Source organism: Saccopteryx bilineata, chromosome 2 (genome assembly GCF_036850765.1).
Source record: "Saccopteryx bilineata isolate mSacBil1 chromosome 2, mSacBil1_pri_phased_curated, whole genome shotgun sequence".
Taxonomy (NCBI): Eukaryota; Metazoa; Chordata; class Mammalia; order Chiroptera; family Emballonuridae; genus Saccopteryx; species Saccopteryx bilineata.
Window position 1 is genome coordinate 183,735,684 of NC_089491.1, and position 576,716 is coordinate 184,312,399.

The following is a 576,716-nucleotide window of genomic DNA, read 5'->3' on the forward strand; positions in this document are numbered from 1 at the left end:
ATGTTTGTGTATTCTAGAACAATGAGACGTGTATTTTTGGAGATAGAGAAGCAATTAGGTGTATAGTAAACTTTCTTTCATGGAGAAAAATGCTACTTTTATTTTACTTTCCAATCCTAGTGAAGAAGAAAAGTGCTCCTGAGTACATTAACTTAACTATTCCTTTAAGAAACTGACTGACCTAGCTTACTGTATTTTTATTTTGGATTATGCTATTACATTTTTATTCTGAGTTAAATTTTCATAATTATTTATGTAATGGGTCAAGGACATTTAAAACAATCATAATGGTCTCAGTATTATTTTAGTGTGCTATAAAGCTTTTGATTTTAATAGAATTTTTAAGTTGCAGCCTCTCCATATTTATAAAACTATGAGATGATACTAGAATTAAGTAATGAATGAGATAAAATGTTGAGGCTATTGTAATTGTATAATTATTTAATTTGCAGTGTTATCTGTAAACATGTGATTGGATCCTTTTTTGAGGGGATAGTATTTTTTTACATGAATTAATGAATTTCTACTTTATAATTTTACATAAAATTAAGGCAAATTATGGCATTGCCTAGATTCAATCTTCAGCATTTTCCTTAAAGAAAGGTATAAAAAATAATTTCTCAAACTCTGGATTTAGTTTACTTTTCTATATTTGGTTATGTTAAATTGGGGATTACAAAAATTGGCCTATCACTGATAAAGTATTTAAATAGGTAGTGCACCAGTTTAATAATGTAAAAAATATTGCCAAGAATTTACATGAAGTAAAAATAAATCTATTCTTGAAAAATAACAGATAGTTGCAATTAGTATTATCCTCTAGTAAAAGTTAAATGAGTCAAAGGTATATACATATATCTATATAAACTGAGTGGTTTTATGAATATTGTATTAGCTTTCAATATCAGGACCATACCCTACAGATCAAAACATAAATTTGGTGAATGCGTAAATATCCTATAATAGAGTTGTTTTATAGAAAATTACCACAGATGTGGACAAAAATAGTCTACCAAAAGCATTGCCCGCAGCATAGTATGGTTAGATTTCTACTTAAAAAAAAAGGTTTGGCATTTTGGCAGATATGCTGATCTTTTGTAAAGTGCCACCATTTAACTCTGCTTAGTATTGTTGGGTTGTATTTATCTACATTATTAGTGAATGAGTTTTGCCTTTTTTTTACAGGGACAGAGAGAGAGTCCGAGAGAGGGATAGATAGGGACAGACAGACAGGAACGGAGAGAGATGAGAAGCATCAATCATCAGTTTTTCGTTGCGACACCTTAGTTGTTCATTGATTGCTTTCTCATATGTGCCTTGACTGCAGGCCTTCAGCAGACTGAGTAACCCCTTGCTCGAGCCAGCGACCTTGGGTCCAAGCTGGTGAGCTTTGCTCAAACCAGATGAGCCCGCGCTCAAGCTGGCGACCTCAGGGTCTCGAACCTGGGTTCTTCCGCATCCCAGTCCGACGCTCTATCCACTGCTCCACTGCCTGGTCAAGCGCCTTTTTTTTTTAAGTTACCATTCATAGAATGAATGGGAGTTCATAACATAGTGTGTTACCAATTTATATATGATGGGAAAAGTTTTTATAATTCTGAATCACGAATTAAAATTTTTGTTTCCTGGCAAGTAGACTAATGCTTTCAATTTGAATGAAAAGTTTTTATAGATTGGGAAAGAAACTTAATGTCTTTGTATCTTAATTTATATAAAACCTAATTCAGAGGAGTTAAATATCAATTTTTTACATATCTAGTAATTTTGAATCACTGGCAATGCTGGCTCTTTAAAGGAGCATGGAGTCTGTCCTTTTGTGAATATAAATATTCTTATAATCTTGATTAATTGTGAGTAGCGGAGGCACTCTGCCTTTTATTAGACATGTAAACTTTTCAAAGCCTTTGTTTTCTAATCTTTAAGACAGAGATGAAAATAAGTTCTCATGAATTTTTTAGAGTTAAAAGTACATAGTTTGAATTTATTTATTTTTTATTTTTTTATTTATTTATTTTTTTTTTCATTTTTCTGAAGCTGGAAACAGGGAGAGACAGTCAGACAGACTCCCGCATGCGCCCGACCGGGATCCACCCGGCACGCCCACCAGGGGCGACGCTCTGCCCACCAGGGGGCGATGCTCTGCCCATCCTGGGCGTCGCCATATTGCGACCAGAGCCACTCTAGCGCCTGAGGCAGAGGCCACAGAGCCATCCCCAGCGCCCGGGCCATCTTTGCTCCAATGGAGCCTCGGCTGCGGGAGGGGAAGAGAGAGACAGAGAGGAAAGCGCGGTGGAGGGGTGGAGAAGCAAATGGGCGCTTCTCCTATGTGCCCTGGCCGGGAATCGAACCCGGGTCCTCCGCACGCTAGGCCGACGCTCTACCGCTGAGCCAACCGGCCAGGGCCCATAGTTTGAATTTAGAGTTGGCTTCACGATATTCTTAGGGTGTTTGACAAATTTATTACTATATCCTACTTGAGAACTTTGGCTATATTTTTCTCCCTTGTTCTCCATCAGTTTCTTCCTTTCTCTTCACTTTTCTTTTTAAAAAATTTACAATTATCTTCTTTTTTATACTTTCCCCCAATTTTTCTTTTTCTCTTTACATTCGTCTTTCATTCTCTGCCTCTTCTGGCTCTTCCTCCAATTTCACCTGTTCGGCTCTTTCTTATTCAAGAGAATCACTGCCAACTGTCTTTCTATTATAAGAGACTCTGTTGCTTTTTTATGCAAAGGTGAAGTTTCTGTGTCATTTCAAAAGAGCTGAACAAGTTCAAGTAATTTGAGACTAGAGCTCCTACTATCTTTCTGAATCCACAAGATTCAGCAGCAAGGATGCTTGCTCACAAAAGGGATTGCTATAATTATGATGAATTCAGCAGCTAAACGTGGAATAATCATGTCTTTTCTGTTATATGGATAGAGAAATCACAGCACTTTTCTCAAAAAAGAGTTTAAAATCAGTTTTCATTAGGTTTTTTTCCCCTTTGGTTTGTTTTTTGGTTTTGGAGGCAGATGCTTTGAGTTATTATAGATTTATGTTATCTAAGTAGAAGGACTTGATGCCACATATTGCCTATGTATTTCAGCTGTTTCTGGTTTTCTGTTACAAAGTAGTATTCTTTTTTTATAAATAAATTTAATTAATTTTAATGGGGTGACATCAATAAATCAGGGTACATACATTCAAAGAAAACGTCCAGGTTATCTTGTCATTCAACTATGTTGCATACCCATCACCCAAAGTCAGATTGTCCTCTGTCATCCTCCATCTAGTTTTCTTTGTGCCCTTCCCCCTCCCCCTCTCCCTTCTTCCCTCCCCCCCCCTCACTCCCAGTAGTATTCTTTTTTTTTATTTTTTTTTTAATATTTCTGAAGCTGGAAACAGGGAGAGACAGTCAGACAGACTCCCGCATGCGCCCGACCGGGATCCACCCGGCACACCCACCATGGGGCGACGCTCTGCCCACCAGGGGGCGATGCTCTGCCCATCCTGGGCGTCACCATGTTGCGACCAGAGCCACTCTAGCGCCTGGGGCAGAGGCCACAGAGCCATCCCCAGCGCCCGGGCCATCTTTGCTCCAATGGAGCCTTGGCTGCGGGAGGGGAAGAGAGAGACAGAGAGGAAGGCGCGGCGGAGGGGTGGAGAAGCAAATGGGCGCTTCTCCTGTGTGCCCTGGCCAGGAATCGAACCCGGGTCCTCCGCACGCTAGGCCGATGCTCTACCGCTGAGCCAACCGGCCAGGGTGGTAGTATTCTTTTGACCAAAGACCTAGACTCTTACAGTACTTTTCTGCAGGTCTTTCTAGGGTGTTATTTGGTCCGTGTGATTGGTGCTTATAGTGAAATAGATAGAGGTCAGCTGAAACATTCTTAATTAACCGGTGGAATTGATTCTGGCTCCTCAGACAAAAAAAAAAGTATTGTACTTTTGAACTTTGATACCGTTTTCAGTTGCTGCAAATTTACATTGTTTTATTTTAAACTAACATTCAGAAAATAGTGCAAGCAGGAAAGATCTAAACCATGCCATTATTTGGGACACTACTGCAGTATAACAACTGTTCCTGCTTATGAAGTTTACTAGATATGAGAAAAATTCCAAAGCTATAATAATACAATCTTATTCTTTTTATCTAGAAAAATAAAATAAAATATTAGGTTTCAGACTCAACTGTGCAAATTGCCTTTGCTTTCTAGCTTTTACTACTTCTGTGTCATAAATTTAACATATAACATACAACTCCTGTCTCGTAAGGTAGTTACCCATATGGTATTTATGTCAGACTGGATATATTTATCTAATTTTGTGAGTTTCTTTTTTAGTTCCAACACAGTTCTTGAAAGTAATGCTGCTGTTGTTACACTTTCTCCTTGCAATTTTTATGCTGTTGAGATGTTATCAATTACAAATTATAATTATGAAATCTCTTGGCTTCAAACCCAGATTTTCTTTGTGGCCTAGGATAGATTTTTCACAAAAACTGCATAGTAATAGCTGTGATAGTACAGATCCTTATTTTGCTTTACAGTTACCACTTGGCATGACTCTAGGGTTTTACTTAATGTTCTAGCAGTGCTAGTTTTCTCAGTGTAACTTAAAAATCATAACCACTTTGAGAATTTACTTTCAGATATGATAAAGGATTCACCTTTTCTTTTGTGTTTGCTTTCTCATCCCCATTAGGTTAAACACATTATTGACACCCTATGTCATTGATTCTGTTTCACAAAGACTTTATAAGTAATGATTTAAATATGTTTAGGATGGCTTACATATGCTGTCAGTTTGGGAAAACTTATAAAAATAGAATAAGAAAGGTGTGTTTTTGAGGGCTTTGTTGAAACTATTAATATAAAATAAAAGAATACACAGAAGGACATTATGAAATATTCTATCAGCAGTTTGGAAAAAAAGCAGATATAGAACTTTGTGTAAAGATTCTAGGTCAAAAAACATTAAACTTAAAAGGAAATTCTAGGTCAGGTAAAAAACATAATCCTCAAGTGGTTTAGATTCTTATAATCGTTTCTTTTGTTTTATAAGTATTTCTATTTATTTTTAATTTAGTGAAGCTAATTTTGAGACTGCCTGTCTGTAGCAATACTTGACCATCCCTCCACCTCTCAGAAGAAGTTTGTTTTAAATATCTTTGAAAACCTGAATTACGTAAAAAATGTATCATACTGAAAAATTCCTACAAAATATTTACAGCAATCAGGTGTAGTTATGACAATTTTTCTAATTTCCAATTGATTTTAGCGAAAAAGGAAGGGAGAGAGAGAGAGAGAGAGACAGGAACATTGACCTGCTCCTGTGTGTGCCTTGACCAGGGATCGAACTGGCAACCTCTGCACTTCGGGCAATGCCCTAACCAACCGAATTATCCCACCAGAGCTCTAATTTTAATCATCACTTCTGGAGTACCTATTATGTATCAGCTTTACCTACATTATTCCTGTAAGGAATAATAATCCTCACAGGAACCCTGCAAGAAAGTTAATATTATGTTTAGTTTACAGAGGAGGAAGTCAAGGTTTAAAGGTTGACGTGACGTTCCTAGAATCACACAGCTAAAGTTTGTGAATTAGCATGTCTTGCTTCAAAAGCAGTTCACTACAACATGCTAATTTCATGTTTTACAAAAAAGATTCTCACTCCATTAAGATCTATCTTACTAAAATAAAGTGAAAATACCTTTTACACAACTGTTATTTCTATGAATAGGTGTTAAGACAAATACACTTGGAACTTCTAATGCTGTGAAGAAAAGATTTGTCTACTGACTCTGACTTCTGGAGCTGTATTGGGTTTTCTCTTATTGGTCCAGGACAGTTTTAAATAGCATACTGATTTGTTTGTTATGTTATAGCAATAACATGTAGTTAAGATTCCACTCTGGAGCCAGACTTCCTAAGTTCAAATACCGGCTCTGTTATTTACTAGATGTATGACCTTAAGCAAGTTAATTAACCTGTTTTGGTTTCCTCATGTAAAATGGAGTTAATAGTGTTTAGCTCATAGAGTTCTTTATTAGGGTTTTGATAAGAAGTGCTATAAAGCACTGTCCCTGGTACATGGTAAGTGCTAGGTGGGTGTTAATATAAATAAAATACACTGTTGGTTCATATCATTCAAAGATGGGCAGAAAACCTAAACTTTCTCATAAAGGTACCCGAGGTTTTTTGCCTTTTACTGGGACAAGCACTGCATGTTAAGACTACTATATGCTCATAAGTGTGTCCTTGCTGTATGTGACAGAAGTCATTAGGAGTGCTCAGGTGCTTGTAGCTAGTTGAGGAAACCACATACATAAAATAATACTAAAATATAAGATTGTATATCGTTAAGTACTTGTGTCATTAACATTTGAGCTCCTATCATATGTTAGGAATTGGGTTAGTCTCTGCCCTCGTGGAGTTTACAGTTTTACAGAGAATAGAAGACCTTAAAGAAGTGTGCAAAATACTGTGGGAGACAAATACAGATTAGTATGGCATTATAAAGCAGAGAAACTGAGCCTCGCCCTCAGTGATTCAGGTTTATTAATGCTAGTATTAAGGGAAATCAATAATGAAAAAAAGCTAGTGGTGGTCATAGAACTTATAATGGGCACTGATGATATGGTCGATTTTGGATGGTTCTAAAGGATATTGAGGTATATTTCAGGTAAAGACAAATTATGTGAGCAAGACATATCTGAAATACGAGATACATTTGGTATGTTGTGTGCAACAAGGTTGCCCATGAGAAACTGAGAGGCCCATTCATGAAATTCCTTGCAAGCTAAGGAGAGTACAGTGTGTCCGTAAAGTCATGGTGCACTTTTGACCGGTCACAGGAAAGCAACAAAAGACGGTAGAGCCTGACCTGTGGTGGCGCAGTGGATAAAGCGTCGACCTGGAAATGCTGAGGTCGTGGTTCAAAACCCTGGGCTTGCCTGGTCAAGGCACATATGGGAGTTGATGCTTCCAGCTCCTCCCCCACTTCTCTCTCTTTGTCTCTCCTCTCTCTCTCTCTCTCTCTCCCTCTCCACTCTAAAATAAATAAAAATAAATAAATAAAAATTAAAAAAAAAGAGTAAGGATTTGTTTAAAAAAAAAAAAAAGACGATAGAAATGTGAAATCTGCACCAAATAAAAGGAAATATCTCCCAGTTTCATACCTATTCAGGGCAGTTCAATGTGGGCTCACGCACAGATTTTTTAGGGCTCCTTAGGTAGCTATCCCGTATAGCCTCTACAGACTCGTCACTGACTGATGGCCTACCAGAACGGGGTCTCTCCACCAAACTGCCGGTTTCCTTCAACTGCTTATCCCATCGAGTAATGTTATTTCTATGTGGTGGCACTTCGTTATAAACGCACCGATATTCATGTTGCACTTTGGTCACAGATTCAAATTTAGCAAGCCACAGGACACACTGAACTTTCCTCTGTACCGTCCACATCTCGACTGGCATGGTCATGGGCTGCTCCGCTGTATATACATGGTGTTACATCATGATCTGCGCATGCGCACATGCTGCCACATCATCCTACAGAAACTAGGAGGGTTTTCTTTTTATTTGGTGCACATTTCACATTTCTATCGTCTTTTGTTGCTTTCCTGTGACTGGTCAAAAGTGCACCGTGACTTTACGGACACTTTGTAGTTTAGATTTGAGATTGCAGGAGCCTAGAGATTATTTTTAGAGTAAATTATGAAACCAAAGAAGATAAACTTGCAGTTAAAAGCAAGATGGAATGGAGGGAGGATAAATAGGGAAGACTAAGATGAGAAGCTGTTGCAATTTTCCTGCCATGAGGTCATGATGAAGAATTGATTAGCTGCAGGTAGTCATATTTGGGAAGGATGCTTAGATTCTGGATATTATGGGTGGAGAAAAATAAAGAGGTAACAGCACATTGTGTCTGGATGTTGACTGCATTGGTGTTAGCACTGTCAAAAACAGCTTAAGTGTAGAAGGGAATCTGATTCCATTAGTGTAATGACTAAATTTATTTGGGAACTTTATTGCTGCAATTTATTGATATATTGTAGACCAAACAACTGTTGAAGGACCATTTGAAAATCTGTACCATTATGACAGATGACATTTGTTAATGGTGCAGGATAATGTGGTCCACTGTGTGGTGAGGGAGCAGTGAGGGGTGATGCCCTGGCAGCCCAGTCATTGCTGATCGGGACAGGGTGGTGTGAATCATACTGAAACTACGGGTGAAGTTTCTATAGACTTTGTGGTAAGCATCACTGTGATGTACAGTTGAGTTTATGCTTCAAATAAAGCATTTAATTGCAAGTGTGTTCTATAGACACCAAAAAATACGTAAGTATTGTTCATTGGAAATTGTTCAGATTGGACATCCCAGATAAACTACCTTCAGCAGTTGCTTTAAAATACGAATAAGCATAGCACTGAGATACTTCAGTGAGCAAGTTATTTTCCCCTTAATTTTTCATATTACATATTTATTTTGAAACATGTTAGGCAGGATTCTTTCTAACTTGAAAACTTACTCTTCAAGAAACTGTAACATCACCAATATCATATAGACTAGAAATAGAAACAGTATTAAGTAATCTTTAATTTTCAACGAGTCTCTTGGCTGGGAGAATCTGTAATAAAACATTATATTGTGCTGGTTTAAGGCCAAAGAAATCTTTTCCAAAAACAAGTTACACGTGGGTGCCCCTTTATGCCTTGCTGCCAGATTTTGGAGTCTGGACTTCAGCTCTCCGGCTTCCACGAAAGGCTCCAAGTCCGTGCGCAGTCAGCCCCAAGTCTGCACGCACTCTCCGATTTCTCCATTCCTTTTGTTAAGTGTGGTCTGGGTATTCAGGAGCACGGTGACTAGTAGGATTACCAGATTTAGCAGATAAAAATACAAGACGCCCAGTTAAATCTTAAATCCCGATGACTAATTTCTTTTTTAAGAACAGGAGACACACATATACTAAAAAATTCGTTTATTCGAAATTCGAACTTAACTGCACGTTCTGTGTTTTATCTAACCCCACCTTAGTTTTTATCGAAAATGATTTGTTAATTTAGGACAAAATTCCCCGGGAGGCAAAAAGTAACTTGTCCGGGTAGGGAGCAGAGGTGGCTCACGGCAGTTGGCCTTTAAGAGGAAAAAAAAGGGACCCACAAGTCCCGGGAGCCTGCGTATTAAAGCGAGCGGGGCAGCGGCTTTCCCGCCCGTTTCCTGCAGAGGGGAGCACTGTGGCCACGCCGCGGGGTGGGGCGCAGATGGCCGTGTCCTTGCCAGGCAGGAAAGGAGGTGCCGGAAACTTGACACCCCAGATGCCAGTCCAACGTGTCCGCTTAGACGGCGGTAAGTGCCGCCATTTTCTCTACGGGCAAAGACCGGGAGAAGTCAGGGGCCTCACTTTGCCCCGTTAATCGGATTTGGGGGCAGAGCTCGCGGCCTCAGCATTTTGGTGACGTGGAAGCGGGGGTTCCCCTTTTTGGGGGTTGATTCCTAGTGACACGTCGAAGCTAGCTAAGGCGTGGAAAGGGACGACGCCTCTGTCCCGGATGTAAGATGGCGGCGCGGGGGCGGGGCCAGCGCGCGGTCACGTGCCGGGAGCAGTGTATGAGCGGCCTTAAGGGATCTCTATGTGTCGGTCCGGCGCGCTGGAGCGGCGAGGCGGCTCGAGTGTACGCCCGCGGCCGCCGCCGCCGCCACCGCTGCTTGGCTGGGTTTCAGTTTTACGGGGTTTTGTTTTATTCTCGCCTCCTGCAGAGGCGGACGAGATTACCCCCCAAAGGTCCTGGCGACTGTGCGGCTGGGGACTTCGGAGCTGTCCCTCGCTTTCTTACGGCGGCGCCGGTGTCCGCCGCTGCGGGGCGCGCCCCGGGCGTGCAGCCGTGCGGAGAGCGGGCTGGCAGCGGACGTGGAAGCGTGGATCTACTGGTGGCCTGGCCGCCGCCCAGCCCCCACAGGGGGCTCCGCGCGGGGAGGGGGCGCACGCGGAGCCCGGGGACTGTGCGGAGCTCTTGGCGGGCGAAGCGCGGGAACGCCGCTCCGTGCCGCTCGGGAACCGTCTGATCTAGGTGGCTGCGCTGTGGCCGCCCCTCCTGCTTTTGCTTGGTCCGGAGACGAGCTCCTCGGGTAGTGGCGGGAGCCGCTGCCGCCGCCAGGGTCCCCGCGCACCTTTTCTTTTTCCAGGGTGGCCGGTTAGATAACAGGAGCCCGTGGCGGCCAGGCCAGCTCCGCCCCGGGTGCCGGCGCCGCCTGTGATCCCCGGGGCGGCCGGGCGGGGTCTCCGGCGGGCGCGGGCCGGCAGCCGTCGTCGGCAGCGGAGGATGGATGGAGGAGCGCCGGAGCCGCTTCGCTCGCCCTCGGCGTGGGCCGGCGCCTCCCGACACCATGGCCCTGGCTGAGGTAGTAGTTTGTGCTGTTGGTCGGGTTGTGACATTGCCCGCTGTGGAGATAACTGCGCAAGCTACTGCCTTGCTAGTGCTGGTGATGCTCAGCGCCGCGGAGGACAATGGCTGGGAATCCCCTTTGTTTTCCGGGGCGCGGGGACAGCCCGAGGAGTCCCGGCTCCCGGCGCGCTCGGCCAGTGCGGAACCGTTCCTGCTGTACTTTCCCGGAGGGAGGAGGCAATTGCGAGACGGGCGGACGCGGACATTATTAAAGCGGGGGAAAGAGCTAAGTCTTTGGCTTCGCTTTTTTACTCTTGAAGGAGTGAAACTAAGATAATGACAACTTTCGACTCTAAATTATTTCAATTTTTCTTCCAGTAGATGTTCAATTTAGTTTCTACTCGTTTTAGTTCATCCTGTAGCTGTAGGTCGGCGTAGTGGAAACTGTCCTCGTGCAGAACTGGCATTGGGAGCAGAATAGGAGACCCATTAATTACAAAGTTTATGCCTTAAGACATATTAAATCTGGCTTTTTGATATGTTCCCTTGGTAAATATGAGTTTTTTAAATGTACAAGAGCAATTAAAAGTTTGTATTTAAACTTTGTTAGCAGTTCCTTTAGTGAGAAGATTGAATTTATAGTTAAATTCACTTTTGAGTATTTTTAGTGAGGCAAATAAATTCTTTCTACAGTGTGCTGAGTGGCATTTTTTTCTTTTAGTTTAACTTCGATGATTCAAATTGTGTGGTGGGTTGTTTTGGTCTTTGATTTTCATTTTAAGTGATAAATTTTTATATCATTTTGTTTTTGCATTGCATTTTAGAGTGGGCAGAATGGATCTAGTTGGGAGATCAAAGTATGATTTCTGAATATTTGGTGTTTAAAATCTAATTAACGCCCATTTTGATTCCTGATGTACCACTACTGCAAATATGAAAATACAATTGTTACAAAAAAAACTTAATATGGATAGCTAATGAAATTACTTGATATTTTAAATACCCTGAAGTCTGGGTGGAAAGGAAAATTATTTAAATTTTAATTCACTAAAATACATCGATTGTAAATTTTAGTACTTTTCTTAAATTGACTTGGTTTTGATTTGTACAGACTATTTAGCTTTGAATGTAATGAAATCACAAACAATTTTCCATGGTTTAATTTTTGATGCTTCATTGAAGGCAGCAATTCTGTTAAGAAGGCAGCACATAGAAAAACTTGAAAAGCCAACTGAATCCTTTCTGTCCCCTTCAATAGGAGTCTGATTGATGCTTTGTAATTCAAAAGTGATCTAATAAAGTGTTCCTTGATTTGGTTTGGTTTAGCTTTGAGCCATAATCTTACTCAATCTGATTTCATCTGAATGGAGCTGCCTTGTGTGTGGGAAGAGCAACATAAAACATTACAGTGAATCTTGAAATGCAAGAAACACTTGAATGTTGGGTCTTTGAGCTTACTTTTATTCATATAAAAGTAAATTTAGGACTTGATTGTGCCAGTTCTTTTAAATGATGAAAATCTTGGTACTACTTCAAATCTTGATTTATGAAAATTCTAAATGTACTGTAAGAACTTTCATTTTCCAGAACAATCAAGTTAACTCTCATCCAACAAAGGTCATTGTCTTTCCCACAACACTGATTTTTTTTTTTTTTTTACATTTTATAGAGGATCAAAAGTTGTTAATCTGTATCTCAAAATATTACGGATTCCACCAATAACTTACAGAACTTTAATGGATAAGTGGATAGGAAACAATACTATTCAGATAAAGTGTTCCTAGTTTACCTTCAGCTTTTTTTTTTTAATTAGTTTATTTTTAGATTTTACTTATTCATTTTAGAGGGGGCAGAGAGACGAGGAGGAGGAACAGAAAGCATCAACTCCCATATGTACCTTGACCAGGCAAACCCAGGGCTTTGAACTGGTGACCTCAGCGTTCCAGGTCAATGCTTTACCAGTGGTAGTCAACCTTTGTATACCTACCAACCACTTTCGTATCTGTTAGTAGTAAAATTTTCTAACTGCCCACCGGTTCCACAGTAATGGTGATTTATAAAGTAGGGAAGTAACTTTATAAAATTTATAAAGCAGAGTTACAGCAAGTTAAAGCATATAATTACTTACCAAGTACTTTATGTCGGATTTTCACTAAGTTTGGCAGAATAAATCTTTATAAAACAATTTACTGTAGTTAAATCTATCTTTTTATTTATATTTTGGTTGCTCCTTTACCGCCCACCATAAAAGCTGGAACGCCCACTAGTGGGCGGTATGGACCAGGTTGACTACCACTGCTTTACCAACTGTGCCACTGCAGGTTAGGCTTTCCTCATCTTTTAAAGTAAATTTCATCCAAAACTATATGCCCACATGGTAGAAACATATTTGAATTGTTGGATGTAAAGATTGATATGTTCTTGTTTGCTAAGTTACAAGACAAAATACTGCCACAGCCAGCTTGTTTTTAATACCATAGTTCTATTTCTGCTTTAATCGCCAGTCTTACAAATGTATCAGCCTTTCACATTTATATTACACAGTGGTGAAAGTTACCTACTTGAACATATGTACCAGTGACAGTTTGCTGTAAGATGAATTTGTCTTATCAAAAGTATACCTTTGCAGTCTTGGTATTTTTGACATTTGGCACAATTAGCTTTTTTGTTACAGACCTGTTGTCAAGCATTTAATTTGTGTTAGCAGAAAGCCACTAATTGGAAATAATATGGTAGTATTTTGAGTGCCCTTCTCAATAAGTACCAGACCAAAGGAAAGCTCGGTTATGGTAATAACATTTTAATAAATGTCCTTGTCAATTGTTATTGGGACTATAAGTGTTACTGTTATATGGGACACCTGGAGAATCTTCTTAGGTAACACAGTTATGCTTCATGCCCCAAAGTGAGAGTTCCTGATTGTTAATCTTATATATAAAAACTTTATAAGCTTTTTGAAAATAAAATTACCTTTTGGCAGGTAGGTAAAACTGACTAGAAAGGATGCACTCAGACCGTACGTACTGTGTCTTGTGGAGTAGCCCCAAAAGAATTGCTAGATGAATCTGACAGCATAGATGAGCTCTTAAGTGTATAGGAACAAGGAGCCAAGAAAGCTGAGATTTCTAACTACATCCTCTCCACCTATTGTTTATCTGTAGTAAAGAAAGTGACAAAGGAAGTACTATTCTCCCACTGAATACTACACTGCTCACAAAAATTGGGATATTTTATCGCTTCATATTCATTTTGAAGTATGCCCTAATTTTTGTGCGCAGTATATATATAATTTCTGCAGTGAGCCCTGGCTGGATAGCTCAGTTGGTTAGAGCATTGTCCCAAAGTGCAGAGGTTGCCAGTTCCATCCCTGGTCAGGGCACATATAGGAACAGATGGATGTTCTGTCTCTTCCGCCCTCTCCCTTCTCTCTAAAATCAAACATTTAAAAATAATTACAACAAAAGGTAGTAGGACAGTTGTCTTTCAAAAGTGAATTAGGCCTGACCAGGCAGTGGCACAGTGGAAAGAGCGTCGGACTGGGATGCAGAGGACCCAGGTTCGAGACCGCGAGGTCGCCAGCTTGGACCCAAGGTCGCTGGCTCCAACAAGGGGCTACTCACTCTGCTGAAGGCCCACGGTCAAGGCACATATGAGAAAGCAATCAATGAACAACTAAGGTGTCACAACGCGCAATGAAAAACTAATGATTGATGCTTCTCATCTCCGTTCCTGTCTGTTCCTGTCTATCCCTCTCTCTGACTCACTCTCTGTCTCTGTAAAAAAAAAAAAAAAAAAAGTGAATTAGGATAGATAGGTAATACCCAAGAGGGAAATTATGTCCCTTGTAAAATCTAAAAAGCCATAGGTGCCACTGATATGTGGATAAGACAAAAATATTAAAGTCACATGAATGATTATTTAAGCAGTGCATTTAAGTGTTAGGTATTACTGTTAGGCACCATGGGAAAAACCTTAATTTTATGGCTAGATCACTGCCCTAAAGGAATATGCAGTTAGAAAAGTTCCAACATGAAGTGCTTAAGGAAAACATCAGTGACCTACTTCACCTTTGAGACCAGGCAGGGAAAAAGTGGGTGAAAGCTGAAGGGAGAAGTAGAGAGCGCTTAGATCGTGTATCTTAGGTGTCTTGTTTGTAGCCTCCAGTTGTCATTCTACAAGTGAAATCGAGATCTTGGAAATGAGCAATACAGTTTTAGATGATGATGGTACTCCGGGTGGCTTACATTTTAAAATTTGTTTTATATGCTACTAATATACTGGGGTGTTACCTGAATGTATTTTAACTGCAGTGCTACTAGTTCCATATGGAATAGTGTGCTTTCATACCTCAAGTTGGGAGATTTTTATTGTTATTTTCATTTTAGTTACCTTTCTTTAAAAGCTATTTTGTGCCCTGGCCATGTAGCTCAGTTGGTTAGACCATTGTCCTAATAAACCAAGGTTGCGGTTCAATTTCCAGACAACGGCATATACGGGAGTCAACAATGAATGCATAAGTAAGTGGAACAACAAATCACTTCTTTCCCATCTCTCTCAAATAAAAAATTTTAAAAAGCTGTTTTGTTCAGATGTAATGTAATTATGCCTACACAGATTTCTGGCTACTAAAGTTTGACACCCAACAGTACAAATTGTGTCTTTTAATTAAATTATGAACAAACCTAAGATATGTCCTGTGTTGATTTTCAAGGGTAAGTTACTAGTTCTTTCTTCTTATCCAACCTCAGCACTTTCTGAAAATACATCATTTGCTCTGAGTCAGGTTTCAAATTCCATTAGTTCCATTATAATTGAGAGTGTTATCATGGGTGTCAGAGTTTCTCAGAAGGCCATGTAATGTTAAAAGTCAAGTAAATTAGGGACTAAAAAGTGTCTATGGACATTGGCAATTTAGATCACGTATTTGTGTTTTCTGTTAGAAATAAAAAATTTCTTAACTGCTCTCTCTGGTTAAGTAACCAACTACAATGACATGATCTAAATTGTGTGTTGTTTCATAACACTTTGAACGTAAACTAACAAAAAAGTTAAGATTCAGAAGTTGCTGTTTCACCCTGACCAGATAGCTCAGTTAGGTTAGAGCTTGTTTCAAAGCACAAGGTTGTAGGTTCTATTCCTGGTCAGGGCACATACAGGAACAACTCAATGTTTCTGTCCCTTCCTCTCTAGCTTAAATCAGAGGTTGCTATTTCAGTATTCTGCACACAATATATTTAAAAGCCCTCTTTAAACAGAAAAGCATTATATAGTTGTAAGGCATAGGCTAATTGTAGTAGCAGCACTGACTTAATATTATCCGAATAGATGACAGAAAGGTGACTAAACTCTGAAAACAAGTACATAAGAAAATGGAAATATTTTCCTGTTTTTAAGGAACATTTACCTACTATATATTTATACTGCACAAAAATTAGGGGACATTTCAAAATGAGTATGAAGCAAAATATCCCCTCATTTTTGTGAGCCGTATAATAGGACTTTAGGTGAATTATCAGTGAAGATAATTCTATTTGTCTTTAATTTCTTTTTTAGTGAATGAAACACACATAATATGTTCCAGATAAATCCATTTATTTTATTTAACAAGTATGCTGAGTACCTGCTCTATACTAGGGAATACACAGTAGACTAAAATCTTTGCCCTTAATGGAATGTGTATTCTAAAGGCAACACATTTGTCTACTATAATAAACATGTATAGAGCACTATCATGTGCCACCCGGGTTCCACTCTGGCACTTAACTAGAGTCCTTGCTCCAGAACTGCTAGTGGTAATGTAGTTTTTAGAAAAAGTCATTTCCATTGATTTTTGTTATTAATTGCATCTGCATTAAAAAAAATTATAGTTGTTTTGGCCCAGTGGAGCATCACAAAATGTTATGCACAATCTAGATTTCTTCAGAGGGTAGTCAGACATGACAGTTTTGTGATGTACATTCTAAACATGAGTTTCAAAAAGGAAGACTGCCTATATGAGTAGGGTGTTGAGCTGTCCTCATAGAATGCATCTCCCTAGAACAGGAGTGTTGGGTTACTGTAATGGTACAAGCCATGGAGAACTGATTATGAGCATTGCTGGGATTGCGTACAGGAAAGAAAGTCAAGTATTTAACCCTGCTTTATATACTACAAACTAGACCACAGGGCAGGGGTCGGGAACCTTTTTGGCTGAGAGAGCCATGAATGCCACATATTTTAAAATGTAATTCCGTGAGAGCCATACAATGACCCCAGTACATTATGCATTATCCAATAAAAATTTGGTGTTGTCCCAGAGGACAGCTATGATTGGCTCCAGCCACCCACAACCATGAACATGAGCGGTAGGAAATGAATGGATTGTAATACATAAGAATGTTTTATATTTTAAACATTTTTTTATTAAAGATTTGCGAGCCAGATGCAGCCATCAAAAGAGCCACATCTGGCTTGCAAGCCATAGGTTCCCGACCCCTGCCTCAAGGTAACTATAGTTGTGAGGGAAACTTTTTCATTATAGAATAATTCTAGCTTAAAAATACAGATGGTATGATAGAAATAAGACTGACATTTTGCAGCAGCTAATGAGATAATCAAGCGAGGCCTCCTCAATGGCTTTTAAAGCTGTTAGGTGGAATGCTGATGGGGAGCTCTCAGGTATGGGTCAGTCTGACGCCTAAGCCCAATGATCAATCCTCATGTTACAAAAACAGGGATAACGAGACATTCTGTTCTTCCTCAACACCATCCATGAAGTTCAAAAAATTGAACTGCCCAAGTTTCTCGCTCTGACTACCAGTTTATAGGACAAGTGACCTGATCTTTAAAAATAAATTGTGAATAAAGGAGGGAGAAGGGGAACCAATAGACCAAAAATAAACTTTTTTTAAATTCCAGCTGTAGTAGTAGTTTTCTGTGGCTCACTAATATATAGAGTTGACATTTCAACAACATGTATTTGAACTATAGGGTCCACTTGTGCACGAATTTTTTTCAATATACAGTCAGCGCTCTATTTCCAGGTTTTCATCCATGGATTCATTCAAACTAGATGACTACTTTCTGTCCACCATTGGGAATTTTCAGGTGGGTGGGCTGACTATATGCATTGATCTTTGCCATTTTCATATATGGGATTTGAGCATCTGTAGATTTTGTTATCTGTGGACACCTAGCAACAACTGCCATTAAATTTGGGGGGGAGTCAGGCTCTGGCCAGTTGGCTCAGTGGTAGAGCGTCAGCCTGGCGTGCAGGAGTCCCGGGTTCGATTCCCGGCCAGGGCACACAGAAGAAGCACCCATCTGCTTCTCCACCCCTCCCCCTCTCCTTCCTCTCTGTCTCTCTCTTCCCCTCCTGCAGCCAAGGCTCCACTGGAGCAGTTTGGGCGCTGAGGATGGCTCTGTGGCCTTTGCCTCAGACGCTAGAATGGCTCTGGTTGCAACAGAGTGACGCCCCCTGGTGGGCGTGCCGGGTGGATCCTGGTCGGGCACATGCGGGAGTCTGACTGCCTCCCCGTTTCCAACTTCAGAAAACCACACACACAAAAAAAATTGGGGGGGGGGAGTCAAAAGTTCTATGTGGCTTTTGGACTGCGTGGGAGGCCCTGCCCCTAACCCCCATCTTGTTCAAGGGTCCACTGTACATACAATATAGGAGATAGGTAATTACACTGCTCACAAAAATTAGGGGATATTTTATAGCTTCCTATTCATTTTTAAATATCCCCTAATTTTTGTGAGCCGTATATTAACATGTCACATTAAAACCAAGAAGAGCCTGAATTGGCAAGATGTTATTCTCTAATGGTTCTAGTGTCTTCTAGTATCCATACAGACATTTTTCTTAATAGTTTAAGTAAAAACCTTTGTGAGTTAAAGCGCATATCAACATGTTTCCTTCATACCCATAACAGATACCTCTCTGGAGATGAAATGCATGCAATCAAGCTAAGTAGAAGGTCATGTTGGGAGATAGGTGGAGTTTTAAAGTGCTGAGAGAATGATTTAATGAAATGGGCCATAAAATTTCTCTAAAGAATGCAGGCTGATTTCTTCTAAAATTTTAGGATCTCTGGGAACAGAAAAACCACAGCGAGAAAAAAGAGACCAACTTGAACGCCATAGCTGCACCCCTGAATGAACTTGAAGAAAGAGGTGGGTTTTCAGGAAAAATGAAAAAGGATCTGGGATCATTTACTCATGCAATCATTTTTTAAAACAATTGTTAATTTGTGTATTTATTAGATAATAAAGATGAATAGGTGCTTTTCTACTTGAGGAAATGAAAACAATAAAACAAGTGCTTTGTGGACCTGTACACAGCAACATGCAGTAGGGATGCAGAACACTGAGTAATCAATTTCCATCATGATTATGATCGGCGGGGTTTGGGATCATTATGAAAGAGGAATAAGCATGTTTTCACTGTGACAAGAATAAAGAAACGGTTATTTCTGGTTATAAGAACAGCATGAGAAAAGTTACAAACTTCCAGGGAGTACTATATAGTCCAACATTAATGTTATATAGGAATCTGGTGTTAGGGACATGAATGGTGGTATAGACAAAGAGGCTGGAAATGGGCTTTGGGCTAGATCATGAGTAACCTATAAGAGTAAGGGATTTTGACCTTTTTTATTGAGATATAATTGACATTAGTTTCAGATGTGCAACATAATAATTTGATATATGTATGTACATACTGCAAAATGATAGCCACAATAAGTTCAGTTAACATCCACAACCATATATTTTTTACAATTTTCTGTGATGCAACCTTTAATTTGTTCTCTGTATCTGTGAATTGTTTTTTTATTGTTTTTTATTTTTTAGATACCACAGATAAGTGAGAAGAGAACATATGGCATTTGTCTTTCTCTGACTTACTTCACTCTGCAAAATGCACTGAGGTTCCATCTATGTTGTTGCAAGTAGGAAGTTTATTCTTTCTTGTAGCTAATAAGTGTGTATTATGTGTGTATCACATTTTCTTCATTTTTTCATCCATCAATGGACACTTTGGTTGCTTCCATGTCTTGGTTATTTTAAGTAATGCTGCAGTGAATTGGGGGCGGGGTGTTGCATACATTTTTTTTAGTTAGTATTTTTTTTCCTTTGGATGTATACCCAGAAGTGGAATTGCTAGATCATATGGTAGTTCTGTTTTTAATTTTTTGAGGAATCTCCATACCATTTTGAATATTGGCTGCACCAATTTCCACTTCCACCGACAGTGCATGAGGGTTCCATTTTCTTCACATCCTCACCAACATTTATTGCTTGTCTTTCTGATAATAGCCATTGTAAGAGGTGTGAGGTGATAACTCATTGTGGTTTTGATTTGCATTTCCCTGATGATTAGTGATGTTGACCAGCTTTTGATGTACCTAGTGATGTGTATGTCTTCTTTGGGAAAAAATCTTTTTGGATCCTTGGCCCATTTGTAAATTGAAATTTTTTTCCTTTTTTTTTTTTTTTGCTGTTGAATTATATGAGGTTTTTGTGTGTGTGTGTGTGTGTGTGTTTTAGTGAGAGATACTGACAAGGACAAACAGGAAGACAGAGAGATGAAAAGCATCAACTCATACTTGTGACACCTTAGTTGTTCATTGATTGCTTTTTTATATGTGCCTTGACTGGGGGGCTCCAGCTGAACCAGTGACCCCTTGCTCAAGCCAGCGACCTTGGCTTTCAAGCCAGCAGCCATGATCACTGACATGATCCCACTCTCAAACTGGTGAGCCCAAGCTTAAGCCTGCAACCTCGGGGTTTCAAACCTAGGTCCTCAGAGTCCCACAGTGATGCTCTATCAACTGTGCTACTGCCTGGTCAGGCTGTATGAGGTATTTATATACTGCTCACAAAACTTAGGGGATATCAGAAGAAGTGATAAAATATCCCCTAATTTTTGTGAGAAGTATATATTTTGGGTATTAACCAGTGGTGGAATTCAAACAGTTTAACAACTGGTTCTCTGCCCTAATGACCATTTTAAGTATAAAGAAATGCTATACCAAAAGGTAGTTTATTATTTCATGCATTTAATACTTAAATAAGAACAATAAAACAGGTACACAAAACTAGATTGTTATAAGAAAGAGTTTTAAAGTATTAATGAAAATATTAAGTAATACCTGACAACAATGAAACTGTTATTTAAGATATTTCCAATGACAACTTGTCACTCCCTAGTTTAGTACTTTTTCTTTTTACATTATATATTTGTTTACTGAAGTAATAAAGGTGAGGGAATTAAAATGTAGTATTTTATCAAAGGTATAATGAGTTTTATGAAATGAACAAATAAATATTACAAGCATAGTTCAATCAAATTTTTTCACCTATGGACGGAATGAACTACAGGCGCTTAGAACATGTTGTTGCACAGATGCATGTTAAAAAAAAGAGTAAAGAATGTAAATTTGTGGTTTCCACATTGGGCACTACCCAGGCACCCACCTGAGAGAGAACCCTGATTACAAGTGCCATTTTAACAACCGGTTCGCTGAACTCAACAAAAAATTAGGTATCCATTTTGCCGAACCAGTGCAAACAGGCTGAGTTCCACCACATTTTTTGCTCCATAAGGCGTATTCCTCACCCCACCCCAAAAAGTGGAGGGGAAAATGCCCGTACATCTTATGGAGCGAAAAATATAGTATTTCATTAAATTTTTTTAAAATTTGTTTTAGATTTCATTTATTCATTTTAGAGAGAGAGAGAGACAGAGAAAGGGGGAGGAGCAGAAAGCATCAACTCCCATATGTGCCTTGACCAGGCAAGCCTGGGGTTTTGAACAGGCAACCTCAGCATTCCAGGTCAATGCTTTACCCACTGTGCCATATTAAATATTTTAACACACCATCTGATTCAGAATATTTTTTTTCTTATTTTCCTCCGTAAAACCCTAGGTGCGTCTTATGAAGCAAAAAATACAGTAATCCCTTAGATATATGATTTGCAAATATTTTCTTCTATTCTGTTGTTTGCCTTTATGATTATTTTTTGGAAATAATAAACACTTTTATGGCCCTGGCAGGTTAGTTCAGAGCATCCTCCCAACATGCAAAGGTTGTGGGTTCAATTCTTGTTCAGGGCACATACAGGAACTGGTCAGTGTTTTCGTCTGTCTCTCTCCTTTCCCCTCTTCCTAAAATCAATTAATAAATTCTTTTTAAAAGAAACGCTTTGCTTGACCAGGCTGTGGCACAGTGGATAAAGCATCATCAGACTGGGACATGGAGAACCCAGATTTGAAACCCAAGGTTGCAGCTTGAGTGCGGGCTCATCCAGCTTAAGCACATGCTCACCAGTTTGAGTGTGGGGTCACTGGCTTGAGCATGGGATCATAGACATGACCCCAAGGTCGCTGGCTTGAGCAAGCAACTCTGCTGTAGCCCCCCGGTCAAGGCACATATGAGAAAGCAATCAATGAACAACTAAGGTGCCACAACAAAGAATTGATGATTCTCATTTCTCTCCCTGTCTGTCCCTATTTCTTTCTTTCTTTTTTTTTTTTTACAGATTCAGAGAGAGGGATAGACAGGAACAGACAGACAGGAACGAAGAGAGATGAGAAGCATCAATCATTAGTTTTTCAATACGACACCTTAGTTCAGCGGTTCTCAACCTGTGGGTTGCGACCCCGGCGGGGGTCGAAGGACCAAAACACAGGGGTTGCCTAAAGCCATCGGAAATACATATTTTATTTAAAATGTATTGTATAATAAATACATATTTTATTTAAAAGTGTATTGTATAATAAATACTTATTTTATTTAAAAGTGTATTGTATAATAAATACGTATTTTATTTAAAAATGTATTGTATAATAAATACGTATTTTATTTAAAAATGTATTGTATAATAAATACGTATTTTATTTAAAAATGTATTGTATAATAAATATGTATTTTCCGACGGCTTTAGGCGACCCCTGTGTTTTGGTCGTTCGACCCCCACCAGGGTTGCGACTCACAGGTTGAGAACCGCTGCCTTAGTTGTTCATTGATTGCTTTCTCATATGTGCCTTGACTGGGGGTCTACAGCAGACTGAGCAACCCCTTGCTCAAGCCGTGACCTTGGGTCCAAGCTGGTGAGCTTTGCTCAAAACAGATGAGCCCATGCTCAAGCTGGTGAGACCTCGGGGTCTCGAACCTGGGTCCTCCGCATCCCAGTCCAATGTTCTATCCACTGTGCCACCACCTGGTCAGGTTGTCCCTATTTCTGACTCACTCACTCTGTCTCTGTCAAAAAAAAAAAAAATTATGGCTTTTGAAGCAAGAAGTGCTACACAAGGTAAAAAGAAAATTGCAGCCTGATCAGGTGGTGGCACAGTGGATAGAGTGTCGGACTGGGATGTGGAGGACCCAGGTTTGAGACCCCGAGGTCGCCAGCTTGAGCCCAAGGTCACTGGCTCAAGCAAGGGGTTATTCGCTCTGCTGTAGCCCCCCATCAGGCACATATGAGAAAGTAATAACAACTAAGGTGCCGCAACAAAGAATTGATGCTTCTCATCTCTCTTTGTTCCTGCCTGTCTGTCCCTCTCTCTGTCTCTCTCTTTCTCTGTCACACACACACAAAAAAGAAAATTGCACACACATACCTTGAGGGAGGTGGTAGGGGAGGAAAGGTTGTTTATTATGAGGAGCTGAGAATGTTGGTAAGTAGGTAGAGAAAAAATGAAAAAGAATTTGGAGATATGAAATTGAAAATATAATAGAAAAGGGATAATTCATAGGACAAGGTCCTGTGTAGTATCTGCTCTAGTATTTTACAAGGAAAATCTGTATATTAAAGGTATGCTGTTCTATCTATGGTAACCATCTGAATAAACATTTGAAAGTGCTTTATTTTACTTAAATTTTATTTTGAAAATTTAATCGGGTGACATTGATCAGTAACAGTACATAGGTATCAGGTAAACATTTCTATGGTAAAGTGCTTTAGAATAGAGATCTACAAATGTTTTCTGTGAAGAGCCAGATAGTAACTATTTTTAGGCTTTGCGGGTCACATGTGGTCTCTGTTGGATATACTGCTGCTTCCCTTTCCCTTTCTCCTCCTGCCTCCTTCTTCCTTTTTGAAAACACAGAATCATTCTCAGCTTATGGGCCAGATTTGTCCTGCAGGCAATAGCTTGCTAACTCTGTTTAGAACATAACTTTCCTGATGAAACATTTGTCTCTTTCATTTGACCCTGGGCTTGCCCTGTCAGGGCACATATGGGAGTTGATGCTTCCTGCTCCTCCCCCTTCTCTCTCCTTTCTCTCTCTCCTCTCTAAAAATAAATGAATGAATAAAGTCTTAAAAAGAAAAAGAGAAAACAGGTCTTCCTTAGAGAATAAAAAGTGGGATAATTGAATACATTTGAGTGAATGTGGCCCCTGACCAGCTTTTGACCTTCATCACTTAGTCATGCAACTGTAAATGGCAAAACATGGTTTCAACAGCAGTTCTAATGCTTCCTTTCTGCCCTTTGTTTTTCCTTCTTCCAACTGCAGTAGTTTAACAACATATCTGCAAACTACTTGACACTTTGTTCATTAGAAAGTAGTCTGTGTTTCTTTCTCTTGAACCTAAGTAGCATTTGTGACTGCCTCAATAAATAGAATATGACTAAAATGACAGTTGTGTGACTTTTTTAGACAGGGTTATAATAGGTGCTCCTCTCTTTGTCTCCATGTGACACAAAGTTTTGGAGCTGTAAGCTGCCATGTAAGAACAGTTACCCTGAAGCTTCCCAGCTGAAAAGACCAGTGACAGATCACATAGAGGTAGGGAGAGATATGTGAGGAACCCCAATTGTTTCTTCCCCCTGCTACTTAAGTCTTCCCAGACCAGGTGCCATACATATGAATGAGCAAGCCTTCAGATGATCCCAGAACCAGCAATAGAGAACCAGAACTGATCTGGGGACTTGGAAATGGAATATTACTGTAACAAAACCTAAAACATATGACACTGGCTTTGGAACAGCTACAGGCAGAGGTTGGAAGAGCCTTGAAGATATTAGTAGAAGTCTGATGGCTCCTGAGGTTGTTGTCAGTAGGGCTTAAAGGGAAGTGTGGGGAAATTTGTTAAAGCTGGAGGAAAAGCCCTTGTTAATAAAACTGTTGCCTGTGATCATGTAGAAATGGAAAATATACCTCATGAATTGGCCTGAAGATTTTTCATGCTACAGGATAAAGTTGCATCTGGTATGTCAGCTGTATATCATAAAATATAGATAATGATGAGCTTTAGAAGAAATTACTCAAGTTTTAAGCAAAATTTGGAGAAAATATAAAGGAGTCAGGACTTGCTGGGTTAGAAAATGAGATCTTTTTCTGATGATCAGTCTCTCCCAGCAAAATAGTCCCAAAGTAAAAAAAAAGAGGCCTCAGAAAAAAAGTAAGGCTCATGGCCCAGTCACAGAAACTCAGGGTAAAGATGAAGCTGAGGCTATAACTGCAGAAGTATTAAGATGCCAGAAAGACTTAGGGTGGTGCCCTCTGAATCCTTGTGAATAGACAAAAGCTTAAGGATTCTTTCCATTAAACAAGAGGAATTCTAAGAATAATAAAAGCATTAAAAAAAAAACCCACACACACACACACAAAAAAGCATTGATCCAAGGCCCTGGCCGGTTGGCTCAGTGGTAGAGCGTCGGCCTGGCGTGCAGAAGTCCCGGGTTTGATTCCCAGCCAGGGCACACAGGAGAAGCGCCCATCTGCTTCTCCACCCCTCCCCCTCTCCTTCCTCTCTCTCTCTTCCCCTCCTGCAGCGAGGCTCCATTGGAGCAAAGATGGCCCGGGCGCTGGGGATGGCTCCTTGGCCTCTGCCCCAGGTGCTAGAGTGGCTCTGGTCACAACAGAGCGATGCCCCAGAGGGGCAGAGCATCGCCCCCTGGTGGGCGTTCCGGGTGGATCCCGGTCAGGCACATGCAGGAGTCTGTCTGACTGTCTCTCCCCGTTTCCAGCTTCAGAAAAACAATCAAACAAACAAAAAAAGCATTGATCCACAACAGCTTCCCAGGGAGCCCCAGGTAAACAAGATTTATTGATGGGACTTTAATGAAAAGTAAAACTCAGTAAGATCAATAAGGTAGGAAACTTACAAAGTGTTGGGCAAACAAGTGTGTTAGGCTTGCTCACTTGTACTTTGCCTGATTGGTGCATGAGCACAGGGCAGCACCTCGTGTGTGTAATCTATATGAGGCTGTGGGTGCTTGCCGTCAGGGTAGCAGACTGCAAATTGTAGATTGCCTGCTGCTATTGAGAAGGGTCATTTTTGTTATTGTTTGCCAGAGAAGGGGTTCTTCCCCCTGTCTGTTTGCTTGTGAGCCCTGAGAGAGAGGAAAGTGGTTTTCCCTCCCTGCTTGCTCAACCACTGTTGTGAGACTCTAGTAAACGGAATGGCCCACCATTTTCTGGCTCCACAGCTCCTTTGCTATCTGCCTGAATTCAGTGCGAATGTGCATGGCCATGGCCACTGGCCTTACATCTAGCGTAGTCAGCAGGATTCGGATCAAATTTGTATGAAGCTATTGCCATCTTTGAAGGTATGACAGGGGAGTGGTCATTGTTCTCCAGCGTATGGTTCCCCTTGGCTGTTCTTTTGGGGGCCGTGGGTTGGGTGTTTTTTTACAGCCCTCTGAAAAGAAGACTGAGCACCAATGACAGCATGAACTGGAACAAGTGCTGGAGAAGGAGGCCAACTGGGTTAAAAAGCTGCTGTCAGATACAGGCTGACACCAACGGTGCCTGAAACTGGAGCAGTCTCTGGAGAGAGAATTACAGGTTTGCGAGTTGCAATTTTCCCTGGAAGCTGAATGTTGGCAGTGATACCTGTTGGAGAAACAACTATAGGTTCAAGAGTTTGGGTCTTAGCTTCCGGCCAAGAACCGACAGCTGCAGGAGCCAAAGCGGTTGCCAAAGAATGAGCAGCATCCATGCTGGAGGAGTGACTCTGAGTCAACGGGAGCAGGCATTTCCAACTCCTCGTCTTCTGAAGAGGAGGTTTAAGCTAAATGCCACCACCGACTTAGAGCCCAGCTAGTGGTCAATGAGAAGGTAAAAACCCAGCAGCCAAGAGTCCCTCCAAGGCAGGTACAGCCCCCTCTGCAGGCAGTGGAGTGCTTTGTGGTCCATCCTCACACCCAGGCAGAGCTGATAGAGTTGGAAGCATAATTGAAGCAGAAACCTACTGAGCCCCTGGAAGCCTCGGTGCTGCAGTTGTGGGACATAGGGGTGGATGGCAACATGCTCTCTGGAACAGAGATGGAGAAATTGGCCGCCATTACCACACATTCCTCCTTGAGGCAGCATCTTCAGAACAGCCATGACAACCCAGGAGACATACCCTATTAGACTGGGTGATGGCTGCCATTCATATGGTCTGGCAGAATGCTGGCAACTTGCCAGGAGCAGTAAGTAGGTGGCATTGCTATAGTGAGCTAGTAATGGTCCTTCAGGAACTAGGTATGAAGAATGCTGCTTTCTTTTTTTTCTTTTTTTTGTTTTTACAGAGACAGAGAGAGGGACAGATAGGGACAGACAGGCAGGAACAAAGAGAGATGAGAAGCATCAATCATCAGTTTTTCATTGTGACACCTTAGTTGTTCATTGATTATTTTCTCATATGTGCCTTGATCGTGGGCCTTCAGCAGACCGAGTAAGCCCTTGCTTAAGCCCGCGACCTTGGTTCCAAGCTGGTGAGCTTTGCTCAAACCAGATGAGCCCGTGCTCAAACTGGCGACCTTGGGGTCTCGAACCTGGGTCCTCCACATTCCAGTTCGACGCTCTATCCACTGCGCCACCACCCGGTCTGGCGAAGAATGCTGCTTTCAACCCAAGGTCCTGTGGGCCAGATGAGGAAGTGTTTATGGCAGGGATCAGGGACCTTATTCTCTACAGCACCCCGTCAGCCCTTTTTGGATCACTTGTGGCTATCTTGGGCCCCTATGTGGGACAGCCCATCAATGCCGTTACACAGATGGTAGCAGATTTAGTGTAGCTGGAGGAAGCACAGGATCATAAAGCCGTGAGGGCTGCTGCCCATGCTGCCCCCCAACTAATCAGGGAAGTGGGCCTGTAAAGGTTACCCGAACATAGATATGGGTAGATCTGATTATGGCTGGTGTAGATAGGGAGAAATTGGATGGTAGGTCTAATAAAGTCCTTTTAGAGCTTTGGCAGCAGCTTGAACTGGAACAGAAGTTCCAGCTGCTGAAAAAGTGGGTGGCTTTGGCAGCTGCCAAGAAAATGGCTGGCATTCAGGTTGCATGGTTGCAGAATTACTTGTTGGAGACAGCTGTGGGAGAGGAGGATCCTCCCCAAGGCACACTGTTCCAGTTTGAATAAGGGGAAGGCCAAGAGCTGGGTAGGGAGGCTTGAGGCCTCATGTGAAATTGAAAATTCATTGATCACCTTCTAACATGCAGCAGGTGTTGGCATTAAAAGATAATAGGTGGTTTTTGGGTTTTGTTTTTTTTTTCCAGCAACAGATAAGAGAACTATTAAGGCAGCGTAGGTCTTGAATGTATTTGACCTTACCAGGCCCTGTAAGCTTGTGGCAATGGACAGAGAGCTTATGGAAAGGTGCTGAGGTCTGTTAATAAAGAGCTGTATGCCTTGTTACCTGTAATGGACCTTTACCTTGGTGATTTGCAGTTGGGCTGACATGGACTAATCATTGAGCGGTGTAATGGATTCTTGAACTATAAGCAGAGGGGAGCACCGGCTCTCTTGTTGGATCATATGCTGCTTTTTGACAGTATGCAAGACCCTGATGGGGGGCTGCTCCAGTGGAGGCCCTCCTGCACCAGGAAGCTGCTCTCATCCAGTTGCTGAGATGCACCAAGGACACTTTATGGTTTCTATGGACACAGCCCTGAACTATACACGCCCTCCCACCTACCATGGGGCAGGGGGCTAGGGATGGGCCTCCAGTTAGTGCCTTGGGCAGAGTGCTCAGGGAGACATTGTGAAGGGCACCTTTGTAATTGTTGTATAACTTGTGCTGTAGCTGTAGTCTGTCTGTTTATGTAATGTACCTCACTCCTCACACAGGGACCAATGCGGAAGATACTGTCAAGTAGATTATGAAGCGAGCAACCTTAAAGGGGTGGAATGCTGGGAAAACAGTGGTGTGAGGCTTCCTTACTTGCATGCTTGCGTTTTGCCTGATTGGTACATGAGCACAGGGCAGCACCAGGTATGTATAGTCTATGTAAGGCTGCAGGTGCTTTTCCTCAGGGCTGCAGATCGTAGATTCTGGATTGCCTCTGCCATTGAGAGGGGCCATTTTTTATATTGTTTGCCAGAGAAGGATCTTTTTCCCCTGGCCTGTGTGCTTGTCAGCCCTGAGAGAGAGAACTGGTTTTCCCTGCCTGCTTGCTCATCTGCTATTGTGAGACTCTAATAAATGTAATGGCCCACCATCATCTGACTCCACAGTTCCTTTCTTGGCTGCCTGAATCCAATGCGAACCTGCATGGCCACAGCCATCGGCCTTACAGATTATTATTCAGTACCTTTCCCCCTCTTTTTAAAAGATTTTATTTATTTTAGAGAGGAGAGAGAGAAAAGGGTGGGGGGAGGAAACAGGAGTCATCAACTCCCATATGTGCCTTGACCAGGCAAGCCCAGGGTTTAGAACCAGTGACCTCAGTGCTACCACAGGTCAGGCTGGCTATGGGAAGGGAAGAGAGAGAGAAAGGGTAGAGGAAGGGGGAGAGAAGCAGATGGTTGCTTCTCACGTGTCCCCTGACTGGGATTCGAACTCGGATGTCCACATGCTGGGTCTACGTTCTATCCACTGAGCCAACTGGCCAGGGCCGCCTCTGATTCCCTCTTCTTCATTTTTCTCTTTTTCCATTTCCCCCATTGTCTTCTCTCCTCTTCTACTCTGACAGGAGTTAGCAGTGGCCCAGCTAGTAAGAAGAAAATGGACACCTCTACTAATTCCTTCCCTTACTCTCCACACCTACATCTACCTGGGGAAGGATTGTGAATAAAACCTAGCAAAGAGCTAAAGGAATAGACAGGAAAAGAGGTGCCTGAAGACAGGATTGAAAACACAGGAAATTGCTACCTCATCTTGTCTTAACTGTCACCGTTTTCCTTTGAAAAGTTATTTTAATATACTCTACACTAGGGCTTAGAGTAATTATTTGTGTGCTCTTGGTAATAGGGTGGAAGTTCCTTTATTGTTCTAAATAGTTAACTAATTGCATACTTAGAGCCCTAGCAGAGTTTAGGATTCAGAGTAAAGTACTCACAGTGTACCTAGTCTATTACCATCTGTGATCTATACAAAATTCGATACACACTTTAAACTAGTCATATATTCATTGATCGTCTGCCATGTATTTTGCAATGCACCAGCTATAGTTTAGTGGTGGTGGCAGCAGGCAAGGGGCAGGACCAGTACCACGTGCTTCTGGCAGGGTGTGCGCTCTCGGGTTAATATGCAGTTGCTGTTTACTTGGTATGGTACATAAGCAACTTACTGCAGGTATTATCCTAAAGACATGAACTTATCTAATTTGGACAGGAACAAAATTCCTTTCATAAAGATTAGTCATTGACTCTGTGTGCCTCCAAAGAGTACAGTAAGTTCTTCCTTTAGAGTCAGGGAGGTGCTTTTGGGGCATGTGGAAGGAACGCTCTGTTCCACTGCCTTTGATGTGATCTCCCCGGTGTGCCAAATAATGTTCTGGCTTCATTTCAACCACCTCTTATGCTTTACAGGTTTTATCAGATGACTTTATATATTGGGCAGAACCAAATCTTTAAAGGGGATATGACAACTTTAACATCGCATCATCATCTATGTATACCCCCATAATCTTCATTCATTAGAGATGGAGGAGGAGATATAGGAGATATAAAATGTCTAATTATAATCACCTTTATGGCTACCACCCTCTAACTGGTTTCGTTGGCTTCTTTCCTTCCTTTAATCTTGCCCATAGAGTTTTTTCAGAGGACTTTTAAAAACAATCCTGGCAGCCACCCTTCCCTCTCTTGCTCCCTTATCTGAGTTAGATGGTCTCATAACTTCCTACACTTTCTGCTTTGTAAGCAGCCATCACACCTGCATCCCCACTAAACTGATCCCTGGTGGTTTGCCCACCACTTCACTCAGATGCCAGGAAGCAAACAATGCATGTGGGTGTGTTGAGTGAGTGAAAGCCACTTTGCTACCTATGACCTTACAGTGATTCCCTATTATTTACCAGATCAGACGTCTCTTTGTTTCAGTTTCAACTGCAGTTGACCCGTGAACTATGCAGGTTTGAACTGTGTGGGTCAGTTGAAAAATCCATGTATAAATAAGTAAGTGGACCTGTGCAGTTAAAACCTGAGTTGTTCAAGGGACAGCTATCCTCTGATTTACCCTGTAGGAGCCTTGAGATCTCTTCTTGGTTCTTTTCTGGTTCTTTTGGTTGTTTCCTCTGCCCACCTGTGGTCTCTTGTTTCCATAAATAGCTGCCATCAGTGTCTTCTCTTCTGTATACACACGCTGCTCCCCGAATGAGAGATGGAGTCTATTCCTCTGTGCCCTTGAATCTGGAAAATAATAATCTATACTGTCACTAATTTGATCAATAGAATATCATGGAAGTGACACTGTGCCAGTTCTGGGCTTTTTTTTTTTAGAAATTAAATTTAATGGGGTGACATTGAACATAGGTTTCAGGTGAACATTTCTACAGCATTTGAACTGTTGATTGAATTGTGTGCCTGTCACCTGAAGTCAAATCATTTTCTGTCATTTTATGTTTGTCCCACTTTACTCCCCTCGACCTGACACCCTGTAACCACTTTACTTTTATCTATGTCCATGAGTTTCAAGTTCTATATCCCACCTATATGGATATATATTTCGGCCTTTTTAAAAAAGAGGACTGGCATTTTCCACTTCCTATCTCTTGAAGCCTGAATTCCCATTACTATATCCAGGCAACTCTTTTGGAGAGAGAAGCCACATGGAAGAAGCTGAGGTGCCAGGTGTGTGATTGAAAAAACCGTCCTAAACAAGCAGCCCAGTTGAGCCTTGAGGTGACTCCAGTCCCAGCTGTTATCTGACTGTATCGACATGACAGATCCCAACTGGGATCCTGTCAACTGTGACTCCCAGTTTAATCAGCATGAGATAGCAATAGTAGTATTGGGCTACCAAGTTTGGGTGATTTGATATATAGCAATAATTATCCTAAATGCCATCCTTCAAGGTTCCAAACCTAGATTTTCTGTAAAGCTTTTCCATGCTAGTCTAGTTGACATTGATCTCTACCTTTCTAATTCTCATAGAATTTATTGATACCATACACTGTCATCCTACTATACAGTCATGTGTCTCCTAATGACAAGGATACATTCTGAGAAATTTATTTCATCCTTGTGCAAACATCACAGAGTACACTCACTTACACAGACTTAGGTGGTATATGGTATCACTCACTGCTCCTAGGCTACAAGCTTGTACAGCATGTTACTGTACTGGATACTGTAGGCAATTAATACACAATGGTAAGTATTAGTGTATCTAAACATATGTAAGCATAGAAAAGGTACACTAAAAACCCAGTATAAAAGATAAAGAATGATACACCTGTATAGGGCACTTACCATGAATGGAGCTTGGAGGACTGAAGTTGCTCTGAGTCAGTGAGTGAGTGGTCCGTAAATGTGAAGCCTGGGACATTACTGTACACCAATGTGGACTTTATAAACACTGGACACTTGGGCTACACTACATTTATAAAACAACGTGAGGTTAAATTAAGCACAAAAGAAAATGGTGCAGTCAAGAGATGCTATAAACATGAGATGTATGAGGCTGCTGTTGGTGTAAGATGGCATACTGGTAAGTAGAAAGAATGTACTCTGAAATAATGATAAAAAGTATGGTGTAGGCCCTGGAAGTTGGCTCAGTGGATAAAGCATTGGCCCGGCATATGGAAGTCCTGGTTCAATTCCTAGTCAGGACACACAAGAGAAGCACTCATCTGCTTCCCCCACCCTCCCCCACCCTCAGCCAGTGGCCCCTGGCACTGAGGCGCATGCGCCTCAGGTGCTAGAAATGGCTCAGTACTGGAGCATTGGCCCAAGACAGGGTTGTTGGGTGGGTCCTAGTCTGGGTACATGCGAGAATCTGTCTCACTATCTCTGCTCCACTCATTTAAAAAAAGAAAAAGTATAATGTAATAAATACATAAACCAGTAACATTGATTTATGATCATTATCAAGTATTATGGACTGCATATAACTATATGTGCCACTTGTTTATATGAGTGGCAGTACAGTATTTACACCAGCATATGAGTGATGAGTTGTACTATGACAAAACAATGCCACTAGGCAATAAGTTTTCAGCTCCTTTATAATTGTATGGGACAAGCACTGTATTTGTGGTCAATTGTTGACCAAAATGTTAAGCGGTACCTGCCTGTATAAATTATTTTCCATTTCCTGTAGGCTAATCTGAACTCTGACTAATCCCTATGATCTGTAAAGATCCCAAATAGTAGCAATATGTTTTTTGTAATCCCTTCAACAAATCCTAGAACTGGGCAGAAATGTAATTAATAAATTGTTGAACTGAATTGAAAGCATTCTTGGTCATTGTAGCTCTGGAAACAGAATGTTCTAGTGCGGTAGCCTTCAAAGTGTGGTCCAGATCACAGCATCAGCACCACCAGGAAACTGGTTAGAAATAAAGGCAGATTCTTGGGCCAGCCCAGTCCTATTGAATGAGAAGTTCTGGGGGAGGCCCGACGTCCTATTTTTTTGTTTATTTTTTACATTGATTTTAGGGGGGGGAGAGAAGGAGAGGCAGGGGCAGGGAAGGGGGAGCGGAAGCATCAACTTGTAGTTGCTTCTCACGTGTGCCTCAATTGGGGAAGCCCCAGTTACGGACCCGCAACCTCGGCGTTCCAGGTCGACACTGCAGCACCACAGGTTAGGCTAATGTCCTGTGTTTTTAACAAGCCTTTCAGATCATTCTGACACATGCTGAAGTATGAGGATCACTCTTGTAGTGGAGAGTCCTGGCTTTAAGGTCAGAAAGCCTAGGATTCTTTCATTAAATAACACTAAACATGCATATCCTTGTGCCAGGTATTATGCTAGGGGCAAGGAATACTAAGATGACTATAGGTTCTCCGTCCTTTTGGGTTGAAGGAAGATGGTGGTAGCAGCAATATTTACATACATATAAATGGAACATACATATAAATGGAACCCAAAACTATTGCTACAGATTTGCTCACTGGATGAGATAGTCCCAATTTTTTACCCTTACCTCTCCCCATATGGATCAGATGCCATTATCATGAACTTAAACATTAGAAACCCTTTTATTAGACTGTATTTATATTAAAGAGCACTTGATTAGTTGCCCATTAAGTAGTTTATGTGTAAGTATTTACACTCACTGTAGAATAGAAACTCCAGATAAGTAAAAAGAAAATTAAAATCATTCATAATCCTACCACCCATGCCTGGGCCTTTCTTCTTTTAGATCGTTTACGTTCTTAGTGCCAAATTGTGAACATTCTGAGTCACTTTGTTTCCTGAAGCATCAACATCTTTTGGTGAGCTAGATGTAGTCATGATGTTTGCCCTGGAGTGAGCCTGGCTGTTCGAGGCATGGTGCAGTTCAGCAGTAGCAGAGAGTTATTATATAGTTCTCCTTTCACTCTGGTCTACCTCCCTCTTTTGTTTATTCTTTTTCTTTTCTATCAACCCCATGGACTGCTTTCTTCCTCTGTCTCCATCTACATTTCCTCCTCTCATCTAAGCATTGTTTTCTACCCGTGGCTAGCATGACCTCTCCTGTTCACCAATTCTTCCTCCTCCTCCTTGACCCATGGCAGTGATCACCACATGTGGGAAACATTCCCTGACCCTTACAGACTCTTAAACACCTTCTCCTCTGATTTTCCACAGTGCTCTCTTCATACCTCTATTATTGCAGTATCTTATGAGAGTGTTACACATTTCGGTGTCTGCTGCCCTAGATCAGAGGCTTCTTGTCATCTCCACATCCCCTCAGATGAAGGAAATGAATTTAAAATAACCCCAAGGCCCATCAGAGTCACAAGCACAGGGCCCATCAGCAAGCTCCAAGGCTATACAGGCTTCAGGACTAGATCCACAGGCACTGTGATTCCTTCAAGCAAGCCTCTCACCTGAAGTGAGGTATTGAACATTACAGCCAAGGAAGGAAAGATGTACTTTCAGATAATATCAGAAATGAGCACTGTGAGAATTGAGGTGTTGGAAAAGCTGTTTGTGATGGCTCTGAATCCATGACCAAGGAAAGTGTGTTCTCTAAGATGAGGTTCCATACACACTGCATAGCTGTAGAGAAAACCAGAGCTGCGACAAGACACAGCCTGTGAGGCTAAGACAAAAGAGGCAGCAGTCAGTTTTTGGTCATAGTCCTGGTACTTGACAATGAGCAGTTCAGAGGGAGGAGGAGACTGAGAAGAAGAAAGAGAAGCATCCTCTGAGTGTCCTGGGAAGGAGCTTCCAAGAGAGCAAAAGAATGCAAAGGAAAGGAGCTGATTTGTGTTGTGATGACAGATGAGTTTCCTGCAGTGTCGGAGAACAGTGCAGCAGGGACAGGCAAGGGGCAGACCACACCATTGTGCTGCCGTAGGGAAAGCACAGGTTAGCGGCCACAGCGTCTCTCCTTAGAGAGAGCCACACTGAGACAACACCTCGTATTGTGTGTCACGTGTCATATTTGTGGAGTAGGATGATTTTAAGCTAAAAATGATTATATTAGAATTAGTTCTCTTCTGTGATTTTTGGCTTGCTCTGCAAGTAATTATGGCTAGATAGGCTTAAAGACACATACAGCCCTGGCCGGTTGGCTCAGTGGTAGAGCGTCGGCCTGGCGTGCAGAAGTCCCGGGTTCGATTCCCAGCCAGGGCACATAGGAGAAGCGCCCATCTGCTTCTCCACCCCTCCCCCTCTCCTTCCTCTCTGTCTCTCTCTTCCCCTCCCGCAGCTGAGGCTCCACTGGAGCAAAGATGGCCCGGGCGCTGGGGATGGCTCCTCGGCCTCTGCCCCAGGCGCTAGAGTGGCTCTGGTCGCAACAGAGCGACACCCTGGAGGGGCAGAGCATCGCCCCCTGGTGGGCGTGCCGGGTGGATCCCGGTCGGGCACATGCAGGAGTCTGTCTGACTGTCTCTCCCCGTTTCTGGCTTCAGAAAAATACAGAAAAGAAAAAAAAAAGACACATACATAGTTTTCCATTATGTTTATATGAGACACCTGACTGCTCATCTTTATTAGGGAGTGAAACTTCTACCACCTTGTTAACAGTTTCAAAGAGGTGAGATGCAGCTTGAACTCAAACATATAGCAGGGGTTCCCAAACTTGTTACACAAGGGGCCAGTTCACTGCCCCTCAGACCGTTGGAGGGTCACCACATACAGTGCTCCTCTCACTGACCACCAGTGAAAGAGGTGCCCCTTTCGGAAGTGCAGTGAGGGCCGGATAAATGGCCTCAGGGGGCCGCATGTGGCCGCTGGCCATAGTTTGGGGACGCCTGATAGGGTCTTTTATTGTGCTGCCTGAACCAATGAATGGCTGCCTAAAATAGTGAGTTGGACGGTTGTGTATTTCATTCACTGCTAGGTTACAGGAAGCTTTGAAAGAAGTCTAGAAGGCAGCCAGTAATTGTCCTGTCACTTATCAAGGTGGGAAAGTGCAATCCTGTTGCCATTTATTCCTCTCCTTTATGTTCTGATTCACCATAGCTAGATGACCTTCATCCCTCCTCATCCTTCATGACCCAGTGCAGTGGTCAACAAGTAAGGAAAAATCTTCCTTGACCCTTACAGTCTCTTAAACTCTGATTTTCCACAGCACTCCCTTCATACCTCTATTATTGTACTTGTTTCATGTGAATGTTACACATTTAGGGAGCTAGACACAGGACCTGTGTGTCATGTGCACATGTTGTGGCTTGTGGCCCAAACAAGTCTCCACTCCTGACCTCCAGATCCATTTTTGTTATTCTAGAAAGTAACTCTTACCTTCTGCTTCACTTTGCTCTTGTAATAGGACTAAATGGGTCACCTTTGTTTCTACTCAAGCAACATTTGATAAGACTAGTCAGTAATGACAGGCAGCCCTCCCCCCACTGAGCCAATTCCACCCAGCCGGATTGCACTTGCCCATCTTGTTAGGTGTTAGGACAATTACTGGCTGCCTCTAGACCTGCTTGAAAGCTTCCTGTAACCTGGCAGTGAATGAAATCCACAACTTTCCAACTCAATGACATTTAAGGCAACCACTCATCGGTTCAGGCAGCAAAATAAATTGGTACTCAGTTGCTCCCAGTCTGTTTTCTGGTTAGACCTATAAATAAATGATTGTGCCACTGCATGTGACACTAATCTGCCCCCTCCCCAAGCAGTCACATTTTCTTGTGCTCTCTCTGGCTTTGTTCTGGCTCCCTCAGGAACAGTGTTAAGAATTGTATTTGGAGGTTGCCAAGTGCTGTGTGTCTACATTTGAGTTCTACACACACAAATATAAAAAATGAGTGGGTGTACATTTGAATTACATGTCTACCCCTATCGATTTGTAATTCATTCATATGAAAATATTTTCCAGTTAATATTACAACTCTAATATTCTTATATGGTCCATTTTATTCAATAGACTAAGTTATATCACTCAATGGTGACATTTAAATGACAGTTACTACAGTAACCCAGAGTAATGCCCTTGTAAAGTGTGGTGTACTGGTGTGCTAATCCAGTAATTTATATATCCCCAAAATCTAGCTCTATTTTCTGAAAGATAAAAGGGAAGATTTTTTTCCACACACAAATGATTGTGAAATATAACATTTTTAGAAGCAGATTCTGATACTTATTTTTCCCCATTATTCCCACAATTCCTAACTTTCTAAGCCATACGTGTTGCATTACTTTTCTCCAATACTCAAACATTAAAAATAAAAACAAAAAAAACACCTTTTCTGCCATCCTTCCACTTCCAAGGCACTGATGTCTTTGGTATGTAAAAATATAAAAATGGGGGAGGGGGAAGAATCGGTCAAAACAAATGATCCTCACTCTCTTTCAAACCAAATCTGTTTTGATCAGCATGCTAGCACATTCTGTCAAACTCCCTGACTTTATAAGCAATACATTATTCCTGCAGTTTTGACAAAAGCTAAACCGTTGCCAGCCCCAAACTGGCTCCACACGAGACTGTTGCCAAACCGACTTCCCTGTTTCAGTAGAGATTGCTTTCCCACTCTGCTTAAAAATAATAAGGCCAATTAAAAATGTACAATGCTTGCATGGCCAACCATTCTTCTCCAGGCTTTTGCCATCGCCTCGGCGGTCAGATAAATCACCTTAGAGCTATTACACTAGGACCATAAATTAGAGGGCCTGGCAATCTGTCCCTTTTAACTCAGAAGACTAAGATTATTTCAGCTCCAAGTCCCCTGCCTAGGGGGTAGCGGTGGTCGGTGGTGGTGGTCGGGAGGGGGAAGTTCCCAATGGTTGGAGAGGAGAGGAGGGGAGGGGGGACGGCCAGGTCTGTGGTTATCAGCTGTCACAGAAATCCCCCTGTTGGACACGCTCAGTCTCCCCCACACCCCAATTCATGTCTGGGCGGCACGCAGGTGTTTGACAGGGCCCTGCTCCGAGACGGCCTTGACCCCAGATACTGGGACTCTCATCTGCGCCGCTCCGAAAGACTATTTACAGCCGTGGTCAGGATGGGATTGCTGGCCTGGAAAACTCATTTCTCAGCCCGGCTTTTGTTTACACTCTTACTAAGTTGCCTTTCACTCCTGTCGGAATGGCAGTGAGTGGCTGCGGGGAGCGTTTGGCGGTGGGTGAACGAAAGCCCAGCAACACCGGCTCCGCCTGCGAGCCGGGGAACCCGCCGGAGGGTTCGGGCGCTCGCACTGGGCTAGGCAGAGACAAAGACGGCAGGGAAGCCAGTGCGCCAGGCATTTGGACCGCACTGGAAAACTGCAGTGGTTTCGTGGCTGGCTTTCCCTTGCAGTGTTAGCCAGTCCACCCCAGCCCAGTTACCCTGTTTGTAAACATCCACCATGAGAAAAGGAAGACAGTGCTGTGTTTAAATGCCCAAAACCAAAGATGCCATACTTCCCTAGACTCTCTCCACCCGCCAGAGCCTCCACTGCCCTGCGTAGCCCCCAATCTGCACGGGTAATTTCAGCATAAAAATTCTCGGAGGGAAACTTCCCGGCTGTTTTTTACATTGACACCGCCTAAAACCAGAACAAGCCTGTGCAGCCTTGACACATTTTGGCTCTTAACCATGCACATTCATGCCCAAGTGCAATAAAACCCAGGTCAGCTGCTTGGAGACAGTGAACTCTGTTCTGGAAGGTTGACCAAGCCCGAGAATTCAATAAAATGAAGACTAGGCAGTCTCCTCTTTGAATCCTTATAATGCTTGAGGAAAAAAAAAAAAAATTCCCATAAAAGGGATGGAGGGAATTGCTAGAAATCTTGTTGTGTTTTTTTTGGTAGTGGTTGTATTTTGGGGGGGGGAAGAGGGTAGTTTGTGTGGTTCTTCCCTTTGTTGTAGAACTTGTGATTATTTTCTTGTGTCCTGACTACTTTCTTTCCTAGTGTCCTCAACCGCTGGAGTAGTGAATATCTTTGTATTCCTTTCTTTTGTATACGGTCCCTTCTCTTCCTCTGTCATCACGTTCTCCTTCCCTTCCTCTGTCATCCTCCCACCTGATATCACTCTCCCCCTTTCCCTCTTTTTTCCCCCCAGAAAAGACTGGACTCTTCTTCTGCCCTCCTGACTCTCATTTCTATCACTTCCCTCAGGAATGCCTTTTTTCCCTTTCCTGGTCAACTCAAGGGGCAGTTTCTCTGGGCTGGGGGGCACTGAGAAGAGAACATAAAATCAATAATGGTCGACCCACTGTGTTCCCACACAGCCCCCAGGACTGCAATCCAGTCAGAGGCACTGTTACGGGCTAAATTGTGTGCCCCTCAAATTCTTTTGTTGAAGACAAACCAAAGTACCTCAGAATGGGCCCGTATTTGGAGACAGGACCTATAAAGAGGTAATTAAGGTAAAATGATGACTGGTATCCTTATAAGAGGAAATTTGGACAAAGAAACACTAGGGGTACATGCACACAGACCAAAAAAAAAGACAGTGAGAATGCCAAGCCAAGTCATGGAGAGATGCCTCAGGAGAAACCAAACCCGCCAACCTGGACCTTGGACTTTTGGCCTCAAGAATGGCACCCAGTCTGTGGTGTTTTGTTATGGCACCCTACCAAACTAAGGCCCTTAGGAAGCCTCCCTAGAGTATTCCTGAGCTCCTCCCTCCTCCTCCATCACTTGGGAACTCTTTTATTTGGGATGCCTTTGGCCTGGCCTTTCTTTTTTTTAAAGATTTTATTTATTGATTTTAGAGAGGATATACTATAGAGAGAAAGGCAAGGGGAGGAGCGGGAAGCATCAGCTCATAGTGGTTGCTTCTCATGTGCCTTGACTGAGCAAGCCCAGGTCTTTGAACCGGCGACCTCAGCATTCCAGGTTAAGGCTTTATCCACTGCACCACCACAGGTCAACAAAGCTTGGCCTTTCTTTTTAATTGTTTCATGTTATCTTTTTTGCATGTGTGTGAATAAGAAGAACCTACCAACTGGTGATATTTCTATGCTGAATAGACCTTTATTTCTACGTAGACCCTTTAGTTTAATATTCAGTTTTGTCCTGTGTAGGGAATTCAGAACACCCATTTAAATTTGAATTTCAGATATACAGCAAATAATTTTTTAAGTGTGTTCCAGATATTGTATGGGACATACTTATATTTTTAAAAATTCTTTATCTGAAATTCAGGTGTAACTAGGTGTCTTGTAGTGTTTTGTTATTTTTTAATTGGTTTAGCAAGAGAAAGAGAGAGGGAAAATACCAATTTGTTGTTCACTTATTTATGCATTCACTGGCTGATTCTTGTATGTGCTGACTGGTGATTGAACCCTTAACCTTGGCATATTGGTACAATGCTCTAACCATCTGTGCTACCTGGCCAGGGCTGGTGTCCAGTATTTTTTTTTTTTTTAATATGGAACGCTTCATGAATTTGCTTGTCATCCTTGCGCAAGGGCCATGCTTATCTTCTCTGTATCGTTCCAGTTTCAGTACATGTGCTGCCAAAACAAGCACTGGTGTCCAGTAGTTTTTATTTGCCACATCTGCCAACTCTAGTTCAGGGGGGTGTGTCCTTAATATCTTTACTTTTCACATTAGAATCGCCTGGAGAACACTTTTAAAATGCTGACGGCTGGGTCCCTCCCAAGGGAATTCTGACTTACGTGGTCTGAAGTAGGGCTTTGTTGACAAGATCTTTTTTAAGTGTCCAGGGATTTTAATGTGCAGCCAGAGCACAGAATCCTTACAGAAAGAGACAGGTATTCAGGCATTGACTAGTCAATGTTCATGGCTACTGCATTGTTGAATTTAGGCTCCCTTAAGCTTAAATTTATTGGGTTTTGTTCTGTAAAAAAGGTCATTAATGTTCTTATTGCTGAACCCAGTGACAAAGGTCAAGTAGATCACTGAAAAAAATCCTGTCAGTATATGAAATGGTCTCTTATTTCAGGTCACCATAGAGAGGTGTCCAGAGCTACGATACTGATAGCACTGCAGCAAATGCCCCTCCATCCCAACACGTTCAGCTTTGTGATAGTGCAGCTGGAAACCCTTTCCCTTTACCCGTTCCTTTTATCACAGGGCAGTGCTCAAGCATGTAAGATCTGTTTTATTTAAGAATACTTATAGCGCAAGAGGAATTTCAACGTAAGTTTATTCAGTTCCTCCAGATCCTCTGTATCTGTTCTCAAACTATTAATTGGCATGTATGGAGAGCTAAAGCTTACCTGCTGCTCACTCATTACTGAAAAATTTATAGAAAGTTCAAATATTGTGGCCGATCCTCTTGAGGTAGCAAGCCATTCACTTGAGTCTGGTAGTCAATTTCATCCTGAAGATAAGCCTTGCCAACATGAACCTTCATAGTAAGTGCTACAGAGATGCTGACATAGAGCTCCAGCTGAGTAACTAGAGAAAACTAGAATGAGAGGGAAATAAAATGGCCGGGACAGAAACACATTTTATAGAAAATAGTGTTGGGGTCAGTAGATGACATTGATCACCACAAAGTTCAGGGATGGAGATTTGATGTGAAAAGGCTTTGTTAAAAATGACACCCAAGTCTGACCAGGCAGTTGCACAATGGATAGAGCATCAGCCTGGGAGGCTGAGGACCTAGGTTGGTAACCCCAAGGTCACTGGCTTGAGTGCAGGCTCACCAGCTTGAGCACTGGGTTGCCAGTTTGAACGCGTATCTTAGACATGATCCATGGTCACTGGCTTGAGCCCAAGGTCACTGGCTTGAGCAAGGGGTCACTCGCTTTGCTGTAGTCCCCTGGTCGAGGCACAGTGAGAAAGCAATCAATGAACAACTAAGGTGCCACAACTAAGAGTTGATGCTTCTTATCTCTCTCCCTGTGTCTCTCGCTTGCTTAAAAAAAAGACACCCAAATAAGTGTGTATACAATGGAGTTTTTGTACTACAGAAGTCCCCTTTTTTAGGCAGTTTTGCTTTCCATGGTTTCAGTTATCTGTGGTCAATTGTGGTACAAAAATATTAAATGGAAAATTTCAAAAATAAATAATTCATATGTTTTAAATTGTGCTCTAGTCTGAATACTGTGATAAAATCTTGTGCCACCCATCCTGCCCCGCCCCAGCCAGGATGTCAATCATCGCTTTATGTAGTCTATCCACATTCTACATGCTACCCTCCCATTAGTCACTTAGTAGCTGTATTGGTTATCATATCAACTGTCACTATATCACAGTGCTTGTGTTCAAATAACCCTTATTTTACTTAGTAACGGCCCTACATTGCAAGAGTAGTGATGCTGGCAGTTTGTATATACCAAAGAGAAGCTATCAAGTACTTCCTTTAAGTAGAAAGATGAAAGTTTATGACTTAATAAGGAAAAAAGCAAATGTTGATGTTGCTAAGATCTATGTTAAGAATGAATATTCTACCTGTGAAATTATGAAGAAAAAAATTCCTGCTAATTTTGCTCTTGTCCCTCAAAATGCAAATGTTACAGTCACAGTGAGTGGTAACTGCCTAGTTAAGATGGAAAAGCCGCTAAATTTGTGGGTGGAAGATATGAACAGACAATATGTTCTGACTGATGGCAATGTGTTGCTTCAGAAAGCATTGAGCCTACTGTATCAAGACTTCAGCAAGGGATCCCCTAAAACAAATGATACCAAACCATTTACTGCAAGCAAAAGATGGTTATATAGATTCAGGAATAGGTTTAGATTGAAGAATATAAAAATTACTTGCGAGAGATCACATTCACATAACTTTTATTATAGTCTTATAATTGTTCTATTTAATTTTGTTAATTTCTTAGCATGCATAATTTATAAATTAAACTTAATCATCTGTATGTATAAGAAAAAATATGTATACATGTACTATCTGGTTTCAGGCATCCACTGGATATCTTGGAACGCACTCCCTCAGATAAGGGGAGACTACTGTACTGCTTATTATTTAATGAGAAATTTCAAAAAACTGTTGTAATGGAAGGCAGGTGCATGTAAATTATAAACTTTGGATTTGAAATGTTGGCTTTGGTGCTACTTGGCTCTGTTTCCTTGGGCAACTTTTTTTTTTTTTAATAAATTTTTATTTTAATGGGGTGACATCAATAAATCAGGGTACATATATTCAAAGAAAACATTTTCAGGTTATCTTGTCATTTAGTTCTGTTGCATACCCATCACCCAAAGAGAGATCGTTCTTTGTCACCCTCTATCCAGTTTTCTTTGTACCCCTCCCCCTTTCCCTCCCCCCCCCCCCCCCCGTAATCACCACACTCCTGTCCATGTCTCTTAGTCTCGTTTTTATGTCCCACCAATGTATGGAATCCTGCAGTTCTTGTTTTTTTCTGATTCACTTATTTCACTCCGCATACTGTTATCAAGATTCCACCATTCTGCTGTAAGTGATCCGATGTCATCATTTCTTCTAGCTGAATAGTATACCATGGTGTATATGTGCCCCATCTTCTTTATCCAGTCTTCTATTTTTTTTACAGTGATTAAAAGCCTTTAAGCAAATTCTTGGCCAATACAGCAAGAATCCATAAAAGAGTAGTGTCTTTAACATGTTTCCTTGGGCAACTTCTTAATCAGCCTGAATCTTTCCTCATTTGGAAAAGGGCTTCTAGAATGTTAGACTAAGGACCTCTTAAAATCTACTTCTCTAGACAAGCAAAGAAAACACTGGCAAAATATTGTCAAAATCAGTTTTTTCAGAACTCTTGAATTTAACCAAAGGACTGCAACAAAACTTTGTGGCGTTTTAACTTGATCCATTTCCTTTCCCCTCTCTGCAGATCAGAGGTAGCCTTGAACACCACCAACAGACTCACAACATAGTAGCTCTGAGACCCAGCAAACTAGCAGTCACTTGCAGGTGGCAGTGGGTTTGTAGTTGCTCCCAAAGTCCACATCCCCAGAAAATTGTCACTATTTGACCTGTCTGAAAGGAGACATTTTCAGGGCCTTTTTTTTTTTTACTTGACTTGCTCTGTGTGAACAGCCTTACCCCCAGGGCATTAGTCAAAAACAACCAGCAACAATTGCTTAACATCACAGCTGTTAATCAACAGCATATTAGCAAAAGCAGAGGAACAAATCAGCAATTTAGAAGACAAGGTGGCAGAAAACACCCAATCAGAACAGAAAAAATAAAAAAGAATTTTTAAAAATCGGAGTAGTTTAAGGGATATCTGGTACAACATCAAGCATATCAACATCACATCATAGGGGTACCAGAACGAAAAGAGAACAAGGGATTGAAACCTATTTTAAAAAATGATGACTAAAGCCTTTCCTAACATGGTGAAGGAAATAGGCATAGAGTCCTAAATAAGATGAACCCAAAGAGGCCCATACCAAGACACATGATATATAACCCAGGTTATTATAAATTAAATATAATTAAATTTTTTACTTTTATTTACATATAAATAAGATTTTATATAATTAAATAAAAAATACCAGATTAAAGACTGAGAAACTCTTCTTTTTTTTTAAGCGAGAGAGAGAGAGACAGACAGACAGACAGGTGGGGACTGACACACAGGAAGGGAGAAGATGAGAAGCATCAATTATTTACTGCAGCACCTTAGTTGTTCATCGATTGCTTTCTCATATGTGCCTTGACCGGGGGGGCTCCAGCTGAGCTAGTGACCCCGTAGTTCAAGCCAGTGAGTGACCATAGGGTTATGTCTACGATCCCATGCTCAAGCCAGTGACCCCGCACTCAAGCTGGATGAGCCCATGCTTAAGCTGACAACTTTGGGATTTCAAACCTGGGTCCTCAGCATCCAGGTCAATGTTCTATCAACTGCTCCACCACCTGGTCAGGCAAGAGAGACATTGATTGATTGATTGATATTTTTCTTAAGTTGGAAACGGGGAGGCAGACTCCTGCATGCGCCCAACCGGGATCCACCTAGCATGCCCACCAGGGGGCGATGCTCTGCCCATCTGGGGCGTTGCTCTATTGCAACCAGAGCCATTCTAGCGCCTGAAGCAGAGGCCATGGAGCCATCCTCAGCGCCCAGGCCAACTTTGCTCCAATGGAGCCTTGGCGTGGGAGGGGAAGAGAGAGACAGAGAGGAAGGAGAGGGGGAGGGGTGGAGAAGCAGATGGGTGCTTCTTCTGTGTGCCTTGGCCAGGAATCGAACCTGGGACTCCCTCATGCCAGGCTGACGCTCTACCACTGAGCCAACTGGCCAGGGCCGCAAGAGAGACTTGTAAAAGTAGCAGGAGTAAGCAGTTAATTACCTACAAGGCAGCTCCCATAAGACTGAGCTGATTTTTCAATAGAAACTCTGCAGGCCAGAAGCGATTATAGGAAATACTCAACGGAATAGCCTTGGCTGGATAGCTCAGGTGGTTAGAGCATCATCCTAAAGTACAGAGGTTGCCAGTTCGATTCTGATCAGGGCACATACAGGAACAGATCGATGTTCCTGTGTCTCTCTCCCTCTCTCCTTCCCTCTTTCTCTCTCTCTAAAATCAATACAATAAACATTGAAAAAAAAAGAAATAGGTGAGTAAAAATGATAGTGATGTTAGAATGTGTTTAAAATTCAGCCACCATCAACTTAAAACAGATGACTATAAACATAGCTTGGTATATATGAAGCATACAGTGATCACAAACAAAAACATCTACAGGGGATATACAAGAAATAAAGAAAAAGGAATCCTGGCCCTGGCTGGTTGGCTCAGTGGTGGAGCGTCGGCCTGGTGTGCGGGAGTCCCGGGTTCGATTCCCGGCCGGGGCACACAGGAAAAGCGCCCATCTGCTTCTCCACTCCTCCCCCTCTCCTTCCTCTCTGTCTCTCCCCCTCCTGCAGCTGAGGCTCCATTGGAGCAAGGATGGTCCGGGTGCTGAGGATGGCTTTGTGGCCTCTGCTTCAAGCACTAGAGTGGCTCTGGATGCAACAGAGTGGTGCCCCGGAGGGGCGGAGCATCGCCCCCTGGTGGGCATGCTGGGTGGATCCCGGTCGGGCTCATGCGGGAGTCTGTCTGACTGCCTCCCCATTTCCAGCTTCGAAAAAATGAAAAAAAAATAAATAAAAAAGAAAAGAAAAAGGAATCCAAATACAAGACAGAAAGTCATTGACATAGAAGAGAGCAAGAAAATAAGGAAAAAAAGAATAACAAAAGCAATCAGAAAACAATAAAATGGCAATATCTACATACCTATGAATAATTACTTTAACTGTAAATGTACTAAATACTCCAATCAATAGGGTGCCTAAGGGAATAAAACAAAACAAAACAAGACTATTACATATGCTCAGTGGTGGGATTCAAATAATTTACCAACTGGTTCTCTACCCTACTATTTTAAGTATAAAAAAAAGATATACCAAAAGATAGTTTATTATTTCATGCATTTAATACTTAAATAAGAACAATAAAAGAGGTATATAAACTAGATTATAAGAGTTTTAAAATATTAATGAAAAAATATTACATAATACCTGAAAAAAACAATAAAACTGTTATTTAAGATATTTCCTTATTGCTTCTTGATGGGTGTCCTCACTTGCAATTTTTTCCACCTATGGACTGAATGAACATTATTATGGGAGCTTAGAATACACTGTTTGGCAGATGAATGTTTAAAAAGAACAAGGAGGCCCTGGCTGGTTGGCTCAGTGGGAGAGCATCGGCCTGGTGTGCAAAAGTCCTGGGTTTGATTCTGGTCAGGGCACACAAGAGAAGCAACCACCTGCTTCTCCACCCCTCTCCTCCCCATCTCTCTCTCTTTCTCTCTCCTCCTCCCACAGAGATGGCTTGAATGATTCTAGCAAGTTGGCCCCAGGCACTGAGGATGGCTCCATGGCCTTGCCTCAGGTCTAAAATACCTCAGTTGCTGAGTATGGAGCAGTGGTCCAGACAGGTAGAACATCACCTGGTAGGGGGCTTGCTGGGTAGATCCCGGTTGGGGTGCATGTGGGAGTCTGTCTCTGCCTCTCTACTTCTCACTTAAAAAAAAAAGACAAATGTAAATTTGTGATTTCCACATTGGGCGCTGCCCAAGTGCCCACCTTAGAGAGGGTCCTGATTATAAGTACCATTTTAACAACTGGTTCGCCGAACTCAGCAAAGAATTAGGTATTGGTTCTACCAAAACAGTGCAAACTGCATGAACCCCACCACTGCACATGCTGCCTACAAGAGACCTACTTCAGATCAAAAGACACACACAGTCTGACCTGTGGTGGCACAGTGGATAAAGTGTCAACCTGGAACGCTGAGGTCATTGGTTTGAAATCCTGGGCTTGCCTGGTCAAGGCACATACGTGCTCCTCCCCCACCACCTTTCTCTGTCTCTCCTCACTCTAAAATCAATCAATAAAATCTTAAAAAAAAAGACACACACAGACTGAAAGTTAAATGTTGGAAAAAGACCTTGCATGTAAATGAAATGGAAAAAAAAAGCCGGGGGAGCAATCAGTCAAAATATTCTTTAAAACAATGACTAACAAGAGACAAAGAAGGGCATTTCATAATTATAAAGGAATCAACCCAACAAGAGGACATAACCCTTGTAACCATTTATGCACCCAACATAGGAGTACCTAAAAATAAGCAAATATTAAATGACATATTGAGAGAGACTGACAATAATGTCATAATGGTAGGGGACTTTAATACTCCATTGATAAAAATAGATATTCCACATAGAAAATCAACAAGGAAACAGTGACCTTAAATGATACCTTAGACAACATGGACTTAATATCTTTTAGGACATTTCACCCCAAATCAGCACAATGTACATTCTTTTCAAGTGCACATGGAACATTTTCCAGGATAGAACACACGATAGTCCAGAAAACAGGTCTTGATAAATTTTAAGAAGACTGAAATCATATCAAGCACCTTCTCCAATCACAATGTTATAAATCTAGAAATCAATTACAAGAAGAAAACTGAAAAACACACAAACATGTGGAGGCTGAATAATAGGCTACTAAATAATGTATGGGTTAACAAGACCAAAGAAGAAACCAAAATATACCTTGAGACAAATGAAGTGAAAACACACAGCCCAAAGTCTATAGGACACAGCCAAAGGGAAATTTATAGCAATACATGCCTTCCTCAAGAAACAAGAAAACACTCCAACTATCTAACCTTACAGCTAAGGGAACTGAAAAAAGAACAACCAACAAAGCCCAAAGTGAGTAGAAGTAAAGAAATAATAAAAATCAGAGCAGAAAGAAACATAATCGAATCTTAAAAAATTACAAAAGATCAGCGAAACCAGGAGTTGACACTTTGCAATGATAAAATTGATAAACCTTTTGCCAGACTCATCAAGAAAAAAAGTGGGCCCAAATAAAATCAGAAATGAAGAGAGGTGACAGCCAACACCACAAAATACAAAGAATTATAAGAAAATACTATGAACAATTAGATGCCAAGAAATCGGACAACCTGGAAGAAATTGATAAATTCCTAGAAATATACATATAACAAGGCTGGATAAGGGGACAAAACTGAAAATCTGGACAAATAACTATTAAAGAAATCAAATCAATAATAAAAAAAACTCCCAATAAATAAAAGTCCTGATTCATATGGCTTCACAGGTGAATTTTTACCAAACATTCAAAGAAGAATTAATACCTATTCTTCTCAAATTATTTATTCCAAAACATTGAAAAGGAGGAAATGCTACCAAACTCCTTTACCCTTAAACCAAAACCAGACAAAGACACTACAAAAGAAAAATTGCAAAAATCCTCAATAAAATATTGCAAACTCAATTCAATAATACATTAAAAAGATTGTATAACATGATAAAGTAGGATTTATTCTTGGGATGCAAGGTTGGTTCAATATATAGAACATAAAATTAAGGATAAAAATTATATGATCATTTCAACAGATGCAGTAAAAACATTTGAAAAAATCCAACATCCATTTATGGTAAATATTCTCAGCAAAGTGGGGATAGAGGGAACACAGCTCAACATAATAATGATCTTATATGACAAATTCATAGATAACATCATATTCAACAGTGAAAACCTAAAAGCTTTTTCTTTAAGATCAGAAATAAGGAAAGGATGTCCACTTGAACCACGTTCATTCAACGCAGTATTGGAAGTTCTAATCACAGCAGACAACAAGAAGAAATAAAAGGCATAAAACTTTGAAAAGATGAAGTAAAACTGTCATTATTTGCAGATCATGATACTGTATAGAGAGAAACCTAAAGATTTCACCAAAAACTACCGTATTAGAATAACTGAATTCAGTCAAATAGCAGGATACAAAATTAATATTCAAAATTTGGTTGCATTTTTATACACCAATAACATTGGAATAGAAATTAATAAAATAATCCCATTTACATCAAAAAGATAAAATAGGTATAAATTTAACCAAGGAGGCAAAAGACCTGTACTTGGACACTGAAGAAAGAAATTGAAGAAGATTCAAATAAATGGAAGGCTATACATGCTTATAGACAGTAAGAATTATCATTAAGATGTCCATATTAGGCCCTGGCTGGTTGGCTCAGTGGTAGAGCGTTGGCCTGGTGTGCAGGAGTCCTGGGTTCGATTCCCGGCCAGGGCACACAAAAGAAGCGCCCATTTGCTTCTCCACCCCTCCCCCTATCCTTCCTCTCTGTCTCTCTCTTCCCCTCTGCAGCCAAGACTCCATTGGAGCAAAGTTGGCCTGGGCGCTGAGGATGGCTCTGTGGCCTCTGCCTCAGGCACTAGAATGGCTCTGGTTGCAACAGAGCGATGCCCCAGATGGGCAGAGCATCACCCCCTGGTGGGCATGCCAGGTGGATCCTGGTCAGGCGCATGCAGAAGTCTGTCTGACTGCCTCCCCGTTTCCAACTTCAGAAAAATACAAAAAAAAAAGTCCATATTATCCAAAGCAATCTACAGATTCAAGGTATGCCCTATCAAAATACCCATGACATTTTTCACAGAATTAGAACAAATAATTCTAAAATTTATATGGAGCTACAAAAGAATTCAAATAGTCAAAGGAATCATGAAAAAGAAGAACAAAGTTAGAGTTATCACACTACCTGATATGAAATTACACTAAATGGTTATAGTAATCAAAACAGCATGGTATTGGAATAGAAACAGACACACAGATGAATGGAACAGAATAGAGCCCAGAAATTAATACATGCCTGTGCAGTCAATTAATCTGTAACAAAGGAGGCAAGAATATACACCGAGGTAGAGACAATCTATTCAATAAGTGGTGTTGGGAAAAATGAACAGATACATGGAAAAGAATGAAACTGGATCACTTTTTTATACTGTATATAAGAATAAACTAAAAATGGATAATGACTTAAATGAAAGACCTTCTATAAAACTAGAAGAAAACATAGGCAGGTAACTCTTTGATATTGCTCCCTAGATAAAGGAAACAAAAGAAAAAAAGGACTAAATCAAATAAAAAATTTTGCATAGCAAAGTAAACCCATCAACAAAGACAATTTACTGAATGGGAGAAGATATATGGCAATGATACATTCAATAAAAAGTTAATATCCAAAATAAATAAGGAACTCATATAACTTAACACCAGAAAAACCCAAACATCCTATTAAAAAATGAGCAGAGGACCTGAACAAACATTTCTCCAAAGAGGAGATACATATGAAAAGATATTCAAACTCACTAGCTATCAGGGAAATATAAATTAAAACCAGGATGAGATATCACCTTGCAATGGTCAGAATGGTCAGTAAATCAGCCAACGAGCTGTTGGTAAGGATGTGGAGAAATAGATCCCTGTGCACTGTCGGTGGGTGTGCCAATGGTGCAGCCACTGAAAATAATATGGAGGTTCCTCAAAGCATTAAAAACAGAACTACCGGCCCTGGCCGGTTGGCTCAGCAGTAGAGCGTCGGCCTGGCGTGCGGGGGACCCCGGTTCGATTCCCAGCCAGGGCACATAGGAGAAGCGCCCATTTGCTTCTCCACCCACCCCCCCTCCTTCCTCTCTGTCTCTCTCTTCCCCTCCCGCAGCCAAGGCTCCATAGGAGCAAAGATGGCCTAGGCGCTGGGGATGGCTCCTTGGCCTCTGCCCCAGGCACTAGAGTGGCTCTGGACGCAGCAGAGCGATGCCCCGAAGGGGCAGAGCATCGCCCCCTGGTGGGCAGAGCGTCGCCCCTGGTGGGCGTGCCGGGTAGATCCCGGTCGGGCGCATGCGGGAGTCTGTCTGACTGTCTCTCCCTGTTTCCAGCTTCAGAAAAATACAAAAAAAAAAAAAAGTTAAAAAATGACAAAAATGTTCTTTTTATTGTATATATACAGATACATTCTTAGTAAGAGTTAGTAAATTCGGCAGGTCCTGGTGTGAATGTGTTAAGTTTCTTTATTCTTGTGTTTATGAGAAAAATGAGACTGATGTGTCCTAGAGATGTCTTTAACGTTTGGGCATATATTTGAAAGGCAAACTCTCATTTTCTTGTCTCGTCAATACATTGAAGAATTCCTCTCTTTTTACTCTTGTGTTGGGTGCAGACCCCCCCCCCCCCCATACATATCATCTTAACTTTACACCAAACAAAGAATAGAAGAAACTTGCTTCCAGTCTTTCTGGGGAACATGAAGGGTACAATCCAGCACCACAGCTTAACAGCCTTTTGCAACCTAATCAGGCAAGTCGAAGGTGGGGGGTTGGGCAGACTGTCAGTTATAGCCAATTCCCCACACCTCTGTCCCCCCAAAATCTAAACTCCAAAAACCCTGTTGGTTTTTTGGTCCCCACAGGCACATATTTCTCTGGAATACCATAGGGCGCAGCTGGAAATCTTCTAGGGCGCACCAGTGTGCCCTGGCACACACTTTGAGAACCACTGGGTTAGGGTGTTTTATACCAAAATTCGTGTGCCTCACTGTCATAGCAGCGGAACTGTGTCATAGCCCGAGGACCTCTTGCAGTAACATAAATGTTCCCCCCACCTCCTCACTGGAGTGTGGTAAGTGATGGGTTAATAATCTTTTTTTTTTTTTCTTTTTTGTATTTTTCCAAAGCTGGAAGTGGGGAGAGACAGTCAGACAGACTCCCGCATGCGCCCGACCGGGATCCACCCGGCACGCCCACCAGGGGCGATGCTCTGCCCACCAGGGGGCGTCGCTCTGCCATGACCAGAGCCACTCTAGCGCCTGGGGCAGAGGCCAAGGAGCCATCCCCAGCGCCCTGGCCATCTTTGCTCCAATGGAGCCTTGGCTGCGGAGGGGAAGAGAGAGACAGAGGAAGGAGGGGGGGAGGTGGAGAAGCAAATGGGCGCTTCTCCTATGTGCCCTGGCCGGGAATCGAACCCGGGTCCCCCGCACGCCAGGCAGATGCTCTACCGTTGAGCCAACCGGCCAGGGCCAATAATCTCCTTCTTGAATGTTTAAAATTTTAACTGTTTTGAATTGGTGGCAGATTATATAACTGATGGTGTCTGATTATTAAGGAAATATAGTATCGCTGCCCTGATGCATCCACCAACATGTGGCTAAAGGCCTTTAGATTGTTTTAGCAACAAAGATCTGTCAAATTTATAAATTACCCTGTTTATAACTCAACACAACAAGATAAATGATTACTGACCCTACCTATTTTTTTCTTATGATATGCCATTTGTCTTCATTAATATGTGACATTCTTATTCATTCCACTCCAGAGAGGCAAGATCATGCCATATTTTCATGAGTTAATTTTTCTGATCAAAATATAAAGCTTGAGGAGATAGATGGTGATGGAGGGAGACTGGACTTGGGGTGGTGAACACACCATTCAATATAATACACATGATGTATTATAGAATTGTGTGCCTGAAATCTGTGTAATTTTATTAGCCAATGTCACTCCAATAAGTTCAATAGTAAATGAATGAATGAATGAATGCAAGCAAGCTTGACTTTTAATGCTTTGTGACAGATCCTAGCTCAGGTTGTCTATGGCTTCTTTTGCGCAACAAAGTAGAGTTGAATAGTTGTGACACAGTCCAAGTGGCCCATTAACATTTGCTGAACCATAACCTAAGAATTAAATAACCTTTGGGTGGGCCTGGTGGATGATATTCCAAGAAACATATATATATATAATAATGATAGCACTTATCTTTTTCATAAGTATAAGAACAGCCACAGTGTTAATTTTCCTTCAAACTCTACTGTGTAATTGGTAAATTGGCCACATATCCCATAACTTATGCTTAAGGCTTCCAGGATTAGAAATTGCAATTTTTGTCCTGACCTGTGGTAGCGCAGTGGATAAAGCGTTGACCTGGAAGGCTAAGGATGCTGGTTCAAAACCCTGGGCTTGCCTGGTCAAGGCACATATGGGAGTTGATGCTTCTTGCTCCTCCTCCTTCTCTCCCTCTCATTCTCTCTCTCTCCTCTTTCTCTCAAAATGAATAAATAAAGAAATTGCAATTTTCCACCTAGGACAATGAAAATAGATTTCAGTTCTCCAGAATCTCATCCCAACTTTTTTCATATTGACCAAACTTAATAGACAGGAGATACCTAATTTATAGGGGCTAAGACTATTTTCAGGTTCCACAACTTTTAGTCTAAATCAGAGATGTCTTCTTACTATAATACTAGTCAGGCTTAAAGGGTGTGAAATGACTTGGTTTGGGACATTCTGCTGCTGCAACTTCATTTTTCCATCCCCATGTCAACTGTTCCTCCCCCTCCACCTTACCACAGTGCCTTCTGAACCAGCTCATCTACTTTTACTTTTCACTGATTATATTTGTAAATACAATTTAAAAAGAGAGTAAAAGAGAAAACTTCAATTTCTATGGTTCTTGCAGAGGAGGGCTATCCTCCAGGTCTGCATTCAGACCTTTCGAAGCTCTGTCCAAGTGTCCCTTACACGAGCAATCTGGTCAGACCTGGAAGACAGTCAAGGTGCACCTGGCCCATACCTTGTGTTCATTGCATGATTAATCTTTTGTAGGCAGCCTGAGTGGAATTGATAAAGCAGAGGAAGTTAGCTGGCTGGACCATTTCATCAGAAGTACAAGACAAGAGACTAAAAATGTAGAAAGATGTATAGAGATCAACAGTCTTTACAAGGCTCTAATTACAGCAAAACCAATTAAGAAGACATACTAATTGATAGAATTTCAAAATCACTCTTTGGTGTGTCATTTAATTGAAGGAAAAAACTGGGATGGCAACAAGTTTAAAGTATTTTGTGCCCAGGGATTTTTAAATGACGATGAGAATTTTTAAACAACATATGATACATGTACATACTCACAATTTAAAAGTTATCTTGTTTTCCCTGAGATATAACCTAACATTTTCAAGCAACAGTTTTAGGAGCCAAAGAATGACTTGCCTCTCCCAAGGGTCATAAGTAGTACAACTTGAGATGGTCCCATCATAAGTGAGGGGTTAAAGGCCTTTTTTACCCCTTTTTGGATGGCCCCCATAGCTGTAGTTTTCCTGGCTTATTAATGAGCATTGTAAACTGCATGAAGAAATACAAGCATAGGTGTGGAGAACTCTTACTGAGACACCAATGCAGCCATCAATTAAAGTCTCTGCATTACTATTTTTTCTTCATTTTAGTCCCTCTACCAGGTGCCATATGGAGGATTATTTCCAAAGTTACATATGTACTTTGTCAGTGCTATTTTCTTCTCTTTTTTAAAATTTGATTTTAGAAAGAGAAGAAGGCAAGGGGAGGGAAATATTGTTTTGTTGTTCCACTTATTTCTGCATTCATTAGTTGACTGTTGTGTGTCCTGACCGGGATCCAACCCACAGCCATGGCATGTCAGGATGATGCTTTCACCAATGAGCTACTGAGCCAGGGCTTCTCTTTTTAATTTAAAATTTTAACTATTATACCCCAATTCCCTTGAGCTAGGTTATCTGTTTTAGTTATCTATTGCTGTATAATAAACTACACAAATATTAAAATAAAAACCTTTTTTTTTTTTACAGAGACAGAGAGAGAGTCAGAGAGAGGGATAGACAGGGAGAGACAGACAGGAATGGAGAGAGATGAGAAGCATCAATCATCAGTTTTTCGTTGGGACACCTTAGTTGTTCACTGATTGCTTTCTCATATATGCCTTGACCGTGGGCCTTCAGCCAGACCGAGTAATCCCTTGCTCAAGCCAACGACCTATGGTCCTAGCTGGTGAGCTTTGCTCAAACCAGATGAGCCCACACTCAAGCTGGCGACCTCAGGGTCTCGAACCTGAGTCCTCTCCATCCCAGTCCGACGCTCTATCCACTGCACCACCGCCTGGTCAGGCTAAAACAAAAACTATTTTATGTGCTCACATTTCTGTGTGTCTGCCAGAATTTGGGCAGGGCTCAGTGTGGATGGCTCCCTCTGACCTGCATTGCCTGTGGCCTCAGCTGGAATGGCCTGAACACCTCAGTGCTGGCTGGGCCTCTCTCTTTTGTTACCACCTGGAATGTCTCAGGTGAGGCTTGAGGATCAAAGATGGCCTTACTTTCAATGTCTGGGTACTCTGGTTATCTCCCTGGTGGCCTCTCATCATTCAGTAATCTAGTATGACATTTGTAGGGTGGCTGGCTTCCAAGAGTGAAAGCAGGTGCTCCAAGGCCTCCAGAGATCTAGGCTTGGAATTATCAAAGTCACTTCTTTGTATTAATCAGAACAAATCATAGGCCAAACCAGATTCAAGGGATGGAGCAACAAATGCCACTTCTTGATGGGAAAAGGAGCATTGGTGAACAGACATAGGAGGCACTGTTGGCAGCCACCTTTGGAGACAATCTACCACGGCTTCCATGGGCTAATCTGGTAAGATAAGCACTGCTCATGAGAATGCTAGAAGACTCCTCTCATCTTCAGGAATCTAATCCAAGGGTTGACTCTTTCCATGAATTTGTACGGCTAAATGGGGAGGAGGAGGCATCATAAGTATTAGGGTACAAGTGAAGGTGAAAAGATTTGGGGAAGTTTTTTCTATCTAGTCAAGTCTTTTGAACCAAGCTTCAGATAAGCTAGAGCAGCTTTTAGCTTTCTTTGTAAATTAATACTTTTGATTATTTTTAACATTGTATTGATATTTTCTAGATTACTTTTAACTTCCTGGACTCTAGAACTAAGTAGAATTAACATTCTTTGATGTCTCATCTCACCTATTAAGGTTACTTTATAAGATGGTACATTTTTATTAACACTTTGTAATACTTATAATGTTTAAGTGACTAAGGAGAGTCTTGACTTACTACCTTCAGCAAGGATATACTTAAGAATATCACTTAGTAAATCCAACAAGAGGACAATACATTTGTAAATATTTGTGCGTCAAACATAGGGGAACCTAAATATTAATATATAAAGCAAATATTAACAGACCTATAGGGAGTAATAGATAACTATAATAGTAGGGAACTTTAATACTCTACTTAAATCAATGGATACATCATCAAGACAGAAAAATCCATAAAGAAACACTGGCCTTAAATGACACATTTAGACCAGATAGAATTAACATATACAGAAGTTTCGATTAAAAAGCAAGAATACACATTCTTCTCAATAGCGCATGGAACATTCGCCATAAAAGATATATTAGGCCACAAAATAAGTCTTAACAAATTTAAGAAGATGTAAAATCATATCAAGCATATTTTTTTACCATAATGGAATAAAACTAGAAATCAACTGTAAGAAGAAAACTAGAAAATTCACAAATATGTGGATATTAAACAACATGCTACTGAACAAACAACAGACTGAACAAACAACAGGCCAATGAGAAAATCAAGAGAGAGATAAAAAATATACCTTGATACAAATGAAAATGAAAATACAACATAAAAAAACATGAGATGCAGCAAAAGCAGTTCTAAGAGGGAAGTTCATAGTGATAAATGCCTACCTATCTCAGGAAACAAGAAAAATCTCAAATAATGGATTAAAGACTTTAAAAATAAGACCTGAAAACATGAAACTCCTAGAAGAAAACATCATCAGCAAGCTCCTTGACATTGGTCTTGACAATGATTTTTTGGACCTGACAACAAAAGTGAAGGTAACAAATGCAAAAATAAACAAGTGGGACTACAATAAACAATAAAGCTTCTGCATAACAAAGAAAAGTAACAAAATGAAAAGGCAACTTACTGAATGGGAGAAAATATTTGCAAATCATGTCTCTGATAAGGGATTAAAATCCAAAATAAATAATTTATACAACTCAATAAAAACAAGCAATCCAATTAAAAAATTGGCAGAGGATAAATGGACATTTTCTCAAAGATGACATATAGATGGCCAACAGGTAAATGAAAAGATACTTAACATCACTAATCATCAGGGAAATGAAAATCAAAACCACACCTTACACCTGTTACATGGCACTGATAAAAAAAAATAACAGAAAGTAACAAGTGAGGGCATAAATGTGGAGAAAAAGGAACCCTTGTGCACTGTTGGTGGGTGTGTAAATAGTGCAGCCACCATGGAAAACATTATGGAGATTACTCAAAAAAAAATTAAAAACTATCATATGATCTAGCAATACACTTACAGATATTTATCCAGAGTGAAACAGTGACTCAAGACATATGCACCTCATATTCACTGCAGCATTATTTACAATAGCCAAGATACGGAAACAACCAAAATGTTTACGGATAAATGGATAAAAAGACTGTGGTATATATAGACACACACAGGAATATTATTCAGTCATGAAAAAAAGAATAAAATCTTGCCTTTTGTGACAACATGGATGGTCCTGAGGGCACTAGGCTAAGTGAAATAAATCAGTGAAAGAGTATTACCATATGATCTCACTTAAATGTGAAATCTTAAAAAAAAAACTAACATAAATACAGAGTGCTGGCTGGTTGGCTCAGTGGTAGAGCATTGGCCTGATGTGTGGATGTTCCAGGTTTGATTCCCAGTCAGGGCACACAGAAGTGCTCATTTGTTTTTCCACCCCTCTTCCTCTTGCATCTCTCTCTCTCTTCCCCACTTCCCCTCCTGCATCCATGGCTTGATTGGAGCGAGTTGGCCCCAGGTGCTGAGAATGGCTCTATGGCCTCCACCTCAGGCACTAAAAATAGCTTGGTTGCTGAGCAATGCCCTAGATGGGCAGAGCATCACCCTGTAGTGGGCTTGGTGAGTGGATCTCAAGGCACATGCAGGAGTCTGTTTCTGCCTCCCCTCCTCTCACTGAATAAAAAATATAAATAAATAAATAAATAAATACAGAGAACAGATGGTGGTTGTCAAAGGTGGAGTGGGGGATAGACAAAATGAATGAATAAGTCAAAAGGTACAAACTTTCAGTTATAAAATAAATAAGTCATGGGGATATAATGTACAGCATGATGATTACAGTTACTAATATTGTATTGCATATTTAAATATTGCTGAGAGTACAACTTAAAAGTTCTCATCACAAGGGAAATAAATTCTGTAACTACATACAGTGACAGATATTAATTAGACTTATTGTAGTGATCATATTATAATATATCCAAATATCAAATCATTATGTTGTATACCTGAAACTAATCTTTATTATATGCGGCTTAAGTGTCTGTCGCCGATAGCTTATTGGTTGCTTGCATAACTGTAGTAGCCAATGGGGTGAAGTTGCCACGGCATTCAAATAGTCCCGCCTTCTGGCATGCCACCTCACAAATTGAGGTTAAAGATTGGAGCAATTATTATGCTGTTAAGAAATCTTAACACCAGAAGGGGTCTTTGCAATGGTACAAGACTGGAAGTTCTCCAATTGAAAAATAATGTCATAATAGCTAAGTCTTTGACTGGCTCCTCTAAAGGTGAAATACATGTCATTTCAAGAATTGATTTGACTCCATCTCAAACAGGGTTGCCGTTTCAATTGAGACGTAGACAATTTCCTGTAAAACTTGACTTTGCTATGACCATCAATAAGTCTCAGGGCCAAACGCTTAAGCGTGTTGGCATTTTTTTTACCTGAGCCTGCATTTGGACACGGTCAACTTTATGTTGCCTGTTCAAGAGTTTGTGAAAGAACGGATGTAAAATTAAAAATTATTGATGGTCCTCTGCAAGGCGAGCTTAAAAATGATGGAAAGATCTGCACAAGAAATGTTGCGTACAAAGAGATCTTTGACATGTGAATTAACATTTTATTATTTAAATCACCTTTATTTATTGAGCTAGCGGTGGCTCTTAAGAAATGTACCGCCAGTGGTTTCCTTCATTGCACTCTACTTTAAGCAATTAAGCAAGTAGAAGGGGGAAACCCCGTGGGGCACTAAGCAAAGGGGCGTCCTCGCTGCCTGCCCTGGGTAATTCAGTTTGAATTAGCAGACACCTTTGCACAAATCATTTTAATTACAATTTATAATATCTAGAACAACGGTCATTTCATATGACCGCAGGGCTTTCTAGTATAATATAATACTATATGTAAGTCATACCTCAATAAAATAAGGAAGAATAACTTTTGGGAGTAATATCCATGGTCATTCCTCTGGTGGCCTTGTTAAAATGTGCAACCTTTACTGCTGTTCCTGTGAAGATCATAGTGGTGGCACTCATTCCCTTTGATTTGCTTTTGAGTCTCCTCACAGTTGACAACTCCGTATTAGATCACGGCACTCTCACTATCATTTCATTACCTGATATGAAGAAACTTCACAGTGAATTAAAGAAATGACACAGAAAGGTTTTACTAAAGGTATCTTATATACATATATATTTTATTTTAAAATGTCTCATTGAGTATATACATTTCTTTAGTTTTTCCGAGGGAACATTGAACCTAAGTTTCAAAACACACAAAATAAATCCCCAATACTAAACAGTTTTCACTTTTGGGTTACAGAAGTCAAGTTTTCACAATCACAAAGCATAAAGTACAGGGTTCTGAAACCACTTTCAGGCAGATCCCTCTCATTTGCTGCACGCAGAGCATTTTGGAAACCTAGACCCTACGATACAGTCCTTACAAATGATCTCCACTGTGGACCTCCCTTGGCCCCCAGAAGAAACAAAGGAAATGGAGGCAAAACAGAAATAAAGGAGTAACCTCAGGACTCCCCAGACAAACACAAAATACTATGGAAGGTTGGAAGAGGGGAGGACACGAGATTCTCCTTCAAGTACATCATAGTAGAAAACAGTACATATACAGCCTCATTTGGTCACTGTCTACCTGGTTTTTACATGAACAAAACATCCAAGATGCAGAGGAAAAATGAAAGCTATTTACAGACAACATCATGGACTAGAAGTGCAGTACTCCCCAGACTGGCACTCAAAGAGCTGCCACGATGCTGACATATAAGTCAAATTGGGCTGCTCATGTAGTGTCCTTTGAAAAACCCCAGTGTACTCACACATCACCCACGCAAAGCCACAGATTGCTCAGCAAGGTGGACTAAGGTGTGCAGGCTGCGAAATTTCTCTGCAATTGTAAATCCTCAAAAATCCAAGTTCCTGCCTGACCTGTGATGGTGCAGTGGATAAAGCATTGACCTGGAATGCTGAGGGTGCCAATTCGAAACCCTGGGCTTGCCTGGTCAAAGCACGTATGGGAGTTGATGCTTCTTGCTTCCCCCACCCCTTCTATCTCTTTTTCTCCTGAAATAAATAAAGTCTTTAAAAAAAACCTTTATAAAAAATCCAAATTCCTAACATATGCTTTTTCGTTTTTTCTTAGATCTGATAACTTTTTGGGTCAGTGTGGTTGTTCTTTGCATAGACGGTGACTCTCACTGCTTTATCCAAATGTCCCAGAAGGATTAACTTACTGAAAATAGAATCTCATAAAAACTTAACAGCTTCACTCTGAAGAGAGTGAGGCTGCTGAGTCACTTAAAGAAAGGACAGCTCCTCCAGCTGTGCTGGGAAGAAAACCACTGGCCACTCGTAGCCTTGTAAAGAAGGTTGACTGCAAATGAGAAAGGAGATGAGATCAAGAGGAGAATCAGAATTTTAAGGATGTGGGAGAGATTTTTCTAAGTGTTTCCATACTAGTCCTCTTGATAAACCAAAAAACCCTACGTGAATGGCCAAGATCTGAGGCCAAATCTGGGTCTGGGACTCTTATCCCTACCCATCAATAGCTATCTACAGCAGCAGGTCTTCCAGAAAGTAAGCAAATACATAGAAGAGTGAAAAGAGTGAGCACAGCTGAGTTCATGCAGCCCCAGGGAGGTTTAGGTTGCTAACAAAACACTAAACACCCGAAATTTCCCAAGGCTGAATACTGTAGAAAAGAACTGAAAGTCCCACATTTTCTGGCTTTGTCCTATTAGACAGCTGAGTCCTTGGCCTCACCCAATTCTCAGCTCTTCCTCTGAGCCCAAGAACAGCAGTTATGTAAGCACCACCACAGCAGAACGCACTCTATTCCTCAGACTGCTGGCACCACCGACCTCAGGTGTTCCCACAACACAGGTAGGATGTTGCCTGGAAAACGCTGCAGTGAGGATGGAGTCTGAGTTTGCTCTCTTTAGGGAAGAGAGTGTCACCAAATATTCTACAGAGCAGGGGCCAGCCCAACAACGAGATTTAGAACTGAAAGAGCCTTTCATTAAAGGAAGTGGCCATGCATACCCCAGGACAACCATAAACAGCTGACTCGGAAAACGAAAGCTTTTTATTAAACAAGACTTCCTCTGAGGCAGTGAGGGCAAGCAGATTTGACTCTAACTCAGATACATAAGATTTCAGAACCACGACGTATAAATAGGTTCTGCGGAATTTTGAGTGTTACCTTTTGACCTTTCCAGGAATGCTCCAGGAGCCAGCCTGGTAAGTAGACAGTTACTGCCCTGCATGGGACTGTGTGCGGCCTGGTAATGAGGCCGGGACTGAGGAAGCTCAACTCACAGAGCAGTATCAGAGCCGGGGAATTTCCTATGAGCATTAACAAATCATTTTTTCCACATTTGATTTATTTACCTCATTTGTAGTTTCCCTCCCCTCCCCAAACAGAATCATGGCTTCAACTAGCTACTGAGATCTTTCTGCTCGAGGGGGCTTTTAAAATAATTCCTAGGTACCTTTCTGATTAAAATCAGTAGGACTTAATGCTCAAGAATTGGATAAATTGAATAAGGGGGTTACAGAGATTTTCCTGAAGCATGTCTTGGCAGTAAATGGATCAATGAATTGAGTAGAAGGTTGTCAAGACATCTACACCCAAACTCGGATTCTCATGGCTCAAATAAAACTGGAGAAATTCAAGACAGGGCTTACATAGAAGCCCAGGAAAGGAAAAAAATGAAAGGCAATGGGAACATGGGAGAGCAGTGACTGCTTCTGAGGACAGCTCCTAAAGCTGCTGCGCAGCCCTCCAGGGAAAACTCAAGTTTCCAATCTGTGTGGCTCTGAGGGTCAAGGCAGGAACAGACAAGAGACCACACTGCTGTAGCATGCGTGCACGTTTTTCCAGAATATAATATTCTGCTTGAAAGCTAAGATTTATTGGAGGAGGAGGGAAGCTGTCAGATGAACACTCCTAACAAGGCTGTAGTCCAATTCTTCCCAGGCAACATTTTCATGACCTCCCTGGGGATGAATTCCCACAGTATTTCACCTGCCAGACTGGACACTGTTTCCATACTGTGGGATGAACTTAGAATAGGAAGGGTCCAGGCCATTTCTAAGAAAATGTATGTAACTTCAGGACTGCAGACTATGAACTATCCAGTGGAACGGTTCCTGTCTGCTCCTGTGGGAAGGGCTTCAGACAAACGAAAAAACTGGAACTCACTCTCCAGCATTTGGGGGGGGGGGGGGAATCACACCAATGACCTCTTTATTGGATGTTTAATTACAAAAAGTTGTCATGATGGTGATGATACCACAGGAGCTCTTCAGGAAGAAGAGTTGGTAATTGGATGTTGCTCTACAAGGACCCCCAATGCAGAGAACCAGTCTAAAAGACAGAAGGGATTTCTAAAAATATTTTGCAATTCTTCCTGGCAGTGAAGCAGCAGGTAGAACTAATCTGTCTACTCTGCTGATGCTCAGTGAGGAACACTCAGAGGAAGAGGGACAGTGGGAATTGGGGTCCGAGTGGTTGGGTGGCAGGGACATTTCTGTGGAGAAGGAGCAGATGCACAGCATGAGAATGACCAGCCAACCCAATTCAAATTCCATTTTATCAGATTCAGTCTGTGTGGGCCTTGCTGAAAGACGATGGCAAGAGTAGGCCCACTGTTTCTTGAGACTCTGACACGTGCACGTTGTTGGGAGTGGTCTTGGAGACAGTCACAGCCCATGGAGCCTGGATTCAAAGTGGAGGAATGGTCCTGATGTGATGTATGATGAGCTGACTGATACAAGGGACTTCCTAAACAGCCCTGCTAAACACTGCTTATATCTGTCCTCAGGGCACAGCAGGGGATGGGCTGGAGGTCAGAAGCAACCATTCCAGAAATGAAAAGCCAGATTCCGAAACCTCAAACCACACAGGGGGGACCCTTAAGGACAATAGAGGAGCTGTTGGTCCAAAGAAATAGCCCAAATTTCATGAAAACACTGCTTTAGTGAGAAAATTCAACTCAAGAACAAATTATTACACAACAAAGACAGCACTCTGTCAGCCAGGGCACTGCTCCAGATGGCTGGGGGTGTGGACTGCAGGATATGGCGACAGCCCGGTTTGGACTTTGACACACAAATTCCTCACACAAAATTGGAAAGTCCCCGGCCTGTTCTATGGAAACAATTAAGATTCAAGGAATAAAAAAGGAAAAAAAAAATCCCTGCCTCACCCCATCATCACCATGAAAGAATAAAGAGAGACAGAAAGAGAGACACATAGACATCATTCCCTGAAATAAACCTCAAGCTTACGAGAAGGCGGGCACTCACACTTTCTGAGGCATGATACCCAATTTTCCAATGCAGCACTTTTAACCCGTAGAGAAAAGGGCAGCTTGACATCAGGCTGAAGAGTCTTCTGCCAATTAGACCTGAAAATTAGACCCCAGCACTCCAGACAAAATAAATATGATGTGTATACCCAAAGTAAGAAAGGGCTACCTAGGAGGCCTACTAAAGGAAACATAAGAAACACTCCATAGCAGCCTTCATGTTTTGCTTCTGTTGAGTATCCAGACCTGTTACAAAAGAGGAAACTGAAACTTAAGGATCCTCTTGACGCACAGCCAGAGGCCTTTGGGCAACAAATTCCCCATCTGGGATGGGAAGAGGTGGCATCACCTGGAACTCTGCAGGGCACTTCCCGGTCCTACCCTGCCCAGAGGCATCCTAGCTTTCTTCCTTCTGATCTAACAATCCTGAGCCGTTTCATGACAGTTTGTTCCCATGTATTAAAGGGATGACATATACAGAAATGTCATCTCCTGAGCCCAGTCGGTCATTAGATATCCGCCATCCTCTGTCCTTCAGGATGCCGCGGGCACGCATCACCAGGTCCTGAGCAGCCAGTGTGTACCTGTGCAGGGAGAAGCAGGGGTTGGTTATCAGTGCAGTACCAGGCAAGATGAGGGCTCAGGTGAGGCCAGAAAGGAGGCATCACTACAGCTATGGAAACAATTTTCAGCTTCCCTTAAACTCTCAAAAAGCCTAGGTCACATTTCCCTCACATGTGAGACACCTAATGTAAATTATTTTTCAGATGGTAGGTGGACAAAGACAGAATGACCTCCTAAATTATTCTGTTGCTCATTCCTCTTTTGAGGTTTTTGATGATGTCAAGGAGAGAGTCTCAGTTTGGTGCTAGTGTACTGTCAACACGGACCTGCTCAGGCTTAGAGTTTTCCCTGGCAAATGTGTCTAGCTAAAAAAAGTACATGGCAAAAATGAGCTTTTATTTTCGGTCTGTTTATTTTTAGGACAAAGAATAGTCATTTTCCATTTATGGTAGGGGTAAATCTTTTAATTTTTTACAGACAGAGAGTGAGTCAGAGAGAGGGATAGACAGGGACAGACAGACAGGAATGGAGAGAGATGAGAAGCATCAATCATTAGTTTTTCATTGCACGTTGCAACACCTTAGTTGTTCATTGATTGCTTTCTCATATGTGCCTTGACTGCGGGCCTTCAGCAGACCAAGTAACCCCTTGCTGGAGCCAGCGACCTTGGGTTCAAGCTGGTGGGCTTTTGCTCAAACCAGATGAGCTCACGCTCAAGCTGGTGACCTTGGGGTCTCAAACCTGGGTCCTCAGGCCCTGGCCGGTTGGCTCAGTGGTAGAGCCTCGGCCTGGCGTGCAGAAGTCCCGGTTCGATTCCCGGCCAGGGTACACAGGAGAAGCGCCCATTTGCTTCTCCACCTCTCCCCCTCTCCTTCCTCTCTGTCTCTCTCTTCCCCTTCCGCAGCGAGGCTCCAATGGAGCAAAGATGGCCCGGGCGCTGGGGATGGCTCCTTGGCCTCTGCCCCAGGCGCTAGAGTGGCTCTGGTTGCAAAAGAGCGACGCCCCGGAGGGGCAGAGCATCGCCCCCTGGTGGGCAGAGCGTCACCCCCTGGTGGGCGTGCCGGGTGGATCCCGGTCGGGCGCATGCGGGAGTCTGTCTGACTGTTACTTGTTACTCCCCGTTTCCAGCTTCAGAAAAAAAATACAAAAAAACCAACCAAACAAAAAAAAACCTGGGTCCTCCACATCCCAGTCCAACACTCTATCCACTGCGCCACCGCCTAGCCAGGTGGTAGGGGTAAATCTTTTAAAATAAAGTTATTTTCAAAAAGTGAGTTGATTTAAAGAAAACTATTAATGATATACAGGTAGCAGAGGAATATAGCAAAAACATGTAAGATTTATTGGTGAAGGACTGATAACCCTTAGAGCGGGTGAGCTCCCCCACCTACCCCTTATCTATGCCCCCTCTCCCTCTCCTCCTGACCACTGTGAGCAGAGTGAGGGGGTCACAGAAATTTGAACATAAGATTGTTCATTGAAATTTAAACTGTAAACTTAAGCAAAGGAATAGCTATGATATAAGCTGACGGAAAGTATTAATATCTAGAGAAAGACTAACGTGGGAGGTGACTTGGGTGGATTTGGGCCTACGTTAGCCTTGAGGCATAAAAAAACCGAACAAGACATTGGCAGGTGTCTATCCAAATACTGATCAGGACAGAGACTGTCTTAGCCTACAGATTTAAAGAAATTTAGTTTCACTGGTGGGACCATATTTACTGTGGTTGGATTACTCTCTTAGCCTATGTTATTCAACATGATTCAACTTTATTCTGATTTCATGTTCACCAACTAACTTGTTTATGACCTGCTTCCCTGTGTGGGCCTGCCTACAGGGAAAGAATGAGCTGGTCAATTATACTTTTAAGAATATCAGTCAGTTATATTTTTCCATGTAAATGTCAACTGGCATTTTGGTTTATAGATCAATCTTGTAAGCTTGGTTAAGGTAAGCCCAGGTCTTATAATGAATCTATTCTTTGTATGTTGATTAAACTAGTTTCTGAACCTGAAAAGCTAAAAGCCAGACTCTGATAAATCACCAAAATAATAAATGTCACCCTATAAGGAAGCCAGCCTCTGGGCCTTGATGAGAGACCACCCTGATATTACTAGTGGCCTTTCACTACTTAGGATATTTTTGCCTCACTTTCAGAATTACGAGTTTATGGAATTCAGAACACCAGAAACTCTCCATTTTTTTCTATTAAAACCCTTTATGAATTTACCAATTCTCATGTCAAAAGAGACCTGTATCTAGCCCCTAGCTGCACTGTTTAAGACCAAGGTCTGTAGCTGATGGTCTCTGGATTGTTAAGACCCCAGGTTGTGGCCCTGGCTGGTTGGCTCAGCGGTAGAGCGTCGGCCTGGCGTGCGGGGGACCTGGGTTCGATTCCCGGCCAGGGCACATAGGAGAAGCGCCCATTTGCTTCTCCACCCCTCCCCCTCTCCTTCCTCTCTGTCTCTCTCTTCCCCTCCCGCAGCCAAGGCTCCATTGGAGCAAAGATGGCCCGAGCGCTGGGGATGGCTCCTTGGCCTCTGCCCCAGGCGCTAGAGTGGCTCTGGTCGCGGCAGAGAGACGCCCCGGAGGGGCAGAGCATCGCCCCTGGTGGGTGTGCCGGGTGGACCCCGGTCGGGCACATGCGGGAGTCTGTCTGTCTCTCCCTGTTTCCAGCTTCAGAAAAATACAAAAAAGAAAAAAAAAAAAAAAGACTCCAGGTTGTACAGTCTGTGGAACTCAAATCTACTTGTATCACCCAGGCAGCAGATACAAGGTGGGAAAGCAGAGGCTATTTTATTTTAGTTAATACACAATAAATGCTATTTTCTTCTGGAGGATGGGTGTTAATTGAGAAGGAGAGACATTCCGTTTTTCTACTGGTATTGAGAGAATTATCAGCTTAGAGGTGGGAATCTGTTACACCTGAAGGAAGATATAGCTAATTAGCCCTCTCTAAGGGTTCTTCTGTTGAGATCAGCAAATACATAAAGGCTTCCAAAGAGGTCTTTGGCTAAAGAGATAAATAAATGTCCCTAAATTCAAATATTGCAGCTTGTATGCTATGTTCAAAAGCTCTTCTCAGGTGCTCATACCAAGTTACTCTTGGTTTTATATTAAATTGTATATCTGAGATATAACCACATAGGGAAAGGCTACCACAAATATCAAGAGTAACCTGGTGACTGGCTAGGTGTGGACCTTAGCCTTTAAGTTCAGAAACTTGGCTGAGTCAATATACCAAGTAGATTCATCTGTCAGGGCTGAATATACTTTAACCCCGCTTATGAGCAGACTAGACAGAAAATTATGGCAAACTATGGGAGAAGATCACTGATAGTAAAAGAAAAATACTCAACAATGTATAAAAAAAAAAAAAGAAAAAGAATTCAAGATAGCTCCTGTGGCACGTGCAGAGGTATATAGTCCTGTAGGCCTCAACAGGTCCTGCAGTCAATAGCAATGACTGAGAAATCGAAATGGGGGTTAAAAAATGTCAAATGGGGGATCTGGCCTGCTGGCTCAGTGGCAGAGTGTCAGCCTGGCTTGTGGAAGTCCTGGGTTCGACTCCTGGCCAGGGCACACATTAGAAGCACCCATCTGTTTCTCCACCCTTCCCCTTCTCCTTTCTCTCTCTCTCTTTCTCTCTTCCTCTCCCACAGCCAAGGCTCCATTGGAGCAAAGTTGGCCTGGGCCCTGAGGATGGCTATATGGCCTCTGCCTCAGGCACTAAAATGGCTCCGGTTGCAATGGAGCAACATCCCAGATGGGCAGAGCATCGCCCCCTGGTGGGCATGCTGGGTAGATCCCAGTCGGGCACACGGAGGTGTCTCCCTGCCTCCTCGCTTCTCACTTCAGAAAAATACAAAACAACAACAAAAAGTCTAATGAGTTTTATTTAAGTCATGATAGAGTATCATTCATGGTTAAAGGCAATTCACCATGCTGATATTGCTATTACTGGTGACTTAGGTTATTTCCAAATTGGTCAAAATTAGCTTTGGTGTTTTAAAAGGCAGCATTACATTATGAAGAAAAGATGATTACCCAGGACACTCATTTCCCTGAAAGCTCTAGGTAATTAGTTTTATTCTTAAAAATGGTTGTTGTCTATTCCAAGATAACTTCCCTTGAGGCTGCATTTCTTTTCACAATCCATCCTGTTTTCCCTTTTGGTGTTGAACTTCCTGAGAAAATGAAATCCATTCTTGCTTTCTTTATTTCTTGTTTTCCATTTCTTCCTTAATCTCTTACCAGTAGGCCCAGCACCCTATTAGTCTGTTCACTTAAAGCTTGATCTAAGGGCTTCTTCTCAGTACTCATTCTGCTCACCTTACTCCAGCACAGATCCTGCTAATCATCTTGCAGTCTGTCCTTAAAGCCTCGAGTCTTTTCTTCTTGAATTCTCCTTCCCTTTGCAGCTTCCATGCCAACGCACACTTCAAGTTATCTTCCCATGGCTGGGCTCCCATGACACATGGCACAAATTCTTCTCTCCAAAGCTCCTTCCTAATCTCCTTTGTAGACTCCAGTTAAGACTTAGGAAGCAGCCAGTAAATGTTAATATTTTCACTTTCAAGGTGGGTCTTCCCCATCTATCTTCCTTAGTTAATGGTATTCCCAGTCTCTTAGACAAGAAACCATAGTCATCGCCTGACCGGGTGATGGCACAGTGGGTAGAGCATTGGCCTGGGAAGCTGAAGACCCAGGTTTGAAATCCTGAGATTGCCAACATGGGCATGGGGTCAGCAGCTTGAGCGTGGGATCATAGACATGACCCCATAGTCACTGCCTTGAGCAAGGGGTCACTGGCTCAGCTGGAGCCCCCTGGTCAAGGCACATATGAGAAGTAATCAATGAACAACTAAGGTGCCACAATGATGATTTTCATCACTCTTCCTGCCTGTCCATCTCTGACTTTTGCTAAAAAATAAATAAATAAAAATAATCCAGTCATTTTCAATGCTACCTTTCACCTTGATATTTTTCAATGATAAAATCCACAAGGCAGAGTAGGACTTCTAAATGTTTTATTATCTACTTTAAGTGTATTTCATTAATGGTACATGGCTAATTTAAATAAAACTAATCTTATAGATGTAAGTTAGATCTTTTTCTGCCATCATTCATACATGCAGATAGACAGACATACACTTATTTTGTACCTTCCACTTACTGTGTTTTATTTTTCTTTTATTCCTGCTTTCTATCAGGTCAATAGCTTTCTTTAATACCTTTTTCTTCCCTCTGTTGGTTTAGAAGTGTTCGTTTATTAGGTAATCAATATTTATGTCCTCCTTCTGAAAATGAAAGGATTGTAAAATGCCATCTTTCATTGTCCATGTTGCTACCGACTATTTTCATTTCACCTTGTTTTTTTTTAAAAGACTATTAGCTTATATTAACATCATTTAAAACTTATACAAGGAAACCCAATATACTAACTTCTTTGCTTTTTTTTTTTTTTTGAGAGAGAGAGACAGGAAGGGAGAGATGAGAAGCATCAACTCATAGATGCGGCACCTTAGTTGTTCACTGATTGCTTTCTCATATGTGCCTTGACCAGAAGGCTCCAGCTGAGCCAGTGACCCCTTGCAAAGCCAGCGACCATGAGATCATGTCAATGTTCCCACGCTCAAGCTGGATGAACCTGTGTTCAAGCTGGTGACCTCAGGGTTTCTAACCAGGAACCTCAACGTTCCAGGTCAACACTCTGTCCACTGCGCCACCACCAGTCAGGCCTAACTTCTTTGCTTTTTTTTTTTTTTTCCTCCTTTTTTGTATTTTTCTGAAGCTGGAAACGGGGAGAGACAGTCAGACAGACTCCCGCATGCGCCCGACCGGGATCCACCTGGCACGCCCACCAGGGAGCGACGCTCTGCCCACCAGGGGGCGATGCTCTGCCCCTCCGGGGTGTCGCTCTTTTGCAACCAGAGCCACTCTAGCGCCTGGGGCAGAGGCCAAGGAGCCATCCCCAGCACCTGGGCCATCTTTGCTCCAATGGAGCCTCGCTGCGGGAGGGGAAGAGAGAGACAGAGAGGAAGGAGAGGGGGAAGGGTGGAGAAGCAGATGGGCGCTTCTCCTATATGCCCTGGCCGGGAATCGAACCCGGGACTTCTGCAAGCCAGGCCGACACTCTACCACTGAGCCAACCGGCCAGGGCCTAACTTCTTTGCTTTTTGAAGTTCATTCCTTCCTTCTGGATTTGATTTTCTTCTGTGGAAGTACATTTTTAGTAATTCTTTTTAATAATTAAGGCCCATGAGGAATAAACTCATCCAGTCTTTGAACCACAAAATTCTTTATTTTTGCCTTTAATTTTGGATGATAGCTTTATTGGGTATATATTACTTTTCTTTTTTAAGACTTTATTCATTTTAGAGAGAGAAAAAAGGGGAGAGGAGCAGAAAGCTTCAACTCACATATGTGCCTTGACCAAGCAAGCCCAGCCTTTTGCACCAATGACCTCAGCATTTCAGGTTGATGCTTTATGTATGCACTATGCCACCAGAAATCTGTCAACTTTATTGGATAGAGAATGCTAGAGTGAACATTATTTTTCCCTCTGCAGTTTGGAGATAAGATTCTATTTACTTCTGACTTTTTTGTTGAGAAGTGTGTTTTATACAATTTCTTTGTAAGGAAATGTCTTTTCTCAGTGGTAGGTTTTTTTCTTTTTTCTTATTTAAGATTTTTATTTATTGATTTTAGAGAGAGGATAGAGAGAAACTCAGTAGGAGGAGGGGAAGCATCAACTCACAGCTATTGCTTCCCATATGTGCCTTGACCAGGTGAGCCCAGTGCTGGGCAAACAAGTGTGTGAGGCTTGCTTGCTTGCACTTTGCCTGATTGGTGCATGAGCACGGGGCAGCACCATGTGTGTGTAGTCTATGTAAGGCTGCGGGTGCTTGCCCTCAGGGCGGCAGGTTGCCTGCCATCATTGGGAGAGGTCATTGTTTGCTGGAGAAGGGGTTCCCTCCCCCACCTCCCTGGCCTGTTTCACTTATGAGTCCTGAGAGAGACAGAGAAGCAGATTGCCCTGCCTGCTTGCTCGACTGCTATTGTGAGACACTAATAAAACAGCATGGTGCACCATCCTCCGGCTCCACAGTTCCTTTACCATCTGCCCGAATCCCTTGTGAACCTGCGTGGCCATGGCCACTGGCCTTACACCCAGGGTTCTGAACCAGCGACCCTAGCACTCCAGGAGGATGCTTTATCCACTGCGCCACCACAGGTCAGGCTCCCTGGTAGCTATTTTTAAATTGTTTTCGTTTTGTTGTTGATGGTATTAAGTTCCACTAAGACATAACAGTGAGGATTCCTTTTTCTTTACCATACTTGGAAATTAGTTTAACTTCTTCAAACTGAGAAGATATTTTATTTTGGAAAATTCTTAGCTGTGAATTTTTAAAATATTTCCTCTCCTCTACTATTTATATTTTTTCCATAAACTCCTATTAGATCTTTTTACCTTATAGATTTCAGCTTATTTTCTTTTTATCTATCATATCTTTCAATTCAACTATTCCTGCTTTAGCAGTTTAATATTCAATCCATTCAGTGAATTACTTTATTTCAATGACATATTTTTTATCATTGTGAATTTCTACATTGTTCTTTTCCAAATCCATCTCTTCTTACCTTCCGATTCTATCACAAGTTTGAAGTTTCTCTCAACCTACTCTATTAAGTTTGGGGAGAGCTGAAAGGAAGGTTCCAGGCCCTGGCCGGTTGGCTCAGCGGTAGAGCGTCGGCCTAGCGTGTGGAGGACCCGGGTTCGATTCCCGGCCAGGGCACATAGGAGAAGCGCCCATTTGCTTCTCCACCCCTCCGCCGCGCCTTCCTCTCTGTCTCTCTCTTCCCCTCCCGCAGCCAAGGCTCCATTGGAGCAAAGATGGCCTGGGCGCTGGGGATGGCTCTGTGGCCTCTGCCTCAGGCGCTAGAGTGGCTCTGGTCACAACATGGTGACGCCCAGGATGGGCAGAGCATCGCCCCATGGTAGGCGTGCCGGGTGGATCCCGGTCAGGCGCATGCGGGAGTCTGTCTGACTGTCTCTCCCTGTTTCCAGCTTCAGAAAAATGCAAAAAAAAAAAAAAAGGAAGGTTCCACTATACCTGATTGTTCTTTCTCATGGTGGGTTTGAAGATAAGACGTAGGCTTCTCCTCAGTAGAGGTTAAACATTGTAATTTTGTGCCCTAAGTTATCTATAGAGATTTGAAGATTTGCCTTTACTTGGAGACACTAGGGGTTTTCCCGGCCCTAGAACATGCTTTGTTATTTATTGGCTTATGACTTCTGTACCGTGTGGGTGGTACAGAAGTCATAGGTTTTGTGGGTGGTACAGAAGTCACAGGAGGTTTTGCTTTTCCTGGGTGAGAGGCCTACCCAGCCAGTTCCCTCTCCTTTTAGAAACTCAGCTTCAGCAGCTTCTAGGAAGACCAGCCTCAACCTGAGTGGGAAATGTAGGGAGAATCCCTGGGTCCTTGTCTTCCAATGCTGTTGCAGGAGCTCAGGCCTTCTCTAATGAGCCATCTGTGCAGACAACTGAAGGGACAGGTCAAATGCTACCTTCAATAACTTAACAGTGAGGCCCTGGCCGGTTGGCTCAGTGGTAGAGCGTCAGCCTGGTGTGCAGGAGTCCTGGGTTTGATTCCCGGCCAGGGCACACAGGAGAAGCGCCCATCTGCTCTCCACCCCTCCCCTTCTCCTTCCTCTCTCTCTCTCTTCCCCTCCTGCAGCCAAGGCTCTATTGGAGCAAAGTTGGCCTGGGCGCTGGGGATGGCTTTGTGGCCTCTGCCTCGGGTGCTAGAATGGCCCTGGTTGCAACAGAGCAACCCCCCAGATGGGCAGAGCATCGCCCCCTGGTGGGCATGCCGGGTGGATCCCAGTCGGTGCATGCGGGAGTCTGACTGCCTCCCTGTTTCCAACTTCAGAAAAATACAAAAAACAAAACAAAACAAAACTTAACAGTGAAAGTGAACTGTAGGCCCAGTTTCCTGACATTTCCTTCCTGGTACAGGAGAGCCATTGTTGAAATGAAGTCAGAAAGAATGTTCAGGAGATCCAGGAACCCGACCCTTGGGAGCGTTTTTGCCTTGGCCCCAATATTCAGCCAGGATAGTGGCCGAGTTTTTCCAGAGCCAACTTGCCCAGCCATGAAACCACTAGCAAGGTTGTTTTATATCAAGAGTGGTATAAGAAGAAACAACTTCCTCTGGAGAGAAAGAACTGCTTCTCCTCTCTCCTATTTTGTTCTCCAGTTTCTATATGACAAGGGTTGCCTGGTTTGCTGACAATGAAAGAAACTGCTTAATGTGTCGGTAAAATCGGAGGACTCAACTGGTTCGGTACTGAGGCTAAACACGAGGCTGTACACCTGCCAGACGGGAGAGTGTAGGGAGCCGCGGGAGGAATCTGAGTCCAACATACAGGAGAGCAGCAAACAATAGTACTGCACTGCTGATGGCAGTGGAAGGGAGGCGGCTCTGTGATGCAGCAGCAGGGACTACTCTCACACAGGCCAAGGAGCCTGGTGGCCTGGAGGCTGGACCTGGAGCAGCAGCGGCTGTTCCTGAACGGCTTCAGAATGCCTGGTCAGACCACAGTAAAGAAATGCTGGAGTAGTCTGAGTATTCCCTCTCTCCTAATGAAGAGCCTCTCTGGGAGACAGATTTTGTATTTTGAGAACATTTTTCTTCTCTGGCTGAAGCTTTCAATATTGATTATAATTAGGAATGCTCTGCATTCCAGGGGCCAGGGAGGGATCTGACCCTGCGCACTTCACAGGGCCAGGCTCCGGGGCTTCCTCAAGCCCCTGGGGGAGGGAGCAGAGAAAGGCCAGCAGGGAAGGGAAGAAAAACAAGAGGAAGAGGAGCTGAAGACCTCTGGGGAGACCAGCAGCTCCTTCCACAACCACTGCCTCTCCTGTCAGGGCGGAAGGAGGCTGAGAAATCCTTGATTGTCTCTGCTGTCCTTGCCATTTTCTGTGACCCTTCTTTCTTTTTTTACCTCCTCCGTGGAGCACACTGAGGGCTCAGGAGGTGGGGGGGGGGGGGTGGCTGAGGGGGTCCAACCCCGGCTTTACCAAGGCCCAGATGGGTGGCTCTGGAAAAATTCCTCAGCCTCTTAGCAACCTCTCTTCTTTCATATAAATCTAGACTAATGATAGTGCAGACCTCGAAGGTTCCTGCCAGAAATAAACAACTCTTCTACAAAGCACTCAGCACAGTACCTGGCACTGGGTCAGGGATCAATAAAGGTGAGCTACTGTTAGACATAAAATGTCTTTCTGCTCCCCCAGTAGTTTTGCCTTGAGTCATCCACCTCTAGTAGAATCTTCTTTCCCACCAGCCGCAACCGAAACAGCCCGGAGTGTCAAAAATAAGTCGATTTCGGGCCTCAGGCTGTAACCATGCCTTCAAGTCTTCAATAGTTCTAGCTGGGTGAGAACTTGTGTTTGCCATTTGGATGGCAAATGCAGGGTCTTCCAGGAGGGAGGGGAGGCGGCAGGAATGGGACTAACTGGTTCCCTGCATTTGCATATAAAAGGCAGCCTCCATCGAGTATGATGGGAACCAGAGGAGGAATCCTCTTTGCATTCTAAGCAGGTAGAAAAGCTCTCCCAAGCTTTGGAACATTGGCAGGGCTCAGTGGTGACTGGGTGGGTGTGAGGAGCCACTGAGCCACTTCATCCGCAGGTGTTGTAAGGTACCAAAAACTACAGAATTAATATTAATATTTTAAGAGGCTTGGAGAACATTTTATTAATTTGGGTTAAGGTGTGCAGAGAAATTGTGAGAGTAATCTCTGTACTGTGTGATTGGCATAACCAGGATGGCCCTTGGCATTGTATTGTAAATGCAAAGGGGAGGTAACATGGATTCCCAGACATTCCACCACGCCTGTGGGGAAAAGGGTGAATGGCTAGCCAGGTACAGGGAGAGAAAAGCCAAAATAAACATTTTCTTATGGCAATGAGCCATTCCCGGGTATTTGTCCCCACCTAAACTACCTCTCCTATGTAAATGTGTGTGGTTAACATGTGTGACTCTGGACAGAGAGATGGCAGATAAACACTAGATAATATAGGAATGCCTTTAATATGTAAAGAGACATCTTTCTACCATTGTGTTGGCTTGTAAATTTTGTTTTCTCCAAAATGATGTATGACTTGCAAATTGAACATGGTCCTATCATGTTAAAGTACATATGACTATAACCAATAGTGGTAAAGGGCTCCTAATTACAATTTTTGCTTCTGTACTTCCCACTTATAAAACTATAAAAACTAGGTAGAACAAAGGGCCAGGGCGCTCTCCCTCAGATTTCTGTCGGAGCTGCCACCGCTTGGCCAAGCTAGACAATAAAGCTTTGGTGTGTAATCGACGGACCTTGTTCCTGTCTTTCATGTTTTGGGTCCCTCCGAATTTGGCTTAACAGGTGGGGGTGAGAGGAGACTTGGAAAGGGCGCTTTGTTGTGCTCAACCCTGGCAACTTATCCTGGAGGAGGCACGTCTTAGGCTCACTGAGGGGAGGGGAGCCACACATGAGCCTTGATTTGCTCTGAAGCCACTCATGCCAGCTTCTGTCCCCTGCCTGAGGCGTGTGGACTCTACTCCAGCAGAATACACTGGGACACTGGAATAATGACAGCTGCACTCTGCAACACGGTTACTCTGACCCTCATGGGTTTGTGTGCCAGCAGGTACCAGGTCACAGACTGGGGAGGACACCGCACCCACACAGGACAGGGTGAAAATGCCCACCAGGCACCAGCCCCCTCTGTCCTGGGTACCACTTCTCTGGTTTCTTAGGTTGTGCATGCTTATGTTAGAGTTCCAGACAGCAACAATTCAATATGAGTGTTTACAATAGATTGTGTCCTCTTCAATCCTTCCTGGCAAGCCCTTTAAAACAACCTGATGTTCCAACTATATATATAGTGAGTGGCCACGCAGCTCTGCTCTAACACCACATAAACAGCACTGAGGAGAGAAGGGCCGGCCATTTGTTATCAGAGACTGGCATGTGCAGGATCACAGGCTGACTTCTAAATTCCCAGGGATCTGAATATGCTAAACACTGAAAAAGAAATAAAAATGCAGATTCTGTGTAGTCTTCAAACTCCACATGAGATACAAATGATGTTTGTTTGTGTAAGACCTATTAATTGATTGGGGGAGGTGCAGTTGAGGCATAGTTTTGAAAACCATATGGTGCCTCCTGACTTGTGGTGGCTCAGTGGAAAGTTCCAACCTGGAATACTGAGGTTGCTGGTTCAAGGCCCTGGGCTTGCCTGGTCAAGGCGCTATGGGAGTTAATGCTTTCCTCTCCTCACCCCTGACCCTTTCCCTCTCTCTTTCTCCTCTCTCTAAAAAAATCAATAAATAAAATATTAAAACAAAACTTAACATATGGTGCTGGTAGAAATTAGCTCAGCCAACTCAGCAGAAGATTTCATAAAAAGAACCTTTGTCTTTTGCCAAAATAAATTTCATATTATCAAGGTAAGATAAGCTATCATTTAATGTCTACATTAGCATCCTGCTGTCAGTGTTTTGTGGGTGTTTTACTATTACCTTTTCACTGAGTACTCTCTTCCTTAGTGAGGTACATCGTTTCTGAGCCTTAGGGAGCATAGATTGGGGAAATGCTCTTTAGTGTTTACAGTATATTGGTACTTACAGACTTAATAACCCATAATTAGCCCTTGAGTGTCATGGCAGGGGACCAAGGGACATTAGGTCCCAGTTACAGAGATGAGATTTCTATAGACAGGCTTTGAGAAGGAAGGACTGGGCGGAGCCTTGCAGACTTCCGCCTGCGCATTTGGAATGTGAGTCCATGCCACGTATTCATTTTGATTAACGGCTCTTCGGCCCTTGTTCCTCTTGGCTTTGCCTATGCCCTTTCCTTTTAGTAATATTAATACTTACTCTTTTCTGACAAAATATCAAGCATCTCCTTTGAGTGTTTACATTACTTGCCTCTGGTTTGAATATTTTTTCCACGGACTCACCCCCACACCTTTAGCCTTACAGAAGGAACAGTCAACCCCGGATATGTTGCCTCAGCAAACCCCTTCCAAACCTTTCTCTGAGCACCCTCTGCAAATTGTGCAGGATCATTAGGCCTCCAAAGAAAATTTTACTGGAATTATAGAGAATACAGATTGTGTAGCCCACCCTCCATGACTTCAACAACCCCACTCTACAATGTTAGCTTGGTGTATCTCCTACACACAGTTCCTTTTATGACTACTCAGTCAAAGGACTGCAGCTCTGCTGCATTTCAGGGCAAACTCCTATCAAAAGGAAGGAAAGAAAGAAAGAAAAAGCTCACTGCACTCACATTTTGGCTTGCCCACAAAACCTCCTTTTAATTTTCTAGTTCCTTTGTTAAGACAGTTCTGTTTGGTTAAGACAACAACAACAACAAAACAAAACAAGAACAAAACCTTAATATACTGGAGTCAAGAAGATCATGCAGCTTGGATGTCTTTACACTAATCATCTCTTCCCTCACAACTCATTCTGGAGAGTCAGATGCTAATTTACATTTCTTATTGGAAATTATGTCATGAGAGGAAAACAATGCTAGCAGTTTGTCACTAAAAAGAAAAAGGAAAAGCAAAGAAAAAAAACCCTGCACAATATAAACAAAAGCCAAATAGTCAAACAACAAAACCCAAAAGTTCTGCCTGTCACAGGGCTAACTAAGGACCTGCCACTTTCTGTCCTACTAAATTTCTAGACAAAACTGGGTGAACTTGGCAAAACTCAAACAGGCCCATTCAAAGCCTCAAATGAAGAATCATTTTGTTGTTCCTCTCACTTGTTTTGCTTTCCTTCCTCTCTCTCAGGCTGCCCACCCTGGGAAGAACATCTTTCCTTTCTCACTTTCTATGACACAACAGACTGACCTTGTTTGGCCACTCTCCTCAGGCTTGGAGCCAGAAGCCCTCCACTCCCCAGATTCCCATGATCAAATAGGCAAACATTTGTGGTCCTGGGCTACATTTGCAGAGAAATTAATCCTTCTGTCTGAGGAAGGGCTCATAGAGTCTCTGGAACTAGAGTAGATCTTTATTCATCACAGAAATTATGACTTAGGCTAAAATATTAGAGAGACTGGCTTCCACTCATATTTATTTTTTAAATTTTATTTTTACTTTTTTTTAAAGTGAAAAGAAAGTGAGAAGTGGAGAGGCAGAGAGATAGCCTCCCGCATGTACCCTGACTAGGATCCACCCAGCAAGCCCACTACTGGGTGATACTCTACCCACCTGGGGATGTTGCTCAGCAACAGAGCTATTTTTAGCACTTAAGGCAAGACCATGGAGCGATCCTCAGCTCCCAGGGCCAACCTGCTCCAACTGAGTCATGGCTGTGGAAGGGGAAGAGAGAGAAGGGAGAGGGGGAAGGATGGAGAAGCACATGGTCACTTCTCCTAGGTGCCCTGACTGGGAATCAAATATGGGACATCCACACACTGGGCCGATGCTCTACCACTGAGCCAAACAGCCAGGGCCTCCACTCCTATTTCTGTTCTGTGTAACAAGATGAGAATAGCTCCCAGTCAGGAGGGCACCATCAGGTAACCTCCTGCCTTGTCTTTTGGGACTGAGCTCTCTCTCCGTCCATGGGCCTCCCTAGTAGACACATTAAACCAGGGCATGAGTGTCAGGCCCTCCTTTCAAATTACACAACGATATGTACAAATATGTCACACAAGAAAGGGAACATCATTTTATATCATTCCTAAGTCATGCATTTGAAATAAACTAAGTCTCTTTGATTTTCTAATATGGCTTAAATCACTAAGGGACACATATGGGTAGAGAAATAATCCATATCCCGTGTCTTAGCATCCAATTGTACAGAATGTTTTCTGATTAGGATCAGAGTGAATGAATTGTATAAATTCTACTTCACCACAGACTTCCTTTCCTACAACTAATTTTCATGTTCATTAATCTTGTGAGTTCATAAGGTCCAGTGTGATCTGGACCGCTTCCCCCTCCCCCTCAGAAGTTGGCAGTACCGCACACAAAGCCCAGACACTGTACTGGCTGTCAGGCTCCTGCAGTGTGCCATGTTCTCCCTGCCCGGGTCCACCTCAGCCCTGCTTTTCCTGCCTTATTCGTATTTATTCCTCGGGTTGAAGTTTGGACATGCCTTGCTCTAGATTAGGCACCTCTCCTTAATCACGCATCCTGTGACTCTCTTACACTTCTGGAACCCCTTCTAGACTTTACACTCCAAGAGGGCAGAATCAGGTCTGTTTGCTTAAGACTCTTCCCCAGGGTCCAGCAGTCCTTAGTTCATAAAACAAGTCCTTAACATTTCCTAGATGAATCTGATGAGAGTCTTTCCGGAAAGAAGAACAGCTTTGCCCCAAAGCTCTGACTGTCTTAAGATCTCAAAAAGCAGCCAGAGTTTTCCTGACCATCAGCCCGATATTCTGATACTCTGTTCCCAGTAAAACTGGGCTCTCCCAACTCTTTCATCTGTCTGACACAGGACTCTCTCTCCGGGGTTGGTTGCCATCTTCCCAGAAAGGCAATCTGAAGACCTGTTTTGGTTTTGCCCTGTTTGTTCCAGGGAGATCACTGTGAGCCCCACTGTAGTACGTAACATTTATGACAAGCCCAGGAGCCTGCTCTGCTCTGACCTGGCACACGCCTGCCCAGTGACAGCACTACCCATAGGTTACCTCTCCCTGGGCGGCAGATTTGTTGCCATGGAGAGAGACAGGCTGGTGAGCAAGATCAGGACAGTTTAGAGATTTTAGAAAAAGGTGTTGGGTGCTACATCACTCATACCTGTCAGCCAGCTGTGTAAAGCTTTTAATCACAGTAGAGAAAATGAACATAAGAATGTTGCTAACAAGTAAGATATCAAACACAGATTAAAACTAAAAACTCAGGAAGAGAAAAATAAGTAAAAGAATCTTTAATTGCAGTACCATTAACTCCTTTTCACCTGAGCAGAATTATTATGCCAAACAATTCCAGGAAGAGAGACCATCTAGTTTCATTTTTTTCCTAAAGGAATTTTGTTGTTTTGAAATATACAAAACATCTAAAAATAGCAACAAACAACAATAACAACAATACTCACTGACACTTACCATATAGCAGGCACTTCACTTTATATACATGTGTGAGGTTAGTACTATTGGAACCCCGTTTTATAGATGCGGGACCTCAGGCACTGAAGGATTAAGAAACTTCCCTAAGGTCACAAGTACAGAAGGAACAGAACTAAGAGTTGAGCTCAGGCAGCCTGATTACAGATTCCAAGCCATTAACCACTATACTTACACTGCCTCTCATGGTTTACATATAAATGAATGTATATAACATATGAACAATTATGCACCTGTCTTCTAGCTAAAAGAACAGAACACTACCAGCAAGCATCTTAGAAGCTCACTGTGTGCCCCTCCTCAAGCACACACCTCTTCTAACACATCTCCTCCCAGGGCAACCATTATCCTGAATTTGAGGTTAATTTTCTTGCTTTGTGTTATGGTTCTAACATCTCTATCTCTAAATGACACACTTTTTTTGAGAGAGAAAGAGAGAGAGAGAGAAAGGGAGAAAGAAGGAAGAAGGGAGAGAGATGAGATGCATCAACTCAGTTGTGGCACCTTTGTTCATTGATTGCTTTCTCATATGTGCCTTGACTGGGGGGTTGCAGCTGAGCTAGTGACCCCTTGCTCAAGCCAGTGACCTTGGGCTTCAAGCCAGTGACCACTGGCTAAAGCCAGCAACCATGGGGTCATGTCTATGATCCCACACTCAAGCTGGCAACCACGCTGCACTCAAGCTAGTGAGCCTGCGCTCAAGCAGGATGAGCCTGTGCTCAAGCCAGTGACATCAGGATTTCAAACCAGCAGCCCAGCCTGATGCCCTATTCACTGCGTCACCACCTGGTTAGGATACATTGTTATTTTACTACTTCATGTAAATAGAATCATAATGTGTATTCTTCTATGATGTGCTTATTAAACTCAACATTATGTTTTTGAGATTCTTCCCTGTTAATGAGCACAAATTAGGTCCATTCCATTTTTTGAACTCTATTCTATTCTTTGGTTATCCATCCTATGATTGGACATTTACAATACTTCATTTTTGTAATAACAGTTATGTAGATATCTTTTTACATGGCTCAATTATTATTATTATTATTTTTTTTAGTTTAGAGGAGGGGAGATAGTGCAGCAGACTCCCACATGCGCCTCGACTGGGATCCACCAGGCAACCCTATCTGGGGCCAGCACTTGAGTACCAAGCTATTTTTAGCACCCGAGGCTGAGATACTTGGACCAACCGAGTTATCCTCAGTGCCAGGGGCCACACTCAAACCAACTGAGCCACTGGCTGCAGGAAGGAAGGAAGAAGAGAAGGGGGGGGGTAGAGAAGCAGATGGTTGCTTCTTCTGTGTGCCCCGATCCAGAATTAAACCCAGGATGTCCATATGCTGGGCTAACACTCTATCAACTGTGCCACCAGCCAGGGCCATATGACTCAAATTTTAGCAGCACCAAAATCACTTGGATGGTTTGGGAACACAAACTCCTGGGTCCTACCATTAATTTTATTTATTAGATTTGGAGTGGGGCCTGCGAGTTTGCATTTCTAACAAGTTCGCAGCTGATGCTGATGCCATGTGGCCCAAAGACCCTGCTTTCAGATCCATTGTTCCTGGGTAGAGTAGCACAGGGTATATGTATAGTATGTGCGTCTTTACCAGCAATGCCAGTGTCTTTCCACAAATCCACAAACCCATCTGCAGTCCTTCCACATATTAATTTGTAGTGTTCAATTTAAGTTCAATATTTCTTTCACATATTTGTTGGCCATTAATTTTCTTCTGTCTGATGACTGGTTCTTGTTCATTTTTCTACTATTAGTTTATTTTTGTATTTTCTTTTTTGATCTATGAGAGTACATTATTTTATGGACATCAACCCCTTCTTAGTTATACAAGTTACAAAAACCATCTTCTAATTTATGGCTTGTCATTTTCCTCTCTTTATGTTGCCTTTAGAAGAACCAAATTTGGTAACTTTAATGTAGTCAAGATTATCAATCTTTAATTATTTGTGCTTTCTGTGTCTTGTTTAAGAAATCCTTCCCAGCCCTGGACAGTTGGCTCAGCAGTAGAGCGTTGGCCCGGTGTGCGGGAGTCCTGGGTTTGATTCCCAGCCAGGGCACACAGGAGAAGCACCCATCTGTTTCTCCACCCTCCCCCTCTCCTTCCTCTCTGTCTCTCTCTTCCCCTCCCGCAGCCAAGGCTCCACTGGAGCAAAATTGGCCCGGGCGCTGAGGATGGCTCCATGGCCTCTGCCTCAGGCGCTAGAGTGGCTCCAATTGCAACAGAGCAACGCCCCAGAGGGGTCGAGCATCACCCCCTGGTGGACGTACCAGGTGGATCCCGGTTGGGCACATGCGGGAGTCTGTCTGTCTGCTTCCCTCCCCCCACCAGCCCCCCCCCCCACTTATCACTTCAGAAAAATACAAAAAAAAAAAAGAAATCCTTCCCTATTGAGATCATAAAGATTGTCTTCTATATGCTATTTTCTAAAAGTTGTATTTATTTTGCCTTTCACATTTAAGCCTTAATTTGCCTGGACTTGGTTTCAGTGTATGATCTGAGAGGACGAAATTTTATATTTTTTCCATACTGTCTTAATTGTCCTGATTTTGTCTTAATATCTAAAAAGGTAAGAACCATCCAGAAATGTCACAAACATTCTTGGCATTTTGTTCTTCCATCTAGAATCAGCTTATGGCCTGACCAGGCAGTGGTGCAGTGGACAGAGCATCAGACTGGGACGCAGAGGATCCAGGTTTGAAACCCCGAAGTCACTGGCTTGAATGTGGGCTCAGCAGTTTTGAGTGTGTGGTCGCCGGCTTGAGTGCGGGATCACAGACATGACTCCATGGTTGCTGGCTTGAAACCCAAGGTAACTGGCTTGAACCCAAGGTTGCTGGCTTGAGCAAGGGCCACTTGCTCTGCTGTAGCCACCGGTCAAGGCACATATGAGAAAGCAATCAATACACAACTAAGGTGCTGCAACAAAAAATCGATGCTTCTCATCTCTCTCCCTTCCTGTCTGTCTGTCTGTCCTCATTTGTCTCTCTCTGTCTCTGTCACACACACACACACACACACACACACACACACACACACACACACACAGAAAATAGAATCAGCTTATGAAGTTCCATGAAAACAACACTAAAATTCTGGTTATAACTGTACTGACTCTATAGAACAATTTAGGGAGAATTAATATCTTTACAATGTTTCCATTAATAAATATATTTATGTTCATAACATCCCGGGGTTGGGAACCTATGGCTCATGAGCCAGATGTGGCTCTTTTGATGGCTGCATCTGGCTTGCAGACAAATCTTTAATAATAAAAAAAAAATGTTAAAAATAAAAAAAAACATTCTCATGTATTACAATCCATTCATTTCCTACTGCTCATGTTCATGGTTGCGGGTGGCTGGAGCCAATCACAGCTGTCCTCCAGGACAACACCAAATTTTTATTGGATAAGCGTAACGTACATGGGTCGTTGTATGGTTCTCATGGAATTACATTTTAAAATATGTGGCATTCATGGCTCTCTCAGCCAAAAAGGTTCCCGACCCCTGTAATATCCTCTTATATTTAATTGCCACTGCATCTGGGTTATTACTGTTCTTTTTATTCCTAATATTGTTTATTTGTCACACACTCGTACATATACATCCTTTTGTTTTTGATTAGTCTTATGGGAAATTTTATCTACTTTGTTAATTTTTTTTAAATTTGCTTTTTGGGGGAGTTTTTTGTGGTAAAATAGACATAACATAAAATTTTTCATTTCAACTATTTTTTTAATGAGTTTCTGAAATGACAGATAATCTTTTGTTTACCTTTGTGTCTCTGAATCCTAGCATTTGTTTATGGTGGTTGCTATCAATAAATATTTTTAAATGGTGAATTTCCTGAATATAAAAATAAGCATTAGAATTGGAAGAGGATCTTGGCTTTCCTTCAACTAAAGGGGCCAGGATTATAAATAATCATAGTCTATGAAGTTAATACAAATAATATAGAGTTGAAGAATATTTATATAAATGCATTTTCTTTTTTAAAAAATGTATTTTTAGTTTATTGGGATGACATGGTTCACCAAACCATACAGGTTTCAGTGCACAACTCAATATAACGCCATCTACACACGTCACTGTGCACCACCACCTCAAGCAAAGTCTCTTTTGCCCCTACCCCCCCTACCACTCTCCCCTTTCCCTCTGGCTATTGCCATCCCTTTTTTAAAATTTCATTTATTCATTTTAGAGAGGCAATATATGCTAAATATACCTACATATTTACTAATATCTTAACAACCTATTTTATTTCTCAGACTTTCCATCTGGGATCACTCCTTATCTGAGTGCATCCTTTAGAACAGTGGTCCCCAACCTTTTTTGGGCCACGAACTAGTTTAATGTCAGAAAATATCTTCACAGACTGGCCTTTAGGGTGGGATGGATAAATGCACAAAATAAAATTATGCGGCCGGTATAAAAACTGTGGTATTTTAAAATATAATTGTCGAACTTACGAGACAAGCATCAAGAGTTAGTCTTAGACGGATGTAACAGAGGGAATCTGGTCATTTTTTAAAAATAAAACATCATTCAGACTTAAATATAAATAAAATGGAAATAATGTAAGTTATTTATTCTTTTTCTGCGGACCAGTACCAAATGGCCCACGGACCGGTACCGGTTCGCGGCCTGGGGTTTGGGGACCACTGCTTTAGAATTTTCTTCAGAGAAGATTGGCTGGCAGTAAAATTTCTGTTGTTTTGCCTCAAAATCTTTTTTTTTTTTAATTAATTTTATTTTATTGTGTTAACATGGATTCAAGTGTTCTACTCAACATAACTCTCTCAACCTCATGCCCTTGTCCCCAATGAACCCCTCTTTACCCCCCTCCCATTATGTACCAGAGCTTTTTTTTTTTTTTATAATTTTATTTTTTTAATGGGGTGACATCAATAAATCACGATACATATATTCAAAGATAACAAGTCCAGGTTATCTTGTCGTTCAATTATGTTGCATACCCACCACCCAAAGTCAGATTGTCCTCTGTCACCTTCTATCTTGTTTACTTTTTTTTTTTTTTAATAATTTTATTTTTTTTAATGGGGTGACATCAATAAATCAGGATGCATATATTCAAAGATAACAAGTCCAGGTTATCTTGTCGTTCAATTATGTTGCATACCCATCACCCAAAGTCAGATTGTCCTCTGTCACCTTCTATCTTGTTTTCTTTGTGCCCCTCCCCACCCCCTATCCCTCTCACATTCCCCCCTCCCCCCCGTAACCACCACACTCTTATCAATGTCTCTTAGTTTCACTATTATGTCCCACCTACGTATGGAATAATACAGTTCCTGTTTTTTTCTGATTTACTTATTTCGCTTCGTATCATGTTATCAAGATCCCACCATTTTGCTGTAAATGTTCCGATGTCATCATTTCTTATGGCTGAGTAGTATTCCATAGTGTATATGTGCCACATATTCTTTATCCAGTCATTTATTGATGGGCTTTTTGGTTGTTTCCATGTCCTGGCCACTGTGAACAATGCTGCAATAAACATGGGGCTGCATGTGTCTTTACGTATCAATGTTTCTGAGTTTTTGGGATATATACCCAGTAGAGGGATTGCTGGGTCATAAGGTAGTTCTATTTGCAGTTTTTTGAGGAACCACCATACTTTCTTCCATAATGGTTGTACTACTTTACATTCCCACCAACAGTGTATGAGGGTTCCTTTTTCTCCACAGCCTCTCCAACATTTGCTATTACCTGACTTGCTAATAACAGCTAATCGAACAGGTGTGAGGTGGTATCTCATTGCCGTTTTGATTTGCATTTCTCTAATAGCTAAAGAAGATGAGCATCTATTCATATATCTGTTGGCCATTTGTATTTCTTCCTGGGAGAAGTGTCTATTCATATCCTCTTCCCATTTTTTTCTTGGATTGTTTGTTTGTTTGTTTGTTTGTTGTTGAATTTTATGAGTTCTTTGTATATTTTGGATATTAGGCCCTTATCTGAGCTGTTGTTTGAAAATATCATTTCCCATTTAGTTGGCTTTCTGTTTATTTTGTTATCAGTTTCTCTTGCTGAGCAAAAACTTCTTAGTCTGATGTAGTCCCATTCATTAATTTTTGCCTTCACTTCTCTTGCCATTGGAGTCAAATTCATAAAATGCTCTTTAAAACCCAGGTCCATGAGTTGAGTACCTATGTCTTCTTCTATGTACTTAATTGTTTCAGGTCTTATGTTTAGATCTTTGATCCATTTTGAGTTAATTTTTGTACAGGGGGAGAGACTGTAGTCCAGTTTCATTCTTTTGCATGTGGCTTTCCAGTTTTCCCAGCACCATTTATTGAAGAGGCTTTCTTTTCTCCATTGTGTGTTGTTGGCCCCTTTATCAAAAATCATTTGACTATATATATGTGGTTTTATTTCTGGACTTTCTATTCTGTTCCATTGGTCTGAGTGTCTATTTTTCTGCCAATACCATGCTGTTTTGATTGTCGTGGCCCTATAATAGAGTTTGGAGTCAGGTATTGTAATGCCCCCAGCTTCATTCTTTTTCTTTAGGATTGCTTTGGCTATTCGGGGTTTTTTATAATTCCATATAAATCTTATGATTTTTTGCTCTATTTCTTTAAAAAATGTCATTGGAAGTTTGATGGGAATTGCATTAAATTTGTATATTGCTTTGGGTAATATAGCCATCTTGATTATATTTATTCTTCCTAGCCAAGAACAAGGTATATTCTTCCATCTCATTATATCTTTTTCGATTTCCCTTAACAATGGTTTATAGTTTTCATTATATAAGTCCTTTACATTCTTTGTTATGTTTATTCCTAAGTATTTTATTTTTTTTGTTGCAATCGTGAAGGGGATTATTCTTTTGAGTTCCTTCTCAGTTGTTTCATTGTTGGCATATAGAAAGGCTATTGACTTCTGTATGTTAATTTTGTATCCTGCGACCTTACTGTATTGGCTTATTGTTTCTAGTAGTCTTTTTGTGGATTCTTTGGGGTTTTCGATGTATAGGATCATATCATCTGCAAAAAGTGATACCTTTACTTCTTCTTTTCCGATATGGATGCCTTTTATTTCTTTGTCTTGTCTGATTGCTCTGGCTAGAACCTCTAGTACCACATTAAATAAGAGTGGAGAGAGTGGATAACCCTGTCTTGTTCCTGATTTAAGGGGGAAAGCCTTCAGTTTAGTGCCATTTAATATGATGTTAGCTGATGGTTTATCATATATGGCCTTTATCATGTTGAGATATTTTCCTTCTATACCCATTTTGTTGAGAGTCTTAAACATAAAATTGTGTTGTATTTTATCGAAAGCCTTTTCTGCATCTATTGATAAGATCATGTGGTTTTTGTTCTTTGTTTTGTTGATATGGTGTATTACGTTAACCGTTTTACGTATGTTGAACCATCCTTGAGATTCTGGGATGAATCCCACTTGATCATGATGTATTATTTCTTTAATATGTTGTTGTATTTGATTTGCTAGTATTTTGTTTAGTATTTTAGCATCTGTATTCATTAGAGATATTGGTCTGTAGTTTTCTTTTTTTGTGCCATCCTTGCCTGGTTTTGGTATGAGGGTTATGTTGGCCTCATAAAATGTGTTTGGAAGTATTGCTTCTTCTTCAATTTTTTGGAAGACTTTGAGTAGAATAGGAACCAAGTCTTCTTTGAATGTGTGATAAAATTCGCTGGTATAGCCGTCAGGGCCTGGACTTTTATTTTTGGGGAGGTTTTTAATGTTTTTTTCTATTTCTTCTCTACTGATAGGTCTGTTTAGGCTTTCTGCTTCTTCTTGACTCAGTCTAGGAAGGTTGTATTGTTCTAGGAATTTATCCATTTCTTCTAGGTTGTTGAATTTAGTGGCATAAAGTTTTTCATAGTATTCTACAATAATTCTTTGTATATCTACGGTGTCCGTGGTGATTTCTCCTCTTTGATTTTGGATTTTGTTTATATGAGTTCTTTCTCTTTTTTCCTTGGTAAGTCTTGCCAAGGGTTTGTCAATTTTGTTGATCTTTTCAAAGAACCAGCTCCTTGTCCTATTAATTTTTTCTATAGTTTTTCTGTTCTCTAATTCATTTATTTCTGCTCTGATTTTTATTATCTCCTTTCTTCGGCTGGTTTTGGGTTGTCTTTGTTCTTCTTTTTCTAGTTCCCTAAGGTGTGAAGTTAAGTGGTTCACTTGGGCTCTCTCTTGTTTGTTCATATATGCCTGAAGTGATATGAACTTCCCTCTTATCACTGCTTTTGCTGCATCCCATAGATTCTGATATGTTGTATTGTCATTTTCATTAGTCTGTATATATCTTTTGATCTCTGCACTTATTTCTTCTTTGACCCATTCATTTTTTAAAAGTATGTTGTTTAGTTTCCACATTTTTGTGGGATTTTTTTTCTCTTTTTTGCAGTTGAATTCTAGTTTCAAGGCTTTATGATCAGAAAATATGCTTGGTACAACTTCAATTTTTCTGAATTTGCTGATGTTGTTTTTGTGGCCCAACATATGGTCAATTCTTGAGAATGATCCATGTATACTGGAGAAAAATGTATACTCAGTCACTTTGGGATGAAATGTCCTGTAGATGTCTATCATATCCAGGTGCTCTAGTGTTTTGTTTAAGGCCACTATATCTTTGTTGATTCTCTGTTTGGATGACCGATCTAGAGCCGTCAGCAGTGTGTTGAGGTCTCCAAGTATGATTGTATTTTTGTCAGTTTTTGTTTTAAGATCGATAAGTAACTGTCTTATATATTTTGGTGCTCCTTGGTTTGGTGCATATATATTAAGAATTGTTATGTCTTCTTGATTCAGTGTCCCCTTAGCCATTATGAAATGGCCATTTTTGTCTCTGAGTACTTTTCCTGTCTTGTAGTCAGCATTATCCAATATGAGTATTGCTACACCTGCTTTTTTTTGGATGTTATTTGCTTGGAGTATTGTTTTCCAGCCTTTCACTATGAATTTGTTTTTATCCTTGTTACTTAGATGAGTTTCCTGTAGGCAGCATACAGTTGGATTTTCTTTTTTAATCCATTCTGCTACTCTGTGCCTTTTTATTGGTGAGTTTAATCCGTTTACATTTAGTGTAATTATTGACACTTGTGAGTTCCCTATTGCCATTTTATATCTTGCTTTCTGTTAGTTTTGTGTCTTGTTTGATCCTTCTCTTTCGTTTTTCTATCTTTTGTTTTTATTTGGTTGTATTCCATACATCTTTCCTCTGTTGCTATCTTTTTTATCTCACGTGCTTCTGTGGTGGTTTTTTCAATGGTGGTTACCTTTGAGTAATGAAAAGGGTCCCTACCCTGTTCATTGTAACGAACTATTTTGTGAGTACTTTTGCACTCCATCGTCCTTTGCTACTGTTAATCTCCATCTTCTCCCCCTCTTTCTTTTTGTTGTTGTCACAGTTTAAATTTGGTTTTATTGTGTTCTTCTTGGAGCTTTTACTTGTGGCTCTGTTTTTTTTTGTTCTTTGTATCTGATTGGAGAACCCCCTTTAGTAATTCCTGGAGTGGGGGTTTTCTGATGATAAATTCCCTCATCTTTTCTGTATCTGTGAATGTTTTTATTTCTCCTTCATATTTGAAGGATAGCTTTGATGGGTATAGTATTCGTGGCTGAAAGTTCCTCTCTTTCAGGACTTTAAATATTGGGGTCCACTCTCTTCTAGCTTGTAGAGTTTCTGCTGAGAAATCTGATGATAATCTAATGGGCCTTCCTTTATATGTTGTATTCTTCTTTTCCCTGGCTGCCTTGAGAATTTTTTCTTTGCTGTTGGTTTGTGTCAATTTCATTATGATATGCCTTGGAGTAGGTTTGTTGGGGTTAAGAAAACTTGGAGTTCTGTTTGCTTCTTGAACTTGAGGCTTTAGTTCTTTCCACAGGCTTGGGAAGTTCTCATCTATTATTTGTTTGAGTATGTTCTCCATTCCATTTTCTCTCTCTTCTCCCTCTGATATACCTATTATTCTTATGTTATTCTTTTTGATGGAGTCAGATAATTCTTGTAGGGCTATCTCATTTTTTTTAATTTTTGAGTCTCTTTCTTCTTCTCTCTCTTGTGCCTCAAGTTGTTTGTCTTCTATTTCACTAATCCTCTCTTCTATCTGACCTGTTCTATTAGCTAAGCTTGTTACTTCGTTTTTCAGCTCATGAATTGAGTTTTTCATCTCTGTTTGATTTGTTTTTATAGTTTCAATTTCCTTGGACATATATTCTTTGTGTTCATTGAGTTGTTTTCTGAGCTCCCTAAATTGCCTTTCTGTGTTTTCTTGTATATCTCGGAGGATTTTTAGGATTTCTATCTTGAATTCTCTGTCATTTAGCTCCAAGGTTTCCAATATATTAAATTTTTTCTGCATAGATTTTTCCTCATCTATCTGTGTTACCTCTCTTTCTTTTGTATCCATGATATTCGATTTTCTCTTCCTTAATGGCATCTGAGGGTGGTTTTTTTGATAGTATTAATGAGATTTAATAAAGAATAAAAAGTTAAAATAAATAAAAAAATAAAAAATTGAAAAGAGTTGTTTTTTTTTAAAAAAATTAATAATGAAATAAAGAAAAATACAATAAAATAAAAATTTTTTTTAAAAAAGGAAATTATTCCCCCCCTCCTTTTTTCCTCTCCTCTTCTCTCCCCTCTTTCTTGAGAAAATCTTGTGGTGGACTGTGAATTATAACAAACAATGCCTGTGATGGAGGGCCTGAATTGGGGAAAAGTAATAAAGGGGCAAAAAAAAAAAAAAAAGAAAAAAAAAAAAAGAGCGTATGGACCCACAAAAAGCAAATAAGAAAAAAATTTGGGTCAAGAATAAAATGATTTGCTTTTAGGTGTTGGTTGTCTAAGAGTTATGATGAGAGGAATAAGAGGAAAATGGAAAAATGGGGGGACAAATTAAAAAATTACTATTGTATTTAGTGGAACAAGAACTAGATAATATGGAGAGCCAGGGATGGGAGCACTGCTAGTGAGTTAAAAAGGTGAAGTAAAAATGCCACAAACATAAGTTTGAGTCCCAGATAAGATAATTTGTTTGTTATTGAGGTTTGAATGAGAGGAGATGTAAAGGAGAAAGGAAGAAACTAATATAGAGGGAGAAAAGAAAGAGAGAGAGAGAAAAAAAGAGGGAACCACTAAAAGAAGAAAAAAGAAAGGAGAGAGAGAGAGTGAGTTAAGGGTTTTGGAGTGCAACCCTCATAGAGAGAAAGGAAGAGAAGAGAAAAGATAATGGGAAATGTAACACTTATGGGTAGTGTAGTTCAAGGAGAGGAGAGAGTAAGACCGGCAGAGAGTTAATCGGCCAAATTGGAGGAGGAAAAAAAATATCAAGAATGAAGATAAGAGAAACAAACAAACAAATATAATAAAATGGGATAGGTTATAAAGTCTGCAGATTATTCTTGATTTTGAGAGGTTATCTTCTTGCTTTTTCTTTTCTCTCCGTCTTCCTGGTCGGTGACTCTGTACCCCGGGTTCTGCCCCTTTGGCACGCTCAGGTAGAGGTTTGCAGTTGTTAAGTCTCTATGGCAATGTCATGTATTGTGCTTTAGTCTCGTTGGCAGTCGAAGCTCATTAGCATTTATAGGCTCCGACAGTGAGAGAGTTCGTGTTCCTGGAGCCTTTCTCCTAGTCTTTCCTTCCTCAATTAGTAGCCTGATAATCCAGCTATGGGGTTGCTGCTGCCTCTGCCTGGATAGTAAGAGGCTCAAAGAGCTGGCAACTCCCCACTCTATTTCCACTCAGCACAGGGCTCTGGGTAAGGCTCAGTCAGTCAGAGTTGCTAGCATAATCAGGCGGGCTTTCCGCCCACTCAAAGACCTCTGGCTCTGCCACTCTGTCCGGTAACACAAGCGGGTGCCCACTTCCGGGGCGCTTGGAGGAAACTCTCACTCACTGTCTGCGACCAGGATATCCGGCCAGCAGTCTCACGCTCTGAGTGAAACCCCCAACCGCAGGGAAAAGTTGCAGCGTTGGAATTGAGTCTCGCTCCATCCCCGTGCGCGGCTTTTGCAAGGCGCTGGGGCGGCCCGAGATTCCACTTTGGCCCACACAAAGGCCCCTGACTCTGCCCCTCTGTGTGATAACACGGGCGCGCACTGCCGAGGCACTCGGAGGAATCGCTCACTCCTTATCTGCGCGCGCAAACCAGGATATGAGGTCGGCCACGTTTCCCTCTGAGTGAAACACCCTCCAGCATGGAAAATCTCCACCGTTGGAATTAGTTCTCATTCCCTCCCGTGCGTGGCTTTCCCAGGGCGCTGGGGCTGCCCAGAGACTCTGCCCTCGGCCCACAGAAAGGCCTCTGACCCTGCCTCTCCGTGGGGCAACACGGGCACCCACTCTCGGGGCCTAGGAAGAAATTCTCGCCCACTAACTGCGCACCGACCAGGAGACCGGGTAAAATGGCCGCTCCGCTTTTCTTTCTTTGTTTGGGTTTGGCGCGAGTGTTAGCTTGTATTGCCCGGGTTGCCACAGGATCAGATTTTCCTCGGCTTGGATCTCCGTGCCACAGCCTGGTTCAGCCGTTTGTGTCGCGGCCTGGATCTATTCACCCCCTTTGCCCGCCTCAGTTTCTATATTCACAGTTACCAGAGAAAGCCGCCCTGTTTAGGTTAGTGAGGAAGGCAGAGCATTTCTTACTCCCTATTTCCTTCGGGGTTTGGTTATATATTTAGCCAATTTTTCACTCAATCATACCTTTGGGTGTATTGCGAAGCATCTGGAAGCTCCAAGTATAGGTTTTTCTGTTTCTGGTTGAAGATCTTGTTGAGTTTTGGGGGAGATTTATCGGTATCGCTTCCTACCCCGCCATTACTCTGACGTCATCTCTCTACCTTTCAAAATCTCTTTATTGATACTTTTACTACACATGAAAATTCTAAAAATTGAGTTCTTAGCCAACCAAAGATATAATTCCACTGTCTTTTGGCTCCTTTTTTATTTTTTTTAAGTCAGAGCTGCCAGTCTAAATGCTATTCCCATTTATCTGTTTTGTCTTTCTAGCTGCTTTTAGTTACCTTTTTTGTTTGTTTAAAGTTTTTCAGTTTCATTATAAAATATCTATTAGGCTTTTCCTTTTCGTCCCTTCTGCTTGAGATATTTTGGGCTTTCTGGATTTTAATATTAGTATCATTCAACCATTCTAGAACTTTTCTTTCCTTCCCATCTGATATAGTATTTCCTTTTGGAATTCTATTGACAATACCTTAGGTTAGCCTCCTACTCTCTTAATCTCATTCCTCATTTTTCCTTCTCTTTGTCTCATATTCTAGATTATTCAGCTCTATTTTCCAGTTCACTAGGGTTCTCTTCCACTGTCTCTTCTGTCTTTTGTCCAGCGAATTTGACATTATTTTTATAGTCTTCATCTCCAGAAGTTCCATTTCCTTATTTTTAAAATCTCTGCAAATATTTTATAGTCTTATCCTTGTTTATATTTTCAATGCTTTTAAAAACATTTCTGAAACATGTTAAAATATTTACTTATATTTTTGAATGATAAATCCAATAATGAAGTAGGGCCCGCTCTGCTGTTATGTAGGCTGGTCTTTACTCACAGTGTTATAAGTGAAAACAGGTTCTCCAGAGGGGATTTCTGTTTCTATCTGACAGTCACCTAGGGTTGTTTAGGATAAATTTCCAATATGCTATAAAGGAATATCAACTGTAATTTTTTTCTTTATCAATGTTTCTCTCAAAAGAAACAATTTCCCGTAGATGAAAATATATGCTGGGAGCATTTGCTATCAGTCTTATCAGGAGGATCACAAGTTATTCCCACTTTGGAGGATATTAACTAAGACACTGAAATGCTTACAAATCAAATTTTTTACCACTTGCACCTAGGTTCAATTTAGGGAGGATCTTTAGTGGTAAAAAATTTGATTTGTAAGCATTTCATGTACATGCCTCTAATGGAAACTACAGTCCCTTCTATAGTTTGGTTACTTTTTTTTTTTCAGAGACAGAGAGAGAGTCAGAGAGAGGGATAGACAGGGACAGACAGATAGGAACAAAGAGATGAGAAGCATCAATCATTAGTTTTTCGTTGCACGTTGTGACACCTTAGTTGTTCATTGATTGCCCTCTCATATGTGCCTTGACCGTGGGTCTTCAGCAGACTGAGTAACCCTTGCTCGAGCCAGCAACCTTGGGCTCAAGCTGGTGAGCTTTGCTCAAACCAGATGAGCCCGCGCTCAAGCTGGCAACCTCAGGGTCTCAAACCTGGGTCCTCCGCGTCCCAGTCCAAAGCTCTATCCACTGCACTACCACCTGGTCAGGCTAGAGTTTGGTTACTAAACCATGCCTTTTAGCTCTACTATAAATCATGAATGTTGCAAATGCATAATTATGATCATTTCAGTCACATTAGAAATGTGACACTGCTCAAGAAATAACCCTATAATCAAAGACATGCACAAACCTGTGAGGGTCATCTGGATCACAGTTAGGAAGAAACTGAGTGATTGCTTCTGCCACTTCTTCATTTGATAAAACATCCCAGAGTCCATCAGTTGCCAGGATCAGCACATCATCCACCTCATGCTCGTATTTGGAAAGATCGTAGACTCTTACCTGAAACGAATGGGAATACTCCTGCTTAAGAAGTTGTGAGCATATGATTCCCCCTAACAAACTCACTGCTGATTCCCTTCCCTTTCCCCACGCAGCCCAGCGCTGTGCAGCTGTGTACGGTGAGGTCCTCAACTGCGCAGCAAGCTCTGTGGCCAGGGTCGCCTCCTTTGGAGACATTCTGTACAGATATATGGGCCCAACATATGGGCTCAATAGTTTGACAAAGAAGAAATGAATCGAAAATGTAATGCCTGCAATGTAGTTGGAACATTAACTTACAATAGATGCTATACTGGTCAGAAGAGCAGCCAGGGGCTTCTTTCTTCCTCCCTTTGCACATTCCTGCCCATTCCTTCCCCAGACATAATTAAGGGCCTACTCTGGGCCAGGTGCTCCCAGTATAAAAATGACCAGCAGGTTTCCTTGCTTCTCGCTCTTAGTATGTGGGGAGGTAAGGCCAGTCTAGGACCCTGGTAGTTGCTCTGTATGTCCTGGTCTAGGGCTAAGGAGGCACACTTCATTCAATGCACTTACTGAATCACCTTCTGCTTTACCTATTTAAGGCCCAGGGGGCTCATCTCATGTAAGGATGGGGCTCAGATGCTGCACTTGGGTTTGAGGGGCCTCAATCTAGTCTAAATTACAACAGACACATGTTTACACGCTAAGTCTGAATCTCCAAAGCGCATCTTGGCAAACTTTTAAGTCTTTCCTCATCTCTAACACTTGGAATGACTTGGATATTTCAACATCCACCTAAACTTGTTGAAAACAACGGAGTAATCTTGGCAAAACCAATGAGGTTAAAAATCAAGCCTTATTTGGGTTAGGCCACAACTCTATAGTCACCCACCCTTGGCGGGAGGAAAGGTTGGGGGAGGAGAAATTTGGGATTTTATTGCTGTTCCCTCCTAATGTGGCAGAACCAGCAACTGCCACCACCTAATAAGCTGAGGACAACAGCAGGTCAACTTCACCAATCTTCCAGCTCCTTCAAATCCCCTCATTACTCTATCCTATCTTCTGAAAACATGTCTAAGTGAAAGCTGTAGGCAGGGGAGGGAGAGGAGAGAGGGGAGAGAAGGGAGGAGGGGAGGGGAAGGGAGGGAGGGGAGAGAAGAGAGGGGAGGGAGAGAGTGGAGGGAGTGGAGAGAGGGGAGAGAGGAGAGGGGAGGAGAAGGGAGGGAGTGGAGAGAGGGGAGAGAGGAGGGGAGGGAGTGGAGAGAGGGGAGAGAGGAGAGGGGAGGGGAAGGGGGGAGGGGAGAGAGGGGAGAGAAGGGAGGAGGGGAGGGGAGGGGAAGGGAGGGAAGGGAGAGAGGGGAGGGAGTGGAGAGAGGAGAGGAGAGGGAGTGGAGAGAGGGGAGAGAGGAGAGGGGAGGGGAAAGGAGGGAGGGGAGAGAGGGGAGAGAAGGGAGGAGGGGAGGGGAGGGGAAGGGAGGGAAGGGAGAGAGGGGAGAGAGGAGAGGGGAGGGAGTGGAGAGAGGGGAGAGAGGAGAGGGGAGGGGAAGGGAGGGGGGGAGGGGAGGGGAGGGGAAGGGAGGGAAGGGAAAGAGGGGAGAGAGGAGAGGGGAGGGAGTGGAGAGAGGGGAGAGAGGAGAGGAGAGGGAGTGGAGAGGGGAGAGAGGAGAGGGGAGGGGAAGGGAGGGAGGGGAAGGGAGGGAGGGGAGAGAAGAAAGGGGAGGGGAAGGGAGGGAGGGGAGGGGAAGGGAGGGAGGGGAGGGAGAGGAGGGAGGAGAGGGGAGGGGAGGGGAGGAGAGAGAGGAGGCAGTGTAAGCAGCTGCTCCTGGGCCCTATCACAGTCATTATTACCTCATCTCATATCTAGAGAGAATACAATTCTAAGAAGCCTACAAACTGTTCAAACCCATGTCTTCGAAAGTCAAGCCTGTGTTTTAGAAAGGTTTTCCCAGGCCAGTGACACCCTGCACAGGACTGGTCCTGTGGACTAACAGCCTACACCCAGCAGCAGGAAACAAAATGCTCCACACCTATCTATGGGGACCTCTGAACATCAGCCAAACTGAAAACAGCCTCCAGGTACCAGGCCTCTGTAGCCTGCAAACTAGATGTAACCATTAGCTAATGGGCCAGTGTGAGCACCACACTCAGGGGTGTACAGTATTGAACTGACTTTTTTATTTTTGTTTTTAATTTTTATTTTTTTATTAAATTTAATGCAGTGACATTGATAAATCAGGGTACATATGTTGAGAGAAAATATCTCTAGATTATTTTGACATTTGATTGTGCTGTATACCCCCCCCCAAAGTTAAATTGTCTTCTGTCATCTTCTATCTGGTTTTCTTTGTGCCCCTCCCCTCCCCTAACCCCTCTCTCCTTCTTCACCCCCTCCCCCCTCCCCCAACCTCCCGCCCCTGTTGCCATCACATTCTTGTTCATGTCTCTGAGTCTCATTTTTATGTCCCTTCTATGTATGGATTCACACTTTCTCAAAAAGCATGTTCACGTAAGGATAAGTTTACATTCTTCAGAAGGCACTGGATGAGGCCAAATTAAAGAAAATGGGGGGGGGGGGAATACCTTAAGTTTACACACTGGAAAGTCTCAAATGCCAGAATTCTATCCTTAGGTCACTGAACTCACGTGGTCCAATTTTCACTCCACAGAAATAACTGTATCCCCTAAACCAGGGGTCCCCAAACTTTTTACACAGGGGGCCAGTTCACTGTCCCTCAGACCATTGGAGGACCAGACTGTAAAAAAAACTATGAACAAATCCCTATGCACACTGCACATATCTTATTTTAAAGTAAAAAAACAAAACGGGAACAAATACAATATTTAAAATAAAGAACAAGTAAATTTAAATCAACAAACTGACCACTATTTCAATGGGAACTATGATCCTCTCACTGACCACCAATGAAAGAGGTGCCTCTTCTGGAAGTGCGGTGGGGGCCAGATAAATGGCCTCAGGGGGCCACATGCGGCCTGCGGGCCGTAGTTTGGGGACCCCTGCCCTAAACTTTGTTTTCTGTGGTTCCTAAGTGTCTTAAAGCAGTTCTTCCCAAACGTCTAGAAATCATCTGTGGCTGCTGCTACAATGCAGATTCTAGCTCAGTTCTGGGCTGGGACCTGAGCAGCTGCATTTCTAACCTGCTCCCTCATGCTCCAAACGCTGCAGGTCGATGGACCACACTGAGTACCAAGGCAGCAGGGCATTCCTCTGGTGTGTAACAAGGAAATCAAGGGCTCAGTGGCCTCTGTGATGCCCACAGAGTCTATAGAGAAGACAGCAAATGTCACTCCTGGGCTCCCAACTTCAAGTCCTAGCTCACTGTGAATGCAATAACTTTGCTTAAGGGAGACTGCGTACTTCCTGTTGGTTTTTTTTTTAAAGTGAGAGGAGGGGAGATAAGACTCTCACTTGTGCCACAACCAGGATCGCAACCAGGATCGACCTGGCAACTTCTGTCAAGGACCCATGCTCCAATCAACCAAGCTACTCCTCAGTGCCTGAGGGCAATGCTTGGACCAACTGAAACACTGGCTTCAAGAGGATGAGAGAGAGAGAAGGGAGACAGGGAGGGGAAGAGAAATAGATGGTCGCTTCTCCTGTGTGCCCTGACCAGCGAACGAACCTGGGATGTCTGCACACTGGGCTGATGCTCTGTCCACTGAGCCAACCGGCCAGGGCCCTATTGGGGTATTTCTACAATGAGTTTCTGTGATAATTTGAGCTCCACGGAATAGAAAATGTTGAGGGAAGTGGGTAGATATGGATATTAGGCGGTTCAATATTATGCTTGTAGCCAAATAGCAGATACTGTCTGCTTGCCAGTTCTCTTTAAAAGAGAGGTTTCTAGGTCTGAATATAATATCCATTTGATTTCAGGACCTGCTCTGTGTGTAGGATGGCAAAACTTCCTCAAGTACTTGCTGCTGGCCCCCCCAGAGCAGAGACTGGAGCTGTTCAAGCTGGAGCTTCCCTGCCCACCACTCAATTGGAAATCTGGTGAACAGAATGGATGTGGGATGATAAACAGAAATATGTTAGAAAATACTCCTTTGCAATTCTGTCAATAAAGTGAATCATCCCTTAATTCCACTAGTCACATGTCCACACACAGCTCTTCAATGCAGTTTCATTAGCCAACATGAAAATCCCTTTCAACATCATTCTCCAAGTAATTTTTATGTAAATAGTAAAAAGCTGGTCTCAACAGTATTCCCTGAGGCACTCCCTAATTAATATCCTTTTAGGTTTTTTACTGCTATCCTTTGTTTCCTGCCCTTTAGCCAATTTCCACAGGACTCTGCCAACTTTCCACTTACAACCCATGTCTTTATACATTAACCTGTATGCAGAACATTTTGTGAAAAAGCTTTCAGAAAAATTGGACTTCCATGCAAGGTATCTCCCTGCATGGGCTCATCCTCCCCAGAGGCAAGGGCTTCAGAGGGTGCCAGCGGGCTCCAGTCCCGCCTCCACTCTCTGAAGCTGTGGTTGGCCCTTCTCAGTCAGACCACACTCATCTCCCCAAAGTTCCCCGTTCAATTCTTTAAATAGCTTCTTAATGTTCCGGGAAACCTCACATCAAACTAATAGGCTCTGAGGCTCCCTAGGATTCAGAAATCGGGAAGAGTCTCTGCAGGCCTCAGGAGGGGAAGCATATTATACAAATGCTTGTCTGAAGGGGAACTACAGAACACAGTAAGGGCTTCTCATGGCTCCTTCCTGTGTTACCCTCTGCAAAGAAAGGGAGCAAAAGGCCAGAGGTATCCTGGAGTTCCTTGCAGCTTCTCAGAACAATTTAATTTGAGATGAGCCCTGTATGGATCCATCTGCCCTCCTGGAGCCTGAATTACATGTTTATTGAGCATTTACTATGTGCCAATCACAGGAAATTCAGCTGTGAACAAAAGTGACAAAGTCTTTCATTAACTTTTAACCCAGTAAATGAGACAAATTCCAATGTCAGATGATAGATGCTCTGAAGAAAAATCAACAAGAATAAGGAGAGTAACATGAGAACCATTTGAGAGTTTTTTTGGTTTTTTTACAGAAACAGAGAGAAAGTCAGGGAGAAGGACAGACAGGAAGGGAGAGAGAAGCATCAATTCTTCATTGTGGCACCTTAGTTGTTCATTGATTGCTTTCTCATATGTGCCTTGACCAGGGTGGGAGGGGTGAATGGGGGGGGGGGCTACAGCAGAGCCCGTGACATCTTGCTCAAGCCAGTGATCATTGGACTCAAGCCAGTGATCATGGGGTCATGTTTATGATCCCACGCTCAAGCCAGCGACCTCAGGGTTCAAACCGGAGTCCTCCGGGTCCCAGTCCAACACTCTATCCACTGCGCCACTGCCTGGTCAGGTTGAGGTGGTTTTGGTGGCCTTTCTAGGAAGGCACTATTTGAACAGAGATCCATATAAGTGAGCCGATTTCCCACAGATCCTCCTCGTGCCTCACTTTTCTTCCTTCAGGGACCCACCGCTTCTCTGGACTGAGTGTGTTTGGCACCCTCTGCTGCCAAAGCAATCCTGAGGAGCACCAAGGAGCAGGTCCTTCTGCGCCCTGGCGCTCCGCAGTCCAACCCTTTCACCCGCACTAACAGTGCAGTATTTATACCAGTCTGGGTTCACGCATCAGTCTTGCCCACAGGGTCAGTTATTCTCAAATTTTAATGTGTTTAAGAATCACCTGGTGCTAATTAAACAAATTAAGATTCACCAGTCCACCTTTAAAAATTCTGATCGTGTAGCTCTGAGGTGAGGCATTAGCCTATTTAAATACAGACCAGGTAATTCTGATGCCGATGCCGGTGTGGTGGTGGTGGTGGGGGGCACACCTTGAAAGCTCTGTCCTAGGCAGTAAGTTCTTACAGGTGAGTTCTGAGTTGTCCTCTTTGCTTCTGTCCCCACAGCGCAGCAGACAGCACTGGTAACCATTCAATCAATACCCAGTGGAAGTATTTTCCTCATCAGCCGTTCAGCCTTGTCCTGCTTACAATGAATACCCCACTTGGCTAATATGCCCCTGAATGAACCATGTGCTGACTGCTCTTGCTGGGCCCTCAGCTCCAGAGCACTTAGAGATGTCCTTAATGTCATCACTGGCCACCTCTTTTACACAGGAGCTTGTGACAAACAAGTCTTTTAATACACCACCTCCACTTAGCAGCCAGCCCAGGCTGCTGTTTCAGCATTTGTGTAATATGTTTGTGTCTTTGCTCTATTACTGACAGAGTTTTGGTGGCATGTTAAAAGATCTCACACTACTACGGTAAGCTGATGCTGGCTTCTTAAAACCACTTTAGAAGAGAATCTATCAATCCTTTCATTTGCCAAATTTCGGTTGCTTCTCTAGGATGTGTTACAACTCTTACATCTTTAGCAGCTCAGCATTCTCTAAGCCATTGCTCCCTTTTAAGGCCTCAATGCTGGACGATGCAGCTTAGGCCGACCTTTCTGGGGAAACAAGAGCCCGGCTCTGTCGTTAGAAGCTCTCACTTCAGGTCCCCAAATCTAACTGGCATTGGGACTTGGGACAAGCCATTTATTTTCTTAGCTGTCAAATTTACTCATCTCTGAAATAATTATGTTAAAAAACTGAAAGAAAAAATTCAAGAAAAATAAATATTATAACAACTGTGTCGCCTTTCTCACAAAGATGTTTTAAAGATCAAATGAGATAACATGGAAAGGTAATTAATTACAAATTCCATTGCACTATATGTTACCTTTTAAGGCACAGATCTCGAGGTGGTCCACCCGAAGGTCATCTAGTGGGTGGAAGGAGATGAGGAAGCATGGGCTCAAGGGGCCTGGGGGTCAGTGCCAAATAACAGTGACTGTGACTCTCAGTAGTGTTCTTGGCAGAAAAGTCAGGTCATTCCCAAGGTAAAGGAGGCCAACAGGCAAAAGAAAATGAGTACCAAGTCTGTGCCCTCCCCCCCCCCCCCATGTGGCCAACCCAAAAGCTCACCTACAGAACTCTGAATATGGCTCCTCTACCCAAAGAAAACTCCAGCATATCTCTTTGTGGTCCTACACACCAAGTAGAATATTTCACTAATGGCATTCTGGTACCAAGACTGCATCCAAATTCGCTACTGTGATTGTGTCTTCACTATATGACTGTCATGAAGCTCACACTAAATTTGGTGGCCAAAGACTTAGGTCTGAGACCCACAGCTGCCTCTCAGTAGTTAGGCAAAACCACTTTGTTCATTCACGGTTCAGTCTACTGACCCCTGCCAGGAAAACTGAGTGTCAGTGAGGAGTTGGACATCACATGCCTCACATGTCAAAACTATAGGGGCCAAAGGCTGAGGACGTGAGAGAGGGCTGATGTACTTGGCAGCTTTCCATGGTTTGGTCTGGCTGAAGTGCTGGATTTCTGCTGGGAAGTGGTGAGGGACAGGGTATGGCCTCTCGAATCATCAGTGTCTCCTTGTGTGAAATGAAAGGCTAGGATGAGATGGCCACTGAGGATGCTTATGGCTCGAACAGTCTCCTACTCTTTCATTATAGGATGAGTTAGACCTTGATGTGACTGACCACATGACCTCAAAGCATCTGACTGTAAATGAATTTTAAAGTATTACAAATATGCTGGCTACTCATGCTACCCAAAAGGAGCTGGCAGTTTTGGCTATGGCTATAATTTTATATTTTAAATATACCACAGATATTCTTGAGGGTTTCTTTTTTCTTCTGGAGTTTACAGACAAAATAAACACTTGAGTTTGAAGGGTAGGCATAGTCTAACAGCTCAGGAAGTTTCTAAACCAGCTAAAATATTATTAGGTAGTGTAAAGAGTTGCTTGAAGTTGTGCCCAGTGCCTGGCTGGCCGCTGTATCACAGGCTTCCATTTCTTCCACGTGAGTCTGGAGCCTCATGACTCAGTGAAGTAAATAAGCCACAGGGAGGGATTTCCACCTTCCACAATGGGGCACTCCCATGATCGGCCCCCTTCTCTGGGCTTCCAATGGCTTGTTCACCACTAAATTAAAGCTTCATTGAATTATCAGTGGACACACGGGCTTGCATCTACCTCATTAATCACTGTAGGAGAAAGTCTGTATTCACTAAAAATGCATTTATGGAGTTCAGGGGCAGAAGAAATCCCAGCCTGTGGGTGAAAGTGCTCGGGTGCCACATGGACGGTGGAGCTGGGTCAAATTCATCCAAGAGGCAGGTAAAGCATACACAGAGGGACCATCCGGAATGGCTTTGGTTTGCACTGCCTTCCCAGCATAATTAGTAAGTGTCCTGTCTGACTCTCAAAAATGCTCTGGTGGAGAGGATACATTATATGGTCACTTGACATATAAATTATTCTACTAGTTTCTCCTTCTGGCTATCACGACAGAAAGTAACCAGTGTATCAATACCTCACAGGACTCCCCACAATGGCAGGTTTTCAGAAAGCAAGTCACCCTGTATCTTGGTGTACTGTGGGACACCTGCCATGTGCAAAGCCACCCACTGACGGCAGCTATTCCGGCAGTAGGCAGCCCAGGTCTCAGCAGCCCTGAGTTCCGCTAGAGAGGGGGGAAGTCTAATCCGTCAGCCTCGTCAGCCTGGCAGTAAGCCACACACACTGGAAGAATGAACTGTGCTGTGCGTCCAGGACTACAGCATGGATCCGTCACCAACACAGTTAGGGTTGTAAAACTGAAGCTTCTGCGTCCCAGTGAAGAATGGCTTATGACAGTATTATTGAAAGAGTGGTCTTTGGAGCATATGCTTCAAAAGCACCTAAAAATGAAAAATTCTGGGACCCACCCTAGACCTAGTGATTTAGAGATTCCAGCTAATAGATTCCAGGGGTTTACATTTTAAACAAACTTCTCAAACTATTCTAAGATATAATAATGCAGAAAAGATACTGTATGTTTAACTGTAAAATTCAAATGAAAGTATTTTTCATGAGGGGATCAGGGGGAAATAATTTCCAATGAGAAGAAATGTTTGACATAATATATAGTTTGGCTCCTGTTGTGTGACCATGAATTTTATGAGCTGCCAAGCTGGATTTTTTATTTTTTGGTGTATGTTCAAGTAAATGTCAAACTGGGGTTTTATTCAAATGGCTGGGTAGCAAGTCTCAAACCACTGTGCAATGGGAACAGCCCACGTAAATGACACATGGATGCATGTAAGCGATTTTTACAGAGATGTAAGAGTTAGAGAAACAGACAGGCTAAGTCATGGACTCTCCTTTGTAAGGTCAGATGGCACCAGAATGGAATAAAGCAGTTTCTGCACACTTTTAATATGTGATTTTCCCTTCAGTCATTTTCAAAGTGCTGGTGGTAGTGGCAGGAAAGAATTACACAGCCCCGAGGGTGACAGATACGTGAAATCATGTTGACGTGCGGGACTGCAGAGATTAATAAAAATGCCAATAGGGCTGAACTCACAGAGAAAAGTAGAGTGGCAGTTACCAGGGGATGAGGGTAGGTGAGTAGGGGAAATGGAGAGATAACTAGTTAAAGGGTACAAACTTCCAGTTAAAGAATGAGTAAGTTCTGGGGAGCTGGAGAACAGCCTGGTAATTCGAGTTAATAATACTGTATTATATACTTGAAAACTGCTAGGAGAAATCCGAAATGTCCCCACCACAGGAAACAAAGGGTAATTATGTATGGTGATGGAGGGATTAGCTAATGCTATGGTGGTAATAACTCTGTAATATATAATTTTATCATATCAATGTGTTGTACACCTTAAACTTATACATTGTTATAGGCCAATTATATCTCAATAAAGCTGGAAAAGAAAAGGAAAGAAAACTGCTAACTCCAACTGCTCTAGACTGTCAACATATCCTTAGACAGAACTCAGCCTTTTCCCTGTGTACAGTGGGATCCGTGGCTTGTGAGGCCTGAAGTTTATACAGTTTGGGGAGCTCTTTAAGAAAAAGAACACAGGAATAACTATGAATACAAACTTAGATACTAATGTGAATGTTTATTAAGAATAAGAAAAGAGCCTGACCAGGAGGTTGCACAGTGGATAGAGCATCGGACTGGGACACAGAGGACCCAGGCTCGAAATCCCATGGTCGCTGGCTTGAAGCCCAAGGTCACTGGCTCAGCAGAAGCACACCCTCCCCATCAAGTCACATATAAGAAAGCAATCAGCAAACAACTAAAGTGCCACAAGTTGATGCTTCTCATCATTCCTTTCCTATCTGTCTGTCCCTGATTCTTTCTCACTAAAAAAAAATTAAAAAAAGAATGAGAAAAGAAATCACATCAAATTACTAGAATCTTGGGAACTGAGGTCCCCTCTATTGAGAAATGTTTATGGAAGAAATAATTTCTGATTGCAACCTTGCTTCTCCTCTCCATCTAGAACATTCTACCTTTCCTGGAGATACCCAGAACTCAGTAAGAGCTATTTTGAGTGAAGGGTCCTGATACCCACATTTAATTAGTTTCGTCATAAATCTGCCTCTACATTGCGAGCTAGATTTCCTTTCTTAATTAACTAAACTGCTAACTCATCAACTTCTATTTGCACTGGAAAGACAGATGATCATTCCTTTAATCTTTAAGACCTCCCAACAGAGCGGGCACTTCTACCTGAAGGTGGTGGTAGAGTTCCCAAGATGGCTGCCGTCAGTTCCTTCCCTCCTTATGCAAGCACAGTGCTCCTCCCTTCAAGAGGTGGGTGCCAATTCCCCTCTCCTAAGTATGGGCCAGCCTGAGTGATTTCCTTGACCTCGAAGGTGACATTCTGGGACTTCTGAGATAAGTCTCACAAAGCCTTGTATACAGCTCCTGCCTGGAACTTTTAAGTCCCTGGTTCTTGGGATATTCTCTCAGAATCCTGCTGCCATGCCAGGAGAAGCCGAAAGCAAGGGGAAGCCTCACATAGCTTTCTCAGCCGAACTCTCAGCCAATAGCGGACAATAGCTGCCAGCCTTGAGTAAGCCACGTGGGACTTCCAGCCTATGTATTCTTCAGATGACTCCAGCCCAACTAACACCCAACAGTGACCACATGAGAGGCTCCGAGGGAGAACCACCCAGCTGAGCGCAGTCAGCCCACAGAGCTATGAAAGATAGCAATAAATTGTTTTGTGAAGCCTCTAAGTTTTGGGGTGGTTTGTCTTGCTGTCAGCAAAGGCACAGAGGCATTGTATTGTGCTATACACTTCCCAGCTCTCCCTCCCTGTAGGATTGGTGATACAGGACATTAGAAAGCGAGCCCTTTGGAGATCTCTCCTTGGCCCCTCCTTGTCTGTAAGGAGCACTTGCTCCCTCTGCTGCAGTTCTCCAGCAGGTGGGAAACGAGGAAGACCTCCCTCTGTGTGGGGGGTAGGGGGTGGGGAGGGGAAGATGACTGCCCACAGCTGCTGTCCAGTGGGTATGTTTAATTTGGGGGCTGGCAGAGAAGAATAAGAGGTCATTTTGGTCTGATACCCAAACCATGGTTTCCTCACCTGACTCTTAAATCTTTTAAAAATTTTTTAATTTTAATTTTTAAAAGATTTTATTCACTGATTTTACAGAGAGGGGGGCGAGAAGTACAGTTTCTGCTTGCTTGTTGCTTGCTGTATGTGCCTTGACCAGGCAAGTCCAGGGTTTCGAACCAGCAACCTCAGCATACCAGGTCGACACTTTATCCACTGCGCCACCACAGGTCAGGCCTAAACCTATTTTTAAAATTGATTTAGAAAACTCAGAAGGAAGAAGACATAAAATTATTTTCTTCTTCAGACCTCAAAAACAACAACAGTTTCCTTTTCTCAGAATACAAAGTTTACTATAATTACTTTTTTTTTTCCTTCATGGGGACAGAGAGAGAGAGTCAGAGAGAGGGATAGACAGATAGGAACAGAGAGAGATGAGAAGCATCAATCATCAGTTTTTTGTTGTGACACAGTTGTTCATTGATTGCTTTCTCATATGTGCCTTGACCGTAGGCCTTCAGCAGACCGAGTAACCCCTTGCTCAAGTCAGCAACCTTGGGTCCAAGCTGGTGAACTTTTTTTTGCTCAAGCCAGATGAGCCCACGCTCAAGCTGGCAACCTCGGGGTCTCGAACCTGGGTCCTTCCACATCCAGTCCGACGCTCTATCCACTGCACCACCGCCTGGTCAAGCTATAATTGCTCTTTGGGGCTACAGCAGACCAAGTGACCCCATTGCTCAAGCCAGAGACCTTGGGCTCCAGCTGTGAACTTAGCTCAAACCAGATGAGCCCTCGCTCAAGCCAGCGACCTCACGGTTTCAAACCTGGGTCCTCCGCGTCCCAGTCCGACGCTCCATCCCCTGCGCCACTGCCTAGTCAGAATAAATTTTCTTTTGAAATGTCTCTCAGGCTGTGGAGAAAAAGGAACCCTCATACACTGTTGGTGGGAATGTAAAGTAGTACAACCATTATGGAAGAAAGTATGGTGGTTCCTCAAAAAACTGAAAATAGAACTACCTTATGACCCAGCAATCCCTCTACTGGGTATATACCCCCAAAACTCAGAAACATTGATACGTAAAGATACATGCAGCCCCATGTTCATTGCAACATTGTTCACAGTGGCCAGGACATGGAAACAACCAAAAAGCCCGTCAATAGATGACCGGAAAAGAAGATGTGGCACATATACACTATGGAATACTACTCAGCCATAAGAAATGATGACATCGGATCATTTACAGCAAAATGGTGGGATCTTGATAACATGATACGAAGCAAAATAAGTAAATCAGAAAAAACCAGGAACTGCATTATTCCATACGTAGGTGGGACATAAAAGTGAAACTAAGAGACATTGATAAGAGTGTGGTGGTTGGGGGGGGGGGAGGGGGGAAAAGGAGATGGAAAGGGGGAGGGGGAGGGGCACAAAGAAAACTAGATAGAAGGTGACAGAGGACAATCTAACTTTGGGTGATGGGTATGCAACATAATTGAATGACAAGATAACCTGGACTTTTATCTTTGAATATATGTATCCTGATTTATTGATGTCACCCCATTAAAAAAATAAAAAAATAATTAAAAAAAAAAAAAGAAAGAAATGTCTCTCAGATATGTGTCCTCTTGGTTTTCACAGTTTCTGCCTTAGCTCAGCTCCTGGTGGCTTCAGTTCTACAGTGGCCTCCCTGTCTGCATCTCCCTGCCCATCCACGCCCCCATCGACCTGCTGTTCCAGGCTAAGGCTCCCACCGCCACATTTATCATGCTACCCCCTTGCGAAGACCTTATCTAATGCTGCGGGTCCAGCTCAAGACGCTCCACAAAAATTGGTTTTATTATAGCTAATAACCCTTCAAGCTAACCTTCTGAACTCTATGGCCCTGTAAGGCAACCCGGATTTCATACCAGACTGCCTCCTGCCTCCTCCTTTTTCTTGTCCTACTTATCTTGCCCTTCTTCAGATTATATAGTGTCTCTCCCTTCTCTGAATTCCCCTGGTCTTTTAGCTAGCAAGAACCACAGGGCTGATGGCTAATCATTCTTCATCTAGTCTCATCTCCCAACTGGCCAAAAATTCTAATTCCCTGAGGCCACGTTCCCCAGTGTTCTGTCCAACGAACACTATTGGACCTACGACCCCTCGGTAAAGAGCCAGAGAAGTTTTCTGGTTTCGATGCAATGTGAAGAGAAACTAGGAGCTAATATTCATTATGCCACATTCTGTGCTAAGTACTTTATATATGTCACGTGTTCCTTAGGTTCTTGGGTACAACACTTGCACTGTCCTCTTCTTATTGATGAGGAGGTGGAGATCCAGGCAGAGTAGCTTTCCCAAGGCCACCCAGCTCATAAATGAAGTGATAGAGCTTCAAGCCAAGACTGATTACCAGCCCGAGTTTCTAACCACTGTATCACACTGCCTCCTAAGGTATTTTTGAGAGGTCTAGAGAATTTTTTAAAACAAGTTTTTCTTCTTCTACTACTCAAAGATAATTACCATTACTATTTTAGGAAAGTTTCTTCCAGATTTATAGAAACACAGACATGTATATGTGCACAAGTACACATATCACTTTTTAAACTACTTATGAGTACACTACAGCAATTGTCCGTGTCATTCTGCACCAGTACTGTTTCTTATGGATTGGCTAAAATGCAGAGTACAAAATAGAAAAAAACACCATGCTCTTTCCTCAAGGGCATGAAAAGCTACCAAGAATCAGAAGACTGTAAATGTTAAGATGTCAATGTGAGATTCTAAATATTGTTTCTGCCCTGGCTGAATAACTCGGTTACGAGCATTGTCCTGAAATGCAGAAGTTGCTGGTTCAATGCCTGGTCAGGGCACCTACATGAACAGATGTTCCTGTCTTTTGATTACTCCCTTTCATTCTCTAAAATCAATAAAATAAGCATTTAAAAAAATACATATCGTTCCTCTTTGCATGGGAGACCAAAGGGGAGTTCCAAACAAAATTGTATTCTCTCTTAAAATGAAAGTCAATCCTGGGAACTCCTACATGTGAAGCCTTCCAGAAACCAGTGTTGGGAAGGGAGACCTGTATTTACTAACCAGGCAGCAGGCCTGCGCCAGGCTATTCCACAGCTGTTCCGTGTGCATTTCCCAGCACTGTGTCACACAGGTGTTTCCCCTGCCGGAAGGGGAAAGGCAGGCTGAGTCCTGTGTGCAAGCCGCAGGGGACGCTGCTGCTGGGGTTGGCCTGTGGACACTGGGGTCTAAGCTCTTCCTTCTCTTAGGGAAACTGTTTCTTTCAGATAGAAGGAAAAAGAATATCTCGGTAGAGAAAACCAAGAATGAGCTAAACGAAGGAACTGGAGTTACAAAACACAGCTGCCAGGAACCTTGAGCTCTGAGGAGAGGAGAACGGAAGCCGAGAGAAAACCGGGCTCCCTGAGGTTGAGTCAGGCAGGGGCAGAGGTGGGGGCTTTGCAAACCGGCCCCCACGCAGGAAAAGACCTCGTTCTCCTGAGAGCTCAAAGGGGGGCTAACGGCGAAAAGTGCAGTCTTAGAGGGGAGGCAGAAAGTATAAGTAACACGAAGAGGATTCTTAGCTCTGGGGAGGACCTGTCACAGGCCAGAAAGGGGCGTGGAGCAGAGAACATCTGGAAGTTTGGGACTCAGGCCCGGGCCAAGCTTCCTGCACTGAACGACACACTGTCTGTGCCAGGCTGGGCCAACGGAGAAGATGCAGAGGGTCTGGGCCTGGTGCCCAGATCCTTTCTTCTCCACCTGAACTCTTTCGGGCTGGGAGGAAAGAGGGAATGGCGAGGAGCTCCACTGAGCACGGGGATGGGAGGCCCGGCGCCGCTAACGCTGTTACATGGAGACCACAGGTGCCGGGACCAAGGAGGGTCGTCGGTCCCTCACCTCTGACCAGCAGGCCTGACACGGCTGACAGGGCCTCTTGTGGAATTCAGTTCTTGGCCAGAAATCCCTGCTGGAGACCTCAGGAGATCTGAGGGAGGCTCAGCAAACCTGGCGTTGCTCTTCGGGTTTGGCAAACTCAAGAGTTTTCCAGCGCCCTGTTTTCAGCAAAACCGAAAATGTGTTTGGCTAGAAACCCTCCTCTAATTTTTAAACCCCTGTGCGTTTTTTACGTAAATTTAATCCACATGGTTTTGATTTATTTAAATCATCAAATCAAATTAGGAACTACAATGATGAAGGGAACAATGCTGATTTCCAAGGTATTTGATCCTTTCTTCTTAGAACTAAATCACCTCTCCCCCCACCCATGCATTAAAGCTACAGACTGGGCTGGGTTTGAAATTTAGAACCCAAGTGTGAAATAAAGATCCATGCTTGACAAAGACAGCACAGCAGAGGAATGTTCTTGGGACAGCACAGTTAGAAAGGCAGGGCAGGGTGGGACAGGGGAGGGAAGGCAGGAAGGGAGTTAGTTATTCTTCATTAGATGGTTTACATCAATTACCTGGCTTCCTGGGTTCCCAACAGAAGCCCCGTCTGTTTCTCTAGGGCCTGACTTCAACACTGCAAACCAAGGACAAGGAGTTTCTGTCCCAGGATGGGGGATGAGGGGTCCCTTGTACGCATCTTCTTTGCACTCATCCAGAGTAGCTAATTTAAGCTGCTCCTCTTCTTCCCTCTAACCTCCCTCCCCCTTTCCTGGCTCAGGCTAAAGCCTCTCCATCTGGAAGCATTTAAAATGTACAAAAATTTTAATCTTGTGCAAAGGAATACTGGGATCTACACTACATACCCATTCAGCTAAATTATAGGTACACAATCTTATTTTGCACAATTCTGTCTGGCCCAGGTTGGCACACACTAAAGGCCATTACTGTCTTTCCCAATTACTTTTTCTACTACACCATCATTTTCTACAACTTAAATCTGAGGCCAGCACTATTTCTCTAAAAAACTGGCTAGAGAGGAGATCTGTCTCTTTAGAGCCTCCTCAACCAGTGTTCACATGGCCACTGTTGAAAGAAATGTCCCTGAACTTGGCTTTTCTCCCCTATGCACAGATTGAATTAAACAGACCTTGGTATGAGTACTATCTTGTTTAATAACTGTACAAGGTTGGGGGAGTCATTTCACTTCCCTGCATCTCAATTTCCTATTCTGTAAAATGGGTATAATAATCATACATACTTCCCAGAGTCACATGAGGATTAAATGAGATGCTGCATTAAACAAACAAACAAACAAAACAAAACAAAACAAAAAAAACCATAGTATGTTGTCGGGCCCAGACCAAATAGTTAACAAATGTAACTGGTTATTGTAAAAACTCTACACTTTATTCAACTCTATACTCTCCAAGCCTATTTAAATTTTTACAGAGGTTGCCAGTTTCCTTTGGAATCCTTCCAATTCCTCATCAATGTGGAAATCGCCAACACACTGCCCTGCAAACCAGCATCACTGAAGACAGTGACCTGAGGGTTTCTGATCAACCATGTGGGACGTTTCATCAGTCCTCAGGGAGTGTCCTCAACCTAGGCCCACATTTTAAAACTACAGTCTCTTCTTGTGATCCACAGTAGCAGAGTGATTGGAAGATCTATACTTTAACTGCAATGAGATCATTTTTCTTCAAACCAAACCAAACTTCTTCTCACTTTAGATAGAAAGCATATGTATGATGTATGTGTATGGGGGTGGGAGGTGAGAAGGAGGTTTTCACTTTGCTTTAAAAAGCAAAATGGTTAATTAGTGTCTCCTGAGACACCGCCTACCACAGGAACATGAGTCACCCTTCATCAGTCCCTTTTGGAAAGCAGAAATGTGACTGCACCATTTAATAGATCTGATTAATGCTTCTCTCCCAAGGGGAAAAATACAGAGGTCCACAGGTCTAGTATTTATTGTTTTTCTCTGGCCAGGACTAGTTTCAGCAGTAATTCATGGATTCTGATGCTGGCCAGAACTGAGGGACCAGGGATCCCCCAGCTTCTGGGGGACCTTGGACACATTTTTGTAGTAATGGTTTTCATCATGCAGAATTGCTATGAGGGCTAAAAGAGAGACAGTTACAAGCTCTGGACAAATGGTAGTTATTATTTCTACCAAGCTAACTAATAGGTGATTTCAGGAAATCTGTGTCTTCCATGCCTGATACTCACTGGAGACTCCCTCTCAGTGGCCTCCCAACCTTCTGTGTTATACGTGTTTTGGATGCCTGCCCCTGCAATAAAAGAAACTGCCCCTCTCAGCCCTGCCAGACGGCGGGCCTTGGCAACTGCCGTCAATGGCTCTCAAGTGGACCAACCTTCCGAAGGGGCAATCTACAGACAGGAAAGTCACTTGTAGCAGAGTATAAAAGGTGAATTGGGCCAATGAGATTTTTATCTGGTAATCTGGAACCAGGAGAGTGTGAAACTGGGTTGATGGTGCAGAGACATATGGAATACAGCTGGTCACATTGATGGCAGAATACCCTCATGATGGTGACCGACTCACACTTCTGAGCTTCTCTAGGAGCGCCTTGGGTCCAGACCCACCCTCCCACAAAACCTGGCTGTTCAAGGGCTTTTCTTTTTTTTTTTTTTAATAAATTTTTATTAATGGTAATGGGATGACATTAATAAATCAGGGTACATATATTCAAAGAAAACATGTCTAGGTTATTTTGTCATCAAATTATGTTGCATACCCCTCGCCCAAAGTCAGATTGTCCTCCGTCACCCTCTATCTAGTTCTCTGTGCCCCTCCGCCTCCCCCTAACTCTCTCCCTCCCTCCCTCCCATGTCCTCCCTCCCCCCCCACCCTTGGTAACCACCACACTCTTGTCCATGTCTCTTAGTCTCATTTTTATGTTCCACCAATGTATGGAATCATGTAGTTCTTGTTTTTTTCTGATTTGCTTATTTCACTCCTTATAATGTTATCAAGATCCCACCATTTTGCTGTAAATGATCTGATGTCATCATTTCGTATGGCTGAGTAGTATTCCATAGTGTATATGTGCCACATCTTCTTTATCCAGTCTTCTCTTGAAGGGCTTTTTGGTTGTTTCCATGTCTTGGCCACTGTGAACAGTGCTGCAATGAACATGGGGCTACATGTGTCTTCACGTATCAATGTTTCTGAGGTTTTGGGGTATATACCCAGTAGAGGGATTGCTGGGTCATAAGGTAGTTCTATTTGCAGTTTTTTGAGGAACCACCATACTTTCCTCCATAATGGTTGTACTACTTTACAGTCCCACCAACAGTGAATGAGGGTTCCCTTTTCTCCACAGCCTCTCCAACATTTGCTATTACCCGTCTTGTTGATAATAGCTAATCTAACAGGTGTGAGGTGGTATCTCATTGTAGTTTTGATTTGCATTTCTCTAATAACTAATGAAGCTGAGCATCTTTTCATATATCTGTTGGCCATTTGTATCTCTTCCTGGGAGAAGTGTCTGTTCATGTCCTCTTCCCATTTTTTTATTGGATTGTTTGTTTGTTTGTTGTTGAGTTTTATGAGTTCTTTGTAAATTTTGGATATTAGGCCCTTATCTGAGCTGTCGTTTGAAAATATCAGTTCCCATATAGTTAGTTGGCTGTCTGTTTATTTTGATATCAGTTTCTCTTGCTGAGCAAAAACTTTTAATTCTGATGTAGTCCCATTCATTTATCTTTGCCTTCACTTCTCTTGCCATTGGAGTCAAGTTCATAAAATGTTCTTTAAAACCCAGGTCCATGATTTTAGTACCTATGTCTTCTTCTATGTACTTTATTGTTTCAGGTCTTATATTTAGGTCTTTGATCCATTTTGAATTAATTTTAGTACACGGGGACAGGCTGTAGTCGAGTTTCATTCTTTTGCATGTGGCTTTCCAGTTTTCCCAACACCATTTGTTGAAGAGGCTTTCTTTTCTCCATTGTGTGTTGTTGGCCCCTTTATCAAAGATTATTTGACCATATATATGTGGTTTTATTTCTGGGCTTTCTATTCTGTTCCATTGGTCTGAGTGTCTATTTTTTTGCCAATACCATGCTGTTTTGATTATCGTGGCCCTATAATATAGTTTAAAGTCAGGTATTGTAATGCCCCCAGCTTCATTCTTTTTCCTTAGGATTGTTTTGGCTATTCGGGGTTTTTTATAGTTCCATATAAATCTGATGATTTTTTGTTCCATTTCTTTAAAAAATCTCATAGGGATTTTGATGGGAATTGCATTAAATTTGTATATTGCTTTGGGTAATATGGCCATCTTGATTATATTTATTCTTCCTATCCAAGAACAAGGAATATTTTTCCATCTCATTGTATCTTTTTCGATTTCCCTTAACAATGCTTTGTAATTTTCATTATATAGGTCCTTTACGTTCTTTGTTATGTTTATTCCTAGGTATTTTATTTTTTTTGTTGCAATCGTGAAGGGGATTATTTTTTTGAGTTCGTTTTCTAATATTTCATTGTTGGCATATAGAAAGGCTATGGACTTTTGTATGTTAATTTTGTATCCTGCGACCTTACTGTATTGGTTTATTGTTTCTAATAATCTTTTTGTGGAGTCCTTCGGGTTTTCGATGTATAGGATCATATCATCAGCAAAAAGTGATACCTTTACTTCTTCTTTTCCGATATGGATGCCTTTTATTTCTTTGTCTTGTCTGATTGCTCTGGCCAGAACTTCTAGCACCACGTTGAATAAGAGTGGAGAGAGTGGACAACCCTGTCTTGTTCCTGATTTAAGGTAGAAAGTCCTCAGTTTTATGCCGTTTAATAGGATGTTGGCTGATGGTTTATCATATATGGCCTTTATCATGTTGAGATATTTTCCTTCTATACCCATTTTGTTGAGAGTCTTAAACATAAAATTGTGTTGTATTTTATCAAAAGCCTTTTCTGCATCTATTGATAAGATCATGTGGTTTTTGTTCTTTGTTTTGTTGATATGGTGTATTACGTTAACCGTTTTGCGTATGTTGAACCATCCTTGAGATTCTGGGATGAATCCCACTTGATCATGATGTATTATTTTTTTAATATGTTGTTGTATTCGGTTTGCCAGTATTTTGTTTAGTATTTTAGCATCTGTATTCATTAGAGATATTGGTCTGTAGTTTTCTTTCTTTGTGCCATCCTTGCCAGGTTTTGGTATGAGGGTTATGTTGGCCTCATAAAATGTGTTTGGAAGTATTGCTTCATCTTCAATTTTTTGGAAGATTTTGAGTAGAATAGGAACCAAGTCTTCTTTGAATGTTTGATAGAATTCACTAGTATAACCGTCTGGGCCTGGACTTTTATTTTTGGGGAGATTTTTAATAGTTTTTTCTATTTCCTCCCTGCTGATTGGTCTGTTTAGGCTTTCTGCTTCTTCATGACTCAGTCTAGGAAGGTTGTGTTGTTCTAGGAATTTATCCATTTCTTCTAGATTGTTGTATTTGGTGGCATATAATTTTTCATAGTATTCTACAATAATTCTTTGTATTTCTATGATGTCTGTGGTGATCTCTCCTCTTTCATTTTGGATTTTATTTATTTGACTCCTGTGTCTTTTTTCCTTGGTGAGTCTTGCCAAGGGTTTGTCAATTTTGTTGATCTTTTCAAAGAACCAGCTCCTTGTTTTATTGATTTTTTCTATAGTTTTTCTGTTCTCTATTTTGTTTATTTCTGCTCTGATTTTTATTATCTCCTTTCTTCGGCTGGTTTTGGGTTGTCTTTGTTCTTCTTTCTAGTTCCTTAAGGTGTGAAGTTAAGTGGTTTACTTCGGCTCTCTCTTGTTTGTTCATATAGGCCTGAAGTGATATGAACTTTCCTCTTATTACTGCTTTTGCTGCATCCCAGAGATTCTGATATGTCGTATTTTCATTTTCATTTGTCTGTATATATCTTTTGATTTCTGCGCTTATTTCTTCTTTGACCCATTCATTTTTTAGAAGTATGTTGTTTAGTTTCCACATTTTTGTGGGTTTTTCCCCCTCTTTTTTGCAGTTGAATTCTAGTTTCAAGGCTTTATGATCAGAAAATATGCTTGGTACAATTTCAATTTTTCTGAATTTGCTGATGTTGTTTTTGTGGCCCAACATATGGTCAATTCTTGAGAATGATCCATGTACACTAGAGAAAAATGTATACTCTGTCGCTTTGGGATGAAGTGTCCTGTAGATGTCTATCATATCCAGGTGTTCTAGTATTTCATTTAAGGCCACTATATCTTTATTGATTCTCTGTTTGGATGACCGATCTAGAGCCGTCAGCGGTGTATTGAGGTCTCCAAGTATGATTGTATTTTTGTTAGTTTTTGTTTTAAGGTCAATAAGTAGCTGTCTTATATATTTTGGTGCTCCTTGGTTTGGTGCATATATATTAAGGATTGTTATGTCTTCTTGATTCAACTTCCCCTTAATCATTATGAAATGACCATTTTTGTCTCTGAGTACTTTTTCTGTCTTGTAGTCAGCATTATTAGATATGAGTATTGCTACACCTGCTTTTTTTTGGGTGTTGTTTGCTTGGAGTATTGTTTTCCAGCCTTTCACTTTGAATTTGTTTTTATCCTTGTTGCTTAGATGAGTTTCTTGTAGGCAGCATACAGTTGGATTTTCTTTTTTAATCCATTCTGCTACTCTGTGTCTTTTTATTGGTAAGTTTAATCCATTTACATTTAGTGTAATTATTGACACTTGTGGGTTCCCTACTGCCATTTTATAAATTGCTTTCTGTTAGTTTTGTATCTAGTTTGATTCTTCTCTTTTGTTTTTCTATCATTTGTTTTTGTTTGTTTGTGTTCCATACTTCTTTCCTCTGTTGCTACCTTTTTTAAGTCAAGTGTTTTTGTGGTGGTTTTTTTAAGGGTGGTTACCATTAAGTAATGAAAAGGGTACCTACCATATTCATTGTAGTACCCTATCTTATAAGTATTTCTGCACTTCATCATCCTTTGCTACTGTTAATCTCCATCCTCTCCCCCCTTTTTTTCCTTTGTTGTCACAGTTTAAGTTTGGTTTTATTGTGTTCTTGGTGGAGCTGTTACTTGTGGTGTTGTTTTCTTTTGTTCTTTGAATCTGGTTGGGAAACCCCCCTTAGTATTTCCTGGAGTGGGGGCTTTCTGTTGATAAATTCTCTCATCTTTTCTGTATTTGTGAATGTTTTTATATCTCCTTCATACTTGAAGGATAGCTTTGATGGGTATAGTATTCTTGGCTGAAAGTTCCTCTCTTTCAGGGCTTTAAATATTGGGGTCCACTCTCTTCTAGCTTGTAGAGTTTCTGCTGAGAAATCTGATGATAATCTAATAGGCCTTCCTTTATATGTTGTACTCTTCTTTTCCCTGGCTGCCTTGAGAATTTTTTCTTTGTCATTGGTTTGTGTCATCTTTATTATGATGTGCCTTGGAGTGGGTTTGTTGGGGTTAAGAAAACTTGGTGTTCTGTTTGCTTCTTGAATTTGAGGCTTTAGTTCCTTCCACAGGCTTGGGAAGTTCTCGCCTATTATTTGTTTGAGTATATTCTCCATTCCATTTTCTTTCTCTTCTCCCTCTGATATACCTATTATTCTTATGTTATTCTTTCTGATGGAGTCAGACAATTCCTGTAGGGCTTTCTCGTTTTTTATTATTTTTGAGTCTCTTTCTTCTTCTCTCTGTTGTGCCTCAAGTTGTTTGTCTTCTATTTCACTAATCCTATCTTCAATCTGGGCTGTTCTGTTAGCTAAGCTTGTTACCTCATTTTTCAGCTCGTGAATTGAGTTTTTCATTTCTGTTTGATTTGTTTTTATAGTTTCAATTTCCTTGGTAATATATTCTTTGTGTTCATTGAGTTGTTTTCTGATCTCCCTATATTGCCTTTCTGTGTTTTCTTGTATATCTCTGAGTATTTTTAAGATTTCTATTTTAAATTCTCTGTCATTTAGCTCCAAGGCTTCCAATATGTTAAGTCTTTTCTCCATAGATTTTTCCACATCTATTTGTGTTACCTCTCTTTCTTTTGTATCCATAATATTCGATTTCCTCTTTCTTATCGGCATCTGAGGGTGGTCTTATTGATAGCATGCAGGCGCACTCCCTCGCGGCTTGAATGAGCATCGCTGCTGCGGTAGCTTCCTCCACACCCTCATCTCTCAGATTCAAGTGATAACAGTCCTTTTGCTTTCAGTTTGTGTGGAACTCCGGAATGCTCCGAGGATAAATTTTTCTGTTTCTAGTTGATAAATTTGTTGTGATTTAGGGGAGAGCTGTCGGACGCGCTTCTCACGGCGCCATTTCCGTGACGTCACTCAAGGGCTTTTCTTGTAGATACCATAAACATCTCTTCCAAGATCATCAAAATAAACATTTTTCTTTTCTGAGTTAGCTTGAATGGGTTTCCTGTTTTCTCCAACAGAAAGAGCCTTCACTGAAACAGTACCTACCCTTGGGAAGAACATGCAGATGGACTATGGCTAAACATTCTGGGCCCTTCTACGGCAAGGCACTGCTTTAACAATTAATTACACAGGAGACAAACACTGCTGCTACCCACCTCACCCCTCTCTGGCTCCGTTTTATTGGAAAAATGAAAGCTCTCTCTCTTCCAACCTCCCTTGCAGCGAGGGGGTCATGTGACACAATTCTAGCTGAAGAGATGCGAGTGAGTATCTTCACAGAGAGACTGGCTTCTCCCTCCTGCCCCGGGTGAAAATGGTATGCTTGGAGCTGCTGCCACCAGGTTGTAACCAAAAGTGAAAGTTAGGCAGGAGCGTATTCCAGCGGGCATACTGGGGATGCTACAACAGCATGAGCAGCCATCAAATTATAGCCTCCTTATGATATGAGGAAAACAGTCTCCTGAACTATTACTAGATTTTTCTAAAACTTAGAAGCAACATTTTTTCTAAATTATATACTCTGAAATAGCGCTTGATATTGTTCCCTGTAAGAAAAGTGATTTTTTAAACCAAATTTATGACTTGTTTTCCAATTAGCTGCTCCAAACATCAACTGAATGATACCAGCTCTCCAAGTCATTAAAAACCTAAGTGGGGAGAAAGGATGTGTATCAACAATGATGATGTAAATGTGCTGTCAGAGGCAGCTGCTCTGTGTACATCCAGAGTAGGAAGAAGGCTTTACTTCTGATTGAGGACAGGGGAATCAGGGAACTCTCCACAGGAGAGGTATCTAAGCTAAACCCTAGAGCAGTGGTTCTCAAAGTGTGTGCCAGGCCGCACTGCTGCACCCTCCAGGTGCGCCCTATGGTATTCCAGAGAAATATGTGCCTATTGGGACATAACTCAAAAAACGTAACATAAAAATGTTTTTTAATGTCAGAATAAATTTAATTTTGTCGTATTTATTTCATTTAATTACCATAAAAGCACACTTGGAATGCTTGGACTTTATATTTTTTTCTTTAATATGTGACTTAATTATTATAACATATTTCTCAGAAATTTGTATATAGTGTACCTACAATTACTTGTAGGATTTTAAATGCGCCCCGACTTCAAAAAGTTTGAGAACCACTGCCCTAGAGAAAAAGAAGAATTTGGATATTTGGAGATGGGCGGGAAGGGCATTCTAGGTAGAAGAAATAGTCTAAGTAAATATGGGAAACTGAAGTTCATATGTTGGTAACTGTAGAGTCCTTCTGGCTGTCAGAGGGAAGTAAAGATCAAATTAAAAAGACCAATTTAGTCCCTGGTTAGTTGGCTCAGTGGTAGAGCATTGGCCCAGCATGTCAATGTCCCAGGTTCAATTCCTGGTCAGGGCACACAGGAGAAGCGCCCATCTACTTCTCTACCCATACCCCCCCCCCCCCGCCCCCTGCAGCCAGAGCTCGAATGGAGCGAGTTGGCCCCAGGCGCTGAGGATGGTTCCATGGCCTCTACCTGAAGTGCTAGGAGATCAGTTGCTGAGCAACACAGCAACACCCTAGATGGGTAGAGTATTGCCCCCTAGTGGGCTTGCTGGGTGGATCCCATTCAGGGTGCATGCGGGAGTCTGTCTCTGCCTCCCCTCCTCTCACTGAATTAAAAAAAAAGAAAAAAGGCCAATTTATAACAAGCCTTGAATGCCAAGAAAAGGAGTCTGGGCTCTATTCCCCAACTCATGATGTGCTGTTTAAGGCTTCCAAGCAAACAGGGTCAGAGTGGTAGTTTAGAAAATCTACTTGACAGCAGTATGTGGGACGGATTGAGAAGGCAGACAAAGCCACTAGGGGCTATACAGCTACCAGGACAGAGGTGATGAGGGTAGGAAACAGGACCTCACAGTGAGAATGAGTGGGAGAAAGTAGCAGGCATGAGAGATACTACAGAACATGTGACACAAGCCGGCTACTGTCTGGATATAGGGTGTGAGTCGTGGGAAGAATAGAGTAAGAAAATACTGTATTGTAAAAAATAGAAACAAAAATCGCATGTGGTACCTCTGGAGCTGAAGACAGGAATGGTTTTATGTAGATGTTGGAATCATGCACCTTCAGGTCATGGTCCCCCAGGCCCCTGGTCACTCCAATGGTTGCCATTACTCGGGCCTAGGAATAAAAGCAGAGGTTCATGAGAAGCACACACAGAGAGAAAGGATTTCTGCCACAGTATAGCTGCCACAGACCAAGAGAGAAGCAAGCAGTTTCCAATTCCTCCGGCCTCTCTCTGTGCCCCTTCCGACTAATGTGTGTGGGTAGCTGTTTCCAAGAAAGGGCTCACCAAGATCACTTAACAAGTGGCTTTTCCACCAATTATCTTAAATCTGATGGGTTGCTGTTGTCTCTTTTCAGCTTTCTTTTTAGAGACTGGAGGGAAGGGTGTCCAAGAAACTAAATCCAATACACGTGTCATGTCTATAGCTACGCAAATCAATTCACACCATCCATCCATCCATCTGTCCATCCGTTAGACACCCACTCTACAAGTACAGTATTTGCTGGCCATCTATGTGTCTGGTTCCACATCAGGCACTAAAAAAGATGTAGAGAAGTCAGTGGCAGCTGCTATCCTCCCAAAGCTCATGTATTATACTTTATGGCTGAAGAAAGTAAACTATTGGCAGCCCTATATCTACCCCATCTCCACAAATTCCCTCTGGGTGGAAAGGAACAACACGTCACTTTGCTGTAACCACACAGAGACCTCGGCTAAGAACCTACCACCTGTTTTTGGTTTTCCCAATGCTTTAAGAAAGCAAGATTACCACACTAATGCCTATGAAGTCAGCCTTAACACCTCTCAGGATGCTACAGATTTACTCCAAAATTTAGTGAGCACCTACTAAGTGCAGACAGTATGCTGAGGGCGTCAATTGTCTATGGACCTGTCCCTGCTATAAAGGAAACTTGGTAAGGGCAAGAGGAGGCACATGTCTAATGATATATAAAATATGGCCACATGTTGAAAGACACAGAAACAATGGGTTATTAGTTCAGAGGAAGTAAAAATTCTGCTGAGAAGGTCCCCTGGACGTGGTACTAAATTTCTGTGCAGAAAGATGGGCAGCATCAAGACAGGTAAACACAGAGGGGAGGAGTGAGGTCATTCTGGGTAAAATGAGCCAAATGGCTTAACACTTGAATCAACAATAATATATCCAGTATAGTGTCATGGTTCAAAGACCTGAGCTTGAATCCTCACTTTATTGCTTGGGTAGTAAGAATAACTTACCCATGCTAAGAAACATTACAATCTAATACATTACCATCATCTTCCTCCTAGTTTGCCCAGAATTCAGAGCTGATCTGAGATCAGAAGGTGAGCAGGTTTACATTAAAAGTGGAAACAAAAAACACCTGACCGGGAGGTGGTGCAGTGGATAGAGCATCGGACTGGGATGCAGAGGACCTGGGTTCGAGACCCCAAGGTCACCAGCTTGAGTGCAGGCTCACCTGGTTTGAGCAAAGCTCACCAGCTTGGACCCAAGGTTGCTGGCTCGAGCAAGATTTACTTGGTCTGCTGAAGGCCCATAGTCAAGGCACATATGAGAAAGCAATCAGTGAACAACTAAGGTGTCGCAACAAAAAACTGATGATTGATGCTTCTCATCTCTCTCAGTTCCTGTCTGTCTGTCCCTATCTATCCCTCTCTCTGTCTCTGTAAAAAAAAAGTGGAAACAAAACCATGACACAGTTTTTAAAGGCAAGAATTGAAGGGGGTCAAAGGCAGGCACCGGTGTGGAGCCTGGGTCTGGTCTGGTGGACTGCATACAGCCTCCGCTCTGCAGGGAGGTGGGACGGCTCCCTTTAGCCGAGAGGTGTTCAACTCTAAATGTGGACCCCGAGTCCCTGCGGGCCTTCTGCTGGCCTCCTCTCAATGGCACCCTCTCTGGCTGGAAAAAGCACTGGTGGGGATGTTCAAAGAAATCTGATGTTTCTGCTAGTTACTGAATTTGTTTATAAAACATACAGATGTCACCAACACAATTCCTTAGAAGCACTGGCAGAAATAAAATGAAAAGTAATGCTGCAAGAATATTCTGAAACTTTCTGAAAGTGTTCTGCAGAGAGGGAAGAGAAACCCCCATAAAGGATCTAGACAGAACCAATGTGTTGCTGTTGTGAGGATGTTTCAAGAAACTGTGATGTCCTCAAGCAGGCTGGTGTGCCACTTTGGTGCGGGGCAAACTGGGAGCCAACTGGAGCCACAGTGGCTTTTAAATAGGTCAACAGTTCCAATGACAGAACTTGCCACTGTGTATCACAAAACCGTCAAGCCCAAATTTACTGAAATGCTTGAGGAGCATGAGGTCCTGGTAAATTGAACTATTTTGCTTAAGTGGGAAAACCTTGCTCCTTTAAATCTTATTGCTGATATGAAGGAAAGTATACTGAACACAACTGAACAGCTTATTTAATGCTCATGCACCTATTGAAGGCCTGCCATGTGTCAGATACCAGGTGAGGCAGGTAGTAGGGATCAGTGATAACAGGATGTGGTCCTAAGCTCACTGGGTCCAGCAGGGTAACGCTGAGAATCTCAGCCCCACAAAAAACTCTACTGACGTGCAGGGCTGAAGGATTTACATTAATGGTTCCCACTGTACTGAAAGGTCAAACAATTCTATCAGGAACAGAGCCCTTCCTCGTCATGACTCTCAACCACGGACAGTGGGGTCAAAAGTGTCCCACCAGGAAAGGGGCAAATTCATTTGAAAAGTGATCCCTACATGGACCAGATATTTGCATTTCATTTCCCTCCATGAAATGCTTCCTTCCAATGAAATCACTGCTGAGCTACATGGAGCCGCCAAACCTAACTCCCTCTCTCTCACATACATGCACACACACACACAAGTTCTCAGGAAGGCATCCTTCAGTTTTTTTATGAGTCACTTCCTCCCACTAAAAAACTACCAAATGCTGGAAAAAATTTCAGTTGAACATTCTTTTTAATGCAACCATGTATTTCACTTCTAATTGGAACTCTCAGCACCTACTGAAATGTATCTGCGTTTGTAGGAAGAATGTGATGATTCAGGTGTTTGTTCTGATTGGGAAATGGCTTCAGCGCTTCCTCATAGCTGCTCCAGGACTGCACCCTCCTGCAGCCTCTGCTCACAGACCACGGTGCAACCGGCAGCTTTCCTTCCCTTCCATGGTGTGCCCGCTGCTCAGGGTGTGAGGCTGACTGGGGCCCTGAGAGCTGGTGACAAATGGTCTGCGCTGTCCCCGCCTGGGCTCAGGTCCCAGTGATCCCACGGCTTAGGCATGGCGAAGCTCTGGACCCCTCCCACGGGGAAAGTGCAGAAGCAGACCTGACCAACCTGAACTGCCACGGTGGAGTGTGCGAGCACCAGGAGGCAGCGGGCCCTGGCTGCACAGCTGGGGCCACCCCTTGCTGGCTGGGTGACCTGGGGCAGTTTTAACCTGAGTCCCAGCTGCCTGTCTACCAAATGGATAGAATACAGCCAGCTCTGCCTGCCTTGTGGCTTGTTGTCAGATATACAATGGGATGATGTATGTGAAAGCGGTCATGTTTATACATTGTAAAAAGTTATTCAAATAGATTGAGAAAGGGGATGTTATTTTCACAAAACAGAGTTTGTCCCTTGAGCTCACCACGCCCCTCCCTCACCCTGCCACTTCTTGGACCATTAGGACAGGAGATCTGAAGGATGATGGAGGTGATATTCTCTCAAACTGTCAAGGCTATAAAATCAGGAGCTGTTGAGTGGAAGCACAGATTGCCACGGGCTATGCAGAGGCAGCCTGGTTCCCAGTCTGGGGGCAATGAACATGCCTACTTACCTTCTTGCCTTCTCCATAAATAAGGGGAAACTTCAAGTCATCATCCCCAATGGTTTTGTATGCCCTGTAGGGGGATAAACAACATTTCTTTAAAGGTTTGCACTTAATTAGTGACCCAGTGCCCTGACACAGGCCTGAGTCTCCGTTAGCTCTCATCTCTGCTGATCTCTTTCTTGATAGTCACTCCCCTTACAAAATTGTGTGTGTGTGCATATTTTAAAAAATCAGATAATAAGCAGGCTTTATATGCTTGAAGAGGGGAAAAAAATAAGCTGGTATATTCATAATGAGCAAGGAGGGGAGATGGTTCCCGTCCTGAGCCTTTAGTGACTGTGCAGTAATGAAGTGCCCAGCAGCGGTGACAGACAGGGTCCTTCTCATGATTCTGAAACTGTGAGAGATGGATGGAGTGATGCTCCAAGAGCCAGTTCTCACCTTCAGGGGTTGTTTACACCAAAGCAGCCTTGTATTGGGATGGCTGGTGAAGGAATATTTACAGCCCGTTTGACCTTAGTCTGATATTCAAAGTTGGCAGAAAATTGTTTCACAATAGCTATAAAATGACCATTTGACAAAGAGAAAGAAAAACCAGTCTTTGTGCTTCAGTGGCTGATGCTGGGACTTGGCTGTTCAGATGCCACTGCATATGCAGTGGAGGCTCAGGCAAGGCAGCAAATGAAGCTTGTGTCTTGCAATTTTGCTCATAAGGGATTTAAAGAACAAGCACAAAAACATGGTTCCAATTACTGGCTGTATCCAGGGCAAGCATCTCCACCGGTTCTGGTCTGTTTCCTCATCTAGAAAATGAGGATAAGCACAGAGGAAGTAAATAGCTTAGTACACAGCCTGGCACTTAGTAAGTGCTCGATGAGTTGTAACTATTACCTATCGAGGTATAAGTATTAGTTATCGAACTATAACTATTAGTAGGTAATTAATACGTGGCACACCAGTTTCCCTTCTTCAAAAGGGGGGTGGCACTGCCTACCCACCACCTGGATGAAATGAAAGTGGGGGTGGGTTCTACTAGGTCAGGTGCAAGAAGCAAGATGCTTTTCTAACATAATGTCCCCTGCGTGCATGAAAGAAACGACATTGTGAAATGGCCTCCCAGCCCCGGACATCTCTAAGCAACTTGGGAGTGAAGCTGAAATCAAAATATACACAAAAGAATGCAAGCCAATTTAAAGAGTCCAACCCCAAAGCTAAAGCAGGCACATCCTTATTTTCCAGGACGTTATTCAGTTAGGCTGTTCCTTTCCAGGGGGGTGGGGGTAGAGTGGCTTCAAGTTCAGTCAGCACTGCTTTCTGTGCAGCTCTGGGCAGGTGGATGAGCCTCTCTGGACATCGGGTTCTGCGTTAATCAGAAATGGCAAATACCTGGGGGGGGGGGTGGAGATCACTTGTGGGCTTGCTGTGAGGATCCCAATAGGCTTGTGAATGTGACGAGCTTACTTAGTTGTGAGCATTTAGTGCCTGGAACCTGCTGCTGCTGCTGTCAGGTGACCCAAGAAGTGCTCTGGAACTGGACTGTCAAAAATAGGATCTCCTGCCCCTAACACTACCAAATTCACACAAAGTAAAAATAGCTACTTAAATGTTTTTATACTCACATGAACTATTTAAAACACTGTAGTATACCAGTCATTGGGGAACAAACAGTGCTATTATTAGAACACAGACTGAGCCTGGGGGTTGAATGAGTTTGTAGACCAGTGGTTCTCAACCTTGGCTGCACACTCAACCACCCGGGAGGGCTTTAAAATAGCCTGATGCTCAGGTTACAGCACAGAGCAATTCAATCTGGATCTCTGAGGAAGGGGCCCAGCACTGGAAGTTTGTTTAGGCTTCCCAGGTGATGCCAATGTGCAGCCCAGGTTGAGAATTACTGCTGTAGACCAAGTGCCATTAACCAACATTCAAATTCAGTTGAGTGACAGCCCCTGTCAGCATGACCCTGAAGATGACAGACTATATGACTCAGGGGAGAGGAAGGCAGTAGCATAGTAGAACTTGGGGACCGTGGAGAAGAAGGTGTAGAGAGTAAGAAGACAGGCTCAGACAGAGGAGGACGCAGTGGGGACAGTGCCGAGAGGAGCCTGGAAACCCAGAAGCAAGAGTCTGGAGTTCAGTGGGAGACAGAGCAGCAGCCTGATAGTCCATGACTAGAGATTACTTCCAGCTCAGCAGACACAGGCTAAGAGCACTCCTAACGGCTTGAAAAGGCAGAGAGAAAACAGTTCTGTTACTCCATCACAAGCCCAGGTAATCGATTCTCCCGGGGCAGAGATTATCAGGAGCATAAAGTCTGTGTTATTGCAGCTCTAACAGACAGACATTCATCTTGAAATTGTCACCCATGAGGTCAAAACAATTGTAAGTGCTAATGTTATATTTTAGCTCTGTTTCTTCATCTTCAAGAACAGAAAAACTAAAAATAGAAGGGAGAACTCTGGATAAGGAAGGGTTATTCTGTTTCTGTCATTTTGTTTTTCAATCAAATGGGAGTCCTCTCCGCACCTTCCTCCCCACAAATGACAAGAGTGAAAAACTAGAGAGAAAGTACAATGCTCTCTCCCCTTCATCTTTAAGTTAGTCTTGAGTAAAATAACCAAGAGTTAAAAGTTAATGTGATTCAAACTGTATAAATGATTGCCAGCTACCAAGAAAGCCAGCAGCTAAGATGCACTGAACACTCACATGCCCTACTCTGTACCCGCCCCTGCCCCACCCCTGCTGCCAGCGCCCGGAATTGCTCAAGCTCCCTGCCCATCCTGTGTGGAAATGAAGGGCTGTGTTCAGGGAGGTGAGGCTCCTCTCCCAGTTCACACATGTTAGTGACCCGGAGGCTAAACTTAGACTTTCCCAGAAAACACACCAAACACATGTGATGTCAGGGCTCAGCTCCGGGGATTTCTTATTCCAGTTTTGAAGAGTCTCAAGGAGACCTTTGTCATCCACCTCTCAGTGAGTGAAAATCAGGCATTTGATGAACGGGTACTTTTGGCAAAAGAGGAAGAAGAATTTTCTGTATGAGGCAAGAGAACAAAAGATGACTACATGTGGACAAAACTAGTGGCTGCTGTGCCACAGTCTACAGGGAAACAGAAAAGCCAGGACCCAACCATCTGTGCTCTTGACCTGCCACTCCTCCCAGGTCACTGCACCCGTGACCACAGTCTGACCACAGAGTCTGCCGGCGCCCTCGTCCACAGAAAGGAGGGCTCCTCAAGTCAGTTCTCGCTATGAGGGACCGCCCCAGTTCCCGCCCACCAGAAAGGCCTGCCTGCTCTTCCGAGTTCATTGCAGTTCACGTCTGGGCTGTGGACTTGAACCTGCGCTTCCAGCTGGCCTTGTCTCCTCCACCCCTCTTTCAGCTGGAGGAGGCAAGAGGTCAAGGACAGAGACTTGAAGCTTGAGAGCTCTGAGACATGGAGAATAGTATTTGTGACTGGAGATTAACAACAACAAAAAATGGTCTATTCTTTCTCATCAGCTCCTACGATTTCTGAAATCCTGATTAAATTTTATTTTTATTTATTTTTAAATTCATTTTAGAGAGAAGAGAGAGAGAGAAGGGGGGAAGGAGCAGGAAGCATCAACTCCCATATGTACCTTGACCAGGCAAGCCCAGGATTTCAAACCAGTGACCTCAGTATTCTAGGCTGACACTTTATTCGCTGCGCCACCACAGATCAGGTGGAAATCCTGATTAAATTTTAAAAAATAACTCCAGAAACAGATTACTCACTAGTTTTACAATACTATAACTGGCCAGAGATCATATTCAAATAATTACTTGAAGCACAGCTGAAAGATGTAGGAAAGATTTTTAGAATAACTCTTATTTTGGGTCAAGCTCTATGAATATTTGAGACCACTAACAAAAAGATGAGAAAAAAAATGCAAGGCTTAAAAAGGGCCAAATTACAGGGCTTTCTCTAACTCAAGGCAGTTTTCTTAGAAGATCCCACTAAACATTGTTTTTAAGGCAACAATTTCCTCTTGCAATGTTGATTCTGCAAAGCCCCAAAGACAAGGCACCAGGCGCCTGGGACCCACCAGAAGTGATAGCACTGAGGACTACTAAGTTGGTTGTGCTCCAAATGCAGGAATCCTTCCTACAACACACCTCCTATTGGTCCCTGGCCTCTGACATCAAATGTACTATTAGAGTCACTGTCCTAGGACCTTGATAGTACCTACCATCAGAAGAACAGCACCACTCCACCGAAGAATAGCAAGAACCAATTCTTAAATTGACCCAAACAGCCATCCATTGGTGTATCTTCTGGAAAAACATGAACTAAAACTAGTCTCTCTTCTACCTGAGAGTGCTACAAATATTTGATGAGAGCTATCATGAAGTTTCCTCCTTTCTAGTGCCTTCAACAGTTTCTCACAGGACCTGGGCACCATCCTTAACCATCCAAGTCACCACCCATTTCAACTTATTAACTGAGCACCAAATTCCTAGTTTGTCAGCATCCTCAGAGAACGGCACTGAGAACTAAAAACTCTTACGATGTGGTCCACATAAGAATGAAATGGTTACTTCTTGGATACAGACCTTGTTCTTTTAAAATTACTGCAGCTTGTATTTGCATTATGTGCATGTATACGTGTAGTTTAGGGTCATATATTGAAATGATGAGTAAAAACAACCAACCAACCAAAACTGCCCCACCATTAGTCCATGAGAAGAAAGGCCCTAGAGATTTGTGGTCTTCTCTAGTTTACACCAACATAATAGGTATTGTACTCTAAATGGAAAATTCCACTGCCCTTATTAATTTTATCTTGCTGGTTTCAGTCCATTGTTCCAACCCACCCAGAGACATCAGTTCTCCTTCTAGGCTAGTCAAGCTCAATTTGATAATGAGCTCTGCTATCTTCCTCCAGCAGTTGGAAAAAATGCTAAGCAGAACCAAGTCATTAGAGACCTTCCTCCAGGCCAAGCTTACCAGACAAGGGGTGTATCAACAGTTCTTAATGGCATGTAGATGAAAGTGTGTGCAATTTGAAAAACTGTATTCTTGTCTGGTGGTAAGGCACAGAAGATAGATTCAACAGTAGAAGGTAGACAATGAGATATTAATGTTTAAAACGGGGTGGAAGGGATTTAGGATTTGAAATGGCTGAAAATATTGATCCAGGCAGACCGTGTCTATCTTTGGTACAGACTCTGGGTCTGGCTCTCGCCGTCTGCAAGGCAGAAAGGATGGTGTCGGGACTCGGGCGAAGGCAGTGACGGTGTTGAAAACCGTTCCATTCTGTCCTTTACCTCTCTATTCTCAGAGCAACAAGAGTAATTATTTAAAAATGTCAGATAATGTCATTGCCCAACACTAACCCTCCAATGATTTTCCTATTATACTCTAAATAAAAGCCAAGTAATAAAACAACCTTCTTTAAAATCACTCTCCTTCCCCAAATGTCCTATTCCCCTTCTCTGCTTGATTTTTTACCCCATGGCATTTACTTCCACTTAAGATTTTTAAGTATTTTGATTCTTTATTGTGTTTATTTTTTTCTACTGCTCCCCTGTTCACCCCCCCCCCCCCTTGAGTTCTGTGAGGCAGAGATTGCTGTTTTGCTACTTGTGGTATCACTGGTGCCTAACAGCCTGCCCAGTGTACAACATTCAACTAAGGAGCCAATCACTGACTACTACTTACTCCGCAGTGGCTTTATTCTGCCCTCTGTGTTTTCTTGCTCTTTATATGTTTACAAAACAGAAGCAAAGCCCCTTCTTGTTTTCTGTGACTGCCCTCTCAGTCTCGGGCACGCCGGTCACAGAGGGCGCCCACTCACAGGCACACCCTTTTCTGGCCTCTGGCGGCTCCTTGGCGTCTTTCAAACACACTCTCTCCACCAGAGAGGCCCTCATGCAGACACACTGCCGTCCCTTCATCCTTCCCGTGAGGAACAACTTTAGGACTCCTCTAGAATAAACACCTCTAGTCTCTGTGTCAGTTTTGTTATTTTTATCAGAAATATCTTGGCTTGCATTTTTAGTCTGTCCAACAGTGCTGTAAGAAAGTCTCCCACAACCATTTCTCAAACTTTATTGATTTTAGACAGAGAGAGAGAGAGAGAGAGAGAGAGAGAAAAACATTATTTGTTGTTCCACTTATCTATGTATTCATTGGTCGATTCCTGTATGTTCCCTGACCGGGGATTGAACCCGCAACCTTGGCATATCAGGACGACATTAACGAACTAAGCTGCCTGGCCAGGACTCTCTCTCTTTTAATCCAGTCATCACTCCTCAGTTTAAATCTCCCCACTGGCTTTTCTATTATCTTGAAGTAGAATCCCACAATGGGGCCCTCCACAATCTGACATCTTTCATCATTCTGCTGTGCTTGTAACACCAGCCTTTTTGCTATTTAACACGCCTTGCCCTTCTGTCTGCCTGGGCCATCCTTCTCCAAAGCCCCCATACTGGCTGCTGTGCATCACTGCTGTGCGGCCTTCTCTGGCCGCTCAGCCACCGAAAGCACAGTGCTCCCACTCATCCTGTTTCAATTCTTCATGGCACATACACAGCACAAACTGTAACCACATTATTTTTGTTCATCTGTTTAAATTCTGCTCCCCCCAACCCCACAACATTCGCTCCTAGAAGCAAGACTCTGTCTTATTCACTGCTATATCCTCATATCTACAACTGTGCTGGCATATTATGGATACAAAGTAGTTACTAGCTAAATGGCTGAATAAATGAATGAAGGCTGGCACTTCCTCCTTCGCACACAAGCTTGCCTCTCAAGATACACCCCAGTTTTCACTTCCTCATTCATTTTGCCTTTATGATAAGCTTTTTCCTATGGCAGAAATTCAGGGTTGGATCCTATCACAGATTTTTGTTTCATATTAAAATTTTAGGTTCCCTTTTATCACCAATACAGGGTGGAGCAAGCGTAGGTTTACAGTTGTTCATATGGAAATAATAAAAATCTCAAGGATAAACTGTTTTTTGTACTCACAATGATAAGTACCTACTTTTGCCTCAGCCTGTATATATTAGTAGACTCATAAAATTATATATATAAAAAAATATGTGATCCTCTTGCCTATTACTTTCTCCTGATCATTCCAGAATGGTAGTGTTTGTTGCAAGGGTTGCTTTTTCTATATTAACTCCAGTTAAAGACTACTTGTGAAGGCAAGTCTCCTACTTGAGAAAATTCTTCCTAGTCTTTGCTGGATTCCTCCATTTCTAGCCAGAGCCCCCAGTCTGACTCCCAACGCACAGGCCAGTAGCTCAAAGTTCATGCTCTGGTGCTACCTACGCAGATCACTTCCCACAGTCTCCCTTCTCTCCTAAGTCATTAGGATAAGGGACAGATACACCACTGTTTCCTAAACCTGAATTTCCTCAGCAATACTTCAAAGTTATTTTAGAAGAACGTGACCCCTTCTCGAGGAGGAAGGGACCATTTTCTTTTAGGGACTGCCTGATCTTGTCAATCCATGCATGTGACTCCAACAGTACACCCTGTGAGTCACATTATTCCACTTGCTAACCTCTCGTCATGGCCTTGGATGCTTCTCCTCCCCTGGGAAGCTTTCTTCCTGAATTCTCTCTTCCCTCCTGGCGGATCCTACTGTGGTCCATTAAAGAACACCAGGCAGGAGTCAGAGGTTTTGAGATCACATCCCAGTCCTCATTTGAACTAGCTGTGTGAACTTGGAAAAGCCCCTTGACCTCACTGAATTTGCTTCTTCGGCTGTATTCTTCAGGGAAGGTTGCAAGCATCACATGCAAATGTGCCTGGGAAAGTCCTTTGTGAAGGAAAAGATGCTATTTAACTACAAGTTGTGGCTATTGAGTTCCTAGGGACCTCAATCTTTCTTCACAGCAGACACAGGGCACAAAGAACTGGTGACCACAAGCAGGAAGCCAGCACATCCCCACAGGTAAACCACTTTTTGCAGAGCTCCCAAGACACCTCAGTTCATACCTTTCCTACTGTTGCTAAAGATATCAAAGCACGAAGGACAGCAGCACCTGTACAACTTGTCAAGAAAGGTTCCTAGTTCTGCTCTAATGTGAACAGTCTCTCAAAGATATCTCAGAGCTCATGATCTCAAGGGAGTGTTTGTGGATTGGTCTGAAATAGTCAGAAAAGGAGAATCTTCCCCCTCATCCAGAAGCTCTGAGTCCCCCTAGGAGGGAGGTAAAAGCAATAGGAAATCTCATTTTGCTCACAGCAGGACCTAAGTTCTCGGCAGAAAGAGGCACATTTCACTGTGGTTGAGCAGGTCTGGATTGGGGGTGGTGGGCAGAAGCGACTAGGTCTTTGGTCTCTACTTTTATCTTCCTACAGCCAATCTTAGCAGAAGCCTGAATCCCAGGAGGCCAGGAATGAAACACCACTTAGGCCTGCTTGTCAAGAACAGACACATGGAACCTAAATGCCACTTGTAGCTTTTGAGAGCTTGGCATGATCCCAACTAAGCAGTTCATGAAATACATAAAGGCACTCCCAGACTTGCCTCTCTCCACACCCACCCTCCCCAGACCTTTCTGGAAAAAGCAACACAGGACCGGCAATCAACTCACGCTCTCTTGCCCAGCCAGCCATCTATATTACCAAAGGAATCAAACACAAAGACAAACCATGGAGCTCAGTGAATGGAAGCTGCTACCTGCTTTTTGAGGTGGCCCTGCAGCTGGCGGGCCTGTCCCCTCTCACCGCATAATGGTCCATGCACGTGTGTTTCCCATAAGGCTACACTAGAAAATTTTGGTATTTTATTGAGTCTTACCTTTAATTTTTTTAAGTTTTTGTTAAAAGGCCCCTTTTTCCTGGTTTCAGAGATCCACAGTTAAGAAACTCCCAGAAATTTATTAAATTTGTCTTTGGATCAAATTTAAAAAAATTTTATTGCCTGACCAGGCGGTGGCGCAGTGGATAGAGTGTTGGACTGGGATGCTGAGGACCCAGGTTTGAGACCCCGAGGTTGCCAGCTTGAGTGTGGGCTCATTTGGTTTGAGCAAAGCTCATCAGCTTGGACCCAAAGTTGCTGGCTTGAGCAAGGGGTCACTCACTCTGCTGTGGCCCCACGGTCGGTCACGGCACATATGAGAAAGCAATCGATGAACTACTAAGGTGTTGCATGCACAACGAGAAACTAATGATTGATGCTTCTCATCTCTCCATTCCTGTCTGTCTGTCCCTGTCTATCCCTCTCTCTGACTCTCTGTCTCTGTTAAAAAAAATTATTGAATTTATTGGGGTAATACTGGTTAAAAAATTATATATATATATTTATATATAGATAGATAGATAGATAGGTTTCGGGTATACAATACTATAATACAGCATCTGTATACTGTATTGTGTGTTCACCACCCAAGTCATCTGCTTCTGTCACAATTTATTCCCCCTTAACCTCATCTACCTCCTCCACCCCCTTTCCCTCCTGCAATCCCCACACTGTTATCTGTGTCTGTAAGGTTTTCTTTTCATATTTTTTGCTTACTCCACTCATCTTTATCACCCAGTCCCCCAACAATGCTCCCCTCTGACAGCTGTCAGTCTCTTTTCTGTATTTAGAGTCTGTTTCTGTTTCATTTTATTTATTAGATTCCACATATAAGTGAAACCATTTGGCATTTTTCTTCCTCTGACAGCTTTATTTAACTTATTATTCTCCAAGCCCATCCACGCTATTACAAAAGATTGCCTTCTTTTTTTACGGCCAAGTAGTATTCCATTGTGTAAATGTACCACAGCTTTTTTACCTACTCATCTACTGACGGACACTTGGGCTGCTTCCACATCTTGGCTATTGTAAATAATGCTGTTACAAACATAGGAGTGAGTATATTGTTTTGAATCAGTGTTTTGGGTTTCTTCAGATATATTTCTAGAAGTGAAATTCCTGGGTCATAGGAAGTTTCATTTTTAACTTTTTGAGTAAACTCCATACTGGTTTCCACAGTGGCTGCACCAGTCTGCATTCCCACCAACAGTACACAACAGTTCCCTTTTCTCGGCTTCCTCACCAATACCTGTTGTTTGTTGATTTATTGAAGAAAGCCATTCTGACAGGTGTGAGGTGGGTTTTTTTTTTAATTTAAAAACTTTTTTGATTAATTTTAGTGAGAGAGGAAAAGTGAGAGACGGAAACATTGATCTCTTCCTGTACGTGTCCTGACCAGGGATCAAACCAGCGACCTCTATGCTGGCAAGATGCTCTGAACCGAACTGTCCGGCTAGGCCTCTCATTGTGGTTTTAGTTTGCATTTCCCTGATGATTAGCAACGTTGGGCATCTTTTCATTTGTCTACTGGCCAGCTCTAGTTCCTTCTTGGAGAGGGTCTATCGGTCCTTTACCCATTTTTTACTGGATTTTTGTGTGTGTGCTGTATTTATTTAAGTTATTTTTTTAAAATATTTTATTGATTGATTTTTTTTTTAGAGAGAGAAAGAAGCTGAGAGAGAAAGAGGCAGGGGAGGAGAGAGAAGCATCAAATCTCCTATGTGTGCCTTGACCAAGCAGACCTGGGGCCTTGAACTGGCGACCAGCATTCTGGGTCAAGGCTTTATCCACTATGCCACCACAGGTCAGGCCAAATTGATTAAGTTCTTTATAAATTTTGGATATTAAACCCTTATCATATGTATCATTGGAAAATCTGTTCTCCAATTCAATGAGTTGTCTTTGCATTTTGTTCATGGTTTCCTCTGCTGGGCACAAACTTTGTTTGTTTCCCTTGTCACAGGAGAAATATCAAAAAAAATATCTGATACAAGAAATGACTGAGATTTTATTGCCTGTGTTTTCCTCTACAATTTATAGTTTTGAGTCTTACACTAAACTCTTTAATCCATTTTGAATTTTTTTTGTGTATGGTATAAGAAGGTGGTCTAATTTCATTTTTTTGTGTGTACCTGTCCAATTTTCCCAGCACTATTTTTTGAAGAGACTATCTTTACCCCATTATATGTTCTTGCCTCCTTTGTCAAATATTAATTGACCATAAAGGCAGATGGGTTTATTTCTGGGTTCTATATTCTGTTCCATTGATCTATAGGTCTGTTTTGAATACGATGGTATTGTAGTATACTTTTATATCTGGTAGAGTGATTCCTCCAACTTTGTTCTTCTTTCTCAAGATTGCTGTGGCTATTCAGGATCTTCTGTGGCACCATATGAATTTTTGAAATATCTGTTCAAGTTCTATGAAAAAATCATTGCTATCTTGATAGAAATTGCACTGAATCTATAGATTACTTTGGGTAGTATGGACATTTTAATTATGCTTATTCTTGCTATCCATAAACACAATACATGCTCCCACCTATTTGTATCTTCTTCAAGTTCTTTATTCTGTGTCTTACAGTTTTCCAAGTACAGGTATTTTACAACCTTGGTTAAATTTATTCCTAGATTAATTTATTTTGATGGTGTTATAAATGGGTTTTCATTTCCCTTTCTGATAATTCATCATTGATATATAAAAATGCAGCTGACTACTAGATTTTGTATCCTGCTACTTTATGGAATTCACTTATCAGTTCTACTAGTTCTCATTTCATGTAATCTTAGGCTTCTTTATATATAGTACCATGTTATCTGCAAATTCTGACAGTTTTATTTCTTTCTTTCTAATTTGGATACATTTTATTTCTTCTTCCTCTGTGATTTCTATGGCTAGAATTTCCAGTACTATGTTGAATAAGAGTGGTGAAAGAGGACATCCCTGTCTTGTTCCAATCTTATTGGGCAAAGTTTTTGCCCATTGAATATGATGCTGGCTGTGGATCTGTCATGTATGGCCTTTATTATATTGAGGTATGTTCCCTCCATTCCAACTTTGCTGAGATATTTTTTTTGTTGTTATCTGTTTTTACCATAAATGGGTACTATATTTTACCAAATGCTTTTTCTGCATGTGGTGTGTCAAGTTTATTGGTTTGTGGATGCTGTGCCAACCTTGCATCCTTGCAATAAATCCCACGTAATCATGCTGTATGTATGACCTTTGTAATACATTGGTGGATCCAGTTTTCTAATATTTTGTTGCTGATTTTAGCATCTATGTTCATTAGGAATATTGGCCTATAATTTTCTTTCTTTGTAGTGTCCTTATTTGGTTTTAGAATGAGTATAATACTGATCTTATAAAATTATCTTGGGAATCTTCCCTCCTCTTGAATTTTCTGAAATAGTTTGAGAGGATAGATGTTAGTTCTTCTTTAAATGTTTGGTAACATTCACCTGTGAAGCCATCTGGTTCAAGTCTTTTGCATTTTGGGGGAATTTTTTGATTACTGCTTCAATTTCCTTAGTTGGTGTATTCAGATTTTCTGAACCTTCCTGATTCAGTTTTGGAAGATTTTATGTTTCTGGGAATTTATTCATTTTGTCCAGATTATCCAATTTGTTGGCATACAGTTGTTTGTAATATTTTCTTACAATCCCTTGTATTTCAGTTGTTACTTCCTTTCATTTCTGATTTTATTTCTGTGGGTCTTCTCTTTCTTTCTTGATGAACCTAGTTAAAGAGTTGTCTATCTTGTTTATATTTTCAATGAACCAGCTCTTGGTTTCATTGATCTTTTGTATTTTTTTTAAGGCTTTATTTTATTTATCTCTGCTCTGATCTTTTTTTATTTCCTTCCTTCTACTCACCTTGGGCTTTGATGTTCTTTTTTCAAGTTCCTTTAAGTGTAAAGTTAGATTGAGGTTTTTCTTGTGTCTGTGATAAGCCTATAATGCTATGAATTTCCCTCTTAAGACTGCTTTCACTATGAACCCTAGATTTGGGGTTGTTGTGTTCTCTTTTTCATTTGTTTCAAGATATCTTTTTTGGGGTTTTTTTGTTTTATTTTTCTGAAGTTGGAAACGGGGAGGCAGTCAGACAGACTCCTGCATGTGCCCGACCGGGATCCACCCGTCATGCCCACCAGGGGGTGATGCTCTGCCCCCCTGGAGCATCGCTCTGTTGCAACCAGAGCCATTCTAGCTCCTGAGGCAGAGGCCATGGAGCCATACTCAGCGCCCGGGCCATCTTTGCTCCGATGGAGCCTCAGCTGTGGTAGGGGAAGAGAGAGACAGAGAGGAAGGAGAGGGGGAGGGGTGGAGAAGCAGATGGGCGCTTCTCCTGTGTGCCCTGGCCGGGAATGGAACCCGGGACTCTTGCACGCCAGGCCAACGCTCTACCACTGAGCCAACTGGCCAGGGCCTGTTTCAAGGTATCTTTTGATTTCTTCCATAATCTCATTGTTAACTCATTCATTATTTAGTAATATATTAATTAGCTTCCATGTCTTTGTGTGTTTTTCCTTTAAGGGTTTAGAACTCACAAAGCTCAGCAACAAACAAGCAAACAATCCAATTAAAAAATGGGAAGAGGAGCCTGACCACGCAGTGGCGCAGTGAATAGAGCATTGGTCTGGGACACGGAGGACCCAGGTTTGAGACCCCGAGGTCGCCAGCTTGAGCGCGGGCTCATCTGGCTTAAGCAAAAAGCTCACCAGCTTGGACCCAAGGTCACTGGCTCGAGTGGGGGGTTGTTTGGTCCACTGAAGGCCCGCGGTCAAGGCACATGTGAGAAAGCAATCAATGAACAACTAAGGTATCGCAACGAAAAACTGATGATTGATGCTTCTCATCTCTCTCCATTCGTGTCTGTACCTATCTATCTCTCTCTCTGACTCTCTCTCTGTCCCTGAAAGAAAAAAAAGAAAAAAAAATGGGAAGAGGATCTGAACAGACACTTCTCCCATGAAGACATACAAACAACCAACAGATATATGAAAAGATGTTCATCTTTGCTAGTTTTAGAACAATGCAATTTAAAAAATGCAAATCAAAACCACAGTAAGATATCACGTCACACCTGTTATCAACAGACATATAATAACAAGTATTGGAGAAGCTGTGGAAAAAAAAGAAACCCTCACTCACTGCTTGTGGGAATGTAAACTAGTACAGCCATTACGGAAGAAAACATGGTGGTGTCTCAAAAAATTAAGAATAGGCCCTGGCTGGGGTGCTCCAACCGAGCCAGAGACTTCTTGCTCAAGCCAGTGACCTTGGGTTCAAGCCAGCAACCATGGGGTCATGTCTGTGATCCCACACTCAATCTGGTGACCCCTAACTCAAGCTGGATGAGCCTGCACTCAAGCCAGAAACCTTGGGGCCTTGAACCTGGGTCCTCAGCATTCCAAGCCAACATTCTATCCACTGTGCCACTTCTTGGTCAGGCTGGGGGTCATATTTTGATGCACTAGGTCCCTGGATTTATGAGCTAGGAGTTGTAGTCAAAGAGTATCTTTTTGTGTGTGTGTGTGTGTGTGACAGAGACAGAGATAGACAGAGAGAGGGACAGATGGGAATAGACAGACAGGAGTGAAGAGAGGTGAGAAGCATCAATTCTTTTTTGCAGTATTTTTTTTTTTTTTTTTTTTTTTTTTAGAGAGAAGAGAGGGAGAGACAGAAAGGAGAGACAGAGAGAGAGAAGCGGGGGAGGAGCTGGAAGCATCAACTCCCATATGTGCCTTGACCAGGCAAGCCCAGGGTTTCGAACCGGCAACCTCAGCATTTCCAGGTCGACGCCTTATCCCACTGCGCCACCACAGGTCAGGCCTTTTGCAGCATCTTAATTGTTCATTGATTGCTTTCTCATATGTGCCTTGACAGGGGGCTACAGCAGACCGAGTGACACCTTGCTCAAGCCAGCGACCTTGGGCTCAAGCTGGTGAGCCTTGCTCAAACCAGATGAGCCCACGGTCAGGCTGGCGACCTCGGGGTTTTGAACCTGGGTCCTCCACATCCCAGTTCAATGTTCTATCCACTGTACCATCATCTGTTCAGGTTCAAAGGGTATCTTAATTACATTATTCCTGGGGAAGTTCCCCTGTGAGGCCAGAGCTCCACCAACAAATGCTACCTTGTTTTCCTCTTTTCGTTACTGGAGTGTCATTTAAATTAACTGAAGCCTCCTGTGGGTCCTAAGCTATTATACAAGTTGATGTAACTGTGTTAATATATTACAGCGTATGCATGAATTTTAAGAGTGTGATTAGTATTTGGTGATACAACTGAAGAGAGCTCTTTGGTGCAATGTAGCTTGCTTGTGTATGTCTGGCTGGCTGTGATGAGAGAAACAAATGAAAGGAAATCTTCTGGCTCTCCCTCCAAGAAAACGCTTTCCAAAATGGGGCCTCGGGTCTCTTCCCTGACATTGCAGTTGCCCTTGAGGGAATCTCCCGATTAGTAGATCAATCCACAAGATCTAGGAGTTTGTCTACATATCCCTTTCCTCTTTAGTCTGCATGCCTGAAGCAGATCGCATTGGTGTTCTGGGACTCATAACCACTCCTCTCTTTTGGCCTAAAGACTCCTCTTTCTATCATAGGCCTATGGATAAAAGCAAGAGGCAACAGAGCTTGCTTTCCACGCAGTGTTCCATGTTCTCTGGGACAACAGACTGGGTAGGGCAGAGCTCACACTTTGTGACCCACAGTAAAAAATGTATCAATCTCAGCAACCCAGTGTAGATACAGACACATCTCAAAAGACAGTATTTACCTTTACCATGTGATATATACACTTTGATATTGTTCTCTCCCTGTGCTACTTAATTTGTTTAAAATGTTCATCTTCATACACTAAGTTGACTTCAAACCCATTAATGGGTCCTTATCCACAGTTGAAAATTTGGACAGAGGAACAGAACCCTCTCCTAGTATGTAGCTCTAAGTCAGAAGAGCTCAGGGTTTGACCAGATGAGACCAACGGGTACTACTGAAGTCATTTGTGAAGATTTCCTGACTAGCACAGGTGCTAGGAATATGTAACATAAATAAAAGCCATCTCTTAATTCGTAGGCCCAAGGTTAAGCAGTGGGAAAAGATTTACATAGAAGAAAATGCTTTGAATCAGGTCTTTTGAAAATATAATCAATTATATGTGCATGTAAAACAGAACCAATTACATTTCAGCATAAAATATTCTTGATGACTTTCAGGAAAATTTCAGATTTGGTAATTATTTTTGATTCATTATCTACTTGGTGTGCATTATTAGCACATGGCTAGGAGAGCTTCTTTTTTTTTAAGGTATGTATTATTATTATTATTTTTTCATTTTTAGAGAGGAAAGAGAGAGAGAGAGAGAGAGAGAAGGGGGAGGAGCTGGAAGCATCAACTTCCATATGTACCTTGACCGGGCAAGCCCAGGGTTTCGAACCAGCGACCTCAGCATTTCCAGGTCAACGCTTTAACCACTGCACCACCACAGGTCAGGATCTTATTTTAATCAATAACATTTAAATCTCCTGCAGGTATGAATCAGAGAGTCTACTTTATGAGCACACGAATTTGGAATTATTTCTGCTTTCTCAGGGACCATTCATTCTGAAACATATATGAATTTCATTTGCATTGACTTTTATATTTTACACGACCAAGTCAATACATAAAAACCAACGGATAACCAACCTTGACCCCATATCCATGAATGGCAGGGAGAAAAGGGTGAATTGATTGTTTTCTACAAAAGGGTTTTCCCGCAGAAGCCAGTTCCTATGCATTGCTCTTGCAGCCTGGCCTCACAACGCTTCTCTCGTGCTGGTAAGTAACAGTTGATATTTGTGTCCTGAAGCACCAAGTCCTGCAGCACCTCAGGGGAAGCCACTCTCACATATACTGGGAATCTGACCTAGCTAGCTTCAAAATTTCCATTCAAGTGCCCTTGAACAGGTAAAACCACAGTAGGCAGAGTCCAAGTAACTCAAAGTAAGCATCTTGTGTTTTCTCAACTCTTCTTTTTTATCTTAAAAAGGCATGAAAATTTTGCACAAGCTACACATAATCCACATTTATTTCAACACACACAAAATCCCCCCCCCAAATAGTAAAATAGATGTTTATCCTGTGGATTCCCATACTCACCTGGGATGCTCTGCTCAGCCCTACCTTATTCAAGCCCCGGGTTAGAAGCACCGATGGGAGAACTTCTCAGCTCCTGCACCAAGGTGGCCCTACTCTCTTCAAAGGTGGACAACAAAGCCAACAAACAAATGTGATACTTTCTGCTGTCACCACACCCCTAACACTTACAGAATTCTAATATACACAACATTTACTGTATCCTTGCTTTTTTCTAGGCATCTTCCTGAGCATTTGCATTTGTATTTTTTAAACTTATTTACTTCTTATAACCTTGTACGACAGATATTAATATTAACCCCCAATACACAAATAAGAAAATGGAGGTTACACAACTAGGGAAAATTAAGGTCAAGCTCACTTCTAGGTCCTCCCAAAAGTGCACTATGCTCTTAACCATGATCCCCTGCCTATCCTACCAGAGCTATGAGTGTGTAAATACAGTAAAGTAGCATGCTATGGCCCTGGCCGGTTGGCTCAGCGGTAGAGTGTCGGCCTAGCGTGCGGAGGACCCGGGTTCGATTCCCGGCCAGGGCACACAGGAGAAGCGCCCATTTGCTTCTCCACCCCTCCGCCGCGCTTTCCTCTCTGTCTCTCTCTTCCTCTCCCGCAGCCAAGGCTCCATTGGAGCAAAGATGGCCCGGGCGCTGGGGATGGCTCTGTGGCCTCTGCCTCAGGCGCTAGAGTGGCTCTGGTCGCAACATGGCGACGCCCAGGATGGGCAGAGCATCGCCCCCTGGAGGGCAGAGCATGCCGGGTGGATCCCGGTCGGGCGCATGCGGGAGTCTGTCAGACTGTCTCTCCCTGTTTCCAGCTTCAGAAAAATGAAAAAAAAAAAAAAAAAATGTAGCATGCTATGCAACAGCAATGCTTACTGACCCTAATACTCAGAGTAAATCATAAAAAAAATTGTAAAGTCTCCTCATCCCCCACCCCAGGTTTTACACTGATAAGTCACACAGAAGTTAAAAACTACCTTCTCAGACTTCTTCTCTTGACAAAACAGTAGGTGTACAAGGTCACCGTAGATTAGGTTTAACCTGAGGTTTCCAATTGTTTGGTTATTAATAAATTAAGACTCTAAATCTCCAAATGTAGGTGCCCAGTTTTTCACAGGTAATCCAAGGCCACCAGGAAGGATTAAGCAAAATTGGAGAGAGAGGACCATTTACTCAGGATGAACAAGAACAAGAAACCAGCAAGTTAAGTGCCCTGGGAACATGGTCTCCTGACCTACCCCATGTTCACACTGTGCCCAGAACCAAGACTCTCCAGGTATGGGCACAAGCAGCAATTGCAAAAATGGGAGGCTCCACTGACTCTGACCTACTGTCGGCACAGAAGGGTTTTATTACCCCTTATCCTCCACTGCTAGTCTAGTCCATGGCCACCTCCTGAACACAGGCCTACAAAAGGGGGCAAAGAGGTTCCCAAGCAACAGTAAGAAGATAAGCAGGCGCCAAAAGTCACAAACTTGTTAAAGGGCCTGGGCTGCCCAGTGCTCTCTGACAAATAATTTCTGTAAACTGTTGCTCACTTCCATGTTAAGAATGCCCAGGGCTGCCCCAGGTCAATGTGTAAGGATACATGGGGATCACCTGGAAGACCTAAGAAAATACAAATTCCAGGACCTCAGAGATTCTGGAATGCTTTTAATAATCACCCCAGATGAGAAAGCTTCACTGTGGGCAAACATTTCTCTACGAGTTTTGGTATAAGATCGTAATCACCCATTTCTGGCTCTTTCCTACACTTGACTGTAAGCACCGTGAGGGCAGGGATGGTTTTAATCTTTGTATCTCCAATGCCCAACACAACAGCAGGCTCCTGGTTGTGACTGATATCTTTATAAGCAATAAAGTCCTGCGCGCTGTTCTTAGAGCGACTGAGCAAAACACAGAGCACTTGATTAACACCAGGAGACTGACAGGCTGATTTTTTTTTTTGACAGACAGAGAGAGAGTCAAGAGAGAGAGTCATCTAGGGACAGACAGACAGGAAGGGAAAGAAATGAGAAGCATCAATTCTTCGTCGCGGCACCTTAGTTGCTCACTGATTGCTTTCTCATATGTGCTTTGAAACGAAGGGGGGCTTGCTACAGCAGAGTGAATGACCCCTTGCTCAATCCAGCGACCTTGGGCTCAAGCCAGCAACCTCTGGGCTCAAGCTAACGACCATGGGGTCATGTCTATGACCCCACAACTCAAACCAGCAACCCCGTGCTCAAGCTGGTGAGCCCGCACTCAAGCTGGTGAGCCCGCCCTCAAGCCGGTGACCTAAGGGTTTCAGACCTTGGTCTTCCGCATCCCAGTCCAACCTCTGTCCACTGCTCACCATCTGGTCAGGCTGACATGCTGATTTAATCCCTGAGGAACTGCAGCTTAGAATTTGGCAGAGTACTATTGCCTTTGCCAGAGCAACAAGATAAACATGTTCCTGCATTTCCAGTCCTTCATTCAGTTCTACTGCAAGGATAAGATGTGAAACCTTAGCCTTGCTCTGAAGAAGTCTCTGACTTACTTGTCTGAAGATAAGAGGAACATGATGGTAGGATGAAATCCTTCGCGGTTTGGGGCAGGGTGGCTTTCCAATTCTCACATATGGATTCCTGGGCTAAGCAGAGGTTTTAAACCAGCACCCCCAATTCTGAGAAAGAGGCTCCCACCAGTTATGGGGTTTAGCACCTTTGTGGGATTTTCAACTTGAAACCAGCAATACTAGTTTTTTCCTACTCTGAAACCTGGTGGGGAGGGAAGGGTGGCAGGGAAAAGGAAAATCTTTTACCAAGCTCTGGTAAGAATAAAATTTTATAACTGGAGAAGTGTAGGTTGGACATAGAAAAATCTTTCCTTGGCAGAGTTGTCAAGTACCTGGAAATCTGTTGGAGTGCTGAAGCACTCACGTCTCTAGAATTTCCTGAAAAACAGGATCTTTTAAATAGGCTGAGGACAGAACCATATGCCCTTCTGAATATACTATCCGCTCTATAGTTCTGCACTGGGTATGTCATTCTCATGTTACAGAAGGGGAGAGATCTTATGGGTGGAAAACTAAAACCATGTTTGTTATTGCCATCCTTAGCGTGGCATTCAAAGTTCCCGAAGAGCTGACTCCAATTTACTGACCTAGTTCCATAGTCCATGTCATGCCCTCTGACTTCCCTCTGCATGTCACTTATGTTAGGCTAGCACCAGGACTGTTACCTAGCTGATACACCCCAGTGTAAGTGTGTAAGGAGGGTTAAAACACTGAAATACTTTTGTGCTGGTTAGCAAATAGTGACTGTCCCAGGCCCACCCCCAAAATCCCCACCTGCTGCTCTGAGCCCTTCCCTGGAATCCCAAGGAAGTAGTAAATAAAGAGTTAAAGCCTGGTGTAGCGCAGAGTGGGGGAGACGTCTAGGACCAGCTGCAGCCCAGCTGGAGCCCAGTCTCCACATTGATTGCTAAAATAGTTTGATTTTTAGCTCAAGCTTCCACATTGCCCAAACACTCATCTTATTTTCATGCCTCTGGGCTTCTACTGGTGCTGTGCCCTCTGCTCAGAATGTCCTTCCTTCCTGCCTTCAAACCTCTTGAACTCTCGTATTTCAGACCTTTGGCTGCAATACACATTTTGCCATGAAGTCCGCCCCAATCCCAATCACCCTCTTAAAACAACCAGCTGTTCTAACACAGCCACGTGGCCTTTTCTTTAAACCCTTTATAAGCCCTATATTCTGTCTAGTTTTAATTATTTAGTCACAAATTCCAACAGATCTACTTACCTCCCTCCTGAGATTTTAAGAATAGACTTATAGGTAAAATTATCATGCTGAATACGTTTCCAGAAAGCCATCTGGCCCAGCTGACCATCTCCATGACACTAACACAGTCCTCTCTGACAAGGTCCCTCTTACATGAAGACTTGCTTTGCAACTGAGGGGCTTGGTATCCCAGATTCTTAGCATGGCTCAGGAGGGCAACAGTGACACCTTCCAAGGTCCAGCAGCTAGGGCTCAGGTGGAAAACAGAAAGTCAGTGTATGGACTCCCTAAACCTATCAAATAACAAAAATACAGCTTACTAGCAACACCCAGGGATGGAAGGGCTGGCTCAGGATGGCTTCCTAATTGTACTGACAGTGTCTCTTCTCATAGACAAGAGCCTCACCTGTCATGCCAGGGGACAGACCTGCCAAGCAGAAGGGGTTCGCACACCTTGACTTTACTTCAAACGGCTGATTTCTTTTTGGCTTCTGGACTCTCATTACTTTGAAAAAGAAGCACCTCAACACATACTAGATTTAAACCTCCTGAGGCAGCCTTAAGGATCTTGCTGATACTTCCACCCTCCATAATATCTGATGATTACATTACTAGACACATTCAACACTTATTATATGCCAGGCCCTTTGTTCAATGCACTCAGCCATACTAACTCATGACACCCTGTTACTAGGTATTATCATTATTCCCATTTACAAATGGGAAAACTGAGGCAGGGAAAGGTGACACGATTTGTCCAAGACATACTTGAGGACTGACCCAGTTGGCAGCCTGGCTCCACGTCTCTGTTCTTAACTACTACTCAATGTCCAATAAGCAGCAGGTATACAAAAAGGTTTGCCAAATACAAAACAAGTGCTCCCTGGGTTCCTTGGCTAAAAAGATACTGGCTATTTAACAGGGAGTTTTGTAAGCCCTTAATACCCTCAAACTGCCCTGGATCACCTGGAGCTAAGTCAGCACCACAAAATGGACTGTAATCCAAACAAGGGTCACTGGGGAGAAGCTGCGTGTACCCTGCTTAGGGGTATGTGAATGGGGACAGATAAATGCTCTGTTTAAAGGGTCCATGGGCAAATGAAAGGTGTGGTGGTAGTTTGACCACTTTTGGGAATGACATATTTATAGTTATTATTAAAGCAGAGAGAGGTGAGTGGACCATCAACAGAGAGCGAGCTGGCTGGGCCCCTCTTCTCTTTCTCCTCCCTGTGACCTGACAATGCCTGTCTATCTTGGTTTCTAGCCATTTGTAAAGACCTCATGGCTACATGGGCCTCATGGGCAGAGCGGCAGGGAGGAGGGCGAGGGAGCAAGGAGTCATTTATCACTGTCAGGAGAATGTGCTGCACACAGCAGGTCAGGCTTTCTTCCCTGCTGCTCCTGCAGCTAGAGCTGCAAATATTGAAAAGATGCAGAACATGCACATCGCAAATAACCATTCATCACCTGAGCCTGGGGAACCCAGAAGAGTCCGTGTTCCACATGGGGCTGCGTGGCACTGACTGCAGCCCCAGGAACTCGGAACACAGGGACTCTCCAGGTGCTTGATCTCTGTCCTTGCCAATCCCCATCCTGGACAATCCACTGAGGTTTGGGGTTAAAAATCTTATGAAATGACACGCGAGCCCCTCCTTTCTCTACAAAGTCAGATTTCCAGATTGCTATTAGCAATCAGACTGCTGCCAAGGTGGATCATAATCATTAAATTATGAAAATAAGAGTGGCTGGAAGGAAATTAATCCCAGGTTTACTAGGGAAAGGCCTGCTTTCTTGCAACGTAATGTGATACTTCTCTGGTGATCCTGAGAAGCATGTCCACGAGGTCTAAGGCAGGACAGGAAGGTCAGAACTCTCACACCAAGGCAAGACCGAGAAATCCTTCCCTGCCCAGCACAGCTTGTCAGAGACATCAGCACGTACATTTCCAAAGACTGGGTTAGAAGTGATTAAACACAAAAAGAGGGAAAAGGACAGGGTATGAATTTTCCAATTACTCTTTAAAACTCAAGAGTCAAGCCGTTAGCAAATGCAGGCTTTCCCAGTAAGACTAATAATGCTGAACTAATTAGACCCACAGGAACGGCCAGCATATAAATTTAGGCCCAAAAGAGGAACACTATCCCTTTAAAAACTGCCCGGGGATTAGTGGAAAAGGTAATGAGGAGTGTCAGTTGGGGCTGCTTTATTAGGTGGCTCTCTGGAGGGTAGAGCCTGGGGTTTCTGCAACAGAGCTTCTGTGCTTGATTCAATAAATCAATTTATATTAAATGCAGTGCAGCTCTGAGCTGGCTTAATCAGGCTCTCTGCGGCGCTTCTCAATCTGCTTACCCACGTCCTGTCCCTGTTTGCCTGGCTGGCTGCACCATCAGAGGGCACTGAAAAAAAGAAGAATGAAGAACGAGCTAGAAGCGGGATCTACATTACTTCTAAAGCTGGACCCAGCAGCTCCAGACCACGCTTGGGCACTGCCTCCAGCGAGTTTTTCTTCCCAAAAATGTTTGGATTGTTGGTAAGCAGCCCAGGGCTGTCAGGCCATGGCTCTCATCCCGAGCTGGGCTCCAGGCTGTGGATCAAGAATAAAGGTCACCCCACACAGAATGGAAAGGGTTGGCAGTGAAATTGCTTTTGAATTTAATCATCAGGGTCTGGCCTGACCAGGAGGTGGTGCAGTGGATGGAGCACTGGCCTGGGACACAGGGAACTCACGTTCAAAGCCCTAAAGGTGCCAGCTTGAGCATGGGCTCATCCAGCTTGAGCGTGGGATCATAGACATGATCCCATGATCATTGGCTTGAGCCCAAAGGTCACTGGCTTGAGCAAAGGGTCATTCACTTTGCTGTAGTCCCTCCTCCCCATCAAGGCACATATGAGAAAGCAATCAATGAACAACTAAGGTGCCATGATGAAGAATTGATGCTTCTTATCTCTCTCTTCCAGTCTGTTTGTCCCTCCTTTTCTCTCTGTCTCTCTCACTTAAAAACAATATCCTCAGGCTCTGAAACACTCTCCAACAAATCACAGGGAGAGCCCAGAAAACAAGTGTCAATGGCCGCCACCCGTTTAGGTGGCGGTGGGGAGGCTGGAGAGCAAGGTGCTGCTGAACAGGGCCAAAGAAAAGGGTCTCCCTTCAGGCCAACCAGCGAGCGACTGCTGGGGACAAGTCTGCCCAAAACACAATGACTAATGTCCCTGAACATTTGAAAAGTGCTTATTCCATCCTCAGGTTGAGAGGTTCAGTCGAGCAGTTGAGAGGACAAAAGCCATAGAATGTGGCCACACTATTTGGCCTCCCTGGTTGTGCTTAGCTGTCCATTAAAAAACAAAACAAAAACAAAAAAACTCTTGCCTGACCTGTGGTGGTGCAGTAGGTGAAGCATGGACCTGGAACACTGAGGTTACTGTTCGAAACCCTGGGCTTGCCTGGTCAAGGCACATATGACAAACAATCAATGAACAACTAAAGTGAAGCAACTATGAGTTGATAGTTCTCACTCTCCCAACCCCCTCTCTCCTCTCTCTGTAAAATCAATAAAATATTAAAAACAAGAAAAAACAGAAAAAAAACAAGTCTTTGCTGTTGGGATGTTTGGTTACAGATGGCTCCTCACATCATCCTCCACCCCAACTAGACCCATACCCTCACATGACCAAGGGGGGCAGTGTCATGTCATCATCACCCCCCTAACAAAACTTTCTGTCGTGAGGGAAATGTTCTGTATTTGCAAGGTCCCATTCAGTGGCCACTACCCCTGTGTACCTACTGAGCACCTGAGGTGGAGCTAGTGCAACTTGGAAAACGAATTGGGATTTTATTTACCTTTAATTTAGATTTAGAAGGCCACTTGTGTTTAGAGAGCACACAGAACAGAAAAGATTACCTTTGCTTTAATAAAAGGGAATGCTAAGAGGGAGAAAAAATGGTAGTTGACCCCATTCTGTTCCCAGTGGAAAGTCCTGATTTGCTCATCACTTTAAGGGAAATGCAGGAGGGAAAATTACCCTGCTGTGTCATCAAGTCAAATCGTAGAGAGCAAGGGCTGCAAGAGATAAAAATGGAAGGTCACTGTCTCTGGAACCCTTCTAATGGAACCTATCTTTTCCAGACGTTCTGAAAGAGCAGAGCAGAGCCCTTCCCCCACCAGAAGCAGAGGTTAGCAGCATGGGGCCAAGGAAGCATTTTACAAAGAAAAGCGAGAGGCCCAGGATTTGCCCAAGGCCCCAGAATCTTGGCAGAGCAAGGCCCAGTACCAAGAAGCCTGTCTCCCAAAGCTGTAAACTAATTAGAAGCCATGCCATCTCAGGTTACAGTCCTGCCTGTCCCCTGAAACAAGACTATCATAAATGTCAGAAAGGCTTTGCTTAAATAAAGAATTCTGGTGTACTTTACTCATAACCAGAACCATCTGGAAGCAATCTCACATTCACACAATGGACTTCTCTTCCTCTTTGGCCCTCACTCTCTCTATAAATCCCATCAGCTCAGAAACAGCTGCCGGAGCTGCTGGCCTGCCGCCAGGGGTGAAGAAGCTGCAGCCCCTCCCATGCGATTGTCCTCCTGGGCCCCCAGCGTGCTCGTCACCCTGTGTGGCTGGACAAAGAGCGCTGTGAATATTGATCTTACACGAGAGAGCAAAATCACCAGCAGGCACAGGCGCAGGGACCCGGGACCACAAAGCCAGCTGTGAGAAACTGTTGTTTCAACTCGGTAACATAGATGCTTGCCAGCAAATTATGGCCTGAGAGGCCTCAGAGGGCTGCGAGTCGGGACACCACAGAGCTTGCAATGCCAGCTACTGTGCATCACGCAATAGCAGCTGAACACAAAGGGCTGGGGAGGAGGGGCACCAGCTTGCACTGAGTTCAAGGCCAGGATTCTGGCACCAGGACTAGTGACACCAGTCAGAGAGGTGAGAGCTGGGCAACTCCAGGGACCAACTCAGCACTGGGAGTTCTGTTAGAAAATGCCTTTGTAAATCACACCACTGGGCAAACTATCTGAGGAGAGGCGGGAAGGGAGGTGGGGGAGTCAGGGAAGAGACTTGATTTCATTCTGAAGGTCCTGGTGACAATAACCTTTTGTCTTCTATACAATCTGGGCCTGCCAAGCTGCTCCATAGTCTCTGAGAAAGCACGAGGGTGGAAGAGAAAGGATCCCTGCCAGGAGTCAACAGACTCATCCTTAATTATGAGACAAGGCTTCCCAGAGCTGACATCCTCTCCCACACTTCCTCCCTGCTGCAGACATACTGCAGAACACTGGCATGATGCTACTCTAGTGAGAGCAGCCCATTTTTCTAAAACCAGAGAGCTGGTTTTTTGGGGATCTCCCTCACCATCATACCCCAAAATCATACACAGGCGCTTAATGGTGAGTGTGAAATATCATGTTTTAGTATGGCCAATGGTCTAGGGTCAGACTGAGAATTGAACAGTTGCTGCCTAAGTGATTAACTGCTCCAGAAATGCTTTGTTTCACCTTCTTGCACCCTCAAGGACTCCAGGAGACAGTAAACCTGTTGACTACACGTCCCCTGCTTAAATTAATGCTACAGCTCAAAACAGAATAACAGTGCCTAATCTTACCCTGAAGAAAAGTTGACTGGTGCACTGAATCAGAAAGAACCCTGCACCAGTCAGAAACCTGGGTTCTAGTCCTAATGCTGACACATCTGCATTGGTGGAGGCTGAGGAGGTCGCCTAATCCTTCTCAGCCTCAATTTGCTCAACTGCAAAATGACAAGGGGAGGACCCACCCAGCATCCAGCAAGTCAGCACAGTAGCACACAAGGTACACCTTGATGTGATGCGGCCTGGGTTCACATCCCAGCTTCGCCTCTTCCTAGCTGGAACCCTGAGTGACTTAGCCTCTGTGCCTCAGTTTCCTCACCTGTAAAAAGGTGTCCAGCTCAAAGGATTAAGTATGAGAAGTCGTGTAGAGCGCTCATCATAGCGCCTGCACCTCAGCTTCCCCAGTAACTATCAGCTACCCCGCATTACTGTCGTGATTCATGGGGGACAAGGGGGAATAAGAAGTTCCACAACTAGGTATTTACTACAAGGATCAAACACATAGCTTTGCAGAAGGTGAACCCTTTATTTGTTAGATTTGAGAGAAACCAAGGTCAGAGGCCAAGCTGAATTCTGAAGCCAAGAAACATAGAGGGACTAGGCAAGGACTGATTTGTGTCCTTGCACATGACACATTCCAAGTACTCATCAGCTCAGCCTTGAACAACGCCGGGTTTCCTGGCTGTGCACACCCATCTATAAAACTGTTTTCAATTTGCACTTAGTCGAATTCGTGGATGAGGAACTCAGCAATGCAGAGGGCCAACTGTCTATTCATTAAAAAAACCTGCATATAAGCGGATCCACATAGTTCAAACCCGTGTTGCCCAAGGGTCAATTCTAATTTAAGGCTTTCATGGGGAATCAAGCTGCCAATCCTCATTTCCCTTTCCACGGAATTGCTAGCTCAGAAAGGCAGCAAATTGTGGTCCCATGGTTTAAGTCCTAAAACATAAGTGCTAGATCAGACAGAGGTTTTTCTTTAGAGGTTGAAAATATTTTTAAAGGGAATTCATTAAAATTGGGGAAAGGAGCCTGACCAGGCGGTGGCGCAGTAGATAGAGCGTCGGACTGGGACGCAGAGGACCTAGGTTCGAGACCCCGAGGTTGCCAGCTTGAGCGCGGGCTCATCTGGTTTGAGTAAAGCTCACCAGCTTGAGCCCAAGGTCACTGGCTTGAGCAAGGGGGTTACTCGGTCTACTGTAGCCCCACGGTCAAGGCACATATGAGAAAGCAAGCAATGAACAACTAAGGTGTCACAATGAAAAACTGGTAATTGATGCTTCTCATCTCTCTCCGTTCCTGTCTGTCCCTGTCTATCCCTCTCTCTGACTCTATCTCTGTCTCTGTAAAATAAAAAATAAAAAATTGGGGAGGAGTTCACATAGGCAGTGGTCTAAATTGATTTTAGACTTCCCAACTTCTTCCCACAAAGATGTAAAGAGCTCTCCTTTCCCTTAAATATCATCTTCAAGTCAAAAGTAAAAACAGATAGGAAATAGGCCTGACCAGGCGGTGTTGCAGTGGATGGAGCATCAGACTGGGATACAGAGGACCCAGGTTCGAGACCCCGAGGTCGCCAGCTTGAGCACAGGCTCATCTGGTTTGAGCAAAGCTCACCAGCTTGAACCCAAGGTCACTGGCTCGAGCAAAGGATTACTCGGTTTGCTGTAGCCCCACGGTCAAGGCACATATGAGAAAGCAATCAATGAACAACTAAGATATCGCAACGAAAAACTGATGATTGATGCTTCTCATCTCTCTCCGTTCCTGTCTGTCTGTCCCTATGTATCCCTCTCTTTGACTCTCTTTCTCTGTCTCTGTAAAAAAACAAATAAACAAACAAAAAACCAAAACAGGAAATAAAGCAAAGGTGTATGTTGATCTCCAATCATAGCCAGAGTGGGAGCCCAAGCCACGTAGAGAACCACACTGAAGCAAATCAGCTAATCATGTCTGAGGAAGCCCTTCTCACCCTGGCTTCTCAAAGCTCAGTGTGGCGTTCCTTACACTAAATACAGCCTACTTATAGGCTGCTTATTGACTTAGAACCATGCTAGTGTCGTGTATGTGTAAGAGAGAGAAAGCATATAAACTTGGATATAATATATTCCCCGCACCTTAACTACAGTTAAAAAATTATGAAATGAAGGTAACCTTTTTTTTTTTTTTTAGTGAGAAAGACAGTGAAAGGGACAGACAGAAAGGCAGGGAGAGAGATGAGTAATATCAACTCATAGTTGTGGCCCCTTAGTTGTTCACTGATTGCTTTCTCATATATGCCTTGACTGGGGAGCTCTAGGTCAGTCAGTGAGCCCTTGCTCAACCCAGTAACCTTGGGGTTATGTCTATGATCCCATGCTCAAGCCAGTGACCCTGCGCTCAAGTTGGTGACATTGGGTTTCAAGCCTGGGTCCTCAGCGTCCCAGCCCAAAGCTCTACCCACTGTACCACTGCCTGGTCAGGCAATGAAGGTAACCTTTCTCCATTTATTGAACCTAGTTCTGACTACTTAGATCTCATTTGCCTGTCTGGCACAGAAGGATTGCTCAAGTTCTCCATGTCTTATATGCAAGCTCTTCATTCCTACTCTTCCCATTGGCCATTCACAATGCCTACCTGTGCCCCTCAACTTCTGTCCATTATTCCCCTTTCTTCCTTTCACCCAGTTAGTTATAGCTTCCTGTTCACTATGTGCTGAGAACAAGACCAGTCATGGGGCTCCCCCTCAGGGAGCTTACCAACTACTTGAAGAGATGTATTTAAACAGGTAACTAAAATAACTAATGACTTACGTCTTCCATTTATCCCCTGGCCTATATAATCTAGGCCTATATAATTCTTGTTCATTTCCTTTCCTTCTCTGTCTTCTGCCTCTATCCCTCCATTTGGCTCTTGAGACCTCATATATACTCTCTATTGATTTTTTTCCACCCTGGGTACCTACACATCTGCTTTCTCTCCTTGTCAGCCTCCTTCAAACTCCTCTTAGAACCACTTTCCTAAAACATTGCTTTTATCATTCATTCTCCTTCTCAGAAACACATAAGAGTAGCTACAGTTTCCCACAGTAAATAAATCTAAATGTCTCTGCCTGGCTTCCCTTATCCTCTCATATATTCTCTCAATCCCAAATCAGTCTGATGTCCCAGACACTCCCCTTCCTTTTGCCATTTTGCTTGCTACCTGGACAGACTCTTTTTTGTGTGTTTAATATCACATGGTTCTTGACCTGAGATGCCTTTCCTTTCATCATCACAAATTCTGCAAAATCGAGACCAAAACCCACCACAGATTTCCAAACTAGAGTAGCCTTCATCTTAAAATTTTCTGTAAGAGTGCTGATTCTGCTGATTGAATATAAATGAATTTACAAAGAACACCCAGTTGGGTTAAGCCAGCAATTTTCAATCTTATTCATCTCATGGCACACATAAACTAATTACTAAAATTCTGTGGCACACCAAAAAATATATTTTTTGCTAATCTGATAATAAAATAGGTGTATTTTTGATTCATTCACACTGGATGGCTGCTGTTGCGTTGGCTGTTGACATCCTTTTTAATTTGACAATCTGAGGCAGGAGTCGGGAACCTATGGCTCGTGAGCCAGATGTGGCTCTTCTGATGGCTGCATCTGGCTCGCAGACAAATCTTTAATAAAAAAATAATAATGTTAAAAATATAAAACATTCTCATGTATTACAATCTATTCATTTCCTACTGCTCATGTTCATGGTTACGGGTAGCTGGAGCCAATCACAGCTGTCCTCCGTGACAACACCAAATTTTTATTGGCTAATGCGTAAGGTACATGGGTCGTTGTATAGCTCTCACAGAATTACATTTTAAAATATGTGGCGTTCATGGCTCTCTCAGCCAAAAAGGTTCCCGACCCCTGACCTAAGGGAAAAGAGGTCAGTGCCTCTGAATAAATAAGGTAGTGTATGTTTGAAAAATTCTTGCAGCATGCTGGTTGAAAATCGTTGGGTTAGGGTAATGACTTGGGCACCAAAACTCCAACAAAACTAAGAGCTGCATATATAGTAGACCTTTTCTCATTAATATGTTCATGTTTTAAGAGTAAATTTTTAGGCTTTATGGGTCATAGGGTATCTGTTGCAACTACTCAACTGTCCTGATGTGTGTGAAGGCAGCTAAAGATCAAAGGTACACAAACAAATATGCCTGAATTAAAAATCTTTTTATAGAAAGGGGCCATGGGTAGAATTTGGCTTTGGGGCCACAATTTATTGATTTATTGTAGAGAAAGAAGAGTGGACACTGGTGAGGACATCCTCTTTTGGATGGCTAAGTATAACAAGAAGCACCTTAGATCAGCCCATTTCCTCTCTGGGTAGTTCAACTGTTCCTTTAAGATAGCATGTACCCTACAAGAAGATTCCCAGCCTAGAAGTCATCACCACAAGAATTGGGACTGTGACCATCTGTTATAGCTATTTTGGTCAATGAAGAAGAGATAACAGAATCTACTTCTTTGCCTGTGTTGGAGGTTGGGTCTATTGTCTCGTTCTTTGGCTATCATTCAGACTGGCAAGAGGCTCAGTGGTCAGGACCACAGGGCCTAAGGGAAAATCTTTACCTACATGTCTATGTGCCCAGAACTGCTCTCTAACTTATTCCTTGCACCAACCCTAGTATAAATAAAAGTACTTTATCATTGTATTTATTTTTCAGATGAAATAGCTGTGGTTCTAGTCACTGTTAACCACTGATCTGCAACAGAAATGGTCTTGTGCTTAGACAGGTGTGTTTTGGGAGTGAGATGCCCCCTGCCAAGATCGCTTATTTCATTTTGAATGTGATAAAACAATGATAGCTCATTACTTCTAGTCCTTATAATGACCCTTTGAAGAGTATGTATTTTTTCACTAGATCCATAGAAAATTGGGCTCACGGGGGTGAAGTTGTTTATGCAACTTTACCCATTTAGAAAGGTGAGAAATAGGGTTCAAATCTAAGTCAGTCTGGCCCAATTAACCTTTGGTCCACTCCTTCAAGCCCCTGGCCTAAAAAAACAAGTTTAATGTGTTTTCAAAGCCCCCAAAAGCCTGCTGTGTGTCAGGTGAGGAATTATGTCAGCTTTGTGTGCTCTCGTGGCCCCAAGGAGAACCTCAGAGAGGCAGGTAGGCAACCAGCCTGGTGACTTGAGAACTGTGCCCAGGCGCCAACAACAGAGGCTGCGTCGCCCTGGCCCTGGCCCACAGGCCTGGGTGGCTGGTGCACATCCTGACTCAAATCGCATAAGTGGCTGGTTAAGGTGGTGATACTTTCTTTCCACACAGCTCGGCACAGGGGAGAGGGAGGCATGTTCTTACCAGCCTGTCATATTAAAGTCCCTGTAGAGCATCTTCTTTCCAAGTTCCTTTCTCTGCACTCTCCTTGGAAACTCCAAATGTGTGAATTCATTTCCCAGCAAGTGAGGCTGCATGAATGCCTAATAGCAAAAAGAAAAAAACAAACAAAAAAAACCCACACACAGATTTAAAGGGAAAAAATAAGACTCTAGGATGTTTTGCAAATCAAGACAGGCCATATTTCAAAACAACAAAAATATTATTCTTATATTTTAAGGAAAATAAATAGATTTAAGAGTCTCAATGTAAATAAAAACCACAGACTTAACTTATTAAAAGCTGTAACTTTTTCATTTGATATGAAAAACTAATTGAGCCTGACCAGGTGGTGGTGCAGTGGATAGCCTGTCGACCTGGGATGCTGAGGACCCAGGTTCGAAACCCTGAGGTCGCCGGCTTGAGCGCAGGCTCATCTGGCTTGAATGTGGGATCAGAAACATGACCCCACTGTCACTCAGTCTGCTGTACCCCCCCCCCCCCGTCAAGGCACATGAGAAAGCAATCAATTAACAACTAAAGTGTCACAAAGAACTAATGCTTCTCATCTCTCTCTCCCTTCCTCTCTGTCTCTCTCTCTCTCTCTCTCACACACACACAAAAAAAGAAGAAAAATTAATTGAAACCAAAGACATATATCACCCAAGTGAAAAGACAGTTTCTCCCAAGGTTAACTGTCTAATTCAAATTCAAGATGGTTTCACTTTCTGGCTGGCATGCTGGTGAGGCCACAGTTCACTCTGACTCTCTTCCTTGGCTTTCCTTGCTGTCTTCTTGCTCACACTCCTAGTTACCATGGCCTTGCCTTTGAAACCTGTGAGTCTCCACATCAACACAATGGCCTAAGTGAGTGGGCTGGGGCTAGCTACACCAGACAGAATTTTCTGTTGGATGCCCCCCATTTTGCACTGCAGTAATTTGATCATGTAATTGGAAGACTATTCCACAGCAGATGGCTTCTTCCCCTCCCCCAAATCCCTGTTCACACTACAAAAGTATTGAGCAAACAGCCACTGAGGGAATTGCTTTGACACAACAAACAGTCGCATTGTCATGTTCAAAATTCAGATCCAGCTATGGAAAAGATGAAATGCTTAGTGTGAACTTCCCTGCTCAGAAGACACACACTGTAAGAAAACCTGAACTTCCTCATACCAAACCATAGGCCTGCTAGTAGCATCATGGTGAAACGAATATTCTTTTTCTCTTTCTGGCAAGGAAAAGAGTGGGCAGAGCAACCCGCAGCCTGGCTCTGCAGGAAAGCAAGGGATTCCTGCTATAGGACAAGTGGCCCTAACCTCAGTCCAATGGAAACAGGCGTCTCCCACCAGTCCCTTTCCCAGGACCTGACACCACAGATCTGCTGATTCTCAAAATGGTTTTGGAGGTCTTTGTTGAGCATCTGTCATCCGGAGCTAAGCATATCATGAATAAAAGGAAGCAAGCTGAACTGTCACCAGGCTGGTCAGATTTGGCCGGATAATGGAGCTTAGAGCCAGTGATCTTGAGCAGGCTCAGGGACGTGACAGGCAGGACAGGAGCAAGGGTCCTTACTGTCTGCTGCAGCCCCCACAGGTTCCAGGTCTGATAAACACCCTGGGTCCTTGTTGAGGGACACTGAAACCTCTTCTAAGGGTGAGGCTGGGTTGCTGGTGAGATCAAGGATGCTTAAACCCTGGGACTCTTAAACAGAGAGGTTCTCTGGGAAGGAAGGGAACTAATGTTTAATAGGGCAGGTCAATGGTGTGGGCTTTGGGTGAGAGGGACCTGGGTCTGAATCCAAGCTCTGCATTTATCATTTATAAGCCGTGTAATTTTAGGGGGTGATTTAACTTTTCCGGCCTCAACTTTTTTTAATCTGTACAATGAGATTAATTATATATTTATTTCACACTTTTAATAATGAAATGATATCTCTAACGCACTTACCATGGTTGTCTCTTTTCACAGAACAATTATATTCACTTAATAATTATTGAGTCCTATTACATCCTGAGGATGATACTAACTAAGTGCTTTGTCACTTCTCAGTTCACCCTTCTGACAACCTTACTGGCTATATCATTTGTGGGGCCCAGAGCAAAATGAAAATATGGAGCCTCTGTTCAAAATAAAGAGTTTCAGGACAGTAACAGCAGAGCATTAAGCGAAGCCTAGAGCCCTGTGCAACTGCACAAGTCACACGCCCATGAAGCCAGCTGTGCTTACAGAGTACATGCTATTATTTCTCCTCTACATTTGTCCACCCATAAAGAACTAAGGAGCAGAGGCACAGGAAGTCACTAAAGAGTAGCATCCATTAGGTACCCTTATCACCTCAGAACCCAAAGAGGTCTCATAGGATGCCATTTGGGTCCTGCTTCAATAGTGGAAAGGAAGGTCATTGAGCTAAAGTCTGCCAGGCTTACACGCCTCTGCTGTGAGGAAACAGGGACACTGGAAGGTAGGCTTCCCCCTTGGTCCTCTAAGGGAGGGTTCAGTCTCTTCCAGCCCTGCTCCAGCCACCTATGACCTAACCTTGCCCAGAATGCTGGGGTTTGCCATTGAAGGCTGAAGGTGCCCAGGGCCGTTGGCCCCATCTACGACACTGTGGATGAGCCTGGGGTGTTTCTTCAGAGAAGCAGGTAAACTGATCTCATTTGCACAAGGGCCACTTAACTATGTTTTGCCTGAATAGTCAGGTTTTTTATTCTTCCCTCAAAGATCTCTGTTGTGGGTGTTGATAGTCCTATTTTCTGCTGCTTTGCTTAATATATAGTGTTTCCTTTATCCCTCCTACCTCAATGCCCCACTCATATTTCAGCCTGGGACCTACTCCTAATTTAGAGCTCTCTTTCCCCCTTTTGCCAACTTCTATTATGAATCTACCTTTGCCACCCAGCTTAGTGTATCCCAAGGTTCTCTTTACCATGCCACAGTCGCAGAGCTCCAGGGAAGAGCAACCTGGTCTCATCTCTCCAGGCAGAGCAGAACAGAAGCTCCATATCCATGCATGCTGCAAATGGCTTTTCCAGTCTACCTGAATCATTACCAGCTAGAAGCAGCGGTCATTGGGACTTGGACATGAGCTGCAAAGTATAGAATGGTGACAACAATTCCAGCACCATGAGGACTTTTTCTGGATGTGGTCTTTTCTCGACTCCTGCTCCCTGTGACAGCTCCTAATAGACTGAACTGTGGTTGGGTTGCATTTTTCAGGGATTTGGCATGGTGATGGGGCCAACTTGGACTTGGTGAACATGTTAAGGACACTACTCTTTTATGGATTCTTGCTGTATTGGCCAAGAGTTTGCTTAAAGGCTTTTAATCACTGTAAAAAAAAATAGAAGACTGGATAAAGAAGATGGGGCACATATACACCATGGTATACTATTCAGCTAGAAGAAATGATGACATTGGATCACTTACAGCAGAATGGTGGAATCTTGATAACAGTATGCGGAGTGAAATAAGTGAATCATAAAAAAACAAGAACTGCAGGATTCCATACATTGGTGGGACATAAAAACGAGACTAAGAGACATGGACAGGAGTGGGGTGGTTACGGGGGGTGGGGGGAGGGAAGGAGGGGGAGGGGAGGGGGAGGGGGAGGGAGAGGGGGAGGGGTACAAAGAAAACTGGATAGAGGGTGACGGAGGACGATCTCTCTTTGGGTGATGGGTATGCAACAGAATTAAATGACAAGATAACCTGGAAATGTTTTCTTTGAATATATGTACCCTGATTTATTGATGTCACCCCATTATAATAAAAATTTATTTATAAAAAAAAAGAACTAAGGAGCAGAGGCACAGGAAGTCACTAAAGAGTAGCATCCATTAGGTACCCTTATCACCTCAGAACCTTGGGACTGTGTCAGCATGGAGTTTTGTCTCACCCCCTAGCTCCCAAGCTGGACTAGCACCGATATAGGGGTTACTATGTACCGGACACTTGATATGCCTTGTTTTACTACCCCAACAACCCTACAAAGCATTTACAAATGGGAAACTAAGGGCCAGAGAGGTTAAGACACCAAGTCCAAGGTTATTAGCCAGAAGTGGGTGGTTCCTAAAGCCTGAGTTTAATATTACAATATACCCACACCCCCACCCTAACCCTTATGTGGGTCCTTTAACTAACCCATACACACATTTGCAAAAAAAACAATAGGGGGGGCAACACAGGCCTGTGATTTTGTTGCTCGTAGACTAAACAAAATCTCAGTCTCAAAGAGATACTTATGAGGATTCAGCTTAACTACAGATTTGCACAGGGCTGGCCACAGTGATGCTCCTGACATTATTTTACAACAAGTAACTCATTTAATAATATGGATAATTAAATAAACTAGTGTAAATCCACACAAAAGAATCCTATGCTGTCATTACAACAAAGCTATAAAGATTATGTAATGACACAGAAAGAGGTAATATATTTGTAAAAAGCAGGTTATCAAACAATATATGTATGTGAGTGTGACAGCTTATGTGAATCATGTCATATATACACAGATCTCTATATAAGACATGGATATATACAGTCAGTTCTCTGTATCTGCAGATGCCAACTGTCCACATCATTCTATGTCGTTATATTATATAAGGGACCCGAGCATCCGTGTTGATCCTGGAACAAATGTCCCTCAGAGACGCCGAGGAACGGCTATATAAATGATTATAAATCACGGCACGCATGATTGTAAACATAGATACATTAGCACACACGTTAGGATGTAAAGGTCATCCCTAAGTACATTTCTTCACCAACCCCAGCGACTAAGAAGAGTAAATGTGCCGAGTTCCAGGTGCTCTGCCTCCGAACAGGAGAATGAGTGGGCCCTTCAATGTGCCCTCTCCAGGTGCCCTAATGCCCTTTTCGCCCAGACAGGTGCACAGGCAGCCAGACAGGAAGACCTGCGGAGCAGGTGTCCGCGGGCAGCTGGAACGCCTCTGCTGTCCGCAGGGGCCGCCTCGCCTCTCCCTCTGAGGATGAGCAGGCTCACGGGGCCTTAAATGCTGTGACATCTGCAGCCTTTCAGGCTCTCAACGGCTCCCACGATGACAAAAGGCTGCTGTATTTCCTCAAGTCAGGATGTCCTTTATTCACTGCACCATGATTTTATTACCTCTAAGGGGGAAAGTGCTGCCCATTAAACGAGGTACAATCTTTCCTACTACTTCAGATTTTTATTTGATTCTTTTTAAAAGAGCTCCTTTAGACTTAGACAAACCTTTATTATTTATCACTAGTGTGTATATTTTGAAAAGGAATATAAAAGTGAAGTATATTGGCTTAGGTTTTCCAAAACTTTTTCACATTTAGAATCCAACAACTCTCGTCAGTTGTCAGCTCTGAATCATTCATGTTCATGCTTTCCCACACAATAGTGGCCTGTGTTCCAGGGGCGCATTGATGATGCAGCATTTCTTAAATAATTCACAAAAGAACTACAAGCATCAAAGCCAGGGGTGTGAAGTTCTTAAGTCAGCTTTGCAATTATCTAGAGCCTGCTTACTTCTGACTCACAAGTCAGGAATGCAGCCGAACAAGTTTGACTCACACCTGCCTGAGCCAGTGCAACTAGCTGGATCTGAAAAAGGTTCAAAGAGTGCTTCGTTTTCTGTCTGCAGGGTTTCTTCTAAGCAGCTGGACTCCCATCCCCACAAGTATGGTGCTGCTTCTTTGATGTCTGCACATGCCCAAGAGATGACATCCATGACACCCACATCATGCCTGCCATCTGGCTGACAGCAATGATCAATTGTAAAATGGCCCAGCCTCAGATATATCAGAAAATAAAACAAAGGCATCTTAGCTCTGAGGAAATACTGTAATATTTAGCCCCCACGAACATCGATGTCACCCAGCCTCTTAGATTTTCCTATCGTTAGAGTTCTTCTTCCTGTCCTGCTAATTGCCACAGCACAGTTCACAGGCTGCATGACACACTTTCTGTTAGTCATGGCCCGCCACAGAATTTGTGTATTTTTGTGTACCTCTGACATAGTTTTACTAGTTGTTAAAATCACCAACCACATCCTAATCACAACCCTCCTTCTTACGAGCACTTCCATACTCGTGACTGTTGCATTTGTCAGACCTGATGGAGTGACTGGTGTTAAAGGAAAAAAAGAAAAAAAAAAACTCAAGAGCTAAGTAAAAAGGAGAGAAAATAGGTGGTTGATTAATGAAAAATGAGATGAATAATGAAAAATATAACGGGACACACAGGTTGGTTTGCAGAGGAAAGCGCACTTCTCATTAGTGTATCCTTTTGGGCGATACTTAAGTAAAGTTTACATATATGGACTGTCTTCGGCAGCGGGACTGTTTATTTGAAAATAATGAAGGGTTTAAAAAACAGAAATTTATTTCTCACAGTCCTGGAGGCTGAGAAGTCCAAGAGCCAGGTGCCAGCAGGCGGGCTGCCGGTGAAGGCTCTTCCTGGCTTGCACACAGTCAGCCCCTTCCCCACGGACTATCCTCTGTGCTCTCAGGAAGGGAGAAATCCAACTCTGGTGCCTCTCCTGCCCCGGATGCTAATCCCATCAGATCCGGGCCCCATTCCTCTAACCTCAATACTCCTAACAAAGGCCGTTTCTCCACATTCAGCACTGGGGGGGGTGGGGGAGGATGGCTTCCCCATATGAAGGGCTTGATACATGGACCTACACTCAAATGCTTCCAAATATTATAAAATGTTATGATAGTTTTCTTAGCTTACCCCTGGTCATGTATATTTCTACCATTGAACATGAATTCCTTTTAAAAAAAAAATTATTTTTTGAGAACCCAGTTCTTAACTAGGTTTTAGGAAGCTATTGAGAGGAGCTTTGTTGTCCCTTCTCATTCCAATCATCAGAAGGAATGCTAACGGCCCAACCCGGGCAGGGGCAGTGCAGGGCGCGCTGCAGCAGCGGCTCCCCACGCCAGCGGAGAGGCGTCTGCTCTCAACAACCTGGGAGATGACGTCAGAGTAATGGCGGGGTAGGAAGCAATACCGATAAATCTCCCCCAAACCTCAACAAGATCTTCAACCAGAAACAGAAAAACCTATCCTTGGAGCCTCCAGATGTTTTGCAATACACCCAAAGTTATGATCGAGCGAAAAATTGGCTAAATATATAACCAAACCCCGAAGGAAATAGGGAGTAAGAAATGCTCCGCCTTCCTCACTAACCTAAACATGGCGGTTTTCACTGGAAACTAAGAATATAGAAACTAAGGCGGGCAAAGGGGGTGAATAGATCCAGGCCGCGGCACAAACGGCCGAACCAGGCTGTGGCACGTAGATCCAAGCCGAGGAAAAACTGTTCCTGTGACAACCCGGGCATTACAGCTAACAGTAGCGCCAAACCCAGACAAAGAAAGACAAGCGGGGCAGCCATTTTACCTGATCTCCTGGTCGGCGCGTGCAGACCCCGGGAGGGTGCGCCCGTGTTACTCCACAGAGAGGCAGAGTCAGAGGCCTTTGTTTGGGCCGAAAGCCTCCGGGCCCCCCCAGCACCCTGGGAGAGCCACACACGGGGAGGAAGCGAGAGCTAATTCCAACACTGGAACTTTTCAGTGTGGGCGGGAGGTTTCACTCCGAGGGCAAGACTCCGGCCTCACATCCTGGTCTGCGTGCATGGAGAGTGGGCAGGAGACTCCTCCCAGCACCTCGGGAGTGGGAGCCTGTGTTGTCCCACGGAGGGGCAGAGTCGGGGGCCTTTGTGTGGGCCGAGGGCGGAGTCTCAGGCCGCCCCAGCACCTTGAAAAAGTCACACATGGGGATGGAGCGAGAGCCAAGTTCCAACTGGAACTTTTCAGTGCGGGCAGGAGGTTTCACTCAGAGGGCGAGACTTCCGGTCTAACATCCTGGTCTGCGCGCACAGATAGTGAACAAGCGTTTCCTCCAAGCGCCCCAGGAGTGGGTGCCCACCTGTGTTACCGGACAGAGTGGCAGAGCCAGAGGTCTTTGAGTGGGCGGAAGCCCCGGCTGATTATGCTAGCGGCTCTGACTGACTGAGCCTTACCCAGAGCCCTGTGCTGCGTGGGAATAGAGTGGGGAGTTGCCAGCTCTTTCAGCCTCTTACTATCCAGGCAGAGGCAGCAGCAACCCCATAGCTGGATTATCAGGCTACTAATTGAGGAAGGAAAGACTAGGAGAGAGGCTCCAGGAACACGGACTCTCTCACTGGTGGAGCCTATAAATGCTAATGAGCCCCGACTGCCAATGAGACATCGCCATAGAGACTTATCAACTGCAAACCTCTACCTGAGCGTGCCAAAGGGGCAGAACCCAGGGTACAGAGTCACCGACCAGGAAGAGGGAGAGAAAAGAAAAAGCAAGAAAATAACCTCTCAAAATCAAGAATAATCCGCAGACTTTATAACCTATCCATTTTATTATATTTGTTCGTTTGTTTCTCTTATCTTCATCCTTGATTTTTTTTTTTCCTCCTCCAATTTGGTCGTTTAACTCTCTACTGGTCTTACTCTCTCCTCTCCTTGAACTACACTACCCATAAGTGTTACATCTCCCATTATCTTTTCTTTCCTCTTCCTTTCTCTCTATGAGGGTTGCACTCCAAAACCCTTAACACTCTCTCTCTCTCCTCTTTTTTCTTCTTTTAGTGGTTCCCTCTTTTTTTTCTCTCTCTCTCTTTCTTTTCTCCCTATATATTAGTTTCTTCCTTTCTCCTTTATGTCTCCTCTCATTCAAACCTCAATAATGAACAAATTATTTTATCTGGGACTCAAACTTATGTTTGTGGCATTTTGGGGGGTTTTTACTTCACCTTTTTAACTCACTAGCAGTGCTCCTATCCCTGGCTCTCCATTTTATCAAGCTCTTGTTCCACTAAATACAATAGTAATTTTTTAATTTGTCCCCCCATTTTCCTGTTTCCCTTTTACTCCTCTCATCATAACTCTTAGTCAACCAACACCTAAATGCAAATCATTTTATTCTTGATCCAAATTTTTTCATTATTGGCTTTTTGTGGGTCCATACCCCCCCTTTTTTTATTTTTTATTTATTTATTTTTTTAATTATTTTTTTTCTTGCCCCTTTATTACTTTTCCCCAATTCAGGCCCTCCATTACAGGCATTGTTTGTTCTGTTAAATACAATATAATTCACAGTTCACCACAAGATGTTCTCAAGAAAGAGGGGAGAGGAGAGGAGAGGAAAAAAGGAGGGGGGAAATAATTTCCTTTTATTTAATTTTAATTTAATTTTATTTTTCTTTATTTCATTATTAATTTTAAAAAAACAACTTTTTTCGATTTTTTATTTTTTTAACTTTTTATTTTTTATTAAATCTCATTAATACTATCAACAAAACCACCCTCAGAAGCCATTAAGGAAGAGAAAATCGAATATCATGGATACAAAAGAAAGAGAGGTAACACAGATAGATGAGGAAAAATCTATGGAGAAAAAATTTAATATATTGGAAACCTTGGAGCTAAATGACAGAGAATTCAAGATAGAAATCCTAAAAATCCTCCGAGATATACAAGAAAACACAGAAAGACAATTTAGGGAGCTCAGAAAACAACTCAATGAACACAAAGAATATATGTCCAAGGAAATTGAAACTATAAAAACAAATCAAACAGAGATGAAAAACTCAATTCACGAGCTGAAAAACGAGGTAACAAGCTTGGCTAATAGAACAGGCCAGATAGAAGAGAGGATTAGTGAAATAGAAGACAAGCAACTTGAGGCACAACAGAGAGAGGAAGAAAGAGACTCAAAAATTTAAACAAATGAGATAGCCCTACAAGAATTATCTGACTCCATCAGAAAGAATAACATAAGAATAATAGGTATATCAGAGGGAGAAGAGAGAGAACATACTGAAACAAAGAATAGATGAGAATTTCCCAAGCCTGTGGAAAGAACTAAAGCCTCAAATTCATGAAGCAAACAGAACTCCGAGTTTTCTTAACCCCAACAAACCTACTCCAAGGCACATCATAATGAAATTGGCACAAACCAATGGCAAAGAAAAAATTCTCAAGGCAGCCAGGGAAAAGAAGAATACAACATATAAAGGAAGGCCCATTAGATTATCATCAGATTTCTCAGCAGAAACTCTACAAGCTAGAAGAGAGTGGACCCCAATATTTAAAGTCCTGAAAGAGAGGAACTTTCAACCACAAATACTATACCCATCAAAGCTATCCTTCAAATATGAGGGAGAAATAAAAACATTCACAGATACAGAAAAGATGAGGGAATTTATCATCAGAAAACCCCCACTCCAGGAATTACTAAAGGGGGTTCTCCAATCAGATACAAAGAACAAAAAAAAAATAAAGTCACAAGTAAAAGCTCCAAGAAGAACACAATAAAACCAAATTTAAACTGTGACAACAACAAAAAGAAAGGGGGGAGAGGATGGAGATTAACAGTAGCAAAGGACGATGGAGTGCAAAAGTACTCACAAAATAGTGTGCTACAATGAACAGGGTAGGAACCCTTTTCATTACTTAAAGGTAACCACCATTGAAAAAACCACCACAGAAGCACGTGAGATAAAAAAGATAGCAACAGTGGAAAGATGTATGGAATACAACCAAATGAAAACAAAAGATAGAAAAACGAAAGAGAAGGATCAAACAAGACACAAAACTAACAGAAAGCAAGATATAAAATGGCAATAGGGAACTCACAAGTGTCAATAATTACACTAAATGTAAACGGATTAAACTCACCAATAAAAAGACACAGAGTAGCAGAATGGATTAAAAAAGAAAATCCAACTGTATGCTGCCTACAGGACACTCATCTATGTAACAAGGATAAAAACAAATTCAAAGTGAAAGGCTGGAAAACAATACTCCAAGCAAATAACATCCAAAAAAAAGCAGGCGTAGCAATACTCATATCTGATAATGCTGACTACAAGACAACAAAAGTACTCAGAGACAAAAATGGCCATTTCATAATGGCTAAGGGGACAATGAATCAAGAAGACATAACAATTCTTAATATATATGCACCAAACCAAGGAGCACCAAAATATATAAGACAGCTACTTATTGACCTTAAAACAAAAACTGACAAAAATACAATCATACTTGGAGACCTCAATACACCGCTGACGGCTCTAGATCAGTCATCCAAACAGAGAATCAACAAAGACATAGTGGCCTTAAACAAAACACTAGAGCACCTGGATATGATAGACATCTACAGGACATTTCATCCCAAAGTGACTGAGTATACATTTTTCTCCAGTGTACATGGATCATTCTCAAGAACTGACCATATGTTGGGCCACAAAAACAACATCAGCAAATTCAGAAAAATCAAAGTTGTACCAAGCATATTTTCTGATCATAAAGCCTTGGAACTAGAATTCAACTGCAAAAAGGAGGAAAAAAAATCAACAACCTGGGAACTCAGAACGGGCTACTCAGGGTCTGCCTGGCATCAGGGGTGCGCCTGGTTAGTGTTAACTCATCAGGGCTACTCCACACCGCTGGAAGAACTGCTCAAGTCAGCGTTTTGGAATCTCCAAGGTCATAAATGATTTTATTTCTAATTCAATGCAAGCAACCTATTCAAAGTTTCAAGTCTGTAAAAGGTGGAAGCAGGAGTTTGTTCAGTTTTTTCAGCCATAAAACCCAGTGATTTCCTAACTGCAAACTTGTAAGATTCATGGACAATCTTGGCATGTTTTACCCCACTGCTCATACCTGGGCAGCTCATAAATATAAACACAGGACGACAGCCCCTTCCCAAAGTACATTTCATAGGGATGTTGGCTTGTGAAAAATGTGGACTTAACTAGGATGAAAATCTAAGAAAGGAGCAAGAAAAACCTCTGGACACTCTCCTAAAGACTGCTTATTTACCTAACATGCTGGATATATTTTATCTTTTCCTCTTCAATGATGCTATTAGGAGATAAATATGTTATAGACACATCTTCATGGTGATGCAAGTAATATCAGCTATTCTTAAATACGTGTTATTTTTAAAACCTCAGCTACAGCCTGACCAGGCGGTGGCGCAGTGGATAGAGCGTCAGACTGGGATGCAGAGGACATAGGTTCGAGACCTCGAGGTCACCAGCTTGAGTGCGGGCTCATCTGGTTTGAGCAAAAATTCCACCAGCTTGAGCCCAAGGTCGCTGGCTCCAGCAAGGGGTTACTTTGCCTGTTGAAGGCCCGCGGTCAAGGCACATATGAGAAAGCAATGAATGAACAACTAAGGTGTTGCAATGCGCAATGAAAAACTAATGATTGATGCTTCTCATCTCTCCGTTCCTGTCTGTCTGTCCCTGTCCTGTCTGTCCCTCTCTCTGACTCACTCTCTGTCTCTGTAAAAAATAAATAAAATTTTATATAAAAAAAACCCCTCAGCTACACCCTAGTGCCTGGCACAGCACCTAACACAGTAAATAAGTATTTGCTGAAACAAATGACCACAGCACACCCTGACAATTGTTTTTGTTGATTTAAGCATGATAAAATAATACGATGTAGCTTTCAATTTTTTGAAAAAGTTACAACTAAGGTCCATGGCACACAAAAACAAACGTGCACACAAATGACTATATTTTGGATTTAGCTAACTTTTTATAATTTTAGAGATCCCTTCTTGTAAAACCACATGTGTGTGGTGGAGTGCAGTTACACCATTTAAAACCTCATGACATTTCATGACTCTTAAGACTATCTAAATAGTGCTATTTCTACTTTTTACTAAGAAGCATGCCAACTATTATAGGAACATAGGAACATATTTTATATTAAAATCTAACTTAAAGTGTGCCGGCATACCCCATATGGAAAAAAAATGTACCACTTTTTGTACCTTCATTTTTGTCCAAAATTTTGAGGCTTTCCTCAAGGATATATAACAGAACGCTGTCGAGGGGCGGGGTGAGAAGTACACCCAGCGTGTAGACCACAAATAGCACCTGGGCAAAAATCTTGGTAGCTGCTGCCCTGGCCAAACCTAAGGTAGGTCACCATGAGTCTCTTAAGGATTCTGAGAGCAGATGGTTACTAAAAAGAGGCTAGGACATTTCCTTGTCATTTAGTGTCTGGGCAGCTAATGAGAACAAATTTCCAGACATGATTACATCTACCAGTAACAAGAAGGGACATCTCTCCAGAAAGGATACTGGAGGACACTGCTATACCGAGCAGTGGCTGGACACCAGGGAGGGGGTGGTTGGACTGCGTGTCTTATTCTGACCACTGTTCTCTCTCATCCTGGGCAGAACCAGCCTCAAGGGACCAGCCTCACAGGAAGGGGAGAGAGGTGAACTCCTCACTGTGAATCAACATCCCACTCCAATAAGGGTCTCTGGGTTGCGGAGGGTCTGAAGCATGAGAGGAGGGGAACGAGCTGGGAGAAGAGACGCCTTTTGGAACCCTCTAGGAAGCAGAGTGGGTGAGAAGCCTTAAGTCAGGTGTGTTCCACTGCAGAGCGCACAGACCTCAGCCCCACCCTCCTGGGACAGGGAAGAGCTCTGAGCAGTTGGCAAGGCAGAGAGAAAAGGGGAGTGGAAGCAGGACCCCGGGCGCCAGCAGGGACATGTATGTCAAGGTTATGGGAGGTGACTGAACACAGGGCTTCCTATGAACATGGGGAAGATGAGTCTGGAGCCTATTCAAAATTACGTGCTGGGGTATATAAAATGCTTCCTCCTTCTAATACATTTTGTTTTCTGCTGCCTTTGTTGTCAGCTTGCCAGTGAGTGGGTTCAGCCAATGAGGAGGCTGTCCCAGGTTTTGGGGTATCTAGCCAAAGGACTTTGTGCAGCTAACACAGGAGCTCCTGCAGGGTGTGGCAGGTGCTGGGGCTCTGAATTCAGACTAAAAGGAAGAGGCCCCTCTGGTCTGAGCTCTCACAGCAATGGGGGAGAGAAAGGAAGGCTCACAGCAGCAGAAGCAAGGAAGCAGGAAGTGGCAGGTGTGTGAAGGAGTCCCGGCAGCTGCTCTGTGGAGGGGACAGTGTGGGGCGGAGTGGCACAGGGGTGTGGCTTCCCAAAGAACCTGTCCTGCCACGTCACCTTAGGCTCTTGCAAGGAACCGAGGAGGGCCCTTTCTGCAAAGGGTAATATACTGCTAAAGAAAGTGAAAGCACATTTTATTAAAACTTTTCAATGAAAAATATATATATATATATACACAGTAAAGTGCTTGTATCATATGTGTATAGGGTGATAATTTTCACAAATTGAACATACCCATGCAACTGGCATCAGACTGAGAGACAGACCATTACCAGCACCCTGGGGTCAGGATCCTGTCCAACCACTGCTGCTCCCCAAAGGGAAGCACTACCCTAACTTCCAGATTGGTTCTGCCCACCTCTCCATTTCCTAGGGAGTCCTATAGGCAGCCACCTTTGCTGGATATGAAGCCTGTGTGTAGTTACAACTCGTTCATTCCTGGTGCTGCACAACATCCCATCCTGTGACACTGCAGTTCTTATGTACCCACCCTGCTCTCCACGGGCAGTTAGACAGTGTCTAGTTTGGGCTGTTACAGACAGTGTTGCTGTAAACATTCTAGTCTCTCGGTGAACATCTGCATACACTATGGTTAAGTACGTACCTAGGAGTGGGACTACTCAGCTTTTGGACTGACTGCCAAACCCTTTGCCAAAGCAGTTGTTTCAGTTTCCATTCCCATCTGCAGAATATGGAAAGTAAAAACACTCATGTGTTCAATGAGAGAGCAGAATCTGTAACAGGAGACATTTTATAAAGTCCTCTAACTAGAAAACTTTTATCTGCATTCATTTTCACATGTTCAGACCTCTCAATATTTGTAAGGAAGTTATTGGAATGAGGGTTTTCAGTGTTTAACATAAATCTTTTTTTAAATTGAGTAATTTATCCTTTTCCTTGCCCTTAAGGAGGAAAAAAACAACTCTCGTCAGATTATACAAGTACTGGAAGCCTTCCACTTCAAGATGATTTACCGTGATAGAAAGTCTAAGGTCACAAATGAAATGAAATTAATAATGTCAGCCAAACCACTGTTAATCACTAATGGTCAAATGAGACGGCTCTCTAGAGCCAAGGTTGCCTGCCTGATTTACAGGCAGAAATAGAATATTTTGGTTTGGGTGAAGAAGAGGAGGAGGGGGAGGAGGAGGGAGAGAAGGAGGAGGAGGGAGAGGAAGAGGAGGAGGAGGAGGAAGAAGAGGAGGAAGAGGAAGAGGAGGAAGAGGAAGAGGAGAGGAGGAAGAGGAGGAGGAAGAGGAAGAGGAGGAAGAGGAAGAGGAAGAGGAGGAGGAGGAACAGAAGAGGAAGAAAAAAAGGAAGAAGGAAAAATGTGATATGGCTGAGATCTAAATACACATGGGTTAGAGTCTTTCATAAATAATTCTCTCAGTCTTAATTTGTTATTAAAATTCTCAAAATAATAAGAACCAACATTGTATATATAAGCTACTACAGAATTGAATACTGATGAAATTGTCTGGTTTATGAGGATGTCAAGAAAGGTTCACGTTTACATTTTACATTGGACTACACTGATTAACCAGAGAGAAGTAGCGCGCCTCTAAAATAACTTTAAAACTATAAAATTTATGTCTTATGATAAAGAGGCTGCATGGAAACTGGTATGCAAATGAATATATTAAACAAAATTGCCTAGTTTTGTCAATTCTACAACAGTTTAATGTATAGAATAAGGGGTAAAAACTATTCATTTATATAAAATATATAAGGTTTCCATATTCATTTGCCTAATGTTTTTTATCCTAAGTAAAAATCTGAGGAAAGGCATTCATTTGAAGAGGGAACAACTCATGTCAGCAAAATAGGGCGTGCCTGTGTATCTCCAACCTCTTCTTGTACATGCAAATGGAAATTAGAAATTTTATAAAAGGCCACAGAAGCACAGTAGTAGTCCTGAAGGCAGAATGGCTATTAAAAAGTTCTTCCTATGAAGTTAGATTTGTAATCTAAGAGATTTTATTTTGTCTCTGATCTAGGCACTGTTGTATGTACATTATAATTGTTAATTCATTAATCCTCCTACTAATCCTGTGAAGGGCCTGTAATTGACCCTATTTCACAGATGAAGGAACTAAAGAACAAAAATATTTCATAGAGTAAGTGTTTGTCCTAATAAGCCTCGGTGACTCTGATGTACCTCTCTCAAAGCATATTTAACTTTCATATATTTAAAGGATGCATGATACTACCTTGCTTTGCACCAAAATCAATACCCTATGGACAGACGGCTCTGGCTTTACATGCATAACTTTAATTCAAAATGTTGGTTTGGGGAATTGTGGGCTTTAGAGAGTCTACACTTTAAATATGTGTAGCAACTGTGTAGAAAGACAATTTATTCAAAGAAGAAAATTTCTGGACACATTTTTGTAATTATTTCATTCAGCTGCATGGAATCCATTTTCTTAGATCTGCATAGTAGGTTTATAATGCCTCAATATCAAGCCTTTGACTCCACCAAACCTTGGCATAAACAAAACATCCATTTATATTCATTTTAAAAATCAAGGCTCTGGAAGGGGTGAGGTTCAGTTATAGGGGCTAATGTCTTCAGAGTCTGCCCTGAGCAGGCAGTGCTCCCAGGCTAGCCAAACAGAAGCTCTGCCTCTCCCTCCCTGGGCCATGCCAGGCCAGCACTCCACAAACTTCCTGGCTTTTCTGTGACACCTGTGTCATCAATGGGCTCTACAGTAAAAAGGAAAAATGTCAACCACTTCAGCCTGCCATTTAAAAAAAATATTATCTTTATTTATTTTTTATTCATTTTTTAGAGAGGAGAGTTGTAAGGCTGGTAGATAATAAGGGGTGGTCATGTGGGGAACCTAGGCCCTTGAACTTTGGCTGGGACCGCCCACAGCCAAGCACGCCAAAAGAAACTTCCTAGGAGTCCTTGGAAAAAAAGCGACTGTCAGCCAGTGAGATTTCTCTACGTCATATTAGCCTGACTTCCCTAGAGGGACCCCTTTTTAAATTTACCCACGTAGTCTCTCAGTATGCGATTTTCCTGACCTCCATCTTCCAGGACAGTGAGTCTCGTCCGAGGAACACTGTGTACTGAATAAAGCCTTTTGAACTTACCACACTTGGTGGCTCCGAGCCCTGTTCCTTCCTTCTCGGCGGGGAAAAATACCTTACATTTTGGTGCTGAAACCCGGGAGGAGTCAGAAGTCTGCAAGGACCTCTCTTCTCTCCCTTCCCTTCGAGAAAGAACCAGGACCTCTGACCTTCCACCCACTTCAGCGCATGGTGTGGTAAGTTCCCCACCTCCAGCCTCCCCCCGCCTCAGTTCTTTCCTCCGAGAATCCCTGTCCAAAACTGCAGCTGTGTCAGGGACTTCTCTTCCGACCGAGTGCATTTGCTTTGGAGACGTCCGGAGCATTTCCACTTTACCTTTTCTGTTCGTGGCCAGACCTTGAATTTTTAGGATGCTAATATGCAAGTCTGACCACTCCAAGAACTGAGGGTGACCATGGGGGCAAAGGGATCCAAACCTGACTCTAAAACATCCCTGGGGTGCCTAATCCGGAATCTCTCAAACATTGATCGTTCCCTGAAAAAGAAGAAACTAATCTTCTTCTGTAGCATAGCCTGGCCACAATACCCACTGGATAACCAGACCAGGTGGGCTCAGGAAGGGACTTTCGATTTTAACATCCTTACTGATTTATGGAATTATTGCCAGGAGGCTGGAAAGTGGTCAGAAATCCCTTATATTCAGGGGTTTTGGCATCTGCATTCTCGTCCTAAACTCTGTGTCGGTTGCTCTACAACGCACGTCCTCTTGGCCAGAGAAACCTCAGCTAAACCCTCCGCTTCAGATCTCTCCTCCTTTTCCGACTCCCCCGAGGAACTCTCTTCCCCTCCTGCAAGACTCCCTCGGCTCCCTCGGTCCCATCGGACTCCTCCCCCCTCTTCGCTAGATCCTGCTTCCCCACCTGCAAATGATGCTCTCTCTCTCTCCTCTCCAGTCAGCATTCACACCCGATCTCACTCCAGGCCACAAGAGGAAGCCAACCTCCTATGCCCTCTCTGCTAGGTGGCCCGAGCAGAAGGAGTTGTTCGGGTTCATGTGCCTTTCTCCCTCTCTGATATGTCTGCAATTGAAAAGTGCTTGGGCTCCTACTCTACCAACTATACCAAGGAATTCCAATATCTCACTCAGGCATATGACCTCACTTGGCATGATCTCTATGTTATTATGTCTTCTACCCTTACCCTCGATGAACGGGACCAAATCCGGATGGCGGCGTGAGTTCATGCAGATAAGGTCCACGCCTCAAACCCTCAAATGCCGGTGGGCCCAGAGGCGGTCCCCGACACGGACCCCAACTGGAATTACCAGACAGAACAAACAGGTTGGAGATGACGAGACCAAATGATTGAATGTCTTGTAGCTGGCATGCAGGATGCAGTACAAAAGGTAGTTAACTATGACAAATTAAGGGAAATTACTCAAGGACTTGAGGAAAATCCGGCTCTCTTCTTAAATCGCCTCACTGACGCTATGGTCCTCCGCACTCGTTTAGACATTACCTCCAATGCCGGGGCCACTGTATTAGCCACTCACTTCATTTCCCAATCGGCCCCAGACATTCGGAGGAAACTTAAAAAGGCAGAAGAGGGACCCCAGACTCCTATCCGAGACCTGATGAACATGGCATTTAAGGTTTTTAACAGTCGAGAGGAACAGGCCGAGGCTGAACGCCGGGCCTGCATGCAGCAGAAGGTATCACTCCAAACCCAGGCTCTTGTGGCAGCTCTAAGGCCGACAGAGCAACAAGGGCAAGGCACAGAGGGTGCTCGACCTAGGTCCGGGCCACCAAGAGGATCCCCACCAGGAGTTTGCGTTAAGTGTAGCAAGGAGGGTCATTGGTCCCGGCAGTGCCCCTGCCCGAGGCCTCCCATTAAGCCCTGCCCTAAGTGCAAGCAGCCTGGTCACTGGCGGAGCGATTGTCCCCTTTTGGCAGCAGGCTCATCCTTGACGTCTCTACGTGGAGGACAGACTGCTCAGATGGGAGGCCAAGCCAGCCAGGCGGGCCCATCATTTGAATTCCCAGGCCTCGCAGACGACTGATGCGGCCCGGACTTGGAGACCCCCATTACTCTCTCTGAGCCACGGTGATGCTACAGGTAGCAGGTAAGTCTATATCATTTCTTGTGGACACGGGCGCTACCTTCTCTGTTTTGCCTTCATACTCTGGACTTCTAGTTCCCTCACAGGTCTCGGTTATGGGAGTGGGTGGGACCCTTTCTTCTCCTCTTCGCACGCCACCTCTGACATGCAGTTTGGACGGAATCCCCTTTTCACACTCGTTCTTAGTCATGCCATCGTGCCCTGTACCCCTTCTGGGTCGGGACATTCTACAGTCTCAGAGCCACTATCCAGCTGACAACATCTTCCCACCTACTCCTACCACTCCTGACTGAAGACTCTCCCACTACCACAGATCACCCTAACCCGGTTACACCTCCTATTCCACCAGATGTTGTCAACCCTCAGGTCTGGGACACTTCTACCCCTGTGGTAGCAACCCACCACCCACCTGTACATATCTGCTTAAAGAATCCCTCCCAATTTCCATCTAGGCCCCAATTCCCTATTTCAGCAAGTCACCGCCAGGGCCTTAAACTCATAATTACCTGCCTCTTAAACCAAGGATTACTCATCCCCACGGACTCTCCCTGCAATACCCCCATCCTTCCTGTTCGAAAATCTTCAGGACCTTATCGCCTCGTACAAGACTTACACTTAATCAATGAGGCAGTAGTTCCCCTCCATCCAGTAGTCCCTAATCCCTACACATTACTGTCACACATTCCATCAGACACCACTCACTTCATGGTCCTAGACCTCAAGGATGCCTTCTTTACCATTCCTCTACACCCTGACTCTTACTTTCTGTTTGCCTTTACTTGGACTGATCCGAACACTAATGCAGCCCAGCAGCTTACGTGGACTGTCCTGCCCCAGGGGTGCAGAGACAGCCCACACCTGTTTGGATCTCGAGACTAGTACTACATATGTAGATGACCTACTTCTCTGCAGTCCCTCCCTGTCTGCCTCAAGAAGACACACAGCTACCCTTCTTAACTTTCTTGCCATGAAGGGATATCGTGTCTCCCCTACTAAGGCTCAACTTCACTCTCAGTCTGTAGTCTATCTGGGCATTGCCTTGACTCCCACCACCCGAGGTCTCACCCTAGATCAAACTCAGACCATCCGCAGTCTCCAACCACCTACCACCGCTGATCAGATTCTTTCTTTCCTTGGTCTAATAGGTTTTTTAAACACTGGATTCCCAATTTTGCTCTCTTAGCCAAACCCCTCTACGAGGCTGCAAAAGAGACTCCTACGGGACCTCTCACATCCCCCAACACCGTCAAAAGGGCTTTCTGTACCCTTTGAGATGCCCTCAACTCCTCTCCCCCTCTCACTTTACCCGAATACAGACGCCCCTTCCATCTTTTCACTGATGAAAAGCACGGTAATGCTGTTAGTGTGTTAACTCAACCTGTGGGGCCTACATACCGCCCCATGGCATATCTCTCTAAACAATTAGACACCACCATCAAAGGCTGGCAGCTCTGCCTCCGGGCACTGGGCGCAGCAGCTGAACTCACCAAGGAGGCTACTAAGCTCACCCTTTCTCAACCCATCACTGTATTCTCCTCCCACAGGCTCACTGACCTCCTTTCACACTAATCTCTTTCTTTGTTAAGTCCTTCCCGCCTACAAGAATTTCACCTCCTGTTCATTGAAAACCCTTCAGTCACTCTTTTACCCTCTCCCAGACTCAACCCAGCCACTCTACTGCCAGCTGCAACGACACTTCCGGAACCCACCCACTCCTGTACGGAACTAATAATTTCCTCAACAGGCCTCGAGATGGATTATCAGATTCTCCTTTAAAAGATCCAGATCTAATACTCTTTGTAGATGGAAGTTCTGTACAGGGACCTGACGGACAACGACGGGCAGCCTACGCTGTGGTCACCACCTCCTCCACCCTAGAAGCTCAACAGCTGCCAGAGGGCACCACCTCCCAGAAAGCAGAGCTGATTGCCCTCACGCGGGCACTCCCTCTGGCCCAGGGAAAACGCGTAACTATATATACTGACTTTAAATATGCTTTTCTTATCCCCCACAGCCACTCTGCCCTCTGGAAGGAAAGGGGCTTCCTCACTACCAGGGGCTCCCCCATAACCAATGCTACTCTCATTTCTAAACTTTTGCAGGCATTATAGCTTCCCGCTGAGGTGGCTGTGGTACATTGTAAGGGCCATCAAACCTCTCAGGACACGGTGGCCTTGGGAAATGCTCGGGCCGATGCGACAGCTCGAAACCTCACCCTGGAAGCCTCCCCCTCTCCTCTCATATTTCTCCCCACCTCCTTGAAACCTTCCTACACTCCTGAGGAAGAACAGACCCTCCTCAGAAAGGGTGGGGACGTGTGCAACCAGGGATGGTTATTTCTCAGAAATAGAATTGCCTTACCAAAAGGAAAGGCTGAAACTCTCCTTTCTAATATCTACTGTTCCTTACACATAGGGCCAAAAGCTCTCTATCGGTTCTTACAATCACTCTTTTTCTTCCCAGGCCTCTAGCAGACTATCGAAAAGGTACACGCAGCATGCACTATCTGTTCCAAAACTCTACACAAGGGGGACTCCGCCCCCATTTCCCTACTCATCAGCTGAGGGGGCACGTGCCAGGCCAGGATTGGCAGATTGACTTCACTCATATGCCCCCTCACAAAAAACTCCGTTATCTCTTAACTTTTGTTGACACCTTTTCAGGATGGATAGAAGCCTTTCCAACTTCTCGAGAGACAGCAGACACTGTTGCCTCCATTCTCATTGAAAACATCATTTCACGGTTTGGACTGCCGACTACCATCCAGTCAGACAATGGCCCGGCCTTCACTGCCCAAATAGTCCAGCAGGTTGCCACCTCTCTCAACATCACCTGGAAGCTCCACATACCCTATCACCCTCAATCGTCAGGTAAGGTGGAAAGGGCCCATGGCATCCTGAAGAGTCAGCTAACCAAACTTTCCATCGAGACCAGACTCTCCTAGACAAACCTCCTCCCCTAGCACTCACCAGAATCAGGGCAACTCCAAGAAACCCCACTGGTCTCAGCCCCTTTGAGCTGGTTTATGGTAGACCATTCCTAATCAATCACAGCTTACCTGTCAACCCCCCTCCTCTTGCCACATACCTCTCCTTTCTGTCTTTATTTCGCCATCTTCTCAGGGAACACGCGGACCGGACCCTTCCTCCCATAGGGAGGGCCAGATGAAACACAGACAGTGGTCCCCCTCCAACCAGGAGACAGTGTTCTTCTAAGGGAGCTCCAGCCTGGCTCCCTACAGCCCAGATGGACGGGACCCCATACAGTAATACTGACTACTCCTACTGCAGCTAAGCTCCTAGGGCAAACACCTTGCTATCATGTCTCTCGCCTCAAACTTGCTCCCATACAAGATTGCTGGGAGTCAGAACCACTGGGCCTTACTCGTCTGCGGCTCACCAAAAAATTGGGCCATGCAGACCCTCGTGTTGCTCCTGTCCCTCCCACCAGAGTGAGCTGAAGCAGGGAGCAATGCTGTTCAGTAAGACTGGCCTGATAAAAGAAGCTTCAATCTGAACTGTCTGCAAGAAAAATTAAGCAAAAATCTCTCCTCTTACAACCTGCTTAACTCCTAATAGCAGCCACCTATTCTTACCTGGGCTGCCCCTATCCTACCTAAATCTTCTTCTAATTATCAGCGTATAACTCATATTTGCCTCTCTTTTTAAAAAAATTCTTACAGAACTGCACCAGCGAAGATTCTCAACTCATGGCCAAACATGGATGTTCCTCCTGACACCCCTCAAAACCACCACCTTCCGATCTCCTCCTCCCCACAACGCCCCTATTCAGCAGGAAGTAGCCAGACAAATAAGCGGTGCCCCTTATTAACACAAAAAGATCGGAAGGTAAGGTCGGTGGATAGAGGGGTGGCCACGTGGGGAACCCAGGCCCGCGAACTTTGGCTGGGACCGCCCACAGCCAAGCACGCCAAAAGAAACTTCCCAGGAGCCCCTTGGAAAAAAGTGACTGACTGTCAGCCAGTGAGATTTCTCTACGTCATATTAGCCCGACTTCCCTAGAGGAACCCCTTTTTAAATTTACCCACGCGGTCTCTCCGTGCGCGATTTTCCTGACCTCCATCTTCCAGGCCAGTGAGTCTCGTCCGAGGAACGCTTTGCACTGAATAAAGCCTTTTGAACTTACCACACTTGGTGGCTCTGAGCCCTGTTCCTTCCTTCTCAGTGGGGAAAAAATACCTTACAAGAGTGAGAAAGAGAGCAAGAGAGAGAGAAAAAGAGAGAAAGAGAGAAAGGGGGGAGGAGCAGGAAGCATTAACTCCCATATGTGCCTTGACCAGACAAGTGCAGGGTTTTGAACCGGTGACCTCAGTGTTCCAGGTCAATGCTTTATCCACTCCGCCACCATAAGTCAGGCCAGCCTGCTATTTTTTAATTAGACATTTTAAAACTCATATGCAGTTTTGCAAAGGGGGTTAAGTGAGTATTGGAGTGAATTTTCCCCCGAGTCAGTCATCAAGCAAGGTGGAGTGGCAGTGAGGCTGCTCCCCTGTGACTAAAGCCAGACTCCCAAACTGAACAACCTGTCCTCAAGGTTAAGTGAGATGTTGAGATGGTGGGTTGGTCACTTTTAGTCTTGACCACACCTCACCCTCCCGAACACAGCCTCCTGTCTTAAAAGCGAGTTCAGGCTTACAGAATACACTTTCTTGATGATAATTTTTGAAAGCTTTCCGAGCCCAGCACCAGGGAAACAGTGGGCAAACAGAACCAGACACGGTGTAGGAGGCAGGGGGCACTCCCAAGGGCACTGCAAGAGATCATCTCAGATCATGTTGCACTTGTATGTATCAAATGTGTATTTGAAACCCACTTCTATTTCTTCTGTCTATTGCCTTTGATGAAAAACAGCTGCAGAGTTGGATTATCTACAAGGACAGCAGTATATTATTTGAAGGTCTGATGATACCAGCACATCTTAATGTAATCAAATCAGAGTTTAAAATATGTCTAGCCGAATGGAAGGGAAGCCATCACTCTCACACCTACAGGCTACAGAAGTGCCCTGGGAGAGCCGTGCCGGGCTGTCACCTGAATCAAGCAAAGGTGGGGTGATTTCCTGGCACCCACAGCATCAGAGCAGTCAACTCTGCTGAGAACTGTCCGATCTGGGCCTTGACTCCGTTAAAACATTCTGTCTAGCTAGGTGGACACCCTTAAATGTTTTATTTTAATCACCCTGATAACATTTAAAAAAAATAAAAAGCCTCGCAACAGAAGAGCAAGGCTTATTCATGACTACAGGATCATCAGCTCGTCCTAGCTGCTGGGGCGAAGTCACGGCCCCTGACCCCTTCCTCACACACCTGCCACATTCTGTGTGAACAAGCGAAACCCACAAGCTTGCTTGATTAATCACACCTTGCCCAAGAATCTACGGAACAAAGTTCACATTAACCTGAGAGCTGCAGGAAGGGCCATTTGAGGTCAGGATGCAAGACCAGACAGAATTCACTAGCCTGCACATCCATCATCTTGTAGTCTGCTTCCAGGTCTCTACTCCCCCCAATCCAGGCTGCATACGAGAACATTCCTCTCCACACAGATCTAAATGGTTCGTGTACAAAGGGCTCTCAACCCTCCCTACCTCCAAAAAAACATTAGCCATTCCTATAAGTTAAACAGCACTGAGACTGCAGACAGCTGCTCACATCAAATCTTTAAGGACCTAGAAGTTTCAACCATTCTATCATAAATATTTCTTCACACATCATAAAAATAAAATTTAATTTGATCTAGGAATAAAGAATATGTTAACTTCCTAGCTACGTACTAACTTGTTTAAATCATGTAAAGGAAACAACTATCACCACACTAAACTGTTTCACAATTCACTCAAAACTGTTTCAAAAAACTGAACTGGCAAAATTAGATGCATTCAAACTCATAAGATATACTACATTTTATATTACCATGGGATCACTTCTCATTGCAATTTCAGAACACATAACGAGTATCTCAAGGGAAGTGGTCTGATGCCTTTCACTCAGGAGAAAATGAGATTCAGAGATACCACGTGAGGGACTTGAGGTCACACAGCCCAGGCCACAGTTGGACTGAGAGAAGTGCACAATACACCTCTGTTTTCTCTTATTGATATCACTTTCAAGATTTTACCCTAAAAACATCCTGTCTCAATACTTTACCATAAAGATTTCACTACAAAGGTTATTTTGTGTTATACATCCCCTAATTCAAATACTGCTTCACAGAGATTCACATGATCAATCATGTGAATATTATCCTTGGATTTGTGCATTTCCAAGAAGGCATTCTTAAGACTCCAAGCAGAACAGGCAGTTGGACAACCAGGATAGTTTCTGTTCTGTCCACTTACACTCGTGTTGTCTGGAAAAAAGCTTTCCTTCTAGAGAAACTCATGTGATACAGGAGTAAGGATTAAAAAGAAGGGAGACAATGTTCTTAACTTTTAGAAATCCAGACATTAGGCTCAGTGCTGTGGACTAACAGGGTCCACAATGAGTGTTCAAGAGTGACATCAAAATACAGACTAATCTTGAGAGCATTATGAGTGATTATTAAGTAAAAACAAGGAAAAAATATTATTGTGGTTTGTGGGTCAGCAGGATTTGAAGTTGCAAGAATTCGACTCGTCCAACAACCACCAGATGAGTACTAGGTGCCACAATAGACATCTGCATATGTCATTTCATGTAATCCTTCCATCTGCATTCAGAGGTTTTCAGTACCCACTGGGGACGGTGAAGCTGGGATCAATAAAGGGCTTTGGTAAAACCGCAGACACAGTTACGTGACAAAGCTGCAGTCTGAAGCCACACACATCTTATTCTGACCATCCCAAAATAGACAACTGATAGTTAGGAATCTGAAAAATGTCAGCATACCCATCCCTCCTCAAAGGTCATTGTTTTAAACTTTCTGTATCATTCTTGTAACACAAAAATGTGAAATTATTTCATAACAAAAAAGTTAGGCCCTGGCTGGGGGCTCAGTGGATAGAGCGTCAGCCTAGCATATGGACATCCCAGGTTCGATTCCTGATCAAGGCAGACAGCAGAAGCAACCATCTGCTTCTCCCCCTTCTTCTCTCCCTTCTCCTTCTCTTCCCCTCCCACAGCCAGAGGCTTGATTGGTTTGATCGTGGCCCCAGGCAATGAGAATAGCCCTGTTGGAGCGCATCAACCTCAGGCACTAAAAATAGCTTGGTACTCGAGCATCAGCCACATATAGGGTTGCCAGGTGGACCCTGTTTGGGGCGCATGTGTGAGTCTGCTCCACTATCTCCCCTCCTCTCACCAAAAACAAACATAAAAACAAACAAAAACAAAACAGTTAACCTGTGATTACCCATTGCCTCTAGCAAGAAAGCAGGAACTAGTTTCCACTAAGGGGCAAGGAGACGTGCCATTGAGGCATGGGAGGCATGTGCCTGGTGCCCACTGTGACAGGTTTTAGGGGATGGCGGAGGGGAGAGGATCGTGTAGTAATGACCCAGACATCAGTATGAATATTGGTTCTTTCAGCCAGTCAACAGAACCTGCTTCAGAACACCCTCTGAACTAAGTACTGGCAATATGAGGTGACTAAGTATGGGGCCTGCCTCCAGGACTCAGTCTATAAGGGCAGGCAGACATTGAAATAAGCAATACAATACTATACACTGAAGGCCTCTACACAGTGCCCTGTGACCATTGAAGACTGACCCTCTGGGAGGGTAAGGAGATACTTCCTAGAAGAAGTGACATTTGCTTTGGGGTCTCAAAGAATGAGGAGTTTTCCTGGCAGAGAGGAGGAGAAGGTTCATTCATGCAGAGCCTATTTCCAAAGTCATGAAGGCTGGAGAGAGAGATCATGGCGTGTACTGCCAATGGGAGACAGCTGACTCTGACGACTGCCCAGGATGCACAGTGGCACTGGTGGGGGCAGCATGAGAGAATGTAGGAGAGGTGGGTGGGACCATGGTTCTGGGTCTGCCAAGTGGGGCCTACACTCTGTGCACTGTGGGAAAAGATTTTTCGGCAGAAGACCGAGAAGGACTGTGATTAGATCACTGGTGTGGTTCTGTGGAAGATGGACTGGAGAAAACCAGACAGGTGGCCAGAAGGCCAGCTGTTCTGAACTCTACTTGGAAGATAACCTGGCAGCTTGAAGGTCCTCAATGACTCTCCAATCTATCCCGTATTTCCTCATATATAAGACGTTTCCATGTATAAGACACACCTTAATTCTGGGGCATGAAATTTGAAAAAAAAACCTGTATTATATAAATTTATTGAACTCAAGTTTTATTCATCATAAAATTCATACAACTCCTCATCACTGTCAAAACTCCCATCCATTAGCTTGTCCTCATCTGTGTCTGATGATGAATCACTGACTTCATATATTACCTCATCCTCAGTTCCATCTATGGCATTTGAAATGCCACAACCACTGTGTAAAACGCATCCAGTTTTTAGATCCCAAATTTTTCAGAAAAGGGTGCGTCTTACACATCTGTAAATATGGTAGTTTTCCATTTTCTATGTGACAAACCGAGGTTGGAAAATGTTAAGAGACTTGCACAAAGCTACCAAACTGACAAGTCACAGAGCTGGGCCAGAACAAAGACCTTCCCCGGGTGCCAGGTGCCGCAAGGCCCCTTCCATTCGCTCAGACTGCCTAAGAGAATGAGAACTCGTAAGTCTGGGCTCCTAGGAGCGGCCTCCAGTGTGTCTGCTTGAAAACAACAGCAGGAATGTTAGGAAACAAAAGGTGGTAGAAAAGCCTGACCAGGCGGTGGCGCAGTGGATAGAATGTCGGACTGGGAAGCAAACAACCCGAGTTCGAAACCACGAGGTCGCCAGCTTGAGGGTGGGCTCATCTGGTTTGAGCAAGGAGCCACTCTGTCTGCCGTAGCGCCCCCCCCCCCCCCCCCCCCCGTCAAGGCACATACGAGAAAGCAATCAATGAACAACTAAGGTGCCACAATGAAGAACTGATGCTTCTCATCTCCCTTCCTGTCTGTCTGAAGGTGAAGAAATGTTTTCGCTTTGGTTCTGGGTTCCTGCTATTTTATGTGCCAGATAACCACCAAAAGCAACACAGCTTAATAATTGAGTAAAACAAACAAAAAGATGAGAAAACAGGGCAAGTACAGCTACTGTCTAAATCAGTGGTTTTCAACTGCCAGTCCATGAAAGAGTTAACCACCCTAATGTTGTATGAAGATTATCGACCCAATGATTATAGTCTCTATAATCTTAATATCAGGGTGGTTAACTCTTTCACAGACCAGCACTAAAATTCTGGCAGACTGGAGGTTAAAAACCACTGGTGTAAACTGACCAAAATAATCAAACCCTGGCCGTTCATACACGCTGAAATTCAGAAAGAGGAACAAAGTCCTTTTTGTGGAGCCTGGATCAGTTCTTCCCTAAGAGCAGAGGGTCACAGCTTAGCTGTGTTGTCTATAAAGCCAGCAGCCAAGACAATATTTCATCCACAAAACTATTTACATGGTTAGTCCCCAAAGATGCCTCACAGAATGTAATCTATATAGGATGATGACCAAAGTGTGTAAACTGAGACTCGAAGCCTGATGCTCTACCCTTGTAATTGGAGAATTGGAGGGCAGGGAAGTAAGTCTGTTTTGTTTTCTAGAAAACACAAATCTTCAAGTGAAGCAAAAATTCTCAAGATCTGAACAAGCGAACAGCATCCTAGAGTCTGCTCATAATTTTACCCCAAAGAGAGTGATCTACATGGAGAGTTCATTTTCAGGGTAGAAACAGATTTTCTGACACCTGCATCTCTCCTGAATGGCCCTAGAAACTTCCTATCTGAGCATGAAGTAAGTCGAGTGTCAGCAAGATCTCAGGACTGCCTTCCTTCTCACAATGTGGTTTAGACCGAGCCCCTCTGTTTCAATTAAAGTGAGTACCAGGCCAATGAAGAAGGTAACTGTGTTCTTCAATACATTTCATATTGTACATACCAAACAATTAAAAGAAACAGAGCATGCCATGGCTTTGATCAGTCACAGATGGAAGAAAATCAGCCACAATAATAATTCACGGAGGTGGGGTGTGTCATCACACATGGAGCCAGGATGTGTGATCCAGACAGTGTGTGTGGGGAGTTCACAGCATATGTCCTCTGACTGGTGCGGGCCTGCTCCCATGTCAGTAGCAACACGTTCCTCCACAACAGCCCCAACACCGGCCCTGATGCCAGGGCGCTCTGCCAAACCTACATGCCCCTTACCAGGTACTGAAGTCGCTGGCGCTCCGTCTCTGGGGTGAATTCCGCAGACATAGGGATGATTTCTCCATTTCTGATTATTATAGCCCTGGAATGGTGAAAACGCATTGTCAGTAGCTAATCTCACAGGTGCCCCAGTTCTGTGTTAACTCCACAGCGTGGCTGAGAACACACATGAAATGCTCAGGGGACCCTTTCTCCTCCAACAGTATGGCAAAGGTCACCGGTACCAGCTCTGGATCCCTCGCCTCACTGTAGTATCTGTACTTTAAGAATCTCACATTCTAAAAAAAAAAAAAAAAATCTCACATTCTAGTGAACTGACATTTTTCTGTTAACTGCACCATGCATTGATGCCTAGCTCCAGCATTACTATTTGGCATATAACAGATGCTCAGTGAATAAATGGATGAATAAACAAATGATGCAGCAGACGCTCCCTCTGGACCAGTGTTCTCCAACAGAATTTTTTGTGATAACAGGAACGTTTTAATCTGTGCAGTTTTAGATGGCTGCCATGTGTGGGTACAGAGCCTTTGAGTTGTGGTCAGTACAGTTAAGAAACGGAATTTATTTATTTGTTTGTTTATTTATTTATTGTATTTTTCTGAAGTGATAAGCAGGGAGGCAGAGAGACAGACTCCCGCATACTCTACCCATCTGGGGTGTTGCTCTGTTGCAACTGAAGCTATTCTAGCACCTGAGGTGGAGGCTATGGAGCCATCCTCAGTGCCCGGGCCAACTTTGCTCCAATTGAGCCTTGGCTGTAGGAGGGGAAGAGAGAGACAGAGAGGAAGGAGAAGGAGGAAGGGTGGAGAAGCAAATGGGAGCTTCTCCTGTGTGCCCTGGCAGGAAATCAAATCCCGGACATCCACATGCCGGGCCAATGCTCTACCACTGTGGCCAGAGCAAAAAAATGGGATTTATTTTCATTTAATTTTAATTAATGTAGCTTTAAATTCAAGCAGTTACAAGTGGCTCGTGTTTAATGTAGTCGACAGTACAGCTCCAGATCCTTGTTACTTGGTGTCTGTGGGCCAGGAGCACTGGCCTCACCTTGGAATGTGTTAGAAATGCAGATCCTCGGGTGCCACCCTGGACTTACTGCATCAGAATCTGCACTGTAGTAAGATCCCCAGATGAGACATAGGCTCATCAGAACCTGAGAATGCCTGACCAATGCTCCTGAGTTTCCAGGGTAACATCCTGGGTCCAGGAAAATCTGCTCTCACCTCATCTTAAGCTCAGGAAATTATTATACACTCCCAAAAGTGTGCCCCAGAGCTATTGCTGACTCAAGGACTTTCTGAAAGAACAGAGCTCTCCAAAGCAGATGTCTAAAGGAGAGGCTACAGGACCGCTAACTGGAGCGACCTTTCCGAGGCCTATTCCCAGCGGGGCCTCCTGTTCTTAGACTTTGTTTTAAAGTGGGTCCTGATAGCCACTTTCCAGCTATCTATCGGTTATGGTGGAAGGCTGCCATTTCTACAACAAAGGGAAGTGGTTTGGGAAACTGCATTCGATTCAAACCCAAAGCTCCCTGTTACCAGGCAGCCAGAGACCAGAGACCTGACACGCGTCTCTGTGACAACCACAAACACAAAGCGCCCACCATGAGCTCAGCTTGGGCGATGCCTCGCTGACTCTAGGGGAGGCTGCATTCTTTGTGCCAAGAAGCCCCTGGCACCCCCCCTCTCTGCAGAGGCAGTCCCTGACATAGAAACAACCCCTATAAATGGCTGCAGCTGTCAAGACACCACCCTCACCCCCCCGCACCGGTGACCAGGAGCTACTCTCACAGAAATCGGTGGAGAAGGGGCAGGCAAGGGAGGAGATGACAACGACAATCTTGTGGGCTTTAGTCTAGGAGAAAAACAGTGGAAGCTGTGAGAAGATGGAAACATTTAAGGCGCTGACTCTGAGAAGAGGATGCTGCGTCCTGCTTTGGTATTTGTATCACTTCTTGTATTATGCTGCCAGAAGTAGGACACATTCAAGATCCCTTCTTATAAACTTAGAGCTATCTGTAAAATGCAGTCACAGCCTCCCAAGGTGCTACCCACCATTCACACATCAGTGTGAGTTCACTCAAATTGTCTTTGTCCTAGTCACCAATGGAAGATAACTGCAATAAGGGAGTAGGAAGTCTGATATAAGATGGAGAAACGTGAAAGGAAGGTGCAGGTGAGGGCCTAAGAGCAAGAAGGACCCTGAGAGCCTGCAGGAGTAGAGAAAGCAGCATTATGTAATGAATGCCAATGGCAAACTTTTGTTTCAAAATTTTGCTTAAAACTACTCTTAGATCCTTTTCTTCCCTTTCCCTACATGGTCCCTGAATTCCAGCTTCCAGGCTTGAACTAGGAAAGGTGGGTTTCCCGGAAGGAAATACAAGATAATGAAAAAAAGTAAGAAGATAGGGAAGTTAGACTAGAGTGTCAGAAAGCGAGGAGAAGGCAGGCTGGGTGTCACTCAGCGTGGGCCTGCGAGGAGGAGCCAACACACCCAATCAGGCCAAGTATGACTCTACTGCAGGAACTACATGTCAGCAGGTCAGGGGCCTTGTCTGTTTTGTTCATTCGCCTATTCTAAATGCTTGGCATTGTGCCCGTCACATAGCATGAACCTGATGCATATTTGTTGAATAAAGGAACAGATGAGACAGGAAAAACTTTTCCTGGAATTTAAAGCAAAAAGCGAGAACTAAGAGGCAGATGTTCACTTACATAAGTGAAGTGGGGTGAACTCACAGAGCCAAGAGAGGTGGGCCTCTCCACCCAGAAATGCACCTGCTCCTTCAGCTACCTTTTCCTCTTTACTCTTGCTGACTGGAGAGAGGCCGCCCATCACTCCCTGCCTCATAATTTTGCCTACATCAGTTACTCCCTCTCCATATTCCCAACCCCCTCTTCAGTGGCTCTCTGTCCAGAGTTCAACACCATGCTCAAAGCACTTTGTGTTTAAAATAAAAACAACAACAAAAAACAAATGATACCTGCCTCATCCAAAACCCCACTTTTAGAGTCTGTTCTTTTTTTCTTTCCTACTAAGCTAAAGTTTATAAATGATCTACACTCAGAGTCTCTCTGCTTGTACCTCTCACGGACCCCTCACAGGTAAATTCATTATTGCCCCTCTCTTTACCCAACTGCTCTCACAAGTCACCAACTGGCCTTTTGGTTGCTGTATCCTCAGGGCACGACCACATTCCCAGTTTCCTTGGCAGCATTTGACAGTCTTCCAATCCTGGCGTCTGGAATACTTGTTCTCTTGGTTTCCTTCCAACCCCAGGAATCTCTCTCTCAGGTTTCTGTATGGGCTACCATTTTGTCTCTCTATCCTCTCTCCCTGAGCAATCTCATTTCCCAACTCCTCAACCTCCGAGATTAGGTTCAGAGGTCTCTCCTACACGCTTTCTTACCCTGGTACTTCTAACATAAAACCATCACGTTTTGTTTTTGATGACTTGTCTGACTACCACACTAGCCAGTTCATTCCTAAGGCAAGAACTACACTGCTGCCTGACCAGGTGGTGGCGCAGTGGATAGAGCGTCGGACTGAGACACGGAGGACCCAGGTTCGAGACCCTGAAGTTGCCAGCTTGAGTGCGGGCTCATCTGGTTTGAGCAAAGCTCACCAGCTTGGACTCAAGGTCACTGGCTCAAGCAAGGGGTTTCTCGGTCTGCTATAGCCCCCCCACCCCGGCACATATAAGAAAGCAATCAATGAACAACTAAGTTGCCTAAATGAAGAATTGATGCTTCTCATTTCTCTCCCTTCCTGTCTGTCTGTCCATACCTATCCCTCTCTCTGACTCTCGCTGTCTTTGTAAAAATAAATAAATAAATGCAGGACTACTTATTAAGGAGAATTTTAGGATATTACTAATAGCAAAGCATTAAACCAGTTGTGGGGCCCTTCTGAGAGTGAGGCCTCTGTGACAGTACAGGTCACACACCCAGAAGCTGGCTCTGACGGGAGGCCCCTAATATTTACTAAATAAATAAATAGCTTCAACAACTACATATGCTGATGGTTCCTAATATCCTTTTCAGCCCACACATCGCTGCTGTGCTCCAGGCTGGAACAGTCACCTGCCAACAGCTATCTCCTCGAGGCTATTCACCAGCCTCTCAGACTTGGCATGTTGCAAACTTAATGAAAATCCTTCTCCCACCACACCCCCTAATCTGTCCTTCCAACATCCCCTATTTCAGGGACCAGCACTACTTTACTTTTCACTAGTTGCCCATCCCAGACCAGGGAGGCATTTCAAACTTCTCATGTTTCTCACCCTACATGTCCAAACAAGCACTACAGATTTTTCCTTCTCAATAACATGTGAATCTGTCCCTTACTCTGGTTCCCACTGTTGCTGCCTCAATTTTTGTCCTCATTGGAACCTGTCTGCTCCCCTGCTCCCAGGCCCAGCCTCTGGCCCGTGATGATTCTGAAGCATTACTCTCATCACGTCACATCCCTTACCTAAAGCCCCTGGATACCTTCCAAAGCATTTCCGTTTTCCTTCACTGTCTGCTTTTCGCCTTTATTTCTGGCTTCAGCCTCACTCTTGCTACTCCTTATGCTTCTGCCTCTCCCTCCTTCTAGCCAACCAACTCCTCCCTGAGGATTTGCCCAGGAGAATGTTTTCCTGGTTCACCTTTGGTGCCACTTCTCTATGGCTCCATGATGTGGTGGGCCCAGCTGTACCACAGCCCTTACCTGTCCTCCCCACGACAACTGGCTTTCACGGCTGTCTCTAATCACCCTAGGATCTTTTCCCCGCAAAGCCTAAGAAGTCTCTGAATCGCCAGTGCTCAGTGCCTGGCCTGCGGCAGACACACAATAACAATTTCCCAATGGATACGTGACTAGATGAATGAACAGTGACCCGGACTTGAGTGGATGAGCAGACTTATTCAGAGTGAAGGCCCCAAACAAAACGTTTTCTTAGTAGCAACAGTATTATCTGTAACTGTCTCACTGTATCTGGTCTGAGCCCTCAGAAATACATAATGCTTTCCCACTGGTTTTACAAAAAGACAATGGACCTAGAACGATATTGTTCTGGCTGAGTCAACACTGACAAGTGACACGAGAGATTCAGGGAAAGGGGCGTCTGACCTTACTGGGCACCTCGATGTTGACTCTGCTTTTATATTTCAGATTCACACAGAAGGAGGTACCAGCATCCAATTCCAACGTTCCCTCCTGGGGTAACCCTAGCTAATTACTTCCTGAAGTAGATCACTATATCCAAATTCATCTGTGTACATCACATTTTTCACTTCTGTCTGAACTGTCAAGCTCCCCCTTTATAGAAGACATCTGTGGATGAAAGACGACAGCCTTTCTGGCAGCCGAACTTTCGAGTCCCTAACTCAGATGCCTCGTTCCATGTGAGTCCTGGCTTCCTTTTGATCTTCCTTTCTTTCATCCTCTGATCACTAGGGTCAGTCTGTCAGGGTGCTGGTCTCCAATCTGGAGAAGTAGAAGAGGTTTCAAAGGGAACAGAGAGCATGTGAAGGTGGACAAATCTTGTATCAAACCACTGATAATGTAGGGACATGCCTTTAACACCACATTCTGTCACGACAGGATCCTGTGTGCTTTGTATCTTCTACTTCATTATTTTAGGAAATATTATATTTTTCCTCGGGAGAGTTTAAAAAGAAGAGAGTCAGCCCTGACAGCAATGAGAGTCGAGCAGAGTTAGGCACCGGCCTCGATCTTCCTTTTGGGACCTCAGGTCTGGACCTATGGATATGGCTGGTCAGAAATTCAATGACATCCTGTTACCTACTCAGAGTCTGGCCAGAGTTGAAGTAAGGATGTAACAAGGTATTGGGCCAATGTAATCAGTCGGCAACGATCTCCCACCTGGTATTCCTTACCAGGCAGAAGGGGTGCTTCCTAAGTACATGCCCCAAAGTTAAAGCCAGCCTTTTGTTCACAGAGATGGTAACTGCAATATGTATGCTTTGCTTAAAATCTTGTCCTATAGAATAAATGGGCATTATTAGTAACATGGAGAATAATGAGGTTTAATGTGTTCTTATGAGTCCACTGCACAGGTGGGGGAAGAGGAGATAAAGCAAAGACATAAACAGGTTTTTAAATTCTCTTTTGGCACTGCCCCCCCCTCGCCCACCAAATATTAGCCACAGGAGAGGATAAAGGCAATTTATTACTAATTTATAGGAACCTTGAGTTCAGAGAACAGTTCCTAGAAAATTCTACTACTTATATTGTTCAATGTCACAATGTGGGGTCAAAACACCTACATTTTGTTCCTCAAGTTAGTCAAAAGTGGAAACTGGTCAAGAGAAAACTGAAAGAGGAAGGTTTTGCAATATGCACACTTTCTGGGTGTTGGAGGCTCTGGTGGTTTTTTACCCAGGAGGTTACATTGTGAGAGACTTGGGATTCAGAATGCGGAGGTCACAGCCCCACCTTACACCTAGTCTATAGCTCTGGGACTCGGGGTCCTTGTCTATAAAAGGGGATAGCACCGGAGCGTCTCTCAGGTACCCTCTGGTCTACGTTTAAATGATTCTGGAAATAAGCCTGACATACGTGGGTGGAGAAATATGGATGACTATGACAGTTATTACTTTTCTTCTCGGGAGGTGGCAATCACCACAACTTAGATTCTAATAAATATAAACCAACACAGATGTGCCAGGATGGGAGAAGTCACCCTTAGCGCATCTCATAAATCATAAAGGAATAAAGGACAAGGAGCCTATTATCAAGTAAGCCCCTCAATGTAATTTCACTGTGTCACCAGTTCCCTCGGAACAGAGCTGCAAACAAAAGCCATCTTTAACTCTGTTAAGAGTATTCATGAGATGCCCTGATTCCATTACACACTTTTCAGCTGAAAGTGATTCGAAATGCAACATTAAACCGCACATTTCCAGAATAGGGGAGAAAATCTGGTACAAGGTGACAAAAGAGAAAGCATTTGGAAAACCCTTTTTGACAGAGAGTAGGTCTAGTCTAAAGTACAGGGAGGAGGTGTCCATTTGTCGGACAGCATCAGACCTCGTGTGTTCTGTTTGGATGCAACAGAGGCATCTGTCTCCTGCAAAGGTACTGGGAATGTGTCCCTGGCAAAGAAAGCAGGGCAGCTGACAGAGCAACACGCTGGGTTACCACTATCAGAGAATGACCAGGCTGTCAATGCTAATTAGAGGTGTCAAAAAATAGCTGCAGGAAAAAATAATTCCAGGAGCTTGGAATTAGTCTGGGTGTGTTTCTAGCCATCCCATTTTCAGAATGGACAAGCAAGAGTCTGCCAAAAAGATGATTCATTTAACAGGACCTCAAATACATAATTAAGTTTCTCCACAACAATATTCACAAAAATATGGTCAGGATAAAAAACCTCTCAGATCTTTAAGTAGCATCAAAAACAAGTGACCACATATAGAGCAAGAAGTGAGTCAGATGTTCCTTGTTTCAGTCACAACCAGCCTAGTCTGGCCTCACACCACCCAGAATAATTTCTCAATGGCATAATTTAGCCACTCTCAACAAACATCTTGCCTCACAAGCAACATTCTAAAACCCAATGCACCAGCGCAATATTTTCCAGACCAAGTAAAAGCCTCATAGTCATTAAAATAAACTTTTTGAGGCACATACTATTTCAAAAAGAAAAAGACAAAACACGAAACAAGGAATCCATCTATAAATTAACACTGGGTTTGCTTTTTCTATTATCTCTTAAAAATATAATCCACATTCCATAAAATGTTTGCAGTATAGTCATAAGATTGTTCAACCATCACCACTATCGCATTCCAGACCATTTCATCACCTCAGAAAGAAGCCTGTGGGACCCACGGCAATCACTGCCCACTGCCCTCCCTGCGGACCCCTGGCAACAACTAATCTGCTTTCTGCCTCTATGCATTTGCCTGTTCTAGATACATCACATAAATGGGACCATATATGGCTTTTTGTGTCTGGTTCCTTTCATTTACCATAATGTTTTCAAGGTTCCTCCTTATTGTAGCATCCACCAGTATTGCAATCCTTTTTATGGCTAAATGAATATTCATTCCACTATATGGATATACCACATTTTGTTATCCATTTATCAATGGATGCACATTTGGGTTGTTTCCACTTTTTTTGGCTATTGTAAACCATGCTGCTATAAATGTTCATGTACAAGTTTTTTTGTGGATATATGTTTTTAATTCTCTTGGCCACACACACACACACACACACACACACACACACACACCTCTAGCAGTCAGGATTCTGAGTGACATGGTAACTCTTTGTTTAACCTTTCGAGGAACTGCCAATGGGAGTTCCAAAGTGGCTGTATCATTTCACATTCCCAATTGGTGGGATTTAAAACTTTCTCGTAAAGGATCATGGACTCCAAACTAAATTTATTTCTGAGAATCCCACAGTGGATTTTTTATTTTTTACAGTTTTAAAAGCAATTTTCTGGCCTGACCAGGTGGTGGCGCAGTGGATATAGCGTCGGACTGGGATGCGGAAGGACCCAGGTTCAAGACCCCGAGGTCGCCAGCTTGAGCGCAGGCTCATCTGGTTTGAGCAAAGAGCTCACCAGCTTGGACCCAAGGTCGCTGGCTCCAGCAGGGGGTTACTCGGTCTGCTGAAGGCCCACGGTCAAGGCACATGTGAGAAAGCAATCAATGAACAACTAAGAAGTCGCAACGCGCAATGAGAAACTGATGATTGATGCTTCTCATCTCTCTCCGTTCCTGTCTGTCTGTCCCTGTCTATCTCTGCCTCAAAAAAAAAAAAAAAAAAAAAGCAATTTTCTGGAAAAGTTTTGCCTGTATGCGTCAGTTTTAATGCACACATTGAACACTTGGTGGCTCATCTCCCACCTGAGTCCTAGGGTTTATATTCTGCTCTTCCCAAGTGCAGGGTCAATACCTGCAACCTACAGCCATACACAGCCACCAGCGCAAATAGATACAAACATTTCTCAAGCCCCAAAGCGAGCATATTTTTCTCCCAATAGCAGGTAGCTAGACTGGGTGAGGCCACCAAAGGCATTTATTTTGTTCTCTAGTGCAGTGGGGTTTTGGAGTAGGATGGATCTTTTTTTACCCCTCTCTCTTTTTTTTCTTCCTTAAGTAACTGATGAGTACAATAGCTCACGGTTTGAACGCTCAGGCAGGTAAGACAGGCAGAGTGTGGGAAGCAATCTATTTAGTAATGCTCCTCATTAGTCACACCCATGTCAGACCTGTGTCCAATTCTGACCTCTTTACTTTAAAGAGGCAAAACAATGGAGCAACTGAACAGAATCCTGAGAAGAGAAATAAAAACAATTCAAGGGGTGGAAAATGGATGCTTTCGGGACGTTAAAGCAATTTTGCTATTTTGGCCTGAATAAAAGAATGAGTGATTGGATCACAGTCCCCTTCATGCAATTTGAAATGGTTTTATTCAAAGAATGGTGGGTAACTGGTTCTTCATGCTCAAAATAAACAAGAGGAAATTCTATTTAAATCAAATCAGTAAGATTCCATGGTTGGAAATGGCAAAAGAATTTCCTGATCTTCCCTTTACACATTGACCGAAGCCCGTGGGTCTCCACCCCTGGAATTCTTCAAAAGGACAAGAGGGAACTGTGTCTATATTCGTCTGCCAAGAGTCTGGAGGCGGCCTTTGCTGTTGCTTCTTTACGATTCTATAAATCAGGAATTGCATCTGCTGCATGAGAACAAAGCCAAATCCACAACTTGTTCTAGACTGTAAAATGTATTGGGAAGATCTTGCAACCTATATACTATGTAAGTAAACAGGACATCCCACTTGTCCTTGTTCAGAATAAACTACACGACTTCACCTGGCAGGGCAGGTGGCCTTATTTGTGGCTCACTGTTAGGTTACTGGCTGGATACCTTCCCATAGGCCCTCTCTGCCACTACCTGCTGATGGTGACTCACGTCAGTTCCTTACATAACAAAGGCTTGGGAAGCCTCTCTCACCCACTAACATAACTATCACCTGGGTTTTGGGAGCCAGATGATGTGTAGGGAAAAGCAATCAGGGCTTGGAATCTACTTAAAGCTATGAACAAGCATCAGCAGCCACCCTGACTCAATTTTCTCTGTTTGAAGAGTGGGACAATACCACTTTCTACAGATTAAATGAGTTTATGTGCAAAAGGACTTTAAGGATAGCTTATTAGTAATGCTGATGGAATTGTTAAAGGAAATTCACATATCCAAAAGTCAAACTAGTACAGTCAACTACCCGAAACTGTTATTTTGTATAATAACAGTCCACAATTGTGAGCCTAAGGACCTGCATGAATGAAAAAACAAACTGTCTTTAGTGAGCTCACTTAGCCTTTGATATGCTGACTTCCCTTCTGTCATTTCCAGTCATGTGTTCAGATACCCCCAAAATTCCACAGGAAAGAAGGGAGATGAACAGTATAGCATGGGAATATTCCTTCTTCTCTTGATCACTAGCTTTAAAACCCTGTTCATTAATATTAATGCCATAATCTCAACATTTTCCCAAGCATCTCTGTAATTTAAGATTTGGACAGATATGGGAAAGGTTCCCATGCCAAATCTCCCTTTGCAGCAAAAGTCCTACTTGACCCTTAATATACTTGAAGCTACTGCAACTGTCCAAATAAAAGAATGAGTCTGGACTAGGTCCATGGGATCAGATAAGTCTTAAAAATAAAATGTATTAAAAATTTTTTTATCCTAAGTGTCTTTATTTTCTTCCCAGTAAAGAGATGAAAAGGTCAGGGAATGCGCTGAGGTTCCTCACTGCGTCAATGGACGGTGATGATGCGAACAGGAGAAGCAGGAAGAGAAGCCGGTCTGGAGGAGATGATATTGCATTTTGATTTGGGCATGCTGATTTCAGGGCAGTGAGTACAGAGATGGAACTGGGAATGTGATGCTAAGGGATGAGGTCAGTGCTAGAAAAATAGACTAGAGAAGAAAAATAGACTAGAGAAGAAAAATAGACTAGAGAAGAAAGATGTTTATATGATAGTTGTCAGTCAAATAAGTTTGTAAATATGATATATATGTTTGCTCGCTTATAGTTTGCATTGGGTGTGAGAGACAGGCTGTAAGCAGACAGGGTCATTATAGCCTAAGGAAGACTAAGCCTTATTTTAAAAAAAGATTTTATTTATTTATTTTAGAGGAGAGAGAGAGAGAGAGAGAGAGAGAGAGAGAGAGAGAGAAAGGAGGAGGAGCAGGAAGGACCAACTCCCATATGTGCCTTGACCAGGCAAGCCGAGGGTTTTGAACCGGCGACCTCAGAATTCCAGGTTGATCCTTTATCCACTGCGCCACCACAGGTCAGGCAAAGCCTTTCCTGCCCTTTAATACTAAGATCTTCTCAAAACTAAGCTTTTCCCACACCCTTGACTGTTGCATGATGCGGGGTGGTACACTCTTATGAGGAGTCCCGTTTATGCCTCAGATAAGTGACTTTGTATCAGAGACTTCCTTATTTGTATATTGGCTTAAAGGTTTTGATTTCTACACTATAAAATGGGGCAGAGACAGGGGGTTGCTCTTTCTTGGTTCCTGAAATTAGCATTGCAAGGAGAGGCAGCCAAGATGGTGGAGTGCTGAAGAAGAAGCCAGTTTGTGCAGAGAGAAGGATATGGGGAACAGAGGTGAATAAGGCTAGTGAGGTAGAAATCTTTGATTCTAGGAAACTCAATAAGTCAGTGGCTTTGGGAGCCCTGAATGGAAAGGGAAGTGTTTTCCCACTGTGTATTTCTCGCCTGCCAGGTGCAAGCTAGGATTAAAGGTAATGGCCCACCAGTTCTTTGCTCCGTTGTTTCATTACTGTCTGTTCAAATCAAATGTGAACCTGCACGGACCAGGCGGCTGTCATGGTGGCCGTGCCTACTGGTGGAATTGAAACAAATGTTCTAGGGAATGTATGTAGGAAAGGTGCAGATAAATATTAAGTGAGAACATGGAAAGATGGGTCCGTTCCTTCACTTATCTGGCAAACCCTTGTCACCAAATAAATCAATGAAGTAAGGTTGGCTGGCCTCTATAATATTTCCATGTAATGCTCTTCTGAGTGATAATAGGAAACCATCCAAAAAAATCCACACTCAAAAGAGTTTGGGAAACACTCCTCTCTGTCACAGGACTTTTCTGAAACTTTAATATACTCATAAGTATTTATTGTTCTTTAAGACCAGATATCTCTGCAGTCATTCCCAGACTGGACTAGGGGAGGAAGATCTCTTAACACCTCTTCAGTTTTCTCCCAAGTGTGGCTCAGATTCAGGATAGATGCACTTGTGGAGCCCCAACCCGTTCCCAGGAGCCCTGTGGCAGATCACGGCTGCACTTGCCTGGGAAAAGCTCCTAGCATGTGGCTCTCTCGGAGACACACTTCATTCACAAAGCTGCAGCAGGACAGGGGCTTGAAGCTGAGGATGGCGGGCTGCCTGGAGGAAAGCTCAACCCCCACCCCCCAAGCTTTCTTCACTCCGGCTCTTCTCCTAAACAGGCTGCAGGTCAGAGGGCTCAGGCAGGGCTCCTGCTGCTCTGACTTCAACTGGTTCTGACCGGAAGGTTGGGAGTATCGCTGGTTCTCATTTTATTGTTGTATTTGCTGTTTCTCGGGAATGACTGTCCCTCATTACTAGGGCTAGGGGAAAGGGCGACCAGGCTGCCTGCTCCTAAGTGCGGGTCTGATTCCGGTTTAGACAAGAGACAATCTCAATGTGTTCCGGTCTAGGTCATAAAGGGACTGCACTGGGATTTATGACCAAGTATAAAATGTGTTCGTCTGCCTCATCCTCTCTCCATATATTTGTTTAACTTTTTTGGGACTGGTAGGCAGTGTCCAGAACAGGACACAAGAATTAAAGTTTCTATATCTCAGCCATGCAGCTTCCTATTCCTCCCAGCACTTTCCAAAACACCTAGATGAGTTTTCACCCACCTCTGTAAAATGTTGTTGCTGTCTATACCTTCCCTAATGGATCTCATTCCACACACAGACTCTCTCTAACATCTACAGTTGAAGAAATGTTTATTGAACTGTATAAAGCCAGGAGCTGCGGCCACCATCACAGCCGCCTGGCCCGTTCAGGTTCGCATTAGATTCGGACAGACGGTAATGAAACAACGGAGCCAAGAACTGGTAGGCCACTAGCTTTAATCCTAGCTTGCACCTGGAAGGCAAGAAATACACACAGTGGGAAAATACTTCCCTTTCCATTCAAGGCTCCCAAAGCCACTGACTTATCCAAGTTTCCTAGAATCAAAGGTTTCTACCTCACCAGCCTATTCACCTCTGTTCCCCATCTCCTTCTCTCTATACAAACTGCACAAACTGGCTTCTCCTTCAGCACTCCACCATTTTGGCTGCTGCTTCTCTCCTCCACATGGCCTTTCTCTGCTCTCTCTCTGCTCTTCCCTCTAATGCTAATTTCAGGAACTGAGAGAGAGCAAGCTCTTGGTCTGCCCCACTTGATAGTATAGAAATCAAAACCTTTAATCCAATATACAAACAAGGAAGTCTCTGATACAAAGTCACTTATCTGAGGCATAATGGGATTCCTCATGAGAGTGCACGACCCCACATCATACAATAGTCAAGGGTGGGAAACACTTAGTCTTAAAACTAAGCCTTAGGCTATAATGACCCTGCCTGCTTACAGCCTGTCCCCCACACCCAATGCAAACTATAAGCAAGCAAACATATACATCATATTTGCAAACTTATTTGACCCACAAACTGTTTTGCCATTTTGCACACACTCAGACTATTACCACAGTATGGGGTTAATTTAAGATCCCATTTCTTCAGATGGGAAGGACAAGGAGAGATGGTACCATCAAATCTATCAAAAGCCTTCACTAGGCCAGTTGGTATCAGTGAATAGTGTCAGCCCGGCATGCAAATGTCCAGGGCACACATAAAAAGAGGCCATCTGCTTCTCTTCTCCTCCTTCTCTCCCTTCTCTCCCTCTTCCCCTCTTGCAGCCAGTGGCTCAATTGGTTCGAGTGTCATCCCAGGCACTGGGGATAGCTCAGCTGATTTAAGCATCGGCCCCAGACAGGGGTTGTGGGTGGGCATATGTGGGAGTCTATCTCCCCTCCTGCCTCTCAAAAATAAAAATAAAATAAAGTGTTTGATAGGCTGAAGCCAAGAATAGACTTGCACTTATGGAATATGGTGAAGTCAACAGAAATGACCTTCTTTAGTTATTTTTGAAAAACTGAAGTGAATGAGGAAGAGACTAATTAGCTGTCTAAGAGGAGATGTGTAACAATGATGGATGTCACAGCCGATAAAATACTATTTCAATTCAGATTGAGAACAGGGAAGTAACTGTGAGTTTAAAAAAGAAACCAAACAAACTAAGACCCAAGAGAGATGAAAATGTTACAATGGGATCAAGTCCTCTGGCTTCAACAGATTACACTGGAGAACAAAACTTTTGTTGCATCCACAAAAACACTTGTTCTTACCTAATTCAAGTGTGCTGATCTCAAATCTGACCTTGGTTTTTCTCTGTAAGCTACAGTTTTTTTGCAATTCAAGATTTTAGGTTTTCATCTTATTGTAAAATTTTCAACATTTAGTTTAACATAATGAAGTAGAATGTCTTCTTGGGCATCATCTTTGTGAAAATATAATAATAATAAAATATAATGCAGTAAATATACTAATACACTAAAATATATGATTGTATCAGAATTTGTGTACAATTTCAAAATAAAATGTGTTAAAACACTTATTTTAATCATAAAATTTGTGCAAAGCTTAAATTCTATTCAGGCAAAAATTTGCGTTTGTAGCTCTTGCGTTTGTGTACTTGTTGAGGACAATCTTGTTCGATGCTCCAGCAGTGGTCTGCTCATCACAAACAGCTCCAAGATTTTCAGGAAACTTATCAAGGTGACTGTTCAGGAAGTGAATCTTAACGCTCATGTTACATCCAATGTCGCGGAAAGCCAACAGCATTCTTTGAACCAGAAGTTCATAGTTTTCTGCTTTTTTGTTGCCAAGGAAGTTCTTAGTAACTGCCACAAAAGACTGCCAAGCTGCTTTCTCCTCCTTATTCATCTTCCTGGCAAATTCTTCGTCACCTATGAGGGTTCGAATCTGAGGTCCATTGAATATACCTGCTTTTATCTTCTCGAAAGACAAGGCAAGAAAAGCAGAAATAATATGTTGAAAGCATTCACTTTCTCTATTCAAAGCCTGAACAAACTGCTTCATTAAGCCAAGTTTGATATGAAGTGGAAGGAAAATGATCCTGTCTCGATTAACTACAGGTTCATTCACAATATTTTGCATCCCTACTTCCAGAGCTTCATGTTTCGGCCACTCCTTCTGTGTCCAGTGTTTCTTCCGAGCTCGGCTGTCCCACAAACACAGAAAGCAAGGATACTTCGTGAAACCTCTCTGTTGTCCTAGCAGGAAATTTACCATTTTAAGATCCACACAAATGATCCAGTCATGCTCCTCATAACTTTAAAAAGTCGAGGACAATTTTTATGTCATTCCTACTAAGATATTCAATTCAGGTTGGCTAAACTGCTGAGGGGTTAATAACTGCTTGGCATCAGAAGAAGACCCTTCAGATTCTACAACCATCCTTAGAAGAAATAAAACCATTGAAAACTGGAACCAGGAGTGTCTCAGACTGTGGGATAGGTCATATTGCTGAAGGAATATTAGGATATGCGATCATATGCCGTTTTTCTTGCTGATGCCCTTTGTATGGATCAGACAGAAATAACAGTCACTGCTGTGGTCCTTAGGTTCACGCCAAACCATGGGAATACCAAAAGGGCATTCTTTTGTATTTTCCTTTTGTCCAGTCATGAAGCATTTCCTCACAATTATGACACACAATATGAGGAGCTCAATTCTTGTCTTGATCGCCAAGGGGAACTTGAAAATAGGCAATATATGCACGTGTCACAAATGATGAAATATTGTGCCTTTGACGTTGAAGTGTGTAACAGTCACATATATAACAGAAGGTGTCAGGACTATTCTTACATTTACACCTACTCGAAGAAGCCATGGTTCAATTTTAAAACAAAATAAGAGGGTGTTTTTATCAGAAAATAATATTTTACATTTAAAAACAACTACAATTATGTAAGAGTGATGTTTGTAAAACATTAATTGCCTTGTGGTTATGTTCAATCCAAGAGTCGTTGCCCTTGAACTCCAATTTAAAAACCAATGCATGCCATTAACTGTAACAAAAAGAAATTAAAATTGCATAAAAACTAGAGCCTGCACCAAAAACTGGATTTCAGATTTGGAATCAGCGATGCAGAAATATATAGAAACAGTTCTAAAACCTCATGCAACAGAAAATGAAAAAAAAAAATTGTTCCCCAGTGTTACTCATATCTCGGGGCCACAAAAGTTCTTGACAATGAGGCTGTCATGGCTCTGTCTGAAATCTGGGAGGGATAGCAATGAAGGAGACATGTGGCCAAAGATGAGAGAGAGTTAGATCAGGTCCAGTTCACAACAAGGGAGACAACAGATTCTGCCAACTAAGGAGAAGGGACTTGCTATCAAACTGAAGTAAGACTCTAAAGTCACTACAGAAAAGGATGAGAGAACTCATGAAGGAAAGTAGTAGTCATTGGTGGTCGTACTGAGTCCTCCAGGAGAGGAAATCAAGTCGTTACTAATCCTTCTCCCCTCCATCCCTTTTTTGGTCCAAGTAAAAGAAATGCCACAGGTGGAATATCTATTTGAAGTTTAGAAACTGAGAAATTCCCTGATGCTCTTTTGGTTGACATAAAGGACCTAGAAAAGTAAAAATAAGAAAACTAAAAAGAAAACAAAAAGAAAACTAAAAAGATCCACAAAATTAAAGTGTTTCAGTCCCTCAGTCATTATAGTTCGGCTCTGTGGCATGGCTGTCTGGAAAATGACAATGGGCTGGAAAGATGCTATCTTTACAATGGGGTGCCCATCGACCCTGCACTCTGTGGGTCAATTCAGTTCTGAGTGGTGCCATGTGAGAAGAGAGACATTTCATCACACCAGGCCAGAGGCTTGAATGCTAAGGGGCTCCTAGCAGCTCTGAAGAACATGTAAAGGAATCCAGAAATGATTATTCTGAAGAAGAGAAGATTGTAGAGAATCACAACAGGTGCCTTTTACTATCGGAAGGACTGTCAAGAAGAAGAGTGAGTGATCACCTCTGGGTGGTAGAAATTTGCCTTTCTTTACTTCACCTTATTTATTTGTATTTTTTTAACTACACAAGTAACATAAACTGCTTATGTAATAGTAAAAAGTTTTGTTTTCTCTCTCTTTTTTTACAAATGTTTCCTAAAGTAAACATGTACATTCCTGAAGAGGAAGGCTGTCAGAAACAAAGAGGATGTTTGAGACAGAAACATGGTGACATGGCTGAGCCAAAGACAATGGGGCTGTGGTTATGGAGAAGCGAAGAGTATGTATTGAGAAACAGCCACAAAGAGGGGGAGGGGAGGGGAAGGGAGGGGAGGGGAGGAGAAGTGAGGGGAGGAGAGGAGAAGGGGAGGAAAGAGGAAGGGGAGGAGGGGAGAAGGGGAGGAGGGGAAGGGAGCGGAGGGGAGGAGGGGAGGAGGGGAGAAGGGGAGAAAGGAAAAGGGAGGGGAATGGAGGGGAGGAGAGAGAATAGGGTGCAGGGCAGCTGCACTAGGAGAAGCAGGATGCCAGACAAGATGATGGCACCTGAAAGTTTAAAAGCCTGTGGAACAATCTACCAGGACCTGCAGTGAGGAGAGGGACAGAAAAACCAGGATTTCTGACCACAAACCAGCTGGACCTGGTGAAGCTGGTGGGGAAGTGGTTATGACATCAGCAAAGACTTGACCAGAGCCAAAGAGCATCTCCAAGGACTCAAAGAAGAAAACTCTTCTTCCGGAGCTTGTCAGAAGCACTCGATGCCATGACTGGTCCATTTGGAAAAGGAGGTGGGGAAGAGACTGGGCAACCAGAAAAAAGCAACCTCACAGACAAGGTTCAAAAGAGAGACCTGTGGCCAAAGACCAACTATTGGGCACTGTTTGAATCTTTAAGTGTGTTGGCAACTGAGTCCTCTCAACTCAGATGTATAGCCTGCTCTCCCCAGTCACCTCCATCTCCGGAAGGTTCAATTATGAATCTGAATTATCTTAGTATGGACACTATAGGGCAGGGAAAGAGAAAGAATATCATCAACAAAATCAGGAGAGGGACTTTTGATAGATAACCTGCTTCCCGTCTTTGCTGGGTTAGCAGTGTCCAAAGTAGAAACTTCCATGAAACAGTAGAAATAACACTCCTACTTGCAACACAAGAATGAATGGGAAGCCCTGTGTGTAGCTCAGCTGGTTGGAGAGCTGTCCTGATATGCCAAGGTTATTGGTTCAATCCCTATTTAGGGAGGATACAAGAGTCAACCAATGAATGCATAAGTGGAATAGATCGATGTCTGTCTCCCTCTCTTTCCCCCTTCCTCTCTCTCTAAAACCAGTAAATAAACTTTAAAAAATGTTTTTAAAAGAATGGATGGGAGGCCCTGGTCGGTTGGCTCAGTGGTAGAGCGTCGGCCTGGCGTGCAGGAGTCCTGGGTTCGATTCCCAGCCAGGGCACACAGGAGAAGCACCCATTGGCTTCTCCACCCCTCCCCCTCTCCTTCCTCTCTATCTCTCTCTTCCCCTCCCGCAGTCAAGGCTCCACTGGAGCAAAGTTTGCCGGGGCGCTGAGGATGGCTCTGTGGCTTCTGCCTCAGGCGCTAGAATGGCTCTGATTGCGGCAGAGTGATGCCCCAAGATGGGCAGAGCATCACCCCCTGGTGGGCATGCTGGGTGGATCCCAGTCGGGCGCATGCGGAAGTCTGTCTGACTGCCTCCCCGTTTCCAGCTTCAGAAAAATACAAAAAAAAAAAAAGAATGGATGGGAGCCTGACCAGATAATAGCACAGTGGATGGAATGTTCAACTGGGATGCAGAGGACCCAGGTACAAGACCCTGAGGTCGCCAGCTTCAGTGCGGGGTCACCAGCTTGTGCATGGGGTCGCTGGATTGAAGCCCAAGGTTGCTGGCTTGAGCAAGGGGTCACTCGCTCTGCTATAGCCCCCCAGTCAAGGCGCATGAGAAAGTAATCAATGAACAACTAAGGAGCCACAACGAAGAACTGATGCTTCTTGTCTCTCTCCCTTCCTGTCTGTCTGTCTCTATCTGTCCCTCTCTCTGTCTCTGTCACACACACAAAAAAGAATGGATGTGAAATATTTATACTATGGACTAGCACACCAAAAAAACCCAAAAACCCAAAAAACAAAAACAAACAAACCCCAAAACCAAAAAAAAAAACCAACTAAAGATATTTAGGTGAATTAAAAAATCTTAAGCTCTACATAAACAAGTTTAACTTCTTCCTCAGACCATAAAATAAAAAAAAATAATAATAAACCAGTTCACCCTTATAGACCACACAGAAATAAAGAAAAAAATTAATGAAGAAGCAAATTCCTTGGAATAAAATACACTCTAGTAATTCCACCAAAAACACGCCATTTTCAAATGTTCTTTTTTTGAGGGGAGGGCACGGTTCAAGTTGTAAGCTTGTTCTTATAATAACCCTATTGAAGAGGCACTTCCTATCATAACACCACTTCACAAAACACTTGAAGAGAAACACAATTCATCAAATCCCATCTTTCCGTGTCCCAATTTCTATGGACCTATTCAAGTTTACATTTCAAATGTTTAGCATCCGTCAGCAGGTCACACACTCCAGAGAACAAGAGACTCTTAGAGCATAATTGTCCTATTCCCATTGGCTGGTTCCATTCACAACCATCTCTCAAAGGAGAAACGCAGATGGAGGCTTTCCACACACAAACCTTCATACCCCCAGCCTTATGCAATTTAGAAGCGAGGCTGAGAAGCAATTAGGGCATTAATAGAGACATTGTTATAATTTGAAACCTATTTGCTGTTCAAAAGACGAAACTGTAGTGCTTGAAGTGAAGTGCTTGAAACTGTCCCAGAACCCTAAAGTAATACACCCTAATTATAGTCACATTCCTTCAATCCTAGATGAAAAAGTTAACACTTTCTCACTTTTGGCTGGGATCACTTAGTCTTTCATTGTAGTTGTGAGAACTCTTTCATGAGAAGCAACATCTTCATTTGGTTTCCACATGAATAATTCTTGGAAGCTACAAAGTCTTTATTTTTTTATTTTATTTTTTTTATTTTTTATTTTTTACAGAGACAGAGACTGAGTCAGAGAGAGGGATAGACAGACAGGAACGGAGAGAGATGAGAAGCATCAATCATTAGTTTTTCATTGTGCATTGCAACACCTTAGTTGTTCATTGATTACTTTCTCAGATGTGCCTTGACCACGGGCCTTCAGCAGACTGAGTAACCCCTTGCTCGAGTCAGCGATCTTGGGTTCAAACTGGTGGGCTTTTTGCTCAAACCAGATGAGCCCGCGCGCAAGCTGGTGACCTCAGGGTCTCAAACCTGGGTCCTCTGTATCCCAGTTCGATGCTCTATCCACTGTGTCACCGACTGGTCAGACAAGCTACAAAGTCTTTGAAGGGCATCTATTTTTGCCTTGAGGTCTGGCGGCTTCCGAGTTCACATGAACCTCACTGATGAAAACTATCTGAGTGTGATTTATAAATGCCTAGTCTTCTCACCAAAGGTGGGCCCTTGCACGTGTGGGGCATCTGCATTTACACAACTTAAATGTCTATCCGTAGTTAAACCTGTTTTACCAGTTTATGATGTCTAAGGGATTTTTAAATGATCTACAATGCATATTCCTTGGAGAATGAATGTGGGAGAAATCACTGCAATAGTACCACCCCCCCCCATCAGTGTCCTGACCAAATCTGTGTTTGTTCTACTCCTTATCTTTCTGCCTACAAAATTAGTCTTTCTCCCCACACTGGGTATACATTGTGTTGATACCTTTCCACTGCGGAGAAAAGAAAGGGGATCTAACCCAAGAGCAATTTCCTCCCACAGCCAGGAATTATCAGGCAGCTCAGTCAACTTCTCTTGGCAACGAAGGATGACTAAAAATTACTTTTTCTATAATAAGTGACCAGATAGCCTGAAGACCTAGAGTACTTCTGAGAGGTAAACACTGAGCCTTAGGTTAAAGATTGTGTTTTATCCACATGCTAGCCAGACTCTGCTATACAAAACCTTTACTGGACAATGTGCTATGGAGATAAACGTAAATACCCATCAAGGGCTGAGCACTGAATCCAGGCAGAGTAAACAGGTAAAATGGGACATTTTAAATCACCTGCTTCATGTGTGGTAAACTGCTCTTCAGCCACAAATCTAATTATTCATAACTTGACAAAGCATTTGAAAGCACATAAATGGCTACAACCTCTTGTGAGATCATTTCTTCCTCAGCTGCCCCCACACTGCAAAAAATGAGAGACAACACTTGTCAAATACGGAAAACCAGAATCACTAATTGTGACTCCAAAGTAAGTTTTGGATCAAATATTTACCAGAGGTACATGATGCAGAGATGTGGTAAACTACTGTACATTTCTTTACAGAAATGTCTGAGCTTAGAAATCCCAGTAGTTTAAATGTTTCACTTTAGGGATGAAGACACCAAGCTCTAGGGAGACTAGCAGTTTGGCTGGACTGACAGCCATGTCTTCACGGTCACCTCGGGGTTCTTCCTCCTCACACAATAGACTTCCCAGCTAAACTCCTGGTTGTTTCTGAACATTTGGGGACACCCATTGATGCACTCTGCTATCATCTAACAAACATCAGGGCTCTTCCCAGGGCCTGGAGCCCCACCTGAACCCAGCAGCTACCTTCTCTGGCAGCATTGGATCCCTGCCCCAACGCCAGTGCTGACCACCCCCTCCCCTGTCCCTTTGTAAAATCCAGTAACACGAAAACTGCTGACCTCTGGTGAATTTCCCTCCAGACAATTATAGGGACAAAAATAGTGAAATGAGAACAAATGGCAGTGACCCAGAAGAAACGAGAGAGTAGGCACCCAGAGAGATCACTTACTCTGCAGCCAGTATGTTAAGAGGCATCATCTGGGGACAGCAAAGTCCCCTGGCTTATGTCCTACATTGCCAAGAGGGAACACATGCACTGGAAATCTAGGCATGCCCTAAATTAGTGAGAGGCGATCATGGCTGCAAATGCCAGACAGAGCCAGACCACCAAACTGAAGCAAAGCTGTCTCAACTGTTAGATAATAACTATACTGAACAAAATAAAAATAACACTGTGCAGACGAAGGGCTCAGATTCCAAAGAAGCTTGAAGATTTTCACCACACAAGGTTGACTAAACTGAAATCCATGTGACCTCGAGTGTAATGGGAGCTCCAGTAACACCGCACTTTCACTGATCAAATGAGAACGCCCAAGACATCTCTTCCTCCCCGGTTTTCTTTCTTTTGGCAAGTGTTACCTGAGTGCCCACCCAGCGCCAGCACCGGGCTCTGGGGGGAACCTGAGAGAGCAGTCTCTACCGCACATGCGCACAGCTTGGGAAAAGCAGAGATCTTTGTGGGAGGTGCTGGGGTGCTGAGACAGGGAGGCCGGGAGGGGACACTGAGGCCTGAGGACTGGCAGCGGGGAGCCATGTGCAAAGCCAGGGAGAGAGCAGCTCAGGCAGAAGCACCTGCACATGTGAAGAATCTGTGGTGGGCGCACGCTGGCCTGGGAAGAGCCGGAAAAGGGTCAGTGAGGACAATGAGACAGGCTCATGGGGCTGGAGGGGTGGGCAGGGGCCATTCAGAGGACCTGGCAGGTTGCATGGCATTCTAATGATATTAAGAATAAGCTCCGAGGGGTTTTGAACAAAGATCTGATCTTTTACCGAGATTATTCCCATTGTGTGTGAAAAGTGGTCTGGGAGGACAAAGCTAAGGGGGGAGCCAAAGTCTGCTGCTGAAGTTTAAATGAGAGATGTGCCATTCCTGACCGAAGGAGGGACCAGGGAGACAACAAGAAGTGCCATATGTCTGATGTCACCTGCAGTCAGAACCGACAGGACACAGGTCTGACTGGAGTGGGACCTGGGATGGTGGGGGAGGCCATGTTTATGAGGTGACCCTGTGCCAGGGACTGCGAGGGTGCTTTCCCCATAATTAGCCATCACCTCCTATTCCAGGTCCCTGTGCACCCACTGTTTAGTGCGTCCCTACACCAGGTGCACCCACTGGCCTAGGCTCCTTTAGAAAGTATTACAAAGCCCACAACATCAGCGTTGTCACAAATTTTTCAAACAACAATCCCATTTATAAACAATTTTTTGAAGAGCCTAAGCAGAGTTGAGCCTGCGTCTGGAAGAGCTTTGAGGGGATACAAACATGAGATTTGAGTCCTGCCACAAATGAGCTCTGGTCTATTAGGGGAGAGCGGGAGAGACGCTCAATGACACTGCAGTGTGGAAGTGAGGTGACGGCACAGAGAAGGGGTCTCTGGGGCCCTGGCACCCAGAGGGGCACCAGGGGACAGGAAAGGGAGAGGCTGATAGGGAAGACCTCAAGGAATAAGTGATGCAGAAGTCAAGTCTTCTAGAAGACATCCTGGAAGGTGCTGCAAAGACAAAGACGAAAGCAGCAGCATGCTACCCCAACAAGGCCCAGAGGGCAGTGCAGTTCTGGGAGGTGTCAGCATGCAGTCTGGTGCGGCCAAGGCTTGGTACGCGAGGATAAGAAGTGACAGGAGATGAAGTAAGAGAGTCTCGATTTGATTCTGAAGATGAGAAGTCACTGAAAGGCTTTAAACAGAGAAGGGTGTGGCCACCAGCATTTTAGTGACCGAACGGGTACCAGCAAAAGGAAACTGGATCTCTCCATAGAGCCTGCAAAAGATGCCATTGGCACTGACAGGATTTGGTGCTAGACACAGGAGAGGAGAAGGGAAAGGAGAAAGTGCAGTCACTGTAAATTATTCTAGGCTTCTAGTTTCGAGTAATGGGATGCTTAATGGCACCTTAAAACAAAATTAGGAGCAGGGGAAAGGGCACCATTTGAGAAAACTCCTTTAGTTTTGGACATTTTAAGCATAAAAAGGTTTGCAGAACATCTTATTTATATAGACTGTACCTTGCTCCAGAAAGGACTTTAAAGAGATCTCTCTCTCTCTCTCTCTTTCACACACACACACACACACACACACACAATTAAAAAATAAATATATGTGAAAAATAAAATGAAGGACATCCAGTGGAAGCTAGGAATTAAGTTAATACAAAAATATATGTGAGGGAAGGCTCTTAACTTTCCTAGACGTGGTGACAGGTGCTCCCTGACAGGCAGCACTGAGACAACAACCATGATCAGTTTATTCATCCCGGGGCCAAAATGAAAAACACCAGCCTGTTCCCCAACCGAACCGTGTCCTGTCGGTTCTGACTGCAGGTGACATCAGACATACGGCACTTCTTGTTGTCTCCCTGGTCCCTCCTTCGGTCAGGAATGGCACATCTCTCATTTAAACTTCAGCAGCAGACTTTGGCTCCCTCTTAGCTCCCTAGTGTAGGGCCGACCCCGGCTTTCCCTCCAGCGCAGACAGAAAAGTCTCCATGGTACTTGAGAAAAAGGACAGTGCGTGTTGAATTAAACAAGTGCTCTGGCAGGACCCCTACAGCAATATAGCAACATTTCCAAGAGCTGCTTCTTGTAACCTTCTCCAAGGGAAGCTTTTGGCATAAGAAAGCAGTTCAGAAAACCACTTAGGGGGCCCACAAGTGTGTGGGCCAGCCTTCATCTGGGGACAGACAGGGAAGTTTCTAGAGGATGTTAGGACTAGAAATGCTCCTTCTGTACTGCTTCTCTCAACAGGATCTTTGAAAACACTGAAAAGTGGCAAGTTCATGGTTACCATGTCTGACAAATATCTGGAGAGTACTTACCCTACATGCCAAGTCATAGGCTCAGAAGGCGGGTTAGGCTTGGGGCTGTGGAGGAAGAGGAGTGACGAAGCCTGAGGGTAGCAGGAAGGCTGACACTCCACATGCCCCCCCTGGAAGACCCCTGATGCTCCACAGAGAGGCAGGATGGAGAGATGATGGAGGCAGGTGGTCATGGGAGAGAAGTCTGGTTTGGGCTTATGTATTTGGCAACATCGGGGTATAAGTGGTAGATGAATGTTCATGAGATGGCTCAGGGATCAGATGTGCAGAAGCTAGCTAAAGCAGGCTGCATTTTAGGAACAGGTGTGATGAGGAACCAGGAAAGTGAAATCCTGACAGCCACCCAAGAGCTTGTTTCCAGAAGGGAAAGGCTGAATATTGATGGCAGCTAACTTCAGACCTTCTGTAAGCATGTGTTTTAATTAAGGAAATACTAGCTGCTCTAAAAGATAAACCCTATACATGTCAATGGCTTTATCATGATACATTTTTACTTCACATATGAAACATAAAGCCCACTATCAGCATGGGAGGGTGGGGAGTGGGAGTCAGGCAATTAGGCTGTGGGAATTCTGCCTCCTTCAAGCATACACGCCTGTGGAGCCCGCCTTGGTTTGTTAACCTCTAGTCAGCAGAACAGGGAAGAATGAGAGGGCAGTGTGTGTGAGCATTTCCTAGGACTGGCATAAATTACCACAAACCTGGTAGCCTACCAGAGGTCGGCAAACTCATTAGTCAACTGAGCCAAATATCAACAGTGCAACGATTGAAATTTCTTTTGAGAGCCAAATTTTTTAAACTTAAACTATATAGGTAGGTACACTCCTTATCGAGGTAGCGCCCGCACATGGCATTTTGTGGAAGAGCCACACTCAAGGGGCCAAAGAGCCGCATGTGGTTCGCGAGCGCAGTTTCTGACCAGGGGCCTAGACCAGGCGTCCCCAAACTTTTTACACAGGGGGCCAGTTCACTGTCCCTCAGACCGTTGGAGGGCCGGACTATAAAAAACAAACTATGAACAAATCCCTATGCACACTGCACATATCTTATTTTAAAGTAAAAAACCAAAACGGGAACAAATACAATATTTAAAATAAAGAACAAGTAAATTTAAATCAACAAACTCACCAGTATTTCCATGGGAACTAGGCTCCTCTCACTGACCACCAATGAAAGAGGTGCCCCTTCCAGAAGTGCAGCGGGGCCGGATAAATGGCCTCAGGGGGCCGCATGTGGCCCGCGGGCCATAGTTTGGGGACCCCTAGCCTAGACCAACAGGACCCAACTCTTTACACTTCTGGAGGCTAAAGCTCTGAAGTCAAAGTGTTAACAGGGCCATGTTCCCGCTGACGCCTCTAGAAGCAAATCCTTCACTGCCTCTTCCTAGCTTCTGGTGTTTCCCAGCACGCCTTGTTCCTTGACTTTAGTCAGCTTAACCCCAACTGCAACCTCCATCTTCACATAACCTTCCCTGTATGTTCTGTGCAGCCACACGGCCTTCCTATAAGAACACCCATCACTGGATTTAGGGCCTCCCAAATCCAGTATGACTGCACCTTAACTTCCATCTTCACAACATCTGCAAAGGCCCTATTTCCAAAGAAGGTCACATTCACAGGTATGTGAGGACTTGGCCATATCTTTTTGGGAGGACTCAATTCAAAAGTTCCGGTATGCAAGGAGTTTTCATGGGCCAGGCCTGAGAAGTGGCTCACGGCCCCTTGGCTGAAACTCAGCTATGTAACCACAGCAACTGCACAGAAAGCGGAGGAACGCTGTCCCCGGTAGTCTCCGGTGCCCTGGAGGAAAAATGTTTGGAGGGCAGCTAGCCAGCTCCTCCACTCTGCAAGGCAAGGTGGGAAAGGAAGTGGTACTGCAGGGAAGGGGTGGGGAGAGAGTCACTACTTCAGGTAAGTAAGGCCTGGAGCCAACGAATGCTGATCTGCTGGAAGAAATCAGTGTGCCTCTGAAGCTAAATAAAGCTAGGTGTAAACTCCCGTGAAATGCCAAGTGATGAAAAAAAGACAGCTGGTTTGTCTGGCTTTTGAAGCCCACTGCCTGATTTCTCTAAGGTCTAACTTGATACATACTTACTTTAACAGCTCTTCATACATATTCATGTGCTACACACATTACTATACACAGACACATTAGGAAACCTGTGAGTGCTATTTCTCTTCCTAGCACCACCAGACAATTCCCAGCATGGTAAGCCTGAGAGTTCTAATAGAAACAATGGGTTAACCAGAAGGCTGCCTGCTGGCAAGGAGTAAAACAGTAATTAATGCCTTGCATGATATGATTCAATATCCACTACAGAAAGCACAGCGGCCCCGCAGAAGGGCAGGGTCTAACTCCTCCTGGTGTAGCACTGTCATGCCAAGAAGGCTCTGACCTTCAGACCCAGGCTACTCAGGGATGAAGAGGTTTGTACGCAGAGCCCGAGTTCATGCAACATGTAGGAGGCCTGGTGCAGTGTCTCACACGCATCCCTCACCCTCAGGCAGAGGGCAAGCAGGTAGCTGCCGGTCATCAACAAAACCCATCTGGTGGCCTGGCCTGAACAGACTCAGCCTATTTGAGAGACTGACTCTTCATAAGCTAACTACGTATCCCTTCTAGAACACAGCATGAAGACTGGTTTGTCAGCCCTTCTGTATTTGACATTTCTTCAATGCCTCCTGTAGGCAAGACACCATGGGAAAAGTATGATACTGAAATCACAGTATTGTGCTGTGGTTTTTAACAACTCCATGGAAAACTCTAAGGGACTCCTGATGAAGGATAATAATGATGTTAATAATAATGATTAATAATTATTATCCATTTATTGAGCACTTACTATAGTCCAGAAACAGTGCTTAGCATTTTACACACTTATAATCCTTCTACCAACCTTAATATAGAAAAGGTCTCTTATTATCCCTATTGCAATGATATGGGGGAAAAGGCACAGAGAGATTGGGTACTTTGTTCAGGCTCACGCAGCACTATGATAAGTAACAGAGCCAGAGCGTGGCTAGTCTGTCTCTAGAATCTGTGCTATTTACCACCACACAAGTTCTTTGCTACAATTTTGTTTAAATGAAGAGTCTGAGAAGTGACTAATATAGCCTAGCCATTTTTCAGATGACCTATTAACATTGAGAACTGAAGCAGCCTATTTGAAAGAGGGACCATATGTACTTAAAATACTGGTGAGAATGATGGCTATGATGTGCCAGTTCAGGTTTACAAAGAACATGACTGAGAGGAGAGAAAGAACTACACATAAACTTTGACATGGAAAAGAACCAAAACTTTGGGTTCCAGGGAGTGGGAGGGAGGGCTAGCACACAGATGGATGAATTTGCAAGAAAACGGCATGAATCCAATTTTTGCAGGCAGGCCTGGTGGCCCATGGTTGGGAATGAGTTCCCATTCTTGCAACTTCAAAAGCCTCTTTACGCCTAGATAGCCCTGGAAGAGAAAAGCACGGGTCTGAGAGCTGTGCAGCCAGACAGCCTGATGCAGACTTTTAGGCAGGCTCCAGACCAAGCAGCCCCTGAGCTCCATGGGGCACTGAGTCCTTGAGCACCTTGACTTCGCAGCTAAGTCTTGCAAGAAAAAGAAAACAAACAAAAAAAAATCCCACCTTGTTTGCTGCATGCCTGTAGGTTTTTTAAAAGGGTTTTGCTGAAAAAGGACTTATTCTGTGTTCCTGAGAGACCACCCACTACTTGCCAAGACACTAGGTAAAAAACAAACACGAAGTCATATTAGAGATTGCCTACCACCTAAAGTACAATTGTAAACTATATGGAGCCCCACCACCAGCACCATGGTCTCACCAAGTGTGCCAGCTTGACTTTAGCATGTTATCCAGATCCACTCTCATGAGAACATAGTTCTACAGTCCAGAGCTAGTATTTGGCTGCACTACTGGCTAAGATGAGTTTACTCCACCCTGGAGTCCTGAAACAGCTCAGGAATACTATCTGAACAGTTCACAACACACACTTTAAGCCAAAAATCAGTGTAGCCCTTTCATAACCAAGTCGTCTACATTGTAGTGCAACATTTATTTTACCTTGCATCATGTTTTTATTATAAACTAAACTGTATTAAAGTGGCATCTTTTGTATTAGTAGTAACAACAGCAATAATAAATAATCAACATTTAAAAAACTAACATTTATTAAGTACTTTCTATATAGAAGATAAACACTTGCCTAAACACTTCAAATGCATTCAATCAGCACATCATGTTCAATGCTTTAACATGTGTATGTTCTACTTCTGTATTTTAATGATTACCAGTCTCTCTCCACACACACACACACGCCCACAAGCTCCTTTTGGACAGGGGTTTTTTTTTTTTTACAGAGTCAGAGGGAGGGATAGATAGGGACAGACAGGAATAGAGAGAGATGAGAAGCATCAATCATCAGTTTTTCGTTGTAACACCTTAGTTGTTCATTGATTGCTTTCTCATATGTGCCTTGACCGTGGGGCTACAGCAGACCAAGTAACCCCTTGCTTGAGCCAGCAACCTTGGGTCCAAGCTGGTAAGCTTTGCTCAAACCAGGTGAGCCTGCACTCAAGCTGGCGACCTCAGGGTCTCGAACCTGGGTCCTCTGCATCTCAGTTTGATGCTCTATCCACTGCGCCACCGCCTGGTCAGGCTGGACAGGGGTTTTTATCTCCACTATTAACTAAGTTTCTAGTTCTCGGTACATTGTCTGGCACCCAATGGACTTGCAGATACTTTTTAATTGAATTAACTAACTTGATCCTCACACTGACTCTATGATATAGGAACTGTTATAATTCCTGTTTACAGATAAAAGTAACTGGCACACAGAATGGCTAAGTAATTTGCTCAAGGTCACACAATAACTGAGGGAGCTGGAATTCAAACCCAAGATGCTTGGCTCTAAATCCTGTACTTTTAGTCAATATCTAGTTTTTATGACTTTCTATTTTCATACCGACTAGAGCTAACTAGTATTACTATGTTGTCTTACTACATATGAAACAAGATAATTGCCTTATGTGTATCATCTTGTTTAATAGTAAACAGTTTGCCATAAGAGGCTATCAGTATTTTATTAAAACAGATGAGCAAAGTGAGCCTTAGTGAGATCCTGTACCTTGCCAAAGTCATGCTGTAAGTTGTGCAGCTAGAAATCAACTCAAGCCCAAGAGAGTTCCAATGCACACTCTACATCCCCATTCCATTCTGTGTCCTGACCGTCCTCTACCCAGACCCACACGTGCCCTTTGGTTGAGGGTCTCCCTTAGCCACTCTCTGAAAACTTCATTTTAGATTTCTATCTCATTTTTTATTTCACATTGCTTTTTTAAATTAAAAAAAACACACATAAATCTTGGGTTAACACTGCGGTTGGCAAACTCATAAGTCAACAGAGCCAAATATCAACAGTACAACGATTGAAATTTCTTTGGAGAGCCAAATTTTTTAAACTTAAAACTATATAGATAGGTACATTTCTTATCGAGGTAGCGCCCGCATGTGGTATTTTGTGGAAAAGCCACACTCAAGGGGCCAAAGAGATGCAGGTAGCTCGTGAGCCGCGGTTTGCCGACCAGGGATTTAACACAAACAATTACTGAGTCAAACAGTGACACCTGTCTGAGGTACGAAGCTGGCCTGAATCAAAACCATACCGAGCCGTGACCTGAAAAGAAATCCTCCCCAAGGACAAAGTGATGCCAACTGCTCTTGAGGTCTGCGGCACACTGAGACCCTAAATGGGCAGGGATCAGAGGGATAAGTCAACAAGAACCCAGGCGGGGAGAGAAGCAGTAGAGGGTAAATACGTGGAAGTGCCCCCGATCCCTGTTACTGAAGCCTCCGACTGAGAGGCAGGCGGCAGCAGCAGTAGCTGTAGTACTAGTGGTAATGGTACTACTAGTGATGGCAGTAACACTAGCAGTAGTGGTGGTGGTGCTAGTGGCAGCACTACTAGTAATAACAGTACCGGTAGTGGCAGTCCTTGTCACGCAGTACTAGCAGTCGTAGTTATGGCGACAGTAGTCCTCATAGTGGTGGTAGTACTAGTAGGCACTATAGGTAGGCAGTCCTAAGGGGTAAAAGAGAAACGACTGCCCTGGCTGGTTGTTTCAGTGGATAGAGCAATGGCCCAGCACGTGGACGTCCCAGGGTCAAGCCCCGGTCAGGGCACACATGAGAAGCACCCATCTGCTTCTCATCCCCTCCCTCTCCCCCTTCTCTCTCTCTTCCCCTCTCGCAACCAGTGGCTTGATTAGTTCAAGTGTTGGCCTCAGACAGGGGTTGCCGAGTGGACCCCAGTCAGAGCGCATGCAGGAGTCTGTCTCTATCTCCCCTCCTCTCACTAGAGAGAGAGAGAGAGAGAGAGAGAGAAAGAGAGACTACTTCCCATTTGGACGGCAGGATGCAAACTGAGGGAAAATTGGTGCCCGCCCATCAGACCCGCACGCAGCCACTAACCTGGTGAGCTGCAAGTTCAGAATAAGAGCTGAAGCTATGAAAAATGGTCACTCTTAATGTCCAGGTAACAAACACAGGCTGGAGCCAGCAGCCAGGGCCTCTCAGGCTTGAAGGAAGTGAAGGTCAGCGCTGGGTGGTCCAGAAGCCACCAGAGCCTGGGGAAGGCGTCCCAGGAGACTTAGGCCTGGGGCAACCCCTGCAGCCCAGTTCTCATCACAGCTGGCACTGACAGCAGCTGAAAATCTTTCCTGGGCTCAAGCTTTGGGGCATCTGATCTGTCTTCTGGGATCTAAGCCAGAAAGACAAGTGAGGAAAATGGATCAAGGCCTGGGGATGAAGGGAGCTGGCTGGCCATGCCAGCCTCCAGCCGGTGTCATTTAGTGGTCACCAGACCTCAGACCAGTATGCCATCCTGAAATTAACGAGATCCTGGTGACTCTGCTTGTTTTCAAGCAGGGAACTGAAGGTCGGTGAGTGACGGGTTTTAGAGGGTGCAGTTTAAGAGAGGCTGGAGTTCACCTCCCAGTCCGGAGCTCCTTCTCCTTTTCTTTCATTGAGGCAACTATGGGTGGCATCAGACATCTGCACTCAGCAAACCTTCACGGACAGGAAGAGCAGGCAGGGTATTATCTGGTCTGATGTTGCTGAGTAGATACATACGAAGCAAAATCTTGCAGAGTGAAGAGCAGAAACAGGCGACAACCTAGATTCTAGTCCTAGCCCTGCCGCAGGCTACGGGTGAGCCTGAGGAAGGGGCTTTCTCTGGGCCTCATTTTCCACGGCAACTCCAAAGGGCATCTGGACTGGACCCGCAGTGCCAGGAGAACCGCTGGAGTGCTTTTAAAGTACTTCCAGCCCCACCTCCAATGATTCTGACTGAGCCTGAGAACAGGGGCCTGGCTTTTTTTTTTTTAATCCCCGAGGCAGGGACACAGACATCTGCACTTGATTAACAGAGAGACTTGCAGGTGGATAAATATGTGGGTAAAATATTATTACAGTAATTGCAGAATTTTAGTATTAGGTATATGGGAATGCACTGTCTCTCAATTTTTCTGTACGTTTTAAATTTTCATAATAAAATGCTGCAAGACAAGAAAATTAAAAAGGGAAAAAAGTTCCTCAGGTGATTCTGATGTGCAGGCAACTCTGGCATCTTTGGAGCAGGTTGCTCACACTCACTCACTCACTGCCCTGTAGACCAAGTCCAGGCAGCTTTCCAGCCCCGCAGAGCAGCCCGGGTATCTGCTCGAGGGCAAAGTGGAAGGTTCTACACCCTGTCCAGATAAGTGCCCAGAGCACACTAACCACCCAATCACCATACACTGCACACCCTTAAGGACCGCTCAGTGAACAGCAATGCCCTGCCATCAAACCACAAATACCTCAGACCATTTCCCACTATTGATGATTCAATGAAGCTCACAGTTCACAAAACCAAGTACGATCCCACCAAAAGTATTTGTATCACAAAATGACCCTAAGTGCCAACCAAGTTTTCCAGTGCTAGTCACAACCACAGCAGTGTCCCTGTGCAAGAGGCCCAGGCCACAGGATTCTGCAGCGAGAAATTTCCACCTGCAAAGGAATCTTGTTGATACAGTGTACAGTCGCTGTTATTCTGGGAGCCAAAGAACACAACTACATTTGTGCTAGAGTTTCCCCTTTTACCCAAGAGAGGCTTCACTCATTAAACCCCAGTGCTTATCTGTCTCCCAAAGTTCTGCACTTCTCCATCACACTGCGTTGGATATGGACCCAGAGCCTGGTCTGCTCATTCACCATGTTTCCCCTGGCTCATGGCTGACATCTATATATTTGTTGAATCCTGCTCCTTCAGTGGCATTTTAGCCAGCTCTATATTATCTTCACTTTGGGGCTCTGACAGTGTAACACATGCACAAGGAAACATACACCAATGTTGGTCAAATAAGTTTGTATATATGATATATAGGTTTGCTTGCTTATAGTTTGTATTGGGTATGTGGGACAGGCTGTAAGCAGGCAGGGATGTTATACCCTAAGGCAGGAGTAGTCAACCTTTTTATATCTACTGCCCATTTTTGTATCTCTGTTAGTAGTAAAATTTTCTAACCACCCACCAGTTCCATAGTAATGGTGATTTATAAAGTAGGGAAGTAACTTTACTTTATAAAATTTATAAAGCAGAGTTATAGCAAGTTAAAGCATATAATAATAATTACTTACCAAGTACTTTATGTCGGATTTTGGCTAAGTTTGGCAGAATAAATCTTTATAAAACAACTTACAATAGTTAAATTGATCTTTTTATTTATACTTTGGTTGCTCCGCTACCAACCACCATGAAAGCTGGAATGCCCAGTATTGGGCCATAGGGACCAGGTTGACTACCACTGCCCTAAGGCTTAGTTTTAAGACTAAGCCTTTCCCACCCTAAGTGACTTTGTATCAGAGACTTCCTTGTTTGTATATTGGATTAAAGGTTTTGATTTCTACACTATAAAATGGGGCAGACTGGGAGCTTGCTCTCTCTTAGTTCCTGAGATTAGAGGGAAGAGCAGAAAAAGGCCACGTGGAGGAGAGGAGAAGCAGCCAAGATGGCAGAGTGCTGAAGGAGAAGCCAGTTTGTGCAGAGAGGAGGAGATGGGGAACAGAGGAGAATAAGGTTGGTGAGGTAGAAACATTTGATTCTAGGAAAGTCGGATAAGTCAGTGGCTTTGGGAGCACTGAATGGAAAGGGAAGTGTTTTCCCACTGTGTACATTTCTTGCCTGCTGGGTGCAAGCTAGGATTAAAGCTAATAGCCCACCAGTTCTTGGCTCCATTGTTTCATTACCGTCTGTCCGAATCAAATGCGAAACCACATGGGCCAGGCGGCTGTGATGGTGGCCACGGCTACTGGCTTTACAACTACTTAACATTAAGACGGAGTGAGACATGCTTATTATTGATTCGTCCAGTGTTTTTCAACTACCAATTGCCAAAAATCTCAGGCCAGTCTGCTGTGTCCTATTAAAATATAAATACATTTTTTACTGTTTATCTGGTTATTTTAGAGAACTTTCATTTTATATTATTATAACTAAGAGACAACACACAAAATACTACTAATGTTTTTTATTTCTGCCTTAACAGTCCTTGAAATAATTCTCCTATTTTTACTGGCCCCCAAGTGTAAAAAAAGTTGAAAACCACTGGTGCATAGTAATTAATTTGACTCTATTAAGGATAACCTCAAAAAGAGAAATGTGCCTCAATAAAAAATAGACAAAGGAACTACAATTTGAGAGTAGGTAAGAGTCTAAACTATTAAATTGGTATTTCTAAATTATTAAACTAAACTGGTATAATGTTAAGACCATCCACCATCTTGGCTGCCTCTCCTCTGTAATGCTGATGGCAGGATCTGAGCGAGAGAGCCTCCTGGTCTGCCTTATCTTATAGTGTAGAAAATTGAAGCCTTTAAGCCAATATATAAATAAGAAAGTCTCTGATACAAAGTCACTCATCTGAGGCATAAATGTGATTCCTATAAGAGCACATCACTCCACATTATGCAACAGTCAAGGGTGTGGGGAAAAGCTTAGTTTTTGAGAAGATCTTAATATTAGAAGGATGTTGAAAAGATCTTAGTATTAAAAGGGTGGGAAAGGCTTAGTCTTAAAAATAAGCCTTAGGCTATAGTGACTTGGCCAGCTTACGGCCTGTTCCCCACACCCAATGCAAACTATAAGCAAGCAAACATATATATCATATTTACAAACTTATTTGACTAACACACATGGAATTAATATTAGTTTCTACGATGAACTTCCTAAAGACAAATATTTGGCATGCTGTTTACTTGTAAGCTTTTTCATTATCCAAATGTATTTTTCTCCATGATAAAAGTGGGTCACAGTGAGACAGTTCTATCTTCACTGTCTATCTAAACTGAATTTAATATACCTCTTTTAGGACTAACAATAACAAAATTAAACTAACAAAAGAGGTAACTGATGTTTGGGCTTTAAAAAAGATACTGTGGTAGCTTCCTCAGCTCAATGGGGAAAAAATTGAACAACAAATAAAGACATCATCACTAACTGAACCTAATATGAATATCCTCCTTGTTGGTCAAATAAGTTTGTAAATATGATATATATGTTTGCTCGCTTGTGACTTATATTGGGTGTGGGGGACAGGCTATAAGCAGGCCAGGTCGTTGTAGCCGAAGGTTTGGTTTTAGGACTAAGCTTTTCCCCACACCCTTGACTGATTGTATGATCTGGGTGGTGCACTCTCATGAGGAATCCAATTATGCCTTGGATAAGTGACTTTGTATCAGAGACTTCCTTGTTTGTATTTTGGATTAAGGGATTTTGGTTTTCTACACTATAAAGTGGGACAGACCAGGAGCTTGCTCACACAGTTCCTGCTATCACAATTGCAGGGGCTTCCCTGATCCCTTGCCCTTCATGGGAAAAGCTGGTTTTCTGCTTTTCCCTTGTCTTCTTTTGTGGTTTGCCTGTCTTGGTGAGACACCAATAAATAGGATGGCCCACCATCCTCCGACTCCGCCATTTCTTTATCGTCTGCCCAAATCCAATGGGAACCTGCATGTGAATGGCCACGATGGCGGTTCCTGGCCTTACACCCCTCCATGCCCAGTGATGGCTGAAACTGTGTCCCTTTGGCCTGCGGACACAACTTAGACTGTGGACAAAAAAGGAGCTCTGTAATAAATCTGACCAAAAGTAACTTCACAGGGCAATCTGATCATAAATTTGAAACTAGACAGGTCATGGTGGGTAGTCACACCTGGACCTATAAAAAAAAAAGGTTTATCTCTGCCTTAAGCAAGGCGTGTCCATTGTTCTTGTTCATCTAGGTTAACACACCTTAGAAATGCCATAGTAATCTGCTTTTCTAGACTCTTTGGAGACATAGAAGCACATAATCTTGTTAACTACCCTGTAATACAATCCTAGAAAGCCCATCCCTCCTTCTTTGCTTCCTCCCACCTTCAGGCAATATTCCCTACACTCCTTCCCTTAATCTCCATTGTATAAAGAAACTGCAGCCTGACCAGGCAGTGGAGCGGTGGATAGAGCATTGGACTGGGATGCAGAGAACCCAGTTATGAAACCCCGAGGTCGCTAGCTTGAGCAAGGGGTCACTTGCTCTTCTGTAGCTCCTCTGGTCAAGGCACGTATGAGAAAGCAATCAATGAACAACTAACTAAGGTGCCATGTTGGTCAAATAAGTTTATAAATATGTATATGTTTGCTCGCTTATAGTTTGCATTGGAAGTAGGGGGACAGGCTGTAAGCAGGCAGGATCCTTATAATCTAGGGCTTAGTTTTAAGACAAAGTCTTTCCCACCCTTTTTGAAGTGGGGTGGTGCACTCTCATGAGGAATCCCATTATGCCTCAGATAAGTGACTTTGTATCAGAGACTTCCTTGTTTGTATATTGGATTAAAGGTTTTGATTTCTACACTATAAAGTGGGGCAGACCTGGAGCTTGCTCTCTCTCGGTTCCTGAGATTAGCATTAGAGGGGAGAACAGAGAAAGGCCACGTGGAGGAGAGGAGAGGCAGCCAAGATGGTGGACTGCTGAAGGAGAAGCCAGTTTGTGCAGAGAAAAGGAGGTGAATAAGGCTGGTGAGGTACAAACCTTTGATTCTAAGAAACTCAGATAAATCAGTGGCTTTGAGAGCTCTGAATGAGAAGGGAAGAGTTTTCCTACTGTGTACTTCCTGCCCGCTGGGTGCAAGCTAGGATTAAAGCTAAATGTCTCACCAGTTCTCGGCTCTGTTGTTTCATTACCATCTGTCTGAATCAAATGCGAACCTGCATGGGCCAGACGGCTGTGATGGTGGCCGTGGCTACTGGCTTTACATTGATGCAGAGGACCCAGTTTTGAAACCCCGAGGTCGCTGGCTTGAGCAAGGGTTCACTTGCCCTGCTCTAGCCCCCCTGGTCAAGGAACGTATGAGAAAGCAATCAACTAACTAAGGTGCCACAACAAAGACTTGATGCTTCTCATCTCTCTCCCTTCGTACCTGTCCTGCCTGTCTCTCCCTGTTGCTCTGTCTCCAGAAAAAAATAATAAAAGAAAAGAGGAAAGAAAACTGCAGAACTGTCCTTCTTCAGAGCATTTCCTCAGTCTGTCAAGATCTTGCTTCCAGATGTGTCCTCTGTTCATTTCAAACAAATTCTTATAAAGTTTTCTAAAGGTTTGGATGATCTTATGTCAACAACTACTATACTTCCCTGCGGTCTTTCTCATCACTCAGGTTGTACCGGAATTCCAGCCAATGGAAAGCATGTGGCCATGATATGTGCCTTGGGCCCCAGCCAGAAAACCTTCCCTGAGTGCTCCTTCCATCCCCTGTTTCTGTCCAGCTGACTGGATGGAGACCCCCTCAGAGACTTTGGAAGAGAAGGGTTAAAGATACAGACCCTCCTTCACCCTAGGTCCCCCAATGCCTGCAGAAAATAAAGCCATTGCTTCTCTAGGCCAATTTTGGGATCTCCTGCTTCCATACTTAGCCTGCCCCATATACCAGTGTACAACAGAAAACAGCTGTGCCTTTCCTTATACAAACTGAGATCATACAACTCATAAGAATAAAAAACAGTCACAATATTTGTAAGATTCTCCTAAAGTCATAAGTTAATAGAGACTTTGAAAAATCAAATTAATTAGTACAATATTCTTGCTAGGTGGTAATACAGTTTATGCATAAATATTTTCCTTAAGAGAGAATCCCCCTGGCCGGTTGGCTCAGTGGTAGAGCGTCGGCCTGGCGTGCAGAAGTCCTGGGTTCGATTCCTGGCTAGGGCACACAGGAGAAGCGCCCATCTGCTTCTCCACCCCTCCCCCTCTCCTTCCTCTCTGTCTCTCTCTTTCCTTCCCGCAGCAAGGCTCCATTGGAGCAAAGATGGCCCGGGCGCTGGGGATGGCTCCTTGGCCTCTGCCCCAGGCGCTAGAGTGGCTCTGGTCGCGGCAGAGCGAGGCCCCGGAGGGGCAGAGCATCGCCCCCTGGTGGGCAGAGCGTCGCCCCCCTGGTGGGCGTGCCGGGTGGATCCCGGTCGGGCGCATGCGGGAGTCTGACTGTCTCTCCCCGTTTCCAGCTTCAGAAAAAAATACCAAAAAAAAAAAAAAGAGAACCCACTATTTCCACAGCAGCTCACCACATTTCTGGACAGCTCCCAGTACAGAATGCTCTCAATGAACTCGAATTGAGCACAATGAAAACAGCAGTTAGCTAGTTCTGAGCAGTTACAGCGGCCCTGGTCCTGTGCGAAGAGCTTTCCACCTATCTGCTCATCTAATCTAACCTAGGAAGTGGGTACAACCATCATCACCATTGAGAGATATCAGTACTGAGGCCCTGAAAACAGGAGACTGGCCCGAGGTCACACACAACTAAAAGTGGCAGAGCCAAGATCAACCCAGGCAGAGCGAGTCCCTGCTCTTAACCATGACCTGTCCTCCTGTGGCTGTCACCTCTGCACCAGATGCACGGAGAGCAAGCCTGACTGGCCCCCCCGCCACCCCATACCTGCAAATACCCAAAAACCTCTTTTATAGCAACACACATTATTTGTTCACCTAGCTGGAAAAGGAACTCTAGTTAATTTGACTTTTCATCATCCCTCTTCATTCTGGTCTCTTTGGAAGGTTCCTGTTCATTCATGTGCATGTTGAAGTGTGTCACCTAGAGAGAAACTTCATGTGTAAAATCAAATTAATGACAGCACTTCCCCAAAAGGTTCTGTGTGAAGATTAATTAGGTTATTCGTGGAAAGCCCTAGAAATTAGAAATGGCATATTACAGGCAAAGTAAGCCAGCTGAAAACCATTAGCTATTATTTGCCTTATACTTCAAATGTTGCAGCCTATGATCACAACATTAACCAGATAGAATTTACCATCAATTTAAATTAGGTTTTAAAAAAATGAGAACTGGTGGTTAAGTCTTTCTCCCCTATCCAGACAGTGTTTTGTTTTGTTCTCCTTTTCAACAGATACTGCACTTCATCTTGACTATGGTTATGCTTCTCCTGATTAAGGTCAGCCCACGCTCCCAGGCACTGAAGGTCATTTTGAATCTTGTTAATCATCCCCTTTACTTGGTTTCACATCATCAGCAAATTAGAGAACTGGGCCCTGAAAATCTTGGTGAGGTAAAGCTCTGGTCTTCTCTATTAGAAAGTCCCTTTGACATGGACTCACTGTTTCATCTTATCTCAGCAACCAAGGATAAATAAGGTCACTATCTTGACCACAATAATCTTGTGCCAGCATTCCTAAGTACAAATTTCCATTTCTGTGACCTCCATGAGACTTCCCAGCCCTGTCTCACAGTGGGCTAGGAGCAAAGGGAAGTTGTTAGAAGTGTAGCTTGGAAGGTGTCAGTCAAATAAGTTTGTAAATATGATGTATATGTTTGCTCGCTTACAGTTTGCATTGGGTGTGGGAGACAGGCTGTAGGCTGGCAAGGTCATTATAGCCTAAGGCTCAGTCTTAAGACTAAGCCTTTCTCACCCTTTTAATACTAAGATCTTCTCAAAACTAGGTTTTTCCCCACACTGCTGCATGATGTAGGATGGTGCACTTTATGAGTAATTCCATTTATGCCTCAGATAAGTGGCTTTGTATCAGAGACCTCCTTATTTGTATATTGGCTTAAAGGCTTTAATTTTCTACACTATAAGATAAGGCAGACCAGGGGGCTCTCTCGCTCAGATCCTACCATCAGCATTGCAGAGGAGAGGCAGTCAAGATGGTGGAGTGCTGAAGGAGAAGCCAGTTTGTGCAGAGAGGAGGAGATGAATAAGGCTGGTGAACAGAGGTGAATAAGGCTGGTGAGGTAGAAACCTTTGATTCTAGGAATATTCGGATGAGTCAGCAGCTTGGGAGCCCTGAATGGAAAGGGAAGTGTTTTCCCACTGTGTGTATTTCTTGCCCGCTGGGTGCAAGCTAGGATTAAAGGTAATGGCCCACCAGATCTTGGCTCTGTTGTTTCATTACCGTCTGTCCGAATCAAATGCGAACCTGCATGGGCCAGGCGGCTGTGATGGTGGCCACAGCTACTGGCCTTACATCCACCCTGTCAGGGACCTGACCACAAGAAACCAAAAGTCCACAGAGGCATGGATCCAAGGTCGCTGGCTCCAGCAAGGGGTTACTCGGTCTGCTGAAGGCCCACGGTCAAGGCACATATGAGAGCAATCAATGTATAACTAAGCTGTCGCAATGAAAAACTGATGATAGGCCAGAACGGAAGGAAGGAAGGAAGGAAGGAAGGAAGGAAGGAAGGAAGGAAGGAAGGAAGGAAGGAAGGAAGGAAAAGAGTCAGTCTTTAGCAAAAGTCCTGCTAGAAAGCCAACATCTTTTGTTATTAAATGGGCAGAGAAGTATGTAATACATATTAGAACACTTTTTACAATGTCTCTAATCTAAAAACTCCCTGCACCTAAAGTGAGAACACATTGGTGATTTTTTAAAAAATAAATGTTTATTTTATTGATTTGGGAGAGAGGGAGGGAGAGAGCAGGAGATAGGAACATCTGTCCCTGTATGTGCCCTGACCAGGGATCAAACTAGCAAACTCTGTGCCTCAGAACTATACTGTAACCCAGTGGTCAGCAAACTCATTAGTCAACAGAGCCAAATATCAACAGTACAATGATTGAAATTTCTTTTAAGAGCCAAATTTTTTAAACTTAAACTATATAGGTAGGTACATTCCTTATCGAGGTAGCGCCCGCACGTGGTATTTTGTGGAAGAGCCACACTCAAGGGGCCAAAGAGCCACATGTGGCTCGTGAGCCACAGTTTGCCAGACCAGGGCCCTAACCAACTGAGGTATCTGGCCAGAGCACATAAGTGATTTAAACTAAAAATGTAACACAAGCTCATCTTAATCCTCATAATGCTAGATAGATAAGGGTTAACCATAGTCTCTTGGCCTTTTGGTTGAACCCAGAAGAGAGAAGGCAGCCTCAAAGGGCATGTACATGACAGGAAAACCTCCCAGGCTTCTGGGAGGGGACAGTGCAGTCACTGAGCAGAAGTGGAACCAGCCAGGGCATAACCCCATGTCCCCTCCAAACACCCACTTCATTCAAATTCCTTTCTCTCCTGTCACTCTCACATGGGATGCCTCTGCTAAGCTTTCATTAAAAATCAGGTTCTGAAGTAAAAAAATGTCTGGATATCCTGGGTTAGATTAATCACAGGTGTATACATATGAACTGGTACTATGGACAAAGAGAAGATGGGCTTTTTGTTTCTTTCCTTTTTTTCCAAAATACGAAATGCCCCACGAACTTACATACCACCCTTGCACAGGGTGGTACGTAATATTAATATTCTCTGTATTGTTCCAAATTTAGTGTTTGTGCTGCCCAATTGAGCAAGGCCTTTATCTTTCAGTACCAGCCGACTGGTTCTTCTTAAATGCATTTTAATTCAGAAGGAGAAGACCTGTATTGTATTTATCAACAGCTAAATCCAAGTGGAATTATTTTATTCCTAATCATATTTTTTAAAAGATAAAAAGTATCAAAAGGCAATAGGAATCAGTAAGAGCCAGGAGGCTAGTCTGCTCACCTGCTGTCCCCAGCATTTGCCACATACAGCTTCCCCAGGAGGCAGATCACAATGAGGGCCGTGCAGCCGCCGGATATATTGTATGAACTCCTCTCTCGTTCTATCTGTAGGTCCTGGAGAAGAAAACAAACAAGTGCTGGATTGTACAGGAACCTGTATCAAAAACTTTCTTAGCATCGCTCCCTAAGGGTCTGAATGTGCTTCAAAGAAGAGATAAGAGAATCCTCAGAACTGACTTTTCCACAACCAATAAGCATTTCTGGAGAGGATACTGGCATAGAGTCTGGCCCGCCAGACCATCTGCGGACCAGAGACAGGAAACAAGAGATGGCAAACAGATATAACCAGGCAAAAAATGAAAAGAATAAACCAACTGTATCCAATTAATATCACAGCTTATGGGAAACTTAGTCTCTGTGTGGACTGCCTGAGCTACCATGTGGGAAATAGAACAGAGGGGCTGATAATGCCACGTGCTTGGACCTGATCAATGGTTTTAATACCAAAGTCTCCAATCAATGGCTTCTTTTCTTTTCTTTTTTTTTTTTTTGAGGCACAGACAAATAGAGTCAGAGAGAGGAAAAGATAGGAACAGACAGACAGACAGGAAGGGAGAGAGATGAGAAACATCAATTCTTCGTTGTGGCTCCTCAGTTGTTCATTGATTGCTTTCTCATATGTGCCTTGACCGGGGGGGGGGGGGGGGGGCTACAGCAGACCAAGTGACTCCTTGCTTGAGCCAGTGACCCTGGGCTCAAGCTGGTGAGCCTTGCTCAAACCAGATGAGCACACGCTCAAGCTCATGAGCTCAGGGTCTAGAACCTGGGGGTCCTCCACATCCCAGTCCAACACTCTATCCACTGCGCCACTGCCTGGTCAGGCTCAATGGCTTCTTTTACAGATAGGTAAGAGAGGTGACTTGAAGGACGGTGTCCTTTATTCAATGCAGACAGGACTCAACCTCTTGTTATTTTTTTTTTTTAATTCCATTGAGTTGAGAGAAAGGGAAGAGAGGGAGGGGAAGAGAGGGAGAGAGAAAGAGAGAAGCATCAACCCATTGTACCATTTAGTTGTGGACTCATTGGTTGCTCTTCACCTCTGGCACACTGGGTCAATGCTTTCTCCACTGAGCTACCCGGCTAGGTCCAACCTCCTGTCTTACCGATCAAAGATCTAAGCTCCAGGACTCTGGTCTGACTTCCTCTTCCCACTAATTCACAGTAGGGATGCACATGCCTAGTAACCCTCAACTTTCACTGAACACACCCTCTACGTCAGGTAGTGTGCTAAGCACTTTACACACAGAATCTCATCTCGTCCATCCTCACAACCATATCATTAACCTCACTGTTCAGATGCAGAGAAGTGGAGTAACCTTCATAGACTATGTTTTTACTTGCCACCTAATGATGCATCCCCAAGAAGAGTAAAAACAGACCAACATTTCTATTGACAGATATGCGTCATTCTCAAGACAGATGTCTTCATCAAATTCTATGTCAGTGACAGCAGCAAAAGTCCCGTCGCCTCAGAAAATGTGAGTTGAGTTAGGAAAATAAACTGAACACTAGCTAAAATAATGCCAAACATCCCAGCAGTAATCTACCGATGGGGCAGAGGCAGGAAGAATGTAGGTTGGGCGCTAAGTACAGAAGAAAAAGAAATGGTGCCTGGCTGATTGTGAGGGTGCCAGTGGCAGACTGAGGGCTAGGGCACTTTCTTAGAGACCCACAGAATTAGACCTCAGTGGCTTCAGCCAGCTCCTCATAGAAAGGGTAAGAGAATTTAGTAATCCAGCATTTATCAGCAATTGCTTTACTCCAGGGGCCAGAAGCTGTAATACAAAGTTAGATAAATCACCAGTGGGCAACTGGAAACAAAGGATCGTGAGCTGAGGCTACAGAACAGAATCACCGTTAAAAAGGAAGGAGAGGAAAAGTACAAAGACAGGAGCTTGGAGAAACCAACATCCTGGGAATGAAGTGAGGGAGGGGGGAAAGGGGAGGGGGAGGGGAGGGGGGGAGGAAGGCTGGGGTGCCAAGGGGAGTGGGAAGAGAATGCGGACGTGGGATATAGTAGTTTGCAAGTGAAGAAAAGTTCCAACAAGGGGGTAAGTGAACAGCAGCCTCAGAAACTGCACCAGGCTCCACCCTTGTGGTGCACACAGCTGACTCTCCTTTGCCATGTCTTTGCACAAGACTCGTAGGATCAGGAGGTGCCTGGCCCAGAGTTCAATAGATTCAGGTGAGAAGTGGTGATAAAATTAGGTACAGCTCCAAGAGGAGGTGCTGGGGAGGAAATGAAGCCGGGTCTAGAAGGACTCCCACCTGAGCGCTGGCTCGCTCAGTTATGCTGCGGCTGTGTTGCCTGCACTGGAAAGATCACTCCTGTCTGGACAGTTGGGCGTTTTTATTGTGAAATTATTGAAAATAAATATTTTTTCTCTTTGTTGATTTTTTCCCCACTAGTAGGTTGGTTCAATAACAAATATGTGAGACCTTAAAAAAAATAAAAAGCTGCACAAGGGTCAAGCATGAGGACTCCCTTCAAGGACAACATGGGATTTTACAAATTTACTTAAAATGGTATAAGTTAGCCTTCTTAAAGGACTGTGGTGAGTGTTGGAATCCATGGGAGTCCGAAAGACCAGAGTAACAGGCTTTACTGAAAGGAAGAAAGGAACCCTGCCAGGCACTTCTCCTAGGGGAGAAGAGCACCGGTTACAGACTAGGGGCGAGTTATATAGTGTTTGGGAGAGCCTGAGGGGATACTGAGGCAAAAGTCCTGGTATGTCCGGAATGCTCCTCCTTGGGGGGCTTCGAGCATGTGGGTGTTGAACGAAAAGTCCTGGTATGTCCGGAACCCCTCCTTGGAATTCCTCTGTCTCAGGGTCAATAGTCCAGTAAGGGTGAGGTCTGACAGATAAGCGGAACATCAAGAGGGCAGTTTGGAATTCACGTATCTATCAGTGAGGACTACATTAGATGGTGTGTGTGAGGGGCTTAGTAGGACATCCGTCCCTCCCACAGCTGGAATCCAGGACTGGGAGCAGAGACCTCTCTTCCTCGCTGCTTAGACCCTCAGCACCCACACCAGGCCAGCAGAAGGTGGTTTAATAAATGCCTACTAAGTGGGCAAATAAAGTCATACATTCAAAATGTCCCTGGTTTTCAAAATGATTTCCCACCACCTTACCTCTGCTGTGACTTGAGAACCGTGTTCCACAATTCACAAACAACAGCTTACAATGCAAACAAAGGCTCACTGAGATGACAGGCAGGAACCCACAGTCAGTTAAAATGAAGTCGCATGACAAGAGCTGAATGGGTGGTTCTCAGAACCTGCCCAGGGATGGCTGGAGGCTGAGAGAAGAGGTCTGGATGGAGGCCGGAGAGGGGTCATAGAGAAGCGAAAGAGGAGGAAAAAAGCATCAAGCCAGCGGAACCTCCAAACAAGTATAAAACAGAACCAATAACCCTATCCACAAAAAAGTTTGTGGGTAGATGTACTCACCCCCCCATTTAAATAAATAAAGATGATATTATGATGCATATTTCATCATATTAACATATAAATTGGTATGTAAAGTCCACACCCAATATTATTATAGCTTTTAATATATCGGAAGGAAGTGCTCTAGCTATAGAAACTATCCTTTCACATCCAGAATCAATATTTGTTTAAATACCTAAAGTCAGAATGAAAGACAATTTTTCTTAAAAATCCCTGAGCACCCAACTGTTTGCATGCTGCACGTGGCGGGGGGATGAATGATTCCCGACAGCCTTAAATCACTGGTGCGATCCAAAGCAGGGAAACGCTGTGGTACAAAGTCCGCAGCAAGGATGTCCTCTGGGACTCAAGTTTATTCTTCATCATACATGCAATGTTATCATGGTTTGCATCACAAGAAAATCTGATTATACAATTATGTAATCTTTACAAAAAAAATTGAGGCAGAGTGTTCAACACTAAGATTTTCTGCTATGGCAGTATTTATATTTGCCTTTAATTTTGGGGAAAACATTCGAATTAGCTTGCCCAGTTATCCTTTGTTATTATATCAATAGTGATTCAATCATTCTTCTTCTAATTAATTTCATCATTTCTTTCCTCTTTTCCTGTTTCAACTACTTTCTCTCTCTAGCTCTCCCAGTATAAGGAATGCTAAATTTGGCAGCACTTTTACATAAATAATGGACTAAAGCCTAGCTACACTTCATCCAAGAAACTTGGCTGACACGTTCATGCTTTCAACCACCACCTCCATTTGGGTGGTAGCATACCTGTGCGGAAGTGCGCGCAGGCGCACAAGCACACACGCTAACTGCGGGTGTGCTCTCTGGAATCACAGTGACAAAGATTTGAAAGTTGTGTTTCCATAGACTTCGCCACCCTGAAGGATTCACTGATATTAAATTACACTCTTCTAGTTCTCCAAAAACTGGGTGTAACTAGACCATATTCTAAAAATAATTGCTTCCCTCTCCCCTCCCTAGAAGCTAAAATAGCATTTATTTTTTTGTATGCCACCTTCTCCTCTGTAAAAGATGTTTCACAAACTCTTAGTACTAAAAGGAACATTAAAGAATCATCTGGATGGTTCTTTTACTACCAGATCTAACATGATAAATGAAGTTAATAAAGACATTTACCATTAAGTCAACTATTTTCTTCAAACTCTCAACTTTTCCAATTAGCTTATGCCTCTCAAAGTCTAGGTAAAATATACAAAAATATGTAAAATTATTATTATTTTTAAAAACCTTCCGTTTTTGTTTTTTTTTTTAAATCAATGCAATCATGGGAAAAATGACGCACTGCTTTGTGGTAAACAGACCAATTTGGAATATTTCCTCATTTTAGCTAAAACTATTTGGCTAAACTGTTTTAGTTAACATGAGCAAACCTCAAGACTCAAATTTAGAAAAACTAGCAAAAAATATGTACATTATCATACCTCTTCAAGTAGGGTCTAAAAGGATCAACTAAAATGACTTGAGATTCAATTAATGAGATAATTGATTATCTGCTCCACCAAAAGTCCTGCAGACCTCCCAAGGCTACTTTCTACTTAGAAGGACTGATTTATCCTGTGTTATGTCTGCCTAAATATTTCTAGCTTTATGTTTACATCAAAGAATGAATCCAATTTTTAAGACTTGAGGACAATTAAAGGAAAAAAGAGATATGTGTCCAATGGGACTAGTTCAGCAGGAAAGAATTGCAAGACAGAAAATACATGGCTCGGGATGGTTGTAATTCGGTTTGAAAGTCCCAGAGATGACGCAACACCATGATCATTCTTTGTTTTCTACCAATTTCAGGTTGCAAAAGAAAAGAAACATCAGGCAGCAAAAGGAAGCGAGTGTGGGGTACTTTCAAAAGAACTTGGCAGCTCCCCCTAACTTGGTTAAAACGTCGTTCTGAACACATTGCTAATAGTGTCAGTCACAAATAATATGATTCTGCATGGTTTTAGTATCTGGGTCCGATCTCGATTTATTCTGAGAACAAGCCAATCTGTCAGCCAGGCAATGGGAAAGGAAAAAAACAGCACTGCCTAATATTGCCACCTGCTGGTTGTTAGTGGAATCACATGCTTATTCCTTCTCAGAGGAACTTTCTGATACCCCAGAAACAAAGACAAACCAAAACTAACTCTAGCTTAAATACAGGCAGACGCGCAGGTCCACAACTTACCATGAAGATGCTAATTTTTAAAACACTACAATTTCTAAGCTATAAAACAGCTTTGCATACATCTTCCTCTTTTTCACTATAGTGTCACCATATGGGTTTTTTTTTGTTTGTTTTTTTTTGTTTGTTTTTACTGAGACAGAGAAAGAGTGAGAGAGAGGGATAGACAGGGACAGACAGACAGGAACGGAGAGATGAGAAGCATCAATCATTAGTTTTTCGTTGCGCATTGTAACACCTTAATTGTTCATTGATTGCCTTCTCATATGTGCCTTGACCGCGGGCCTTCAGCAGACCGAGTAACCCCTTGCTCGAGTTAGCGAGCTTGGGCTCAAGCTGGTGAGCTTTTGCTCAAACCAGATGAGCCCTCACTGAAGCTGGCGACCTCAGGGTCTTGAACCTGGGTCTTCTGCATCCCAGTCCGATGCTCCATCCACTGCGCCACCACCTGGTCAGGCACCATATGGTTTTTACCAACAAAGCCAAACTGAGTGTATTTCCAACCATTTAATCAGTAACAGGTACAGGGACGGTAGTTTTACAAGTTAAAATATTGCCATTTTTCTCCCTTGTAACAACCAAATTTATAAAGCATTCCTCACCGTGGTGAAGAATCTATACCTGAACTGAAAAGGAAATAAGACAGATTTTTCATCTTCTCCTGCCTATGTCCAGAACTCAAATCCTGTAGGTTGCAGGCTAAAAGGCTAGTCACTGCTGACTTGGTTCTTATTCCTTGAAGGGCAAAGGTCTCCTGCAACTATATATAATGCAAGTGACTTCCTACAAGAATCTGAAATACTGACTATTCAATTGTGCAGTGAGGTGAAGAGGTGGGGGGAGGGCACTGACATCAGGCCTTAGGAGTTACTGGTTTTATTCACATCTATCATCTTGGGTCAAACAGTAACCTAAACACAACAGGTGACAAAACCTAGCTGCTAAAATTGGCACTGTCACAAAGCATTCCTGGAGAACAGGACTGATGTGACTGAAAAAGTTCTGACACTAGTCCTTTAAGAAGCCCTGGTTCATTTTCTGAGTGGTCACAGACAGGACTGGCTATGCAGCTTTCTCAAGATGAAGAAGGATCAAGATAAGATACAGTAAGGGTGCCACATGGCAAGCCTGCCTCTGCCAGAATGCACAGTATGAAAAGCTGTGGTCAGAGGTCACCTTCGTCCCAAGCCACGTGCTGCACCAGCACCCCAAGGACAGATGAGGAAAAGAGAAGCAGCGCCCTCCAAGAAGCTTCCAGTATTTGATACAACGGTTGACTTCCTTGTTTTTGGTGTGTTTTTGTTGTTGTTGTTGTTTTGTTTTTGTTTTTTTACAGAGACAGAGAGAGTCAGAGAGAGGGATAGTTAGGGACAGATGGGAGCGGAGAGAGATGAGAAGCATCAATCATTAGTTTTTCATTGCGACACCTTAGTTGTTCATTGATTGCCTTGACCGCGGGCCTTCAGCAGATCTAGTAACCCTTTGCTGAAGCCAGCGACCTTGGGTCCAAGCTGGTGAGCTTTGCTCAAACCAGATGAGCCCGTGCTCAAGCTGGCGACCTCGGGGTCTCGAACCTGGGTCTTCCACATCCCAGTCCGACGCTCTATCCACTGCGCCACCGCCTGGTCAGGCGACTTCCTTGTTGAAAATATTTTTTCCCTACTTATGTTAGTCTATATATATTTTTTACCAATACCTACTTCTTCCTGGAAACAAGTACTGCTTATTTGGGCTTGATGTTTCTGAATATTTTTAACTGACTGGTCCTTTCAGATAGAAATCAACATTCCACCACCCTACCTAATGTTATTTAGAACATCAAAATAAATGAGATATTGTATATCTCTACGGTCATATAATTTGTGACGACAAATGTACCTAAATATAACAATCTGATCTATTACTTCTAGACCCCCATGGTGTCCAGAACAATGCCGTTTATAAAATATTAGTTCAATCTATACTAGTGGTTGAGAAGGGCATGAGGAGGTGGGGTGGGAGCTACATCTCATCAGTGAAGCAGAGCTGAGGTTAAGGTGCTGGGCTTGGGAAAGCTTCAAGAATTAAGAGAGAGAGAAAGCAAGAAAGCCACACAGCTGAAATGACTGGATCGTATTTAATGCCAAGTTTCCCTATTATACAGGATCAGAATGGCACATAACCTGCAAGACCGGAAGAACACTTAGAAACAGCAAAGCTAGAAAGTGGCTGGCTATTGTGAGGGAAAAAAATCAGGAACGGCTGGAAAGCCTGAGAAGGAACCAGCAAGATCAGGCCACCAAGATAAGGAAGTCAGCTGCATGTTGGGTGTCCCCAAAACCCAAAGTTTACCTTTAAACAATGCCTCTCAAAGGGATTGTCTTCTAATATTGAGAGGGACAGGAAAGAAAAAGTATTTTATATGAGCTGGCTATGGCCTTCTAAGCCATTACATCGAAAGCACACTGTGTAATTTCTGTGTTAGGGCTTCGGAAGCTCACCCCAAGCAACTGAATGGCTAAGTCTTGCACTGTATCTATGACACTGGAGTAAATTTCTTCTTAAGTCCCTCATTGAGCAAAGAAAAGCTAAGCATATATTTCTGTAATCAGAGTTAACGTAATACATCATTCACACAGAGACAGTATTAATGATTACTCTGGGCCAACAGGCATCAACTGGCTTAGCTGCTAGCAGGGCAGGAAGTAGGGCCACCCCACCAAGCACCATGAAAACCCAAGAATAAGTATGTCGTTTAATAAGGCCACACACAGTGCAAGGTCCAGGTGGGCCTCTGGGTCCAGGTGAGACCATCTGGGAAAAAACTCACATGTCAAAAGGAAGCTGAGAGGTGGACTGGATTGAGGAATAAGAGAGAGCCTTAAAGCCACAGATCTGCAGTATGGCACACCAGATCCGCCACAGGTGGGCTCCAGACCGCCTCTCCAGTCCACCTTCCGTTATCCTCACCTTTGAAATCTACCTTCTAACCATGGTGGACACCAGCTTGTTGCCTGTGGCCCATCTGAGTTCTCTCTCCAACATTTTTCACGCAAATGGTTTCCTCTGCTTTCCTCCTACACACCCCTGCCTCCACTGGGCCTCACTTATCCAGGGAAGCTTCCACACCTGACTCTTTTAATCACACCACTACATCATCCTGTGTTTCTCTTCTCCAGGTCCTTCCCATTTATAGCTTACTTAATGCCCAGCTTTGCCTCACTTGATTTGGTCAATGTTCTTTCCCCCGTTAGGCCTGGCATGCAGTTACTTGTCAATAAACACAGGGGTGGGCAAAAGTAGGCTTACAGTTTTCTGTATGGAAAATAATGCACTAGTTGATAAAGAATAATACTAGAATCAAATCTGTTTCACTGTTGGTCAAATAAGTTTGTAAATATGATATATAGGTTTGCTCGCTTATAGTTTGCAAGGTGTGGGAGATAGGCTGTAAGCAGGCAGGGTTGTTATACCCTAAGGCTTAGTGTTTTTGTTTTTTGGGTTTTTTTGTTTGTTTGTTTTTTACAGAGACAGAGAGAGTCAAAGAAAGGGCCAGATAGGGACAGGCAGACAGGAACGGAGAGAGATGAGAAGCATCAATCATTAATTTTTCGTTGTGACACCCACCTTAGTTCATTGATTGCTTTCTCATATGTGCCTTGACTGTGGGCCTTCAGCAGACTGAGTAACCCCTTGCTTGAGCCAGCGACCTTGGGTCCAAGCTGGTGAGCTTTGCTCAAACCAGATGAGCCCACACTCAAGCTGGTGACCTCAGGGTCTCAAGCCTGGGTCCTCTGCATCTCAGTCCAACGCTCTATCCACAGCGCCACCACCCAGTCAGGCCCTAAGGCTTAGTTTTAAGACTAAGCCTTTCCCACCCTAAGTGACTTTGTATCAGAGACTTCCTTGTTTGTATATTGGATTAAAGGTTTTGATTTCTACACTATAAAACGGGGCAGACCGGGAGCTTGCTCTCTCTTGGTTCCTGAGATTAGCTTTAGAGAGGAGAGCAGATAAAGGAGAGCAGAGAAAGACCATGTGAAGGAGAGGAGAAGCAGCCAAGTTGGCGGAGTGCTGAAGGAGAAGCCAGTTAGTGCAGAGTTTGTGCAGAGAGAAGGAGATGGGGAACAGAAATGAATAAGGCTGGTGAGGTAGAAAACTTTGATTCTAGGAAACTTGGATAAGTCAGTGGCTTTGGGAGCCCTAAATGGAAAGGGAAGTGTTTTCCCACTCTGTATTTCTTGCCCGCTGGGTGGAAGCTAGGATTAAAGCTAATAATGGCCCACCGGTTCTTGGCTCTGTTGTTTCATTACTATCTGTCCGAATCAAATGTGAACCTACACGGGCCAGGTGGCTGTGATGGTGGCCGTGGCTACTGGCTTTTTTACATTCACATACTCAGAACTGGAAACCTGCTTTTGCCTACCTCTGTATTTGTGTGTACTTGAATGAACTACACAGAAAAATGAAACTATTTTTTGCTGATAATTAAGTTTCCAAGATAAATTTCAGGTAATCAAACTGGCTTGTTAAAAGCTGAAAAAATATAAACAACAAGAATGAGGCTCCTGTTACTAAGTATCTTTCTGAATGGGCCTCTCATTTCAAGCAGAGTTGTAGATGGTAACACTGAGCCATTAACAGGCAGAAAAGCCTGAGGCTCTGCAGAGGCCTGACACAATGTGACACTGGCCTCTGGTGGATAAAACTGAGAATACAGCAGAGTTCCAAGTAACAGTAGACCATGTCACCGCACTGGCAATGGCTGAAAAATGAAAAACCCCAAATTTCTTTTGCTTTTCGCGTTTCTCCCATTAGGGCTATAAGCCCATGGTCAAACTTTTACCTCAAATATAAGCATTCTGAACACCAGTGTCTAGACACACTCATTCACATCAGAGCTTCCCATGATAGCTGGAGAGTGAGAACTGTTAAGAACTAAATAAACCTCAGCAGGAGTCAATTTTACTACCTTGATTCCATTTTTCCTAATTCAGCTTTTCCAGCCTCGTGGTGTTCTTCTCAGGACTGGAGACTCCCAGACACTCCTAAGATAAAGGGGCATTTTAAACCACCTGCTGCTCACAGGGAAAATGTTATCTGTGTGACAGGAGAGAGACACTGGGACCAAAAAAGGGATGAGTTCAAGTGAAGAACGGGTGTAAGTTTGAGGGGCAAATATATGAGTTATTTTTGCTTAATAAACAAATCAGATGATGCTGTGTAATATTATTTACTCATCAGCGCACCTCCGATTCCACCTACTCGCCTTACTCAAGTCCTACTCTATCTTTACATATCTCTTCCTCTTTATCCGCCTGCAGGCTGCTGCTCGCTCCACGGAGAAACTAGTTAGAACCCAAACCACTGACTCAGTGCAAGTGATCTCAGAGAGGGGAGAGGAGGGAGCAGAGCAGCCCCCACCTTCCTTGCAGTCTCAACAGGCACAGGAACAGCAGCGAGGCTGATAGGGAAGGAGGCTGAAGTCATTGATCAGACACATTCAAATTTAAATGTATTGAATACAAACAAATCCCTGTTTCCAAGCAAAACAATGAGTCTTGGATATTGGCCGGTACTTTTTTTTTTTTTTTTTTAAAGCAGTGAGCACCACCTTGCCAATCATGGTAAAAGAGCTCTTCTCAGATCAGATTTGTAAAAGGGGGGTCACTTTGAGCACTGTACTAAAGCTCTGTTTCTCCAAACATCTGGAACCCATACACATGCACAGACCAGATGGCAACCATGCTCATTTCAATTAAGTGGAAATGAACCAGCTGGCATTAATATGCGCCTGCCGAAAGGCAAGCAGTAATGCATACATTTATTTAATAAGCTTGTTGCCTCACACACTACCCCTCACTTTCATCTTTTTAATTTTGGCCAGAATGCAATGCCAGGAACTCGACGTTGCTGCCAACTCCTACTGAGAATGGAAACCATATCATAAAAGGGAGACATCACAGTGGAGCCAGGTGGAACCACGCAACAAGTGGACAGGTCAGAGACACGCCCTACCAGGGAACCTTCAAGAAGTAGGGGTTTGGCCCAAGTGCCCTCCCTGCCACTGGGGCCCTGGACTCTTCAGCCCCACCTACCATTTCTTTGAATGCACTCTCAAGAGCCCCGATGACCAGACACTCGTGTGGAATCTTCTTCTGTGTGAAGAAGCGCGTGGGCGGGGTGCTGGGGGAGCCTGGGGTGCCCACCCCTCCACGGAGCGAGGCAGCGCGAGTCAGGGTGCGGCCGCTGGCAGATGTGTTCTCGGGTTCCTCGCCCAGGCAGGTAGGCGGGAGGACGGCCGAGTTCTTCAGGATCTCCACGATGTCCTGCAGCTGCGCCGTGACGTGGTGCTGCAGCAGGCGCGCCGCCACCACTGCGGCCCCGGACCCCGCGTGACCATCAAACAGAGACCAGTAGTGGCAGGAAACACCTTCTGATTCCTGGTGGGAGAGGGTGACAGGGAGGCGTGAGAGCCGCAGTAGCCACTGTCCCCTGGCTGTCTGTCTTTGGTCTGCACACAGTGAGGTCAAAACAGATACTCAGGGAAGGGTCCCCATATTTGTCACCGCTGTGACCACCACCCAAGGGATGAAGCGGTCCCTGCCTCTCCAGGGGGTTGGAGGGACCTCAAATTACCACGTGCTCAGTTACCACCTGGGGAGGGGCAAGCTCTACTTTAATTTGATGTGTAGGTGTTTGAGGTGAAACTCCAAACAGATGTGTTTAGAAATCCAGCTTTTATATCTACTTCTCAACTGGAGTCTTTGGAGAAAGGCCCTTTTTCCCAAGTTCTTCAAGGGAAAATAAGTAGACTCATTTTCCTGCTTTAGGGTCCTTCCACTCTCACTTAACGGCATCATCTTCTTGGGTCTCGATCCTGAATTTTTAAAACATGTGCTTCCCTGAGACACCCAGTTTAGTCCAGGCTTTATAAGATGCCACCAATTCACATCATCACCATCCATTGACGCAGTGAGGAACCTCAGCGCATTCCCAGACCTTTTCATCTCTTTACTGGGAAGAAAATAAAGATGCCACCAATTCAAATCTTCTTTTCCCGTTTCCTTCCTCCCCCCAGGTTCACAGCTGTCGCTCAGCACCTGCTTCCCCTCCCACCCTGAAGCTACCCTTAAAACCACGCTCCCTTCCCTCCCATGGACTTAGTACCTGCCAGCTGATTCTTAGATAATTTCAGGATGAACAGTTTTAAAAACCACGTTTGAATCACACATGTCTAAAATCTTAGTGGGGGGCAGGGAGGGGGCAGAGAGAAGAGAAGCTCAATTATGATATAGCTGTAGGAGAAAGATATTAAATACTGAAATTAAATAGGTAAGGTTCATACAGCATCCACTTCTGACTGCTAGGCTTATCTATTCTGCAATAAATACTGGGTTCTTTTTAGAGCGGAAGCCATCAAATAAAGTGTTTTTGGTCCATGTAATGCGGGTGGTCATAGCCAGGCAGGTTCACAACAGTGGATTCGGGCAAATGGTAGAGGAACTGCAGAACTGGAAAGCATAGGATCATTTCTCTTTATTAGAGTCTTCCAATGGCAGGGGAGCAAATAGGCAGAGGAGTAAATAGGTAGGGAAAAACTTCTCCCGTTAGCAGGTGAACAAAGCAAAATCACCCCTCGAAGCGGCAGGCAAGCCAACAGGAAAACAGCCACTCCCAGTGACCCAGTGACGCTCAAGCAATCTCAGAAAACTGCCTTGAGGGAAAACACCATAGCCCTGTGTATGCTACACACGTGGCTCTGCCATGTGCCCATGCACCCATCATGCAAAGTGCCAGCGAGCAAGCCTAACACAGCTGTTTCCCTACAGTCCATCTTATTTTTTTATTTGGAATTTATTTAATATACAACATTGTGTAAATTTAAGGTGTGCAATATGTTGACTTGATACATTTATATGTTGTAATATGATTACCACTATAGCAATAGGTAGGACCTCTATCACATCATGCAATTGTTTTACTCTTTGTGGTTAGCATAACTGAGACCCAATCTTTTAGCAAGTGTGAATATTATAATACAATATTGATTCTATATTTACCATATTATGCATTATATCTCATTGCAAGTTTGTCTCCTTAAACAACATCTCTCCTACCCCCTACCCCGGTAACCACCATTTTAGGTCTTAGAATGGTGCTGGAAGGTACTGTATAGTTATGGTGACATATATCATTACTCTATTTGTGCCCTTTAATACTTTTTAACTCAATTCTGTGCTAGGTGCTAAGAGATCAAGTAGTAGGTTTCTTTGTTTTGGTTTTTGTTTGTTGTTTTTTGTCAAATATTTATTGAGCACTCTTTACATGACACACAAAAAAGTAGGCAGTGGGGATAAGACTGGATAAAAGAGACATCAGATATGGACTAATATTAATAATCCAGCAGGAGGGGGCTAGACACTGATCAAAAAATCACACAAATAAACAGAATATGAAAATTTGGGTGAGGACTACAAGAAGAGGTTCTTAGAGCTGTGAGGCCAGCCTGCAGAGGGGCACAATGGAGGCAGCTTCCTGAAGACATGAGGACCAGGATGCCTGAAAGGAAACAAGATAAGGCAAGAAGGGGAGAGAACGCTGAGCAGCCATAAGAGCAGGTACAAAGGCCCTGTGGTAGGAAGATGCCTGATGAGTAAGAGGAAACTGAACCATTGCCACGTGATTCAAAAGGGAACTGAGGGAGGAGAGGAGGGGGCTGAGATCACAGTTGAGACGGAAGTAGCAGCTAAACCACTCAGTCCTGCCAAGACTTGAAGAACTTTGGCTTTAGCCTAATGTTGAAAAAATGGCTATGTTAGGCTTGCTTGCTTGTACTTTGCCTGTTTAGTGCGTGAACACGTGGGAGAGCCTATGTGTATAGTCTATGTAAGGCTATGGGTGCTTGCCCTCAGTGCAGATTGACAACTGACTGCCTGCTGCCACCATGAAGGGCCGTTTTACTGTTTGTTTGCTTGCTGCCATGAAAAGAGGTTTTCCCCTGCCAGTTTGCTCGTCATTGTAAGACTATTAAACAGGAATGGCCCAATGCTTGTTGGCTCCAGAGTTTCTCTGTCAGCCCAAATCCAATGTGGACCTACCTGGCCTCAGCCACTGACATTACATCTGGGAAAGTGGGCAGGATTCAGATCACACAGGTATGGAGCCCCAATACTCTTGAAGGGTGGGATAGAGGAGTGGTTCTCCAGCATATGGTTCCCTGTAGCTATCCTTTTGGGGGCCACTAGCTGGGTGTTTACTACAGCCCTGTGAGAAGAAACCGAGAGCTCTGTGCAAGAGGCTGCCCAAGGTCAAAAGCTCCAGGATAAGTTGCTGACTGAGCATCAACAACGACATGAGCTGGAACGGTCACTGGAGGAAGAGTGCAGATTTGAGAACTGAAGTTCAGACTACAGGCTGAGAAACAGTGATGGCTTGAACTGAAACAAGCACTAGAGCCGTGATGGCGAACCGTTTTATAAAAACCACCCACTTTTGCAGTGCTGGTCTACCTGGTCCCTCCTGCCCACTAGTGGGCATTCCAGCCTTCATGGTGGGCCAATCACGGCGCCGTTTGGTTGCTCCGCTACGCCCACTGTGAAACATGGAACGCCCAGTAGTGGGCAGGAGGGACCAGGTTGACCAGCACTGCAAAAGTGGGTGGTTTTTATAAAACGGTTCGCCATCACAGCACTAGAGAAGGAGGCTGACTAGTTTTGAGAGCTGCAGTGTGAAATGCAGGCTGAACACCAATGACACTTGGAACTGGAACAATCTCTAGAGAAGAAATTATGGGTTTGCGAACTGCAATTTGCCCTGGAACCTGAACATTGGCAGCTACAGCTGTTAGAGAAACAACTGCAGGTTCAAGAGCTCAAGAATCAGCTTCAGGCTGAGAGCTGGCAGCCATAGGAGCCAAAATGGTTGCTATGGAAGGAGCAGGAGCAGCACCTGTGCCAGCAGAGTGGCTCTGAGTCAAGAGCAAGTGGTTCCAAGTCCTCTTCTTATGAGCAGGAAGATTACACTGAAACTGTCGTCCATAGACTCAGAGTCCAGCTGGTGGTCATTAAGAATGTAAAAACCCAGCAGCCAAGAGTGCCTCAGGGCAGGCACAACCCGCTCCACACTGAATACACTGTGGTGCGACCCTATACCCAGACAGGGTTGATGGAATTAGGGGCAAAATTCAGGCAGAAACCCACCAAGTCCCTTGCAGCCTAGTTGCTGTGGTTGTGGGACATATGGGTGGATGGCATCGTGCTCTCCCGAACAGAGATGGAGAAACTGGCCACTATTACCATCTGTTCCTCCTTGAGGCAGCATCTTCAGAACTGCCATGACAACCCAGGAAACCATACCCTATTAGAGTGCATGATGGCTGCCATTGGTATGGTCTGGCAGAATGCTGGAGACTTGCCAGGGGCAGTGAGTCAGTGGCAGTCGTATACTGAGCTGCAACAAGTCCTTTGGGAAGTAGGTATGAGGAATGCTGCTTTCAACCTGAGGTCCCATGGGGCAGATGAGGAACTGTTTACAGCAGGAATGAAGATCTTATTCTCTGTAGCACCCCATCAACCCTTTTTGGTTCACTAGTGGTTCACTAACAACCTATCAGTGCAGTTACACAGATGGTGGCAGATTTGAGGGAGGTGGAGGCAGCACTAAACCATAAGGATATGCAGGCTGTTGCCATGCTGTCCCCCTTCCCCCATGATTAACAAGAGAAACTGGTCTATAAAGGTTATCCAAATACAGATATTGGTAGATTTGATTGTGGCCAGGGCAGATATCTAATCCTTTTAGAGCTTTGGTGTGCCAATTGTGGTGCCATTTGGTTGTTCTGCTACCGCCCACCATGAAAGCTGGAATGCCCACTAGTGGGTGGGAGGGACCAGGTTGACCAACACTGCAAAAGTGGGTGGTTTTTATAAAAAGGTTCGCCATCACAGGCCTAGGGACTTGTCTAATTGGGATAGGCAGGGAGCTGTAGGCCCCATGTGAAACTGGTAATCCACTGGTCCCCTTATAATGTGCAGCAGGTGTTGGCATTAGAAGATAATAGGTGCTTTTTTGCAGCAGCAGCAGCAGCAGCAGCTAAGAGAACTGTCAAGGCAGCACAGGCCTTGAATGTCTTTGACCCCACCAAGCCCTGTAAGCTTGCTGAGTGTTTTAGATGGGGCTTGAGTCAACAGACAGTTTATGGAAAGGTGCTGAGGTCCTTATCAAAGAGCTGTATGGCTAGTTGCCTGTAATGGACCTTCACCTTGGGTGATTTGTACAGACAGCTGCACTATCATGGACTGATTGATTATTGAGTGGAGTAATGGACTCCTGAAACAGGGATTGCAACTAGAGGGGGCACTGGCTCCCTTGCTGTATAGATACACTGTTGTAGACAGTAAAGAGAGATCCTGACAGGGGGCCTAGCACCTGAGGAGGCTCTCCTGCACCACGCTGCTGTTCCCATCCAGTTGCAGAGATGCACAAAGGATACTTTCTTCAATGGATATGGTCCTCCCATCTACTGTGAGATAGGAGGCTAGAGGTGACCCTCTAGTTCACTCCCTGGTCAGAGTACTCAGGGAGACATTGTGAAGGACACCTTTGTAATTATTGTCATTTTTAGTATAGCTTATGTCTTTGTAATTTGGTTGCTGTAGTTGGTACTGTTTCGTTTCTGTTCATGTAATGTACCTCACTCTCCATACAGGGACCATCATGGAAGATACTTGACACACAGATTGTGAGGCAAGGAACCCTAACGGGGTGGAATGTTGGAAAAACAGCTGTGTTAGGCTTGCTCGCTTGCACTTTGCATGACTAGTGTGTGAGCATGTGGCAGAGCCAAGTATGTATAGTTTAGGTAATGCTATGGGTGCTTACCCTCAGGGCAGATTGCGAATTGCCTGCCTGCTGCTGTGAGGGGCCGTTTTGCTGTTCATTTGCCTATTGCTATGAGAAGCGGTTTTCCCTGCTTGTTGGCTCATCTGCTGTTGTGAGACTAATAAATGGGAATGGCCCAATGCTTTCCAAATCCACAGTTCCTCTGCTGTCTGCCCAAACCCAGTGTGAACCTGCCTGGCCTTAGCCACCAGCATTGCACTGGGTCACAGAAGCAACACCTGAAGCTGGAATAACCCTCTTGCAACGAAGGATGAAAGCTGTAATGAGCAGGGTGGTACAGGCAGTCAGGAGCCTGGCCCTTGACATCTGCTCAGGATGCCACACAGGCCCTGGACAGCCTACCTCTGGGTGTCCTGTCATACAGGCTTCACGACCCTTTGACAGCCACTGTTGTTAGATTCTGTAACAGGAGCTGGGGACATAGAGAAGAAAGGATGTGCATGTGTATCTCGTGTCCTGAGATTTATGGCACGTGGGGCAGGAAGGAAGCATGTGAGGTAAGTAAGGCACAAGCACAGAAAAGAATGAGGAAGTAGAATAAAACTGAACCCCCAGAGAAAGGTGTGTGTGTATGTTTTTTAAAAGATTTTATTTATTAATTTTACAGAGCGAGGAACAAGAAGTATCCGCTCATAGTTGCTTCACTTTAGTTGTTCAATGACCGCTTGTCTTATGTGCCTTGACCAGACAAACCCAGGGTTTTGAACCAGCAACCTCAGCATTCCAGGTTGACACTCTATCCACTGCATCACCACAGGCCAGGCTGGAGAAAGGTTCTTAGTTTAAGGCACCCTTGGATAGAATTCAGGGAATCCATGAATCTATCTTTGTTTTCACAAACTTCTGAAATTTAGCATTTCCTCCTGTTATGACTGTTAAGGCAACAAAGCACCATAGTATCAGCAATACCTGGGCCTTGGTCATTCCACACATCTTGACATACTGTTCGTGCTTATCATAGCTGCTGGCCAGGATGGCAGCACTGATGAAACCCACCACTGGCCCCTGTCACTTGCTATATCAGTAAAGAAGATACTGTCATATTACATCTTCACAACTAGGGAAAAGTGGCAACAGGGAATTCTTGCTTATCGCATCTAATTCCCCAAAGAGCCCAGGCCGCCCGACTAACACCTGCATACATGGCCCTTCTGTGCTTGATTTAAACGAACACCCAGCAGACATCTCTGAGGAAGCTGCCGCAGGGGCAGGCGGGACGGAGGGGAGCAGCTGTCTCACTGTCCAGGTGCAGAGGCTTTTATACCAAACATCGTCACGTTCCTAGAGCCACAATTTAAACTGAAGAAGATCAAATCGCATGAAAACATGAGCTACACTGCCATGGAACACAACTACATTTTTAAAGAGCAATTCTAACATTCTTCTGACAAATATTCCAGCCATTTCCTCCACCAGGTGGAGCGTTGTGCAGCTACCACAACAACCAGGTGACAGTGTTCCGGGAGTTTCCAGGCAGTCAGGAGAAACCTGGAGGGGGGACTTCCGAGAGGGCCGGAGCACTCAGCACTCCCTTTGGAAAACCGCTTTGCACAGCAGTGCTACAAACTCTGGTCTGCTTAAGTCTAAAATGCAACTAATACTTTTTACAACTAATACTTGTAATTTTTCCAAAAAGAAGTTTGTTTCTGACTGAGTAATCCAGCACTGATTGAGTGGGGGTCAAGCCCAGACCAATTAAGTATCTCTGAAGGTGGGCTCCCACCCTTGAAACCTTTTAAAGCCCCCGCCCCTGAGATTATAATGAGCAGCCAAAGTTGAGAATCCCTCCTTCTCACGAATAGAGGGCTGTGCAGAAGTCAGGAGACCTACATTCTAGCCCCTACCTGCTGTCAGTTCACTGCGTGACCCTGGGTGAGTCACTTACACCTCCCTGGACTGACCCGATGACTGGTGTCCAGACTGGATCCCTGCTTCTGATGTGGCAGCTTAGGAGAGAGGAATTTAGTTGGTGCTGAAGTGATGAGTTCATTTGACAATTATTTCAACCAGAGTAGCACTGTTTTATCAGTTTCAAACGTCAGAGTTTTTGCAAGATTTTGGACAAAAAGATACAACTGTTTAAAAAAAGAAAATTGAAAGCCCTGGAACTACATAAAGCCAAGCCCGTCCAGAGGTTTCATATGATGAATGGTGGGTACAGGGTGCAGTGGGGGTTTCCAGAAGGAGGTGATATTTGAGATGAATTCTAAGACAGATGGGGGTTGAGCAAGGGAGTGTGGAAGTGGGACTCGGAGTCAAAGAGAGGAAGGGACTAAATCAGAGATTATACACTGGGGTTCAGAGACTGGAGCCAGCTCCTGAGCGGGTTGTTAGGCTGAGAAAAGAAATATGATCAGATTTTGTGTTTTAGAAAATACTACCCAGGTTAAAATTGAGGTTGAAAAGAAGTGGTTTCAAGTGCCAAGTGCACTTTGGGACTGGCTTCCTGTCCATGCGCCAGTGGGGTGTGGGGAAGGGTATTCAGCTTAACACAGGGGTTGACGGTGTAGAGCAGGGACTCTGATCCCAGCTGCATCACTTAGGTGGTGACCTCAAGCAGTCTCTGCTCCTCATTTTCTTCCCTACAAAGTGGGGATAATAACCATTCCTCATAGAGTTATTATTTATAGGCTTAGAGGAAGGCTTACTGAGCCAGCAGGTACGAAGCATTGAGAATACTGTGTGCTCTGTTGTGTAAGGTTTGCTAAGATAGAAAGGGTGCTCTGGACCCACTGGCTGTTCTGTGCTTCTGTCTCTCTTCCTCCTCACCAGCTGGCCTGGAACAGAAGCACGTGGTAAAGGCCCACTTCATGGTTGTTTTTACAGTATATCACTCATTTGAAGTTCCCTGCCACAGGACACTGAAGGTTTTGAAATCTCTTGATGGGCTGGGTTTAATCTAGTTCAAGGGCTTTCTTTTCTTTCTTTCTTTCTTTCTTTTCTTTTTTTTTTTTTAACAACAGTGGTATCCTTTTGTCCAAAATCTTGCAAAACCCTGACTGACATTTGTAACTGATAAAACTGTGCTGCTCTAGTTGAAATAATTGTCAAAGGAACTCATCACTTCATCACCTACTAAATTCCTCTCTCCTAAGCTGCCAAATCGGAATCGCGGATCCAGTCTGGACACCACTCATCCGGTCAGTCCAGGTAGGTTTAAGTGACTTACGCAGGGTCACGCAGTGAACTGACGGCAGATATGGGGATAGAACATAGGTCTCCTGACTTCTGCACAGTCCTCTTCATGAGAAGGAGGAATTCTCAACTTTGGCTGCTCGGGAAGTAAGAATTTTATGTGAGACCCTTTACATTTGCAAAAACAACAGAATATAATAAATTTAACCTACTTCAAGATTGTGGCTGACTTATCTACCTTTAGTTATGAGCTCTCAGCCCTGTGAGGCCATGTCTGTTGTGCAAGCAGAATCCTGGGGATCTCCGAGGTTCTCCAAGGAAACCAAAGGGACAGGACACTGCCTTCTCTGCCTGTACTTGACCTGCTGAGCCTAATGGCCCTTATGTGACCAGTGTGAGACACACACGCCACACTTCATCCTCTTCTTAGCTAAGGCCTGTCCTATCTTTTTAAGAAGGAAAATTAAACACACACACACACACACACACACACACACACACACACACACACACACACACCCGATTCCTCTGCCTGGAGAGTTGCAGTATTGAAAACATGAGTTTTTCTTCAGCTCTTATGCCCTACTGGGATGCACACTGTTATTGCTTTACTTTGAACCAGTGACTGAGGAGCTGAGGCACCTGCAGGGGAAGCTGGAGAGCTAGCTGTGTTCTTCACCCGCTTGACTCAGCAAAAGTACCAACGCAGGGATGTGACGGCCACAGGTTCACTCAGTATCCCTGCCACCCCACCACATGCACCCATGTTCCCACAGCTAGGGACACCATCTCATTTGTCATACTGTGAGCCACTTTAGAAACAAGAATACTCCCTCAATTTGGTATTAGCTCAGAGAAGATTTTGAGTTTATATGGTAAATAAACAAGGTTTCAGGTTTCACATTTAGCTAATGGTCCAAGGGTAATTCTGTCACAGGTATCAACACACCATAGTTATTTTAAAAGTTGGGTAATGTACACATGCACTTTCAAATGAGTTAACACAAACAAATCCTACCTGTCATGATATGTCTTAGCATAGAAAAAGCACAAGCTTTAGAGCAAGACAAACCTGGGTCCAGGAATTACTACCATGTCATCTTGGGTAAGTTTCATGCCTTCTCTCAACTGTCTCCTTATTTAAAGAACAAGATAAAACCAGGATACAGACTTCATAGGAAAAAAAGGATTCATTCATTTAAGACACACCCTGGCGTCTCCTCTCCCATGTGCCAGGCTCATACTGGACCTGGGCTGCAGCAGGGAGAGAGAACAGCATGGTGCCCAATCTCCTGAGGCTGACGATCTACAACGTGACCAGTAACTCCCAGTGTCTTAGAAAGCAGAGGTGCATGGTACCATGGGAGTGGAAGATTTGTATTAAATGTGCAGGCCCTGGACGGTTGGCTCAGTGGTAGAGCATCATCCTGGCGTGTGGAAGTTCTGGGTTGGATTCCTGGTCAGGGCACACAAAAGAAGCAACCATCTGCTTCTCCACTCCGCCCCATTCTCTTTTTCTCTCTCCCCACCCCTTCTCCTCTTGCAGACATGGCTCAAAAATTTCAAGCAAGTTGGCCCCGGGTGCTGAGGATGACTCCATGACCTTGCCTCAGGCACTAAAATAGCTCCATTGCCAAGTAACGGAGCAGTGGCCCCAGATGGGCAGAGCATCACCCTGTAGGGGGCTTGCCAAGTGGATCCCTGTTGGGGCACATGTGGGAATCTGCCTGCCTGCCTCCCTGCCTCTCAATAAAACAAACAAACAGAAGTATGTGCAGATGACCATGGGATTCGGAGGGTGGGGGTGACTATAAAGGGATAAGATGAAGGAGGAACTGTAGTGGCAGAACTCTTGTACCCTGACTGTGGTCATGATTACATAAATCTACACGTATGTTAAAATTAATAAAACTATATAGCAAAAGAAATGTTATACTGAATAAAATTTTTTAAACAATAAATAAAATGTATATAACACTATGTCCCAACCTTCTGGAATCTTCCTTTATTTGGCTACAGATGTATTCCTGAAAAGGGGTGGGAATATTTGTCTGTATTGTAAATCACATATAAAACTATATTTTTTATAAATGATATAATTTAAAAAATGACTGGAGAATTTCTTCAAAGTTACTGTTTTGTGAGGCATAAGTGATAGCTGCCAAATTTAATTATGTGGTAAGTCAAGAAAGGCCTTGATTATGTTTTCCTTAAAGTAGAGTGCACTTTTAATTCATGTTTATCTGAAGCAAAAACAAGGTAAATAGTTAAAAATTAATAATTTTAAAATTCATTGTGTCAGGTCTATGTTACTCTGCATGTAAAGGGTTTGATGTTTCAGTGTATAGAAGAAACAAAAAAAGCTAGAGGTAACAGTAATTCCTCACACTCACTAATAAACAGCCTGGGGAAGGGGAGGAGCAGGTAAGGCACACAGGGTACCCGTAACCCAGGGACACCAAGATGCGCACGGTAGCTTTTTATTGTCAACTCTGCCAAGCAGGGTGCTCATCTCCCTCCATGTGTATCTCCTGTCCTAACTTACCTCCACTGTGTAGCTTCTTCCTAAATTACTTTTCAATGGGAACTCTACATTCAAAGTCTATCTACTGGGCACCCAATATGTTTAATCCTCATACCACCACCAAAAAATGGGCATCATTATCCCATTTTACCAAAGGTTTAACTGGGGCACAGACAGTCAAGTAACTCTCTGGTATGTGGCGATATCAAGATTAGAACCCAGTTCCTTCAGATTCCAAGTTAAAGGACCTTTCTGATTTCCCAATACACACAACTTGTATAATTAATCTCGCTGGCTTCTGTTGCTCTGCAGCCCAAGTAATTGCATCCATGTCCCAGGTCGTGATCTGATTGCTAAAACTTCTCTGCAGTGGCCCCAGATTAATCTCTGGTAGAATCAGACGATGTCAGGGGGTCACCAACCCAGAATGGAAAGTTACACCTGAAAAATCAAACTCTTTACATGCAGAGTAATATACTCCTGACACATGAATTTTAAAACTACTGATATTTTAACCACTTACCTTGTTTTTGCTTCAGATAAACATGAATGTATTTAAAAGTCATTTTTAAATATAGTCTTATATGTGATTTACAATTCAGACATGCATTCCCACCCCTTTTCAAGAATACACCTGTAGCCAAATAAAGAAAGATTCCAGAAGGTGACAAATTGGGAGTTTAAAGTTCACAGGTTCTCTTTTAGGACTTCCTACAGTAGATTCAATGTTATATCATCCTCCTTTCTCAGAAGTTCTAGAAACTTTTTTTTTCTTTACAGGGACAGAGAGAGAGTCAGAGAGAGGGATAGATAGGGACAGACAGACAGGAACGGAGAGAGATGAGAAGCATCAATCATCCATTTTTCATTGCAACACCTTAGTTGTTCATTGATTGCCTTCTCATATGTGCCTTGACCATGGGCCTTCAGCAGACCGAGTAACCCCTTGCTCGAGCAAGCAACCTTGGGTCCAAGTTGGTGAGCTTTTTGCTCAAACCAGATGAGCCGGCGCTCAAGCTGGCGCCCTCGGGGTCTCGAACCTGGGTCCTTCTGCATCCCAGTCTGATGCTCTACCCACTGCGCTACCACCTGGTCAGGCTAGAAACAGCTTTTTAATAATGCTGCTTATTTTCTTTTTCTTGTGTTCATGATCATCCGTAACACCAGAACTGGGAGGAGATTCCTGAGAATCACAACAAATCTAAGACTGCTCAGAACTGAATGGGCTGCTGAAATAAGTCCTGATACAAGCAGCACATGTCCATTTCGTTTCTGGTGCAATTCCAGCACAGCTAATCACGCATGTCAAAACCCAGCAGCCCAAACTTTAGTCCTAGTGAAACAGGAGCCCCATCGACTCTGGGGATCCCATGGGGAAAACAGCCTCACGAGCCATCCGCGAGGCAAGGAGGCAGCCCCTCATAGGGCATGCTGACCAGGAAGGGACATTCCAGACAAAATCTCCCTGTTCTCTTTGGAGTTGAACAGAAGTGCTGAGCTGTAAGGCATGAAACACAAAGAAAACTGAGAAATGAGCTGGACATTTGTACCAGATTAAAGAAGCCAGGGTTTTGCATTCTCTCACTGCACAAATGTCTAACAACGTGCAACCACCCCACCCCCGCAACCCCCTCCTGCTACCCCCTCCTTAGTGAGCACTTTCCACAGTAAAGCATGCAAAGCAGAGGTGGTAGTAAAAACAGCCAGTCAGCCCGCAGGAGGAAAATCAGAAATGCGTTCATGTGTTTTCACCTAAAGCTGAATAAATTGAGCTCTGCTGGTATCTCTCACACAGGCTGTCTCTGGTGCCCTCCGGTGGGGGCTTTGTCACTGTCTCCGGCAGCCTGGATGCCCCCATACATTTGTTAACTTTGGCATATTGCAACCGATGCCTGGGTGCCTGGGCCCCCAACTAAGTGGTCTTGTCCATTAGACCACTAAATAATGTCCACTAAACATTATTTAGTGTTTAACTAAATTTTCCCTCACAAAATAGAAAACAGGTTTTAAAAAGCGTCCTGCAAAGAAACTGCAGACAGAAAACACGAGCGAATAAAAAACATGTCCCAGCAGGCACTTACTAACTCCAAGCAATGCCAGTCCAGTCAAACTTGACAATAATAATCTTTCTAGCCAAAAGCATCTGAAATGCTCAGGGAGACAGCTGAAATACAGAATTATACTCGCCACTGTTAATGATGGATTGGGTCTTGAGAGCTAATGGGAACATGAAGTCTTTGCCTAGCCCTAGTATATAATAAACACAACACAACTGATAGCTGTTATTTATTTATTTTTTTGTATTTTTCTGAAGCTAGAAACGGGGAGAGACAGTCAGACAGACTCCCGCATGCGCCCGACCGGGATCCACCCCGCAAGCCCACCAGGGGGCGATGCTCTGCCCCTCCGGGGCGTCGCTCTGCTGCGACCAGAGCCACTCTAGTGCCTGGGGGAGAGGCCAAGGAGCCATCCCCAGTGCTCGGGCCATCTTTGCTCCAATGGAGCCTTGTCTGCAGGAGGGGAAGAGAGAGACAGAGAGGAAGGAGGGGGGGAGGGGTGGAGAAGCAGATGGGCGCCTCTCCTGTGTGCCCTGACTGGAAATCGAACCCGGGACTTCTGCACGCCAGGCCAACGCTCTACCACTGAGCCAACCGGCCAGGCTGATAGCTGTTATTTTTAAATACTGCCTTTTCATCCTTATTGCCTTTAGTTTTTTTAATATATTAAAATATCTGTAATATAACATTTCTAGGATCACTAACTATATACTATATGGATATACAGCAGTATGGTTATATATCAACAAATCAAAAAACACAGGGGTACATATTCAAAAAACATTGTCTTTAACTATTGGTTTTGAGATTGCTACTTTAGAAATAGCTGTCCTGTGGGAAAAAGTGGTGTCCTGTGGGCTGCAGGCCCTGAAGACACAAGTACTCGGCGCATCTGACACTCATCGTCCCTTTCTTACCCCCACCGCCAGGTATTCAGATAACCTGGGGAAGGGTCCTACCTGCCAACAGCAAGGACTATCACAGTGTGGAAATCCCACCTGGAGTTCAATCCCACGGCTGGGAACGAACGAGCACTGTATGCACTTGCCTCCCTCCTTTCTCAAGGCCAAAGAAAAGGGAACTTCTTTCCCTCTGGGGAACACAAACCTGACCTAGTCTTCACAAAAGCTACTACCAGATGGCTTCATTTCCATCAAGTTTCTGGCCAGTTTTCAAGGTCCCACAGAGAGGAAGATAATTCAGAATCTAGAGTAACTGCTTTAGGCATTTCATCCACAGTGCTGTCAATTTCCAGGTCTTCATCTGGTCTGCACAGTAACACGGCAAGGGGGACATGAGTAAGCTGCCGAGGAAGCCGGGATGAAACACAAGCAACTCCACAGACGTCCTACCTAGGATTCATGTTCTATGGCTGTCTACTTAGAATCCTGCCCATACTGCAGAGTTTGCTTTTCTATTGTTGGTTTAAACCATACCTCTCTTTGACTAAACTATTCAAGTATTTTGCTCCCAGTGGGCAGAACCCTTAACTTCATATACTTAGGTGAGAATGCTACTTTCTTCTTAGGAGCTGACAATATAAAATGCAGATTTCTTTGACTCAATTCCTCTAACATTATGAGGCAGTGAGCTGGAGGATAAGTTTAGTTCATTTGGGGTTTATTTCTAACTGGCAATTTAGTCCTATTTCTTAAAATATACTAAATAAACATTAATTTCTGAGAGATAGGGAGTGTAAAGTTCCCAACAGTTTTGGTTTAATTGTATTGCGAATTATTCTTGATGGATAAATTAGCTCAGGAATGTTCACAAACACAAGGTAACACTAGGATTCAAATTCAAGACACTCAATTATTCAATCAGAAAGCTTTTTCTTTTTGGCCAGGATTTTATGCAAACATCAATAATTTAGCAAGACAAAATAAACTATAAGGACAATAAAATAGATGATGAACAATTTCATTTCAGTCAGTTCGACTGAGTCAGTAAGAGCTGTTATCCAGTTGCTAAATTGACATGGGTACACTACTAGATAATCCCTAAATCAAAAGAGAAATCATAATGGAAATGGGAGAAAAACTTAGTATCATATGATATTGAAATTATACACACGAACATTAGGAGTTATTCTTCCTTTATCTCAGACTTTTCCAAAGAGATTGTCCTGCCATATTGCCCAACTTTTTAAAAAAATTTTTATTAATTTTAATGGTGGTGGAAACTGTAAAGTTACTCTAACTGACAACATCCTGATAACATGGTTAGAAAGTCATCCTTCTTAACCACTGGCGAGAGTCCCAGTCCCTGGAACCAGGAGTTTTTACAGAAACCGCTGAACTCTGGCTTCAAAGAATCTAAGGCAATACTTAGAAAGGTTATATTCTTTTGACATGCACAGAACAAAGGCCTTCATTAGGAGGGAAAATTTAGAGCAACAAACACAGTGGGAGAAAGAAAAGGCTGCTCCTGTTGCTTTTTTGTTTGTTTTTTATCGCTGACATCATTGCAGGGAGCAGACTGCCAAACTAGGGCCAGATATTCCAGGATTGTCGCTTTGGAACCACAAGCGACCTTCATAGCTGGAGGTAAGAGTCCTTGCAAAAACAGGCTAGAACAGCTAATCTTCACTCCAGAGAGTTCAAACAGCCCCTTCTCATTTCCCTTTTGCTTCTCCCCACCCCAATATGATCCTATCTGCCATGAATTCCCACAGTGCTGTCCCAGCCTCTGCTGAGAAAGATAATCAGCTTTCCTCTCCCCTGCTGATGAACTTGGCCACACCAGGGGCATGGCCATCTCTGGCTATTGTAATTAGACAATGAACTAACAGATGCTGAAACTACATACTTTGATGTGTTTTGACTAAATTACACAACATGAGGGTACTTTTAAGGAAATAGACTTGGAATTCATGTGTCCACAAGTCTAGTCTTAAGCCCAAAACAATCTGTTCCAAGCAGGGAGTCAGATGGGGGGGGGGGGGGGATGTCCTGGTTAATGCTACAGTGCCTTATTCTCTCATCACACATCTTACATAAGGACAGGAACTTTTATTTTTCAGTTATATTTGGCATTCAATATTGTATTAGTTTTAGGTGTACAACATTGTAGTTAGACATTGATATAACTTACGAAGTGACCCCCCAGATAAGTCTGGTACCCATCCTTCACCACGCACAGTTGTTACAATATTACTGACTGTACTCTAGGCTATACTTTATATCCCATGATCATTTTGTCATTACCAATTTGTACTTCTTAATCCCTTTACCCAGCCTCCTAAATGTCCTCCCACATGACAACCTTCAGTTTGCTCTATGTGTTTGTCTATTTGTGTATTTCAGTTTTTAGATTCCATATATAAGTAAAATCATATGGTATTTCTCTTTCTCTATCTGACTTTTTTCACTTAGCATATTAGATCTTATTTCACATATCTAGGTCCATCTGTGTTGTTGCAAATGGTAAGATTTCACTCTTTTTTATGGCTGAGTATTATTCCAGTGTGTGTATGTGTAATCACTTTTTTGTCCAATCATCTATCAATAGATACTTAGACTGTCTCCATATCTTGGTTAATGTATAAAAATGTACATCTTTGTCTTTTGGCATAGACTTTGTTTTAAAGTCTGTAAGTTTTGATACTCTAGCTTTTTAAAAAATCTATTTAAATAAAAAGTAATTATGAATAGCTATGTAGTTATTGCCATTTAATTATTCAGATTTTTAATATTTTTTCGTTCTTCTTTTTAAGTCCCTTTAATATTTCTTATAAAACTAGTTTGGTGGTGATAAAGTCCTCCAACTTTTTCTTGTCTGGGAAGGACAGGAACTTCTTATTACGAGGTCTATAAGATGCCCTCGAGAGTGAACTCATTGGGTAAACTCTTTTTATCCTGCTCCTAGAACGAGGCCCTTAAGAACTGAAAAGCAAAGCTCTTGGAAAAGCTATGTTTTCCCTTGCGCCAGCAATGAGTGTGATAAATAAAGACTCCTTACAATCTCTCAAATCAGAGGTAAGAAAACCTACTGATAGTGATTAGTTCCCACAGATCTTGGGAGGCAGACAGGAGGCTGTGAAGTCTCAGGTGCTGCCCAGCAAGGTGACAACATCTTTCCTAAGGGAAGATCTCACGAAGGCACCTTTTGGAAATATGTACCAGCATTTTAGAGTCTCTTCTTTCCTAGATACCCACCTTGTATCCCCAAACAATCAGAGGCATGGAAACATTAAGAGGCTTGTACTTCGTCATTGAGCACCTGCTTCCACCCTACCTGGCTGTGGGCTTATGGTTCTTCACACATAAACCAGCCAACATGACCCAGACATGGGGAAAGGGCCAGCCCTAACTTGTCCTTCTCTCTTTCACATCCACTCCGGAGACTTTAATACTTCTTACCTATTACTCAAAAGAGATGTTTATTTCTTTATTTCACTACTTATATCACTAATCTCTAAATTTTAAAAAATAAAAACTCTTACTTGTATCCCTTTTAAGTTTTTTTTTTTTTTAGTTTTATGACATCTTTCAAACATTGCTCCTTTACCTTGACATTTTCCTTATCTGTAGATGGAACCTGAAATTGATTTGTGTTTTCTTTCTCATGAGTCAGGTGCTGCAGTCAAGAGCTCACTCAAACATAGAGAAACAACTCTACTTCTGTAAATGCCTCATGGAAGCCAGGAGAGGCATGATATAGCTTATATTATTTTATCCACCAAGTTATTTTTTAACCTTTGTTTTCACTCAAGAAGATTAAGCCTGGCCTGTGGTGGCGCAGTGGATAAAAGTGTCAACCTGGAATGCTGAGGTCACCAGTTCAAAACCCTGGGCTTGCCTGGTCAAGGCACATATGGGAGTTGATGCTTCCTGCTCCTCCCCCCTTCTCTCTCCCTGTCTCTTTCTCTCCTCTCTTCAAACTGAATAAATAAAATCTAAAAAATTATAAAAAAAAAAAAAAAAAAAAAAAAGAAGATTAATGTGACTCCTTTGGCTAAAAGATTTCTTGATGAATTGGCATAAGAGATGGCTTCAAGTTGCCTTAAATTTCTTTATACCAATTAATAATTATCTGCAGTAAGAAAAAATATTATTGCTACCCTATTGCGGCTCAATACAAAAGATGTCATCAAATAGAAAGCTATACTTCTAGTGGATTCCTCTGTAATACCAATGATGTTCCTAACATATTAAAACTCTTATAATTCCTTTTTATTTTCAGTGTGAATTTAATCTTATTCACAGACAATTTTAGGTTTTCTTCCATATTCACTAAGAAGGTAATATTCACATGAAAGAAACCTATGTAGATATATATCTTGACCTTACTAAACTCACTGGCGATGAAGAGGTCAAGAAGAGGGGAGAAATGAAGCACAGGTATTCTAGAGGGAGCCCATGCACCCTCCTTTTGCACCCTTCCTGCCTGTCATCTCTGTCTGCAAATGGTAATCATGCCATTATTTATCCTGCAACCCCATTTCTCATTTATAGTTTTTGCCTATCTTTTCATCCTTATTGTTATGACCTCTCCATGGCTCAGGGCTTCCCCTCCTTGAAGCTTTCCTGTCTTCTTGGAACTTCAATGGATTTGCAACTCCTAAAATCTAAGCCCCTTCCTAGACTTGTTCCTGAGCTCCACACCCACGTTTCTAACTTCATATATACCTGGTAAGTTAGAATCCTCAAAACTCAAGTCATTTCTCTCCAGCCCCTCATCTTTCAACCTGTGCCTGTTCCCATGGCTCACCTTCAAGGACCAGCTCCCAGTGGTGAAACCTGGCATCTTCAACTCTTCCCTGTCCCATGTAGTTGGTCAGCAGGTCACCAATACTGTGTCTCTCACACTCTCTCTTTTGAGCCTTCCTTTGCTCTACTCACTGCCTGATTTCAAGCTTTCATCATTTCTCACCCGGAGTTCTGTCTGAGCCAGTCTCCTAGGTGGCCCAGCCTCTAGTCTGCTGCCCTAGCGCTGCCAAGTGAGCTTCCCCACTGCCATCACTGTCTTGTCCATTATGCTCATGTTGAAGGTCATTTGGTTAAAACTCCAGCCTCTTAGAGCTCTAAATGGCCCTCATGTGTGAGACCTGCTTTGCTGCTGCTGGCTGTCACGCTCCAAGCAGCTGCTGTGCTCCGCCACACTGGAGGACGTGCCTCCTGTGCTCTGATGCCAACCAGTCTTCGCATTCGTGAGTTCCATCTGTCAGAAACTCCTTTTTTTATTTGCTTGGTTAATTCTTACTCTTTCAAGATGGCAGCTGAAATGTCACTTTCTCCAGGAAGACTTCCATAATCCAATGTATCCCCTCTCCTTCCTTGTTTCCCAAAGCGCCAGTGACCAATCTAAGTTAGGCTTTCAGAAAAATCTTGACTTTTCATCTTTCTCCTAAAACTCACTCTATTGGAGTGCAGCTGCTTATTGACTCTTTCTGCCTCCTCAGCTCAGCTGTGGAAACTGTGCTGAATTCATTTCCTATCCCCAAGCCTAGCATACAGACAGCGCTCAATACATGTTTGTGGAATGAAGAGACAGGTTCATGGGGGAGGGGCAGACCCAGCTTACTTGTCTCCTGCAGATGTTTTCTTGCTTTGGAACCTAGGCCACTACCCTTTCCTAAGCACCGCCGTATTTCAGTTAAGGGATGTCCTCTAGATGGGAAGATCACTGGGCTCTTAAGGAGTGTATCCAGTGTCCTTTGCTTAGTAAACTGTTCATTCAGAGGAGAAGCCCAAGTCCTGATACCAGGCCTTTCAGGTCCTGCTGGACTGCATCACCACATTCCCATTACCTTTTAGACAACATCTCTACAGCCCAGGCTTTCCTCTCTCCCTGCTCCAGCCACGTGGGCCTTCTTGTTGTTTCTTTAAAACACCAGCCTTGTTCCTACCTCAGGGTCCTTGCAGTTATCTAGAATGGTAGAATGCTCTTTTTCCAAACAGTTGCATTTCAGGTCTTTGCCCGAATGTCATCATCTCGGTGGTGCCTTCTCTAACTACTTGCACCTCCCACTTCCTGTATTCCCGCTTCTCTACTTTGCTTTTTTCCACTGAGTTGATCATCTGCCATACTATGTATTTTAACTGTTTGTCTCTCTCAATAAACATAAGCTCCCTGCCAGTAGGGATTTCAGTCTGCTGTGCTCTCTGTTGAATCCTCAGCATCTAGTTCCCAATACACAAGCGCTCCATGAGTCATCTGCCACCCTAGATTATAGTTTATCCAGATTTTAAAAAGCAGGGCAAACATCAACAATAAAAAAGGCTATTTAATTTAAAAATGGGCAAAGAACTTGAATCAACATTTCTTTAAAGAAGATATACAGATGGCCAATAAGCACATGAAAAGATGCTCAAATCACTAATCACTAGGAAATACAAAACCACAATGAGATACATCTTTCTGCCCACTAGGATGACTACTGTTAAAAAACAAGAAGAAAGAAATTAATGAGTGTTGGTGAGGAAGTAGAGAAACTGGAACCCTTGTGTACTGCTGGTGAGAATGTAAAACAGTGTAGCTGATGTAGGAAACAGTATGGTGGTTCCTCAAAAAATTAAACAAAATTACCGTATCATCCAGCCATTCCACGGCGGTAATATATCCAAAAGAACTGAAAACAGGGACCTGAACAGATATTAGTACACCCATGTTCATGTCACAGCAGCATTATGGATGAACAAAATGGTGTATATGCACACAAAGGAGTATTATTTAGCTTTAAATAGGAATGAAATTCTGACACATGCTACATATGGGTGAATCTTGAAGACATTATGACAAATGAAATAAACCAGACATAAAAAGACATATCATATTGTATAATTCCATTTACATGAGGTACCTAGAGTAAGTCAAATGCATAGAGTCATAAAGTGGAATGGTGGTTGCCAGGGGCAACCTCATGGCAGGGGGAGAAACAGGAGAGTGTGTTTAATGGGGATGAGTTTCAGTTTGGGAAGATGAAAAGTTCTGGAGATGGAAGGTGGAAATGGTTGTACAATATGAATGCATTTAATGCCACTCTGAACTGTATACCTGAAAGTGATTAAAATAGTAAAATTTGGGAAGATATACATAACATAAAAAATAAAGGCAGCACATGCCTGGCCTGCAGTGGTACAGTTGGATAGAGTGGTGACCTGGAACACTGAGGTCTCTGACTCAAAACCCTGGGCTTGCCTGGTCAAGGCGCATATGAGAAGCAACAAGCAAGCAAGGAACAACTAAAGGGAGCAACTATGAGTTCACACTTCCTGTTCCTCCTGCCCTCTGTAAAGTCAATAAATAAAATCTTTAAAATATAAATAAATAAATAAATAAATAAATAAATAAATAAATAAAGGCAAAATGGCTCTTGCCTTAAACTCTGACAGAGGCCTAATACACAGGCAGCTAGGAGGGAGGCAGCTGCGGCTGCAGCAGGGGAGGAGGACTGGGTGTGTCCGCTCCAGCCAGCACCGCACAGACCCCTCAGAGATCAGGACCCTCACAGGAGGTCAAGGCTCCATCCGAAAGTGCTTACACACTGATCTCTTCGCTCATAGGACAGGAAGTTAAAAAGTTACTCTTGGCTCCATTTCTAAGAGAAACTTCACCTGAAGAAAAAATGCCATCACCACTGACTGGCCTTGGGGCAAATGTCTTATTTTTATAGAAACCACTGTATAATCCCAGTGGCAGGGAGTCACTGGCACCCAGACTCAATCATCATTAATGTTGTACATTTTCTAAGCCCTTTACCATAGTAACTCAATCCCCCAAATCTGAAAAGTAGGTATGAAAGAAATTGTGTGATCTCCAATTAGCCAATAAATAAATATACAAAATTTAGTGGGCATTATCCATAGAGAATGACATGAGTGGGACTAACTTTAGGATAATCACCCACTAATACAGTATTTATCCAAGACTGATTCATTAAGATTCTAGCTCAACATTTTCTATTGACTTTTGGATTTTATACTTCCAACCAGCCTGTTCTAACCATGGTAGTAGTTACTACCATGTTATTTCCTTCTTATAGACAAGAATACAGAGATACAAAGAATGAACAACTATTCCTAAATTAATAGCTTAATAAGTAATGGACTGCACTACAATGTCTTATTCCAGAGCCTGCGCCTTAACCACTATTAGTCTACATTGCCCATCTGACTTTGGAGGAAGTCAATGCTTCTTTCAGTCTTGCAAACCAAGCACAGCAGTTAAGTCTCCAGGGGTCACTCTGTTTTCTCATTCTGAGCTGAAATAATACGATCAGAATAAATCAGTACTCTTTTTCCTTAAACATAAATGCAATGAGACACTATTTCTTATTCTACAAAGAGAATCCTAGGTCCTTTCCAACCGTATAAAAATTTACATACAAAAATATCAGCAAGATTGTCAGAATAAATAGTCACATTTGGGTCATTCATTCGATGTCTCTTTTCTGCAGGACTAAGTAACCTGCTGATGGACAGAGTGTGTATTAGTTCCTATTCTTTTCTGAATGTTTCTTCTGAATTTTCTGGGGCTGTTTGTTTTATCCTCCAGAAACTGGAGAGAGGAACTGTTTGTTTTGTCCTCCAGAAACTGGAGAGAGGAGCAGCGCTTTGTGGTTTTTGTGCAGGGCCGTCCCATGGGATAAAGGGCTTTGGGTCAAGTGAAACAAATATTAATTTTCCATAGCATCAGGCACAGGCTCCAACTGGACAACTCCAATGGGCCAGAAAAGGAAATAAAAGGGTAAAGTCATAGCAGGGCTGTAAGCCAACGGCGACAGTTCTTTCCACATTTTGTGGAGGCTGCCAAACCATTTCCTTCTCAAAACCCTTGTAGCAGCTACCTTCAAACCATCAGACGTTCCTTATACTAATTCTTGCGATAAAATCTATATATGATTGGGGTGTTTTATTTACTTTAAAGATTAAAAACCTAAACACCAGTTCTTTATACATATGTCACCTTCAACTTTGACAGCCTGAGTAGACACCTGCCACTCCACCAACTCCAGGGACACAGCTTTTCTCTCTTCCATGACAGACCTGGACTCAGCTCGACCACACAGGGAGACCAGAGTGTGTGTGCTCCCCCCCCCAGGGATAAAGGAGGGCCTTACTGAGTTCTCCTTCAGCTGCAGCCCCTCCCCATTGGGAAGGGAGGACCGTCTCTTGGTCAAGTTCCTGTTGGGGGTAGAGGTAATGGCTCCAGCTTTTTTCTTCACAGTGAGCACCTCGCAGCTGGCTTGGTCTTCATTGTGTGTGCTCTTCCCGGCATTGATAACCCTGGAGAAGAAGCCAGGAAAGCTGGTCAGACAGTGATTTCCAGAAAGCTGAGAGCTTTGTCCCCAGAGTCAGCAAAGGCAGTCTCCACTCCACACCTGGCACAAAACTGACACCCCCACTTAACACAAAGGACTGTTTATATTCCTGAGTGATCAGGTTTTTTTAAAAACAGAATTATATCAACACATTAAAACATTCATTAACGCACTGTTCTGAGCTCAGTTCACCTTCACAGGTATCTGACAGATGTGATCAACTCCATCGATCCATTATAGTCAAAACACACAAGATAATCATTCTTTTGGCAATAACAAGGAAGAGAGATCTGTTCACTCAGGGAGTTCTGTTGCATTTCTCCAAGTGATAAAAAGCAAAACCAGCCTGGCCTGTGGTGGCTCAGTGGCTAGAGCATCAACCTGGAATGATGAAGTCGCTGGTTCAAAACCCTGGGGCTTGCCCGGTCCAGGCACATATGACAAGCAATCAATGAACAGCTAGAGTGAAGCAGCTATGAGCTGATACTTCTCGCAATCCTCCAACCCCTTCTCTGTAAAATCAAGAAATGAAGTATTTTTTTTAAAAAGGCACAATCACCATCAATCTTATCAAAGAACAAGGAAGTAATTTACAGCACACTACTGCCATGCCCACTTTCACTTTAAACACAGAGAAGGGAGTGGGTCCAAGGTTCATTCTTTTTAAGTTATCCTTTCTCTCTTCTTCTGCAGAATACTCACCACAGTGCATCATCACATGAGGCTGTAGGACACGCTGATTTGCACAGGCAGCCACATCGTGATATCACGGCATGTTAACAATGCTTTGGCCTAATTACTAAATGTTTAAGCATAGGAGTGATTCCAAAAAACATGCTACCTTATTCAAGTGCCTTTTTCTGTATCAGACTGAGCTCTTGGGTTTCAGCACCATTTTCTTATTAATTAATTAAGCAGCAGCTAAAACAGATTTCTCCAAAGAGCTCTCCTAGATGTGCCTTTGGCTGTGTTTTCTTTACAAAACTTCAACAGTGTCACAGCACAGTCAGTGATAGGGGTGTGGAGGATTCAGAACTTAGCAGCAAGGAAAGAAAAGATGCTTTTTTTTTAAAAGGTTAAATGAATGAAAATCCCCTCTATAGCTGTGGTGTGTATACCACTCAATGTGGCTGTATTTCCTAATGAGTATAAGATTACTGTTTTCAAATGACTTCTTTTTTACCTTTAAATTCTGAAATAACTATAGATGCAGATGTGCCCTTCACCCAACTTCCTCCAATGGTAACATTTTACGTAACCACAGCATACTATCAAAACAAGCAACTGACACAAATACAATACTGTCAACCAAACTGCAAATCTCATTCAAATTTCACCATATCTTATATAAAATGTTCTTTAGTTGTGAAAACTGTATAGATCTCCATAAGTCAACACATCCATGCCACAACCAAACAGGAAACAGAGAACAAATTGAGATCTGAGTCCGCAAGAACTAGGGAGTGGGGTACAAGCACTCTTCTGCCAAAGCTCGGGATTCTCTGGAGGTGTCTCATACATTATAACATTTTACTTTAAATTTCCTGTTTAAATGTTGGGGAAAAAGACAATACCTGTAATTTAAAAGTTCATCCCGTGTTACACTGAACAAATATGTGCCAGTTTATATATCTTGGGCAGCCTTGGTATATTAAGCCTTCCACCTTTCCTCTTTAATTGACTTGTATCACTTGATAGAAAGGAGAATTGTTTTAAAAAAATTACCATTTGCAATTACAGCCCCCTCAACCATGAGTTTTGCAACCTTGGATTCAACCCACCTTGGATCGAAAACAGTATTTTTGAATTGATCGAAAATCCATGGTTGGGAATCTGTGACGTGAAGGGCCAACTATGTGCCTTGTCCTACACCATTTTCTATAATCAGGGCCTGGAACACCCACAGATTTTGTATTTTCTGGGGTCCTAGAACCAATGTCCCACAAATACTGATGTACAACTGTACTTACCTATATGTTTAAGTGAAAAGACCATTCTAGTCATCTGTTATTTCTCCTATTTCAAATTTCTATACTAATCAAAATTTCTGTATTAATCATTATTCTTATTGGGTTTATCACAAACTTCAACTTAATCCTATTTTTAGAAACAAAGGCCTACTTTCATTCATTTTATATATTAGTTTTGTGTAACTTTTTTAAAAACTAGATTATTGCTTGCAGAGTTTGAAAGTCTTTGGCCTAGGGGCATTTGTAAGAAGGTGGACATCCTCGTCCATCTCTTTGAGATCAAATCTGCCTCTGGTGTTCTGATCCTCTTGAGGATGGAAGGATGGAGGTCAGCAAAGTTCAAGGTCTAGCTGCTGCCCTGCCTTTACTCTCTCTAAGGAGGCATTCAATACAGGAAAAAAAAATGACTTTTTATGCCCCTCCTTGGAAAACAAAACCAGGCCGAAGGAGGAGGTTCAAAACTACCACCTGCTTCTTCTTAGACACTGGTAGTGATGTCCCAACCAACATGTTCAGGGGGTGGGACTGGTCGTTGAATGGGGATGTTACTCCCAATGGCCTCCCATGGGGGCACCTTGCCCAGGCACAGATGAAATGGAGGTTCTCCTGGGAAAACCAGTTTGTGATAAGCACCCCCACCATATTGTTCTCTGTACAAGAGCCTAGCTGCTATTTCTGGAACTTGGCATCACCCTGACCACTAGCACCTAAAGTTATCTTGTTCTCAGGTCTTTTTTTTTTTAAGCAAAAAAAAAAGCATCCCTGATCTCCAATAGCTGCGTGCCAGGCTGACTCATCTGCCACTGCTATTTTCCAACAGTCAACAAAGCTACTATAGTTACATAAATCACGAAGCACTGTCCTCTGAAAGAGCTTTCTCTCTTATCTCTCTCAGCAGATATTAAACTCCAAAGTTGAACTTCAGCAAGAGACCCTAGAAACTTTATTTTATGCACAAGAAATGCAGAGTCCTAGAAGGCTGTGACATGCACGTGGTCACTCAGCTGAATACAGCAGAGCTGTGAACACACTACTGAGCTCCTGGTGCTTCCTGCTTGAGCTCTTGGTGGTTTGATTTTCCTACCATGTGTCCTATTCTTATCAGCTCTTGGCTCAGAGGGCTGTACTGCAATGACTCATCAAGGCCAGAGAACAATCCAGTGACCTTGCCTTGCTATTTCATGTTCAATACAGTTTGTGAAGGACACCAGTGAAATATCACATAGTCAGCAATGGCCTCCTACTGGGAAAATAGCAGCCCCAACCCTGTCAACCTGTTTGGTCAGATATCTGATTCATATGATAAGGTCATATTAATTTAAAGCCACTGCTTTTTTTTTAATGCAACTCTTATCTGACATTTTATATTATTGCAAACTCCTTACTCTATACAGCTTTAAGAGAAAGTCCTGATTTTTCTCAATTTACTTTATTTTCAAAAGCTTGGCCTCTATCAACTTATATATTTGATTTTGTTCAAAGGCAAATACTTTGTTTACTAAATGTAAAGGAAACCTTTACTCTAGTACAAATTGAGAAAAACTTTGCTTCCCAAGCTAAGGAGCATCATACTGTTAACAGAGTCAATGATTTCTTTAAATGCAAGCCTCTATATCAGTAGCTACACTCCCCCTTGTCCTATGCTCCAATATAAAGTTGGCACTCTCTTGAGATCAACAGGAAGGACTATAAGATGTGCATGCTTTATCTAAACAATAACCTACCCATGATGCTTAAGACTTGAACAAAATGCTGGTGGACCACCAATCATCCTATCTTTGGTGACCTTATTTTCCAATTTCCTACAAAGCAGGAAAACAACATCCTTGACATTAAACAGCAGGTAATCAAGCATAGCAGTTAAGAACACAAGCTATCTTCCCAGAATGTAGCAACATGATGGATGTTCAACAAATCTTTGTGGAGTGAATTAACAAAATCAGACAGGGATCGATTCTGCTACATCCCAGATGTGGAGTCATAATAGTATCTTACATTTGTTTGAGAACTAACTATGTGTCAGGGACTGCTGTTGGCATTTTACATTTAGTAATTCACTTATTTAATCCTCCTGCCCCCTCTAGGAGTTAGCCACCATTATTTTCTCCTTTTTAAAGGTGAGTCACCAATAGTGGATGGCAGAGAGTTTGGTCAAGTCACTTACCTTCAAGAAACCTCAGTTCCTTAGCAGTACTTCAGGGATTAAATCCTGGGAGCCACTAAGGTAGGAGGTGGGTGCGGTGTGAGTGAGAGAGAGAGAGAGAGAGAGTGTGTGTGTGTGTGTGTGTGTGTGTGTGTGTGTGTGTGTGTTGAGGAGGGGAGATTTTAGTAATCTAAAATTAAGAATAGGGTAATTTTGTAGTTAGGATTAAAATTTGGGTGAAAGAACTGTTAGAGGATGAAGGGGAAGGGTAGCTACTGGCTCTTCAATACAGAAAGTTAACATCCAGGTCTTGCAACTCTTAGAAGATCACGGCACATTTACCCTGGGAGAGGGACACATGGCAAAACGGAATTCCTTTATACCCTGTGAATCAAAGCGCCTAGGTTTTCCCCTCTTGTAAAACCAGGTAAACACAGGATTTTAAGTACTTGGAAGTGAAAAATCATCTGTGTAATATCAGATACAGCTTGAAGCTATGACCTGGATACCAGGAATGACTACAACCATGAGTGTAAGAGCATAGCAATAGCAGAACCCATTTAAAAAGAGCAAGCAATTCATTCTATGCTACTGTCACACACTTACTTAGAAAACCTGTTTCCTGCCTTCTAATTGTGAAATACATACTCTAGTCACAATTTTTATAAAAAAAAAACTACTCCACCTGAATTTTAGTAGAAAAGTACTGCTTCTAATTGCAATGATTAAACTACCAAGATATTTGCCTTCTCATTTGGTCAAAACCTTGACTACAAGCACTCTTGTCTGATAATAACACATAGAACAGGTTCCTATTACTAAACAGAGACAAGTACTCTCAAGTAGTGAGCCTTTGTCACAAAGGCCACTGGTCCAGAGAACTCCTAGTGGATCAAAAAGATTTACAAAAGATAGTCAATCAACAAAGGAAAGTCACAGCTGACTTTTTAAAGGATTCTCAGGTACTGTGCTAAACATTCAGTAAGTGTCAGTCCTTCATTACCAACACCCTCTGCCTCCCCTTCATGAGTTACTTGGCAGAGTACAGAAGGACAAACAGGGACGGAATTCCTTTATACCCTGTGAAAGACCTAGTCCAAACTTGCTTTCTGCCAATGACAGCTCTGGTTGTGAGTTCCTGCCCAAGTTGCCTTCTCCCACTGAAATGGGGATGGTAAGTCACTTCTAATCATAAGAGTTGTAAGAATTAACTGCTCTAGCATGAAAAGTATTTAACAGTGACCAGCAAGCAGTGAGCACTCAATATATTGATAGCATGTTATTAAATAATAATAATATATCAAATACAAAGCTATCTACCTGTTCTGTTGGGCCCAGGTGGGGGGCTTTATCCAGTCATGCTGGTTTAAATAGAATCCCCAACCCCCACTCCTTCCCATCAGCAGCCCTCTGGTTGCCTCACAGACACATGGCCCCCTCCAGGTACACAGAGCCTTCAAGTGGCATGGCATGACCCTGCCCAGAACAGGGGCCCAAGCAAGGCCAGCACTCCTCTGAGTCCTCTCCTCAGTTATTATAACACTCAAGCCATACATGCAGCGGTGGGATTAAAATAATCAACAACCTGTTTTCTGCCCTCATGACCATTTTAAGTATAAAAAAAAGATATACTGAAAGGTAGTTTATTATTTCATGCATTTTAATACTTAAATAAGAACAATAAAAGAGGTAGACAAAACTAGATTATCAGAAAGTTTTAAAATATCAATGAAAAAATATGAAATAATACATGACAAAAAATAATAAAACTGTTATTTAAGATATTTCCAACAGCTTGTCACCCCCTGGGTGTTTGGCACTTTTTCTCTTTACATTATCTGTTCATTTTCTAAAGTAACACATGTGAGGGAGTTAAAATGTAGTATTTCATCAAAGATATAATGAGTTTAATGAAATGAATAAATAAATATTACAAGCACAGTTCCATCAATTTTTTCCCCCTGTAGATGGAATGAACATTACTATAGGCATTCAGAATACACTGTTATGCAGATGAATGTTAAAAAAGAGTAAGAAATGTAAATCTGTGATTTCTGCATTGGGTGGCTGCCCAGGTACCCACCTTAGAGAGAACTCTGATGACAAGTGCCATTTTAACAACCATTTCGCCAAACTCAACAAAAAATTAGGTATCGATTCTGCCGAACCAGTACGAACCGGCTGAATCCCACCGCTGCATACATATGAGCGTGATCTGTACACAGGAAAGCACTCACATGGTATGAACCTGCTGCTTCTAGGTTCCTACCCAGACATGCCCACAGATGCCATCTGAGGCCCTGGCTACTGGACTCAGAAGCTCTGGTCCCAGACCCACAGAAAATGACCAAAAAGAGGTAGGGGTGGTGGTGGTGGTGGTGGTGTGTGTGTGTGTGGTGGTTGTTCTGGTTTTAAAGAAAATAAAAACCTGAACAGTTTAGGCTGAAAAGCTTACATTAAGTGTTAACACTTTTAAGCAGGCAGCAATTTACACTAGGTAAGAAAGAGGAGATGCTTTATAAAGGCCATCAGGTGAGGTGAGCTATTGAGGATTCACAAACAATTGAGAAGCAGACAGCAAAAGGCTGCAGGGGCAGAGGTGAGAAATGAATCATTGATGGAAGGCTAAATATGCTATCAATTATTAAAATTCTCTTTTCCATGTAACCTCTTAGGCAATGTTTCCTGTGATTCTCTGAAGTGGTTACTGACCACCCATCATACAGGCTGGAGCATAAGGACAACTTAATTCCTAGCTCCAAGGGATTAACTGTGTGTGTGTGTGTGTGTGTGTGTGTGTGTGTGTGTGTGTGTGTACAGGAAAACCAGGTTCTGACTAGAAACCTAGGCCTCGTGTAACAGCCATCAGCAAATGTGGGCAGACATCCATCAAGAGTAATAGCTTCCCCCAGAGAGCTGCAGCCCCCGCTCAGGGTAGGAAGGGGAGCAGAGGTCTCCCAGGCCCATTCTATTAACAGTCAGCTGGGTGTTTCCAAGGAAGGAGAAAGGATGATATGAAACGGAATTTTCTGGTGTTTGGTTTTCACATTTGGGACGCTGACTAAGTGCAACACACGGAGGAGAGAGCATGGCTGAGAAGGCAGGGTAAACACAGCCAGGAGAAGACCACATACCTGCCTGTCTTCTCCCACCATGCGAACTTACACCTTCTGGTTCCCAGGCTCTGACTATGGCTGATGAAGGCCTGTGACCAATCAGGGGCTGCGAGCTGGGGTCTCAGGGTCCACATTCAGTCTACAGACAGGTTGTTACTTTAAAAATTTTGCCCACAAAGAGTTTTTTTTAAAAAAGAACTAGTTGCCAATATTTAAAAATGAAAATATTTACATTAAAAAAATCTTAATTTTCCCCATTGTTCTTGAAAACCAATGCATCAGGCTACATAGCTGTCAAACTCTTGCGTGACACCAGTCAGCCGGACGTGACAGGAGGCAGCCCCACGAGGCAGGACATGTCTTCACTAGCACAGCCCAGACCTCGCTGTCCACATCTGCCACGTAAGGAACCGCTCTGGCCCCAGGGTCACTTGATTCTGCAATCCTGCAGTCAGATCTCTATGACTTCACACAGAAACCGAGAAAACTATTAGATGGACAGTGTATGTTCACCACATTGATTAAAATAATTACTTTAAGATATTTACTGTGTAACCAAATAGGGAATGATCACAACTAGGACATGCTTTCTGCTTTCAAAGGGCCCATAGTCATCAACAGGGGGACCTTTTCACAAGTAACTACAATTTCCTCAAACCAATGCCGCTGCTGAGGTGTGTGTCACAAGGGAGCTGAGAGGAGGAGGTCAACTCGGCAAAAGTCGTCAGGGAAAGGGTCACAGGTGAGGCTCAGTCCTATGAACTGCGGGAGAACAACCATCAGAGAAAAGACCAGGAGAGGCTCTTCATGCACAAGAACAGCCTGTAAAAATATAGGGTGATGTGAACTTTAAAAAGAGTGGCTGGAAGTGACCTGAGTATAGATGTGGTCTGGGATCCACGTCCGAAGCACCCAGGAAATCCTATGGGAACTTGATCCTGAAGAGCCCGTGACCAATGGGAGGAATCTAAAAATGCTTAAACAAAGGACTGGTGTAATAAAAATTATTTAGGAAACTGAAAGTAATGGCCTAACAGAGGATGGATGATAGAGGATAAATGACAAAAACAAAGAGATCAGTTAAGGTCTTGTACAATAGTCCGGGTGACAAACAGGCTGTGAGCCAATCAATGGTTCTAGGTGGAGGAGAGAAGAGGGTTTGCAAGGAGGCAGATAAACTGAGAAGCCCTAGTAAAATCTGCTGGACACAGTGGTGGAGGAGAGAGGAAGATGGACTCTCAGGTTTCTGTGGCAACAAGCTGAGGCAGAACACTGATCACAAAGGGAGATGAGGAAATGAAACAAGTCTTGAATGTGGAGACTTCAGGATGAGATCCTGAGATTGGTTAACAGAATGCTCCATGATACCAGAAATGATAAAGGCGGCAGAAGCCCACTTCAACTTAACCAGGTCAGCGAACTATGGCTCCATGGCCAAATCCAAGCCACTGCGGGTTTCTGTATGGCCCCCAAGCTAAGAATGGTTTGTTCATTTCTGAGTTATTGGGGGGGAGGGGGAAATCAGAAGAATATTTTGCAACATATGAAATTCAAATTTCAGAGTCCATAAATAAAGTTTTATTAGAACACAGCCACATTCATTCATTCACATATTGTGTATGGTGGCTTTCCAGGTACAATGGCAGATTTAGTAGTTTTGATAGACTGTCCCTTGCTCACAAAGCCGATATTATGTACTATCAATAGCGTTACAGAAAATGTGTGCTGACTCTTGAACTTAACTATTAGGCTGAACTCTCTGAAACTGTTTTTGTAAGTCAAAAGCTAAAAATGTCATATGCTTACAAATAATGTATAAGTGAAGCAAAGAGAGAGATACTGTAGGGTTGGGTAGTTTAATGTGCATCTTGTTACTCGTAGCATCAGCTTTGGATATATTTTTCGGTTCTATTTGGTGGCCATTGTTAGAATCTATTCACCTCACCAATACAATTCAATAAATGAAGATAAAAAATTAGACACCCAAGATCAAAAGAAGATATGGTGTTGTCCTATAAATCTCCCCACACAGACATCATCAGTGTTTTCTTTGTCATATTGGCTGTTTAGAAATGAACTTTTAACACAGTACAAATAAAAATAAAAAAGCTGCCTCTGGACATCTCCTTTCAGTTATTCTCTGGGTCCTCTTGTAAAAACCATTACTATCACCAAAGTTCAACTTCCGCTTTAGATAAGGAAGTCTGCACCCTTTCAGTGGCTGGAGAAATTCCCACATGAGGGCACAGTGCTACTCTGTTGGGGCCAAGTGAAATCAAAATAAAGGCCTTCCCCCAAAATGATTCTGAGTTTGGGTAGTTTCACATTAAATAAAGTAGAAAACTACTTTTTGCAGTTTTAGAACAATATTACTTGCACATGCTTAACTTCTGCTGATAATTAAAGGGGAGAAAAGCAATGTGCTTCAACCTATTCCAATTCTAAAAGTAAGGTTTCCTTTCTTTATTCAACAGATGTGTCTGTACCATCAGCAATGTGAGAGAAATGAATTTTTTTTTTTTAAAAAGTGAAAGCCAATTTCAAATATGTAACTTAAAAATGTGAATTTTAAAAAGCTTGAAACTGCCCTGGCCGGTTGGCTCAGCAGTCAAGCGTCAGCCCAGTGTGTGGACGACCTGGGTTGATTTCTGGTCAGGGCACACAGGAGAAGCAACCATCTCCTTCTCCAATCCTCCCTCTCTCAATTTTCTCTCTCCCCCTCCCATAGCCATGACTTGGTTGGAGCAGGATGGCCCCAGGTGCTGAGGATGGCTCCACAGCCTCATCTCAGGTGTTAAAATAGCTCAGTTGCTGAGCAATGGAACAATGGCCACAGATGAGCAGAGCATTGCCCTATAGGGGGTTTGCCGGGTAGATCCTGGTTGGGTACATGCAGCAATCTGATTCTTTGCCTCTCTGCTTCTCATTTAAGAAAACTTAAAAAAAAATAAAAGACTGAAACTAATAAAATGTAATAAAATGAAACCAAAAGGTAAAAGTACTCTAATCTCCAAAGACATTATTTATAATAAATCAATCTTCATCAGCCGTTTCTTCAAAAAACCCTAGATACAATCTTAGCTGTTCCCTTGCTCTGGGATAAAGAAAAGTCCCAGGCAATCTAGGGCTCTGACATTTTCCTTTTAACCTTAAAGCAACACAAGAAGGACAATTTCATGCAGAAGAGTATTATTGCTGGTAAGAAGGATAAAACTCTAACTTGGGAATTCTGATGCCTGCTTTAAAGACGACCTTTAAAAATGTTCTCTTGTCCTTCATATGAAAGGGGGAGGCCGCTCAGCCACGTATCCACAAATGTGCGGACTATGCCACCTTAACACAAGACAGGTCAGGAAACACCAGGTGGGGGGCAGGCAGACACATTTCTCTTGGCTAGAAATTTGGGATGCAGTTTGGGGGAATGAGATTACACAGGTCTGAAACCCTAGATCAGACAGTAAGTATCTGCATGACTTTCAGCAAGTTACTTTACATCTCCCAGTGCCTCAGTTTCTCATCAGTAAAATGGGCATAATTAGCAATACTTGCTTACTGGGTGGTTCTCTGACTGTTGGAAAACCAAACTGCTTAAAGCACTTTACAACTAACAACTTTGTTAATGCTTGTAATGCTGAACACAAGAAAGGTGGTGTCATTATCCTCATTTTATTGACCCCAATAATATTACAGACAAAATGACTTAGTTAAACATCTGAGACAAGCTATTCTGGCATTTCCCCATAGCAACTGACGTTTTAAACAACATGTTGTGTTTACAAAAACGATGCTCTTGTAAACTAGTTGCACAACAACCTATAAATAGAACACAGGTATTACAAGAAGAAATTGTGACATGTCTCAGGGTTTCAGCACTCCAACATGCCTTTTCTGAGGCAAGCACAGTATTACTGCAAGTAGACATTAAAAGCAATAATTTCCCTGGCCCTCGCCAGTTGGCTCAGTGTGGCTCAGGTTGGCCTGGTGTGTGGATATCACAGGTTCGGTTCGATTCCCAGTCAAGGCACACCTGCGACCATCTGCTTCTCCACCCCTCCCCCTTTCACCTCTCTCTCTCTCTCTCTCTCTCTCTCTCTCTCTTCTGTAGCCATGGCTCCATTGGAGCAAGTTGGCCCCAGGGGACTGAGGATGGCTCCATGGTCTACACCTCAGGCACTAAAAATGGCTCCGGTTGCAACGAAGCAAGGGCCCTAGATGGGCAGAGCATCGCCCCCTAGTGGACTTTGCTGGTTGGATCCTGGTTGAGGCACATGCAGGAATCTGTCTCTCTGCCTCCCCTCCTCTCCCTAAAAAAAAAAAAAAAATTTCTCTTTCATTACTGTAGTCTTTTTTTTTTTAACACATAACTTTAACTGAAAACAATCTGCTTTGAAAAACCTTTACCCCTGTCAACATTAATTTGTAGTGAAAGTCTGCTTTTTTTTCCAGATTAAAGAGTGAACAGTAACAAAGTAGCCCTTTGAAAGCTAGTTGTTATCTAACATTTCTTTACCTTTGTGCACAGACCATGTCAAGTCTCAGTTAACAATTCCAGCCTCCCCAGTTTACAAGGGAAAGACCATGCCAGTTTACACTGAGGCCCCAGAAGGGCCAATCTGGGTTCCATTTTAGGTAAATTGACCTCTCCATCCTCAAAAAGTTAGAAAGTACAAAGTTTGCTATGACATTGAAGAAGACAAATGCATGAGAAGAATGGAAATTATTGTAAACCGGATGCCCAATATTATTCTTAAATACAAAGAACAAAGTAAGCTACCAATATATTTTCATTACTCAAGGAAAGATATACTCCATGATTGTGTTTGCTGATTTTGGCTATGGTCTCCGCAACCATGAATATCACACAGCAGAGAGGGGGCACTCCATCCTGTTAGCCGAATAAATGAAGAAAGGAACTCATTTTCTCCATCACGCCCCACAGGGGAGACCAGAATGACGACCAAGCGCTAAGCCTGCCTGTTTGTTTCTTAAAGAATAAAATATGGTTATTGGGGTGTCCCATCACCTGGTTTCAGGAAAAATGAGTCTATGTCCCAAAGAAAAAAACATATTAATAATAAGCACGAATGAACCTGGGAGCAGAACATGTGGGGTGAGACCCCACACAGACGCAGCAGAGCAGTGGCTGATGCAGTCACAGACGAGTGTGTCTCTGGGTGGAACCTTCATCTGAATGCTACCTTCTGCCTCACAACCAGGTGCACACTCAGTCATACTGCTCTGCACAGTGGGAGCCCCACGGAAAGGGCGTGGCGGGCCAGGATGGGGCGCTCTCTCAATACAGAAACACTGCTGTGCCGAAAGGCAATCCCAGAGGCCAAAAGGGGACCCGGAGGTGGCAGACAGGGAGTTCCGACACCATCAGTGCAAAGCTGCACAGCAAAGCACTGAATTACTTCAGACAGTGGGAATCTCTTCCCTGCAAATGTCCAAAAGCTGGTGTGCCACCTTTTGTGGACCCTCTGAGGATCTCTGCATTGAATGGGAAGGTTCTAAGAATTATTTTCCAACAGTTGATCTATCACTGCCCTCACCCACACCTCCAGTTAATGCAAAACCGCAACTGCTTTCAGAGTTAAAATTAATTTACAAGAACATGGCTTTAGAAAGGTATTTGTCTTGCAAAGATAATTCTCTAATATCTGGTAAATCATACTCGACATACAATAAATTGAAATATATGATTGACTGAAACATCCTATCCCAACCAGACCTTTGGTGTGGGGGCTGCTAGTGAGCCCTAAGAGCTGCTGATCCCTGCGGCTCCCAACAGGGCTCTCCTTCCTACCCGACATTCCCTGGAAGCCCTTCACTACTTCCAAGGCTGCATTTAAGATCTAAGCACTAAACACTTCCCTAGTCATGTCTCCAGGACAGATGGCTGGTTGCCTTCAGAGTATCTGTATTTGCATATTGCACAAATTCAAGCTGCCCAAACTTGTACTCATTCTTCCTTCTTCCTGTGATCTGCCGCTGTCTCAGGTATGATCCTCCCTCTGCTGCTCCTGCCTTAGTGGACCACGAATTCCCAGAAGCATCTCCGATCCTACTAGCCCAGTGGTTCTCAAACTTTTTTGAAGTCGGGGCGCATTTAAAATCCTACAAATAATTGGAGGAGCACTATATACAGATTTCTGAGAAATATGTTATAATAAGTCAAATATTAAAGAAAAAAATATAAAGTCCAAGCGTGCTTTTATGGTAATTAAATGAAATAAATACAAAATTAAATTTATTCTGACATTTAAAAACATTTTTATGTTACATTTTTTCAGTTATGCTTTTTAGAATTCATAAAAAAGAGGGGTTACAAAGACAGAGGACAATCTGACTTTGGGTGATGGGTATGCAACATAATTGAATGACAAGATAACCTGGACATGTTTTCTTTGAACATATGTACCCTGATTTATGGATGTCACCCCATTAAAGTTAATAAAAATAAAAAATAAAAAAAATAAACAACAAAAAAGTTATCTTTTTATATATATAGATACATTCTTAGTAAGATTTAGCAAATTTGGCAGATCCAAGCCAAATTTGTTAAGTTTTTTCATTCCTGTGTTTATGAGAAACATGAACCTTATGTGTCCTAGCGATTTCTTCAATGTTTGGGCATATATTTGAAAGGCAAACTCTCATTTCCTCGTCAATACATTGAAGAATTCCTCTCTTTTTACTCTTAATTGTGTTGAGGGTAGAAAATCCTAATTCATATAAAAAGAATGTTGAAAACTGTAGTAAAATGTCCAAAGCTTCTTTAGGTATTGCCACATATTCTTCTTTTAAGAAATCCAAAAGGCTTCAAGAGACAATTCCTTATGTTTAATCATCAATCCAAAACCCCCACCATACATATCATCTTAACTTTACACCAAACAAAGGATAGAAGAAACTTGCCTCCAGTCTTTCTGGGGAATATGGGGGGTAGTGTAAACAATCCAGCACCACAGCTCAACAGCCTTTTGCAACCTAATCAGGCAAGTGAGATGGGGGCTGGGCAGACTGTCAGCTTACAGCCAATTCCCCATACCTCTGTCCCCCAAAAATCTAAACTCCAAAAACCCTGTTGGTTTTTGGTCCCAAACAGGCACATATTTCTCTGGGATACCATAGGGTGCACCTGGAAATCTTCTAGGGCGCACCAGTGTGCCCTGGCACACACTTTGAGAACCACTGTCCTAGCCTCTTACTCTCACCCACATCTAGTCTCTCCATCACAACTATGACTAAAATCCCCATTTGCAATCTTAATTCAGGGCTTTATCACATCCTCCAAGCCCTACTGCAAAAACAGACCTCCTACCCAGTTATTTCCCCCACCTTCAACACACCTGTAGGGTGTGACCAGACTTTCTCAACCGTGGATATGGCCATGTCTCTCCCATGCTCAAATTTCTATAAACAGACCCCTGGGCTTCAGAATAAAATGTAAATTCCTTAGTTTGCCATACAAAGGTCTTCATGATCTGCACCTCTCCCTATCTCCAGCCTCCCCACCTGCTCTCCTCACATCCTCCATTCTCAGCCATAACACATACCCTGCTGTTTACAGAGAGCAGTGTTGCTACACACAATTCTCGCACACGTTTCCACCTGCCGGGAATACTCTAACTTCTTCCTGTCGGACAAATCCCTCCAGTCCTTGAATGCTCAGTGAAAGTAGCACCACATTGTCTTAAGGTTGCTTTATTATAGTTTTAAAACATTGCAATGTAACCATTAAGTAATTAGTGGTTACTCTGATGAAGATTACCAGAAACCTGAACTGGTTTCCTAGCTCTACCATTTACTAGTTGTGTGACTTGGGCAAGCTAATTTCTGAAACCCAGTTTCTTTAGCTGTAAATGTGGGCAACTGTGTAGACCAGGGGTAGTCAACCTTTTTATATCTACCGCCCACTTTTGTATCTGTTAGTAGTAAAATTTTCTAACTACCCACCAGTTCCACAGTAATGGTGATTTATAGAGTAGGGAAGTTACTTTATAAAATTTATAAAGCAGAGTTACAGCAAGTTAAGCATATAATAATAATTACTTACCAAATACTTTATGTCGAATTTTTGCTAAGTTTGGCAGAATAAATCTTTATAAAACTTACTATAGTTAAATCTATCTTTTTATTTATACTTTGGTTGCTCCACTACTGCCCACCATGAAATCTGGAACGCCCACTAGTGGGTGGTAGGAACCAGGTTGACTACCACTGGTGTAGACTAAGAAAATAGATGCCCTGGCTGGTTGGCTCAGTGGTAGAACATCAGCCATGTGTGTGGAAGTCCCAGGTTCAATTCCGGTCAGGGCACACAGGAGAAGCGCCTATCTACTTCTGTACTCCTTCCCCCCTCGCTTCTCTCTCTCTTCCCATCCTGCAGCCATTGGCTCGATTGGAGTGAGTTGGCCCCGGCCACTGAGGTTGGCTCCATGGCCTCCACCTCAGGTGCTAAGAAGTGTTCCGGTTGCTGAGTAATGGAGCAATGCCCCAGATGGGCAGATCATCACCCCCTAGTGGGCTTCCTGGGTGAACCCCAGTTGGGGCACATGCAGGAGTCTGTCTCTGCCTCCCCTCCTCTCACTGAAAGAAAAAGAAAAGAGAGAGAGAATAAATGACTGGGAACTGTTTAGCAAAGACTTGGCAGAGCCATATTTTATCTGTTTAGATCCTCTCTCTTATACTGTCTTTCCCTTTTACCCCCCTCCATCCCACTCACACACCTGAGTGGTCCCTAGCCATAGCTGATTTGTCTACAGATGGCCACCTGATCCTAGCTGAGCTGTTAGGCCTGCTCCACGGTAAATGGAAAGAGACAAAGAGGTTTGGGGCAAAGAGAGACAATAAAGAAGTGAAGCAGATTATGTAAAACAAGAGACAGATTAGAAATAAAGAGAATCTAGTGGAGTCTAAGTACCTAACCTAGTTCCAACTGTTCCCAAGACCTATTCATCCTTAGAATATCTGGGTAACCCCAATATTCTATAATAAATTTCCCTTGGGTGGCTGTCAGCTGCTGATTGAGTCTAATAACACCCAATTCTCATACACACTCATTTGTGCTATTATTATAGTAATAAGTAAATAACTCAAAGGCAGAAGTAGAATCTTATTTGATTTTGTATTCTCAGAGACTAGTGTAGTACCTGATACACTGCAGGCAGTCAAATATCTCCTGAATGAAAGGTGGATCTCAGGGGAGAAATAGCAACCTGGAGTTAAAATTCTTTCACAAGCTCCAGACTCTCTAGATACCTGTCCTAAGCAGTAAAAGAGACACTTAAAAAAAAAAGGTTCAGCTTGACCAAGTAGTGGCGCAGTAGATAAAGCGTCGGACTGGGATGCGGAGGACCCAGGTTCGAGACCCTGAGGTCGCCAGCTTGAGTGCGGGCTCATCTGGTTTGAGCAAAGCTCACCAGCTTGGACCCAACGTTGCTGGCTCGAGCAAGGGGTTACTTGGTCTGCTGTAGGCCTGCAGTGAAGGCACATATGAGAAAGCAATCAATGAACAACTAAGGTGTTGCAACAAAAAACTAATGATTGATGCTTCTCATCTCTCTCCCTTCCCGTCTGTCTGTCCCTATCTATCCCTCTCTCTCTAACTCTCTGTCTCTGTAAAAACATAATAATAATTTAAAAAAATAATTTTTAAAAAAGGTAGAAAAATTCTGACAGTTATGACCAGACAGAGGCCTAAGATAAACTTCTGAGAGCCACTGGTTAGGCAGTAGTCCCCTGAATATCTTTGACTTGTTATCAATTGAGCTAATCAATGTTTATTGAGAGAATTATTTTTTAAGCTGTATTCTATGAATACACATCAAACTAATAAAGAGAACTAAACCTGAAGCTTACCATCAGGAGACAGTAGAAGGCTCAGTTATTAGAAATTTAGCAGTTGAAGAGAACTAATCACTATCCCAATCATGACCCCGGGATATAGAAGAACTTACATAAGTCTCAGAAACTGTTGGAAATTCCGTAGACTGGAAATGAGTTGTTTACCTTCCTTACTGCATTTCAATCTGGACAATAAAATAGAACCCATTGTTCTAGATTCCTGGCTATAGTCAGAAATAGGCTCTAAATGGCTGAGAATGAAGTTTCATAGTGGAACCAGAACCATGACAGAGGAAACGTTTTCTTCATAAAAAAGGCCATGAGCCTAATTTTCATCTCATTACATTTCTAAATCGCACATATTTTTGTATGCTGGTTGCAACATATCCTTTCTGCACTGACACAAAATATGAACTAATCAGCAAATAATAAAAATAGTGCAAAAATCTTACATCCTACATTTTCAAAAATAGTTCCTAACTCATTAGTGTATTTCTAAACGGTTCTATAGTACAAAAGGTTTCTGAATAAGATGACTGATAACTTAATCTACATTTGACCCAAACATTAGATCCACTTACAGGCTTAACTGGAAACTTTACTAAAACTATAAACTAATAAAGCATAACACTGAATACCTAAAAGTGCAATTTATGACACTGTTTCTATGGAAAAGTCCATTTAGAATTTCATCTTCCATTGTTTATAATGATTTCCAATCTTTGTATACCTATGCATTATTATGAGAACTTGTTAAAACATGGTTTCCGATTCCCAATTCCATAGATTATGACTCAGTAGGTTTAAGGTCGGGCCTGAAAAAAAAGCTCTCAGGTGATGGCGATACTTTTGGTTTTCTAGTGACACTGAACAGCTCTGACCTGGATGAAACACAGTCCTTTGCTGAGGCCAAGGACTGGAACTCTCTTCAGTGAGGCAGTAAAGTGCCCTGTGCTACAGCTGCTGCTACTGGTTAATACTGCCAGAGTCAGAAGCTCAAGAGGCTTCTAGGGATGGAAAGGGGGATCGCTGAGAGGCATGGAGCTAGGATGGCAGGAACATGAACTTAAAGTGGGTCACTGGGATTGTGGCAGGAACATGACTGGGGCCACGGGAACCCCCAATGAATGAGCTGAGAGTAAAAGTATGGGTAGGTTCTAATGAGTCACTAGCTTCAAGGGAGCGGGTGAATTTGAGTAGTGGTGGCTGAGAGTCTACCACATCCATGACCAATGTTAGAAAATGGTCAGCTGTAGGCCCTGGCCAGTTGGCTAAGTAGTAGAGCGTCAGCCTGGCCTGTGGAAGTCCCGGGTTCGATTCTAGTCAGGGCACACAGGAGAAGCGCTCATCTGCTTCTCCACCCTTCCCCCTCTCCTTTCTCTCTATCTTTCTCTTCCCCTTTCTCAGCCAAGGCTCCACTGGAGCAAAGTTGGCCTGGGCACTGAGGATGGCTGCATGGCCTCTGCCTCAGGCGCTAGAAGGGCTCCAGCCACAAAGGAACAACACCGCAGATGGGCAGAGCATCACCCCCTGGTGGGCATGCCAGGTGGATCCCAGTTGGGCGCATGTGGGAGTCTGTCTGACTGCCTTCCTGCTTCTAACTTTGGAAAAATACAAAAAAATAAAAAAGAGAAGAAGAAAATGGTCAGCAGTAAAAAAGCAATGATAAGAGGAGGTGAGGGAAGGAAAGGTTAGCTGTTGGACAAATAAGTTTGGAAAATCTGTATTTTCTGGTTTTGCTCATTTTTATTGTTAAAAATGGTGCTCAGGTGATAACAGTTAATTACCTTCATGCTTAGGAAGGGGCTTGGTTATGCTAATGTGTACTGGAGGAGACCATGTTGTTGCAGGGAGAGAGGCCACGTGGTTGCAGAGGATTCAGGCAACCAAGATGGAGGCTGTGCTGACGGGGAACAGAGGTGAGAGGCCTTGTAAGCTCCGCTGAACTGGTGAGGGCCTTTGATTATAGGAAAACACAGATGAATCAGTGGCTTTGGGAGCCCTGAATGGAAAGGGAAGTGTTTTCCCACTGTATATACTCACTTGCCAGATGTGAGCTAGGATTAAAGATAATGGCCCACCAGTTCTTGGCTCTGTTGTTTCATTATGATTTATCTGAAACAAATGGGAACCTGCACGAGCCAGGCGGCTGTGATGGCGGCCGCGGCTACTGGCCATACACTACCCAGTGGTGGAAGTGGCTGCAATACAAAGGGATGAAGGGAACTCTAATTACTTAGCGCAGGGATAGTCAACCTTTTTATACCTACCGCCCACTTTTGTATCTCTGTTAGTAGTAAAATTTTCTAACCGCCCACCAGTTCCACAGTAATGGTGATTTATAAAGTAGGGAAGTAACTTTACTTTATAAAATTTATAAAGCAGAGTTACAGCAAGTTACTTACCAAGTACTTTATGTTGGATTTTGGCTAAGTTTGGCAGAATAAATCTTTATAAAACAACTTACTATAGTTAAATCGATCTTTTTATTTATACTTTGGTTGCTCCACTACCGCCCACCATGAAAGCTGGAACGCCCACTAGTGGGCGGTAGGGACCAGGTTGACTACCACTGACTTAGCGTATCAAGCAGGAAGGTAAATCTTCAATAGGGTAACTATTCTGATATCAAACATAATTATACACTATCGATATTCAAATTAAATACAAGATACTTTTCACTATTAAGGAAAATGAATAATATAACACTTGTCAATACTTTATAATTTAATTGTACATCATCTCATTTGAGCCTCCCAACAGTAAGATAGATAGGAAAGGTATTTGTCCCATTAAAAAAAAACAAAACTGAATCCAGCAAGTTGACTAACTAAGATGGGTTCAGAGAGCCACTGAGTGGTAAAGCCAAGTCAGATCTCCATCTGATTTCAAAGTCTATCTCCACAACTTACCTACACTGAAGAGGAAGGAAGCAGAAAGTTCACAGATCCAGAAGGAAAACCTAAGGTCTGCTGGTGCCACAGAAGCCAAGGGGATAAGGAGGTATGAAAGGAAAGTGGCAGGTGCTAAGAACAGGCCAGGTATCTACTAGAGCTGACAACTAAGAGGTTGTTGGTAAGAACTATATAAAACACAAACCACTAAAATATTCTCCCCTCCCAGAGAAACAAGTTACAAAATGATAAAATGCACTAAGTCTCAGATTGAATGTACTAGTTTTCAGTGAAGTATTTCACTTATCTGTTTGTTTTTATGAATAAACAAAGAAAAAACTTAATACTGCATCCATTATCTCTCCATAAACAGAATTTCACTCTAATCCAAAGGTAACACAATTAGTTGTTAGAAGAGGCTCTCTCAAATTCCCAGAGATTAGAAACAGCCATTTACAGAGTAACCTGAACAATAAATGACAACTTTTAATCAGCTCCAAACTCCAAAGCTGTTTAGATAGACATTTCAAAATTTTAATGTATGTGTTCTGTATGTTTTTTTTTCATTTTATGTTGCATGAGGTTTTAGAACTGTTTCTATATATTTCTGAATCGTTGATTCCAAATCTGAAATCCAGTTTTTAGTGCATGCTCTAGTTTTTATGTAATTTTAATTTTTTTGTTACACTTAATGGCATGCATTGGTTTTTAAGTTGGAGTTCAAGGGCAATGACTCTTGGATTGAACATAACCACAAGGCAATTAATGTTTTACAAACATCACTTTTACATAATTGTTGTTGTTTTTAAATGTAAAAAATTATTTTCTGATAAAAACACCCTCTTATTTTGTTTTAAGATTGAATCATGGCTGCTTTGAGTAGGCTAAAAGTAAGAATAGTTCTGACACCTTCTGTTATATATGTGGCTGTTACACACGTCAACATCAAAGGCGCAATATTTCATCATTTGTGACACATGCATATATTGCCTATTTTCAGCAGTTCCAATTGGTTATTCAACTCATCTGCGAAAACATTATAATGACATAAAAAAATCCTTGACTTTCTGAAGTATGAGGAGCATAACTGAATCATTTGTGTGAATTTTAAAATGGTAAATTTCCTGCTAGGACAACAGAGATGTTTCACGAAGTATCCTTGCTTTCTGTGTTTGTGGGACAGCTGAGCTCGGGAGAAACACTGGACACAGAAGGAGTGGCCGAAACGTGAAGCTCTGGAAGTAGGGATGCAAAATATTGTGAATGAACCTGTAGTTAATCAAGACAGGATCATTTTTCCCCCACTTCACATCAAACTTGGCTCAATGAAACAGTTTGTTCAGGCTTTGAATAGAGAAAGTGAATGTTTTCAACATATTATTTCTGCCTTTCCTGCCTTGTCTTTTGAGAAGATAAAAGGTATATTCGATGGACCTCAGATTTGAACCCTCATAGGTGACAAAGAATTTTCCAGGAAGATGAATAAGGAGGAGAAAGCAGCTTGGCAGTCTTTTGTGGCAGTTACTAAGAACTTCCTTGGCAACAAAAAAGCAGAAAACTATGAACTTCTGGTTCAAAGGATGCTGTTGGCTTTCCGCGACACTGGATGTAACATGAGTGTTAAGATTCACTTCCTGAACAGTCACCTTGATAAGTTTCTCGAAAATCTTGGAGCTGTTAGTGATGAGCAGACTACTGCTGGAGCATCAAATGAGATTGTCCTTGACAAGTACACAAATGCAAGAGCTACAAAAGCAAATTTTTGCCTGAATAGAATAAGTTTTGCACAAATTTTATGATTAAAATAAGTATTTTAATAGTTCTATTTTGAAATTGTAGACAAATTCTGATGCAATCATATCTTTTAGTGTATTAGTGTATTTCTTGTATTATATAAATTATATTTTCAAAGATGATGCCCAAGAAGACATTTTACTCATTATGTTAAACTGTTGAAAATTTTACAATAAGAGGAAAACATAAAATCTTGAATTGCAAAAAAACTGTAGCTTACGGAGAAAAACTAATGTCAGATTTGAGATCAGCACACTCAAATTAGGTAAGAATAAGTGTTTTTGTGGATGCAACAAAAATTTTGTTTCCCAGTATAATTTATAGTTTTGCACTTTCAATATTATTTTTTTAAAACTCAGCTTTAACTTCTGGTAAGCAGAAATTTCAATTAACATTTGATAAACAGAATATTTTTATTATTGTTTTAAATTGTTGGGCAGATAAAATATATTATGCTCACTTTGTTAAAGATGGTGCTGCCCATGTGGAAGACCATTGCCCAGGTGATTGCTTGGGATGGGCATGATTGTATTAATGTGTGTTGGGGTGGGCTGCTGGCAGGCAGGATTCTTGTAGCCTGGGGCTTGGTTTTAGGACTAAGCCTTTACCACCCTTTTTTTTTTTTTAATTTTTTTTAATTTATTTATTCATTTTTAGAGAGGAGAGAGAGGGGGAGAGAGAGAGACAGAGAGGGAGAGAGAGAGAGGAGGGGGGGAGGAGCTGGAAGCATCAACTCCCATATGTGCCTTGACCAGGCAAACCCAGGGTTTTGAACCGGCAACCTCAGCATTTCCAGGTCGATGCTTTATCCACTGCGCCACCACAGGTCAGGCCTCCCACCCTTTTTGATGTGGGGTGGACTCTGTATCAGAGACTTCCCTATTTTGTATATCGGATTAAAGGTTTTGATTTATGCACTATAAAGTGGGGAAGACCGGGAGCTTGCTCTCTCGTTTCCTGAGATTAATATTAGAGCAGAGAGCCGGTTGGAGAGCAGAGTAAGGCCACATGGAGGAGAGCAGAGGCAGCCAAGATGGAGTGCTGAGTGAGAAGCCAGTTTGTGCAGAGTTTGCGTAGAGAGAAGGAGATGGGGAACAAAGGAGAATGAGGCTAGTGAGCTAGAAACCTTTGATTCTAGGAAACTCAAATAAGACAGTAGTTTTGTGAGTGCTGAATGAGTGGGTTTTGGAGCCCAGTGTGTGTTTTTACTTGCCTGCTAGGTGCAAGCTAGGATTAAAGACGATGGCCCATCAGTTCTTGGCTCCGTTGTTTCATTACCGACTGTCCGAATCAAATGCGAACCTGCATGGGCCAGGCAGCTGTGATGGTGGCCATGGATAGTGGCTTTACACAGACCTTCGTTTCTAAATAACATTCCTACTGAAAGAAACCAGGCCTATTTGGGGAAATGTCTGATTCTTGATGAGTCTGTAAAGTACAACATGAATCAGAGGCAGCTTTGGGGGCTAGAAAACAAAGCACTCAAAGATAATAAAGAGCTATAACTGGGTAACTTGGAGATAATTTGAACATTATTAAATTGGAACAGATTTTTACATAGAAAAAAAAATTCCTACATCCACAGTGATAGTTTTGTGGAGGAAAAGGGGCCACATGCTGAACCTGACAAGGCCAGGGAAAGCCTGCCAGGAGGCCTTGCAGACTCAGGGACCTAAAGTAAACACACAGGACGGTCTGAAATTGAAACTTTTTAACTAAAAGCGGTTTATGGTGGGCAGTCATGTCCTAGGGAGTTATTTTCTATCTGAACAAAGGTCAAGGATTGCTTTGAAACGTGTCTGTTGCCTTTTGCATCTACAATAATCTTTATTATATGCGGCCTAAGTGTCTGTTTGTCTCCAATAGCTTATTGGTTGCTTGCGTAACTGTTCTAGCCGATGGGGTGAAGTTGCCATGGCTGAACGCAAATTGAGCAGGACAGGGGGAAGGTGAACATTTGTTTGCATTGGCAATCATCTGCTTTTGAAACAGTTTAAGGCTGAACACAAATTGAGCATTTCAGGGGGAAGGTGAACATTTGTTTGCATTGGCAATCATCTGTTTTACATAAAAACTATGTCTTAACGGAATTTCTTTTAAGAATGCCTCCTAGAAAATACAGCACTGAAGAGGAGAGAAAAGGAGCTAAAGCTGCACAAAAACAGCTTTCTTGGCCCTGGCCAGTTGGCTCAGCGGTAGAGCGTCAGCCTGGTGTGCGGGGGACCCGGGTTCGATTCCCGGCCAGGGCACATAGGAGAGGTGCCCATTTGCTTCTCCACCCCCACCCCCTCCTTCCTCTCTGTCTCTCTCTTCCCCTCCCGCAGCCGAGGCTTCATTGGAGCAAAGATGGCCCGGGCGCTGGGGATGGCTCCTTGGGCTCTGCCCCAGGCGCTAGAGTGGCTCTGGTCGCAGTAGAGCAATGCCCCAGAAGGGCAGAGCATCGCCCCCTGGTGGGCAGAGCGTCGCCCCTGGTGGGCGTGCCGGGTGGATCCCGGTCGGGCGCATGCGGGAGTCTGTCTGACTGTCTCTCCCCGTTTCCAGCTTCAGAAAAATACAAAAAAAACCAAACAAACGAAAAACGGCTTTCTCGACAAAAAGAAACCACTGAGCAGAGAAAGACAAGGCTTGCTTCAGTTGCAGAGCAAATGCGTCCTTCTCGGCAAAATGAGACTGATGAGCATAGAGAAACAAGGCTTGCCTCAGATGCAAGACAAAAAAGCCTGTCTCAACAAAATGAGTCCCTTGAACAAAGGCAGGAGAGAAATGCAAAAAAAACGAGAGTAATGCTGACCGAAACACAAAAAGGATTAAAACAGTTTCAAACGGAGAAACTTTAATTTTTGAGCATTCCTCTGGTGACATGAATATTAAATGTGAACACTGTCAGTCCTTAAACTTCAAGTTAGAAACTAATCGATTTGGCTTTTAAAACTTGGAAATGGAACTCTTTCTGATGATAATGGATTGAGTGAAGACGTTGTCGAGATTCCTTTGTCAATGATATGCAAAGATAGTTTAGTGGATTGGGTTTTTGGTAATAAAATCCAGCCTGGAAACATCAGTCAAATTAGTGAAAGGGCAATATTGTGTCCTAAAAATTCTGATGCAGACAAACTAAATGATGATGTCTTAAATATCATATAAGGGAACGACACGACATATTTAAGTGTTGATTCCGTTGTAGCTGATAATAAAGCGAGTGCCAACAACTTTCCAATGGAATTTTTAAATAGTCTTTCACCTTCTGGCATGCCACCTCACAAATTGAGGTTAAAGATTGGAGCAATTATTATGCTGTTAAGAAATCTTAACACCAGAAGGGGTCTTTGCAATGGTACAAGACTAGAGGTTCTCCAATTGAGAAATAATGTCATAATAGCTAAGTCTTTGACTGGCTCCTCTAAAGGTGAAATACATGTCATTCCAAGAATTGATTTGGCTCCATCTCAAACAGGGTTGCCGTTTCAATTGAGACATAGACAATTTCCTGTAAAACTTGCCTTTGCTATGACCATCAATAAGTCTCAGGGCCAAACGCTTAAGCGTGTTGGCATTTTTTTACCTGAGCCTAAATTTGGACACGGTCAACTTTATGTTGCCTGTTCAAGAGTTCGTGAAAGAACGGACGTAAAATTAAAAATAATTGATGGTCCTCTGCAAGGCGAGCTTAAAAATGATGGAAAGATCTACACAAGAAATGTTGTGTACAAAGAGATCTTTGATATGTGAATTAACATTTTATTATTTAAATCACCTTTATTTATTGAGCTAGCGGTGGCTCTTAAGAAATGTACCGCAGCCCTGGCCGGTTGGCTCAGCGGTAGAGCGTCGGCCTAGCATGCGGAGGACCCGGGTTCGATTCCCGGCCAGGGCACACAGGAGAAGCGCCCATTTGCTTCTCGACCCCTCCGCCGCGCTTTCCCTCTCTGTCTCTCTCTTCCCCTCCCGCAGCCAAGGCTCCATTGGAGCAAAGATGGCCCGGGCGCTGGGGATGGCTCTGTGGCCTCTGCCCCAGGCGCTAGAGTGGCTCTGGTCGCAACATGGCGACGCCCAGGATGGGCAGAGCATCGCCCCCTGGTGGGCAGAGCGTCGCCCCTGGTGGGCGTGCCGGGTGGATCCCGGTCGGGCGCATGCGGGAGTCTGTCTGACTGTCTCTCCCTGTTTCCAGCTTCAGAAAAATGGAAAAAAAAAAAAAAAAAAAAAGAAATGTACCGCCAGTGGTTTCCTTCACTGCACTCTACTTTAAGCAATTAAGCAAGTAGAAGGGGGAAACCCCGTGGGGCACTAAGCAAAGGGGCGTCCTCGCCGCTTGCCCTGGGTAATTCAGTTTGAATTAGCAGACACCTTTGCACAAATCATTTTAATTACAATTTATAATATCTAGAACAGCGGTCATTTCGTATGACTGCCGGGCTTTCTAGTATACCTTATAACAGGCCTTTGTAATGTAAGGGTGATCTTTCTCTGTCTCCTTGGGGCAGGCATCCCACCAGAGCAGGAAGCAACAAACCACCTCACTGTTATTATCATGTTAATTAACATACCTTTCATATGTCTCCCGTGTAAAAGAAGTTTCAATATACAGTTTTATTTTTTACCCAATCCCAGAGATTTCCCCACTTGGCTTTTCCCCGCCTCCCTAACCTATCACCAATCAACTTCATGTAACCTCCTTCTGTCTTCCCCTTGGACTCTGATGTATAAACTACATGGTGAAACCCCCATTTCCCAGAGCACTTTTTCAATCTGTTGAGAGACTCTGCTTCCCGGCAATTGTCGACAGTTTGGCTCAAATAAACTCATAAAAATTCTTACAGATTTGGAAGGTTTTCTTTACACTGATAGTTTAAAAAAGAAAGAAAAAACTAAATTGCTACCACTGGAAATGACTATTATGCTCAACACTTGTTCTGAAAATCAATCAATTAAAGAGAAATTAAATGAGGATCCTGTCTTCTAAGGAAGAACAGTTCACTTCTGGTTAATAAAGAGAAAAACTTCTTCAAAAAAATTGCCACAAGAAAATTGATCATTAAAAAACAATTATTTGGCAATCCCAATAATATAACTGGTTTGCGGAAAGATCACCAATGGATGTTATAAATTGTAGGTGAAAGATTACCAGCAAAAGGGTAATTACATGGTGCCCAAGCACCACGTCATGGACTAATGCTAATTTATGGGGATAAACACACCTTCAGGGTGATGGTGTGATGATCATCACCTTGACCAAGTGATCAAAGATGTACAAATGGGTCAACCTGCCATGATATGGCTACTGGTGTGATGTAATATAATGTACCTAGTATTACAATTAAAGGATTCTTCCCAATCTAACCAAGCCTTTAGGCATAAATTTCAGTGTATTGGAAGTGGAAAGGGGGAGAATCTGGTTAAACACCATCAGGAAACCAACAAAACATAGGATATTCTGTAGACAACTAGCTTCGTTTCTTGAAAAAGTCAACCTAATATTAAAATAAGCTATGAAGAATATTTCTAGGGTAGTGGGAAAAAATGAATGTGAACCATATGCTAGATATTTTTGCATTAACGGGAAGGCCGTTGGTGGTATGTAAGAGAACGTGCTTGTCCTTAGTTGGTTCAAACTGAAATACCTAGGGACAGCAGTTTTTAAAGATGCAGAGACAAAAAAGTATATAGAGATATAAAGCAAACTAGCAAATTGTTACTAAACTGTGAATCTAGGTAAAAGGCATTTGGGCATTCACTGAATTATTTTTTCTAGATTTCTGTATGTTTGTAATGTTTATTAGAAAGTTGAGAAAAGAATCATCATGATTTAACCCTCTGAAGAAATGAAAGCTTTTACAAATGCATACAATAAAATTGTTAAAAATATATATGTTAACCTCAAATTAATGGAGAAAATAATAGAATGAAAGGTCAAGGAGGGGAGGAGTTTAGATGCCCATAGGCTTACTATAATTTAGACACATTCAAGTCAAGCCTCAAACATAGCTCATTAGTTTCCTGATTGCCACACTAGAAAGGGAGTTATGGTCACTGTCACATTTTCCATCATCCACAGGTTGAGGTTATTCTGTAGGGAAACTAGCTCTGGTTCAGAAGAAAATTTTTCTGCTCAGAGTCTCCCTCCGGGGAAGGCTTAGTGATAAAGGGACATTCTCATCATTGCTCCTAAAACAAATGCAAGGGGGAGGGAGGCCATTCCTCCTCTCATTTGTCTCCCTATCTAACTAACTGAGGGAGTGGTTCCCAAGTTAAGTGCACTGAAAGCCCAAGTTGGGGAATGAAAAGTAGGAATGAGGAATAAAGACAAAGTTCACGAAGTATTTACAGAAATGGACAGGCTACATACCATTCAAATTAACTTCCACTAATGCCATTTGGTCCAGAAGGACTTTTCATAAAAAGTGCAGGTGAATGTGGAGAAAAGGGAACTCTCATGCGCAGCTGGTGGGAATGCAGACTGGTGCAGCCACTGTGAAGAACAGTATGGGGGTTCCTCAAAAAATTAAAATTGGAACTGTCTTATGACCCAGAGATCCCGCTTTTGGGTACATACTCAAAGAAACCCACAACACTAATTCGAAAAACTATATACACCTTATGTTCATTGCAAAACACATGTTATATGTATATTATATCTTATGGTTCTCATAAGAATGCATGCTTAGCGGCCCTTTGGGAGGGTTTCCCCAGGGCAGCCATTCTCGCAGCAAGGTGCTGTGCATGAATAACATGTCTACAACCTCATTCATTTGTCATGAGTCTTCATACTCCTTTCTTGGCTCTCATTTGACTTATTAAAACCAAGTCCCAGTGTATGTTTGCTGTAGATCTTCAAATGGAACATTACCCTCATCTAAAAGAATCAATTTTTAAATTGTTTATTAAAATTAAAAGTACAACAAATAGCAAATTCCTAAGTCCCCACATTTTAGAAAAGCTTTTACTATTCCAAAGTGATGGCATATAGTTGAAAGGCAGAAACCACAGGCTGACCCAAAAACATGAGGCTGGTGTGTTTCAAAAGAAAAGTTTGTTTTAAAAGCACCTGGATGCAGCAGGCTGAGACCAGCAAAGGGTGTCAGCACTGAGCTGTGGGAGGGAGTGTCAGATATGGGGTTACTGCCTGAATTTGCTGGCATTGGGTTGCCTGCACCTGGACCTGCTCCGACTAGCATATCGGGGGTTTGTGGCCTTGGTCACTGACTTGATGGTGAGCAGGAGGAGGGGGATTCAGCTGCAGAAACATAAGTTCTTTCGATGTAGCACAGGCCTAATCAGTATGGTCCTTTCTGGTGTCCTTGGTAAGTTTTAAAGACAGTCAAGAGGTCAGGAATCTCCTAGGAACAGCTGAGACCTGGTGTCTCTGAGCCTGTGGCGAGGCTTTTACAATCAACTATTGTGACTTAAACTCCCCTAATGTTGAGGTCCCTTCCCAATGGAAGCTTTCCCTGACATTCCTGCAAAGGTAAACTTTTTGCTACATTTCAAAGTGAAGGCCAGGAAGCCATTAAGATAGAGAGAATAACAAACAAATTAACTATAACCTCACAATGGGGGATGAGAATATTCTGTTTTGAGCCTGGATGGGAAGTTGGCTGAGGGGAATTTGAGCTTTCAAGGGGCTCTAGATCTAAAGGAGCCCTGAATCTACACCTAATAGAGAGCACAGATAAAAACAGTTCTGTGATTTCCCTCCCTCTCCAAGAACTAGAATCTTTCACACAGAACTCACCAGAGTACTATTTTTAATCCCACATAACATGCATTACACTAAATGTTTTCAGGTAATAAAAATGATGCTTAAGAGTGAGGAGAAACAAACTGTGTTTTACATGCGAAACCATTATAAACATTATTATTTATTCTAAAAATAGTGATGTCTGAAATAAAGTGCCATTTATTGCATACGCATGAGAGATGATGATTATCTAACGCAGAGTTTCTCAATCTTTTCACTACTGTTTTCCTAAGGGAAAAAATATTTTTAAATGCTCCCCAACAGGCCCTGGCCGGTTGGCTCAGTGGTAGAGCCTCGGCCTGGCGTGCAGAAGTCCCGGTTCAATTCCCGGCCAGGGCACACAGGAAAAGCGCCCATCTGCTTCTCCACCCCATCCCTCTCCTTCCTCTCTGTCTCTCTCTTCCCCTCCTGCAGCGAGGCTTCATTGGAGCAAAGATGGCCCGGGTGCTGGGGATGGCTCCTTGGCCTCTGCCCCAGGCGCTAGAGTGGCTCTGGTCGCAACAGAGCAACGCCCCGGAGGGGCAGAGCGTCGCCCCCTGGTGGGCGTGCCGGGTGGATCCTGGTCGGGTGCATGCGGGAGTCTGTCTGACTGCTTCTCCCCGTTTCCAGCTTCAGAAAAATACAAAAAAATAAAAATAAAAAAATAAAAATAAATAAATGCTCCCCAACAAGAGCAATTAAATTGTAAGGAAAAAGAGTTCTCAGGGACAGTTGCACCTTGGAGGTATACAAACCATTGTAATATGTATCTAAATATTTTTGCCCCCAAGAACCAATTTTTGCCCCCATAAGGGTTTTATCACCTCCACTCAGAATGCATGATATACAAGACTCACCAGTGTTGTTTTTTTTCTTTTTTACAGAAACAGAGAGTCAGAGAGAGGGATAGATAGGGATAGATAGGGATAGACAGACGGGAATGGAGAGAGATGAGAAGCATCAATCATTAGTTTTTTGTTGTGACACCTTAGTTGTTCATTGATTGCTTTCTCATATGTGCCTTGACCTCAGGCCTTCAGCAGATGGAGTAACCCCTTGCTCGAGCCAGCAACCTTGGGTCCAAGCTGGTGAGCTTTTTGCTCAAACCAGATGAGCCCGCGCTCAAGCTGGCGACCTCGGGGTCTCGAACCTGGGTCCTCCACGTCCCAGTCCGACGCTCCATCCACTGCGCCACCGCCTAGTCAGGCACCAGTGTGTTTTAATACTACTAAAAAGTTCAGTTTGGGCAACAGGAATAACACTTAGCAATCAGATAACTTAACAGGCGCCATATATAAATTAAAATGTTACAATGATGGAATCCCTGAGCATTTAACTCCTCTCACTCTTTCTCCAGGTCAGCTTAAGACATTGTCCCAGTCCCCCCCTTACTGGTACTTCCCACTGGTTTTCTGACCTTCAGAGGCACCAGAGACCACCTTGTATTATAATTACACATCCAGGTTATCCTTCTACCCTATTAGACTGACAAGAGCCCAAAGAGTAAGAACTCAGGCCTGGAGGTTGGCAAATACGTACAAACGAATATAGTGTGTTGTTGTTATAGGCATTCATGGAGATAGGCCCTTTCCCTGGAGTTTCCTGCATGACTGGCCAACTTGGTCCAGTTTATCGTGTGTGACTGTGAAGTGGAGAAGCTTTGTATGTTTTCCATAACTGGCTACGCAACATTCCTTGCAGAAGTTTGCTTTTCTGCAACTGTCTGCAAATCCGCCACCTCTCCCCTAGCTGCCCTGCCACCACCGGGCGGGGAGATGAACAGAAAAAGGGTACAAAACATTTTTTTCATTTTTTAACAGGATTTTAAAGAGAATATAATCTAAAAGCCAGTTTAAGGATTTCATGTTTTTCTTACCTATAATTGTCACTCATAGAGATATCATCATGAACTTATCATTATTTGCCTCAAATTTGATATATCGTATTTCCCCATGTATAAGACATTTTCTGAAAAAATTGGGGTCTAAAAACTGGGTGCCTCTTATACAGTGGTTGATTTTTTTTTACTTGCATTTCCCGCTTTTTTGCGCCTTTTGCGCTCATTGTTGAAGACAGTGATTCGTCATCAGACACAGATGAGGACAAGCTAATGGATGGGAGTTCTGACAGTGATGAGGAGTTGTATGAATTTTATGATGAATAAAACTTGAATAGGGCCTGTTTCCAGTGACGGGGAGCTCAGCGAACCACAAATCTCAAGAGTTTGAGTTTGATGGCTGTGATTATAAGATATGTCTTGTTTATTTTGAAATTGACTTTTATTCCTCACTTTCCTGAAAAAAATAACACGATGTTGCTGAGTGCTAAAATGTTTGTAGCCCTAAAAAGAGAAAAAAAAACTTGAGTTCAATAACTTTATGTAATACTTTTTTTTTTTTTTCAAATTTCGGGCCCCCAAATTAAGGTGCGTCTTATACATGGGGAAATACCGTAAATACAGATTACTTAAAATTGTATAAAGTCAAAAGCTAAGCTAATAATTACAATGGGGGAAATGCATCTGTGGAAGAGATACTGGAGGTGTCTGAAGAAGTGACTCAATCAGGAAACAAGCCCGCAGGAAGCATGTGGTTCAATTCCAGTTCCTCATTAACATTCATGCACAAAACATGGGGGCAGAGGTGGGAAGAGGGTATAAAAAGCAAGGTCAGATCTACAAATACATGCTGGTTACAACTGCACACCAGCTATGGAATCAGTCATTTGTTCACATTTCTGCCCCTCTTCCTGTTCCACAGGTTAAAGCAAGACACTAAAGCTTCTATTTTCAAAATGAACCCACAGTGACTTGCATTTTAAATAGCATGATGCATTATCTTTAATAACAGCATTGGCTACATTTTGAAGGAAGTTAACTGTCTCAGCAAATGACAGAAAAAGATCCTTTCACATCTGCAGTTAGTAATCTGAGCTCTGAATAGCTGCTCATTCACATCAGTGAGCCAAGCAGTAGCATCATTCCTCCTCCAAAATCCGCTGCTCATTGTCTCATGGAACAATTACAGATGAAGAAAAAGCCTTTGACACTTTGCATTCAAACCTCTGAAGTCAGGAAGCATATCACCTGCTTGAAGAGAGAGAAACAAAGCTATCACCTGACACCCAATCTTGGCACCAGGATCTTCAATTCTCAAGCTACAAAGCCCCATTTCAGTTGCTGTTGGGGCCTTCTGCCTGGGATTTCCTCTTTAGGCTTCACTTTCACTTATTTATTTTTTTTTTAATTTTTTTTTTATTTATTCATTTTTAGAGAGGAGAGAGAGACAGACAGAGAGGGAGAGAGAGGAGAGACAGAAGGGGGGAGGAGCTGGAGGCATCAACTCCCATATGTGCCTTGACCAGGCAAGCCCAGGGTTTCGAACTGGCGACCTCAGCATTTCCAGGTCGACGCTTTATCCACTGCGCCACCACAGGTCAGGCTTCACTTTCACTTATTAAATGACATTCCAAAATTTAAAAAAGAATAAAACGTGTGCTAACAGAGATCTTCATAAGCACAAGAGGCTGAGAGAGGGTGTCAAGTATGTATGTTTGTCCTTTGAGAAGATGAATGGGGTGTTGCAATGAACCAACATTTGAAACCTTTGAAAGTATTCCATACAAGACTAAAAACTTGGACAAAGAGTCACTAATAAAAGCAAAACAAAAAAAGAAGAAACTAACAAGAAGCACACAGTTCAATGTCAAATGGATGATTGTGGAAAATCAAGCTGGGAATTTGGAAACAATTCAGATGAACTGCTTCAACTTTCAGATGAAAACACTGAATTACAGAAAATTGCTCAAGTTGTTTAAGGTCACACATGGTGATAACCCTGAGTATAAATTATGGGATTTCTGTCTAATGCTGTTCCTATTGTTAATCCAAATTCGGAGGGACCCAAAATATGGAAGACAGGAGCAAGGTCCGTCGTTTACACATTAAAGTTTTATTGTCTAGCTTGGCCAAGCGGCGGGAACTCCGACAAAAATCTGACGGAGAGCGCGCTGGCCCTTTGTTCTACTTAGTTTTTATAGTTTTGTAAGTGGGAAGTACAGAAGCAAAAATTGCAATTAGGAGCCCCTTACCGCTATTGGTTATAGTCATATGTCCTTTAACATGATAGGACCACGTTCAATTTGCAAACCATACATCATTTTGGAGAAAACAAAGTTTACAAGTCAACACAATGGTAGAAAGATATCTCTTTACATATTAAAAGGCCTTCCCATATTTTCTAGTGTTCATCCGCCATCTCTCTGTCTGCCATCTCTCTGTCCAGTCAGACATATTAACCACATGCATTTACATAAGAGAGGTAGTTTCCATGGGGACAAATGCCCGCAAATGGCTCATAGTTATAAGAAAAGGTTTATTTTGGCTTTTCCCTTCCTGTACCTGGCTAGCCATTCACTCCTTTCCCCACAGGTGTGGTGCAATGTCAGGGAATCTATGCTGTTCCTTCCCTTTTCATTTACAATACAATGGCAAGAGCCATCCTGGTTATGCTAATCATACAGTACAGAGACTATTCTCGCAATTTCTCTGCACACCTTAACCCAAATTAATAAAATGTTCTCCAAGCCTCCTAAAATATTAATATTAATTCTGTAGCCTTTTGGTACTTTACAACACCTGCAGGTGAAATGGCTCAGTGGCTCCTCACTATAACTTACTGCTGAAAGCTTTGGCAGGCCTTGTCCTTCTCCCTCCAAGTGTAAAAGTTAAACTTACAACAAAACCATAGCCTCTGCTTCTAGAGGATCATATTCCACCATCCTCTTCTCTAATTTACAGCACTGAACTGCTGCTGTTACGTTTCCTGGCCATACCAGCAATGTGAATATGCAGGTGGAAAGATAGAACTGCACTTCTTCTCTGGTTAGTTATAGTGTTTGTCCTTGTTACCGCTGTGCCATTCACATGCAGGTTCTCACTGAATTCCGGCAGATGGTAAAGAAACAGCAGAGCTGGAGGATGGTGGGCCATTCTGTTTATTGGTGTCTCACCAAGACAGGCAAACCACAGAAAGCCAAGGGAAAAGCGGAAAACCTGCTTTCCCCTCCCCTGGAGGGCAAGGGATCACGGAGGAAAAGGAAATCCTACTGCACCTCTCAGTGGTGGGGGCAGAATCCCTCTTCCCCTTCTGCTCTTTCCTTTCAAAACTTTCTGGTCCAAAAACCTCTCCTCTAGCAAACATTAGCAAAACAATGGCCCTTCCCAAGCAGGAAGGTAATTTGCAACTTCACAGATCACATACACCTGGCGCTGCCCAGCCCCCAATGCAAACTGTAAGCCAGCAAATTTAAAAATCATATTTACAAACTAAATCTGACCAACAGTCCTTAACCCAACACTTTACATCATCTCGACTAACACTTCAACAATCCCGCAAGGAAGGAAGAGTCAACCTTATACCTCCGCTCTTCCCGGTAAGAAAATGGAATCGCAGGCTTTCTAGTCACATCAAAAACTGTATGAATTTGATTGACATTAGAAACTTACTGAGACAGGCAGTGAGGTTTGCTGAGAAGAGTATCAGTTTAAACATCAAATGTGCCTGGGTTAAATCCCACCTTGTCCCTTTATTAGCAATATAAGCTATGAAACTCATTTCTCTCCTGAGACTTGGGGTTACACCTCTTTCCTTCAAAGCTTTGATGAGACTAGCTAGACTAGAACTTGCCCAAAGTGCCAGAGCAGTTCTTTGCTCACTGACTGCCAGTTATCACTATGAAGCACTAAACTGAAACATTCTAATTAGTTTCCACTCCTGCAAACTGTAACTAGATAACATAACTGCGATTTAAATGACAAAACCTTCAGACATGGGGTTGACAACAGCTGACACTTGTTGCTTCCCCTTCTCTATTTGTTAAATTGTCTCCTGCTGTGTTGGCTTTTACATGTTTTCCTCTTCTCCTCAGCACATTGTATACTTTGTATATTCAAGTATGTATCTCATCATGCTTCCTCTCACTCTGAGTAGTATATATTTTAATTGCAGAAGAGAAAGTGTAAGTTGTAGAGAAAGTGGCAGATGAAAAAGCGCACCCTCACTGCTGAGACCTCCAGGAAGGATGGTCTCCATGTTCTCAGGGCAGGACACAGCCTCAATTGCTGCCTAGGCTGGCGTGTTACATCTAGGGCACAGTGGTGCTTGCGGCAAACTGAAGAGCAAGTGTCCCTCTCTAAAGAGGGGTAGCCTCAACCCCCCTGCAGCTAATTATGGGAACATGGCTCTCAGTATTGCCAAGTCCCCTGGCATTTTAAGAGAAGCCAAGAATACATTATGGAAATTTTCTAGATTTTAAAAACATGGTGTGGGCCAAATAACATACACTTATGAGCAAAGTTGGTCCCTGGGTCACCAACGTTTCCCATTGTTGCCCTTTAAAGCCTTTGGAAATAAAGTATACCAAACTATAGAGAATCCCTGCTCTGGAATTTTTCACCTGGAAATGTGGTCAGAGAGCAAAGATCATGGCAGGCCTACAGAGTGGGCTGCTGAGATAAAAAGAATAAAATCTTAAACAGAATCCACTGGAAAATCAGGGATTTCCACTGTAAGACAGCTGCTGGCCATATATGCTGCTCCCAGGAGAGGCAGGGACTCTGGTGGACAGATGATAGCAGTGATTAGAAGATAGTAACAGTCATTAGTTAAAAGAGAAGACCTTCCAGAAAGGTTTTTACACAAAAGCACAGATACAAGGGCTTCTAACTATAAATCAGTGCTCTGTTCAAAATAAATGTGAATGGTGTGGGAGTGACAAACTGATATAAACAGCACTAGACCCTTTTCCCCAGACTCCAAGGCTTTCAGATGCATGAACATGGATGTTGATCTTTAGGCCTCTTTCAAAGACTTCAAAGACTTTGTTTTTGACAAAACAATGCATGCCTTTCCAAATATCATTTTTGTAAGGGAAAGTTGAAAAGAATTTGGAGTAAAAATAAACTTAAGAAACATTAGCAAGCTTGACATATGTTCAGCTTTTATAAATATGTATAGACAGCTACCTTTTCTTACTAAATAAATTTAATGATAGTAATGAAAGCCAGCCACTTCAGTATTTTCTTTAGAAACAGATGACTCACTTAATAGCCAACTTTAAAAAATGTGCTGAGAAGATCCATTAGTCAGAGATTTCAATCATTTTCTCCTATATAAAAGGTATAGACAGCCTGACCTGTGGTGGCACAGTGGATAAAGTGTCGACCTGGAACGCTGAGGCCACCGGCTTGAAACCCTGGGCTTGCCTGGTCAAGGCACATATGGGAGTTGATGCGTCTTGCTCCCCCCCCCCATCCTTTCTCTCTAAAAATGAATAAAATCTTTAAAAAAAGAGGCAGAGACATAGAACCAATTTATCCTTTATTGTTTAACACATCATTTCAATGTTTTCCAAGTGTTTTAGTGAAAATTTAATAGTTTTCTTGTTGTTGTTCTCCCAGATAGAATAGTATCATGCAATCCTTAGAATTATTCAAGGCTTTAAATTTGTTGAAATACCATTATACAAAATGAATTCTATCTACAGAACTGTTCAAATAAAAACAATTATAACTTCAAACATCCTCTTAAGGTATATGCATTTCACAACTCAAATATTTCTATTCAGAAATATTCATTTAAAATGCTAAGGAGTTCTGAAAATGTTATGGCTAACTTGCCAGTTATATGCATTCAAGTTACCAGAGGCAAAGTCTTGACAGATTTGATTTAATACTTAAGGAAATTTATCTACCATATTAACATTCTCCAAAAGAAAGCAAACAGAAATGTAATCATTCTCTATAAACCTAATAGTGGAAATTTTTAGATTTGCTTGTTAAGTAAAAATTAATCTCACAATATAGCATTATTATTGCTGTTTTAAGCCACAGGTTAGTCAAAGTGAAGTAAAAGGGAGAACTGAGATTTGGGGAATGGAAGAGTTTACATTTTAAAGCTGAAAAGGGTTTAGGCTTATTCTCTGCTTTGACAGAGATAGGTAAAAGAGTCACAGAGATGGCAAAGGTCATTCCTCAATTAGCCAACAGAATTCAGGGATCTAAATTCATTCTCAAAAAATGTCCCCTATCGAGGCTCCTGATAAAAATGGACAAAACAATATGTACACCTAATTGTGGGACACAGGTTCTTTTCTTGCTCCATTCTTACACATCAATATTATAATCTCATTTTCCACACTCACCTGCCAGCACTGACTCTTAATTTTGAGTAGAGGTCCTATTTCAGGGGGCATTTTCAAATGTTAGAGCCTGACCAGGCGGTGACTGATGCAGTGGATAGAGCATCAGCCTGGGATGTTGAGGACCCAGGTTTGAGACCCTGAAAGGTTCAACCCCCGTCCCCAGGTCACTGGCTTGAGCAGACTCATCTGACTTGAGTGTGGGCTCATCAGCTTGAGCCCAAAGGTCACTGGCTTGAGCAAGGGGCCACTTACTCTGCTGGAGCCCCCAGGTCAAGGCACATATGAGAAAGCAATAAATGAACAACCAAGGAATTGCAACAAAGAATTGATGTTTCTCCTCTATCTCCCTTCCTGTCTGTCTGTCCTCCCCCCCCCACCCCCCCCCACCCCCGCACGCTAAAAACAAACAAACGAACGAACAAACAATGTCAGAGACATTTTGGCCGTAGCAACCAGGTCAAGGATGCTGCCAATATCTAGTGGGTCGAGTTCTGGCACCCTGTTAAGTACTCTGCAGGGCACATGACAGCTCCCCACAACAAAGAGGTATCCCACCCACAACATCAGCAGTGTCAAGGTAGGAAGAATCTTGGTCGAGAGGCAATTAAAGAAGGTGGGCATGTCTTCTGCAGAGTAGGTTTGCATTAAGAAAGCCAGATATGTCACTGCAGTTGAAATATGATTAGTAATACAAGGACCAATATTGGTTAAAATCAGAAACAAGTATCACACTTGAAAAAGTAAGACAATGTGAACCTAGGGTAGCTGGCTACTCAGCAAACATTCTCATGTATACAAATGTTTGCAATAAACATTTGCTGGTTTTATGCAGTTGCATATGCTATTCAGGACTTCAATGATATTTAGTACATTCTTGTCATTTTTTTAAAAAACTTTATTTATTGATTTTAGAGAGACAGACAGAAACATAGATCTGTTCCTATATGTGCTCTGACTGGGAATTGAACCTGCAACCTTTGTGTATTGGGACAATACTCATACCAACTGAGTATCTGGCCAAGACTATGTTCTTGTCATTTCTGATAAATCAATTAATTTATTTTTGCAATAACAAAATATATTTAAAATTATATTAAAACCATTCCTTAAAAAAATTTCATGAATTAAAACCATTCATGAAAGAAAATTGTGCAAATCTAAATACCACGAGCCCTTAACTTTCTTTTCCCAATGAGAAAAAAATTCTTAAAGTAACCTTTCCTAAAACCAGAATTATCATATAATACTGAAATAGATTTATGTATGCTGGTGCAATATGGGTAAAATAATTCTGAGTTTGTACTAAGAAACACGCCCTGAATACGCAACTCAAGGAAGGTAAGCCAACAAGAAAAAGGCATAAATAGGAGTGAACGGTCTCCTCTACTGACCTTTGAAAATATTTTCTAACTCTAAGAAGCCTCAATAGAATATTTTAGATTTTTTTTTTAAAGGCTCAGCTCTAAGATGATAATGTGAATATTGAACATGCATGATGGGTGACGATAAGCTGCCAATAATACAAAGTATTTGGCAACGTGAAGCTCATATATGAGAAAAAATGCCCACTCCTCACTAGGGTCAAATAAAAGCACCTTCAGCAGAGGGAAACAATGCCCACTCAGCGGACCAGCTAAATCTAGTGGATGACTGTTCCTCCTTTTGTTCATTTCTTCCAGTTAAAATAGTCTCATCTCTATGAAGGCATCACCTCAGTGTACTCAAGAGCTTTGACAAGGGTCTGGTCCAAGCTCTTCAAAAGGACTTCACCAATCTAATTTGCTCGCCAGAATAACTAATCTGCCAAGCCAGGGGGTAGGCAACCACCCCACAAACTACCATCCTGAGATCCCTTTGTTCATGCAGCCCCTTTCCTTACCCCTCCTCCAGACCCTGCCCTCCCCTCTTCTGTGGCTCCAGTCAAATCCCAAACACCCTTTAGGGCTCAGCTTCTAGGTTTACCTTCCCTACTCCCAAAACCTTCCCCAGTAGATCTCACCCTCATTTGAATTTCTACTGCATTCTTCTGGTTCTCCCTCTATAACATTTCTTCCCTCTTTTCCTGACTAGTAAAGGCTTTTCCCTCCAGTGAGAGATACATATGAAAAAGTATGTTTGCCAGATTCCCTATAAAGTCCAGCTGAACACCCAAGTTGTTCTTGACCAGGAGTAACTTTCATATACGAGAAATGGGAAAGGGTTAGACTACAGTGGTCACAATTACTATTAGGGCCCAGATAATTTTATAATTATTTCCCCCCATTTTTCTGAAGTGAGAAGCAGAGAGGCAGATAGACTTCCTCATGTGCCCGACTGGGATCCACCCAGTAAGCCCACGAGGGGGCGATGCTCTGCCCATCTGGGGCGTTGCTCAGTTGCGCCTGAGGCAGAGGCCATGGAGCCATCCTCAGTCCCCAGGCCAACTTTGCTCCAATGGAGCCTTGGCTGTGGGAGAAGAGAGAGATAGAGAAAAAGGGGAGGAAAGGGTGGAGAAGCAGATAGGTGCTTCTCCCATGTGCCCTGGCCAAGAATCGAACCCGGGACTTTCACATACTGAGCCAACGTTCTACCACTGAGCCAATCAGCCAGGGCCCATTTTATAATCTTATCAACTGGGCACAAGAGCTTTTATTTAGTATGTCTTTACCTAAGCCAAACTCGACAGTGCATTTCAAGTGTTCCCTCTTCCATGCAGCCTCATTGTCATGTTCCATGAGAGGAGGAGGCATCATTGGAACATGGAACTGCTTAGAGGAAAAGTCAAAAGAGACTTGTATAAAACGTTTTCTGTTTTATTCTTCTTGTGTCCCTTGACCTGAGCAAGGCTTCCTGACCCTTTCCTGCTGAAGGAAAAACAACTTGTTTACCTCATGTTCATTTCTTCAATCATTCCCCAACCCCTTCATCCAGTTAATGATATCCTCATCTCTCCCTTCACGCGACCATTTAAACTAGCCAATTGAGAGAGTAAAATTGTACGTCACCACCCCAGCAAATGAGGCAAGACCCAGCCTGGGGCCCACTGGGGATAAATACAGAACCCAAACCCCTGCCTGCATGCTTGCTGGCTGGCTTTCACTAGGCAGCAGCACACCCTTATGCATAAATTATTAAAGTTTCCTTGCTGAGGTATTTTGTCTCCACCAGTCTTGCTTAACTGCAACTCCAACACTTCTGATGCCCCTATCCCACTGGGAAGTCAATGGCCTGCCTAGTCCCTCCAGCACCCTGTTTATAGCATTGACTTCTTCCTGGCACCTGCACACATCTCTGATGGTTTTTAAATTTGTCCACAAATTTCTCAACACCTCTCCCTCCAAAAAGTGGAAGCTAATTCTCTCCCTCCTGAGTTTGCACAAGACTTAATGACTTTCTTCTAACATATAGAACATGATAGATATAATGGCATATGCATAGATAATAAAAGACATCATGACTTCCTCCTGGCTCTTTGTTTTGGATGGTTCACTCTGGGGAAGCCAGTTTCTATGTGTTGAGGACACATGGCAAAAGCTGAGATTTCCTTCTAAAACCTAGCACTAATTTGCCAGCCATGTGAGAATGAGTTCTTTCTCGTCCCAGTCAAGCCTCTGGCTAATATCTGCATTGCAGCCTCATGAGGCTCAGGCAGGACCTCCTAGTTATGCCGTTTACTGATCCCTAACCTTCTGAAACACTGTGAGATAACAGATCTGTGTTCTAAGCCATTAAGCTCAGCGTAATGTGCTGCACAGCCATGAATAAAACAGCCCTCTTCCATTTCTCTGTCCATCCCTTAGTAATGAGTCCCTGACTTTCATTCCTAAAGAACAAGCTCCTTTGAAGCCAGTCTTAACCAGTACTTCACAGGTCTCCGGAACAACTTTTCCCCTCCTGCCTTGGGGCTGCATAGACAGTGGGCATTCCACAGATGTTTATGTAAGTAAGAAATACCTCCTAGTCCAGCCTTGCCAGAGGCTTCTTCACAATCCAGAAAAACACACCAAAAAGCTGAGTTGTTCCTCAAATGCTCACAGAATGTAAGGCAGAGTGTTAATTTGTAAGGTGACCAGTTGTCCTCCTTTAGGGAGGACAGTCCTTTTGTAAGTTCTATCCTCCCTCGAAAAGTGTCCTCCTACATGTCCTCTTTTTAATATTGGAAGACTAATCTGTAAATGTCCGTATTCGATCGATGCAGAGTTGATCTATTGCGTGTGATGTGATATATTTGTATCTAAATGAGTACTTTTTTCTTATAATTATTAAAAATTAATAGGCATGTAAGCATAATTACAATATAAAATATTACAAATGTTTTTATTATGCATTTATCATATTACAATGTATTATTGTTGCAATGAATAAAATGTTTCTTTTATTTATAATATTGTTTTCTTCAATTTATTTTTGTCCTCATTTTCATTGTAAAAAAGTTGGTCACTGTTGGTCAAATAAGTTTTTTAAATATGACATATATGTTTGCTTGCTTTGGGTGTCAGAGACAGGCTGTAAACTGGCAAAGTTATTATAGCCTAAGGCTTAGTTTTAAAACTAAGCTTTTGCCCACACCCTTGACTGCTGCATGATATGGGGTGGTGCACTCTTATGAGGAATCCCATTATGCCTCAGATAAGTGCCTTTGTATCAGAGACTTCCTTGTTTGTATATTGGATTAAAGGTTTTGATTTCTACACTATGAAATGGGGACAGAGCGGGGGGCTCACTCTCTGGGTTCCTGCTATCACCATTGCAGGGGCCTCCCTGATCCCTTGCCCTCCAAGGGAAAAGCTGGTTTTCTGCTTTCCCCTTGTCTTTTCTTGTGGCTTGCCTGTCTTTGTGAGACACCAATAAACAGAATGGCCCACCATCCTCCGACTCCACCATTTCTTTACCGTCTGTCCGAATCCAATGGGAACCTGCATGTGAATGGCCACAATGGTGGCTCCTAGCCATACAACTGGCATAGTTTGCAGCAGGATTTGGAGATCAGTATGGTGCCGCCACCCTTGAGGGGTAGGGTAGAGTACTGGTTGCTGCTCTGGCTCCCCATCGCTGTCCTTTTAGGGGCCATGGGCTACGTGTTTCTTACTCAAGAGGAAACCAGGAGTCCTCTCCGAGAAGCTGCCCAAGGTCAAAAGCTTAAGTATGAATTGCAAACTGAACGACAGAAAAGGCTGGAATTGGAGTGAGCACTGGAGAAGGAATTACGGGTTCCTGAGTTGCAGTTTGCCCTGGAAGCTGAACGTTTGCACCGGCAGTTGTTGGAGAAACAACTGCGGATTCGAGAGCTCAAGTCCCTCTTCAATAAATGGTGCTGGGAAAACTGGAAAGCCACATGCAAAAGAATGAAACTGGACTACAGTCTCTCCCCCTGTACAAAAATTAACTCAAAATGGATCAAAGATCTAAACATAAGACCTGAAACAATTAAGTACACAGAAGACATAGGTACTCAACTCATGGACCTGGGTTTTAAAGAGCATTTTATGAATTTGACTCCACAGGCAAGAGAAGTGAAGACAAAAATTAATGAATGGGATTACATCAGACTAAGAAGTTTTTGCTCAGCAAGAGAAACTGAGAGCAAAATAAACAGAAAGCCAACTAAATGGGAAATGATATTTTCAAACAACAGCTCAGATAAGGGCCTAATATCCAAAATATACGAAGAACTCATAAAACTCAACAACAAACAAACAAACAATCCAATAAAAAAATGGGAAGAGGATATGAACAGACACTTCTCCCAGGAAGAAATACAAATGGCCAACAGATATATGAAAAGATGCTCATCTTCTTTAGCTATTAGAGAAATGCAAATCAAAACAGCAATGAGATACCACCTCACACCTGTTCGATTAGCTTTTTTTTTTTTTAATTTATTTATTCATTTTTAGAGAGGAGAGAGACAGACAGAGAGAGAGAAGTAGGGGAGGAGCTGGAAGCATCAACTCTCATATGTGCCTTGACCAGGCAAGCCCAGGGTTTCAAACTGGTGACCTCAGCATTTCCAGGTCGATGCTTTATCCACTGCGCCACCACAGGTCAGGCTCGATTAGCTATTATTAGCAAGACAGGTAATAGCAAATGTTGGAGAGGCTGTGGAGAAAAAGGAACCCTCATACACTGTTGGTGGGAATGTAAAGTAGTACAACCATTATGGAAGAAAGTATGGTGGTTCCTCAAAAAACTGAAAATAGAACTACCTTATGACCCAGCAATCCCTCTACTGGGTATATACCCCAAAACCTCAGAATAGGTAGCCCCATATTCATTACAGCACTGTTCACAGTGGCCAAGACATGGAAACAACCAAAAAGCCCTTCAATAGAAGACTGGATAAAGAAGATGTGGCACATATACACTATGGAATACTACTCAGCCATAAGAAATGATGACATCGGAACATTTACAGCAAAATGGTGGGATCTTTTTTTTTTTTTTTTTTTTTTTTTTATTTTATTATAGAGAGGGGGAGAGAGAGAGAGAGAGAGAAGGGGGGAGGAGCAGAAAGCATCAACTCCCATATGTGCCTTGACCAGGCAAGCCCAGGGTTTTGAACCAGCAACCTCAGCGTTTCCAGGTTGATGCTTTATCCACTGCGCCACCACAGGTCAGGCAATGGTGGGATCTTGATAACATGATACGAAGTGAAATAAGTAAATCAGAAAAAACCAGGAACTGCATTATTCCATACGTAGGTGGGACATAAAAGTGAAACTAAGAGACATTGATAAGAGTGTGGTGGTTACGGGGGGGAGGGGGGAATGGGAGAGGGAAAGGGGGGGAGGGGCACAAAGAAAACAAGATAGAAGGTGACAGAGGACAATCTGACTTTGGGTGATGGGTATGCAACATAATTGAATGACAAGATAACCTGGACTTGTTATCTTTGAATATATGTATCCTGATTTATTGATGTCACCCCATTAAAAAAATAAAAATTAAAAATAAATTAAAAAAAAAAAAAAGAGCTCAAGTCTCAGCTTCTGGCCAAAGCCAGCAGCCATGGAGCCTAAACGGTCACCAAAGGAGCAGCAGTATCCATTCCAGTGGACTGGCTTTGAGTCAGTGGGATCAGGCGCTTGCAACTCCTCTTCTGAGGATGAGAAGGCTCAGGCTGAAGCTGCCTTACGAACACTGAGAGCCCGACCAGTGGTCGCCAAGAAGGTAGAAACCCAGCAACAAAGAGTCCCTCAGGGGCAGCCACAGGCTCCTGCCCAGGTAATGGAACACTCTGTGGTCCGGCCCTATACCCAGGCAGAGCTGATGGAGCTGGGGGCACAATTTAGGCAGAAACCTACTGAATCCCTGGTAGCCTGGTCACTATGATTATGGGACATCGGGGTGGATGGCATCATGCTCTCCAGAACAGAGATGGAGAAATTGGCCGCCATTACCACACATTGCTCCTTGAGGCAGCATCTTCAAAACTGCATGGCTACCCAGGAGACCATACTCTATTAGAATTGGGTGATGGCCGCCATTCGTATGTTCTGGCAGAATGCTGGAGAATTGCCAGGGGCAGTGAGTCGTGGCAGCTGTGTATGCTGCCCTCCTGGCCACTGAGAGTATCACAACCACAACACCAGTTACAGTCAAGACAACATACCCTATTGTAGGATGGGTGAGAGACTGGGCAACCAAACCATGTAGTGGTATGGCCCAAATGTCCACCATGGCCAAGTGGGGTGCCTACCTGCAATAATGCTGTGCTCTTAGCACCAGCCCGTTGAGGGCAGAACTGCAGGAAGTCTTGGGTCCAGTCACCTATGAGACCTTATAGCCTGGTGCAGCCGGGGCTCAGGAGGCAGAACCTGAAGTCAGTCCCTACCAGGAGGGGCGGGTACCCATCCCCGAGGATGCCTGGTATACTGATGGTTCCAGCAGGTGCCAACCTGCCAAATGGACAGCTATAGCCTTCCAACCAGCCACTGAGACTATTTGGATGGACACGGGTACAGGCCAAAGCAGTCAATGGGCAGAATTAAGAGCTGTTTGGCTTGTTGTCCATAATGAACCCTCACCTCTGGTGATCTGTAGTGACAGCTGGGCTGTCTATCGTGGACTGACCCTTTGGATTACTACTTGGCACATTAACCAGTGGATGGTAATGCACTGTCCACTATGGGGTCAGGCCATGTGGCAGGACTTACGGGAAACAGGACACCAGAAGCAAGTGACAGTATATCATGTCACAGGGTATGCCTCTCTAGCCCATCCTGGGAATGATGAGGCAGACACCTTGGCAAGGGTGCGATGGTTGGAGACTGCACCTGTAGGTGATGTGGCACAGTGGCTCCACCGGCGCCTGCTCCATGCAGGACAGAAAACTCTGTGGGCTATGGTTAAGGCTTGGAACTTGCCTGTGTCCTATGCAGAGGTACTTGCATGTCGGGAGCCAATCAATGACTGCTGGCTGACAAGGTCACAGCAGAGAAGATCCACAACTGCTGGCTGACAAGGTCACAGCAGAAGAAGATCAAAAACTGCTGATTGACAAAGTCACCACAGTGAAGACCAATGGCTGCGGTTGACAAAGTCACCGCAAAGGAAAGGCACAACGATGCTTCCCCCTTTGACCTTTTTGAATTAATCTGGCCTTATATCCCCCCTTTTCTGGGTGTGTGCTATTATTTATGGCACAGGGATAATAGTACTGTGCTTTCCCTGTAGATTCATAGTAATTTCTTTGGAAATGAGACAGAGGGTGTGAGTTCCACAGAAAAGCCTGTAAGCCCCTTGAACTGGGCTCATAAACATAAAAGGCTGGCTATGATATCCCTCGTAAAGGGTTAAGTTTGTAGGAGAATTTCTTCTTGTTAATCATGTTAGAAAGAATAGATTGTGACTTATGAACAGGCAGGAAACAGTAACTATACACAGAGCACCTTTCAGCCTTCACTTAATCCATCACTTTACCTCCCTAGCCTTTTCATGTGATAGAGTAGAGAAACTTTCCTTTCTTCTTGCATACCTGACCTGCAGGTGGTGGAACACTCGGAGAAGAATATAGTTAGAACTTAATTAGTGTATGAATATAGTAAATAAATAAAATTTGACTAGACAATAGAATCTTAGGTAAGGTGTTATGGAATGGCCCGTTGCGTGGCCTTGGATGGGAGCGCAGCTGGTGAGAAAAGAATGTTTTGCTAAGAGAATTGTTTTGTGACTGAAGGCAGTTGCTGGGCTTTTCTCAGTGAAACATTCTCATGAGATTTTTGTACTTTCCAAGGTTTTCCCTTCAGATAAGGAGAGGAATGTGGTGGGATCCATAGAAGCAATAGCAATTAATGCCTTCTGATATTATGTTGCTATTAAGCTATCTTGCAGGTGCACTCAAAAGCTACTCTTGATGTTATGCCAATTTCTCAGTAAATAAGCTTTTTGAAGTCTTGTGAAAAACATTAGGACACTGCATGAACTCAGGACCATTTTGCCTGAGCAAGCGGTGGTCCTTTGCTAGTCCTTGATGATTTTCTCTGCTAATCTCTCTCTCTGCGCCCCTGACTCACAACAACAGTAAGGTAGCGTTATTAATTAGTACTAATCTTTTAGAAGTTTGTACCAATATTGTTATTGCTATTCAAGTTATTGTATAACTGTACTTTGAATGATTTACCACCTGATTTATAGCTTATAGATATGAATTAACTGTTACCTGGAAATATGTAACCATAGTGAAACAAAAACAATGATTAATCAATGTATTCAAAATACCATGTGATTGTAACTTAGTGTGTGTGTATAAAAAGAAAGCTAGACCAGCATTTGGCAGAAATGCCTGGCAGTAAATGCTAACGAGAGAATAAAGAGAAAATAAAGAATTCAGCTCTCTCACTCAATTCGCGCTGACACCGTCTCTTCCTGTGGGACCCCTGGATTCCCCTCGGGGCTGGACCCCGGCACTTGCAGCCTGTAAGCATTGTGCAGTATGCTCCAAGGAGCACCCTCAGAGACCACTAGTGTCACCTGGACAGATCCAGAGGAGTCATGTTCCACTGACACTATGGCAGATAGACATCATTGGACCCTTACCAAAGTCAGAAGGGTCCAAGTTTTCAGTCACCTGTGTAGATGCTGCCACCAGTCTGCTTGCTGCTTACCCCGCCTGTAACCCTGACCAGAGGGAAGTCATACAGGCTCTGGAATGCCTGAGTGCTGCGTACCGGTGACCGCTGGTCCTTGAAAGTGACAATGGCACCCACTTCACTAGTTCAACGGTGAGGCAATGGGCTCAAGAGCTGGGGATAGACTGGAAGTACCATGTTCCCTACCACCCCCAGGGTGCTGGTATCACTGAGTGGTATAATGGACTCTTAAAGCAGGAACTGTGACAGGAGGGGGAAACCGGCTCCCTTACTGGATGGACATGCCGCTTATGGACAGTACTCCGGATTTTGAATGAGAGACCTCGACGGGGGAGCCCAGCTCCAGAAGAGGCCCTCCTGCACTGGGCAGCTGCCCCCATTCAGTTGCAGATATACACCAAGAACATTTTACTTGAGCCAGGTTTTGGACAGCAGGGCAACGTGCTCCTGCCTGCTCCAACGGCCCTTCTTAAAGGCCAACAGCTTCGATGGACTTGGCCCTGGACTGTACAGGCCCCCCATCTGAGATAGGTAACCTTGTTGGTACCATAGGGAAAGGGGCTAGAGGTGGGCCTCCAGTTAACTCTTTGGGCAACCAGCACCTGGCCATCTAAGGTAGAAGTGTATTACCCCTTGAGTGCTCAGGGGGACAGCATTATGAAGGGCACCTTCATAATTTCTTTAAGGCCAATAATGAGTTTCCTATTTTACTACACATAGAACCAGCAGGTGCTGGTGTATTGGCCAATAAGGTTTGGTATGCCCGCTCAGGGCGGCCTCTGGTGCCAGCTACTGTGCTGCCTGCAGACAAAATTCTGGCCTATATTCTGCCAGATGGTAAAGATTTGCCTCTCTTGGTGTCACTGACAGCTCTCATTTCGCCCATAGCTTTTGATTTGTTAATTGTACTGCTGTAGTTGGTACTGTAGCAATGTACCCCACTCCTTACACAGTGACCATCATGGAAGATACCTGTGGTTTAGATTGTGAAGCAAGCAAAAGGGGTGGAATGTTGGTCAAATAAGTTTTTTAAATATGACATATATGTTTGCTTGCTTTAGGTGTCAGAGACAGGCTGTAGGCTGGCAAAGTTATTATAGCCTATGGCTTAGTTTCAAAACTAAGCTTATGCCCACACCCTTGACTGTTGCGTGATTGGGGGTAGTGCACTCTTATGAGGAATCCCATTATGCCTCAGATAAGTGACTTTGTATCAGAGACTTCCTTGTTTGTATATTGGATTAAAGGTTTTGATTTCTACACCAGTGGTCCCCAACCTTTTTTGGGCCATGGACTGGTTTAATGTCAGAAAATATTTTCATGGACCAGCCTTTAGGGTGGGACGGATAAATGTACCATGTGACCGAGACAAGTGTCAAGAGTGAGTCCTTAGACGGATATAACAGAGGGAATCTGGTCATTTTTTAAAAATAAAACATTGTTCAGACTTAAATATAAATAAAACGGAAATAATGTAAGTATTTATTCTTTCTCTGCGGACCGGTACCAAATGGTCATTTTACACCAGATCAAGGGCCCTTCAAACTTTTTATCTTAAACTTCCCCCTTGGATTGTTTTGCCTTCTTCTGTGCTTTGCTCCTGGGTTTTACCTTCCTGCCTCCTCCCCACAACTCCACATCCCCCACATCGGTGCTAATAATAACTCCAGGGAAACAAAATTGTCTATGACATCATCACAGCCCATACAATTACTTTAAACCAGCTTCCTCTTCAGGAAAGGTCTTATGAATACATTTATCCAGCAATGAAAGCAAACATTCTCTTGGAATTTGCTTATGATGTTTAAAAGGGCAATGGTGGCCCTGGCCGGTTGGCTCAGCGGTAGAGCGTCGGCCTAGCGTGCGGAGGACCCGGGTTCGATTCCCGGCCAGGGCACATAGGAGAAGCGCCCGTTTGCTTCTCCACCCCTCCGCCGCGCTTTCCTCTCTGTCTCTCTCTTCCCCTCCCGCAGCCAAGGCTCCATTGGAGCAAAGATGGCCCGGGCGCTGGGCATGGCTCTGTGGCCTCTGCCTCAGGCGCTAGAGTGGCTCTGGTCGCAATATGGCGACGCCCAGGATGGGCAGAGCATCGCCCCCTGGGGGGCAGAGCACCGCCCCTGGTGGGCGTGCCGGGTGGATCCCGGTCGGGCGCATGCGGGAGTCTGACTGTCTCTCCCTGTTTCCAGCTTCAGAAAAATGAAAAAAAAAATAAATAAATAAAAATAAATAAATAAATAAATAAAAGGGCAATGGTAGCAGCAAACGCCTGCTTCTCCCCCGGCTTCAGCAAGCTGCTTTAATGTGCCCTGTTCTACTCCAGGGTGGCTGCAGGGAGTTAGTTCTGTTTTCATTTTGCCATTTTGGTTTCCATTTCTCATCAATTCTACTAAGATGTAATAGGACTTAGCACTCTGCCAAGGTCAAGAGCAGTGTAGGCTATCAACAATCTGCCAAATACACGATGACCCCTTCTGCCTTGTCCTAAACCAGCAGTGCGGTTCTCACAGCCTCAAAGTAATTTTTATTTTTTCTTTAATACCAAAAACACCTCAAAGTTAATCAAATTTCTTATAAGCCACGTATATGAGACCATGGGTCTCTCGGCTCAGTATACATTCCCATAATAGAACCTGGAAATGAAAGGATTCAGGAGATACTTCCTTTTAAGGGCCATGGAACATCTGAATTTGCAGAACACGTGGGTCCCATGACTGTCCCCGCTTCCAGCCGCTGCTGTCAGCGGCCCTCAGTCCGCCTCGCTGTCCAGGCTGACCTCTCACTGCTCGGGCGACAGAAGGGACCCAGGCTGGAGAGCAAAAGTTCCACCTTCCAACTGACTGACCACTGTCAAATATTTACTTTGTCTGTAGCAACAGAACCTCAGCACACACTGAGCTTGAATTTTAACTTACAGATACTACTTGCACTTCCACTGAAACTACCACATGCAGTGCAGACATTACCAGGAGAAGATGCAGAACTGGAACTACAGGAAGTGCAAACGGGGAAGAGAACTGCTACAGAGATGATGAAAACTAAACAGCAGAAGCCACTTTCACATGCATGAGTGCCCACGCTGGGCAAACATTGTGCAAAGTGCTTTTTGCATATTATCGGTTTTCCACTATCAATGTCCAAAGAGTTCCTGAGGAGACCCCACTTCTCCGTACAGAGCCCGAGGTCCCCTAAGCCTACAAATCTTGCCCCACGTGACACAACTAAAAAAAAAAATAGCAGGGCCTGGAGTAAAGCCAGAATGAACAACTCCTAGCCCCTGGTCACTGCGTGTACCCACTACAGCCACAGAGCCCATGTGGTCACACAGAACAGTGTGACTGGCTGCGACCGCAGTGCGCAATTTCATACCTGCTCTCACCACCACAGTATTTGGCTTTAGATGTTAAAAACAAGAGTATATAACATAGTGAAATAAAAGTAATCAAATTCCTGTATTTATCCTAGATATTTATATCTTATTACCTATTTTTAGTATATTACAAATGTTTTAACAAGGTTACTAAAGTCATTCTTTTAAAATATTTTATTTTCAATTGTGGTAATAAGACATTTTTTGGCCTGACCAGGCAGTGGTGCAGTGGATAGAGCGTTGGTCTGGGACACAAGAGGACCCAGGTTAGAAAGCCCAAGGTCGCTGGCTTGAGCGCGAGCTCATCCGACTTGAGCACAGGTCACTGGCTTGAATGTGGGATCCTAGACATGACCCCGTGGTTGCTGGCTTGAGCCCAAGGTTGCTGGCTTGAGCAAGGGGTCACTCACTCTGCTGTAGCCCCCTGGTCAATGCACATATGAGAAAGCAATCAATGAACTAAGGTGCCGCAACAAAGAATTGATGCTTTTTATCTCTCTCTCTTCCCGTCTGTCCCTCTCTCTGTCTCTGTCACAAAAAAAAGACATTTTTTATCATTCATGCCAAAATTTGTTCTAAATGTTTTACACATATTACTAACTCAAAAGGACATGTCAAGTCAATGGCCCCATTTTATGGATGTGCAAATTGAGGCAGAGAGAAGTTGAGTGACGCGCCCAGTGTCACAGAGTAATAATAGAGGCAGGATCGAATGCAGGCACTACCACCATGCACACTATCTCTCTGGTGAATTTTGAGCTGCTCTCCTAGGTCCACCCTCTCTGCCTTCCAAAGTAAGCACTGAATGAAAGCTCTCCATGTGGATATTCTAATTTAAAACAAGCAAGACAGGATCCTGTCTCCTGCTCAAAATCCTTTCAATGGCATCTCCATGTACTTAAAGGATAAAATCTAAAATCCCTTAACCTGTTCTAAAACCCCTGCCTCCCTCAGCGGCCTCAAGAGTGCTCCCTCTGATTCTAATCTCTGGTCTTTCTCAGTTAAACATACCAAGATATTTCAGATATTTCTTACTTCAGGTCTCTAAACACACTGCACCATTGGTCTGGACTACTGTTGTCCCAACTTTTCTCTGAGCTGACTTCTGCTCAGTCTGTACAAATCCCTTTCTACTAACCCTTCATCCCAAGGCAGGATCATGTCTGGCAGCCCTGAACACTCAGCACAAGGCTGGGCACATTGTGGGCACTCAGGGAATATGTGCTGAATAAATATTTTAGTGGTACTTTATCCCAGAAAGTATAAAAGCACTGAGGGAGGGAAAAAAAGAAAGAAAAAAGAAAGAAAACGGAACTCACCGTGATTAAAACCAGACCCCACCAATACTGTGAGATAAGTGTTGTAACAAAAACATGCCCAGGGGCTGTGAAGGGAGAAGGAAAGGAAACGATGCCAAGGCTGGAGATGCCTTGAGACAGGATGTGGAGAACCCTGGAAGAATTCCCCGCAAGCAGATCTACTACAGATAATGTGGGAGAGAGATGAGTTTATCTGAGCCAAACTGTCGACAGAAAGTGAAGTCTGAACAGATTGAGAAAGTGCTCCAGAAAATGGCAATTTCACCATGTATTTTATACATCAGAGTGAAAGGGGAAGCCGTAAGGGGGTTACATGAAATTGACTGGTGATGGGTTAGGGAGGCGGGAGAAGGCGAAGTAGGGGGAGATCTCTGGGATTGGGTAGAAGTGAAAACGTATTATGTAGTTGAAACGTTTACATAGGCAGGGCCAGGACAGTTAACAGTTCATGTAACAATAGCAACAAGGGGTCTATTGGCTTCAGCTCTGGTGGGGTGTCTGGCCCCCTCACATTCCAAAGGCATGTTATCAGATGCATTATCATAAATGCAAAAGACAGCAGACAGGCTTGAGTAAAAGCCAGAACTGACCTTTGTTGAGAGAAAGTTCTTCCCTAGGACATGACTACCCACCATAAACTGCTCTCAGAGAAGTTTGATTTAGACCACCCTGTGTTTACCTGAGTTCCCTGAGTTTGCAAGGCCACGGTGCAGGTCCTCTCAGGCTCAGTCGTGGCCGCATCTTAATTTTTTTTTTCATCCACAGTCTAAAATTAAATTTTTTATTTAATTCTCAATACTTATTTCCTGTTTAAAAAAAAAAGTTACCCATGCTGAAAGAAGAAAAATGTCCTCCAGCCCACAGGGGTTGTCACGTTACATTTTGTTTAGATGGAAAGATACTCGGCTCTGCTGAAGGGAAAAACCTCAGGAGGAAATAATAGACCACGTTTGAGTGCTTGTTGTGAAAACAGCTGGTTTCAATTTGATGCTATTTTTGCTTCTATTCAGACAGAAGTAGCTTGAGCACTTGATGCTTTGGTTTTTAAACTGTGTTTTGAGGAACCCTAGTGTGTCCCTAAGAAGAATCTCAGGGACAGTGGTAGCTGTAGGGTGAAGGTTAGAGTTTAAAAAAAACCCAAAACTTGTTTTACAATCGATGGTTTTGCTGTTTTAAAACAAAACAAAACTGAAAACCATTACTTGAAAGCTATTTGTGAGATAAATATATTCTCCTCTATTGTAATGACAGTGGCCGACCCAGGCAGGTCCACAATGAATGAGGGTTGACAGTAGAGAAACTGCAGAGCCAGAGAGCGTTGGGCCATTCCGTTTATTAGAGTCTCACAACAGTGGATGAGTGCACACAGGCAGGGGAAACTGCTTCTAAGGCAAACAAACAGCAAAATGGTCCCTCACAGTGGTGGGCCGGCAATCCTCCCTCCACAATGCCCCCGAGCGCAAGCACCTTACATAGGCTGTGCAAACATGCTCATGCACCATCAATCAAAGTGCCTGCAGTCGGTACACCAGCTACAAGCCTAACACAGCCATTTTCCCAACACCTATCATTTCACCTGTGGCAGTGACTGGGTTCTGTTCTATGGGCATCCAAGCCTTTAATCCACTGGAGGAATTTCACTGGACAGGACTGGTCCAGGCCATTGCAATGGGTTCTCGCCCTCTCAGTGGGGGAGCAAGGGAAAATACACTGTTCAAGGGAGTTACTGTTTAGGAAGACGTGGTTTTCCTACTGTTTTTCTCCCCTAGCCACCTCAGGAACCTATGGTGGCTCTTCCTTCCCTTTGCCTAAAATAGATACAAATCCTATGATCAAACCAGGTGTTCAACCTTGGCGGCACACTAGAACTTTCTATGCTGCTTAAAAATGGTATTGATAGCCAGGCTCCTCTGCAGGCCAATTAAACTGGACTCTCCAAGGAGTGGGGACCCCTCTTGGGTATATATTTTATTTTATTTATTGATTTTAGATGGCCAGAGGAAAGAAGTAGGGAGAGAGAGAAACACCAATCTGCTGTTCCATCCATCCACGCATTCATTGGTTGATTCCTGTATGTGCCCTCATCAGGGATGGAATCCACATACTTGGAACATCAGCACGACACTCCAAACAACTGGGCCAACTGGCCAGGGCCCTTTTTGGGCATTTCTGAAGAATGCCTCTGTTGATTGTGATAGGCAGCCAGGATGGTAACCTGGATTAAGACATCTTTCCTAAAGTTATCTCTGTTAGCCTGACCAGGCGGTGGTGCAGTGGATAGAGCATCGGACTGGGACATGGAGGACCCAGGTTCAAGACCCTGAAGTCGATATAGACAAGATGGTGCTGGAGTAGGCGGACGTACCAGCATCTACCTCCCAGAACCAAAGTGGATTACAAACGAATTTTATGAACTATCATCTGGAAAACCAACTTTGGACTAAACTAAGAGGACTCTTCAACCAAGGAACACTGAAAAAGCCACACCGAGACTGGTAGGAAAAGCGGAAACGCGGAAACGCGGAGAGGGCTGCCCAGCTCCTCGGAGCAAACGGCAGCAGGGAGAGACTCACATGGCGGGAAGTGAGTTTAGCAGAGGGGAAAGGGTCCTGAGCCCCAGGAACAAAGCCCCAGCCTGCAGCCCCAGAGCCCAGAAGAGGCGTAAGGACAGTATTTAGCTGAAAACAAGTCAGGATACTGTTTTGAGAGTCTGATTTCTCAGACCCAGGATCCTTCTTTAAGGGACCGCACAGAACATCTCTCTCAAAAACAATCACCTGGGGCTCCTGGGGATGGGGGGAGAGAGGAGAGGACCACAGTAACAGGAAGAGAGTGTAATCTAGGAGGCATAGGGAGAAACATTTTGGGAGATAGCCACCCTAACCCCTGAGACGAGTCACTCCCCAAAGCTGAAGTGAATATTTCCCCCAGAAACAGCAATACCAACAAAGGGAAGCAGGAGAGCAGCCAAACAAGCTCCCCTGCAGCATTCAGAGCAGAGTCGCATAGAAGGAGGGAGCTTTCGGGTCTATAGTAGTGAGTCTTAGGGTCCGAGCTGTAACGTCCCCACCCATGCGGCTGAGGGCGCACCGGAGAGCGGGCAGCAGCGGGAGACAAAAGCGTGGTTCTGCTGGCAGGGGCGGAAGCCGGCTGGCCACCACTGGGCTCAGGTGTGAGCTCAACCTTGCCCGGCTGGGGAGAAGGGGTCATGCAAAAGCGGTCAAGCTCAGCTGCCGACAGCCTGTAATCCAGCCTCCGGGAGAAGGGCGAAAACCCCGGAAAGGGTGGAGACCAGCCCCAAGCAAGGGCAGAGGAGCACAGCCCTGCCCCGCCCGTGCAACCCAGGTTTGCAGTCTAACTTGGTAGCTGGCTCCTCCCGCGGGGGTGGAGCCAAAAGCCCAGAAGAGGCGGAGTTCCGCTACAGAGCTGAGGTTGGGCACGCAGCCCTGCCCGGCGGTAGAGCCAAGGCTAGCAGCTGTTCCTTGAGTGGGATCCTCCTGCAAGGGCATGGCAAAAGCTCGGAAACAGGCGGAGACCCGCAGCTGAGCAAAGGTGCTCCCCAGTGCCCTCAGGACCGAGCATAACGTCACACACGGGGGTGGGGCAAAGGCCAAGGCCACCAACCCTTGTGCACCCAAGCACATGATCACAGCCACTCCTGTGAAGAGAAAATGCGGAGGCAGAGAAATACAACACAAATAAACCAAGAGAAATCCCCAGAAAAGGACCTAAGTGAATCAGATATAACCAAATTACCAGATGCAGAGTTTAAAATAACGATTGTTAGGATGCTCAAAGATATTAGAACAACCATAGATGGCCATTACGAAAACCTAAATAAAGAGATAACAAATATAAAAAGGGACATTGAAATAATAAAAAAGAATCAGTCAGAAATGATAAATACAATATCTGAAAAAAATAATACAATGGAAGGAATTAAAAGCAGGATGGATGAAGCAGAGAATCGAATCAGTGATTTAGAGGACACAATAAAGGCACAGAAGCAGAGCAGAAAAAAGAAAACAGACTCAAAAACTCTGAGGAAACTCTAAGAGAGCTCTGTGACAACATGAAGAGAAATAACATCTGCATCATAGGGGTTCCTGAAGAAGAAGAGAAAGAACAAGGGATAGAGACTTTGTTCAAACATATTATAGCGGAAAACTTCCCCCAATTAAGGCAGGAAAACATTTCACATGTTCAGGAAGCACAGAAAACTCCATTAAGGAGAAACCCAAAGAAACCAACACCAAGACACATCATAATTAAACTACCAAAGCTAAATGATAAAGAGAAAATATTAAAAGCTGCTAGAGAAAAAAAGAAAGACTATCACCTACAAAGGAGCCCCCATAAGGATGACTTCTGACTTCTCAACAGAAACACTTGAGGCCAGAAGGGAATGGCAAGAAATACTCAAAGTAATGCAGAACAAGAACCTACAACCAAGACTACTTTATCCAGCAAGGCTAACACTTAAAATTGAAGGAGAAATAAAAAGCTTTACAGACAAAAAAAACCTCAAGGATTTCACTGGAACCAAACCAAGGCTGCAAGAAATGCTAAGGGACCTGTTGTAAACAGATCAAAGGAAAAAAAGAATATAGCAAAAGAGAAATACAGTTTTAAAGAAAAAAAATGGCAATAAACAATTACATATCAGTAGCTGCGTGGATAAGAAAACAGGACCCATACATATGCTGTCTACAAGAGACACACCTTAAATCAAAAGATGCACACAGACTGAAGATAAAAGGATGGAAAAAAATATTTCACGCAAATGGAAATGAAAAAAAAGCTGGGGTAGCAATACTTATATCAGACAAAATGGACTTTAAAACAAAGACCATAGTTAGAGATAAAGAAGGTCACTACATAATGATAAAGGGAGCAATCCAAAAGGAAGATATAACCATTATAAATATCTACACACCTAATATAGGAGCACCTAAATATATAAAGGAGACTTTGATGGACTTAAAGGGCGAGATCAACAGCAATACTATAATAGTAGGGGATTTCAACACCCCATTAACATCATTAGATAGATCCTCAAGAAAGAAAATTAACAAAGAAACAGCAGACTTAAAGGACATATTAGATCAACTCGATTTAATAGATATCTTCAGAACCTTTCACCCTAAAACAGCAGAATATACATTCTTTTCAAGCGCTCATGGCACATTCTCTAGAATAGACCACATGTTAGGGCACAAAAGTGGGCTCAACAAATTTAAGAAGATTGAAATCATATCGAGTACTTTCTCTGATCACAATGGCATTAAACTAGAAATCAACCACAATAGAAAAATTGAAAAACATTCAAACACTTGGAAACTAAATAGCATGTTATTAAACAATGAATGGGTTAACATTGAGATCAAAGAAGAAATTAAAAAATTCCTAGAAACAAACGATAATGAGCATACATCAACTCAAAATTTATGGGACACAGCAAAAGCAGTCCTGAGAGGGAAGTTTATAGCATTACAGGCATACCTCAAGAAGCTAGAAAAAGCTCAAATAAACAACTTAACCCTGCAACTAAAAGAACTAGAAAAAGAACAGCAAGTAAAGCCCAGAGCTAGTAGAAGGAAGGAAATAATAAAGACCAGAGCAGAAATAAATGACATAGAGGCTAAAGAAACAATACAGAGGACCAATGAAACCAGGAGCTGGTTCTTTGAAAAGGTAAACAAGATCGAGGAACCTTTAATGAGACTTACCAAGAAAAAAAGAGAGAGGACTCAAATAAATAAAATTAGAAACAAGAGTGGAGAAATAACAACTGACACAACAGAAATACAAAATATTGTAAGAAAATACTATGAAGAACTGTACGCCAAAAAACTAGACAACCTAGATGAAATGGACAAATTCCTTGAATCATATAATCTTCCAAAAATCAATCTGGAAGAATCAGAAAACCTAAACAGACCAATTACAACAAAGGAGATTGAAACAGCTATCAAAAAACTCCCCAAAAAAAAAAGTCCTGGGCCTGATGGCTTCACAAGTGAATTCTACCAAATATTCAAAGAAGAACTAACTCCTATCCTTCTCAAGCTATTTCAAAAAATTCAAGAGGAAGGAAGACTTCCAAGCTCCTTTTATGAGGCGAGCATAATTCTGATTCCAAAACCAGGCAAAGACAACACAAAAAAAGAAAATTATAGGCCAATATCCCTGATGAACTTAGATGCAAAAATCCTCAACAAAATATTAGCAATCCGGATCCAGTAATATATGGAAAAAATCATACACCATGATCAAGTATGATTTATTCTTGGGAGGCAAGGCTGGGAGAATATTCGCAAATCAATCAATGTGATTCATCACATAAACAAAAGGAAGGAAAAAAAACACATGATAATTTCAATAGATGCAGAAAAAGCATTTGATAAAGTCCAGCACCCATTCATGATCAAAACTCTCTGCAAAGTGGGAATACAGGGAACATACCTCAACATGATAAAGGCCATCTATGACAAACCCACAGCCAACATCATACTCAATGGGAAAAAAATTAAAGCAATCCCCTTAAGATCAGGAACAAGGCAGGGGTGCCCCCTTTCACCACTCTTATTCAACATAGTTCTGGAAGTCCTAGCCACAGCAATCAGACAAGAAAAAGAAATAAAAGGCATCCAAATTGGAAAAGAAGAAGTAAAACTATCATTATTTGCAGATGATATGATATTGTATATAGAAAACCCTAAAGTCTCAGTCAAAAAACTACTAGACCTGATAAATGAATTTGGCAAGGTGGCAGGATATAAAATCAATACTCAGAAATCAGAGGCATTTTTATACACTAATAATGAACTGTCAGAAAGAGAAATCAAGGAATCAATCCTCTTTACCATTGCAACCAAAAAAATAAAGTACCTAGGAATAAATCTAACCAAGGAGATTAAAGACTTGTACTCGGAAAATTATAAAACATTGATAAAAGAAATCAGGGAAGATACGAATAAGTGGAGGCATATACCGTGCTCATGGTTAGGAAGAATAAACATCATTAAAATGTCTATATTACCCAAAGCAATTTATATATTACCCAAAGCAATTTATAAATTCAATGCAATACCGATTAAAATACCAATGACTTACTTCAAAGACATAGAACACATATTCCAAAAATTTATATGGAACCAAAAGAGAACACGAATAGCCTCAGCAATCTTGAAAAGGAAGAAAAAAGCAGGAGGTATCACACTTCCAGATATCAAGTTATATTATAAGGCCATTGTACTCAAAACAGCATGGTACTAGCATAAGAACAGGCACATAGATCAATGGAACAGAACAGAGAACCCAGAAATAAACCCACAGCTCTATGGACAACTGATATTTGACAAAGGAGGTAAGACAATACAATGGAGTAAAGACAGCCTCTTCAACAAATGGTGTTGGGAAAACTGGACAGCTACCTGCAAAAAAATGAAACTGGACCACCAACTTACACCACTCACAAAAATAAACTCAAAATGGATAAAAGACTTGAATGTAAGCCGTGAAACCATAAGCATCTTAGAAGAAAACATAGGCAGTAAGCTCTCTGAAATCTCTCGCAGCAATATATTTGCTGATTTGTCTCCACAGGCAAGTGAAGTAAAAGACAGGATAAACAAATGGGACTTTATCAAACTAAAAAGCTCCTGCACAGCTAAAGACTATAAGAACAGAATAAAAAGACAAACTACACAATGGGAGAATATATTTGACAATACATCTGATAAGGGGTTAATAACCAAAATTTATAAAGAACTTGTAAAACTTAATACCAGGAAGACAAACAATCCAATCCAAAAATGGGCAAAAGAAATGAATAGACACTTCTCCAAAGAGGACACACAGATGGCCAACAGGCATATGAAAAAATGTTCAACATCACTAATGAGTAGAGAAATGCAAATTAAAACCACAATGAGATATCACCTCACACCAGTCAGAATGGCGCTCATCAATAAAACAACACAGAATAAGTGCTGGCGAGGATGTGGAGAAAAGGGAACACCCCTGCACTGCTAGTGGGAATGCAGACTGGTGCAGCCACGGTGGAAAACAGTATGGAGATTCCTCAAGAAATTAAAAATCGAACTGCCTTTTGACCCAGCTATACCACTGTTAGGAATATACCCCAAGAACACCATAGCGCTGTTTGAAAAGAAGAAATGCACCCTCATGTTTATGGCAGCATTGTTCACAATAGCAAAGATTTGGAAACAGCCCAAGTGTCCATTAGAGGAAGAGTGGATTAAAAAGCTTTGGTACATATATACTATGGAATACTACTCAGCTATAAGAAATGATGAAATAGGATCTTTTACAACAACATGGATGGGCCTTGATAACATTATACTGAGTGAAAGAAGTAAATCAGAAAAAACTAAGAACTATATGATTCCACACATAGGTGGGACATAAAGATGAGACTCAGAGACATGAACAACAGTGTTGGGGTACAGGGTGGGGGAGGAGAGGGAGGGGGTTGGGGGAGGGGAGGGGCACAAAGATCATGGCTTTTCAGCATTTGCCATGTTCCCCCCTTAATCTGTGGACAGATAGCAAATATTTACGAATGGTGTTCCCAACTGCTGTCTTAGGGACAAATGCTGATAAACTGTTTCAGCAGTTCCTCCTTCTTCGGGGACTTGTATGTCAACATAGAGCTCCATGTTTCATAGGACATACTCAAGCTCACTCCATGCTCCCTGGAGCTTTAGCACAAGGGAATGCCCCCCCCTTTTTTGTAGTATTTTTTCTTTTATTTATTTATTTTTTGTATTTTTCTGAGGATGGAGATGGGGAGGCAGTCAGACAGACTCCTGAATACGTCTGACTGGGATCCACCTGGCATGCCTACCAGGGGGGAATGCTCTGTCCATCTGGGGTGTTGCTCTGTTACAACCGGAGCCATTCTAGCGACTGAGGCGGAGGCCATGGGGCCATCCTTAGTGCCCGGGGTGGCTTTGCTCCGGTGGAGCCTTGGCTGTGGGCGGGAGGAGAGAGACGAAGAGGAAGGAGAGGGGGGAGGGGTGAAGAGGTAGATGGGCGCTTCTCCTGTATGCTCTGGCCAGGAATCGAACCCGGGAATCTGCACACCAGACCAATGACTCTGATGGGTCTACCATATCATGCCTTTACTTTAAAAAAAAAATTTACATTTCTTCTGAATGCTGATGAACAGGAGACACCAAATCTTTTTCGCTTGCAAACTACTACCTTCTTTATTGGATCTAGCTAATAATACTGTTTTGTCTTTTTCCAAATGGCTCCAGATATATGGAAAAGATTTATATGGGCGGATGGGGATCTCAAACCCCTCAGCGAGATCTTCTGAGAATGGCTTTTAAGATACCTAGAGGCAGAAAAAGCCCAATAGAGATCAGGGGAACTACCAGCTTTTAGGATATGCCCTTAAAGGCTCCAATGCCCCAAAGGGGTCTCATAGGATGCCATCTGGGTCCTGCTTCAATAGTGGAAAGGAAGGTCATTGAGCTAAAGTCTGCCAGGCTTACATGCCTCTGCTGTGAGGAAACAGGGACACTGGAAGGTAGGCTTATCCCTCAGTCCTCTAAGGGAGGGTTCAGTCCCTTCCAGCCCTGCTCCAGCCACCTATGACCTAACCTTGCCCAGAAAGCTGGGGTTTGCCACTGGGGGCTGAAGGTGCCCAGGGCCGTCGGCCCCATCTACGACACTGTGGACGAGCCTGGGGTGTTTCTTCAGAGAAGCAGGTAAACTGATCTCATTTGCACAAGGGCCACTTAACTATGTCTTGCCTGAATAGTCAGGTTTTTTATTCTTCCCTCAAAGATCTCTGTTGTGGGTGTTGATGGTCCTATTTTCTGCTGCTTTGCTTAATATATAGTGTTTCCTTTATTCCTCCTACCTCAATTCCCCATTCATATTTCAGGCTGGGACCTACTCCTAATTTAGAACTCTCTTTCCTCCTTTTGCCAACTTGTATTATGAATTTACCTTTGCCACCCAGCTTAGTGTATCCCAAGGTTCTCTTTACCATGCCACAGTCACAAAGCTCCAGGGAAAAGCAACCTGGTCTCAACTCTCCAGGCAGAGGAGAACGGAAGCTCCATATCCACGCATGCTGCAGATGGCTTTTTCCAGTCTACCTGAATCATTGCCAGCTAGAAGCAGCGGTCATTGGGACTTGGACATGAGCTGCAAAGTATAGAATGGTGACAACAATTCCAGTGCCATGCGGACTTCTCCTGTGGGCAACTTTCCTGGACAGCTCCTAACAGACTGAACTGTGGTTGGGTTGCATTTTTCAGGGATTTGGCATGGTGATGGGGCCAACTTGGACTTGGTGAACATGTTAAGGACACTACTCTTTTATGGATTCTTGCTGTATTGGCCAAGAGTGTGCTTAAAGGCTTTTAATCATTGTAAAAAAAAATAGAGGACTGGATGAAGAAGATGGGGCACATATACACCATGGTATACTATTCAGCTAGGAGAAATGATGACATCGGATCACTTACAGCGGAATGGTGGAGTCTTGGTAGCATTGTGCGGGGTGAAATAAGCAAATCAGAAAAAAACAGGAACTGCAGGATTCCATACATTGGTGGGAATAAAAGTGAGACTAAGAGGCATGGACAGGAGTGTGTTGGTTACGGGGGGTGGGGGGAGGGAAGGAGGGAGAGGGGGAGGGGGAGGGGTACAGAGAGAACTGGATGGAGGGTGGCGGAGGACGATCTCTCTTCGGGTGATGGGTATGCAACAGAACTAAATGACAAGATAACCTGGAAATGTTTTCTTTGAATGTATGTACCCTGATTTATTGATGTCACCCCATTAAAATAAAAATTTATTTATATATATATATATAAAAAAAAGACCCTGAGGTCGCCAGCTTGAGCATGGGTTCATCTGGTTTGAGCAAAAGCTCACCAGCTTGGACCCAAGGTCGCAGGCTTGAGCATGGGTCACTCAGTCTGCTGTAGCTCCACAGTCAAGGCACATATGAGAAAGCAATCAATGAACAACTAAAGTACCACAACAAAGAACTGATGCTTCTCATCTCTCTCCCTTCCTGTCTCTCTTTCCCTATCTATCCCTCTCTCTAACTCTCTATTTCTGTCAAAAAAGATTTAAAAAAAAATAAAAATAAAGTTATCTCTACCAGAAGCAGATGTCCACAGGAGTATAAAACTTTTATTACCAAAAGTCCTTTACAAAGCCTACCATTAAATTGGACCTCTGGAGAATAAAACAAATTTTACTCCAATTTAAGCATGCTCCTAGACAAAAATAGAGAGAAAAACTGGTTTAAATTAACAACTACACACACACACACAATTATATATTATTGAAGTGTAGAAAAGGCTCTTAACATGAAAAATTTTTGGCAAAACTTACTTTCTCTAAAACAAAGAGATTTTTAGCAGAACTTATTTTTCTGAAAAGACTCCCTATTCCTGGCCTTGAGGCTGGTTTCTGAGACTGTGGCGCTGGGCTAGCTTTGCAAAGTTGCAGGTGTTCTCAGAATGTTTCTCCTTCAATTAACCCTATAGATCAGGGGTCCCCAAACTTTTTACACAGGGGGGCAGTTCACTGTCCCTCAGACCGTTGGAGGGCCAGACTAGAATAAAACTATGAACAAATCCCTATGCACACTACACATATCTTATTTTAAAGTAAAAAAACAAAATGGGAACGAATACAATATTTAAAATAGAGAACAAGTAAACTTAAATCAACAAACTGACCAGTATTTCAATGGGAACTATGCTCCTCTCACTGACCACCAATGAAAGAGGTGCCCCTTCCGGGTGTGCGGTGGGGGGCGGATAAATGGCCTCAGGGGGCCACATGCGGCCCGCGGGCCGTAGTTTGGGGACCCCTGCTATAGATAAACATTGTAAGAAAGCTTGTGTCACTGCTTTGTTTTACTGCTCTGCTTCCTCTCCTCCCCATTCCTTAGTCAGTATGTAATTTTCCGTTTAAAAGCTAGCCCCAAACTGTGTTCCCCACCACACTGATTTGAAAGGCTTCGGCCTCCGTGTGGTCCGCACCAGCATTAAAGATTCCTTAATTTCTTAATTTGACTAACTGATTGTGTGCATGGCAAGACGTTTGTTTCTCGCTGTTCTGATACAATTATAAAATTCATCTGTAATATAATTTAGATGATGCACTTTAGTAGAATACAGACATCTTCCCAGTAGGGAACAGACTACACTGTGAATCACTGTTGCAAAGAGCTTTAAAAAATTAATTTGCAAAAAACAAGTTTGACTGGGATTATCAGGAAGGCAGTGTATTTAGTCCCCTTTTCATCTGGCAAATTCCTATCCATCCTGGTGATCTGAACTTTTATTTCTTCTGTGAAGCCTTCCCTGAGCCCCAAGTTTGGATTGGGGTTATCTCCTCCGTGCCAGCACCCTGCTAGCCTTTGAGTTTGCAGTCCCTGGCCTGGAGGCTGCCCAGAAAGGTGGACACACTGACGCCCTGTCAGAGCTCTCGGTTCCACTGACTCCACACCACCCTCCCCTGATCATGCAGCAGCTGTCAAGTCAGCCTCACCTGCTCCACCCTCCGGCTGCAAAGAGCAAACTGCACACTAGGCCACCACCACGCCTTCCACCTGTCTGTGCTCAGCTCTACCTTGGGACGTTTCTAGCTCAGCCCGTTTTGGTTCCTCAGGAGCAGGCATTCCCTGTTCCAGGCTCTCTTCCTCCTGTCCCTAGATGAGCAGTACAGCTCTTGGTTCTAATTATCATGAATATGTTGAGGACCCACCATCTGTGTCCTCCGTCCAGACCCTGAACACAGTGTTATGAGCTGGATACAGGATAGTCTGCAGCACTTCAAAGCCTCAGCAAGTCACACGTAAATTCATCAGCTATTCCTCTCAATCTCAAGTCTCTCCTTTCTTTTTAAAATTTTTATTTTATTTATTTATTTTGGACAGAGACAGAGTCAGAGAGAGAGACAGATAGGGACAGACAGACAGGAAGAGAGATATGAGAAGCATCAATTCTTTGTTGCGACACCTTAGTTGTTCATGGATTGCTTTTTCATATGTGCCTCAAGGGGGGGGGGGTACTACAGCAGAGTGAGGAACCCCTTGCTCAAGCCAGTGACCATGGAGTCAAGTCTATGATCCCACTCTCAAGCCAGATGAGCCCACGATCAAGATGAGCCACCCTGTGACCTCAGGGTTTCGAACCTGGGTCTTCCACGTCCCAGTCCGACGCTCTGTCCTCTGTGCCACGGCCGGGTCAGGCAAAAAAGTTCCTCCTTCTTCTTCCTCTTATATTCCTGACCTCAGTTTATCTAACACAAATATTCTCACCACTGCCCTAGTCAGAAAACTGGGATTGTTGGTGATGTCTCTGTGCTGTCAACTTGGCCAGGATAAACTATATTCCCCAGAATTCACTTTCTAGTATGCTAACATGGGCTGCAAGGAGGAGTGTAACGCCAATGGCTGAGACTGGGCAGGTTCACACTGGATTCGGGCAAACAGTAGAAAAACCGGAGCTGGAAAGCGCTAGGGCCATTCCATTTAATAAAGCCTCACAATGGCAGACAGGCACACAGGCAGGGGAAACCACCTCTCAGGTAAACAAACAGCAAGAACAGCACCTCACAGCGGTGGGCGGGCAATCCGCACATCCACAATGCCCCATCTCTCTTGAGCGCAAGCACCCATAGCCTTATATAGACTATGCACATGCGCCTCTGCCACGTTTTCATGCACTAATTAAGCAAAGCACCTGCAGCTGGTACACCAGCGAGCAAGCCTAACACAGCTGCCCCACAAAGGAGTCTCTCAAGACAAAGGACTGAGGAGAGGTACAGCCATCTCATAGTGCACATGCTCTTCCAGTTACACAATCCAGCACTAATCTAGGTGCTGCTGGGAAGGAATTTTGCAGATGTAATTAAATCCCTGATCAGTTAACATTCAAGGAAATTATCCTGGATATGCTGTCTCAAACAGGAGAGAGAGGAGGAGATGGAGAGAAAAAAAGGGAGTGAAGAGAAAGAAAAAGTGGAGCCAGGGGGAGGGAGACAAGGGAAGAGGAAAAGGAAGAGAGGAGGGAACAGAGAGGGAGAAAAAGGGAGAAGAGAGGAAAAAGAGAGTAGGGGAGAGAGGCAAGAGAGAGTGGGGAAGAGAGGTGAGAGAGAGTGGGGAGAAAGGAGAGAGAGAGTGGGGGAGAGAGGAGAGAGAGAGAGTCGGAGGAGAGAGAGTCAGAGAAGGAGAGAGAGTCGCAGAAGGAGAGAGAGTGTGGGGGAAGGAGAGAGTGGGGGAAAGGAGAGAGTGTGAGGAGGAGAGTGTGGGGGAAGGAGAGTGTGGGGGAAGGAGAGTGTGGGGGAAGGAGAGTGTGGGGGAAGGAGAGAGTGTGGGGAGGAGAGTGTGGGGAGGAGAGTGTGAGGAGGAGAGTGTGGGGGAAGGAGTGAGTGTGGGGAGGAGAGTGTGGGGAAGGAGAGAGTGGGGAAGGAGAGTGTGGGGAAGGAGAGAGTGTGGGGGAAGGAGAGAGTGTGGGGAGGTGAGTGTGGGGAGGAGAGTGTGGGGGAGGAGAGTGTGGGGAAGGAGAGTGTGGGGAAGGAGAGTGTGGGGGAAGGAGAGAGTGTGGGGAGGAGAGTGTGGGGAAGGAGAGTGTGGGGGAAGGAGAGAGTGTGGGGAGGAGAGTGTGTGGGAAGGAGAGAGTGTGGGGAGGAGAGAGTGTGGGGAGGAGAGTGTGTGGGAAGGAGAGTGTGTGGGAAGGAGTGTGTGGGGAAGGAGAGTGTGGGGAAGGAGAGTGTGGGGGAAGGAGAGAGTGTGGGGAGGAGAGTGTGGGGAAGGAGAGTGTGGGGAAGGAGAGAGTGTGGGGAGGAGAGTGTGGGGAAGGAGAGTGTGGGGGAAGGAGAGTGTGGGGGAAGGAGAGTGTGGGGGAAGAAGAGTGTGGGGGAAGGAGAGAGTGTGGGGAGGAGAGTGTGGGGAAGGAGAGTGTGGGGAAGGAGAGAGTGTGGGGAGGAGAGTGTGGGGAAGGAGAGTGTGGGGGAAGGAGAGTGTGGGGGAAGGAGAGTGTGGGGGAAGAAGAGTGTGGGGGAAGGAGAGAGTGTGGGGAGGAGAGTGTGTGGGAAGGAGAGTGTGTGGGGAGGAGAGTGTGGGGAAGGAGAGTGTGGGGAAGGAGAGTGTGGGGGAAGGAGAGAGTGTGGGGAGGAGAGTGTGGGGAGGAGAGTGTGGGGAAGGAGAGTGTGGGGAAGGAGAGAGTGGGGAAGGAGAGAGTGTGGGGAGGAGAGTGTAAGGAGGAGAGTGTGGGGAGGAGAGTGTGGGGAAAGGAGAGTGTGGGGAAGGAGAGAGTGTGGGGAAGGAGAGAGTGTGGGGGAAGGAGAGAGTGTGGGGAGGTGAGTGTGGGGAGGAGAGTGTGGGAGAGGAGAGTGTGGGGGAGGAGAGTGTGGGGAAGGAGAGTGTGGGGAAGGAGAGTGTGGGGGAAGGAGAGAGTGGGGGAAGGAGAGTGTGCGGGGAGGAGAGTGTGGGGAAGGAGAGTGTGGGGAAGGAGAGAGTGTGGGGAGGAGAGTGTGGGGGAAGGAGAGTGTGGGGGAAGGAGAGTGTGGGGGAAGGAGAGTGTGGGGGAAGAAGAGTGTGGGGGAAGGAGAGTGTGGGGGAAGGAGAGTGTGGGGGAAGGAGAGAGTGTGGGGAGGAGAGTGTGTGGGAAGGAGAGTGTGGGGAAGGAGAGTGTGGGGGAAGGAGTGTGTGTGGAAGGAGAGTGTGGGGAAGGAGAGTGTGGGGGAAGGAGAGAGTGTGGGGAGGAGAGTGTGGGGAAGGAGAGTGTGGGGGAAGGAGAGAGTGTGGGGAGGAGAGTGTGTGGGAAGGAGAGTGTGTGGGGAGGAGAGTGTGGGGAAGGAGAGTGTGGGGAAGGAGAGTGTGGGGGAAGGAGAGAGTGTGGGGAGGAGAGTGTGGGGAAGGAGAGTGTGGGGAAGGAGAGAGTGGGGAAGGAGAGAGTGTGGGGAGGAGAGTGTAAGGAGGAGAGTGTGGGGAGGAGAGTGTGGGGAAAGGAGAGTGTGGGGAAGGAGAGAGTGTAGGGAAGGAGAGAGTGTGGGGGAAGGAGAGAGTGTGGGGAGGTGAGTGTGGGGAGGAGAGTGTGGGAGAGGAGAGTGTGGGGGAGGAGAGTGTGGGGAAGGAGAGTGTGGGGAAGGAGAGTGTGGGGGAAGGAGAGAGTGGGGGAAGGAGAGTGTGCGGGGAGGAGAGTGTGGGGAAGGAGAGTGTGGGGAAGGAGAGAGTGTGGGGAGGAGAGTGTGGGGGAAGGAGAGTGTGGGGGAAGGAGAGTGTGGGGGAAGAAGAGTGTGGGGGAAGGAGAGTGTGGGGGAAGGAGAGTGTGGGGGAAGGAGAGAGTGTGGGGAGGAGAGTGTGTGGGAAGGAGAGTGTGTGGGAAGGAGAGTGTGTGGGAAGGAGTGTGTGTGGAAGGAGAGTGTGGGGAAGGAGAGTGTGGGGGAAGGAGTGTGTGTGGAAGGAGAGTGTGGGGAAGGAGAGTGTGGGGGAAGGAGAGAGTGTGGGGAGGAGAGTGTGGGGAAGGAGAGTGTGGGGAAGGAGAGAGTGTGGGGAGGAGAGTGTGGGGAAGGAGAGTGTGGGGAAGGAGAGTGTGGGGAAGGAGAGTGTGGGGGAAGGAGAGAGTGTGGGGAGGAGAGTGTGTGGGAAGGAGAGTGTGGGGGAAGGAGAGAGTGTGGGGAGGAGAGTGTGGGGAAGGATAGTGTGGGGAAGGAGAGAGTGTGGGGAGGAGAGTGTGGGGAAGGAGAGTGTGGGGAAGGAGAGTGTGGGGAAGGAGAGTGTGGGGAAGGAGAGTGTGGGGGAAGGAGAGAGTGTGGGGAGGAGAGTGTGGGGAAGGAGAGTGTGGGGAAGGAGAGTGTGGGGAAGGAGAGTGTGGGGAAGGAGAGTGTGGGGGAAGGAGGGAGTGTGTGGGGAAGGAGAGTGTGGGGGAAGCAGGGAGAGTGGGGGAAGCAGGGAGAGTGGGGGAAGGAGGAAGAGTGGGGGAAGAGAGTGTGGGGGAAGGAGAGTGTGGGGGAAGGAGAGTGTGGGGAAAGGAGAGTGTGGGGAAAGGAGAGTGTGGGGAAGGAGAGTGTGGGGAAGGAGAGTGTGGGGGAAGGAGAGTGTGGGGGAAGGAGAGAGTGGGGGAAGGAGAGTGTGGGGGAAGGAGAGTGTGGGGGAAGGAGAGTGTGGGGGAAGGAGAGTGTGGGGAAGGAGAGTGTGGGGAAGGAGAGTGTGGGGGAAGGAGAGTGTGGGGAAGGAGAGTGTGGGGAAGGAGAGTGTGGGGAAGGAGAGTGTGGGGGAAGGAGAGTGTGGGGGAAGGAGAGTGTGGGGAAGGAGAGTGTGGGGGAAGGAGGGAGAGTGTGGGGAAAGAGAGTGTGGGGGAAGGAGGGAGAGTGTGGGGAAGGAGAGTGTGGGGGAAGGAGGGAGTGTGTGGGGAAGGAGAGTGTGGGGGAAGCAGGGAGAGTGGGGGAAGCAGGTAGAGTGGGGGAAGGAGGGAGAGTGGGGGAAGGAGAGTGTGGGGAAGGAGGGAGAGTGTGGGGAAGGAGGGAGAGTGTGGGGGAAGGAGAGTGTGGGGAAGGAGAGTGTGGGGGAAGGAGAGTGTGGGGGAAGGAGAGTGTGGGGAAGGAGAGTGTGGGGAAGGAGAGTGTGGGGGAAGGAGGGAGAGTGGGTGAAGGAGGGAGAGTGTGGGGAAGGAGAGTGTGGGGAAGGAGAGTGTGGGGGAAGGAGAGTGTGGGGGAAGGAGGGAGAGTGGGGGAAGGAGAGTGTGGGGAAGGAGAGTATAGGGAAGGAGAGTGGGGGAGTAGGGGGGAAGGAGGAAGAGTGGAGGAAGGAGAGAAAGTGGGGGAAGGAGGGAGAGTAGGGGAAGGAGGAAGGGGGGAAGGAGGGACAGTGGGGGCAAGGAGAGTGTGGGGAAGGAGCGTGTGGGGGGAAGGAGAGAGTGGTAGAAGGAGAGAGTGGGGGGAAGTAGAGAGTGGGGGGAAGAAGAGAGTGGGGGGACGGGGAGTGGGGGGGGAGGAGGGAGAGTGGGGAAAGGGGAGGAGGAAGGACAGCTACCTGTGGGCACAAAGCTTCCCCTTGAGCCTGTGGGGTTCCAGCTTGCCTTGCCAGTCCTCAACTGCATAACCCTATTTCTTGTAATGAATCTCTTTAATACATGCATACACACACACACATCTACCTACTTGTTCTGCTGCCCTGGTTGAACCCTGACATCTACCTAACCCATCCCTCTGCCTCATCTCAGCCCAAATCTAATTGACTTTCTCCCCTAAACAGTCCTCTAACTCAGGGGTCCCCAAACTGCGGCCCCCTGAGGCCATTTATTCGGCCCCGCCGCACTTCCAGAAGGGGCACCTCTTTCACTGCTGATCAGTGAGAGGAGCACAGGATGCTAGAAGTACTGTATGTGGCGGTGCCGCAAAGCGCAGTGTCGCTCACATACAATACTACTTCCGGTGATGCGGGACGCACGCGTCACAGCTCCGGGAATGCGTCATTATCACTTGTTATGGCTAGCAGTGGCAAATATGGAACTGGACATTGACCATCTCATTAGCCAAAAGCAGGCCCATAGTTCCCATTGAAATACTGGTCAGTTTGTTGATTTAAATTTACTTGTTCTTTATTTTAAATATTATATTTGTTCCTGTTTTGTTTTTTTACTTTAAAATAAGATATGTGCAGTGTGCATAGGGATTTGTTCATAGTTTTTTTTATAGTCCGGCCCTCCAACGGTCTGAGGGACAGTGAACTGGCCCCCTGTGTAAAAAGTTTGGGGACCCCTGCTCTAACTCAATCCTGCCTCACCATGGACAGTGTCACTGCCCAGCTCAAGATGGCATCTCATGCTTCACACAAGGCACAGAATACCTACCTGGTCTCCCCGCCTGCAGTGTTTCTCCCCGCCAATTCATCCTCTCAGTCAGTTCTGTCCAATAGAAACTTCTGAGATGATGGAAAAGTTCTATATTTTCACTATCTAAGATATTAGCCAATAGCCACATGTGACTATTGAGCCCTTGAAATATAACTAGTGTCACTGAGGAACTGACATTTTAGTTTTAGTTACTATACATCTAAATTTAAATACTCATACATGACTAATAGCTATGTTTAATAGCAAAGTTCTAGATGACCAGGGTTATTGTTCTAAAATATGCAAACAAACATGACAAATAACAGACATTTCTCAAAAACAAAGAAAACTAGTCATAAATATTAGAAAATTCAACAATACCAATAAGTCTATGCATATAAAAAATGAAGGAAGCTATTTTACAGTAATTTACAGCAATTACCTCTGTGTACTGAAACTCTGTTTCATTCAACAATTGTTGAGCACCTACCAGGTGCCATGCTAGATTTTAGAACAAACTGGACAGTCCTGGTTCTTGTTAGTTTAGGTGTTACAGTCTAGATTAAATACAGGCAGTCCCTGAGTTATGAAGGAGATAAATTCTGTAGGTTTGTTCTTAAGTTGAATTTGTATGTATGCTGGAACAGATACACTTACCTGTTAAGTGCAACTTAGTGACAGATGTTTGTCTTAAGATAGCATTCATTTGTACCTTTCTGTGCATATAAATCAGGGGTCTCCAAACTGCGGCCCCGAGGCCATTTATCCAGCCCCTGCCACAATTCCGGAAGGGCACCTCTTTCATTGGTGGTCAGTGACAGGAGCATAGTTCCCATTGAAATACTGGTCAGTTTGTTGATTTAAATTTATTTGCTCTTTATTGTAAATATTGTATTTGTTCCTGTTTTGTTTTTTTACTTTAAGATATGTGCAGTGTGCATAGGGATTTGTTCATAGTTTTTTTTTATAGTCCAGCCCTCCAACAGTCTGAGGTACAGTGAACTAGCCCCCTGTGTAAAAAGTTTGGGGACCCCTGATATAAATACTTAAAACATTTTCAGATACAACTTTAGACAATCTTGGATGGTGCAGAAGGTGATGGACTTGTTGGAGAGGGTGGGACTGGTGTTAGAGTCAGGGTTTGATTCTGCGGGTGGAGTCAGTTTCCTGAAGTAGGCATCAAGGGAGGTTTGAACAGCTTTACTTTTTCTCATCAGAAATGGCCCTGTAGCATCTCAGGCCTTTGGTAACTGTAGAGTAAACTTTGGTGAACCTCTCTGTATCAGGATCTTGCTCCTCTAACTTTGAAATCCCTGCTTCAGTGAGACAGAAGACATCAGCAACTCTTGCAGAAAACTTTTTCTGTTCTGGAGTTTCTAGGTCCCTGTTTTCCTACCTAAATGCTATCATCTGCTGCTCTAGTTCCATAAGGTCTTCACTGGTTAGTTCTTTGCCATGGGAGTAAAGCAACTCTATGATATCATCTTCACTGATGTCCAACTGCAGTTGATTACTTATGGCGCTCTGTTTCTAAGTACAAGTTGTGCGTAAGTCAGATGTTTGTAACTCAGGGACTTACTGTAATAGTACAATGTCAGTCCTGTGTGGTGAGAGTGATAACAGATGCCAGACCCGAGAGTGGCAACCAAGGCTTGGCCCAAGAACACTGCAGGAACTAAGGGAGGCAAAGGGATGGGCAAACCCATACCTGGGGCAAGTATTACTTCTTTGTAGTTTTCTATGCTTTCTGATATTTTTGTAATAGAAAAAAAAATACTTGATTTCAGAAATTTAAGTCTGATATCACTTCTATTTTAAAATTTCTTCAGAAATACTGAACAATTTCTTAAACTCTCACATGTATCCATAAAGCAGTTTCATACCTCAGTGCCTTTGCACATGAGGCTTCTATTACTTGCACACTCTCTACCCTACCCCACAAATCCCCAGCTCCATCTATTTGGCAAATGCCTACTTAACATCTGAAATTCAACCTAAATAGCTCCTCTGTGAAATACTTCACTTTACCTCTCAGAGAGAGTGTACATATATTTATTTCTATGGGTGACCTTCATAAAATTTATACTTCTTGAAGTCAGGAACTGTTTTTTGTATGCCATCACCTACCTGAGCCTGGTCCTGTAGAAGAAAGTTTCAGCACCACCCCACCTTGTCCATCAGGCTCACTTCTGCCTACCTCCACTCCAGCTCCCCTCCAGACAAGCAAAGAAGTCGTCCCTGCCAATGTTTCTTCTGAACAATGACAGGTCACCATTACCAGTCATGATGTCACTGGGTCTACGAAGCAGGAGGGCATGGCTCCCAGCTGAACGAGCACCATCCCCATCCCATTCATTACCTATGGTTCCATGTGGCTGGGTGGGGACATGGACATAGGCCCACTTTGTGAGCTCTGCAATCTCTCACCAGTCACACCTGCCTGAGCTGATCCGTACATCTCAACTGGAGTCAATGCCCTTTATTCTGATTCAGCGCTAGGGTGCTAGATGCCTCTGAACCTTCTAATCAAGTGGAATTCTGATTCCCATGGTAGAAAACATTCCAGAGCCTCAGGGTAAGGTTGGGACCTAGCAGGATATGATATGGGCATTGCTTGGATAAATTTTACCAAAATAGTACCCAAAATCCAGCCTTGATCCCTGACATAAGCAAGATGGTAAACCATGTCTGAAAAGATGGACTGCTAACAGCAAGAACAAGATACTAAGAACAAGAAGGCCCCGATTCCAATCACAGGAACCACAAAGCCCCCATGTACCTTTTTTTTTTTTTTTTTACAGGGACAGACAGGAACAGAGAGAGATGAGAAGCACCAATCTTCAGTTTTTCGCTGCGAGACCTTAGTTGTTCATTGATTGCTTTCTCATATGTGCCTTGGCTGAGGGCCTTCAGCAGACCGAGTAACCCCTTGCTCAAGCCAGCGACCTTGGGTCCAAGTTGGTGAACTTTGCTCAAACCTGATGAGCCCACGCTCAAGCTGGCGACCTCAGGATCTCAAACCTGGGTCCTCTGCATCCCAGTCCGACGCTCTATGCACTGCACCACCACCTGGTCAGGCGCCCCCATGTACCTTTAACCTACCAGTCTCCATTCGGTCACCTGTGTGGTGAATGCACTGAGTACAGGGTTCACGACCATGACTACACAGCAATTTGAGCATTTGCAAATATTTTGCCAGGCTCCAAACCAACAATTCAAGGTCCAAGTCTTAGAGCAGGCAGGAGGCATTTCCTCATGTAATTCCATTCTTCTCAGACAGCTGGATCCTCTGTAGTTATAAGATGGAAAAGGACCACAGAGCCAGAGGCCTATTTCTAAACCCTCAGCACCCCGCTGCAGCTCACCACCTGCAGGGCACCTGGAGTATGAAATACCTTTTCACAGAGATGGGACCCTATGGACAAGAGAACACCAAGACATGATGTAGGTTGAGGCTGCACATGGTCATTTGCCTAATCTTGTTAAGTGACCCAAAGTGATACCTACAGCCAGTATTAGAAACCCACAGTGGGATTCCAGAGCCTACATTCTTAAATGTGATTATGGAACTTGAGGAAGTTGATGATATTAACAAAGGTTTGCAGTGACCTATGTATGCTTTTCAAACTGAACTACCCAGAATCTCTAGCAACACCTCTTTAGAAACTCTGACCTAACCAGTTGACAGAAGTTAGTTGCCAGACCACATGCAGCCTCAACTTACATCCATTCCACAGCTAGAATTTCAAAATATCAAAATGAAAAGGTTCTCAATATTGAAGATATTACTGTCAAAATGTCAGTTTATCCCAATGTAATCTATAGCTTCAATACAATCAAAATCAAAATCTCAGCAAGTTATTTGTGTGGTCAGATATAAACTAATTCTGAAGTTAACACGACAAAACAAACTAATTCTGAAGTTAACACAACAAAACAAAATAGCCAATACAATATCAAAGGCAACAAAGTTGCAGGATTAACACTATCCAACTTCAAGACTTAGTATAAAGCTATAGTAATAAATCAGTGTGGGACTGGCAAAAGAACAAACAAATAGATTAATAGAACAGGACAGCCCAGAGAGGGATGCTATAAACATAGACAGCTGGTCTTTAACAAAGGGGAAAAGACAAAACAATGGGGCAAAGACAGTCTTTTGAACAAATAGTGCTGGAACAACCAAACATCCATATGCAAAAAAAAAAAAAAAGAATCTAGATCATGAGTGTAAGGCCAGTGGCTGTGGCCATGCAGTAAAGGAACTGTGCAGCCAGAGGATGGTGGGCTAGAGACTTGTAACAGCAGATAAGCAAGCAGGCAGGGAAAACCTCTTCTCTCTCTCAGGGCTGACAAGCAAACAGGCTGGAGCAGTGGTCGGCAAACTCCTTAGTCAACAGAGCCAAATATCAACAGTACAGCGATTGAAATTTCTTTTGAGAGCCAAATGTTTTAAACTTAAACTACAGTGTGTCCGTAAAGTCATGACGCACTTTTGACTGGTCACAGGAAAGCAACAGAAGACGATAGAAATGTGAAATCTGCACCAAATAAAGGAAAACCCTCCCAGTTTCTGTAGGATGATGTGGCAGCATGTGAGCATGTGCAGATGATGACATAGCACCGTGTACACAGCGGAGCAGCCCACGGTCATGCCAGTCGAGATGTGGACGGTACAGAGGAAAGTTCAGTATGTTCTGTGGCTTGCTAAATTCGAATCCGTGACCAAAGTGCAACATGCTTATTGGTGCATTTATACAAAGCGCTACCACATAGGAATAACATTACTCGGTGGGATAAGCAGTTGAAGGAAACAGGCAGTTTGGTGGAGAAACCCCGTTCTGATAGGCCATCAGTCAGTGACAAGTCTGTAGAGGCTATACGGGATAGCCACCTAAGGAGCCCTAAAAAATCTGTGCATGAGCCCACATCAAACTGCACTGAATAGGTATGAAACTGGGAGATATTTCCTTTTATTTGGTGCAGATTTCACATTTCTATCATCTTTTGTTGCTTTCCTGTGACCGGTCAAAAGTGCAACATGACTTTACGGACACACTGTATATAGATAGGTACATTCCTTATTGACGTAGCACCCACACGTGGTATTTTGTGGAAGAGCCACACTCAAGAGTTCAAAGAGCCGCAGTTTGCCGACCACTGGTGGGGGAAAAACCCCTTCTCTGGTAAACAATAGCAAACAATGGTCCCTCCCAATGGCAGTAGGCAATCCACAGTCTATAATCTGCTGCCCGGATGGCAAGCACCTATCAAAGTACAAGGCAATCAAGCCTAACACACTACTTTGCCCAACATTCCACCCCTTTAGGGTTGCTCACTTCACAATCTAGTTGACATGTATCTTCCACGATGGTCCCTGTGTGAGGAGTGAGCTTTATTACATAAACAGACTATAGCCACAGCACAAGTTATATAATTACAATAATTACAAAGGTGCCCTTCACAATGTCTCCCTGAGCGCTCTGCCCGTTAACTGGAGGCCCATCTCTAGCCCCCTGCCCCACAGTAGGTGGGAGGGCGTGTACCCATGGAAACCATAAAGTGTCCTTGGTGCGTCTCTGCAACTGGATGAGAGCAGCTTCCTGGTGCAGGAGGGCCTCCACCAGAACTGGGTCTCCCCATCAGTGTCTCTCATACTGTCTAAAAATGGCACATCCATCCAACAAGAAGCCAGTGCCCCCCTCGGATTGCAGTTCAAGAGTCCATTATACTGCTCAATGATCAGTCCACAATAGCCAACCCAGCTGTCTGTGCAAATCACCAAGGTAAAGGTCCATTACAGGCAACTAGCCCTACAGCTCTTTATTAACAGACCTCAGCACTTTTCCATAAGCGCTCTGTCCGTTGCCACAAGCCCCATCCAAATCCCTCCGCAAGCTCACAAGGCCTGGCGGGGTCAAATACATTCAAGGCTTGTGCCCCCTTGATAGTTCTCTTATCTGTTGTTGCTGCTGCTACAAAAAAAGCACCTATTATGTTCTAATGCCAACACCTGCTGCACATTAGAAGGTCATCAATGAACTGTCAATTTCACATGGGGCCTCAGGCCTCTCCGCACATTCCTGTTAGGCATGTCCAGGGGTGGATTTAACAGGGGGCGCACAGGGCACACACCCTGGGCCCCAACTTCTAAAGGGCCTTGCAAAACCCCAACTTTATATTTTCTCTAATGACACCAAGTTTGGTTTCATATGAGCAATTTTAACATTACCAGGACATAATATTTTATATTTATTAAAAAATATGGTTAACATGTATTTTTATTTTCCCTCTTTTTTTTAAGGGGCCTAATATTTTCTTCTGTGCCTGGGGCCTCAACAGACCTTAATTTGCCTCCGGACGGGTCTCTTGGCCTTCCCCCTATTCAAACTGGAAAAATGGATGTTGAGGAGGATTCTCCTCTCACACAGCTGTCTCCAATAAGTAATATTGAAACTGCGCCACCCACTTTTTCAGCAGCTGGACCTCTGTTTTGGCTCAAGTTGCCACCAAAGCTCCAAAAGAACTGTATTAGACCTGCCATCCAATTTCTCTATCTGTTCCAGCTGCAACTAAATCTACCCACATCTGTGTTCAAGTAACCTTTACAGGCCCGTTCCCCTTGTTAGTCAGCAGGGGTGGGAGTGAGGGGGGTGGCAGCACAGGCAGCAGCCCTCACTGCTTTATGATCCATGCTGTCTCCAGCTCCCCTAAATCTGCTACCATCTGCGTAACTGCACTGACGGACTACCCCACATAGGGGCCCAAGATAGCCACTAGTGACCCAAAAAGGGCTGATGGGGCACTACAGAGTTATGGCAGGTCCCTCATCCCTGCCATAAACACTTCCTCATCTGGCCCACGGGATCTCGGTGAAAAGCATTTTTCAAACCTAGTTCCCGAAAGACCTTTACTAGCTCACTATAGCAGTGCTACCTACTCACTGCTCCTGGCAAGTCTCCAGCATTCTGCCAGAAGAATGGTGGTCATCACCCATTCCCTAGAGTGGTCGGCAAACTCATTAGTCAAAACAGCCAATATCAACAGTACGATGAAATTTCTTTTAAGAGCCAAATTTTTAAAACTTAAACTATATAGGTAGGTACATTGTTATTAACTTAATTAGGGTACTCCTAAGCTGGCCAAAGAGACACACTCAAGGGGTCAAAGAGCCGCATGTGGCTCGCAAGCTGCGGTTTGCCGGCCGCTGTATAGGAAATGGTTTCATGGGTTGTCATGGCAGTTCTGAAGACACTGCCGCAAGGAGTGCGTGGTAATGGCAGCTAATTTCTCCATCTCTGTTTCAGAGAGCATGATGCCATCCACCCCTACATTCCACAACTGCAGCAATCGGGCTACCAGGGGCTCGGTAGGTTTCTGCCTAAATTGTGCCCTCAACTCCATCATATCTGCCTGGGTGTGAGGACAGACCACAGAGTGCTCCACTACCTGCGGAGGAAGCTGTGGCTGCCCCGAGGGACTCTTGGCTGCTGGGTTTTTACCGTCTGGGCGACCACTGGCCTGGCTCTGAGTCTGCAGATGGCAGCTTCAGCCTGAGCCTCCTCATCCTCAGAAGAGACAGAAACATCTGCTCCGTCAGCTAAGAGCCACTCCATTTGCTCAAATGCAGCTCCACCTCCTGCAGCTGCCAGCTGTCAGCCTGAAGCTGAATTTCAAGCTCTTGAACCTGCAATTGTGTCTCCAGCAACTGTGAGTGCCAGCATTCCGTTTCCAGGGAAAATTGCAACTCATGAACCTGTAATTCCTTCTCCAGAGACTGCTCCAGTTTCAGGTGCTGTTGATGATCAGCCTGCATCTCAAACTGGAGCTCTCGAACCCAGTTGGCCCCCTTCTCCAGTGCTCGCTCCAGTTCAAGCCATCACTGGTTCTCAGCCTGTAGCCTGACCTGCAGTTCTCCGACCTGCAGCTCTTTCTCCAGTGAGCATTCCAGCTCATGTTGTTGTCTCTGGGTCTGCAGCTCACCCTGGAGCTTGCAGCCTCAGGCAGCCTCTCTCAGGGCTGTAAAAATCACCCAGCCCACAGTCCCCAAGAGGAGAGCCATAGGGAACTATACACTGGAGAGCAACGACCACTCCTATGACCCACCCTTCCAGGATGTTGGTGGCTCCATACCAATCTGATCCAAATCCTGCCAGCTGCGCCAGATGTAAGGCCAGTGGCTGTGGCCATGCACATTCGCACTGAATTCGGGCAGACGGTAAAGGAGCTGTGGAGCTGGAGGATGGTGGGCCATTCCCTTTGTTAAGTCTCGCAACGGCAGAAGAGCAAGTGGCAGAGAAAAAGCACTTCTCTCTCTCTTTCTGGGGAGGGGGGTACCCCTTTTCCAGCAAACAATGGCCCCTCCCAATGGCAGCAAGCAATCTGCAATTTACATCCTGCCACCCTGAGGGCAAGCACCCGCAGCCTTACACAGACTACACACACATGGTGCTCCCCGTGCTCATGCACCAACCTGGCGAAGTGCAAGCGAGCAAAACTAACACACTTGTTTGCCCAACAGCTACATATGGAATGATTCCAACTATATGACATTCTGGAAAAGGCAAAACTATGAAAACAGTAAAAAACATCTGTGGTTGTCAGGAGCTAGGGGGTGGGGAGGCATGAATCATCAAAACACAGAGGCTTTTGCAGGCAGTGAAGCTATTCTGTGTGACACGATAATGGTGGCTACATGTCATTATACATTTGTCAAAACTCATAGACTGGACAACACCAAGAGTGAACCCCAATGCAAACTATGAACTTCAAGTGACAGTGTTCTGTCAGTGTGCATTCATCAATTGTAACAAATGTACCCCTTTGGTGGGGTATGTTGACAATGGAAGAGGCTATGCATATATGCAGAGAGCATATGGGAACTCTCTGTACCTTCCTCTCAATTATGCTGTGAGCCTAAAACTACTCTAAAAAATTAAAGTCAAAAAGTGTTTGAGCATTTACCCCCTGCAGACATTGCTGTGAAAACAATGAGGTCGAGTTTTAGCGGCCCCTGAAAAGTAAACCATCATTAACAACTAAAAGCTTCACACCTGACACTGATTTTGAAATCTCTCACAGGTTATTCATGGGATCTATACAATACCCTCATAATTTATTGATCAGCTGGGAATATATATATCTCATCAAGAAACTAAGTCTAATACTTAATGCCTTTAAAATTTGGAACTGTTTGGAACTTGAACTCATTTTTTTATAAAAGTAATTGGCTGACTACTAATTTTGTTCATATACATACCCTAGCATACATTCTGAAATGCATGCTAGGACTTGAGTAGAAATCCTCCTGGTTCCCTAAACTGGAAGCTCCATGAAAGGAGCAACTTTAGGCTCAGTGCCTGGCACATACTTACCTAGTCTAAGATGCAATCTATATGTCTATAATTATAAAAGGAGCCATCCGCTTGCACGCCACTAAGAAAAAACACTGCCAAGTAAACTGGAGCAAAGTTCTTTCTTATACTTGGAACTATTCCATAATTATTGAAAAACCTTTATGTAATTAGGCTTTTCACCTCTTTCTTGTTCCAACATAAAACAATAAACTGGTTAAGACAGTCCTACATCTCCACATGCCAAGCTGACCATTCCAAATCATTTTATCTCAGCTGCTGACATCCGTTTTTCTACAACCGATGCTCCCCCGCTAGGCAGTTCCAGAATCCAGACACTCACATGCCGGTTTGGAAGCTGGTGCTTTCTTGTTCTTACATGATGTCACAACGGAAGGCTTTTCAAATATATTACTGGGATTCATACCTTTGGTGATTATAAGTGCCACACATACACATACATGCATGCACAGGCACAGTAATGTCTTCAGGGAAGAACTCTTTCTGGGGAATTGCTTTAGTTTATGTCTGTTATAGCTACAACTTTCAACTTCCAGCAACTGTGCAAAGTATCACAACAATAACTGCTGTCATAATGCGTGCCCCTTTAATCTCTTTTTAGCATCTTTAACAACATGAAAAATTTCAGAGCCTTTTCAAGAATGCTTAGATTTTATCAGCACGTCCTGTCTAAACCCAATTTTTCCTCAAGTGACAAATCACTAGAAAATAAGCAGCTCCTGTTCTAAATTGACAGGAAGTTTGATAAATTGACGTTCTCTGCCTCAACAAATCCTGTGCAACTTCCGAATTAGATACACTGGCCACTTATTTCTTTGAACTTCCTTTCATCTCTTTGAAGGGATCTACATTTGCTCCTGTTTTCAAGTTGCCTAATTTATCATCTGTAAGGCAATACTTTTACCATAACTAGACACACAGTTTCAGCTACAACATACCTTCTGTCTCAGATCCTGCAAAGCTCTTGGTTATTTCTTTGCAAAAAATAAGAACTGTGGTCATTCTGACAACAAAAATTTGTTGCACTGATATCAAACTGAATCCTGTGGCTGTTTCTATGACTTTTTATGAACACAAGAACTTTTTGTTTCAGTGTTGAATCATGATTTAATATTTTTAAAGACCTTTCACATGCAATTAACCTAAACATCCATATTACCAGAGTAAACACAAAATCAATGGAATATAGTATCTGAGACATAAATGAATACTCCTCTTAAGTTATGTAAAAAATCATTTCCAAGGGTGGACACCATAAATTCCTCCCATCCCTGTGTATGCAAGCTGCTCCTCCCACCAACAGATAAATTCACCACCCCCTCTTTCAAAATCTGAGTTGGCCTTGTGGCTTGCTTTCACAAAAGTATGTACAGGAGCAGCCAGAGTCCTGGCTAGGTTTCTCAGCCTAGCCCAGGCAACAGCCTTACTACAAATCTTCCCATTTTGCCTCCACTTGCTATTCCTCACAAGCAAAGGAACTAAGCTACAGCACATAATGAGACTTAAATGGGAGCATAGCAGCAACTCCTGCATTTCCTCATCTATGGATTCATAATGGATGCAAAATGCTTCCAAGGTTAATTAAATAATTATAGAGGTTTAAAATGTGAACTCTGTTTTCTCTTTAAAACTGATCCTTCTGTTTATCAAGGCAATGCTTTTTAAGTTCATTATGGAGCAGAAAGGCCTCCACACACTTTCAATTAATTCTTAATTATGAATTCCCATTATGTCCTCCAAATGAGCCAAAATATAACCGCGCACGTGTGGGGGCCAAAAGGAAAAGGGCACAGAGCAGGAACCCACACCACTCTGATTCTGCTCTTCTTAAATTTATGAAATGTATAAACAGACTGAAAAATACCCATCTTTTAGGGTGGTTTTCAAAACAGTGAGAACGTACGCAAATCATCACACACTTCTTAATTTCTTCCTCTTCGTCCTATGTTGCTAAGAGACTGTCTTTTTCAAGGTTTGAATACACAGATTTTTGCAAATACAGAAAACAGGCTGACTGGCAAAATAAAAAGCTTCAAAACACAGACACTTAGAGGTAAAAATTTTATCTGGTAATGATCAACCCACATTTCTCTAAACAATTTCTTGAAATATATTATTGAATGCTTGGATAATTCATGAGCTTCAAAATTTACCATTTCTAGTATGTAGCTTTCTTAGTTTGTACATTAAAATTTGCGATATTCCTTCACTCCTTACTGGAGAACAACCTTTAACTGAAAGACAAACAGCCTTCAAACTGGTTTTAAGACAATTAGGAGGCCCTGAAAGGCTCTGCATAGCATCCTGATTTCTGATGAGTACACAGAGCATGTTGATCAGGATTAGGGATAAACTAGAATGAAAACATCAGCATGGGGAACTGAGAAAAGTAACAAGTATCAACAGAACTATTTTGTTCCTTAATTTAGAAATTGGGGCATGCAGCATAATATATTGTTAAACATACAAAGCATAGGATCATGATACTACAAAACGACATTTTTATTATTTCCCTTAGAGCTCCTTGGTGTATTTCACGTATTTGTTTGAAGTTTATTTAACTACCTGACAACCTGAGCAAAAACACCAAAAAGGTAACAGGTGACTCTGACAACTGAACATCAAAAATCGCCAAAACAACTGATATTAGAATGTAAACTGATGGGAAAATGATCCAATTTACAAGACGTTGACAGACAAATCTCTGAGGCACGTACCTTTCCTTAAAAAGGTTGCATTTTGGGGAGATGACATCAGAGTAATGGCGGGGTAGGAAGCGATACCGATAAATCTCCCCCAAAACTCAACAAGATCTTCAACCAGAAACAGAAAAACCTATCCTTGGAGCCTCCAGATGTTTCGCAATACACCCGAAGGTATGGTCGAGCGAAAAATTGGCTAAATATATAACCAAACCCCAAAGGAAATAGGGAGTAAGAAATGCTCCGCCTTCCTCACTAACCTAAACAGGGCGGCTTTCTCTGGGAACTATGAATATCGAAACTGAGGTGGGCAAAGGGGGTGAATAGATCCAGGCCATGGCACAAACGGCCGAACCAGGCTATGGCACGAAGATCCAAGCCGAGGAAAAACTGTTCCTGTGGCAACCCAGGCAATACAAGCTAACACTTGCGCCAAACCCAGACAAAGAAAGACAAGCAGGCAGCCATTTTACCCGGTCTCCTGGTCGGCGTGTGTAGATAGTGGGCAAGAGATTTCTTCCAAAGCCCCAGGAGTGGATGCCCGTGTTACCCCACAGAGAAGCAGAGTCAGAGGCCTTTGTGTGGGCCGAAAGCAGAATCTCTGGGCAGCCCCAGCGCCCTGGGAATGCCGTACACGGGAGGGAGTGAGAACTAATTCTAACGGTGGAACTTTTCCGTGCTGGCGGGGGTTTCACTCAGAGGGAAACGCGGCAGCCTGATATCCTGGTCTGTGCGCGCAGATAGCAAGCGAGAGATTCCTCCAAGTGCCTCGGCAGTGCGCGCTCCTGTTATCGCACAGAGGGGCAGAGTCAGGGGCCTTTGTGTGGGCAAAAGCGGAATCTCGGGCCACCCCAGCGCCTTGCAAAAGCTGCGCACGGGGACGGAGCGAGAGCCAATTCCAACGCTGGAACTTTTCCATGCGGTTGGGGGTTTCACTCAGAGCGTGAGACTGCCGGCCGGATATCCTGGTCTGAGCGCACAGATAGTGAGCGAGAGTTTCCTCCAAGTGCCCCAGAGTGGGCGCCCGCCTGTGTTACCGGACAGAGTGGGAGAGCCAGAGGTCTTTGAGTGGGCGGAAACCCCGCCTGATTATGCTAGCAGCTCTGACTGACTTGAGCCTTACCCAGAGCCCTGTGCTGAGTGGAAATAGAGTGGGGAGTTGCCAGCTCTTTGAGCCTCTTACTATCCAGGTAGAGGCAGCAGCAACCCCATAGCTGGATTTTTTTTTTTTAATTTTTTTATTTATTCATTTTTAGAGAGGAGAGAGAGAAGGCGAGAGAGAGACAGAGAGAGAAAGAGAGAGAGAAGGGGGGAGGAGCTGGAAGCATCAACTCCCATATGTGCCTTGACCAGGAAAGCCCAGGGTTTCGAACCGGCGACCTCAGCATTTTCAGGTCGACGCTTTATCCACTGTGCCACCACAGGTCAGGCTCCATAGCTGGATTAACAGGCTACTAATTGAGGAAGGAAAGACTAGGAGAAAGGCTCCAGGAACACAAACTCTCTCACTGTTGGAGCCTATAAATGCTAATGAGCCTCGACTGCCAACGAGACTAAAGCACAATACATGACATCGCCATAGAGACTTATCAACTGCAAACCTCTACCTGAGCGTGCCAAAGGGGCAGAACCCAGGGTACAGAGTCACCGACCAGGAAGAGGGAGAGAAAAGAAAAAGCAAGAAGATAACCTCTCAAAATCAAGAATAATCTGCAGACTTTATAACCTATCCCAATTTATTATATTTGTTTGTTTGTTTCTCTTATCTTCATTCTTGATATTTTTTTTCCTCCTCCAATTTGGCCGATTAACTCTCTGCCGGTCTTACTCTCTCCTCTCCTTGAACTACACTACCCATAAGTGTTACATCTCCCATTATCTTTTCTTTCCTCTTCCTTTCTCTCTATGAGGGTTGCACTCCAAAACCCTTAACTATCTCTCTCTCTCTCTCCTTTCTTTTTTCTTATTTTAGTGGTTCCCTCTTTTTTCTCTTTCCTTTCTCCCTCTATATTAGTTTCTTCCTTTCTCCTTTACATCTCCTCTCATTCAAACCTCAATAACGAACAAATTATCTTATCTGGAACTCAAACTTATGTTTGTGGCATTTTGGGCGGTTTTTACTTCACCTTTTTAACTCACTAGCAGTGCTCCCATCCCTGGCTCTCCATTTTATCTAGTTCTTGTTCCACTAAATACAATAGTAATTTTTTAATTTGTCCCCTCACTTTTCTGTTTCCCTCTTATTCCTCTCATCATAACTCTTAGTCAACCAACACCTAAAAGCAAATCATTTTTTTCTTGACCCAAATTTTTCGCTTATTTGCTTTTTGTGTGTCCATACCCCCTTCTTTTTTCTTTCTTTTTTTTTTTTTTTACCCCTTTATTACTTTTCCCCAATTCAGGCCCTCCATTGTTTGTTAAAATTCACAATTCACCACAAGATTTTCTCAAGAAAGAGGGGAGAGGAAAGGAGAGGAAAAAAGGAGGGAGGGAATAATATCCCTTTTTTAAATTTTTATTTTATTTTATTTTTATTTCATAATTTTTTTTCTTAAAAACCAACTCTTCGATTTTTTATTTTTTTAACTTTTTATTCTTTATTAAATCTCATTAATACTATCAAAAAAACTACCCTCAGATGCCATTAAGGAAGAGAAAATCGAATATCATGGATACAAAAGAAAGAGAGGTAACACAGATAGATGAGGAAAAATCTATGGAGAAAAAATTTAATATATTGGAAACCTTGGAGCTAAATGACAGAGAATTCAAGATAGAAATCCTAAAAATCCTCCGAGATATACAAGAAAACACAGAAAGGCAATTTAGGGAGCTCAGAAAACAACTCAATGAACACAAAGAATATATGTAAAGGAAACTGAAACTATAAAAACAAATCAAACAGATGAAAAACTCAATTCACGAGCTGAAAAACGAAGTAACAAGCTTAGCTAATAGAACAGGTCAGATAGAAGGGAGGATTAGTGAAATAGAAGACAAGCAACTTGAGGCACAACAGAGAGAAGAAGAAAGAGACTCAAAAATTTAAAAAAATGAGATAGCCCTACAAGAATTATCTGACTCCATCAAAAAGAATAACATAAGAATAATAGGTATATCAGAGGGAGAAGAGAGAGAAAATGGAATGGAGAACATACTCAAACAAATAATAGATGAGAACTTCCCAAGCCTGTGGAAAGAACTAAAGCCTCAAGTTCAAGAAGCAAACAGAACTCCGAGTTTTCTTAACCCCAACAAACCTACTCCAAGGCATATCATAATGAAATTGGCACAAACCAACAGCAAAGAAAAAATTCTCAAGGCAGCCAGGGAAAAGAAGAATACAACATATAAAGGAAGGCCCATTAGATTATCATCAGATTTCTCAGCAGAAACTCTACAAGCTAGAAGAGTGTGGACCCCAATATTTAAAGTCCTGAAAGAGAGGAACTTTCAACCACGAATACTATACCCATCAAAGCTATCCTTCAAATATGAAGGAGAAATAAAAATATTCACAGATACGGAAAAGATGAGGGAATTTATCATCAGAAAACCCCCACTCCAGGAATTACTAAAGGGGGTTCTCCAATCAGATACAAAGAACAAAAAAAAAACAGAGCCACAAGTAAAAGCTCCAAGAAGAACACAAAAACCAAATTTAAACTGTGAAAACAACAAAAAGAAAGGGGGGGGGAGAAGATGGAGATTAACAGTAGAAAAGGATGATGGAGTGCAAAAGTACTCAAAAAATAGTTCGCTACAATGAACAGGGTAGGAACCCTTTTCATTACTTAAAGGTAACCACCATTGAAAAAACCACCACAGAAGCACATGAGATAAAAAAGATAGCAACAGAGGAAAGATGTATGGAATACAACCAAATAAAAACAAAAGATACAAAAACGAAAGAGAAGGATCAAACAAGACACAAAACTAACAGAAAGCAAGATATAAAATGGCAATAGGGAACTCACAAGTGTCAATAATTACACTAAATGTAAACGGATTAAACTCACCAATAAAAAGGCACAGAGTAGCAGAATGGATTAAAAAAGAAAATCCAACTATATGCTGCCTACAAGAAACTCATTTAAGTAACAAGGATAAAAACAAATTCAAAGTGAAATGCTGGAAAACAATACTCCAAGCAAATAACATCCAAAAAAAAAAGCAGGCATAGCAATACTCATATTTGATAATGCTGACTAAAAGACAGCAAAAGTACTCAGAGACAAAAATGGCCATTTCATAATGGCTAAGGGGACACTGAATCAAGAAGACATAACAATCCTTAATATATATGCACCAAACCAAGGAGCACCAAAATATATAAGACAGCTACTTATTGACCTTAAAACAAAAACTGACAAAAATACAATCATACTTGGAGACCTCAATACACCGCTGACGGCTCTAGATCGGTCATCCAAACAGAGAATCAACAAAGACATAGTGGCCTTAAACAAAACACTAGAGCACCTGGATATGATAGACATCTACAGGACATTTCATCCCAAAGTGACTGAGTATACATTTTTCTCCAGTGTACATGGATCATTCTCAAGAATTGACCATATGTTGGGCCACAAAAACAACATCAGCAAATTCAGAAAAATCGAAGTTGTACCAAGCATATTTTCTGATCATAAAGCCTTGAAACTAGAATTCAACTGCAAAAAAGAGGAAAAAAATCCCACAAAAATGTGGAAACTAAACAACATACTTTTAAAAAATGAATGGGTCAAAGAAGAAATGTGCAGAGATCAAAAGATATATACAGACAAATAAAAATGACAATATGACATATCAGAATCTATGGGATGCAGCAAAAGCAGTGATAAGAGGGAAGTTCATATCACTTCAGGCATATATGAACAAACAAGAGAGAGCCCAAGTGAACCACTTAACTTCACACCTTAAGGAACTAGAAAAAGAAGAACAAAGACAACCCAAAACCAGCCGAAGAAAGGACATAATAAAAATCAGAGCAGAAATAAATGAATTAGAGAACATAAAAACTATAGAAAAAATTAATAGAACAAGAAGCTGGTTCTTTGAAAAGATCAACAAAATTGACAAACCCTTGGCAAGACTTACCAAGGAAAAAAGAGAAAGAACTCATATAAACAAAATCCAAAATGAAAGAGGAGAAATCACCACGGACACCGTAGATATACAAAGAATTATTGTAGAATACTATGAAAAACTTTATGCCACTAAATTCAACAACCTAGAAGAAATGGATAAATTCCTAGAACAATACAACCGTCCTAGACTGAGTCAAGAAGCAGCAGAAAGTCTAAACAGACCTATTAGAAGAGAAGAAATAGAAAAAACCATTAAAAACCTCCCCAAATATAAAAGTCCAGGCCCTGACGGCTATACCAGCGAATTTTATCAAACATTCAAAGAAGACTTTGTTCCTATGCTACTCAAAGTCTTCCAAAAAATTGAAGAAGAAGCAATACTTCCAAACACATTTTATGAGGCCAACATAACCCTCATACCAAAACCAGGCAAGGATGGCACAAAAAAAAAGAAAACTACACACCAATATCTCTAATGAATACAGATGCTAAAATACTAAACAAAATACTAGCAAATCAAATACAACAACATATTAAAAAAATAATACATCATGATCAAGTGGGATTCATCCCAGAATCTCAAGGATGGTTCAACATACATAAAACGGTTAACGTAATACACCATATCAACAAAACAAAGAACAAAAACCACATGATCTTATCAATAGACGCAGAAAAGGCTTTCGATAAAATACAACACAATTTTATGTTTAAGACTCTCAACAAAATGGGTATAGAAGGAAAATATCCCAACATGATAAAGGCCATATATGATAAACCATCAGCTAACATCATATTAAATGGCACTAAACTGAAGGCTTTCCCCCTTAAATCAGGAAAAAGACAGGGTTGTCCACTCTCTCCACTCTTATTTAATGTGGTACTAGAGGTTCTAGCCAGAGCAATCAGACAAGACAAAGAAATAAAAGGCATCCATATCGGAAAAGAAGAAGTAAAGGTATCACTTTTTGCAGATGATATGATCCTATACATCGAATATCCCAGAGAATCCACAAAAAGACTTCTAGAAACAATAAGCCAATACAGTAAGTCTCAGGATACAAAATTAACATACAGAAGTCAATAGCCTTTCTATATGCCAACAATGAAACAATTGAGAACGAACTCAAAAGAATAATCCCCTTCACGATTGCAACAAAAAAAATATAATACTTAGGAGTAAACATAACAAAGAATGTAAAGGACTTATATAATGAAAACTATAAACCATTGTTAAGGGAAATCGAAAAAGATATAATGAGATGAAAGAATATACCTTGTTCTTGGCTAGGAAGAATAAATATAATCAAGATGGCTATATTACCCAAAGCAATATACAAATTTAATGCAATTCCCATCAAACTTCCAATGACATTTTTTAAAGAAATAGAGCAAAAAATCATCAGATTCATATGGAAGAATAAAAAACCCCAAATAGCCAAAGCAATCCTAAAGAAAAAGAATGAAGCTGGGGGCATTACAATACCTGACTTTAAACTCTATTATAGGGCCACGACAATCAAAACAGCATGGTATTGGCAGAAAAATAGACACTCAGACCAATGGAACAGAATAGAAAGTCCAGAAATAAAACCACATATATATAGTCAAATAATTTTTGATAAAGGGGCCAACAACACACAATGGAGAAAAGAAAGCCTCTTCAATAAATGGTGCTGGGAAACCTGGAAAGCCACATGCAAAAGAATGAAACTGGACTACAGTTTGTCCCCCTGTACTAAAATTAACTCAAAATGGATCAAAGATCTAAACATAAGACCTGAAACAATAAAGTACATAGAAGAAGACATAGGTACTCAACTCATGGACCTGGGTTTTAAAGAGCATTTTATGAATTTGACTCCACAGGCAAGAGAAGTGAAGGCAAAAATTAATGGGACTACGTCAGACTAAGAAGTTTTTGCTCAGCAAGAGAAACTGCTAACAAAATAAACAAAAAGCCAACTAAATGGGAAATGATATTTTCAAACAACAGCTCAGATATCCAAAATATACAAAGAACTCATAAAACTCAACAACAAACAAACAATCCAATAAAAAAATGGGAAGAGGATATGAACAGACACTTCTCCCAGGAAGAAATACAAATGGCCAACAGATATATGAAAAGATGCTCATCTTCTTTAGCTATTAGAGAAATGCAAATCAAAACTGCAATGAGATACCACCTCACACCTGTTCGATTAGCTATTATTAGCAAGACAGGTAATAGCAAATGTTAGAGAGGCTGTGGAGAAAAAGGAACCATCATCCACTGTTGGTGGGAATGTAAAGTAGTACAACCATTATGGAAGAAAGTATGCTGGTTCCTCAAAAAACTGAAAATAGAATTACCTTATGACCCAGCAATCCCTCTACTGGGTATATACCCCAAAACCTCAGAAACATTGATACGTAAAGACACATGCAGCCCCATGTTTATTGCAGCATTGTTCACAGTGGCCAGGACATGGAAACAACCAAAAAGCCCATCAATAGAAGACGGGATAAAGAAGATGTGGCACATATACACTATGGAATACTACTCGGCCATAAGAAATGATGACATCAGATCATTTACAGCAAAATGGTGGGATCTTGATAACATTATACGAAGTGAAATAAGTAAATCAGCAAATAATGGAACTGCATTATTCCATACATAGGTGGGACATAAAAGTGATACTAAGAGACATTGATAAGAGTGTGGTGGTTACAGGAAGAGGAGGGAGAGGGAGAGGGAAAGGGGGACGGGGAGGGGCACAAAGAAAACTAGATAGAAGGTGACAGAGGACAATCTGACTTTGGGTGATGGGTATGCAACATAATTGAACGACAAGATAACCTGGACTTGTTATCTTTGAATATCTGTATCCTGATTTATTGATGTCGCCCCATTAAAAAAATAAAACTATTAAAAAAAAAAAAAAGGCTGCATTTTGATTACATTTTTAAACATCCAAGTACAAATTAAAGGAGTCACCTCCAACACTAACTATAATGAACCATATGGACAGGCCAGCTTCACTGAGACAAATCAACTACCTTTATTTGTATGTCAAACAACAATACAACCTGATCCAACTAGGAAGAAGAGAAAGGTTAAAATGCCTTGCACCCCAGTCAGCCCAGGGCCCTGCACTTATAAAATAAAGCATGCACAGTCTTCTTGGGAGGCAGAAATAGCAGCACTAAAATGATCCGAGTGTAGCCTGACCAATTGGTGGCGCAGTGGATAGAGCTACGGACTGGGATGCGGAAGGACCCAGGTTCGAGACCCCGAGGTCGCCAGCTTGAGCAAAAAAAAAAGCTCACCAGCTTGGACCCAAGGTCGCTGGCTCAAGCAAGGGGTTACTCAGTCTGCTGAAGGCCCACAGGTCAAGGCATGTATGAGAAAGCAATCAATGAACAACTAAGGAGTCCCAACGAAAAACTAATGATTGATGCTTCTCATCTCTCTCCGATTCTGTCTGTCCTTATCTATTCCTCTCTCTGTAATAAATAAAAAAAAAAAAAAAAAAAAAAAAAAAATGATCCGAGTGTAGCCCCAATTCCTCCATACAGGCAAGCCATTTCATTTCTCTGAATCCTGATTGCCTCCCTTGGGGAAGAGAGGAAAGAGGTCTGCGGAGAATGTGGGGGCAAGGGGAGGAGCTAATGTATCCTGCGCAGATCCTATGTGGCTAGCCAGTGTCCTTAGGTCCTCTCATCAAATCCTCACATCAGTTTTTGATTTTTTAAAATTTATTATTATTATTAAATTTAATGCAGTGACATTGATAAATCAGGGTACATATGTTGAGAGAAAACTTCTCCAGATTATTTTGACATTTGATTATACTGCATACCCCTCACCCAAAGTCAAATTGTCTTCCGTCACCTTCTATCTGGGTTTCTTTGTGCCTTACCCCCCCCTCTCCTTCCTCGCCCCATCCCCCCTAACACCCTCCTCCCCCCGTTACCATCACGTTCTTGTCCATGTCTCTGAGTCTCATTTTTATGTCCCATCTATGTATGGATTCATATAGTTCTTAGTGTTTTCTGATTTACTTATTTCACTCCGTATAATGTTATCAAGGTCCATCCATGTCATTGTAAATGATCCGATGTCATCATTTCGTATGGCTGAGTAGTATTCCATAGTATATATATGTGCCAAAGCTTTTTAATCCACTTGTCCTCTGACAGACACTTGGGTTCTTTCCAGATCTTCGCTATTATGAACAATGCTGCCACAAACATGGGGGTGCATTTCTCCTTTTGGAGCTGTTCTATGGTGTTCTTGGGGTATATTCCTAAAAGTGGGATAGTTGGATCAAAAGGCAGTTCGGCCCTGGCCGGTTGGCTCAGCGGTAGAGCGTCGGCCTAGCGTGCGGAGGACCCGGGTTCGATTCCCGGCCAGGGCACACAAGAGAAGCACCCATTTGCTTCTCCACCCCTCTGCCGCGCTTTCCTCTCTGTCTCTCTCTTCCCCTCCCGCAGCCAAGGCTCCATTGGAGCAAAGATGGCCCGGGCGCTGGGGATGGCTCTGTGGCCTCTGCCTCAGGCGCTAGAGTGGCTCTGGTCGCAACATGGCGACGCCCAGGATGGGCAGAGCATCGCCCCCTGGTGGGCAGAGCGCCCCCCCATGGTGGGCGTGCCGGGTGGATCCCCGTCGGGCGCATGCGGGAGACTGTCTGACTGTCTCTCCCTGTTTCCAGCTTCAGAAAAATGAAAAAAAAAAAAAGGCAGTTCGATTTTCAATTTTTTGAGGATTCTCCATACTGTTTTCCACAGTGGCTGAACCAGTCTGCATTCCCACCAGCAGTGCAGGAGGGTTCCCTTTTCTCCACATCCTCACCAGCACTAATTCTCTGTTGTTTTGTTTATGAGCACCATTCTGACTGGTGTGAGGTGATATCTCATTGCGGTTTTAATTTGTATTTCTCTAATGATTAGTGATGTTGAGCATTTTTTCATATGCCTATTGGCTATCTGTATGTCCTCTTTGGTGAAGTGTCTATTCATTTCTTTTGCCCATTTTTGGATTGGATTGTTTGTCTTTCTGGTGTTGAGATTTACAAGTTCTTTATAAATTTTGGTTATTAACCCCTTATCAGATGTATTGTCAAATATATTCTCCCATTGTGTAGTTTGTCTTTTTATTCTGTTCTTATTGTCTTTAGCTGTGCAAAATCTTTTTAGTTTGATATAGTCCCATTTGTTTATCCTGTCTTTTATTTCACTTCCCCGTGGAGATAAATCGGCAAATATATCGCTGCGAGAGAGGTCGGAGAGCTTACTGCCTATGTTTTCTTCTAAGATGCTTATAGTTTCACAACTTACATTTAAGTCTTTTATCCATTTTGAGTTTATTTTTGTGAATGGTGTAAGTTGGTGGTCTAGTTTCATTTTTTTGCAGGTAGCTGTCCAATTTTTCCCAACACCATTTATTAAAGAGGCTGCCTTTACTCCATTGTATGCCCTTTCTTCCTTTGTCAAATATCAGTTGTCCATACAGCTGTGGGTTTATTTCTGGGTTCTCTGTTCTGTTCCATTGATCTATATGTCTGTTCTTATGCCAGTACCAGGCTGTTTTGAGTACAATGGCCTTGTAGTATAACTTGATATCAGGAAGTGTGATACCTCCCACTTTATTCTTCTTTTTTAAAATTGCTGAAGCTATTCATGTTCTTTTTTGGTTCCATATAAATTTTTAGAATATGTGATCTATGAACTACAGAAAAAAAACCCTGAAAGTATAGTCTCAGTTTTTGATTTTACAAAGAGGGAAGCGAGGCCAGGGAATGTAGTATAGGAGGATGTCAATTCCGGTCTCAATGCAACACTTACCGCACAAACTCTGGTCCCAGGACCGAGGACGACACCGCGCAGTGCGCCCAACACCTCCATCTCCGCAGACAGGGAGACAGTTCCAGAGCCGCCTCAGAGTTCATCCTCTCCAGCAAACTCTCTGGCCCTTCCCCTCACCACCACCACCTACACCCAGACATGCGAGGGAAGCAGAGTTGGCCACCCCCAAAATATGCCTCTTTGGAACATTATTTTAAGATATTCAATTTTTTTTTTTTTGTATTTTTCTGAGGTTGGAAACAGGGAGGCAGACTCCCGCATGCGCCCGACCGGGATCTACCCGGCATGCCCATCAGGGGGCGATGCTCTGTTGCAACCACAGCCATTCTAGCGCCTGAGGCAGAGGCCATGGAGCCATCCTCAGTGCCCGGGGCCAACTTTGCTCCAATGGAGCCTTGGCTGCGGGAGGAGAAGAGAGAGACAGAGAGGAAGGAGAGGGGGGGTGGAGAAGCAAATGGGTCCTTCTCCTGTGTGCCCTGGCCGGGAATTGAACCTGGGACTCCTGCACGCCAGGCCCACGTTCTACCACTGAGCCAACCAGCCAGGGCTATTCAATTTTATTTTAAGAAATGAAAAGACTCAGGAAAAACCTTTGACCTTCCCCCTAAATGCCCAAAAGAATGTAGATAGGAGACCTGCCCAAAAGAATTTAGATAGGAGACCTGCTCCAGGAAGGGCACGATCATCACAGATAACTGTAGTTTACTATGAATGAGGCATGAAAAATGGGAGGAGCCCAGCCAGGTTCCTTAGATCAAAATCCTCTCTCTGTCCAATTGTGAAAAACAGCCCATGCAACACTATTTTACCAAACATTTGCTTTTCTATCCTCATGTGAATTGCTTTCCTTCCCTTTCAAGTGCCAAACCACGCCGCTCCTTTCTCCTTAGCTCGAGATGGATTATAACTGCCTTAACTGCCCAATCTGTCCTTAGTTCTCATATTCTATAGAACCCTTGCATGTACATACATAATAAATTTGGATACTTTTGCTGCTAATCTGTCTCGTGTCAATTTGATTATTGGTCCAGCAAGAACTGAGAAAGGTGGGAGGAAAATTACTATTTTCCCACATACACTCCTTGGTTTTCTTGATGGTCGTGAAAACTCCACATCTATAAGACATAGAGGACTTGGAGGCTACAAAATGTCAGGGTCATTCACCTCTTTCTGTATAACCCGATCTCTTTCTGTAACAGGTAGTTTGCTTGAAACAGAGGAGACATTCCAGTCCTGCAAGTCTTGGGCCTTCTAACTGGAGTGGAGGCTTCCTGTCGCACAATGAGTATTAGACCCTAAGTCTTCAAAGCTATTTTCAAAACACTTAGGAAGAAAGTGTACATTTATAATGAAGGAAAAATGATTATCAGCACCCAAACCCAATTAGTTCTCATATCTTTAGCTTAAAACAACTTCATATTAGAGAAAAAGACTGAGGATCATTAATAAAAAAAACTTGCTGTCTAGTTTTATGCAAAGCTTGCCATTTCACAGATAAAATCTGAAGCACACCAAGGAGAAACCACACCAGTTGATGCTCTACAACAGAGACCTTTTTGGTAAAATTACGTTTGTGTGCTGATGGGCACTGCCAGTGGTACTTGCTCTAAAGTGACACACATCTTTACAGACACTGCCTCAACAAGCGTGCAACCACAGAGCATGTGTGCACTTAACATTAAGGCTACTGAGCTGAATCAAAAGGGCAGAGCTGGTCTCCAAGTGAGACATACCTTCACATTCCTAACAGGTAAAGATAGTCCTTCCTATGCATATTATCTAATTAATAATCAAAGCAGTCCCCCTCTATCTGCAATTATGCTTTCTGTAGTTTCAGTTACCCAAGGTCAACCTCATTGCAAAAATATTAAATGGAAAATTACAGAAATAAACATGTTTTAAATTGCCCGCCATTTTGAGTAGTGGGATGATATCTCTCCCTGTCCAGCTCCACCCTGCCCGGGGCACAACTCATCCCTTTGTCCAGGGTCTATGTTGTACACATCCACACGACTGACCAGTGATGGGCAATCTTTTGAGCTTGGTGTGTCAAAATTCGCCAAAAAATTGAGCATAACTCGGGTGGTGTGTCACTTCGAGAAAAAAACCCATAATTTCACGATATTTATTGTTTAAATAACAAAAATATATAATTGTAATATATAACTGTATTTAATAAACCAAAAACTAATTATTTAACTTACCTGCTTAGTGACTTCTTTGTTCATCTGTCAGTCAGTTTCTTTTGTTGGTCTTGATATTATTTAACTTGTGTGGGGTGCCGTGAACTAAGATAAGTGAGGGGGAGGAGGAATTCTTTAACTAACCTGCCTATTAGTGACTTTTTTGTTGCTGAATTTCATTGGCTAAATCTTCAATTGAAGGTTGGTATTTTGTACACTTCAGGCCCAAGCAAGCGCTACTAATTTCATCTGTCAATCTGTTTCTTTTGTTGGTTTTGATATTATTTAATGCTGAGAATAAAGTCTCACAAAAGTACGTAGAGGAAAAATTGTGAGTAAAGCCATTGCTATATTTTTCAGAGTGCTAAAAGTGTCTGGTAATCGGTTCCAGGCACTCCAAATTTCCTGTTCGTAGTGGCACTCCTCTTGATTCTCTAAGCGGCACCTTTCCAGATTCTCAAGCTTTGACCTCAAGTCGACAAACACCTGAACCCAGATGCTGTCTTGAAATTCTGCAAGTTGCATCTTATGTAAATTAAGATGGCTGCCGCTATTTCTAATGGCGGGAAACGGCACCCATAGCACAGGCCCTCACCTCTCCCAGCCTCCCCCTCACTTATCTCAGTAATGATGGTCAATTAGAAATCCACAACACCCCGGAACAGTACATTGGATGATGGTTGCTGTGATTATGCGGTTGCTGGTAATGGCGATCACAGGGCCCCCAGAGATGCGTCCCCCGGGGCATTCCACTGCTCCCAGCTCCTCTGCCACCAGAAGTGAGGTCAAGATCCCCTAACCGGAAGTCCCAGAACTAGACGCTCTGTGCCAGAGTTCTGTGGTTTTGGCCTACAGACCTCCAGCACAGAGTGTCTACACTACAACAAATGTTTTATTCTCGGCTCCTGCACCTGGGCCATGCAGGAGCCGAGGATGAAACGTCCTTCTCGGCATGCAGCCCCATACTTCTCTGGTATGCGGCCTCATGTGGCCGCATGTAATCAAAAATGGCTACACGTGTCAGTGCTGACACGCGTGTCATAGGTTCGCCATCACGGTGATAGTCCCCGCCCTTTAGTCACTTAGCAGCCCTCTGTGTTATCAAATTGATTGCCTTAGTACTGCCTTAGTACTCTTACTTTACTTAATAACGGCCCCAGAGCACAAGAATATTGATGCTTGCAATTTGGATATGCCAAAAGAAGCCATAATTTGCTCACTTTAAATGAAATGGTGAAAGTTCTTGGCTTAATAGAAAAAAAAAAGTATAGACTGAGTTTGCTAAGATCTATAGGAAGGAACTCAGCAGTAGGCAAAATTTTGCACATTTTGGCATGATAAATGGGCAAAAGGATTGCTGTCAAGAGAAACTGCCTCCCCTGTAACACAAGAAAGAAACTTCAAAGCCCCAGAGGTGCGTGATCTATGCAGGAGTCACCCAGGACCCTCGGGATAAGCACTGGGTCCTAGTTAAGTCTTTAGTAGGATATTTTTTTCTTATCCATTCATAAAATAGTGTGTCTAAAATTGAAGATGTTTTAGTACATGTTAGTTTCTTGGAAAAATCAATGGAACCTATAAACTTTAAAACAAGAATTTCCCAGCTCTGACCTAGATAGCATTCAATAGTTACAACATCGTCTTGCCATGCCAGCAACATTCACGTGCACCCTGAGCAGCAGAGGATTCACGCGCACACTTCTTGCATTCGAATTCTGGCTGGGTCACCAACTCGTATGACTTATCTTTTCTGGGATTCAGCTTCCTCATCTATAAAATGGGGATAAAAGTACCTATATCACAGTATTGTTACAATAATTGAATGAGATATTATTTATAAAGGGTTTAGAACAATACTGGCACATAGTAAATGTCCTTTGTAAGTACTTATTACATAAAACTAGCATCCAGACTTTGGTTTCAAGCTATTCCCCAAAGAAAGGAACCAGAAATTCATAGAGGGTAATGATTATATATCCTGGGGCAGGGAAAATTAAGGATGGGCAAGGCCCAACTTGGGACTACAAGAAAGGTAGAAGGTATTCCGGGAGGTCAGTGGTACTGTTAAAGGACAAACTGGCCAAGATGGCATAATATGGGCATCAAAGGTAGTAACGCTATACCAATGTGAAAGGCATAATTTCATAACAATACCAGAAGAAAAGTTAAAGTATACAACAAAGTGTTATCATCCAAAAGGGAGAAGAGGATCAGTTCAGTTTTGTTTTTTGTGTTTTTTTTACTTTTTTTTTCTTGTGGGAGAGATAGAGAGAGTCAGAGAGAGGGACAGATAGGGACAGACCGACAGGAAAGGAGAGAGATGAGAAACATCAATTCTTCGTTGTGATTCCTTAGTTGTTCATTGATTGATTTCTCATATGTGCCTTGGGGGGGGGGCAGTGCTACAGCAGACTGAGTGACCCCTTGCTCAAGCCAGTGACCTTGGGCTCAAGCTGGTGAGCCTTGCTCAAGCCAAATGAGCTCACGCTCAAGCTGGCGACCTCGGGATCTGGAACCTGGGTCCTCCACATCGCAGTCAGATGCTGTATCCACTGCGCCACCACCTGGGCAGGCTCAGTTTTTGTTTTTTAGTAAGTGGAAGAGTGCTACGTATTTTGCTTCCTCTAACTCAGGGGTCTCAAACTCAACTCAGCATGTGGGCTGCAGAGCAAGATCACAGCCGTTGGGCGGGCCGCACTAGGTCTACAAAAGGCAACTGTTACGCAACACTTTTCTAACTGCAGTTGAAAACAAAAAAAATCAGTACAACAAGCACAATCGTACATGCAGTTTACTCAGTGTCACAAAACGACCAGAAACTGTAGTTCGCATCACAACTGCTGTTAACTAAGCTAATATCTAGCTAGGATGCTAGAGAAATGAAAAATACAAGTAGGCCCCTAGGCTTACTTAATTTTATCCAAAATATTTTGAACTTCATGGATTAGTCTGCGGGCCGCACAAAATTGTTCGGCGGGCCGCGAGTTTGAGACCCCTGCTCTAACTATATCTCTGTGTGTCTGTTCTGCAGTGGCACAGTGGATAAAGCGACAACCTTGAATGTTCAGATCACCAGTTCAAAACCCCAGGCTATCCCAGTCAAGGCACATATGAGAGGCAACTACTACAAGTTGATGCTTCTGGCTCCTCCCCCTGCCTTTCTCTCTCTGTCCTCTCTCTAAAATCAATAAATAAAATATTTAATAAAATAAAATAATAAGTAAATATTTCTTTATTCAAACAGAGAAAGGTGAACACAGGGAACTTAGTAATACAAGTATAATGGTAACAGGAAAAGTCCTCAGTCTTTATAACCAAGGGGAAAGAAAGTTGAACCAAGCCAAAATGATGAATTAGCTGAATGTTCTAAAAGTAACTGCAGACTTCATCCCTCGTACCCTGGGAGATGATACCCTTATACGGCCCACTAGTTGCAGTCAGTCATAAAGCACACATAAGATTCCAACGATGCAAAAAGACCTGGCAACCACCAAGGTGACAGGGCAATGGTTTATGAAAACACAAGCCCAGCAAAATTTGGAGAATAAAACATTCTGCGGAAACAGCATGCTTCAAAAAACTAAGATCTATACAGGAAGCATGTCTCCAATCTTACCGATGTGACATATTTTTTAAAAAGGGGCCTAGAGACATAACCAGTTGCTTGGGTCTGATGAACACAGAGATGACCAAAAGCAATTGGTTGATAACTAGATCCTGCCAGCTCCGCTGGACAGGCTATTTTTCTGGTGTTGATAAGGTTTTTTACTACTGTATTATTGCATCCCTGGGAAAGTATCAAAATGTGTATTGCTTTAACGCTAGAAGTCATCAAAATGTATATTGTTATAAACCTGAGAAAAGTAAACCAGTTTAAGAACTCAATGAACCTTCACGGCACTGGCATTTTAGAATAGGTTTAAGTGTGTTCTATGTTTCATAATCACTGGATCTTTGTGTGCTGTTTCCAGTGCATGGGGTATTCAAAAGAATCATCATTGTCATTTAAGTTGTTAGAAGAAATTTAAATCTAAAGTTTATAACCCTGTTTAAGTAAACTGAAGAAGTGTTTAAGAAGCTTTTTTTTAAGCTGATTCTTAAAACTTGATTTTTAAATATAAACTTAATAGTTTGAGTACTAAAATATACATAGTAGAAGGGGCTTCTCTCCATGAATAAAACCCTTGGACAGCAAAATATACAAAAAGTGGATCAGCAAGAGAATGTTCAGAGGGTATAAACTGTATTTCTCCACATGAAAGACTATTCAGAAATACAGTAGTCCACTTCTTCCATCACTAGGCACCCAAGGGAAACAAAAGATAAAGCCGACAATAGAAGAAGATATGAGAAAGAAATGCTGCACAGTTGATAAAGCTTCCACCAGCTGTCTACTGAAAGTAGGACATGGGAATAATTGGAAATTAACCACAATAGAGTCCAGCGTCAGTCTGTCAGGGAAATGTCATCAGACATGTATAGCATAACAATAAACTCCTCCTCTTTCCACTCTGAAATAGAATGCATCTATAAAGATTAGGAATGCTAATGTGTCTACAGCAGTTAAATACAACAGTGACGATTCAGATGTGGAAGAGGGTGAGTGAGAGTGGGGCTGGGGAAGTTCTTCAGATTCTGTTGACCCCTTTCTTCCTGAGGAAGGGCTCAAACCAAAACAGATCACTTCCCAATGCTGGAGTCTGTTCATACCTGGCAACGACTCACACTCCTTGCAACTGTCATGTTTTTCTTTCGAAAACTGGATTTGTTTTTTTCTGCAACATTCTTGGCTCTCCTGACCCCTCCTCCTACTTGAGGCAGACAACCTGAATGAGCACCAACATGTGCCAGGCACGGCGTGGAGAAATTTCCAGGACATCTCATTTCATCACCGGGAAATCTGGGAGCTGGATATCATCCCCACAGTTTTATAGATGAAGAAACTGGACTTCTGAGTCAATACGCAAATCGCCCAAGGTTGTCTGAGCTATGGAGTGTCCCGGTTTGCAACCAAAGCCTACAAGCTCTTCCCTCTGCACCCCCACTCCCCCGTTTTGGGTCCTTTGTGTTTTCTGTTCTCTGTCCCATTCTTTATACGGCAACTGCCTGTCAGCAGCCCTTTCTCACATAAATTGCTAAGACAAAACCTTAACTCTGAAATTTTAAAAACTATATTATAAATAAGCCTCTGGTCTAAATCTGTATTTGATGACTGCTCCCAACAGCCACCTGAAGACGCTGGAAGAGATTCTGCCCTCCAGCCTTCAGGTGCTTGGCCCTGCCAACACCCAGACTTCAGGCTTCTAGCCTCCAGGACTGTGACAATAAACTGGTTGTTTTATACCATCCAGCTGATGGTCATTTTTCTCAGTAGCCCTATAAAACAAATACATTAGGCAATACCTAACAAATATACTGCTCACAAAAATTAGAGGATATTTCAAAATGAACATGAAGCAATTAAAAAAAGCATTTGATTTTTTTATTAAACAAGAACATCAAAAAAGCAAACAAGAAGTCAAAAAAAAGTTGTTTGATTAAGCAAATGAGATGTAAAACCAACTTTTATTTCACTGATGAAAATGCACCATACCAAAGGCTGAAAGTACTAGAGTGTCTGCACGTTCCTTGATCCCCTAATTTTTTTGAGCAGTGTAGTTCCCATGTACAACAAAGTTCCCAACACACTGCTCCTCCACCTCAAAAGTCTCACCCAAGCAGAGGACACAGCTGACCCACCTGACTATGAAACTGCATGCACAACCACCAAGCCAGAATGGTGCCGGTGACCAGGAAGGATTTGGATCTGCGCCAGACATAGGGAGTCAGAGCCAGCTGGCTTCACAGTACTGCCCCAGCTATTCCTTAACCCTTACAATAATGCCCCTTGATGGTAGGCAATGAAATTCTTTTGGAACTGAAGCCGAGCAGAAATGCCCCACCCCCCAAAATATGCCTCTTTTGCATAAGGCTTGTCTGGCTACTTTTAAGAAAAAGCAAGCACAAGGAAAGCTCTGAAAACCTAGTAGAAGTTACCCTTTTGTAAGAGATTTTTACATTTTATAAGTGAAGTTTTCATTTGTACAAGTATCTTCCCTCTCTGTACCAGAATGGAGAGGACCTCTACAACTCCAGAAATTCTTACTAATGGAGAAGGCAGTGATTTACATTTGTTTAACAGCCTTACCTTTGTTTACTGGACTTTGCTTGGAACCCTCCCAGAACTGGCCCCGCCCCCACCATCACTCCCACACCCTCCCCCAATACTTTGGCTGGCTGAGGAAAGTATTTAAGGCAGTGGTTCTCAACCTGTGGGTCGCGACCCCGGTGGGGGTCGAACGACCAAAACACAAACACTGGGATCACCTAAAGTCATCGGAAAATACATATTTATTATACATTTTTAAATAAAATATGTATTACATAATACATTTTTAAATAAAATATATATTTATTATACAATACATTTTAAAATATGTATTATACAATACATTTTTAAATAAAATATGTATTTCCGATGGCTTTAGGGGACCCCTGTGTTTTGGTCGTTCGACCCCCGCCAGGGTTGCGACCCACAGGTTGAGAACCGCTGATTTAAGGTAATGTCTTGGGCCACTTGGGGACGTTACTCAGTTTTCTTGGGGATCTCCCAGGTATCAAGAAGAGTACATTCTATTAAACTTCTATTTCACTCCTGTTAATCTGTCTCTTATTATGGGGCAGGGATTTAGAAGGATAGTGGAAAAATTACATTTCCTCCCCAGCAGAGCCCCCTAATTTCATGATGGGAATTTCCCTGCACCACAGGCCAGGCCTCTAGCAGGGCTGGGAATACAGCAGCAAACAAAACAAACACAGACCTTACCCTGAAGGAGCTTCCAGTAAGAGTATATATCCAACAAATAATTACAAGTAACTATTTTTCATGTTTTCTTTTTCCCACATTTGCTTAATTCTCACAAACATCCTATGAGTTACAGCTAATCCTGGGCTCACACCTGTGAAAACTGCTAGAAGCTGATTTGGGATTGGAACTTGGGCCAAGAAACTCCAGAGCCCATTCCTTTAAGGACAACACATAGTAGTCCCCAGCCTGGCCACCCTGACTCTGAATTGGGCCCAGAACTCTAGAATCATTCTTGACTCTTCTTTTCCCCTTCAACAATATTACAAGCTATAAAATTATACTAGTTTGCCAAACTTTTAAACCCTACTAATATAAAAATTCTCTTTATTCGCCCAAAAGGCAACTTTTAATATAACAAGCTTTGGCCCTGGCTGGTGGCTCAGTGGAGAGAGCATTGGCCTGGTATATGGACGTCCTGGGTTCGATTCTCTGTTAGGGTACACAGGAGAAGTGACCATCTGCCCCTCCTCCCTCTTCTCTCCCCCTTCTCCTCCTACAGCCAGTAGCTTGATTGGTTTAAGCGTGGCCCCAGGTTCTTAGGATAGCTCAGATGGTCCAAGCACATCGGTCTCAGGTGCTAAAAATAGCTTGGTACCCGAGCATGGGCCCCAGACGGGGTTGCCCAGTGGATCCCAGTCAGGGCACATGTAGGAGTCTGCCTATCTCTCCTCCTCTCACATGATGATGATGATGATGATAATAATAATAATAATAATTTAACAAGTTTCTTCATCAGATATAGCTTTCAAAATCTTTGTGGGGTTTTTTTGTTTGTTTTGCCTAAGATACTATGTTTTCAGGAAATGTGTTTACGATTTTGTACAATTCATTTACTAATCATTAGTTAACAAGTATATCTGGAGTTCTTACTGTGTGCAGGCCATTCATCCTCTGGTCCCCAGCTCCTCTCCAGCTTCACCTTAGATCCAGACTTGACACATTGCCTCTCACCCTGAGGGAATGTGTTGGCTAGCTCCGCTAATCACCACTCATCCTTCAGTCTCAGCTTTGACCCACAAGCTCTGCAGGGTGGGACTATGTTTTCCTTTCCTGCTGTATCCCCAACAATTATCACAGTACCTGGCTCAGAGCAGTTGTATAACAAATCTTGGCTAAACAAATGGCATTCTCCAGAAAAACTTCCCCATGCCACAACCCAGAGTCAGAGAGGCCTCCCTTCATGTCCTGAACATCCTAAGCTTCCCCTGTAATAGCATTTATCACCTGATACTTTAATTATAGTTTATCTCCTCTGCTTGATTAAATTCTTGTTTTAATAATTTTTTTTTAATTTATTGATTTTAGAGCAGAGGAATGTGGATAAGAGAAAGGACAGTGAGAGAGGGAGGGAGCAAGAGAGGGGAGAGGGAGGAGGAGAAGCAAGGGAGAGGAGGAAGGGACGGAGGGAGGGAGGGAGTTGGGGAGAGAGGGAGTGAAGAGGGAAGAGAAGGAGGGGAGAGGGAGGAAGGAAGGGGGAGAGAGGGCGGCAGATTTGTTGTTTCACGTATTCACGCATTCATTGGTTAATTCTTTTTTCCTTTTTTATTTATAAAATTAAATTTAAGGGTTGATATTGATATTGATCAATAAGAGTACACAGGTTTCAGATAAGCATTTCAATAGCATTTGAACTGTTGATTATGTTGTGTACCCACATCACCCAAAGTCAAATCATTTTCTGTCACCGTATATTTGTCCCTTTTTATCCCCCCACACACACACAACACCCTCCCCCTGGTAACCATTTCACTTTTGTCTATGTCATTGGTTCTTATATGTACCCTGACAGGGATTGACCTGCAACCCTGAAGCATTGAGATGACGCTCTAACCAACTGAATCACTTGGCCAGGGCCAGATTAAATTCTTGAACCCCCAGGTTTTATATTGGTTACCACTAAATGCCAAAATCTTCCACAGCAGGTGGCAACATTTGTTGACTATCCTTGTTAAATCTTTCAGTAACTCACCTGTTCCCTTTTTCAATAAAAAAAGAAAAGATGACATCTACTTCATAATACTCTTGAGCCAATAATGCCACAAAATGGTTATTAAAAGACTCTAATTAGAAATTAAGATAACAAAGTGAAACCCACTTAAGCTAGAAACCCACTCATTCATCCACCAGAGAATTATTTCCTCACAGTCCCAGCATACTGCCTGAGATATATACTAAGAATACCTAGAACCACTTTTATACCCCAGGCAACCTTTAACTTTAATTTTCCAAATATTGACAAATTTTGCAATCAGTAAGGAAAGCCTATAAAAGCTGCGGGAACACTGTTTCATTTCTCACCAGGAAGGACAGAGCCTCCAAAAGCGAGCTGGTCACCAGGAGGTGTGGAAGGGAAGATGGTGAACAGTCTTGGACCCAGGAGCAGAACTAGAAACAACTGGTGATAACATGAGTAACCACACCACAAGAGCTTTGGCAGAAATGTAAACATTCTACAAGAGTGGTTAACTTTCTACCTATCACATCCCAAAAGGAAACTTTGAATTAATATATAGACTCGATTATTTTTTTTGCTCTAACAAATCTAACAAGACATACGCAGGTTATTCCTTGTTACATGACAATTTACCAAAGGGGGGAAAAAGAATCTATCATGATGTGATTGAACAAGAAGAGCACACAGGTTTCCAGAAAACATACATAACAGAATTTTATTAACAGCCCAATGTAGCTCTAGAAACTAAAAGTAGATTTGTTCCCCAGCTGTTCATAGGTATTGGCACAAAGAAGTCTCAATATTATCAAACTGCTTCCGCTTGGCACTGGCAAAAACCATTAGCTCACAACTGACACAAGGGCATGGAGTATCTATCTACCATGGTCTTTACAACTCCTATAATTATTTCCCTTTATTATTAATTTTAATGGGATGACATTGATTAATGAGGGTACATAGGTTCAGAGAAAACATCTCCAGGTTATTTTGACATTTGATTATGTTGTATACCCATCACCCAAAGTCAAATTGTCTTCTGTCACCTTCTATCTGCTTTTCTTTTTCTTTGTGCCTTTCCCTCCTCCCCCCTCCCCTGGTAACCACCACACTCTCCTTCATGTCCCTGGCAACTCCTATAATTTACACTCAGATTTCAAACAAATATATATTCAGATTCATGTAAAGCACACGATATAGGAAGGCGCAGTGGAGAAACGAGCACAGCAGAGAGGCCATGCAAAAAGGGAAGCAAGGCTGAAAATAAAGCTGACTTCCAAAGAAAGTTGTATAGTTTTTTTAAGTCGGCTTTTTTAAAAAAAACTTATATTTATTGATTTTAGCCAGAGAGGAAGGGAAAGAGGGAGAGACAGACAGAAATATCAATCTGTTCTTGTAAGTGCCCTGAGCAGGGATCGAACTGGCAACCCCTGCGCTTCGGACCAATGCTCTAACCAACCAAGCTATCTAGCCAGGGCTAGATTTTTCCTTTTTATAACTGCTAAGGGAAATGGTGAGGGGACTAGGGAGAGGTCTGGAGAGCTTGGGAACACCAGTATTTGACAGAGATTTCTGAGAAAAGTATGGTTAGAAAAACCTTTAAAAGGATGAGAAGGAAAGTGTCTTCAGAAGCTAAGAGATAAATGAATTCATGAACTACAGTGAGCAGCCACAGCTGCTGCTCCAGCGGAGATCTGGACCTCGGAAGTCACTGGTGACCTCCTGTGAGCCTCTTTCTAAGTAGCACTGAAGTAGCAACAAGGAGGGGAGACCACCCACAGTTTCTGAAGTCCATCCTACTCTCACTTTTCAGTGCACTCACATCTGTTCTCCCTCCAGCCCCTCTGCTGGCTGACTTCTTTAAAGTTCACTCATCTCCTGCGGGAAGCCTTCTCTGATGACCCAGCCTAGTTCTGCGCTCCTGCTTGGCACCCCATGATATGCTGCGGCTGCTCCTCTGAGGTGACACTATCACACTTTACGGCAGTGGCCTGCCCAATTGGATGGATCAGCCAGTCGGGGAAGGCTTATCTTATTTGTCTTTGTATCCCTGGCACCCAGAAGAGTTCTTGGCAGAGCAGGCATTCCAAAGTTTCTGTAAGGAAGGAAATAAAGGGGTTACAGGAGCAGAGCAACAGTAACTTAAAGGGATGATGCAGACTAGAAGAGGAGATAAGCTGTTTGACGCAAAAGCAATGACTTAACATCTATGGGAAAAGGGAGAGGCAATGGAGAGGAAAAGGCTCAAGATGCTGGGATAACAGAGGAAATGGAAGACAAGGCACAAATGTGGGGGTGGGCAGGAGGAGGGGATAGTAACATTTTGGCAGAACATTTCTCCATCTGAGACAGCAGGGAATTAAAGGAATGATTTTAAAGATGTCCCACGGTGAACTAGAAGAGGAGCTCATGTCAAACAGAGATTTTGTAAGGTGAAAAGACCCTCTGCCCACAAAGAGGATTAGAAAAGGGACTCCTAGCTTGAGGAAAGGGACACAGGTCTAGACAGCACTGTGGAGATTAGGAAGAAAGCAAGTGGAAATGAGCTGGTATACTCAAACAATATAACCTCCTTTAAATGCCCAGTAAGTCCCACTGTTGTCAATCCTTTCCATTTTTCCCTCAAATCCACCCTTCCTTTCCAGTCAAGGACTCTTTGTTTATGCAAGTAGTTTCAAGCCTAGACCACTGCAATTAAGTAACTTGGTATTTCCTTAACTGCAGTCCTTAAAATGTTAATGCACTTCCCTCCCAAAAAAGAAAACTGGATTCCGTAGTCGGATAAGTTTAGGAAGCAGTGTAGACTCTTCCCCTTAACTTAGAATTTCAAAATTTACCACTACATATCCAAAGATCTAAGAAATCCTACGAAGAAACCTACTTAACTGTAAACCAGCGTGGGTGCAGGTTTTTTCTCACATGGTACTTACTAAGTATGAAATGGAACACAATAAGGAAAACCTGTTTTCTACTTTAGGTTCTATCTTCAAATGTATGCTACAGACCAGGGGTCCCCAAACTTTATACACAGGGGGCCAGTTCAGTGTCCCTCAGACCGTTGGAGGGCCGAACTAAAAAAAAACTATGAATAAATCCCTATGCACACTGCACATATATTATTTTAAAGTAAAAAAACAAAACAGGAACAAATACAATATTTAAAATAAAGAACAAGTAAATTTAAATCAACAAACTGACCAAGTATTTCAATGGGAACTACAGGCCTGCTTTTAGCTAATGAGATGGTCAATGTGCTCCTCTCACTGACCACCAATTAAAGAGGTGCTCCTTCCAGAAGTGCGGCGAGGCCGGATAAATGGCCTCAGGGGACCACATGCGGCCCGCGGGCCGTAGTTTGGGGACCCCTGCTACAGACTGTCACCATGTATTAGTCAGGATATGCTATGCTATAGTAACAAACATCTCCTAAATCTTAGTAGCTTCATACAACAAATGTCCATTAGAGTAAACCTGAACAACTACAGAACAACTGTCCTCCCTACAGGGACTCAGCTGACTGAAGCTCCAACAACTTGTACCTGAACCATCTAAAGCACACAGCCTCCTCATTACTGTACAAGAGGAAAATTGTGCTGGAAGGTCTTCCAGTGACAATTAAATGCTTCAGCATGGAAGGGACTTTTGGCCTCTGGTCACAATGCATTGGCCAGAACAGGTCACATGGGCTAAACTTGAGGAAAAGGGAACAGAAAATGTAAGCCTCCCACGTGTCCAGACAGGAAGAGACTCAGAGAACAGTAAGCACTGGACATCTCTACCACGTATCTCTTCCTCATTATCATCAGTCCCCATAATCTGCTAGTTTTACCTGTACAAACCCTCCAACAGTCCCCTCTTCCATCTCCCCGTCACACCTCCTCTTCACCTCTATGTTTCTCTCACACGCCTACCAATAACTTTTCCCAAATACATTTCATATCATTCTCAATACCTCCTTCCTTAAAAAAAGAAAAAGAATCCTTTGTGATTGCTCACTGCATACAGTACACAGTTCCTTATCATGAGATACAAGACCTGTCACAATTTTCATCACAATCCACCTTTTTGGCTTTCAGCCCTATCCCTGGTCTCTTTGTATTTTTAAAGATGTGACACTTTCTGAAAAAGCTCTTCCTCTGATTTTAACTGCAATGCGTGAGTAATCCCAGGAAAAGAAAAAACTGGCTCAGGGTTCTAATGGCTCTTTATTTCTTGTCAAACACGAGCAGTGTCGGCTGTGTCTGCAGCCCAGTGTCTCATGGCAGGACCTTTGGGAGTTCCAGGGTGATTCTTATTTATTTGTTACTAAGGGAAGAGAGAGAGAGAGAAGCGGGGAGGAGCAGGAAGCATCACTCCCATATGTGCCTTGACCAGGCAAGCCTGGGGTTTCAAACCAGCGACCTCCACATTTCCAGGTTGACACTTTACCCACTGTGCCACCATCCTCGGTGATTCTTAAGGGGGGTTCTAAGAATGCCACAGAGCCTCTTCAGAACATATCCAGCTGACCCTACCAGCAAATAAGGAGATAGGCTTCATTATTACCTTCCTGTAGCAAAAGTTGTGGTCCATAGTGAATGCACCTTAGTCTTCCATCCATGACAAATCCCACGAGACCTCCCCTGGGCAGCAGGTAAGAGCTCAGGTACCTCCCACTTCCCTCCACAACTCAGCACCTAATGCAGACATATACACCCCACCAGCAGCCCAGCAGCATTCCTAAATGCATAGGCATTACTCAGATATGGTTCCTTTTACCACAACAAAGGGAAGCATAGTCTCACAGGGAGGTTCCAGAGGCCATGCCCGGCAGACATAAAGAGCAGTCAGAATTTTATCAGCACCCACTCTTTCCATAAGAAGGGGGAATCACTCTGTCTAGTCCCGTGGTTCAGGCTCCAGGTGAAGATTTTCCCTGAGGACCCTCTACAACAGTGGTCCCCAACCTTTTCTGGGCCACGGACTGGTTTAATGTCAGAAAATATTTTCACGGACAGGCCTTTAGGGTGGGATGGATAAATGTATCACGTGACCAAGACAAGCATCAAGAGTGAGTCTTAGACGGATGTAACAGAGGGAATCTGGTCATTTTAAAAAAATAAAACATCATTCAGGCTTAAATATAAATAAAACAGAAATAATGTAAGTTATTTATTCTTTCTCTGCAGACTGGTACCAAATGGACCACGGACCGGTACCGGTCCGCGGACCGGGGGTTGGGGACCACTGCTCTACAAGAACAGACCTACAGATAATAACAAAAAGTATTCTAATTCCCAGAAATAGTCACTTTCATATCACCATGCTTTTACTTATGGAGTTGTCTTCTTCACAGGTCTCCTTTAGCCAACACCCATTCCTCAAGGGTTAGATCAATGTCAACTTTGCTAATTCCCTTCCCATGTTCCCTAGAAAGAACTAAGCCCTAGCCTGACCTGTGGTGGCACAGTGGATAAAGCATCAGCCTGAAACACTGAAGTCGCTGGTTCAAAACCCCAGGCTTGCCTGGTCAAGGCACATATGGGAGTTGATTCTCTCTCTGTAAAATGAATAAAAAAACTAAAAAGAAAAAACTCTTGCCCTGGCCGGTTGGCTCAGCGGTAGAGCGTCGGCCTAGCGTGCGGAGGACCCGGGTTCGATTCCCGGCCAGGGCACACAGGAGAAGCGCCCATTTGCTTCTCCACCCCTCCGCCGCGCCTTCCTCTCTGTCTCTCTCTTCCCCTCCCGCAGCCAAGGCTCCACTGGAGCAAAGATGGCCTGGGCGCTGGGGATGGCTCCTTGGCCGCTGCCCCAGGTGCTAGAGTGGCTCTGGTCGCAACATGGCGACGCCCCGAGGGGCAGAGCATCGCCCACTGGTGGGCAGAGCGTCGCCCCATGGTGGGCATGCCGGGTGGATCCCGGTCGGGCGCATGCGGGAGTCTGTCTGACTGTCTCTCCCTGTTTCCAGCTTCAGAAAAATAAAAAAATAAAAAAATAACCTCTTAAAAAAAAAACTAAGCCCCTCTCCCACACCCATTTGCTAGGTTTCCCATTGCATTTCATCAATTCTTTTACCACATAGCTTCATTATAGTCATATACATAGAATCTCCCCTGCTCATGTGTGGACTTCTTAAGATAGGATATGCAACTTTTAAAAATCCTTATATTCATTGGGGGTTTAATGAATATTAACTGACTGAAGAAGACTGTATTAACTTAATGTTTTCTGCCAAACTAGCTTAAATAGTCTTGTTTTATTTGAGCCCCCTATGACTTATTAAAATGAACATTGTTGATCATATATTATTTTCTTTAATAAACATAACTTTAACAATCAAATGGTTCATTTTATGAACATAAACATAACCCAATCTAAACACCTTCTGTTTCAGTGTTTATCCTACTATATACTCTGAAAAGCTTAAATACCATGTGGATTGAAATAGAGATGGTTCAACTTTCAATTTATAAGTGCCTGATCAGTTATATTTATGGAATAAAAAAAAACTACTTAGTTTCTTATAAAGCTGCACAATTAGCTTTACAAATGAGAAAAATCAATGTTTTAAGACATGGTAAAAATAAATAACTCAGGAAAGGATGTGCAATTTAAGTTCAAACACTAAGAGCACACTTTTTCTGTGAGAAAGAAATTAGGGCACACTGTTTTGAATAATTCCTATTCAAATTCAAATAACCCTACCACAGAAATGCAAGCACAAGCAGTTCTGTTATGAACGAAGATACTGAAAAATAAAATCAATCAATCCTGTAAGGACATCAAAGAGCACATTAGGGAAGAAGCTGAGGTAGGCAGAGTCCCAACCACTCAGCCTTAGCCACTTACCCCTGACGACCTACAAGGAAGCTAGATGCTAGCTAGCTGCTGGTCGCTAACATTTGAAATGAACACACGACTAGTTATCCTCCACTGCAGAAAAACGTAGCCTAGTCAAGTTCAACTCCCAAAGAACCAAATGCTGATGAAGAGAACAAGTCTCAATGTTATGTCCTTCAGGGCATATTTTAAGTAGCAAATTTCTTAGTGCTTTTAAAATACAATTTGACTTACATGACTTTTCAAAGCTAAATCTCAAGCAAGACACGGTGTCCTTTCCTCTTAGGTCAGAGACATTGAGAAGAGCAGAATGATACCAGTGGCTATAGGGCCACATAGACGTTCAAGGTATTGATCAAAATGATACAGCTGCTTCCACAGCGACTTCACTGCCAAAGGACTCACAATTCTGAGAACATTGGGGGTGTCCTCAGGTCACCTACTGTCAGGCAATGAGAAGAACTAAATTTAAAAATGGTTGCAATCTTTATTCTTGTGGGGTTTTTTTTCTGGATCTGTAGGCAGTTTCAAGCAATTTCACACCTTTTTCCAACTGTTCATAGACTTGATTCAGACAGCCACATAACTTTACAAATTGTAATTTGACTATAATTGAATTATGCCTCAAAAAGGACATCCTAAAGTAGAACCAACAGGAACCAATTGTGGGGGAATGATCACCACCATAATTTTACCTGCTTCACAGATAAAATTTTGAAGCATTTCTTTTTCAAAGAGTTCAAATGATAACTTTTGGGAACATTACAGTAACGACTGAGACTCTAAAAGAATTAGAAAAAAGTTCAAAATTTTAGTCCCTTTTAATCCAGGATAGACTATTTAAAAGTTTACTTTTATTTCGTTTGCTCTAGAAACAATGTTAGCATCTGCACTTGGCGCTCATTCCTGCAGTGCTGTACCGGGTGGGGGAGGAAAGGCTGTCCTCCAAGCAAGAGGCTTAGTTACCCGCCCACCATTCTTGGTTTACCATACTGTGAGATGTATGAATTCTCATCACTAAATCAAGTGTAATCAGATTTTCAATTCACTTTGCTTAGGTTTTACTCTTTTTATGAGCTTATCTTCCCAATAAGATCTAAGCCTCTAGAGGTTAAAACCTCTGTATCTTTTGCCCTCTAGCCCATGTGAAATATATAGTAAATGTATGTATGACAATACAAAGAAAACCAGTGCAATACCAATAATAATAACCCAAGAGTTGCTATAACCCTAAAGTGCTCAAAGGTTTGTTCTTTTGCCCTAACTAGAAAATTCTAGTCCCTATATTATTTTTATTATTACTTATTAAAAGGTGGATTATACTAACCCCTCCCAATTGTCAAACAGTCTTAAACAGCCCAAATGTTAGAGAAGAAAGTACTCTTTATCTGGAAGACACACCACAGACAGTGTGGATAAGTGTCCTCCTGAATCAGTACAAACATTCTTTAGAAGTGGAAGCATTACATTCCACAACTTTTTCTAAAATTTTTTTATTTTATTTTTTTTAAGTGAGAGGAGGGGAGATAGTGATACAGATTCCCACATGCACCCCAACTGGGATCCAACCTCCATCTTGGGCTGATGCTCGAATCAACCAAGCTATCCTTAGCACCTGAGGCCAACGTTCAGACCAACCCAGCTATCCTCTGTGCCCTGGGCTGATGCTCAGTTCAACAGAATTATCCTCAGTGCCTGGGACCAATGCTTGAACCAATCAAGCCACTAGCTGCAAGGGAGGAAGAAAGAGAGAAGGGAGGGAGGGATAGGGAGAGAAGCAGATGGTCACTTCTATGTGCCCTGAGCAGGAATCAAACCCAGGACATCCACACACTGAGCCAAAACTTTATCCACTGGGCAAACTGGCCAGGGCGCACTAACTTTTTTTAAAGTGGTTTTTCTATTTGTAAAATACAGTTAAAAAAATAAAATAAAATATGATGCTAAATCTTTATCCTTTCCATCAATAGTTCTCAAGGTATAATGACCCATTGGAAGTCTCCAAGACCCATCAAGGGATAGATAAGGTTGAAATAATCTCACCACAATGCTACTGTATTATTTTCCTTTTTTACTCTTTCTTCCATGAGTGTAAGTGGAGTGTACACATAAGTGTGATTATACAGATTAAATGCAGAAGCAAGTAAGACACTGAAGACATATGCAAGTGTACAATGATTCCACTCCTCTTGCTAAATTGTTTTTGTTTTGAAAAATACGGTTATTTCTCATTCAAAATGTTTATATATTTATTTTTAAATCAATTTATAAATACTTTTTTAATCTCTCAGAGCTTTCATTTCTAATATAGCAAACATCATTTATACATAGCTGACAAACACAAAAGCTCTCTAGGTCAGCTTGAGAGCCAATACCAATATGGGAGTAGAAATTAACTTAAAAGTTAAATTTTAATACAAAATTTCTTTATGCTAACTGGTTCATATCTACATGTACATGATTTTAAATAAAAAGATAATAGCTTATGGTTGGAAAAAGAGAGAAATGGGCCAGTTACCATGGGTGACTTTGAACCTTAGAATCAAAAGCAAATCACAAGTTTCAGTATAAATAATCCAGACACAGATGAATTAAATCGTATTGTGCCTAATTTATAATGCTTTAGCTTGTGCATAGAAAGGGATTAATAAGCATGTGCCTTATAAATATACCAGAAACAAACAAAACACTACAAAGAAAAGAAAATGAGGGAGAGAAAAAAAAAAGCTGAACAAATGAGAGGGCAGAGAAAAGATTGGTAATGCAGAAACTTCAACGGGTTTCTGAACTCAGTATCCACATAGACTTCCCATTCTTAGCAGGAATACTAAGAAATTTACTTTTTCCAGCAGGATCTGTTCCTACTGCTTACCTCCAGCTAAGAATAAAAAAGCCAGAAGTATTTTTTCCGTTTCACCACAGGGCACTCCAGATACAAAGAATATCATGCAATGCCCCCTACAAACATTTATTGAGAAGATGGATTTCTGAAATTTGTAAGTATTGTGATAACTGCTGTAATCCCAGGAGTTAAAGACATAATTTCACATCAGAATATAGAATAAGGGAGCTCTTTCCTTCATTTGAAATTAAGAGAACTAGGCCAGCAATTAAGGACGTCACGGAAATGGCGCCGTGAGCAGCGCGTCCGACAGATCTCCCCAAAATCACAACAAATTTATCAACTAGAAACAGAAAAATTTATCCTCAGAGCATTCCGGAGTTCCACACAAACTGAAAGCGAAAGGACTGTTATCACTTCAATCTGAGAGATGAGGGTGTGGAGGAAGCTACTGCAGGGATGTTCATTCAAGCCGCGGAGGGAGTGCGCCTGTGGTGAGTAGCCGCCCGCGCGCAGGGTCCGGTTGCAGAGCGAGCACCGCTAACGTTCCCAGCGGCCCGCACACTGCGAGTGAGAGTCCCCAGCCAACGGTGCCTGGAGCACCCCATATTCACACGTGCCCTGGACATTCCACACACCCAGAGCACCCTACTGGCCCGCACACCCAGGGTGGCCCATTATCCTGCGCCCGGTGAGCTCCAGCCGCCAGCGGCAGGGCGAGCAGGAGAGGCGCCAGGGCGGTCTTCCCTACTTGGGAGATTCTCTCCGTGGGCGGGGCACCTCACCCAGCCATTCAAGCTAACAATTAAACGTTGGGGGAGGGGCGCGCGGGTAGCCTGAAATACCTTCGGGAGCGCAGCTGCGGACCCAATCACTGAAATTAGCTTAACCCATGAAATCTGCACACCCACGGGTTCTAATTGATAAGATCTCTCTCAGTTCAGCGATCCAAGAGACAAGAGGCGTGATATTTTTTAGTGCCTCTCGCTAAAGGGGCGGGGGCAACTTCTGATTGATAGAGCCTCCATATTCAGGGATATACCTAACAAGAGGGACTTGGCAGATAATAAGATCTATACTACACTAGTCGCAACCAGAGACTAGTGCCTCTTCTTCCCAGCCAAAACAGGCTACAAAGTGTGGAAAGCCTGGGTTGAGTGGTCCAACTGAATGCTAGGCGCTGAAGAGTCACCTTGACAACAATTGACTCCCACCCCCACCTGATTACACTGGAGGCTCTGACTGCCAGAGCCTTTCCCAAAGCCTTGCGCTGAGTGGGGATAGAGTGGGGATTTCCCAGCTCTTTGAGCCTCTTACTCCCCAGGCAGAAGCAGTTGCAGCCTTATACCTGGATCACCAGGCTGCTAATTCAGGAAGGGGGGACTAGGAGAGAGACTCCAGGAAAGCAAACTCTCTCATCGTTGGACCCTGCAAACGCCAACAAGCCTTGACTACCAGCAAGACTAAAGCCAATTATATGACATTGCCATAGAATCCCATCAACTGCAAATCCCTACCTAAGTGTGACACAGGGGCAGAGCCTGGGGTAGAGAGTCACTGACCAGGAAGAGGGAGAGAAAAGAAAAAGGAAGAAGTTAACCTCTCAAAATCAAGAAAAATCCACAGACTTTACAACTTATTCCACTAATTTTTTTTTCTTGTTGTTTGTTTCTTCTATCTTATTGCCTTTATTATTATTATTTCTATTTCCTCCACCTCGGTCCTTCTATTCTCTGCCCATCTTATGCTTCCCTTTTCTTGAACTACACTACCCATGAGTGTTACATTTTATTTCTCTTCTTCATCCTCACCCTCCTTTAAGGTTATACTCCAAAACACTTAACTCTCACTCTCTCCTTTTTTGTTTTTTTTTGTTTTGCTTTATTTTGTTTTTTCTCTTCCTTTTTTTTTTCTTCCTTCGTTTTTCTCTTTTTCTTATTTTTTCCTTTCTATTCGTTTTTTCTTTTCTCGTTTTACTTTCCTCCCATTTAATCCTCAATCACGAACAAATTACTTAATTTGGGACTCAAGGGTTTTTTTTTTTTTGGCTTTATTTTTCTTTTTCGCTTTTGTTTTTCTTTTTTTCTTGTTTGTTTATTTTCGTGGCATTTTGGGTACTTTTTACGTTGCTTTTTAACTCACTAGCATTCCTCCCAACCCAAGGTCTCCATTGTATTTAGGCTTCGCTCCACTTAATACAACAGATTTTTACTTATTATTTTTATTTTTTTCTTCTTTATTATTCTTTTTTTTTCCTCCCTTTTTCTGGTTCCCTCTTATCCCTCTCATTATATCTCTTAGTCGACCATCACTTACAAGCAAATCATCTTATGCTTGTCTAAGATTTTCTTCCTTTTTTTTTTTTTTTTTTGCATTTACTAGGTCCCTACTCCCTTTTTTTTGCCCCTTGAACTCTTCACCCCAAATCAGGCCCTCCATTATAGGCAGTTTTTGTTCCATTTAGCATAATATAATTCACAGGTCATCACGATATTTCCCTGAGGAGGGGAGAGGAGGGAAAGAGAAGAAAGAAAAAAGGGGGAAATAATAAATTATTACTGTTTTTTTTTTGTGGGGTGTTTTACCTTTTTTTTTTTTTTTTTTTTTTTTTACTTTTTACTCTTTATTAATTATAATTAGTGCTATCAACAAGACCACCCTCAGATGCCAATAAGAAAGAGGAAATCGAATATTATGGATACAAAAGAAAGAGAGGTAACACAAATAGATGTGGAAAAAACTATGGAGAAAAGACTTAACATATTGGAAGCCTTGGAGCTAAATGACAGAGAATTTAAAATAGAAATCTTAAAAATACTCAGAGATATACAAGAAAACACAGAAAGGCAATTTAGGGAGATCAGAAAACAACTCAATGAACACAAAGAATATATTACCAAGGAAATTGAAACTATAAAAACAAATCAAACAGAAATGAAAAACTCAATTCATGAGCTGAAAAACGAGGTAACAAGCTTAGCTAACAGAACAGCCCAGATTGAAGATAGGATTAGTGAAATAGAAGACAAACAATTTGAGGCACAACAGAGAGAAGAAGAAAGAGACTCAAAAATAATAAAAAACGAGAAAGCCCTACAGGAATTGTCTGACTCCATCAGAAAGAATAACATAAGAATAACAGGTATATCAGAGGGAGAAGAGAAAGAAAATGGAATGGAGAATATACTCAAACAAATAATAGACAAGAACTTCCCAAGCCTGTGGAAAGAACTAAAGCCTCAAATTCAAGAAGCAAATAGAACACCGAGTTTTCTTAACCCAAACAAACCCACTCCAAGGCACATCATAATAAAGATGACACAAACCAATGACAAAGAAAAAATTCTCAAGGCAGCCAGGGAAAAGAAGAGTACAACATACAAAGGAAGGCCTATTAGATTATCATCAGATTTCTCAGCAGAAACTCTACAAGCTAGAAGAGAGTGGACCCCAATATTTAAAACCCTGAAAGAGAGGAACTTTCAGCGAAGAATACTATTCCCAAGCTATCCTTCAAGTACGAAGGAGATACAAAAACATTCACAAATACAGAAAAGATGAGAGAATTTATCAGCAGAAAGCCCCCACTCCAGGAAATATTAAAGGGGGTTTTCCAACCAGATTCAAAGAACAAAAGAAAACAACACCACAAGTAACAGCTCCACCAAGAACACAATAAAACCAAACTTAAACTGTGACAACAAAGGAAAAAAAGGGGGGAGAGGATGGAGATTAACAGTAGCAAAGGACGATGAAGTGCAGAAATACTCATAAGATAGGGTACTACAATGAATATGGTAGGTACCCTTTTCATTACTTAATGGTAACCACCTTTGAAAAAACCACCACAAAAACACTGGACTTAAAAAAGGTAGCAACAGAGGAAAGAAGTATGGAACACAAACAAACAAAAACAAACGATAGAAAAACAAAAGAGAAGAATCAAACAAGATACAAAACTAACAGAAAGCAATTTATAAAATGGCAGTAGGGAACACACAAGTGTCAATAATTACACTAAATGTAAATGGATTAAACTTACCAATAAAAAGACACAGAGTAGCAGAATGGATTAAAAAAGAAAATCCAACTATATGCTGCCTACAAGAAACACATCTAAGCAACAAGGATAAAAACAAATTCAAAGTGAAAGGCTGGAAAACAATACTCCAAGCAAACAACACCCAAAAAAAAGCAGGAGTAGCAATACTCATATCTAATAATGCTGACTACAAGACAGAAAAAGTACTCAGAGACAAAAATGGTCATTTCATAATGATTAAGGGGAAGTTGAATCAAGAAGACATAACAATCCTTAATATATATGCACCAAACCAAGGAGCACCAAAATATATAAGGCAGCTACTTATTGACCTTAAAACAAAAACTAACAAAAATACAATCATACTTGGAGACCTCAATACACCGCTGATGGCTCTAGATCGGTCATCCAAACAGAGAATCAATAAAGATATAGTGGCCTTAAACGAAATACTAGAACACCTGGATATGATAGACATCTACAGGACACTTCATCCCAAAGCAACAGAGTATACATTTTTCTCTAGTGTACATGGAACATTCTCAAGAATTGACCATATGTTGGGCCACAAAGACAATATCAGCAAATTTAGAAAAATTGAAATTGTACCAAGCATATTTTCTGATCATAAAGCCTTGAAACTAGAATTCAACTGCAAAAAAGAGGGGGAAAAACCCACAAAAATGTGGAAACTAAACAACATACTTCAAAAAAATGAATGGGTCAAAGAAGAAATAAGCGCAGAGATCAAAAGATATATACAGACAAATAAAAATGAAAATACGACATATCAGAATCTCTGGGATGCAGCAAAAGCAGTAATAAGAGGAAAGTTCATATCACTTCAGGCCTATAGGAACAAACAAGAGAGAGCACACGTAAACCACTTAACTTCACACCTTAAGGAACTAGAAAAAGAAGAACAAAGACAACCCAAAACCACCCGAAGAAAGGAGATAATAAAAATCAGAGCAGAAATAAATGAAATAGAGAACAGAAAAACTATAGAAAAAAATCAATAAAACAAGGAGCTGGTTCTTTGAAAAGATCAACAAAATTGACAAACCCTTTGCAAGACTCACCAGGGAAAAAAGGCACAGGACTCAAATAAATAAAATCCAAAATGAAAGAGGAGAGATCACCACAGACATCACAGATATAGAAAGAATTATTGTAGAATACTATGAAAAATTATATGCCACCAAATACAACAATCTAGAAGAAATGGATAAATTCCTAGAATACAACCTTCCTAGACTGAGTCATGAAGAAGTAGAAAGCCTAAACAGACCAATCAGCAGGGAGGAAATAGAAAAAACTATTAAAAACCTCCCCAAAAATAAAAGTCCAGGCCCAGATGGTTATACTAGTGAATTCTATCAAACATTCAAAGAAGACTTGGTTCCTATTCTACTCAAAGTCTTCCAAAAAATTGAAGAAGAAGCAATTCTTCCAGACACATTTTATGAGGCCAACATAACCCTCATACCAAAACATGGCAAGGATGGCACAAAGAAAGAAAACTACAGACCAATATCTCTAATGAATACAGATGCTAAAATACTAAACAAAATACTGGCAAACTGAATACAACAACATATTAAAAAAATAATACATCATGATCAAGTGGGATTCATCCCAGAATCTCAAGGATGGTTCAACATACGCAAAACGGTTAACGTAATACACCATATCAACAAAACAAAGAACAAAAACCACATGATCTTATCAATAGATGCAGAAAAGGCTTTTGATAAAATACAACACAATTTTATGTTTAAGACTCTCAACAAAATGGGTATAGAAGGAAAATATCTCAACATGATAAAGGCCATATATGATAAACCATCGGCCAACATCATATTAAACGGCATAAAATTGAGGACTTTCTACCTTAAATCAGGAACAAGACAGGGTTGTCCACTCTCTCCACTCTTATCTAACGTGGTGCTAGAAGTTCTGGCCAGAGCAATCAGACAAGACAAAGAAATAAAAGGCATCCATATCGGAAAAGAAGAAGTAAAGGTATCACTTTTGGCTGATGATATGATCCTATACATCGAAAACCCGAAGGACTCCACAAAAAGATTATTAGAAACAATAAACCAATACAGTAAGGTTGCAGGATACAAAATTAACATACAAAAGTCCATAGCCTTTCTATATTCCAACAATGAAATATTAGAAAACGAACTCAAAAAAATAATCCCCTTCACGATTGCAACAAAAAAAATAAAATACCTAGGAATAAACATAACAAAGAATGTAAAGGACCTTTATAATGAAAATTACAAAGCATTGTTAAGGGAAATCGAAAAAGATACAATGAGATAGAAAAATATTCCTTGTTCTTGGATAGGAAGAATAAATATAATCAAAATGGCCATATTACCCAAAGCAATATACAAATTTAATGCAATTCCCATCAAAATTCCTATGAGATTTTTTAAAGAAATGGAACAAAAAATCATCAGATTTATATGGAACTATAAAAAACCCCGAATAGCCAAAGCAATCCTAAAGAAAAAGAACGAAGCTGGGGGCATTACAATACCTGACTTTAAACTATATTATAGGGCCACGATAATCAAAACAGCATGGTATTGGCAGAAAAATAGACACTCAGACCAATGGAACAGAATAGAAAGCCCAGAAATAAAACCACATATATATGGTCAAATAATCTTTGATAAGGGGGCCAACAACACACAATGGAGAAAAGAAAGCCTCTTCAACAAATGGTGTTGGGAAAACTGGAAAGCCACATGCAAAAGAAGGAAACTCGACTACAGCCTGTCCCCGTGTACTAAAATTAATTCAAAATGGATCAAAGACCTAAATATAAGACCTGAAACAATAAAGTACATAGAAGAAGACATAGGTACTAAAATCATGGACCTGGGTTTTAAAGAACATTTTATGAACTTGACTCCAATGGCAAGAGAAGTGAAGGCGAAGATAAATGAATGGGCCTGACCTGTGGTGGCGCAGTTGATAAAGCGTCGACCTGGAAATGCTGAGGTCGCCGGTTCGAAACCCTGGGCTTGCCTGGTCAAGGCACATATGGGAGTTGATGCTTCCAGCTCCTCCCCCCTGTCTGTCTCTCCCCCCCCTCCTCTCTCTCTCTCTCTCCCCCCCCTCCTCTCTAAAATGAATAAAAAAATATTTTAAAAAAAAATTAAAAAAAAAAAAGATAAATGAATGGGACTACATCAGAATAAGAAGTTTTTGCTCAGCAAGAGAAACTGATATCAAATAAACAGACAGCCAACTAAATGGGAAATGATATTTTCAAACAACAGCTCAGATAAGGGCCTAATATCCAAAATTTACAAAGAACTCATAAAACTAAACAACAAACAAACAAACAATCCAATAAAAAATGGGAAGAGGACATGAACAGACACTTCTCCCAGGAAGAGATACAAATGGCCAACAGATATATGAAAAGATGCTCAGCTTCATTAGTTATTAGAGAAATGCAAATCAAAACTACAATGATATACCACCTCACCCCTGTTCGATTAGCTATTATTAGCAAGACAGGTAATAGCAAATGTTGGAGAGGCTGTGGAGAAAAAGGAACCCTCATTCACTGTTGGTGGGACTGTAAAGTAGTACAACCATTATGGAGGAAAGTATGATGGTTCCTCAAAAAACTGAAAATAGAACTACCTTATGACCCAGCAATCCCACTACTGGGTATATACCCCAAAACCTCAGAAACATTGATACGTGAAGACACATGTAGCCCCATGTTCATTGCAGCACTGTTCACAGTGGCCAAGACATGGAAACAACCAAAAAGCCCTTCAATAGAAGACTGGATAAAGAAGATGTGGCACGTATACACTATGGAATACTACTCAGCCATAAGAAATGATGACATCAGATCATTTACAGCAAAATGGTGGGAACTTAACATTATACAGAGTGAAATAAGTAAATCAGAAAAAAACAAGAACTACATGATTCCATACATTGGTGGAACATAAAAACGAGACTAAGAGACATGGACAAGAGTGTGGTGGTTACCAGGTGTGGGGGGAGGGAGGACATGGGAGGGAGGGAGGGAGAGAGTTAGGGGGAGGGGGAGGGGCACAGAGAACTAGATAGAGGGTGGCGGAGGACAATCTGACTTTGGGCGAGGGGTATGCAACATAATTTAATGACAAAATAACCTAGACATGTTTTCTTTGAATATATGTACCCTGATTTATTAATGTCATCCCATTACCATTAATAAAAATTTATTTTAAAAAAAAAAAGAAAAGAAATTAAGAGAACTATATTGAGATGGTGTAGGAGTAATGGCAGCATGAAAGATACTTCTGATCTCTCCCCTTGAAATTTCAACAAATTGATCAACTATAACACTGCAAATAAACCCCATATGGGCTTGCAGGACTCCTGAAAGATCCACACACCGAGTGGACTAAAGGTGGTACGGGGTGAAAAGAGAGGCAGAAGATAAAATGCATGAGCAGTGGGCTCTAGAGAGGAGACACCCAGAGTGACTGGGTTTTTTTTTTTACTCTGCTGGAATACGGGAAGGAGGGAAGCTCAGGGTGTCTGGATTTTGTCTGAGGAGTAGAGAGAAAAACTCAGAGTGACTGGGTCTGCTTCTGCCAGGAGGAGCAGTGAGATGGAGGAGCAGTGAGATAGAGGGGCAGAGAGGGAGATACTGAACAGAAGTGGCCAGAGCACAGGGTCACGGCCAGTGTTCCCACAGTCTGCCTGCAGCACAATTGGCAGAGCCAGATAAAACTAAAGTGCAGTCCCCTAGCCCAGCCTCCTAGATCCCGCCTCCCACACCTTGCAGGTATAAGAGCGGCAGTGACAAATGTCAGAGCTAGCTCTCCAGAGCCACTCTCTCCCCAGAAGAACAGAGATGCTCCACATCTGGTCCCCAGGTCTGTTGAGACATGTGGAAGAGCACCTAGAAGGCTGAGATCACCATTGCTAGAGCCAGAAAGCCAGAAAAGGGAGGCCGTAAAGCCAAAACCAAAAAGCCCTCAAAACACGCGCTACACACCAACTTGACTGTCGCCCCCCTACATCATTGTGACAGCAACATCTCAGCAGAGGACAGCCCAGGAATTTCAGAGCTAAAACTTGTAATACAGTGACATCTACTGGAAGAAACCTCTCAAAACTGAAATTTATTCCTTTTATTTTCACTTTTTATTTTTTTCTTTCTCTTTTGAACTTCATTCTCTTTTTTATATTTATTATTCTTATTTTTTTGTGGGTGTTTTGTTTTTGATTTTTTTTTGGTCTTCTATCTTTGTTTTCTGTGGTTTCTCTTTTTTACTTGTCATAATTTTTTTAATGTTTATATTTATTATTTTTGTTCTTTAATTTTTATTTTTCTAATTTTTTTTGTCGTTAAGAGTTTTTATTTATTTATTTATTTTTTTTAATTTTTTTTTTTCTGAAGCTGGAAACGGGGAGAGACAGTCAGACAGACTCCCGCATGCACCCGACCAGGATCCACCTGGCACGCCCACCAGGGGGCGACGCTCTGCCCACCAGGGGGCATCGCTCTGCTGCGACCAGAGCCACTCTAGCGCCTGGGGCAGAGGCCAAGGAGCCATCCCCAGTGCCAGGGCCATCTTTGCTCCAATGGAGCCTCGGCTGCGGGAGGGGAAGAGAGAGACAGAGAGGAAGGAGAGGGGGAGGGGTGGAGAAGCAGATGGGCGCTTCTCCTGTGTGCCCTGGCCGGGAATTGAACCCGGGACTTCTGCACGCCAGGCCGACGCTCTACCACTGAGCCAACCGGCCAGGGCCTGTTAGAGTTTTTAACAATACCACTCTCAAATACCATCAAGGAAGAAGAAATCAAATACCATGGCTACACAAAACAAAGACGTAGTTCAGAATGAAAATGAAAGGTCTCCAGAAAAAAATCTCAATCACATGGAAACCTTCAAGTTAATAGACAGAAAATTCAAATTTGAAGTTATGAAAATACTCAATGAGATGCAAGAAAACACCAATAAGCAACTTAATGAGCTCACCAAGGAGATTAAAACTTTAAAAACAGAGATGAAGAACTCAATACATGAAGTGAAGACTGAGGTAGCAAGTTTAGCTAATAGAATAAGCTAGGTAGAGAAAAGAATCAGTGATATACAGGCACCTAGAGATGCTAAAGAGAGAAGAGGAAAGATACTCATAAACTCAAAAAACAGAGAGCTCTACAAGAATTGTCTGACTCCATTAGAAAGAGCAATGTAAGAATACTGGGTCCATCAGAAGAAGTGAAGGAAAAGGGAATAGAGAGCCTATTCTAACAAGTAATTGATGAGAATTTCCGAAGCCAATAGAAAGAATTAGAGCCTCGAAAGCAAGAAGCAAACAGAACACTGAGTTATTTCAACCCAAACATACCTACTCCAAGGCATATCATAATAAAATTATCAAATATCAATGACGAAGAAAGAATCCTCAAGGTAGCTAGGAAAGAGAAGAACATAACATATAAAGGAAAGTCCGTGAGGTTATTGTCAGACTTCTCAGTAGAAACTCTACAAGCCAGAATAGAGTGGACCCAAACATTCAAAGTACTGAGAAAGAGGAATTACCAGCAAAGAATACTATATCCATCAAAGTTATCCTTCAAATATGAAGGAGAAATAAAAACTTTTTCAGACATACTAAAGCTGAGGAAATTTATCACCAGAAAATCCCCACTGCAGGAAATATTCAAGGGGGTTATTCAACCAGACACAACAAAACAAATAAAAACTGTAAGTGAAAGCTCCACCAAGGTCACACTAAAAACAAGGAAAATCTGTGACAACATAAAAAGGGAGAAGATAAAAATCTGCAGAAGCAAAGGAGGATGGAGTGCAGAAGCACTAAGAAGACAAAGGACTCTTGTACATATGAACATTTTTCTCTTAATAACCTAATGGTCACCATCCACAAAAAAGCCACTACTGAAATACACAGCTAGAAAAAAGAAAGAAGGGAAAGAACTATGTAACACCAAACAAAAACAACTGACAGAAACAAAAAGAGAAGAACCGAACAAGACACAGAACTACCAGAAAACAAAACATAAAATGGATATAGGAAATCCTCAAGTGTTAATAATTACCCTAAATGTAAATGGACTGAATTCACCAATAAAGAGGCACAGAGTAGTAGACTGGATCAAAAAGCAAAACCCAACCGTATGCTGCCTTCAAGAGACACATCTAAGCTACAAGGGCAAAAGTAGACTCAGAGTGAAAGGTTGGAAAATGATTCTCCAAGTGAATAATACCCAAAGAAAAGCAGGTGTAGTCCTACTCATATCTGAAAATGCTGACTTCAAGACAGCAAAGGTAACCAGAAACAAAGATGGACATTTCATAATGATAATGGGGACATTGTTTCAAGAAGGCATTCTACTTCCTAATATATATGCACTGACCCAGGGAGCACTAAAATATATGACATCTACTAACTGATCTAAAAATAGAAGCAGACAAAAAGACAATCACCCTTAGAGATCTCAACACACTACTGATGGCTTTCGATAGATCACTCAAACAAAAAATCAATAAGGAAATAGCAGCCTTTAATGACACATGAAATAGAGAACAACAACATCAAAAAAGATACTATAGAAAAAAAATCAATACAACAAAGAGCTGGTTCTTTGAAAAGATCAATAAAATAGACAAACTACTGGCTAGATTCACTAAGGAAAAAAGAGGAAGGTCTCACATAAACAAAATCTGGAATCAAAGAGGAAAAATTACCAGACATCACAGATATACAAAGAGCTGGTTCTTTGAAAAGATCAATAAAATAGACAAACTACTGGCTAGATTCACTAAGGAAAAAAGAGGAAGGTCTCACATAAACAAAATCTGGAATCAAAGAGGAAAAATTACCAGACATCACAGATATACAAAGGATCATAGTAGAATACTATGAAAGATTATATGCCACCAAATTCAACAACCTAGATGAAATGGATAAATTCCTAGAATTATATAATCTTCCTAGACCAAGTCATAAAGAAGTGGAAAACCTAAATAGACCCATAAGCAGAAAATAGAAACAACTATCAAAGACCTCCCAAAAAACTAAAGTCCAGGACCAGAGGCTACACTACTGAATTCTATCAAAAATTCAAAGATTTTGTACCTATCCTTCTCAAAGTCTTCCAAAAACAGAAGCAGCAGCAATACTCCCGAACACATTTTATGAGGTCAACATAACCCTAATCCAAACCCTGGCAAGGATAAACAAAAAAAGAAAACTAAGAACACTATCGCTAATGAATACAGATTCAAAAATCCTAAACAAAATACTAGTAAATTGAATACAACATATTAAAAAAATAATACATCACAATCAAGTGGGATTCATTCCAGGAGCAAAGGATGGTTCAACATATGGAAATCGATCAACGTAATACACCACATCAACAAAACAAAGAAGAAAAATCATATGATCCTATCAAATAGATGTAGAGAAGGCATTTGATAAGTTACAGCATCCCTTTCTGTTTAAAATACTCAATAAAATCGGAATAGAAGGAAATACCTCAACATAATAAAGGCCTTATAGAACAAACCATCAGCTAATATTATAATAAATGCTGAAAAAAATGAAGGCTTTTCCTCTAAAATCAGGAATAAGACAAGGCTGCCCACTCTCTCCATCTTATTCAACATAGTACTGGAAGTTTTAGCCAGAGTAATCAGGCAAGAGAAAGAAATTAAAGGCATTCATATCAGAAAAGAAGAAGTAAAGGTATCGCTTTTTGCATATGACATAATCCTATATATAGAAAATTGCAAAGATTCCACAGAAAGGCTATTAGAAACAATTAACCAATATAGTAAACTCACAGGATACAAAATCAATGTACAAATATCTATTGCTTTCCTATATGCCAATGATGAAACTTTGGAAAATGAACTCAAAAGACTAATTCCTTTTACAATTGCAACATAAAAATAAAATACCTAGGAATAAACTTAACAAAGGATGTGAAAGGCCTATATACTAAAAACTACAAAACATTATTGAAAGATATTGAAAACGACACAATGAAATGAAGAAATATTCCATGACCATAGATTGGAAGAATCAATATAAGTAAAATGGCCATATTACCCAAAGCAATAAACAGATTTAATGGAATCCCCATCAAAACCCCAATGTCATTTTTTAAAGAAACAGAACAAAATAATCACCATTTGTATAGAACCATAAAAAAACACAAATAGTCAAAGCAATCCTGAGGAAAAAGAATGAAGCTGATGGTATCACACTACCTGACTTCAAATTATACTATAGAGCCAGGACAATCAAAACAGCATGGTATTGTGAGAAAAACAGACATACAGACCAATGAAACATAATCAAGATCCTAGAAATAAAACCACATATATATCATATATATGCGCAAATCATCTTCAACAAAGGATTTAAAACCACACAAGCAGAAACGAAAGCCTCTTTTTAATAAACGGTGCTGAGAAAATTGGAAAGCCACATGCAAAAGAATGAAATTTGACTATAGTTTGTTTCCCTGCACAAAAATTAATTCAAAATGGATCAAAGACCTAAATATAAGATCTGAAACAAAAATAGCCTGACTGGGCAGTGGCGCAGTGGATAGAGTGTTGGACTGGGATGCAGAAGACCCAGGTTCGACACCCCAAGGTCACCAGCTAGAGCCCAAGGTTGCTGGCTCAAGCAAGGGGTTACTCAGTCTGCTGAAGGCCCACGGTCAAGGCACATATGAGAAGGCAATCAATGAACAATTAAAGTGTTGCAATGCGCAACGAAAAACTAATAATTGATGCTTCTCATCTCTCCATTCCTGTCTGTCTGTCCCTCTCTATCCCTCTCTCTGAATCTCTCTCTCTGTCTCTGTAAAAAAAAAAAGATCTGAAACAATAAATTACATAGAAAAAAACAAGTACTAAACTCACGGACCTTGGCCATAGAGAACAACTTATGAATTTGACCCCAAAGGTAAGGGAAGTACAGGCAAAAATAAATGAGTGGGACTATATCAAACTAAAAAGCTTCTGCACAGTAACAGAAACTGACAAAAAATAGGCAGTCGACAAAATGGGAGATATTTGCAAACAACAGCTCCAATAAGGGGTTAATCTCCAAAATATGTATAGAACTCACAAAGCTCAGCAACAAACAAGCAAGCAATACTATTAAGAAATAGGGAGAGGACCTGAACAGACACTTCTCCCAAGAGGACATACAGATTGCCAACAGATACATGAAAAGATGCTCATCTTTATTAGCTATTTGAGAAATGCAAATCAAAACTACAATGAGATACCTCACACCTGTTAGATTGGTTATTATCAACAAGACAGATAATAACAAGTGCTGTGAAGAAAGAGAGGCTGTGAAGAAAAAGGAACCCTCATTCACTGCTGATGGGAATGCAAATTAGTGCAACCATTATGGAAGAAATGGTTGTACTAATTTTGAGGCATGGTTCCTCAAAAAATTAAGAATAGAACTAACATATGACCCAGCAATCCCTCTACTGGGTATCGCAAAAACTTGGTAACATTGGTATATAACAACACATGCACCCCATGTTCATCATAGCATTACTCACAGTGGCCAAGACATAGAAACAACCAGTGTCTCCTGATAGAGGATTAGATAAAGATGTGGTACATATGTACATACAATGGAATACTACTCAGCCATAAGAAATGACGACATATGCCATTTCTGACAACATGGATGCACTTTGAGAACATTATACTGAGTGAAGTGAGTAAATCAGAAAAAGTTAAGAACTGTATGATTTCACACATGGGTGGGATATAAAACAGTCTCATGGACATAGATAAAAGTGGGGAACATGAGGGAGGGGAATGTCAGGGAAGGGCTCCTGGGGAGGGGTGGAAGGGAGGGTATAAAGAAGGACAAATATAAGGTGACCAAAAATAATTTGATTTGGGTGATGGATATAGAACATAATCAATAGTTCTAATGCTATTGAAATATTCACCTGAAACTTATATACTCTTATTGAACAATGTCACCTGTTAAATTTAATTTTCTGAATAAAAAGAGAGAACGATATGGATTATATCCCCACTATATCAGGTCTATATATTTGAGCATCAATGTACTGTATATGACTCTATACTAAGTACTAGAGGAATTAAAATGCATATAATAATGCCCACACCTTCAAGATTATTGACTAAACATTAAAGCAAAAATAAGACATCAGAGGCATGATAGCCAATGAGTGCTGTTAGTTCTGGAGAAAGACAGAAGCATTGGACAATTCTTCAGAGTAGGGTCTTAAATTAGTTCTTAGGGTCATTTTTCTACAACTCATTATTTAATCCCAAATATATAAAAAAGAATCAACAATGTTTCTTAAATCAGTAATCCTGGCTCACCAAAACACTACTTTGGTGAAGTATTTTAAAATAAAGTACATAGCCCAGTCCAGGTAGCTCAGGTGGTTACAGCATCTTCCTAAAACCTGAACTCACCAAGGTTGCCGGTTGATCCTGTCAGGGCACATAAAAGAATCCACCAATGAATATATAAACAAGTAAAACCACAAGTCCATGTTTATCTCTCTCTCACTCTTTCTCCCTTCCTCTCTCTAAAATCAATAAACAAAAAAAATTTAAGAACATACTGACCTTTTCTCAAAACAATTTTTAATCTTAACATTGATCTTTCCAAATCATTAAATAATGTCACTAGAAATACAAAAAAAAATCCAATTCAAACATTTTTCCCCAGAAGAGTGTCACATTTCAAATTAAGGCTTAACAAAGGTTTATCCATAGGGATATTCATTCAGTACTTTTAGGGGGGGGTGTATTTTTTCAAAGTGAGAAGGGGGAGGCAGAAAGGCGGACATCCCGCCCAACTGGGATCCACCCAGCATGCGCACCAAGGGGGATGCTCTGCCCATCTGGGGCCTTGCTCCGCTGCAACCAGAGCCATTTTAGTGCCTGAGGCAGAGGCCATGAAGCTATCCTCAGCGCCCAGGGCCAACTTTGCTCCAATGGAGCCTTGGCTGCGGGAGGGAAAGAGAGAGATAGAAAGGAAAGGGGCAAGGGTGGAGAAGCAGATAGGTGCTTCTCCTGTGTGCCTTGGCTAGGAATCGAACCCGGGACTTCCACATGCAGGGCCAACGCTCTACCACTGAGCCAACCAGCCAGGGCCCAGACTGTTTTCAATAGTAAAAAATTGGTTGCCACCAATGAAATACTGTATGTTAACAACATAAATGAAAGTGTTGACCTGGAATGCTGAGGTTGCCCGTTCAAAAACCTGGGGTTGTCTGGTCAAGGCACATACAGGAAGTAACTAATATGAGTTGATTCTCCCAGCTCCTCCCTCACCTTCTCTCTCAAATAAATTTTAAAATAATCTTTTTACAAAAACCCATCAAGGATATACAATGCAACTATTAAAAAAGAGTATACAATACTTATTTACATAGAAAGTCACACCATTTGAAGTGAAAAACTAATAATCAGCATGTAGAATTACTCCATTTTGTAAATAAATACAAATGTATTTAGAGGTATATGCATATTACCAATTGAAGCTAATTATGAGTGATATAATGTATAGATAATGTTTATGTTTTTCATAGTACTTTTGAGAAGTAGAAAGGGCCTCTAATGAACACGTAGCAATTCTGCAATGAGAAAAAAGTTCTAGGGTCCTAATCAATGCCTTTTTCTACCCTGATACATTTGTAGACACCTGAAAAATATTTTCAAGTTCTTCTCACTCACAGTCAGTGACTGATATAAATTTTTACAAGATAAACTTTTGCCCAAGAGTCAAAAATCTGCTAGAAAAAGAATATTCTCAGCATGAGTTTAATTAAACTTGCAGCTGACAAACATGAGGTCTCTCAGCCAACTAGCAGCACTCTGAGCCAAGAAAATAAAACTATCAAAACAAAGTGTTTCCACAGGAAAAGGACACCCGGGACTTTGAAGTGATGTGCTCAAGGAAGGTGTTACAGATCTGAATCCCAAACAAAATGATTTTGACAGGAATCTGAGCACACCTGGCTGAAAACTCAAGGGTGGTGCTGAAGTCAAGCCTATTGGCAGAATATCAACTTGTGGTCCAGGACCCAGGAAGGTAAGCAATAGGAGACCTGAGCTATTTTAAATATTGAAGGAAAAAAGCTAATAAAGAATAGACTGTAGGCAATAAGGACTCACCCATTTACTGAAACAAAGGTTAATCCTTTGGTATTGGCTGAATGTTAGTTTCCAACCTTTCTGCTGACTCTAGAAGATGACATGTGCCTGGTTAATTTAATACTTATTTTATATAGTTTGCTGGATAAAATCTTTCACAAAGGACCCATTCAAGAAAAATATATTTAAAAATAAGGTCCATGACAGTCATAAGGTTGGGAATGAGGACTGGAAGGACAGCTCCACTGGAGACCAATGCCACCCCGTGGTTACTCTGCAGCTGGCAAGGCTGCAGGGAGGGCGGCAGGTAGTATTCAAGGTGAGAAAGGGCCAGTGTGGCCAGATGGCCCCTGTGCTGTGCAGGAGGCACCATACAGACTTGCAGTTACTCATGGATGGACTTCAGGGGGAAACATTATGATTAATAACAAAAAGTGATCAAAGCAAAATCAAAAGGGTTTTGAATGTATGTAACCTAAAGTACACAGATAAAGAAGAAAAACCAACACAGCAATAAGCTATGTAAATTCACCAGAAAAAGAAACATCAGCCTGGGTTCTAGACTAATAGCTAGATTAAGAAAAAGAGAATTATGAGTGTACAAATCTCACCAAACCGTGGAGGAACACATCACCAGACAAGGAAGCTTCCACAGTGCGCATCAACAAGGAAGCATTCTCTAGAGCAGTGTTTCCCAACGTGGGGCCCACGCCCCACAGGGGGGCAATTCGATAGTTGAGGGGGGCAATTTGAAAATGGACTCGACACGACTTTAACTCTTTCGCCCCGGGCCATTTAAATGCAATGCTAGATAACAGTGCCAAATTTAACAAAAAATGCAATTCTTAAATAATTGCGGTAAATAATTATTAAGTATAATTTCGTTTGACGAGACCAAAATATCAACTGGGTGATTGGCATCGTCAAGTAAACTTCGTCCTGGGTTCACCGCGGAGCGTGCTGTCTGCCGCGGGGAACCCCGGACGTTTTAAAAACTCGCTAAACAACGCAGTTATTCTCACCTAATTGGCCCATTGAAACTTCTGTAGTGTTTCACATCATTCAGTTGGTGTTAATCTGAAATAAGTGTCAGTCAAAACTGTTGTAAAAGCTCATTGATTTAATAAATATACATATATATTGTATAGATATAATTGGTAAGTATTTGATTTTATTTTTATCAATATTAAACTCTATTAAGTACTTCTTGCATCGGGGCTAGAAAGCACTAATACTTTATAAATATTATTGGGGCTATAATAGTGCATGCACAACAATTTTAATTTTAGAAGCATAACTTTCCAGAAAATTTTTTCAAGTGGAAAAAATATAGTGGTAGTGTAGTAAATGTGTTATATACATTTAAATAAATATGAATTTTTAGTATACGTTTACTCTATGTCACATTGAATATATTTCAACACATTTTAATATTGGTTTTTAATTGATCTTATTTTTATTTCTTATAGCCCATAGTAAAATGAGTGGTGCAAGCAAGAAAAAAACTCGTCAATATTCGGAGGAATATTTAAAATTTGGGTTCATACCCGCTGTTCACGATGAGCGGGTTCCTTTTTGTCTTTTATGCCAGCAATGCTTGACCAACGAATCAATGAAACGAGGTCGTCTTGAGGCGCATTTGAAGGCAAAACATAGTGCTCATATTAATTCAGATTTGAATTACTTTAAACTTTAAAGAAAAATTTTGAAAAAAGAACAACATTAAAGTCTCTATTTACTGCTCATACTTCAACTAATAATCGTGTTCTTGAGGCTAGTTATCAAATTTCTTTATTCATCGCTAAAACTGGAGAAAATCACACTATAGGAGAGAATTTAATAAAACCGTCAATATCAGCATTTCTTAAAATGGTTCTTGAAAAAGATGACAAAGATGTAAAAGCTATGCCACTCAGTGACAATACTGTTAGCAGAAGAATAGACGAAATGAGTGAGGATATTGAAAAACAACTTATTGAAAAGCTGAAGACAAGAAAATTCTCCTTGCAAATGGATGAATCAACTTTGAGAGACAGTGAGGCAGTATTGATAACTTACATAAGATATATTGATAAAGGACATTTTGCTGAAGAAATGTTGTTCTGTAAAAGATTAGAAAGCACCACTACCTCCAAAGATATATATAATAAGCTAAAAAACTACTTAGATGTCAATGATATACCAATGAAAAATATAACATCTTGTGCTGCAGATGGTGCTCCCAATATGATGGGCAAGAAAAATGGCTGCTTAAAATTGTTGAAAGATGCGAATCCAGAAATGATTCTTGTGCATTGTGTTATTCATAGGGAAAACTTGGTAGCTAAAAACATCTCGCCTGTTCTGAATGAAGTATTACATACAGTAATAAAGTGTGTTAATGCTATTAAAGCTAGTGCCAAATGTGAGCGTCTTTTCAAGCTATTTTGTGAAGAACAAAATGAAGACCATGTGAGACTTTTACTTCATACTGAAGTAAGATGGCTATCTAAAGGAAACTGTTTGAAAAGATTTATGGAACTGTTTGATACTCTTAGTGATTTTTTAAGCGACAAACCTGAAATGAAGTATCTGTTAACAATAGATGGTAAAGCATTTGTGAGTTATTTAGCCGATATCTTTGAAAAACTAAATATCAATATATTAAATAAGCAACTTCAAGGAACAAATAAAACTCTTGTCGATGCAAAAGCAAAGATATTTGGTTTCATTACCAATATTGAGTTATGTCAGAAACATATTAACAACAAAAATTTTAAACAGTTTCATTGGCTCCAAAAATGTGAACTGATACCGCTTTACTTGTTATTGTCAATCATTTGAATATTCTATCGGCTGATTTAAAAGAAAGATTTTCTGATTTAAAACAAATTGATTTCCCAACATGAATGATGCAGCCAATGTTAGTGGATTTGTCTGATATATCAAATATGCAGTATCAAGAACTCGCAGAATTGCAAAATGATGAGTCAGTTAAAGCTTTATTTAATATCAAAGGAGCGATGGCATGGCTTTGTGAGGAAACAGGAATCAAATACCCAAATTCAAATGTGCAAGAAAACTATTGCTACCGTTTCCATCTTCATTTTTAGCTGAATGTGGATTTAGTGCTGTAAATGATTTACTGGTAAAAAAAAGAAATCGGCTGGATATAACACAACGTGGAGACTTGAGACTAAAGCTAACCAAATTGGAACCTAATATAAAATCTCTGTGCAGCAAGCATCAAGCGCAAGGATCACACTAAATTAAAATAACAAATTAATATAGAAAAATCTGTATTAAAATTATTTGGAATTTAAATTTGTTTTTCATTATATGTTTTGAAATTTTACTTACTGTGTTTTGTTAACAATTTCATAGTGATTTCTTCCTAGAACCTATCATTTATGTTTATTAAGTGAACAAATCAATTTTTTAATGTTAAAAATTATGTATGTTACATAGGGGGGACATAAACATTTTAGAAAGGTTAAGGTGGGGCATGGCACAAAAAAGGTTGGGAAACACTGCTCTAGAGCATCAGGGGTGGTCTGAGACCCTACCTGTATTTACAGGAAAATTTTGGCTGGAATTTATTACACCAGGGCCCTTCCTGCATAACCTCTAGGAACAAAGAAAGGTCACCACATTCTGAAATAATTAACTAGGCCAGCAATCAAGTGGTAGACCATCCTCCCTGCCTTCAGGGAAAACTGCAGCAGGACCTCTTATCCCACCCTGAGTAAATGACTCAGTCATCCCTGCAGCCATTTTTTGTGACCCTTTTTGTTCATACACACACACACACATATACATACATACATATATATACACACATACTGTTCCTCCACAGCCCCTCTCAGCACTGACCCCACGACCTGGGGGCACGGGAAGAGGGGAAGAGGGGAAGAGGCAGGGCTTCAACTATGGGCCGATGCAATTCCCAGCTGAGACCCTAGTTATTTTAAAAACCAAACACCAGCTGCTGTAGTCCGAGGTGCCAATTCTGCTCTTCTTCCCATTTGCTGCTGCACTGAATCACCAGCCCAGCTTGGACACCTGGTTCTAACAACAGAGCAGCTTGGCCCCATTATGGATGAACACAGGGAAGGATGTCAAGAGGCCATCAAATCTGGCTCTCTAAATCTACTTCACAGGGTAAACGCTGCCCTAAAAGGCTGATAAAATTGCTTTTTTTCCCCAAACATATATTTTAAAGTTCAATCTCATAGGCTATTTATTTGTAACAATATATTGCAGCTATTTCCTTTTATCTTAAAGGGAAAAAAAGCCTCTAAATAGTTCTTTCAGCCCTGGCCGGTTGGCTCATTGGTAGAGTGCCCATCTGCTTCTCCATCCCTGCAGCCATGACTCGACTGGAGCTAGTTGGCCCAGGGTACAGAGGATGGCTCCATAGCCTCCTCCTCAGGAGCTAAGAACTTGGTTGCTGAGCAGCAGAGCAACAGCCTCAGATGGGCAGAGCATTGCCCCCTCATGGGCTTGCTGGGTGAATCTCAGTCAGGGCACATGCGGGAGTCTGTCTCTCTGTCTCCCCTCCTCTCACTGAATAATAATAATAAAAATATAGTTCTTTCTATAGTTACATCAGTTTGTCTACTCCCTCTTAAGGGCTATTTATAGTAACTGTACCTGAAAATTTGCTTCCTACTAAACATTTATTTTCTCTTTTATTTTTGCCAGCGGGGTGTCCTAAATATAATCTGTTAACGTTCACCTTTTCAAAAAAGTACAGAATAACTATTAGTACACCATAGCAGACTACCCAAATATAGTAGTTCAGTAATCCACAGCATTTTTATTTTAAAAATTAATCTTATCATTTGAGGTTTTTTTCCTTCCAGTAATTACATGAAAAAGGTGATAAGGAGGGAGGAAGGGGGGGAAAGGGGGAGGGAGAGAGGGAGGGAGGGAGGGAGGGAGAAGAGAGAGGAGAAAGAGGGAGGGGAGAGAGAAAGAGAAAGAAGGGGAGGAGAGGGGAGGGGAGGGGAGAGGGGAAGGAGGGGAGAGAAGGGAAGGGGAAGGAAGAGGAGGGGAGGAGACGGGAGGGGAGTGATATGGTAAAGAGACACCATTTTTTACTAGCTTAAATGTCTACTCGTCAACTCCCTGAAAGGACAGTGGAGTACACGAACAACTTTGATCCATTCAGCTTGGCAACCTGTCTCTGTCTCTGTCTCTCTCTCTCTCTCTTTCTCTCTCTCTCTTGGCCCCATTGCTCTGTGCTGATTAATTTTAATTACTACCACCCATCCAGCAAGACTCCACTAGGCCAGACTTGTGCAAGTCTTTGGTGCACGCACTCCACCAGACAGTCGCTGCAAGAGCCCCTGAAAAACTTAATTATGATTAAGTAAGAATTTAAGAAACAGAACTCCCAAAGTAAATTTTGAAAGAGGCTCTCTCATAAAGCCTGACTCATAATTTAAGTGGCATCATTTGGAATACCTAAGTATATTTCCTCACTTTAAGTAGCTATTTATAGTATAACACATGATCTGTTTATTAACTTTAGAAAAACACCACTACAAAGATTGGTATTAAGACTTAAAGTGTTCCATAACCATTAAAATATGAAAAAAACACTCTTAAGATGGAAATTTTGACAAGACCTGTACTGTTAAGTTTAGGAAGTACACATATTAAGAATATTAAGTATAATTAACAAAGTCTATTATACTCAATAGAACTACAATTAACTCTTGAACAATGCTGGGGTTAGGGGCACGGACCCTAGTACAGCTGAAAATCCACATATAATTTTTAATTTTTATTTATTTTTTGTTGTTTTGGGGGATTTTTTTTGGGGGGGGGTTTAGAGTGAGCAAGAGAGAGAGAGAGAAACATCGATCTGTTGTTCCACTTATTTATTTATGCATTCACTGGCTGACTTTTGTATGTGCCCTGACAGGGGATCGAACCTGCAACTTTGGCATTTGAGGATGATGCTCTAACCAACTGAGCTACCCAGCCAGAGCCCACATATAATATTTTACTATCCCCAAATTCAACTATATTAGATGTCCCTTAGTATCCTCAAGGGTTTGGTTCCAGGGTCGCATCCTCTTCAGCAATATTAAAATTCATGGATGCTGAAGTCCTTTATATAAAAAGGTAAAGATCAATGCATACAGTCAGCCCATAGCATTCACAGACTCCTAATCATGGGTCGAAAACAGTCTAGGCATTTATTGGGGGGGGGAACAAATCTACAAACACATGACCTGTGTAGTTTAAACCAGAATTGTTCAAGGGTTAATTTTCTTTTTAAAAGCTTTGACAAAAATCTTTATAAAACTTGATGTGCTAATAATATACCCTTATCAATTTAAAGCCACCTGGAGAAGAGGCATTATTAGTTTCCTTTAACTAATATTATACATTACACTTTCTTTGGTAACATTTTGTTTACAGGGATAGGATATGTTTTTATTAATGAACAAATTCACATAATGAATGGCCAGATTCAATGAATCTGTGATGGTCACCAGGATCATGGGACTGCAAGAGAGTCTTAGGTTCTCTCTGGGCCTTATTTTCCTCTTAAACCAAATATTAGGTTAAAAGATCCTTATATTTAAGTGTACATGGCAGGGTCTTCATACTCATCCAGAGCTGCGCAGATGTAAATTGGTGGTTATCATTATCCTCTCCTAAATAAGGAAGCATAAAGTTCCCACACTGCAAGAAAATACAGGTAAGCACTTAAATGTTACATTTAGAGAACAATGGCAGAAACAGTGTAACAGAAAACACTAGGATCCACATTTTAGAAGAGCCAACTGATCTGACCACACCAGAAAAAGAGCAATTAAGCAGGAATTTCTATTTCCCTACAGCACCCAGGGGACTATATCTACCTCGAATTAAGGAAAACATAATACAATGGTGCCTTCATTCATCACAACTACTTTCCAGGCAACACGTTCTGAAGTCTATAGCAAACCACGTACTGTACTCCTCAAATCCATAGTATATATATTTGACTGTGTACCAGCTGAAAAAAGGAGTGACTCAAGTTTTAATTTAGTTACTGATTTAACTAAGCAGGAGCATAGCAGAGATGTGTCATCCATTTCTACTTGCCAATTTGACCCCACATAAAGCTCTCCGTTATGTGAATGTTATGAACAGTGTTCAGAGTGAGCATCTGCAGGGTATCAATGTTGTAAAAGTTAAATCTGGGGTGAGGACTCAATTGTTTGGAGGTTTTCTCAACTGAAAATATCAAAGCTAAACAAGCCTGATTTCTAATCTACTGTGTAAAATAAACTAATAGGATAAATCATAGCCACTAGACTAAAAGAAACATATACTTAAAAAGAACAAGATTTTACTGATATAGGCAAATGATTAAGCAAGTATAGCAAAAAGTGCACTGCACAATCTAAACGCTGGGCATATGGGTACTGAGTATATAAGGGTTTCAACTTTTCTGCAGTTTGAAAATATTCATAGTACAGTGTTGGGGGAAAAGAGTTCAAAATTGTAATCACAATAAAAGTGACAGGAGGCCCTACTGGGGAAAAAAACTTAACTTGGAGGTAAACTAGTTCTTAGCCTAACTCCAGAAACTCACAGAGTTTAAAACTGAAAAGGGCCTTGCAAATCCTCTAGAGCAGATAAATTCAGTTTCCTAACTTTGTGGAAAATTAGAAAAATAGGAGCAATATCACAACTTTTTCAAAAAACTAAAAACTTTTTGCTTCTATACTTCTGGTTTTAATGTTGATGATGGTAGATAACAGATTTGTTTTCTTTTTTATGTCAGGAACTTAGCCGTCAAACCTGATCAGCCTTGCTATTTAATCAACTGTCTCATTTTCTACCTTTGATGTATAAATCCTTAACTTACCTTCAATAAGAATTCCCCTAACTTTGATGTCTCCTCTTGGTAATTTTCCATCCACTGACCTTCTCAACTCATTAGTGATAAATTCCCATCAGCCTTGCTGGATTTGGAGTTAAGCCTGATATCTCCTCCTATTACAATGTCCCCATTGCAATAGTATTCAATCAATAAAGTCTTCCTTACCTTTTTTTTTTTTTAGAGAGAGAGAGAGAAAGACAGAAGGGAGAGATGAGAAGCATCAACTCATAGCTGCAGCACCTTAGTTGTTCACTGATTGCTTTCTCCAACCAAGCCAGTGATCCCTTGCTCAGGCCAGCGACCTTGGGCTTCAAGCCAGTAACCATGGGGTCATGTCTACGATACCACGCTCAAGCCAGCAACCTCAGCGCTCATGCCAGGCACCCGGAACTGAAGCCAGCAACCACAGGGTTTCAAACCTGGGTCCTCAGTGTCTCAGGCCAACGCTCTATCCACTGTACCACAGCCTGGTCAGATAAGTCTTTCTTACTATTTTAACAAGTGTCAGAATAATGTTTTTTTTTAAATTCATACCTTTATGCAAGTACAGAGAACTTGGCAGCTAATCATAATGCTTGCTGGAAAAAAAAACAACAGCTTGTTTCCCTAGTGTGGATTAGAGGAGGCTCCAAATACTCAGATTTCTAATTGCTCAGAAGCATTAAGACATTGGAAACAAAACAACCCCCCACCACTCAGTGCTGGTCTCTTTTAACCTCAATGGTCCCTGATTTCATTTCAATTTCATTTCAAAAATGAAATCAACGATAGAAAGACTATGCCATAAGCTTTTCTTGAGGATGAGGACTATGTCATATTATGGAGTCAGCCTGGGTCCAGTGCCTGACACATAGTAGGAATTCAATGATTTCACTGGTTGACAGAACAAAAGCAGATGATGTTTATTACCTGAAAGAAAACAGCATAAATTCAGTGGGGAAAAATATCAATCCTCTGTTCAAATTAAACAAATCAGAGAAAACTACAAAGTTACTTGATTTTTTAATTTCTACCAAACACCAGAAATTAAAGATATATTTCTTTAAAATAATTTGTCCTATCTTCTCAAAGTGTTCCCAGAATAGAGGAGGGAATACTTCCAAATTCATTTTAAGGAGCCAGCATTACCCCGATATGAAAACCACACAAGGACAGCACAAGAAAATTATAGGCCAACATCCTGATTAATATAGATGGAAAACTACTTAACAAAATATTAGCTAACCAAATTTAACAATACATTAGAAAGTATCACACACCATTATTAAGTGTTATTTATTCCAAGGATGAAAGGATGGTTCAACATACATAAATCAATCAATGTGACAGACCACATTAATGAAGAATAAAAATCATATAAACATCTCAATAAATACAGAAAAAGCATTTGAAAAAATTCAATATCCATTAATGATAAACATTCTCAATAAAGTGAGCATAGAGGAAATGTACCTCAACATAATAAAGGGCATATATGACAAGCCCACAACTAACATCCTACTCAAGAGTGAAAAGATAAACCCTTTTCTTCTGATCAGGAATAAGACAAGGATGGCCAACTCTTCCCACTTTTATTCAGCATATCTGGAAGTCACAGCCAGAGCAATCAAGCAAGAAAAACAGAAAGCATCCCACAGATATGAAGATGTAAAAACTGTTTACTATTTGCAGATGAAATGATATTATGTATTATAAACCCTAAAGACGCTACCAAAAAACTTTTGCGAATAATAGCTTCAGTCAAGTTGCAGGATACAAAATCAATATACAAAAACCAATTGTTTTTCTATACACTAATTATGACTACCAGAAAGATAAATTAAGAAAATCCCATTTATAACTGCATATAAAAAAATAAAATACCTAGCAATAAATTTAATGTAGGAGGGAAAAGACTTGTACATGAAAACTGTAAGCATTGATGAAAGAAACTGAAGATAACACAGAAAAATGGAAAGATATTCCATGCTCATGGACTGAAATTATTTTAAAATGTCCATACAATTCAAAATGATATAGAAAGGGACAAAAGTAGGTTTACAGTTGTGAGTACATGAAACAGAGTTTAATTCTTGTATTGTTATTTATTAATTGTTGTATTATTTTCCATATGAACAATTACAAACCTACTTTTGCCCCATCCTGTACAGATTCAATGCAATCTCTATCAAAATTCCAATAGCATTTTTCTCAGAAATAAAATGAACAATCCTAAAACTTGTATAGAACCACACACACAAACCTAATAGCAAAAGCAATCTTAAGGAAGAAGAGAATAGCTAGAGGCATCATGTTTCCTGATTTCCCATTATATAATATTACAAAACTATAGAAATCAAAACAGTATGGTATTGGCAGAAAAACAGACACATAGATTAATGGAACAGAATTGACAGCTCAGAAATAAACCCACACATATGTGGTTAATTTACAACAAAGAAGCCAAGAATATACAATTGGGAAAGGTCAGTCTCTTCAATAAGTGGTATTGAGAAAACTGAAGACCTACATGAAAAAAATGAAATTGGATCACTATCTTAACACCATATACAAAAAGTAACTCAAAATAGATAAAAGATTTTACCATAGGACCTGAAACCATAGCCTGATCTGTGGTGGCACAGTGGATAAAGTGTCACCAATTCAAAACCCTGGGCTTGCCTCGTCAAGGCACATATGGGAGTTGATGTTTCCTGTTCCCCCCACCCTGTTCTCTTTCTCTTCTTTCTCTAAAAATGAATAAATTTTTTAAAAAATCTTAAAAAAGGAAGTAATTTATAAAATATCATTAAAAAAATACCTGAAATCATAAAACTCCTAAAAGAAAACATAGGCAGTAAACTCCTTGACATCAGTCTTGGAGATGATTTTTTTGGATCTGACACAAAAGCAAAGACAACAAAAGCAAAAATAAACAAGTAGGATTACAGCAAACTCAGGACCTTCTGCACAGCAAAGGAAACCATCAAAAAATGAACATGTAACCTACCAAATGGAAGAAAATATTTGCAAATCATATATTTGATAAGGGGTTAATATCCAAAATATAAAAGAACTCATACAATTCAATAGTAAAAAAGACAAATGGTCTGATTTTTTTAAATCAGCAGAGGATTTAAATAGACACTTTTGCACAAATTTATAGCCAACAGGTACATGGGAAGGTGCTCAATGTCACTAATCATCAGGAAAAGACACATCAATACCATAGTGAGGTATCACCTCACACCCATTAGAACAGCTATTTTAAAAAAGAAAAAGAAATAACAAGTATGGATAAGGATGTGGAAAAAGGGAATTCTTCTGAATTGTTAGTAGGGATATAAACTGGTGCAAGCTCACTTTAAAAACAGATTTTTAAGATTATTTTTGAGATTCCTCAAAAAATAAAAACACAACTACCATATGATCCAGCAAATCCACTTCTAAGTATTTAGCCAAAGAAAATGAAAACCTAACTCAAAAAGATATGTGCACTCCTAGGGCCCTGGCCACAGTTGGCTCAGTGGTAGAGCGTCAGTCTGGCGTGTGGAAGTCCTGGGTTCAATTCCCAGCCAGGGCACACAGGAGAAGCGCCCATCTGCTTCTCCACCCTTCGTCCTCTCCTTCCTCTCTGTCTCTCTCTTCCCCTCCCACAGCCAAGGCTCTGTTGGAGCAAAGTTGGCCAAGGCGCTGAGGATGGCTCCATGGCCATCACCTCAGGTGCTAGAATGGCTCAAGTTGCAACAGAGCAACACCCCAGATGGGCAGAACATCGCCCCCTGGTGGGCATGCTGGGTGGATCCTGGTTGGGCACATGTGGGAGTCTGTCTCTCTGCCTCCCTATTTCTCACTTCAGAAAAATACAAAAAGATATGTGCACCCCTATATTCACTGCAGCATTATTTACAATAGCTAAATCACCAACGGATGAATGGATAAAGATCTACATATACACACATACGTAGATATATATTTATATATATACCACATTTCCCAATGTATAAGATGCACACTTTTTCAAAATTTGGGGACCAAAAACTGGATGCGTCTTATACAGTGGTTGTAGCTTTTTTTACTTGCATTTCCCCGCTTTTTCGTGCTTGTTTTTGCATTCATTGTTGAAGACAGTGATTTGTCATCAGACACGGATGAGGACAAGCTAATGAACGGGAGTTTTGACAGTGATGAGGATTTGTATCAATTTCATGATGAATAAAACTTCCTGGCCGGTTGGCTCAGCGGTAGAGTGTCGGCCTGGTGTGCGGGGGACCTGGGTTCGATTCCCAGCCAGGGCACATAGGAGAGGTGCCCATTTGCTTCTCCACTACCCCCTTCCTCTCTGTCTCTCTCTTCCCCTCCCGCAGCCAAGGCTCCATTGGAGCAAAGATGGCCCCGGGCGCTAGGGATGGCTCCTTGGCCTCTGCCCCAGGCGCTAGAGTGGCTCTGGTCACGGCAGAGCAATGCCCCAGAGGGGCAGAGCATCGCCCCCTGGTGGGCAGAGCATCACCCCTGGTGGGCGTGCCGGGTGGATCCTGGTCGGGCGCATGCGGGAGTCTGTCTGACTGTCTCTCCCCGTTTCCAGCTTCAGAAAAAAAAACAACAAAAAACAAAAAAAAACAACTTGAGTTCAATAACTTTACGTAATACATTTTTTATCCAAATTTCATGCCCCAAAATTAAGGTGCGTCTTATACATGGAAATGTCTTATACATGGGAAAATATGGTAAAATATAATATTTTTTTATAAATAAATTTTTATTTTAATGGGGTGACATCAATAAATCAGGGTACATATATAAAATGTAATTTTTTTTAACCATAAAAATATAATGAAATCCTGTCACTTGCAACAACATGGATGGGCCTTGAAGCCACGGTGCTAAGGGAAGTCAGTCAGACAGAGAATGACAAATACCATAACATCTCACTTTTTTGTGGAATCTAAAAGAAAAAAACCCGAACTCATACGGAGAACAGACTGGGGGTTGTGGGGAAAGGAAGAAGGCCCAGGGGAGGGAGTCCAGGGGTGGGGGTAATGGGAGAAGATGGTCAAAGGTTTAAACTTACAGTTACAAGATCACTAAGTCTGGGGACATAACATACAGCAAGGTGACTATAATGATAATCCTGTGCTGCATATTTGAAAGTTGCTAAGAGTAAATCTTAAAAGTTCTCATCACAAGAAAGAATATTTTGCAACTATGTATGTTATGGATGTTGAGTGTTAACTAGATTTACTGTGGTGATTATTTTACATTATATACATATTACATGGTACATAGGAAACTAATGTTATGTGTCACAATATCCCAATAAAAATTATCTTCAAGAATATTTTTAGAAAACAATTCTAGTATCAGTTTTAAATTATTAATTAGTATTGTTTCAATGATAATGAGGAAGCACTTTGTGGTAGAGCAGTATCAGAGATGATGTCTACCTAACTGGGGATGAAACAGAATAAACACGACCGCTCAGACTAGTTAAACCCCCTGCCTGAAGCTAGACTTTGAAGGAAGCTGATGCATTTTCCTATGAAAAACGCATGCCCAGGAGTTCCACCCTAGAGGGGATGACCTCACTATATACAGTGTGTCTGTAAAGACATGCTGCCACATCATCCTACAGAAACTGGGAGGGTTTTCCTTTTATTTGGTGCAGATTTCACATTTCTGTCATCTTTTGTTGCTTTCCTGTGACCAGTCAAAAGTGCACCATGACTTTACGGACACACTGTAGTACTGTTAAATTTAAAAAATTGAGGAGAGCCTCGTCATCTACTTTAAAATAGGAAAATCTACCATTTCTGCAGGTTACCAGAAAGGTTAGAGAAGTATGTTAAGACAACTGGACTTAAGTGCTGCGGAGAGCTCTGTTAAATGAGACACCTCCATTTCATTTTCTATCCTTGTACAACAAGAAGTGAAGAACCTGGAGGTTTTTCAGTTGCAAAAGTCAAACAGGAAGTTCTTGGGCAGGAGCTGTGCTAAGGGGTGTGAGAAGTGTGGTGTGCCAGAGGTGGTTACAAGGGAAAAAGAAAGGCCTGGGGATTTCTGAGCTTTGGAGCAAGAGGGAAACAGTGGCTTCTCTGTTTTCACTACTGACAGGCAAGTCATGCAGTTTACTGGTAACTGTTAATTAGTGCCAAAGACAGGCAGACTGAACAGCCTATGGATTCCAAAATAAACCCAAATACTTATGGGCTGCATGCACAATTTATTTATCTTTTTTAAAATTAATTTTAATGGGGTGACATTGATAAATCAGGGTACATATGTTCAGAGAAAACATCTCTAGGTTATTTTGACATTTCATTATGCTGCATTCCCACCACCCAAAGTCCGATTGTCTTCCATCACCTTCTAACTTATTTTCTTTGTGTCCCTCCCCTCCCCCAACACCCTCCTACCTCCCCTCCCCCAACACCCTCCTGCTCCTTCCCCCCACCCCATAACCACAGCACTCTTGTCCATGTCTCTGAGTCTCATCTTTATGTCCCACCTATGTATGGAATCATATAGTTCTTAGTTTTTTCTGATTTACTTATTTCACTCCGTATAATGTTATCAAGGTCCATCCATGTTGTTGTAAATGATCCGATGTCATCATTTCTTATGGCTGAGTAGTATTCCATAGTTATATATGTACCAAAGCTTTTTAATCCACTCATCCACTGACGGACACTTGGGCTGTTTCCAGATCTTCGCTATTGTGAACAATCCTGCCAAAAACATGGGGGTGCATTTCTTCTTTTCAAACAGTGCTATGGTGTTCTTGGGGTATATTCCTAAAAGTGGTATAGCTGGGTCAAAAGGCAGTTCGATATTCAATTTCTTGAGGAATCTCCATACTGTTTTCCACAATGGCTGAACCAGTCTGCATTCCCACAAGCAGAGCAGAAGGGTTCCCTTTTCTCCACATCCTAGCCAGCACTTATTCTGTGTTGTTTTGTTGATGAGTACCATTCTGACTGGTGTGAGGTGATATCTCATTGTGGTTTTAATTTGCATTTCTCTAATGATTAGTGATGTTGAGCATTTTTTCATATGCCTATTGGCCATCTGTTTGTCCTCTTTGCAGAAGTATCTCTTCATTTCTTTTGCCCATTTTTGGATTGGACTGTTTATCTTCCTGGTATTGAATTTTTCAAGTTCTTTATAAATTTTGGTTATTAACCCCTTATCAGACGTATTGTCAAATATGTTCTCCCATTGTGTAGTTTGTCTTTTTATTCTGTTCTTGTTGTCTTTAGTTGTGCAAAAGCTTTTTAGTTTGATATAATCCCATTTGTTTATCCTGTATTTCATTTCACTTGCCTGTAGAGACAAATCGGCAAATATATTGCTGCGAGAGATGTCAGAGAGCTTACTGCCTATGTTTTCTTCTAAGATGCTTATGGTTTTACGGCTTACATTTAAGTCTTTTATTCATTTTGAGTTTAGTTTGTGAATGGTGTAAATTGGTGGTCTAGTTTCATTTTTTTGCAGGTAGCTGTCCAATTTTCCCAACACCATTTGTTGAAGAGGTCTGTCTTTACTCCAATGTATGCACTTACCTCCTTTGTCAAATATCAGTTGTCCATAAAAGTATAGGTTTATTTCTGGGTTCTCAGTTCTATTCCATTGATCTTATATGCCTGTTCTTATGCCAGTACCAGGCTGTTTTGAGTACAATGGCCTTGTAGTATAACTTGATATCCGGAAGTGTGATACCTCTGACTTCATTTTGCCTTTTCAAGATTGTTGAGGCTATTTGTGTTCTCTTTTCGTTCCATATAAATTTTTGGAATATGTGTTCTATATCTTTGAAGTAGGTCATTGGTATTTCAATCGGTATTGTATTGAATTTATAAATTGCTTTGGGTAATATAGACATTTTAATGATGTTTTATTCTTCCTAACCATGTGCACAGTATATGCTTCCACTTGTTTGTATCTTTCCTGATTTCTTTTATCAATATTTTATAATCTTCTGAATACAAGTCTTTCATCTCCCTGGTTAAATTTATTCCTAGGTACTTCATTTTTTCGTTGCAATGGTGAAGGGGATTGCTTCCTTAATTTCTCTTTCTGACATTTGTTAGTGTATAAAAATGCCTCTGATTTCTGAGTATTAATTTTATATCCTGCCACCTTACTGAAATCATTTATCAGGTCCAGTAGTATTTTGACTGAGACTTTAGGGTTTTCTATATACAATATCATATCATCTGCAAATAATGATAGTTTTACTTCTTTTCCAATTTGGATGCCTTTTCTTTTTCTTGTCTGATTGCTGTGGCCAGGACTTCCAGAACTTTGTTGAATAAGAGTGGTGAAAGGGGGTACCCCTGCCTTGTTCCTGATCTTAAGGGGATTGCTTTTAATTTTTTCCCATTGAGTATGATGTTGGCTGTGGGTTTCTCATAGATGGCCTTTGTCATGTTGAGGTATGTTCCCTGTATCCCCACATTGCTGAGAGTTTTGATCATGAATGGGTGCTGGACTTTATCAAATGCTTTTTCTGCATCTATTAAAATTATGTGGTTTTTCTCCTTCCTTTTGTTTATGTGATGAATCACATTGATTTTTTTGCAAATATTGTACCAGCCTTGCTTCCCAAGAATAAATCCCACTTGATCATGGTGTTGTGATTTTTTTATATATTGTTGGATCTGATTTGCTAATATTTTGTTGAGGATTTTAGCATCTAAATTCATCAGGGAAATTGGCCTATAATTTTCTTTTTTTTGTGTTGTCTTTGTCTGGTTTTGGAATCAGAATTATACTCACCTCATAAAACGAGCTTGGAAGTCTTCTTTCCTCTTGAATTTTTTGAAATAGTTTGAGAAGGACAGGAGTTAGTTCTTCTTTGAATATTTGGTAGAATTCACTTGTGAAGCCATCAGGCCCAGGACTTTTCTTTTTTGGAAGTTTTTTGATAGCTGTTTCAATCTCATTTGTTGTAATTGGTCTGTTTAGGTTTTCTGATTCTTCCAGATTAATTTTTGGAAGATTATATGTTTCAAGGAATTTGTCCATTTCATCTAGGTTGTCTAGTTTTTTGGCATACCGTTCTTCATAGTATTTTCTTACAATATTTTGTATTTCTGTTGTGTCAGTTATTTCTCCACTCTTGTTTCTACTTTTATTTATTTGAGTTCTCTCTCTTTTTTTCTTCGTGAGTCTGATTAAAGGTTCATCGATCTTGTTTACCTTTTCAAAGAACCAGCTCCTAATTTCATTGATCCTCTGTATTGTTTCTTTAGCCTCTATATCATTTATTTCTGCTCTGATCTTTCCTTCCTTCTACTACCTCTGTGCTTTACTTGCTGTTCTTTTTCTAGTTCTTTTAGATGCAGGGTCAAGTTATTTATTTGAGATTTTTCTAGCTTCTGAAGGTATGCCTGTAATGCTATGAACTCTCAGGACTGCTTTTGCTGTGTCCCATAAATTTTTGAGTTGCGTGCAGAATTTAAATAAAGTTATTTCATCCAAAATTTCATAATTTTGAACTTTATGAGACTCAAAGAACTTATGTAATGTACATTTAACAGAAACTCTTAAGTTAGCAATTTTTTTTTTTTTTGTACCCAGGTTCAGGGCACTTTTATGAAAAAGGTACTAAAAAAATTGCATAGTTACCGCTATCACCTAAGTAAAATTATGCTATAATTATTTTTTTTCTGAACAAGCAAAGAAATTTATCACATAAAAAACCTGAATATGATGCTTTCATATAGAGAATATTGGACATTCTCTGGCATTCTCTACTGAGTTTGTTTCAAGCACAAAATCCGTATCCATTTGTAACTCTAAGTCCAAGTGACCATCAATAGGAGACAAGTCAAGAAGAAAAACAAGTCAATTGAGCTCCTAGCCTGACCTGTGGTGGTACAGTGGAAAACCAACGACCTGAAACACTGAGGTTGCCAGTTCGAAACCCTGGGCTTGCCTGGTCAAGGCATATGTGGGAGTTGATGCTTCCTGCTCCTCCCCACTTCTCCTTTTCTCTCCCCCCCCAAAAAAAAGTGAATTAAAAAAATGGGCTCCTAACCCATTAAAAATTGAACTGACTTCCAAGTCCCTGAAGCACAGAGAGCACCTGCAGAGAAAGGAAGTACATAGTTGCCAAGTAGGGTCTCTGGGTCAGACTGTTGCTTCCCATGGGCTTGTTCTGTGCAGATCTAAAATTATTTCAGTCAAAGTGCAAGTTTTGGGAAAGATTTTAGCTCTCTGCAAGGGTCCCCAAACTTTTTACACAGGGGGCCAGTTCATTGTCCCTCATACCGTTGGAGGGCTGCCACATACAGTGCTCCTCTCACTGACCACCAATGAAAGAGGTGTCCCTTCCAGAAGTGAGGTGGGGTGCTGGATAAATGGCCTCAGGGGGTCGCATGCGGCCGGTGGGCCATAGTTTGGGGACACCTGCTCTAGAGGTTATCTGTACCTGCAGTGCTTGTAAACCTAGCATGCAGTCCTTAATCAAACAGCTAAACTTTTCAGCAGCAATAGGAAGCTTTTAGAAGAAACAGGAAATTCCACCCTGCCCAATGCCAATAAATACTGAATTAATAAATGATGGTCTTCAGTTTCTGGATCCCAAGTCTCACATGGATTGCTTAAACTAATTCTCTAATTCTATAATTTATAGAGAGTATCTCTTCCTGAAAAGGATTAATAGTAAATGGCGATAAATAAACCATTTCTCAATTTTTCTATCGTCCAAAGGTCATCAACACTAGAGCTCAACTAATTCTTCACTCACTAAGTGATACCAATTCTTTCTCCCCAGGAAAGCTTAGAAAGTAGCTCACTTTCTAGAGAGATAAGCAAACCACTTCTGACTCTGGCCTTGACTCATTAGCATCTTATTCCCACTTTCAGCATTCTTCCTACCAATACTATCCCTTCTCCAGTATCTCCTAGAACAAAGAGAAGATAATTCCTCCTCCCAGTACATCCTATTGCAACAGGGACTATTGCTAGTAGCAGCCTTTAATCATAGCCCCAATCCGTACTTGCCTTTCTCTCCCCTTTCCTATTTCAGCCACTTTTGGTTATTTAAGTTACATTTTTGCAGGAAGATACACTACAATTTCAAGTTTGAGGAAGTGGTTCAGTACTGAAGGAAATGTTTATCTCATGTTCTTTTCTTCAACCAATTCTCAACCCCCTGCATCTGGATTCCTCAGACCAGGGAGTGGAAGAAGAAACAACTAACTTGTTTACCATTCCCCCAGTCTCCTTCATCCGGTCATCCGTTTTTTTCCAACCATCCAAACCCCCTTATCTAGTCAATGATACCCTTATCTCTCCCTTCCCATTTTGTGCAGCCATTTGAACTAGTCAATCGAGAAAGAATAAGATTGTACAGTCAACATTCCAGCCAATGGAGCAAGACCCAGTAGCCTAGGGCCAGTGTTAGGGATAAAAACAGAATTTGCCCTCTGCTTGTGCGTTGGCTGGCTAGCTTTCACTAGTGGTAGCACACTCTTCTGCGAACGTTATTAAAATTGCCTTGTCGAGGTATTTTGTCTCCACAAGCCTTGCTTAATTCCATCTCTAACAGTACAACATCTGACAGAGGGAGACAGCAAAATGACATTAGTGGTTAATTGTAGGTACCAATGCATGTACCATAATTTCATACATTGTGAGGAGGTAGTTTGTTGTCTGGGCTACAGTCAGACTGCTTGGGTCCAAACACAGGTTCTGCTAAGGTGGTATGACTCTGGGGAAAGTTGCTTAACCATTCCATGATCTGTATCCTAATCTATAAGATGGAAATGTTAGTGCCTATCTTAGAACAGTGATTTTTCAACTGGTGTATCACAAGAATTTTTAAAACAGGGAACTGACCTCTTTTCCCTTAGATTGTCAAATTAAAAAAAAAAATGACAACAGCCAACACAGCAGTAACCAACCACTATGAATGAATCAAAATTATACCTATTTTTTTTTGTCAGATTAGCAAAAAGTCTATCTTTTGGTGCGCCGGAGAATTATAGTAGTCACTTACTGTGTGCCATGAAATGAAAAAGGTTGAAAATCACTACCTTAGAGAGTTGTTGTGAAAAATCAAATGATATACAAACATGGAAGATACAAGCACTAAATAGCAAGCACTGTTAGCTGTTACTAGTACCATGTACATGTTTTAAATGAATGAGGAAATTCTGTATGTATTGATTTGGAATAAAGTCTGCAACATAGTGTTTTATGGAAATGCAACTGAATAACTCACTTAGTAATGGGTCTGTTTAGCAAAGAAAGAAGAAATGCATGATACATATTTATAGGTGCATCCAGACAAGCCTAGAAAGGCGCAGAAGCACCAAGCATTGAATTTGTCATTACCTCAGGGAGGCTGAGAAAGGGTTTACATTTGTATACTGATATTTGCTTGAATTAACAAGTGTATACTATTTTTATAATTTTTTAAATTAGACATTCTACAGTGGGATTTTTTTAACCTTCCAGTTGAGTATCTCTCATCCTGGTTTAAGAAAAGGTAAGCTTCTTAAAGATGAGGAAACTAAAATCCAACTAGGAAAAGGTCACACCCTGTAAGTACAATCTCTCCTACATGTCTTGTTTCAGATCCTTTATAGTCTTTACAGTCCTTGGCATGTCATGTGCCTGCCATTGGGCCCCAACACAAACTGCTGGATTTCCTCCTTTCCCTTTCTGTCCTGATTATCTGAGGTACTCCTTTTATTGTGTCCAAGTAGCTCCCACATTTCATGTCTTAACAGCTTCCTTCCTGCCTTTCATATCTTTCTCACCATTTGCCTGCTTGTCTTTCCACCCTTCAGACAGGTGCCCTCGCCCAGGAAAACCCACTGGAGTGACAACCCCGCCCTACACATTCAGGTTTCAGGCAGGCACAAGGGACACTAAATTGCAGGGCGGATTATGTCTCCAAGCTGCCTTTTGTCTAGCAAAAGGTCTAAATTGACTTTTAAACATGTTTTCTTATTCCAGTCAAGAAACAGTGCTTGGTATGTTTCGGCAGGCAGTTTTTCCTCCTTTAGGTCTTTTCTTACACAGGTGTTTTATTTTTCCTTTGGCTTTCTCCTATAAGTTACAAAGCTATTTTGTAACCCCCCAACCCAAAATTCTCTACCACGCTTACCCTTTATCGTGTTCATTTTTATTGTTTTAGCACCCAGCACTTTCACTTCTGCTTCCTCACTCTCTCACACTCCAGCCCTCTTAGCCCCATGTATACACATTTTCTATTTCAGTCCACATAGAAACTGTTACATGTTGAACGGGGAAGGAAAAAAGAATTCCAGGCTCCAAGCAGGGAATCTTCCAGACCAACTCTCACACCGGAACCTTAAGTGTCTGGAACCAAGTCTGCCGGGGGTGGGGGGTGGGGGGGGTGCGAGCCACCAGAATAGGGTCAGCATCAAAGCGCTCTGGCGTCTGAAGAGCTGATTGGTTCCCGATAAACCAATCAGCGTGCAAGGCTGTGCAAGAGCAAGGGAGGGCCCAGATTACTGAGCGGACTGAGTTAAAGCTTAAAGGGGCAGGTGAGCCAGGTCGCAAGGTTTCACGTGCATTTTTGCATTTTCCAGGTCACTATTAACCCTGGAATGCCGGTCTCCTTAAATTCCACCTTTGGAGTTTCCCAGTTTCATAATGCAAACAGAGAAACATTACTTAGCCAACCATTCATAAAATGGTCATTAATGGTCAATGGAGGAGTAGCCCTAGAGTGGGGCAGAGGCCCTTAAAATCCTCCCTCCTTTCCCAGTTCCACTCCAGGTCGTCAACAAAACTCAATTGGTTCTTGAAATAATAAATTACTCAAAAACGCTCGCCTAATCGCCAAAGCTGATTACCAAAATGCTATCATTAAACAGTGGAGTAAGTTTTCCCTTCCCGAATGGCTGGGGGAAATTGTGTTGCCATTTAATGAACGCGAAATGTTTTATTACCTGCTAAAAAAGGAAGCAAATGCGCTATTAGACTTAAGTCGAAGAAACGAAGACCTGAAACAAGCAACCACGCAAGCGAACGCAGCCGCCTCCCGGACTCGGACACCGCCCTCCGCCACCCCACCCCACCCCACCCCACCCCCGCCTGGACCGCTCCTCCAGGCTCTACCCTACACTCTTCATATGGAGGCACAAAGATTTGGGACGAGGAGGGCGAAAATACCAGATTTCCCTGCTCTGTTTCAAACTTCAGCAGAACTGTTCTACGCACTCCCAAGTGTCCGAGCCCCCTGGAATCACAGATCTGTCCAACCTTAGCTTTCCCACGGTGCAGCGCTTCACCCACCCATCTTCCACCCATTCCCGGGCTGGAGACACCGCGTCCTTGGGGATGCGAGATGGGGGAAGGGGACGTGGAGAAGACAGAAATGGCCAGTGTAAATTAAGAGGTACCCGCCGAGGCCAGGAAGCTGGCAGCCAGAGAACCCTGTGGCCAAGGAACTAGAGAGGGGGTTTGGAACCGTGAGGGGAAGGACTGGGAGGAAAGCGGGAGAGCCGCCGGCGTCGCTGCACTCACTCTGCGTAGCCAGTAGCCCAGGGAAGCCGCTGGGTCTCCTTGAGGATGAGGATGGGGCGGGCAATGTGGTCGGCACTGCACTCCACCTCGTCCTGAGACAGCCCCAGGAACTCCGGCCGCCCGTAAGGGAAGCGCAGGGGCAGGTCCGAGCCTCCGCAGCCGCCGCCGCTGTGCTCGGAGCCTGAGCTGCCAGCCATGATGCCGCCCATGAAATTGGCCACGGCAGATTTCACGCGAGTGAGCATATTACTCCGGCGCCCGGCAGCAGCGGTGCGAGCAGGAGGCGGAGGCTGGGGCCCGGCGAGGCGCAGCGCGGAGCATGCAGGCTGGTGCGGCCGCCGAGCGGTCGAGCAGTGGGGTCGCTGGTGGGCGCCGCGCGGCTCCGGGAGCCTAGTGCGGCAGGGTGCCGAGCCCAGGCTTCCCGCGCCCCGTGCCTCCGCCGCCTCCCCTCGTTATACTTCCGCAACGGCGAGGCATGGAGCGGGTGGGCCTGGAGAGAGGCCGCGCGCCCCAGCGGTTGGGCGGTTGCAACCGCAGCAGGGCCCGTCCTCGCCCGCTGCGCTCGACTCCTGCGTGAGCGGAACTGAGCCCACGAGATGATCCCGCGGAGCCAGCGAGGCTGCTGCCACGGCTACCGCTGTCAAGTCATGTGATAATCAGGCTGCAAGGGCTCTAGCCACTGCTTTGGCCGAAGCACAGCCCCTCCCCTGACGCCCTGGCGAGGCTCGCACTAAGATCACGACCTCTTGGTGGGGGAAGAAGGGGGGCAGGAAGGGTCTGTACCTGACGGAGGGGAGAGGGGAGCTGTAAGCTCGAGGCGGTACAGGTGTTAGGGGAAGTCACGTGGGGCCAGGCAGCCTGGAAAAGCCAGTTGAGAAATCCGCTCTCGGAGGAATACCGCCTACTACACCTTTGGGAAAGGAAACGCGAGCAGGCGGGGAAAGAGAAGACAGGTGGAATCCTGGAGGGAGGTCACGTCCTGAAGTGGAAATGAGGAACACCTGGTGCAACAGACTTGCAGAGCTTTAAAACCAACCTACAACAGTTGCACAGGCATTATTCAAGTTTTCCCCTAGGCTTTCTAGAATTATTTCGTTTGTTCATTATTAGCAAACGCGTCATTATCTGCGGAGCAAAACCTTTTTGAAACCCAGAATAAGCTTAATGGCAAAGAAAACAGAGCTCTAAGAAATTTGAAACAAGCTTTATTTTACCTGGTACTTAAAGGCTCAATAAATTTATACAAGTGTTTTCTTCCAACATAGCAACAGAAGTATATTTTCAAAGCTGATCTTGTTTACTATTGAGAAAATTAATGCAGCCTCTTTTTTTCCTTACTTTCAAACGTTACAAAATTAAGAGCTTTTAAAACTAAAGGAACAGAGCAACTCAATGAAATACTAAAGTAAAAATGAATAAATGTTTGCAACAATAAAAAAAATGTTGGTCTTACATTAAAACAAAATGTGGAAAATGTGCTTCTTTAGGCATGGCATTTGTTAAATATTGGCTTTTTTTTTCTTTGCAAGAGACTGTATCCTGTTCATGTTTACTTATTCTGTATCCTGCTCCTATGTTTACCTACCATTTAATTTGCCAGGATTCTGTGTTACTTGAGGAGTTATGCACTGACACCACACACTTGGAGTTCAGGAGTAAATACAGGCTCTGGTTCTTACAAAATAGGAGAAGGAAGAGCAGCCCAGGTGTTGGAGGAGGAGCTAATTCTCTGAAGAGGAATTGGAATCCTTGCTCTTCTGGGAAGCCTGGGTAAACCTCGTTGATTCCTTTTATAATATTTTTAAGGCATTCCCTCCCCCCCCCCCCCCCATTACAGTTTACGTTCAGTATTGTTTGTATTAGTTTCAGGTATACAGCATAGTGTTTAGGAGATCTATACAGTGTGTCCGTAAAGTCATGGTGCACTTTTGACCGGTCACAGGAAAGCAACAAAAGACGATAGAAATGTGAAATCTGCACCAAATAAAAGGAAAACCCTCCCAGTTTCTGTAGAATGATGTGGCAGCATGTGCGCATGCGCAGATGATGACGTAACACCGTGTATACAGCGGAGCAGCCCACGGCCATGCCAGTCGAAATGTGGACGGTACAGAGGAAAGTTCAGTGTGTTCTGTGGCTCACTAAATTCGAATCCGTGACCAAAATGCAACGTGAATATTGGTGTGTTTATAACAAAGCGCCACTACATAGGAATAACATTACTCTGTGGGATAAGCAGTTGGAGAAACTCCGTTCTGGCAGGCCATCAGTCAGTGACGAGTCTGTAGAGGCTATACGGGATAGCTACCTAAGGAGTCCTAAAAAATCTGTGCATGACCCCACATCAAACTGCACTGAATAGGTATGAAACTGGGAGAGTTTTCCTTTTATTTGGTGCAGATTTCACATTTCTATCGTCTTTTGTTGCTTTCCTGTGACTGGTCAAAAGTGCACCACAACTTTACGAACACACTGTACTTTACAAAATGCCCTACCCCCATAATTCCAGTACCCATATGGCATGTGGCACCACACGTGGGGCAGCTGTGTTAGGTTTGCTCTAAGGGTTACCAGCTGCAAGCACTCTGCCTGATTGGTGCATGAGCATGTGGCAGCGCCATGTGGTATGGCCTATATAAGGCTATGGGTGCTTGCGCTCAGGGGGATTGTGGATGGGTGGGTTATCTGCCTGCCACTGTGAGGGGCTATTTTACTGTTTGTTTGCCTGTCAGGCAGTTTTCCTTCCCTGTATGCTTGTCTGCATTGTGAGACTTTATTAAATGGTAATGGCCCAACACCTTCTAGCTCTGCAGTTTCTCTACTGTCTGCCTGAATCCAACGTGAACCTGTCAGGCTTTGGCCACTGGCATTACATCTGGAGTAGTGGGTAGGCTTGGAGCAGATTGGTATGGCGCTGCCGACACCCTTGAGGGCTAGAATAGAGGAGTGGTGTTCCCAGTGGCTCTCCTCTTGGGGACCGTGGGCTGGGTGATTTTTTACTATCTTAAAAGAAGAAACTAAGAGCTTTGTGCGAGAAGCTGAGTGAGGTCGAAAGCTCCAGGATGAGCTGCATACTGAGCAGCAACTGTGTGAACTGGAGCAAAAGCTGGAGAAGGAGGCCCACCAGGTTCGAGAGCTGCAGAGCACTAACAGCACCTGGAACTGGAGCCATCTACAGGTTCATGAGTTGCAGTTTGCCTTGGAAGTTGAACATTGGCAGTGGCAGTTGTTGGAGGAACAACTGCGAGTTCAGCTTCAGGCCAAGAACCAGCAGCCGCAGGAGCAGATGAAGCTGTGCTGGCGGAGTGGCTGAGTCTGCAGGAGCAGGCGTTTCCAGCTCCTCTTCTGAGGATGAGGAGGCTCAGGCTGAAGCTGCCGTCCGCACACTCAGAGCTTGGCCAGAGGTTGTCCAGAAGGTAAAAACCTAGCAGCAAAGAGTCCCTCAGGGGCAGCCACAGCCTCCTCCACAGACAGTGGAGCACTCTGCAGTCTGGCCCTACACCCAGGCAGAGCTGATGGAGTTGGGTGCACAATTCAGGCAGAAAACCATGGAGCCACTGGCAGCCTGGTTACTGAGGTTGTGGGACATAGGGGGTAGATAGCATCATGCTCTCTGGAGCAGAGGTGGAGAAATTAGACACCGTTGCCATGCACTCCTCCTTGGGGCAGCATCTTCAGAGCTGCCCTGATGGCAGGGATGAGGGGGGAGGTCTGAGGCCCTATGTGAACCTAGTTGCTTGTAATGGACCTTTACCTTGGTGATTTGCACAGACAGCTGGGCTGTATATTGTGGACTGACACTTGGACTGCAACCAGAGAGGAGCACTGGCTCCCTTGTTGGATGGACATGCCACCTTTGAACAGTATGAGAGACCCTGATGGAGGGTGAGGCAGCTCTGGGGGACACCATCCTGCTCTGGGAAGCTGCTCTCACCCTGTTGTAGAGATGCACCAAGGGCATTTTTTGTTTCAATGGACATGGCCCTGGACTGTATAGGCCCCCCACCTATAATGGGTGGCCTTGTTGGCACCATGGGGTGGGGAGTTGGAGGTGGGCCTCCAGTTAACTCCTTGGGCAGAGTGCTCAGGAAGACATTGTGAAGGGTACCTTTGTAATTGTCATTTTTGGAATGTATATAATGTACCTATTGTGAGATAAGTAACTCTAAAGGGGTAGAATGTGCGGCAGCTGTGTTAAGCTTGCTCACGGAGTTACCAGCTGAAAGCACTCTGCCTGATTGGTGCGTGAGTGAGTGGCAGCACCATGTGGTATGGCCTGTATAAGGCTACGGGGCTTGCGCTCAGGGGGACTGTGGATGTGCAAATTGCCCGCCCACCACTGTAAGGGGCCATTTTTTTTTCTGAAGTTGGAAACGGGGAGTCAGACAGACTCCCGCATGTGCCCAACCAGGATCCACCTGGCATGCCCACCAGGGGGCGATGCTCTGCCCCTCTGGGGTGTTGCTCTGTTGCAACCAGGGCCATTCTAGAGCCTGAGGCAGAGACCACAGAGCCATCCTCAGTGCCCGGGCCAACTTTGCTCCAATGGAGCCTTGGCTGTGGGAGGGAAAGAGAGAGACAGAGAGGAAGGAGAGGGGGAGGGGTGGAGAAGCAGATGGGCGCGTCTGTGTGCCCTGGTTGGTAATCGAACCTGGGACTCCTGCATGCCAGGCCGACGCTCTACCACTGAGCCAACCAGCCAGGGCCTGTGAGGGGCCATTTTGCTGTTTGTTTACCTGAGAGGCAGTTTCCCCTGCCTGTGTGCTTGTCTGCCATTGTGAGACTTTATTAAATGGTAATGGCTCATAGCTTTCTGGCTCCGCAGTTCCTCTACCATCTGCCCGAATCCAATGTGAACCTGCCTGGCCTCTGCCACCAGCATTACAACACATTTAATATTTATTACAATGTATTGACTATATTCCCTATGTTGTATTTTACATCCACATAACTATTTTTATTATTATTATTGATTTCAGCAAGAGAGGAAAGGGGGTAGAGAGAGACAGAGAAAGGTAAATTAAGCTGTTCCTATATATGCCCTGACTGGGGATCAAACCAGCAACTTTTATGCTTTGGGACGATGCTCTAACCAACTGAGCTATCTGGCCAGGGTGCCATGACTATTTTGTAACTACAAATTTGAACTTCTTAATCCCTTCACCTTTTCAGCCATTCCTCCAACCTCCCCCCCACCACCGGCAACCATTAATCTGTTCTCTGTATCTATGAGTCTGTTTCAATTGTTTGTTCATTTATTTTGTTCTGTAGATTCCACATGTAAGTGAAATGATATGGTACTTGTCTACTTCTGACTGACTTATTTCAGTTAGTTTAATACTCTCTAGGTCCATCCATGCTGCTGCAAATGGTAAGATTTCATTCTTCTTATGATTAATTTTCCATTATATAAATGTACCACTGCCTTTTTATCCACTCATCTATTGATGGGCACTTGGGTTGTTCCCATATCTTGACTCTTATAAATAACATGGCAATGAACATAGAGGTAAGATACATATTCTTTTTAATTAGTGTTTTAGGTTTCTTTGGCTGTATACCCAGAAGTGGAATTGCTGGGTCACCCTTTGGCTTTTTCATGACTTAGTACTCTAGTTTACTATATACCAAATAATTATATTAAAAAAAAAAAAATTCAGGCCTGATCTGTGGTGGCGCAGTGGATAAAGCGTCGACCTGGAAATGCTGAGGTCGCCAGTTCGAAACCCTGGGCTTGCCTGGTCAAGGCACATATGGGAGATGATGCTTCCAGCTCCTCCCCCCTATCTCTCTCTCTCTCTGTCTCTCTCTCCCTCTCTCTCTCCTCTCTAAAATGAATAAATAAAATAAAAATTAAAAAAATAAATAAAAATTAAAAAAAAAAAAGAATTGTAAAAAAAAAAAAAAATTCAAGGCGCTGGCTGGTTGGCTCATTGATAGAGCATCAGCCCTGCGTGTGGAAGTCCTGGGTTGGATTCCCAGCCAGGGCACACAGGAGAAGCACCTATCTGTTTCTCCACCATTCCCTTTCTCCTTTCTCTCTCTCTCTCTCTTCCCCTCCCACAGCCAAGGCTCCATTGGAGCAAAGTTGGCCAGGGCACTGAGGATGGCTCCAATTGCAACAGAGCAATGCCCCAGGTGGGCAGAGCATCTCCCCCTTGTGGGCATGCCGGGTGGATCCCTCTCAGGCGCATGCGGGAGTCTGTCGCTCTGCCTCCCTGCTTCTCACTTCAGAAAACTACAAAAAAAAAAATTCAACCTTTAGTGAAATAACATTCTTGTTAATAAGTCTTTTTTTATTTTTCACAGAACAGAAATGTAATTTTATCTCGGTCCCTTTTCTCTAATTTTAAATTTGGGGGCAGGATTCTAAGTGATGCAGATCTAACTGAGCAAAAATGGTGATACTCTGCTCATCTGGGGTGTAGCTCTGTTGCTTAGCAACTGAGGTCTTTTTAGTGCCTGAGGTGGAGACAATAGAGTCATCCTCAACATCCTGGGCCAACTAGTTCCAATCAAATCATGGCTGAAGGAGATGAAGAGAGAGCGAGAAGTGAGAGGAGGAGGGGAAGGGTGGAGAAGCAGAAGCGTACTTCTACTGTGTGCCCTGACCAGTGATTCCAGTGGGAATCACTATATAGTGGACATCCATTCAACCAACCACATGCTCAGATAAACTTACAATCCCTTTCTTAAATTTTTGTTGTAGAATAACTACCTTTTAACTATGTTTTTTGGATAATTCAGTAACAAACTTCAATAGAGAATATATTCTTTTCTTCTGTAATGCCAGTGGGTGAGCCCAGGCAAGTCCACATTGGGTTTGGGCAGACAGCAAAGAAACTGTGAAGCTATAAAGTATTGGGCCATTTCCATTTAATAGAGCCTCGCAATGGTGGATGAATAAACAGGGAGGGGAAAACCTATTCTCAGGCTAACGAACAGCAAAAATGGCTCCTCACAGTGGTGGGCAGGCAATCCTAAATCTGCCCTGAGGACAAGCACCCATAACCTTACATAAACTATACACATGTGGTGCTGCCACACTCTTGTGCCCTAATTCATGCAAAGTACAAGCGAGCAAGCCTAACAGCTGTTTTCCCAACACACTGAAAACTTGTTCTACCAACAGCAGGCAAGCAGGGATTACATTACTTTGAATATTTCTATAGTTCACAGCTGACTGATAAATCTACTATCTTATTTTTATACCCATCTCTAATTTCAGGGTCCCATCCCATGATTTTCCAGACAAATACTTTTCATGAAACTTACTCCTTAATTATGTAATTCATGAAAATTGGGACTTCAGATGCGAGGTATATCCTGATTAAAATGGGGCAATCATCCCTTTTAGGAGAGCCCCTGAAATTTGGGAATATCTGTGCTACCAGATTTAGGATTAGTGATTCCCTAAATTCAAACATTACAGTAATCAGTAACAGAGAGACCCTCAATGTGTTTATTACAGACTGTATATATACCTCAGTCATCAATAGGTATGCTTCAGTTTTGTCTCTTTGTGTTCTCTTTATCCCTGGAAAATGTGGGTTGAAGATTTTAATAGAACATTCATTTACAGGTTAGATACATTGACTTTATAGCTGGATGGTTTTTATATCAATTAATCTCATTACTAGACCTATAATGCTATGTTTTTGACTATTCAGACTCTCTGCCATCAATAAGACTGTTTTCAAGAAAAAAACTGGTCTGGATAATTTCTTCAGTCAAAACATTAGGATTCTCCTAAAAGAGTTATTAATTACAAAATAAAAACAATAACTTATACTGGAAAACCCTGGTGGACATAACCTGAAATAAGTCATCAACATTAGCACTCCCAGCAGTGAGACAGTAACATACTATACCCCTTAACATCATGTACTGAAAAGGGCACAGCCCTTCTGTGGTGTTTGTCCCCCAAATCTTTAACATTGGTGTAAACATGGGAAGACATAAGTCAAACCCAAACAGCATATTCTACAAAATACCTGACCAGGTATCTTCAAAAGTGTCAAGGTCCTTAAAGACAAGGATAGTCTGAAGAATTATCACAGATGGCGGACATAAAAGAGACACAACCCACTAAAATAATGTACTGATGTTTATTTCTCAGTTCTGATGTCAACATTAGGGGAAGCTGGGTGAAGGGTATTATTGGGAAAACAGCTGTATTAGGCTTGTTTGCACTTTGCGTGATTAGTGCATGATTACCTGGCAGAGCCGTGTGTGTATTTAGCCTATATATGGCTATTTTCTTTCTTTCTTTCTTTTTTTTTTTATAGAGACAGAGTCAGAGAGAGGGATAGATAGGGACAGACAGGAATAGAGAGGGATGAGAAGCATCAATCATCAGTTTTTCGTTGTGACACCTTAGTTCATTGATTGCTATCTCATATGTGCCTTGACCGCGGGTCTTCAGCAGACTGAGTAACCCCTTGCTTGAGCCAGAGACCTTGGGTCCAAGCTGGTGAGCTTTTGCTCAAACCAGATGAGCCCATGCTCAAGCTGGCGACCTCGGGGTCTCGAACCTGGGTCCTTCAGCATCCCAGTCCAACGCTCTATCCACTGTGCCACCGCCTGGTCAGGCTATTTTCTTTTTTTTAAATGCAGTAAGAGGAAGGGAGGCAGAGAGAAAAAGCCTTCTGCATGCACCCCAACTGGGATTCACCCAACAAGCCCTTTAGGGGGTGATACTCTGCTCATCTGGGGTGTAGCTCTGTTGTTTAGCAACTGAGGTCTTCTTAGTGCCTGAGGTGGAGGCAATAGAGTCATCCTCAACATCCTGGGCCAACTAGTTTCAATCAAATCATGGCTGAAGGAGATGAAGAGAGAGCGAGAAGTGAGAGGAGGAGGGGAAGGGTGGAGAAGCAGAAGCGTACTTCTACTGTGTGCCCTGACCAGAAATCAAACCCAGGACATCAACATGCGGGGTCTATGCTCTACCACTGAGCCAACCAGCCAGAGCCATATACAGGTACTTTCCACTGGCATGGATTGCTTGCAGGCCACCGCAAGGGGCTGTTTTCCTGATCACTTGTCTGCCACAGGTAGGAAAAGTTTTCTCCTGCCTGTTTGTTCACATGCCATCGTGAGACTCTAATAAATGGGAATGGCCCAAGGCTTTCTGGCTCTACTGTCTGCCTGAATCCAATGTGAACCTGCCTGACCTCGGCCAGCAGTGTTACAGGTATGCAGAAACAAAACATTTAAAAATAATCAAGCAAGATCTGGAAACAGCCCAAGTGTCTGTCAGAGGAAAAGTGGATTAAAAAGCTTTGGTACATATATACTATGGAATACTACTCAGCCATAAGAAATGATGACATCGGATCATTTACAATAACATGGATGGACCTTGATAACATTATACGGAGTGAAAAAAGTAAACCAGAAAAAACTAAGAACTATATGAACCCATGCATAGATGGGACATAAAAATGAAACTCAGAGACATGGACAAGAATGTGATGGTAACAGGGAGTGGGGTGGAGGCGTGTGGAGGGGGCGAGGAAGGAGAGGGAGGGGATGGGGGGAGGGTAGGTGCACAAAGAAAACCAGATAGAAGGTGACGGAGGACAATTTGACTTTGACTGGGGTATGCAGCATAATCAAAGGTCAAAATAATCTGGAGATGTTTTCTCGGAACATATGTACCCTGATTTATCAATGTCACTGCATTAAAATTAATAAAAATAAGATAAAAAATAATCAAGCACATTTTGGTTCAAGTAGAAAGCAGATACTCATTTGGAAGTCAGGCCAGGAGAAAGATGAATAACGCCTTTCTGGAATCTTACTTCTCAGATCTGTAGAGTGAGGCCTCCATTATGGTGCTAATCTCCTTGAATTGTAACCAGCAGTTTACCTGTGTTCTCCCATTAGATCAGTGGTTCTTAAACTTTTTGAAGTCGAGGAGCATTTAAAATTTTACAAGTAATTATAGGTGCACTATATACAAATTTCTGAGAAATATGTTATAAGTCAAATATTAAAGACAAAAATATAAAGTCCAAGTGTGCTTTTATGGTAATTAAATGAAATCAATACAACAAAATTAAATTGATTCTGACATTAAAAAACATTTTTGTTACTTTTTATAGTTATGCTTTTTAGAATTCATAAAAAAGAGGGATTAAAAAAATTAAAAAGACAAAAAAGTTATCTTTATATATAGATACATTCTTAGTAAGATTTAGTAAATTCTTTAGGTCCAGGCACAAATGTGTTAAGTTTTTTCATGTGTTTATGAGAAATATAAGCCTGATGTGTCCTAGCGATTTCTTCAATGTTTGGGCATATATTTGAAAGGCAAACTCTCATTTCCTTGTCAATACATTGAAGAATTCCTCTCTTTTTACTTTTAATTGTGTTGAGGGTAGAAAATCCTAATTCACATAAATAGGATGTTGAAAATTGTAGTAAAATGTTCAAAGCTTTTGTAGATATTGCCACATATTCTTTTTTTATAGAAATCTAAAAGGCTTCAAGAGATAATTCCTTATGTTTAATCATCAATCCAAAACCCCCACCATACATATCATCTTAACTTTACACTAAATAAAGGATAGAAGAAACTTGCCTCCAGTCTTTCCCGGGAACATGGGGCGTAGTGTAAACAATCCAGCCCCACAGCTTAACAGCCTTTTGCAACCCAATCAGGCAAGTGAGGTGGGGGGTTGGGCAGACTGTCAGCTTACAGCCAACTCCCCATACCTCTGTCCCCCAAAAATCTAAACTCCAAAAACCCTGTTGGTTTTTTGGTCCCCAACAGGCACATATTTCTCTGGAATACCATAGGGTGCACCTGGAAATCTAGGGCGCACCAGTGCACCCTGGCGCACACTTTGAGAACCACTGGGTTAGACAGTGAAATCCTGTAGGGTAAGAACATTCTTGTCATCTTTGTATTTTCAGCCTCTAGCCTAATGCCTAACAAGTAATAGGGTTCAGTGTGTAAAGTAATTCTTGAAAATTTATTCAGAGAAGAATGCAACTTGTTTGAATAATCTGTTATATTTATACCCTCTGTTTTTTTAAAAGATCTTTCTCTTCTATTCCTTAAAATCTGTGTTATCTATAAGCAAAATGTCCTTAATTTCTGAAGTCTAATAAGATAAAGTTTAGCTTACTTTAGTAGATAGCCAGATTGATAAAGATATGGATATCAAGTCATGTACGTGTCTGTATCACATTATACTGGTAATCTGATGTACATAACTGGGATACAGCATTAAAATACTTAATATCAACTTGTTTTTGCTTCAGAAATAGTTTAGATTTTTGCTTCATATGTAGTAATGTACTGGCTGAAAAATCTCCGACTTATTGGAAAGGATTTATTTCTCCATAGTACAGAAAATGATTTGTTGATAAATATTTTCCTTATGAACCAAGAGATTTATAATTTTTGAGTATGAAATTACAGGGTATTAGAAAAACTTCTGTCAAAGTAATCATTCCTTAGATTTTAAACACCTGATTTTGAAGTGGCTGGCAGTCAACCAATGAATTACACACGACTTTTTCTATTACTTTCACATTGCCACCTATAGACTATTCTATTCTGTGCCCACATAGTCCTAGACTGAAACCACTGCTTTGTAACTGATGTGGGAATTGTATAAACCTGAATCTCTTCTACCTAATTACTGGTCCCATTGTTGCCAGTGGAAATAGGATTCTTCCATAGAGTAGCAAGAAAAGCATTCAGGAACCCATGCATAAGAGGATGTGAGCAATTATGGTAAGGTTATTATAGCAAAAACAAGGAACTGCCCTAGGTGCCAATGTCTCCTCCACAACCAGGTGGCTCAGCTCATCTCACTATGGGAACTCCAGCGTCTGGGGCCATAAACCTGCACTTGTCATCACCCAGCCCTGGAGGACCAGGGTCCAGAGATGCTGTGCCATTACCTGGGCACTGGCATCTGAAGCTCTAGTAGTCTCGCTTAGTCTCTGTCACTTGGCACTGCTTTTGGGCCCGTGCTTGGGCCCTCACGACCACTACACCCTGGCCACATGGTCACTACAGAGAGAGTGTGTAAATGCATAAACAGACAGCTTGGGGTCTTTGTTAAGCTTTGATTATATTACCTCAGGCTTGGGAAAGAGCAGGCTTTCTTTCAAACTAACCAATCTCTTTCCTGGCTGTTCACAGGCTTGTGCTGGGGCCATCCCTTGGCACCGTCTTGTCTTCTATTGCACATGCACCCAGCAAAAGAATTTACTCTTTACTGGTTGGTCCCTGGGGAGACTGGAAATCCACCTGGGATGATGTAGCTGTCCCCTGAGGCATCTGTGAAGTGGCCCTTTCTACTAACTAGCTACCTACATTATATACCTACTTTAGATTAGACTCTGAGTATCAGAATACTTACACATAAAATGAAAGAAATAATCATTCCAATATCATAGGTAGTTGTAAGGATTAGTGAGATAATAGTTATAAATATGATACAACTAATATCCTCCTCCTCTAGTTAAATCTATATTTTCCTTAGTGACTAATTTTTAATATTAAAACTTTAATCCATTTTCTATTCTTCACTTATAAAAATGAAAATAGCAATACCTACCTCATAGAGATTATTTTGATAATTAAATGAAATAACATGAATATTCCTAGTATTCTCTTTGGTACAAAATGTATAGTTAATAAATGCACAATGAATATTATGATACTGATAGCACCCTGCGCTGTGAAAAGGGGGGAATTTAAATTAAACATAGTTCCAATGCTCTTAACCAACACTAAGTTAAACATTTTTTCTAATGTTCTTAATCAACACTACCGGTTTACTATTGAGGACACTGAAATTGGGAGATGGTAAACGACTTACACAAACCACACAGCTAGTAATAAAGCAGTACCCAGTCCTATGGGTGCTCTTGAAAATATTTCATCAAAAAGGATGTTTACATGACAAAAGATTTTTCTCTACCTTTCCAAGTAAAGAACTGTTATTTCAATTATCTTGAGGATTTTGAAATTTTTCTATGGATATGGAAATTTAAAAAAATCCCTAAGCAACCTTAGATAGAATGTTTTAAGTTCAATAATATAATTTGGGAATTGTTCCACATTCCAAACAAATTACTTTCCACTGAGATTTTTAGATAGAACTTATTTCTAAGTTGGGAGTTATCTGGGTCATATTAAAGTTATGTGACAATTCTAAATTCTATTCAATTGAAAAATCTTTTAAAAATATTATAATATTACCAGTCCATTTCCAAGCTTTGTCATATTAATTTCTCTTTTTAAATATGATTGATCCTTGCCCTAGCAGGTTGGCTCAGTGGATAGAATCGCCAGCCTTGCATGCAGATGTCCTGGGTTCAATTCCCAGTCAGGGCACACATAAGAATTGACCATCTGCTTCTTTCCCCCTCCTAATCCCCCTTCTCTCTCTTTCCCTACCAGAGCCAGTGGCTTGATTGGTTTGAGTGTCAGCCCCAGGCACTGAGGATAGCTCTGTTGATTCAAGCATTTTCCCCAGATGGGGGTTGCTGGGAGATACCAGTTGGGGCACATGTGAAAGTCTGTCTCACTATCTCCCCTCCACTAATTTGAAAAAATATGACTGACACCCTCAATTCTCCTGCCATTTAAAATTCCTGCTGTCAGGCTTATTTTTTCAAGTTAATGGTGGCCTGAGTGAATTAGCCAATGAAGATCATTTACTGGATGAGAAAGTCAGTGTTTGCATAGAAGGGTGTGTGATTTATAGAAATTCAAGAATCAAGCCATTGAAAACAGCTTTGTAACTAAGAACTATAGACTCAAATTACCTGTTTTTATTTTTATCTGAAAGGATCAGTCTTGCTCTATGCCAGCATGTGTGACAGCTATCTAGAATGTCTTTACATGTGGAATTAGTTGCTTTGTTCTTTTCATTATCAGTTGTATTTCGAATAGACGTAAGGCGACTTTATGCTTGCCTGGAAATATTTTTAGGGTCAGCTTTTCAGAACCAGAACAAAGTAGAATATCATGGCAGATCATCTTATCTTTTATTCAAAAGCATGATTGCTCATCCTAATTACCCTAGTTATAATGAACATACCCTACTTTTATTGTGTTTTCCCTATGTCTACTTTAGCAAACTTTAAAAATTAATTTATCGTTTCAGTTCTCTTCGAATTGCTTTGGTTGTAAAAAAACTGGCATATTAGTTTTCAATCCCTGGACTAGCAACAACAAGATCATCTGTAAACTTGTTGGAAAAGTTAATTCTCTGGCCCCATCTCAGACCTGTTTAATTAAAATCCCTGGGGTTAGGGCCCAAAAACCTAGCTTGACAAACCTCCAGGAGATTCTGATAAAAACCATATGAAAAACACCAGCATGTGGAAAACATGTCATTTACATAATGAACAGGCAGGCATAAAAATTATAGGGAATATTTCAAATAAGAAAGGAAGCAGTGGCTCAAGTGATTTGACCCTAAACGTCTTTAGAATAAGAACAGGCATGAGTGAGAGCCATGTACTAAATCTATTCAGACACACATGAACTATCCCTTTCTACTTGATTTCTGTGGTCTTGTGTTAGAGTAAAATCCGCAATACATTTTCTGTGGGCACATATGTAAATTCTTCAGCACATGGGAAGATGTAGAGAAGGAAGTAGGATTGACCGCTGCCTGTTAATCATCTCCTAGGCTGGATAACCCATAGGCAGCCTGTCTATGCACCTGTTTCTGTCATATGCCAAGCAGTGGCAGAAAAAAAGTAATATATATATATATATATACATTTATAGAAATGCATATTTAGGCCTTGGCCAGTTGGTTCAGTGGACAGAGCATTGACCCAGCATGCAGATGTCCCAGGTTTGATCATCAGTCAGGGCACAAATGAGAAGCGACCATGAGCTTCTCTTCCCCTCTCTCTTCCCCTTCTCTCCCTCTTCCTTTCTTACAGCCAGTGGCTGGGTTGGGCTGAATGTCGGCTCCAGGTGCAGAGGATAGTTTGGTTGATTTGAGCATCAGCCCGAGACAGGGGATGCTGTCTCTCTATCTCCTCTCCTCTCACTTAAAAAAAAAAATATTTACTTGTAAATATATATATATTGAAATTTACATTTTAAAGTGGTCATTATTAGTAAAGCAAAACAAAACATTTTTGGCCTCTGTTGTATTTTTTGTATGGTTTTGTATTGTTTTTTAGTTTAATTGCTGAGACTAGTGCACCACAAATAATTTTTCAATGCCTGAGGGTATTAATCTGACTAAGAATTCTTGTTTATCTCCCAGGCATCTCAAATTTAACATGTCACAAGTAGAATTCACTATCTTCCCATGACTGCTTCTCCTCCTCCTGAATCTATAGTCTCAGCTAATGACATCAGTATCGATTTACCCAACCTAGAAATCTGGGATTTATCCTCTATTCCCTCCCCTTTCTTTTCTTCTCATATCAGTCTGTCAATCACTTTTGTTGATTCTGCCTTCTGAATACCACCAGGTCTACTTACTTTGCTTAGATCTTCATTATTTCATACTCAGACTTCTATAGCAGATTCTTGTTGGTGTTCAGGTACAGCTGTCTTTCACACAACAGCTACAATGAGCTTTCTAAACTGAGCACCTGGTGATACAGTGGAACCTTGACACATGAGCACTTTAAATCACGAGCAATTTGAGAGATTGTCAGTCACTTGCAGGATTTTTGCTTTAAGTCACGAGTGGATATTTAAATCACGAGCTTCCACCACCATCCACTAGATAGCCTGCCAAACGTTCTGAAAGGGAGGAAGAAACACACTTCCATAGAAAGATTTTTGTTTTTGCTTTTACTCTAAGTAAAAGCGAGGAAAGTGTGGTGAAAAAGCCAGAAGTCAGTAAAGAAAATTAAGATTGTTAGGCAAATGAGTTTGTAAAATTTGTATTTTCTGAGTTTGCTCACTTTTATTGTTAAAAATGGTGTTGGGCAGCTGTTTGTGAAATTGCTAATTACCTTCCTGCTTGGGAAGGACCATTGTTATGCAAATGTTGCTGGAGGAGGGGATTGGTGCCAAAATGTTTTGAAAAGAGCAGAGAAGGAGAAGGGGAAGGAGAAGGTAGCCATACAATGATGATTAAGCAAAGTAAAAAAAAAATAGCAATTAAGTTTAGCAATAAAGTTACATATCATACATAGTGTGTAAGTTAAATTTTGCAATTAAATGTAGCATTAAGTGTGTAGAGAGTAAGTTATGTTAAGTGATAGCACATGAAATGAAAACTTCCTCTGCCAGTCACCTCCGCTAGCATCTTCGCTTGACCTTGAAGGTAAAGTGAAGGTATGGCTTCACTTTATATATACAGAAATAAACTGGTTTATGAAGTAAGCAATATATATATATTTGTTATTTATAAAGTATATTTCTTATTTAAAAGCATATAAAACAAAAAATTTGTGTGGTTTTTGGGGCTGGAATGGATTAATTGCATTCCCATTAATTTAAATGGGGAAATTCGATTTGACACAGGAGCAAATTGAGTTACGAGCTTGGCCATGACACCAATTAAACTCATGTGTCAAAGTACCACTGTATTATTTCCTTCACAGTTTAAACTTTTCAATTGGCTATTTAGTTAAAATCCTTACCCTTAGCCCTCACAATCTGTTCTTGGTCTGTGTCCTTCTAGTCACACACAGGGTAACTTTTCTCTATCCCCAAAACTCTGTACTTCAGGCTTACTCATTACAATATTTAGAATCTGATGTCCATTCCCCATCCTCTTATCAGGCTCTTTTTTTTTTTTTTTTTTTTGAGATGCTGCAGTCCCTTCCTTCTGCCCCTTGCCCTTCATCCAGTGGCTATTTTTTTTCAGATCCCCCACATCCTGTTAGCGGTTAAAAGCTTCCTTCTCTATATTCCCAAAGCACCTTTACATAACTCTATCCATAATTATCATACATTGCTTTGTGTTAAAATTACCATATTTTTCACTCCATAAGATGCACTTTTCCCCCCCAAAAGTGGAGGGGAAAATGCCTGTGCATCTTATGGAGCGAAAAATATGGCATTTTATTAAATATTTTAACACACCATTTGGTTCAGAATTTTTTTTTCTTATTTTCCTCCTTAAATCCCTAGGTATGTCTTATGGTCAGGTGCATTTTATGGAGAGAAAAATATGGTATCTGGTTTCTACAATGTAAGATAATTTAAAAAGGTGGCTGGTTTCCTTTTTCTCTTTGAATCTACTATATTTGCCAACCAATGTAATAAATAAAGGTGAATAAATAAATGAGCAAATAAATGACTATGGCAAATAGGGAATGACAAAAATAAACGTCTCATTTAAAGGTCAAATTAGAGATATTTTAGTAGTACTTTCTAGAAAGAAAAAGATAATGGTAAAGGTTTATAAACCTTGATTGGTATCAATCGTGTCCTCATTTTGATGTGGGAAATGTCTGTTATTGCAGTGGTTTTCAACCTTTTTTACAGTTGAAGACTAGTGTAAATAGGAGAATTATTTCGGGGACCACGAAGGCAGAAATCACTATCAGCATAAGTGAATTTGACTATGATTACTGGGTCTACAATTTGCATACAACATCAGAGTAGTTGACTTTTTCACAGACTGACACAAAATTTCTGGTGCATTGGCACCTGTCTGCAGACTGGGTGGTTGAAAAATAGTGTTACTGAATTTTTCATTTGAAATTCAGAATCAATTTTCACAAATATTATGATTTCCCATGAAGACCACCCATAAATAAATGATTTCTATTGGAAAATAACAACATTACCTACCATTTAAAAAATTTCCCAATAAATTTTTTCTAGTGTTTTCATAAATTACCAAAGATTTTAAATATGACAGTTAAAAATTAACTTAGTTTTTAAAAAACTTTTATTTATTAATTGATTTCAGAGAAAGAGAAAGGGAGAGAAAGAGAAATATTGATTTGTTCTTCTACATCTTTATGTATTCATTGGTTGATTCTTGTATGTGCCTTGATTAGAGATTGTACCCACAACCTTGTCATATCAGGATGATGCTCCAACCAACTGAGCTACCCTGCCAGGACTCAAGTTACTTTTTTTGAGGTGGGGGGAAAAGATAGGAACAGACAGACAGGAAGGGAGAGAGATGAAAAGCATTCATTATGGCACCTTAGTTGTTCATTGATTGCTTTCTCATGTGTCTTGGGAGGGCCTAGCAGAGCAAATGACCCCTTGCTTACGCCAGCGACCTTGGGCTTCAAGCCAGTAACCATGGGGTCATATCTCTGATCCCACGTTCAAGCCAGGACCCCACTCTTAAGCTGGTGAGCCTATGCTCAAGCTGGAGACCTCAGGTTTTAAACCTGAGTCCTCTGTGTTCCAGTCCAACGCTCTATCTACTGCACCACCACCTGGTCAGGCTCAAGTTACTTTATAAAAGAACTAACTTGGGTTGTTCTAAAATGTAGTTGGATGAGAAGGCTGAAGAAGCTTACTAGCAATTAGTGTTTGTATATGTACACATAATATTTTTTTTTCAGCAATGAGGCTTGTTAATATTAAGAACTGGAACTTTGTAGAATAATTCAGAATTTTTTTTATCATTGAGAATAACATACTTAAAGTGCCAAAAGTGTTCCTACTACATAGTAGGCATTTAATAAATAGTATCTGTCATTTTCACTGGGAGCTGCCTGTGTAAAGGCAATTAAAAGCTTATTTATAGCCTCCAAACATACCAAAAACTTACCCCCACCCCACAAAAGGTGGCAATTCTTAAATCTCAATTATACAATCAAAGACAGATACTTATTTCTCAATCTTTCTGCTACCATTTGCAATTACCATATTTTTCGCTCCATAAGATGCGCTTTTCCCCCCCCAAAAAGTGGAGGGGAAAATGTCCATGTGTCTTATGGAACAAAAAAATACAGTATATTTTATTAAATATTTTAACACACCATTTGGTTCAGAATATTTTTTTTCTTATTTTCCTCCTTAAAACCCTAAGTGTGTCTTATGGTTGGGTACATCTTATTGAGTGAAAAATATGGTAGATTTCTATAAGAATGCAAAAATATCACTCATATTTTTTGCCTAGAGCAGGAGTCCCCAAACTTTTTCCACAGGGGGCCAGTTCACTGTCCCTCAGACTGTTGGAGGGCCGGACTATAAAAAAAACACTTTGAACAAATCCCTATGCACATTGTACATATCTTATTTTAAAGTAAAAAAAACAAAATGGGAACAAATACAGTATTTAAAATTTAAATCAACAAAATGACCAGTATTTCAGTGGGAACTATGCTCCTCTCACTGACTACCAATTAAAGAGGTGCCCTTTCCAGAAGTGCAGCAGGGGCTGGATAAATGGCCTTAGGGGGCTGCATGCAGCCCAAGGGCTGTAGTTTGGGGACCCCTGCCCTAGAGGGAAATCAATGAATGGCTCCATAGCCTACACCTCAGGCACTAAGAAGAGCATGGTTGCTGAGCAACGAAGCAACACCCCAGACTGGCAAAGCATCAGCCTCTAGTGGGCTTGCTGGGTGGATCCGTCAGGGTGCATGCAGGAGTCTATCTCTGTCTCTGCTGCTCTCACTGAAAAAAAAAAAAGACTAAGGCTTTTGTTCACCAAATCAATTCTCTGACAATAAAAAATCAGAGCAGGCCTGACCTGTGGTGGCGCAGTGGGTAAAGCGTCAACCTGGAAACGCTGAGGTTGCCAGTTCAAAACCCTGGGCTTGCCTGGTCAAGGCACATATGGGAGTTGATGTTTTCTGCTCCTTCCCCCTTCTCTCTCTCTCCCCTATCTATAATGAATAAATAAAATCTTTAAAAAAATCAGAGCAAATATTAACTCCAATATTTTTCATATACTTAAAAATCACCAGTTCTCATTATACACTATGTGGAAAGATGAAGGGATATTGAAAAAAAGAAAATTTTGCCATCATTTACTGATTTTTAAAAAATAAACAACTAAGCCCTGAGTTTTCAAAAGTCCCTTTTATCTGTAATTTTAAGACATTCCTTTAAAAAATCCTATGTATTTTATACCTATAGTGCTGTGTCCATTGCTTGCTTCCTTTTACAAATTAAAAAAAGTTTTTTCATTTATCAAGTAAGACTGGTTACTTTTTCATGATTTTATATTGTAGAAAAAAAAGGGATGAGGTTTTTATTCTTCAAAGATTATCTTCTGATCATTCTTGTATTAGAAAAGATCATCATTCTAAGATTTTTCCCACCCTACTTTTTTCTAAAGCTATTTTGTTTATTTTTTATTTTTGGGGGGATGGTGTTCAGTTTTTCCTTTCTTTTAGTTTTCTATTATTCCAATGGCTATTCCACCACTTTTTTTTTCTTTTTGAAAGAGAGAGAGCAAAAGAGAGGAAGAGAGACAGAGAGGAGGGAGAAAGTAGGCAGAAAGAAAAATGAGAAGTGTCAACTCGTAGTTGTGTCACCTTAGTTGCTCTATGATTGTTTCACATATGTACCTTGACCAGGGGGGTCAAGCTGAGCCAGTGACCCCTTTTACAGAGAGAGGGACAGATAGGGGCAGATAGACAGGAAGGAGAGAGATGAGAAGCATCACTTCTTTATTGTGGCTCCTTAGTCTCCTTAGTTGTTCATTGGTTGCTTTCTCGTATGTGCCTTCACCAGTGTGTGTGTGTGTGGGGGGGGGGACCTTGCTCAAGAGACCTTGGGCTTCAAGTCAGTGACCTTTGGGTTCAAGCCAGCAACCATAGGGTCAATGTGTATGATCCCACGCTCAAGCCAGTGACCCTGTGCTCAAGCCCCCGCGCTTAAGCTGGTGAGCCTGCTCTCAAGCCAACAACCTCAGGGATTCAAACCTGGGTTCTCCATGTCCCAATTCGACACTCTATTCACTGTGCCACTGCCTGGTCAGGCAAGACCACCATTTTCTTAGTAGTGTTACAGAAAACAAAGAGTTTGTTCACCCAGCACGAGCAGAGCCAAGCACTGGACACCCAGAATGGCAGTGAAGAAAGATTGGTTATTTTATCATGAAAGGCATCATCCAGAATACCAGAAAACTAATACTCAAAATTCAAATGTCTTGTAGGTTACAGGTAACATAGGGAAAAATCACAAGACACCGCAGATGAAAGGTTTAGGGTTTTGTTGAGAGCTGATTGTTCAGAGGTGAGGTAAGAGTAAAGAATCATTTCTTCAGGTTTCAAGGACAGTTCTGAGGTCTTTCCTGATGTCCCTCTGTCTGGTCTCATGGGAAAGTAGCCAGGGGGTTGGTCTACCTTAGAGCTCAGAAACAAACATAACTTGGGAAAGATGTTTCATATTGTTAGCCTGTCAGAAGTCCTGATGGTATGACCTTGCGTCTGGAACTGCTGATTATTCTGGGGAAAGGCAAAGTCTCTGAGGGATAAATCTGGGGTGGAGAGTGGAGAGTGGAGAGAGAGAGAGAGAGAGAGAGAGAGAGAGAGAAAGAGAGAGAGAGAGAGAGAGATGATTTCTAGAGGTAAGATTTAAAACTAAATTTAATCAAAGTCATAATGACCTTTGGTTTCAGTAGAAGCATTTTTCTTTGGGAACATATATCTGCTTCTTTGTTTGTTTTTGAGTTTGTTTTTTAGCTTGGGTGTCCATAAGAAAGACTCCACTGCTCAGTCAGCTGCCCAATTCAAGGGTTAGATTACAGAGAATGGCAACTCAAAATAGGCAACAGTTAACTCTTCATGGCATTGTTCAAGGACAGAGCATGAATCGTAGCAACATGGCAAAGCCTCTGTGTGGTGGGCCAGTTTTTCTACAGATACAAAGCAAAAGCACTTCAGGCCCTGGTATGTCAGTTTACTTTCTGCAAGGGAGATAGTGTCACCTTCTTAAACAACTATTGTGTTCCATTGAATTGGATACCAAATATATTTACATAACGCCAGAACACTCTGTAGGGGAGTTACTGACAAATGTAGTCTATTGGTAACAAGGAACAAAACTTAATTTTGAATTGTAGAACATCTGATTATCTTAAATTACAAAGAACACTGACTACAACATACTGGATTATTTTATTCAAGTTTCCGGTCAGGAACTAGGTTAAACTAAATATGCATTAATGTTCTGGTCAAGTAGACAATTGTGCCTTTTTCTTTTTTTGAGAAAAAAAAATAGGTTACTTGGAAAAAGATAGAACCTTCTCATGGGGCACGTTTGAAAACAAACAGATCCTATCTTTGCTTTGGAGAAGGCCAGCAACGTAAGTTATGCGATTAGCTAAATTTGCCCTGTGCACCTTCTCCCTAATTGTACCTGCTTCCATCCCCCGAAACCATCCTAAACACTGTGAAGATTAACCTTTTCCAGGAGCTGACCTTCTTGTGGTTCCCTAATCATTCAGACATTTGTCTCAACTCTTCCTGTGTCCTCATGCTTTGCCCTCTGAGTTTTGTTCCCAAATGATAGGTTAAATTGCCCAATCTCTTGTATTCTGGTCATCAGCCACCTTCTCAGGCCCGAAAATATAGATCTAGTATGCTGAACAGCCATATTTCAAAGATTATAATCACAGTATAACTGTGCCTGACTGGTGGTGGTGCAATGGATAAAGTATCAACCTGAAACATGGAGGTCCCAGTTCAAAACTCTGAGGTCACCAGCTTGAGTGCAAGGTTACTGGCTTGAACCTGGGATCATTGACAAGATCCCAAGGTTGCTGACTTGATCCCTGTAAAGCCAGTAGCCGTGGCCACCATCACAGCTGCCTGGCCCATGCAGGTTCATGTTTGATTCGGACAGACAGTAATGAAACAACGGAGCCAAGAACTGGTGGGCCATTAGCTTTTAATCCTAGCTTGTACCCAGTGGGCAAGAAATACACACAGTGGGAAAACACTTCCCTTTCCATTCAGGGCTCCCAAAGCCACTGACTTATCCAAGTTTCCTAGAATCAAAGGTTTCTACCTCACCAGCCTTATTCACTTCTGTTCCCCATCTCCTTCTCTCTGCTCTCTAATGCTCTCTGCTCTCTAATGCTAATCTCAGGAACCAAGAGAGAGCAAGCTCCCAGTCTACCCCATTTTATACTATAGAAATCAAAACCTTTGATCCAATATACAAATAAGGAAGTCTCTGATACAAAGTCACTTATCTGAGGCATAAATGAGATTCTTCATAAGAGTGCACTACCCCACATCATGCAATCAGTCAAGGGTGTATGGAAAACGATCCTGCCTGCTTACAGCCATCCTATCCCTCAAACCCAATGGAAACTTTAAGTGAACAAACATATATATCATATTTATAAACTTATTTGACCAACATTCCACCCCTTTTGCTCGCTTCACAATCAAAGCACAGGTATACCTGCACAAGGAAATTAAGCACATTACACAAATTACAACAACATGGCAAATCATACAATTTCAACAATTACAAAGATACACTTCACCAGTCTCTGAGCAGTTTGCCAAAAGTGCAAAATATCCTTGGCCTTATTTCTAGCCATGGGAAAAGCTTCCTGGGGCAGGGGAGGGCCTCCAGCAAAGCCGTCCCCCAACCCCATCAGGGTATTTCACATTGTCCAAAATCTGTAAGTCCATCCAACAAAGGAGCCAGTGCCCACTCTGGTCATAGTCCAGGAATCAGTCCACGCACATGAGGCCTCAGCCACCCCACTCATCCCTGCCATCCTGGAAGTTCTTACCCTGTCCCAAGGAGGAGCACATGACAATGACAGTCAGCATTTCCACCTCTGCTCTGGAGAGCATGATGGCATTCACCCCTATGTCCCAGAATTGCAGACCTACCAGGGGCATAGCAGGTACTCCTTGCTGCTGGGCTCTCATCTTCTGGAGACTGCAGATCACAACTCCAGACTGATTCTCCTCATCCTCCAAAGAGGAACTGAAAACATCAGCTCCTGCTGCCAGCCTTGCAGCTCCAGGCCCGGACTCAGCCCCAACCTCCCGCTGCTGCTGGCTCTCTACAATGTCCAGGGCAATCTGCAATTCACAAACCTGTGATTCCTTTTCCAGTGGCTGTTCCATTTCCACACAAACCTGGTCGGCCTCCTCCAGTGCTTGCTCCAGCTCCAGGATCGGTATTTCTTTCTCCCACGCTTGCTCCAGCTCCTTCCACTGCTCGGTTTACAGGTCCTGGGCAGCCTCTTCCACAGAGCTCTTGGTTTCCTCACGCATGGCTGTAAAAGTCAGCCAGCCTATGGCCCCCCAAAGGACAGTCATGGGGAACCATAAGAGCAACCAGTCTGCTACCATGCACCTCAAGGGTGGTGTCTTCATATTGACCTCCAAATCCTGCTATAGACTATGCCAAATGTAAAGCCAGTAGCCACGGCCACCATCACAGCCGCCTGACCCATGCAGGTTCAGGTTTGATTTGAACAGATGGTAATGAAACAACGGAGTCAAGAACTGGTGGGCCATTAGCTTTAATCCTAGCTTGCACCCAGCAGGCAAGAAATACACACAGTGGGAAAACACTTCCCTTTCCATTCAGGGCTCCCGAAGCCACTGCCTTATCCGAGTTTCTTAGAATCAATGGTTTCTACCTCACCAGCCTTATTTACCTCTATTCCCTATCTCCTTCTATCTGCACAAACTCTGCACAAACTGGCTTCTCCTACAGCAGTCTGCCATCTTGGCTGCTTCTCCTCTCTTCCACATGGCCTTTCTCTGCTCTCCTCTCTAATGCTAATCTCAGGAACCAAGAGAGAGCAAGCTCCCGGTCTGCCCCATTTTATAGTGTAGAAATCAAAACCTTTGATCTAATATACAAATAAGGAGGTCTCTGATATAAAGTCACTTATCTGAGGCATAAATGGGATTCCTCATGAGAGTGAACCACCCCACATTGTGCAATCAGTCAAGGCTGTGGGGAAAAGTTTAGTTTTAAAACTAAGCCTTAGGCTATAACGATCCTGCCTGCTTACAGCCATCCTGTCCCTCAAATCCAATGCAAAATATAAGCGAGCAAACATATATATCATATTTATAAACTTATTTGACTAACAAGCCCAAAGGTTACTGACTTGAGCAAGGAGTCATTGGCACAGTTGGAGTCCCCCAGTCAAGGCACATATGAGAAGCAATCAGTGAGCAACTAAAGTGAAGCAACTACAAGTTGATGCCCCTCATGTCTCTCCTTCCTCTTTCTCTCTCTTCCTGTTTCTCTCTCTCTCTCTAAAAATAATATATATCCTTATTTTTGTTCCCCACAGGCTATTTGAATTGACCAAGGGTAAAGAAAAGCTAATTTCCCCTGATCTTTATTTTAAAAAATTGTTAAAATATTGAAATTAGGCAAGAGAATGGCTATACATCCTTTCTGTGTCCTAGAGTATTGTCTCATGGGCCCACCCAAGGATTACTTAATTTTCTAGAAGAATATGCCATTTGTTACTCTTGATTAGGCCCACACTTTGTGATGGTGCATGTTAACTTTTAGATTTTTGTCCAGTAGAGATGCAAATTATTTCTGTCTGATCTAAAAAAATTTAACCAAAGGTTATGATTTTATTTTTCTGTAGTAGTTTAGCCATTTTAGTTTCTAATATATCAGTATTCAAATATTCTGTCCTCATTCAGTTCCCACAAATATTCAGTTTCTCAAATGTTCATTGAACCAGCATTAACATCTTCTGGCTCTCTCACCAATGACTTAAATAAATCTTGACATGGTTAGTCTAGCTTCTAGGACAGTCATGGATTTAACTTTTGAAAAGTATACTTTGCCACCCTACATGAATAGTTAGCAGGCATACTTTTTTGAGGAACTCTCAAAAAATTAAAAGTTCTCTAGTCACTTTTGGTAAAATAAATAAACAAACAAACAAATAAATAAAAGTTTTAATTTAGTAACTAGAATGTCTGATTTTGTTTAACTATCAAAACTCTGAACTCCTCCCCTCCAGCCTGGGCCAACCTCAGGACTGAAGTCTACATTGGAAAAAGGAGTGTGAGTTTTCTGCTATACTGTCTTTATACTTGATTTGCAGCTTTGGAACCCACAGGGGTCAAGGTGAGTGGGTTACACGGAGAGAGGTAAAGCAATCAGCCGAAGCTCGCTTGGCTCAGTGTTCTCATACTCTGTACCTGAGGCTGCAGTTTGTGCTGATAACAGCTCTGCTAGACCCTTTTGTCATGCAGGGCCCTTGACCTGGACAGATGAAAATTTTCTGGATTCCTTTATCAGCCCCTAGGCCATCAGGGATCCACCTCAGCTTCTTTCTGCAACAGATCTCAGTCCTTTCCAAATGGCTCTATTAAAGCAAGGCCTAATATAACTCAAGCCATTGGTCCTTGAAAATGCACATCCTTTGACTCACAAAGCTCTAGGAATGTGGGATGATCCTATAAGAGCTGCCCTCTCCTGCCTCCCTCAGTAAGTGGTTAATACTTCTTCTTACTGTCTAGATCAGGGGTCCCCAAACTATGGCCCTGCGGGCCGCATGTGGCCCTCTGAGGCCATTTATCTGGCCCCTGCCACACTTCTGGAAGGGGCACCTCTTTCATTGGTGGTCAGTGAGAGGAGCATAGTTCCCACTGAAATACTGGTCAGTTTGTTGATTTAAATTTACTTGTTCTTTATTTTAAATATTGTATTTGTTCCCGTTTTGTTTTTTTACTTTAAAATAAGATGTGTGCAGTGTGCATAGGGATTTGTTCATTGTTTTTTTTTGTGTATGTGGTTTTATTTTGTATTTTTCTGAAGTTGGAAACGGGGAGGCAGTCAGACAGACTCCCACATGCGCCCAACCAGAATCCACCCGGAATGCCCACCAGGGGGTGATGCTCTGCCCATCTGGGGCGTTGCTCTGTTGCAACCAGAGCCATTCTAGCACCTGAGGCAGAGGCCATAGAGCCATCCCCAGCGCCCGGGCCAACTTCGCTCCAATGGAGCCTCGGCTGTGGGAGGGGAAGAGAGAGACAGAGAGGAAGAAGAGGGGGAGGGGTGGAGAAGCAGATGGGAGCTTCTCCTGTGTGCCCTGGCCCGGAATTGAACCTGGGACTCCTGCACGCCAGGCCGACGCTCTACCACTGAGCCAACCGGCTAGGGCCCATAGTTTTTTTTTATAGTCCGGCCCTCCAACGGTCTGAGGGACAGTGAACTGGTCCCCTGTGTAAAAAGTTTGGGGACCCTGGTCTAGAATTTCCAGGTGGGAATCAGGCCCCTGTCCAGAACCACTTTAATGTTTCTTATGTGTTAGCCAGACACTGGTACTCTGTGTTTCCAAAATTAGGCACAGTTCTCTGAATGGTAATTTTAAGTTTGTGGTTAGAAGCTCATATCTCTCATCGAAGGTGGAAATGTGGGTCAGGGCTTCACCCATGCAACTCCTGGGCACTCTCTAAACTCTTTATATGGTTTTCAACCAACTGCAGGATTAAGGGCTGTGAAACAATTTCATAGGTCCACTTCATTTGTAAATCTGCATATGGTGGTAATGGTGTGGGGGGTTTTAGTCTCACACTTATGTTGATATTGTGATTGTTGATTCACTTAAACTGAGTTAGAAAGAATCTCAATCTAATTTCCTGTTATATTTACATTTAAATTTCCTGGAAATAAGCAAATATAGAAGGGGAATTTCTACTATATCAAAAGAGGTATTGGGATTAATTACCTACTCAATAATTACCTTCTCAGTCCAGGAGTCAAATTGGCTTTGAAATAAAAAGGCAGAAGCTTAATGCATATGGACATTATTCAGCAAAAGGCATACATTTTTTTCTTCATATACATATGGTAGATATATGTGCACACTAAAAGACTGTATTTGTCATGGGCTTAGGATGGTACATCCGACTCTACCTTTATCTTCTCAACTTTAATTTGATATTTATTTATTGATTTCAAAAGTCAGGCATCGTGCTCGGTTGCTGAAGTATACAGTGGTGAACTAAACAGTTATACCTCTGAACTTTGCAGAAGCTTTCGGAAACTGAGTGTATGTCACGATTTATCACATTCTCATCTCCCTCTCATCCTCACTCGCCTTTCACTTGGAGAATTCTGAAGTAACTCAATGGGTTTCTAACAAGCTTCTGGCTTTTCCCCCAACACACACTTTTCCTCAGAATGGGTTTATTTTATTTTATTTTTTAGAATGGGTTTTGTTGGGAATTATGACTCTCACACACTAGACTCACCCTAAAAATAATTATATTTTTATACTCTTTACTTCACATCCTTGGGATTGTCATGGAAAAGCACTCACTTTATATTTAGTCCTGGATTTGAAGACCAACTCTGCCATTAACTTTTAGCTTTATGACTTGGATAATTTACTTAATCACTCTGAAACTGGGTTTCTTTATCCACTTACAGGACTAATACTGTCCAATTTAAGTCGTATTAATTGAGATGATGTCTTCAAAATCCTGCATGGAGTGAATAGTCCCCAAATGAACTCTCCTAGGAGCATTCTTTCTCCTCACCCTGTTTTTTTTTTTTTTCTGAAGCTGTAAACGGGGAGAGACAGTCAGACAGACAGACTCCCGCATGCGCCCCACCGGGATCCACCCGGCACGCCCACCAGGGGGCAACGCTCTGCCCCTCCGGGGCGTCGCTCTGTTGCGACCAGAGCCACTCTAGCACCTGGGGCAGAGGCCAAGGAGCCATCCCCAGCGCCGGGGCCATCCTTGTTCCAGTGGAACCTCGGCTGCGGGAGGGGAAGAGAGAGACAGAAAGGAAGGAGAGGGGGAGGGGTGGAGAAGCAGATGGGCGCTTCTCCTGTGTGCCCTGGCTGGGAATCGAACCCGGGACTTCTGCACTCCAGGCCGACGCTCTACCACTGAGCCAACCGGCCAGGGCCTCACCCTGTTTTTGAAGTGCCTCTCTCAATCTGGGTACAGGACTGAGGTTTATTATTAGAGCAGCTTTGTCCTTTATGTTCTTAAAACTAAAAGTCATTCTTTGTACTTCCCATTTGGAGCATGAAGTTATCCTCTCTTGTTTTTCACAATAGAATTATGACTGTGCTTTTACTTAAATTCTGAATAGCTGCTTAAGTAACAGTCACTTCACAGACATGAACCTGGCTGACTACTCTGCTTTTTCTTATCTATTCCCTTGACTATTTCTTTAGGAGGCTTGTAAAGACTCACATTTCTTAAGAGATCATTAATTTGTCTCTTAGAATGGAGCTAATAAATATACTTAGCTGTTAATCACAAAGTTAGTCCAGGATTTGTTCAACAAACACCTCATGTGTGATTGTTTGTAATCTATTATTGACTAAGTGGTATTTCTGAAGGGGAGATAAAAAGTACTATGGCCATACCACCCTAAATGCACCTGATCTTGTCTGATCTCAGAAGCTAAGGAGGGTCGGGCCTGGTTATTACTTGGACAGGAGAAAGTACTATGACAATCATGAAGCATCATTGTAGGATCATGAAACTTGATTGTGCCAGTACTTCCTGGTTTCAAATCTAAAGCATGATCAGATTCAGAGATAGTTAACTCCCACCACACCTTTAGATTAACATCAAATTGATTTAGTTTTTTAGCCTGGGCATTATTTCTTATTCTTTACCCAAATGCTGAAGACTCATTCTGTATTTTTGTGGAGAACAAGCAGATTCATGTACTCACCATAGGACTGACAAGAAATCAACACCTTTGGATATTATTCATTTAATGTTCTCAGCCATAAAAGCTAGAGATACAACTATTCTCACCAGCACTTAGCAGAAATCAGATTTCTCATAAATAGGCAAATAGACAGCAGTTAAAGGTATTAAATATTGCTCTGGCTGGTTTGCTCAGTGGTAGAGCATCAGCCTGGTGTGTAGAAGTCCTGGGTTTGATTCCCGGCCAGGGCACACAGGAGAAGCGCCCATCTGCTTCTCCACCCCTCCCCTTCTCTTTTCTCTCTATTTCTCTCTTCCCTTCCCACAGCCAAGTCTCCATTGGAGCAAAGTTGGCCTGGGCGCTGGGGATGGCCTCATGGCCTCTGCCTCAGGGGCTAGAATGGCTCAGGTTGCAACCGAGCAATGCCCCATAGGTATTAGGTATCGGTTCTGCTGAACCCCCTAGTGGGTATGCCAGGTGGATCCCTGTCCGATGCATGCGGGAGTCTGCCTCCCCACCCCATGCTCCCCACTTCTCACTTTGGAAAAATACCAAAACAACAACAACAACAACAAAAAAACGGTATTAAAGATCATCTAGGGCAATGGTGGGATTCAAATAATTTAACAACCAGTTCTCTGCCCTAATGACCATTTGAAGTATAAAAAAAGTATATATCAAGCCTGACCTGTGGTAGCGCAATGGATAAAGCATCGACCTGGAAATGCTGAGGTCGCTGGTTCAAAACCCTGGGCTTGCCTGGTCAAGGCGCATATGGGAGTTGATGCTTCCAGCTCCTCCCCCCCTGTCTCTGTCTCTCTCTGTCTCCTCTCTAAAATGAATAAATAAAATAAAAAAAATTTAAATAAATAAATAAATAAAATATTTAAAAAAAGTATATATCAAAAGGTAGTTTATTATTTCATGCATTTAATATTTAAATAAGAACAAAAAAGGAGGTACAAAAAAACGATTATGTTATAAGAAAGAATTTTAAAATATTAATGAAAAATATTAAATAATACCTGACAAAAACCATACAAGTTGTCACCTCTTAATTGTTTGGCACTTTTGGAATTAAAATGTAGTATTTTATCAAAGGTATAATGAGTTTTATGAAATGAACAGATAAATATTGCAAGCATAGTTCCATCAAATTTTTTTCACCTATGGATGGAATGAACATTACTACAGGCACTTAGAATAAGCTGTTGCACACATGCATGTTAAAAAAGAGTAAGGAATAAATTTGTGATTTCCACACTGGGCGGCTGACCAAGTGCTCATCTTAGAAAGAACCCTGATGACAAGTGCCATTTTAACAACCAGTTCTCCAAACCTAACAAAAAGTTAGGTATCGGTTCTGCTGAACCGGTGCAAACCTGCTGAATCCCACCACTGGTCTAGAGTCAATATGATGTTTGAGTTTCTAATTGATTTAAAAAATAATTGAAAACTTAAAAAAAATAAATGTAAGACAATCACTTTAGATGACACCAGTAAAAGATTGTCAATCTGGTTAAAGCAAAAGTGGGGGAGCTACAGTTGTGCCTACTCAGCCCCTCCTTGTCTGAGTTACTTCTTTTTTTTTAATAAATAAATTTTTATTCATTTTAATGGGGTGACAACAATAAGTCAGGGAACATATATTCAAAGAAAACAAGTCCAGGTTATCTTGTCATTCAATGATGTTGCATACCCATCACCCAAAGTCAGATAGTTCTCGATTACCTTCTATCTAGTTTTCTTTGTGTCTCTCCCCCTCCTCCTCCCCTTTCCCCCTCTCCCTCCTTCCTTCCCCCTGCCCCCCCTGTAACCACCACACTCCTGTCCATGTCTCTTAGTCTCGTTTTTATGTCCCACCAATGTGCAGAATCCTGCAGCTCTTGTTTTTTTCCGATTTACTTATTTCACTTCGTATAATGTTATCAAGATCCCACCATTTTAGCCCTGGCCGGTTGGCTCAGAGGTAGAGCGTCGGCATGGCGTGCGGGGGACCCGGGTTCGATTCTCAGCCAGGGCACACAGGAGAAGCGACCATTTGCTTCTCCACCCCCCCCTTCCTCTCTGTCTCTCTCTTCCCCTCCCTCAGCAGCCAAGGCTCCATTGGAGCAATGATGGCCCAGGCGCTGGGGATGGCTCCTTGGCCTCTTCCCCAGGCACTAAAATGGCTCTGGTCTCGGCAGAGCGACGCCCCGGAGGGGCAGAGCATTGCCCCCTGGTGGGCAGAGCGTAGCCCCTGGTGGGCGTGCCGGGTGGATTCCGGTCGGGCACATGCGGGAGTCTGTCCAACTGTCTCTCCCCGTTTCCAGCTTAAAAAAAAAGAAGAAGAAGAAGAAGAAAAAAAATATCCCACCATTTTGTTGTAAGTGATCCGATGTCATCATTTCTTATGGCTGAATAGTATACCATGCTGTATATGTGCCACATCTTCTTTATCCAGTCTTCTATTTTTTCTTTTTTACAGTGATTAAAGCCTTTAAGCAAACTCTTGCCAATACAGCAAGAGTCCATAAAAGAGTAGTGTCCTTAACATGTTCATCAAGTCCAAGTTAGCCCCAACACCATGCCAAATCCCTGATAAATGCAACCCAACCCCAGTTCAGTCTCTTAGGAGCTGTCACAAGGAGCAGGAGTCCAGGAAAAGTCCACATCCAAGAAAAATCTGCACGACACTGGAATTATTGTCACAATTCTATACTTTGCAGCTCACATCTAAGTCCCAATGACAGCTGCTTCTAGCTGGTAATGATTCAGGTAGACTGGAAAAGCCATCTGCAGCATGTGTGGATATGGAGCTTCTGTTCTCCTCTGCCTGGAGAGATGAGACCAGGTTGCTTTTCCTTGGAACTCTGCGACTGTGGCTTGGTAAAGAGAACCTTGGGATACATACACTAAGCTGGGTGGCAAAGGTAGATTCAAAATAGAAATTGGCAAAAGGGGGAAAGAGAGTTCAAAATTAGGAGTAGGTCCCAGCCTGAAATATGAGTGGGGCATTGAGGTAGGAGGAATAAAGGAAACACTATATATTAAACAAAGCAGCAGAAAATAGGACTATCAACACCCACAACAGAGATCTTCGAGGGAAGAATAAAAAACCTGACTATTCAGGCAAGACATAGTTAAGTGGCCCTTGTGCAAATGAGATCAGTTTACCTGCTTCTTGGAAGAAATACCCTAGGCTTGTCCACAGTGTCGTAGATGGGGCCGATGGCCCTGGGCACCTTCAGCCTTCAGTAGCAAACCCCAGCATTCTGGGCAAGGTTAGGTCATAGGTGGCTGGAGCAGGGCTGGAAGAGACTGAATCCTCCCTTAGAAGAGCGAGGGGGAAGCCTACCTTCCAGTGTCCCTGATTCCTCACAGCAGAGGCATGTAAGCCTGGCAGGCTTTAGCTCAATGACCTTCCTTTCCATTATTGAAGCAGGACCCAGATGGCATTTTATGAGACCATTTTGGGGTGTTGGACCCTTTAAGGGCATATCCTAAAAGCTGATAGTTCCCTTGATCTCTTTTGGGCTTCTTCTGCCTCTTGGTGTCTTAAAAGCCATGCTCAGAAGATCTCGCTGAGGGGTTTGAGGATCCCCATCTGCCTATATAAATCTTTTCCATATATCTGGGGCTATTTGGAAAAAGACAAAACAGTGTTATTAACTGGATCAAATAAAGAAGGTGGTAGTTTGCAGGAGAAAAGGATTTGGCATCTCCTATTCATCAGCATTCAAAAGAAATTTAAATTTTTTTTAGTAAAAACATAGTGTGGTTGACCCGTAGGAGTTCCAGGATATGACTCTCCCTTTAAAAATTTTTTTTTAATTGACCTTAAAATATTTTCTGGGTACACTTTAATAATACCTTGACTTTAAAGATTGTAAGAAATACACATAATTCGAAAGCTTTGACAATATACAGTAAATGCTGTTGCTCCATATACAGGAGCATTGTCAGTTTAACCTGTTTAGGAAATTCAATAATAGAACAATGCATACAGACAATGAGCTATAATATGCATAGCAGCCTCTCCTGTTCCGACAGAGGTTACTATAAATCCAGAATATGTATCCACTGTAACATGGACATAGGACTGTTTGCCAAATGAAGGTATATGAGTAACATCCATTTGCCAAAGTTGTCCTGGTAGGGGTCCTTGAGAGTTAACTCCAAATGAAGGGACAGATTGTAGTATAGGACCCCTTGGAGAGGATTTCCCAAACTGCCGTGCTACTTCCTGAGAAAGTTGAAACTGTTTACACAGGGCTGCAGCGTTCTGGTGATGAATAGTATGAGGCTGAATTGCTCGATCTGTCATGATTGCTCCAAATAATTTTCTTTTGGGTAGCTTGATCAACAAGGGCATTTCCTTGTGCTAAAGCTCCAGGGAGCATGGAGTGAGCTCAAGTATGTCCTGTAAAACATGGAGCTCTATGTTGGCATATAGTCTTTGAAAAAGGAGGAACTGCTGAAATAGTTCATCAGCATTTGTCTCTAAGACAGCAGTCTTTATAGTGGAAACACCATAAATAATTATTTGCAGTCTGTATATAGAATATGGCAAGTGCTGAAAAGCCATGACAATGGCATATAATTCTAGACTTTGAGTTGATTTTAAGTTGACAGTTTCAGTATAGATAGAGTTGTCCATTGATTTGCAAGAGCGATTTGCCCTTTAGTGGAAGTTTCCCGGGGCCATTGTTGTTGATCCTTTGAAAAAAGGAACAACAATAATTTTGAGGCTCAAAACCTATAAGCTGTGAGGGTCACCTATGCCCCTTGATAATCCAGGAGGCAACAAGATCAAAATATGGAAGTGTATTCCATGGGCTATTAGATGGTTCAATGTGCCCAAGCTGTAGCTGCTCTTGTACCAATTGAGCAGCTGCCCTAAGTTTCTCCTGAGAAAGGGGCCGTTGGTCTACCCATAAAGGATTATCTGATTTCCAAGTAATTGGGTCTTCACAATGCATTATTTTTTTTTTCATTTTTTTGAAGCTGGAAACAGGGAGAGACAGTCAGACAGACTCCCGCATGCGCTGGACTGGGATCCACCTGGCACGCCCACCAGGGGCGACGCTCTGCCCACCAGGGGGCGATGCTCTGCCCATCCCGGGCATCACCATGTTGCAACCAGAGCCACTCTAGCGCCTGAGGCAGAGGCCACAGAGCCATCCCTAGCGCCCGGGCCATCTTTGCTCCAATGGAGCCTTGGCTGCGGGAGGGGAAGAGAGAGACAGAGAGGAAAGCGCGGCGGAGGGGTGGAGAAGCAAATGGGCGCTTCTCCTGTGTGCCCTGGCCGGAAATCGAACCCGGGTCCTCCACATGCTAGGCCGACGCTCTACCGCTGAGCCAACCGGCCAGGGCTCACAATGCATTATTGAGGTAGCAGGAGCTACCAAGGCCCCTATGCTAAATTTGATATCCTAATCCACACCTTCTGGTATTGGGTGCCACTTCTATGGGGGTGAGAATTCCTCGCTGTTCTTTCCCTAGTCCCTTGGTGGGCAAAAATCCCCGATCAAGCATCTGAGTACTGACTAAACCATTACAACTGACAAGCAACGCTTTCGTATTTTTCAAAACATCTCTACCCTACAAATTAACTGGTCATCCAGGGAGCACATAAGGCTTAAAAAAAATCCAGAATGACCTTAATCTTCCCAATGTAGAAAACTAGAACTTTGTTGAGGGGATTTACTCTGCCCTATACCTTGTAATTCTGTGGCTGCTGCATGAGTAGGCCAGGAAGGAGGCCAATGTAGCTTAGGAATAATAGATACGTCAGCTCCAGTATCTAAAAGTCCTTTAAATTTATGCTCATATATTGTTAGTTTCATTTTAGGGCATTCCTGACTTATTTTTTTAATCCAATTGGCAAAATCAGAGGAGCCAAATCACCAATTTTCTTGGGGCCCCTTTTGCAGGATGTGGCCTGAGAAGCAGAATTAGCATCCTTATACTATTCTTCTAACTGCCTGAATTAGCCGTGAAACAAATTCTTTTTTTTTTTGATTAATTTTAATGGGGTGACATTGATAAAATAGTCTTCCATCACCTTCTTACTGGTTTTCTTTATGCCCCTCCCCTCCCCCAACCCCCTCCCTCTTCTCCCCCTCACCCTGTAACCCAAACACTGTTGTCCATGTCTCTGAGTCTCATTTTTATGTCCCACCTATGTATGGAATCATATAGTTCTTAGTTTTTTCTGATTTACTTATTTCGCTCAGTATAATGTTATAAGGGTCCATCTATGTTGTTGTAAAAGATTCGATGTCATCATTTCTTATGGCTGAGTAGTATTCCATAGTATATATGTACCAAAGCTTTTTAATCCACTCGTCCACTGAAGGACACTTGGGCTGTTTCCAGATCTTTGCTATTGTGAACAATGCTGACATAAACATGGGGGTGCATTTCTTCTTTTCAAACAGTGCTATGGTGTTCTTGGGGTATATTACTAACAGTGGTATAGCTGGGTCAAAAGACAGTCTGATTTTTAATTTCTTGAGGAATCTCCATACTGTTTTCCACAGTGGCTGCACCAGTCTGCATTCCCACCAGCAGTGCAGGAGGGTTCCCTTTTCTCCACATCCTCACCAGCACTTATTCTATGTTGTTTTGTTGATGAGGGCCATTCTGACTGGTGTGAGGTGATATCTCATTGTGGTTTTAATTTGCATTTCTCTAATGATTAGTGATGTTGAGCATTTTTTCATATGCCTATTGGCCATCTGTATGTCCTCTTTGCAGAAGTGTCTATTCATTTCTTTTGCCCATTTTTGGATGGATTGTTTGTCTTCCTGGTATTGAATTTTTCAAGTTCTTTATAAATTTTGGTTATTAACCCCTTATCAGATGCATTGTCAAATATATTCTCCCATTGTGTAGTTTGTCTCTTTATTCTGTTCTTATTGTCTTTAGCTGTGCAGAAGCTTTTTTAGTTTGATATAGTCCCATTTGTTTATCCTGTCTTTTGTTTCACTTGCCTGTAGAGACAAATCAGCAAATATATTGCTGTGAGAGATGTCAGAGAGCTTACTGCCTATGTTTTCTTCTAAGATATTTATGGTTTCATGGCTTACATTTAAGTTTTTTATCCATTTTGAGTTTATTTTTGTGAATGGTGTAAGTTGGTGGTCTAGTTTCATTGTTTTGCAGGTAGCTGTCCAATTCTCCCAACACCATTTGTTGAAGAGGCTGTCTTTACTCCAATATATGCTCTTACCTCCTTTGTCAAATATAAGTTGTCCATGAAAGTGTGGGTTTATTTCTGGGTTCTCAGTTCTGTTTCATTGATCTATATGCCTGTTCTTATGCCAGGACCAGGCTGTTTTGAGTAAAATGGCCTTGTAATATAACTTGATATTCAGAAGTGTGATACCTCCTGCTTTATTTTTCCTCTTCACGATTGCTGAGGCTATTCGTGTTCTCTTTTGGTTCCATATAAATTTTTGGAATATGTGTTTTATATCTTTGAAGTAAGTCATTGGTATTTTAATCGGTATTGCATTGAATTTATAAATTGCTTTGGGTAATATAGACAATTTAATGATGTTTATTTTTTCTGACCATGAGCATGATATATGCCTCTACTTGTTTGTATCTTCCCTGATTTTTTAAATCAATGTTTTATAATTTTCTGAGTACAAGTTTTTAATCTCCTTGGTTAAATTTATTCCTAGGTACTTTAATTTTTTGGTTGAAATGGTAAAGGGGATTGATTCATTAATTTCTCTTTCTGATAGTTCATTATTAGTGTATAAAAATGCCTCTGATTTATGAGTATTGATTTTATATCCTTCCACCTTGCTGAGTTCATTTATCAGGTCTAGTAGTTTTTTTACTGCGACTTTAGTATTTTCTATATACCATATCATATCATCTGCAAATATTGATATTTTTACTTCTTCTTTTTCAATTTAGATGCCTTTTATTTCTTTTTCTTGTCTGATTGTTGTGGCTAGGACTTCCAGAACTATGTTGAATAAGAGTGGTGAAAGGGGGCACCCCTGCCTTGTTCCTGATCTTAAGGGGATTGCTTTTAATTTTTTCCCATTGAGTATGATATTGGCTGTGGGTTAGTCATAGATGGCCTTTATCATGTTGAGGTATGTTCCCTGTACTCCCACGTTGCTGAGAGTTTTGATCATGAATGGGTGCTGGATTTTATCAAATGCTTTTTCTGCATCTATTGAAATTATCATGTGGTTTTTCTCCTTCCTTTTGTTTATGTGATGAATCACATTGATTGATCTGTGAATATTGTACCAGCCTTACCTCACAAGAATAAATCCCACTTGATCATGCTGTATGATTTTTTTCATATATTGCTGGATCTGGTTTGCTAATATTTTGTTGAGGATTTTAGCATCTAAATTCATCAGGGATATTGGCCTATAATTTTCTTTTTTTGTGTTGTCTTTGCCTGGTTTTGGAACCAGAATTATGCTCGCCTCATAAAAGGAGCTTAGAAGTCTTCCTTCCTCTTGAATTTTTTGAACTAGCTTGAGAAACATAGGAGTTAGTTCTTCTTTGAATAGTTGGCAGAATTCACTTGTGAAGCCATCAGGCCCAGGACTTTTCTTTTTGGGGAATTTTTTGATAACTGTTTCAATCTCATTTGTTGTAATTGGTCTGTTTAGGTTTTCTGATTCTTCCAGATTGATTTTTGGAAGATTATATGTTTCAAGGAATTTGTCCATTTCATCTAGGTTGTCTAGTTTTCTGGCATACAGTTCTTTATAGTATTTTCTTACAATATTTTGTATTTCTGTTGTGTCAGTTATTATTTCTCCACTCTTGTTTCTACTTTTATTTATTTGAGTCCTCTCTTCTTTTCTTGTTGAGTCTGGTTAAAGGTTCATTGATCTTGTTTACCTTTTCAAAGAACCAGCTCCTGGTTTCATTGATCCTCTGTATTGTTTCTTTAGCCTCTATGTCATTTATTTCTTCTCTGATCTTTATTATTTCCTTCCTTCTACTAGGTCTGGGATTTACCTGCTGTTCTTTTTCTAGTTCTTTTAGATGTAGGGTCAAGTTGTTTATTTGAGCTTTTTCTAGCTTCTTGAGGTATGCCTGTAATGCTATAAGCTTCCCTCTCAGGACTGCTTTTGCTGTGTCCCATAAATTTTGAGTTGATGTATGCTCATCATTTGTTTCTAAAAATTTTTAAATTTCTTCTTTGATCTCATTGTTTACCCATTCATTACTTAATAACATGCTATTTAGTTTCCAAGTGTTTGAGTATTTTTCAGTTTTTCTGTTGTGGTTGATTTCTATTTTAATGCCATTGTGATCAGAGAAAGTGCACGATATGATTTTAATCCTCTTAAATTTGTTGAGACTGCTTTTGTGCCCTAACATGTGGTCTATTCTAGAGAATGTACCATGAACGCTTGAAAAGAATGTATATTCTGATGTTTTAGGGTGAAAGATTCTGAAGATATCTATTAAATCGAGTTGATCTAGTGTGTCCTTTAAGTCTGCTGTTTCTTTGTTAATTTTCTTTCTTGAGGATCTATCTAATGATGTTAATGGGGTATTGAAATCCCCTACTATTATAATATTGCTGTTGATCTCGCCCTTTAAGTCCATCAAAGTCTGCTTTATATTTTTAGGTGCTCCTATATTAAGTGCGTAGATATTTATAACGGTTATATCTTCCTTTTGGATTGCTCCCTTTATCATTATGTAGCGACCTTCTTTATCTCTAACTATGGTCTTTGTTTTAAAGTCCATTCTTTCTGATATAAGTATTGCTACCCCAACTTTTTTTTCATTTCCATTTGCGTGAAATATTTTTTTTTTTTTTTTTTTTGCATTTTTCTGAAGCTAGAAACAGGGAGAGACAGTCAGACAGACTCCCGCATGCGCCCGACCGGGATCCACCCGGCACGCCCACCAGGGGCGACGCTCTGTCCACCAGGTGGCGATGCTCTGCCCATCCTGGGCGTCGCCATGTTGCGACCCTCCTGGGTGTCGCCATGTTGCGACCAGAGCCACTCCAGCGCCTGGGGCAGAGGCCACAGAGCCATCCCCAGCGCCCGGGCCATCTTTGCTCCAATGGAGCCCTGGCTGCGGGAGGGGAAGAGAGAGACAGAGAGGAAGGTGCGGCGGAGGGGTGGAGAAGCAAATGGGCGCTTCTCCTATGTGCCCTGGCCGGGAATCGAACCCGGGTCCTCCGCACGCTAGGCCGACGCTCTACCGCTGAGCCAACCGGCCAGGGCGCGTGAAATATTTTTTTCATCCTTTTATCTTCAGTCTGTGTGCATCTTTTGATTTATGGTGTATCTCTTGTAGACAGCATATGTATGGGTCCTTTTTTCTTATCCATGCAGCTACCCTATGTCTTTTGATCGGATCATTTAATCCATTTACATTTAAGGTTATTATTGATATATAATTGTTTATTGCCATTTTATTCTTTAAAACTGTATTTCTCTTTTGCTATATTCTATTTCTCCTTTGATCTGTTTACAACAGGTCCCTTAGCATTTCTTGCAGCCTTCGTTTGGTTGTAGTGAATTCCTTGAGTTTTTTTTTGTCTGTAAAGCTTTTTATTTCTCCTTCAATTTTAAGTGTTAGCCTTGCTGGATAAAGTAGTCTTGGTTGTAGGTTCTTGTTCTGCATTACTTTGAGTATTTCTTGCCATTCCCTTCTGGCCTCAAGTGTTTCTGTTGAGAAGTCAGAAGTCATCCTTATGGGGGCTCCTTTGTAGGTGATAGTCTTTTTTTGTCCTACAGCTTTTAATATTTTCTCTTTATCACTTAGCTTTGGTATTTTAATTATGATGTGTCTTGGTGTTGATTTCTTTGGGTTTCTCTTTAATGGAGTTCTCTGTGCTTCCTGAACATGTGAAATATTTTCCTCCCTTAATTGGGGGAAGTTTTCTGCTATGATTTGTTTGAACAAAGTCTCTATCCTTTGTTCTTTCTCTTCTTCTTCAGGAACCCCTATGATGCAGATGTTATTTCTCTTCATGTTGTCACAGAGCTCTCTTAGAGTTTCCTCAGACTTTTTGAGTCTCTTTTCTTTTTTCTGCTTTGCTTTCATGCCTTTATTTATCGTGTCCTCTAAATCACTGATTCGATTCTCTGCTTCATCCATCCTGCTTTTAATTCCTTCCATTGTGTTCTTTATTTCAGATACTGTATTTGTCATTTCTGACTGTTTCTTTTTTATTATTTCAATGTCCTTTTTTATATTTGCTATCTCTTTATTTAGGTGTTCGTAATGACCATCTATGGTTTTTCTAATATCTTTGAGCATCCTAACAATCGTTATTTTAAACTCTGCATCTGGTAATTTGGTTATATCTGATTCATTTAGGTCCTTTTCTGGGGATTTCTCTTGGTTCATTTGTGTTACATTTCTTTGCCTTCACATTTTCTCTGTGTAAAGGAAGGTTTTGGCCTCTGGAGTCCACTGGGTATGGCCTCTGTTCCCTAGGTATGGTCTGTCTGCAGGCCTGCCACCCCCTCTTCTGTTGCTGCTTAGGGCTTTTGGGTTTGGGCGTTGCCAGTGCCTGCCCACTGGGGCTGTTGCTGTGGTTTCCACCTCTCCTTCACGGGAGTGGCTGTCATCACGTGCTCGGGTGCACAAGCCTTGGTGGCCTTGGCCTTTGCCCCGCCCCTGTGGATGGTGTTATGCTTGGCCCTGAGGGCAGTGGCGAGCACCTTTGCTCAGCTGCGGGTCTCTGCCTGTTTCTGGGCTTTCGCCCCGCCCTTGCAGGAGGAGCCCACTTGTGGAATGGCTGCTAGCCTTGGCTCTACCGTCCGGGCAGAACTGCATGCCCACGCTCAGCTCAGTAGCAGAACTCCGCCTGTTCTGGGCTTTTGGCTCCACCCCCGTGGGAGGAGCTGGCTCCCAAGTCAGGCCACAAGCCTCGGTTCCACGGGCGGGGCAAGGCTGTGCTCCTGCACCCTTGCTCAAGGGCTGGTCTCCACCCCTTCTGGGGTTCCCACCCTTCTCCCGCAGGCTGGGTTACAGGTGGCCCGCTGCTGGGCTTGACCGCTTTTGCATGCCTATTCCTCCCCAACTGAACAAGACTGAGCTTACACGTGAGCCCAGGGGCGGCAAGCAGGCTTCCGCCCCTGCCAACAGAACCGCGCCTCCACGTCACGCCGCCACCCGCCCTCCGGCGAGCCCTCAGCTGTGTGGGTACAGGCGCTGCAGCTCAGACCCTAACAGTCACTACTGTAGACCCAAAACTCCCTTCTTCTAAGCAACTCTGCTTAGAAGTGCCACGGGAGAGCTTGTTTGACTGGTGTCCTGCTTCCCTTTGCTGGTATTGCTGTTTCCGGGGAAAATATTCACTTCAGATTTGGGGAGTGACTTGTCCCAAGGGTTAGGGTGGCTGTCTCCCAAAATGTTTCTCCCTGTGCCTCCTAGATTATACTCTCTTCCTGCTACTCCAGTACTCTCCTCTTTCCCCATTCCCCGGAGCCCCACGTGAGTGGTTGAGAAAGAGGTTTTCTGTGCGGTCCCTTTAAGAAGAATTCTGGGTCTGAGAAATCAGATTCTTTCTCACAAACAGTATCCTGACTTGTTTCCAGCTAAATGCTGACCTTATGCTTCTTCTCTGGGGCTTCAGGCTTGGGTTTTGTTCCTGGGACTCAGGACCCTCCCTTCTCTGCTAAACTCACTTCCCGCCATGCGAGTCTTTTCCGGCTGCCGTTCGCTCCGGGGAGCTGGGCAGCCCTCTCCGCGTTTCCGCTTTTTCTACCAGTCTTGGTGTGGCTTCTTCAGTGTTCCTTGGTTGAAGAGTCCTCTTAGTTTAGTCCAAAGTTGGTTTTTCCAGATGATAGTTCTTAAAATTATTTTGTAATCCCCTTTGGTTCTGGGAGGTGGATGTTGGTACATCTGCCTACTCCAGCGCCATCTTGTCTTCTCTGTCTGATTTATTTCTGACGACTCCATGCGCTGTGCAGGTCATGGTCTGAAAAGTACTAATCTTAGATCAACCCTTTCTTAATGAGAAAAAGAAATCAAGGCTCAGAGACATTCAGACTCTGTTCAAGGTTTTCTGTTTTTTTGTTGTTGTTGTTATTCACATCATAATGCATAATGGCTACACAGAGCTAATGGGCCAGGACTAGGGTGAGGCAAGTAAAGTGTCCGGGGTGCGGAACTTAGGAGGCACTCTTTCTCAGGTCTGTGCAAGTAAGTGTTCATGCTGCACCTGCAGGACCTTGAGAGTGCTTCCTTAAATTTTGTACCCTAATTGCCTTGTTTGTCTCCCTAACTCCAATCCTGCCTCTACTTATATTTAAAATAGAAAATATAAGTCCATATATTTACAAATATCCCATGTGCTCCCTCTATCTCTTGTTTCTTGCCCTCTTTTCTTTGTCTTCCTTATTGGACTGTGATCAAGGACAACGCCTTTCACCATAATATACTCAGGGTTTGGTTTAGTATGTGAGAAATAATGACTACTCAATAGTGTTTATTTAATGGGCAGATTGGTGGGTGAACCCAAATCCTGTCTTTTATGAAGGCTTTTCTGTCATCTCAAATTCACCCAGTCTCTTCATTCTCTTAACTCATAATACATTATCTGAATAACTCAAATCACATATAGTCATTTATGATGATATAACTTTTATGTTTATGTAACTCTTATACAGCAATTTAATTTTCTAATGCTGTGTCTTTCTGCTCAATTAGATTTTAGTTGATTTCTAAATAAAGTTAAAAGAAATGATTTTAGTTGGTTAAAAGCAAATGACAATTTGTGTTTCTTTAAAATCTCTCAGCATCTAGCATAAGATTCTCCACATTGATGACAATGCAGCAAATGTGCTTCACCATGTGAATGAAGAATGAATAAATAAATAAATAGAGTTTATAAAATTTGGTACCTGTGTTAAGTCCTAGCTTGCCTACTAACTAGATAAGTGACCTTGCACAGATCATTTTACCTCTTCGGTCTCAGTTTCGTTATGTGTAAAATGAAAAGGTAGTTTGAATGATTCTGAAGCTACTTCTAGCTCTAGCTCTAGCATCCTGCAAATCTATGATTGTAGAAATCTTCCATGTAAGAGTTGCCTAGGAGGTCAGGTAAGTTTTGCTACTACAAATTCACTTATCATTCTGATAGTGATCGCCTAAATGTAGTTGATGGCCCAATTTTTAAGAGAGGTTCTAAAATTATGAACAGATTTTGCATTAAAACTAATTTGTGGCCCTGGCTGGTTTGCTCAGTGGTAGAGTGTCGGCCTGGCGTGCAGGAGTACTGGGTTTGATTCTCGGCCAGGGCACACAGGAGAAGCGCCCATCTGCTTATCCACCCTCTCCTTCCTCTCTGTCTCTCTCTTCCCCTCCCGCAGCCAAGGCTCCATTGGAGCAAAGTTTGCCCAGGTGCTGAGGATGGCTCTTTGGCCTCTGCCTCAGGCGCTAGAATGGCTCTGATTGTGGCAGAGCATCGCCCCCTGGTGGGTGTGCCGGGTGGTTCCCAGTCGGGCACATGCAGGAATCTGTCTGACTGCCTCCCTGTTTCTAACTTAAGAAAAATACAAAAAAAAACCCAACTAATTTATAATATAATTGATATATATATATATATATTTGTGGTCTAGCCTGGAAATCAAATATCTAGTATATCGAATTAATAATATTTCAAGTATGTATGTTCATTTATAGCATTATTTCTATGGGAAAATGCACTCACGATTCTAATTTTTTTTTCTTAAGTGAAAGTGAGAAGCAGGGAGGCCAACCGGGATCCACCCAGCAAGCCACCTACCTGGGGATGCTCTGCTCATCTGGGGCATTAACCCATTGCTCTGCAACCGAGCTATTTTAGTGCCTGAGGCAAGACCATGGAGCCATCCTCAGTGCCCAAGACCAACTTGCTCCAATGGAGCCATGGGTGCAGGAGGGGAAGAGAGAGCTAGAGAGGGAGAAGGGACAGTGGTAGCAGCGCAGAAGCAGGTGGGCACTTCTCCTGTGTGCCCTGACCAGGAATCAATCCCAGGACATTCGCACGCTGGGCAAGCGCTCCACCACTGAGCCACCTGGCCAGTGTTGTACTCATAAACTAGGATCCTGAAGAACAAATTTCCCCAAGTTAGTACATGATGAAGAAGAATAGAAAGAGATGGAATGTTCCCATGACTTTAACCACAGTACTCAAAAAATATATAAAACATTGTACATTCATATTTTTATCTTGGTTCATAAAGTAATTAGCATATAGCAAGGTCAAAGTGAGTATTTTATTATTTCAATAATGTAAAAACATTTTTTAAAATATCCAATTATATCATTATGTTTTCATTTGATCTTTTTCTGGTATTTACTTTTCTCCTGTAAAATACATGCAAGAGAGAAAATGGCTTGTTAAAAATTCTTTAGAGAAATATGAGTAATCCTCTAAGAGACTCCTAGAAAAGATTTAACTCTTTTCCTCACCTGCTTTTTCTATAATGTATTTAAATTTCATTGTTAAAAACTATGAAGACCCTTATGTGAATAATGTTCGTAATTGGTGACTAAATTAACCATGTGACAAAATTGTTATTTCTTAAGGAAAAGTATAGTTTCATGAAGAAGTATTTGGTGGCTCATGAGAGGCCTCAAGTCATTCTGGAGTTCATCATTCAGGATTACGGTTTAGTTATTTCAGTTCATGGCAACTAACAACCTTGAACACATTGCCATTTCCCCCAAACTCTCCATTAATGTAGGCCCTCTGTCACTTAATAAACTATCACTGAGTGTAAAGAAGAGTGCAAGGCTTTGTGTGACATATGACAAGTTTGTTATTTTACCTAGCTGTCATTTATTGGTCTCTTAGATACAGGTTCTTTCCATCTCTTTCTGTTGATCATGGTTGGCAAGTTAATCTGTCTTGAAAATGATTCTGTCTTCATTTGTATTTAGTTTTACCCATTGTCTTTAGACCAAATCTGATATAAATTTCAACCCATATTTCAAGTCCTCTCCACCTCATCATCAGGCTTCTCCAGGCCTCTTCAACATCATTTATTCCGTCCTGTAGCCCTATGGCCTCAATCAGTAGTAGCTAGTTAGTCTGACCCAAGGGAGTCTTTTCAAACTTTTTCCATCTGTATTTGTGGTGGGACTTTGTGAGAGATGGCTCAGATGATAGGCCACAGCCTCCAGTGCCTGACTGCCTTCCTCTTTTCCTTTAGCACCAGTGTTGCCTACGCATGTATTACACAGCATTGCACAATAACGGCAGATATAACAGCAATATCTTCCATTACAGAGTATATACTAGATCAGGCTTTAAATTATTTTGTCCATGTTATCTCTTCTAAAACAGATCTCTGCTAAAACAACCTGATTAGGTGGATATGGGTATTATCTTCATTTTACATACAAGAAAACCAAGGCTCAAAGAATTAAGAAACTTGCACAAACCTATACAGCCAGTAAAAGTGAGAGCCAGGTGTGAGAGTTGGTCATCGAGAGGGCATGACTGCCAGGTGACCTGCCAACTGGCCGTGGGCAGCTGGAGCCTCCTCACTCCGATGCTTGTCCTTGGAATGTAAGTCTTGCTTGCTTCCCTGCACTAGGAGCTGCCTCAAGGACAAACCTTGAGAGAGCAATGTGTTGTTGAGACCATCGGATGGTATATGTGGCTGAACATAGTCAAAACCTCTATGTAAACTTTAAAGCTTTTGGCGGGTGGGTACAGAGATCTATTTCTCTGGTGGTCTCCCAACACATACTTTCTTTGGTCTCTCCTTGTCCTCTGTGTGTGTGTGTGGGGGGGGGTGGTATTTAGATTTCACCTGGGGAACTCCTGAGGTTTCAAACCAATACCAGTTGGTATGACACCAAAGATTTTGATCTTAACCATTATACCTCACTGGTTCCCACAAATGATGGTGCACTGTAAGCAATGCCCCACAGAGTTGACTATTTAGTTTGGTAGTTCTGAGATGCACACAAATCACTGTCCTATAAGGCAGCATATGGGAACAGTTCTGGAAAAATCAACTAAGGTGCAGCCAGTTTCAGAGTTGGGAAAGGGCTTCCCAGAAACTATGATTCTTCAGTCTTTGAAAAATAGGTAGCATTAATTAATGGGTATCTGAACCATTCAAATTTACATGTAATTTTATTCTGACTTGCATTGTCTACTTCATTTTATTTGTATTGGTCTTTGTTTCAATTAGAGAAGTATTTTTAAAGCAAGGTTTATGTCTATGCATCTACATTTCCCAATATTGCTTAGTCCAGTGTTATGTATGCAGTAAATGATAAACCATTTATGATTAATCACCTAAAAATCAAGTTGATTCATGACAACAGTTAAGTCAGGTTTCTTCACAATGCATGTACTGAACACCATTCTCTCTTCAGTGTTCTCAGGTGGCCTGCATTTTACCTTTCGTATATCCATCAGTGTTCCAGTACGAGTTCCGTGTGTGTCTTCTCTATGAGATTATAAATCCCATGAGGCCAAGGACTGCATGTGTCCTATATACCACCGCGTCCTGGGTGCTTGCAGTCTGTGCACAGAGTGGGTGTTAAATAAATATTTATTGATTGAATGAACTAGGTCTTTCAAGGAACTCTTTCAAAAAGGGTTACCTTGACCTAATGAGTTTAGAGACCATTGCATACTGTGCCATCCTCTTGGATATTCACAGTTGCACATCAGCAAATAAAATGTCCGAGAATCTTGCAGTAAAGAAAACTGCTTAAAATTGATTATATATAGTTTCTTAAACTAAATTGCCTGAAGAGCCGCTCCTCCCCCTTTATTCCCTGCAAATCATCTGTTAATATTCTGTGATATGACTGTTGAGCAGTCACTCTTAGGGAAGCCATCTTTGGGGGGAATCTGAATGCAGCATTTGTCATACAACACTGTGACAACTATATATTCCAAGCAGTATGCTCTTCTCTTGAGCCTTTTCTAGCCAAAGGGACAGGGAATTCTAAAGGATGGAATCCAGTATGACAGCATCCTATGGCAGCTTGTCATCTACACAAGGAGGCTGCTCGGTGCTCTACTTCCTTAGCATGTGGCAATCAAAGGCTTTTATTCAAAATAGCTTGACTGACTGAAGGGGGTTATTTTATTTGCCTAGCTATGAGCTTCACATTTATTTGTAAAGGCTGTGGGAGAACTAACTTCATAGGGCTCACAGACTGTCGGGAGCCAATCAACGACTGCTGGCTGACAAGGTCACAGCAGGAGAAGACCCACAACTGCTGGCTGACAAGGTCACAGCAGGAGAAGACCCACAACTGCTGGCTGACAAGGTCACAGCAGAAGAAGATCAAAAACTGCTGATTGTCAAAGTCACAGCAGAGAAGACCAATGGCTGTGGGGTGACAAAGTCACTGCAGTGAAGACCAATGGCTGCGGGGTGACAAAGTCACCGCAAAAAGAATAGGCACAACGATACTTCCCCCTTTGACTTTTTGAATTAATCTGGCCTTATATCCCCCCTTTTTCTGGGTGTGTGCTATTATTTGTGGCACAGGAATAATAGTACCATGCTTTCCCTGTAGATTTGTAGTAATTTCTTTGGAAATGAGACAGAAGGTGTAAGTTCCACAGAAAAGCCTGTAAGCCCCTTGAACTGGGCTCATAAACATAAGAGGCTGGCTATGATATCCCTCGTAAAGGGTTAAGTTTGTAGGAGAATTTCTTCTTACTAATCATGTTAGAAAGAATAGATTGTGACTTGTGTATGGGTAGAAGGCAGTGGCTGTGCAGAGCACCTTTCGGCCTTCACTTAATTCATCATTTTTCCTCCCTAGCCTTTTCAGGTGATAGAGAAACTTTCCTTTCTTCTTGCTTATTTGATCTGCAGATGGTGGAACACTCTAAGAAGAATATAGTTAGAATTTAACTAGTGTGTGAATATAGTAAATAAATAAAATTTGACTAGACAATAGAATCTTAGGAAAGGAGTAATAGAATGGCCTGTTGCGTGGCTTGGGATGGGAATGCAGTCAGCAAGAAAATAATGTTTTGCTAAGAGAATTGTTTTATGACTGAAGGCAGTTGCTGGGCTTTTTCAGTGAGACACTCTCATGAGATTTATATACTTTCCCAAGGTTTTTCGTTCAGATAATAAAGAGGAATATGGAAGAATCCATAGAAGCAATAGCAATTAATGCCTTCTGATATTATGTTGCTACTAAGCTATCTTGCGAGTGCACTCTATATATCTTTAAGTAAAAGTTACTCTTAATGTTATGTCAATTTCTTAATGGGCAAGCCTTTTGTTATCTTGTGAGAAAAGTCAGGACACTGCATAAACTCAAGGCCATTTGCCTGAGCAAGCGGTGGTCCTTTGCTAATCCTTAATGATTTTGTCTGTTAATCTCTCTCTGCCCCTTGACTCACAACAACAGTAAAGTTGAGTTATTAGTTAGTACTAATCCTTTAAAAGCTTTCACCGATGTTATCGCTATTCAAGTTATTTTTAATTGTACTTTGAATGATTTGCCACCTGATTTGTAGTTTATAGATATAAATTAACTGTTATCTGGAAACATGTAAACATAGTGAAACAGAAGCAATGATTAATACCATGTAATTGTAACTTGGTGTGTGTGTATAAAAAAGGAGCTGTATTAGCATTTGGTAGAGATGTTTGGCAGTAAATGCTAACTAGAGAATAAAGAGAAAGAAAAGAATTCGGCTCTCTCACTCGATTTTCGCCGACGCCGTCTCCTCCTGTGGGACCCCTGGATCCCCCCCGGGGCTGGACCCCGGCAACAGACTAATAATAAAGATGAAAGATTGAAAGCAATATTTTTGAAGAAAACTTAAACAAGTTGAAGTAATTTTATTTAAGAAAACATAAACATATGAAAGAAGGACAGGCCTAATGAAATAGATTCAACACGCTATGTGAAGCAGGGCTGTCTGCAGGCCGCCTGAGTTCCACTGCTGCATGCCTGTGAGACCAGAGGCCTGCCTGGCTAGTGCTTCCTTTCAGGTCCCGCTTCTCTCTGAGTCCGGAAGTTATGCCGGCAGTCATTCCCTGCCTCTCTATCAATATCTCAGCGATACTCACTCTTTTTAAAAGACTTATATTAAATAATGCTTGTACTGTATCAGGCAATGTCCCAAGTGCATTTCATACATTATTATTCATTCATTCAGTAAATATTTTTCAAGTGCCTCCTGTGTGCCAGTCAGACCCATCCATGGTGTTTGGAACACACGCGTGAATAACACAGATGAAGAAAAAGCTTGCCTTGTAGAATTTACACACTAGTGAGCAGGTGGCAGACAATAAACATAATAAGTAAATGATATCGTATGTAGAAAGGTGATAACAGTTATGAAGACTGTAGAGCGGAGAAAGTGAAAAGGGTGTATGGGTAGGAGGGGTGGTAGTGAGTTGTAATCTTAAATAGGATGGACCTCACTATGAAGGTAATATTGGAGCACAGTGTGAAGACCGTGAGCAAGTTAATGATGTGGATATTTTGAGGAAGGAAATTTTGGCCAGAAGAAACCATTAACTTAAAGGCTGTAAGAAAAAAATGTGTTTGTTAAGTTCGAGGAACAGTAAAGAAGTCAACAGTAAAGAAGTTTACTGGGCACTGGGGTTTGGGGGACTGAGTTTGTAGAGCTTTTTAACTGTGATGAGGACTTCAGCTGTCACTTGGAATGAAATGGGGAGTCATTAGAGGATTTTGAGCAGAGGGTGTCATGTCTTGCTTATTTTCAAAAGGATCACTTTGGGTAGGAGGTTTCAAAAGGATCACTCTGGGTAGCAGGATGAGTGTGAAAGCAGAGTAATGAGTTAGAAAGTGATTCCCACTCTATAATGATGCAGGTGAGCAAAGAACAGGAATTGGTGAGAAATAATCAGATACTAGATATATATTCTGAACACAGAGCAATAAGGTTAGCTGGAAGTGTGTGATAAAGAAGGAAGTCAAGAATGACTCTAATACTTATTAACCTCAACTGATCTTTATTACCAGGAAGGTTATATTATTATGTCCATTTTACAGGTGAGGAAACTGAAGATTTGAGAAGCTTTAGGTTAGCTAGCCAGCAGAGCTAGGATGTGAACCCAGGGCTGTCTTAGTCCAAAGGCTGTGCTTCTCAACCATAATGTTGCATGACACCAGGGAGCATTGAGCTGTTACTGTACACTGATATTAGATCTCCAAGAAACTGACTCCAGGTATGTTTTTGGTTGCTCAACACCTACTGTGAAGACTAGTTTCCATTAACATGTTTCCTTATTCATTAGTGACTATATTCCTGTCTCCAATATCTTTTTCAGAGTTTCCCACTTATGAAGCCTGTTGCCTAACTTTCTTAATCTCCCTGACCACCAAAGCATCCACAATTGTCTTGATTTTCCTTTAGATCTTTGACTCAGTTTGGATTTCTGCCAAAAGCTCTTCTTTCTCCATGGGCAAAGCTTCATATTCCAGAGTCATTTTCTAATATTTGTCCTCTTAACATCTACTTTAGGTTGACTACGGACTAAAAAAGTGAAAGCCATACAATTTTCCAGACAGAGGAGGAGTACGTGATAAGAAGAGCAGTGCTGGCAATGACCTTGAGGTCTCTCTATTTTTCTAAGTCATGCTGGGAGGGAAAGGTGTGGCAGTAGTGATCAGCTTGGAGGCCTCCAGGTGGGACACGTTTTGATCATTGGATAGTTACACCTGCCCTGAAAGAAATCTCCTGAAGGCTTACCTGCATCAAACTGAGGAACTCAAAGTTGTCTTTTATCTCCCTTTGCAGCTTCAAGCAAACTTAAAATGAGCGAATACTATAACCTTAACAACCAGCATTATAATTCCTCCTGCAGACGAAACTATCACTATTCGGGAAAATGTTTTGATATGTGCAGAAGATGAGTCTCCTAATGGCTGGGATGTCAGATGGCGCCTGGGTCTCAGAGGAGGTTGAAGTTGCCAAGCACAGTGGAAATTGAAGCTCCTGGCATGATGGCAAAGGAGTCAAAGGGAAACAGCAGAGATGAACAGAGATGCACAAAGGAGAGGAAAGCTATTCAGGACACAATGTAGCTCTCTCTACACTTTGCCACTGTTGGGCAGATAAAATACATTATGCTCACTTTGTTAAAGATGGCACTGCCCACGTGGAAGCCCATCGCCCAGGTGATAATATTATTTGCCCTTCTTGTTTGGGATGGGCTTGATTATATTAATGTGTGTTGGGGAAGGGCTTTTGCCCAAAAGGTTTTAAAAGGAAGAGAGATCACATTGTTCCGGGGAAAGAGTGATTATGTTCTAGGAGAGGCTCATGATGTAGGAGAGTAGCGAAAGGCCACGTGGAAGAGGCCAGGAGAAGCAGCCAAGATGGTGGAGTGCTGAAGGAGAAGCCAGTTTGTGTAGTTTGTGCAGAGAGAAGAAGATGGGGAACAGAGGTAAATAAGTCTGGTGAGCTAGAAACCTTTGATTCTAGGAAACTTGGATAAGTCAGTAGCTTTGTGAGCGCTGAATGAGTGGGTTTTGGAGCCCAGGGTATGTTTTTACTTGCCAGCTGGGTGCAAGCTAGGGTTAAAGCTAATGGCCCACCAGTTCTTGGCTCTGTTGTTTCATTACCGAATGTCCGAATCAAATGCAAATCTGCATGGGCCAGGCTGCTGTGATGGTGGCTGTGGCTACTGGCTTTACAGCTGCCATAATCTATAATCCCCAAGAAAACTGATCCTCCTCAGAAAGCTTGGTGTAAATGAGGGTTGCTGTGGATCTAAAGAAGAGGTAGCATGGTTTTGGGTTAGGATTTTCATAGTGTAGGACAGAAGCATTGTGGGAAGGAGACAGTTTTGGGTATTACAAAATAAAAAGGTTCAATGAAATTTCACCTAGATCTCACAGGCAGGGAGCTTTCCAGCTGTTTGCTTTATTCCCATAGTATCTCAACTGGATTTAATCTTCTATTTCTTTCATTTTCTCTGCCTGAAAATAATCCAGTTCAAACACTTTTTTGACCCAATAATAGTTCAGCAGTTTCCCTAGGATTGTGAAATTAAGTATTTTCCTGGCAGTAAGAATAGTTTAATTGTGAGTGACTAACATTTATTAAGTTTTCTTATTGAGTCAACAAAATATAAGGTGTGCTTTTGATGAATTTATAATCAGGCTGATTTTAACATATCAAGAAACATAGATTCTTTCTATTTAATAACAAAATAAAATACAGTAAATTCAATAAAAATATGCAATTCTGTAAAAAAAAATGTGGTCAGACTAATTTTGCATCACCCATGTTGAACATTTGACTGGCTTGTTTTTGCAGTAATTATAGCATTATGTGATATTCAGGAAGAATTTTCTTGTTTATGTTGATAAAGCAAAAGTATTTACCATTTATTAAGCACAGATATTACCTCAGGCTTATCTAATCCTACAACAACAATGTGGAAAATAATTAGCTAAGTAAGCATTACTCTTAAATATATGAGAAACTATGACTCAGAGAAATTAAGGATTCTACCAAGGTGTTACAACCAGTAAGCAGCGGAAGCAAGTTTTAAATACAAATTTGACTTCAAACTGAAGCTCAGGTTTCCTATCTTTATAGCCCTCGAGATCTAGGATTATCCTTGCAGGAATGCCATGGACTTAATCCTGCTAACTAATACTAAACCAAAATACGAATTCTCTATGTTTTTGAAGTGACATGGAACAAAGATTTTAAACACTGGTCTGTTTAAACTATAAGCCACACACACACACACACACACACACACACACAATTACAATTAGAACCCTTAAGCTTTTAAGTGATACTTCTCTCCTTCACAGCATTTTAATTCTTCTTACCTCTCTTTAATACACATTTTATGCCCAGGTTACTGAGTAACGTATATTTATACTGCTGAAGCTTTCCCTGTTCTTATCTAAGGCTCCAGTAGGTTTGGACATTTTCTTTTTTTTTTTTTTTCTCTTTCACTGTTTTATTTTTTTTTTATTTTTTTATTTTTTAATAAATTTTTATTAATGGTAATGGGATGACATTAATAAATCAGGGTACATATATTCAAAGAAAACATGTCTAGGTTATTTTGTCATCAAATTATGTTGCAAACCCCTCGCCCAAAGTCAGATTGTCCTCCGTCACCCTCTATCTAGTTCTCTGTGCCCCTCCCCCTCCCCCTAACTCTCTCCCTCCCTCCCTCCCATGTCCTCCCTCCCCCCCCCCACCCTTGGTAACCACCACACTCTTGGGTTTGGACATTTTCAATGTGACCTGGAGATTTCTCGAGTCTTGCTTAATTATATGGAAAGTTCCTCTGATTTCAGATTTCTCAGATATTTGTATTCCTTGATTCCACCCACTCTTTCTCTTCTACTTTAGATGTTTCCCACTGTGATTTTCTGTTTTCATAACCACATGAGAAACAACAACAAAACTCCAGTTACTTAAGGGATTAACAATACAAATAGCTGTCCAGAGCCTGTGATAACAGTCTGCCTTGTTACTACATCTTAAAGATGGAAAGAGAGGGCAAAAATAAGGCAGGAGTCCAGCTAGAAGTCCTAGCCCTGTAATGTTAATGTTTTGACATATTTGTTTCATATTTTTAAATTTTAGAACTCACTTATTATGCAGTTGTAACTACATTTGTACCCTTATACCTAATTTCCCGCTTCCCTTTTCAGAGGTAACAACTGTGCTTAGTTTGATGAGTCCTCTTTCCACCCATGTTTTCACTCATTTGCTCCACCTGTGTTTTCATCACTAGATGGTGCTGATTTGAATGTTTTTAGTGTTTACTGTAATGGGACATACTGTATTTCCTCATGTATAAGACACACTTTTTTGGAAAAATTTGGGGGTCTAAAAACTGGGTGCATCTTATACAGTGGTTGTAGATTTTTTACTTGCATTTCCCGCTCTTTTGTGAGAATGAGGAGTTGTATGAATTTTATGATGAATAAAACTTGAGTTCATAACTTTATGTAATACTTTTTTTTTCCAAATTTTGGACCCTAAAATTAAGGTGTGTCTTATACATGGGATCGTCTTATACATGGGGAAGTATGGTACTTGTATTACTTGCTTTTCTCCCCTGCTCAATTATTTTATTTTATTTATTTATTTTTTTTTTACAGAGACAGAGAGTCAGAAAGAGGGACAGTCAGACAGGAATGGAGAGATGAGAAGAATCAATCATTAGTTTTTCATTGCACATTGTGACACTTTAGTTGTTCATTGATTGCCTTCTCATATATGCCTTGACTGCAGGCCTTCAGCAGACCGAGTAACCCCTTGCTCGAGCCAGCGACCTTGGGTCCAAGCTGGTGAGCTTTTGCTCAAACCAGATGAGCCCGCGCTCAAGCTGGCGACCCTGCAGTCTTGAACCTGGGTCCTCGGCATCTCAGTCTGATGCTCTATCCACTGTGCCACTGCCAGGTCAGGCTCAATATATATATTTTTGTATCAAATCTAAGCCCTGGAAGTCAAATTGCTATTCTCTTTTGATAGCAGTAACTGCTTTTCTGAACTGCCATTTCAGTCCCAGAAGCTTTGTCTTATTCTTTGATGTTATGTAAAACATACCTGCCTGTTAACTTCCTTGATCCAAACCTCACTTGTCATTGTATTTTCCATCCTTTGATCCCTCTCTGCATTGCTATTTATCACTATCAAAAAACTACCGTTTAAGGATGGGCAAATTCAAAGGTGCTCAACATTGCTTTTGGCCCTGGATCCATAAAATCAAGTTAGTCAGGTGTCTGGCATGTTTTCTGTAACTGGACTGTACACCTCACAAGAGCATCACTTTCCTTTTTATTTACTGAGTCATGGAAGGAATTGAATGTGAACTTTATCTTTAAAATAACAACTAACTTTCCCCCTACTCACAGTATACTGCAACTTAGTATGTGAGTTTCTTTTTAAAATATCACTGTGTAAGTTTCCTTAACAATGATCACAGTTTTAATTTTACATTACATCTGTGTGATTATTTCATTAACTGTCTTTGTAAGCATAACTTGTCAGAAAGCATGTCTAGACAGCTCATCTTTATATTCCTAGCACCTAGTCCAGTGCCTGGCTTAGAGTAGGGGATAATGAACATGTGCTGAGTGAATTTAGCTTTCCCCAAATATTTTGGAAGTTTCTCTTCTGGAATTATCTTCAGAGCCTGTTTCCTAGAAACAAGGGAATGGCTTTCTTGATTTTCTTTGAAGAACATCAAGGCATGTTGGTCAGGCTGCTGTTTTTATTTCTCTCTGTCTTTCCTTTGCTCAGCTTGGATCCTCCCACTGGCCTCCTTCCCTTCCGTTGTGCTCTGCTTGGATCCTCCCACTGGCCTCCTTCCCTCCCATTGCTGTGCAGTTGAAGCAACCACTGATGGTTACCTGGTACAACTATGCATATGCTGACCGGGACCCCAGTGAGGGGGTCCTGGGGCAGGCTGACGGATGCAGGTAAAATAAAGCCTTTGGTGAAATATTCATTGTACTGACTAAATTCATCTAGGTGTTGTCTACCTGCTATCATTGCTAGTGTGAGCAAATAGCTGAACATGGTTAAGGTGCATTGCTGAAGGTTTAGGACTTAAGTTTTAAGTGAGTTAATTACAACTGAGTTTTTTCTTTTTAAGTGAGAAGAGGAGAGACAGAGAGACAGACTCCTGCATGTGCCCTGACTGGGATCCACCCAGCAATCTCTGCCTGGGGCCGATGCTAGAATCAACCAAGCTATCCTCAGTGCCTGGGGCTGACTCATGAACCAATCAAACTACTGGCTGCGAGAGGGGAAGAGAAAGAGAAGGGGGAGAGACAGGAGGATAAAAGCAGATGGTCGCTTCTCATGTGTGCCCTGACCAGGGATTAAACTGGGATGTCCACACTCCAGGCCAATGCTCTATCCACTGAACAAACTGGCCAGGACATAACTGAAATGGTTTTAAATGATTTGACGGTGTTAATAGTAATTATCTATAGTGGGGGGGGGGGTTGAATTTACACAGGATTATAATCATATTTTTATGTATTTATATATGTCTTATATATATTTAATGCTTTTTAAAAAATTATGTAGATATTTTAATTTATTGTTAACCTGTTAGGCACAGTTTAAAAAAGTATACAAATCCTACTTTCTAGAACATGAGAAGACAACAAAAGGTGCTATTAGACAAATGAAATATATAAACATAAATGCATCTATGTGATTTTCAGCCACATCCATATTAGTTTTAAAATGATCTAATCTTTTACAATGACCAGTTACCGAAACTAGAATTAACATTTATTAACTATATTCAAGGAACGTAATTAACTAGTTGACAAAATTTACCTACCTACAAGAGAAAATCTAGTCTTTTGAGATAGACAATGTATCATTAGTTCTGACACACAGAAGGCAACACCTGCTATAAGGTGAATGTTAGCAAAAGTGCTCACTGCTGCGAATACTTAGGTACTTGGTCAAATCCTGATGTAAGAGACATATGAAGCCACAACAAACAAAACCCCCAGGAATAATAAAAGCTTCATTCCTTATCATAGCTTTATTTCTCTCCTGCTGTTTCAGTCTCCAAATGCATCCAGCACAGTGCTGTATTAGGGCGACATATAAAAGCATCAATTTCATCTCCCAGCTCTGTTAACTGTTCCAATGAAGACATACAAGGATAATGGTCTCTCTCTCTCTCTCTCTCTTTTTTTTTTTTTGTATTTTTCTGAAGCTGGAAATGAGGAGAGACAGTCAGACAGACTCCCGCATGCGCCCGATCGGGATCCACCCGGCACGCCCACCAGGGGCGATGCTCTGCCCACCAGGGGGCGATGCTCTGCCCCTCTGGGGCGTCGCTCTGCTGCAACCAGAGCCACTCTAGCGCCTGGGGCAGAAGCCAAGGAGCCATCCCCAGCGCCCAGGCCATCTTTGCTCCAATGGAGCCTTGGCTGCGGGAGGGGAAGAGAGAGACAGAGAGGAAGGAGGGGGGGGGGGTGGAGAAGCAAATGGGCGCTTCTCCTATGTGCCCTGGCCGGGAATCGAACCCGGGTCCCCCGCACGCCAGGCCGATGCTCTACCGCTGAGCCAACCGGCCAGGTCCCCGGATAATGGTCTCTTAACATATCGGGCAATTTAGAAGTCTTGTCTTGAAGATGTTGAGAACATCTAACTTGTGTTAGAAACTTTAGCTCTTTAAACATAGAATTTGTTTCAACAAACTGCATTTTCTTTTTCACACGTTGCAAGTATGGTATAGTAGACACGTTATATTTAATTAAGCAACCTGCCCTAGTTTCTGTATTGGGAGTTTTGGCATCATTGGCTGTATCTTTTGTTTTGTAAAATCGGTCTTTTTGACAATCTTGAAATAGCACCTTTTTATGATGTTTATTTTCCATATAGATTTTCCTGACTCTAGATTAACACCAGTATCTTCAATGTTGATTTCTTGGATTTCTTCCTTGGTTGTACAAGCCTTCTCATAATTTTCTCCAAATTTAACTTTTTCTTGACTTTTCATCATTAGAATATTTGCAATTGAATGTCGCATTTCTTCAATAGGCTGAGCCCCTGCCAGAATGGCTTTCTTACAGATAGACATATTTTCAATTGAAGTTGTGAGTGGTTCAGCACGTGCAAGGCATATCCAATATTTAATAAGTCTTTGGCATCTGGAATATTTTTAATCAGGTCAGTTAGTATGTCCAATATTTCTTATTTTTGGCATCTCTCATTAATCAGGTTTAGGCATTCAGAAAATGTCATGTTTACTTTTTCAGTAAATGGTCTTTGCTCATCTTCTTCTGCCATGATAGTCCCAAAGGACCCAACTGGTTCTTCATTTTGTCTTTCAGGTTCGGGCTGGGTAACCTTTTCAGCATTCTTATTTTGCTAGCTCTTCACTCACTCAGACAAGCTTTTCTCTCTTCTGTGGTTTCTTTGGGTTGTGCTGGCCTACTATTGATAGCTGCTTTTGCTATAGTATATCTGCGCTGGTTAATGGTTTTTGACTTTTCTATCAGTTTGGTATTAGAAGATGAAGCAGGCCTGCCTATAATTTCAGAGGTGATGCTTCTTGGTATTGTCTTACTTCTTTTTACTTCCTCAGAACTGGCTTTGACACTAGGTAAAACTGCATTAAATTGCAGTAATTCTTTCTCATGAGAATCTTTCCGAATTTTAACATTGGCAGAGGTCCTACTGACACCTTGTTTCAGGGAGTCCTGGGTAGTTAGTATGGGTATTATTGTGGTGACTCTAATAGGAGGATGCAAAAGTTGTTCGTTCTGAGATGCAGCCCTCCCAAATTTGGTGGTAGTCATCATGTTTGAGGCTCTATGATTTTTTGCTGTTACACTGCTGGTATTTGTAGGCTGAGGTTTCGTGGCTTTAGAGATAATAGCTGAAAGTTTCTTTGTTGCAGAACTCTCATCTTTTACCTGTACAGATTTTCTAAATGAATTAACCTTAGAATGAACAATTTGGCCACGATAAGATCCAAGCAAAGTTTTTTTGAGCATGTTAGCATCTTGCTTTAGTTTTTCTGTAGTCACTTGTTTCTGTTTCTTTTTAATGTGAAATGCTTGGCTTAATGTCATATTTTGACCTTGGGGCTCATCTTTTATTGATAACAACTGCAGAGTTTGATTATTTTCCAAATTATAAGTATCCATTACTAAAGTTGAATTGGTTAACTCATTAGAAGGTTTTAAAGGAATATAATTTTTTTCCATTGTTACGTTATTTTTGTTCCTTGGGGGTCTACTGACATTTTCTTTATCAGCCATTTTTGTCTTAGGTTTCAGAACTTTTGTCTCTTCTTGTACCTGACCCTCAGATGCCATCACTCTCTGGTCTCTACTTCCTTGAATGTGAACTGGGGCCACTGCCTGGGGGAACTGCAGATCCTGGTGCATGGCTGGGGGGCTCATCACAGTGCGGAGTGAGGGAGTGCATCTCCCACATGATCGCCTAGCGAGCGCTCAAACTTAATGCTGTTTTTTATGCTAGAGTTATGCTTACTTTAGTAATTAAAAATGATGTATAACTATTTTTAAATGTCATAGGGATTTGATGTTCTTAAGTCATTTAAAGAATTTACCAATTAGAAAAGCTTGAATGGCATATAATTGAATAACTTTCTAATAAATATATACAGATAAAGTTACTGAGCTGTTACTATGTTGCTATTGTTATTTTATATTTCAATCTATATATATAGGGAGAGACCTTAAAATGTTAATTATCTCATAGTTCATTGTTCATATATCCAATTTATAATTAAAAATAAGTAATGATAATTTATTTGATATCTAGAAAGTATTTCCTTCTCCAATAATTACACTTACCCTTTATTGAGTAGTGTTTCAATATATTTACTTAATTGTGGTATCTACAAATACTTGGTCAAAGGAATGGCAAGAAGTTGGTCATGTGCTCAGAGAAAACATAGTAGTCTGGAGTGATGATGACAGCAATGATGATGACAATGATGATATCAGAGGTTAGATATCAGTTCTACTACCTGTGTACCAGCTGTGTGACCTTGGAAAGATCACTCACTCTCTCTGAGCCCTTTTATCAACTCTGAGATCAAGGTATTCTCTATTTCACTCAGTTGCTGTGAAATAACATCTGCAATAGTGCTTTGTGAACTTTTTCTTTCTTAGATTCAGTATGCTTGTTCTACCTTTGGACCCAGGAGCCACTGGTATTTCTCTAGGCCCTTCTCCTATGTGCTTCCTTCCCCTTTTCTCCCCTAACCTTTCCCTACTTGTCCATCTCCTTTTTGAAGTTGTGTATTTATTTTGGCCCAGGCATATAATCATGTACTAATGTCATTTGTCCCCAATTTTCTTTCTTACTGGTCCTGCCACTAGTGAAAGGCATCAATAATCAGGGAGGGATAAATGGTTTAAAAGTTATTGAAATAGAGCTTAAAGTGAGATAACCTACTTAGTTAACTGGAAAACAGTCACTTTTTTTTTGACAGAGACAGAGAGACAGAGACAGACAGAGAGAGGGACAGATAGGAATAGACAGAGAGGAAGGAGAGAGATGAGAAGCATCCATTCTTCATTGCAGCACCTTAGTTGTTCATTGATTGCTTTCTCATATGTGCCTTGACTGGGGGCTGCTGCAGAGTAGTGACCCCTTGCTCAACCCAGCGACCTTGGGCTCAAGCCAGTGATCATGAGGTCATGTCTATGATCCCAGACTCAAGTCAGTAGCCCCTTCTCAAGCCGGATGAGCCCACACTAAAGCCGGCGGCCGGGATTTTGAACCTGGGTCCTCTGTGTCCCAGTCCAACACTATCCAGTATGCCACCACCTGGTCAAGCAAACAGTCACTTCTTTATGAGCTATAAGCAACAGTGTTCTTTTTAAGTGAAAGCAATATGTAAGTGCAGATTTTTAAGAGTCATGAATATCTATGCTTTCAGTATTCAGTCAATATTTATTCAACAATCATAATGGTTCCAGGCAGGAGGATCAAAGAGAGAAAACTGAGAGTCATTTGTGCCTTTTTGTATCCTTTGTTCAGGTGTAACACTTAGAGACATAAATTCCTGTTTAGTCCTGGCTGGGTAGCTCGGCTGGTTGGAGTATCATCCCAAGATGCAAAGGTTGTGAGTTCAATCCTTGGTCAGGGTATATACAGGAACAGATCAATATTCTGCTTGTTTCTGTCTCCCTCCCTCCCTCCCTCTAACATCATTTTAAAAAATTCATGTTCAGTGTAGGAAGGGCTGTTAGCATATCAATAAACGCACATACACACTCTGGAAAACAAAACCATGTGATCACGTAGAGATGACTTTGAGTGCTAGAAAGATTGATGCCTTGAACTTGTAGTTTAATTTGTATGCAGACATATAGTAGAAGTAGGAGTCCAAGTTAAAATGTAAAAAAACATTTAAATAGAAAATACTAACTGAAAAGTTCATAGGTAGTTTTTTCATTGCCACAAGTTAGTCATTAAGATTGCTCAAACTGCATTCCCAAAATAACCTACTTCACTTATATATATAAGTTTCTAAATTAAAAGCCTTTGCTTTTGAGCCTCAGGCTGTACTTACCATTGTAACATAAAGGCCCTTCATTTTTAGAATAGTCTATCACAAATGAGACATATAATGTTTAAGCTTTCTCTCTCTCTCTCTCTCTCTCTCACACACACACACACACACACACACACACACACACACACACACACTTTTCGGAATTCTAAAATCCATCCAAACTCTTAGAATTCATGTCGCTTTACATATTTCCAACTTAAAGGGTCTTGAAGTTCATTCCATTGTAAAATATGCACCACATTATATGGCTCACTAGTTTTGCTGTTACATTTTTTTTATTAAATGACCATGAGTCTACACATATTGTTTTTCTGCATCTCCTTCATCAGCCTTAGAGACTGAAATGACTTGGGGCCCAAGAGCACCCAGAGGTCTCTTGTGACTTGTCCTGTGGTTTGTAAGTTCCTTTTATATATTGTCTTCCTCTTTTTAGTGGATATTCAGAAATGTTTCACTTAGTAAATTGACAAGCCTTATGGAAATAAGTATAGTTCAGATTAAAATCCAAGCTAAAAAAATAAACACTTTCTGGCCAGGAGAACTAAGAGAGAATAATTGTATTATTCTTAGTTGTATAAACAATGGTTAAAAATTCTCTCAAATGATATTGAGAAATGGATCAAGTTTCCAAGGGATTAGTTTAATTCTACTACTTGGTGGGAGCTATTGACAGCTGATTAAATGTTGAGCCCGTTGAAATGGCTAGACAAGCAGCTATGGTTAGATTTTTTTTTTTTTTTTTTTTTGGCTCATCTGGGTTACAGTTATGAAGAATAAGAAGAACCACTAATGTGAAGTGTACTTTACAAGAAACTCTTTAGAAGCCGAGAGGGAGATAGAGATAATGAATAAATAAAAGAGCCGTAAATGCTTCCTGGATCAAAATACAAAAGACAGAGTAAAAGCAGTTGCTCCCTAAAATGCTAGCAGCATTGAACTGCCAAGTGTCATGTTTTCTTTGCCTGGTTGGCGAGCTGGCCAACATTCTATTGTTCTAGGTCTAGGGATCTCGTCTGGCTATTCATGCTCTCTGCTTCTCACTTTTTATTTATTTACTTTTTGCCTGTGACAATGGAAATAAAGGTCAAAATCAGTATTTTTTCCCTTGTTAGCAATGCTTACAAACATTTAAAGGGAGGAGGTGATAACTGACAACTAAATTAAGTATTTTCCAATTATATCTGATATTACTTGCCAATGCATTTCCCAGTTACCATAGGCAATTATAAACTAGTAGATCATTATTAAGTAATACTTTGAAGTTTAATATTTGGATATATGATGTTGGTGTTTCCCATTTATAGTTCTGTGACATCTGAGAGTACTTCCTCTTATTATTTCAGGGGCTCACACAATCCTGCAAAATAGTCTCAAAACAAGATTTAAATTAAATTTATTAGATTATTGTCTAATCTAATAGCATGCTCTATGTCTTACAGTACCTCCCTTAATCCCCAGGTTCTTCTGTGGTGGGGAAGAATGAAAGAAGACTGTCATGGTGTGGACTTAATTTCATTTTTCCCTATAGACCATATAAACCATTTACTGAAGACCTCCCATGTGGTTGGCAATGTATGTACATGAGAGATACAGTAACCCTCTAAACAGAATTTCATATGAGCAGAATGAAGGAACTGAAATGAAAGAATCCAGACCCCTGATCCAGGTCATAGAGCTTTAGAGAGCAGTTCTAGAATTTTAACCTAGCTTCTATAACAAATGTCTTTAGTTTTTCTAGTACAGCATATTCATTCTCTCTCTTTTTTAATGCTTTCACTCTTTTTTTCTTTTATATATATATTTTTATTAAGTTTTAAAATTTATTTTTTTAACATGGATTCAAGTGTCCCAATCAATATAACACCTTTAACTCTCAAAAATGTGTCCCCCATTACACTCCCTTTCTCCTGACTCCTTCCCCGCTTCCCTCTGGGATTTGCTGTCCTCTTATCTGTATCTCTGTGTTATGTATATATAATTTCGTTCATCTCTTCACCTTGTCTGATCCCATCCTCTCATCCCCCTTCCCTCTGACAGCTGTACCTCTGCTCCCTGTGACCCAGCCTCTGTCTCTATCCCATTCCTCAGTTCACCTTGTTCATTGGATTCCACATTATGAGTGAGATCATATGATATTTGTCTTTCTCTGTCTGGCTTTTTTTACTTAGCATAATAATCTCCAGGTCCATCCATTCTGTTGCAAAAGGAGGATTTTCTTCTCTTTCACGGCTGAATAGTATTCCATTATGTATAAGCACCACAGTTTTTTAATCCACTCGTCCACTGACAGACACTTGGGATGTTTCCAAATCTTGGCTACTGTAAATAATGCTGCAGTAAACTCAGGGGTGCATATTTTCTTTTGAATTAGTTTTTTGGGATTCATAGGACATATTCCTAAAAGTGGGATTGCTGGATCAAAATGTAGTTCCATTTTTAATTTTTTGAGGAAACTCCATACTGTTTTCCACAGTGGCTGCACCAGTCTGCATTCCCACCAGCAGTGCAGGAGGGTTCCTTTTTCTCCACATCCTTATCAGCACTTGTTGTGTGTTGTTTTGTTAATGAGTGCCATTCTGACTGGTGTGCGGTGGTGGCTCATTGTGGTTTTAATTTGCATCTCTCTGATGAGTAGTGACCTTGAAGCATATAAGTAGTTTCAGATGCTTCTTGGCCATCTGGCCCAGTTTTTCCCTTCTTCCAGGTCATCCCTACAGCCTGAACTACTCAGAGTCTAGTATGCCTTCCACCTAAACTTAGTATAATGAAACAGCAAATGCTTTAGGAACCCCAGCAGCCCATTTAAAGGGAATGTCAGAAACATATGGAAGTGATCAGAAAGTGGTTCAAAGAGATGCGTTCACTCATTCATTTATTCATGTTATTTACTGAGCACCTAGGTGTGCCAGACAGACCCAGTGCTATGGATGTGTGACCTGTCCTGTCATAGAGGTTCCCATGCTCAGGAGGTCCCTGTACTGGGTTTTAATGCTTTGCTGTTATCATCTTGATGTTCTTAATAAATTTATGATTGAATATGGGTTTTGTTATGTGAAGTCCGGTGGGACAGTGGAGCATGCATGTGAGCAGAGGAGACACACACACACACGTGTGCCTGCCTCAGTCCTTGCTGCCCTGTTCTCATATAGCATATGTAATGTCCATGAGTACAGAATTCCGGAGAACCCATATTGAATGGGAGCTCAGTGAGACTCAATGCCAGTATAAGGTAAGCATGTTATATCTAGGATAAAGTATGCAGGGATGCTGACAGCTCCAAGAGGCCACACAGACCAGAACTTTCTTCAAACACAGAACAAAAGTATTGGTATTCTAAGAGTCGTAGATGATCCAGGAACCTTATCATATCCTTTCTTAGTTTTGTTTCACTGAAAATGATGATATATAATGGGTGAGATTATTCTTTTTACTTTTAATCATTCCATACTCAGTAAGCTGAGGGTAGATGGTGTTAGTAGGATGTGCATATATAAAGAAGTGAATTAAAATATTTGAACTAGTTGGGTGTTGCATTTCTACTATTCTGGAAAGAATATATATTGTATTTGTGAGCTACAAAACACCAATTGTAGCCTTGATGATTCCACATATGAATTAAATGAACTTATATTTTCAGCTAAAGCTGGCAATATACAATATAAAGATGAATGGTAAAAATTTATCCTCACCAATTCCAATTTGAATTTTTCTTAAAACAATCATACTAAGCAAATAAAAACACCATGACAAGTTGAGAGGACCTGGGGCTGGGACTGTTCTAGGAAACAGGAATATAATGATGGGCAAGTAAGACAGACTCTACCCTCGTGAAGTTTACACTTCACAGGGTTAATTACATAACAGCAGTTGTTATAAGAAATACAGAGGACAGTTACAGGGCGTTGTGAGGACATTTACCTGGAAGAGCCTGCTGTGATGGGCATTGTCAATTCCCTACTCAACAGCCCTGTCCTTTGCTAACAAAATTAGCCTGCTTTAGAGACTAAAACTGTCGGACTGCCACCTCGTTAGCATAGAGCATGAAATCCTGTTTAATGCTACCGAAGTGGAAATATGCAAGGACAGAGGCTCTTTGGGGAAATATTTTTTCCCTGATAAAAGAAAAACGTGAGGAGAAAACCCTTTTCTTCTTTCTGTCTTTAGATATTATTGTTGTGTGAGAACATCATGCTTTGAGCTGTGGTAGCCAGCCCTCTTGTGACTGTGGGAAAAATCAGGGAAACGGCAGAAAGCTCATCCCTGGCTCTAACATAACTTTGAACCTGTCAGTCCATCCAGAACTATGTGCCTATAGACTTATTGTTAGGAGAGGGAAGTAATTGCTCATTGTTAAAGACACTTTAAGTTGGGTATGCTGTTGATTGCAGCCAAGACTTATGGTATATGATCTAGTCTGGGTGATCACGGAGGTTTCTGCCAAGAATATGACATTTCATTTACACCAAAAGGATGATCAGACACTAAGTTTTGATAGATTTGAGAATATAGAGGTTCAGGTAGACAAAATAAGCACAGTGGAAGGCCCTAAATTGGGAAGGTATATGCGGCATGTTTGAGAAGTGAAGATCCCAAGTTGTATGAGTTAAAGACCAGAGTAGGGGTTCAACGTCCTGGACATCAGGTTCCTGGAAACTCCAGCAGACAGATGACTGCACGCTTTTGCTCTCGCAGGATGGTGATAAGTTTCATACTGCTACTCTGTAAACTGTCCAAGAAATCTCAGGCTCCATCACTAACTGTATTAGTTTTCCCACAGCTAGCTGGAAATAATGTTGTCTTTTCATTTTCGCTGACGTCCCACTGCTGGGAAGTGGATGCTTTGTCCACACGTAGCTACTATGAGTAGTGCACAGAGGTTATCAGAACTTTTAGCAAACTGTAAACCCTTTGGCACAACTCTCCTTGTCCTGACAAATAAGCAAAAACAATGTGAGGGTGACAGAAAACAAACAGTAAAGCCCATGGAGGCATGCATTAGCAGATATACTTAAAAATATTTTAATGAAACACTTGAATGAGTTCGCAAATGCTAAAAATAATGAGAAGAGCCAAGTCCTCAGGAGTATTTGTATACTTGCAGTGTTAATGGTTAGAATTCATCAGCTTTTGTAACGAAGATGGGACCTGGGTGCCTGATGATTCCTACAATAATGTTGCCTGAACAGAATAGGCTGTCAGAGCCATTATCATCATTGTGCTTACCAACACATCTGGTAGGTTAGTGTCAGGAGGCAGAGAAAGCTGTGGTTTACAAAATAGACACTTATCTCAAAGGCCCATTTAAATTGCAATTATATAACGGCAGTGACTGTAATTTGTGGGAGGGAGGAGATGAAACCCTGGATCCTGTGTTAGAAACAACAATAAAAGCCAAGAAGAGAAAGAAATAGTGTTTTGATTAGGTTTCATTTTCTTTCTTCTTTTCCAAGCGAGAGGAGGGAAGATAGACTCCCTTATGTGCCCTGACTGGGATCTACCTGGCAAGTCCCATCTGGGGCTGATAATCTGTTCATCTGGGGCCATGCTCGCAACCAAGCTATTTTTAGTGCCTGAAGTGGAAGTTCCACGGAACCATCCTTAGTGCCTGGCAGATGAGCTCAAGCCAATCAAGCTATGGCCATGGGAAGGGTAGAGACAGAGAGAAAGGGGAAGGCGAGTGGTGGAGAAGCAGAAGGTTGCTTCTTCTGTGTCACTGACCAGGAATGAAACCCAGGACATCCTCATGCCAGGCCAATGTTCTACCACTGAGCCAACCAGCTAGAGCCTTGATTAGGTTTTAAAAAATTACATGGCACTATCAGCATTATAGAAATGTGATCTCAATTAACCTTCATAATAGCCATATTAGTCCCACAAGTTGAGAAGAGGAAATTAGAATAACAGATGTCTAAGAGTCTTGCCCAAAGCATGAATGAACTAGAGGCATCTGGGACATAAAACCAACACTGTTGATTTAATGGCCCTCTCTTACCTTTTCTTCTGGTTTTTCAACCTTGACCCAGATGGGGCAGGAAATAAGAAAGAATGCTGTGGAGCAAAAGTTGCTGGTTAATCTCGTGAGATTCAAGTGGAAATACCCAACATGATTTTAATCACCTAATAATCTATAGATTTCTAAATAATTATACTATACTAGTATTTCAGTGAATTTTCAAAGAAAATTCAATGAAGGTGTCTAACTTGAGTTTGAACAGGGATTCGCAGTCTTCTTTTGTTAGTGTTTTCTCTCCATTCATTCATTCATTCATTCATTCACAAAAGACTGAATTTATTTAAATTCATTCATTTATTTTAGTGAGGAGAGAGAAAGAGAGAGAGAGGAGCAGGAAGCATCAATTCTCATATGCGCCTTAACCAGGCAAGCCTGGGGTTTCAAACCTGCAACCTCAGCATGCCAGGTTGATGCTCCATCCATTGCACCACCACAGGTCAAGCAAATTTTTTTTTAATAAATAAATTTTTATTTTAATGGGGTGACATCAATAAATCAGGGTACATATATTCAAAGAAAACATTTCCAGGTTATCTTGTCATTTAGTTCTGTTGCATACCCATCACCCCAAGAGAGATCATCCTCCGTCACCCTCTATCCAGTTTTCTTTGTACCCCTCCCCCTCTCCCTCTCCCTCCTCCCCTCCCCCCACCCCCCGTAACCACCCCACTCCTGTCCATGTCTCTTAGTCTCGCTTTTATGTCCCACCAATGTATGGAATCCTGCAGTTCTTGTTTTTTTCTGATTCATTTATTTCATTCCGCATAATGTTATCAAGATTCCACCATTCTGCTGTAAGTGATCCGATGTCATCATTTCTTCTAGCTGAATAGTATACCATGGTGTATATGTGCCCCATCTTCTTTATACAGTCTTCTTTTTTTTTTTTACAGTGATTAAAAGCCTTTAAGCAAACTCTTGGCCAATACAGCAAGAATCTATAAAAGAGTAGTGTCCTTAACATGTTCACCAAGTCCAAGTTGGCCCCATCACCATGCCAAATCCCTGAAAAACGCAACCCAACCACAGTTCAGTCTGTTAGGAGCTGTCACAGGGAGCAGGGGTCCAGGAAAAGTCCACATCCAGGAAAAGTCTGCATGGCACTGGAATTGTTGTCACCATTCTATACTTTGCAGCTCATGTTCAAGTCCCAATGACCACTGCTTCTAGCTGGTAATGATTCAGGTAGACTGGAAAAGCCATTTGCAGCATGCGTAGATATAGAGCTTCTGTTCTCCTCTGCCTGGAGAGATGAGACCAGGTTGCTTTTCCCTGGAGCTCTGCGACTGTGGCATGGTAAAGAGAACCTTGTGATACACTAAGCTGGGTGGCAAAGGTAGATTCATAATAGAAGTTGGCAAAAGGGGGAAAGAGAGCTCTAAATTAAGAGTAGGTCCCAGCCTGAAATATGAGTGGGGCATTGAGGTAGGAGGGATAAAGGAAACACTATATATTAAGCAAAGCAGCAGAAAATAGGACTATCAACACCCACAACAGAGATCTTTGAGGGAAGAATAAAAAACCTGACTATTCAGGCAAAACATAGTTAAGTGGCCCTTGTGCAAATGAGATCAGTTTACCTGCTTTTTGGAAGAAATACCCTAGGCTCGTCCACAGTGTCATAGATGGGGCCAACGGCCCTGGGCACCTTCAGCCTTCAGTGGCAAACCCCAGCTTTCTGGGCAAGGTTAGGTCATAGGCTGGATCAGGGCTGGAAGAGACTGAACCCTCCCTTAGAGGAGCGAGGGGGAAGCCCACCTTCCAGTGTCCCTGTTTCCTCACAGCAGAGGCATGTAAGCCTGGCAGGCTTTAGCTCAATGACCTTCCTTTCCACTATTGAAGCAGGACCCAGATGGCATCCTATGAGACCCCTTTGGGGTGTTGGAGCCTTTAAGGGTGTATCCTAAAAGCTGGTAGTTCCCCTGATCTCTATTGGGCTTTTTCTGCCTCTAGGTATCTTAAAAGCCATGCTCAGAAGATCTCGCTGAGGGGTTTGAGGATCCCCATCCACCTATATAAATCTTTTCCATATATCTGGAGGTATTTGGAAAAAGACAAAACAGTGTTATTAGCTGGATCTAATAAAGAAGGTAGTAGTTTGCAGGCGAAAAAGATTTGGTGTCTCCTGTTCATCAGCATTCAAAAGAAATGTAATTTTTTTTTTAAGTAAAAAGCATGATATGGTAGACCCATAGGAATTCCAGGATATGACTACCCCCTTTAAAATTTTTTTTTAAATTGACCTTAAAATGTTTGCTGAGTATGCTTTAATAATACCTTAACTTTAAAGATTGTAAGCATGACAAAATACAGTAAATGCTTTTGCTCCATATGCAGGAACATTTTCAGTTTAGCCAGTTTAGGAAATCCAATAATAGAACAAAGCAAATTTTTTTTAATGAATTTTTTTTTTATTATTAAGTAAGTGGTGGGAAAGCAGAGAGACACAGACTCCTGCATGTGCCCCAACTGGGATCCACCCTGTAAGCCCCCTACTGCGCGATGCTCAGCCCATCTGGAGCTGCTGCTCTGTTGCTTGGCAACCAAACTATTTTAGCACCTGAGATGAGGACATGGAGCTATCCTCAGCACCCAGGGCCAACTTGTTGGAACCAATTGAGCTATGGCTGTGGGAGGAGAGGAGAAAGAGAGAGAGAAGGTGGATGGGAAGGGGTGAAGAAGCACATGATTGCTTCTCCCTTGTGCCCTGACTGGGAATCAAACCTGGCACTTCCACACACTGGGCTGACACTCTACCACTGAGCCAACCAGCCAGGGCCAAAAAAGATTGAATTCTACATGCTAATCAGTAAGGTGACCAACTTTTTTACAATGAAAAGGAGAATAAAAATAAATTGAAGAAAAGAATATTGTAAATAAACATTTTATTCATTGTAACAATAATACATTATAATATGATAAATGCATAATAAAAACATTTGTAATATTTTATATTGTAATTACACTTATATGCCTATTAATTTTTAATAATAATTGTAATAAAAAGTACTCATTTAGTAAAACTAAATATCAAACAAAACTACTAATTTGGAGTAATATTGAGGTGTATTTACAATTTTCTAATTAAAAACATCTGTTTTATGCAACTATTTATTCAAAATGCATTATTAATAGATATGGATTGAGGTTAGATTTCTACTTTAAAACTTGAATTTTAGGAAAATACTTGTAAATAAAATTATAAGTATTTGGAAATTATTAGATGATGAATTAATAAAATGTGAATTGTGCTTACCTGTCTTTGAATGAATATTCACTGAGAAAAAAATAATCGTGAGTCTTCAATGTCATATGTGCCGTGTCATGTTTCAGTAAGAAGTACACAAAGCCATTTGCGCATTTGGTATATCGTGTGCTCTCTCAAGGTCTCCCCGTGCGGAGCGCATGCATCTCATAATCACGTCTCACTGCACTGTACTGACCGTTGACAAATTGTCATGTCACATAAAATGCATCACATCACACACAATGGATCGACTCTGCATCGATCAAATACGGACATTTACAGATTAGTCTTCCAATATCAAAAAGGAGGACATGTAGGAGGAGACTTTTCAAGGAAAGACGGAACTTACAAAAGAAGGACTGTCCTCCCTAAAGGAGGACGATTGGTCACCTTATAATCAGGGCACTAGATCCTGCTTCAGAGGAGTTCTATGCCTTTTTTTGGAGGCTCTTTTCCAAGATTCCCAGAATTATATAGTTGAAGAGATACAACGCCCTACCCAGTGGGCCTCAGTATCTGTTTCTCTCCTTCCTGTTCTGCAGTGAGGTGTTTAATGTCCTTATTTTGCCTTAATGTAGTTTCATAGAAAAAACCACAAGACATTATTCCATGCCTATTTTAAAGCTAATTTATGAAACAGAAATAAAGACCAGCACTCTTTGTTTCAGTGAGTCTCTAATAATCAAATGCTCCCTTACTTGGCATATTTAGGCTTCCACATTGGGATTCTAATTGGGAGGATTTTTGCCAAATCAGCATTTAATGTTCTGAGATACCCATTCAGCAAATACTTTGTTAATGTAATAGACTTCAATGAATAAAGTAATTTGAAGAGTGGTTCTGATAAAAGCCTCCACCCAGTCTCTGTATTTATCCTAACAAATGATACAGCTGAAGACTTCCATCCATATGGAATCAGCATGTACTTGTGCATTTATAGATTTAGTTTCTGTATATAAATCCAAACCACTTAACTTAAACCCTGGATCAAAAGATATATATATATATATATATATATATATATATATATATATATATATAGTCTTGTTTTTGCTATGGTCAAAGCTCTAATCATGTACTTAACTTCAGAAATCTCAAAAAGACAAGTCAAATATTATTTCCTTTTGGTTTATCCTCTTTCAGTTTAGTTTTATGGTCACTTGATAATGCTAGGTACATCTATATTATTTTAGCCTAGCTGTGTGGAAAGTTTTGCTAAGAGGAATTGAGAGAGGTTAGTATAGTTGATTGTCATACTTGATTTGTAGACATCAATGTACATTTTATTTTTTTAGTGCTACTTGAAAACAAATTACGTCTGTCTTGTTGGGATTACAGGTGTGAGGAGGGTCACATTACTTCACTTATAGCAAATTTACTAATCTTTATTCCCACTACTGTCGATGCCTTCTGTAGACAGAAGCCATATTGTATAGCATCTAGTATACCACCTGGCATATAGTAGGTGCTCATTATATAGTTATTGAATGAATGAAATATTAGTAAACCTAGGAACTACGGTGAATTTGTTATAATTAAGACAATTTTCTCTTTGAGTGGGACAAAACAGTTTTTAAAATTTCAGTTTATGTTCTCATAGTATTTAATTTTTGTTTTACTTGTACAAATGGCTTTATACACATATATTAACTTTACAAATATATAAATAACATGAAATTGTAATATTGTTTTCTTTATTCAACCATTTTTTTCTTACATTCATTTAACTTCCTCCTCCTTCCACCCTCTTATCCTTTGCCTTCACCTGCAAATCATATTAGTAACCTAAAAATGTGTGTAATTAAGCGCATAGATATAAGAAGCAATATCTGGCGTGATCTTGGGGAAGTTGTGTTTTTTTTTTTGTATTGTTTGTATTTTTCTGAAGCTGGAAATGGGGAGGCAATCAGACAGACTCCCGCATGTGCTCGACCGGGATCCACCCAGCATGCCCACTAGGGGGCGATGCTCTGCTCATCTGGGGTGTTGCTCTGTTGCAACCAGAGCTATTCTAGTGCCAGAGGCAGAGGCCATGGAGCCATCCTCAGTGCCCCGGGCCAACTTTGCTCCAATGGAGCCTTGGCTGCGGAAGGGGAAGAGAGAGACAGAGAGGAAGGAGAGGGGGAGGGGTGGCGAAACAGATGGGTGCTTCTCCTGTGTGCCCTGGCTGAGAATTGAACCCGGGACTCCTGCACGCCAGGCCGAAGCTCTACCACTGAGCCAACCAGTCAGGGCATGGGGAAGTTTTATAAGCTTTCTGTGACTCAGTTTTTTACCTGTAAAATGAACATTATAATCCTTAACCTCAAAAAGGAATAAGAATTAGGTGAATTAATGTATGTAAAGCTCTTAGAATAGTGTCTGTCAACTGCACATATATATATAAGCTGGCTGGGCAGAGAAGCCTTCAGTTCCTCACCATGTGGGTCTCTCTGTAGGGCTACTCAAAATGTGGTACCAACGCCCTCCAGAGTGAGTGATCTGAGAGACAGAGAACAGAGGAGGAAGTTGCAGGGTCTTTTATGACCCAGTCTCCAGTCTTTACAGCATTAAAGCTGTAAATAGGATTATATTTACTTGTAAATGGTTACATTTAAAACAGGTCAGAGTTTCATAAGAATTTCTAGGTATAGTATATACAATATGATTTTAAATAGTCTAACTTTTTTTTTGGTGATGTCTATAAAATTTGTAGTTGAATTGTAATTAATTCCATAACTGCCTGATATTAGTCACAATGCTTGGTGAGTAGAACTGGGTCAAGTCAAACTCATCCCACTCATAGAAAACCCAAAGCACAAGCACAACTCATGATGGTTATGTTATCCCTCCTGACAAAGAGTAAATGGCCGAAAGCAAGTGGGAGGGACATTAGCCACCACGCCTAAAATGCTCACCAAGGACATTTTTCAAGGTAGTTTTCTTTTTATTTATTTATTTTTTAATCTTTTTTTTTTTTTACAAGGTAGTTTTCTTAGTCTGGGTGAATCTAATATGATTGTGTCATTAATGTTATTTCTATAATAATTTAAATGACTCTTTAAAAGATACCAAACAAGAAAGGACAGGCATCTTTTTATTCTTGGATAAGAATTAAAAATGTTAGCCCTGGCCGGTGGTGTAGTGGATAGAGCAGTCCTCCTGGAGCGCCAACGTTGCAGGCTGGAGACTGAGGTACCAGCTCTATTTCAGGGTTACCAGCTCAACCCCGAGGTTGCAGGTTTGAATCTTGGTCAGGGCACATATGAGAAGCAATCAATGAGGACACAAATAAGTGGGACCAGTTCATGCTTCTCTCTCTTTTTTTCTTCCCCTCCTTCCTGCTTCTCTCTCTTGAAAAGAAAAGAATTGAAAATTTGGGGTAATTCTAAATTCTCTTATTAGCAAAAGTAATTTCTATTAATACATGTTACTGTTGGCTTAGGGAAGTTTGTAGTTTCTTAAATAACATAAAACTGATCATTTTTAACAGAACTAGGTGTAAAGCTCAGGCTAAAGTAAGAGAATGAGATTAAGCTGTCAATTTTGATAATTCTTCTTAGAATTAGTTTCTCTGTTATTTCCATCTAGTTTTTAAAATAGTGTAACAAATGAAACTTACAGATTGATTTAAAAAAAAAAAGCTTTGAAAAGCTCTTATCAATTTGCAGATGTTTACTTATATATTCCCATTTTATCTTTTCTTCCAGAAAAAAAGCCTTCTTACAGTAAGGGACTATGGTTGAAAACATTATATTTATTATTATTATATAAAGCAACAAGTCTTTTATGAAAATATAAGAAATTCATTTGAAAATATAAGAAATTCATTCTTGCTTTCAGGTGAATGCTTGTCAGTTGAACATTCTTTTACATTTCTATCTGGAGTCTACAAGAAGGTTTTTCAGAGGACTAACAGTTATGTATGCATTTTTTAAAATGGTGAAATGTGTAGTTAGCAAGTATTTCCTCCTGAGGGAGAATTCTTTTGTTGTTTTGTTTTCCCTCTCCTTAAAAAGGTAACTCCTTCTCCAGTTTCATTTTAAGGGTCACTTAAGACCAAACTGCTTCAGGCCATCTTTCATTTTTGTATAGATTTGTTTGCTGTTTTGTTTGTCCAGAAGGGTATTTTGCTCTTTGTCTTAACTTTGACTTTGATAAGGAAGCTAATTACATAAATAAAACAGTTATACTCATTGGCTAAATCCAATATGTTGTTGGTTTCCCTACACCAGGGGTCCCCAAACTTTTTACACAGGGGGCCAGTTCACTATCCCTCAGACCATTGGAGAGCCGACTATAAAAATAAAACTATGAACAGACCCTGGCCGGATTGCTCAGTGGTAGAGCGTCGGCCTGGCATGCAGAAGTCCCGGGTTCGATTCCCAGCCAGGGCACACAGGAGAAGCGCCCATCTGCTTCTCCACCCCTCCCCCTCTCCTTCCTCTCTGTCTCTCTCTTCCCCTCCCGCAGCCGAGGCTCCATTGGAGCAAAATGGCCCGGGTGCTGGGGATGGCTCCATGGCCTCTGCCTCAGGCACTAGAGTGGTTCTGGTCGCAACAGAGCGACGCCCCGGATGGGCAGAGCATCGCCCCCTGGTGGGCGTGCCGGGTGGATCCTGGTCGGGCACATGCGGGAGTCTGTCTGACTGCCTCCCTGTTTCTGGCTTCAGAAAAATACAAAAATAAATAAAAAAACCCAAATCTATGAACAAATCCCTATGTACACTGTGCATATCTTATTTTAAAGTAAAAAAAACAAAGCAGGAACAAATACAATATTTAAAATAAAGAACAAGTAAATTTAAATCAACCAACTGACCAGTATTTGAATGGGAACTATGGGCCTGCTTTTGTGCATGCGACCCACAGGCCATAGTTTGGGGACCCTTGCCCTACTGCTTAGCCTGACTGTGAGACCTCCAAGTCAAGGGCAGAGATACTTAAGGGATTTTGCTTGGCTCTGATGTGCGTGCGTGTGTGTGTGTGTGTGTGTGTGTGTGTAACTGAGAAGCAGACTCTTAGAAAAAAATTACAGAATGCAAAACAGATCCAAATATAGAATTTAGTTTATCAACGAACAATAAATAAAGATCAATGAAAAGATTCTGAATTTAAAGTCAGTCCAGTAATGCAAAATGTGACAGTCACTTAGAAAAGTTTAGCAGTTTCTTAAAAAGTTAAACATATAGCTACCATAATTCACCCTTCCCGGCCTAAAGACCTAAGAGAAGTAAAAACACATACACATATGGTAGGTGTATGTGAATGTTCATGGCAGTAGTATTAGTAATAGCCCTGTACTAGTAATAACTGAATGCCCATCAACTGATAAACGGATCAATAAAATGTAGGTATATGTATTCAATGAAATACTATTCAGCAATTAAAGAAGTAAACTATTGATACATACAACAATGTGCATGATCTCAGAAACAGCATACTAAAATAAATATACCAAACACAAAAGAGTACTCACAATATTTCTTAGTCCATTTGTGCTGCTACAACAAAATACAAATTGGTATTTCTCGCAATTCTGGAGGCTTGGAAGTCTAAAATCAGGGTGCCAGCAAGGATAGCATCTGGTGAAGACCCTTGTCTGAGTTGCAGACTCGGAACTTCTTGTTGCATCCTCACGTGGAGGAAGTGTGTGAGGAAGTGTGTGAGGGTCTCTTTTACAAGGGCACTAATCCCCTTCAGCAGGGTGCAGCCTCACGGTAACTCAAGTAGTCATTTTATTTATTTGTTTGTTTGCTTCTTTAATTATTTTTCTTGGCTCTTTCACCATCATTGAAATCAATTTTGCAAATAAGGCTAGCATCTTATATGTTATGTTTTTCAGAGTGCATGAGAGGAAAGATTGGGAAATGTCCATTGACTGATGTAAGGACTACAAAGAGCTTATTTGTTAAGTTATGTATATTTTTGCCACTAAATTATTTATTCTTATGTAGAACATTTGTTCTTAAAATCTGTATCATGCCACATGATTTCTCTTTACACTTTTTTTTTTTTTTGCATTTTTCTGAAGCTGGAAACAGGGAGAGACAGTCAGACAGACTCCCGCATGCGCCCGACCGGGATCCACCCGGCACGCCCACCAGGGGGCGACGCTCTGCCCATCCTGGGCGTCGCCATGTTGCGACCAGAGCCACTCTAGCGCCTGGGGCAGAGGCCACAGAGCCATCCCCAGCGCCTGGGCCATCTTTGCTCCAATGGAGCCTTGGCTGCGGGAGGGGAAGAGAGAGACAGAGAGGAAAGCGCGGCGGAGGGGTGGAGAAGCAAATGGGCGCTTCTCCTATGTGCCCTGGCCGGGAATCAAACCCGGGTCCTCCGCACGCTAGGCCGACGCTCTACCGCTGAGCCAACCGGCCAGGGCCCTCTTTACACTTTTGGGTATATTTCCCTCTGCTTTCTGATGTTTTTGGAATCATATTCTACCCTCTTTATATTTCTGGACAAAGCTATATTTTATTTTGGAAGTTAAAATAAAATGTAACCTCTAAAATTGAGATATTGCTTTTGGTTTTATTACCTTTCCTTGCAGAAAGGCAGTGGCCACATCTCCAATTCTGGATTATTTATAGGTGAGGAAAGAGAACTTCAGAAAGGGTAATGGACTAGCTCAGTACTTGATCATGTTCTGGGCTTGTCCTTATGCTCTCACTGTACCTTGCAAGACACTACTTTCTCCAACTATCTCAAATTAAATAGATTACTCGTTTTGAAAAGATGCACTTATTCATATATGTACATATATGTATGTGTGTTTGGCCCCAAATCATAGAACAGAGTAACAAATAGAAATTTCTTTTAATGAACTGAAATGCATTCTGAGATAGAGTATGTGGCAGAACAGCTGTAATTGATAAAAGCTACAAAAGTTGTCAAGAAGAAGGAAGACCAATATCCTCCCCACCCCCTGCAACACACCGGATTTATGGTTGAAAACTGGCAGAGGCCAGCTCTAGCCAATATGGCAACTCATTTCACCTAACAGTAACTCTTAGCCTCATTGTAAACAACACACCCCACACCACCATGATCAGAAGTGGAAAGCCCATATTAGGATAAAAAATGGCTGATGGAGCTCCTTTGAAAAATCTCCACCCCTTTCCCGGGAAAATCCTGAATATTCCCCTCCCTTATTGAATGCACTTCCCTCTATTTAAATGAACCTCAATAAAGGAAGCAAATCCCACTAAAGGTGGGCTGCTCTGTCTGTGAAGTAGCCCATCCTGTCTCACCGCTTCACTCATAAATTGACTTTCCCTTTAAACTCTATGCTGGCTTGCATGCATTTGAATTCTTTCCTGCACAAGCCAAGAACCAACAGCGGTCGTGGACCCTTGGGTTCCTGGACTCCTGGAATGCCTGCAGTGATTGGACTCTTCTATGAAAAGAATGGTTCTCCATATGCTCCACTCTTCTCAGCAAGAAAGACTCAACAGCTCTGTACCAGAAAGCAGGGCAGGTTCCAGTACTGATGGTAAGGCTGGAGCTGGAATGTAGGGAAGGAAAGGTGTTCGGGTGCCGTTACCCGGGGCTCCCTGCAAGTTGGTCTTCTCGTCTACCATTGGTCTTTCTGCTATGTTTTAAGCTGACTTATCTTTACTCTCACAGTTCTTCTCTAACACTTTTCTGCTTCCATGTGTGTTCTCTGAACCTCCTCTTCACTTCCTCCCTTCAACCTTTCATTCTTTCTTCAAGTCTCGGCTCTGAGAAGATTTTCCTCATCTGTGCACATAGAGTTCATAAGTTCCTCTTCTGTAATCTGACCGAATCTTATCTAATTCTCTACGTATTACTTTCTATTGCCTACTATACGTGTTTACTGGCTTGTCTCCCCGTTCTTTGAGGATTTGTATTTGTAGCACCTGGAGCAATGATGAGCAAATCTTGAGTCCCTGAATGGGCAGGCAGATGAACACCTGGCACAATGTAGTGGCGACTCCAAAAATATTTAGTTATTCAGGTTCTGAATTGATACATAAATGTAAAAAACAGAATAAGTATTATTGTCAGAAACTAAATCTAGGCATTAAAAGTATAATTGAGTTATCTTCCTTTACTAGTTTGAGGGCAGGAAAATTTCACTTTGTCTTCAGTATTCAAGTTATGTGATAGTCATACATTTACAACAGTTTCCCAAAGTTCATTTTTGGCACCAGGATGGTTGAGGGAGGAGCAGTTGAAGCATCACATCAGTGGCACACTCTTCCCAGAATGAGCTCATCTCCTTTCACCCTGGAGGGAGAGTCTGCTCTACCCTCTCTGAGGCTCCTTCACTTCTTGTTCCTCCTTGCCAATCAAGTTGGAACTCAGAAGACTTTCACGAAGAATGAGATATTTTTGATGAAAGAATTGAGATTGCTTATAAAGTTCCATAATAACCAGGCCTTTCTGTATTAATCAGTCAAATATAAACACAGCTCTTTATTACAAAAAGCAAAGGAAAGAAGCTGGCTTTCTGAAGTACAAAAATGGATGCCTGTCTGGAAAAGAGAGGGATGGTAGAAAGCTTGCCTGTGAATAATGCAGGCCAAGGAGAGCAGAGAAAAGAAGCTTCTTAAAACTTAGTGGATGAAGGTTGACATCAATTCCCAGAGCCTTCACGGCTCTAATAATAATGACCAGGGTAGGCTTATTTGTGAGATGTCTGTGGCCTTGGGTCCTGATTACCTTATCCCATTATTAGAAAGACTTGACTATGAACCAAAAATGACACATCTTTTCCTTGTTATTCTCATCTTATGATAAAAACCTTTTTGGAATTACTATGAAAAATACCTGTGATGATGAGCACCATTTTTAAGTGATTTTTTTAGGCCTGGGTATAATTTTCAATATCTTCTAAATTTATTTCTTAGTATTTTGTAGTGAGAGCTGATGTTCAAAATTAGGTGTTAACAAGATACTAAACAACTCACAAAGATTCTCTTGAAAAATGGGTGATTGTTTTTATTTCCTGTCTGGTAGGTAAAAAGACTAAAGATCAGAGAAGTTGCATACCTGAAGTTACACAGAGAGTAAATTATGGGCACAGGATGTAAATAAATCCAGGTCTGTGTCACTCAAATGTGTCCTTTCCAATGATCTTAGCCATACATAACTATTAAAAAAGAAAAACCCGCTGATCCATCTCAGAAAAATGTTAACCTACATGTATAGAAACAAATCATTTTTCCAGTCAACCAAATGGGAGAAGATATGTGCAAATAATACCTCCAATAAGGAGCTCATATCCAAAACGTGTAAAAAACTCATAATTCTACAGCAAAACAAAAACAAAAAACCCAAATACTCCAACTGAAAATGGACAGAGAACTAAACAGATACTTCTCCCAAGAAGCCATACAAACGGCCAACAGATATATGAAAACATCTCAACTTTACTAGCTAGCTATAAAGGAAATGCAAATCAAAGCCACAATGAGATATCTCTTAACACCTGTTAGAATAGCTATTATCAGGTAAGACAAGAAATAACAAGAGTTGGAGAGGATGTGGAGAAAAAGAACTGCTGGTGGAAATGTAAATTGGTACAGCCATTATGAAAAACAAGGCAATGTATAGTTGATATAAGTATTATGGAATTGTACACTTGGAATTTATATAATCTTATTAACCAATGTCACCCAAATAAATTTAAATAAAAATATATTTTTTTCAGATGAGAGAATTTAATTCATCATGTTATAGTCACTAAGGGTCCTATTTGACCAATTATGGTACAAAGCCCACAAACAAACCACACCTTCAGTAATGAATAAGGCTATGATTTTGGAGTCAGAGTACATTAATCGGAGAAAAGTTTGATTAGGGGACACATACCCTAAGCATCTTACAGAACCTATAGGAGATTTAACTGAAAAAGAAATAAAATCAGAATTATTTTGCAAATTTTTTCAAATAATCATAATAGCTAATATATATTAAGTGCCTATATTTGGCAGATATTGCGTTAGGCCATGTGTATGGAGGATGCTGTTTAATCCTTACTTATACCTATGCATTAATAATATTCAGCATCAAGACCCCATTTCACAGATGGGTAAAGTGAAACTTACTAATAGAATCTCACTTAATATCATGCACACCCTAGTGAGTCCAAGGTTTGACACCAGAATCTGCTCTCTCAATAAAAAAAATTTACTGGCAACAGTCAACTAATAACATATTTATTCCTCAAATACAATTCATTTTTCCACAGTAAGAATTTGTTGTTACCAACATGATAGCCCCAGGATACATCTTAAGATGAAACAAAAATGTCTTTAATAAACAGTCTCCTCCCCCCCCCCACCCTATACTTTTTCACCAACTGAAATTGTAGGACTGGTGCACTGTGTGCTTAAGTGGAAAATGGAAAGCAGGACTGGATGTTGAGTACAAAGACAGGTCAGATATATGCTATTCAGTACTTGAAAAAGAAGAGACTCTAGTTCTTGCAAACAGAAACTTTCAAAGGAAGCAGACTACTTTAATCTTTTCCATATAAAAAAACAGGTGATGGAATTCAATAGTTTTTTTTCTTCTTTGGAGAAAAAGAATGTAGCCTTTGCCAGCTGATAAAAATTTAATCCTGGGAAGAGGAGTCCCTGTGCTTCTTCCAGGTGGAAAATAGGTTCTGTGACTGTTGCTTGGTCCTCAAGGTCTTCCCACATCATTCTATGCGTTGATGTCATTGGTCTCCAGGGCAAAACAACTAAGGGCACCATTAGAGTTGCACAGAATGGCCGGGTCATGTGTGTCTTCTAAATTTGCATTACTGAAGTATAGGACAAGTTCTCAGCTTGTTTCTCATTTTGCTAGATGTAGACGGCTGGGTCGATACATAAGATTTGGGAGTTCCCAAGTTAGTAAGAACTATAAGGCAAAACACCAGGGCAAGAAGCCACCTTAGGGTGTGAGGTCAAGTACCTGAGGTGCATGGGTTTGAAATCCAGCTCCTGCTCTGAGGATGTTGGTGTTGAAAGGGCTTTTGAAATGAAGATTGGATGTGCCATATGTGTATATATACATACATATATATATATATATATATATATGGCATCAGAAAATAAAAAACTCATTTACACACACACACACACACACACACACATACACTACTCCAGGTCAATACAATACAGGGCTTTGGTGTTCACCTAGATTTTCATATAAGGATTTTATCTTTTATGATAGGCTCTGTGTAAGGGTTTACCTTCAACTCTCAAGCCAGCTGCTGCTCCTCATTCTGACCTCTTTCCAGGGCTGCCTCATATTATGCCAGACAGTAATAATACCAAGAGTGTGGTATTTCTCCACCTGAGAGGGTTTTTTTTTACCCTGCCTCTAAATGTGGGCTTTTATTTAGGTTTGGTGCCTTTAGCTTTCTGGGTATATTTGTTTATTAGAGCTAGTAGTTATTAAACACTTACTATATGCTAGACAGTGTGTTAAGTACTCTAAATACATTTATAATAATGTGGGTAGTATTATGTCCACATCACCCAGGCCCAGACTGATTAAAAACCTATTAAGTTCACAGAGCTAGAAAGTGGTAGAATGGGAGTTCAAATTTAGATTGGCATGACTATAAATCCTATATTTGTAGTCAAAAAACTGTATCACCATTCAGCTTTTTTTTTTTTTTTTTGCTTTGCTTGTTGGCGAAAGATGAAAGTCCCAATCTAGCTAGCAGCCTTATAAATACAGTCTACTGTTCACATGGAGAATAAAGAAATAAATATACTCATAAGTTGGGTGTAGCCCATAACCACTATTAGAGACATAATTTGAAGTCTATTTTGTGCTTGGTCAGAGTTCAAGAGTGAGACCAGAAGTGGGTCTCTCTTTCTGTGAAAAAGTGAGCGTTAGAGTGCACAGATTCAACAGTTATGGGCACAACAGAAGTGCTGCCCTCTTATCATATAGAGCGGTGGTCTCCAACCCCCGGGCCGCAGACTGGTACTGGCCTGTGGGCCATTTGGTACCGGTCAGCAGAGAAAGAATAAATAACTTACATTATTTCCGTTTTATTTATATTTAAGTCTGAACAATGTTTTATTTTTTAAAAATGACCAGATTCCCTCTGTTACATTCGTCTAAGACTCACTCTTGACGCTTGTCTCGTAAGTTTGACAATTATATTTAAAAATACCACAGTTTTTACGCCGGTCGCATAATTTTATTTTGTGCATTTATCCATCCCACCCTAAAGGCTGGTCTGTGAAAATATTTTCTGACATTAAACCGGTCCATGGCCTAAAAAAGTTGGGGACCACTGCTATAGAGGAAAGGAAGAAGACTTAGCAGTGGGTGTAAAGGGTTTGGGATTTCTCACCCTCAGACACCAGCACCTGCACACAGTGAAAGGACGATGTTGTCGTGGTTCTTGGTGGGTGTCCAAGAGGACTGAGCTCATTCTGTCAGGAACAGCAGCTCTCCTTCCAGTGGGTCTTAGTAGGAGCAACAGTTGCCACAAACCCTGAATGTGTGCCCTGTTGCCTCAGGCTGCTCTGGAAAGATCTCTATTACAGGGTAACTACTTATATCTCTATTACAGGGTAACTACTTACAGATCCTGACTTATATCTAGAGCTATAAGGCATTTAGGACCTGGGATTCCCAGGCAAAACTGAACTATCCATGTTTTAAATTATAGGGCTAAAAAAAATCTCATTCTTTCGTTTCAAAATCTTGATGCTTAAATTGAAATGATTGGGTTATTATCAGATTGCATCAGACAGTTTTGTAAGTAAGGCTTAAACATTTAAGCTAATTTAGTTATTAATCAGATGACAAAGTTAAGACAAGTATCATTACAAAATGGTTTTTGTGGCTCTGGCCAGTTGGCTTAGTGGTAGAGTATCAGTTTGACGTGTGGATGTCCAGGTTGAATTCGTGGTCAGGGCACATAGGAGAAGGATCACCTACTTCCCCATCCTACCTTTCCCCTTCTCACTCTCTCTTTCTTCCCTTTCTGCAGCTATGGCTCTATTGGTTGGAGCACATTGGCCCTGGGAGCTGAGGATGGCTCCATGGAGCCTTTGCCTCAGGTGCTAAAAATAGCTCAGTTGCGAACATGCCCCCAGATGGGCAGAGCATCGGCCCCAGACAGAGGTTGCTGGGTGGATCCTGGTTGGGGTGCATACAGGAGTCTGTCTCTCTATCTCCCCTGCTCTCACTTGGAAAAGAAAAACAAACAAACAAACAAAGTGGTTTTTCTTTGGGGAAGCCTATGCTCTAAAAAAGAATTTCCCCAGGAACCAGAAATCTTTCCTAACACTGTACCCCTTTGGATGATATGTCAACAACTTTATCTTTGTATATAAAGTATGGCACATAGATACTTTTGCATATATTCAATATTTGATTGAAAGCAATGGAATCAGATATTGGCTAGCTTGCTACACAGTGGCGGTGTATATACTGAGCACTTGGAAAAGTTTTGTAGCAATTAAGAATTTCAAAGCATAGGTTCAGAAATATTAGAAATATAACTTTATTTCTTTTCATATCTCCTTCTGTTTTATGGAAACACGCTCTGAATCAATTTGTGGTTTTTACCTCCTCCTAGGATTATATCGAACAATTTCTAGGAAGTTAGTACAGTGAAGACCAAGGCATTAAAAAGAGAGAATAAATGAATTCTGCATATCATGCAGGCATCAGTGAAATAGCCACTATCCCCTCAGTTCTTGCATTGATCTGTGCTGACAGGGCCTTCCTGAGAAGTGCATAGCTCCTGGGACAACTCAGCCAGTCTGTCTTGGGCAGACACACCCAAGATAATTGCAGTTGAAAGGAAACTATGTTGTTGGTATTTTCTAAGGCCTTTGAGATATTATTAAAGAAAAATTTAAAGTTAAAAACTTTTAAATTACGAAAAACTTTAGCACAATAAATCCCCAAGTATTCATTATTCAGGTATAAGAATCATAAATTTTTGTTTCACTTATATTCTCACAGTACTAGATTATTTTGAAGTAAATCCCAGACAATGCACAACAACACTAAATTTTAATGCTGCTCAGAAAACAGAGGTAAGATGCAATGCCCCATGACTTCCTCCTAGTACAAGGCCCTGGCAGTTAGTTACCCAAGGGATGGTTGCATGTTGGTCTCCAGAGAGAAGCCCCTTATCTTTCCCCTTTGGAGCAAAGTCTTTCTCTCTCTCTCCTTCAGTGCTTTAATTGAGGTGTTCATAACCCTCTGGGGCACAGTAATTTTTATGAAATTCTCTGTGGTCTATGTCTTACTTAGATAGGCACCAAAGTCACTCACTCACCCCAACCCAGGAAATGGAAGGCAGGGCCAGTCCTAGCTACCCACCAAGGTCATCGCTCTCCCTGCTTGTCTCCTTTTGCTCTCTACTGTTTCCTTTCATAAAAGAATGGGTGAGTTGCATGAGCACGGAGTTGCTGATGGAGAGACCTGTTCTTTTTCGCAAAGCCTCTGGCAAACATCTATTCTGAAATCCTTAGATATCTCAGCCTGGAAGAGCCTCTTCAGCTATGTTCTGCTTTTGCATCTATCATGTATCTCCCCAGTGTCTAGGAGCTTAGAACTTAGCATCTCTACAAATGGGATGGGAAATACTGGGAGGAAAAGAAAAAAGTTTCAAAAATATTATCCTGCCAAATATTGGCTAAAAGTTCTGTTTCTGAAAGTAAGCCAACACAGCATTCATCATAGCCTTGCAAGATATGAGAGGTAGTACAGGGATGTGGGTTCTGGAATGGGTAAACCTGGACTGTAATCTCTTTTACAATTCAAGGTATTTTGGCCCTGGCTGGTTGGCTCAGTGGTAGAGTGTTGGACTGGCTTGTGATGTCCTGGGCTCAATTCCTGGTCAGGGTACATAGGACAGGGGCCCATATGCTTCTTCACCCCTCCCTCTTTCACTTCTCTCTCTGTTTTTCTCTTTTCCCTTCCTGCAGCCATGGCTTGATAGGAGCAAGTTGGCCCCGCACTGAGGATGACTCCATGGCCTCTCCCTTAGGCTCTAAGAAGAGCTCAGTTGCTGAGCAACAGAGCAATGCCACAGACAGGCAGAGCATTGCCCCCTAATGGGCTTGCCAGGTGAATCCTGGTGGGGGCAGAGAGTCTGTCTGTCTGCCTCCCCTCCTCTCACTGAATAAATAAAATAAAATAAAATAAAAAAGATATTTTGTGTTTCTTCTTCAGTTTTATTCCTCTGTTATGATGGGGATGATAATACCTACCTAAATGCCATTATTAGGTGGTAAAACAGTATGTTAATTTTAATACTAGTAATATATGGAGCATCTAATAACATTGTCTTATAATTATTATTACAGATGATATGAATGAGAATAAGAATAATTCTAACTGAGGTTATACGGGAAGATTTCTTAGGGAAAGTAAGCTCAAATTTGGTCTTGAAAAGCGTGTGAATCTTCTATAGACAAATATAGGCATGTGTGGAAGGCAGAGCATTCTGGGTAACAAAAATATGTCTAGTGGTGATAATAACCAAAATTTATAATTATTGCCACACAAAGTTTTAGCCACTAAAAATAATATTAACTAAAATGGAATGAGTTTTCTTTTCATCTAATTAGTTGTCCCTTTATTATATGCAAAATACATTTATAGGAAATATTTAGAAAATATGGACAAATATAATGAGAAAAATTTAACTGCTCATACTTTAAATAAAATTTTAAATTGTGGTTAATATACATTATGTAAAATTTATCATTTGACCATCACAAAATGTACAGTTCGGCAGTGTTGAGTCATTCACATTGTTGTGCATCCAATCTCCAGAGCATTTTTATCTTTCCTAACTGAACTTGTACCCATTAAACAGTAACTCCCCGTTTCTGCCTCCCCCAGCGACTGGCAACCACTCTTTTACTTTCTCTGTAAAATTTGCTGTTATAGGAACCTCATATAAGTGAATCATCAAGTAGTTGTCTTTTGTTTCTGGATTAGTTCACTTAGAATTGATATTTTAAGATAGTTTTATTACCTGTTTTTGATGGAAATGTCTGGATCCATCATTGTTTAACTATTTTCATGCAGTGGGATAGTTAGGGGCTTATAATAAACTAACACTGCTGTTATTCTCCTTCTAGTAAATCTTAGGCTCATTGTTAGTTCTTTAGAATAAATTTGTAGAAGTCCGTTTGCTGGATCATAGGTATGTACACATTAGGCTTTTGATAAATATTGCACCTGCCCTCTCTCAGTGCTGTTAGTGCTGGTTTCCTTGTCTCTTTTACTTTTCTTTTTCTTTACAATGTAAATTACAACCACTTTTTGAGCCCTCATCAGTTATTTCTTAAAGCCCAGTGAGAAACCAACTTCACAATGAATAGAGTATAACAAACAGCTCACTGACTGTAGCACAAGGAGGGAATCAAACTGAGAATTTCATGCTTCAAAAAGTTCAGGCCAGTTTACCTAATCCTGTTTAACACAAAGTCCTAGGCTCCCAGTTTAGAATCCTCTCAGTCTTTGAAGGTACAGGGAGTCATATAATTTCTGGCCTAAGGATATAGCTTGCATTGACTGAATCTACTTTGGCCATTGTTCTTGAAACTTAACTCTTAGCAATCAATCTCTGTTGTTGGGGAAATAGCAAAGAATTTAATTCAAGTTAAAAGGCATGGATAAGAGAAAACCATGTTTACCTCAACAGACAATCATCCTACCAAAAAAACTTGCATTCTGAAATGTGAACTCAGAATGTGTTTTAATATCTTCATTAAGAAAAATAACTGATTACTTATGGTTAAACTTTAAAAATTATATCATGTGATAATAATATTTTCAAATATATGCATATAGGTACTGAATTTTCCTGATTATGTGCCAAGTGCAAATTCAGCATATCCTTGTAGGTTTTGCTCATTATGTCATTTCCTCAACAATCAGTTTTAGAGATTTAGCAAGGTAACAAATTAATAAGCTTGAAGATAACAAAAATATATCTTCTGGAAATTAAATTAACTGGAGCTTATTATTGGGTGAGCTTAATGAAGTATAAGATACTAGAAGGATTCTACACATTCATCAGGAGAAAATACTGACTAATAGCAAAATTATGCTAACACCAAAATTATGCTTCATTGCTTCATAATGTTCATACACTGGCACAGGTGAACACACACACTAAAAAGAAGAAATCAGAAAATGTGGAACAGTATTGGTTTAGAAACCATTTCCTTTGCAGTTTACACCTTGAGTTTCTGTAAGGGTAGGTACAGATTTTCTTTTGGATTTGATAGTTCTGGAAAGTGATTCAGTCTTCAGTCACAATCCCCCCTTTGGCTTGTACCTGTCAGTTAAGACCTTATTTACGAAATTCCACTTGACTCTTTCTCCTATCTTCCTCTTTCTATTGCTTGTCATGTGAAGGCAGATTCACTGGAGTCAGCAGCCCCAGACTTATGATAAGAGCTGAATATGGGCCCTGGCCTGATGGCTCGGTTGGTTGCAGCAATGTCCTGATATGCCAGGGCTGCAGGGTCAATCCCTGGTCAGGGCACACACAGAAACAGATCAATGTTTCTCTCTTTCTCTTTCCCTCCCTATCTTTCTAAAATCAATCAATAAATTTTTAAAAATTAAAAAAAAGCTGACTATGGGCAAATCTTGGCTTGACTCTGGGGCATGGCAGGTAGGGCCAGGAGGTTGGGGACTAGAGAAGAAGCTTTTCTGAGAACTTGGAGCACATACTCCTGATGAGGGCAATCTTATCCAGGTAAGGCACAACTTGGGGCCAAAATATGCCATACCGTTTATGTGTGAAGCACAGATACACAGTATCTGTGGTAGTAAGATTTCATGAGGATGGTGATTAGGAAACAATGTCTAGAAAAGCTGGGGCAAGTATACTGAAAAAGGTTGAGGAATAGTCATTTAGAGGAATAGTAATAGTTCTTTACAAGACACTCAGCTGCCTAGAAATTACTAAATTTGAGAATCTCTTTTTTTTTTTTTATAGAGACAGAGATAGAGTCAGAGAGAGGGACAGACAGACAGGAAGGGAGAGAGATGAGAAGCATCAATTCTTCATTGTGTCACCTTAGTTGTTTGTTGATTGCTTTCTCATATGTGCCTTGATAGGGGTGGGGTGGGGGGCGCTAAAGCAGAGCTAGTGACCCTTTGCTCAAGCCAGCAACACCATGCTCAAGCCGGCAACCTCGGGGTTTTCAACCTGGGTCCTCTGTGTCGCAGTTCGATGATCTATCCATTGCACCACCGCCTGGTCAGGCTGTACATTACATCTTTCTTCATTCATCTATTGATGGATACTTAGGTTGTTTTCCTACCTTAACTATTATGAATAATGATAAAATGAACATGGGAATGCAGATATCTCTTTGAAATAATAATTTTATTTTCTTTCAATGTATACCCAAAAATGGGGTTGCTGGATCATATGGTAATTCTACTTTTAATTTCTGAGGAACTTCTATATAGTTTTCCATAGTATAGTAGTGTACCAGTTTACATTACCAAAGCAATGCTGAAGGGTTCCTGTTTTCTACATCCTAGCCAGCATGTTATTACTTGTCCTTTTGATAAGAGTCATTCTGACCAGTGTGAAGTAGTATTTCCCTTTGTGGTTTTGATGTGCATTTCTTTTTTTTTCTTTTTTTTCTTTTTATTAAAGCATTTCTCATTATTAGTGACGTTAAGCACTTTTTCATGTACCTGTTGGCCATTTTACATGATTTCTTTGGAAAAATGTCTACTATCAGGTCCTTTGGTTATTTTTTAAATCAGATCATTATATTTATTTTATTTTATTTTTTTCCATTGAGTTGTATAAGTTTCTTATATATATATTTTGGATATCAACTCCTATTGGAAATGTGGCATGCAAATATTTTCTATTTCATAGGTTGCCTTTTCATTTGTTAACAGTTTCTTTTGCTATGTAGGAGCTTTTTAGTTTGTTGTGGTCCCACTTGTTTATTTTTGGTATTGTTGCCTTCGCTTTTGGTATCAAATCTAAAAAATCAATACCGGTCGATGTCAAGGAGGTTACACCTTATGTTGCTTTCTAAGAGTTTTATGATTTCAGGTTTTATGTTCAAGTCTGTAATGCATTTTGAGTTGATATTTGTGTAGAGTGTAAGGTAAAAGTCTAGTTCACTTGTTTGCATGTAGATATCAAGTTTTCCCAACACCATTTGTTGAAGAAACTACAGTATTCTTTCTAATTGTATATTCTTGGCTTCTTTGTTGTAAATTAATTGACCATATGCATGGGTTTATTTCTGGCCCTCTATTCTGTTTCATTGATTCATGTGTCTGTTTTTTTTTTTGTGTGTGTCTTTTTATTTTTTATTTTTCTGAAGCTGGAAATGGGGAGGCAGTCAGACAGACTCCCGCATGCGTCTGACCGGGATCCACCCAGCATGCCCACCAGGGGGCGATGTTCTTCCCATCTGGGGCGTTACTCTGTTGCAACCAGGGCCATTCTAGCACCTGAGGCAGAGGCCATGGAGCCATCCTCAGTGCCCAGGCCAACTTTGCTCCAATGGAGCCTTGGCTGCGGGAGGGGAAGAGAGAGACAGAGAAGAAGGAGAGGGGGAGGGGTGGAGAAGCAGATGGGTGCTTCTCCTGTGTGCCCTGGCTGGGAATTGAACCCCGGACTCCTGCACGCCAGGCCGACGCTCTACCACTGGCCAACCTGCCAGGGCTGACATGTGTCTGTTTTTATGCTAATACCATACTGTTTTGATTATTATAGGTTTGTAAGATAGCTTGAAACCAGGAAGTATAATGTTTCCAGCTTTGTTCTTCTTGCTCAAGATTGCTTTAGCTATTTGGGATATTTTGTAGTTCTATGTATTTGAATTTTAGGATTGTTGTTTCAATCTTTATAAAAATATAACTAAAATTTTGATAGGAATTTTATTGAATTTTTTTATTATTATGGGTAATATAGACATTTTAACAATACCAATGCTTCTGATTTATGAACTGTGGATATTTTTATATTTATTTGTGCCTTCTTCAATTTCTTTCACTCCTGTTTTATAGTTCTTAGTGTACAAATCTATCACCTCCTTGTTTAATTTTATTTCTATATAATTTATTCTTTTTGATGCAATAAAAATTAAGTTATATTTTAATTTTTCTTTCCAATAGTTTATTGTTAGTGTGTAGAAACAGAACTAATTTTGTATATTGATTTTATGTACTGAAACTTTACTGAATTTATTTATTAGTTCTAGTAGAAATTTGGTGGAATCTTTGGGGTTTCCTTTATATAGTATTATGTTATTTCCAAACAGAGACAATTTTATTTCTTCCCTTCTGATTAGAATGCCTTTTCTTTATTTTTTTTTGCCTAATTGCTCTGGCTAGGTCTTCCATCGAAGTCCAATGAGAGTGATTAGAGTAGGTATCCTTGTTTGTCTTGATCTTAAAGACAAAGCTTTCAGCTTTTCATTGTTGAGTATAATGTATGATATGGCTGTGAGCTTATCATATAGGGCAGTGGTCCCCAATCCCCGGGCCGCAGACCAGTACCTGTCTGTGGGCCATTTGGTACCGGTCTACAGAGAAAGAATAAATAACTTACATTATTTCTGTTTTATTTATAGTTAAGTCTGAATGATGTTTTATTTTTAAAAAATGACCAGATTCCCTCTGTTATATCTGTCTAAGACTCACTCTTTATGCTTGTCTCGTAAGTTTGACAATTATATTTTAAAATACCACAGTTTTTATGCCGGTTGCATTTTATTTTGTGTATTTATCTGTCCCACCCTAAAGGCCAGTCTGTGAAAATATTTTCTGACATTAAACCGGTCCATGGCCCAAAAAAGACTGAGGACCACTGATATAGGGCCATTATTATGTTGAGGTATGTTTCACCCATTGTAGTTTGTTGAGTTTTCATTATGAAAGGATGTTGAATTCTGTCAAATTCTGTCACTGCATCTATTGAGATCAGATAATTTTTATCCTTCACTTTGTTAATGTGGTATAATACATTGATTAAGTTGTGTATGTTGAACCATTCTTGCATTCCAGGAATAAATCCACTTGATTATTGATGACCCTTTTAATGTACTGTTGAATTCAGTTTGCTAATATTTTGTTAAGGATTTTTACATCTGAATTCATGAGGAATATTGATCTGTAATTTTTCTTCCTTTCAGTGTTCTTATCTGGCTTTGCTGTCAGATAATGCTGGCCTCATAAAATGAGTTTGGGGTGTTTCTTTCTCTTTAATGTTTTGAAAACATTTGGAAAGGAATGGCGTTAATTTTTCTTTAAATATTTGATAGAATTTACCAGTGAAGCCATCTGGTTCTGTACTTTTCTTTGTTGGAAAGTGTTTGATTACTGATTTAATCTCTTTATTAGTAGCTGGTCTCTTCAGACTATATATATATATATCAATATACAAAAATTAGTTGTGCTTCTACACACTAACAATAAACTATTGGAAAGAAAAATTAAAATATAACTTAATTTTTATTGTATCAAAAAGAATAAATTATATATATAATGAGAAGAGGGGAGGCAGAGAGACAGACTCCCGTATGCGCTCAGATTGGGATCCACCCAGCAATCCCATTAGGGGGTGATGCTCTACCTATCTGAGGCCATTGTCTGTTGCTCAGCAATCGAGTCATTATTTTAGTGCCTGAGGTGGAGGCCACTGTTAGATTCAGGGAGTACTGGGGCTGCCAAAGAGTGTAACTATTGAAGGACCAGGGAGTGCTGCAAAGAGTGTAACTATTGAAGGAACAGTAAGTGCTGATATGGCTCCTGTGAGGCTGGGAACAAAGAAGGTCAGAGACCCTTATCATAAGTTTATTTTTGAAATTCGCCACTAAGCTAAAACCGGCCCCTGTTGCTATGCCGGCCCCTGTTGCTATGCTGCGTGTGACCTCCATAGCCAATAGCTAAACTGCCACATCTGCTTCTGTCTATGCTTGCTCACTTAGGATATATAAGGGCCTGGCTGTAAGCTCCAGGTGCGGCTTCTGTTTGCAGCTCCTTGTGGGCACGGTGTCTCCGGACATCTTGGGAGTTTGCCCCTGTGCAGGTTAAACTGGCAATAAAGTAACATCTTAACTCCTGAAAGTCTCCGACGTTTGTTCTCATACCCGGTGGATGCTACATTTTGGGGCTCACCCGGGATTCTCCCTTGGCGGAGTTTTGGGTCAGAGACCGGAAAGACAGCTCGAGCTGAGTAAGTATTCACGGAGGATCCTCATTTGGTTTGGATTTTGGGCTCTGGAGCACACAATTCTGAGGTGGTAGGTGGGACGCTGCCGGAAACCCACCCAGGGCTTTCAGAAGTGGGACACTGCTTTCTGAAATTTGGATATTTGGATTTGTTAACTTTAGGAGTGACCGGTCACATTAGGAATCCGTTTTGCACTGCGCTGCGTTTTGTCTGAGCTCAAATGACTGAGTTGAGTGTGAGAAAGACAAGTGTGTTCCTTGTGTTAATAGTGTGTGTTGCCTGTATCCTACCCTTTCTCATTATTCCTGAGTCATCTAGGATAGGACAACAGGAGTCTGTGCCGGGATCCCTGCTCGAGTGCCTGTTGAAGAATTTTTCTGATTTCCAGAAGAGGGCTCAGGGGTACGGAGGTCCGCAGCCGAGTCCAGGTTTCCTCTGGACCTTGACCCAGCTGGAATGTCCTGCATTTAATGTAGGATGGCCCACAGAGGGCACTTCTGACCTTCCAACTTTATTTGCTGTCAGAGCCACGGTCTATAGGGCTTCCCACCCAGACCAATACCTGTATATGGATGTGTGGGTAGATGCAGCCATTTTGTCTCCTCCTCCGGGAGGGCAGCTATTTTGCCTTCTCCTCCGGGAGGCGCCGCCAGCACCAGATGCTGGCCCACGGGCACCTCCTCGCCTCATCTATGTGCCTTTTTCCACTAGTGATTTATACAATTGGAAACATCAGAATCCCCCATTTTCCGAGAAACCTCAGGGACTAATATCTCTCCTTGAGACCATTTTTAGGACCCATCAGCCCATGTGGGACGATTGTCAGCAGATTTTACAAACCCTCTTCACTTCTGAAGAAAGGGACAGAATAATAAGAGAAGCTGCTAAGGCGGTATTAGGAGAAGAAAAGGAAACTTGGGAGGGAAGAAGGGAAATAGAAGATGTTCTCCCATCTCAACCTCCTACCTGGGACCCTAATACCACTGGGGGAAGGGACGCGCTTCTCCAGTATCGCCGGGCTCTGTTGAGGGGGCTCAAGGCAGCAGCTAGAAAGCCAACCAACTTTAGCAAGGTAAGTGAGGTCATCCAGGGAAGGGAGGAATCCCTGGCAGCCTTTCTAGAGAGACTTATAGAGGCTTATAGAGTATATACCCCTCTAGATCCTGAGGTAGAAGAGAACAGGAGACTAGTAAATATAGCCTTTGTGACTCAGGCTGCTTCAGATATTAGGAAAAAGCTTCAGAAGATTGAGGGGTTCAAGGGAGAGAATAGAAGCAAGCTATTAGAGATAGCCCAGAAGGTGTATGCCAATAGGGATGATCCGGAGGTTGGCAGAGCAAAGGAGGTAGCCAAGATCCTGATTGCTGCTCAGAAACCTCCCCCCAAAGGAAAAAGGGGACAGAGAAAGGGCCAAGGACAGCGAATAGACAAGGATCAATGCGTCTATTACAAGGAGAAAGGACACTGGAAGAGAGAGTGCCCAAGGTTGAAGGCCGACAGCCAAGGGCCCAGAGGTCTTGCTCCAAACCTTAGACTGACGGGGCTAGGGCTCCATTCCCATCAGCTCCCAGGAGCCCATGGTCACCTTAACAGTTGAAGGAAAACCAGTAGACTTCCTAGTCGACACAGGAGCCACCTACTCAGTCCTAAAGAAACCACAGGGCCAGATGCAGAAGACAACTACTAAGATAATAGGGGCAACAGACAAAGCAGAAGCCTACCCATAGGCCACCACAAGAATTACTGACTTAGGTCAAGGCACCATCACCCACTCTTTCCTAGTCATTCCAGACTGCCCTTACCCACTACTTGGAAGGGACTTATTGCAGAAACTTTAGGCCACCATAACCTTCCAATGGGAGGAAAGCCCTATGGGGAACAAAGAGGCAGAGGTCAGCATGGAAGTAACTGTCCCACTGTCTGAAGGACACTTACTTGCCACCATCCTAGAAGGTGAGGAGGCTGAGGAAGGGGTTCCAGACGCCCTGTGTGCCCGGGTACCTGAGGTTTGGACGGAAACCAACCCCCCAGGTTTGGCTGCTCACCAACCGCCTGTCCTGGTGCAACTGCTTAGCACTGCAAGACCAGTTAGGATCAGGCAGTACCCAGTCCCAGCCTGAGCTAGACAGAGAATCGCCCGGCACTTGCAACGCCTGCTGGAGGCAGGCATCCTTCGAAGGTGCCAATCAGCCTGGAACACCCCGCTGCTTCCCGTCCAGAAACCGGGGAGCCAAGACTATCGTCCGGTCCAGGACTTGCGGGAGGTGAATGCACAGGTAGAGACTATTCATCCCACGGTGCCCAATCCGTATACCTTACTGAGCTCATTGCCCCCAACCCATACCTATTATTCTGTCCTGGATTTGAAGGATGCCTTCTTTTGTATTCCCCTGGCACCTCAGAGCCAAGGGATCTTTGACTTTGAATGGAATGACCCAGATAATGAACTGGTGGGGCAGTTCACTTGGATCAGACTACCACAAGGGTTTAAGAATTCCCCCACCATTTTTAATGAAGCCCTCAGCAAAGATCTGCAGGCTTTCTGCTCCTCCCATCATCAATCGTACTGCTCCAGTATGTGGATGACATCCTCATAGCTGCCAAGGATGAAGGAGAGTGTGAGGAAGCTACCTCGGATCTGCTACAAGATCTCGGGCGAATGGGGTATCGAGTCTCTGCCAAGAAGTCCCAGATTGTGACACAAACTGTAAGTTATTTGGGGTATAACTTACAGGGAGGGCAAAGGACATTGTCCAGCCAGTGAATTCAGACGGTCTTGCAGATCCCCGAGCCTACTAACAAGAGACAGGTACGAGAATTCCTGGGTGCAGTAGAATACTGCCAATTGTGGATATTAGGTTTTGCAGAACTAGCTAAACCCCTGCATGAACTGACTAGGGGTAAGGAAGAGCAGTTCACATGGACAGATAAGGAGAAGCAAGCATTCCAAGCGCTTAAAGAGGCCCTGGTGACTGCCCTGGCTTTGGCCCTGCCAGATCTGGCCAAACCCTTTCAGCTATTTATAGCAGAAAGGGGTAGGGTAGCCTTAGGAGTACTGAGCCAGGAACTTGGGCCGTAGAAGAGGCCTGTCGCCTATCTGTCCAAGAAACTTGATCCTGTAGCCTCAGGATGGCCAACATGTCTGAGGGCACTTGCTGCCACCTCCATACTAGTCAAGGAGGCTAGTAAATTAACTTTAGGGCAGGACATCAAAGTCATTGAGGAACACTATGTAGAGCAAGTGCTGCGAGCACCTCCTGACAGGTGGCTATCTAATGTGCGGCTAATGCAGTATCAGGCTCAGCTGCTGAACCCTCCATCTGTTCAGTTCCTCAAAACTGCTGCCCTGAACCCAGCGACTCCACTTTGGTCCACAGTTGCAAACAAATCCTTGACACAGTGACTGGCTCCCACCCGGACTTAAGGGATCAAGCATACGGGAAGGCAGACCTGACCCTCTTTACTGACGGGAGCAGTTTTATTAAGGATGGACAGCGACATGCAGGGGCAGCAGTGGCCATGGAAAATAAGGTCCTGTAGCAGAAAGCACTGCCTGCAGGAACATCTGCACAAAGAGCAGAGCTAATAGGACTAACCCGAGCCTTACAGACAGCAGGGGGGAAAGACATTAAAAATCACAATGAAATTCTTGCCCTCCTAAACGCCATTTGGCTACCCAAAGTTGCCATCATCCACTGCAAAGGACACCAGAGAGGGGCAGCCACTAGGCCATAAGAAAGCCTTCTGCCATTGCTGCCTAAGCCAACGCTACCTCCGGATCCTAGATATTCCCCAGAAGAAGAGCAGGAAGGGATGCAGTTGAAAGGGAAGAAAAATTAGCAGGGATAGATAGAGCTTCCTGACTCCCGGCTCTATTTATCTCAGGGAATAGTAAGAGAAATAGTAGGAGATATTCATACTAGTACCCATCTAGGACAAAACAAGCTAGAACAACTTATCAGGAAGTATTATGTAGGGCCCAACATCAGGGATATTGTCCACTCCATTGTCTCGAGGTGCAGCATCTGTGCCAGAGTAAATGCACAGAATAAGAAGCTACTTCCCTTTGTGAGGTATTGGGGGAAAGCTCCAGGAGAACTGTAGGAAATAGATTTCACAGAGATGACCCCTGGGAAGTCAGGTTATAAGTATCTATTAGTATTATTTGACACCTTCTCAGGATAAGTGGAAGCATTCCCCACACGAGGAGAGGCTGCTTCCACAGTCTGCAAAGTCTTATTTAGGGAAATCATACCTAGATATGGCATTTCCCTAGCCCTAGGATCAGACAATAGACCTGCATTCATATCCAGGATATCTCAAGAATTAGCCACTAAGTTAGGTATTAATTAGAAATTACATTGCATTTATAGGCCCCAAAGTTCAGCACAGGTAGAAAGAATGAACAGGATTTTGAAGGAAACTATAATTAAGCTGAGAGGGGAGACTGGTGAAAACTAGCTTGAGCTCCTCCCTTTCACCCTTTTTAGAGCCAGATGTACCCCCTATCTCAATAAATAGACCCCTTATGAAATCTTATTTGGGCAACCTGTGCCCCTTGTACCTCGATTGACCAAAGGGGAACTAGAGATTTCTAATCATAATTTCCTCAAGTCCTTGCAGGCCCTGCTCCAGAGTAGAAAGAAAGGTCATTGAACTGAAGCCTGCCAGGCTTCCCGGCCCCATCAAGGGACACATCTGTGCTGTAGAAAGAGGGACATGAGAAGGTTTTACAGGTTACTCAGCAAACTGTTCAAAGACTGTCCAAGAGGCACTTCTAGCAGTACACCACCCAAGGACTGACTCCCACGTAGACGGGTCCACACACCATGATCCTGACCACCCCCACTACTGCCCAGGTAGAAGACATACCCGCCTGGGTCCACCGCAGCCGGCTGAAGCTTGCAGTCCCAGCAGAGACACCTTTGTTGGCAGTGAAGACTGACCCCGCCAACCCTTGTAAGCTGACCCTGAGAAGGACAGCATGCCCTGCTTCAGCCACAAACCAGAAGTTAACTGGTCCACGCATGGCTAATGCCTAGAGGAACTAACTAAGGACTCCTTTAATCAGGTTTTAGGAAAAGGGAAACTAGGATAAAAAGAAAGTCAACTTAATTGTTACTAAAGGTTAAAGATTTTTAAATCAAGAGTTTTGACTAGAAAGGAATTGTATGGTTTTGATAATAGAAAGTATAAAGTATAGAGGTACTTTTGAAAAGAAAAGAAAAAAGCAAGTTGTTATGAAGGCCAGTTATTTCTGGATAAGAAAGTGCATAAAAGTTGAAGGTTTATGTAAGTTGCAGAAGGTTTGTGTAAGTTGCAGAAGGTTTGTGCAAGTTGTAAGAAGTTAGTGCAGAGAAGAAAAATACAAGGCAGGACACGTTCCTTGTGTCCTGCAGATATTGCAGGAAAGTAGTTTATTATCTTAAAACAGTGTGTGCTTGTGTACTTTTGCAAAGATATTGTACAAATATGCTGAAAACATTGTAACCTTGTAGGTTTCGCCTATAAATACCCCTCTCCCCCTGAGCTCATCGCTGACCATTGTGAGAGGCATAGTAGGCTAATCACTAGTCAGTGTATAAGACCCAATTAGCTTATAGCTACAGCTAAAGTAGAAAATTCTCATGAGCCCCAGCCTTATACCATTCTCCCCACTGATGAAGAATCAAGGGTTTGATTTATGCCCAAAAGAGATGGGGGAATGTTAGATTCAGGGAGTACTGGGGCTGCCAAAGAGTGTAACTATTGAAGGACCAGGGAGTGCTGCAAAGAGTGTAACTATTGAAGGAACAGTAAGTGCTGATATGGCTCCTGTGAGGCTGGGAACAAAGAAGGTCAGAGACCCTTATCATAAGTTTATTTTTGAAATTCGCCACTAAGCTAAAACCGGCCCCTGTTGCTATGCTGCGTGTGACCTCCATAGCCAATAGCTAAACTGCCACATCTGCTTCTGTCTATGCTTGCTCACTTAGGATATATAAGGGCCTGGCTGTAAGCTCCAGGTGCGGCTTCTGTTTGCAGCTCCTTGTGGGCACGGTGTCTCCGGACATCTTGGGAGTTTGCCCCTGTGCAGGTTAAACTGGCAATAAAGTAACATCTTAACTCCTGAAAGTCTCCGATGTTTGTTCTCATACCCGGTGGATGCTACAGCCACAACCCATCCTCAGGGCCCAAGGCTAATTCGCTGGAGCCAATAGAGCCATGGCTGTTGGAGAGGAAGAGAGAGAGGAAAAGAGAAAGAGAAGGGTGGGGTGTGTGGAGAAGCAGATGGGTGCTTCTCCTGTGTGCTCTGACTGGGAATCAAACCCAGGACTTCTACATGCCAGGCTGATACTCTACCATTGGCCAACTGGCCAGGGTCCAGATTTTTTTTATATCTTTATGAATCAGTCATGATAGGTTATACATTTATATGAATTTATCCATTTCTTCTAGGTTATTTTTGTGGTTTTTAAAAGATATTGAACAAAATGGGTTCTCATTGTTTATATGAGAGTAAGAAATAGGCTGAATCTAATTCCAGAACTCAAGTTTATCTACTTCTAACACCAGTGCTCTTTCTTTGATACAAAACAACCCTTAAACAAAAATAAAAACAAAGCACTGCTCTAATAAAAGCAAAACATAACACTTCGCTATACAAAACAAAAACAGCACCAAAAACAAAACTATCTTTTAACAAGAGCAAAACTACTGCTAAAGTGCAGTAGCTTCCTCACAAATACATTACAATATTTTAGCTGTGTATTAGAACCACCATATTATTTCATTTTGACCTTATATATTTTTAGAAGATCCTATAATGGATTATATTCAGTGCACTTCTGATTTATCTTAGCATGGGAAGTTTCTATAAATTATAAACTACTGGTGTAGTTAATTTCTCTCTTGTCTCATGAATAGTGAATCTTGTTGCTTCTTACACATATACTTTAAAAATTTTGAAGGTTAAATGGACCTATTTTTGTAGATTATATAGTAGAGACTCAGTGAATTAACTGGTATGCCTAAAGTTACACAGTAAGTCTAACAACAAGAACTGGGAAAACACTGCCAGAAAAGTGTGGTAAGATATCTTACCTGAAAGCAGGTAAGATATTTTACTATGTTAATAAGGAATCATTTGAGCAAGATTTCATGACATTTAAAACATGTTTAGAAAACAGTTAAAGCACAGCAACAATAATTGGTTTCTGTTTATGGCCGAGATGGATATTTCTGTTAAACCTTGGTTTAGAAAATTAATATCCACGCAGGCCTTCAACCTGGGTTAAAATCCTAGCTCTGTTCCTTTCTATGTACTCACAAACAAGTTAATTAATTACATCATTTTTCTATTTCCTCATCAATAAAATGAAGACAATAATTTCTATGCCAAAGGATTATAGTGAGAATGAAGTTCTATAATGTGTATAATATTTTTTTTCATTATGAGTGGCACATTGTAATGATTAATGAGTAAATTTTCTTGTCTGTACATAGAAAGAATATGTAAAAATATGTTCAATCCTATACCATTGTTGCACTAAAAATAAATGACCCAAATAAGGTGATCTAAAATGTTAGGTCAGAGAATAAAAGAATAAAGAGAGAACATCTTGAACCTAGGGAAAGTGAAGTGTTCTCTGATGTTTCCAGGGATAGTCTTTGAAGTAGTTTAATTTGTTTAATTAGGGTAGATTTCCAATAAAAGAAAAGGGTTAAACAAATGAATTAAAAAAAAATGAATCTTTGATCATTGGGTAATTACATAATATAAGGAAGTAGAAGCAACATTATTTTAATTAGAAAGAAGAGTGTTAATAGAAATAGAAGGGGGAGGATTTGTTTAAAACTATAAACATAACTATCCAAATTTAAAACCTTATAAAATAGTGTTGGTAAAGGTCAGGTACTTTGGAATCAGACCAATGTGAATTCACATCCTAGCTTTTACATATGCTGTGTAATATGTGAAGGTATTTAACCTCTAAAAATTAGTATCTGTATAATGGCAATATCAATGAGGTTAAATCACTGAAATTGAGCTGTTAAAACCCATAACACAGTGTGTCCGTAAAGTCATGGTGCACTTTTGACTGGTCACAGGAAAGCAACAAAAGACGATAGAAATGGGAAATCTGCACCAAATACAAGAAAAACCCTCCCAGTTTCTGTAGGATGATGTGGCAGCATGTGCACATGCGCAGATGATGACGTAACACCGTGTATACAGCAGAGCAGCCCACAGCCATGCCAGTCGTGATGTGGACGGTACAGAGGAAAGTTCAGTGTGTTCTGTGGCTTGCTAAATTCGAATCCGTGACCAAAGTGCAATGTAAATATCGGTGTGTTTATAATGAAGCACCACCACATAGGAATAACATTACTCGGTGGGATAAGCAGTTGAAGGAAACCGGCAGTTTGGTGGAGAAACCTCGTTCTGGTAGGCCATCAGTCAGTGACGAGTCTGTAGAGGCTATACGGGATAGCCACCTAAGGAGCCCTAAAAAATCTGTACATGAGCTCACATCAAACTGCACCGAATAGGTGTGAAACTGGGAGAGTTTTCCTTTTATTTGGTGCAGATTTCACATTTCTATCGTCTTTTATTGCTTTCCTGTGACAGTTCAAAAGTGCACTATGACTTTATGGACACACTGTATACTGGATATTTTATATGATTCAACCTACTTATGGGAATAAAGTGGTATTACATGAATGCTTAGGACTTCTGGTCTTTAAGCATGTAAAAAAGTTAGAGGTTGCCACTCTACCTTAAAAACAAGTAAAAAGGCCCTGGCCGGTTGGCTCAGTGGTAGAGCGTTGGCCTGGTGTGTGGGGGACCCGGGTTCGATTCCCAGCCAGGGCACATAGGAGAAGAGACCATTTGCTTCTCCACCCCCCCTTCCTCTCTGTCTCTCTCTTCCCCTCCCGCAGCCAAGGCTCCATTGGAGCAAAGATGGCCCGGGCGCTGGGGATGGCTCCTTGGCCTCTGCCCCAGGTGCTGGAGTGTTTCTGGTTGCGGCAGAGCAATACCCCAGAGGGGCAGAGCATCACCCCCTGGTGGGCAGAGCGTCGCCCCTGGTGGGTGTGCCGGGTGGATCCCGGTCGGGCGCATGTGGGAGTCTGACTGTCTCTCCCCATTTCCAGCTTCAGAAAAATACAAAACAAACAAACAAACAAACAAACAAAAAACAAACAAACAAACAAACAAAAAACAAGTAAAAAGCTGAACAAACTAAAAGATAAACAGTTGTTTTAGGATCCATCAGAAAAGTGAGGTCACAGGGCAAACCACTGCCTTCAAACTGGAGAGACAGATAAGTGAATACAGAGAATCACAACCTACTGGAACAGAAAGCCACAAGCAGAAAATTTCAAGGGATTTATGCCATGGTAGGAAAAACCAAATGTAATTGATGAATTGCTGGAGGCTCTGTGGAAAACTGATTAAAAACTCCAGAGGACCAACTCACAAGGGGACTCTACATGTTTGAGTTTTACTTCCAGGGATTTGACCTGGTTATCATAGTTAATATTCGAGAGAAATCATCTTGTGCTTCTAGCAGGGAAAAGAAACAAGTTTAAAATATACCAGATCATTCTGCTCTTCTTAACAAGGTCTGCCCTCAGGTATGTAAGATTTGTTTACCATTTGGAAATCATTTAATGTAATCTATCACATCAACAGGCTAAAGAAGAAAACAAAATCACATGATTATGTCAATAGATGAAGAAAAATAACTTGACAAAATCCAACACTGATGTATGAACAAGTCTCAGTAAACTAAGAATAAAGGGGAACTACCTCAACTTGATAAAGAATACCTACAAGAAACCTATAGCTAATATACATTATGATAAAAATTCAAAGCTTTCCCACTAAAGTCAGGAATAAGGCAGAGAATGTCTTCTCTCACCACTGCCTTTCAACACTGTACTGGAAGTCCTACCTAATGCAATAAGACAAGAAAAGGAAATAAATGTATAAAAATAAGAAGGGAAGAAGTAAAACTGTCTTTGAAGATAACATAATTTTCTATGTATAAAATACAAAATAATTGAGAAAAGAACTGGAAATAATAATTATATAAATGTTGCAAGGTACGAGGTTAGTATATAACAGTCAACTGCTTTCCTATATACCATCAATGAATAAGTGGAATTTTAAATTCAAAACAACACTATTTACATTAGTATACTTCAAAATGAAATAGCTACAAATCTAATGAAATATCTATCAAGATGTATATGAGGAAAATTATATAACTCTGATGAACAAAATTAAATTACTAAATAAGTAAAGAGATATTTTATGCTCATGGATAGAAAGACTCAATAATGTTAAAATGTCAGTTTGTCCTGACTTGAGATACATATTTAATGCAACCCCAATCAAAGTCCCAGCAAATTATTTTATGGATATAAACAAACTGTTTCTAACTTTAAATGGAGAAGCAAAAGACTCAGAATAGCTAACACAATATTGAAGGAGGAAAACATAACTGGAGTGTTGATACTGCCTGACTTAAAGACTTACTATAAAGCTACAGTAGTCAAGTCAATACTGGTGAAATAATAGACAAATAGATCAATGCTACAGAGTAGAGAGCCCAGGAAGAGGCCAACATGAACACAGTTAACTGATCTTTGACAACAGAGCAAAGACAATACAATGGACCAAAGTTAGTTTTTGATAAATGGCACTGAATCATACTAGACATTCGTATGCCAAAAAAAAAAAGTAAATCTGGATCCACACCTTATACTCTTCACAAAAATTAACTCAGAATGGATCATAGACCAAAATGTAAAGTGAAAAACTGTAAAACTTATATAAGATAACATAGGAGAAAACCTAGATGACCTTGGGTATGGCAATGACTTTTTAGATATAATATCAAAAGCACAATCAGTTAAAAAATAATTAATAAGCCAGACCTCCTTAAAATGAAAAACTCAGCTTTGTGAAAGACAGTGTTAAAAGGATGAGAAAACAAGTCAGAGACAGGAAGAAAATATTTGCAAAAGAGCACAACTGATAAGAGACTGTATACAAAGAACTGTTAAAGCTCAAAAAACAAAACAAAAAATAAATATGATTTAAAAGACCTTAACAGACTGGCCTATGATAGTGCAGTGAATAAAGTGCCAACCTGCAATACTGAGGTCGCCAGTTCAAAACCCTAGGCTTGCTGGGTCAAGGCACAAATGAAAAACAATCAATAAACAACTAAAATGAAGCAACAATTAGTTGATACTTCTTGATTCCTCCTCCCTCCCATAAAATCAACAAATAAAATCTTTCAAGAAAAGACCTTAACAGACACCTCATTGAAGAAAATATACAGATGGCAAACAAGTGTATGAAAGAATCATGTCATTAGGAAAAAACAAATTAGAACAATAAGATACTACTACATACCTATTAGAATAGTGAAAACCCAGAATATTGACATGATCAGATGTTAGCCAAGATGTGGAGCATCAGGAACTCTTTTTGATTCTTTATGGGAATGCAAAATGATACAGTTTGGAGACAGTTGGAAGATAGTTGGATGGTTCTTACAATACTAAACATACTCTTGCCATGTGATTCAGCAGTTGTGTTCCTCATATTTACCCAAAGGAGCTGCACACTTATGTCCACACAGAAACCTGTAGATAGATGCTTATAGCAACTTATGCATAATTGCCAAAACTTGGAAGCAACCTTAATGCTCTTTAGAAGGTGAATGCATAAATAGACTGTGGGACATCAAGAAAATGAAATATTAATCAGTGCTAAAAAAGAAACAATCAAACTGTAAAAAGACATAGAGGAACCTTACACACATATTATCAAGTGAAATCAATATGAAAAATCTACATGCTTTATGATTCCAACTGTGTTTCATTCTGGAAAGGCAAAACTATGGAGACGGTAAGAAGATCAGTGGCTGTCAGGGGTTGGGGGGGTGGGCCAGGAGTAGGTGAGACAGAGAGGGTTTTTAAGGTAGTAAAACTACTCTATATAAAATTATAGTAGTAAATATAAGTCATTATACACTTGCCCAAAGCCATAAAATGTACAGTGCCAAGAATGAATCTTACCTAATATAAATTATAAACTTTGGGTGATTATGATGTATCAACATAAGTTCTTTAACTGTAACAAATACACGACTCTGGAGGGGAATATTGCTAGTAGGGGTGGCTATCCATGTGTAGAGGAAGCAAGTATATGGGGAATCTTTGTACCTTCCTCTCAATTTTTCTATGAACCTAAAACTGAGGTACAAAATAAAATCTATTAAAAAGAAAAAAAATCCATATACAGTTATTGCCACAGTTATGGGCACCATGTAAGTCTTCATTAAATGATAGTTCTTGCTCAGATTTCTGTTGGAGTTGCTGCCGCTTGGCCAACCTAGACAATAAAGCTTGGTGTGTAATCAACAGACTTTGTTCGCGTCTTCAATGTTTCGGGTCCCTCCGGGTTAGGCTTAACATTAAACAAAAGTGCCCAATAAAACAAGAGCAAGAAGGAGATTTGTTTTCACATATTCCCGGGAATAAAAATGAAAGACCTGAAGATGGCAGCAGAGTAGGCAGACGCACAGACTCCCAGCTCACACCACCGAACTGGATTATAAACTAATTTATGAACAATCAGCATGAAAAACCAAATCTGGACTACAAGAACAGCTTTCAAAAATCAAGGAACAAAGAAGAAGCCACAACAAACCTGGTAGGGAGCTCCTGAATCTCCCCTGCTTACAGGAACAGGGGTGGGGTTGAGGCTGGGCTCTCAATTCCAAGAAAAAGAGCAGTAAATACTGCTCACAGCCACTTACCTGGCGACCAGGGAACGAGGTGTGTTGAAAGGGCCTGCTTGTCTTCCAAAAAGAGGAGAAAGAGAGAGACAGATGGTGAGGGCGAGAGGAATATAGGTGATGCCATAAAAAGCTGACTCATTCAGTGCTGGAGGCTGCCATAACTGGGGGAGGGGCTGATCCTTCCACAAAGCAAAATAGAAAAGTACTTCCAGGTCACAGAGATACAGACATCTCTCCAGCTCCAATCAGTGCAAAAAGACACAGCTGAAAACAAGAAGTGGGGAGGAGGGGCAGTAACTCAGGTCTCCTTGGAGATCTGAGATACACCTCCCCCTACTGAAGCTGAGAAAGCAACCCACCCCCAGAGAGATTAACTGGCAGAAGAGGACTTCAGAGCATCAGGTCACACCCACCGCATTCCTGGATACAGTTTCAAATAAGCCCCCTGCTGAGATCAGCAAACAAGACAATCACCTATTAAGAAAACAAACAAATCAAGACTTCAAAGCGGCCCAAACCCTAAAGTAGATTACAAATAATAGCTGATGCCAACCCAAGAAGACTTAGAAACAACACAAGTAAAAACTAGAGGCAAGACAACACCAAGCCTAGACTCAACCAGCTCTACAAAGAAAACACTCTGGGTAGGCACAATGAGAAGACAAAGAAGTGCAATCCAAATGAAACCACAAGAGAGACCTTCAGGAAATGAACTGAGTGATACGGAAATAATCAAACTATTGAATGTGGAGTTTAAAATAATGATTGTAAGGATGCTTAGGGATCTTAGAACAACAATGGATGGTCATCACGAACACCTAAATAAAGAAATAGCAAGTATAAAAAAAGATATTGAAATATTAAAAAAGAATCAGTCAGAGATGACAAATACAATATCAGAAATGAAGACCACAATGGAAGGAATTAAAAACAGGATGGATACAGCTGAGGATCGAATCAGCGAGTTGGAGGACAACTGGAATGAAGGCATGAAAGCAGAGAATAAAAAAGAAAAGAGACTCAAAAAGTCTGAGGAAACTCTTAGAGAGCTCTGTGACAACATAAAGAGAAATAACATCCGCATCATAGAGGTTCCTGAAGAGGAGAAGAAAGAACAAGGGATAGAGGCTTTGTTCAATCTGATATATCATAGCTGAAAACTTCCCTAAATTAATGCAGGAGAAACTCTCACAAATTCAAGAAGCACAGAGAACTACACTAAAAAGAAACCCAAAGAAACCTACACCAAGACACATCATAATTAAAATACAAAAGCTAAGTGATAAGAGAAAATATTAAAAGCTGTGAGAGAAAAAAAGGCTATCACCTACAAAGGAGCCCCCATAAGGATAACATCAGACTTCTCAACAGAAACACTTGAGGCCAGAAGGGAATGGCAAGAAATACTCAAAGTAATGCAGAACAAGAGCCTACAACCAAGAGTACTTTATCCAGCAAAGCTATCATTTAAAATTGAAGGAGAAATAAAAAGTTTCCCAGACAAAAAAAAAACAAAAAACTCAAGGAATTCATTACAACCAAACCAATGCTTCAGGAAATGTTAAGGGGCATGGTGTAAACAGATCAAAGTGGAAAAAGAATATAGCATAAAACAAATACAGCTTTAAAGAATAAAATGGCAATAAGCAACTACATGTCAATAATAACCCTAAATGTAAATGAATTAAATGATCCAATCAAAAGATATAGGGTAGCTGCATGGATAAGAAAACAGGACCCGTACATATGCTATCTACAAGAGACACACCTTAAAACAAAAGATGCACATAGGTTGAAGGTAACAGGATGGAAAACAACATTTCAGGCAAATGGAAATGAAAAAAAAAGCTGGGGTAGCAATACTTATATCAGACAAAATGGACTTTAAAACAAAGAATATAGTAAGAGATAAAGAAGGCCACTATATAATGATAAAGGGAGTAATCCAACAGGAAGATATAACTATTATAAATATCTACGCACCTAATATAGGAGCACCTAAATATATAAAGCAGACTTTGATGGATATAAAGAGTGAGATCAACAGCAACACTATAATAGTAGGGGATTTTAATACCCCATTAACATCATTAGATAGATCCTCAAGAAAGAAAATTAACAAAGAAACAGCAGACTTAAAGGACACACTAGATCAACTCGATTTAATAGATATCTTCAGAACCTTTTACCCTAAAGCAGCAGAATATACATTCTTTTCAAGTGCTCATGGTACATTCTCTAGGATAGACCACATGTTAGGGCACAAAAGCGGTCTCAACAAATTTAAGAAGATTGAAATCATATGAAACACTTTCTCTGATCACAATGGCATGAAACTAGAAATCAACCACAACAGAAAAGCTCAAAAATTCTCAAACACATAGAAACTAAATAGCAGGTTGTTAAATAACGAATGGATTAAGGATGAGATCAAAGAAGAAATAAAAAAATTCCTAGAAATGAATGATAACGAGCATACAACAGCTCAAAATTTATGGGACACAGCAAGAGCAGTACTGAGGGAAATTCATAGCACTACAGGCACACTTTAAGGAGCTAGAAAAAGCTCAAATAAACAACTTAACCCTGCATCTAAAAGAACTAGAAAAAGAACAGCAAGTAAAGCCTAAATGTAGTAGAAGGAAGGAAATAATAAAGATCAGAGCAGAAATAAATGACATAGGGACTAAAGAAACAATACAGAGGATAAATGAAACTAGGAGCTGGTTTTTTGCAAAGGTAAACAAGATTGATGAACCTTTAACTAGACTCACCAAGTAAAAGAGAGAGAGGACTCAAATAAATAAAATTAGAAATGAGAGGGGAGAAATAACAACTGACACAACAGAAATACAAAGGATTGTAAGAAAATACTATGAAGAACTGTATGCCAAAAAACTAGACAACCTAGATGAAATGGACAAATTCCTTGAAACATATAATCTTCCAAAAATCAATCTGGAAGAATCAGAAAACCTAAACAGACCGATTACACCAAATGAGATCGAAACAGTTATCAAAAAACTCCCAACAAAGAAAAGTCCGGGCCTGATGGCTTTACAGGTGAATTCTACCAACTATTCAAAGAAGAACTAACTCCTATCCTTCTCAAGCTATTTCAAAAAATTCAAGAGGAAGGAAGACTTCCAAGCTCCTTTTATGAGGCGAGCATAATTCTGATTCCAAAACCAGGCAAAGACAACACAAAGAAGGAAAATTATAGGCCAATATCCCTGATGAATATAGATGCTAAAATCCTCAACAAAATATTAGCAAACCAGATCCAACAATATATGGAAAAAATCATACATCATGATCAAGTGGGATTTATTCTGGGGGGGCAAGGCTGGTACAATATTCGCAAATCTATCAATGTTATTCATCACATAAATGAAAAGAAGGAGAAAAACCACATGATAATTTCAATAGATGCAGAAAAAGTGTTTGATAAAATCCAGCACCCATTCATGATCAAAACTCTCAGCAAAGTGGGAATATAGGGAACATACCTCAACATGATAAAAGCCATCTATGAAAAATCCACAGCCAACATCATCCTCAATGGATAAAAATTAAAAGCAATCTCCTTAAGATCAGGAACAAGGCAGGGGTGTCCCCTTTTACCACTCTTATTCAACATAGTCCTGGAAGTCCTAGCCACAGCAATCAGACAAGAAGAAGAAATAAAAAGCATTCAAGTTGGAAAAGAAGAAGTAAAGCTATCATTATTTGCAGATGATATGATATCGTATATAGAAAATCCTAAAGTCTCAGTCAAAAAACTACTGGACCTGATAAATGAATTCAGCAAAGTGGCAGGATATAAAATTAATACTCAGAAATTAGAGGCATTTTTATACACCAACAATGAACAATCAGATAGAGAAATTAAGGAAACAATCCCCTTCACTATTACAACCAAAAAAATAAAGTACCTAGGAGTACATTTAACCAAGGAAACTAAAGACTTGTACTCAGAAAATTATAAAACATTGATAAAAGAAATCAAGGAAGATACAAACAAGTGGAAGCATATACCATACTCATGGTTAGGAAGAATAAACATCATTAAAATGTCTATATTACCCAAAGTAATTTATAAATTCAATGCAATACCAATTAAAATACCAGTGACATACTTTAAAGATATAGATCACATATTCCAAAAATTTATATGGAACCAAAAGAGAACACGAATAGCCTCAGCAATCTTAAAAAAGAAGAATAAAGGGGGAGGTATCACACTTCCTGATATCAAGTTATACTACAAGGCCATTATACTCAAAACAGCCTGATACTGGCATAAGAACAGGCACATAGATCAATGGAACAGAATGGAGAACCCAGAAATAAACCCACAGCTCTATGGGCAACTGATATTTGACAAAGGAGGTAAGGAAATACAATGGAGTAAAGACAGCCTCTTTAACAAATGGTGTTGGGAAAATTGGACAGCAACCTGCAAAAAAATGAAACTAGCCATTCACAAAAATAAACTCAAAATGGATAAAAGACTTAAATGTAAGGTGCGAAACCATAAGCATCTTAGAAGAAAACATAGGCAGTAAGCTCTCTGACATCTCTTGTAGCGATATATTTGCTGATTTATCTCCACGGGCAAGGGAAATAAAAGACAGGATAAACAAATGGGACTATATCAAACTAAAAAGCTTTTGCACAGCCAAAGACAATAAAAACAGAATAAAAAGACAAACTACACAATGGGAGAACATATTTAACAGTATGTCTGATAAGGGGTTAATAACCAAAATTTATAAAGAACTTGTAAATCTCAACACCAGAAAGACAAACAATCCAATCAAAAAATGGGCAAAAGAAATGAATAGACACTTCTCCAAAGAGGATATACAGATGGCAAATAGGCATATGAAAAAATGCTCAACATCATTAATCATTAAGGAAATCCAAATTAAAACCACAACGAGATATTAGCTCACACCAGTTAGAATGGCCCTCATCAACAAAACAACACAGAATAAGTGCTGGCGAGGATATGGAGAAAAGGGAACCCTCCTGCATTGCTGGTGGGAATGCAGACTGGTGCAGCCTCTGTGGAAAACAGTATGGAGATTCCTCAAAAATTGAAAATCGAACTGCCTTTTGACCCAGCTATCCCACTTTTAGGAATATACCCAAGGACACCATAGAACGGTTCCAGAAGGAGAAATGCACCCCCATGTTTATAGCAGCATTGTTCACAATAGTGAAGATCTGGAAACAGCCCAAGTGTCTGACAGAGGACGAGTGGGTTAAAAGCTTTGGTACATATATACTATGGAATACTACTCAGCCATAAGAAATGATGACATCGGATCATTTACAATAACATGGATGGACCTTGATAACACTATACGGAGTGAAATAAGTAAATCAGAAAAAAACTAAGAACTATATGAACCAATGCATAGATGGGACATAAAAATGAGACTCAGAGACTAGGACAAGAATGTGATGGTAACAGGGAGTGGGGTGGAGGAGTGGGGAAGGGGCGAGGAAGGAGAGGGAGGGAGTGGGGGGAGGGGAGGGGCACAAAGAAAATCAGATAGAAGGTGATGGAGGATGATTTGACTTTGAGTGAGGGGTATGCAGCATAATCAAAGGTCAAAATAATCTAGAGATGTTTTCTCGTTGCACATGTACCCTGATTTATCAATGTCACTGCATTAAAATTAATAAAAATAAGATTAAAAAAATCAATACATGGAAGACCACACAGGCAGATATTTTACAGTAAATTTTCTGAAAACCAAAGTCAAAGAGAAATTTTTTAAAGTAGATGAAATCCAACGGCCAGGGAGGAGGACAATAAGATTAATATATAATATCAGAGAGCTGACTTTTCTCAACTGAAATAAAGAAAGTAAAGAGACAGTACATTTAGCATAATGCTCTCCAGGTCCATCCATGCTGTCACAAAAGATAAGATTTTATTTTTTATGGCCGTGTAGTATTCCATTGTGCAAATGCTCAATAGCTTTTTCTTATCCACTTATCTACTGATGCGTACTTCAGCTGTTTTCAAATCTTAGTTACTGTAAATAGCACTGCAGTGAACATAAGGAAGCATGGTTATGGACAAAGACTTGACTCAGTGAGGGGTAAACACACAATTAGGTGGACAGAGATGTGTTGTAGAATTGAGCACCTGAAACCTGCATAATTTTGTTAACCAATGTTACCCCAATAAATTCAATTAAAGACACACACACAAAAAAATTATAGTTCTTATGTCAATCTGCCTAACAATAAGAGAATAAAGAAATCACATCATTATTCTTCAATATAATAGAATAAGATAAAACCATCAAAAATCATGATTATGAAAGTTAAGGATATAAAACAATATTCATGATAAAATGTTAAATAAAAAAATGAGGACCTAAAATTGCATGCACATTTCACCCCAATTTTGAAATATGCACAAGTATATGTGTCCATTTGTATGGAAGAAAGACTGGAAGAAAATTTAAAATATGACTAACTCTGGGTAAGTGATATTGTCTTCTCTACATGTTTTTTTTCCATTTACTATAAGCTCAGGCTACTTTCATAATCAATAAAAAAAAAATACTCTACCCTCCTATTCTCCAAAAGACAAAATATACCCATAGGACTTCTTACTATACATAGGAATATCATCCTATTTGATAAATAGTCTTTTGTTATCTAATTTAAAAATAAGTGCCTTAGGTATTGATTTTTTTTTTGTAGTTCTATATTTTCTTTTGGGCACTGTCTTGGTGTTTTAGAAATAACAGAATTAGAAAAAAATTGAAATGGGACATTAACGCAGAATTAAAGATAGGCAGGTAAGATTTGGGATAGAAAATTTAAGAAAGGAGTGGCAGTTATTTAGACACCATTAATTAGAAAAGAACAGAAAACAAAAAGACTTGACTCTTTGTATATGCTTTAAGAATTTGCTTTCTCAGTTTTGTTTAAGCATCTTTGCTGAACACATTTCCTGAAGGGCACAATTTTAGGAAACTGCTTTGCTTGTGGCTTCCAATGGACATACATTACACCAAAAGCTGCCTTATGAGAAACACATCATGATCATAATGGATATTTATTTCTACAATGCTTGTCTGTAAGCTACTTTGACAACTCTTATCTCATCATGATCCTGTGAGATAAACAGAGTATGAAATATTATCCATCTTACAGAATAGAAAAAAGAAGATAGGGAAGGCAATGGCAGGTAGCTCAGTTGGTTAGAGTGCCATCCTGATATACCTAGGTTGTGGGTTCAATCACTGGTCAGGGCACATACAAGAATCAACCAATGAATGCATAGATAAGTGGGACAATACATTGGTTTCTCTTGCCCCCCCTCCCCCTTTCTCCCTTCTTCTTACTCTAAAATCAATTAATAAAAATTAAAAAAAAAAGATAAAGACATTAAATAAATTACCTTCACAACTATAGTATAGTATTGTAAGAATTAGACTCCTTCTTCCCAAACCTAGGCTTACTCACCTCAGCTGTGCAGGGTTTTTAAAGGTTATCTTGTAACATAAACAAGAACACAGGAGAAAGAGAAAGTAAAAAATGAAAGAAAAAAGCAAAGATGATTAAAAATTGTAATGTGTGGTTACATTTTATTACTTCTTGTCTCTGAGAACACAAGTTTGAAGCTGTAAAGAAAAAATACAAATATTTAAGCCCTAATCAGTTATTCATGCATAGATGTGTAATGCTTTTTTTAAAAAAACCACTTTAGGAAAATATAGCTAATGGAAAGAGCTTTATGTGTAATTATAGCTGTGCTTCCTGCCAGTAATACTGCTAACAGTCTGAGGTCTGCCAGCTTTTCCTTTTAGTTCTTAGAGAAATACAGACATAAGCACAGAACTGATTTTTAGAAAAGAACATTTACCAATATTGTGAAAACACTTGACTTCCAAAGTAAATATTTTCAACATTAACCCTTTCCAACTAAAAGCAGCCTTTCTAGAGGAAGTGTTAAATAATAGAGAGGGAAGAAGCATTTGAGATCTTGCTTCCTGCAACTGTCATTAGTTTTGGTGCAAATAAACTCTTATAAAAATTCACAAAAAATAAAAAAATAGAGAGAGCATCTGGTGAGGACAGCTAAGTTCAGTTCTGGGTCAAGGACATTGCCCAGGAATCTGTATTTTTCACAAGCATCTGGATGATTCTGAAACCCTCAGTGGAGAACCATTCTTTGAGAAACACTGTCAAGGATATAATTTGAAACTTCAAGATTGGGATTTTGCCTGGGGAACCTTTTCCTCACTGACAACAACTAGTGCTGTGACAGAGTCTGGACCTGGGCCCATGAACCCCCCACACCCTGGTGTCCACCGACTTGTGTAGTTCCTCTCCTCTTGTGTGTATGTGGAACCCATGCCTCGCCTCTAACTGATACGGCAAAGGCGATGGAGGTACATGATTATGAGTTTGTGATCATGTGATTACATTGTATAAATCTGTAACTTTGGTCCTTGCTGACTGTAAGGAAGAAAGTAACTATGCTGAAGTATCCCATGTGGCAAGAAACTGTGGGCAGGATCTAGGAGTTGAGAGCAGCCTCTGGACAACAGCCAGCAGAACCCTAAAGCAGTAGTCCCCAATCCCCGGGCCGCAGACCAGTATTGGTTCGTGGGCCATTTGGTACCGGTCCACAGAGAAAGAATAAATAACTTACATTATTTCTGTTTTATTTATATTTAAGTCTGAACAATGTTTTATTTTTTTAAAATGACCAGATTCCCTCTGTTACATCGTCTAAGACTCACTCTTGACGCTTGTCTTGTAAGTTCGACAATTATATTTTAAAATACCACAGTTTTTACGCCGGCCACATAACTTTATTTTGTGCATTTATTCATCCCAACCTAAAGGCTGGTCCGTGAAAATATTTTCTGACATTAAACCAGTCCGTGGCCCAAAAAAGGTTGGGGACCACTGCCCTAAAGCACTGAGCCCTACAGTCACAACTACTTGAATGCCATCAACAACTGTGCATTCCCTTCACAGCCAGACCTTTGGATGAGATTACAGCCTTGGCCAGTACCTGGATTTACTCTAAACTAAGCCAAGCCCAGACTCCTATCCTAGGAAGTGTGAGATAATAAGTGTGTGTTGTTTTAAGCACACTAAGTTTGCAGTACTTTTGTTATGCAGCAATAGAGAAAAAAAAAGAGTGGCTTTTTTTTTAACCTCTCTGGGTCTTAGATCTGTTGTGCACTCATGAAGCCAACTTGTGGAGTTCCTGTATTGAACTGGACCCCTCCACTAGCAGTAGTCACCAAAGTGGAGGGAGCAGCACCCTTAGGTGTGGACAAAATGACCCATTGGCACAGGAAAAAAAAACCATTTGAATTTTTATTCCTTTATTTTTTTTTAAATGATAAAGAGAAATTTAAGTTTTGGAATATTCAATATATAGACTGACACTTGGTTCAGTTCACATGCTGTATGGTCACATGTTATGGCGGTAGATGACATACATTTAGGGCAGAGTGGGAGTCCACAGGAAGAGGCTCGAAAGGGCACTATCACTCCTTTCTTCCTTCACTTTTAGTGCATAGTGACAGTGCATTTATCTTAAGTGAAATTATCTTCCTAATGGGCCAGTGGCTTACAGAGAGTCTCACAAAGAGTGTGAGACTATAAGATAATACTAATAATGCAAACATAAGTGATCTGCAAGAAAATGGTAGTGCTGACATTTTTTACTAACATGAGCTTTTTTCATATTATGGGGCTAGAAACAATGACAATATCATCTCACATATTCAAATGCAAAATTATTAAATACACCATTTAAAATACGAACAGATGCAAATATTATATAATATATTTTTGTGAAGTTACTTTTCTAGCTTTTATAGCCATTACAACCAAGTATCCAAATAAACTCAAACATTTGAACTGTAGTAATCCAAGAAAAAAAATAATATGGGAACAGAAAGATGTTTTGTAACATTAAAAAGAAACATAATTATTTAAAATATTTTATCACATCTTTAACTCATTTTAAAATGCTATTTTTTGCATGTTTTAATATTTATAATTAAATAAATTATAACATAAATAAATTATAAACATGGAGATGAGAGTTCAATCATATTTGTATCAAAAAATATTATAATAATATTTAGGAAGATCAAAAATATTTTTGTATCATTATAAAGAAAATAAATTATAGAATTACCAAAAAATATTTTTATTTCATCTTAATTTTATAATATTTATTTTTTTATTTTGAATGTCTTGAAAAGTAAATAAACATTAACAGATATACATATTTTTAATTATAAATAAATATCTATATTAGGGATGAATGCTTATATATTTTTGCTACTGGGATAAAAAAATCAATTTTCTTGAAGGTCTGCTCTAGTGAGTGAACATACCTGATTACGTCTCGATTTGAATAAGTGGGTAGTTTCTCTGAATTTCAGACTTATAATGCAACCAGGGTTTTTTCCAGGTTGGTGCTGATGCCCTTCATTGTGGTGTGTGTCCTGCAGAGTGTGTGGGAAGCCAAAGAGATAGGAAAATTCAATTTAGTTATATAGTTAACAAATTCAATTTCTTGATTAACTATATTCTAGTCATTGTGGGGATTTAGAGACTGGATTTCTTCCCCAAAGAAGCTTATAATGTCATTGTTATTGGAGAGAAAGACATAAATAAACACATGTGTATTGTCATAAAGGTCTAAGTTAGTTTGTGATGGAGTCCAGAGAAAGTAAATATTTTGAGAGCTATGTAGTATAAACTAGACTTTGGACCTCAGGCTAGTTCATATTGCTCTGTGTTACTTTTCTAGTCTTTAAAACTGTTGAGGTAATACATCCATCCCTACATACCTCAAAGATCATTGTGAAGTTAAAATAATTGAAAGTTGATAACTTATTATAATATATACAAATCACAGGAATTATATTTCATTTTAGAAATCTACATTCTTTTAAATGGAGATTGAAATGGGAAAAGGGTCTTCTGCCCATGGCTCAAGCAATTTTTAGGTTTCTTTGGAGAATTTTTATTTCTTTTTCTTCTCTAGTGATTAAGAAGCCGGGCCAGGCAGTGGTGCAGTGGATAGAGCATCGGACTGGGACACAGAGGACCCAGGTTTGAAACCCCGAGGTCACCAGCTTGAGCGCGGGCTCATCCAGCTTGAGTGCAGAATCATCAGGTTGAGTGTAGGGTCGCAGGCTTGAGTGTGGGATCATAGACATGACTCCATGATCACAAGCTTGAGCCAAATGTTGCTGGCTTGATTGAGCAAGGTGTCCCAGTAGAGCCTGAGCTCTACATGAATCAGGTTTCCCTGATTCAACATCCCCCCCGCACAGTGGGACACACCTGCTTAAAAGCAAGGCTAGCAGCCTCTTCGAGACTACTTTTGAGGCGGCTATGAGGATGCCACCAGAGGAGACATGACCAACACACAAGTTAGTGGCAAGAATCACACAGGCAGTTTATTACTCACAAATCCTTTTGGCATGCCTGAGTACAGCTTACGGGGGTCCCGTTGGTGAGTTCCTCTCTGCTGTCCTCGGTCAGATCCTGGAGACAATCCACCTTCAGTGTTGGAGTCTAGGCGACTACCGCAGCAGGGTGACGAGGGCGGGGGGGGGGGGGGGGGGGGGGGGGGGGAAGGGGCTTGGCTTTAGTATCTTTTCTGGCCTAAGCCTTCTAACAAGTGTCAATCTACAGGATTATCACCTTAAACTCCCTTTTTTGGGAGTTGTTAGCAGGGAGCCCTTTTTATGTTAATTACTGAAATGTCACATCAAACCACTTTTAAGGTGTTCTCAGGGAAGCTTCTTGTTTATGTTAACCTTCAGTTATGACATCAAGACACTTCTTATCAGTATATAACTTCACACACACTATCAGGGCCTTGCATAAAAGGCAGGGTCTGTCTATCATATCTGTACACACTAGATTAATTCCTATCCAGATGGCATAGCCTTATTTACTTTTCTTAATTGCTTTTATATCTTCCATATTTTTTATATCTTCCATATTTATTTCTTTATATCTTCCATATTTTTCTATATTTCTATATATTTAATTACTATTACATTATATTACTGTAACACAAGGGGTCACTGGCTCATCAAGGCACATAGGAGAAAGCAATCAATGAGCAACAAAGATTGATGCTTCTCATTTCTCTCCTTCTTGTCTGTCTGTCCCTATCTGTCCCTCTCTCTGTTTCTGTCTCTCTTGCTAAAAAATAAAACAAAACAAAAAATAAAACAAAACAAAAAATAAACAAAAAAACTTCTCCTATACTGTATATAAATTAATTTATGACACCATTTGTTCTTAAAAATGATTTCCAATGGAAAATACTGAATATGTAGGAGTTTACTGTCCTCTGGTGGCCAAAATTAAAACTGCTACTTTTATCTGGGGCATTATATGACCATATAAAGCTTTCCCTGAAAACTGCCCAAGTGTACACGGGAAGGCAGTCAAGAATCACTGGCTGAGAAGAGAGAGACCACAAGATGTCAACTACTTAGCCTTCCTTTTCTCAAGCAGACTGTTGACTAAATCATCCTAGGCTGAGGCTCTGTTAAATCAATGGTAATTCATTTAAAATTGCTTCATTGTTTAAGTCAGGGTAATGTTAAAGTGTGTGCCAGTTTAATCTACACCTAGGAGTGATTAGGACATTCAAAATCTTTTAATCAGAAATCGGCTTAGTGGTGGTGGTAGAGGGATTGAGCAAAAAAGAAAAAAAAGGAAAACTCAGGGACAGAACAACAGTGTAGCGAGTGCAGCAAGGGCAGGGAAACTGACAGGAGAGGGAGGAGGGGATGGGGGATAAATGGTGATGGAAAAAGACTTGCTTTGGGGTAGTGAAGGCAATACAGTGGACAGATGATGTGTTGTGGAATTGTGCACCTGAAACGTGTAATTTTGTTAACCAGTGTCACCCCAATAAATTCAATAAAAAGGAAAAAATTGACAACCAACACAAAATAAAATAAAATTTAGTTTTTTTAGAAAAAGAAATCCAACCTGACCTGTGGTGGCGCAGTGGATAAAGCATCAACCTGGAACACTGAGGTTTCCGGTTCCAAACCCTGGGCTTGCCTGGTCAAGGCACATATGGGAGTTGATGCTTTTCCCCTGCCCTTCTCTCTCTCTCTCTTCCTCCCTCTCTCCCCCTCCCTTCTCTAAAGTGAATAAATAAAATCTTAAAAAATAAAAAGAAATCCCCACTGCATGAGAAGTTAATTAACATTTGAAAGACATCAAGGATCCACATTAAAGAAATGACTGCAGCATTTCAAATATTTCTATCTAAATCTGCAATAGCTTGTAATTAGCATAACAGGTATCTGAAACCATGCTTTTTGTACAATTAATGGTATTTAAGATAGGTCGTTGGCTAGAAATATTGTTCAGGTATTTTAGCTCTTGTGTGAACAGGGTATAAGGATCTGGAAATAAATGTTTGTATGTAGCGCAGAATTCATTCCAAATTTTGCTTTCATTACAGTATACCTGGTAGCAAGGTTGTGAGCGAGTAGAGCTATAGCTCTCTCACTTCTAATCTCTGGAGCAGGGGTCCCCCAACTTTTTACACAGGGGGCCAGTTCACTGTCCCTCAGACCGTTGGAGGGCCGGACTATAAAAAAAAACTATGAACAAATCCCTATGCACACTGCACATATCTTATTTTAAAGTAAAAAAACAAAACAAAAGTAGTACTGTACGTGAGCGACGCTGCGCTTTGCGGGCACCACCACATACAGTGCTCCTCTCACTGACCACCAGTGAAAGAGGTGCTCCTTCTAGAAGTGTGGTGAGGGCAAATAAATGGCCTCAGGGGGCCGCAGTTTGGGGACCCCTGCTCTGGAGGTATGGATAGTCACCAAAGAGGAGCTGACAATTGTGAGATAGCTAAATTGCCTTAGGTCAATTTGTGAAAGGCATTCATTTTATTCTTAAATTTTGATGGAAGAAATAATTACAGGGGCTGCTTTGGTGATTTCTTTCTCTATGTTTTACACCATAATTCATTAAGACATTCCTTCTAGATTTTATTCCAAATCTCATCTGCTATAATTGACTTATGGTTTTGCTGAATGTATAGATAAGATGAATGAACTAGCCCTAATCAATATATTTTTTGGGTGGAATTAACTACGGTCAGAAAAAACTAAGAACTATATGAATCCATACATAGATGGAACATAAAAATGAGACTCAGAGACATGGACAAGAATGATGGTAATGGGGTGTGTGTGAGGGGGGGTGAGGAAGGAGAGAGTGGGGGTGGGGGGAGGGGAGGGGCACAAAGAAAACCAGATAGAAGATGACAGAAGACAATTTGACTTTAGGTGAGGGGTATACAGCATAATCAAATGTCAAAATAATCTTGAGATATGTTGAGAGATGTTTTCTCTCAACATATGTACCCTGCATTAAATTTAATTAAAAAAAAGAAAAAGAAAAAAAAGCCTAGGATCAAAGACACTTCATCTAGGGAGTAATTAGAAGGTGACATTGTTCTCTGCATGGTTAAAGATAGCTGGGAGGATTTTGAATATTTTTGGAGGCACTATTGGTGACCGGAAGTGTAAGAATCAGTTTTGTGCTTGAGAAGTTTGTGCTGTGTTAGTGCCACTGTTCTGTCAATTTACTGGAAGAGGAATAGATAATAAGAAAGTTGGGATAATATTATTAAAATTTTTTTTGTTTTATAGAAATAAGTTGTATTTCAAATGGATTTATATTGTATAGCCAGTATAAGGTCAGTTGAGGCCCCAGGTGCAGAAGAAAATATTGGGCCGCTTAAAAAAAAGAGTGAGAGGGAAAATAAAAATACATGTTAACCATATTTTTAAATAAATAAAAAATATTATGTACTATTAATGTTAAAATTGCACATATGAAACCAAACTTAGTGTCATTAGAAAAGAGTGTAAAGTTGGGATTTTGTGGGGTTCTTCAGAAGTCAGGGCTCAGGGCTCATGCCTGGTGCGCCCGCCGTTAAACCTGCCTCTCTGTGTTGCAAAAAAATGGATTATACTGCTTTGCAACCTGCATCCAGAATTCATAAGTTGGTCTTAAGGCCATGTAAGGCCTGGCCTCAGGGATTCTGTGGCCCTTGCCTCCTCTTCTTCTCCCTCATTTCCTCTCCTCCTGCTGCTCTGGTTTCCCAGCTGCTCTGTGAGCGCTCTCAGCACAGCAGCTCAGGGCCCTGCTCCTTCCCATGTCCGGGATAATCTCCCGCCTCTGTCAGCCCCTCCCCTTCTTTTCCTCTGGCGGGTCTTTGCTCAGATGTCACTGGATTAGGTCTCCCCTCACAACCTTATCTGAAGCCATCATCACTCTCAGACCTCTTTATCTGTTCCATTCTGTTCACAGCACATATCCTGCAATTACATATTTTTCTGTTTATAGTCTCTCTCCCGAGAAAGGAGGATCTGTGAAGGCAGAGAATTTCTGTTCTACTCTTGGGTCTAGCTCTGAAAGAATGATCAATAAATAGTTATTGAGTGAATAAATGACTCTTTCTATGTCAATAATCACGTATCTATATTACAGTTAACTTTTTAAAATTACAAAATAAAACACAAATGCCAAAAATTACATAGAACACGTGTATGTAGCCATGACTTCAGGCCAAGCCAGCGTCTTCCTAGCTATCCATTCAGCCCTTCCATGAGCCTCATTCCAATTACACTCTCCTGCTTCCCCAATGAAAGCAACTACTACTCTGACTTTCATAGCAATCACTTTAAGTACCCTGTTTTAGTTTAGTCTTGCCCATATTTGGAGTTTGATTGCCTTTTAATTTTCTTCTAATGTATATATGTGTATGTTTACCTTCCATTCCTTTGTTTTTCTTTTTTTTTAATTTATTTACTTTTTTAGATTTTATTTATTCGCTTTTATTAGAGAGAGAGGAGAGAGAGAGAGGGAGAGATAGAGAGAGAACAGGGGGAGGAGCAGGAAGCATCAACTCCCATATGTGCCTTGACCAGGCAAGCCCAGGGTTTTGAACAGGCGACCTCAGCATTCCAGGTCAACGGTTTATCCACTGTGCCACCACAGGTCAGGCCTCCTTTGTTTTTCTTATAACTTATTCTTTGAAAAACTTGCGCTCTTTTACCCATAGTTTTTCTACATTGGTTTAAGGTTCCATCAAGTGCAGTTTTCCATCAACCAACTACACAGTCTCTTCTAACCACTCCTAACTGTTCAACCAGGTGCATGCAGTGTGAAATCCCAGTTCAATCACACAGGAACATTGAACCTGATCTAAAGGCCATCTAGCAACCTTAGAATTCATTCCCACACATGATCCCATGGTTTCTGCATGATTTCACAGTTAGTTTGGCCTTATCTTTCCACATCAGACTTTGTATTCCCTTTAAAGCATGCTGAAATCTGACGTTATTTTTTAGGTCTGGGGCAGTAGTGTGCTGGTAAATCAGCTCTCTGAAAAGCCTAATGTGTAGCATTTGCCAGTTCCACAGTGTTAACACTGACTGGCTGTTTTCAACCTACCACACCGAAGTGTCTGTACTTAGAATTGGGAAGAGATGTGCACAATCCATTCTCAGGAGATGCTATGAGCTGCCTCTAGCACACTGTTGTCTGGGAAAATAAGAGCACAAAAGAGGGGGGCATGAGGAGAAGTCCCCTCTGGAAAATGAGCTTGCTATTGTGTCCCATAAAGTCCTTATAGTCTCTAAGCAAGGCAGGAGTAACTGCAGCCAGGAGAAGAGAGACTTCTACTGCTATGCTAGGCTGACTTAAAGGTGACCCCAATGTTTCCCACCCTGTCTAATCCTCTTTCCATGTGTGTGGAATGAGTATAGTGACTCACAATAAAATATGGAAAAACTAATGGAATGTCACTTCTGAGATTAGGATACGAAGTGGTTATGCTTTCTATCTTGGGCTTCCTTGCTCACTCTTGCTCAACTGCTCTGAGGGAAGCCAGCTGCCATGTTGTGAACTGCCATTTTGAGAGTCTGTGAGGCAGGAGGTGAGTGCTCTGGCCAATGGCCCAATGAGAACTGGAAGTGGATCTTTCACCATTTGAAATTTGAGATAACAGCAGCCTCAGCTACTGTCTGATTGCAGCCTGTGAGAGACCCGGTCAGAAGCATCCTGGTGTCAGAAGCAGCCAGCCATTCTGGGTCCAGGTTCCTGACTAACAGAAGCTGTCAGAGAATAGTGTTATTTAGCCACTAAGTTCTGGGGTAATTTGTTATATAGCAACTGAGAACTAATGCAACTGCTAAAGAAGATTTAGTAGGTTTGAGGGATTTCAGAATCATTCAAATCCATCCATGATCCTATTCCAGTTCTTAAGCCCCTGTCTTTCCAATGAATATCCAATCTTTCACATAAAGGGCCTGATGAGCCTCTGAATTGAAGTTAAATTGTAATTCTGTACTCTTCAGAATCATACTCTGATTGATTTTCAAGTGCATGAGCCCTGTGGTCAAAGGGTATAGAGATTTTGTTCAGATCAGTCACAGGAGATTCCTGGTTTTTCTGACCAGGTTTTAAAATGAAAATTAAAAATCTGTTTTTAAATTCTATAAGACAGTGCATTACCCACTCCCACTTTAACTGTCTGGTAAAACCCTGCCTGCAATAGGCACTTCATCCTGAGAAACCACAGGTGATAATTTAAGAAATCATTTTGCTAATACATGAGCAAGTGTCTCATTTTTCATAGTTCCTGGGTAGTCTGTCTTCAATCCAACCAGATGCGATAATCAACTGCACATTTCTAGCCTGACCTGTGGTAGCGCAGTGGATAAAGCATCAACCTGTAATGCTGAGGTTGCTGGTTTGAAACTCTGGGCTGGCCTGGTCAAGGCACATATGGGAGGTGATACTTCCTGCTCCTCTCCCTTTCTCTCTCTTGCTTTCTCCTTTCTAAAATGAATAAATAAAATCTTTTTTTTTAAATTCCACATTTCGGCCCTGGCCGGTTGGCTCAGCGGTAGAGCGTCGGCCTAGCGTGCGGAGGACCCGGGTTCGATTCCCGGCCAGGGCACACAGGAGAAGCGCCCATTTGCTTCTCCACCCCTCTGCCGCGCCTTCCTCTCTGTCTCTCTCTTCCCCTCCCTCAGCCAAGGCTCCATTGGAGCAAAGATGGCCCGGGCGCTGGGGATAGCTCTGTGGCCTCTGCCCCAGGCGCTAGAGTGGCTCTGGTCGCAACATGGCGACGCCCAGGATGGGCAGAGCATCGCCCCCTGGTGGGCAGAGCGTCGCCCCATGGTGGGCGTGCCGGGTGGATCCCGGTCGGGCGCATGCGGGAGTCTGTCTGACTGTCTCTCCCTGTTTCCAGCTTCAGAAAAATGCAAAAATAAATAAATAAATAAATAAATAAAATTTCACACTTCTGTCCTGAAATATTGATTCTCTGCAACTGCTTTGGGTATCTCTGTAGGAAACAGTAACCAATCTGGGTATTTTAAGCAGAAAGAAATATAACACAGAAAATAAGGTACTTAAATTTCCTAGAAAGGTCTGATGGAGTGAAAGTCAGGAGGCACTAGTGGGACAACAAAGTTCAAGATCATGATAACATACAGCTTTCTCTGCCTCTGGCTTCTGGAAATGACTCCTGTTCATGCTCTTTAGGCTTAGACTGGTTATTGCCACTGACACTAGCTTCAGAGTACTGTTCACCCTTTTTAATAATTTTTTAATTAAAACTTATCTAAGATTTCCCAGTTTGAGTCTCCTAGCTGTTTCCTACTGATTTACAAATCTAATATTTTAGATATTTTATTTTTATTATTGGAGAGAGAGAGGAAGGGAGAGAAATGAGAGCATTTCTACAAGCATCAACTTGTAGATGTGTCACTTTAGTTGTTCATTGCTTTTCATATGTGTCATGACCGGAGGGCTCAAGCTGAGCCAGTGACCCCTTGCCCAAGCCAGCAACCTTGGGCTTCAAGCCGTGACTTTTGGGCTGAAGTTAAGTCAGCAACCTTGGATCACATAGATGATATCATGCTCAAGTCAGTGGCCCTGCACTTAAGCTGGCGAGCCTGTGCTCAAGCCACATGAGCCAGGATTTTGAAGCTGGGACCTCAGTGTCCCAGGTCAATACTCTGTCTGCTAATGTGCCAAATTCTCTTTGATATTACAAATACTGTACATAATAACTATACCAAGACCAAGTCATTGATTACAAATATTTATTCATGAATTTAACACAAAAGTATTAATATTTTTCCTGGAGGTAAAAGATACTTGTTCATGAAGACTGCTACCAATGGCTACATATATGGGTTCCTGCACAACTCTTGGGGCAACATTCATATCAATTATTAAGTAAGAGGTAGACCCCAGAGTTGGGGTGGGGTACACATTCAACACAATTGCATGCAGTGGCCCTGTTCCTGTTAGAATAACATTTTTACTATTCCAAGAATATCGAAGTTATCCTCTTAAGCAAATCGAGGTAAAAAAATAAGCCCAGAACCCTGAGGCTGCCGATTGGCCAGAGAATTGAACTTAACTTTTGACTTTGACCTTCTCCTTGTTAACAAACTAATATGAAAACTTTATTTTAATTCCATGCTTTCCAGAGAGTGTGTTCTCAGAATCCTCATGGCCCAGATTCACATTGAACATTACCTAATTCTTCCATCTTAGTTGAGTCTGAAAGTTCCAACACAAGTTACTTCACCATTTGATCAAATTACACTACAGGGAGTCCTCAAATTATGACACAGTTCTGTTCCTACAACAGTGATGTAAACCAAATTTTGGTGTAAGTCAAAACACACTCTAACCTGACACAAACGGGACACTTGAACTTTTAACAGTCCAAGATGGTGTAGGTGTACTGGGGGACGCCAACTCCCTCACTCATATACCGTATTACTGCATATTCTTCTGCTCACCCAAACTAGTTTGCCCATGTAGTCCATAAGTACAATGCTAACAGCGTAAACTAAAATACTCATGTCTCAAATTTTTAAAGTTTTTATGGGAATGAGTATCGTAATTCAAAACATTGTATGTTGAGATTGTCATAACCCGAGGACCCCTGAAACCTTATTTTTCACTGCCTTCTCAGTTCTTCCTGTCTGGCCAGGCAGCAAGCCTTGAAGCTATCTTCCTCAGGTTGAACCCCAGATCTCTGTCTGTGTCTGAGAACACAACATGAGATTGGTTGTAAATGAGGGGACAGGAGCAAAAATGAGGCTGAAGAGGTGGGCAGAGGTCATTCAGAGAGAAAACAGCCTTCGAAAGGTGTTCTATTTTCACTAAAAAAAATCTGTATTTTATTTTATTTTTCTGCTTTACTGACATAATTAACATAAAATGATAAGATATTTAAAGTGTATATTGTGGTAACCAAATATACATATATATTGTGAAAAGATGCCCCCAGGTGAGATAGCTAACACATCTTTCACTACACATATTATTTTTTTGTGTGTGTGTAAGGAAAGTTTAGTTCTAGTTTCTTAGCAAATTGCATTTATATAATACAGCATTATCAACTAGGGCCAACAGGTTTTATATTAGATTCTCAGAACTTAAGCATTTTATAGCTGAAAGTTTGTACCCTTTTACCAACCTCTCCCGTTTTCCCCACTTCTCAGGCTCTGACACAAGTGTTCTACTCTGGTTCTAAAAATTTGACTTTTTAAAAAAAGTTCCACATATAAGTGATATTGTGCAGTATTTGTCTTTCTGCCTGGCTTAGTTTACTTAGCATAATGCCCTAAGCGTCCATCCATGTTGTTGCCAATGGCAGGATTTCCTTCTTCCTCATGGCTAAATAATAGTCACACATATATATATTTTCATAATCTTCATTATCCATTCATCCATTTATGGTCACTTAGCTGTTGCCACAGATTGTTATTGTAAATAATGCTGTAACGAACATGGGAGTGCAATATTGCTTCAATGATCTGTTTTTATTTCTTTTGAATATATACACAGAAGTGGAATTGTTGGACCTTATGGTAGTTCTATTTTTAATTTTTTTTTTTTTTTTGTATTTTTCCGAAGCTGGAAACGGGGAGAGACAGTCAGACAGACTCCTGCATGCGCCCGACCGGGATCCACCCAGCATGCCCACCAGGGGGCGACGCTCTGCCCACCAGGGGGCGATGCTCTGCCCCTCCGGGGCATGGCTCTGTTGTGACCAGAGCCACTCCAGCGCCTGGGGCAGAGGCTGAGGAGCCATCCCCAGCGCCCGGGCCATCTTTGCTCCAATGGAGCCTCAGCTGCGGGAGGGGAAGAGAGAGACAGAGAGGAAGGAGAGGGGGAGGGATGGAGAAGCAGATGGGCGCTTCTCCTGTGTGCCCTGGCCGGGAATCGAACCCGGGACCCCTTGCACGCCAGGCCGACACTCTACCACTGAGCCACCCGGCCAGGGCTCTATTTTTAATTTTTTGAGGAACTCCATACTGTTTTCCATAATGGCTGCACTAATTATGTACATGAAATTTAGTTGAATGGAAGTCCTACAACTAAGGATTTAGAGAATCTAAATCTTGATAGGAAGGGTGGAGACATAGTACGGGCTAGTCCCACACCCGTTTGTGGCAGATAAAAAATTGGGAGGGATATCTCAACGATGGAGGTCTCCTATAAGGAGTGAGGGATCCCAGCCCCACACCAGGCCCCTAGCCCAGTGTTCTGGTGCAAGAAAGAGAAGTCTCCATAACTTCTGGCTGCAAAACACCTGCAGGTAGTGTGGCTGAGGGAGACAAAAGGCTGCTGGAGTCCCAGACAGTTCCTCTTAAAGGACCTGCACATGGACTTGGAATTACTCATTCTGAGTTCCATGACTGTAGCAGCAGCTTGAAAGACACCAGAGACATACAAGGAGAAACTGAATTGTCTGGCACCAGATTGTGAGCTGGAGGGGCAGGTTTCACTCAGATAAAAATGCTGGCAGAGACCATTGTTTCTTTTCTTTTTTCTTTTTATTTATTAATTTCTTTTAGAAAGTGAGAAAGGGAAAAACAAAGAGAGAAAGAGAGAGAGGGAAACATTGATTTGTTGTTCCACTTATTTATATTTTAATTGTTTGATTCTTGTATGTGTCTTGACTGGAGATCGAACCTGCAACTTAGTTGTATTGGGACAATGCTCCAGCCAACTAAGCTACCTAGTTAGGGCCCCATTGTTCCTTTTCTGGGTTCTCCCTCACAGCCAGCAAGTAGGTGCCATATCTGAGTCTCCATCAGCCTGGCTCACACACAGCCCTGAGGTCCTGTCCCACCCAGCTTGCAGGCCCACACAAGCAGTTTCCAATGTCTTTTCTATATGAATAGCATGTCTTGGCTCACACTTCAGACTTTCATAAAATCTCTAAAATAAGCCTCATCTGGTCTCAGTGTACTCCATACCTCTCACTGAGTGACCCCTTGTCTGGCACTAGCAACAGCTGGTCTTGGTTCACAGCTTGGCCTTGCTTGGGTACCTTCAAGCACAGCACAAGTAGCGGCTCTCTGCAGATCACTTTGTTGCTCATGCTGGGTGGCCTTGAGCAGAATACTCCTTGTGGCAGATAAAAAATTGGGAGGGATATCTCAACCATGGAGGTCTCCTATAAGGAGTGAGGGATCCCAGCCCCACACCAGGTCCCTAGCCCAGTGTTCTGGTGCAAGAGAGAGAGAGAAAGAGAGAGAAACATTGATTTGTTGTTTCACTTATTTATACTTTAATCTTGTTTTACATTTACAGATTTTCAATATGTTTCAGAAAGGAACTTTGACATGCAAGTAGTTAATTAACATTCTTCACTGAAAAATAATAAACAGAAAACAAATGGAATTAAAATAAAAATGATTTAGGTGATTCAAAATAGCTTATTATGTTGTATATGTAGATATGTATGTATAATAATTTATATTCAGGCTCTTTAGCAATCAGAATATTTATTACCGTTTTTTGTAACTTTATATAGAAATATAAAGTGTACATTTTTGGATAGAAGGTTACTAATAATTTTATACATTTCTATTTTTTTTACATTTTTAAAAAAGTCCACAATAAAATATACAGATGATGTATTATAGAATTGTACACCTGAAATCTATATAACTTTATTAACCAATGTCACCCCAATAAATTCAATAAAAAATAAAAAAAATAAAAAAGACCATATCTTAACCATTATAAAGAAATCTATATTTACAGTCAGGATTATTATTCTTGAGTATTAGTATGTATAAATCACTTAAAACACAAGGTAGAAAATTAATGCACAGATGAACACATGCAAAATCTGGTAACAAAAAATGCCAACTGCAACAAAGGGTAGTTTGAGATAGTTGGGCTGTGAATCATAGCTTATTTCTTCTGCTATTTTCATGGGTTACTTACATTTTCTATTATAAATATGTATTACTTAAATAAGAAAAATTTTAACTTTAAGTTGACTATAAAAGAGATTAATTGAAACTAATAGAAATTATTATGACAAATGGAATATGTGAGGTTATTTCAAAGTCCACTAAACGCAGGAAAATAAATGTAATATATTCATTTTTGTAGGGAAGTAGTCTACCTGTGAATTTAGTAATTAGAGAAAACTATACAAGCAGAAGGTGATAAAAATCAAAATATAGCCTAATATGATCGGAGACATTACAAACAATAAAGAGAAAACATATAAAAAAGTCTGGGGCATGAGCTACTGTGAAGAAAAATGGTTTGTATTTTGCTCAGTTTTTTGAACTGAATTCTTCTTCAGTATTTTAGAAGACCTCAAAAAAGAGATGCATAGAAGTCTAAAAATGCACGTTCTGAGAAAGGCCTATATAATTTTTAACAATTAGGCAAAAATTTTAGGGAAAAAACAGAAAGTAAGCCTTAAGTAAAAGGGTTATGTTTTATTACATAATCTCCAAGACCTGTGCTAAATATTTTATTTAAAGTTATTGAAAATGGTTTCAAAGACAAAACAATTTAATGAACTGTCATTATAGTTCATAGATTATTTCTTTTTTTTTAATTTAATGCAGTGACATTGATAAATCAGGGTACATATGTTGAGAGAAAATATCTAGATTATTTTGACATTTGATTGTGCTGTATACCCCTCCCCCAAAGTTAAATTGTCTTCTGTCACCTTCTATCTGGTTTTCTTTGTGCCCCTCCCCTCCCCTAACCCCTCTCTCCTTCTTCACCCCATCCCCCCTCCCCCCACCCCTACCCCTGTTGCCATCACATTCTTGTTCATGTCTCTGAGTCTCATTTTTATGTCCCTTCTATGTATGGATTCATCTTAGTTTTTTTTCTGATTTACTTATTTCACTCCGTATAATGTTGTCAAGGTCCATCCATGTTATTGTAAATGATCCGATGTCATCATTTCTTATGGCTGAGTAGTATTCCACAGTATATATGTACCAAAGCTTTTTAATCCACTCGTCCTCTGACGGAAACTTGGGCTGTTTCCAGATCTTTGCTATTGTGAACAATGCTGCCACAAACATGGGGGGTGCATTTCTCCTTTTGGAGCCGTTCTATGGTGTCCTTGGGGTATATTCCTAAAAGTGGGATAGCTGGGTCAAAAGGCAGTTCGATTTTCAGATTTTTGAGGAATCTCCATACTGTTTTCCACAGAGGCTGCACCAGTCTGCATTCCCACCAGCAGTGCAGGAGGGTTCCCTTTTCTCCACATCCTCGCCAGCACTTATTCTGTGTTGTTTTGTTGATGAGCGCCATTCTGACTGGTGTGAGGTGATATCTCATTGTGGTTTTAATTTGCATTTCTCTAATGATTAGTGATGTTGAGCATTTTTTCATATGCCTATTGGCCATCCGTGTGTCCTCTTTGGAGAAGTGTCTATTAATCTCTTTTGCCCATTTTTGGATTGGGTTGTTTGTCTTCCTGGTGTTGAGATTTACAAGTTCTTTATAAATTTTGGTTATTAACCCCTTATCAGACGTATTGTCAAATATGTTCTCCCATTGTGTAGTTTGTCTTTTTATTCTGTTCTTGTTGTCTTTAGCTGTGCAAAAGCTTTTAAGTTTGATATAGTCCCATTTATTTATCCTGTCTTTTATTTCCCTTGCCCGTGGAGATAAATCAGCAAATATATTGCTCCGAGAGATGTCCGAGAGCTAACTGCCTAAGTTTTCTTCTAAGATGCTTATGGTTTCACAACCTACATTTAAGTCTTTTATCCATTTTGAGTTTATTTTTGTGAGTGGTGTAAGCTGCTGATCTAGTTTCATTTTTTTTGCAGGTAGCTGTCCAATTTTCCCAAAACCATTTGTTAAAGAGGCTGTCTTTACTCCATTGTATTTCCTTACCTCCTTTGTCAAATATCAGTTGTCCATAGAACTGTGGGTTTATCTGGGTTCTCTGTTCTGTTCCATTGATCTATATGCCTGTTCTTATGCCAGTACCAGGCTGTTTTGAGTACAACGGCCTTGTAGTATAACTTGATATCAGGAAGTGTGATACCTCCCACTTTATTCTTCTTTTTTAAGATTGCTGAGGCTATTCGTGATCTCTTTTGGTTCCATATAAATTTTTGGAATATGTGTTCTATATCTTTGAAGTATGTCATTGGTATTTTAATTGGTATTGCATTGAATTTATAGATTGCTTTGGGTGATATAGACATTTTAATGATGTTTATTCTTCCTAACCATGAGCATGGTATATGCTTCCACTTGTTTGTATCTTCCTTGATTTCTTTTATCAATGTTTTGTAATTTTCCGAGTACAAGTCTTTAGTCTCCTTGGTTAAGTTTACTCCTAGGTACTTTATTTATTGGTTGTAATTGTGAAGGGGATTGTTTCCTTAATTTCTCTTTCTGACTGTTCATTGTTGGTGTATAAAAATGCTTCTGATTTCTGAGTATTGATTTTATATCCTGCCACATTGCTGAATTTATTTATCAGGTCCAGTAGTTTTTTGACTGAGACTTTAGGGTTTTCTATATACAATATCATATCATATGCAAATAATGATAGTTTTACTTCTTCTTTTCCAACTTGAATGCCTTTTATTTCTTCTTCTTGTCTCATTGCTGTGGCTAGGACTTCCAGGACTATGTTAAATAAGAGTGGTGAAAGGGGGCACACCTGCCTTGTTCCTGATCTTAAGGAGATTGCTTTTAAGTTTTTCCCATTGAGTATGATGTTGGCTGTGGGTTTCTCATAGATGGCTTTTATCATGATGAGGTATGTTCCCTGTATTCCCACTTTGCTGAGAGTTTTGATCATGAATGGGTGCTGGATTTTATCAAATGCTTTTTCTGCATCTATTGAAATTATCATATGGTTTTCCTCCTTCTTTTTGTTTATGTAATGAATCACATTGATTGATTTATGAATATTGTACCAGCCTTGCCTCCCCAGAATAAATCCCACTTGATCATGGTGTATGATTTTTTCCATATATTGTTGGATCCGGTTTGCTAATATTTTGTTGAGGATTTTAGCATCTATATTCATCAGAGATATTGGCCTATAATTTTCTTTCTTTGTGTTGTCTTTGCCTGGTTTTGGAATCAGAATTATGCTCGCCTCATAAAAGGAGCTTGGAAGTCTTCCTTCCTCTTGAATTTTTTGAAATAGCTTGAGAAGGATAGGAGTTAGTTCTTCTTTGAATATTTGGTAGAATTCCGTTGAGACGCCATTGGGCCCCGGACTTTTCTTTGTTGGGAGTTTTTTGATAACTGTTTCGATCTCATTTGGTGTAATCGGTCTGTTTAGGTTTTCTGATTCTTCCAGATTGATTTTTGGAAGATTGTATGTTTCAAGGAATTTGCCCATTTCATCTAGGTTGTCTAGTTTTTTGGCATACAGTTCTTCATAGTATTTTCTTACAATCTTTTGTATTTCTGTTGTGTCAGTTGTTATTTCTCCTCTCTCATTTCTAATTTTATTTATTTGAGTCCTCTCTCTCTTTTACTTGGTGAGTCTAGTTAAAGGTTCATCAATCCTGTTTATCTTTTCAAAGAACCAGCTTCTAGTTTCATTGATCCTCTGTATTGTTTCTTTAGCCTCTATGTCATTTATTTCTGCTCTGATCTTTATTATTTCCTTCCTTCTACTACCTCTGGGCTTTACTTGCTGTTCTTTTTCTAGTTCTTTTAGATGCAGGGTTAAGTTGTTTATTTGAGCTTTTTCTAGCTCCTGAAAGTGTGCCTGTAGTGCTACGAACTTCCCTCTCAGTACTGCTTTTGCTGTGTCCCATAAATTTTGAGTTGTTGTATGCTCATTGTCATTCGTTTCTAGGAATTTTTTTATTTCTTCTTTGATCTCATTCTTAATCCATTCATTATTTAACAACCTGCTATTTAGTTTCCATGTGTTTGAGAATTTTTGAGCTTTTCTGTTGTGATTCATTTCTAGTTTCATGCCGTTGTGATCGAAGAAAGTGCTTGATATGATTTCAGTCTTCTTAAATTTGTTGAGAGCACTTTTGTGTCCTAACATGTGGTCTATCCTAGAGAATGTACCATGAGCACTTGAAAAGAATGTATATTCTGCTGCTTTAGGGTGAAAGGTTCTGAAGATATCTATTAAATCGAGTTGATCTAGTGTTTCCAATAAGTCTGCTGTTTCTTTGTTAATTTTCTTTCTTGAGGATCTATCTAGTGATGTTAGTGGGGTATTGAAATCCCCTACTATTATAGCATTGCTGTTGATCTCGCCCTTTAAATCCATCAAAGTCTGTTTTATATATTTGGGTGCTCCTATATTAGGTGCATAGATATTTATAATAGTTATATCTTCCTGTTGGATTACTCCCTTTATCATTATGTAGTGGCCTTCTTTATCTCTTACTATATCCTTTGTTTTAAAGTCCAATTTGTCTGATATAAGTATTGCTACCCCAGCTTTTTTTTCATTTCCGTTTGCATGAAATGTTTTTTTCATCCTTTTACCTTCAATCTATGTGTGTCTTTTGTTCTAAGGTGTGTCTCTTGTAGACAACATATGTATGGGTCCTGTTTTCTTATCCACACAGCTACCCTATGTCTTTTGATTCGATCATGTAATCCATTTACATTTAAGGTTATTATTGATATGTAGTTGTTTATTGCCATTTTCTTCTTTAAAGGTGTATTCCTTTTTTTGCTATATTCTTTTCCCACTTTGATCTGTTTACAATAGGCCCCTTAACATTTCCTGCAGCATTGGTTTGTTTGTAATGAATTCCTTGAGTTGTTTTTTGTCTGGGAAGCTTTTTATTTCTCCTTTGATTTTAAACGATAGCCTTGCTGGATAAAGTAGTCTTGGTTGTAGGTTCTTGTTCTGCATTACTTTGAATATTTCTTGCCATTCCCTTCTGGCCTCAAGTGTTTCTGTTGAGAAGTCGGATGTCATCCTTATGGGGGCTCCTTTGTAGGTGATAACTTTTTTTTTTCTTGCAGCTTTTAATATTTTCTCTTTATCGCTTAGCTTTGGTATTTTAATTATGATGTGTCTTGGTGTAGGTTTCTTTGGGTTTCTCTTTAATGGATTCCTCTGTGCTTCTTGGACTTGTGAGAGTTTCTCTTGCATTAATTTAGGGAAATTTTCAGCTATGATATGATTGATAAACATCTCTATTCCTTGTTCCTTTTCTTCTTCTTCAGGAACCCCTATGATGTGGATGTTATTTCTCTTCATGTTGTCACAGAGCTCTCTAAGAGTTTCCTCTGACTTTTTGAGTCTCTTTTCTCATTTCTTCTCTGCTTTCATGCCTTCATTCAAGTTGTCCTCTAACTCGCTGATTCGATCCTCTGCTCTATCTATCCTGTTTTTAATTCCTTCCATTGTGGTCTTTATTTCTGATATTGTATTTGTCATCTTCAACTGGTTCTTTTTTATACTTGCTATTTCTTTATTTAGGTGTTCATAGTGACCATCCATTGTTGTTCTAAGATCCCTAAGCATCCTTACAATCATTATTTTGAACTCTGCATCTGGAAGTTTGATTATTTCCATATCACTGAGCTCATCTCTCAAAGGTGTCTCTTTTTTTTTTTTTTTTTTTTTTTTTTTTTTTTACAGAGGCAGAGATAGACAGGGACAGGCAGACAGGAACAGAGAGAGATGAGAAGCATCAATCATCAGTTTCTCGTTGCGCGTTGCGACTTCTTAGTTGTTCATTGATTGCTTTCTCACATGTGCCTTGACCGTGGGCCTTCAGCAGACCGAGTAACCCCTTGCTGGAGCCAGCGACCTTGGGTCCAAGCTGGCGAGCTCTTTGCTCAAGCCAGATGAGCCCGCGCGCGACCTCGGAGTCTCGAACCTGGGTACTTCCGTATCCCAGTCCAACGCTCTATCCACTGCGCCACCGCCTGGTCAGGCTCAAAGGTGTCTCTTGTGGTTTCATTTGGGTTGCACTCCTTTGTGTTCTCATCATGGTGTTTTATTTGTAGAGTTGGTTGAGTCTAGGCTTGGTGTTGTCTGCCTCCAGTTTTCAGTTGTGTTATTTCTAGGTCTTCTTGGGTTGGTATCAGCTATTATTTGTAATCCACTTTCGGATTTGGGCAGCTTTGAAGTCTTGATTTGTTTGTTTTCTTAACAGGTGATAGTCTTGTTAACTGATCTCAGCAGGGGGCTTCCTTGAAACTGTAACCAGGAATGCTGTGGGTGTAACCTGAGACGCTGAAGGTCTCTTCCACCAACTAATCTCACTGGGGGCAGGGTTTTTTCTCAGCTTCAGTAGGGCGAGGTGTATCTCAGATCTCCATGGCGACCTGAGTTACTGCCCCTCCTCCCCACTTCTTGTTTTCTGCTGTGTCTTGTTGCGCTGATTGGAGCTGGATAGATGTCCGGAGATCTCTGATCCGGAAGCACTTCAGCTCTGTTTTGTGAAAGGTTCAGTTCCTCCCCCAGCTATGGCCGCCTCCAGCACAAATGAGTCAGCTTTTTTATTTTGTTTCTTGCATACCTTAGCCCCTCACAGTCTGTCCCTCTCCCTGTCCTTTCCACTTGGGAGATAAGCTGGTCTTTTCAACCCACCTTGCTCCCTGGTCGCCAGGTAAGTGGCTGTGAGCAGTAGTTTCTGCTCTTTTTCCTCTGTGAAATCCTCTCTGGGCTCTCAGCCTCACCCCCCCCTTCCGTTCCTGTAAGCAGAGGAGATTCAGGCACTCCTTACCAGGATTATTGTGGCTTCCTCTTTGCTTCTTGGTTTTTGAGAGCTGTTCTTGCAGTTCAGTGCTGGTTTTTCATGCTGATTTTTCCTAAATTGATTTTTATTCCAGTTTGGTGTTGAGAGCTGGGCGTCTGTGCGTCCGCCTACTCCGCTGCCATCTTGGAGCTCCCTCCATAGATTATTTCTATCTTGAGGCTGCTGAGCATTTATTAACCTCAATAAGGTTTTGAGTATTCTAACAATGAGAAATTAAAACTAGTCCCTGGCCAGTTGGCTATGTGGATAGAGCACTGGCCCGGCGTGTAGATGTCATGGGTTTGATTCCTGGCCAGAGCATGAAGAAGTAACCATCTGCTTCTCCACCCCCCTTCTCTCTTTCTCTCTCTTCTCTTCTTGCAGCATTGGCCAGACCAGGGCACTGAGGATGGCTTGGTGAGGTCTCCACCTCAGATGCTAAAAGTAGCTCAGTTGCAAGCATGGCCCCAGATGTGCAGAGCACTGGCCCCAGATGGGCAGAGCATTGGCCCACACCAAGGTTGCTGGGTAAATCCTGGTTAGGCACATGCAGGAATCTCACTCTGTATCTTTCCTCCTCTCACTTGGAAAATAAAAAATTAAAATTAAAACTGTAATACTAAAATGTAGCTCCAACCCAGAGCTTTCCAAAAGCTATCACTTTACATTTTGTATTAAAAAAACATACAAAATTATTTTGTAATAATTTAAGTGTATTTTTAATAAATGCTATAATCATTGTAATTAATATTTGATATTTATAACATGCCTGAATGAAGAAAAGATATAGATTGGAGCCAGAGGGTAGTTACTTGTGGTGCTTTTCATTATATATATTTTTTGATAATTGTTAGGGTGAGGATGAAAGACACAGTTCTACTTTATTTATTGTATGGTGAGTTTAGAAAGTTTACTGTGATAATCATTGCATTCAATATTTCTTTGATTTTTCTCTGTTTTTTTTTATACAAACTCTGCTCAGTAAATGGTTATTAAATTAAAAATTAAAGAGAATAATTTATTTAAAGTATGAGTTTACAGATGTCTGAATTCATATTAACAAAGTATAGATTTTATGTGTAAGACCCAATGACTTCATAAAATATTCACATTGCATAGTTTCTGTGTAAAATGGCTCATACACCAGATTCTGTGTCACTAAGAGTATTTAGTACACCAAAAGCAATTAAAAACAAACTACCTGCTGTTGCAGTCTTGAGCAATGCAAGTATGCATGTAAATGATGCACCCTCAAGACTCTTCTTCAGCTATTATCCAGTGTGAATAAAAAACAGTAAAATTCCGAAGGTAGAGAACATACTGATTTTTGTTTATTTAAATCTTAATTTCAAAACATCTTTTAAGTGGCATTATAAAGAAGAGTATTGACAGTATATGCAAACATTTCTAGTTTAATGTATGCTATAATTTCTGTTCTGCATAATATCCCTGAGTTCTCCATGAATTTTCTATCCCAATAAAGATTGGAGTGAGGTTCAAAGAGGAAAATTATACTATAAGGATACAATTAAAATCAACTTCTGTTGTGGCTTGGGTAGTTAAATAGTTTAAGTTAAAATACAGTAAATTATCAAGCATATTAATTTAGTTAAAGTAGATTCACTTAATCTGTTTAACTTCCAAAAATTAATGTGTTTTTTGTTGGTTTTTTTTTTACAGAGACAGAGAGAGTCAGAGAGAGGGATAGATAGGAACAGACAGACAGGAACGGAGAGAGAGAGAGATGAGAAGCATCAATCATTAGGGTTTTTTTTTTGTTGCGACACCTTAGTTGTTCATTGATTGCTTTCTCATATGTGCCTTGACCGGGGGCCTTCAGCTGACTGAGTAACCCCTTGCTCAAGCCAGCGACCTTGGGCTAAAGCTGGTGAGCTTTTGCTCAGACTAGATGAGTCCATGTTCAAGCTGGCGACTTAGGGGTCTTGAACCTGGGTCTTCTGCATCCCAGTCCAGTGCTGTATCCACTGGGCCACCACCTTATCAGGCTGATATTTGTTTTTATAAAAGGATTTATCACTATCTTTACATAAAAATTAAAAAAAAGAATAAAGAGATTAAGTAAATTTATTAATGATTACAAATATTTACTGTTGATTCTTATCAGATTTTAAACAATAAATTTAGAAATATCAGTCAAATATATAACATCTTTTTTATTTTCATAATTTTAATACACTCAGTCTATACCATATTGATTGTAGAATATTTAAAATAACAAATATTTATATTTGTATAATTTTATTTATAATTGGTGCCTTATGTCTTTGTATATTTAAGACCAGTAGTCCTCTGCTGTGAAACAAATTGTATATTACATTATATTTAAAGGTAAATATTTGTTCTTTAATTGTTAATATTTCCTCTCATATTTCTTTGACTATTTTTACATTTAGTTCTATTTTATCTAATATTACCTTAATTATTTTGTTGTTTTTCTTAGTATATGCTTAATTTATATGCTTCTATTTTTTTATTTACATATTTTACAGTCTTTTCGGGAGGGTTTTAGATTTTCTTTTTTCATTAAATATATCAGGGTGATATTGCTTAATAAGACCACATAGGTTGCAACTGTACATTTATATGATACATTATCTGTATATTGGATTGTATACCTACCACTTGAAGTCAAATAATATTTCATCACCATATATTTGGCTCCCTTCCTTCTGGTAAACACCATGTATTGTCTGTGTCTATGAGTTTCAATTTTTTATAGCACATGTGAGTGAAATTGTATGGTTCTTCCCTTTCTCTGATTGTTTTTGCTTAGCATGCTACTTTCAAGATCCAGCCATGTTGTTGCAAATGGCAGTATTTCATCATTTCCCAGGTTAGTATTTCATAGTATGTATGGACCATATCTTCTTTATCCAATCATCTATCAAAAGACAGTTTAGTTTGGTTGTCTCCATGTCTTGACCACCATGAAAAATGCTGCAATAAACATAGGGATGCACATAGCTTTGCAAATAGTGTCAAGTGTTTGGGGTAGATACATACAAGAGGAATTGCAGTGTCATATGGTAGTTCTATTCTTAATATTTTTTGAGGAACTGCCATACTGTTTTCCATAATAGCTGTACCATTCCTTGTGAGAATGTTTATTCCTATCAGCAGTGAATACTGTAAACATTCCTTTTTCTTCACAATTTCCCCAACACTGGTCTAATATTTTTTGATAGAGACAGAGAGAGAGTTAGAGAGAGGGACAGGTATGGATGCACAGACAGGAAGGGAGAGAGATAAGAAGCATCAATTCTTTGTTGTGACTTCTTAGTTTTTCATTGATTGCTTTCTCATATGTGCCTTGACCAGAGGGCTACAGCAGAGTGAGTGACCCCTTGCTCAAGCCAGTGACCTTGGGCTCAAGCCAGTGACCTTCAGCTTCAAGCTAGCAACCTTTGGGCTCAAGGTAGCAATCATGATGTCATGTCTATAATCCCACACTCAAGCGAGCAACCCCGTGCTCAAGCTGGTGAGCCCATGCTCAAACTGGATTAGCCCGCACTCAAGCTGAGGACCTCATAGTTTCTAACCTGGGCCTTCTGCATCCCAGCCTGATGCTCTATCCACTGTGCCACCACCTGTTCAGGCAACACCTAATTGATAATAACCATTCTAACGTGTGAGGTTATATCTCACTGTAGTTTTGATTAACATTTTCCTAATTGTTAGTGAAGTTGAGCAGCATTTCATACATCTGTTGGGAGAAGTGTATCCCCATTTCTAAATTGTTTTCTTTGTTTAGTGTTAAGTACTATGAGTTCTTAATATATTTTGGATATTATCTAACCCCTTGTCAAAGCTGTTGTTGCAAATATCTTTCATTCAGTGGGTTGACTTTTTTATTTTGTTGTCGGTTTTCTCTGTTCAGAGTTCTTAGATTGATATAGTCCCATTTATTTATTTTTGTCTTTAGTTTCCTTACTTTGGATCACATTCATAAAATGTTCTCTATTGCCAAGGTCAATAAGTTTAGCACTTAAGTATTTTTTCTATATAATTTATTGTTTCACGTTTTAAATTTAGGTCTTTAATCCATTTTGCATTAATTTTTATATATGGAGACAAGAGATAGTTAAATTAAGTGCATTCTTTTGCATGTGGCTTTCCAATTTTCTTAGACCCACTTATTGATGAAACTATCTTTTATCAATTGTGTGTTTTTTGGAAATTTTGTCAAAAATTATTTACCTATATAAAGGTAATTTTATTTCCGGGCTCTACATTTGTTTCATTTGTGTGTGTGTCTCTTTTTCTGCCAATACACATTATGTTATTTTGATTAACATAGCTCTATAGTATAATATGAAGTCGGGTAGTATGATGCCTCTAGCTGCCTTGTGTGTCTTTTTTATTCACCATGTTAGAAGTTTTCAGCCATTCTTTCTTTATATATATATATTTTTAATTGATTTTAATTTATTGTGCTTACATATATTCAAGTGTCCCACCAAATATATCTCCCTCCACCTCAGCCCTGTATTCCCCTTGATACTCCCTTTGTCCACTCCTCCAACGCCCTCCTCCTTTTCCTTCAGGATTTGCTGTCCTGCTCTCTATAACACTATGTTATGTATATATAATTTTACTAATCTCTTTTCCTTCTCTGATCCTATTCCCTCCTCCCCTTTCCCTCTGACTGCTTTCCCTCTGGTCCCATTGATTCTGCTTCTACCTTTATTCTGTTCCTTAGTTCATCCTGTTCATTAAATTCCTCATATGAATGAGGTCATATAATATTTTTATTTCTCTGCCTGGCTTATTTCACATGGCATAATAGTCTCCAGGTCTATACATGCTGTCAAAAAAGATAAGATTTTCTTCTTTTTCATGGCTGCATAGTATTCCATTGTGTATATGTACCACAGCTTTTTAATCTACTCATTCACTGATGGACACTTGAGCTGTTTCCAGATCTTGGCTATTGTAAACAATGCTGCCATAAACATGGGGGGTGCATTTCTTCATTTGTATCAGTGATTTGGTATTCTTCAAATATATTCCTAAAACTGGCATAGCTGGATCTAAAGACATTTCCATTTTTAATTTCTTGAGGAATCTCCATACTGTTTTCCACAGTGGCTGCACCAGTCTGCATTTCTACCAGCAGTACAGAAGGGTTCCTTTTTTTGCATACCCTTGCCAGCACTTATTATATGTTGTTTTGTTAATGAAGACCATTCTGACAGGTGTGAGGTGGTATCTCATTGTAGTTTTAATTTGCATTTCTCTAATGATTAGTGATGTTGAACATTTTTTCATGACTATTGGCCATCAGTATGTCCTTTTTGGAGAAGAGTCTATTCAGTTCTTTTGCCCATTTTTTGATTGGGTTGTTTAGTTTCCTGGTGTTGAATTTTAGAAGTTCTTTATAGAGTTTGGTTATTAGCTCTTTATCAGACTTATTGTCAAATATGTTCTATCATTATGTGGTTTGTCTTTTTAATTTGTTCATACTGTCTTTAGCTGTGCAAAAGCTCTTTAACTTGATATAGTCCTATTTGTTCATCCTGTCTTTTATTTCACTTGCCCGTGGAGATAAATTAGCAAATATATTACTGTGAGAGATGTTGGAGAGCTTACTGCCTATGTTTTCTTTCAAGATGGTTATGGTTTCACGATTACATTTAAATCTTTTATCCATTTTGAATTTATTCTTGTGTATGGTGTAAGCTGGTTGTCTAGTTTCATTTCCTTGCAAGTACTTGTCCAATTTTCCCAACACCATTTGTTAAAAAGATTGTCTTTATTCCATTGTATGCTCTTACCTTCTTTGTCAAATATCAATTGTCCATATAGGTGTGTGTTTATTTCTGCGTTCTCTGTTCTGTTCCATTGTTATATATGCCTGTTTTTATGCCAGTACCAAACTGTTTTGAGTACAGTGGCCTTGCAGTACAACTTGATTTTAGAAAGTATGATGCCACCCACTTTATTCTTCTTTTTCAAGATTGCTCAGGCTATTCTTGTTCTTTTTTGGTACCATATAAGTTTTAAAAATATTTATTTTATATCCTTGAAGTAGGCTATTGGTATTTTAATAGAAATTACATTGAGTTTATAAATTTCTTTGGGTAATATAGACATTTTAATGATGTTTATTCTTCCTATTCATGAGCACAGTATATACTTCCACTTGTTTGTATGTTCCTTGATTTCTTGTATCAATGTTTATAATTTTCCAAGTACAAGTCTTTAACCTTCTTGGTTAAATATACTCCTAGATACATTATTATTTTGTTGTTATCTTAATTTTTCATTCAGACAGATTATTGTTGGTATATAAAAATGCTTCTGATTTCTGAGTAATAATTTTATATCCTGCCACCTTGCTGAATTGATTTATCAGGTCCAGTAGTTTTTTGACTGAGACTTTAGGGTTTTCTATCATATCATCAGCAAATAATGATACTTTTACTTCTTTTTCAATTTGAATGCCTTTTATTTCTTCCTGTCTGATTGCTTTTGCTAAGATTTACACAACTGTGTTGAATAAGAGTGGTGAAAGAGGGCACCTCTGCCTTGTTCCTGATCTTAAGGGGATTGCTTTCAACTTTTATCCATTGAGTATGATGTTGGCTGTGGGTCTGTCATAGATGGCCTTTATCATGTTGAGGTATGTTCCCTGTATTCCCACTTTGCTGAGAGTTTTGATCATGAATGTGTGCTGGATTTTATCAATGCTTTTTCTGCATGTATTGAAATTATCATGTGGTTTTTCTTCTTCCTTTTGTTTATGTGATGAATCACATTGAATGTTTTGCAAATATTGTACCAGTCTGCATCCCCAGAATAAATCCCACTTGATCATGATGTGTGATTTCTTTCATGTATTGCTGAATCTGGTTTGCTAATATTTTGTTGAGAATTTTAGCATCTAAATTTATCAGGGTTATTGGCCTATAGTTCTCTTTTTTTGTAGTACCTTTGTCTGGTTTTGGAATGAGAATTTCGCTTGCCTCATAAAAGGAGCTTGGAAGTCTGCCTTCCTCTTGAATTTTTGAAATAGCTTGAGAAGGATAGGAGTTAGTTCTTCTTTGAATATTTGATAAGATTTACCTGTGAAGCCATCTGGCCCAAGACTTCTGTTTGTTGGGAGTTTTTTGATAACTGTTTGAATCTCATTTGAAGTAATTAGTCTATTTAGGTTTTCTGATTCTTCAAGATTGATTTTTTTAAAATTTATTTATTAAATTTAATGCAGTGACATTGATAAATCAGGGTACATATGTTGAGATAAAACATCTCCAGATTATTTTGACATTTGATTGTGCTGTATACCCCTCGCCCAAAGTCAAATTGTCTTCTGTCACCTTCTATCTGGTTTTCTTTGTGCCCCTCCCCTCCCCCAACCCCTCTCTCCTTCTTTGCCCTATTACCCCTCCCTCCACCCCCACCCCTGTTGCCATCACATTCTTGTTCATGTCTCTGAGTCTCATTTTTATGTCCCTTCTATATATGGATTTATATAGTTCTTTTTTTTTTCTGATTTACTTATTTCACTCCGTATAGTGTTATCAAGGTCCATCCATGTTATTGTAAATGATCCGATGTCATCATTTATTTTGGCTGAGTAGTATTCCATAGTATATATGTACCAAAGCTTTTTAATCCACTCGTCCTCTGACAGACACTTGGGCTGTTTCCAGATCTTCGCTATTGTGAACAATGCTGCCACAAACATGGGGGGTGCATTTCTCCTTTTGGAGCCATTCTATGGTGTCCTTGGGGAATATTCCTAAAAGTGGGATAGCTGGGTCAAAAGGCAGTTCGATTTTCAGATTTTTGAGGAATCTCCATACTGTTTTCCACAGAGGCTGCACCAGTCTGCATTCCCACTAGCAGTGCAGGAGGGTTCCCTTTTCTCCACATCCTCGCTAGCACTTATTCTGTGTTGTTTTGTTGATGAGCGCCATTCTGGTTGGTGTGAGGTGATATCTCATTGTGGTTTTAATTTGCATTTCTCTAATGATTAGTGATGTTGAGCATTTTTTCATATGCCTATTGACCATCTGTATGTCCTCTTTGGAGAAGTGTCTATTCATCTCTTTTGCCCATTTTTGGATGGGGTTGTTTGTCTTCCTGGTGTTGAGATTTACAAGTTCTTTATAAATTTTGGTTATTAACCCCTTATCAGATGTATTGTCAAATATGTTCTCCCATTGTGTAGTTTGTCTTTTTATTCTGTTCTTGTTGTCTTTAGCTGTGCAAAAGCTTTTTAGTTTGATATAGTCCCATTTGTTTTTGTTTTTTTTTTTTTTTTTTATAATTTTATTTTTTTAATGGGGTGACATCAATAAATCAGGATACATATATTCAAAGATAACAAGTCCAGGTTATCTTGTCGTTCAATTATGTTGCATACCCACCACCCAAAGTCAGATTGTCCTCTGTCACCTTCTATCTTGTTTTCTTTGTGCCCCTCCCCACCCCCTATCCCTCTCCCATTCCCCCCTCCCCCCCATAACCACCACACTCTTGTCAATGTCTCTTAGTTTCAGTATTATGTCCCACCTACGTATGGAATAATACAGTTCCTGTTTTTTTCTGATTTACTTATTTCGCTTCGTATCATGTTATCAAGATCCCACCATTTTGCTGTAAATGTTCCAATGTCATCATTTCTTATGGCTGAGTAGTATTCCATAGTGTATATGTGCCACATCTTCTTTATCCAGTCATCTATTGATGGGCTTTTTGGTTGTTTCCATGTCCTGGCCACTGTGAACAATGCTGCAATAAACATGGGGCTGCATGTGTCTTTACGTATCAATGTTTCTGAGGTTTTGGGGTATATACCCAGTAGAGGGATTGCTGGGTCATAAGGTAGTTCTATTTTCAGTTTTTTGAGGAACCACCATACTTTCTTCCATAATGGTTGTACTACTTTACATTCCCACCAACAGTGTATGAGGGTTCCTTTTTCTCCACAGCCTCTCCAACATTTGCTATTACCTGACTTGCTAATAACAGCTAATCGAACAGGTGTGAGGTGGTATCTCATTGCCGTTTTGATTTGCATTTCTCTAATAGCTAAAGAAGATGAGCATCTTTTCATGATATAGTCACATTTGTTTATCCTGTCTTTTATTTCCCTTGCCCGTGGAGATAAATCAGCAAATATATTGCTCCAAGAGATGTCCGAGAGCTTACTGCCTATATTTCTTCTAAGATGCTTATGGTTTCACGGCCTACATTTAAGTCTTTTATCCATTTTGAGTTTATTTTTGTAAGTGGTGTAAGCTGCTGATCTAGTTTCATTTTTTTGCAGGTAGCTGTCCAATTATCCCAACACCATTTGTTAAAGAGGCTATTTTTACTCCATTGTATTTCCTTACCTCCTTTGTCAAATATCAGTTGTCCATAAAACTGTGGGTTTATTTCTGGGTTCTCTGTTCTGTTCCATTGATCTATATGCCTGTTCTTATGCCAGTACCAGGCTGTTTTAAGTACAATGGCCTTGTAGTATAACTTGTTATCAGGAAGTGTGATACCTCCCCCTTTATTCTTCTTTTTTAAGATTGCTGAGGCTATTCATGTTCTTTTTTGGTTCCATATAAATTTTTGGAATATGTGTTCTATATCTTTGAAGTATGTCATTGGTATTTTAATTGGTATTGCATTGAATTTATAGATTGCTTTGGGTAATATAGACATCTTAATGATGTTTATTCTTCCTAACCATGAGCATGGTATATGCTTCCACTTGTTTGTATCTTCCTTGATTTCTTTTATCAATGCTTTGTAATTTTCCGAGTACAAGTCTTTAGTCTCCTTGGTTAAGTTTACTCCTAGGTACTTTATTTATTGGTTGTAATTGTGAAGGGGGTTGTTTCCTTAATTTCTCTTTCTGACTGTTCATTGTTGGTGTATAAAAATGCCTCTAATTTCTGAGTATTAATTTTATATCCTGCCACATTGCTGAATTCATTTATCAGGTCCAGTACTTTTTTGACTGAGACATTAGGGTTTTCTATATACAATATCATATCATCTGCAAATAATGATAGTTTTACTCTTTCTTTTCCAACTTGAATGCCTTTTATTTCTTCTTTTTGTCTCATTGCTGTGGCTAGGACTTCCAGACTATGTTAAATAAGAGTGGTGAAAGGGAGCACCTCTGCCTTATTCCTGATCTTAAGGAGATTGCTTTTAAATTTTCCCATTGAGTATGATGTTGGCTGTGGGTTTCTCATAGATGGCTTTTATCATGATGAGGTATGTTCCCTGTATTCCCACTTTGCTGAGAGTTTTGATCATGAATGGGTGCTGGATTTTATCAAATGCTTTTTCTGCATCTATTGAAATTATCATATAATTTTTCTCTTTCTTTTTGTTTATGTGATGAATCACATTGATTGATTTATGAATATTGTACCAGCCTTGCCTCCCCAGAATAAATCCCACTTGATCATGGTGTATGATTTTTTCCATATATTGTTGAATCCGGTTTGCTAATATTTTGTTGAGGATTTTAGCATTTATATTCATCAGAGATGTTGGCCTATAATTTTCTTTCTTTGTGTTGTCTTTGCCTGGTTTTGGAATCAAAATTATGCTCACCTCATAAAAGGAGCTTGGAAGTCTTCCTTCCTCTTAAATTTTTTGAAATAGTTTGAGAAGGATAGGAGTTAGTTCTTCTTTGAATAATTGGTAGAATTCCGTTGTGAAGCCATCGGGTCCCGGACTTTTCTTTGTTGGGGGTTTTTTGATAACTGTTTCGATCTCATTTGGTGTAATCGGTCTGTTTAGGTTTTCTGATTCTTCCAGATTGATTTTTGGAAGATTGTACGTTTCAAGGAATTTGTCCATTTCATCTAGGTTGTCTAGTTTTTTGGCATACAGTTCTTCATAGTATTTTCTTACAATCCTTTGTATTTCTGTTGTGTCAGTTGTTATTTCTCCTCTCTCATTTCTAATTTTATTTATTTGAGTCCTCTCTCTCTTTTACTTGGTGAGTCTAATTAAAGATTCATCAATCCTGTTTAACTTTTCAATGAACCAGCTTCTAGTTTCATTGATCCTCTGTATTGTTTCTTTAGCCTCTATGTCATTTATTTCTGCTCTGATCTTTATTATGTCCTTCCTCCTACTACCTCTGGGCTTTACTTGCTGTTCTTTTTCTAGTTCTTTTAGATGCAGGGTTAGATTGTTTATTTGAGCTTTTTCTAGCTTCTGAAAGTGTGCCTGTAGTGCTATGAACTTCCCTCTCAGTACTGCTTTTGCTGTGTCCCATAAATTTTGAGTTGTTGTATGCTCATTGTCATTCGTTTCTAGGAATTTTTTTTATTTCTTCTTTGATCTCATTCTTAATCCATTCGTTATTTAACAACCTGCTATTTAGTTTCCATGTGTTTGAGAATTTTTGAGCTTTTCTGTTGTGGTTCATTTCTAGTTTCATGCCGTTGTGATCGAAGAAAGTGCTTGATATGATTTCAGTCTTCTTAAATTTGTTGAGAGCACTTTTGTGTCCTAACATGTGGTCTATCCTAGAGAATGTACCATGAGCACTTGAAAAGAATGTATATTCTGCTGCTTTAGGGTAAAAGGTTCTGAAGATATCTATTAAATCAAATTGATCTAGTGATTCCAATAAGTCTGCTGTTTCTTTGTTAATTTTCTTTCTTGAGGATCTATCTAGTGATGTTAGTGGGGTATTGAAATCCCCTACTATTATAGCATTGCTGTTGATCTTGCCCTTTAAATCCATCAAAGTCTGCTTTATATATATGGGTGCTCCTATATATAAAGGTGCATAGATATTTATAATAGTTATATCTTCCTGTTGGATTACTTCCTTTATCATTATGTAGTGGCCTTCTTTATCTCATACTATATCCTTTGTTTTAAAGTCCAATTTGTCTGATATAAGTTTTGCTACCCCAGCTTTTTTTTTCATTTCCATTTGCATGAAATGTTGTTTTTCATCCTTTTACCTTCAATTTATGTGTGTCTTTTGTTCTAAGGTGTGTCTCTTGTAGACAGCATATGTATGGGTCCTGTTTTCTTATCCACGCAGCTACCCTATGTCTTTTGATTGAATCATTTAATCCATTTACATTTAAGGTTATTATTGATATGTAGTTGTTTATTGCCATTTTCTTCTTTAAAGATGTATTCCTTCTTTGCTATATTCTTTTCCCACTTTGATCTGTTTACAACAGGCTCCTTAGCATTTCTTGCAGCATTGGTTTGTTTGTAATGAATTTCTTGAGTTGTTTTTTGTCTGGAAAGCTTTTTATATCTCCTTTGATTTTAAACAATAGCCTTGCTGGATAATGTAGTCTTGGTTGTAGGTTCTTGTTCTGCATTACTTTAAATATTTCTTGCCATTCCCTTCTGGCCTCAAGTGTTTCTGTTAAGAAGTCGGATGTCATCCTTATGGGGGCTCCTTTGTAGGTGATAACTTTTTTTTCTCTTGCAGCTTTTAATATTTTCTCTTTATCCCTTAGCTTTGGTATTTTAATTATTATGTGTCTTGGTGTAGGTTTCTTTGGGTTTCTCTTTAATGGAGTCCTCTGTGCTTCTTGGACTTGTGAGAGTTTCTCTTGCATTATTTATGGAAGTTTTCAGCTATGATATGATTGAACAAAGTCTCTATCCCTTGTTCTTTCTCTTCTTCTTCAGGAACCCCTATGATGTGGATGTTATTTCTCTTCATGTTGTCACAGAACTCTCTAAGACTTTCCTCTGACTTTTTGAGTCTCTTTTCTCTTTTCTATTCTGCTTTCATGCCTTCATTCCAGTTGTCCTCCAACTCGCTGATTCAATCCTCAGCTCTATCTATCCTGTTTTTAATTCCTTCCATTGTGGTCTTTATTTCTGATATTGTATTTGTCATCTCTGACTGATTCTTTTTTATACTTGCTATTTCTTTATTTAGGTGTTTATAATGACCATCCATTGTTGTTCTAAGATCCCTAAGCATCCTTACAATCATTATTTTGAACTCCACATCTGGAAGTTTGATTATTTCCATATTACTCAGTTCATCTCCTGATGGTGTCTCTTGTGGTTTCATTTGGATTGCACTTTTTTGTCTTCTCATTGTGTTTGGGTGTTTTATTTGTAGAGTTGGTTGTGTCTAGGCTTTGTGTTGTCTGCCTCCAGTTTTCAATTGTGTTATTTCTAGGTCTTCTTGGGTTGGTATCAGCTGTTATCTGTAATCCACTTTCGGATTTGGGCAGCTTTGAAGTCTTGATTTGTTTTTTTTCTTAACAGGTGATAGTCTTGTTTACTGATCTCAGCAGGGGGCTTCCTTGAAACTGTATCCAGGAATGTGATGGGTGTAACCTGAGACTCTGAAGACCTCTTTAGCCAACTAATTTCTCTGGGGGCAGGGTGTTTTCTCAGCTTCAATAGGGGGAGGTATATCTCAGATCTCCATGGAGACCTGAGTTACTGCCCCTCCTCCCCACTTCTTGCTTTCAGCGGTGTCTTGTTGCGCTGATTGGAGCTGGATAGATATCTGGAGATCTCTGATCCGGAAGCAATTCAGATCTGTTTTGTGAAAGGTATGTCCCTCCCCCAGCCATTGCCGCCTCAAGCATGGATGAGTCAGCTTTTTTAGGTCATGTCCTTCATTCCTTAGCCCCTCACAGTCTGTCCCTCTTTCTTTCCTTTCCACTTGGCAGATAAGCTGGTCTTTTCCACACACCTCGCTCCCTGGTCACCAGGCAAGTGGCTGTGAACAGTTGTTTCTGCTCTTTTTCCTTGTGTGAGATTCCCTCTGGGCTCTCAGCCTCATCCCCACCTTCCCACATTCCTGTAAGCAGGGGAGATTCAGGCGCTCCCTACCAGGTTTGTTGTTGCTTCTTCTTTGCTCCTTGGTTTTTGAGAGCTGTTCTTGTAGTTCAGAGTTGGTTTTTCATGCTGATTTTTCCTAAATTGATTTGTATTCCAGTTTGGTGGTGAGAGCTGGGCATCTGTGCGTCTGCCTACTCCACTGCCATCTTTTCAGTCCCCTCAAGATTGATTTTTGAAAGATTATATTTTTTAAGGAATTTGTCCATTTCGCCTAGGTTGTCTCTTTTTTTGGCATACAGTTCTTCATAGTATTTTCTTACAATTCTTTGTATTACTGCTATGCCATTTGTTACTTCTCCTCTCTCAATTCTAACTTTATTTATTTGATTCCATTCTCTTTTTTTTTTTTTGGTGAGCCTGGTTAAAGTTTCATCAATCTTGTTTACCTTCCAAAGAACCAGCTCTTGATTTTATTGATCTTCTGTGTAGTTTTTTTTAGTATCTTTGTCATTTATTTCCCTTCTGATCTTTATTATTTTCTTCCTTCTACTTCCTCTGGGCTTTGTTTGTTGTTCTTTTTCTAGTTCTTTTAAATGTAAGGTTAGGTTATTTATTTGAGCTTCTTCTTGCTTCTTAAGGTATGCCTGTAAAACTATGAACTTCCCTCTCAGGACTATTTTTGCTGTGTCCCATAATTCTTATTTATTTATTTATTTTAGATAAGAGAGAGAGAGAGAGAGAGAGAGAGAGAGAGAGAGAATGGGGGAGGAGCAGGAAACATCAACTCTCATATGTGCCTTGACCAGACAAGTGCAGGGTTTTGAACTGCCGACATCAGCGTTCCAGGTTGATGCTTTATCCACTGTGCCATGACAGGTCAGGCCTGTGTCCCATAAATTTTGAGTTGTATGTTCATTTTCGTTTGCTTCAAGAAAATTTTTTATTTCTTTTTTGATCTCATTGTTAACCCATTCATTATTTAATAACATGCTGTTTAGTCTCCAAGTGTTTGAATATTGTTCAGTTTTTCTATTGTAGTTGATTCTAGTTTCATGCCATTGTGATCAGAGAAAATGCTTGATATGATTTCAAACTTTTTAGATTGTTTGAGACTCTTTTTTTGTCCTAACATGAGGTCTAGTCTAGAGAATGTACCATAAGCACTCGAAAAGAATGTATATTCTGCTGCTTTAGGGTAAAAGGTTTTGAATATATGTATTAAACCCAGTTGATCTAGTGTGTCCTTTAAGGCTGCTGTGTCCTTTAAGGCTGCTGTTAGTTAATTTTCTTTTATGAGAACCCATCCAGTAATGTTAGTGGCATATTAAAATCCCCTATTATACTATTGCTGTTGATCTCATCCTTTATGTCCATCAAAATCTGCTTTATAAATTTAGGTGCTCCTGTATTAGGCACATAGATATTTATAATGGTTATATCAACTTGTTGAATTGCCCACTTTATCATTAGGTAGTGATTTTTTTATCCTTTACTATAGCCTCTGTTTTAAAGTCTATTTTGTCAGATATAAGTATTGCTACCCCAGTTGTTTCTTATTTCCATTTGCATAAAATATTTTTTTTCCATCCCTTCACTTTCAGTCTGTTTGTATCTTTTATTTTGTGGTAGCCTGCAATCAAGCTGCTACCGTAGTTTTCGCAGATTGTGCTGCCACTGGCTGAGTTGTGCACCTGCGCTCAGGCTGCTGCCGTGGTCACTGCAGACTCCGCTGTTGTGCTCGGGCTGCCCCCACATTTGCTGGGCTTCTGCCTCTGCAGGCGGGTTTGTGCATATGCTCAGGCTGCAGCCACAGCCTCCCCGGTTTCTGCCATTGTAGGTTCTGCAATTGCAGGAGCCCACTCTGGCCATAGCCGGGGCAGCCCAGGCCTCCATTGCCATGGAAGCTCTGGCCACCCCAGGCCCTGCTGGAGCAATGGCTATCACTGGCTCCTCCACCCTTAGGAAAGCACTCAGCAGCATGGGGGGATGGTGTGGCTCAGACTTCAACACTCTCTACCTGTGTCCCTAATGTGCTCCCGGCTTCTAAGTGACTCCTTGCTCTCTGACTGGAGTAGGAGAGCTTCTGGTGTGAAGGGTAATTTCTTTTCTTTGCTGGTGTTGCTGCTCCCAGGAAAAATGGTCACTTTAGATTTGGGGAGTGACTCAGCCCTGGGGGTTTGGGTGGCTGTCCCTCAAAGTGTTTCTCCCTGTGTTTCCGAGATTACACTCCCCTCTGGCAACTCCAGTCCTCTCAGTGCTACCCGCTCACAGAGCCCCGGATAAGTGGCTGTGAACAAGGTTTTCTGCAGGGTCCCTTTAAGGGAGGTCCTGGGTCTGAGAGTTCTGTCTCTTTCTTGCAAACAGTATTCTGGCTCTTTTCTCAGCTAAATGCTGTCCGTATGCCTTTACTAGACTCTGGAACTCTAGGCTGGGGCTCTCTGGTCCTGGGGCTGAAGACCCACAACACTCTAGGCAACCCACACCACCATAAGAGTCCCTCTGGTTCACCGCTTGCTCCTGGAAGTGGCACAGTCCTTTCCACATCTCCGCTTTTTCTACCAGGTTTCTTTGGTGGTCCTTCGTTATAGAATCTTCTTAGTTTAGTCCAAAGTTGGTTTCTCAAGATGATTGTTCTTAAAATTAAGTGTAATCTCGTTTGGTTCTGGCAAGTGTGAGTTGGAATATCCACCTACTCCATCACCATCTTGCAACCCCTTCTCAGCCATTATTTCTTAAAATGGGTTTTTGATATTTGTTGTCTGTCTTCTGTTTTTGATACACCTTTTTATGCTCATGTTGTCCCAAAGATCTTGTAAATTATCTTTATTTTTATCTTTTTTCTTTTTGCTGCTCTTATTGGATGTTTTATTTTTTCTATCTTGTCTTTCAAATCACTGATTCTGTCCTCTGCTTCACCCAACCCATTCTTTTTTTCTGCTAATGTACACTTTATTTTAGATATTGTATTTGTCATTTCTGGGAGGTAGTTGGGAGAGTGAGGCTAGTTGGATTCCTTATGATGGGGCATAGGTCAGGCTTGGAGGAAGATTAAAGAAGTGATCCTTGGGCCAGAGCCACACAACTCAGTCTGTCTTGGATTCTGTCCAGATCTTTTATGAACCTGCTCTCAGCAGGACATAGCCATCTAGAATAGAGATGGTTGGGCACCAGAAGTCAAGAGGGTTAGGCTAGAGGATTTCCTGTGAGAAGAGAAAGCACTGTTCAAATTCACAGGAATGTGGAAGGAGTGGTCTCTGCTGCAAAGTCACACAACTCAGTCATTTACACCTCTTGAGTCTGCTAAGACTTCTATACCTCAACCCAGTCAGCTTACTCCTCAGCAGAATATAACTCAACAGGGTGAGGCAACTGGGATTCAGAGGATGTAGCTACTGCTTTCCCCCAGGCTGATTCCATAAGGAGGGGAGTGCTTGACCCAAGAAAGATGATGTCTGGGGGGTGGAAGAGTGTCTCACTCAGCACAGGAGTTTCTAGTGGCAGTCCCGTCACCTATCTCCAGAACCACAAAACCCAGTTTGTCTTCACAGGACTCTAGACAGCTTCACCCTCCTCTGCCAGAACCCAAGTGACTGACTGAAAACAAGATTTATTTCTGTTGGATTTTTAAAGGTCTATGTATGTCTCTAGCAGTTTCCAGTCTATCCTTGGAAAACAGTTCCCTGCTGCTCTTCACAGCCATCTGTATGAGCACCTCTTCCTGGCTTTACTGCTATGGGATAGGGTGTCCAGCAAGGGGTTGGCACCCCAAACTTTTCAATGGGAACCTTTGAACTAAGGTATCTGGAATCTCAGCCACCACTCGTGGGAGTGCGGCCAGCTCTTTTTATGTCTGCGGGCCTCCTAACAGTTCCAAAAGCACAATTGACCTAACTAAGTGTGATGTCTTCTGTAAATTTCTGGTTTTAAGACTTTTGTTCAGCTTAGTCTTTAGTTGGACATTCCAGTTGGTTTTTTCTATATTTTAGTTGTAATTCTACTTTAATTTTGGGAGGAGGGTGAGTGTAGCTTCCACATACTTTGTTGCACTCTTCGATCTACCCTTTCCACTACATTTTCAAAAAATTAATTTAGAAATGGTTGTTGGGGATAACATTTCTAAATAAGATTTCTAAGTACTGACTTATGTTACTGTTTTCTTCCCTTAGATTTGATTAATATTTTGTCTGGTAAGAAAATTTAATTTGTTAGGAAGTTTCAATGAACTTCCTAATAGTATTCTTGCACTTTGCTGATTGATGGGAAGTAGACATGCTTATAGATATATTTTTTGTTTTTCTTTCTCTGTTTTCATCTCCCACTCCTGTAAATATTTTTTGTATTTTTTTTAATATTTAGATTTCTCAAATTTCACTGGGTTATAGATTGGAGTCTTTTTTAATTTTAGAAAATATATATCTTTATTTTAATATATCTCAATTTTTTTGACATTAATTTTTTTCTTTCTTTCTTTCTTTCTTTCTTTCTTTCTTTCTTTCTTTCTTTATTAATTTTTTTATTTTTATTTTTTTCCTGAAGCTGGAAACGGGGAGTGACAGTCAGACAGACTCCCGCATGTGCCCAACCGGGATCCACCCGGCACGCCCACCAGGGCGATGCTCTGCCCACCAGGGGGCATTGCTCTGCTGTGACCAGAGCCACTCTAGTGCCTGGGGCAGAGGCCAAGGAGCTATCCCCAGCGCCCGGGCCATCTTTGCTCCAACGGAGCCTTTGCTGCGGGAGGGGAAGAGAGAGACAGAGAGGAAGGAGGGGGTAGGGGTGGAGAAGCAAACGGGTGCTTCTCCTATGTGCCCTGGCCAGAAATCAAACCCGGGTCCCCCGCACGCCAGGCCGACGCTCCACCGCTGAGCCAACCGGCCAGGGCCTTTATGTATTTTTTTTAAAATAAATTTTTATTAATGTTAATGGGATGACATTAATAAATCAGGGTGCATATATTCAAAGAAAACATGTCTAGGTTATCTTGTCATTAAATTATGTTGCATGCCCCTCGCCCAGAGTCAGATTGTCCTCTGTCACCCTCTATCTAGTTTTCTTTGTGCCCCTCCCCTTCCCCCAACCCTCTCCCTCCTTCCCTCCTGTGTCCTCCCTCCCCCCACCCCTGGTAACCACCACACTCTTGTCCATGTCTCTTAGTCTCGTTTTTATGTTCCACCAATGTATGGAATCATGTAGTTCTTGTTTTTTTCTGATTTACTTATTTACTCCATATAATGTTATCAAGATCCCACCATTTTGCTGTAAATGATCTGATGTCATCCTTTCTTATGGCTGAGTAGTATTCCATAGTGTATATGTGCCACATCTTCTTTATCCAGTCTTCTATTGAAGGGCTTTTTGGTTGTTTCCATGTCTTGGCCACTGTGAACAGTGCTGTAATGAATATGGGGCTACCTATTCTGAGGTTTTGAGGTATATACCCAGTAGAGGGATTGCTGGATCATAAGGTAGTTCTATTTTCAGTTTTTTGAGGAACCACCATACTTTCCTTTATAATGGTTGTACTACTTTACAGTCCCACCAACAGTGGATGAGAGTTCCTTTTTCTCCGCAGCCTCTCCAACATTTGTTATAACCCGTCTTGTTGATAATAGCTAATCTAACAGGTGTGAGGTGGTATCTCATTGTAGTTTTGATTTGCATTTCTCTAATAACTAATGAAGATGAGCATCTTTTCATATATCTGTTGGCCATTTGTATTTCTTCCTGGGAGAAGTTTCTGTTCATGTCCTCTTCCCATTTTTTTATTGGATTGTTTGTTTGTTTGTTGTTGAGTTTTATGAGTTCTTTGTAAATTTTGGACATTAGGCCCTTATCTGAGCTGTTTTTTGAAAATAACATTTCCCATTTAGTTGGCTTCTGTTTATTTTGATGTCAGTTTCTCTTGCTGAGCAAAAACTTTTTATTCTGATGTAGTCCCATTCATTTATCTTTGCCTTCACTTCTCTTGTCATTGGAGTCAAGTTCATAAAATGTTCTTTAAAACCCAGGTCCATGATTTTAGTACCTATGTCTTCTTCTATGTACTTTATTGTTTCAGGTCTTATATTTAGGTCTTTGATCCATTTTGAATTAATTTTAGTAGACGGGGACATGCTGTAGTCGAGTTTCATTCTTTTGCATGTGGCTTTCCAGTTTTCCCAACACCATTTGTTGAAGAGGCTTTCTTTTCTCCATTGTGTGTTGTTGGCCCCTTTATCAAAGATTATTTGACCATATATATGTGGTTTTATTTCTGGGCTTTCTATTCTGTTCCATTGGTCTGAGTGTCTATTTTTCTGCCAATACCATGCTGTTTTGATTATCGTGGCCCTATAATATAAAGTCAGGTATTGTAATGCCCCCAGCTTCATTCCTTTTCCTTAGGATTGCTTTGACTATTCAGGGTTTTTTTTGTTTGTTTTTGTTTTTGTTTTTTTTTGTTTTGTTTTGTTTTTTTGCATTTTCTTTTCTGAAGCTGGAAACAGGGAGAGACAGTCAGACAGACTCCCGCATGCGCCCGACCGGGATCCACCCGGCACGCCCACCATGGGGCGACGCTCTGCCCACCAGGGGGCGATGCTCTGCCCATCCTGGGCGTCTCCATGTTGCGACCCTCCTGGGCGTCGCCATATTGCAACCAGAGCCACTCTAGCGCCTGGGGCAGAGGCCACAGAGCCATCCCCAGCGCCCGGGCCATCTTTGCTCCAATGGAGCCTCGGCTGCGGGAGGGGAAGAGAGAGACAGAGAGGAAGGCGCGGCGGAGGGGTGGAGAAGCAAATGGGCGCTTCTCCTATGTGCCCTGGCCGGGAATCGAACCCGGGTCCTCCGCACGCTAGGCCGACGCTCTACCGCTGAACCAACCGGCCAAGGCCTATTTAGGGTTTTTTATAGTTCCATATAAATCTGATAATTTTTTGTTCCATTTCTTTAAAAAATGTCATAGGAATTTTGATGGGAATTGCATTAAATTTATATATTGCTTTGGGTAATATGGCCATTTTAATTAATTTATAATTCCTATCCAAGAACAAGGAATATTTTTCCATCTCATTGTGTCTTTTTCTATTTCTCTTAATAATGCCTTGTAGTTTTCGTTATATAGGTCCTTTACATTCTTTGTTATGTATATTCCTAGGTATTTTATTTTTTTGTTGCAATCGTGAAGGGGATTATTTTTTTTGAGTTCGTTTTCTAATATTTCATTGTTGGCATATAGAAAGGCTATGGACTTTTGTATGTTAATTTTGTATCCTGCAACCTTACTGTATTGGTTTATTGTTTCTAGTAATCTTTTTGTGGAGTCCTTCGGGTTTTCGATGTATAGGATCATATCATCAGCCAAAAGTGATACCTTTACTTCTTCTTTTCCAATATGGATGCATTTTATTTCTTTGTCTTGTCTGATTGCTCTGGCTAGAACTTCTAGCACCACGTTAAATAAGAGTGGAGAGAGTGGACAACCCTGTCTTGTTCCTGATTTAAGGAGGAAAGTCCTCAGTTTTATGCCATTTAATAGGATGTTGGCTGATGGATTATCATATATGGCCTTTATCATGTTGAGATATTTTCCTTCTATACCCATTTTGTTGAGAGTCTTAAACATAAAATTGTGTTGTATTTTATCAAAAGCCTTTTCTGCATCTATTGATAAGATCATGTGGTTTTTGTTCTTTGTTTTGTTGATATGGTATATTACGTTTACCGTTTTACGCATGTTGAACCATCCTTGAGATTCTGGTATAAATCCCACTTGATCATGATGTATTTTTTTTTTAATATGTTGTTGTATTCGATTTGCCGGTATTTTGTTTAGTATTTTAGCATCTGTATTCATTAGAGATATTGGTCTGTAGTTTTCTTTTTTTGTGCCATCCTTGCCAGGTTTCGGTATAAGGGTTATATTGGGCTCATAAAATGTGTCTGGAAGTATTGCTTCTTCTTCAATTTTTTGGAAGACTTTGAGTTGAATAGGAACCAAGTCTTCTTTTAATGTTTGATAGAATTCACTAGTATAACCATCTGGGCCTGGACTTTTATTTTTGAGGAGGTTTTTAATAGTTTTTTCTATTTCCTCCCTGCTGATTGGTCTGTTTAGGCTTTCTGCTTCTTCATGACTCAGTCTAGGAAGGTTGTATTGTTCTAGGAATTTATCCATTTCTTCTAGATTGTTGAATTTGGTGGCATATAGTTTTTCATAGTATTCTACAATAATTCTTTGTATATCTATGATGTCTGTGGTGATTTCTCCTCTTTCATTTTGGATTTTATTTATTTGAGTCCTGTGCCTTTTTTCCTTGGTGAGTCTTGCCAAGGGTTTGTCAATTTTGTTGATCTTTTCAAAGAACCAGCTCCTTGTTTTATTGATTTTTTCTATAGTTTTTCTGTTCTCTATTTTGTTTATTTCTGCTCTGATTTTTATTATCTCCTTTCTTCGGGTGGTTTTGGGTTGTCTTTGTTCTTCTTTTTCTAGTTCCTTAAGGTGTGAAGTTAAGTGGTTTACTTGGGCTCTCTCTTGTTTGTTCATATAGACCTGAAGTGATATGAACTTTTCTATTATTACTGCTTTTGCTGCATCCCAGAAATTCTGATATGTTGTATTGTCATTTTCATTTGTCTGTATATATCTTTTGATCTCTGCACTTATTTCTTCTATGATCCATTCTTTTTTTTTTTTTTGTATTTTTCTGACGCTGGAAATGGGGAGAAACAGTCAGACAGACTCCCGTATGCGCCCGACTGGGATCCACCTGGCACGCCCACCAGGGATCGACGCTCTGCCCACCAGGGGGCAATGCTCTGCCCTTCTGGGGCATCGCTCTGCTGCGACCAGAGCCATTCTAGCGCCTGGGGCAGAGGCCAAGGAGCCATCCCCAGCGCCTGGGCCATCTTTGCTCCAATGGAGCCTTGGCTGCGGGAGGGAAAGAGAGAGACAGGGAGGAAGGAGGGGGTGGGGGTGGAGAAGCAAATGGGTGCTTCTCCTATGTGCCCTGGCTGGGAATTGAACACGGGTCCCCCGCACACCCAGGCGACGCTCTACCGCTGAGCCAACCGGCCAGGGCCGACCCATTTATTTTTTAGAAGTATATTGTTTAGTTTCCACATTTTTGTGGGTTTTTCCCCTTCTTTTTTGCAGTTGAATTCTAGTTTCAAGGCTTTATGATCAGAGAATATGCTTGGTACAATTTCAATTTTTCTAAATTTGCTGATGTTGTCTTTGTGGCCCAACATATGGTCAATTCTTGAGAATGTTCCATGT

At 41.9% G+C, this 576,716-nt stretch overlaps 1 protein-coding gene, 1 non-coding gene and 1 pseudogene across 4 annotated transcripts; all 3 read right to left on the reverse strand.

Annotated features, from left to right (window-relative positions):
• Window positions 1–40,472: 40,472 nt before the first annotated feature.
• On the reverse strand, window positions 40,473–40,579 carry LOC136327914 (U6 spliceosomal RNA). The gene has a single exon (XR_010729970.1). It is a non-coding gene; the product is annotated as a U6 spliceosomal RNA (small nuclear RNA).
• Window positions 40,580–46,229: 5,650 nt separating this feature from the next.
• Window positions 46,230–418,568, reverse strand: PPM1H (protein phosphatase, Mg2+/Mn2+ dependent 1H). Of its 3 annotated transcripts, none has more exons than XM_066258890.1 (10): window positions 417,833–418,568; window positions 263,030–263,195; window positions 239,445–239,789; window positions 227,668–227,780; window positions 185,697–185,781; window positions 156,310–156,428; window positions 124,718–124,781; window positions 120,908–121,015; window positions 95,030–95,181; window positions 46,230–46,286 (listed from the first exon to the last, which is right to left on the reverse strand). In XM_066258890.1, exons 1-10 carry the CDS (start codon window positions 418,075–418,077, stop codon window positions 46,262–46,264), a joined length of 1,422 nt encoding a protein of 473 aa, XP_066114987.1. In that variant the 5' UTR covers window positions 418,078–418,568; the 3' UTR covers window positions 46,230–46,261. The 3 variants fall into 3 exon arrangements, with proteins under 3 accessions (XP_066114987.1, XP_066114986.1, XP_066114988.1); XM_066258889.1 differs by lacking the exon at window positions 46,230–46,286 and adding an exon at window positions 59,718–64,453; XM_066258891.1 differs by lacking the exons at window positions 46,230–46,286; window positions 120,908–121,015; window positions 124,718–124,781; window positions 156,310–156,428 and adding an exon at window positions 59,718–64,453.
• A 56,255-nt stretch (window positions 418,569–474,823) lies between these two features.
• LOC136322393 (cytoskeleton-associated protein 2 pseudogene) lies at window positions 474,824–477,185 on the reverse strand (annotated as a pseudogene).
• Between the last annotated feature and the right edge of the window lie 99,531 nt (window positions 477,186–576,716).

What these genes read in the sequence shown, in the direction of transcription:
- PPM1H (XM_066258889.1), bottom strand. Translation starts at nt 418,077, where the DNA reads ATGCTCACTCGCGTGAAATCTGCCGTGGCCAATTTCATGGGCGGCATC. An exon ending in GACTTTAATATGACAGGCTG is followed by an intron (nt 124,782 to 156,309) that starts GTAAGAACATGC and finishes ATCCCCCTACAG; the next exon opens with GGCATACAAAACCATTGGGG. An exon ending in TCCTGTCTTCAGCTCCAGAG is followed by an intron (nt 95,182 to 120,907) that starts GTACCACATGCG and finishes CATTCGTTTCAG; the next exon opens with GTAAGAGTCTACGATCTTTC.